Source organism: Podarcis filfolensis, assembly GCF_964270895.1.
Source record: "Podarcis filfolensis genome assembly, chromosome: 6".
Taxonomy (NCBI): Eukaryota; Metazoa; Chordata; class Lepidosauria; order Squamata; family Lacertidae; genus Podarcis; species Podarcis filfolensis.
This window is the reverse complement of record NC_139609.1, coordinates 18,405,683-18,937,708: the sequence shown is the minus strand read 5'-3', so window position 1 is coordinate 18,937,708 and position 532,026 is coordinate 18,405,683. Positions and strand designations below refer to the sequence as shown.

The 532,026-nt window shown below is 44.3% G+C and overlaps 11 protein-coding genes and 1 long non-coding RNA gene across 31 annotated transcripts; 9 read left to right on the top strand and 3 right to left on the bottom strand.

Annotated features, from left to right (window-relative positions):
- Positions 1-53,589: 53,589 nt before the first annotated feature.
- Positions 53,590-216,739, bottom strand: CRB1 (crumbs cell polarity complex component 1). Of its 2 annotated transcripts, XM_083620240.1 has the most exons (15): positions 216,438-216,739; positions 213,204-213,333; positions 212,943-213,019; positions 196,649-196,777; positions 157,183-157,770; positions 138,934-139,129; positions 133,440-133,579; positions 131,427-131,609; positions 98,000-98,956; positions 85,661-86,214; positions 81,545-81,710; positions 79,512-80,418; positions 78,347-78,475; positions 76,801-76,927; positions 53,590-54,498 (listed from the first exon to the last, which is right to left on the bottom strand). In XM_083620240.1, the coding sequence occupies exons 4-15, from the start codon at positions 196,674-196,676 to the stop codon at positions 54,283-54,285; spliced, it is 4,191 nt and encodes a 1,396-aa protein (XP_083476366.1). In that variant the 5' UTR covers positions 196,677-196,777; positions 212,943-213,019; positions 213,204-213,333; positions 216,438-216,739; the 3' UTR covers positions 53,590-54,282. The 2 variants fall into 2 exon arrangements, with proteins under 2 accessions (XP_083476366.1, XP_083476365.1); XM_083620239.1 differs by lacking the exons at positions 196,649-196,777; positions 212,943-213,019; positions 213,204-213,333; positions 216,438-216,739 and adding an exon at positions 184,953-185,288.
- LOC310765446 lies at positions 59,698-74,687 on the top strand. Of its 2 annotated transcripts, none has more exons than XR_014549591.1 (3): positions 59,698-61,158; positions 69,172-69,321; positions 72,309-74,687. It is a non-coding gene; the product is annotated as an uncharacterized lncRNA (long non-coding RNA). The 2 variants fall into 2 exon arrangements; XR_014549592.1 differs by having other exon boundaries at positions 69,172-69,395.
- Positions 134,168-451,146, bottom strand: LOC310765406 (complement factor H-related protein 5-like). 5 transcript variants are annotated; one of them, XR_014549557.1, is made up of 14 exons: positions 450,845-451,106; positions 447,549-447,782; positions 446,256-446,361; positions 444,925-445,001; positions 444,382-444,582; positions 443,225-443,407; positions 440,915-441,085; positions 439,329-439,511; positions 437,806-437,985; positions 436,165-436,338; positions 427,360-427,530; positions 418,691-418,828; positions 418,074-418,596; positions 134,168-134,193 (listed from the first exon to the last, which is right to left on the bottom strand). XR_014549557.1 is itself a non-coding variant. In XM_083620302.1 (13 exons), exons 1-13 carry the CDS (start codon positions 450,906-450,908, stop codon positions 418,517-418,519), a joined length of 1,962 nt encoding a protein of 653 aa, XP_083476428.1. In that variant the 5' UTR covers positions 450,909-451,146; the 3' UTR covers positions 416,847-418,516. The 5 variants fall into 5 exon arrangements, 4 of the variants coding, with proteins under 4 accessions (XP_083476428.1, XP_083476430.1, XP_083476431.1 ...); XM_083620302.1 differs by lacking the exon at positions 134,168-134,193 and having other exon boundaries at positions 416,847-418,596; positions 450,845-451,146; XM_083620304.1 differs by lacking the exon at positions 134,168-134,193 and having other exon boundaries at positions 416,847-418,596; positions 446,225-446,361; positions 450,845-451,109.
- On the top strand, positions 207,974-225,265 carry ZBTB41 (zinc finger and BTB domain containing 41). 5 transcript variants are annotated; one of them, XM_083620289.1, is made up of 11 exons: positions 207,974-208,080; positions 210,614-211,722; positions 213,883-214,090; positions 215,433-215,499; positions 216,747-216,894; positions 217,227-217,356; positions 217,622-217,717; positions 218,716-218,822; positions 219,101-219,206; positions 219,762-219,850; positions 220,717-225,265. In XM_083620289.1, exons 2-11 carry the CDS (start codon positions 210,705-210,707, stop codon positions 221,370-221,372), a joined length of 2,625 nt encoding a protein of 874 aa, XP_083476415.1. In that variant the 5' UTR covers positions 207,974-208,080; positions 210,614-210,704; the 3' UTR covers positions 221,373-225,265. The 5 variants fall into 5 exon arrangements, with proteins under 5 accessions (XP_083476415.1, XP_083476413.1, XP_083476414.1 ...); XM_083620287.1 differs by having other exon boundaries at positions 210,614-211,842; XM_083620288.1 differs by having other exon boundaries at positions 208,065-208,321.
- On the top strand, positions 230,681-254,681 carry ASPM (assembly factor for spindle microtubules; the record flags this gene model as incomplete). Of its 2 annotated transcripts, none has more annotated exons than XR_014549554.1 (25): positions 230,681-230,995; positions 232,751-232,894; positions 234,165-235,458; positions 236,755-236,850; positions 237,203-237,349; positions 239,103-239,345; positions 239,565-239,632; positions 240,125-240,266; positions 240,351-240,481; positions 240,996-241,171; positions 241,268-241,413; positions 241,501-241,586; positions 242,781-242,996; positions 244,254-244,458; positions 244,564-244,709; positions 244,814-244,936; positions 245,051-245,185; positions 245,492-248,850; positions 250,462-250,596; positions 251,040-251,210; positions 251,948-252,140; positions 253,034-253,188; positions 253,497-253,673; positions 254,097-254,269; positions 254,361-254,681. XR_014549554.1 is itself a non-coding variant. In XM_083620230.1 (25 exons), the coding sequence occupies 25 exons, from the start codon at positions 230,681-230,683 to the stop codon at positions 254,464-254,466; spliced, it is 8,274 nt and encodes a 2,757-aa protein (XP_083476356.1). In that variant the 3' UTR covers positions 254,467-254,681. The 2 variants fall into 2 exon arrangements, 1 of the variants encoding a protein (XP_083476356.1); XM_083620230.1 differs by having other exon boundaries at positions 245,492-248,842.
- Positions 255,477-269,617, top strand: F13B (coagulation factor XIII B chain). 3 transcript variants are annotated; one of them, XM_083620314.1, is made up of 11 exons: positions 255,477-255,602; positions 257,729-257,929; positions 260,157-260,342; positions 262,138-262,314; positions 262,468-262,644; positions 263,307-263,486; positions 264,969-265,202; positions 266,538-266,744; positions 267,761-267,943; positions 268,631-268,841; positions 269,341-269,617. In XM_083620314.1, the coding sequence occupies exons 1-11, from the start codon at positions 255,539-255,541 to the stop codon at positions 269,342-269,344; spliced, it is 1,824 nt and encodes a 607-aa protein (XP_083476440.1). In that variant the 5' UTR covers positions 255,477-255,538; the 3' UTR covers positions 269,345-269,617. The 3 variants fall into 3 exon arrangements, with proteins under 3 accessions (XP_083476440.1, XP_083476442.1, XP_083476441.1); XM_083620315.1 differs by having other exon boundaries at positions 255,513-255,602; positions 257,733-257,929; XM_083620316.1 differs by lacking the exon at positions 257,729-257,929 and having other exon boundaries at positions 255,503-255,602.
- Positions 272,713-282,205, top strand: LOC310765426 (complement factor H-related protein 3-like). Its single transcript, XM_083620361.1, has 5 exons — positions 272,713-272,925; positions 276,639-276,698; positions 278,818-279,000; positions 279,809-280,009; positions 281,553-282,205. The coding sequence occupies exons 1-4, from the start codon at positions 272,748-272,750 to the stop codon at positions 280,003-280,005; spliced, it is 618 nt and encodes a 205-aa protein (XP_083476487.1). The 5' UTR covers positions 272,713-272,747; the 3' UTR covers positions 280,006-280,009; positions 281,553-282,205.
- Positions 287,029-298,781, top strand: LOC310765418 (complement factor H-like). The gene is made up of 9 exons (XM_083620342.1): positions 287,029-287,043; positions 287,606-287,705; positions 288,988-289,196; positions 290,786-290,977; positions 293,333-293,428; positions 293,882-294,052; positions 295,020-295,220; positions 296,734-296,913; positions 298,579-298,781. Exons 2-9 carry the CDS (start codon positions 287,680-287,682, stop codon positions 298,608-298,610), a joined length of 1,107 nt encoding a protein of 368 aa, XP_083476468.1. The 5' UTR covers positions 287,029-287,043; positions 287,606-287,679; the 3' UTR covers positions 298,611-298,781.
- LOC310765423 (coagulation factor XIII B chain-like) lies at positions 303,312-316,183 on the top strand. Its single transcript, XM_083620358.1, has 6 exons — positions 303,312-303,507; positions 304,709-304,885; positions 306,022-306,210; positions 307,438-307,614; positions 309,874-310,524; positions 314,699-316,183. Exons 1-5 carry the CDS (start codon positions 303,447-303,449, stop codon positions 310,065-310,067), a joined length of 798 nt encoding a protein of 265 aa, XP_083476484.1. The 5' UTR covers positions 303,312-303,446; the 3' UTR covers positions 310,068-310,524; positions 314,699-316,183.
- On the top strand, positions 316,450-416,875 carry LOC310765395 (complement factor H-like). Of its 6 annotated transcripts, XM_083620261.1 has the most exons (22): positions 316,450-317,008; positions 318,175-318,345; positions 318,751-318,883; positions 318,980-319,138; positions 319,368-319,550; positions 320,692-320,904; positions 325,810-325,980; positions 326,738-326,911; positions 327,648-327,848; positions 330,300-330,482; positions 348,507-348,683; positions 349,707-349,880; positions 350,851-351,033; positions 352,083-352,262; positions 354,766-354,936; positions 357,923-358,099; positions 359,460-359,636; positions 363,839-364,015; positions 365,900-366,076; positions 373,999-374,181; positions 377,988-378,184; positions 379,818-380,312. In XM_083620261.1, exons 5-22 carry the CDS (start codon positions 319,370-319,372, stop codon positions 379,818-379,820), a joined length of 3,099 nt encoding a protein of 1,032 aa, XP_083476387.1. In that variant the 5' UTR covers positions 316,450-317,008; positions 318,175-318,345; positions 318,751-318,883; positions 318,980-319,138; positions 319,368-319,369; the 3' UTR covers positions 379,821-380,312. The 6 variants fall into 6 exon arrangements, with proteins under 6 accessions (XP_083476387.1, XP_083476386.1, XP_083476385.1 ...); XM_083620262.1 differs by lacking the exon at positions 318,980-319,138 and having other exon boundaries at positions 316,903-317,008; XM_083620260.1 differs by lacking the exons at positions 318,751-318,883; positions 318,980-319,138 and having other exon boundaries at positions 316,450-316,524; positions 318,092-318,345.
- LOC310765396 (complement factor H-like) lies at positions 382,957-411,582 on the top strand. 2 transcript variants are annotated; one of them, XM_083620264.1, is made up of 18 exons: positions 382,961-383,197; positions 383,324-383,494; positions 384,596-384,784; positions 385,830-386,012; positions 387,392-387,604; positions 389,614-389,784; positions 390,973-391,146; positions 392,227-392,427; positions 394,701-394,883; positions 395,403-395,579; positions 397,267-397,443; positions 398,453-398,626; positions 399,591-399,773; positions 400,417-400,596; positions 407,499-407,663; positions 408,624-408,794; positions 409,826-410,002; positions 411,365-411,582. In XM_083620264.1, exons 1-18 carry the CDS (start codon positions 383,134-383,136, stop codon positions 411,565-411,567), a joined length of 3,156 nt encoding a protein of 1,051 aa, XP_083476390.1. In that variant the 5' UTR covers positions 382,961-383,133; the 3' UTR covers positions 411,568-411,582. The 2 variants fall into 2 exon arrangements, with proteins under 2 accessions (XP_083476391.1, XP_083476390.1); XM_083620265.1 differs by lacking the exon at positions 407,499-407,663 and having other exon boundaries at positions 382,957-383,197.
- Positions 451,147-456,125: 4,979 nt separating the features above from the next.
- LOC310765415 (complement factor H-related protein 2-like) lies at positions 456,126-467,051 on the bottom strand. Its single transcript, XM_083620336.1, has 9 exons — positions 466,884-467,051; positions 465,225-465,395; positions 464,015-464,203; positions 462,537-462,719; positions 461,240-461,452; positions 460,811-460,984; positions 460,305-460,505; positions 459,574-459,756; positions 456,126-456,177 (listed from the first exon to the last, which is right to left on the bottom strand). The coding sequence occupies exons 1-9, from the start codon at positions 466,945-466,947 to the stop codon at positions 456,158-456,160; spliced, it is 1,398 nt and encodes a 465-aa protein (XP_083476462.1). The 5' UTR covers positions 466,948-467,051; the 3' UTR covers positions 456,126-456,157.
- Between the last annotated feature and the right edge of the window lie 64,975 nt (positions 467,052-532,026).

Genomic DNA, 532,026 nt, shown 5'->3' with positions numbered 1-532,026 from the left:
CTCGTGACAAGCAGTAACCAAGATTTGCCCTATCATTTTATTACTGTTTTTTATTATTTTTTTAAAGAACGGTTTAATTGTACAAAATAAAATCAAAAAGGAGGGAGAAAAAAAGAGAAACGGTATACTATATCATTATAGGAGTTAATTACAATTCCATATACCATATTTTTCGCTCTATAGGACGCACCAGATGATAAGACGCACCTAGTTTTGGGGGGAGGAAAACAAGAAAAAAAATATTCTGAATCCCAGAAGCCAGAACAGCAAGAGGGATCTGGCTTCTGGGATAGCCTCTTGCTGTTCTGGCTTCTGGGATAGCCGCGCGCAGCCTCTCCCGGGCAAGTGGAGACTTAATCCCCTGCCCAGGAGAGGCTGCACGCAGGTAAGCTGCCCTCTGTCCCTTCCCCCCACCTTCCGCAAGAGCCGCGTGAAGCCTCCGCAGGGCAGTGGGGAGCCTTCATCCCGCTGCCCTGCAGAGGCTTTGCGCAGCTAAGCCAGAAGCTAGAACAGCGAGAGGGAGCACTGCACAGCCTGCATTCGCTCCATAAGACGCACACACATTTCCCCTTACTTTTTAGGAGGCAAAAAGTGCGTCTTATAGAGCGAAAAATATGGTATGCTTATCTAATGTACAGGTATTATTATTATCCAAATACATATAAGTTTATTTTTAACCTACTATATTTTGAATAAATGTGTTCCAGATGTCATTATGCTTGGCCATGCAAAGTCTGCATCTATAAGCAATCCGTTCATCAGTTGCAAGTGTAGTTGTATCTTCAATTCATTGATTAAATGGAGACATACGCTTACCTTTCCAGTGCATCGGTATCAGTCTTTTGGCCATATCAAGGAATCCATTTACATTGTCCCGTTGTCAAATTCTATAAAGTAGGTATGTAGTTCTAAATAATATTTTCTTCTGAAAACTTTTAACTCCCCCTCCCGCAGTTATATAATCCACTGCTTTCTCCCAAGACGTAATAAGTGTAAGGCATTGTAAAAACATGTGTTTTAAAGAAGCATTATCCCTACTACATCTCCAGCCTTTCCACATGGTGGTCCATCCTCAAGTCCTATTGTTACTATTGCCGCTTCCTCTTTTGGTTCCGGTTTGTGGCATGATTTGGTAGAGGGGGCTGCTACTCGCCAACTCCTGCGTTAGCACCAACTGTGCACATGGAAGAATGCGAAGGAAGATAAATCCGCTGGCATAATCTTGGCCTCACTTAGGACGGAAGCATCTCATGGTTGGCATTTTTCACTTTGGGGCCCTGATGTATCACTTCTGGAGAAACACGCCTTGCGCTTCTTGAAACATGCTCTTTTGTGCATTACATGAGAACATGAGATTCCGAGGAGCTGGAAAGCCAGCACTCACAGGCATGTCAGCAAGACGGACACAGCATCTCGGCGGTTGAAGAAAAATGGCCGTCCAGCCTGCAAAATGACATCTACAAACTGACTTTGACATGAGGTGGGCACAGCACACAATCTGGCTGGCACGGAATTAAAGCCATTCCTTAAAAACAAATGGCAGGTGCGGTTAGCTGCCCTCTATGAACAACGGCATCCTGGCTGCCAGATCAATGTTGGCAGCTTTGATCCCCAGTCAATCTTTTAAGAAAAAAAGAGAGAGGGGATCCCATCTACTGAGTCATCTCTCAAGCCTGACAGCTACAATAGTAAGCAAGCTTGTCGCATGTCCAGCTAACAAAACAACAGGGGATGCTGCAAAGATGGAAACCCCTTTGAGTTATTCCTGACAGAATCACAGTAATATTGTCATCCCTGAGCAGACCACCCCTCCTTGGATGCGCTGTGGATTCTTCTCACAGTTCTACACAGTCCTCTAAACATACTTCATTTGTTTAACATTTAGCATCTGTCCCATCCTTCCAAGCTTGGGGTTGTGTGGAAATCTTCACAAAGGGTTCAAATGCAATAAAAAAAGTCTTAAATCTCCCTCTTGCAACTACTTGATTCCTGGCCACTGAATGCTGGAGTGCCACAATTTTATTGAAAAAATAATAATAGTTCAGGTAGTACTTGTGGGCACAGATAAGGGGTGGAGAGTACCATTGCGCTGAATTTCTTCAGGAGGTGGTGAAATTCTCCAAACAGTTTATCAGGGGCGCAACTCGCCACTAGCAGTAGGTTCTTTACCCTCACCCTCACCTCACCAAGATTTTGTGTTGCAGTTGCTGCAAATGGCAGCTTCTTGCTTGCCTGGATGCAAGGAGTGAGAGTATCTCTGTGTGTTACTCTACTGTACAAAAGTCTACTTTACATTTCTTGTCCCATCCACATTTGCCTCTGGCCCCATTCACCCTTGGCATATGGCCTCCTGGAGCTTGCCTAGAGGTGATGTGGCCCTGAAAAAGCTTCCCCACCCCTGATTTGGAGGGACCTGGCATGATCATTCAGGACAACACTTCAACAAAGCCTAGTAGAATAGGGTCCAATCCTGACAAAGCTGCTTTGATTTCAGAGGGACAGATTTACAGACACCCTTAACTTTCCCATTGAAATCCCTTTGGCCTTCGCTTAGCCTGGGACATGCCCATGGCAGTGTATGCTTAACAGTAAGGTAAAGGGACCCCTGACCATTAGGCCCAGTCGTGACAGACTCTGGGGTTGCGGCGCTCCTCTCACTTTATTGGCCGAGGGAGCCGGCGTACAGCTTCTGGGTCATGTGGCCAGCATGTCTAAGCCGCTTCTGGCGAACCAGAGCAGCGCACGGAAACGCCGTTTACCTTCCTGCCAGAGCGGTACCTATTTATCTACTTGCACTTTGACGTGCTTTTGAACTGCTAGGCTGGCAGGAGCAGGGACCGAGGAACAGAAGCTCACCCCGTCGCGGGGATTTGAATCGCTGACCTTCTGATCATCAAGCCCTAGGCTCTGTGGTTTAACCCACAGCGCCATCCGCGCCCCTTGCTTAACAGTCAATTTCGTTCAATGATATTTCAAAAAGTAAGACTGGCGTGGAAAATGTGTTACAGCATAAGTCTATATATGTCTAATCAGAAGTAAGCCCCAGTGAGGCTTACACGCAGGTAAGCATGCGCAGGATTGCAGCCTTAGTTGCTCTTTGTGGCTGTTTCTCAGGCTGCCTGCAATTCTGCATTCTGCTCTTGCCAGGTATTTTTGTGTGGCTCCCCAAAGGAAGACTGAAGAATTCCAACTCCCTCTCGGGGATTCCCCCTGCTTTTATCGCCGCGATGATCATCACAGGGAAAGTAACGATATCAGATCCAGGGACTTGGATTTTTATCAAGTCTGACAAGGAACAACAACAACAAAAAAAAAAACTTCAGCGATGCCTCCAGTTATGATGTGGGTTTGCTGGTATGCAGCTAAAGCAGAGACTTCGTGGTTTTTCATCAGCCATGGAGGGGGGGGGAATGGCTGGCAGCAGCTTTAAATCCCTGGAGGTTGTCAGTCTGGTTGCAAATTCCGCATGAAATCCATCAAGGAGGACAAGGTTTGCGCCTTTAAAAATGCCTGCACGGAGCTCGAAGTTTGTGCTAATTTCTGCAGCTCTGTTTCTTTTCCAAGCCACCTTCTGTGCTTCTGAGCTGACGGATGGATTTGAAGATGGTTCACAAGTGCATAAAGAACACTTGATTACTCAGCTCTCAACAATCCAAGGTGTGGGTGGATAGGTATGGTGTGGCTTGTCAGGTGATGGGCCGTGGCAGGAAAGCTCTGCCTCAGGTTTGGATCTGGAATGGCTCATCCACACATGCAAGTTGAGTCAGCCTGGAGTGAACATGCACGTGTGAATCAGGCCACACATACATGCAATTTATTTACGAGCAACTGACTTGGAATGTGATCAGTGGAAGTGTTTGCTTTTAAAGCAATAAAACAGTGAAGCAGAATCTATGGCCCTTCGGAGGTTATTGGACTATTGGCTCCTATCATGCCTGGCTATATTGGTCCTGCTTGCAGGGGCTGCCCATCCCTGTGGCAACAGTGAAGTTCAGGCTGCTGTGTGCATAGTCTCTTTAAACTTGCTTAGCGTTTATATACAGTCACGCCTTGGAAGCCAAACACCTTGGCTCCCGAACAAATCGGCTCCTGAATGATTGAAACCCAGAAGTGAGTGTTCCAGTTTTCAAATGATTTTTGGGAGCTGAATGTCTGGGGCAGCTTCCGCTGTTTCTGATTGGCTGCAGGATTCTCCTGCAGCCAATCAGAAGCTGCGCTTTGGTTTTTGAATGGTTCCGGGAGTCGAACGGCCTCCCAGAATGCATTCTGTTTTAAAACCAAGGTACCACTGCATTAGGGGTGCGGGTGGCACTGTGGGTTAAACCACAGAGCCTAGGACTTGACGATCCAAAGGTCGGCGGTTCAAATCCCCGTGACGGGGTGAGCTCCCGTTGCTCAGTCCCTGCTCCTGCCAACCTAGCAGTTCGAAAGCACATCAAAGTACAAGTAGATAAATAGGTACCGCTCTGGCGGGAAGGTAACAGCGTTTCCCTGCGCTGCTCTGGTTCGCCAGAAGCGGTTTAGTCATGCTGGCCACATGACCCGGAAGCTGTACGCCGGCTCCCTCGGCCAATAAAGTGAGATGAGCGCCGCAACCCCAGAGTCAGCGATGACTGGACCTAATGGTCAGGGGTCCCTTTACCTTTACCACTACATTGGGCAGGTGATCTTACAGGATCACATTTTACATGTTCGCTGAGCCAAAGTTGGCTTTAGCCTGCAAACATTTATGCCCCAATAGCCTTTTGCGATGCTAAAGAGCGCTCTGCTTATTTTGCCATGTGGCAAAAGGCCAACATGGTTAGCCCTCTGAAAAATGGGAACGTGGTAGCCATGGAAAGAGACTGTGAAATCGTCTCCTGCCTTCCAGCAACTCATCTCCTTCTGAACCTATGTGGTAGCATTCCCAAAAGCTGGTTCCTTCCTGTGATGAATGAGGACGATAGAGGATGCCCACACTCAGTTTGCTGTAGGGTAGGAGAGCTGCCACATGCAAGATTTTGTCATGGGTTGCATGAGTAAGCCACTGTTCTGTGCCTGAATCGCTCTGCATTCTTAAAGTTTTGCATATGCAATTCCAACATGGTGCAGGGATCAACATTCCCATTCCATGCAATGTGTTGAAGGATGCCTATGATTGTAAGCAGGGGAAATATGGAGAGAATGTAGCTTCCTGTATGCTTGGATCCTTTGGCGATTACTCGTAGCTGAGTAAGATTGTCTTCTATAAACACGGTTTTAAAAGTGAGTCCATAAGTGACTGTGGAGGCCAATTCTGGATCCACACGTCCTTCCACAGTGGGGACATAGGTTACCAGGTGGGAGTTGATCATGGTGAGGGTTTGCCAAGCATGTCTTCCTCTTAGCACATTTCTCCCTTTTATCCTGAGTTCGAGTGTCTTCAAAGTCCATGATATCTTTGGTAAAGGCTGTTCTCCAGCTGGAGTGCTTGCAGGCCAGTGTTTCCCAGTTGTCGGAATTTATACTACATTTTTTAAGATTTGCCTTGAGAGAGTCTTTAAACCTCTTTGGTTGACCACCAGCATTGTGCTTTCCATTTTTAAGTTCGGAATAGAGTAGTTGCTTTGGAAGACGATAAACAACATGACCAGTCCAACAAAGTTGATGTTGAAGAATCATTGCTTCGACACTGGTGATCTTTGCTTCTTCCAGTACCCTGGTATTAGTTCGCTTGTCTTCCCAGGTAATGTGTAATTTTTTTCAGAGACACCATTGATGGAATCTTTTGAGGAGTTGGAGATGGTGTTTAGAAGTGCTCCATGTTTCACAAGCACACAGTAAGGTTGGTAGTACAGTAGCTTTGTAAACAAGCATTTTGGTTTCCCAGCGAATGTCCCGGTCCTCAAATGCTCTGCACTTCAATCGGGAGAAGATATATGCTTGGATATCTACCTTTCAAACCAGAGCCTGAAAATCCCATTTATTTCCAGTATCTGGTGCTCTCTTGCCTTATATAGAACTTCACTAGTACAGTCAGCCAGAGAACCACCTCTGTGAATCATTATTTTCCTTCCTGCACTTCACATCTGGTGGGCATTGATGGTTGTGTGTGAAAAGGCGAGAGGAAGCCTTCCTGGTGTTTTGCTTTTTTAAAAGAAATGCAATACCAGATTAGTGTTCCTGCATCGGTCTGGCAAAAAAGAGAAAAGAATAGCATATAAACTGCACATAATTTTCTTTGAAAACAAGCTTAGCAACTAACGGCAATTCAAAATAAAAGATCACACGATCATGCCAGAGTTTGCTGAAGGAAGGACAACTTTTTCCTAGTGGCAAACTATTGCAGCCTTGATTGTCGGGGGCGAAATAAGCTTGCCCCACTGCAGAAATAATGTGGTTAGAGAATGTGTTTGCACCTGAAACAAAAGGTAGGCAAAAAGTGTGCATTGACTGTGTAAAAAAAGCAAGAAACACTATCACCCTGCTTGCATGGTGATCTCTCTTAAGAGAAAGGCCACAAACCAAATTACTTTTCTACATATGTAACCTTTTATTAAATCAGGTCATTGATGAATCTAGACCAATACGGTCCACTTTAACTTGCAGAACTCTCCAAAACCTCAGCAGAAGTTTCTGCTCTAATATCTTTCTCCACTCCAAATACTCAGTGGAATTTGCTTTTCTGTCAGGGTTCAACATAGGGCCAAACCATATGTGATTCCCCCTTCCCCTTTTAAACTTTAAAACATTTCACATGCTATTGGAGCCGGGAGAGGGGTGTTTAATCTATCGCCGCATGATGCTTCCCCTGTTGACTGCAGTCCTGCATGCAAGATGATATTTGTGTATGTTTCCCCCAGAGATCTGAGATGGGGTGTGACTTAAATTGGGGAGTGGCCAATTGTCCTCTAAGCCTTGATCCTGTAAGGACTTTTGGGGGCTTGCCCCTGCTAGCCTATGTGAGCGAGATATGCTATCTTTTTTCTCTCCATTTGATATTCCAAGACTCCACCAGAACCTGTGCACCGACAAGGAAGGTAAAATGCTATGCATGTATCATTAAGTTACACACATAAAACATCTGACATTTTGATCTATTCCAAGGCTAGATGATATGCTTCTGCTATTTGAAATATATATTAAAGCAGCTTGCTGGGAATTAAAATGTCATTTACAAATATTTGTATTTGACTTCTTGAGTCAGTGCTTGCTCCAGATCCCCCTGGCATATTTAAACCGCAGGGTCAGGATTAGCACTGACAGTTAGGATACTTTGAACAGTGTTGGCATTTCAGCCTAATTAGTTAGGATTTATTTTATTTTATTTTTTGACTTTTGGACCTTTTGGTTACTGGCCAGAGGTTTCCCCGCCCCTCGCCTTTCCTTTCTTAGTGTGCTTGTCTCATTTGTTGCTTTTTAAAATGTCAAACAGCCTGTCTTTGTTTATTCCACCCCACTGTGTATCTCCTTCCCATAAAAAAATATGACTTAGCGTTTTCCTGATGCAGATCGGCTAGGACTGTGCCAAATATTCTCTCATTTCATTATTCACTTCGAAGGCAGCACATTTACCAATGCCTACCACAACCAGCGCTCTGGAACCTCCTGTTCCAACACTGCTCTGCGCTCATTGCTCTTGCTGCTCTTTCCCAGCCTGCATCTATCCTTTGCCCAAACCGCCACTGAACATTATTGGCAGAGCAACCCACCTGACCTCGTCAGTGAGCAAACATGGCATCATTGCATTGTTGGCATTTGTCTCGAGAGACAATGGAGTGTGCCTTTGGGGGTGAAGTCAAACTGCTGCATTAGCAGCACTGAAGTGACTTCCCTGGGTTGCAAGCCTGGACAGTGTGTACAGAGGTCCTGGGCTGCCCAGATGACAAGACCCCACTCTTGGCATCGCTGATGTGGTCCAGAAGAAAGCAGAGCAATGTGTTTGCCACCAGCTGAGCTGCAGGAGGCATACAAGCTACCATCCAACCACCTTAGATACTCCACTCTTGATTTTTATAGGATTTACTCCAGATGTCAGCAAACTTTTTCAGCAGGGGGCCGGTCCACTGTCCCTCAGACCTTGTGGAGGGGCCGCACTATATTTGGGGGGTGGGGAAATGAACGAATTCCTATGCCCCACAAATAACCCAGAGATGCATTTTAAATAAAAGCACACATTCTACTCAAGTAAAAACACGCTGATTCCTGGACTGTCCGCAGGCCAGATTTAGAAGGTGATTGGGCCAGATCTGGCCCCTGGGCCTTAGTTTGCCAACCCATGATTTACTCCTCAGCTTTTTCTTCTCCTGATGATATCCCACAAGGATCAGAGTTTTCCTTCTCCTAGATAGCTCCTTGGCTGGCCAGGTGGGGCTCGCTAGCTCTTGGAGGTGTGTGATTCTTCAGCTGGAACAGGTGAGGGTCCCCTGCCTCATCAAGCTCAGATGCTGTAATCAGCAGGCATAGTTGTAAAAGGGCAGCAGAGCTGAGAGGCTGTGGCTTGGATGCTCCAGAATCTCTGTAGGACTCTGCTTTGGTTTGGGCTTCAGACATGAGGCTTGATCCTGTACTGGGGACTTGACATGCTGACTTGCTGCCAGGTAGGCCAGGGGTTTTGGACAACTGTTTTGGTACTTCCTGATTTAACAGATCCAAATTCAGAGCTCTTCTTTTGTTCTGTTTGTGCTTTAGATCTGCATCCAAAGAATTTCATGGGAGTTTTATTTATTTTTTTGAGGGGGGAGGGTTGTGGCCCTAGGGGCAGTCATCCCCCCGCCACCACCAAATGCCTTTGGGCATGATGTTTCAGGTTCCACAGCAGGTTCCAATCAAGCAGAATAATTTTTTTTTGCACCAAATTCAGTTTTGCACAGATCTTGGAAGTGCATGGAAAGAAATCTACAAATAACTCGTTTGTAAAGTTTCTGCTCTTAAAGACTGCATTTTCTCTTTGTGTCTGACAGTGTAAGTTTTGCCTTTGTATAGCAAAGGAGACACAAAATCAGCACAGGTGTGAAGGGAGCTGAAGGGGCTTTAGACAAGAACCCCAGACTTCTGCTAATCTGTATTTTATAGCTATACATGCCAATGTAAATTACACTTGTGAGGAACTACAGGTGACATCTGAAAGGTCGCCTACAATATTGAGGAAAGGAAAATGATGGACTTTGACTTCTACCACCAAGAGCATAAAAACCAGATGAAGGCTCAGGTAGATTTGGTATGATCAAAAGGATGATTTAAAGTCACAATTTTGGACCCGTCAGCCTTGCTGCCATTTGACAATATTGGATGAATTAGTGGCGTGTGGAATTGCTTTGCCAAACAAGTTGAAGATGGGGATGGAAATTACAGTCTAATAAAACCATAAAGGAAGAAACAACAGTGGTGGCAGAAAGTCAAAGTGGTGCCCCAACCTTTCCAACGATGATTGCTTTACAGTATTTGGTTTGCAATCCTAAGCATAGTAGTTTTGAAGTAAATCCCCCTGGAATAAAAAGAGCTTATGAGAAACCGTTGCCTGAGAGCAAGAAGGGTTTGGTCAGCTGACATTACTGAAAAGCAGTGAGATGATGTGGAAGTGCTGGTCATCCCTTGAAGTTGTAGCCAGGGGGTGAGCATCTGCATGTGTGAACCAGCCCTTAATTTTATCCCATTCATAAAAGGAGTGACGGGATGCATTGCAGTAGAAATGGTACTCTCTCCCATTGAAGCAAGACTTCTCAAGCAGAAGTAAGGGATTCTAGAATATTTTCGTGACAGCTTTCATTCTGAAATTTGCCTAGTGCTTTCTGCCCCCCCCTCACCTTTCAGTGTCTACAAAGCACGAACAGTTTGCAATATGCACTGAGGGGGATGGTAAGGCATACTTTTATTTCAGGACAAGGGTTAGGGTTAGGTTCCCTGATTTATTTCTGCCTAGGGCCTAGGGGCTAGGGGCTTCGTGCAGCCAATCAGAAGCCGCACTTTGGAAGTTGAATGGACTTCCAGAACGGATACCATTCGACTTCCAAGGTACGACTGTACTGTGGACTGCAAGCCTATGTAGGGGAGGGGAGCCCCACATAGGGCGCATTGCAGTAATCCTGTCTTGGTGTCACCAATGCCTCAACTACTGTGGTTAACCTCCTCTGGTCCAAGAATGGTCAAAGCTGTTGTATCAAGTGCAGCTGGTAGAAAGTGCTTTTAGCCATTTGAGGCTACTTGGCCTCTGTTGACAAAGCTGGATCCAGAAGCATCTTCAGATTGAATGTCTGCTCCTTTGGGGGAATGCAGGCAATTGAGCAGTTTTCTCAGCATACTTGGTGTACCAAGAGGAAAGTCAACAGAGTTTTGTGTGACTTAAGGCCTAGCGAATGTGTTTAAGATCGCAGTTAGCATCCTTATATTAAAAAGGGAAATGCTCTTAACATCTGAAAGACGGTAGACTTTCATTCTAAGTAATTAACAAAAGAAAACTGCCTTTCAGATTGCAAATCCCCTTCCTTCCAAGATGACCAACGGCTCCAAACACATTTTAATAGCCTTAAAGAGTTATCTACTAGCACTAAAGTTAATGGGACAGTGGCACTGGCCACCAGTCTGGGATAAGAGCCTAATGTTTGTCCTTCGTGGAATGGATGGGAGCTCAGTTTTATTGAAAGAGGAATCGTCTTGCTCTGGGCCAATGTTTTTCATTAGTTCTTTAAGACTGCAATATATACACTTTCCCGGATACAAGTTCAACTGAACTGGACTTTTCCTCCCTCAGTGGACTTGCACTGTAAAGTGGTTGGGGGCAGGCAGGGCACTGCAAAATGGAAGTGCATTGCCTAAAAACACAGAGACTAGGGCATTGTTTTAACATTTTACCGTATATACTCGAGTATAAGCCGACCCGAATATAAGCCGAGGCACTTAATTTTAGCACAAAATAATTGGGAAAACTTATTGACTCGAGTATAAGCCGGTTCACCACACCACAAACCTGGTGATGGCGGCAGCGGCAGAGGAAGAACAAGCAGCCCAAATGGGGTCCCTCCAGCGCCGCCTGCCTCACTCGAGTATAAGCCATGGGGGGCATTTCAGCATAAAAAATGTGCTGAAAAAGTTGGCTTATACTCGAGTATATACGGTATAAGGTTAGTCTTTTCTGGCATCCTTGGATGGAAAGGGTTAGGCTAAAATAAATAAACAGAAATCATGAGCAATCCTATACATACCAGCATGCCTAGCCTTTCCTGGCCTGAGTCCTTCATCCACAGTGGTCAACCCTCTGGAGAATCACATGCCACACAATTGCACACACCAGAACACTGTCTCCATTTATTTTTTTCTGTTTGCCATGGCTGCCAAAATCAGTGAGGTCTTGAGGGGGACAACAGAAAAATTGGTTGTGAAAGGGATTCAAACGCCCCCCCCCCCAAGGCTACAAGTCTATGCACACATACCTGGCCACACTTACCTGGGAGTAAATCAGTAAAACTTCTTGAGATGCACAGTGATGATTGAATGGCAGACAGATTATCTGGGGTTACATGATTGTTCTGCTTTGTCTTTTGCAGTGATGGTGAATGCTAGATGCAGATGCACAGGGAATGAAACAAAATATGTGGCTTCAGTTGTATCTGAAATGCAGGCACTTAACAAGTATCCTAGAGTCATTGCAGTCTTTATAGCCTACAGGCGATTCGACTAAAGCTAAAATTTCCAGTGCAAGAAATAAGAATTTCCAGAAAGTGGGAAATGGCACCCATTAGCTCCAATCCTTAATGCTTTCTGGAGCTGAGATCTGTGCCCCCGTAGTATTTCCAGGTACGTGTGTCTGAGTGCTCAGTTCCCTTTGCAACTGCAGTCCCTCACATCTCATGAAGGCTTCCATGAATATCAGAAGAATCGGAGGCTACTGATGAAAGGGGCAAGCGGAAAAGCCCCCAGGTACACCTGGGATAATGTGCATGGTGCTTTGGATAGTGACCAAGGTGTTGAGTTAAATGGCAGAGGTCATCATGGTCTAGAGGGGGTTCCTTTCCCTGGTATCCAGAACAACCCATTGTAGCCGGAGGCCTCCATATACGTAAGAGGTAAAGCAGGAGTTCAAACTAGATCAACCTTTCCATTGGGGGAGGTTGTACCATGTTCCACATTTCGACTCGGGACCCCTCTTTCTCCTGGCGGCTGGGGCTGTAGGTTCCTTGGGTAGCCCGTTTGTTGGAAGTTATGACGGAAGGTGTGGCCGCAAGAAGGAAGATCACTAACAAGGCCGGTGTCACTGAGCCAATGGCGGTGAAAATATCGGAGGCCAGGTCAGTTGTTAGCTGGAAGGGTGGAAACAACACACAATGTGGTTGGTGTAGAAAGAGAAAAGGAACATGCATAGGAGTTACCATGAAGGGAAAGCATGTGACATGAACAATTTCCATTCAAAGGTATACCTACCAAGTTAAGTGCATCTGGAGGAGGGACTAGGAAGAGGGGCTAGGAGGAGGAACTAGGAGGAGGAGAACTAGGAGGAACGAGGAGGAGGAGGAACTAGAAGGAGGAGGAACTAGGAGGAGGAACTAGGAGGAGGAGGAACTAGGAGGAGGAACTAGAAGGAACTAGGAGGAGAACTAGGAGGAACTAGGAGGAGAACTAGGAGGAACTAAAGGAGGAACTAGGAGGAGGAGGAGGAACTAGAAGGAAGAGGAACTAGGAGGAGGAACTAGGAGGAGGAAGAACTAGGAGGAACTAGGAGGAGAACTAGGAGGAACTAGGTGGAGGAACTAGGAGGAAATAGGAGGAGGAGCCAGAGGGACTTGGAGGAACTAGGAGGAATTAGGTGCAGGAACTAGGTGCAGGAACTAGGGGGAACTAGGCGGTGGAACTAGGTGGAGGAACTAGGTGGAGGAACTAGGTGGAGGAACTAGGTGGAGGAACTAGGTGGAGGAACTAGGGTGAACTAGGGTGAACTAGGTGAGGAACTAGGTGAGGAAGTAGGAGGAACTAGGGGGGACTAGGTGGTGGTACTAGGTGGAGGAACTAGGGGGAACTAGGAGGAACTAGGTGGGGGAACTAGGTGGGGGGAACTAGGTGGAGGAACTAGGGGGACTGGGTGGAGGAACTAGGGGGGACTAGGAGGAACTAGGTGGAGGAACTAGGAGAGGAGGTAGGAGGAACTAGGTGGGGGAACTAGGTGGGGGAACTAGGGGGAACTAGGGGGAACTAGGTGGAGGAACCAGGTGTAGGAACTAGGAGGAACTTGGGGGGACTTGGTGGTGGTACTAGGTGGAGGAACTGGGGAGCTAGTGGTGGTACTAGGTGGAGGAACTAGGGGGAACTAGGAGGAACTAGGTGGTGGAACTAGGAGAGGAGGTAGGAGGGACTAGGTGGAGGAACTAGGGGGAACTAGGGGGACTGGGTGGATGAACTAGGTGGAGGAACTAGGGGGAACTAGGGGAACTAGGTGGAGGAACTAGGTGGAGGAACTAGGTGGAGGAACTAGGTGGAGGAACTAGGAGAGGAGGTAGGAGGAACTAGGGGGAACTAGGGGGCACTAGGTGCAGGAACCAGGTGTAGGAACTAGGAGGAACTTGGGGGAACTTGGTGGTGGTACTAGGTGGAGGAACTGGGGGAGCTAGTGGTGGTACTAGGTGGAGGAACTAGGGGGAACTAGGGGGAACTAGGTGGCGGAACTAGGAGAGGAGGTAGGAGGGACTAGGTGGAGGAACTAGGGGGAACTAGGGGGGACTGGGTGGATGAACTAGGTGGAGGAACTAGGGGAACTAGGTGGAGGAACTAGGTGGAGGAACTAGGTGGAGGAACTAGGAGAGGAGGTAGGAGGAACTAGGGGGAACTAGGGGGAACTAGGTGGAGGAACCAGGTGTAGGAACTAGGAGGAACTTGGGGGAACTTGGTGGTGGTACTAGGTGGAGGAACTAGGGGGAACTAGGAGAACTAGGTGAGGAACTAGGAGAGGAGGTAGTAGGAACTAGGTGGGGGAACTAGGAGGGACTAGGAGGAACTAGGTGGAGGAAGTAGGGACTAGGGGGATAGGAGGAGGGACTAGGAGGAACTAGGAGAGGAGCTAGTAGGGACTTGGAGGGAGTAGGAGAGGAGCTAGGAGGAACTAGGAGGAGGGACTAGAAGGAACTAGGAGGAGGAAGTAGGTGGGACTAGGAGGAGGAAGTAGGTGGGACTAGGTGGAGGGACTGGCAGGGAGGGAAGCGCCATTTTGTGGTTCGCCTCAAGTGCCAAAGCGTCTTGTGCAGGCCCTGGTTTCTGAGAACTGACACTCTGGCTTGCATTAGGTGGCCATTCAAGGAGCTCAGATAGAGAAGAATGATGATGCCCTTCAGCCAAAGATGATATCTTTCACCCAGGCTCTTAAACCCTTTCCTTCCAGTTAACAAAAGGGGCACTTCATCAGACACCAACTAGATGCATTTCCTAGAAATGTGACATGGTGCCGGCATTTTGACGTGTGTCAGTAGGCAACAGAACATATCCATTCAGTGAACTGTGGTGTTTGCAATACAGAAGGGGGTGGTGAGTGCTGCCAGTTATTATGTTTGTCGTACACAATTGCCCTGTAGTCTTCTCTTCTGGATGCTAGCTTTGACTTGCGTACAAAGAGTAATTAGAGCAGTCCAGAGGAGCATCACTTACCTGGACTTGTTACTCCTGGATTGTAATGTCTGTTAGGGAACGTTGAGCTCTTACAAGGCATGCCTCTGTTTCCACTGAGGGGTGCGTTGGGATCTCTAGGAAGGGGAAAGGGGGCTTGCAGGTTACCTAAGATGCTTTCTGTGGGACGCAGGTGGCGCTGTGGGTTAAACCAGAGAGCCTTGGACTTGCCGATCAGAAGGTCGGCGGTTCGAATCCCCGCGACGGGGTGAGCTCCCGTTGCTCGGTCCCTGCTCCTGCCAACCTAGCAGTTCGAAAGCACGTCAAAGTGCAAGTAGATAAATAGGTACCGCTCCGGCGGGAAGGTAAACGGCGTTTCCATGCGCTCCTCTGGTTCACCAGAAGCGACTTAGTCATGCTGGCCACATGACCCGGAAGCTGTACGCCGGCTCCCTCAGCCAAGAAAGCGAGATGAGCGCCGAAACCCCAGAGTCGGTCACGACTGGACCTAATGGTCAGGGGTCCCTTCACCTTTAAGATGATTTTTGTTCCCTTTATATTCACATCAACTAAAACAGCAGAAGCAGAAGCCTCTGTGACCCCAGCTGCTGCTCAGCGGTTCACAGCCCTGCCCATGCAAGGCTTTACATACAAAGCCTTGCATGGGCAGGGCTGTCTGTCACTTTGCCCCAAACCACAATGTGCTTTGTATAGCGACTGGCGCACAGTTTTCTGTTTTGTTCTGGCGGGAAGGTCAAATTTGCCCATCAGTTTATTAACAAGCGCTTGAGGATGTCTCTCACCAGATCTTAAATTTGTCCAATGGAGGGAACTGTCCATTTAGGTATGTGGTGCATAGGCGCATTTAGGTATGTGGTGCAGAGAATATTTGTCGTCCAGATGTTGCTCCCATCACTCCTGGTTACTGGCCATGTTCACATGGGGCTGATGGGAGTTGTAGTTCAGCAACTTCTAGATCCCCAAACATGATCTAGAACAACTGGTGGAAAAAGAGGTGCAATGAACACACCAAGCAGCGATCATTTGAAATGTTTATTTTGCTGCATGAAGAGCTTTTCCCCGGAGTATTAATTTAGTCCCTGATTAAAGAATTAAGATAGCTGTGTTGCTGAGAAAGACCTCTACTCCTAAAACTTCTTGAGATGCACAGTGATGATTGAATGGCAGACAGATTATCTGGGGTTACATGATTGTTCCGCTTTGTCTTTTGCAGTGATGGTGAATGCTAGATGCAGATGCACAGGGAATGAAACAAAATATGTGGCTTCAGTTGTATCTGAAATGCAGGCACTTAACAAGTATCCTAGAGTCATTGCAGTCTTTATAGCCTACAGGCGATTCGACTAAAGCTAAAATTTCCAGTGCAAGAAATAAGAATTTCCAGAAAGTGGGAAATGGCACCCATTAGCTCCAATCCTTAATGCTTTCTGCAGCTGAGATCTGTGCCCCCATAGTATTTCCAGGTACGTGTGTCTGAGTGCTCAGTTCCCTTTGCAACTGCAGTCCCTCACATCTCATGAAGGCTTCCATGAATATCAGAAGAATCGGAGGCTACTGGTGAAAGGGGCAAGCGGAAACGCCCCCAAGTACACCTGGGATAATGTGCATGGTGCTTTGGATCGTGACCAAGGTGTTGAGTTAAATGGCAGAGGTCATCATGGTCTAGAGGGGGTTCCTTTCCCTGGTGTTATGTACTGAGTTGAATAGGATCCAAACTGCAGCAGTCTGATTGGTCCTAGAACAATAGGATCCAAACTGCAGCAGTCTGATTGGTCCTAGAACAATAGGATCCAAAAGGCAGCAGTCTGATTGGTCCTAGAACAATAGGATTCAGAATGCAGCAGTCTGATTGGTCCTAGAACAATGCAGCAGTATGATTGGTTGGCAGGAACCACCCAATCATGCTCCAGATAGAAGTGAATCCACAACCTGATTGGCTTACAGTAGAATTCCGGAATTAGCCAATCATGTGCAGCCCATTGTGTAAATAATGTATATAAAGCAGATGCTTTGAGGGGACTTTCATTCATTCCTCCTCACCACTATGAGCTGAATAAAGAGCATGAAATCACTTTGCGACTCTGAGTATATTTCACCTGGTATCCAGAACACCCCATTGTGGCCGGAGGCCTCCATATACGTAAGAGGTAAAGCAGGAGTTCAAGCTAGATCAACCTTTCCATTGGGGGAGGTACCATGTTCCACATTTCGACTCGGGACCCCTCTTTCTCCTGGCGGCTGGGGCTGTAGGTTCCTTGGGTAGCCCGTTTGTTGGAAGTTATGACGGAAGCTGTGGCCGCAAGAAGGAAGATCAGTAACAAGGCCAGTGTCACTGAGCCAATGGCGGTGAAAATATCGGAGGCCAGGTCAGTTGTTAGCTGGAAGGGTGGAAACAACACACAATGTGGTTAGTGTAGAAAGAGAAAAGGAACATGCATAGGAGTTACCATGAAGGGAAAGCATGTGACATGAACAATTTCCGTTCAAAGGTATACCTACCAAGTTAAGTCCATCTGGAGGAGGGACTAGGAGGGACTAGGAGGAGGAGGAACGAGGAGGAGGAGGAACTAGGAGGAGGAACTAGGAGGAGGAACTAAAGGAGGAACTAGGAGAAGGAACTAGGTGGAACTAGGAGGAGGAACTAGGAGGGACTAGAAGGAGGGACTAGGAGGAGGAACTAGGTGGAAGGACTAGAAGGAACTAGGAGGAAGTAGGTGGAGGGACTAGAAGGAACTAGTGGAATTAGGAAAGGAGCTAGGAGGAAGTAGGTGGAGAAACTAGGCGGAACAAGGGGGAGGAGGAACTAGGAGGAGGAACTAGGAGGAACTAGGAGAGGAGCTAGGAGGAGCTAGCAGGAACTAGGAGGAGGAACTAGTAGGAACTAGGAGGAGGGACTAGGAGGAACTAGGAGGAACTAGGTGGAGGATTTAGGAGGAACTAGGTGGAGGAACTAGGAGGAACTAGGAGGGACTAGGTGGGGGGAACTAGGTGCAGGAACTAGGGGGGACTAGGGGGAACTAAGTGAAGGAACTAAGTGTAGGAACTAGGTGCATGTACTAGGGGGGACTAGGAGGAATTAGGTGGAGGAACTAGGTGCAGGTACTAGGGGGAACTAGGAGGGACTAGGTGTAGGAACTAGGAGGAACTTGGTGGAACTAGGTGGAGGAACTAGGGGGGACTAGGGGGACTAGGTGGGGGAACTAGGTGGAGGAACTAGGGGGGACTAGAGGGAACTAGGTGGAGGAACTAAGTGTGGGAACTAGGTGTAGGTACTAGGGGGGACTAGGGGAACTATGTGGAGGAACTAAGTGTAGGAACTAGGTGCAGGTACTAGGGGGGACTAGGAGGGACTAGGTGGAGGAACTAAGTGTAGGAACTAGGTGCAGGTACTAGGGGGAACTAGGAGGAACTAGGTGGAGGAACTAAGTGTAGGAACTAGGTTAGGTACTAGGGGGGACTAGGGGAACTAGGTGGAGGAACTAAGTGTAGGAACTAGGTGCAGGTACTAGGGGGGACTATGGGAACTAGGTGGAGGAACTAAGTGTAGGAACTAGGTGCAGGTACTAGGGGGGACTAGGGTGACTAGGTGGAGGAACTAAGTGGAGGAACTAGGTGCCGGCACTAGGGGGAACTAGGAGGAACCAGGTGGAGGAACTAGGTGGAGGAACTAGGGGGGACTAGTGGGAACTAGGTGGAGGAACTAGGTAGAGGAACTAGGGGGGACTAGGAGGGACTAGGTGGAGGAACTAAGTGGAGGAACTAGGTGCAGGTACTAGGGGGAACTAGGAGGAAGTAGGTGGAGGAACTAGGAGGAACTTGGTGGGACTAGCTGGAGGAACTAGGTGGAGGAACTAGGGGGGACTAGAGGGAACTAGGTGGAGGAACTAGGTGTAGGAACTAGGTGCAGGTACTAGGGGGAACTAGGAGGAACTAGGTGGAGGAACTAGGAGGAACTTGGTGGGACTAGGTGGGGGAACTAGGTGCAGGAACTAGGGGGGACTAGGGGGAACTAGGTGAAGGAACTAAGTGTGGGAACTAGGTGCATGTACTAGGGGGGACTAGGAGGAACTAGGAGGAGGAACTAGGAGGAGGAACTAAAGGAGGAACTAGGAGAAGGAACTAGGTGGAACTAGGAGGAGGAACTAGGAGGGACTAGAAGGAGGGACTAGGAGGAGGAACTAGGTGGAAGGACTAGAAGGAACTAGGAGGAAGTAGGTGGAGGGACTAGAAGGAACTAGTGGAATTAGGAAAGGAGCTAGGAGGAAGTAGGTGGAGAAACTAGGCGGAACTAGGGGGGACTAGAGGGAACTAGGTGGAGGAACTAGGTGTAGGAACTAGGAGGAACTTGGTGGGACTAGTGGAGGAACTAGGTGGAGGAACTAGGGGGGACTAGAGGGAACTAGGTGGAGGAACTAAGTGTGGGAACTAGGTGTAGGTACTAGGGGGGACTAGGGGAACTATTTGGAGGAACTAAGTGTAGGAACTAGGTGCAGGTACTAGGGGGGACTAGGAGGAACTAGGTGGAGGAACTAGGAGTTACTTGGTGGGACTAGGTGGTGGGAACTAGGTGGAGGAACTAAGTGTAGGAACTAGGTGGAGGAACTAGGGGGGACTAGAGGGAACTAGGTGGAGGAACTAAGTGTAGGAACTAGGTGTAGGTACTAGGGGGGACTAGGGGAACTAGGTGGAGGAACTAAGTGTAGGAACTAGGTGGAGGAACTAGGGGGACTAGGTGGGGGAACTAGATGGGGGAACTAGGGGGACTAGAGGGAACTAGGTGGAGGAACTAAGTGTAGGAACTAGGTGCAGGTACTAGGGGGGACTAGGAGGAGCTAGGTGTAGGAACTAGGAGGAACTTGGTGGGACTAGGTGGAGGAACTAGGTGGAGGAACTAGGGGGGACTAGGGGGGACTAGGTGGGGGAACTAGGTGGAGGAACTAGGGGGGACTAGAGGGAACTAGGTGGAGGAACTAAGTGTAGGAACTAGGTCTAGGTACTAGGGGGGACTAGTGGGAACTAGGTGGAGGAACTAAGTGTAGGAACTAGGTGAGGTACTAGGGGGGACTAGGAGGGACTAGGTGGAGGAACTAAGTGGAGGAACTAGGTGCAGGTACTAGGGGGAACTAGGAGGAACTAGTTGGAGGAACTAGGAGGAACTTGGTGGGACTAGGTGGAGGAACTAGGTGGAGGAACTAGGGGGGACTAGAGGGAACTAGGTGGAGGAACTAAGTGTAGGAACTAGGTGTAGGTACTAGGGGGGACTAGGGGAACTAGGTGGAGGAACTAAGTGTAGGAACTAGGTGAGGTACTAGGGGGGACTAGGAGGGACTAGGTGGAGGAACTAGGAGGAACTTGGTGGGACTAGGTGGAGGAACTAGGTGTAGGAACTAGGAGGAACTTGGTGGGACTAGTGGAGGAACTAGGTGGAGGAACTAGGGGGGACTAGAGGGAACTAGGTGGAGGAACTAAGTGTGGGAACTAGGTGTAGGTACTAGGGGGGACTAGGGGAACTATTTGGAGGAACTAAGTGTAGGAACTAGGTGCAGGTACTAGGGGGGACTAGGAGGAACTAGGTGGAGGAACTAGGAGTTACTTGGTGGGACTAGGTGGTGGGAACTAGGTGGAGGAACTAAGTGTAGGAACTAGGTGGAGGAACTAGGGGGGACTAGAGGGAACTAGGTGGAGGAACTAAGTGTAGGAATTAGGTGTAGGTACTAGGGGGGACTAGGGGAACTAGGTGGAGGAACTAAGTGTAGGAACTAGGTGCAGGTACTAGGGGGGAACTAGGAGGAACTAGGTGGAGGAACTAGGAGGAACTTGGTGGGACTAGGTGGTGGAAACTAGGTGGAGGAACTAAGTGTAGGAACTAGGTGGAGGAACTAGGGGGGACTAGAGGGAACTAGGTGGAGGAACTAAGTGTAGGAACTAGGTGTAGGTACTAGGGGGGACTAGGGGAACTAGGTGGAGGAACTAAGTGTAGGAACTAGGTGCAGGTACTAGGGGGGAACTAGGAGGAACTAGGTGGAGGAACTAGGAGGAACTTGGTGGGACTAGGTGGTGGAAACTAGGTGGAGGAACTAAGTGTAGGAACTAGGTGAGGTACTAGGGGGGACTAGAGGGAACTAGGTGGAGGAACTAAGTGTAGGAACTAGGTGAGGTACTAGGGGGGACTAGGAGGGACTAGGTGGAGGAACTAAGTGGAGGAACTAGGTGCAGGTACTAGGGGGAACTAGGAGGAACTAGGTGGAGGAACTAGGAGGAACTTGGTGGGACTAGGTGGAGGAACTAGGGGGGACTAGAGGGAACTAGGTGGAGGAACTAAGTGTAGGAACTAGGTGGAGGAACTAGGGGACTAGAGGGAACTAGGTGGAGGAACTAAGTGTAGGAACTAGGTGTAGGTACTAGGGGGGACTAGGGGAACTAGGTGGAGGAACTAAGTGTAGGAACTAGGTGGAGGAACTAGGGGGACTAGGTGGGGGAACTAGATGGGGGAACTAGGGGGACTAGAGGGAACTAGGTGGAGGAACTAAGTGTAGGAACTAGGTGCAGGTACTAGGGGGGACTAGGAGGAGCTAGGTGTAGGAACTAGGAGGAACTTGGTGGGACTAGGTGGAGGAACTAGGTGGAGGAACTAGGGGGGACTAGGGGGGACTAGGTGGGGGAACTAGGTGGAGGAACTAGGGGGACTAGAGGGAACTAGGTGGAGGAACTAGGGGGACTAGAGGGAACTAGGTGGAGGAACTAAGTGTAGGAACTAGGTGTAGGTACTAGGGGGGACTAGTGGGAACTAGGTGGAGGAACTAAGTGTAGGAACTAGGTGAGGTACTAGGGGGGACTAGGAGGGACTAGGTGGAGGAACTAAGTGGAGGAACTAGGTGCAGGTACTAGGGGGAACTAGGAGGAACTAGTTGGAGGAACTAGGAGGAACTTGGTGGGACTAGGTGGAGGAACTAGGTGGAGGAACTAGGGGGGACTAGAGGGAACTAGGTGGAGGAACTAAGTGTAGGAACTAGGTGTAGGTACTAGGGGGGACTAGGGGAACTAGGTGGAGGAACTAAGTGTAGGAACTAGGTGAGGTACTAGGGGGGACTAGGAGGGACTAGGTGGAGGAACTAGGAGGAACTTGGTGGGACTAGGTGGAGGAACTAGGTGGAGGAACTAGGGGGGACTAGAGGGAACTAGGTGGAGGAACTAAGTGTAGGAACTAGGTGGAGGAACTAGGGGACTAGAGGGAACTAGGTGGAGGAACTAAGTGTAGGAACTAGGTGTAGGTACTAGGGGGGACTAGAGGGAACTAGGTGGAGGAACTAAGTGGAGGAACTAGGTGCAGGTACTAGGGGGGACTAGGAGGAGCTAGGTGTAGGAACTAGGAGGAACTTGGTGGGACTAGGTGGAGGAACTAGGTGGAGGAACTAGGGGGGACTAGGGGGGACTAGGTGGGGGAACTAGGTGGAGGAACTAGGGGGGACTAGAGGGAACTAGGTGGAGGAACTAAGTGTAGGAACTAGGTGTAGGTACTAGGGGGGACTAGTGGGAACTAGGTGGAGGAACTAAGTGTAGGAACTAGGTGAGGTACTAGGGGGACTAGGAGGGACTAGGTGGAGGAACTAAGTGGAGGAACTAGGTGCAGGTACTAGGGGGAACTAGGAGGAACTAGTTGGAGGAACTAGGAGGAACTTGGTGGGACTAGGTGGAGGAACTAGGTGGAGGAACTAGGGGGGACTAGAGGGAACTAGGTGGAGGAACTAAGTGTAGGAACTAGGTGTAGGTACTAGGGGGGACTAGGGGAACTAGGTGGAGGAACTAAGTGTAGGAACTAGGTGAGGTACTAGGGGGGACTAGGAGGGACTAGGTGGAGGAACTAGGAGGAACTTGGTGGGACTAGGTGGAGGAACTAGGTGGAGGAACTAGGGGGGACTAGAGGGAACTAGGTGGAGGAACTAAGTGTAGGAACTAGGTGGAGGAACTAGGGGACTAGAGGGAACTAGGTGGAGGAACTAAGTGTAGGAACTAGGTGTAGGTACTAGGGGGGACTAGGGGGACTAGGTGGAGGAACTAAGTGGAGGAACTAGGTGCCGGCACTAGGGGGAACTAGGAGGAACTAGGTGGAGGAACTAGGTGGAGGAACTAGGGGGGACTAGAGGGAACTAGGTGGAGGAACTAAGTGTAGGAACTAGATGACCAATCCAAGAGCCCCAGGTCCCGGGGCCCAATGCACCAAGGCAACTCGACGGAGCTCACGAACTTCCAGGTATACCAGTTGCCCCACCCCAACGTAGAGAAAATTTATGTAGAGGTACAGATATAGGGGGCCCCATGCCGCATGGAGCTTGACACGGGTTCAGCTCTATCCATAATCTCGGCAAGGACCTTAAGGAAACTGTGTCCTACTGGGGGTCCGAAACTCAGGCCGGCCCCATTCACCCTCCGGGACTTCCAGAAACGTAAGGTCCCCACAATGGGGGTGGGGACCTTCAGGGTGCGATACCGAGGGCGGACGCGGCAACTGGACTTGCTTGTGGTCAAGGGCCCCTACATTAGCTTACTGGGATTGGCATGGTTTGGACCACTGGGGCTAGCCGTCACCGGGGTGAACCACACGAGCTTACAAGTAGACGTGGACGCCATATGCAAGGAACTTCCGGGGGTTTTCGATGGGAAATTGGGACAGTAAAGGGCCCCCCCATTGCTCTACAGCTTGACCCCGCAGTACGACCGGTCAGGCTCAAGGCCCGCCGGGTCCCGTTCGCCCTGAAACCCCGTATAGATGAGGAATTGGACCGATTCGTGGAGCAAGGAGTGCTGGAGCCGGTGCCTAATGCCCCCTGGGAAACCCCAATCGTCACACCCGTCAAGCCTAATGGTTCGGTCCGCATCTGCGCAGACTACAAATGTACCATAAACAAGGCCCTCACGGCCCATGCATACCCAGTGCCAGTGGTCAGCCATGTCCTTGCCACCCTGGCTGGGTCGAAAATTTTTGGCAAGCTGGACTTGGCCCAAGCATATCAACAGCTGCCAGTAGATGAGGCCACAGCAGAGGCACAGACGATTGTGACGCACAGAGGAGCGTTCAGGGTAAAGCGGCTGCAATTCGATGTCAGCGTGGCACCAGGCATATTCCAGAATCTAATGGACTCTCTCCTTAAAGGGATTCCTGGCGTCACCCCCTTCTTCGATGATGTGTTGATTGCCGGGCCCACACCAGAGGAGTTTGAGGACCGCCTCCGCACCGTTCTGCACCGTTTCCAGACGGCGGGTCTCAAGGTGAAGCGGGAAAAATGTCTACTAGGAGTGCCTCAGGTGGACTTTCTGGGATTTATGGTGGATGCAGAAGGGGTGCACCCGACTGGGGACAAGGTACGGGCCATTTGTGATGCCCCAGCGCCCAAGAACAAGACTGAACTTCAGGCCTTCTTGGGACTATTGAACTTTTACCATTCCTTCCTTCCCCACAAGGCGGCGGTAGCGGAGCCCCTACACAGACTCCTGGACAAGCGGGCCCCTTGGGTGTGGGGCCAGCGCCAGGAGGCCGCATTCCAGGCAGTCAAGGACTTGCTTGTCTCAAACTCGGTCTTGGCACACTTCGACGAGAGGCTGCCGGTGGTGCTAGCATGCGACGCCTCGCCCTATGGCATTGGCGCTGTCCTGGGACACCAACTCCGGGATGGAAGAGAGGTACCGGTTTTGGCGAAATTGACTGGCAGCTTTGCTTGCCCCCGGAGCCCACACGCTTCCTCTGCGTGCCTTTGCTCCCTCTGGGCAGCCTCCAGCTTGTCTCTTCCTTTAGCAGAGTGAAATACACAGCGGGAGAAGCAGTAAGCCGTGTGTGCTCAGTGCTCAGTAAATCAGTCCGACGCACGCTTTCTTCCTTATCTTGCAAAGAGCTTTATTCTCGTACAAAAACAACAGATCGTAACATTCCCGGAGACAGAGCACTCATCTCCGCTGCTCTCCCGGACCGGGCTTGACACACTCTGTGTTACAGACGAACACTCCCCTCAGTGTTCTAACGCCACGCCTCAAAGAATGTGAGACGTCACTCAGAACTTCTTAACCCTGTAAGTTCTGACTCTCTCCATACCGGTGGCATACTTTTCCCAGACACTCAACGCAACCGAGCGGAACTACTCGCAAATCGACAAGGAGGGTCTGGCAATCGTGAAGGGAGTAAAAATATTCCATGATTTCTTGTACGGGCGGCCCTTCACCGTGGTGACTGACCACAAGCCGTTGCTTGGCTTGTTTGCCCCCGAAAAGCAGACCCCCCAAGTGCTGTCTCCTCGCGTCCTCAGGTGGTCAATTTTCCTTGCCAGCTACCAGTATGCACTGATTCACCGCCCTGGGAAGGCGATGGGCCATGCGGACGCCCTCAGCAGGCTACCACTACCGGAAACAGGCCCCGACCCAGCACCTGCACAAGAGGTTATGAGCCTGGAGCTGCTTCCCGACCGCCCCATTCAGGCACAAGAAGTTGCACACCATTCCAAGAAAGATAGGGTCATCTCCCGGGTCCTGGACTGGGTGTGGAGGGGATGGCCCAACAGCAGCCCCGGGCCAGAATTCGCCGGCTACACAACCCGCAAACATGAACTGTCGGCCCACAAGGGGTGCCTGTTGTGGGGAAGCAGGGTCGTTGTTCCCCAGCCCCTCCGCAAAAGGGTCCTCACAGCCCTACACGAGACACACCCAGGGGTAGTAAGAATGAAGGCCCTTGCCAGGAGTTATGTGTGGTGGCCGGGGATCGACGGAGAGATAGAGGCCTGGGTCAAACACTGCCAGGCCTGCCAAGAATCCCGCCCAGATCCCCCAAGGGCCCCAGTCCAGTCCTGGGAGTCCGCCCGAGCACCATGGTCACGCCTGCATGTGGACTTCGCTGGCCTCTTTCAGGGGAAAACATTCTTCATAGTGGTGGACTCCTACACCAAATGGCTGGAAGTCGCACTGGTACCGTCCGCTTCTACGTCCACAGCCATCCGGGTACTACGCAGGCTGTTTGCAACCCACGGGCTCCCTGACACTCTCGTCTCAGACAACGGGACTGCATTTACGTCAGGAGAATTCCAAACCTTCACAGCGCAGAACGCCATCCGCCACATCCGTTCAGCGCCATTCCACCCTGCCACCAATGGCCAAGCAGAACGCATGGTGCGGACCACCAAGAACACCCTTCGCCGCATGACGCAAGGGGATTGGGAGTACCGCCTTGCCACATTCCTTCTAGCACAGCACAGCACCCCCAGCTCAACGACTGGCCTGAGCCCTGCTGAACTACTAATGGGTCGGCGCCTTGCAATCAGATTGGACCGCCTTCACCCCGATAGAGCTCAGGATGAGGTAGTGGTGGGGGAAGGCAGGAATCCCCGGACCTTCGAGGCCCAGGACCCAGTATACGCAAAGAATTTTGGGGCAGGCCCTGCATGGGTACCTGCCACAGTCACCAGGGTCACTGGCCCCGTGTCGTACGAGCTGCTAACGGATGGGGGGCAATGCTGGCGCCGCCACTGCGACCAGATACGGCGACAATTCCCGGGAGAAAACCAGGAGGAGGAGGACAGGTCAGAGGAGTCCCAAGGGAACAGTGGGGCAGTGAGGCCCATAGAGCAGCAGGGGCAAGCAGGAGAGGCAGAATCCGTAAATACAGAGAGGACCCGTGAGGCCGAAAGGACACCGGAACCAGAACCACGACTGAGCGAGCCGGTTGCGCCAGACCAAACAGCCCCATCACAGCCAGCATCCTTGGAACACGAGCCAGAACCTGAACCCCGGACCAGGGAACACCCCAGGCCGCAACGCACACGTAGGCCGCCGGCGTACCTTGAGGACTATGAATGCGACCTCCCTGGCAGGACTGGAACTTAGAGGGGAGGGGTGTTATGTACTGAGTTGAATAGGATCCAAACTGCAGCAGTCTGATTGGTCCTAGAACAATAGGATCCAAAAGGCAGCAGTCTGATTGGTCCTAGAACAATAGGATTCAGAATGCAGCAGTCTGATTGGTCCTAGAACAATGCAGCAGTATGATTGGTTGGCAGGAACCACCCAATCATGCTCCAGATAGAAGTGAATCCACAACCTGATTGGCTTACAGTAGAATTCCGGAATTAGCCAATCATGTGCAGCCCATTGTGTAAATAATGTATATAAAGCAGATGCTTTGAGGGGACTTTCATTCATTCCTCCTCACCACTATGAGCTGAATAAAGGGCATGAAATCACTTTGCGACTCTGAGTATATTTCACTGGCGACGAGGATGGGATCCCGCTGAGCTGACTGCCACACACAGCACCGCAGCACCGCCACCTGCCACACCGCTGCCTCGCACCGTGTATCCAGGCTTCAGCTCCGGGACACAAGGATCTCAGAATGGCAACCGACAGCAGCTTCTCGCCGTTCAACCCAGCATCTGGAGACTGGGAAGCGTACGCCTCCCGTTTCACCTTCCTCCTAGAAGCCAAAGGGGTCACCGAGGAAGAAGATGCCAAGAAGAGGGCAATATTCTTCAGCGTCTGCGGAGAGGAGACGTTTGAAATCGGCCGGGCTCTCCTTGCGCCTGAAGACGTTGCTACTGTTCCATACAAAACAATAATGGAACAGCTGAAGGGGCACTTTTCGCCACAGCCCTCAGTGGTGGCTCGTCGAAATGTCTTCTTTGCAAAGCGGCAAGCCCCATGGGAAACCATAACTGGGACCCCTCTTTCTCCTGGCGGCTGGGGCTGTAGGTTCCTTGGGTAGCCCGTTTGTTGGAAGTTATGACGGAAGCTGTGGCCGCAAGAAGGAAGATCAGTAACAAGGCCAGTGTCACTGAGCCAATGGCGGTGAAAATATCGGAGGCCAGGTCAGTTGTTAGCTGGAAGGGTGGAAACAACACACAATGTGGTTAGTGTAGAAAGAGAAAAGGAACATGCATAGGAGTTACCATGAAGGGAAAGCATGTGACATGAACAATTTCCGTTCAAAGGTATACCTACCAAGTTAAGTCCATCTGGAGGAGGGACTAGGAGGGACTAGGAGGAGGAGGAACGAGGAGGAGGAGGAACTAGGAGGAGGAACTAGGAGGAGGAACTAAAGGAGGAACTAGGAGAAGGAACTAGGTGGAACTAGGAGGAGGAACTAGGAGGGACTAGAAGGAGGGACTAGGAGGAGGAACTAGGTGGAAGGACTAGAAGGAACTAGGAGGAAGTAGGTGGAGGGACTAGAAGGAACTAGTGGAATTAGGAAAGGAGCTAGGAGGAAGTAGGTGGAGAAACTAGGCGGAACAAGGGGGAGGAGGAACTAGGAGGAGGAACTAGGAGGAACTAGGAGAGGAGCTAGGAGGAGCTAGCAGGAACTAGGAGGAGGAACTAGTAGGAACTAGGAGGAGGGACTAGGAGGAACTAGGAGGAACTAGGTGGAGGATTTAGGAGGAACTAGGTGGAGGAACTAGGAGGAACTAGGAGGGACTAGGTGGGGGGAACTAGGTGCAGGAACTAGGGGGGACTAGGGGGAACTAAGTGAAGGAACTAAGTGTAGGAACTAGGTGCATGTACTAGGGGGGACTAGGAGGAACTAGGTGGAGGAACTAAGTGTAGGAACTAGGTGCAGGTACTAGGGGGAACTAGGAGGAACTAGGTGGAGGAACTAGGAGGAACTTGGTGAGACTAGTTGGAGGAACTAGGTGGAGGAACTAGGGGGACTAGGTGGGGGTACTAGGTGGAGGAGCTAGGGGGACTAGAGGGAACTGGGTGGAGGAACCAGGTGGAGGTACTAGGGGGAACTAGGAGGAAGTAGGTGGAGGAACTAGGAGGAACTTGTGGGACTAGGTTTAGGAACTAGGTGGAGGAACTAGGGGGGACTAGGGGGAAGTAGGTGGGGGAACTAGGTGGAGGAACTAGGGGGGACTAGAGGGAACTAGGTGGAGGAACTAAGTGTAGGAACTAGGTGTAGGTACTAGGGGGGACTAGGGGAACTAGGTGGAGGAACTAAGTGTAGGAACTAGGTGCAGGTACTAGGGGGAACTAGGAGGGACTAGGTGGAGGAACTAGGAGGAACTTGGTGGGACTAGGTGGAGGAACTAGGTGGAGGAACTAGGGGGGACTAGGGGGGACTAGGTGGGGGAACTAGGTGGAGGAACTAGGGGGGACTAGAGGGAACTAGGTGGAGGAACTAAGTGTAGGAACTAGGTGAGGTACTAGGGGGGACTAGGTGGAGGAACTAAGTGGAGGAACTAGGTGCAGGTACTAGGGGGAACTAGGAGGAACTAGGTGGAGGAACTAGGAGGAACTTGGTGGGACTAGGTGGAGGAACTAGGTGGAGGAACTAGGGGGGACTAGAGGGAACTAGGTGGAGGAACTAAGTGTAGGAACTAGGTGGAGGAACTAGGGGACTAGAGGGAACTAGGTGGAGGAACTAAGTGTAGGAACTAGGTGTAGGTACTAGGGGGGACTAGGGGAACTAGGTGCAGGTACTAGGGGGGACTAGGGGAACTAGGTTGAGGAACTAAGTGTAGGAACTAGGTGCAGGTACTAGGGGGGACTAGGGGGACTAGGTGGAGGAACTAAGTGTAGGAACTAGGTGCCGCACTAGGGGGAACTAGGAGGAACTAGGTGGAGGAACTAGGTGGAGGAACTAGGGGGGACTAGAGGGAACTAGGTGGAGGAACTAAGTGTAGGAACTAGATGACCAATCCAAGAGCCCCAGGTCCCGGGGCCCAATGCACCAAGGCAACTCGACGGAGCTCACGAACTTCCAGGTATACCAGTTGCCCCACCCCAACGTAGAGAAAATTTATGTAGAGGTACAGATATAGGGGGCCCCATGCCGCATGGAGCTTGACACGGGTTCAGCTCTATCCATAATCTCGGCAAGGACCTTAAGGAAACTGTGTCCTACTGGGGGTCCGAAACTCAGGCCGGCCCCATTCACCCTCCGGGACTTCCAGAAACGTAAGGTCCCCACAATGGGGGTGGGGACCTTCAGGGTGCGATACCGAGGGCGGACGCGGCAACTGGACTTGCTTGTGGTCAAGGGCCCCTACATTAGCTTACTGGGATTGGCATGGTTTGGACCACTGGGGCTAGCCGTCACCGGGGTGAACCACACGAGCTTACAAGTAGACGTGGACGCCATATGCAAGGAACTTCCGGGGGTTTTCGATGGGAAATTGGGACAGTAAAGGGCCCCCCCATTGCTCTACAGCTTGACCCCGCAGTACGACCGGTCAGGCTCAAGGCCCGCCGGGTCCCGTTCGCCCTGAAACCCCGTATAGATGAGGAATTGGACCGATTCGTGGAGCAAGGAGTGCTGGAGCCGGTGCCTAATGCCCCCTGGGAAACCCCAATCGTCACACCCGTCAAGCCTAATGGTTCGGTCCGCATCTGCGCAGACTACAAATGTACCATAAACAAGGCCCTCACGGCCCATGCATACCCAGTGCCAGTGGTCAGCCATGTCCTTGCCACCCTGGCTGGGTCGAAAATTTTTGGCAAGCTGGACTTGGCCCAAGCATATCAACAGCTGCCAGTAGATGAGGCCACAGCAGAGGCACAGACGATTGTGACGCACAGAGGAGCGTTCAGGGTAAAGCGGCTGCAATTCGATGTCAGCGTGGCACCAGGCATATTCCAGAATCTAATGGACTCTCTCCTTAAAGGGATTCCTGGCGTCACCCCCTTCTTCGATGATGTGTTGATTGCCGGGCCCACACCAGAGGAGTTTGAGGACCGCCTCCGCACCGTTCTGCACCGTTTCCAGACGGCGGGTCTCAAGGTGAAGCGGGAAAAATGTCTACTAGGAGTGCCTCAGGTGGACTTTCTGGGATTTATGGTGGATGCAGAAGGGGTGCACCCGACTGGGGACAAGGTACGGGCCATTTGTGATGCCCCAGCGCCCAAGAACAAGACTGAACTTCAGGCCTTCTTGGGACTATTGAACTTTTACCATTCCTTCCTTCCCCACAAGGCGGCGGTAGCGGAGCCCCTACACAGACTCCTGGACAAGCGGGCCCCTTGGGTGTGGGGCCAGCGCCAGGAGGCCGCATTCCAGGCAGTCAAGGACTTGCTTGTCTCAAACTCGGTCTTGGCACACTTCGACGAGAGGCTGCCGGTGGTGCTAGCATGCGACGCCTCGCCCTATGGCATTGGCGCTGTCCTGGGACACCAACTCCGGGATGGAAGAGAGGTACCGGTTTTGGCGAAATTGACTGGCAGCTTTGCTTGCCCCCGGAGCCCACACGCTTCCTCTGCGTGCCTTTGCTCCCTCTGGGCAGCCTCCAGCTTGTCTCTTCCTTTAGCAGAGTGAAATACACAGCGGGAGAAGCAGTAAGCCGTGTGTGCTCAGTGCTCAGTAAATCAGTCCGACGCACGCTTTCTTCCTTATCTTGCAAAGAGCTTTATTCTCGTACAAAAACAACAGATCGTAACATTCCCGGAGACAGAGCACTCATCTCCGCTGCTCTCCCGGACCGGGCTTGACACACTCTGTGTTACAGACGAACACTCCCCTCAGTGTTCTAACGCCACGCCTCAAAGAATGTGAGACGTCACTCAGAACTTCTTAACCCTGTAAGTTCTGACTCTCTCCATACCGGTGGCATACTTTTCCCAGACACTCAACGCAACCGAGCGGAACTACTCGCAAATCGACAAGGAGGGTCTGGCAATCGTGAAGGGAGTAAAAATATTCCATGATTTCTTGTACGGGCGGCCCTTCACCGTGGTGACTGACCACAAGCCGTTGCTTGGCTTGTTTGCCCCCGAAAAGCAGACCCCCCAAGTGCTGTCTCCTCGCGTCCTCAGGTGGTCAATTTTCCTTGCCAGCTACCAGTATGCACTGATTCACCGCCCTGGGAAGGCGATGGGCCATGCGGACGCCCTCAGCAGGCTACCACTACCGGAAACAGGCCCCGACCCAGCACCTGCACAAGAGGTTATGAGCCTGGAGCTGCTTCCCGACCGCCCCATTCAGGCACAAGAAGTTGCACACCATTCCAAGAAAGATAGGGTCATCTCCCGGGTCCTGGACTGGGTGTGGAGGGGATGGCCCAACAGCAGCCCCGGGCCAGAATTCGCCGGCTACACAACCCGCAAACATGAACTGTCGGCCCACAAGGGGTGCCTGTTGTGGGGAAGCAGGGTCGTTGTTCCCCAGCCCCTCCGCAAAAGGGTCCTCACAGCCCTACACGAGACACACCCAGGGGTAGTAAGAATGAAGGCCCTTGCCAGGAGTTATGTGTGGTGGCCGGGGATCGACGGAGAGATAGAGGCCTGGGTCAAACACTGCCAGGCCTGCCAAGAATCCCGCCCAGATCCCCCAAGGGCCCCAGTCCAGTCCTGGGAGTCCGCCCGAGCACCATGGTCACGCCTGCATGTGGACTTCGCTGGCCTCTTTCAGGGGAAAACATTCTTCATAGTGGTGGACTCCTACACCAAATGGCTGGAAGTCGCACTGGTACCGTCCGCTTCTACGTCCACAGCCATCCGGGTACTACGCAGGCTGTTTGCAACCCACGGGCTCCCTGACACTCTCGTCTCAGACAACGGGACTGCATTTACGTCAGGAGAATTCCAAACCTTCACAGCGCAGAACGCCATCCGCCACATCCGTTCAGCGCCATTCCACCCTGCCACCAATGGCCAAGCAGAACGCATGGTGCGGACCACCAAGAACACCCTTCGCCGCATGACGCAAGGGGATTGGGAGTACCGCCTTGCCACATTCCTTCTAGCACAGCACAGCACCCCCAGCTCAACGACTGGCCTGAGCCCTGCTGAACTACTAATGGGTCGGCGCCTTGCAATCAGATTGGACCGCCTTCACCCCGATAGAGCTCAGGATGAGGTAGTGGTGGGGGAAGGCAGGAATCCCCGGACCTTCGAGGCCCAGGACCCAGTATACGCAAAGAATTTTGGGGCAGGCCCTGCATGGGTACCTGCCACAGTCACCAGGGTCACTGGCCCCGTGTCGTACGAGCTGCTAACGGATGGGGGGCAATGCTGGCGCCGCCACTGCGACCAGATACGGCGACAATTCCCGGGAGAAAACCAGGAGGAGGAGGACAGGTCAGAGGAGTCCCAAGGGAACAGTGGGGCAGTGAGGCCCATAGAGCAGCAGGGGCAAGCAGGAGAGGCAGAATCCGTAAATACAGAGAGGACCCGTGAGGCCGAAAGGACACCGGAACCAGAACCACGACTGAGCGAGCCGGTTGCGCCAGACCAAACAGCCCCATCACAGCCAGCATCCTTGGAACACGAGCCAGAACCTGAACCCCGGACCAGGGAACACCCCAGGCCGCAACGCACACGTAGGCCGCCGGCGTACCTTGAGGACTATGAATGCGACCTCCCTGGCAGGACTGGAACTTAGAGGGGAGGGGTGTTATGTACTGAGTTGAATAGGATCCAAACTGCAGCAGTCTGATTGGTCCTAGAACAATAGGATCCAAAAGGCAGCAGTCTGATTGGTCCTAGAACAATAGGATTCAGAATGCAGCAGTCTGATTGGTCCTAGAACAATGCAGCAGTATGATTGGTTGGCAGGAACCACCCAATCATGCTCCAGATAGAAGTGAATCCACAACCTGATTGGCTTACAGTAGAATTCCGGAATTAGCCAATCATGTGCAGCCCATTGTGTAAATAATGTATATAAAGCAGATGCTTTGAGGGGACTTTCATTCATTCCTCCTCACCACTATGAGCTGAATAAAGGGCATGAAATCACTTTGCGACTCTGAGTATATTTCACTGGCGATGAGGATGGGATCCCGCTGAGCTGACTGCCACACACAGCACCGCAGCACCGCCACCTGCCACACCGCTGCCTCGCACCGTGTATCCAGGCTTCAGCTCCGGGACACAAGGAACTCAGAATGGCAACCGACAGCAGCTTCTCGCCGTTCAACCCAGCATCTGGAGACTGGGAAGCGTACGCCTCCCGTTTCACCTTCCTCCTAGAAGCCAAAGGGGTCACCGAGGAAGAAGATGCCAAGAAGAGGGCAATATTCTTCAGCGTCTGCGGAGAGGAGACGTTTGAAATCGGCCGGGCTCTCCTTGCGCCTGAAGACGTTGCTACTGTTCCATACAAAACAATAATGGAACAGCTGAAGGGGCACTTTTCGCCACAGCCCTCAGTGGTGGCTCGTCGAAATGTCTTCTTTGCAAAGCGGCAAGCCCCATGGGAAACCATAACTGGGACCCCTCTTTCTCCTGGCGGCTGGGGCTGTAGGTTCCTTGGGTAGCCCGTTTGTTGGAAGTTATGACGGAAGCTGTGGCCGCAAGAAGGAAGATCAGTAACAAGGCCAGTGTCACTGAGCCAATGGCGGTGAAAATATCGGAGGCCAGGTCAGTTGTTAGCTGGAAGGGTGGAAACAACACACAATGTGGTTAGTGTAGAAAGAGAAAAGGAACATGCATAGGAGTTACCATGAAGGGAAAGCATGTGACATGAACAATTTCCGTTCAAAGGTATACCTACCAAGTTAAGTCCATCTGGAGGAGGGACTAGGAGGGACTAGGAGGAGGAGGAACGAGGAGGAGGAGGAACTAGGAGGAGGAACTAGGAGGAGGAACTAAAGGAGGAACTAGGAGAAGGAACTAGGTGGAACTAGGAGGAGGAACTAGGAGGGACTAGAAGGAGGGACTAGGAGGAGGAACTAGGTGGAAGGACTAGAAGGAACTAGGAGGAAGTAGGTGGAGGGACTAGAAGGAACTAGTGGAATTAGGAAAGGAGCTAGGAGGAAGTAGGTGGAGAAACTAGGCGGAACAAGGGGGAGGAGGAACTAGGAGGAGGAACTAGGAGGAACTAGGAGAGGAGCTAGGAGGAGCTAGCAGGAACTAGGAGGAGGAACTAGTAGGAACTAGGAGGAGGGACTAGGAGGAACTAGGAGGAACTAGGTGGAGGATTTAGGAGGAACTAGGTGGAGGAACTAGGAGGAACTAGGAGGGACTAGGTGGGGGGAACTAGGTGCAGGAACTAGGGGGGACTAGGGGGAACTAAGTGAAGGAACTAAGTGTAGGAACTAGGTGCATGTACTAGGGGGGACTAGGAGGAACTAGGTGGAGGAACTAAGTGTAGGAACTAGGTGCAGGTACTAGGGGGAACTAGGAGGAACTAGGTGGAGGAACTAGGAGGAACTTGGTGGGACTAGTTGGAGGAACTAGGTGGAGGAACTAGGTGGACTAGGTGGGGGTACTAGGTGGAGGAGCTAGGGGGACTAGGGGGAACTAGGTGGAGGAACTAAGTGTAGGAACTAGGTGGAGGAACTAGGGGGGACTAGAGGGAACTAGTTGGAGGAACTAAGTGTAGGAACTTGGTGTAGGTACTAGGGGGGACTAGGGGAACTAGGTGGAGGAACTAAGTGTAGGAACTAGGTGCAGGTACTAGGGGGGACTAGGAGGAGCTAGGTGTAGGAACTAGGAGGAACTTGGTGGGACTAGGTGGAGGAACTAGGTGGAGGAACTAGGGGGGACTAGGGGGGACTAGGTGGGGGAACTAGGTGGAGGAACTAGGGGGGACTAGAGGGAACTAGGTGGAGGAACTAAGTGTAGGAACTAGGTGTAGGTACTAGGGGGGACTAGTGGGAACTAGGTGGAGGAACTAAGTGTAGGAACTAGGTGAGGTACTAGGGGGGACTAGGAGGGACTAGGTGGAGGAACTAAGTGGAGGAACTAGGTGCAGGTACTAGGGGGAACTAGGAGGAACTAGTTGGAGGAACTAGGAGGAACTTGGTGGGACTAGGTGGAGGAACTAGGTGGAGGAACTAGGGGGGACTAGAGGGAACTAGGTGGAGGAACTAAGTGTAGGAACTAGGTGTAGGTACTAGGGGGGACTAGGGGAACTAGGTGGAGGAACTAAGTGTAGGAACTAGGTGAGGTACTAGGGGGGACTAGGAGGGACTAGGTGGAGGAACTAGGAGGAACTTGGTGGGACTAGGTGGAGGAACTAGGTGGAGGAACTAGGGGGGACTAGAGGGAACTAGGTGGAGGAACTAAGTGTAGGAACTAGGTGGAGGAACTAGGGGACTAGAGGGAACTAGGTGGAGGAACTAAGTGTAGGAACTAGGTGTAGGTACTAGGGGGGACTAGGGGGACTAGGTGGAGGAACTAAGTGGAGGAACTAGGTGCCGGCACTAGGGGGAACTAGGAGGAACTAGGTGGAGGAACTAGGTGGAGGAACTAGGGGGGACTAGAGGGAACTAGGTGGAGGAACTAAGTGTAGGAACTAGATGACCAATCCAAGAGCCCCAGGTCCCGGGGCCCAATGCACCAAGGCAACTCGACGGAGCTCACGAACTTCCAGGTATACCAGTTGCCCCACCCCAACGTAGAGAAAATTTATGTAGAGGTACAGATATAGGGGGCCCCATGCCGCATGGAGCTTGACACGGGTTCAGCTCTATCCATAATCTCGGCAAGGACCTTAAGGAAACTGTGTCCTACTGGGGGTCCGAAACTCAGGCCGGCCCCATTCACCCTCCGGGACTTCCAGAAACGTAAGGTCCCCACAATGGGGGTGGGGACCTTCAGGGTGCGATACCGAGGGCGGACGCGGCAACTGGACTTGCTTGTGGTCAAGGGCCCCTACATTAGCTTACTGGGATTGGCATGGTTTGGACCACTGGGGCTAGCCGTCACCGGGGTGAACCACACGAGCTTACAAGTAGACGTGGACGCCATATGCAAGGAACTTCCGGGGGTTTTCGATGGGAAATTGGGACAGTAAAGGGCCCCCCCATTGCTCTACAGCTTGACCCCGCAGTACGACCGGTCAGGCTCAAGGCCCGCCGGGTCCCGTTCGCCCTGAAACCCCGTATAGATGAGGAATTGGACCGATTCGTGGAGCAAGGAGTGCTGGAGCCGGTGCCTAATGCCCCCTGGGAAACCCCAATCGTCACACCCGTCAAGCCTAATGGTTCGGTCCGCATCTGCGCAGACTACAAATGTACCATAAACAAGGCCCTCACGGCCCATGCATACCCAGTGCCAGTGGTCAGCCATGTCCTTGCCACCCTGGCTGGGTCGAAAATTTTTGGCAAGCTGGACTTGGCCCAAGCATATCAACAGCTGCCAGTAGATGAGGCCACAGCAGAGGCACAGACGATTGTGACGCACAGAGGAGCGTTCAGGGTAAAGCGGCTGCAATTCGATGTCAGCGTGGCACCAGGCATATTCCAGAATCTAATGGACTCTCTCCTTAAAGGGATTCCTGGCGTCACCCCCTTCTTCGATGATGTGTTGATTGCCGGGCCCACACCAGAGGAGTTTGAGGACCGCCTCCGCACCGTTCTGCACCGTTTCCAGACGGCGGGTCTCAAGGTGAAGCGGGAAAAATGTCTACTAGGAGTGCCTCAGGTGGACTTTCTGGGATTTATGGTGGATGCAGAAGGGGTGCACCCGACTGGGGACAAGGTACGGGCCATTTGTGATGCCCCAGCGCCCAAGAACAAGACTGAACTTCAGGCCTTCTTGGGACTATTGAACTTTTACCATTCCTTCCTTCCCCACAAGGCGGCGGTAGCGGAGCCCCTACACAGACTCCTGGACAAGCGGGCCCCTTGGGTGTGGGGCCAGCGCCAGGAGGCCGCATTCCAGGCAGTCAAGGACTTGCTTGTCTCAAACTCGGTCTTGGCACACTTCGACGAGAGGCTGCCGGTGGTGCTAGCATGCGACGCCTCGCCCTATGGCATTGGCGCTGTCCTGGGACACCAACTCCGGGATGGAAGAGAGGTACCGGTTTTGGCGAAATTGACTGGCAGCTTTGCTTGCCCCCGGAGCCCACACGCTTCCTCTGCGTGCCTTTGCTCCCTCTGGGCAGCCTCCAGCTTGTCTCTTCCTTTAGCAGAGTGAAATACACAGCGGGAGAAGCAGTAAGCCGTGTGTGCTCAGTGCTCAGTAAATCAGTCCGACGCACGCTTTCTTCCTTATCTTGCAAAGAGCTTTATTCTCGTACAAAAACAACAGATCGTAACATTCCCGGAGACAGAGCACTCATCTCCGCTGCTCTCCCGGACCGGGCTTGACACACTCTGTGTTACAGACGAACACTCCCCTCAGTGTTCTAACGCCACGCCTCAAAGAATGTGAGACGTCACTCAGAACTTCTTAACCCTGTAAGTTCTGACTCTCTCCATACCGGTGGCATACTTTTCCCAGACACTCAACGCAACCGAGCGGAACTACTCGCAAATCGACAAGGAGGGTCTGGCAATCGTGAAGGGAGTAAAAATATTCCATGATTTCTTGTACGGGCGGCCCTTCACCGTGGTGACTGACCACAAGCCGTTGCTTGGCTTGTTTGCCCCCGAAAAGCAGACCCCCCAAGTGCTGTCTCCTCGCGTCCTCAGGTGGTCAATTTTCCTTGCCAGCTACCAGTATGCACTGATTCACCGCCCTGGGAAGGCGATGGGCCATGCGGACGCCCTCAGCAGGCTACCACTACCGGAAACAGGCCCCGACCCAGCACCTGCACAAGAGGTTATGAGCCTGGAGCTGCTTCCCGACCGCCCCATTCAGGCACAAGAAGTTGCACACCATTCCAAGAAAGATAGGGTCATCTCCCGGGTCCTGGACTAGGTGTGGAGGGGATGGCCCAACAGCAGCCCCGGGCCAGAATTCGCCGGCTACACAACCCGCAAACATGAACTGTCGGCCCACAAGGGGTGCCTGTTGTGGGGAAGCAGGGTCGTTGTTCCCCAGCCCCTCCGCAAAAGGGTCCTCACAGCCCTACACGAGACACACCCAGGGGTAGTAAGAATGAAGGCCCTTGCCAGGAGTTATGTGTGGTGGCCGGGGATCGACGGAGAGATAGAGGCCTGGGTCAAACACTGCCAGGCCTGCCAAGAATCCCGCCCAGATCCCCCAAGGGCCCCAGTCCAGTCCTGGGAGTCCGCCCGAGCACCATGGTCACGCCTGCATGTGGACTTCGCTGGCCTCTTTCAGGGGAAAACATTCTTCATAGTGGTGGACTCCTACACCAAATGGCTGGAAGTCGCACTGGTACCGTCCGCTTCTACGTCCACAGCCATCCGGGTACTACGCAGGCTGTTTGCAACCCACGGGCTCCCTGACACTCTCGTCTCAGACAACGGGACTGCATTTACGTCAGGAGAATTCCAAACCTTCACAGCGCAGAACGCCATCCGCCACATCCGTTCAGCGCCATTCCACCCTGCCACCAATGGCCAAGCAGAACGCATGGTGCGGACCACCAAGAACACCCTTCGCCGCATGACGCAAGGGGATTGGGAGTACCGCCTTGCCACATTCCTTCTAGCACAGCACAGCACCCCCAGCTCAACGACTGGCCTGAGCCCTGCTGAACTACTAATGGGTCGGCGCCTTGCAATCAGATTGGACCGCCTTCACCCCGATAGAGCTCAGGATGAGGTAGTGGTGGGGGAAGGCAGGAATCCCCGGACCTTCGAGGCCCAGGACCCAGTATACGCAAAGAATTTTGGGGCAGGCCCTGCATGGGTACCTGCCACAGTCACCAGGGTCACTGGCCCCGTGTCGTACGAGCTGCTAACGGATGGGGGGCAATGCTGGCGCCGCCACTGCGACCAGATACGGCGACAATTCCCGGGAGAAAACCAGGAGGAGGAGGACAGGTCAGAGGAGTCCCAAGGGAACAGTGGGGCAGTGAGGCCCATAGAGCAGCAGGGGCAAGCAGGAGAGGCAGAATCCGTAAATACAGAGAGGACCCGTGAGGCCGAAAGGACACCGGAACCAGAACCACGACTGAGCGAGCCGGTTGCGCCAGACCAAACAGCCCCATCACAGCCAGCATCCTTGGAACACGAGCCAGAACCTGAACCCCGGACCAGGGAACACCCCAGGCCGCAACGCACACGTAGGCCGCCGGCGTACCTTGAGGACTATGAATGCGACCTCCCTGGCAGGACTGGAACTTAGAGGGGAGGGGTGTTATGTACTGAGTTGAATAGGATCCAAACTGCAGCAGTCTGATTGGTCCTAGAACAATAGGATCCAAAAGGCAGCAGTCTGATTGGTCCTAGAACAATAGGATTCAGAATGCAGCAGTCTGATTGGTCCTAGAACAATGCAGCAGTATGATTGGTTGGCAGGAACCACCCAATCATGCTCCAGATAGAAGTGAATCCACAACCTGATTGGCTTACAGTAGAATTCCGGAATTAGCCAATCATGTGCAGCCCATTGTGTAAATAATGTATATAAAGCAGATGCTTTGAGGGGACTTTCATTCATTCCTCCTCACCACTATGAGCTGAATAAAGAGCATGAAATCACTTTGCGACTCTGAGTATATTTCACTGGCGACGAGGATGGGATCCCGCTGAGCTGACTGCCACACACAGCACCGCAGCACCGCCACCTGCCACACCGCTGCCTCGCACCGTGTATCCAGGCTTCAGCTCCGGGACACAAGGATCTCAGAATGGCAACCGACAGCAGCTTCTCGCCGTTCAACCCAGCATCTGGAGACTGGGAAGCGTACGCCTCCCGTTTCACCTTCCTCCTAGAAGCCAAAGGGGTCACCGAGGAAGAAGATGCCAAGAAGAGGGCAATATTCTTCAGCGTCTGCGGAGAGGAGACGTTTGAAATCGGCCGGGCTCTCCTTGCGCCTGAAGACGTTGCTACTGTTCCATACAAAACAATAATGGAACAGCTGAAGGGGCACTTTTCGCCACAGCCCTCAGTGGTGGCTCGTCGAAATGTCTTCTTTGCAAAGCGGCAAGCCCCATGGGAAACCATAACTGGGTTTGTGACCTCTCTCCGCCAAGCCGCCCGGTTCTGCAACTTCTCAGAATTGGAGGACATGCTTCGTGACCGCCTCGTCGGTGGCCTGAAGGATGAGAAGCTGCAACGACGCCTCTACGCTAAGAAGAACCTAACGTTCCAGGTTGCTCTGGAGGAGGCCCTGGCAACGGAAGCTGCCGAGAGGTCGACGCAAGAGGCACGGCCGAGCCAGCCGTCCCAACCGAGGGTCCACCACGAAGACCTCACCGACGACTCAGGATCCAACCGGGAGGAGGTGCACCGAGTACAGCAGCACACTCAAGCAGCCCACATACCACAGCTGCCTCGACGAGAAGGAGGGAACTGCGCAAGCTGTGGAGAAAGTCACGAGAGGAGGACCTGCCGTTTCTGCAACGCAGAGTGCAGGCAGTGCAGAAAATTGGGACACATCGCCCGGGTGTGTCGGGCTCGGCCCACCCGACGCCAGGCATCAGATGACCAATCCAAGAGCCCCAGGTCCCGGGGCCCAACGCACCAAGGCAACTCGACGGAGCTCACAGACTTCCAGGTATACCAGTTGCCCCACCCCAACGTAGAGAAAATTTATGTAGAGGTACAGAGGAACTAGGAGGAACTAGGTGGAGGAACTAGGGGGGACTAGGGGGAACTAGGTAGAGGAACTAAGTGTAGGAACTAGGTGCAGGTACTAGGGGGGACTAGGAGGAACTAGGTGGAGGAACTAAGTGTGGGAACTAGGTGCAGGTACTAGGGGGAACTAGGAGGAACTAGGTGGAGGAACTAGGAGGAACTTGGTGGGACTAGGTGGAGGAACTAGTGGAGGAACTAGGGGGGGCTAGGGGGAACTAGGTGGAGGAACTAGGTGGAGGAACTAGGGGGACTAGGGGGAACTAGGTGGGGGAACTAAGTGTAGGAACTAGGTGCAGGTACTAGGGGGGACTAGGAGGAACTAGGTGGAGGAACTAGGGGGGACTAGGGGGAACTAGGTGGAGGAACTAGGTGGAGGAACTAGGGGGTACTAGGGGGAACTAGGTGGGGGAACTAGGTGGGGGGACTAGGTCAGGTACTAGGGGGGACTAGGGGGAACTAGGTGGAGGAACTAAGTGTAGGAACTAGGTGCAGGTACTAGGGGGAACTAGGAGGAACTAGGTGGAGGAACTAGGTGGGACTAGGGGAACTAGGTGGGGGAACTAGGTGGAGGAACTTGGGGGGACTAGAGGGAACTAGGTGGAGGAACTAAGTGTAGGAACTAGGTGCAGGTACTGGGGGGGACTAGGGGGAACTAGGTGGAGGAACTAAGTGTAGGAACTAGGTGCAGGTACTAGGGGGGACTAGGAGGGACTAGGTGGAGGAACTAGGTGCAGGTACTAGGAGGAACTAGGTGGAGGAACTAGGTGGAGGAACTAGGGGGGACTAGAGGGAACTAGGTGGAGGAACTAAGTGTAGGAACTAGGTGCAGGTACTAGGGGGGACTAGGGGGAACTAGGTAGAGGAACTAGGTGCAGGTACTAGGGGGACTAGGGGGAACTAGGTGAGGAACTAGGAGGGACTAGGAGGGACTGGGAGGAGGGACTAGGTGGAACTAGTGGAGGAGCTAGGAGGAGACTAGGAGGAGGGACTAGGAGAGGAGCTAGGAGGAACTAGGTGGAGGAACTCGGTGGAGGGAATGGCAGGGAGGGAAGTGGCAAATGGCACCCATTAGCTCCAATCATTAATGCTTTCTGGAGCTGAGATCTGTGCCCCCATAGTATTTCCAGGTACGTGTGTCTGAGTGCTCAGTTCCCTTTGCAGCTGCAGTCCCTCACATCTCATGAAGGCTTCCATGAATATCAGAAGAATCGGAGGTTACTGGTGAAAGGGGCAAGCGGAAACGCCCCCAGGTACACCTGGGATAATGTGCATGGTGCTTTGGATAGTGACCAAGGTGTTGAGTTAAATGGCAGAGGTCATCATGGTCTAGAGGGGGTTCCTTTCCCTGGTGTTATGTACTGAGTTGAATAGGATCCAAACTGCAGCAGTCTGATTGGTCCTAGAACAATAGGATCCAAAAGGCAGAAGTCTGATTGGTCCTAGAACAATAGGATTCAGAATGCAGCAGTCTGATTGGTCCTAGAACAATAGGATTCAGAATGCAGCAGTCTGATTGGTCCTAGAACAATGCAGCAGTATGATTGGTTGGCAGGAACCACCCAATCATGCTCCAGCTAGAAGTGAATCCACAACCTGATTGGCTTACAGTAGAATTCCGGAATTAGCCAATCATGTGCAGCCCATTGTGTAAATAATGTATATAAAGCAGATGCTTTGAGGGGACTTTCATTCATTCCTCCTCACCACTATGAGCTGAATAAAGGGCATGAAATCACTTTGCGACTCTGAGTATATTTCACTGGCGACGAGGATGGGATCCCGCTGAGCTGACTGCCACACACAGCACCGCAGCACCGCCACCTGCCACACCGCTGCCTCGCACCGTGTATCCAGGCTTCAGCTCCGGGACACAAGGAACTCAGAATGGCAACCGACAGCAGCTTCTCGCCGTTCAACCCAGCATCTGTAGACTGGGAAGCGTACGCCTCCCGTTTCACCTTCCTCCTAGAAGCCAAAGGGGTCACCGAGGAAGAAGATGCCAAGAAGAGGGCAATATTCTTCAGCGTCTGCGGAGAGGAGACGTTTGAAATCGGCCGGGCTCTCCTTGCGCCTGAAGACGTTGCTACTGTTCCATACAAAACAATAATGGAACAGCTGAAGGGGCACTTTTCGCCACAGCCCTCAGTGGTGGCTCGTCGAAATGTCTTCTTTGCAAAGCGGCAAGCCCCATGGGAAACCATAACTGGGTTTGTGACCTCTCTCCGCCAAGCCGCCCGGTTCTGCAACTTCTCAGAATTGGAGGACATGCTTCGTGACCGCCTCGTCGGTGGCCTGAAGGATGAGAAGCTGCAACGACGCCTCTACGCTAAGAAGAACCTAACGTTCCAGGTTGCTCTGGAGGAGGCCCTGGCAACGGAAGCTGCCGAGAGGTCGACGCAAGAGGCACGGCCGAGACAGCCGTCCCAACCGAGGGTCCACCACGAAGACCTCACCGACGACTCAGGATCCAACCGGGAGGAGGTGCACCGAGTACAGCAGCGCACTCAAGCAGCCCACATACCACAGCTGCCTCGACGAGAAGGAGGGAACTGCGCAAGCTGTGGAGAAAGTCACGAGAGGAGGACCTGCCGTTTCCGCAACGCAGAGTGCAGGCAGTGCAGAAAATTGGGACACATCGCCCGGGTGTGTCGGGCTCGGCCCACCCGACGCCAGGCATCAGATGACCAATCCAAGAGCCCCAGGTCCCGGGGCCCAACGCACCAAGGCAACTCGACGGAGCTCACAGACTTCCAGGTATACCAGTTGCCCCACCCCAACGTAGAGAAAATTTATGTAGAGGTACAGAGGAACTAGGAGGAACTAGGTGGAGGAACTAGGGGGGACTAGGGGGAACTAGGCAGAGGAACTAAGTGTAGGAACTAGGTGCAGGTACTAGGGGGGACTAGGAGGAACTAGGTGGAGGAACTAAGTGTAGGAACTAGGTGCAGGTACTAGGGGGAACTAGGAGGAACTAGGTGGAGGAACTAGGAGGAACTTGGTGGGACTAGGTGGAGGAACTAGTGGAGGAACTAGGGGGGACTAGGGGGAACTAGGTGGAGGAACTAGGTGGAGGAACTAGGTGGAGGAACTAGGGGGACTAGGGGGAACTAGGTGGGGGAACTAAGTGTAGGAACTAGGTGCAGGTACTAGGGGGGACTAGGAGGAACTAGGTGGAGGAACTAGGAGGAACTTGGTGGGACTAGGTGGAGGAACTAGGTGGAGGAACTAGGGGGGACTAGGGGGAACTAGGTGGAGGAACTAGGTGGAGGAACTAGGGGGTACTAGGGGGAACTAGGTGGGGGAACTAGGTGGGGGGCTAGGTCAGGTACTAGGGGGGACTAGGGGGAACTAGGTGGAGGAACTAAGTGTAGGAACTAGGTGCAGGTACTAGGGGGAACTAGGAGGAACTAGGTGGAGGAACTAGGTGGGACTAGGGGAACTAGGTGGGGGAACTAGGTGGAGGAACTTGGGGGGACTAGAGGGAACTAGGTGGAGGAACTAAGTGTAGGAACTAGGTGCAGGTACTGGGGGGGACTAGGGGGAACTAGGTGGAGGAACTAAGTGTAGGAACTAGGTGCAGGTACTAGGGGGGACTAGGAGGGACTAGGTGGAGGAACTAGGTGCAGGTGCTAGGGGGAACTAGGAGGAACTAGGTGGAGGAACTAGGTGGAGGAACTAGGGGGGACTAGAGGGAACTAGGTGGAGGAACTAAGTGTAGGAACTAGGTGCAGGTACTAGGGTGGACTAGGGGGAACTAGGTGGAGGAACTAGGTGCAGGTACTAGGGGGACTAGGGGGAACTAGGTGAGGAACTAGGAGGGACTGGGAGGGACTGGGAGGAGGGACTAGGTGGAACTAGTGGAGGAGCTAGGAGGAGACTAGGAGGAGGGACTAGGAGAGGAGCTAGGAGGAACTAGGTGGAGGAACTCGGTGGAGGGAATGGCAGGGAGGGAAGTGGCAAATGGCACCCATTAGCTCCAATCATTAATGCTTTCTGGAGCTGAGATCTGTGCCCCCATAGTATTTCCAGGTACGTGTGTCTGAGTGCTCAGTTCCCTTTGCAGCTGCAGTCCCTCACATCTCATGAAGGCTTCCATGAATATCAGAAGAATCGGAGGTTACTGGTGAAAGGGGCAAGCGGAAACGCCCCCAGGTACACCTGGGATAATGTGCATGGTGCTTTGGATAGTGACCAAGGTGTTGAGTTAAATGGCAGAGGTCATCATGGTCTAGAGGGGGTTCCTTTCCCTGGTGTTATGTACTGAGTTGAATAGGATCCAAACTGCAGCAGTCTGATTGGTCCTAGAACAATAGGATCCAAAAGGCAGAAGTCTGATTGGTCCTAGAACAATAGGATTCAGAATGCAGCAGTCTGATTGGTCCTAGAACAATAGGATTCAGAATGCAGCAGTCTGATTGGTCCTAGAACAATGCAGCAGTATGATTGGTTGGCAGGAACCACCCAATCATGCTCCAGATAGAAGTGAATCCACAACCTGATTGGCTTACAGTAGAATTCCGGAATTAGCCAATCATGTGCAGCCCAGGTCCCGGGGCCCAACGCACCAAGGCAACTCGACGGAGCTCACAGACTTCCAGGTATACCAGTTGCCCCACCCCAACGTAGAGAAAATTTATGTAGAGGTACAGCGGAACTAGGAGGAACTAGGTGGAGGGACTAGGGGGGACTAGGGGAACTAGGTGGAGGAACTAGGAGGAACTTGGTGGGAGTAGGTGGAGGAACTAGGGGGGACTAGGGGGAACTAGGTGGAGGAACTAGGAGGAACTTGGTGGGAGTAGGTGGAGGAACTAGGTGGAGGAACTAGGAGGAACTTGGTGGGACTAGGTGGAGGAACTAGGTGGAGGAACTAGGGGGAACTAGGTGGAGGAACTAGGTGGACGAACTAGGGGGGACTAGGGGGAACTAGGTGGAGGATTTAAGCGGAGGAACTAGGTGCAGGTACTAGGGGGAACTAGGGGGAACTAGGTGAAGGAACTAGGTGCAGGTACTAGGGCGGTCTAGGAGGAACTAGGTGTAGGAACTAGGAGGAACTTGGTGGGACTAGGTGGAGGAACTAGGTGGAGGAACTAGGGGGGACTAGGGGGAACTAGGTGGAGGAACTAGGTGGAGGAACTAGGTGGAGGAACTAGGGGGGACTAGGGGGAACTAGGTGGGGGGACTAGGGGGGACTAGAGGGAACTAGGTGGAGAAACTAAGTGTAGGAACTAGGTGCAGGTACTAGGGGGGACTAGGGGGAACTAGGTGGAGGAACTAAGTGTAGGAACTAGGTGCAGTTACTAGGGGTGACTAGGAGGGACTAGGTGGAGGAACTAGGTGAGGTACTAGGGGGAACTAGGGGGAACTAGGTGGTGGAACTAGGAGGAACTTGGTGGGACTAGGTGGAGGAACTAGGTGGAGGAACTAGGGGGGACTAGGGGGAACTAGGTGGAGGAACTAGGTGCAGGTACTAGGGGGGACTAGGAACTAGGTGGAGGAACTAGGAGGGACTGGGAGGGACTGGGAGGAGGGACTAGGTGGAACTAGTGGAGGAGCTAGGAGGAGATTAGGAGGAGGGACTAGGAGAGGAGCTAGGAGGAACTAGGTGGAGGAACTAGGTGGAGGGAATGGCAGGGAGGGAAGTGGCAAATGGCACCCATTAGCTCCAATCATTAATGCTTTCTGGAGCTGAGATCTGTGCCCCCATAGTATTTCCAGGTACGTGTGTCTGAGTGCTCAGTTCCCTTTGCAGCTGCAGTCCCTCACATCTCATGAAGGCTTCCATGAATATCAGAAGAATCGGAGGTTACTGGTGAAAGGGGCAAGCGGAAACGCCCCCAGGTACACCTGGGATAATGTGCATGGTGCTTTGGATAGAAGGGGTCCACCCGACTGGGGACAAGGTACAGGCCATTTGTGATGCCCCAGCGCTCAAGAACAAGACTGAACTTCAGGCCTTCTTGGGACTATTGAACTTTTACCATTCCTTCCTTCCCCACAAGGCGGCGGTAGCGGAGTCCCTACACAGACTCCTGGACAAGCGGGCCCCTTGGGTGTGGGGCCAGCGCCAGGAGGCCGCATTCCAGGCAGTCAAGGACTTGCTTGTCTCAAACTCGGTCTTGGCACACTTCGACGAGAGGATGCCGGAGGTGCTAGCATGCGACGCCTCGCCCTATGGCATTGGCGCTGTCCTGGGACACCAACTCCTGGATGGAAGAGAGGTACCGGTGGCATACTTTTCCCAGACACTCAACGCAACCGAGCGGAACTACTCGCAAATCGACAAGGAGGGTCTGGCAATCGTGAAGGGAGTAAAAAAATTCCATGATTTCTTGTACGGGCGGCCCTTCACCGTGGTGACTGACCACAAGCCGTTGCTTGGCTTGTTTGCCCCCGAAAAGCAGACCCCCCAAGTGCTGTCTCCTTGCGTCCTCAGGTGGTCAATTTTCCTTGCCAGTTACCAGTATGCACTGATTCACCGCCCTGGGAAGGCGATGGGCCATGCGGACGCCCTCAGCAGGCTACCACTACCGGAAACAGGCCCCGACCCAGCACCTGCACAAGAGGTTATGAGCCTGGAGCTGCTTCCCGACCGCAACATTCAGGCACAAGAATTTGCACACCATTCCAAGAAAGATAGGGTCATCTCCTGGGTCCTGGACTGGGTGTGGAGAAAACCAGGAGGAGGAGGACAGGTCAGAGGAGTCCCAAGGGAACAGTGGGGCAGTGAGGCCCATAGAGCAGCAGGGGCAAGCAGGAGAGGCAGAATCAGTAAATACAGAGAGGACCCGTGAGGCCGAAAGGACACCGGAACCAGAACCACGACTGAGCGAGCCGGTTGCGCCAGACCAAACAGCCCCATCACAGCCAGCATCCTTGGAACACGAGCCAGAACCTGAACCCCGGACCAGGGAACACCCCAGGCCGCAACGCACAAGTAGGCCGCCGGCGTACCTTGAGGACTATGAATGCGACCTCCTGGGCAGGACTGGAACTTAGAGGGGAGGGGTGTTATGTACTGAGTTGAATAGGATCCAAACTGCAGCAGTCTGATTGGTCCTAGAACAATAGGATCCAAAAGGCAGCAGTCTGATTGGTCCTAGAACAATAGGATTCAGAATGCAGCAGTCTGATTGGTCCTAGAACAATGCAGCAGTATGATTGGTTGGCAGGAACCACCCAATCATGCTCCAGATAGAAGTGAATCCACAACCTGATTGGCTTACAGTAGAATTCCGGAATTAGCCAATCATGTGCAGCCCATTGTGTAAATAATGTATATAAAGCAGATGCTTTGAGGGGACTTTCATTCATTCCTCCTCACCACTATGAGCTGAATAAAGAGCATGAAATCACTTTGCGACTCTGAGTATATTTCACCTGGTATCCAGAACAACCCATTGTAGCCGGAGGCCTCCATATACGTAAGAGGTAAAGCAGGAGTTCAAGCTAGATCAACCTTTCCATTGGGGGAGGTTGTACCATGTTCCACATTTCGACTCGGGACTCCTCTTTCTCCTGGCGGCTGGGGCTGTAGGTTCCTTGGGTAGCCCGTTTGTTGGAAGTTATGACGGAAGCTGTGGCCGCATGAAGGAAGATCAGTAACAAGGCCAGTGTCACTGAGCCAATGGCGGTGAAAATATCGGAGGCCAGGTCAGTTGTTAGCTGGAAGGGTGGAAACAACACACAATGTGGTTAGTGTAGAAAGAGAAAAGGAACATGCATAGGAGTTACCATGAAGGGAAACCATGTGACATGAACAATTTCCGTTCAAAGGTATACCTACCAAGTTAAGTCTATCTGGAGGAGGGACTAGGAGGGAATAGGAGGAGGAGGAACGAGGAGGAGGAGGAACTAGGAGGAGGAACTAGGAGGAGGAGGAACTAGGAGGAGGAACTAGGAGGAGGAGAACTAGGAGGAACAAGGAGGAGGAGGAACTAGGAGGAGGAGGAACTAGGAGGAGGAACTAGGAGGGGGAGGACCTAGGAGGAGGAACTAGGAGTAGAACTAGGAGGAACTAAAGGAGGAACTAGGAGGAGGAACTAGTAGGAACTAGGAGGAGGGAATAGGGGGGACCAGTGGAGGAACTAGGAGGAGGAGCCAGATGGACTTGGAGGAACTAGGGGAACTAGGTGGTGGAACTAGGTGGAGGAACCAGATGATGGAACTAGGTGCAGGAACTAGAGGGAAGTAGGGGGAACTAGGTGGTGGAACTAGGAGAAACTAGGAGGGAATAGGTGCTGGAACTAGGTGGTGGAACTAGGGGGAACTAGGTGGAGGAACTAGGTGGAACTAGGTGGAGGAACTAGGTGGAGGAACTAGGTGGAGGAACTAGGTGGAGGAACTAGGGGGAACTAGGTGGTGGAACTGGGTGGTGGAACTAGGAGAAACTAGGAGGGAATAGGTGCTGGAACTAGGTGGTGGAACTAGGGGGAACTAGGTGGAGGAACTACGGGGAACTAGGTGGAACTAGGTGGAGGAACTAGGTGGAGGAACAAGGGGGGACTAGGGGGAACTAGGTGGTGGAACTGGGTGGTGGAACTAGGTCAGGAACTAGGGGGAACTAGGGGGAGCTAGGTGGTGGAACTACGTGGTGGAACTAGGTGGAGGAACTAGGAGAAACTAGGGGGAACTAGGTGGTGGAACTAGGTGGTGGAACTAAGTGGTTGAACTAGGTGGAGGAACTACGGGGAACTAGGTGGAACTAGGTGGAGGAACTAGGTGGAGGAACTAGTGGGGACTAGGGGGAACTAGGTGGAGGAACTAGGTCAGGAACTAGGAGGAACTAGGGGAACTAGGTGGTGGAACTAAGTGGTGGAACTAGGTGTAGGAACTAGGGGGAACTAGGGGGAACTAGGTGCAGGAACTAGGTGCAGGAACTAGGGGAACTAGGTGGTTGAACTGGGTGGTGGAACTAGGTGCAGGAACTAGGGGGAACTTAGTGGAGGAACTAGGTGCAGGAACTAGGGGGAACTAGATGGAGGATCTAAGTGGAGGAACTACGGGGAACTAGGAGGAACTAGGTGGTGGAACTAGGTGCAGGAACTAGGGGAAACTAGGTGGAGGAACTAGGTGGAGGAACTATGGGGAACTAGGTGGAGGAGCTAGGTGCAGGAACTAGGAGGAACTAGGTGGTGGAACTTGGTGGTGGAACTTGGTGGTGGAACTAGGTGGAGGAACTAGGAGAGGAGCTAGGAGGAACTAAGTGGGGGAACTAGGTGGAGGAACTAGGAGGGACTAGGAGGAACTAGGTGGAGGAACTAGGTGGGAATAGGAGGGAATAGGAGGAGGGACTAGGAGGAATTAGGAGAGGAGCTAGTAGCAACTAGGAGGGACTAGGAGAGGAGCTAGGAGGAACTAGGAGGAGGGACTAGAAGGAACTAGGAGGAGGAAGTAGGTGGGACTAGGAGGAGGAAGTAGGTGGGACTAGGTGGAGGGACTGGCAGGGAGGGAAGCGCCATTTTGTGGTTCGCCTCAAGTGCCAAAGCGTCTTGTGCAGGCCCTGGTTTCTGAGAACTGACACTCTGGCTTGCATTAGGTGGCCATTCAAGGAGCTCAGATAGAGAAGAATGATGATGCCCTTCAGCCAAAGATGATATCTTTCACCCAGGCTCTTAAACCCTTTCCTTCCAGTTAACAAAAGGGGCACTTCATCAGACACCAACTAGATGCATTTCTTAGAAATGTGACATGGTGCCGGCATTTTGACGTGTGTCAGTAGGCAACAGAACATATCCATTCAGTGAACTGTGGTGTTTGCAATACAGAAGGGGGTGGTGAGTGCTGCCAGTTATTATGTTTGTCGTACACAATTGCCCTGTAGTGTTCTCTTCTGGATGCTAGCTTTGACTTGCGTACAAAGAGTTATTAGAACAGTCCAGAGGAGCGTCACTTACCTGGACTTGTTACTCCTGGATTGTAATGTCTGTTAGGGAACGTTCAGCTCTTACAAGGCATGCCTCTGTTTCCACTGAGGGGTGCGTTGGGATCTCTAGGAAGGGGACAGGGGGCTTGCAGGTTACCTAAGATGCTTTCTGTGGGACGCAGGTGGCACTGTGGGTTAAACCACAGAGCCTAGGACTTGCCGATCAGAAGGTCGGCGGTTCGAATCCCCGCGACGGGGTGAGCTCCCGTTGCTCGGTCCCTGCTCCTGCCAACCTAGCAGTTCGAAAGCACGTCAAAGTGCAAGTAGATAAATGGTGAATACTAGATGCAGATGCACAGGGAATGAAACAAAATATGTGGCTTCAGTTGTATCTGAAATGCAGGCACTTAACAAGTATCCTAGAGTCATTGCAGTCTTTATAGCCTACAGGCGATTCGACTAAAGCTAAAATTTCCAGTGCAATAAATAAGAATTTCCAGAAAGTGGGAAATGGCACCCATTAACTCCAATCATTAATGCTTTCTGGAGCTGAGATCTGTGCCCCCGTAGTATTTCCAGGTACGTGTGTCTGAGTGCTCAGTTCCCTTTGCAACTGCAGTCCCTCACATCTCATGAAGGCTTCCATGAATATCAGAAGAATCGGAGGCTACTGGTGAAAGGGGCAAGCGGAAAAGCCCCCAGGTACACCTGGGATAATGTGCATGGTGCTTTGGATACTGACCATGGTGTTGAGTTAAATGGCAGAGGTTATCATGGTCTAGAGGAGTCGTTTCCCTGGTATCCAGAAGAACCCATTGTAGCCGGAGGCCTCCATGTACGTAAGAGGTACATGGAGCGGGCGTTCAAGCTAGATCAACCTTTCCATTGGGGGAGGTTGTACCATGTTCCACATTTCGACTCGGGACCCCTCTTTCTCCTGGCGGCTGGGGCTGTAGGTTCCTTGGGTAGCCCGTTTGTTGGAAGTTATGACGGAAGCTGTGACCGCAAGAAGGAAGGCCAGTGTCACTGAGCCAATGGCGGTGAAAATATTGGAGGCCAGGTCAGTTGTTAGCTGCAAGGGTGGAAACAACACACAATGTGGTTGGTGTAGAAAGAGAAAAGGAACATGTATAGGAGTTACCATGAAGGGAAACCATGTGACATGAACAATTTCCGTTCAAAGGTATACCTACCAAGTTAAGTCCATCTGGAGGAGGGACTAGGAGGGACTAGGAGGAGGAGGAACTAGGAGGAGGAGGAACTAGAAGGAGGAGGAACTAGGAGGAGGAGGAACTAGGAGGAGAAGTAGGAGGAACTAGGAGGAGAAGTAGGAGGAACTAAAGGAGGAACTAGGAGGAGGAGGAGGAACTAGAAGGAGGAGGAACTAGAAGGAGGAGGAACTAGGAGGAGGAGGAACTAGGAGGATGAACTAGGAGGAACTAGGAGGAGAACTAGGAGGAACTAAAGGAGGAACTAGGAGGAGGAACTAGGTGGAACTAGGAGGAGGAACTAGGAGGAACTAGGAGGAACTAGGAGGAGGGAGTAGGGGGGACCAGTGGAGGATCTAGGAGGAGGAGCCAGAGGGACTTGGAGGAACTAGGCGGTGGAACTAGGTGCAGGAACTAGGGGGAACTAGGGGGAACTAGGTGGAGGAACTAGGTGCAGGAACTAGGAGGAACTAGGAGAACTAGGTGGTGGAACTAGGTGGAGGAACTAGGTGGAGGAAATAGGGGGAACTAGGGGAACTAGGTGCAGGAACTAGGTGGAGGAACTAGGGGGGACTAGGGGGGACTAGGTGTGGAACTAGGAGGAACTAGCTGGAGGAACCAGGTGAGGAACTAGGGGGAACTAGGGGATAGGAGGAGGGACTAGGAGGAACTAGGAGAGGAGCTAGTAGGGACTAGGAGGGACTAGGAGAGGAGCTAGGAGGAACTAGGAGGAGGGACTAGAAGGAACTCGGAGGAGGAAGTAGGTGGGACTAGGAGGAGGAAGTAGGTGGGACTAGGTGGAGGGACTGGCAGGGAGGGAAGCGCCATTTTGTGGTTCGCCTCAAGTGCCAAAGCGTCTTGTGCAGGCCCTGGTTTCTGAGAACTGACACTCTGGCTTGCATTAGGTGGCCATTCAAGGAGCTCAGATAGAGAAGAATGATAAATAGGTACCGCTCCGGCTGGAAGGTAAACGGCGTTTCCGTGCGCTCCTCTGGTTCACCAGAAGCGGCTTAGTCATGCTGGCCACATGACCCGGAAGCTGTACGCCGGCTCCCTCGGCCAAGAAAGCGAGATGAGCGCCGCAACCCCAGAGTCGGTCACGACTGGACCTAATGGTCAGGGGTCCCTTTACCTTTAAGATGCTTTCTGTTTCCTTTATATTCACATCAACTAAAACAGCAGAAGCAGAAGCCTCTGTGACCCCAGCTGCTGCTCAGCGGTTCACAGCCCTGCCCATGCAAGGCTTTACATACAAAGCCTTGCATGGGCAGGGCTGTCTGTCACTTTGCCCCAAACCACAATGTGCTTTGTATAGCGACTGGCGCACAGTTTTCTGTTTTGTTCTGGCGGGAAGGTCAAATTTGCCCATCGGTTTATTAACAAGCGCTTGAGGATGTCTCTCACCAAATCTTAAATTTGTACAATGGGGGGAACTGTCCATTTAGGTATGTGGTGCAGAGAATATTTGTCCTCCAGATGTTGCTCCCATCACTCCTGGTTACTGGCCATGTTCACATGGGGCTGATGGGAGTTGTAGTTCAGCAACTTCTAGATCCCCAAACATGATCTAGAACAACCTGGTGGAAAAAGAGGTGCAATGAACACACCAAGCAGTGATCATTTGAAATGTTTATTTTGCTGCATGAAGAGCTTTCCCCCGGAGTATTGATTTAGTCCCTGATTAAAGAGTTAAGATAGCTGTGTTGCTGAGAAAGACCTCTACTCCTAAAACTTCTTGAGATGCTCAGTGATGATTGAATGGCAGACAGATTATCTGGGGTTACATGATTGTTCCGCTTTGTCTTTTGCAGTGATGGTGAATGCTAGATGCAGATGCACAGGGAATGAAACAAAATATGTGGCTTCAGTTGTATCTGAAATGCAGGCACTTAACAAGTATCCTAGAGTCATTGCAGTCTTTATAGCCTACAGGCAATTCGACTAAAGCTAAAATTTCCAGTGCAATAAATAAGAATTTCCAGAAAGTGGGAAATGAGATCTGTGGCCTCATAGTATTTCCAGGTACGTGTGTCTGAGTGCTCAGTTCCCTTTCCAACTGCAGTCCCTCACATCTCATGAAGGCTTCCATGAATATCAGAAGAATCGGAGGCTACTGGTGAAAGGGGCAAGCGGAAAAGCCCCCAGGTGCACCTGGGATAATGTGCATGGTGCTTTGGATAGTGACCAAGGTGTTGAGTTAAATGGCAGAGGTCATCATGGTCTAGATGAGTCATTTCCCTGGTATCCAGAACAACCCATTGTAGCTGGAGGCCTCCATATACGTAAGAGGTACAGCAGGCGTTCAAGCTAGATCAACCTTTCCATTGGGGGAGGTTGTACCATGTTCCACATTTCGACTCGGGACCCCTCTTTCTCCTGGCGGCTGGGGCTGTAGGTTCCTTGGGTAGCCCGTTTGTTGGAAGTTATGACGGAAGCTGTGGCCGCAAGAAGGAAGATCAGTAACAAGGCCAGTGTCACTGAGCCAATGGCGGTGAAAATATTGGAGGCCAGGTCAGTTGTTAGCTGCAAGGGTGGAAACAACACACAATGTGGTTGGTGTAGAAAGAGAAAAGGAACATGCATAGGAGTTACCATGAAGGGAAACCATGTGACGTGAACAATTTAGGTTTAAAGGAATACCTACCAAGGAAAGTCCATCTGGTTAGTCTGCAAGTGATGGGGGTATGCAGTTCTGCATTTGCTGAGGAATGAATTCATTTTTTGCTGTGCAAAAAAACCCTGTCAACTGTTTTGTATACTAAAAGTCATAGTTTGGCTGCTATATTTTCTGAATTGCTAAAATTGCATATTAAGAAAGATGGCAAGTTTCTGGGCTATAGCCAACATGGCAGCTCCACTGGTGCAAGGGACTTCCATGTGCACAACCGAAATTCCTCTCCTTTCCCACACGGATTTAGGGGAGCACAACCAGTTCGCACTGGGTGTGGAGCCTTGGGGATGAAGCAACTACAGTAGTACCTCGGTTTTCGAGCATCTCTGAAGCCGAATGTTTTGGTTTTCAAATGCTGAAAACCCAGAAGTAATTGCTTCTGGTTTTGAACACTCCTTGGAAGTTGAACGGCTTTTGCTATGTGTTTTTCAGTTTTTCCAATTGAACTTGTAGCCAGCCCTCAGTTTTCAAACGTTTCGGAAGTCGAATGGTATTCCGGAAGAGATTATGTCCGAGAACCAAGGTACCACTGTATTATGTGGAATGGAAGGTGAGAGGCAGTGGGAGACACAGAAATTTGAGACCACAAGGTCTGGCACTGCCCACTTCCGTATAATCATCTCTGGGCAGTTGGGGGGACCCTCCAGTGAAGATTAGAGTGGGGCAGGGAGAGGAGAGTAAACAGAAGTCCACTTGTTCCAGTGAGATTACTCACATGGAACATTTGATACAAACTTGTTTCTTTAGATTATTTCTACCCCCCTTTTCAAACTATTTCCCCCCAAAGTAGCTTACTTTATCAAAACAGTTTACATGTGCCAAGGCAATCTGCATGTTGAAATTTGTTATATATGATTAATGATGCAAATGACTTCAAATATCTCTCCCAACCAGACTCCCACATTTCCCTGTAGTCTTCAGTGATGCCCCCTGTCTGCAGCTGCTTTAGTGGCAAAAAAAAAGTCTCCCAGTTGCTTCCTCCACATAATCACAATCATTCTGATCTCCCCCCCCTGTTTTGTTTTGTTTTTAAGGGAAAAAACGTGTAGGATGGATGGATCTATTATGCTCTTTGATGCACAGGTTTTATAAATGCAAGGACGTTTTCATGAAATCATTGCCCATAAAGCCAGTATAATCAAACATTCTTCCAATCAGCTGTTGGAAGAAGCTAGAATTTTGAGAGAGGAGGGAACTGTTTTAATGTGATCTCTCTGTTTCTAGTCCAATTTGCACTGGAAACCTCTGAAACAGCAGGAAGTACTATAGGAAAAACATGGTCATTGTGGACAACATCACCCTGGGAGGATTTTGATCGTCCAGGCAGATTTTGCTTTGGGTTTTTTTGATATGTATCCCTAGTGACAATTGAACTGTCAGAGATGGAACATGTGCTTGGGGCAGAACTTTCAAATCCAAAATGTTTTTTTAAAAACAAACGAAAGAACTTGAGAGGTCAAAAGTCTCAAAAGCACTTCCTGGAGACTAGGGAACCCGATTTAGCTACCTGCATGGAGGAATCTTTCTGACGTTGATTCCTACCGATAATGCTTTGAGTAAAAGCTCATCACTGTTTGGGGTTACTTTCTATATAGAAATGGCCTGTAGAATAGCATTTACTTTGCAATGTAAGGAAGTGACAGCATGCCAGGAGAAACATTAAGAGATCCTTGAAGTGGGTGAGGGGAGGTTAAGTAAATCCATGTAGCATTCAAGAAATGTAAACTTGGCTCAGGGCTCATGATCAGCAGATATTACAACCTCCTTCTGCCCTCATGATTGCCCTCTGTCTGAGGAAATAAAATCAATTATGATTATATTATAAAACGTGTTAATTATTATCTACAACACTCATGCCTCTTTTAGGCAAATCTTACAGGACGCGGGTGGCACTGTGGGTTAAACCACAGAGCCTAGGACTTGGGGAGGACTCATCTCGCTTTATTGGCCGAGGGAGCCGGCGTACAGCTTCCGGGTCATGTGGCCAGCATGACTAAGCCGCTTCTGGTGAACCAGAGCAGCGGACGGAAACGCCGTTTACCTTCCCGCTGGAGCGGTACCTATTTATCTACTTGCACTTTGACGTGCTTTTGAACTGCTAGGTTGGCAGGAGCAGGGACCGAGCAACGGGAGCTCACCCCGTCGCGGGGATTTGAACCGCCGACCTTCTGATTGGCAAGTCCTAGGCTCTGTGGTTTAACCCACAGTGCCACCCGCTTCCCCTATTGTATAGTGGTACCTCAGGTTAAGTACTTAATTCGTTCCAGAGGTCCGTACTTAACCTGAAAGTGGTTCTTAACCTGAAGCACCACTTTAGCTAATGGGGCCTCCTGCTGCTGCCGCTCTGCCGTAGCACGATTTCTGTTCTCATCCTGAAGCAAAGTTCTTAACCCGAGGTACTATTTCTGGGTTAGCAGAGTCTGTAACCTGAAGCGTATGTAGCCCCAGGTAGCACTGTATTCTGAAGTAAACCCCCTCCTCCAAGAAGTGGAAATTCTTCAAAGGTATTGAACTCACTCTTGATACCAATGAAATCCTAATTGAAAACTTACTTTTTAAAAGAGTTGAACCCTTGGCAGACCACCATGCATGATTGCTGGGCTGATGAATCATAAACTGAACTTCTGTGTTCCTGATATAAGGGATTGTTTCTTCATTCCTAAAGTATAATGGATTCAGGCTTCACCCCCTGCACCTTGTTACAGGTGCTAAACAGCTATGGTTTCCTTGCAGAACCTGGTTTTAATGGTCATTCTGGTAAAATATTGGTTGGTTAGCCAATTCAGAAACTAGCCCTACCTAAGAGCCCTTTCTCTTGATCGCCAGGTGACTTAGCTGCATGGCACGACACACAACTTTTGTTGCCGTGCTTGCTTATGCTGCCCCGCTCTGGGCCGTGATGACAGATCTTGCTCCCCTTGAGACTCTGCAAAGCCAATTCCTACGTCGGCTCCTAATGCTCCCCCTGTGCGTAAGCAACGCAGCCATGCGACTAGAATTGAAGGTCGCATCCTTAGAAACTTGCCTGTGGAAGCAAGTCTTCAATTACTGGTTATCATTGTGGCATAGATTACCAAACCATTACCTTGTCCAATGCTTATGGCGAGATGAATTCTCTAGCCTTTGGACTAGTAGAATTCATGCCAAACTCCTGAGTTATGGAATCTCTCCCTCAGATTCCCTAAAACTAGACCAAATCACTGCTCAAAGACTGATCCGCCAAAGACTGGATGACATCGATCTACAGCGAAATTATATGCTGGGAGGAGGTGTTTGTTCGCCTCAGAACATTGGTATCACTTTAACTTACTGCGTTCCATCATACCTCTCCTCCCTTTCGACTGTTGCCCATAGACTGGCCTTCACCAAAGCGAGGTTTAACGTTTTTCCCTCCAATGTCCTGAGACATAGGTTCTCAAAGGGCCAAGCCCCCGCCATGTGCGAATGTGATAAGGTGACGCTGGAGTCGCTCCAGCACATTATGTTCACTTGCCCCTTGTTTAATGTGCCACGGGCAAATTTGTTGGGATCAATCATACAGAAACTAGAGGGTACCCCACCAAAATTCCACCTTGCCCAAATCTTGCAGGACAAGGATACCCACACGACCCTGAAGGTGGCTAGGTTCCTAGTTGCTGTCCTTTCCCAAAAGCGACGCCAAGGAGCACTACAAGCTAATTAAGGCGTAGTATGCCTTTCCATTTTATAGTATTTTATTGTTATAGTGGTGTTTTAGCGATTGCTTTTTTTCCCCTACGGCACAAGCTGTTATTTATGTGTTGTTTTTACCTGTATGGGCCTATGGCCGTAATAAATGAAATTTCTTCATTTCACACAACTTTTAGCAGGCTTACAATCTGCTACTTTCATTTTAAAGTAAATTACGCACAGCTTGATGGAGTAATCCTTTGTAACAGTTCAGTTCTCTCATCCAATTTCACAGCTATTCCCGCTGCCACCTTCCCATTGCACTAGATAGCAGCAGAAACCCCTGGTTATTGACTTCCGTACCAATCGGCTGGTTCCCACGGCAAGGTCCTGGTCTTCTGGGCAGGTTGCCTTGCTAGCTGTGGACTGACTTTAAAATTGCCAGCAGGCTCGCCAGTCGAGTCCCATCAGGATCAAGTATATATTGCTTGGCCAGCTGATAGCTGGGTGATTAATTAACATAAAAGAGCTTGGCTTAACTGGAGAGAAGTGCTTTATTAGGTTTTTGTTTTGTTTTTGAAATGGTGATGACGGAAGAGGTTTTGGCGGACCCTAAATATTAAGGTCTGCTAGCCACAGTGTTTCAATGCCTAGGAACATAGAGATGAGTATTGGCTGGTGTCTGAACTTTACAATGAAGCCCTGAACCATATCTTAGGACACAAAATAGACTGGCTAATCAGAGAGAGAAGTTGGTGTTGTAAAATGGTCTCTGGAAGAGTGGACGAAAATGCCATACCTTCATCAAGTAATATAAACTTTAAAGCCCTTTGCCACCCAGGGCCAGGCTATTTTGGCCACCTTTAATTATGTGAGCCTGCCCAAGTTTTATATCATCATAGGAGGTCCTGCTTCCATTGGCAGAGAGTGGAGAGAGGGTTTTCTCAGTGGTGGCAGAAATCTCTAAGAGAGATACAGCAAAATCCCTCTCCTGTTTTTAGACTAGGGGTCTAAACTTGTGGTCCTCCAGGTGTTTTTACTTGAAGCCCATATGCTGGAAGCTGCCCAGAGTGGCTGGGACAACCCAGTGATATGAGCGGGGTACAATTATTGTAAGTCCCATCAGCCCCAGCACCTGGCCAATAGTCAAGCATGATGGGAGTTGTAGTTAAACAACCTCTGGAGGGACATAGGTTCCCCATCCCTATTTATAAAGATTGTTTCCCCCCCTACAAGTTTATAAAGCTCCTGTGCTTTTGAGATGATTTGGGCTCTTTTTATTTTTACAATTTAAGGTGCTTTGGGGAATGGATATTTTTAAAAAGTGGAAAGTAAGTAACTTAAAATAAATAAAATACAATACAATATCAAATAAATACAATATCAAATGGGATTTTCTAGGCTCACAAAGTGATTATGTGAAACTACTTCAGACTTAGTCAGACTCTTTTGTCCAGTACTGTCTGATTTAATTGGGGAACGTTTCCTAAGATTTGGGGGCAAAGCTCTTTAACTGGAGAGACTGAATCAGCCATTTGTTTTTTGACCACAGAACTATATGCCAGCTATGCTGTTAGAATCATAGAATTGTAGAGTTGGAAGGGACCCCGAGGGTCATCTAGTCCAACCCCCTGCAATGCAGGGATCTCAACACACTGTCTCCCATCCAAGTTGAAACCATAGCGGGCCCTGCTTAGCTTTGTAAACGTGCTAGCAGTTTTATTGCTACACCGCTTGTATTGTTAAAGCTTAAAAGGGCTTCAACCTGGTCATTATCTGGGTAGGGAAGATGGGAGGTTGTTCTGAAAGCTTCTCAGATGGAAGAGATGGATGATTTAAGGGCAATAAATAAATAGTCCGCCTTGTAGCTCTACCTTTTGCATATCATGCCACAAGCAGCCAGATGGCAAATTCCTCACTTGGATTGACATCGGCCACAAACTCCAATTATGTGAGTAATTGTTCACCAACGGGAGCCTGGTGTTCACAACAGGGCATGTGATAACTGTTGGAATAGCCGGTCTTTAGAGACTACGGCTATGCTGAGGCACCAGATGGTTAGCAATATGGGCTCAAGCCAAACACTCCTCAGATTACAAGAGGCCCTCGGAGGTCTTCGGATGTAGGCCTTTATGCCGATTAACACATTATAGAATGGAAATATAGAACTCATAGCCTTGCTTGTCAGCCTGGCATGGCACCTTTCCCACTTTTACTGAGACACTTCTGTCACTCACTCTATGAGTGTTAAATAGGGTTTGCACCAAATTTCACATGAAGTTAAATATGAAGTGAATTTGAAGGTTCTCCTGTAAGGAAAACATCTAGGCTTATGAGGGAAGGCAAAATAACTTTGCTTTAAGTTCTGCATAAATTCATCCCCAACGATTTTGTGAAAAGAGATTTGTCTCTCAAAGATTTTGCCGAAAGAGAAATTTGAAGCAAATTTGGAGATTTCTTCCTCGGTGAAAACGTATTAAGGATTTCAAAGGAAGCCAGTAGATCAGGGATGGGAAACCTGGGACTTCTATTCTCTTTCTATTCCAGCCACCATAGACAATGGTCAGAGATGATGGGAATTTGTAGTCCATCAACAGCTAAGGGGCTGCAGGATCCCCATCACTGTGTTAGACAAACAGAATTCGTTGGCACTAAGGTTTTGGTCTAGACAGCTACTCTGGTGGTGATACTGAAAGGAACTATTGTGGGAAAACAATTTAAAATGCAAGGAAATGTTTTTGTTTCAAGGTACGTGGTGACTTTTAATGGCATCCTGGTATTTCAGAAGACTAGCCGAATAATGACAACGTTGTGTGACAGCATGCCAGAAAGTTCTGAAACCACCTCCCTCGGCAACTAAGCTGGTAAGTGCAAAAATTTCTAAAATTTATACATTTCTAAAATATTGTGTGAAGTCTTGCTACAGCCCATTTTGCATATACAGTGGTACCTCGGGTTAAGTACTTTATTCGTTCCGGAGGTCCATTCTTAACCTGAAACTGTTCTTAACCTGAGCACCACTTTACCTAATGGGGCCTCCTGCTGCCGCCGTGCCGCCGGAGCACGATTTCTGTTCTCATCCTGAAGCAAAGTTCTTAACCTGAAGCACTATTTCTGGGTTAGCGGAGTCTGTAACCTGAAGTGTCTGTAACCCGAGGTACCACTGTACATGTCTTAGTTTGATACATACAGTTTTGCACCTGTATGTTCCACCCATGCGTTGTCCCTTCCATCTTTCCTTCTCCATTTACTGACAAGTCAACATTTTCTGGGTTATGGAAACAAAGAATTGAAAAGGACCTCGAGGGTCATCTAGTCCAACCCCCTGCACTGCAGGAAATTCAACTATATCATTCATGACAGATGGCCATCCAACCTTTGCTTTAAAACCTCAAATGAAGTCCGCCACCTCCCGAGGGAGCCCGTTCCACTGTAAAACAACAAACAACTCTTACCATCAGAAGGTTCTCCCTGATAATCTGCTTTAATTCATTGTTAATTAATTCATTGTTTCCTGTAGCAGGAAACCCCCCCCCCAATCATTCAGTTTGTACAAACTTCACACACACTCACACTCACACACTACATACACTACGCTTCTGTTATGAATTTATAGAAAAATCAACCATACACCGGATTTGCACTGTTCCACTTTTATTTTACTCCATATGACAAGGACTATCAAAGGGGGGTGGCTTGGTTCTGGTCAGCCATAATCCCTTAAATGTGAGAGCATGTACTCAGGAGCCCTGCCCAGTTGCTATGCCAACCCTGATGGTCTCAGACAGAAGACCATCAACAACACAACGGACTGCATACACGAGTGGATACAACACGGACTATAACAAAGGAACAGTGATTGGATTCCCCCTGAGGGGGCAGGAAACTGCGACTACCTTTTGTCTTCTGAAAATGACTCATGGGGAGGGGGAGAAGGAAACCAGCCAGGTGACAGGACACTCAGGTTACCACCACAACTCCTCCCTCAACCCCTCCTTTCTGTAATGTATGCATGATGTTTCTGGGGGTGGTCTTGATCTACAGGGTGGGAATTTCAAAAGTTTTTATAAGGCCTTGCACACCATTTTTCCTCTGTCTTTCCTCTCTCCTGCAAGTGAGGGGAACACCCTGTTGCAACAGTTCAATAAAGGCCAAGCCTACAGGCTGCTGTTTTGCTCCAAGTTATCCTGGTTGGTGTCTTTGTTTTTGTCCAAGGGAGCCCTCGGATTTTTCCGGTAACATTCCCATTTCAGCCAAACTTTGAAACGATGGTTGCATAAAATAGAATCTCCAACCACAGTTCATTTTGGTTTAAGATCCTGGCTTGGTCTGATCTTGGGAACCACAGCTTCCCTGTTCAGACACTGAAATAATAATTAACTCGGGAAGTGTTGAAGCATTGCAAAAGAGGAGAGAAGGAGCAGCACAAGGATGCTGCATGAGATACATGTCTGAATTGGGCCTGTGTCAGGAGCGCAGGCTGGCTAGATGATGAGATTAACCAGATGTAAGCACTAGCATTCAGCGATTTTGCATATGCTTCCCACATTGCTTTCCTAACGCCTTACAATATGCATAGAAAAGTGTTGCGATGTCCCCCATCCCTGCCCATCTCCCTGGACAACTAATGTATACCATACACAACCGTTCCAAATTCCTTGGATCTTGCACAGTCAGATATGCTTAGAACTGCCCTCTCCAGTCAGTGCTAGGATTCTGCAAAACAATCCTGGCAGGTTAGCGAATATTTAGCACAAATCACTGGTTAGCAAAATCGCTCTTTGGGTGGTTCATGCTGTCAGACAGCAAGACAGCAAGCCAACAACTCTTCTGTCGGGGTGCAACACTTAAATTGCAGCCATCTTCTGCTTCCAGCTCTAAATTTGATTGTCAGAAGCCAGGGCCCTACCAGCCTCACATATTACACAGAGCTGCTATGTTTTTGCTCCCTGATAAGTAGACGATTGTGACCTGTGTGAGCAAGTCTGTCTGTGTATTATCCCCGTGAGTAGTTTCTTGGAAGAAAGTTAATCGAGGTTCAGGGATCGCAGAGCAAGCACAACTGATTTGGGTTTGAAAGAAACATGGAAATCATTTTTTAAAGAATTGAAATACAGTGGTACCTCAGGTTACAGACACTTCAGGTTACAGATGCTTCAGGTTACAGACTCCGCTAACCCAGAAATAGTACCTCGGGTTAAGAACTTTGCTTCAGGATGAGAACAGAAATTGCGCCATGGCGGCAGCGGGGAGGCCCCATTAGCTAAAGTGGTACCTCAGGTTAAGAACAGTTTCATGTTAAGAACGGACCTCCAGAACGAATTAAGTTCTTAACCCGAGGTACCACTGTATTTGCTTTTCTTTTTGACGAGATGGTTATCCATGGCTGGATCATTTATCTTGCATCTCAGATCTGAGCCTCTGGATGGTGATTGTCCAATTGTAGCAGTAGTGTCTGATTAGCACCCTCTATATTTCTTTTTACAGACTTCTGTCAATTATAGTGAACTTAGTAAATTGGTCGGTTTCCTGCTGAGACTGTTTTTCAGTAAGTTAGATATCTAACTAACTGTGTTTCAGGATTTAACTGTGTTTGAAGGGACTGCGTTCCAACTGAGGATGGGGGAGGGAATTCAATTCCGTTCACATGTAAAAATCCAAACCTATCTGGTTCACACTTTTTGAAACACAGCCATCCTTGGAAACGCACACTTTTCTAAATTTTACAATTCAGTTCCCCACCAAGTAATGTGTACTAAATTGCATATACTAGGATAAAATGCAAAATGCCCTACACTGTGCATATGAAAAGGTACATATTAGGGGAAGTTATATATAAACAGGGATGCGGGTGGCGCTGTGGTCTAAACCACTGAGCCTAGGGCTTGCTGATTGGAAGGTCGGTGGTTCAAATCCCCGCTACGGGGTGAGCTCCCGTTGCTTGGTCCCAGCTCCTGCCAACCTAGCAGTTCGAAAGCACATCAAAGTGCAAGTAGATAAATAGGTACCGCTCCAGTGGGAAGGTAAACGGCGTTTCCGTGCGCTACTCTAGTTTCTCCAGAAGCGGCTTAGTCATGCTGCCCACATGATCCGGAAAAACTGTCTGTGGACAAACGTCGGCTCCCTTGGCCAGTAAAGCGAGATGAGCGCCGCAACCCCAGAGTCGTTCGCGACTGGACTTAATTGTCAGGGATCCTTTACCCTTACCTTTTAGATATAGACATCTGTGCATTAAGAGAAATTTGCATTAAATGCTGATAAATGTGCATGGGGACTTTTTAAAAAATAAAAAAAATACAAACTGATCTTCCCCTGTGCATGACCTGCATCCCCTCCATATCTACTCTAAAGAGTTGGGAAAACGCCTAGAACAGATTTAAGGGGCACATGGAATTTCAGATTCTTTTACTTTCTCACTTTCCTAGTCTTAAGTTCAGTTTTCCTCATAAAAATTTACCAGTGTTTTAGTAAGCAATTTTACCTAAGACAATTTAATTTTCTATGTTATTTTCACTCACATGCATTTAATGTACACTGTCCAGTAATAAGCACATTTTTGTGTACATTATTTGGTTGGGGAATTCCAATTACAAAATTCGGAGATGTGCACATTTCAAAAGATTGCTGTGGTTTTTGGAGGAAGTGTGAACCAAATGCCCTGCCCCTGCATGTTGTTGTTGTTTAGTCATTTAGTCGTGTCCGACTCTTCGTGACCCAAGGACCAGAGCATGCCAGGCACTCCTGTCTTCCACTGCCTCCCGCAGTATGCCCCTGCATACTATATATATATTGTTAAAGCATATTTGATTTCTGCCTTTAAAAAGCAAGATAGTGACTTTCCTAAAAGAGAAAGGGATTGTCCCTGGAAAGTTGGAACAATCGGATTGTTGTGTGCAAGAAGCGGAAACCTTTACTGAAAACAACAGCAGTTATTTGGATTTTTGCTAGTTGAAACTACTTCCATTTCAAGATGGAATTCACCAGTTTAACCTGTGTGGACCTGATCAACCCTCGCACGTCAAGGGGTATAATGAAGATGGGTATTTGAATTGCCATTGAAATCTCTTCCTCAGTCATTGCCTCCCTCTAATAGATGATGCTTATAAGTTTAAGTGCATTTCAAGTTGCGCTGGACATCAGGCTCTGACCAGGGTGTGAACATTTGGGGCAGATCTAGAGATCCTTAACCTGAGATCAGGTTCACAGATTTTAAAAATGTGGCCTTATAGTAGCAGACTGTGCCATATACTCCCCCCCTTCCCTGTGTAGCTTGTACTCCCAAGTGAATCATCCTTTCTAATGTAAATAAAGCTTAGAAGATCCCCAGTAGCTTCTCTTGGTGCCTGAGTTTCATATTCCTGTGGGAATGTTGCATGAAGACAGAAGGGGAGAAAATGAAACCGGAGAGACTTGATTTCAGCTAAAATATTCCAAGACATTGAAATGATCTATTCCCATCCATCTCATTATCTGTAATTGCCCCCAAACCAATGAAGCCCTGTTCCTTTTTTAACTAGCAGTATGTGCTCCCCCCCCCCCCACCTGCTCTATCAACAGAAACACGGGAGTTGCCACATCCATTTTGGCGCCTTTCTGAAATCCCCTTGTGGATTTTACTTCTCACAAGGTGGAAGTTTGACTAGGCACAAATCCCAAAGGGAGGGATGCTAGCCCTTCAGGTAACGTGGGAAACCAAATGAAGAGCCACACACTTAAGCCCACACTGTGCCTGACGCTGGGTGTGTTCCCATGCAGTTGCTCTTCTGGTTTTGCAAGATTTAAAAGAGGGTAAGGTAGGACGTGCCTGTTTTCATCAGGGAAATATTGAAGAGTATGGAGTTATGTGTACCCTGAGCCATGGAGATAAGTAACTATATAACCTTGAGAAGACATCTGAAGGCAGCCCTGTATAGTTTTTTTATCATCTTATATATATATATTGGAAACCGCCCAGAGTGGCTGGGACAACCCAGTCAGATGGGTGGGCTATAAATATTATTATTATTATTATTATTATTATTATTATTATTATTATTATTAAACAGGACAATCTCTATGGAGAAATGTTGGAGGGTATGTAGTCCTCACAGAACCATAGTTCCTTGGGCATGGGGAGGGATTAAGAGGTTTGTAGTGTAGATCAGTGTTGGTTCCAGTTTTTCTTTGGAGAGGGGTCACAACAATGTCCTTGGATAGGTAAAAAGGTAAAGGACCCCTGGATGGTTAAGTCCAGTCAAGGGCAACTATGGGGTTGTGGCGCTCATCTTGCTTTCAGGCCAAGGGAGCCAGTGTTTGTCCACAGACAGCTTTCCGGTCATGTGGCCAGCATGACTAAACCAATTCTGGCGTAACGGGACACCGTGGTGGAAGCCAGAGCTCACGGAAACACAGTTTACCTTCCCACTGCTGTGGTGCCTATTTATCTACTTGTACTGGGCTGCTTTCAAACTGCTAGGTTGGCAGGAGCTGGGACAGAGCAATGAGCTCACTCCGTCACAGGGATACGAACCGCCGACCTTCTGGTTGGCAAGCCCAAGAGGCTCAGTGGTTTAGACCACAGCACCACCCATGTAACTTGGATAAGATGCCCTGAGCGGGCCCTTCTTATGATTCTCACCAGGCCTGTTATTCAAGACAGATAGTGTTGCACGATCCTTTCTTTCCATGGCCAGGAAACCTAGCAATAAGCAGCCACTGAATGAACAGTCAGCATTCATGCCAACAAATCATTCAACAAGTTCTTGAACAAATTTGTTTAACTGTTATGTGCTGAGTTGAATAGGATCCAAACTGCAGCAGTCTGATTGGTCCTAGAACAATAGGATCCAAAAGGCAGCAGTCTGATTGGTCCTAGAACAATAGGATTCAGAATGCAGCAGTCTGATTGGTCCTAGAACAATAGGATTCAGAATGCAGCAGTCTGATTGGTCCTAGAACAAGGCAGCAGTATGATTGGTTGGCAGGAACCACCCAATCATGCTCCAGATAGAAGTGAATCCACAACCTGATTGGCTTACAGTAGAATTCCGGAATTAGCCAATCGTGTGCAGCCCATTGTGTAAATAATGTATATAAAGCAGATACTTTGAGGGGACATTCATTCATTCCTCCTCACCACTATGAGCTGAATAAAGAGCATGAAATCACTTTGCGACTCTGAGTATATTTCATTAACCCTCCCAAAAATGCCTCTGTGAGCTAAATAAATTGGAATGCCTAGATTAAGAATAAAGCCCAATGTATTCTAAATTAGGTGTACAGTTTAAATTAATTAATTAAAAGGAGTGGAAGAGTCTTGCAGTTCTTGTTTTAAAAGGGGTCACCTTGGAGCTGAATAAATCATTGGCAAGGCATGTTAGGACCATCCTTATTTTCGAGGGAAAGTCCCGACCAATTTTATTTATTTACTTTAAAAAACAACAACATTTATATACTGCTTGATTATAAGAAAACCTCAATGTGGTTTATAAAACACGAAAACTGTGGGCCAGCCACCTTCTTTTCTGTATAATGTCCTTGTCTGCGGGCAAAACCAGCTCCCTCGGCCTGAAGCGAGATGAGCGTCACACCCCATAGTCAAGTTTGACTGGACTTAACCGTCCAGGAGTCCTTTACTTCATACGTAAGACCAGGAGCCAAGAACTTGCTTTCTTGCCACTCCTAAAATTTAACTGTTATTCATGTAGAATGCAGATTCTCTTTAAAGTGAAAAACAAACTGATAGGCTATGGAGCTTCCTGTTATGTATGGAAGGACAGAGGAAACCTATTCCATTATAAGTAGTTATCATTTTTGAATGATTAAGCTAGACATAGGCGTTGCATGGGACGCGGGTGGCACTGTGGGTTAAACCACAGAGCCTAGGACTTGCTGATCAGAAGGTTGGTGAATCCCCACCATGGGGTGAGCTCCTGTTGCTCGGTCCCTGCTCCTGCCAACCTAGCAGTTCAAAAGCATGTCAAAGTGCAAGTAGATAAATAGGTACCGCTCCAGCGGGAAGATAAACAGCGTTTCCGTGCACTGCTCTGGCTCGCCAGCAGCGGCTTAGTCATGCTGGCCACATGACCCGGAAGCTGTACGCCGGCTTCCTCAGCCAATAAAGCGAGATGAGCGCCGCAAGACCAGTCAGTCATGACTGGACCTAATGGTCAGGGGTCCCTTTACCTTTATCTTAGGCCTTGCATGTCTCTTTTGAATTGTTACAATATTATGATATGAAGTAACAAAACCCTGGGTCTGCATTGTAGTCCGCCAAATCTGGAGACTGTCGGGGTTTAAATGCACACAAAATACATTGAATAATAACAACTAATTAATAATAATAACCTTAATGACAAAAAATGTTCTTATCGTGCACTGCTTTGTCACCTCACGTACAAGTTCTGGTGGACCTTGTTGAATCTTGCTCCCCCTTTTAACTATTGAAATTTGAAGTGGTGCCTCTGGACTAGAGGGCGTTTTGCTCTTTGCCTGTTTTTGAATGGAGATGGCATGGGGTAAGGGCAGAATTACAAAAGAAAGATGCACATGGCCAATGGAGGGAGAGGATGAGCCCAGGAAAGGGAACGTAGTTATTCAGTCCTTGACACCTTTTTAAGTCAGTATGATAATTACTCAGGAATAACTGCATAAGGATGACTATGCAAATGGGGAATAAATTATTCATGAGGCAGCGGGCATTTATTATTGTAATTTAAGTGTCATTAGGACATGTTCACATAACTAACACTTGCGGTTAATGAATATATTAAGTAATCTTTGAAAGGCAAATTCGGTGAGAATCCCAAACTCCTTCACTTAGTGTTTTAGTTGCGCTGAATTTGATATTGCTGCTGTCTGCCACACTCATTTATGTTTTCTGTTGTTGTTGCTGTTAGGTGTGTAACGTTGTGAGGAACAGTTGAGAGAGTTGGGCATGTCTAGCCTGGGAAAGAGGCAACTGAGAGGAGATACAATAGCTATCTTCAAATATCTCAAGGGCTGTCACATGGAAGATGGAGCAAGCTGGTTTTCTCCTGCTCTGAAGGGTAGGAGCCAAACCAATGGATTCAAGTTACAAGAAAGGAGATTCCGGCTAAATACCAGGAATAACTTTCTGATGGTAAGAGCTGTTTGACAATGGAATAGATGCCCCTGTGAGGTGGTTGAACTTCCCTCCTCTGAAGGTTTTTAAAGCAGAGGTTGGATGGCCATCTGTCATGGATGCTTTAGTTGGTCCCTTCCAACTCTACGATTCTATAATTCTAACTTGCCCCCAAGACTAAAATAATATTATCCAACAGACCTTGCAAATGTAGTGTGTGGGCTAGCTACCAAGAGAGTAAGGAAGAAGAGGATCCATAACATTTTAAGTCTGTGCCATATAGGCCATTCCTGTGTGCCACACTTTTCAAGCAGGCTTGTTGGAGCAGGTACAGGAGCACCTACTCAAAAGTGCAGTCCATATTAGCTCTGCACAGTGACTAAACCAAGTGCATGATGGGAATGGGAACTTGTGGAACATCACCTCTTCCAGTAGCGTGGCATGTGATACTCTTGGTCTAGTGTGTACTTGCAGAGTCACACATACCTCCAGTCTAAATTTATTGGGTGTGTTGTCGCCTCTCCAGTTTGGAGAGATCCTATTCCTTTGGATTCTACCACCCTGAACACGTTGCTGTCACCTAAACCTCAAGGATGATAACTGGAGAGACTGGCGTTTGATATGTGAAAGGGAAATACAGTGGTCATTCATAGCCGCATGGGGGAAATCGGACGTCTACAGTGAGCCTTGTCATGGCAGGTGCCTGAGGATGCCAGCTGCTGGTTCCAGATTTATATGAGTGCTACCCCATTCATTCTAATGGAGGAAGCAGATATATGTATGCACTCTTCTAAATGAGTGGATTTTCTATTCCTCCACTATAATGACTGTTTAGGGAAGTTTTTGATGTTTGATTGTGTCTTTAATATTCTGTTGGGAGCCGCCCACAGTGGCTGGGCAAACCTGGCCAGATGGGTGGGGTATAAATAATAAGTTGCGATGATGATGATGATGATGATGACTGGGGGAAGCAGCATGCACAAGAAATCCATGTGAACATCCAAGCACAAGTCCCTAAATAAAACCCTAGTCCAGTCTAGTAGGGTGTGTTGAATTTTTGAACTTTCAAATTCCCAAAATGAGGATTGCAAAAAAAAATATAACATGACATGGGAGTTCAAAATATACTTTGGTAAAATTAATATAATATAGTTTTGCTTGGTAAGTAGAATGTGTGTAAAATTGCACAGCAATCATTTAAACTGATTGCCAAGTACCTGCAGTTATAGTTTATATTAATATTTTTACTACTACCCAAATTGGTGGCCATCACTATATTTTGTGGGACCAGGTTAGTTGAGAGACTGCCTTATCCCTTACATGCCCAGTAAATCTCTGTGGTCTGTGGAAGAGTTTCTCATGCAAGTTCCAAAGATCTCAGACGTCTGCTCTGCAGTAACTTGGAGCAGGGTTTTTGTGTGTGGCTGCCCCTGTTCTGTGGAACAGCATTCCTCTCATGGTACGACAGGTGCCCATCACCTGCACTTTCTGTAAACAATTGAAGACATTTTTGTTTCAAAAGCTTTCCCAGATAGATAAATGGGTCTTTACCATGGGTGTCTACTTCAGAAATTTTGTTTCAAATGCATTTGCTATTATTATTTTTAATTATCTTGAGTGCACATTGCCTTGAGATGGTTGTTTTGAAGGTGATTAATCAATCAATCAATCATAATAACTATGTTCTCTGTGAAGAATTATTTCCTTCCCTTTTTTTATCTGCCTGCATCTCCCACAATTGAGCGTTGTTTGATTAAACTGGTTCTCATATCATGAGAGACGGAGAAGCTTTTCTCCGTACATACCATGTATCACACAGGAAACGGTGAACCTGGCATATGAACCCCTTCCTATAATTTTGAAGGAAAATGTCACCAGACCACTTTAAATTCTTAAATGGCAATGCTTCAGCAGCCAGCCATTTTTTAGGGAATGTGTGGAGTGTTTATTCCTTTATTGTAAATGGAGCCTTAAACTGCAAGCCTTTACAAGTCTACTCAGAAGTAAGTCCCACTGTATTTAATGGCGCTTACTCCCAGGTAACTGGGTAAACGCTGTGCAGCCTTACACTACAACCCAAAGCATTTTTACTCAGAACTAAGTCCCAATGAGTTCAATAGGATTTACTCAGGTATGTTCCCGATCAGTCTCACAGTTTCTTCTTCTTCTTAGTATTACAGTGGTACCTCGGGTTACATACGCTTCAGGTTACACACTCCGCTAACCCAGAAATAGTACCTCGAGTTAAGAACTTTGCTTCGAGTTAAGAACTTTGTTTTAGCAGGAATGTTATAAAGGATTAAGAAAAAACAGATTGTTAATTGGTGAAAGGGAAAGTAAAGTTACATTATATTAAGATAAATTATAGGACAAAAACTGGAAAAGATGGAAAGGACTTGCTGAAATAGCTAACTGAACTAGAATACAAAAAAGGGAGGTGTGAGGAGGTCAAGGAAACAAGCAAATGAAAGATAAGTTATGGGAAGGTTCATTGTGTTTTTTTTAACTGTTTTTATTTTTTTGCTTTTCTTTTCTTACTTTTTTTCTTTTTTTTCTTTTTCTCTTTTTCCTTATTGTGATGTGTTGTTTTGTTTTTGCTTAATATGGTGTTTTCTATTTTTCCTTTTTGTAACCTTCAAAACTTTAATAAATATTATTTTTTTTTTTTAAAAAAAAGAACTTTGCTTCAGGATGAGGACAGAAATTGCGAGGCCCCATTAGCTAAAGTGGTGCTTCAGGTTAAGAACAGTTTCAGGTTAAGAACGGGCCTCCAGAATGAATTAAGTACGTAACCAGAAGTACCACTGTATTTATTATTGTTCTTGTTGTTGTTGTTAGCCGCTCTGAGTCCAGCTTCGGCTGGGGAGGGCAGGATATAAATAAAATATTATTATTATATTATTAATTATATCTCATCTTTTCCCCCGGCAGAGACTCAAGGCAGCCTACAGCTAAAATTCCATTCCATTTATCTGTTGAAGGTGTCGTACACGATCCCTTTCCTCGCACATTTTTTCTTTACAACAATCTTGTGAGGTAGGTTGGGCGGAAAGGTTGCAATTTGCTCAAGGTGACCAATGTATAATTTTGTGCGGGCCATCAAATGCCAGAGAAACCTCTTGATGTCGAATAGAATGTCCATATTTTCACTGGAAAAATGTTGGAGGGCATGCGTAACACATTGCAGTAATCTAACCTAGAGGTTACTAGAGCATAACTGACAGTAGTCAGGCTATCCCTGTCCAGACAGGCACAGCTGGGCCACCAACCGAAATTTATGGAAGGCACTGTGGCCACCTGAGTCTCGAGCAACTGTAAAGGATTCAGAGGTATGAGAGAACTAAATTATTTACTCAACTGGGCAAAGTATACAACCTCAACCGTTATGATATTGTTGCTGACTCAGGATATTAATTGAGTCAGGTACATATTGTTCTGATGCACTCTTCTTTTAGCTTTTGGTGGGTGACTGGGGGGAGGGAACTGAGGAAGAAAGAGAAATTAAAATTTAAGCAGATAAAAATCCCAAGTGGTTTCTCTTTTTTCTGATGACATTTGGTGAAATCAAAATAGCAGGCACCAAATGTATTCTGGAAATGAAGGCTTTCCGTCCTCAGGGAGGGTGGATGATAGTCTGCTTACTTGGAAGACACAGGTCTCGGGAGATGTTTAAGCAATCGCACACCTCAGGGGTTGGGCGGAAGGCGGCGTTGGGGGGAGTGAACTTCGGCTTTCTGGGTAGCAGATTCCCAACACACGTGAAGCAAATGAGAACGCAGACAACAGCACAAACAAAAATGCAAAAGGGAGATGTGACATGACAAAGGCAGAAGGTTTATTGTTATGTACAAAGACAGGAAAGCTAAATGCATGCAGATGCCCACACAGACACACAATGTAGCTGAAAAATACACATTCACAAAGAGAAGGACAAACAAGCATGTGTGAAGACAGAAGATGCTCTTGATGACGAGGTGGTTAAAGAAAGCGACAGTCTGCAGGGTTGCATTGAAAACACCAGCATTAACAGCATGTATACAGTTCAATAAGACTAGAAAACTGCTTTGCAGTATTGTGTTAGTGATCACATAAGACACATCATACGTATACAGTTTCCCTCCGATATCAGGCTCCTAGCTCTGCACAAATATTCAGAGGGTTATTTATACGCTCCGTGTCTATCTTATATGGTTTTTGTGCTTGATCTATTTTTCATCTCGTGAAATAGCAGCACGGTATGCAAGGGAAATGCCCCTGAGAGTTCAAAGTTTCCAAATTCCATGTTTCCTTACACCAACCTAAAATGCACCTTGCTTTTGTAGAACCCTTTGTGGTGCTTAGCTCTCGTTCAAGTTTCTATTCTTTCCCTTATGTGCCTATAAAGAAATCTTATCTGTGGCAATCAGCTCTGAGCTCTTTTGTAATGTATTTTAAAAATAGTGTGCTTCAGCTATGACAATCTCTAAGGCAACCTTCTCCAACCGTGTGGGATGCCCTTCCCGCACAAATCCCAATGGGTTTCTGGCACCAGTGAAAAATGTATCTGTTCACCCAGGCCTTTGGTTACACTGGGTGTGGAGCTTCCGACCTGCCCCTGCTGGTCTTATTTATTGCTGTATGTAATGTAGCGTTATTTAATTTGTGACAGTGCTATTTTTATTTTTATTTTAGAAAAAGAGGTGCCAGAACTCGCCATGAATGCTTTGCTTGTTCTCTTAAATGCAATGGTGTCTACCTGAGAGGTGCTGGAACTGAGTTCCTTCTGCAAAAAAAGGCCCTGGTTTTACACGGATTGTGTATTTTATACAGATTTATTTAATAAATCTGTAACCCTACGCTTCCTCCCAAAGAAGTCCAGCACAGCAAACAACAAGTGATAAAACTACAAAAAACATCTTTTGAAACTGTTCCAATAAAGATGCAGGCTGGGAAAGATCTCAACTTAGAAGGCTTATGGGAAATATCTAATAATATTCAAGGGGAGCGCATTCCAAAGGGCAGGTGCCACAGCACTAAAGATTCGATTTCTACATTATGTGGAAAGGACTCCTTGATAGGATGGGGTCTTCAGGAGACTTGCACTGGCATAGCACAGTGATTGATTGGCTGGAAATATAAGGGGTGAAGAGTCTTTTAGGAATGAGGCAAACCCCCTTGGGAGGGCTGTGTAGTCTGAAATGTGGTATACAAATAAATGAAAAGTAAAAATGAAATCCTGGTGCCCTGGACTGCAACTCACATCAGCCTCTGCCAGCAAAGGGAGATGTATTCCAAAATATCTGGATTACACCTGTTTGGGGAGACAAGCCCTGAGGCAGTACAGTCATTAGTTTATATTATCAGTGGTGGCCGAGAGAACGTGTTTTACTCAATTGCATGATACACGACTTTTTCCATTCGTAAGAACTTCAGGGCATTGGTGGTACATTTGTTCTTTGGTACCAAAGCCAAATTGTGATTTGGGGTGGGAAAAGGAAGCGGGATTTATCATTAAAAAAATTAATTTAACTAATAAACAAGTTAGTTTACCTCTTGTTTTTGCTCCTGCACTAGCAGACATTATTATTATTTTTGATTAAATTTATATACTGTCCATCTGAAGATCACAGGGTGGTTTTTAAAGTTTCATAGGATTATTAAATTGATTGCTTAAGTCCTTTTCGGTACAAAGCAATTTGCAACCAAAGTAAATAATAATAATAAAATCACAAACATCATTAAAACAGATTTAACAGTATAATGTATAAGAAAGCTATAATAATAATTTATTATTTATATGCCGCTGATCTGACCTCTTCAACGTTTGGCCTTTGGATGTTACTGGACTACAACTTCCATTATTCCTTTACCATAGACTACGCTGGCTGGGTATGATGGGAATTGCAGTCCTACAACATCTGGCAAGCCAAGGTGGAAGAACTCTGGCCTCCAAATTTCTTCTCAACTCTTAATGTTCTATGACTCTATTATGAGGCTAGCTTATTTACATTGTTTTCACACGTGTCAGGGGTTCGGGAGCAGGAGCACAGGGGAGAGAGGAAATGGAGAGCGAGGGGGAGGAATCCGAGGGCAGCGTAGGGGAGTATGACAGTGACCCGAGAGATTCCATGAGCTTCTCCAGCGAATCAGAAGATTCCCAGAAGGGGGCGCCGATGGTCAGGGCAAGGGGGGTCCCAGGGGGGATGCACCAGAAACAAGGAGCCAGCGGGGAACCCCAAAGCAGCCGCGGGGGATCAGGACCAGTTTCCCCACCAGAGCGTAGTGGGGGGGAAGAGTCACATGTGTCAGGACCAGAGTCTCCTCCAGCGGGGAGAGAAGATGAGTCAGGGCTGACCACGCCTCCATCGGAGAGTGGGGGAATGGAGGGGAGGTCAGTTGCAGCTAGCCCCCCTGAAGGGGGAAGCAGTGACAGCAGCAGTGAAATGGTCAGGAGGAAAGTTGCTGGCTGGGCGCGCGCGCCAAGTTCAAATGTACAGGCGCGGGGGACAGCAGGAGACCCGGATGGGGAACCAGCTCCTAAAGCCCGCCGGAGGGAGGGGGAAGGCTCAGGGGACTCAGCGTCAGAAGAGTCTTGAAAGGGCGAGACCCCGGCGGGCAGGCGGACCCAGAGGAGGAAGGAGCAGAGGAAGAGGTGGAGCAAGGCTAGGGTCTTAAACTGGTGTCTTGGGGGAGGAGATTCAGACGGAGCATCAGCGGTCTAAACCTTGAGACATAGAGCTGCGCGCTGCGGCTCTGGAAGTGAAACTGAACTTCAATAAAGACTTTTGTATTTAACAACGAAGCAGCGTTGGTCCTTTGTGAGCTGGGACCTCGGGCAGCTCTGACAACACGATATTTTATGGATTGATCTTTTAAACATTTTCTGTATTTACTGATACTATGATTACAACCATACCTAACATGTTTCGAATAGTTATGTTGTGAGCCACTTCAGCCACAATTTTGTGGGAAAGCGCTATACAAATGGGAAGTATTTCAAATCCAAACTGCTAAGCAATTCCAGAAGATGCAGCTATTCTTTTGAAATATCAAAAACTTGCTTTAGGGATGTTTTGCTTTCATCTCACATTCAAAGCTGAACTGCACCAAGAAGCGTGAATCTGCTTCACAGCCTCTCCATCAGAATCAGGGCACCAAATAATGCACATTTTAAATATGCTCAAAATGTTAGAGAAACGGAATCGGCGTGTGATTATGGTTACCCTCGCTGTTCTGATTCCCAGCCTAGCTGTACTTGTTTGGCCAATCTTCCATTGTGCTCTGACGGCTTTAAAAACGATGCCCCCAATCTGACTGCTTAGTAGTCGTCCTGTTCCCCCCACTCCACTGCTGGGTCGTCATCCATGCGCAGAATGAGGTAGGAGAGAAGTTGAAAGAGGTTCTGCCACAACAAGAGAGAGACAAAGAAGGAGAGGTCGCTTACGTCTATCTCGCAGCGATCGCCGGCGTAGTTCAAGTCACAGATGCAGTTGAATTTGTTAAGCAGGTTCTGGCAGAGGCCCCCGTTGAGGCATGGATCAGAGGTGCACTCGTTGATGTCCACTTCACACCTGCAAGATTTATTTTTTTAAAAGTTAAATACATTGGCTGACTACTCACTAATGTGAATGGAAAAGGTGAGACGGTGGTATAAATTAACTTTATTATTTATACCCCGCGCATCTGGCTGGGTTGCCCCTCCAACGCATATGAAAACATTAAAAATGTCCCTATACAGGGCTGCCTTCAGATGTCTTCTAAAAGTTGTGTAGTTCTTTATCTCCTTGGCATCTGATGGTAGGGCGGTCCAAAGGGAGAAGACCCCTCTGCCTGTAACTTCACTTCTCGCAGCGAGGGAACCGCCAGAAGGCCCTCGCACATGGACCTCAGTGTCTGGGCTGAACGATGGGGGTGGAGACACTCCTTCAGGTATACAGGACTGAGGCCACTTTCAATGGCTCACTGAAATCCTTGGCTCTTCTAGATGGCTTAACTAGGGCAGGGGTTGCAGAGGTCTTGCCTGTGGGGTCCCCCTTTCCCCAAACCCCACCTACCTCCTAAATTAGACTTGATATAAACTGTCTAATGCGGCTTTTAGACACTAGCCATTAGGACGTGGGTGGCGCTGTGGGTTAAACCACAGAGCCTAGGACTTGCCAATCAGAAGGTTGGCAGTTCGAATCCCTGCGACGGGGTGAGCTCCCGTTGCTCGGTCCCTGCTCCTGCCAACCTAGCAGTTCGAAAGCACATCAAAGTGCAAGTAGATAAACAGGTACCACTCCGGCGGGAAGGTAAACGGCGTTTCCATGCGCTGCTCTAGTTCACCAGAAGCGGCTTAGTCATGCTGGCCACATGACTCCCACATGACGGCCAATAAAGCGAGATGAGCGCCGCAACCCCAGAGTCAGTCACGACTGGACCTAATGGTCAGGGGTCCCTTTACTGCAGCCAATAGAACAGGTTTTGGCATTCATGTGCGGTGTCTGCAACAGCTTCTCGGGGGTGCAAATGTGCCCATTGGCCCAGAGAGCCTGGCAACCCCTGAGCTAGTGAGCTGCGACTGACATGGAGTTGTATCACCTATACCGGTCCCATTTGGATCTTAGAATGAGTGTTTTTTGTTTTTAAAAGGGGGAAACTAGAGTGGGAGAAGGCAAGAAAAAAGAGAGATGCGAAGAAGATACTGAAAGGGGCGAAGGCAAACATGTAAAGCAAATAAGTACGGGTACTAGAAAGTCCTAGTTTAGAACCCAATGTTTTCCAGGATTGACTGGAGATACAGTGCTGCTTTTTAAAGAAAAATAAATGCCGGGACTCGCCATGAACTTGTTCTCTTAAAATGGCAATGGCGCCCTCCTGAGAAGTGCCGGAACTGTGTTCTGGTGAGTTCCAGCTGAAAAAAAAGCCCTGCTCCTGTTTCTATTGAGTCAAATTACTGCATGAAAAAAATTAAGATATGAAAAAAATTATGATTATTATAATAATCTCACCGCCGTCCTGTAAAGCCTGGGAGGCACACGCATTCCAAGAGTCCCTGGAGCTCAGAACAGTTGCCATAGTTGTAACAGGTAATATTTTTGATCTCATTCCCACACACTGTAGACGGTAGCCGTATATATCTAAAGCAAAACAACAGTGGTAAGCCTACAAAGTCACTTTCCCCTATTATTTTGCACCTCAATCTCTGACTTTTGTCTTCTGGGTTTCTGGGGGTTTTCCTGTTGTTATTCTGTCTCTCACAGCTACAATAAACCTACCATTAAAATTATGGACTGGTCATTTCTTCGTCAGAGAGCAAACGTGCAAATTTAGCAGGGGATCAAGTATTCCCTCCCCCCTCACTGTACATGTTTGCTTGTAAGTAGGGATGGAGAAGAAATCAGGTTTGGTTAGGACAGTGTTTCTCAAACTTGGATCCCCGGCTGTTGGACAAACAACTCCCATCGTCATCCCTAGCTAGCAGGACCAGTGGTCAGGGATGATGTAGCAGGTTTGAGAAACACTGGGGTACGATTTTAATGTCAACTTACCTAATTCTCACTTTCGAAAGCAATGTGTGAGCTGAAACACAGCTATCCTTTGAAATTCACACCTCCAAATTTTGCTATGCACTTCTCTCTAGGCATGAGTCTGCATGGCTTTGCCTTCGCCCTGCCACTTTCCCCTGGAAAACCCTCAAATTTAGCACTAAATTTGAACAAACAACAATCCACAGAAAACCTGATCACCATTAGTTCTGATTCAGTGCTAAATCTCTGTTTAGACAAAGTTTCCCAAACTTAGGTCTCCAGCTGATTTTTTTTTGGACTACAATTCCCACCATCCCTGACCACTGGTCCTGCTAGCTAGGGATGATGGGAGTTGTAGTCCAAAAACAACTGGAGACCTAAGTTTGGGAAACCCTGCTTTAAACGCTATTAGAAAAGAACCAGTCCTATGTACACTTATCTGGGAGCAAAGCACCATTCACAATGATGGACAGTTGTAAGACTGAGGGTGCCCACGACGTTACCTGATTTCCTCACCATGCAACTCTTAGTAGTGCTATTGCTAACCCAGGGGTTTGTTCAGCTTTTAATCCCTGCCTCATTTAAGAGATCGGAAGCAACTGATACTGTAGCGGGTGAATTTCTTCATCAGGCTTCAGGGCAGTACCTGCAAAACCTTCCGGTGAAATTCCCGGCACATAGGCAGGAATAGCCGTTAATCTCATCAACACAGGTGGCTCCATTTGCACACAGATGGCCCCGGCAGTCATCAATGTCTTCTTCGCACCTTGACCCCGTGTACCCCAGATCACATATGCACTTGTACATTGCGACTCTGTCGCTGCAGTTTCCGTGCACACAGGGATTTGATGCACACTCATCAATGTTGGTTTCGCAGTGGGTTCCAGTCCAACCCTTGGCGCACGTGCAACTATAATAAGAGTAGAAGTCTTCGCATATCCCGTTGTGCATGCAAGGGTTTGAGCTGCAAGCGTCCAGTGGAAGGCAGCCAGTGACGACGGGGTTGGCCGATATCTTGAGGAACTGCTCTTCCTGTGGTTTCTTCATATAGCCATCAATGGTTTCAAAGTAGGAGAGGTGGATGCCACCAATTTCCACAGTGCTCATGCACCCTCTGAGCCCGTCCAGGTTATCAAAAGCTTTGTCAGCAAGGTAGATATCTGTCTCTTCTCTCAAGAAGTTGAGGTTTCCTGTGGCAACTGTACTTGTTGTGATGTCTTCCTTGTCATTTATATCCATGAGCCATCTTGAGGACTGAGATAAGGGCTCCATCATTGAGAAGGTCACCTGGTGCAGGATCCCATCATTCACCGGCTGCGAGCTAGCCAGGCTCAGCGTATACAAGCTGTTGCCACTTTGCAACTGGAACACCAATTTGGCATTCTGGATGCGGATGGTGACAAACTCTGGCTCCTTTTCTGCGTAAAGCAGGATTACGTCGGAGTCCCGAGTCCGAAAGCCAAAGGTTATGTTGGTGAGGTCCCTGCTGATGTTCCCATTGCTTCTGTAAAATATTGCACTGCTCCTGCCACTAAAAATTGCACTGGCAATACCTGTGTAGAGATAGCAAAAGGCATTAAGCATCTAGAAGTGGTGTACTTAGTCATGCACATTACATTTTATTTAACTTTTTGTTTTTTGCCTTTATATACTAGCAAGATAGCTTAGTGCCCTGGATTGCTTTTATAGCCATTAAAAATGCAAACAAACAAACACCCTTCCTCTTGGTATATGGATGGAAGATTGAGATAAAATGGTGATAGAGGGATATATATCGAGAGAGAGAGAGTTCTGCTCAATTCATTATGTCATAGTTTCAGCACCTGCAAAAAAGGTAAAGGACCCTTGGATAGTTAAGTCCAGTCAAAGGCAACTATGGGGTTGCGGCGCTCATCTCACCTTCAGGCAGAGGAAGTCGGCTTTTGTCCACAAACAGCTTTCCAGGTCATGTGGCCAGCAGGACTAAACTGCTTCTGGAACAATGGGACACCGTGATGGAAACCAGAGCTCACGGAAACGCCGTTTACCTTCCCGCTGCAGCGGTACCTATTTATCTACTTGCACTGGTGTGCTTTCGAACTGCTAGGTTGGCAGGAGCTGGGACAGAGCAACGGGAGCTCACCCCACTGCGGGGATTCAAACCGCCAACCTTCTGATCGGCAAGCCCAAGAGGCTCTGTAGTTTAGACCACAGCATCACCCACATCCCGCAGCCCCCTGCAATGCCCTCTAGGCTCAGTTCTCAGTGTGGTGGATTGAGTCATGTTGCCCTAAATCCACCTCTGGTCTAGCGGGTGCTGAAAAGGCAACAGAGATGCCTGGATAAATGACTGGATTTTTATCCAGTGTTCTTATAAGGGACCTTAACAGTGTGCTTCTAGTGTAGTGGCTGCACAATGCCTGAATCCCCCTAATGTCTAGCTGTTTTTGCACCCAGTAATGCTACCGCTTAGCAAATTCTCTCCTGCGGTATAAGGCAAATGAAGTTGCTAAGAAACACTCAACTTCAGAGTGGTGCTATGTACAGCAACAAATGCCCCAATAAATGCATCACAAGGATTGGGAAAGCCTGAAACACTTGTGGAAAAAATTAACACTGTGTTGCCTTAGCCCCTCAAAGTTAAGGAGACGGGGGTTGGGCATTACGGTTTTTCAGGGGTGGGGAGAGGGGAATACTTGCATTCAAATCCTCGATGCACCAGCTGGCACTGGGCTTCATGGGGGCACGGACTGAGTTCGCACCATTTTACTTCCTCGCAGGCTTTCCCAGCTGTATTTGGTGGGCAGGTGCAAGTGAAGTCATCCCAGATTGAATAGCAAGCGCCACCGTTTTGGCAGGGGTTCGGCTAAAGAGGAGAGAGGGGAGTCAAATGTAAGCAAGCATCTCTAGCAAGGCAATCAAGGAAAGTGGCTGTGGGAGAAAGAAAGAGGCTGACTTATTTCCTATGCCCACTGCTCTGTCATTTTTCCTCATTTTCCTCATTTAAAAAGTGCCATGAAAACACGCTCTGCTGCTGTAAATGCCTACAGTGGTACCTCAGGTTACATATGCTTCAGGTTACATACGCTTCAGGTTACAGACTCCACTAACCCAGAAATATTACCTCGGGTTAAGAACTTTGCTTCAGGATAAGAACAGAAATCGGGCTCCGGCGGCGCAGCAGCAGTGGGAGGCCCCATTAGCTAAAGTGGTGCTTCAGGTTAAGAACAGTTTCAGGTTAAGAATGGACCTTCGGAACGAATTAACCAGAGGTACCTCTGTACTGGAAAAGTGCCCAAATACAATTCTGGGTGCTTTAGATAAGGAAAACAGGAGAGATGGGGGTAGGGTTAAATATCCCCTCCCCAGAGCTAGTCAAAACTAGAGTCCCCAACTGATGATGGTACAGATGTATCAATGGTCTTAGTATAAGGCAGCTGTATGCATTCTATAGGATTAATGGTCTCAATTAATCATAGCTAGTGGTTGTATCCAATGCTAGTCCTACTCAGAGTAAATCCACTGAAAATCAATGGACATGACAAACTCAGTTTCGTTAATTTCAGTGGGTCTACTCCAGGGTTTCCCAAACTCAGGTCTCCAGTTGTTTTTAGACTACTAGTCCTACTAGCTAGGGATGATGGGAGTTGTCCAAAAAAAACACAGTTGGAGACCCTGCTCCAGAAACAGTTTGGGAAACCCTATTCTACTCTCACTAGAACAACTGGGACACAACCCTAATGCTATGAGACTAGTCAGTTATTCATGACTAGGTTTTCCCCATCGATTTTAATGGGACTTTTTCTGGATTGGGGCCAATCATTTTCAGGCTTTCTGGGAACTCACTAAGAATCATAAGGAACCAGGAACATGGGATGGCATCATACAGCATACTGAATTCCTTTTGGGATAATTGCGGGTTTTATAGGGCTCCTTTACCATTTTAAGGTACTGTTGCAATCCAATTGCTTTCTGTAGTGGTCTGTATTGCAAAAAGCACATTTCTGACATACCAAAAGAAAAATGTTCCTGCCTGACAGAATTGACTTTCTTATTTTTTCCAAATCTATGATTCTAGTTGTATTACCTTATCATGTCAGACAAGCTTAGATAAGATATATTTCTTTTGTTCCAAAAACCACTTAAACAGACCATTTGACTTAGTCCTAGGAGAAAGGATATCAAAAGATAAAGAAGAAGAAGAGATGATTGAAGGCGAAAGTGGTCAAAGGGAGGAAAGGGGGCATGTCAAGTAAAGCCTTTGCCAAATAAGAATGGGAAATGTTTTTGCAAACAACTTGTCAGGGAACTGTCATCGGAGCCAGAGGCGGAGGGAAGGCTCCAGAGGGATGCCGGAGAGGGTCCCAGCAGGCAGAGAGGCAGCCCATCTGCTGGGGAAGGAAATCAGTGTAACACCAGTGGAGAAGGGGGGCAGATGGGGGAATCGGAGAGGATGCTCCAGGACTCTTCACTGGAGACCAGCGGAGAGAGCACGGGTGCTCTGCTGCCCACACCCTCCCTGCGCAGAAGACTTCCGCGCAGGGAGAGTAGGAGGAGACTTGGCGACAAGGAACTTGTTTGCTGGAAGAAGTTCAAGAAACGCCCACTGACGGATTCTGCCAGCGACTGAGACAGCCACGAAGTGAAGGGCTGTCCAGACAGAAAGGGTTCAACCAGGTAACCTAGCCAGGAGTGGCAGCAACTTACGCACAAGCAACCCCTATAACCATTACACAACTCTTGGCGAAATCTGGTGGTGCCCTGAAACCTTCCTCTTTAAAAAGCCTTTGTAGAGAATGCACAATACAAAGAAGGCCTTTCTGGTTAGAGAGTTATGAGCATCCATAGGTTTGCTGCATATCAAGGCCTGACCTTTAGCAAAAGGCTGTCGCATGTTATTTCAGTGCAAAAGATTCCAGGTTCAATCCCTTGTGACTCCAGACAAGCCTGGAACAGATTCCTGGTCTGAAACAATGGAGAATCGCTCCCAGCTAATATAGACAACTGATGCTCTAGCATCTTCCTGCCTTCTTCCTTGTTGGACCACAGGCTGGTTGTGTCATGCGACCCCCAAGCCTAGGAGATAAGTAGCTATACAACCTTTAGAAGACAGGGAAGGTTTTTATTTTATTTTTAATATTTTATTATGTGTTTATGTATGTTAGAAGCTGCCCAGAGTTGCTGGGGCAACCCAGTCAGATGGGCGGGTATTATTATTATTATTATTATTATTATTATTATTAATAATAATAATAATAGTAATATCGAGTGGCCCCATTTTCATTGGAGAAATGTTGAAGGGTATGCACAAAATAGCTCTCTAGGTTTGGTTTTAGGACAGCCAGCAGGAAAAACGAATGTTTGGGAGTAGAGATTGAGTAGAAGGGGAAGGGAGACTTTCAGTGGGAAGCAGTAGTATTGTAAGTTATGAACTGAAGCCAGGATAATGTGATATTGCCTACTTTATCACCAAGGCCTGGTTCACGCTGATTGTGTGGTGACTGCAGCATCAAATGGCAATTTACACATGTGAATGAGTTATCACAGATCAATCCTCGCAAAGAGGTCTGGGGATCTCTTGCCGTTCAACTGAGCCCATTCATAGATTCTGGGGCAAGTCGACATGGGCCATATAATCAAATTGTGAGAAATCAAATGATGTCTGTGCATGCGTGAACTGGTTCTCAGTTTTCAGAGCAGCATTGGGCTATAAATGGAAGAGAACAGAGGAGAAGGGCCTAGGCAGTTGGTGCCTCTCTCTGAGGCTTCGTATGTCTAGGAGATGTGAAAGTAAATTAGGAAAAATGTGCCATTCTTGAAGTCTTTTCTGAAGGGATGATGGTACGTTCTGTGGAATAGCATGCCTGTCAAGATATAACAGGACCCCATCATCTGCACTTTTCTGGGAGGGAAATTGAAAACGTTTTTGTTTCAAGCTTTCCCAACTGGGTGAATGGACCTGTGCCATGGGTGTCCAGTTTTTTGCTAAATTAGTTTGTTTTAAACGTATTTGCTTTTTTGTGTTTTTAACTCTTTTATTGTACATCACCTTGAGGCACTTGCATGAAAGGCAAATAATACGTTAATAATGATAATAAGTTGAAAGAAGGGTAAGCACAGGAAAAAGTGCTCAGCATGATTGTAAGCGATTTTAAAAAAATAAATAAATCATGAAATGCTTGAGACATTAAGAAAAAAAGCTGTTTCATATGAAACAAACTGTACAGGAACACACAACTGACATTAGAACACATTCCGTCAACCCTCCTGTATTTGCACATATGTAAGAGATGGCGTTTGTTTATAAATCCATTACTTTTTATGCAATGTTAAATGAGGACCGTGTGATTTCTGGTAGATCCAGCCCACATAGGGGCTGCCTTTGTATTTGTGTGGTGATACAACATTCCTCTCTTCTTTAATATTTTTACAGGCTTCATTGCCAGGCCCAAATGCCCGTAACATACCATGTGATTAGCCTGCTTCGAAAGTCTGGTTTTACAGTAATTATGAGAATATTTTGGTTTGAAAAACTACAGTGAGTTCAAGTTGCCCTTAATGAATAGCAGGCTTGCTAACTGGTTATCATTACCTTGCCATTCAAGCGCCGGGCCTTCCAGCCTCCCAGATGTTTCTGCGGTTTCGGCGCCCGCAAAGTGTGGGGCTGTTTGACAAAAACCTGATCTTACCTGCCTGTTTCGGATATCGTGTTCAGATATTCTTACTGTCACATGCTGTTTTCGGAGCACTGCTAGTTCAAAAGAGAATTCCTTGCTGCAAACATGGAAACGGCACTTTGAGAAACAGCATCCTTACCTGACAGAGGTTGTCTCCGATGCAGCCTGGGGCAATGTTGATCAGCGTGCTCTTTCTGATGACAGAATCTGATGAAGTCGTGACAGGGAAGAATTCCAGTGGTTGGTTGCCCAGTCTTAAATCTTGGATGCAGCCTTTGAAATATCCACCATTTACATGGGTTTCTTGGTCGTCGGGTAATCCTCCGATGTACATAATATCACCGCTCTGGATTTTTATTACAGGGATAGAAATGTAGCCCAGGTTCTGCGAAGACTGGAATAGCTCGGTCTTGTTTGGCTTGATTTTTAAGGATATCAAATAGAAATTTCCATCATTCACAGGCTGTGTTCCAAGGAGTTTGTCAGAGCTTAGGCCTGACGCCAGGAGTTTCCCACCTTCCAACCAGACCTTAAGAAATAGGATTGTGCCTTTTTTCAGAGACAGCAACAAGCCAGAAGGCTTGCGTGTTCGGACAAACATTGAGATTGTCACACTTTCGTCGTCGCTGCCTTCTAAAGGAAAAGCAGCAAACCCTTTGGATTCCTCATGTCCAAATCTTCCTGGAATGTACTCTTGAGTTCACATGGCAAAAAGAGAGAGAAAAATAATAATTCAACTTTAAGACAGGAATACTGATGGAAAAATGGACATACTGCGAAACAGACCGGGAATGCTCTGGCATTCAAAACTAAATTACCTGATGGCACTTTCAGTGGCAAACTACTATGGTTTGTACCACTCCTTTGAAAGATGCATTACGAATCCTGCAAAGCAAGTGCAGCCTTTTAAAGATTGAGATATATAATTCTACCTTCTGTCTGAGATGATATGATATGATATAACTGGCCCCAATTCAAAGCTAGGAGACCAGCAATGGCTGGTTCTGATGCTTCAGTTTCAGTCCTTTTGGGAAGGTAAGGGTTGTGACCCACATGTCTTACATTCCTCATTTCCAATCTCACCAGGGATCGCCCAACATTCTGTTCAGTAGTTCTGTTTTTCTCCTGATGGCCCATCTCTAATGTGCAAGGCAAAGACAGATAACATATTGAGTGTCTTGAACACTGTGGCCCCAACGTTGTTTCCCTTTTTGTTGGATGACTCCGTGAATTTTGCTCATGCTCAGGGACTATTGGTTGTCAAACCTGAATTGGGAAGGATTTCCTCCTGAACTCAAAATTCCTCCTGAATTTTAGAGGGCAAGGGAACTGTTGGCCTCCCCCCTCAACATACATTTTGGATCTTATCTGCCAGTCACAGGGGCCAACGTTGGACATTTCTGTCTCCCTATGAGTCTGATGAAAGTTCTGAGGAACAAGTATGAGAATAGCAAGCTTGAGTCCCATGGAAACACATACAAGAAAGAACACTTCCTTAGTCCCTGCAAGCTGATTCTAGAAATCTGTCACAATGTAGAAACCACAACTATTTGATTTAGGAAAAAATCCAGGTTAATTCCCCCATTTCCATGTTGTTTTCAGCTCAGCCTGACTCCTACCATGCAAAAATAGAGGTCAGTGTTGACTGAACCAGGGGTGATGCAGAGTGGGCCCTATGAAAGGAAACATTTTCTCTGATGCTGACACCAGAGCAGGGCCTCTAGTCTGAGTGGATCCCAGCTCTGTAGGATATGCGGCATGCTTGTTGATCAAGCCATACAACAGACTTTTCGTCTTGGGACATCAGGCAGCAATGTTGCTTCCTCTTTCTCCTTCTGCTGTGTTCAGCTCTAGATAAGCTTCTAATAAGGTGTAGGCTGGCAATTGGATATGTGCCTCTTTGTGTCTATTTTGGGTGTTTTGCCATCAGCTCTGAGGGATGTGAGACCCAATATGCTGCAACAATCTCTTAAGAAAATAAATTGGGATTTGCTTTGGCAGTTCCCGTTGTACAGATTTCCTTCTGGTTATAGCCAATCTACTGATGTGCTGTGTTCTCCTCATTAAAGTAGACTACACTGAAAATTTAGATGACCAGGTATGATGGCTGATCATCCTTTTGGCTGATGTTTTCTTGATCTGAAATCAAGTATGGCACAAATGCCAATCTCTCAAACAACAACAACAAACGCCAATAAGCAAAAATCTTAAAACATTCAAGTGAAAGAAAACGGTCAAATCTTATTTTTCTTCTTGTACCTTCAAATCTTAGAATTGTAGAGTTGGAAGGGACCACAGGGGTCATCTAGTCCAACCCCCTGCAATGCAGAAATCTTGCCCAATGTTAAGATCGGCCTTGTACAGAGTACACAGGTTGAGAACCCAGGATATTGTCTGAAGGTACATCAGGCTTGCTAAAGCTAAGCAGATCTTGGTCTAGACCTTTCTCAACCTGTGGGTCCCCAGATGTTGTTGAACTACAACTCCCATCACCCCTAGCTAGCAAGGCAAGAGCTCAGGGATGATGGGAGTTGTAGTCCAACACCATCTGGGGACCCACAGGTTGAGAACCGCTGGTCTAGACAGAGCCTAGATGGATGACCACCTAGAAACCAGATTTATGCCACCTTGTGCTGATGGGTGATCAGCACATGTAAGAAAATAGATGAAGCAACTATACTACTAACACGAGCACGTGCCCCAAAGGACCAACTGGCTTACTAAATCTCAGAGAAGATCACGCCTAGGATTGGACAAATGATGTTGGCTTCTTCTCAAGCTACCTTCACTCTTCATTGAGGCATGGCAACAACATGGCAAAGTTCAGGAAAGAAATCAAATAAATAATAATAATAAAGTGGGATGGAGTCTCATCATTTACTCAAACAGTGTGGTGACCTAGGGAGCCTCTCCTAGTGCCTTCATTATATATATTTTAGGTGCCAGACAGAAACATTCCTCTTCAATTGGGCCTTTGGCTGAGTCATATTCTACAGTCTTTAAAATGTGTCTGTGGGAAGGGGGGGGATTATTGTTTTGCTGTTTGGTTTTACTTATTTTCTTGTTTTTTTTATCCTGTATTTTATTCTGTGAACTGCCCCAAAATCTTATGGTGATAAATCTAAGAAATAAATACAGGTGCTAATTAGTGTGGATCACATGGAATGGGAAGCAGCTCTCTGAACACCACAACAGTTCAGGGCAGCTGATCCAAAATATTCTGGAAATTATTTGGAGATACACTATCATGTGGAAATGGTTTCCCCTCTAGGTCAACTTTGCCATATGGCAGGGTGAAGTGGCTTGCTTCTGGGCACCATTCAAAGTACTGGTACTTTTACCTTTTAAGTTCTAAATTACATTGGGACTGGATTACTTAAAAGGGTCACTTTTAATAATAATAATAATAATAATAATAATAATAATAATAATAATAGTAATTTTTATTTATACCCCGCCCTCCCCAGCCAAGGCCGGGCTCAGAGCGGCTTACAAGCAATAATAAAAACAAGTTAAATGATTACAACTTAAAAACAAAATTAAAAATACAACATTAAAATATTGAAACGTTAAAATATTAAAATGTAGCCTCATCGCAGGAGGAGAAGAAGAAGAAAAAAGAAAGAGAGGGAGGGATTCAAATTGGTTCCACGCCAAAGGCCAGGCGGAACAACTCTGTCTTACAGGCCCTGCAGAAAGAAATCAGATCCTGCAGGGCCCTGGTCTCATGAGGCAGAGCGTTCCACCAGACCGGAGCCAGAGTTGAAAAGGCCCTGGCTCTGGTTGAAGCCAATCTAACTTCCTTAGGGCCTGGGACCACTAGGGTGTTGCTATTTATGGACCTTGAGGCTCTCCGTGGGGCATACCGGGAGAGGTGGTCCCGTAGGTACGAGGGTCCTAGGCCGTGAAGGGCTTTAAAGGTCAAAAGCAGCACCTTAAATCTGATCCTGTACTCCACCGGGAGCCAGTGCAGCTTGAAACGCACTGGGTGAATATGCTCCCATGGCAGAGACCCCGTGAGGAGCCTCGCTGCAGCATTTGCACCCGCTGGAGTTTCTGGGACAGCTTCAAGGGCAGCCCCGCGTAGAGCGAATTACAGTAGTCAAGCCTGGAGATGACCGTCGCATGGATCACTGTGGCCAGGTCGGGGCGGGAAAGGTAAGGGACACCACACGAGACTGCCTGAATATTCATGTTTGACATCTGGGACTCTCTTTCAGGTGCCCCACAGCAAAGTTAGAAGAAGAAGAAGAGTTTGGATTTGATTCCCGCTTTATCTCTACCCAAAGGCGGGGAGATGAAGGCAAGAACTGATGTCTAAACAGCCCAGGGAGGCTTTCTGAAGTTAAAGTGTTGGCCCTTGCATGGCAAAGGGAGGGCTGAGGAGGTGCATCATTTGGTCCTCTGCTTCAGGCAGCAAAATATCTTAAGCCAGGATGGCTTCTAGAAGATGAAGAAGATGAGTTTGGATTTGATATCTCGCCTTTCACTCCTCTTCAGGAGTCTCAAAGCGGCTAACATTCTCCTTTCCCTTCCTCCCCCACAACAAACACTCTGTGAGGTGAGTGAGGCTGAGAGACTTCAGAGAAGTGTGACTAGCCCAAGGTCACCCAGCAGCTGCATGTGGAGGAGCGGAGACACGAACCCGGTCCACCAGATTATGAGACTACTGCTCTTAACCACTACACCACACTGGCTCTCCACAGTGCTATATTTATAGATGAAACGGCCCCAAATCAATAATCACAATTGGCTAATCTGAACTAAAACCTTTAATGTGTGGTTTCACAGACCAAACAACATCAACAGCGTTAACTGGAGTTAAACAAAACAAACCCCAGCTGTTCAAAAACTTATAATCAGACTTTTCCTTCATAGGGCGGGAAAGCTGCTTTGGTGCACGCTCTCTCTCTTTCTCTCTCACATACATATTGCTTGCAGTGTTTTATTTTAATGAAATGATTATAAGACTCATGAAAACAGGGGTGATCATTGTGGAAACCTGCCTTCTAAGTGTTGCAGGATTCATATCTGGCTCAGTTTACTTAGTATGGGGAAATAAACCCCTGACTTATTTCTGAATAGACAATTTCATAAATAACATGTGAGAAACGTTTTAATTTTGTGAATGAGATGATCTCAAACTTCTTTCTTTATGTGCTTGTTAAAAACAAGGCATATGTCCATAAATTTCCCCCCTCAGTGTTGAAATGGTCATTTTTAAGCATGAAAGGTTAGTTTATTAAAAAAAAAAAAACCAGCTCTCTCTACTAAGGGAGTACTGAAAAGACATTTTTCTTGTTGAAAAGAGATCGCTTATGATGCAGCAAAGCTGGCGAGTGGCAGTTAGACATTACAAAGAAGGCAAAGGAAGCAAGGTTAGTCTTTAAAAAGGTAGCACGGCGAGCTTGCCATTTTCAATTACTCTGCTTCAAAAGAAATATTGGATCTGGTATGTGGTTTGATGGGCATTTAGCATAACTTTGGTCAATATTAACCTCTTGAGCCATTACGTCTGGATGCTGATTGTTATGTACTGAGTTGAATAGGATCCAAACTGCAGCAGTCTGATTGGTCCTAGAACAATAGGATCCAAAAGGCAGCAGTCTGATTGGTCCTAGAACAATAGGATTCAGAATGCAGCAGTCTGATTGGTCCTAGAACAATGCAGCAGTATGATTGGTTGGCAGGAACCACCCAATCATGCTCCAGATAGAAGTGAATCCACAACCTGATTGGCTTACAGTGGAATTCCGGAATTAGCCAATCATGTGCAGCCCATTGTGTAAATAATGTATATAAAGCAGATACTTTGAGGGGACATTCATTCATTCCTCCTCACCACTATGAGCTGAATAAAGAGCATGAAATCACTTTGCGACTCTGAGTATATTTCACTGGCGATGAGGATGGGATCCCGCTGAGCTGACTGCCACACACAGCACCGCAGCACCGCCACCTGCCGCACCACTGCCTCGCACCGTGTATCCAGGCTTCAGCTCCGGGACACAAGGAACTCAGAATGGCAACCGACAGCAGCTTCTCGCCGTTCAACCCAGCATCTGGAGACTGGGAAGCGTACGCCTCCCGTTTCACCTTCCTCCTAGAAGCCAAAGGGGTCACCGATGAAGAAGACGCCAAGAAGAGGGCAATATTCTTCAGCGTCTGCAGAGAGGAGACGTTTGAAATCGCCCGGGCTCTCCTTGCGCCTGAAGACGTTGCTACTGTTCCATACAAAACAATAATGGAACAGCTGAAGGGGCACTTTTCGCCACAGCCCTCAGTGGTGGCTCGTCAAAATGCCTTCTACGCAAAGCGCCCAGCCCCTGGGGAAACCATAACTGGGTTTGTGACCTCTCTCCGCCAAGCCGCCCGGTTCTGCAACTTCTCAGAGCTGGACCGCCTCGTCGGTGGCCTGAAGGATGAGAAGCTGCAACGACGCCTCTACGCTAAGAAGAACCTAACGTTCCAGGTCGCTCTGGAGGAGGCCCTGGCAACGGAAACTGCCGAGAGGTCGACGCAAGAGGCACGGCTGAGCCAGCCATCCCAACCGAGGGTCCACCACGAAGACCTCACCGACGACTCAGGATCCAATAGGGAGGAGGTGCACCGAGTACAGCAGCGCACTCAAGCAGCCCACATACCACAGCTGCCTCGACGAGAAGGAGGGAACTGCGCAAGCTGTGGAGAAAGTCACGAGAGGAGGACCTGCCGTTTCCGCAACGCAGAGTGCAGGCAGTGCAGAAAATTGGGACACATCGCCCGGGTGTGTCGGGCTCGGCCCACCCGACGCCAGGCATCAGATGACCAATCCAAGAGCCCCAGGTCCCGGGGCCCAACGCACCAAGGCAACTCGACGGAGCTCACGGACTTCCAGGTATACCAGTTGCCCCACCCCAACGTAGAGAAAATTTATGTAGAGGTACAGATAGAGGGGGCCCCATGCCGCATGGAGCTTGACACGGGTTCAACTCTATCCATAATCTCGGCAAGGACCTTAAGGAAACTGTGTCCTACTGGGGGTCCCAAACTCAGGCCAGCCCCATTCACCCTCCGGGACTTCCAGAAACGCAAGGTCCCTACAATGGGGGTGGGGACCACAACGGGGGTGGGACCTTCAGGGTGCAATACCGAGGGCGGACGCGGCAACTGGACTTGCTTGTGGTCAAGGGCTCCAACATTAGCTTACTGGGATTGGCATGGTTTGGACCACTGGGGCTAGCCGTCACCGGGGTGAACCACACGAGCTTACAAGTGGACGCCATATGCAAGGAATTTCCGGGGGTTTTCGATGGGAAATTGGGACAGTATACGGGCCCCCCCATTGCTCTACAGCTTGACCCTGCAGTACAACCGGTCAGGCTCAAGGCCCGCCGCGTCCCGTTCGCTGTGAAACCCCATATAGACGAGGAATTGGACCGGCTCGTGGAGCAAGGAGTGCTGGAGCCAGTGCCTAATGCCCCCTGGGAAACCCCAATCGTCACACCCGTCAAGCCTAATGGTTCGGTCCGCATCTGCGCAGACTACAAATGTACCATAAACAAGGCCCTCACGGCCCATGCATACCCAGTGCCAGTGGTCAGCCATGTCCTTGCCACCCTGGCTGGGTCAAAATTTTTTGGCAAGCTGGACTTGGCAGCCGCAGGAGACCCCATTAGCTAAAGTGGTGCTTCAGGTTAAGAACAGTTTCAGGTTAAGAACGGACCTCCGGAATGAATTAAGTACCATACTTAACCCGAGGTACCACTGTACACTTCATGTTCCCTGTTTTCAGAAGAGATGTACTGCATTTTTGGATTTTTCTAAAATTTTGAATGCCTTGGACCATCTTCTGAAAGGAATACTCTACAATTTGGATACACTCATGGGAGGGGGGGGGTCAGTGAGACTGTTAGTTGCTCCCAATCTTCTCTTTCACTTCCCTTCCCCACCTCTCTCTCTCTCTCTCTCTCTCTCTCTCTCTCTCTCTCTCACACACACACACACACACACACCTTTAATCAAAATGGTAGGATGCTGTGAATTGAGAAGAATATTGCGGTTAGGGAGAAGTGGGCAGGGGGAGTTTCAAATACTTTCTAATCATTCACAACAGTCCTAATGGAAGTATAAGCTTCTCTTGGAGCTGCATGGTTTTAATTTTGCTTCACATAAAGAAGCAAACATATTTACCAGATGGAGCCCCCTTATCCCAAAGTTGCTTTTCAAACCTTTGGATAAATTACTGCTCAACTTCAAAGCCGTCTGCTACAATTACAGCTCCAGCAATGTCATTTTTCAATAATAAAAAAAGAGGTAGGTGCACACACAGGGTAGCATGTGAAATGATATAGTATTTAAAAAATATCGGAATGCATTTTGAAGCTAAAGCTTTCTGAACAAATGGATCTAGTAAGCACCCCCCCCCCCTGACCAGACCAGATATCAGCTGGTGTAAATCCATATAACTCCACTAAATTCAGTGCAACTGTGCCATTTAACATCTGCAATAGATACGGTGCTTTGGATTGAACCAGAGATCTGCAATGTTGCCTTTCATGTTTCTCCCCTCCCCCACACTTTCTATCTGATTTTGCTGTGTTTTTTGGGGGGGAGGGTTAATAAAAAAAATCTACCTTTTCTCACAGATAAAAATAGCTGAATGCAAACAGTTGATGCAGTTTGGTCAAAGTTAAATACATTCAAATATAAGACAAACTTTCAGAGCTAACTGCTTTGCTGTATATGTTCAAGTAGCTCTCTGTCTACTGAGTTCAGTGGGCCTTAGGTAAGTAGGAATAGAACTGCAGCCTGATATTTTTATTCTCTCTGGCCTGCAGTGGCTAGTTTTGCATGATTTTATACTTTGCAATTTCAGGATGAAAGCAGGGATGCCAGACCCATCTCTCACAATTGGATTGCTGCCCATTGTTCTGGCTACTGGTCTGTTTCTGGGCACCATTCAAAGTACTAGTACTTTTACCTTTTAAGTTCTAAATTGCATTGGGATTGGATTACTTAAAAGGGTCACTTTTCACCACACAAGCCTGCCTGAATATTCATGTTTGACATCTGGGACTCTCTTCCAGGTGCCCCACAGCAAAGTTAGAAGAAGAGGAGTTTGGATTCGATATCCTGCTTTAACACTCCCCTTAAGGAGTCTCAAAGCGGCTAACATTCTCATTTCCCTTCCTCCCCCACAACAAACACTCTGTGAGGTGAGTGGGGCTGAGAGACTTCGGAGAAGTGTGACTAGCCCAAGGTCACCCAGCAGCTGCATGTGGAGGAGTGGGGAAGCGAACCCGGTTCACCAGATTACGAGTCCACCGCTCTTAGCCACTATACCACACTGGCTCTCTTAGGTAACAATTATTGACTAGTTAGGTAACAATGGTTGACTAGTGACCAGGGAGATGGGCTTTTCAGTTATGACACCCTGCTTAAGAAATGCCCATCCCTGGAAGACTTGCCTGGAACCAACTAAGATGTCATTTCAGCAGAAGGTGCCGAAAGCTTTTATTTGCCAAAAGCTTTTATTTGCCAAAGCTTCTAATTAGTTACTGTATTTTTTGCTCTATAAGACTCACTTTTTCCCTCCTAAAAAGGGGAAATGCGTGTGCGTCTTATGGAGCAAATGCAGGCTACGCAGCTATCCCAGAAGCCAGAGCAGCAAGAGGGATTGCTGCTTTCACTGCGCAGCGATCTCGCTTGCTGTTCTGGCTTCTGAGATTCAGAATTTTTTTTTCTTGTTTTCCTCCTCCCAAAACTAGGTGCGTCTTATGGTCTGGTGCGTCTTATAGAGCGAAAAATACGGTAAATTGCTGTATCGTATTGATCCTAAACCTCTTCTGCCTTGTGGAATATCTTTGAGGGAAGTGAAGGCTAAGCAGTAAACCCTACACAAATCCAGACTGGAGTCCTTAAGACGGTTGGAGGGTGGGTGCCTTGTATGTTTCCTTCTGGCAACTCCTGCAGCCAAGCTGGTGGCAACCATATTATTCTGCTTTCCTTCGGACCAAATCAGTGAGGCTGAAAACAGGGCAGCCAGGGATCTCCATACACGCTGACCAGGCTTTCACCCACAGAGGCACATGCCGTCGTCTCAACAGACAGATGGGTGCCAACAACCAGTAAATTAGGTGAATATGCAACAACAAAACCCCTAACAATCTGACCAAAATATATTACTTTTTATGGATTTAGAGGGCCCTCATAATTTCTGGCTTTACATGGCTGTTACCTTAGCATGTGCATAAGTCTGACACTACTAGGGACCCCTGACCATTAGGTCCAGTTGTGGCCGACTCTGGGGTTGCAGCACTCATCTCGCTTTATTGGCTTCCGGGTCATGTGGCCAGCATGACTAAGCCGCTTCTGGCGAAACAGAGCAGCGCACGGAAACGCCGTTTACCTTCCCGCCCGAGCGGTACCTATTTATCTACTTGCACTTTGACGTGCTTTTGAACTGCTAGGTTGGCAGGAGCAGGGACCGAGCAATGGGAGCTCACCCCGTCGTGGGGATTCGAACCACCAACCTTCTGATTGGCAAGTCCTAGACTCTGTGGTTTAACCCACAGCGCTACCCGCGTCCTGTCTACTAAGGGGGAGGCAAATGACAGGCAGTGCCATTCCCTGGACTGGTTGTAAGTAAGAAGGCAGAGGCTGGAAAAGAGCAGGGTGAGGTTGGCAGGACAGTAAAGAAAATGCCTAGAATAAAGTTTAAAAGTCACCTGCTGAAATCTTTAGGGTTTAAGACTTTAACTAAATTGTACCCTGGGCTTGTATATTCTTGAGACACTGAATTAACTAGTTGATTGCAGAGGAAAAGTGGGAAGGAATCCCATGTATCACTGTTGCTATTTTTCATAGCAATGCAGATAATGGAGGACTATGATATGCATGTGTGAATTGGCTCCCATACATTTTTTGAAAGGATATCTTTGGCCACTGTCAAGAAGTTGAGATGTTAGCTACATCGCCTCACCAGACAACTCATTATCACCCCGTGGCCACATGTCTCGGAAGAAATCAAAACAACAGCACGGAATGGAAATAAGACAACATTGGAAAAGTCTATTTTGACTAGCTTGGTGGAAAAGTCAAGATGCTGTGACCCACCTCACATGTGTCACATCATGAAAGACAATTGCACCAGTGCCTTTCTGCCCTGGGAGCTGTTTTTGCATTTCCCCCCTGATCTGGACCAATATTAACAACACCAGTAAAATCCCTAGAAACTATATAGGGGAATAATTAATTCCTTCTCTCTGCCTCTCTCCTCACTGCCTTAGGGAGCCATTGCAACAATCCCCACCCTCACTTCAGATCTATTTGAATAATTAACAGCCAACATGTTTCACATTAAAGAGAAGGGTTGAGACTGCCATGATTAAGAGGCCTGGGAACAAAAGACCAGAAATGAATGTGGCATATTGATGCCAGCCAGAACAAGTACCAAATATGCCTGCCTGCTATTGGAGAGGCATTTCGTTAGCTTGAAACTACCTGGACTTTTCTACCTGGCTTGAAATGAGTTGTCTAGAGAGAGAGAAAACAAGAAAACACTGAACTGGTACTGTGAGCAATTCCTCGTTCCTTAATGGCCATGGGATGTCATCTTGTAGACAAGTTGCTTCCTTGTATATTTATAGTAAAGCCTCACTTACCTAGAAGCTATGTAGTCTAATTCATCTCTTGTTCCATAAATGCCTTTCTCTAGTCCATGCTTTGTGCACTGTATAAAAATTCATCGAAGTGAAATGAATTTTGGAAGATAGCTTTCGATGGAATTCAAGTCAGCGTTCCAAAATGGGAGCAAATTAAGTGATCTTCCAAATTGTGTACAGATTGAAATGGATTCATTTTTAGCTGTGTGGATCTCTCCTTTGAGCATGGCAGTGGTCTATCTGTGGCAATAAGCTTTGAGTTTCAGTCCAAAAATGAGCTGGGGGAATCTGCACACCTGGGTCTGAATTTTCAAAATGTGGACTAAAATTCTGCAAACCTTCCAGTATCTGTGCATTTGTGATCACTTTACAGAGTTTGTAACTGGTGCATATGTGTGTGTATTTATGTTCTACAACAGAGACGGGTAGGAGTTCACTCAAGTTCCCCAGTTGATCTTGGGCCAGTTTTGGTGGGCTGACATCGTTTACAATTGTAGTGGCATGGATGGCTGAACCGAAGCAGAAAACCCTTGAACAGAACACAATGCCCCCTCCATCTGCATTAATTCTCCCCTAGCATAGCCTGAGTGCTGACTGCTGGCATATCCTTCAACATGGCAGCATTGACACCATCTTTGTATATGCATAGCTTATGCAAAGATGGCGGTGAAGCTGTAAATTTGTTGCCACCATTGTAGCTGAGGAATATTCCAGCGGCAGATGACAGACAATAGCAAGGCTTGGAGTATATGGCTCTGCAGTCTGATAAGACCTGTTGTACAATATGATTTCAGGTGGCAATTAAGGTTCTGGGGTTGAGGGCATTACCTTACCTGTAGCACAGTTTGGCTCGGCATAGGGCCTGTAGCAATCGCACTGATAGCTCAGCCACAAGTTGATGCAGCGCCCCTTGTTTTGACAAGGGTGGTGTTCGCACCAATCCTTTTTGGTGCAGCCTGCCTTGACATTTAAAGATGAATCAGATGACATGTTCTCTGGGATTATAATGTTCAAATCTATTTCAATGTCCTGAAGACAGCCTACAAACGAAGGTGCAGAATGCATATTATAGATGTTTAGTAGAGAGTCATCGCTCCTGTTCCCCACTGGCAAACCACCCAAAAAAGTGCTCTGAAAAGTAAACATTGGCTGATCGCTATCTATGGTGGCAGTAGCTTTACTGAGACATGGCTCTATACAAGAGCTGTCGAGTAACTTAAGAGTAACTGCTCTTGCTATGGTTACCTCCACTGAATGCCATTCGCCATCACTGACATTCTGTGCTATATGCAAAAAGGCCTTTGACTGGTTATTATTGACTTGCATGGATAAGTGTAAGTAGCCATTCAGTAACTCCAACTTCACAAATGTGCTTTTGTCCCCTCGGTGGAATAGAAAAGTTGTTGGCTGAATAGTCAGAAACCTAAGGTTTATGTTATAGAAACCATCCTGGACAGGCGTTGTGATACTGTTAACCCGAAGAAACCCATTTCCCTGAAAAGACAATGTGGTCATTGTTTCACAGTGTACTCCGGTATATCCATTTGAACATATGCAGCTAAATCTGTGTTGTCCGTCCGTAAAGTGAGGAACACACAGCCCCCCATTTTGGCATTTATGTTGAACACATCCGAGGAGGACTTCTGTGCAGTTCCAGCCGCCATAATATATGCCCTCCTCCTCTCCGGTTAGGCAATGACAAGTATAATTCCCAAGATAATTCTCACAGGTCCCTCCATTTTGGCAAGGGTTCATGTGACATTCATCAATGTCTTCTTCACAGTGGATGCCTGCGAGAAAGCAGAAAGGAAGAATGAAGGCTTTGATCCTATAGACCAGTTTAGACTTAAAGTTGGGGTGCTTCCAGGTGGAGACTTAAGACTGTAAATGGGTCACTGAGATCTCTCAAATGGGGCATTGCCAAGTTTATTTTTTTAACTTACTAGAGTAAAATACAGGCTGGCACTTTGATTATGGCATCTGGTGAGTGCTGCAAAAAAACCCTGAATGCACGAGGAGCACTCATCCCACAATATATACCTATCTGGAAGCATCCTTTTCTCTCTCAAAAACAGAAACATAATGAACCATGTGGCACAAAATATACGTTTTTGTCCCCCAAGTATGGCTGAGTTTGTTGATGGCTGGGGGGGGGAGGAGATACCTAAACTGTCCTTGCTGTATCTATCTGTCTAATCCCATTTGGACTTCTTAGATCCAATTTAAACAAGATGGTGTACATATAGAGAAAACACTGTCCATGTGCTCACTGTCACATTTTATATCAGTGCTTATGTGCATGTTAAATACCCTAGGGATCTGTGGCTGGCATACTCACACTGCAACTTTATTAGCTGAGGGTCTGATTAAAATGTGAAGCCAGCCACATGGAATACTGGCAAATCAGTTCCAGCAACTGGACCTTAATGCTTATGTAGTAAGTCAAGCTCCCATTTTGGAAAACTCTCTCATAGTTGGTGTGAACTGGCTAAAGTCTCTGGCTATAGCTTTCAAGGCAGGTGCATTCTGGGGCTGATTTCCCACTTTCCTGCCTCTTGTCTAGTCACTTGCCCTGGAGGACAGCAGTGCAAAACAGCTGCAAAGTATTTCTAAGTCAGGAAGGAAACATTATTTTCCCCAATTTGTATTCATTTCCTACAGGTGCAAATGACTTGCTTGAGCTGCAAGGCAGCAATGAATGGTGCCGGCTTTGTTAAAAATATTAACATCATGTGCTATATATATATATAGAGAGAGAGAGAGAGAGAGAGATGGAAAATAGTTCCAGGAAAACATTTGTTTGTAAATTCAATACATTTCCACCTTTAAATTAAGCGACACGCTTTATAATTAGTAGAAGCAACATAATGTGCAATGGAGCAAAATGCAGCTGTTAATGCAAAGTGAATCTAAAGTAACAATGAGGTGAGATTTGTTTGCTATTTCTAAACAGCCTGAATGTAGAAAAATCCTTTAGAAACAAAAACAAAGTACAACCTCCAAATAGTAGATTCAATATCAACAGTATTGTCCTATTGCAATACAAAACACATTATTAACTTAAAAAAGCCCACACCCCAATTGAGGAAGAATTCAGAACTTTTCTCTTCATTCTGAGTTGGGCTCTTTCCAAATCATCTCCCCTGATTATCTACCTTTCAGGTCTGCCAGGTTTCAAGGTGGCTTACAGAAGGTAGGCCACTCTATCCTGCAGCAGATGAACTCTATGGTGCCATTCCTGTATGGAGTTATGTGTCAGGCCCTATAAGACCAAACTCAGGTGGTCGAGCGTCTTATCGGTTTGGAAGCAAAATGAAGAACACCTCAAATAAGGATCTAGTTTCTCAAGCGGCTCCTGAGGTAAAGACAAGTGTGTCAATTAAAAGAAAAGTGAAAAAGGCAGCCAAGATGTCGTGACAAGGGATGGCATAAGTCCATGCCTTGCAGCTCACACGAATTACTTGCACCTGTGGGAAATCGGGACAAAGTGGGTAAAATAATAACATAACTGATTTCAATGGATCTTCTTGGAAAATGAATTGGTTAGATACCACACATGTATAAGACACAATACCCTGTGAGCTTCCAGTATTTATTGAATATTGTGGGCATAGAAGTGAGAAAACAATAGTTGTTTTCTCTAGGCGTTTCCATAGTTCAGGTATGGCCAAACTTAGCCCTCCAGCTGTTTTGGGACTACAGTTCCCATCATCCCTGACCACTGGTCCTGTCAGCTAGGGATGATGGGAGTTGTAGTCCCAAAACAGCTGGAGGGCCAATTTTGGCCATGCCTGCTCTAGTTGTTTTGTTTAGGCGGGGAATTCCTCTCTTTGCTACTACCTTCTTGAGGTTATTACTTACTTACTTACTTAATTAATTAATTAACAATCAATAACTTAATTATTACTTAATTATTTGGCATGCAGAGGATTTGCAAATAGTGCCCCAAGAGATATCATCATCATCCCTGCTGTGACATAAGTGGCAGTGCCTCATCCCTAGCTTGGTCCTAGCTCCTCTTCAATGTTTCTTGAAACATTCCTGCTCTTATACTACATATCACTGCCTGAGCACTCTTGAAACCTCATTACAGATTGCCAAAACAGGGGTTCCAACTTGATCCCTGAACAGTGCTCCCTGTATGTCTCCTGATGTCCCTTTAAATAGATATCAATACCGCTACATGATAAAAATGGGTTCAAGGTATAGAGGAAAACATTCCAGCAGACACCTGGGAGAAGTTACGGAACACAGCACACAAATTCTCTTTAAAGATGGCCATAATAGTTTTCCCAGTAGTGATGTATGGAAGTCAGAGCTGGACCATAAAGAAGGCTGACCGCCAAAGAATTGATGCTTTTGAATTATGGTGCTGGAGGAGACTTTTGAGAGTCCCATGGACTGCAAGAAGATCAAACCTATCCATTCTGAAGGAATTCAGCCCTGAGTGCTCACTGGAAGGACAGATTGTGAAGCCGAGGCTCCAATACTTTGGCCACCTCATGAGATGAGAAGACTCCCTGGAAAAGACCCTGATGTTGGGAAGGATGGAGGACACAAGGAGAAGGGGACAACAGAGGATGAGATGGTTGGACAGTGTTCTCAAAGCTACCAGCATGAGTTTGACCAAACTGCGGGAGGCAGTGGAAGACAGGAGGGCCTGGCATGCTCTGGTCCATTGGGTCACGAAGAGTCAGATACGACTAAACGACTAAACAACAACAACAATAATAGACAATGATATACTGGATTTTCCCGTGTATAAGACTAGTCCCCCCCCCCTAAAAATAATGTCAAAAATTTGGGGGCGTCTTATTGACATTGTCATCTCCCCCCTTTTTCTTAAATTGGAGTCCCCCAAAATAGAGGGGGTCTTATACTTGGTACCTTCCACTGGCATAGATAAATAAAATAAAATAAATTCTGCCTATTTACTAGAAAAATCAGAAAGAAAGCATTATTAACATACGTAGTTGGAGTGTATATTTGCCCCACTCCCAAAGGAGAGTAATTAATCAGCAGACGATACAGATTTTTGGAATGAAAGGCACAGCGCTCTTGTTATTGCTTCCATGTTTGGATAGGGTAGGTGAGGAGGAAGAACAGAAGGACTGGGAGGGTCAAGAGAGCCTTGCAGGGGTGAGGGCCATAGCAGGTGCTTGATGACACCTACTCCTGACCTGAGTAATGCCCATCTGAATAACCCTCCAGAAAACCATTAAATCAAAGCCTATACCATACCCTCCAACATTTCTTTGAATAAAATAAGGATGTCCTAAGGAAAAGTAGAACATTCCTCCAGGATCAAATCAGAAACCAGCACGGCTTCTGTAAATCTGGGATTGTCACTGAAAAATAGGGGCACCCAGGGGCGTAGGAAAGGGGGAAACGGGTCGCCCCAGGTACCCCCATGGAGGGGGTGACAAATTATCAAGCAACAATTACTGCCCTACTAGGGTAGTTCATAAAAAACTTTTTTTTGAAAATGCCTGCTCCAAAGGTCTTATTTTACTACACTAGGGATTACCGGTATATAGCTATATATGAAATTTCATGCATATCAGTTAATATCTTGACCCTCCTCCATGAAAATAGCTGTTTACTTGGCCGTTTTCCTATGTCGTGAAGGCTGAAATGTCAGTTCAGTGGAGCAGGGTCAATATATTAACTGATATGCATGAAATTTCAGATATAGCTATAATCCCTAGTTTAGGGAGATAAGACCTTTGGAGCAGGGTTTTGGTTTTTTTTGTAGAAAAGTTTTTTATGAACTGCCCTACTCTCCACTGGGCTTCCCGGGTCCTGGAAAGTCAGCCTATGTGAAGAAAATGAGACTAGGCCAAGTAGATTAGATAATACAGAGCATGGTGAAATCATAATAAATAAAACCTCCCCTTCAGTTTCAAGCACTACTACAGGTTCCACATAATATTTGTACTGCATTGTTTACTGTGACAGCACTTACACTTTGGAACTCCCCGCCTATTGCAACAAAGCACGTGCCTTTGCTAGACTCTTTTCGGACACCTGCTAAAAGCATCCTTCTTTTGGCAAGCATATCTAGATGCTGAGGAAGTTGAAGTAATTTTAATCTTAATATTTTAGCTTTTGTATGTTTTAAAGTAGGGTTGTTACTTTTTCTTGATTTTACTGCTGTGGCTTTTTTTGTTTTTTGTTTTGGTAAACCACGTTGCGGGTTTTTTAAAAAATAAATGTTATTAAATAAATAAACAATAAATATAAATAAAATAACACAAACCAAAACACAATCCATCCTGTAGATTTAAGTATCCGTCCATAGTCGCCTACTTGTTATCAGAGGCCCAGAATCCACATTCCTTTGTAAGAACATATGAAATAATGTAAAACCATTTTTGCAGGCAAGGTAAGGCAAAGGGACCCCTGACCATTAGGTCCAGTTGTGACCGACTCTGGGGTTGCGGCGCTCATCTTGCTTTAGTGGCCGAGGGAGCCAGCGTTTGTCCACAGACAGCTTCTGGGTCATTTGGCCAGCTTGACTAAGCCGCTTCTGGTGAACCAGAGCAGCGCACGGAAACGTCGTTTACCTTCCCACCGGAGTGGTACCTATTTATCTACTTGCACTTTGACGTGCTTTCGAACTGCTAGGTGGGCAGGAGCTAGGACTGAGCAACGGGAGCTCACCCCGTCACGGGGATTCGAACCGCCCACCTTCTAATCGGCAAGTCCTAGGCTCTGTGGTTTAACCCACAGCGCCACCCGCATCCAAAACACACACAAAACAATGTGTGTGTTGGGGTGACAAGAAATTTTCCACACTGGGTACCACCTGACCTTCCTACGCATCTGGGGGCACCTGGAGGGTCTGCTATACTTATCTATTTACACCACTGTCCACTCAGATATTTAACTTCTAAAACCAGGCTGAGGAGTCTAAACCTCAATTGAAATAGATTTCTCTTAAGTGTCCAAATTCCAGCAAAAAATTGAATTAAATAGCACCCTTCAGATATCCCCTCAGACTAAATATAGCAGCAAAACAGTTGCAGTGCTTAATCAAGGTCAGGAATCAGAAAATGGGGAGTGTCCTTAATACATCTGAACCATCGCAGGGTATGTGCATTTTAAAACTATTGATTTTTCATCTGAAAGTAGCTTGTAGAGCTAATGAAGGGAATCTGTCTTACGTTCTCAGGCAGCGCCACCCAACCCTTTCTGTAATTAGCAGCTAATATTGCTTATTGTTGGCCTTCTGGGAAGCAAGGCCACTGTCACCCACGTTAACTGGATTAAGGAACATTTATAGAACTTCAGAGCCAGCCACTCAGAGACGCCCATATTTCAGTGGACTGAAAATTATTTGCATGCCAGCGAAGTGTGAGATGCGTCAAAAGCTAGGTGTGGAAAGGGAAGGGTTTCTCAGGCATTAATTGTTTTCAGCCAGCACAGGCATCTGCTAAACCAAATGTTCTGCATTTCGTTATTGTGGGGAGTGGGGGATCAAACCGCCCCAGCTTTTATTGATGTTTACAGTGAGCACAAGTTTCTGATTAAGTAAGTCTATGTCAGATGTTCTACTCCCTGTCTACAGAATTCAGTAGCTCTCTTCCTGTCCATTGTCATGGATACTTGAAAATGAGGCCAGGTATATCCATAGCTGTCAACTTTTCCCTTTTCTTGCGAGGAATCCTATTCAGAATAAGGGAATTTCCCATTAAAAAAGGGAAACGTTGACAGCTATGGGTATATCCCATTCCTATTTGCAGACCCTTTCCCTTTGATACTTCCTTCATATACTTAATTCTATGTTTTCGTATTGCCCAGCTGCAGCTAACTGGCGTTCATGAAAAATAACTGAGTATGCTATTCTGTGCCCACTTACCTGGGGGTAAGCCTCATTGAACTCAGTGAGACTTGCTTCCAAGTAGGTAAGCATAAGATTGCACTGTAAGCCGCCTTAAATGTGGCTCTGAATAGATTCACGGGCTTACAAAAGCAGTTAATCAGGCTGAACGCTATTCTGTGAACACTACTTTTTACGACTTCGCCAAACACGAAGCAACTGCTTGATATCGTTACTGACAGCAAACTTGGTTTAGGAAAAAAATCCCAAAACATTTATTTCTTCCCACAGTTTCCAAATATATTCTAATTATATTACACTGATATAATTAGAAATCTGATATTTAGGTGCAGGTAGGTAGCCGTGTTGGTCTGCCGTAGTCGAAACAAAATAAAAAAATTCCTTCCAGTAGCACCTTAGAGACCAACTAAGTTTGTTATTTGTATGAGCTTTCATGTGCATGCACACTTCTTCAAGTATCTTCAGGTATCTGAAGAAGTGTGCATGCACATGAAAGTTCATACCAATAACAAACTTAGTTGGTCTCTAAGGTGCTACTGGAAGGAATTTTTTTATGATATTTAGGTGGCGAGAGATGTAACAGCTAGATTTGAGTTGAGACAGAAAGAAAATAATAACCTGTGACCGCTACCATAGATAAGCAACACAAGTCTGTTGGTTTAGAAAAATATATACGTGAACAACATTTTCTTCCAACCCTGCTCAAAATATATTCTAATTATATTTTATTAGAAGCAACGTGATAGTCAAATTGTAAGCTTGACATCTAGGTCTGAGGAAAGACATTAGCTTAGAGGCTGAAAACAACCAACGCCACAACCAAAATTACCTGCGACCATTGTGATTAAAAGAGCCCAAGCTCGTATTGTAGCTGCAACCATTTTCCCCCACGGCAGACGTGGTCCTTATAGCTGCATTGCATATTCCACGAGATAAGTATGGGGTCTGAAGAGGAAGACCTGAGCAGGTGAATCTGCAAATGCGGTGTGCTTGTCAGTTTAGCTTGGTAGTGTTTTTCCTCGACAAGCCAGATCAGCAGGGCTTAACCCTAAGGCTCATTATGGGCTGACGCAATTGTTGCACACTATATATACTTTCTTAAGGAAATCAGCCCTGAGTGCTCACTGGAAGGACAGACTGTGAAGCTGAGGCTCCAATACTTTGGTCACCTCATGAGAAGAGAAGACTCCCTGGAAAAGACCCTGATGTTGGGAAAGATTGAGGGCACAAGGAGAAGGGGACGACAGAGGACAAGATGGTTGGACAGTGTTCTCGAAGCCACTAACATGAGTTTGACCAAACTGCGGGAGGCAGTGGAAGACAGGAGTGCCTGGTGTGCTCTGGTCCATGGGGTCACGAAGAGTCGGACATCACTAAACGACTAAACGACAACAAATATATGCTTAGGCTGCAATCCCAGACACACTAACCTGGAATTACATTCTGACAGAATTCAATAAATTCTAGGTTAATGTGTTTTTGATGGTGGTAGTTGTGTGGTACTTTCCCCTGCCCACCAAACTGGCCACAACATCCAATACAATTCAGCTACAACAAAGGTCGTCCTATTTAATTGCATACCCTCCAATATTTCACCGATGAAAACAAGGACCTCCTATTCAATAATGATAATAATAATAATAATAATAATTTTATTATGGGTTGCCCTAGAGTGGGCTGCCCTAGCCACTCTGGGCAGCTTCTAACATATTTAAAAACATAAGAAAGCATTAAACATTAAAAAACATTCCTATACAGGGCACTTCTAAAGGTGTCTTCTAAAGGTTATACAGTGGTAGCTCTGAAGTCGAACGGAATCCATTCTGGAAGTCTATTTGACTTCCAAAATGTTCGGAAACCAAGGGGCGGCTTCCAATTGGCTGCAGCTCCACCGTATATAAATTGTACAACTAAATAAACTGTTCTGTTTCAAAGGCGGCAACTACAGTTTAAAAAAAGGGATTGGTGAGTATGGCTTGAGCGTTTCGATTCTCAACCCCCCGTTTTAACACTGACTGCCTCATGCTTAAAAGAAATAAATAAATGAGCTGCAGCAATTCTTTACCGCTCAGTATTTTCAAAAGGCTTCTTCATCCTGAGGCGCCACTCCATATCTTATTGAATAATCATGAAAATTCAAATTTTGCCACATCTGTGCTGCTAATTGTCAAGTGATAATTGCTCTTTGCTGAAAGGAGGAAATGCACCTTCATGAGAGAAGCTGAGAGGAAGCGGGTGAGCAAGGAAGTGGAGGCAGCCAGGCTAAAGTAATGGTAATTAACCCTCATGCTTCAGGGCATAAATCCATTGTCTGCTGAAAGGGTTGGAAAGGAATGTTCAGTCCACCCGAATGATCATCCCTTCCCCTTTTACTTCAGCTGGCAAATGGAAGGATCATCCAAGCCTTTTCCTTTCTTCTGTTCATTCCGAGGGCTGCTAGATTCTAAATTGAATAATCTAATCTGGTCCAGCAAACCTCATGATTGTATTAGTGCGGCTAAGGCCCCTCTTTGCCCTGCCTGCCAGAGGCAGCTACATTATTTTATTGTGCTTGCTGTAGCTGTTCCCTGCTTGTAGGCAACAGATCAACTTGCCTCATCACCACCACAAAGAAAACCGACAATTCAGAATTCCACAGCTCAACTCGCACTGTTTTCTTCTGCTGCTAGTGCAATAGTCTCATTTTACTCCCCGGTCCCCATGTATGATAATCTTTCTCCCTCTCTGTTTTTCCCTTCTTGTTCTCTGTCTTTCCCTCTCACACACTTTCTTGTCCTCCTCAGAGTAATACTGCCTTACACAACTGACGTGGTGCTGGTCTCCCCGGTGGAGGAAGAAGAAGAAGAAGAAGAAGAGAAGAAGAAGAGTTTGGATTTGATATCCCGCCTTTCACTCCCTTTAAGGAGTCTCAAAGCGGCTAACATTCTCCTTTCCCTTCCTCCCGCACAACAAACACTCTGTGAGGTGAGTGGGGCTGAGACACTTCAAAGAAGTGTGACTAGCCCAAGGTCACCCAGCAGCTGCATGTGGAGGAGCAGGGAATCGAACCCAGCTCCCCAGATTACAAGTCTACCACTCTTAACCACTACACCACACTGGCTCTCAACCAGTGGTGGAGCATATGCCCACGCTGCCCGGGGCGGGCACGCTCCCAAGTGTGGCGTGACATGGAGGGTGCCCTACCAGGCACAGGATAGCTGCCCAGGGGTCCGGAGTAGGGTGTGCGCCCTGCAGCTGGGGGCAGAGCGAACGACCCATGGCAGACATTTGGCACGCTGCCTGCCCATGACTCCCAAGCCTCCCCAAGCTGTCAAAATGAAGGGGGAAGGGGGGAATGCCGCCGGCAAAGCAGTGCAACTCCCTCCCTTACCCCAACGGCTTGGGGTAGGTTTGGGAGTTGCAGGCAGGCGGCGCGCCGAATGTCACCCCTCTCAGTGAGGGCACCTGGGGTTGACCGCCCCCACCGCCCCCCTTCCTATGCCCCTGGGTTGAACCTGCCCTATTTAGAAAGTTTCAATTCCAACCTTCTTTGTCACTAAGCTCAGGGTGGGTTGTGTCACATATAGGAAATCGAAACAACGCAATGGAATTAGAGCAGATAACAACACAGTTAAAACACCATTTTTAAAAAAATCATTAAAAAGTCCAGACGATACAGTGGTACCTCGGGTTACATACGCTTCAGGTTACAGACTCCGCTAACCCAGAAATAGTACCTTAGGTTAAGAACTTTGCTTCAGGATGAGAACAGAAATCGTGCTCCTGCAGCGCGGCGGCAGCAGGAGGCTCCATTAGCTAAAGTGGTGCTTCAGGTTAAGAACAGTTTCAGGTTAAGAACGGACCCCCAGAACGAATGAAGTACTTAACCCGAGGTACCACTGTACTGCAAAAATAAAAATAAATCTCATAGGTTCATTGCATATAAATGCTTGAGAGAACAGGTACATTTTAAATTGACACCAGAAATAAAATATTGTTGACACCAACTGTACCTCCTAAAGAAAGATATTCCCCAACTGAGCCCAATTCCGTGTTCCTGCTAACTACCATTCTTGGCAGCAGAACATTGAGAAGAACATTGTAGCACATGGGCTGTCTGGATCCCAAGTTGTTTGGCACTGGTTGCTAGAGCAGAGACAATCCCTTCTACCCCAATTGCACAGTGCTGCTCCAACAACCACAGGTGCTGGTGCGCTGTAGACAGGTTCATCTGCTTACCTCCTTTCAGAAATCATCAAAAGAGCAGGCGGTTTGACAGGACGAAGTTCCACTTGCACCCCAGAATACTGCTCACAGCCCCCGCCTATCATCTGATGAAACGCCTGTGGGGACATTCAGAATATTCATCCCCTCCTTCCCACTATTCCTGCACCAATCAATGAACCAGTGCTATTTTTCTAGAAAAAGAGGTGCCATAATTCACCATGAACATCTCTTTTGTTCTCTTACAATGGCGCCCACCTGAGAGGTGCTGGAATTGAGTTCCAGCAAGTTCCAGCTGGAAAAAAGCCCTGCTAGAAACATCTCTAGAACATTGCCTGGCACCCTGAGTTCCTTCAACCCGAGCCACATTTCTGATGTGGATGGACAACTGGCCACAGCAATAGAAGGACCCTCTGGGAGTGGGGAGACAAAGGGGGGGGGTTCCTTAGAAAGATGGAGAACATCTGGGATCCCAGACTTGCATGGCCAGGTGGGTGCCATGAGAACTATGTGCGCTCTCATCAGTCAGATCCTGTGCAAGACCTTGGGTGGGAATGCATACATACAGTGGGCCTGGAGGCCAGATCTCCATTGGTCTGTCTACCCCAAAGGCCTTTACCTCCGCTGACTAAGCTAGCAGGGAGGGTGGGAGAACAGGAGGAAAGGAGAGGGCCACAGAAAGCGCAGAAAGGAGAACATAGGTAAGGAGGAAAGAATGCAGAATTGAAAGTGGAGACTCGACTATCCGCAGGGGAAGGGCCTGTCGTGGGGAGTGGGACCACTGATTTGGACCCTGCCATGCGAAAGGCTGGGCTGGATGAATCCCTAGCCGGAATTAAGATTGCCGGAAGAAATATCAACAACCTCAGATATGCAGATGACACAACATTGATGGCAGAAAGTGAGGAGGAATTAAAGAACCTTTTAATGAGGGTGAAAGAGGAGAGCGCAAAATGTGGTCTGAAGCTCAACATCAAAAAAACGAAGATCATGGCCACTGGTCCCATCACCTCCTGGCAAATAGAAGGGGAAGAAATGGAGGCAGTGAGAGATTTTACTTTCTTGGGCTCCATGATCATTGCAGATGGTGACAGCAGCCATGAAATTAAAAGACGCCTGCTTCTTGGGAGAAAAGCAATGACAAACCTATACAGCACCTTAAAAAGCAGAGACATCACCTTGCCAACAAAGGCCCGTATAGTTAAAGCTATGGTTTTCCCAGTAGTGATGTATGGAAGTGAGAGCTGGACCATAAAGAAGGCTGATCACCGAAGAATTGATGCTTTTGAATTATGGGGCTGGAGGAGATCCTTGAGAGTTCCATGGACTGCAACAAGATCAAACCTATCCATTCTGAAGGAAATCAGCCCTGAGTGCTCACTGGAAGGACAGATCGTGAAGCTGAGACTCCAATACTTTGGCCACCTCATGAGAAGAGAAGACTCCCTGGAAAAGACCCTGATGTTGGGAAAGATGGAGGGCACAAGGAGAAGGGGACAACAGAGGACGAGATGGTTGGACAGCGTTCTCGAATCTACCAGCATGAGTTTGACCAAACTGCGGGAGGCAGTGGAAGACAGAAGTGCCTGGCGTGCTCTGGTCCATGGGGTTGTGAAGAGTCGGACACAACTAAACAACTAAACAAGAACAACATTGGGAGGGGCAGTTCTAGTCTCCTGTCCTCAAGGATCCCTGGGGAATAAACCTTGTTCTTCAAGCCTTTGTGGTGGTTCAAGCCTCACTATGGCTTAGGAGCCCCACCACCTGTGCCCTGTGCGGCAGAAACACTTTCTTGCCATGTTCGGACATCTATCTGATTCTGTATTCCTGAGGATATAGTCTATATTACAAGCTGTACAAAGGTATGATGGTAAGTGCTATTACCTTTCATCTGTTTTGAAAAGACTGGCCAAGGTCAAAATGTGTTGCTTTCCAAATGGTTGAGAGCACTGGATTAAATAAAATAAAATAAAAATATTGCAGTGGACTTGGCAAGCAAATTTGCTTTCCCTTCTTGACAACACTTAAGGGGCTTAAAAGCATGTTTGCTTCTTAGATGAATTCCATTACATGGAGGGCTTGGGCAACGTCCAATCTGCTATGAAATCTTGTCGCTTGTTGGCTGCTTCTTGTTCATCCTAATTGAGATGGGCATGTACAGCCATTGTGCTGTCTAGTGTGAAACTGCTCCTGCCTTTAACTCTTGCCCAGGGAGATAGCAGCTGCGGGAAACAGTTCAGTGGCTTGCGAGAATTCCCTGTATCGCTAAAATGCAAACGCGTCTGTATAATATGTAAAAGTGACTGAGTTTGCATAGCCTCGTTGTCAGACCATGTTAAAACAGAGTCTTGGAGCCAGCAAGGTAGAAAGTGATAGTTTTAATAGGATGGGGCTAGTTGGAAGAGGAACACAGTCCTAAGAGGAGCACAGAAGAAAAGAAAGCCTGTGTGGCGTATATCTGTAACGCACCAATATCCAATCTAGAATAGCGCTTATGTCTAGTAGCTGTGTGCATAACATTTGCCTTTGCCTTTGTGTTTGTTTGTTTTCAAATTGGGTTGGGGTAGAGAAGGCTGGGGGACTGTCACCGTGCCCCATTTCTGAGAGACCTCCTGAAAATACCATCCATCAATACTGGAACCAGATGAATGGTGAGAACTGAAATTGGTGAGGCAGTGAAGGGGTTCACCAGAAGCAGGGTCAATTTGTTATTATTTAAACAAGAGGGTGGCACTGTGGGTTAAACCACAGAGCCTAGGACTTGCTGATCAGAAGGTTGGCGGTTCGAATCCCCGTGATGGGTGAGCTCCCATTGCTCTGTTCCTGCTCCTGCCAACCTAGTAGTTCAAAAGCACACCAGTGCAAGTAGATAAATAGGTACCACTCCGGCGGGAAGGTAAACGGTGTTTCTGTGCACCACTCTGGTTTGCCAGAAGCGGCTTAGTCATGCTGGCCACATGACCCGGAAGCTGTACGCCGGCTCCCTCGGCCAATAAAGTGAGATGAGTGCCGCAACCCCAGAGTTGGCCACGACTGGACTTCATGGTCAGGGGTCCCTTTACCTTTAAACAAGAGGGACGCAGGTGGCACTGTGGTCTAAGCCACTGAGCCTCTTGGGCTTGCCAACTGGAAGGTTGGCTGTTTGAATCCCCATGACGGACTGAGCTTCCGTTGCTCTGTTCCAATTCCTGCCAACCTAGCAAGCTCGAAAGCATGCCAGCGCAAGTAGATAAATAGGTACCACTGTGGTGGGAAGGTAAACGACATTTCTGTGTGCTCTGGTTTCTGTCACAGTGTTCCGTTGTGCCAGAAGTGGTTTAGTCATGCTGTCCACATGACCCAGAAAGCTGTCTGCAGACAAATGCCGGCTCCCTCAGAATGAAAGTGAGATGAGCGGCACAACTCCATAATCACAAAAATACGTAAAAACAAAAAAAAAATGTTCTTCTCTCCCCATCATTCTCCCTTCCAAAGTTACTGTGGAGAGTTAATGCAGTCGTACAATTATTAGCATCTAACTGAATTCAATCTAGTGAGAGAGAACCATAGAACTGCCGAGTTGGAAGGGGCTGTGGGGGTCCTCTAGTTCAACCCTCTTCAATGCAGAAATCTTTTGCCCAGTGTGGTGCTGAAACCCACAGCTCTCATGCTGCACCAACTGAGCTATTCATAGGTTAGGCCACAGTAGGCTAGGCTGCTTCCCTGTCCTTTTCCTGCACACCCTCAAAATCTGAGGGTTCCCAGATGCCTTCATGACACGGCACAAGCCCCAAGTCACTTCTGAGGTCTGGTTGGCTAGTGCTACTGATCAGGTGAAAGGACGTAAAAGGAGGAATGGAAGAGCAAAGGAGTTCTGCAGCTCTACTTAAAACTTTTGCCACATGTATGTGGGAATTGCTGCTTTTCTTTTTTTTAATGCCATGTCCCTCAGCCCCTTCGCTGGGAATTGGAAATGCTCTCATAGTGATATTTTGTGACCGGCTGTGATGCACAGGTAGCCGGCTGGCTGCAACAAGGGATGGAGAGAAAAAACTCCAGGAAGCCTCTCAGAACAGACGTAATTGAGGAATAATAAAATGATAGCCATTAGGTGGCAGCAAGAAGTCCTCTTCTGCAGAGTTCTCTTTGGCGATCACTCATAGCCACGTAAGATTGTCTTCCATAAACACGGTTTTAACAATAAGTCCATAAGTGACTGTGGAGGCCAATTCTGGATCCACACATCCTTCCACAGTGGGGACATTGGTTTCTGGGCGGGAGTTGATCATGGTGAGGATTTGCAAATCGTGCCTTCCTCTTAGCACGTTTTTTTAAAGCATTATTATATCTTCTGCAGTTATAATAATGGTGTTAACATATAGGGTTGCCATATGCCTGGAATTTCCTGGACATAGTCAGAAGCAGTGTCTGGCTGCAAATCGCTGAAATGTCCACGAAAATCCTGATGTATGGCAATCCATGTCGGAAGTCTAGATTTTGCTGAATTTCCTTTAAAATAGCTCCAAAACATTTGTTGCTCAACAAAAAAAGCTCAACAACTTTCGTGTCCGGGAAGGTTAGCTAGGGATGTGCGAGAGTTATCTTAAAAACTTAAAATGGGTAATGCGTCTTCATAATCAAGCTCAGCATCTGTTTCCGACAGTGCGGTAGGAGTCAGTATAAATATGCATTATCATTCACGTTCTTACTTACCTGTAAACACCCTGCAATTAGGAGCTGAGATGCTATGGGGGATCATTTAGGTAAAAAGATAATCTATGTGACACACCACCTAAAATGTACCTTCTCCAGTATTTGTTAGCACACTTTATTTTGGCGGTTTGCATCACAACAAGCTTTTGCATTGCTTGTTGTGAGCTTATTCATGAGGCTCACCTACAATAATTAGCCACGCTAATGCAAGGAACCCCTGTAGTTCCTAGTGTAGGGAGAACTCCCAAGCCTTTGCTGCTAAGTCTGCTGGAGGAAATGCATACAGGCATTATGAGTTGCATAATACCATATCATCGAGACTTCAAAGTCCAGCGTGGTGTAGTGGTTACACAAATAGGTTAAGGCTGTGGAGACGGGGGGTCAAAACTCCCTCTCAAGCTACAATTCTTTATCTACCTACCAGTCCCACTGAATTCAACTGGGATTCCGTCACCAGGAAGAAACCACAGCCTCGTTCATTCTGCCCCTTCTGCTATAATTAAAAATAATTCTCAAGAACTTGGACTGGTTCCCATTCCATGGTGGACACCCACATTGTTTAATAGCCCAGAATATAGTGCCTGGCCCACAGATCTATGAAATTTATTCATAGATCTATGGCCTGAGGCATTACAACTTAAAATGGCGGGTGACCACCATGGATGGAAGCAGAGCTAACAACCATCCACCACTGAAATGTATATTTTTTTGGGGGGAGGCAATGGGCAGCACAGTGAATGGTGGTGCAGTTGAGTCAGGAGGGTGAGGGGTCCTGGGATCCTCAGCCAGTGCACAAAATGGCCGACTGCATACAGCAAGCCTGGCCCTACCACCGAGTTAGTAAAACAGAAACAAATGCTCCTCTCCAGATATGCCCTCAATATTGTGGCAGGTGAAGTAGCCCTTAGATTCATTACCATCTGCTAAACCCAGAAATGGAATGTTATTTTATTTATTTTGTAGCGGGGGTGGAAAGAGGGAGGGAGGGATTAATCGTTAAATTTAGAAAACAGATACTGTCTGTACTTGACTTCTTTAAAACTGCATTCATTTGTGGAAACTGAAGGACTTCGCATTAAATAACTACAAAATGGCTGTGAAGGAAAGAGGGGTGGAGATGGTGAGAATGGAAATATGTTTACATCTCAGTGCTTTCGAGACGAAGCTGAACACCATTTTGCAGCTGAGAGCTGGTATAATTAAGTGTGTGTGTGTGTGTGTGTGTGTGTGTGTGTGTGTATATATATATATATATATATGAAACAGACTGGAGGGTGTTTAACCTCTTCTCAGCCTTTCCCTCATTTTCCACCAATCTGCGTAAAGACCTGCAATGACCCATGCACACTAGTCTGGTTTCTCTGTGGAGGATGACATTGTTTTCTCTTTTGCAGACTGGACAGTTTGGGACTTGTCAGTGTTCGCTGCTCTTCCCCCGCATCCGATCTCTGTATGGTGTTTCCACCGCGTTCCCCACCTGTTCTGACCCCTTAACTTGAGAGGTCGCATTCTGGAAGCCTCTTGTATGGCAGCGCTGAATTCTACCTCGGGCCAGCCTGCTCAGTCAAGCCACTTAATTTATACGCCAGGCCGCGGCCCGGCATGCAGTTCCTGGATTCCAGGTGCAATTATGTTTAAAGGAAAACACGAGCCATTTTGCGCACCCCAGAAACTCGGGAGAGTTCAAAGGGGCAAAGACGTGTTTCACACCATCCATAAAGAGTCTGAAATAGATTTGAGAGCCAAGTTTGTAATTGTTACGGACATTTCTGAGCCTCCTAACTGCGACGGCTACGACAGGGTTGTTTTTCTAAGGTGACATCATCCCTGCCACAGGCATTATGGAATCCTTATGTAAGTGGCTACAGACTGGCTTCTAATCTGCATTACTGTAGCTTTAGCAAACATAAAGGAGAACATATAGCATAGCTAAACTCGAGATCTGTTTTCCTGGGATTGTGCAACACACTGTGGGTACAGCTAATTAGGAAACGACTCCCCCCTCTCCCCCGCTCTACAGCCGTCTTTTTTACTCCTATAATTTTCCTGTTAAAGATACAGCGGCAAAACGCGCTAGGTTTGTTTTTTATGGGCCTTGGGAAATGTATGTTACATTGCACAGCAAACCAATTTTGCACACGCGAAAGTATGTTTCTTGAAAAAAAGGAAACGTTGTCATTGTTCTGAGAAGGGCAGCTGGCTTGAAATTGTTATAGACCTGGCCCTTTTGATAACGGACTCTTCTAATAATTTCCAGGGTTCCAAAACTACTATTTCACCCTTTCAGCTTCCACACGTTGGAAGATGATAAAAAACAGACGTGCTGGGCGGGGTGTGTGTGTGTGAACTAGTGTGATCATACCCACTGCCCTCTCTCACATGGCAACTTTCTTGTATGGATAGACTATGATGAGGGCTTGGAGCAAGGGTTCCCAAAGTGGTTCTCCGGGGGGCAGGGGAATTACCTAGAGGGCCCTAAGAGGCAGGTGAGGCAGCAGGGGGGCAATGGAGGTGTAAATGACTCTGAAAATCTGGTTTCACTGCATGAAGGGCACCAATTTTGTTGAATTAATTAAGCTAAATGGTTTTATTTGGACTTTGATTGTATGTGCAATTAATGGTTACCGTTTTGAATTTTATTGATTATCAGGGTCTTTAGTGGATTGTGCAAAGTGCTATTCTGAATCATGCTTCAGGGGCACCAGGGATGTGTTTATTGAACCAAGGAGGCAGTGGCCCAAAGGGGTATGGGACCACTGGCTTAGAGGACCATTCAAGATGTTGTTGGATCAGATGTTTTCAGTGGGCAGGGCTAGATTTGCAGGATTTGTATGCCGCATAATTGTAGAAGCCCCCAAGCCAGGCATAGGGAAACTCTGGCCCTCCAGATGTTTTGGGACTACAATTCCCATCATGCCTAGCTAACAGGACCAGTGGTCAGGGATGATGGGAATTGTAGTCCCAAACATCTGAAGGGCCAGAGTTTCCCTATGCCTGCTCTGAGCAATGTACACAAAAGATAAAACATACATTAAAGGTACCAATAAAAGTAAGTGAAAGTTAAAAACAAGTTGAATTTTAAAAAATTAAAGTAGAAATAAAACCAGCAGTTGAAATGTGCGTGTGTGTGTGCGTGCGCACATGCCATATCTACATAATAAGCAACTATCTTACTTTTAAAATACATCTGAAGGCAGCCCTATTTAGAGAAGTTTTAAATGTTTAATGCTGTATTGTGTTTTTAATATTCGGTTGGGAGCTGCCCAGAGTGGCTGGGGAAACCCAGTCAGATGGGTGGAATAAATTATTATTATTATTATTATTATTATTATTATTATTATTATTATTACATATCTGGGTAGGTTTGCCTGTACAACGTATTTTTTTAAGCAGCAAAGGTACCTGCCTAATGTCAGAGGGCAGATGTTCCAGAATATAGAAGTTGCCACACTGAAAGATCAATTCTTTGCTTACTTATTTAACTTACAAACATTGTCCTGCGCTTGCAGAAGTGCTAGTTCTGCAGATCAAAACGGGCATCTCTGGGGTAAGGCAAACTAGTCCTAAGCTTTTGAAGGCTTGCTCATGTGGGGAAAATGTGGGCATTGGCTCATTTGTAAAGAAAAAGAAAAAAAGGGCACCCATTTAACATTACACGCATAAGAGCGCAGAAGCAGAAGTGAAGACAAATGCATCCTTCATTTACCAGAACAAAAAACTGAGAGATGGGCTTTTTGAATTAGTCGATTTAGTAACAGATAATGCAGAACACTTGCTGCACTTTATGCCTGACTCAACGAAAGCTGTTGAGGAACTGAGGCCTTTTTGAAGGAGACCATTAACATAACCACTGGAGCAGCTGTTCTGAAGCTCAGCAGATTAAAAGAAGAATAAACTGGCTTAAAAATGCATTCATGGCGATCCAGCCAGGGAGCTGTTTGTATGTACCCAATGTGGGTATCTGTGTCTAGATGCAGGTACACAGCGCCCAAAATCCTCACCAATGAACTTCATAGTTGTAGATGAGGAAGCCCATTTGTCTGCATTTAATTGGATGGGCACATCTAATATGAAGATAGTATCAGCTACTAACCCAGCGATGTTAAAAAAGAGGGGAGGGAGAAAGCCACTGGATCTGAGCCACTGTCTATAATCCTCAGAACATTTCTTTCTAAATTATATTAAATCCCTGCTGGAGTGACTACAAGCATTCTACAATGCAGTGTTGAAATCTGATTAATTTTTCACACCCAAAACTCTTATATTTAATTCAAGTACTGGAAAAGAAAATGTTCTTGGATTCTTGGAAATTCTATTTTTGTGTGTGAAACTCTCTTCTGGAAGCGACTTCAAACCTTAGACCTCTCTCGCATTTCTGTGTCTGTGCATAATTACGTGCATGGAAGCTCGGATCAAGATGCAGCCCCAAACACATTTCTCAGGCTGCAAATCCTACACAGGGCTACTCAGCGGCACTCAAGAGATTTGCACTCTCAGTTAATTTTACGAGTTTTTAAAAGGCATCCCATTGTCCCCAAAGCAAAATATGGACCGTGTTTTATCAGGGACTGCTAGCTGCAGATAGGCTGTCCTTCTAGGGGTGACTGGCATGTAGACACCCCCCACCTATAATTTCAGGAAAATCAGAGGCTTATGTTCCCAAAGGTTTCTGTGAATCAATGTCAAACACAGAGAGATGTGTCAGGTTCCAAAGATCTACTGCTTGAAGGCTTTGTCAATCACGTCCAGTTGTATTATGCAGCAGAGCTCTGCAACAAGACAGGATGGATTACAGGGGGAAAAACAAGTCCCCAGTGCTATGCCAATGCAAAAAAAGTGCCTCACCTCAGGAGAGTAAAATGCCGGTGTGTGATTGGAACTGAGTAATTATAAACTTCTGTAGTACAGTGGTACCTCGGGTTAAGAACTTAATTCGTTCTGGAGGTCCATTCTTAACCTGAAACTGTTCTTAACCTGAAGCACCACTTTAGCTAATGGGGCCTCCTGCTGCCGCTGCGCCGCTGGAGCACGATTTCTGTTCTCATCCTGAAGCAAAGTTCTTAACCTGAGGTACTATTTTTGGGTTAGCGGAGTCTGTAATCTGAAGCGTCTGTAACCTGAAGCGTATGTAACCCGAGGTACCACTGTACTTTAAAAGGCATTTGGATATTTCAGCATGGGGGACGCGGGTGGCGCTGTGGGTTACACCACAGAGCCTAGGACTTGCCGATCAGAAGGTCGGCGGTTCGAATTCCTGCAACGGGGTGAGCTCCCGTTGCTCAGTTCCTGGCTCCTGCCAACCTAGCAGTTTGAAAGCATGTCAAAGTGCAAGTAGATAAATAGGTACCGCTCCAGCGGGAAGGTAAACGGCGTTTCTGTGCGCTGCTCTGGTTCGCCAGAAGCGGCTTCGTCATGCTGGCCACATGATCCGGAAGCTGTATGCCAGCTCCCTCGGCCAGTAAAGCGAGATGAGCGCGCAACCCCAGAGTCGGTCACGACTGGACCTAATGGTCAGGGGTCCCTTTACCATTGCCTTTTTTTCAGCATGGCACGGCAGAGTTTCCATTTGGAAAGCACACATTACAGGAGCTTGTCCCAACTCAGCATTTGGCGAAGCCACCTTCCTTGGCTGAAATAAGGGAAATCTTTAATCCTACAGTCCAAGTTGTATTTGTTTATGGGGGGGGGGCTCCCACTTTTCTGGTGCCTATATATCTTATTACTTAAGAGTATCTACCGTATTGGCCCGAATATAAGCCCCACTTTGCCCCCCAAATTCCGACCATGAAAAATTAAAGTGCGGCTTAAATCTGCGACCTTACAAAAATCGGCTTTTACGATATCGCTGCTTAAGCAGACATACAGTAAAACGGCATGGTTTTGAGTGCCTCTGGAATTTTAAGGGAGCGGCTTATATTTGGGTATTGTCTCCTCTCTCTCTCTCTCTCTCTCTCTCTCTCTCTCCCCCCCCCTGAATTTTGAAGGTGCAGCCTATATTTGGCCCAATACGGTATTACTTAAAACTAACCATAAAATACAGAGATAAGAACCACATGGTCTTCATCTTTTTTCTGAGGCTGGTGCAACACTCACTGGAATTTCTGACCCTGTCAGTTCTCCCTCCAACGCCTTTGGTGGCACAGAAATATTAGAACAGATGTTTTGCTTCCAAACAGCATGGGTACATCTTGTAAAGTATCTCAGAGGTCTTACAATGTCTTAAAATCCACCTACATTACGCTTTTGATTATATTTTCAAAAATCCTTCCAATTTAATTGGCTGAGTCAGTAAAAAGGCAAATCAGCTGAAAATGTCTTTACCCAGTTGTAGCTATGAATGGGGGAATCTGTCAATTCTTATTTCTCTCAGTTTCTAATTTTTACAGTCTGTTGTCATTTTGTTTTAATGGCCTTATGAAAATTCATCGGTATTTTAGTGAGGATTTTTCTGAGTATGTACATTTCCCCCAATATAATGCATTTTTAAATGTTATTTTCACCCAGTGTGTGCATTCCCGTACACATTACTTGGCTGAAGGATTGCATTGCAAAATTCAGAGACGTACCCATTTTGACTATTTGGTGCAACCTGTATCAAATTGTCTTGACCTAAATCTTTATAGCCAAAGCTGTGTGCAGTTTGTACTCACCCTTCCCCATTCCCCAGAAAGTTATGTGCTGACAAAAGCCGTGCCACGTATTCTTTTAGCTGACATAATTCTGCCATTTTTGCTACTTTTGTTTGACTTGTTAGCCATTGGAATGGACAAAGAGCTGAAAAGATCCACTCATAGCAGTGAAAACCTTCTTTAGCCAACCCTCGTGATTTGTGAGACTTTACTAGGTGTTGTCCACGTTCAAGTAGATCTTCACATCCATATGGACTAGAGGCTTGTTCTGTTTTGTTTTTTTTAAAAAAACGAAAGCATAACCCCAAATTCTCTGGAAGCCAAATTCTCAAGCCAATAACACGTCCTGCACTCCCCCCCCCCCTGTGTTCCCGTGAAATCACAGAAAGACACATTCCTGGCATGTAAGAAGAGCTGAGGGGAACCAGAATTTAGCAGCATGAGCTGCGTATATGCAAAACTCCAGTTCCCTTCCTCTTGCAAGCATTCCCCTCTCGTGACTGAGGTTAAGTGATGCTTATGTGTAATTCAAAGAGAACACTTTGTCAGGATTTCACCTAAACTAAACAAGCCCCATGAAAGTCAACAGCAGAAGGGGTGTGGGATAGGCCGTTGTGTGTGCAGTTGTTGACAGGGCGAACAGCTTTTCACATTAGGGATGCGATGGATTAAAGAAAGGTTAAAAAAAATGACGGCAAAAAGAAAAACCCTAAGATCTATTTTGAGCTTGTCCAAATGCTCTTTCAAGATCAGAAGGTTTCTGAAAGAGGGAAAAGTGCTTTAAAGTGCTAATTGTCTCTCTCTTTTTCATATATTTTTTTAATTGCAGACGGCACGTACTCACTAGTCCCGAGAGGGTCCTGTGATGCTAGGCTGAGGGCATTATATTACAGTGCAACTGTAGACATGCCTACTCAAAAGTAAGTCCCACTGAACTGAATAGGATTTACCCGCAGGGATGCGGGTGGCGCTGTGGGTTAAACCACAGAGCCTAGGACTTGCTGATCAGAAGGTCGGAGGTTCGAATCCCCACAACAGGGTGAGCTCCCGTTGCTCGGTCCCTGCTCCTGCCAACCTAGCAGTTCGAAAGCACACCAGTGCAAGTAGATAAATAGGTACCGTTCAGGCGGGAAGGTAAATGGCATTTCTGTGCGCTGCTCTAGTTCACCAGAAGCGGCTTAGTCATGCTGGCCACATGACCCGGCCGATAAAGCGAGATGAGTGCTGCAACCCCAGAGTCGGCCACAACTGGACCTAATGGTCAGGGGTCCCTTTACCTTTACCTTTATGCAAATATAGGCCTGCAGAAACAGTTCGTTCCATTCTCCTCTAAATGCGAAGCTGAAATAGGGGTGGGGAACCTGTTTTATTGGGCTCCAGCCCCCATCAGTTCTATCCAGAATGATCAGGATTCACAGGAGTTGTAGTTCAACATCTGGAGAGGTGCAGGTTCCCTACTGCTGCACTAAAGCATGGGTCATAGGAGCCAACTCCTAGGGGTCATGGGGACTTCGGCCCCCAAAATAAAATATTTGAGGGGGCTGGGCCCCCACAAAGTCGATGGGCATTCCCATTCCAATGATGTGTGTGCACTGCATCATGTGACTGATTATGGGGTGGGTGGGGCTTCTCTGGGCCCCCACAATATTTTATTCAAGTTGGCACCCCTGCATGGAGCAGAGTCTTTTTGGTGGTGGCACTTATCTTGTGGAATTACCTTCTCTGTAGTCATGCTTTGGAACTGAATTACCTGGCTAAATGTATTATGGCAGACTGTTTCAGAAGAGGGTGGCGCAACTGGGAGAAGTTCGCCCCCCTCCCCCCTCCCCAGTGATTTCAGTGTTGGACTGAAAACAGAGATGGGAAAAATAAGAAAGCTATGGATAGGGAAACAATATATCTCAAGATTTGTTAGGGCAAGGAAACAAACTCTGGAGTCTTCTTGTTCTGCTGGGGGACAATTTCAATTCAGTTTACATTTAAAAGGGAACCTACCTAATTTACAATTACTGCAGTCCTTCAAAATTCACACTTCTCTGAATTTTGCAATACAGTTATCCAGGCAAGTAATTTGTGCAAAAATCCATATAACAGGGGGAACTGTGCGTGCATATGTTAATAAAAAAAACATACAAAAATGCACTATATTAGGGGACATTACTTTGCGAAAATGTGTATATAAGGTAGAACTGCATACAAAAATGTGTATACGATGAAAAGATCGCATTAACATGCTGGTGAATTTTTATAAAGACTTCTTAAAAAATTGAAAACTGGTTTGGAAATGCGGAGAGCTGAACTTGAACGTGGAGACTGGAAAAAGGAGAAATGGAGAGGAAACCAGAATGGACAGATCTGTCCATTCCTGTAAGGGGTTTGGCTGCCTTTATTCCTCCCCCCCAAGCTAAACCAGGCAGCTGATGCAGAACTGATATTGAGAATGCCTACGGCTTTCAGAACAGCAGGCTTTGGAATGCAACAATCACCACCAGTCATCAATATCAGTCTGCTGGATTCCCTCCAGCATGAACCTCCAGGGATCTTGGTAGCTTCAGTGGATGAAAGAAGATGGCAGTAGGAAGCAGTGAATCACTTTGCCCTTTCCCCCAGCGCTCATAGCCCCCAAGTTAGAATTGTGTCCTTATTAAATCATAGAACTGTAGAGTTAGAAGGGATCCCAAGGGTCATCTAGCCCAACCCCAAGCAATGCAGGAACCTCAACTAAAGAATCCATTGCAGATGGCCGTCCAACCTCTGCTTAAAAACCTCCAAGGAAGGAGAGTCTACTACCTTCCAAGGGAGTGTGTTCCACTGTTAATACCTCCATTGTCCAAAATCACTGTTGCTTATTATGCAATGGTACTGAGAGGCACATGGGAATAAGAGATAAGGAGCTGCCCAGAGTCATCCAGTGGGCTTTGTGTATGAGAGATGACTGAAAGAGGCGGCATGGCTTGGTAGCAGTTAGGGATGCAGGAGATATTTTAATGTAAACCTGCCTAATTTACAGTTCCTCAAAGGATTCATGGATTGTAGTATACCTGTCCTTCAAAAGTCACACTTTTCGAAATTGTGCAATGCAATTCCCCCATCGAAAATGAAGAGCAAAAATGTGTTAGGGAATCATTCTGCAAAGAAACAAAAGTAGAAAGTTTCTAGAAGGTTCCAGAGTTTTTCCTTTATGTTTGGGAGTGGCACTCTGAGCTTAATTGGCATTGGCTGGAAGGGCCAATAGGACGTCAACCACTTTTTGCAGAAGCCTTATAGCAAATGTCTGTCTGAAGAGTTGTTGTTTAGTCGTGTCCAACTCTTCGTGACCCCATGGACCAGAGCACACCAGGCACTCCTGTCTTCCACTTCCTCCCGCAGTTTGGTCAAACTCATGCTGGTAGCTTCGAGAACACTGTCCAACCATCTCGTCCTCTGTCGTCCCCTTCTCCTTGTGCCCTCCATCTTTCCCAGGGAGTCTTCTCTTCTCATGAGGTGGCCAAAGTATTGGAGCCTCAGCTTCACGATCTGTCCTTCCAGTGAGCACTCAGGGCTGATTTCCTTCAGAATGGATAGGTTTGATCTTGTTGCAGTCCATGGAACTCTCAAGGGTCTCCTCCAGCACCATAATTCAAAAGCATCAATTCTTCGGTGATCAGCCTTCTTTATGGTCCAGCTCTCACTTCCATACATCACTACTGGGAAAACCATAGCTTTAACTATACGGACCTTTGTTGTCAAGGTGATGTCTTTGCTTTTTAAGGTGCTGTATAGGTTTGTCATTGCTTTTCTCCCAAGAAGCAGGAGTCTTTTAATTTCGTGGCTGCTGTCACCATCTGCAGTGATCATGGAGCCCAAGAAAGTAAAATCTCTCACTGCCTCCATTTCTTCCCCTTCTATTTGCCAAGAGGTGATGGGACCAGTGGCCATGATCTTCAGCAAGCCATTCCAGTATCCCTGATAAGAAAACTCCATGGACAAAGTCTGAAGAGTATTGCCTGTCAATTCTGCTGAAGGACTGTTGCTGTAATTTACGATGTGTGGGAGATAAGAAAGACTTTTGTTTGAAAGTGTACTGTTAATTGCTGTTTATTTTAACTGTTGAAAATATCTTTGCTACTGTAATGCTTGTACCCGGACTGGGAATAAAATTGCTTGACTGAGACTTCACAGAGTTTGTGAGTCATCTTTATAATAACTTTGTCATTGTACACCACTTCCGCGAGAGAAAGAAGATAAACTCTTCTTTAAACAGTTTAAAAGAGGTATTACCTAACCACCAGTATCTGTGCAGTGAAAGTGTGTGGACGATAACCTCTAATAAAATGTGTCTTTTTGAGAAATGTGCATAAAAATGTATATTCCTGATTGTTAAATGTGGTGCATGGAAATAACATCCAAGATGCATTTTATCTGGGAAAATTGTTTGCTAAAATGTGTATGCTAGGGGACACACGCACCCAAATACTTATGTATTTTCATGAGGACTTAAAAATCAAAACAATCACATGCTGATGCTGGAATATTGCAAACTGAACTAAAAATTGGAAAAACGGGAAACCGAGACACACCAAGACTGACAGATTCATCCATCCCTAGCTGCAGTACATGTAAAAAGGATCTAGGTGTCATAGTCAATCATAAGCTGAACATGAGCCAGCAATGCGATGAAGCTGCTAAAAAACCTAATGCAAACTTAGGCTGTACTAACAGAGCATAGTGTCAAGCTCAGGTGAAGGCATAGTTCCATTGTATATTATGCTGGTCAGCACACATCTGGAATACTGTGCCCAATTCTGGGTGCCACATTTTAAGAAGGACATCAATCTACTGGGGAGCAAGACCAGAGGAGGGTGACCAGGAAGGTGAGGGGTCAAGAAACCAAGTCCTATGAGGAACAGTTGAAAGAGGCAGGTACATTTAACCTGGAGGAGAGAAAAAATAAGAGGACACATGATTGCGGTCTTCAAATATCTGAAGGTCCATCCCTGCAGAACATGGAGGAGACTTGTTCTGTTTTGCTCCAGAAGGCAGGACTAAGACGAATTGGTGGAAATGACAGGTCAGCAGATGTTAGCTAGTCATTAAGAGAGACCTCCTAACAGGAAGAGCTGTTTGGCAATGGTGCAGTGTGCCGAGAGAGAGAGAGAGAGAGAGAGAGAGAGAGAGAGAGAGAGATGGTGGCTGGAGGTATCTAAGCAGAGGATGGATAGCCATCCAACAGAGTTGCTGTAGTCACAGATCCTGCACTGAGCAGAAGGCTGGACTCCAAGGTCTTTTCCAAATCTGTGATTCTTGTGCCAAGAAATTAATGCACATACGTTTCCAGTACTGTGACATTCTTCTCTTTCGCGTTGGCTCGACGCAGCAGGAAAGGACTAAAGATGTCGAGAGAGTCCCCCTGGGGATTTAAGATGCCAAGATGAATAGTGGTGCTGGAAGAGAGGCAGCTAGCAGAGTCCTTTATGAAAAGCCCTCCCCAAATGGTACCTGCAGGCAAGGAGAGCCTAGACTGTGAACAGTATAATGAAGGCCGACATTTCCCCTCTCACAGTAGCTTGCAAAGCACGTCCAAGAGATTTCACAGCCAAAAAGACTCAGTTCTGGCCTACCATTTCCTTCCTTGTCTTTACTGAAGGCTTAAGCCCAGCAGCTGATGTTAGATCTCTTTCCCAGCCCAAGACAGAGTTCACAGCAAAAACTGCAGGCAAAGTCTGTTGGCAGAGAAGGGCTAAATCTCCCTAGTTAAGGAGTGGAGAGACGGTGTTGGTCTTGGTCCTGGTGAGAGAGGGGATGGAAATGATTGGAATTTGTTTTTTGCTTTGGCTTTTTACCTGCTGTTGCATCTGTACAATGAGTATTGGTTGATGAACGTTTTGAGTGTTTTACGGAAGTCAGAAATCAGTACAGTCGTACCTTGGAAGTCGAATGGAATCCGTTCCGGAAGTACGTTTGACTTCCAAAGTGTTCGACTTCCAAATCACGGTTTCTGATTGGCTGCAGGAAGCTCCTGCAGCCAATTGGAAGCCACAGAAGCCCTGTCGGACGTTTGGCTTCCAAAAGAAGGTTAGAAAACTGGAACAGTTACTTCCGGGTTTTGGGAGCCAAAATGTCTGAGTTCCAGGGCGTTCGACAGCTAAGGTACACTGTATACGGTATGGTGGGTGCATGGAGTGCGATTGTTGAGTGACTGGGCTTGACAGCAGGAAAAGGGTTTGAACTATTAAGTAAATGCAATACCGTATTGGCCTGAATATAAACATCACTTTCCTCCAAAATTCTGACCATGAAAAGTTAAAGTGTGGCTTATATTCGCTACCTTACAGTATGCAGCCAGCAGCATGGGGCAAACAGCGCCAGGAGTGTGGTGAAGCCCACGCACAGTCCCCCGTCCTCTCTCCCAAAGCTGAGAAGGGAGAGAGAGAGAGAGAGAGAGAGAGGAAGGGGAAAGGCCGTCAGCAACGCAGCGTGGCTCCCCCCCCCCCCCAGTATGCAGCCAGGAGCAGCGAGGAACGGAGCGGCTTATATTCAGGTATTTCCCCCCCCCCTCTAATTTTTAAGGTGCATCTTCTATTTGGGTGTGGCTTATATTTGGGGCAATACAGTAGATTTGAAGTGGTTGGATAACAGGGAGAAAGGAGCAGTTATTTTTAGAGACATATATGTGGTATATCACCCCATGTGTTAGTATGTCATGTGGGATAGTAATAACAGGAATGTAAATTTCAGACAACGTGGGATTACAGTGAGAGCAGTCTTAATCTGCGACATTTTGTTGGCAGTGGTGCGGGATAATAGAGAATCCTTGACAATGCGTGTGTTTCTAAAAATGACCTTTGCAGCTCCAAGACCAACTGGATGTGTCCTGAGGTTCACGAGCAAGGGACTGGTCCAGATGCTCAAAGTTTTATACAGTAACCTTTTAGAGAGACCAATTCACAAGAATAAATTGGTATAGTTAGAATATGGGCTGAGCCCATCCGTGGTGAGTCACAGTCATGATAAGGTTATGAGATTGGTGGGGTGTGTGTGTGTGTGTGGAGATTATGACACACCCAGCTCTACCACAACTCAGCCAGCTCACAACCCAAAAACAACTCATTGGCTATGCTCTCTCTCGAACCCCTTTTCTAAGGTGTCAATCAGCCCTGAGACTGCTCTGTCTAGGAGGGCAACTCTCAGGGCTGGTTCAGCTGCAGGTCAGCACAGAGATTCAGAGATGAGCAGTAAAGTTGATTCTTTATTCAAGAAAGCAGAATCCAAACACAGAAGCCTATGAGCAAGACTGGCTCCAGTAAACCAATTTCCAGACCTGACAATCTGTGACTCCTTTAAGTCTCCTCCCTGTCCAGCTCTTTCCCCATCAGTCTTAAACTCTGTCGGGGACGGACTCTCTGTGCTCTCTGAGCTCTTTGCTCTTCTACATGCAAAGCCCTCCATGCCTTTGGAGACAAGGGAGGAAGGGAGATGAATACAGTAGGACTGGCTGGCTCCTTTGAATCTGTTGCAGTCTCAGCCCTCAGCTCCTCCTCAGCTGCCTGGCCTACATCTGCAGTGCTTTCTGCCTCTTCTTCCTCTCTCTCACCAAAGCCTGTTGCTTGTTCAGCATCCAACCATTCTGCTCACCCCTCTAGGTCCTCTGACCTATCTCAGGATCCCACCACCCTTGGCTTTTCTAGGGGGTTCTCCTGCTGGGGCCTTCCACGACCCCTCCTTGTCCAGCCAGCCCCTGACAGCAACTGACCTTCAAAAATATCATGTGTGCTGAACAATTTATTGAACAAACAGTGTGTTTGTGCGTCCCACTCACTGACCCTGGAAGAATTGTTAGGAAATATGCTCATGAATCCCCTGTCATTGCTGGAGGTGACTGCTGGACATTCAGGAACCCATGGGCCCATGCTCTCAGTTAACTGTCAAACGACATTACAGCAATCTCTAATCAGCCAAGGGCTTCATTAATCTGATGATGGTGCAACATGAAACGGAGCCCGCACATTTCCCTGCAAATGGAAGGAATTACTGTTCCCATCGCGGTGGTGTTCTGTTTGTCCTTTTTCACGATCGGCAACTGAGAAGGACTTTGCTCATATTCACTGCCAAGAATATTGTTTTAAAATTGTATTTTTAAAGTTACAAAAGAGGCAGACACCCACTTATACTCTTGAGCAAATCCACATTGCAACTAAAAAACAACTGGAATCAAAGCAAAACAGAAGAATCTGGAAAGGAAAGGAATTGGGGAAGGGGTGGTGAGGAAGGTCAGTGGATGAAGGGAGACTTACATTTTTGAGTTCTGAATACAGTAAGGTTTTAGTCTGTTTCGTGTTTGTTCTTAAACTCAATAAAATTATATATATATTTTAAAGAGAGTAAAGGTAAAGGTAAAGGGACCCCTGACCATTAGGTCCAGTTGCAGACGACTCTGGGGTTGCAGCGCTCATCTCGCTTTACTGGCCGAGGGAGTCGGCGTACAGCTTCCAGGTCATGTGGCCAGCATGACTAAGCCACTTCTGGCGAACCAGAGCAGCACATGGAAACGCCGTTTGCCTTCCCACCACAGAGGTACCCATTTATCTACTTGCATTTTTTGACGTGCTTTCAAACTGCTAGGTTGGCAGGAGCAGGGACCGAGCAATGGGAGATCACCCCGTCGCGGGGATTCGAACTGCCAACCTTCTGATCAACAAGCCCTGGGCTCTGTGGTTTAGGCCATAGCATATAGCAGCAGACATATTCAAAATACCCCACTTTGAAATTAGACTCAAAGGGCAGTGGTTTTCAAAACTTGTTCTAGGATCAGACCTAGCATCTGTACTCAAGAGTTGCTAGGGTCACTGGCATTGACACTTGCTCTGCCCCCCAGCAACTGGTGGCGAATGCCAATTTTATTTTATCGCAATACAATGGAATGATGAGGCAGCAGGAGAATTGTTGGAAATTTAAATGGTGTAACATAATATTTTCTGAAATGAACGTATAGCCTGCACGAGCACCCAAAGTATATTCTGGGGCTCAGCCTTGCAAAACTCTGGCTGAAACTGAACACTCAATGCTAGTTTTAGCATTATTGTATGTTGAAATGTAAGAAAAGCTGAAAGTCAACTTATAAACGAGGCAGAGGGTATTCTGTATTTTTTGTAATAATTAGCCAGTGCCTGGAAAGGATGCTAAATGAGAAGAACAGTACTATTTAATTAATAAGGTAAAAAGGCAATGATAAAGGACCCCTGGAAGGTTAAGTCCAGACAAAGGCGACTATGGGGTTGCAGCGCTCATCTCGCTTTCAGGCCAAGGGAGCCGGCTTTTGTCCACAGACAGGTTTCTGGCTCATGCAGCCAGCATGACTAAACAGTTTCTGGTGCAACGGGACACCGTGACGGAAGCCAGGGCACACAGTAACACCATTTACCTTCCCGCCGCAGCGGTACCTATTTATCTACCTGCACTGGTGTGCTTTTGAACTGCTAGGTTGGCAGGAGCTGGAGTAGAGCAACGGGATCTCACTCCGTTGCGGGGATTCGAACCACCGACCTAGTGATCAGGAAGCCCAAGAGACTGAGTGGTTTAGACCACAGTGCCACCCGCATCCTTTATTTAATTAATATCCCAAAATGCACACAACTTGATGGAAATAACATACAACATTTCCCAGAATGAAGCCAGATGAGTTGCAGGAACCTCACTCCCGAAGCAAATCACTGATATATTTTATTATGTGTTTAGGACTGAGCAACAATCTGAGGTGGATTCACCCCACCGTACCCCAAGAAACTATCTATATCTATCTATCTATCTATCTATGTATCTATCTATCTATCTACCTATCTATCCCATTTCTAAAAGCGTATTTGTTTTATAAAAAGAGTTGTTACTAACGCAACCAATGGAAACGCCACCAGGCAAACAAGATACTCTCAAAATTGTAATTAACTTTTTATCCAGGCATGGAGAAGAGCCAGGATCATAGCTGTTGGCCTCTGTGCATAGGCTGGCTCTGCACTTCTCTGCTTTTCAAGGGAAGGTGAAAATGGACTACAGTTTGTACACCATTTATATGCTTAGCAAGAGAGAGAGGGAAGCAAATGCATCTTCATCACACAGGAGACTGCACCTATAATCTACCCCTGGTTTCTTCCATACAGGAGCATAGCTATGTATGAAATCATTTGCTTACAAACAAGGATCATAGGATCATAAACGGTATAAATAAAAAGACCAAGCCTTCTAATGTCATTTGTATAGCATACTAAATTTGCAATGATATCTACAACATTTGATTCATTATTAGTGGTCAATGTACATGTACCTGGTTTAAATAAACCAAGCGGAGTGGATTAAATAAAAACAGCAAGTGGAAACAGGACAGAACTGCTTGGCTCTGTTTGTTTAAAGAGGTTGGAAAGAGGGGGGAATGGTAAGCAGGGTGGGGTAGGGTGGTTATGCTTCTATTCTTCTACTTAGTGTATGTGTGGGGTTTTGTTTCAGCGTTACTTGTATGGGTTCTCTTACTATTCTCTTGTTGTAGTTCCTTGGTGGCGAGAGATGTTGAGAGGTGGCTTAGGGTGTGGTTGGTTGTCTTTGGTTGGCTGTAGTGAGATTTGTTTTTTTGTGTGTGTTTTTTTGGGATCAGGTTAGCCAGATTGATTCATATGTTGTCACCGGGTTCTTGTTGTTGTCTTGTTGGGCTGTGTATGTGATAAAGGGGAACCACACCGGGGTGAAGGTGTCTTCTTCTATTTGTCCCCGTGTCTGTCTCAGTTTAGTGGTTAGTTTTTCTAAGGCGGCAAATCGTTTGCTTACAAAACAGCCCTAAGCCTCTATTGCAGCGAAAGTCCACCAGAGGGACCCTTCAGACTGTGACACTTAAAAAGACCAAGGCTACAAATCTGGAGGTTGCATTACCTGTGAATCCTGCACGGCAGCTGCACACATAACCCGATGCTCTCTGGTAGCTGAACTCCGAGGGTAGCTCTGGTATTCTTCCATACCAGCTCGACCATGATAGTTCTACACACTCACTTCCGTGGAGGCAGGGATTACTGCTACACTCGTTTATGTCCGTTTCACAGTGAGACCCTGCATAGCCTGCAGAATTGAGAAGGGGTTGTAACTTCAGGTTGTTGAGGACAGCGATCTCATTGTTCATTATTTGGGCTTGTGCTATATTCGCCGTGGAAGCAGCAAAGATAATATTGCAGAACATCTAAGGGGCCTGAAAGGATGGGGCTGGGGAGAGTGAGGAAAGCTGTAGGAGAAATCAACCCACTTCTGTATCCATCTTTTTATATTATTATTAATTGAATTTATACACAGTCATACCTCGTGTTGCGTTAGGTTTATGTTGCGTCTTTTTGGCTTGTGAACACAGCAAACCCGGAAGTGTATCCTTCCGGGTTTTGTCATGTGTGCGCGCGCAGAAGCGTTCTGTGCACTATGCGCAGAAGCGCTGTATCGCACCGCAAGCGTGCGCAGGAGCGGTGCTCTAGTTACGGACTTTTCAGGGTGCAAATAGCACCCTGGAACAGATCGAGTCCGTAACTACCACTGTACTGCCCTATACCTGGGGGTCTCAGGGCGGTTCACAGAATAAAATCAAGATATAAAACCACGAAATACACAATAGAAATAAAAACAACAACCCAATAGCCACCCCCCCCCAAAAAAAACCCCACATTTTAAAAGGGCATAGATCAACCAAAGGCCTGGTTAAAAAGGAACGTTTTTGCTTGGCCCCTAAAGGTGTATAATGAAGGCGCCAGGCAAACTTTCCTGGGGAGACCATTCCACAGACGGGGAGCCACTGCATGTATTTGGCATGAAAGCCATGGAAAGAGGAGTTGGATAGAGTTTCAGCCAGGCAAGACACATGGACTCAATCAGTGGCTTGTAGGGAAGTCATAGTCGCTCGGCCTATCATCACTAACTAAGAGCTGAAGAGCCACCCATTCAATAGGTGCACACTGCTGTCCCCTATTGCACCAGTATAAAAAATAAAAAGCAAATCAGAAGAAGTGCAGGCAGGGTGATCTTCAGCAACTCCATGCAAGTGCATAAAAGCTGCTGGATTTGGTAGCTAGTGCGGACCGTGCCAGTCAGAGAATCTAAACGTATTTATGTTTTTAAAAGCCATGGCAATGTGTTCTGGCAATGCCTTGTGAAATTGCCATAGCAGGATTAAGCAGGGCTTCCAGACCTGAACCATTAGGGCCCTGTATAACTCACTACATCACTCTGCAATTAAAAGGAATGGAATAAATAATGCATACTAAATCCATATATTATAAACTTGTTTCAATTGCCTAATATTATTTTGCTGACATTCAGCATATTTTGGTACAGACAGGCTCACCCGAACCCCCATTTATGTACATTCAACATGTGCACAACTGTGCACACGAACATCATCATCGTTATTATTATTATTATTATTATTATTATTATTATTATTATTATTATTATTATTTATATACTGCCCTGTACCTGGAGGTCTCAGGGTGGTTCACAGAACAAAATCAAAATACAAAACCACAAAATATACAATCCAAATTAAAACAACAACCCAATAACACCCCCCCCCCCCAAAAAAAACCACCCACATTTTAAAAGGGCATAGGATGGCACATTGCACCGAACCTGGAAGTGACCCACAAATGTCATAAAGATGTCATTGAAACCTCACCAAAAGGGCAGAATGGGATGTTTGCATGCTTTTTCAATGGGTTTCAATAATACACAATTTCACTGACACGTGTGGTGCCTCAGAATGTAACCCCCCGGTAAACCGTGGAGGGCTGCCTGCATAGAATTCACGCTGCTATGGTGCATAATTTAATAAATTTTTATTGTTTGTTTACACAGAGAGCTCACAACAGTTAAAGAGAGGGGAGCTTGTGTGAGAGAGAAAACAGAGTTTACCTGGCCAGCAGTGGCAAATGTAACTGTCCACTGCATCCTCGCAGGTAGCATTGTTGAGGCATGGGTGGAACCAGCAGAAAGGAATTAATGTTTCACAGTGAAGGCCCATATATCCGCTGCCTGTACAGTTGCAGCTATACCTGCATTGCAATAAAATTGATTAAATCAATGCCATCCTCGGTCTGTGGGCTCGTCTTTGAAAAATCGATGCTCGTGCAAAGATTTTCAGACCCACATTTGCTTCCACCCTTCTTTCTCAGCTGTTGCATCAAGGCCCCTCCCCGGTATGTTTCTTTAATTTTTTATATTGAATCAGATTCAGAAGGTGCCCTTTCATACTTGACTGCCTCTTCTACACTCTTGCAGTGGTCCATAGCCCCTTGGATGTCCCATATCCATAGAGAATGAGCACGTGTAGGAGAGGTGCCTGGAGGGAGAGACTCCACCCTAACCATAAGGTAAAGGTAAAGGGACCCCTGACCATTAGGTCCAGTCATGGCCGACTCTGGGGTTGCGGCACTCATCTCGCTTTATTGGCCGAGGGATCCGGCGTACAGCTTCCGGGTCATGTGGCCAGCATGACTAAGCCGCTTCTGGCGAACCAGAGCAGCGCACGGAAACACCGTTTACCTTCCCGCCAGAGCGGTACCTATTTATCTATTTGCACTTTGACGTGCTTTCGAACTGCTAGGTTGGCAGGAGCAGGGACCGAGCAACAGGAGCTCACCCCGTCGCGGGGATTCGAACCGCCGACCTTCTGATTGGCAAGTCCTAGGCTCTGTGGTTTAACCCACAGTGCCACCCACATCCCCACGTCCCCCTAACCATAGATGTGTTTATTACAGAGATGGGAAACCTGTAGCCCTTCAGTTGTTGTTGAGCTCCAGCTGGAGATGGGAATTTATTATTATTATTATTATTATTATTATTATTATTATTATTATTATTATTTCGTTTGCCTTTAAAGGCAAGCCTACCAATTCACACTTTCCTAAACAACGTGCAAACCGAAACACAGCTATTCTTTGAAATTTGCACTTCTCCGCATTTTGCAATAAGATTCTCCGGCCAAGTACTGTGTGCAAAAGATGCATATACTAGCATAACATTAAGAGGCATATATTAGTGCAAACAGCACACAAAAATGCATTCGGGAAAATCGCTTGCAAAATGTACATATTCGTCAAAGCAGCATACAGAAACATGTTTCCTAGGAGATCTTTGCACTAAAATGTGCGTGAATTTTCATGAGGATTTTCTTTTTTAAAATGCGAATTGTTGTAGGAATGCGGAAAGCGGACTGAATTTAAGATTGGAAAAAATGAGAAACTTACAGAACTGAAAGGAATAGATTTGTCCATCCTTAGCTCCAGCTTCCATCTGACCCAACTAGCTGAGTCAATGAATGATGGGAATCAGAGTCCAGTCTCCTCCAGAGAACCACAGTTTTCCCAGCCTTGATTCATCAGAGCATCTTATAGCTATATACCTAGTTACACTTTTTGATTTCCTGTCTAAGTTCCCTCTTCATTTTCTGCCTATCTCACTTACTTCTCCATTCCATTTCAGCAGCCTCCACTTCTCTTTTTCACAATTTACCTATCACCCACTGCTTCATATTCCCAATGAGTCGTACTTCTTAAGAATCTATCTATAATACGCATTTCTTTTTCCCAGTATTAAATCAGAAAACATAATACCAGTGTACGACGGGTGTTCCTGAGTAAGAAAGTTTCTAGATGAGAGGTTCACGTGAAAGGCAAACCATCCCCCCCGTAATCCCTAGATCGGACATGACATTTTGCTTCTCATTTGGTGAAAACCTTACATTTGAAATGGGCAGATTTATACTTCCAATTGTCAAAAGGTGAACTTTCAATTTTCACAGTTCATGTTCATGTGCATGCTCCTGAATTTGCACCCACCTGTCTTCAAATTTTATCATTCCCCAAAATCAAATGGTCTAGTTAAAATCAACCATCGCCGTTCAAAACTGTCTTGAGAGTCACCTTTGCAAAGTGTGCATGGATAATGTCATTAAATAGTTTAGTGAGTGGGTGGCACTAGCCTTTGTAGTATCTGGCAAGAGCCTGGAGTCTCCTGTTATTGTTCTGTTCCTTTTTTAAGAGAGATAATAAACGTTTGTCTAGCTCCCTGGGCTGGTGTGTCCTCTAAGCCTTTCATGACATTCATAGTACTCATTTGCATTTCAGTTTATCTAATGAGAGCAGAAAACCTGTGTCTTTATTGGAAAGATTAGTTCAGTGGACAGCTTTATTGGCATACACCGACTGCATAGTGGCATAAATAATTGCTATTGTTCAATTCAAGCAGAACAGGGAATTCTCCCTCTGTGTGACATCTGTTCTGCCGCGACAGGAGAATGCAACGCTTTTTGCGTTCAGTGTTTAATTCCAAAGTCTGCTTTTGAGACCGCTCAGCTATTGATCAGAAACCATTTCAATCTGAACAGGTCTCTCTTTTTTAAAAACCACCACCACCACAATTCATTGGATTCAGATATTGCAGTTATCTTGAAATGGATTCATATCCAGTCACTGGGAAACTATGGCTCAGCTGTCACTGAGGTGGCAAACCTCTCTTTATCTGGGCCTTTGGCCTGTATCACTTCAGCCAACTGGTTGGGTGTCTCCCATGAATAAATTCACCCCCATACAAAAATGTTTCCTGTGCAAAACAAAGTGGGTGTCAGTGAGGAAGGTTGCAGCCTAGCCTTCCTCTGGTTTCGTGTTTTAGTCGGGAAGAAGATTCAGTCAGCGGCTTGAAGTTGTGTAACCCAGCCATAGGTTTGTCAGCTCCGTGAGAACCAGGCAATATTTAACTGGTTTTAATTTGGTAGTCTGTTTGTTTCTTTCACACACAAATTCAAAGTTTTGATACTTTAGTGTGTTTTGTTTTTTCAGGGCTTGCCTGGCAGTTGTTGCTAAGTACCGTATTTTTCGCTCCATAGGACGCATTTTTCCCTCTTAAAAACTAAGGGGGAAAGTCTGTGCGTCCTATGGAGCGAATGCAGGGGGGAGGCAGACAGGAAAAGCCCCCAAGAGCCACACACAAGTTTCGTGCGGCTGTTGTGGGCTTTTCCCCAGGAGGGAGAAGGGACTGATGTGGCCAGTTGGTCCCTTCTCCCTCCTTGTAGAACAGCCCGCAGAAGCCGCGCGCTCCTTAAAGGGTATGCGGCTCCTGTGGGCTTTTGCGGGAGGTGGGGGAATTGCCATAGCCATGCGCAGCCTCTCCAGCCGGGAGAGGCTGCACAAGGCTAAAGAGGAAGCCAAGGCAGCAAGTGGGATGGATCACGCTCGCTGCCTTGGCTTCTTTGCTCTTTGGGGCTGGGCGGGGGGGGGGACCCGGGCTTCCCCCACAGCCCCGAGAAGCTCTAGGAGAAGCGGACAAGCTGCATGCAGCCTGTCCACTGCTCTTGGGGGCTGGGGGGGGATAATATTTTTTCCCTTGATTTCCCCCTCTAAAAACAAGGTGTGTCTTGTGGCCCGGTGCGTCCTATAGAGCGAAAAATACGGTAGTTGCTTTGATACCCAACATCTGGGAGACTACAGGTCTCCCATCGCCGCTTTAGACACTCTAATGCATGGATGGCTAAATCTGTGCCCTCCAGATGTTGCTGAATTACAATTCCCATCAGGCTTGGTCATCATAGCCAAAGGATTATGCAGTCAGCAACATCTGGAGGGTACAGGTGAACCACCTCTGTTCTGATGTATAAGTGGAGCTTGGTACCAGACCCCATGGGTGTTCATTGCAGCAGGTATTTTAAAAGAGGCTGGATGTCCATCTGGCAGCTGTCTACCAGCTCCATCTGGTATGCAGGCTGAGACCCTACCTGCCTGCAGACTGTATCACCAGAGTGGTGCATGCTCTAGTTATCTCCCGCTTGGACTACTGCAATGCGCTCGACGTGGGGCTACCTTTGAAGGTGACCTGGAAACTACAACTAATCCAGAATGCTGCAGCCAGACTGGTGACTGGGAGTGGCTGCCGAGACCACATAACACTGGTCCTGAAAGACCTACATTGGCTCCCAGTATGTTTCCGAGCACAATTCAAAGTGTTGGTGCTGACCTTTAAAGCCCTAAATGGCCTCAGCCCAGTATACCTCAAGGAGCATCTCCACCCTCATTGTTCAGCCTGGACACTGAGGTCCAGCTCTGAGGGCCTTCTGGCAGTTCCCTCCCTGTGAGAATTGAGGTGACAGGGAACCAGGCAGAGGGCCTTCTCAGTAGTGGCGCCTGCCCTGTGGAATGCCTTTCCATCAGATGTCAAGGAAATAAACAACTATCTGGCTTTTAGAAGACATCTGAAGCCAGCCCTGTTTAGGCAAGTTTTTAATGTTTGATGTTTTATCGTGTTTTTAATATTCTGTTGGGAGCCGCCCCGAGTGGCTGGGGAAACCCAGCCAGATGGGCGGGTTATAAATAATAAATTATTATCATTATTATGACAATGTAAATTCCAGCACTACGCAAGAGGATGAACTAGACGACCTGTATAGTGGCATAAACAGCAGCTACTGTTCAATTCCAAGTCCAAATCTAAAGCTCTATTATTTTATTATTCATTACCCCCAGTTTTGAATGCCTAAAATATATTTTCCTAAGGAAAGCAGTCTCCATCGCACACCATAAATGGAAGGATCATATTTTAGAGAAAAATCACAATTTTTCCATTTTGGCTGGGTTGAGGTCTCCGCTATATTTCTAAATATACCCAGATTCTATGAAGCCAAACTGAGATATCTATTAAATGATGATGACCCCCTAAGATCACTCATGGTTGCAAGATTCTTGATCAGCGTCCTATCCCTAAAGAAGAGAAACGGACTCCTGTGCGGCTCGGATAATCCCTTTAAACTATGATCTATGTTTTAGGTTGTAATTAGGTGATATCACCATTGATGTCTTCTACTAATTTATGAGCAGAGGGCGATGTTTATGTTACAAATTTATTGTAATGTATGATGTTGGTCTTTTATTTTTATTTTGCTTTGGTTCTTGTCTGTTGTTTGTAAGTTTTGGCGGTTTTAAATTTGGAGGTTTAAGTACATTATGTTGGTATGGGAAATTGTCGTGTGATGGGCCAATGGCCGTAATAAAGATCAATACAATACAATACCCAGATTCTAGCTGGAATCAGTGAAAGGTCAAATTTTAACCAAATAATAATAATAATAATAATAATAATAATAATAAGAAGAAGAAGAAGAAGAAGAAGAAGAAGAAGAAAGGTTATTGTATTTTAGTGTTTTGTTGGAAGCCGCCCAGAGTGGCTGGGGAAACCCAGCCAGATGGGCGGGGTATAAATTATTATTATTATTATTATTATTATTATCATCATCATCATCATCATCATCATTCACATTCTCAGCCTACCTGGCCTAGAGGTGATTCCAGTCTATTAGGATAAAGGAAACAAGTGCTTGTCATCTGTTGCAAGCACATTTCCCAACACTGAGATTACGTACCCGTTGATACCATCAATACACTGCCCCCCATTGAGGCATGGCTGACTCGCACACTCATCAATGTTGACGGCACAGAGATCACCCAGGAAGCCAAGTGGACAGGAACAGTAATAGCCACCCAGTCTATCATGACAGGTTCCGCCATTCAGGCAAGGCTGTGACAAACACTCGTCAATTTCCAGCTCACAGTTGATACCTGTGGAAAAAGACAGATAAAGGGGGAAGTTTGAAGGGTGCGCATCAAAAGCACCTGTTCTGGAAAGTGATTTTGATAAGAGATGGTCGCTTGGCAAGACGTCAGAACCTTTTGGCTCTCGGATCTTACAATGTTTATTTTTATTCTAGTTCTTCTTGTTCCTAGAAATTTTAAGTGGCCAGTAGCCATTGGCGATTTGGAAAAAGGATCAGGTAACCACAATGACAGAAAGTAGATCTCTTCAGTCAGTAGACCATGAGAATCTTAATCTGATGGGTTCGAGTCTCATGTTGGGCAAAAGATTCCTGCATGGAAGAGGGCTGGACGAGGTGATCCTTGTGGTCCCATTGTAATAAGAATTTTATATATAATAATAAATGTTCATAAATGTACCAAGCAAACACGTGCATAAATATATAAACCACATGTCTGAAGCAGCACAGGAAGACAGTCCTGAAACCATTTTGACTCCCAAGCTGACCAATTGTTTCTCTGCAAGGAGGGAGGAGGTGAAAAAAACCTTCCTTGTTACAGGAATTTAGTAATCACCATTTCAAAGTGTGACAGACTACCAGGAAAAGACTACCAGGAAAGGCAATCAGATAAGGCATTATCAGATAACCTGGCAGAAAGGAAAAACAACATTCAAATTTCTGTTGTAGACCACCTTTTCTGTGATGTAGGTATGATGTTTGTGGGGGGTGGTCTTGGGTTACACCCCTTCTGTGATGTATGTATGATGTATGGAGGAGTGGTCTTGAGCTCCAGGGCAGGGAATTTAAAATGTCTGTATAAGGCCTTGCACGCTATTGTTCGAGGTCCTCCTCCTTTTCTGTGTGTGAGGAGAGCATCCTGTTGCAACAGACCAATAAAGATCAGGCTTACTAGCTGCTTTGCTTCTCAATATTCTCTGGTTGGCCTCTGTTATTTTCTCCTACCAATAGGGAACCCACATAAGGACTCTATACGGGCTCTTGGATACCCCATAAGGGAAAAAGGGCAGATTTTTATTGTTTACAACACCTTCTAGGATTCTCCTCCTCTACTATTCTATGATTGAAGCTCTGTGGGTAAGGCGGCCCTGGGGGATGCCTGGCTCACTGTCATTTTGCTGTTACGGCAGCAAGCAATATTTAATGTTTAGTTGCCTCTGTTAAGTGGCAATAAAATGCTGTTAAACTTTCATCAGTTTTTTTCATCATTGTGGCCGTTGTGGTAGCACAAGCTCCCTCTGGGGCCACCTCACCCTAAATGCATTGCTCTGAAGGATTCCATCAGAGCACGGAAGTGAGAAGTGAAATGTCCCTGAAAATCTTGGGAGTGTTAGTGCTGCTACAACTGGGGCAACAGCAGGTAAAGGTAAAAAAAGATAAAGGACCCCTGGACGGTTAAGTCCAGACAAAGGCGACTCTGGGGTTGCGGCGCTCATCTTGCTTTCAGGCCGAGGGAGCCAGTGTTTGTCCACAGTCAGCTTTCTGGGTCATGTGGCCAGCATGACTTAACCACTTCTGGCACAATGGGACACCATGACAGAAACCAGAGCGCATGGAAACTCCATTTATCTTACCACCACAGCAGTACCTATTTATCTACTTGCACTGGTGTGCTTTCGAACTGCTAGGTTGGCAGGAGCTGGGACAGAGCAATGGGAGCTCACCCCACTGTGGGGATTCGAACTGCCGACCTTCTGATTGGCAAGTCCAAGAGGCTCCGTGGTTTAGACCACAGCGCCACCTGCATCCCTGCAACATAGGACATAGGAAATGGCCATGTAGCTACAGCTCTTTCCTCTAAAAAACTGTGCAGAGGGGGGCAGAAGAAGAGGAAGGTGATAACTGTCTGCCTTTTGTGCTTTACTGCCTTGCACTGGCCCTGATGTTTTCTACAAACTAACTAAATATTAGAATCACAGAGTTGGACCATTGATTTTTCTAGCTCTGTAAAAACTACATTAGCCACAGGTCTCCAGGGTTTCAGGTGGGAATCTTAATCCCAGCCATATCTGGTTAAATCTGGGACCTCTTCCTTACAAGGCATGGGGTCTGTCACTGACCTACAGCCTTTCTGAAGTCTGGACCTTAAGCTGATATTTATTCTCTTCTATCTTCCATCGTGCAGATTTTTTAAAAAATAAAATAATTCTATTAAGGTTCATGGAAGAAACCAAAAACATATATTTTCCCTTTTTTAAGCGAGGGGGGAAAGACACGGAGAAAGAAAAAGGGTAGAAAAGAGATTAAAAGTGAAAGACAGAAAAATAAGATTCAGAAAATAATTTTCAATTTTTAAAAAAGTACTCATGAAATGCGCATCATGAAATTCTTCTTTCATTTGGCACCTTTCGTCTTGATTTCTTCTTCTTCTGATAATGATAAAACAGTGCAAGTTGACGCCTTGATTTTGGCTCTTATTCACCCTCATAAATTGCTGCAGTTTGAGTTGCTGGCGGATTAATTCTGGGCATGTTCTGTTCGCTGCCTTGGCTGTGCTGAGTTTATTGGGCATATCTCACATGCTTGCTCTAGTATTGGCGCAGCTCAGCTGGTGCAAACGTAGCAGGGGAAGAGGATCCCGGTTGCCCACTGGTATTTGGCTGCCATGCCATCGAGATTTACTGTGAGCATTGCAATTACTACAGAACAGCTGTTGGTTACTGAAGGCTGCGTTGCTCTGGTCCTATCTACATGTTGCATCATGCCCAGCTCCATACTGATGGCTTTGTATTTACAAGTTCAAGAGAACGTTATTCCCCTCCCCAATGACTGTGCTGGTGTTCCTCGTGTTAGCATTGCTGTCATATGCTGAAGCAGCTTTGTGCTATCCCTACACCATACCACTCAACAGCACAGCAATTCTGTAGCAAAGGTGAAAATTATCCCCATTTTTTTAAAGGAGTCAGTGAACTGCCAGTGACTCTTTAAAAAAAGGGGTATAAAGGTACAGGACCCCTGGATGGTTAAGTCCAGTCAAAGGCAACTATGGGGTTGCAGCAGTGGCGAAGCTGCATGCTCCGCTACTGGGGGGGTGGAGAGCAGGTGGGGGTGTGGCTGATGCCCCCGGGGGCATGACACTCCGCCCATGGGGGTGTGACATGCATCCTAGGGGCGTGGTATGCCACCCACAGGGTCATGGCGCGCATTCTGGGGGGTGTGACGCCCGGGGCGTGGGGGGGTGCACGGTGCATATCCAGGGGGACCGCTGCGATGGCACCCTACTGGAATAGTGGTGCCAGGGGTGGTCCACTTCCTCCGCACCCCATTCCTCCGCCAGTGGGTTGCGGTGCTCATCTCGCTTTCAGGCCGAGGGAGCCGGTGTTTGTCCACAGACAGCTTTCCATGTCTTGTGGCCAGCACGACTAAGCCACTTCTGGCTCAACGGGACACCGTGACGGAAACCAGAGCACATGGAAATGCCATTTACCTTCCCGCTGCAGCGGTACCTGAATGATATGTATTGTTTATGCATTTTTAATTCCTTGTTTGTGTTTTCTGGACTTTACACTACAAGAGAATGTCTAGAATGCATCATGTGGGGTTCTGAAATGTTCTGAGCTTGCTTGTTTTTTGTTGTTAAAGCAGAGCAAAATAAGGATATTTTAAAAACTTAAATGAATCTTTAACAGAAAAAAGAGAATCCAGTGCTCTTACTTCTTGCAAAGCCTATGGCTGTGGAGAAACATAGACATATAGAAAAGTATATGTTTCAGAAAAAGAAAAACAAGAGAGCGGCATGAGGCTTTGTGGGGGTCCTGATCCAACTCGGGAGTGGGGATTGGCACCACAATTGAAGCACGCCCCCTTATCATGTTATTTTGCCACACACATGGAGCCACCACACACCCTTAATTTATTATTTGGCCTATTTGGTGCTTCTACAATAGATTTCACTAGCATAGATAGGCAGTGACTTGCACAGACCACGTTGGGGCAATATTACTGCATCATCATCATATGTTTACTTGCCTTCTTTCTAAGACTTGGCCAGCCAGGACTGCACTAAACCATGGTAGGGAGCAGTTAAGTGATGGGGGCATAGACAATGGGCACTCAACAACATGTTGCCTTACTCTGACTAAAAATAATCCAGAGTTGCACATCTCCAGTGCTCCATGAATGGTACAAGTGTTGTACTTTAAGAACTGGTTCACATACAAACCCTGGGAGTAAATATTGTACATGCTGCGAGACACAGGAGTGAAACTTTGGCTCATGAAATCCGTCCCCCCAGCACAGAGAATGTGTTGTGGGGCACCTGGATATCAGATCACACATCTATATGAATGTATACTCCTCCTCCACCCCATACATTCAGCGTACATCTTTTTTTAATGCTGTCTGGATCACTGGATGAACGGGGAACATCTTTCAACTCGAAAATTGTTGCTATGTCCCACCGTCTGTTAACTTTACCTGCTGAACCACTGTGTGAGCCAGTTTTAAGACTAAAAAGGCACCATCATAGGGTTGCCGTATTTCAAAAAGTGAAATTCCATACACAGAAGTTGTTGAGCTTTTCTTGGCAAAGTTGTTGAACTTCGTTTGGTGAGGGGGGCCAAAGTTGTTGAGTTTTTGAGCTAGTTTTCTACGCTTCCGACATTGGTTGCCTTATGTCCAGATTTTCCTGGACGTTTAAGTGATTTCTGCCCAGATACTGTTTCCAAAGGCCGAATCCCATCTATATCCGGGAAATTCTGGACTTATGCCATCCTTACACCATCATTACATGAAGCAAGTCTCTGTTTTGTTTTGTTTTATTTGCTCTATGAATTCATCATAAGGATTTTTTTATTTTTTTTAGTGTGCATTTGCCAAACTATGTCTAGTGACCGTAAATCTGTCAGGGCTTGTTAACAGCAGCTCCCTGCGAACATTTGAAAACACAGTGACAAAAATAAACGCAGTGTGTATCGAGAGTCTCAGCATAGCCAGATTCAAAACTACGGGCCGAAAAACAGCCTGATTATTAACATGAAACCACAGGATTTGCTATGTTGGATCAGGCCATTGGTCTGTCAAATCAAGTATCCGGCCTTAGGCAACTGAGCGAAAAGTCCTTTCCATCTATAAAATGTCTAGCCAATGTGATGGATTGTATATGGGAGGGATTCCCCCCCGGTCTCTACTGCTGCAGTCAACTTGTAAAAACATGGGATTTTAAGAGACATGGAAGAGGAGGAGGAGGGAAAATGGATATAGAATTGTTTTGGCATTTGCATGCAATGCCCTGCCATAAAAGTTATTCTACTAAACAAATTTGGTATACTGTATTTACATTCCTCAAAATTAAAAAAAAACAGAAGACTCCAGTCCGGTGAATTTTAAACTTAAGTATTTTCAATTAAAGAAAAGGGCACATGTTGTAGTTTGGTGGCAGACATATCAAGCAAACAAATGATTCAGATGGCTTTCACCTGGAATTTGGAAGGTGATGATAGAGGGAAATGGCTCTGTTCCCCCAACTGGGCAGCATGTCACGTCCTAGCCTTGGGCAAATCATTCTCTCTCTGCCCCAATTCCCCATCTGTAAACAAAATAATAGCCTACCTAACAGCCTACCAAATATGGGCCATGTAAGGAGGCAAGGTGGTGTAAGGAGGTAAGGGACACGGGTGGCGCTGTGGGTAAAACCTCAGTGCCTAGGGCTTGCCGATCGCATGGTCGGCAGTTCGAATCCCCGCGGCGGGGTGAGCTCCCGTCTTTAGGGAGACCACCTAGCATGGAGACCACCTAGCAGTTCGAAAGCACCCTTAAGTGCAAGTAGATAAATAGGTACCGCTTTATAGCGGGAAGGTAAACGGTGTTTCTGTGTGCTGCGCTGGTGCTGGCTCGCCAGAGCAGCTTCGTCACGCTGGCCACGTGACCCGGAAGTGTCTCTGGACAGCGCTGGCCCCTGGCCTCTTAAGTGAGATGGGCGCACAACCCTAGAGTCGGACACGACTGTCCTGTACGGGCAGGGGTACCTTTACCTTTACCTTTTAAGGAGGCAATAAAGGAAACATTGTGACCCACACAAACTTTTGTGGCTATAGCAGCTTGTGTCTCTAGTGATTCAAATAAAAGTACTGGACAAGATCCAGCAAAGTGTGGGATAAGCACATAATAGGGGCTGAAGCTCATAGTGTCTTCCTGTGGTACTTCCTAGAGAGGATTCTGTGAGATCCACTGGCGTAGGAAGGGGAGTGCGGTGGATGTGGTCCACCTTGGATGTCATCCCTGAGGGGGGTGTCGGAACTTGCGTTCGGCCGAGCTACTCCTCCTGTCGAGCCCTCCGACGTTGATTAACGACCTGAGCCTTTGATGAGGCTCCAGGCACATTTCCCCATTACGCAGAGTATCCAGCAGCAGCGGAGGACGAGAAATATGAGCTACATGCTAAGAGTTTTATTTCTAACTACGCAGACAGAAAAAAACAAAAACATCCTCCCTCTGTGAAAGCTGAGAGGCAACTGGAACAAAGAAAATAGGAAACCAGTAATATCAACATCCGTCTCCCGTCTCCCATGAGACTTCCAACAGTCTGGAATTCCTGGAATGTAAACAGAGTCTTGTGACTCCAAGCACTGCACAGGGGCAATAAACAGAAACCTAACAGGGGGTGTGCCATCGCCATGCTGCCTGCCTGGGATGCTCGCCCCACCCCACAGGCCCCACAGCATGTGCACCACTCCGAGTGCCGGAGCAGCTAGCTCTGCCTCTGGCGAGATCACTTCCCTTTTGTCCCCAAACAGGAAGGGGTGTAACTTAATATGCTCTTCCCTGCCCCTTCCACTTTTCCCCACCATGTCTGTAATGTGAGAGCATCCGTGTGTCTGAGCTGTAGCTCAGACTCCATTTTTAAGCTAGACTTTAGTATTCGTTAGTAACTTAATTAGCATTTTTAGCCTGCCTACACCGTGCTGCTGTATTTGCTATTTTTGAGTGAGTAAATGTTAATTTCACCTTTTCACTAAATTTTTGTGTGTGTGGTTATTATTTTCAGGGAGAGAAAAGGGGGGGGGGGTTAATACCAGGAACATCCAGTCTTCCTTAAAGCATCCTGGATTATTAATACTAAAAGTCTAAAATTATCCAAGCTCCTTTTTAATCTGCAAAGGAATGGCACTCTGCTGAACTCACTAACATGAGGAACGAAGGATAGATCCTCTCCTAGCATCTAATCAAATCCCAGTGAAAGTTGACCAAACTGTGGGAGAGGTAAGCATTCTGACCATTGGAGCTGATGGCATGGAATAAAGTGGGAAGGGGATCGTGCAAGGTTAAGCAATCTGCTGACAGCTCACTCTGTCAAAGTGGCGGGAGAGCCAGGCCAGAGCAAGCCACTTTATAGACTTACAATGGTCCCTTGCGTCAGCTGAACCCTGATGGGCTGGCAGAAGCAATGCTACCCCCAGGTCAACTAGAGAGCAACATAGCAGATGTTTCTTCTGCTCCAAGCAGAGCAAGGTCTATAAGCCTTGCCTTTGGAGATTCCAGGTACTTAGGAATGGAGAAGAATTTTGTTCGTTCCACATTTTAAAGTGAACCTATTTAATTTCTAGTTTGTGGATTTGTATGCACTTCTTTGTGGAGGAAGCCGTGGAAGTGAAATGGATATAAAACTGTCGTAGAATCAGAGCGTTACAAGTTGGCTTTAATAGCTATGTCATGAAAAAGATAGGACCAATAAACTTTATCAGGAACCTCAGAAATAGCCGGAGCTGAGGCTCAGTGTTTTATAAGGCCAACATAGGCTGGAAAGTTTAATATCTCCTCTGGCGAACCAACACACACACACACACACACACACAACCAAGTCTTTGTTTGATCTTTCTTATCAGAGTGCCCTTGCCTTTCTATATAAAACATAGGAAGGACAGCATGCCAAACTTGGGGAGCTCTGGAATACTAGCTAGGATCAGGTAATGGATCTACCATGAGAGGTACATGGAAGACCCCCACAATTCAGATGTGAGAGATGCTTTGTGTGGCTTGGCCTGGTCTCTGCATGGAGACTATCTACACTGTCAATCCCCTACGCTCAGCCGTGCCTTACAATGTGAAATCAGGAGCATGAGAAGCCACTGTCTGGACTAGATTTCCAAATTCTGCGGTCTTTGGATTAAAGAGCATTAAAAGTAATGGCGAGATGCTACGTTTGATCGCCAGCCTATCCCGGCACCAGTTGCGTTCCATTATTTAACAGCTGTGCAGCACATGCACCGTCGACAGAGCGCACATGTGCGGTGCATTATCGTAATAAAAATGCAGATTCCTCTTGCAGCCACCCACCCCTCCTCCTCCTCTGGCTGCCTTAAATGTTCCGCCCTCCCATTATCCCTGCACAATAACCTCTTCCATTTGTGTGAGAATTATGTGAGACATTTCTCAGCTCTTTGAGGGAAGAAGCACACGGCATACCAGCCGCGTAAGAGCAGCCTGCAAGAGCCTGTGGAGCAAGTAGCAACCCGGAGCCAGTAACGAGAGCATTTGGTTAGCATTACCGCTGTCGATTTATTGCAAGTCCTCGGCATGCACATCAAAAGTTATAAGCTTTTTAACATCCTGGGGAAATGAGATGAGGCTGGATGATTCCCCACTGTGATTCATGGTGTCAGGCTGGGATAACAGCAATAGGCAAGCTCCCTCTGACAGACTAAATGAGGATTTTTATTACCAGCAGGGACACCTTGGGGGTTTCATCCAAGAATCCCTCCGGCTCGTGCATTTAACACATCTCACGGCGAGGTGCAGAAAAGCAGAAAACAACAACCAGAACAACAACAGCCATCACAAAAAAATAAATAAATAGAAGGCTTCTGATAAATCACTCCATTAAGCAGACTTTAAAATCCAATATTTTACTGCGGCAGAAACAGCAAACTACCCCTTTATGGAATTTTTACCCTTATTATTTTAGGCATTGCTGCTGGAAGCTGTTCTCAAGCCATATGTCAACGTATGTAGTCTCTTTGGGCTTGTGTTTTATGCCCCACTTTCTTTCCTCTGTTGCCTCTACTTTCAACCTCTCCCATGCTCCTGACAATTCAGCTATTGCTAGTGACTCTTGGGTTTCCCTGACTGAAGTGACTGGAGGGAGGGAGAGGACAAACACGTATTAAATGTGTTGCCTCCAAAATCTGGGAGAGGACTGTCAAGGCAGAGAGGAGTCCTGCAGGCTGCTTCTGCATACAGATCTTCCATGTGCCTAAAGTTGGTTTTATGGTTTCTAAGTGGGGAAGCCTTTTTTGGAGTCAGAATGGGCTGCTTTGCAAAGAAGAGATGGTGGGTGGAACAGGAACCAGACTCGACTCTGCAGATCACTGAAAATTTAAGTGGTTTGGAAGGAACCAAAGCATAGCTGTCAACTTACAGATTTGAAAATAAGGGACCAGCAGCCTCGAAAGTAAGGGATCAGCAGCCAAAATAAGGGATTTTCAGGACACAGGTATGTTCAATATCTGAGCCCCTCTGAGCCAAAGGCAGAAAGCCCAGCCAGCAGCCAAACGAAGCCTCAAGCGGTGGTTCCGACAGCGCAGCAACCCAGCAAAGGGGATGCAGCAAGGAAAACCACCGTCACCTCTCTGCTGGGAAGCGCTGAGCAAAGGCGAGTCTCCAGGCAACGCGGCCAATTTGATCGGCACAAGGCATGCAAGCTCCACCCCCGAGTCATTCTTAGAATCCTTATTGGGTGAGCAACGCAGCCAAGCAACACAGCTGGAGCCTCCCTCCTCCCTGGCCAGCAGGCAGGGAGGGAAAGGAGCTGCTTCCTTTGAAACCCGGGAAATTTAAGGGACATCATCAATAAGGGACAGCAGTGGGACACGGCGCTGGGATAAGGGAGTTTCCCGCCAAATAAGGGACGGTTGACAGCTATGAACCAAAGCAACGAAGGTCTTAGTAGGGGACAAGGCATGAAACTTGGTCCAAGTCCCAGGCTGGCTTAGGGTCATTTCACAGGCTACAGCTGCTGCCCCCAACCACAAGCTCCACAATTACTGGCTCTCATGCTGCACAGATAAATGTAACAATGTTTAATTAAAATGGGCAGGCTGGATTCCAAATTAGCAACCCCTTTGTACTTACATAATATGACCTACACTTATGATACGACACTTTGATGACTACCAAGAGGGAGCAATTATGTTACACTGGTAATTTTTATGAATGGACATCCACTCAGTGCCTAGGGAAGCTGTTTATGCAGAGGCCTCCTGTACTGTAATTAGGGATGGACGGATCTGTCCATTTCCGTTTGCTCCGTTTCCCATTTTTCCAGTTCTCCACATTTTGCAGCAATTGGTTGCCTGCTCCTGATAGACCCTGGACTATGCTGCCTTTGGGGGTGATATTTGAAATTGCCTGTAAACATTTCCTTAGCTTGCTTCTTGCACTCTCCTCTCCTCTCCCCGACCCAGACTTTTCCCTTGGTTTGCAGAGGTTAAAGCTCTTGACGAAGCAATCCTAAATCCACCTGCCTCTGAGTAAACTCAGTTGAAAGCTGTGGCATTTTCATCTGAGAAAGCATGCATATGATCGTGCTATAAAAGGAAAACAATCTTGCTTGACTCCAGTGAATGTAAATGCATATGAACACAATATATGCCAGTACACTCCTTCCTTTCTTCCCAGGCACGCGCACACACACACACACACACACACAGAGAGAGAGAGAGAGAGAGAGAGAGAGGGATTCACATATCCCGATAATAAATGGTGCTGAGTAAGATTGAGTTGCAGCTTTTTCACAATGTATCCAACCACTTCCTTGGCAAGATTAAACCGTCTGTTTTTAAATTTTTGAGAGGGGAAATGTTAAGCTCAATTTACAAACACTTCCTTTGGAAACTAGTAATGGGAGGGTGTGGGTGTGTGGGTGTGTGTGCCTCCAGCAGTGCTCCTTAGCGTGAGGACAGAGGTTACAAGTACACAGGACTGTCCCTTTTTCAGCTCTGACATGTTCGAAGGTAAGCGATCAGTGCCAAAGCATTGGGACGACCAGTGGAAATTAACTGGTAAAAATTTAAACAAAACAGAGAGAAGAAGGGAGGCAGGGAACCAGTTACTGTTTGTGAATTGGCTGCCCAGTGTCTCTTCACCACGCCTGCTGGGCTACCCCAGTCCTGTCTAAGTTTTGGTTCTTCCCTAACTTGAACGTTGTCCTCTCTCTCATGGTCCCTGGAGGTGAGGGGATTATGTCCCGCTGTCCATCAAGGAGTCCGTCCCTGTGCTACAACCTTAGGCTTGGCTGAGAGTCGCAAGTTACAAATGCAGCTTCCTCCGTACGACAGGAGGTCCGGGTCGAATGTGATCATTTCAGAGCAGCCATGCTGGCAGTTAATGGGCTTTTCCTTCCTTCCCCTCTCCAGCTTTTCCTGCGGTTCGGTAGTTTCTCTCATCACTTGGCCTGAGCTGAGACACCTACTGGTAACAGCAGGGCGGCAGGAAGGCAACACACTTCTTGTTTGAAATAACACTCAGTGTGCGCATGATGGATCTTAACTGAAGGCAGGCTCCCAAATGAAACCGATGTCAGTCAACAGAGGAGATCTGTTTTTGCCTTTCTACATACCCCTGCACTCGTGGCGGGGGGAGGGGACAGTGGCTTAAGTCTATTTTTAATCCACATTCTCCAAAAATGCTTGCAGCCATCATAATGTCTTTGTATAATGTCTGTGCAGTGTCTGCTCTGTTTTTGTCTCGTTAGCTCACTAGAAATTGCCTAATAAACCTTGTTTGTTTAGGAGTGGTTTTTGTGTGTGTTTGTGTCCATTTGTTTTTAGATAGTGCTGCACAAAATATTCACCACCTTTTACTTCCAGGTTGGAAACTACCAGTTTCTTCAGGGAAACGCTAACTTACTTTTCTTTTTTAAAACTGGCACGGCATAGCCTCGAACATTACTCCAATGAAAATAGGGACATCCTATTCCACCACCATCATTTTATTATTTATACCCTGCCCATCTGACTAGGTTGCTGCAGGTACTCTGTGTCCGGAGTGTACGCAGGAGCCAGGCCCTGTGACCAGTAGGGCTTCGCAGGACTGGGGCCTTCCTAAGTTTGTTCTGGAGAGGCAAGGCGTGGCCGCACAGGTGAGGCCGCTTGGTAACTCACAGCACCTGGTGGCAAGAGCTGGGAAGGGATATAAGGTCAGCATTTCACTTTGGCTCTTTGCCACAGCAACTTGTTTCCTGCCTTGCTGTGTTTAGCTTCTTGATTCCTGATCCTCGGCTTCTTGACTCCTTGCTTCTCAACCCTCGGACCCTTGACTTTGTGACTGCTTGCTTCTTGACCCTCGGACCCTTGAATTTGTGACTCCGTGCTTCCTGACCCTTGGGCCCCTGGTTTCTGGACTCCCATTCCTGCTCCCACCCCGCCATCTTGCCCCTGGTCCCGACGTCCTCAGCCGGGACTTCAATCGCCTGTAGACCGGACTGTGACACTCTGGGTAGCTTCCAAATAATAATAATAATAATAATAATAATAATAATAATAATAATAGAACATTTAAAAAACTTCCATATGCAGGGCTGTTTTCTAAAGGTTGTATAGTTACTTATCTCCATTGCTCAGGGGTTACAGAACTCCATACCCTCCCAACATTTCTCTGGTGAAAATAGGGACATCCTAGGGAAAAGCGGGACATTCTGGGATCTGATCAGAAACCAGGATGGCTTCTGTAAATCCAGGACTGTCCCTGGAAAATAGGGGCACTTGGAGGGTCTGGTGTGGTATTCTTGTCCCTGTAGTTGCTTTTCCTGTGCTATTTTCCCCCTTGGAAGCTGGTCTTTTCTTCCCAGATCAATTATATGGGTGATTTTACTTAATCAGTGACATTGCAATCCAATTTTGCTGCAAGACACTATTGGTGAGGGAGAGTGAGGGAAAGTGCGGGGGAGCACAGTTTAAATGAATAAGCAAATATTTTCACAGTGAGTGGTGAAAAAATACACCCCTCAAAAAAAGGCACTGCCAAATTGTTCATAAGAAACTCCAAGTGGTTGCAGCCTCGTGTTTTTAGTCTGTATAATGCCATTTAAACATTGTTACCGTCAAAAGAATCTGACAAGTTTCTGTCATGTTATTGAACAAAACAAGAATGGAAATATCCTAGCAGTGCTCTGCTTTGAGACATACTGGCCCACATCAAAATCTGCTGAGGAATTTAAGTCTATTGATTTCATTGAATATAAGTATAGCTAACTCTATGCTAAGGGACGTGGGTGGCAATGTGGGTTAAACCACAGAGCCTAGGGCTTGCCGATCAGAAGGTCGGCGGTTCAAATCCCAGCAACGGGCTGAGCTCCCATTGCTCGGTCCCTGCTCCTGCCAACCTAGCAGTTCAAAAGCACGCAGTACAAGTAGATAAATAGGTACCGCTCCGGCAGGAAGGTAAACAGCGTTTCCCTGCACTGCTCTGGGCGGTTAAGTCCAGTCAAAGGCGACTATGGGGTTGCGGCACTCATCTCGCTTTCAGGCCAAGGGAGCCAGCGTTTGTCCACAGACAACTTTCCGGGTCATGTGGCCAGTATAACTAAACCACTTCTGGTGCAACGGAACACCGTGACGGAAACCAGATCGCACGGAAATGCTGTTTACCTTCCCGCCACAGCAGTACCTATTTATCTACTTCCACTGGCATGCTTTCGAACTGCTAGGTTGGCAGGAGCTGGGACACAGCAACGGGAGCTCACTCTGTCACGGGGATTTGAACCACCGACCTTCTGATCGGCAAGCCCTAGGCTCTGTGGTTTAACCCACAGTGCCCAAGATGCTCAGTGGTTTAGACCACAGCGCCACCCACATCCTATTGAGCCAGGATGTGGGGCTTACATCAGTGTAGCTCTGTTGCCCCAGGAGTTGGTCAGCTGAGATGGAGATCCAATGGACCCTAACGTGCTCATTTGGGTAGATCTTGGTTTGGACTGCTGCCTTAGAAGTCAGTCTCTTTCATTTTAACAGAACTTACTTACCTATCAAACGGCAAACAGATGCTTTCTCTCTGTGTTCAAGTAAAGGTGGCTAAAGCTCAGGAACTGACTGTTATAGACTACGTCCAATATTAAAGGGTATTATAGGAAATTTCATGGGGAGATTTTGCATGCCCTAGAAATCCGCTCTGTGAAAATGGGATTACTGAGAACATATTGCACTGACCTCCAGCTGCGCTTCTTTTCCCCACTTGAGAGTTTGCTAGCTTAGTTTGCATGCAATGCAAATGCCAAGTATATTCAATAATGATTAGTTGGTTCTGCTTGTATGGCAGGTGAAATAGGGACCCAAAGTGATTTTTAAAATGCACAAAGGATTGGTTGTGTTTGCAAAATATATGCAAAAAATATGAGGAGGTAATTTGGGGGCTTTCAAAGAACTGGGTTATTAGACACCCACGTTTGGATAAATTAACATTCACTTTTAAGACAGTGCAAAAGTATAAGATTCTTTGGAAAGCTGTTGCACATTGTGGCTGGGGAAACCCAGCCAGATGGGCAGAGTGTAAATAATAAAATTATTGTGATTGTGAAACAAGAGCCTGGAATTTCAGTTTCATACAGTAGTCTCAGTCTCCTGATTAAATGGTTAGAGATAATTTTACGTGGTAGTCAGTAACATAATGAAATTGCGTGTCTGGAGGTTGCAACAGAATAATGAAGCCACTGGTTACATTATGTAGGAGCAGTAGGAAGCACAGCTGAGAATGACCCTGGTAGTCATGAATATGAGAGAGAAAGTTGTATACAATACTGTAGGTCAAGAAGATCGCTAGAACAACTTAGTGGGCACGGAGAGCTGGGAAGGCAAAGATGACTGACAGTTGTGGAAGATACAGAAGGGCTTTTGGAAAAAAAGAGACAGAATCTAGTACGTTGCATGGCTTGCTCAATAAACCCTCTCCATAGCAAAGAAAGGAATGGACTGTGGATGAATGGAAACGAGACCTCAAAGGTGAACAGGAAATTGTCTGAACATGACTACTCCACAGACAGGCTTCAGGGGTCAGGAGGCATTGTCTGGGCAGGTGCCAATTGATCTGCAAAGGCACGGTATAGCAGCATATAGGAAGCACTCACTGGCATGAAGTCAGCAGAGCAAGGGTTCAAACAGTGCCTTTGAGGGCAAACAGGAGCCAGGGCATGGGGTTCTGTGGGGAACTGCATGGAACACCAGCCTAAATTTGGAGCACTATCCAGTTCAGGGCTCTGTGCAGCTGCTTCTCCTTCAAAAAACAAACAAACAAAAAAACGGGCTGCTTACGCATGCATTATTTTTTTTTTTTAAGCATGTAGTTTGGCCCTGTAACAGACTGCAGTTTGCGCTACATGCTATGCTCTCTTCCATTTCCTCCTTTTGAGTTGCTTCAAATCTGAGATAATGCAAAAGCTTGCATGCCGAATGAATTGTTTTCCTATTCTTTTACCTTTCCCTCTGCTGTTTTTCGAACATATAATCTTGCAGGTTTCATTTGTGTGTTAGCTGTAGGCTAGGTTTGGGAAACATGTGACTCCCCCCCCCCCCCAAGAAGCTGCTGAACTCATCTCCCAGCGGTCCCTGCCTGCATGGCTAATTGTCAGGGATGATGGGAGTCGTAGTCCAGGAACATCTAGATGGCTGCAGGTTTCCTGCTCCTGCTGCAGGCATTCACCACTTAACCATCTTTTTCAACTTAAGAGTTGTATTAAAAAATAATGAAAACGCTACTCTTAAATAGCTGCAGTATAGGAATGCTACTTTTTAATAAATATGATTCAGGAGTAAGGAGAGCAACTGACTTGTTTATACAGTAGGGAAACTGAATGTACCCTGCAGAGACATTTTCCTGCCTCTGCACAATTCCAGCATAGTGCTAAATGCAGCTAGTGATAAGAACTGAGGCAAAGACACCAAGAGGCAGAGATCAGGCAGGCTACTGTAGAAGCCAGGGACACCCCACCTCCTTCTGCGACCAGCTTCCCTCTCCCCTCTGGTCTCTCAGCACCGGAAGAGGTATGAAGATAGTGGAGCAAAGGCAGACAAGGTGTCAGAGTCTCAGATTGCTTGGGAAGGACCCGAGGGAGGAGGAGCCTTAGCTAGCTGTGGAAAGGCGAGGACCTCCATTCAGTCTTCACAACTGCCGTGGGGCAAGATCTACTGGGAAGACTTGCTGCTCTTACTAGGTCTGGCCTCTAATAATAATAATAATAATAATAATAATAATAATAATAATAATAATTTATTATTTATACCCTGCCCATCTGGCTGGGTCCCCCCAGCCACTCTGGGCGGCTTCCAACAAAACACTAAAATACAATAACCTATTAAACATTAAAAGCTTCCCTAAACAGGGCTGCCTTTAGATGTCTTCTAAAAGTTTGGTAGTTATTTTTCTCTTTGACATCTGGTGGGAGGGCGTTCCACAGGGCGGGCGCCACTATCGAGAAGGCCCTCTGCCTGGTTCCCTGTAACTTGGCTTCTCGCAATGAGGGAACCGCCAGAAGGCCCTCGGTGCTGGACCTCAGTGTCCGGGCAGAACGATGGAGGTGGAGACGCTCCTTCAGGTATACTGGACCGAGGCCGTTTAGGGCTTTAAAGGTCAGCACCAACACTTTGAATTGTGCTCGGAAACGTACTGGGAACCAGTGTAGGTCTTTCAAGACTGCTTCTTTGAATAAAGAGTTAGCTTTGCTGGCACCATGCAACTTATTGCTGACCTGCTCCCGACACCACGCATCTGAATCGGCCTTGGGTTTGGCGAGAAAAGGGAGTTCCACCTGGTCACAGGCAGGAAAATGCATCTGTGCTTGCAAAGTACAAGCTGTTAAATCAGTAGGAATCAGAAGCTTGAGCTGGTGCAGAATTCACCACCCGGGTTGCTCATCTGAGCAAGACAGTTTGAGCATATTACACTAATGCTGGCCTGACTGCACTGGCTGCCAGTTAGTTTCTGGGACTAATTCAAAATGCTGTTCTTGACCTACAAAGCCTTTGAGGACTGCAATACCTCAAAGACAGCCTTTCCCTATATAAACCGACCTGGACTCTGTGCTCATCATCTGAGGCCCTTCTTCATGTGCCTCCTCCATTTAAAGTCCGGAGGGTGGCAACACGAGACTGGGCCTTCTCTGCAGTGGCCCCTTGTTTGTATAATATTCTCCCCAGGGAGGCTTGCCTGGTGCCTTCATCACATATTTTTAGGCGCCAGGTGAAAACATTCCTCTTTAGCCAGGCCTTTGCCTGATTAATATTCTACAGCCTTTGAGATGTGCCTGTGGGAAGGGGGGTGATTGTTTTGCTGTTTTGACAATGCACAAGAAAGTATGTGCTTACTCGCTGACTGACATGGGTTTAACAACACAGGAGAGTAAGTGGTTCACCACCCCTGCTGACTGCCATCAGAAGTGGATTCCATGCCACAGAAGAATGGTGAGAAGAACCATGTACAAACTATACAGCAGAAAATCCAGAGAAGGGTGAAATCTGAAGGATAATGATGTTTCAATCTGCACATTACTCTTGGAGCTGCAGATCAGGGTTTTAAGGAGTGTGATCAGCCAAGGTTTATGCAGAAGCAGCTTTCAGGCACTTCCAAAGAAAAGACTTTGAGATGCCACATTAATTAGGAAATTAGAAATCTTGTTTGTCATTCATTGGACATTGTACACTGTGACACCCAACCACTGTGATGGGTGTGATGGTTCTGCAAATGTATAGAGATCTTCCAACCCCCACCCCCCACCCCAATAAACAGAGTGATCTACCAACAACTGCTCTGTGAGAAGAATTCCAATGGAGAGAGACGGAGAGTCAGCTCCTCGACTCTCACCATCTCTGGGTGTTCTACAATCAACTGAGGGGGGCTATTGGGTTGTTGTTTTTTATTTTTATTATGTATTTTGTGGTTTTATATCTTGATTTTTTTCTGTGAACCACCCTGAGACCCCCAGGTATTGGGTGGTATATAAATTAAATTAAATTAAATTAATTAATTAATTAATTTCAATGTTTTTATCCTGTATTTGATTCTGTGAACCGCCCTGGGATCTTATGTTGAAGGGCGGTATATGAATCTAATAAAATGAATGAATGAATGAGCTCTTACCTGTGTACTCAAGAGGGCAAACACACTCATAATTCCCTATCAGGTTGAGGCATGTGGCACCATTCAGGCAAGGATCTGAAGCACATTCATCCACTTCCAGGTTACAGTGCTTCCCTTGGTACCCTGGCACACAGTAGCAGGCGTACCCACGGACCCGGTCCCTGCACACTGCTCCGTTGAGGCAAGGGCTGGAAAGGCATTCGTCAATGTCAGTTTCACAGGATGGACCTGTGTACCCTTCTGTACAGAGGCAAGTGGGGCCACCGGGCTCCTCCAAGCACGTGCCTCCGTGGCCACAGAAATGCGAGCCGCAGGTGCTGGCAGCGGTTTCGCAGGTAGGTCCGGCGTACCCCGCAGGGCAGGTGCAAGTAAAGCTGAGGTTCCCTGCAGCGCTTGAGCAGGTAGCGTTGTGAAGACACGGGCTGGAGGAGCAAGGGTCGTAGGGTTGCTTGGCACACCTTTTGGCTGGGGTGGCACCTGGCGAGTCCGGACAGCCGCAGCCACCTTCTGCGGCAGCACCACCACATTCCGGATCCTTTTGGCAAGAGCTCGACAGGCACCTGGGACCATCTTTTAGGCAAAGTGACTCTAGAAAAGAAAAGGCAAGCGGTTAATGGGCAACTCTGGGGATGATTAAAATGTATAGCAAGAAGTGGGGTGGCTGCAACAAAATGTTGTCGTCTATCCTAAAGATTGGGGTTGGGGGAGAGAAATTCTGTTCAGGTTGCAGTTTTTAAGGAGAACCTTACAAACTCACCCTTCCCAAAAAAATACATGAGTCAAAACACAGCATTCCTTCAATTTATTTTCTTAATTTTGCAATGTACTTCTCCAGCCAAGCGATGTGTACCCCCCCCCCAAATACATATATTGGGGTGAAGTGTGCACAGAAATGCATCTATCGGTGAACCATGACATGCAAAAGTGCAATTTATTATGGAAAATAAATGTCAGGTAGTTTAAGAATTCCAATTCTCCCTCTGCCTTCTGTTTACATTCTCATTCTCTCTGCTGACACTGCATACAGGGACACGAATCTGCAAAGCCAGGGGAACAAATACAGTCCTCAATGCCTTTCAACCTGAAGTGAAGACCACTTCAAGTCCCGCCCCAGGCCACATTCCTCACATCTGTTATTTTATCTGCACATTATTTTCCTCCTTCCCTCTTGCCTTCATAACCATTTAGACTGCAGGATCTGTGGGTAGAGACTGTGGAGGCTATACCTGTGTTCTGTGCAAAATTTATCATAGCTTTAGGTAAAGGTAAAGGTACCCCTGACTGTTAGGTCCAGTCGCGGACGACTCTGGAGTTGCAGCGCTCATCTCGCATTACTGGCCGAGGGAGCCGGCGTACAGCTTCTGGGTCATGTGGCCAGCATGACTAAGCCGCTTCTGGTGAACCAGAGCAGCGCACGGAAACGCCGTTTACCTTCCCGCTGGAGCGGTACCTATTTATTTACTTGCACTTTGATGTGCTTTTGAACTGCTAGGTTGGCAGGAGCAAGGACCGAACAACGGGAGCTCACCCTGTCGCAGGGATTCGAACCGCTGCCCTTCTGATCGCCAAGCCCAAGAGGCTCAGTGGTTTAAATCTGGCCAAATGTGAATAATGGGTTTTGCAGTTTTCCATAGCTTGGAATGGCCACTTAGACTTTGCCCAAACTAAAACGAAACAAAAACCAAAAACCAACTCTCTTAATAAAACCTCTTGCTTTCCAAAGTTAGAATTATGGTACGTTTTATCTTTCTGCTGTATTTTTGTTGCTTTTTTATTCTTACAGTTTTATGCCTCATTTTGCCATTTGCAGGGGGGTTTTTTACTTTTTAATCGTAAGCTTCTTTAGAGATGTTATGAGACTGCAGGCAAACGTAATTAATAATAATAATGAGAATGCACCATCACAAAAAGAGGTACAGTTTTGCATAAAATTTACACATGCTAATTCAGATGTATAGGCACAACTTTAGAAAGGATTGCTGTGATATAAGGAGAAATGCAATACATCTTGCTATAATAAGGAGAAATGTGACCAGGTGACCTGCTGTCTGGGTTTCTTACCTTCAAACCAGACTTGGACCAGACAGCCTTTCAAATAGAGGGCTGTCGTCCGATAGCCCTGCAATCAGAGCACAGTGCCACCCTACCATAACGTCCTTCTCAAGACACAGACTGAACTGGGTTGCGTGCAGGAAAATGGAAAGGAAAAGACATGAGAGCGTCTTGACTTCTGACCTTTCTGTGCAGGGAAGCAAGTATCTGATTCCACGAGAACTGCTTTTCCTGTGTGCTGCGACCTGCCGTTTGAGTAACCCCTGCTAGGGGGTATCAGCGTGCTGCGCATAGGCACATGGGCTTCCTCATGCTCGAGGTGCAAACATCTGTTCTTCGATCAAGAATATTGTCCCAATTAACAGTGTCAGAAAGGAGTGTAAAAAGGGTTTGAGGGAGGAGGGTGGGATTGAAACCTTCCGTGATGTTGGGAGCAAGATCTTTCTTTGAATGCAGAATAAGAATCGCACAAGTCCCCCCCCCTCCCAATTCTCAACCAATTAAGATCACTTAGCAGTGACCTGCTTTGACAGAGATTTCTTTAAAAATTAATATTTAACATCCAAAAAAATTAAAATAAACTGCCGATCACTTTGGATTTAGACTGACTGACACATGAAGTAATTCTCCAAGTCTCTTTAAAAGGCATCACGGCGTTAACCTAATTACTGGAGGAATTAGTGCCAAACATTTTACCCCATCGTTAAGGCCTTTTGATGTAACTGAGATGCTTGGCAAGGGGATCCCCCCCCCTCCTCGGAAAATGGAATATATTAGAATCTGAAGTCAAGAAGAGTTTTCTCAAGATGTTTGCTCACAGTAAAGAGCGACATCTGCTGGTTGGCATCAGTACTAATAAAATATTACAGAAATCCGGTTTAAAAACGCCAAAACCTATGTAAACTAAACTGTTGGGAGTGGTAGCATTTGCCTTTACAGCAAAATTGATATACAGTAAAGGGAGGTAAGTGAGTTGGGAAAAGCAAAGCAAATATCTGCAGCTGTCCTTACACTCACTTCTCCCAGCCTCTGCACTTAGGTACATGAGCAGAACCGAGTCCACAATAAATGTGTGTGTGCAAGGGCTGTTACATATGGACAAAATCCAGCATCAGCAGACTTCAGCTCAAAGGCAGCTATGGGGTTGTAGTGCTCATCTCGCTTTCAGGCTGAGGGAGCCGGATTTTGTCCACAGACAGCTTTCCAGGTCATGTGGCCAGTATAACTAAACCACTTCTGGTGCAACGGAACACCGTGACGGAAACCAGATCGCACGGAAATGCTGTTTACCTTCCCGCCACAGCAGTACCTATTTATCTACTTGCACTGGCGTGCTTTCGAACTGCTAGGTTGGCAGGAACTGGGACAGAGCAACGGGAGCTCATTCTGTCATGGGGATTCGAACAGTTGACCTTCTGATTGGCAAGTCCAAGAGGCTCAGTGGTTTAGACCACAGTGCCACCCGCTGAGGTGTAAAGTCACAAAAGTTGGAGCAATGACAGTGGTGGCTGCAAAGGCTGTGATTCTGTTGCCTCTCCATGGCTGCCACTGCTGGCCTCCTCTCTTAGGCAGCTTGTAGCAGCTCTTGGAGAGTGGGTGAGCAGGAGGAGAGGCCGCCACATCGAGGCCGAGCCCCACAGGAAGTGCTGGCTCTGAGGGGCAGGGCTGCCCTGGGCAAGAAGAAAGGGAATGGAAGGCAAGGAGTCATATATATATATATATATATATATATATATATATATATATATATATATATACATATAAAATGCTTTGTGTATCCGTGCCTAATCTCGCTCTTTTAAAAAAATTATTGGTGCCTGTTTTTCTTTTTGTAAATCTACCAAATAATAAAATAGAATAAAATCAGGTTTAAGGGGCTTTCTCAGGACAGTGGAGGGTGTATGTGCTGTGTCCCACTGAAGGCACTCACCCTTCTTCTGATAGGAAATGCTTGGGGGGGGGGACACGAAAAATGGGGGGTGGGGTGTCGAGGAGGGTCAGTTGCAGGAGGAGTGAGAAATGTCCCTATTTTCGTCTGAGGAATGTTGGAGAGTATGTTACAGCTTCTTGATGCCTTGATTTACCTCCCTAAATTGGAAGGAATCCCACCAAAACGTGGAGTGTAGGGATAGCCCTTCAGATGTGGGCCACTCCCACCATTCCCGAGCATTGGATAGGATGGCTGGAGCTGATGGGAGTTGTAGTCCAAAACATCTGAGGACACCGTATTGGTTAAACCTGATGCACTGCTAGAAAGTTTCAAGTAATAGCGACCATCAGTTTGTGGGTGCTGTGGTTGGTTGGGAGGCAAGCACAGTTGCCATCTGACTTGTGGGTGAGCAGTATGTTAGTGCAGTGGTTACTCATTCTCGGGTTACATACGCTTCAGGTTACAGACTCCGCTAACCCAGAAATAGTGCTTCAGGTTAAGAACTTTGCTTCTGGCGGCGCGGTGGCAGCAGGAATCCCCATTAGTTAAAGTGGTGCTTCAGGTTAGTCAAAGTCAAAGTTTATTATTAGATTTGTGAGGTCCATGCCTTTACACAAAATACCATAAAACATTATTAAAAGGTTAAGAACAGTTTCAGGTTAAGTACGGACCTCTGGAACAAATTAAGTACTTAATCCGAGGTACCACTGTATGCCATTTTGTCAGAGTGTTGTTTGCCTGAGAAAAGCACTACAATTACTGAAGAAAACTGGTGTCGAGAAACACCCTTATGTGGCATCACTTGACCTTCAGGACGGTCTCTAAAACTAGATTGAGCCATTGACCATGTGCTGCTACAACCTCTTCCTAAACATCAGCTATGTCTTTCCCCCTGAGGTCATGACTCAGAACTGTGCATGGATATCCCTAGCGTTCACCAGTTATTTACAGAAGCCAAACCTGTCACTGAGATTTTAACACAGCAGTGTTCAACTTGCGCTGCCAATGAAATATCTTCAGGTCCTTTGGCCCCATGAAGGATTTTGAAATAACTGATTCCACTGGAAGTGTATTCATCGCCCAAGGTGCATGGTATCGGAGAGTTCTTTGCGGTGGTACACCTAGGCCTGTCACAGTATGTTTGGCATGGGCTCTGACGGATAGCAAAAAAGACAGCCCCATAAATCTGCCAACTCCCCAGCAAATAGAACCCCAGAAGGCTGTGCGTGTTATCTTGTGTTTCTGGATGATACATGACGGCACTTGAGGAAGTGCCAAAGAGAATGAGAACACAGGCACATAATCTTAAGAAGAGTCAAAGAGACGAGAATGGGTTTTTCTCAGACATCTCCAGCATGAAAGGAGAGAGAGAGAGATGCTATGTTTGGAGAGCAGATAGCTTGGCAGGTAAAAAAAAAAATAAAGTGTGTCTGAGGACAAAGAAACAGACTGGTAGAGGGGGCAAAATTCCCAACTACTATATGTAGCTCTTAACCCAGGAGGTAGAGTAGGGCGCTCCAATGTGTGGACCGAAAGCCGTGGGCCTTTTTGGAATCCCCCACCAGCAATGGAGCAAGCCGATTGGGCGCCTGGGGTGGCGCGCGTTCCCTGTGCCGGGGGGCGGGGCCAGCCGCCCGCAGGATGGGGTGAATTGGGGCAGGACGCTCTTTGGGGCCTCCAAGTCTGCCTGCCTCCTCCCACTCAGCTACCCTACAGCTGAGGGGGAGGCAACAGGCAGACTGTTTGGGGCAGCATGGAGCCTGCGGGCGCTCAAGCCACCACGTCACTCCCAGGAGAGACGCATGGCTCGGGAATGCTGCAAGCCCCACGGTGAGTGCCACCCACCATTTTGTCACTCCCCCTCGGTGGGGACACCCGGGGTGGTCCGCACCTACCACATACCCCTTGCTACACCCCTGCCCCCCCCGCAGCCCTCACAGCCTTTCCAAAGCTAGGTGAGTGAGGGGCTAGGCTTTGGGCGGGAGGTGGGAGTGTTCTAGGACCCTGTCAGAGCCTTGTTCCTCCTTCCTGAAGAAGAAGAAGGAGAAGGAGAAGAAGAAGAAGAAGAAGAGTAGTAGTAGTAGTAGTAGTAGTAGTAGTAGTTTGGATTTGATATCCTGCTTTATCACTACCCGAAGGAGTCTCAAAGCGGCTAACATTCTCCTTTCCCTTCCTCCCCCACAACAAACACTCTGTGAGGTGAGTGAGGCTGAGAGACTTCAGAGAAGTGTGACTGGCCCAAGGTCACCCAGCAGCTGCATGTGGAGGAGCGGAGACGCGAACCCGGTTCACCAGATTACAAGACTACTGCTCTTAACCACTACACCACACTGGCTCCCAGCACCTCGCTTACCTGGCTTGGGGAAGGCAGTGCGAGGGTTGTGGTGTGTTTCTAATTTTGGCCTTGCTCCCCATCCCTGCACAACAAGGCCCTGTGGAGCCTGCAGGTTCCATATCAAAGTACTCTTGAGGTCCACTTGGTATGAAAAGTTGGGTTGCCCTGAGATTTGAGTTAAAATTCTGAACCGACTGAAAGAGATTACTTATACCAATGGTAATGTTAGAGATGGGGAGCTCCCCCTAAACCCAAGATGTTAATAAATGGTGGGATTTTGATTATTTGCAGTATTGAAGGTGGGAAGGACTGCAGGCCAGTGGAAAAAAATACAGGTTAGATTTCCCTTCCAAGCCAGAGCCTCACCTGGGATACTGGCATTACCAAGACAAAAGGTATTGATGGTGTGTCTAAGAGGAATCATGCGCCTGGGAAGACAGAAGGTTGCCAGGATAACTGGGTGTGAAATAAAGAGTGTCTTTAGCAAGGTGTGCTGGGAAGAGGAAGGGAGGAGGGCCATCTTTGGCACTCTGGGTGTAGACCGGCTAGGAGAGATGCCCTTGAGTGCTGCAGAGCTTTGGGGAACAAGCCCTGCTTGAAATGAACATGCTGTAAGATCTGGACTCCCTCCATGCAGACTGAAAGTGTAAATATGTGAATCAATCATTTTTCTTAAAGCTGCCACAATCTTCAATTCTCAAACCCCGGGATCTTGCCAAGAGTGGGAGTTGCACACAACTTCTGTAAAAGTATTATCAAGAGTGGCCAATGTGGTGCCACAGAGCCATCTATATGGATGGCGCTGTGGTCTAAACCACTGAGCCTCTTGGGCTTGCCGATCGGAAGGTTGACGGTTCAAATCCCCACCATGGAGTGAGCTCCTGTTGCTCTGTCCCAGCTCCTGCCAACCTAGCAGCTGGAAAGCACACCAGTGCAAGTAATAAATAGGTACTGCTGGGGCAGGAAGGTAAACAGCGTTTCTGTGTGCTCTGGCACTCGTAATGCTCCTCTCTGGTTTCCATCATGGTCTTCCATTGCATCAGAAGCGGCTTAGTCCTGCTGGCCACATGACCCAGAAAGCTGTCTGTGGACAAACACCGGCCCCCTTGGCCTGAAAGCGAGATGAGCGCTGCAACCCCAGAGTCACCTTTGACTGGACTTAACCGTCCAGGGGTCCTTTACCTTTACCGACCTGACACTAGTTTCACTGCCACTTATCTGGATGGCGCGGGTGCCAGGCAGTGAGTTCGAGGGTGTGCCGGCACACTGGTTTGAGCACCAGATTGATGTTGCCAGTTTGCCCATGAACCTTGCATGCTGCACTGCACTGGCCATGTCTCCACCATGCCACCTGTTCCTGAGTGTTACGTTTTGCTCTGCCACAGGCAAGACTGGTGAGCAGGAACTCATGAGCAGCCTAGTCTGTACCTGAGCAATGAGCAGCTCAGGCTGAAGAGACAGCAGCTTTATAGGATCAGGTGGAGAATCCTGCTATTGGCTTGCATCACTTGACTGCAGCTGATAATTTTAGATAATTTCTCCTGCGTTGGTGTGAACACATCCTTGAGGCCTTTTCTCTCACCCAGTACACAATCACTCTTTATTCACTATGGGATGTTGTTGGTTCTTGGTGTATGCAGACCCTCCAAGTGTCCCCATTTTTCAGAGGAAGTCCAGCATTAACAGAAGCTGTCCCAGTGTCTGGTTTGATTCCAAAATGGCCCGCTTTTCTTTAGGACATTCCTATTTTCATCAGAGAAATGTTGAAGGGTATAGAGTGACCACCAAGCCAAGGAGATAAGTAGCTATGCAACTTTTAGAAGACATCAGAAGGCAGCCTTGTACGGGGAAGTTTTTAAATGTTTTATTATCTATTTATATATGTTGGAAGCCACCCAGAGTAGCTGGGGCAACCCAGTCAGATGGACATGGTATAAATAATAAAATTATTCTTATTATTATATAGGACGTCCCTATTTTCAGAGAAATGTTGAAGGGTATGCTATTGTGCTTTATGCAAGTTGTTAGCTACTTTGAAGACTCTAGCCAAAAACAGATATAAAGCTACGAAATGAATTAACAATCCCATTTCCCTTCCTTAATGCTGAAAATGCACATTTTCATCAAATCACCACAATCCAGTGTCCCCAACCTTACACAAGCACAGCCACTGAATCCCAGAGACTGAACTCCTTTCCCTTTGCACTCCATACAAGTTATTAGCGTATGTGTGTTTGCGAGACGGCTGGTGGCTCAACTGTCTTTGCCTATACTGTAAAGGTAAAGGGACCCCTGACCATTAGGTCCAGTCACGGACGAATCTGGGGTTGCGGCGCTCATCTCGCTTTATTGGCCGTCATGTGGGAGTCATGTGGCCAGCATGACTAAGCCGCTTCTGGCGAACCAGAGCAGTGCACGGAAATGCTGTATACCTTCCTGCCAGAGTGGTACTTATTTATCTACTTGTGCTTTGATGTGCTTTTGAACTGCTAGGTTGGCAGGAGCAGGGACCAAGCAACGGGAGCTCACCCCGTCGCGGGGATTTGAACCACTAACCCACAGCGCCAACCGCGTCCCTGCTTATACTGAGCATCTGTTAAATTTCTGACCCAAAGAAAAATCCAGGTAACTGAGAAAGACTGAAATTGAGAGGTGGGGGGAAACACAAACAAATCAGTGTCAGAAAGGCAAAAAGAAGTAGTAGTAGTAGTAGTAGTAGTAGTAGTAGTAGTAGTAGTTATGCCTTCTGTTTCTCAAAAGGCTAATAACGAAGTGGACCACAAAATGAAAACAAACAAGCCTTTTGGTTATGCCCTGCGATGATCCACAAACGGCACAGCCATAAAAACCCTAAGACCCTGAATATGGAATGTATTTACTCCAGGCCTGTTTTCGAAGCATGCTAGCATGTTTCCAGGGAAACCATGTGTGTGGCTTATTGCCTTGAATGGAGACGGTTGCCATGGAAACCAACAAAAACAACAGCAATCGCAACCAAAGGAAGAAGCTGTTCCAGTTTCCAAAAGAGAGAGCCAATTACTATTACTATCATTTTTCTAACGCACCCAACTTGGCAAAGACAAAGAAGCAACACATTTTTGCGGACGCAAACAAAAACAAAGCAAAACAAACACCCTATAGCTACTGTAGATATTAGGAGCAAGCGAAAAAGACGTTTTGCCAACGTCTAGGAAGCTGTTTAACAGATGAAAGAGAGCTGGGACCCAATTTCAGAGCCGATTATCAAAGCGGTTTCCCTTTTGCTATTCTGCTCCTATATTAAATTGCTGCACTGCTTAAACAGGAAGGGCATTAAGGCTTGTTTTGGGTCACAGCAACTCTGTGGGCATCCACACACCTTACAGGTACGTCGGCACCAGTAACAGACAGGTGACAGCACACACAGTGACAGCATGACAGGTGTCACCACAACACAGCCACACACTTGATCCTCCTTGGCTTGCAACATCCCCATGTGCTTGTTCATCCCCATGTCCTTGCATGGAAGGATGCATCCTTAACTCTCACTGAGCAGTGGAACTGAAGGCAAGCAGGGAGCAACAGCAGAACGTCTTGAAAGTTGGCGGCAATTATTGCTGGGGTGGGGGTGTCCAGTAGAAATTTGTAACATGGGCCCCCTGACACTTCAACCCCACAATCCCATCCCACCCAAGAAAAAATCCTGAAGTTACGTTTTCTACATTTATGAATGGGGGTGGCACTGTGGGTTAAACCACAGAGCCTGGGACTTGCCGATCAGAAGGTCAGCGGTTCGAATCCCTGCGACGGGGTGAGGTCCCATTGCTCGGTCCCTGCTCCTGCCAAGCTAGCAGTTCGAAAGCATGTCAAAGTGCAAGTAGATAAATAGGTACCGCTCCGGCGGGAAGGAAAACGGCATTTCTGTGCGCTGCTCTGGTTTGCCAGAAGCAGCTTAGTCATGCTGGCTACATGACCCAGAAGCTGCATGCCGGCTCCCTCGGCCAATAAATCAAGATGAGTGCCGCAACCCCAGAGTCGGCCACGATTGGACCTAATGGTCAAGGGTCCCTTTACCTTTATACAAAGCAACTCTGTGTTTAAGCACCAAAAGGGGGGGTTGATAGTGACCCCCAAAATGGACAGTAAAATGCTTCAGATCAGGCACATGAAATCTTATGCCCTAAAGACCAGTGCTTGCCAAACTTCAGATAGCTGAGTCACTGTCAGCACCCCCTATTAAAAAAAAAGGAAAGAAAAAGAAAATGGATTTAAGAGTCTATCAGAATTTCTGCAAAGAGCCTTTTATGGCGATTGAGATAACTCAGTCAGGTAATATGAAATCACAGCTTATCAGTGTCTTCGTCTCTACAAGACTGTAAGGGCAAGACCTGGGAAAACTCCCAACCTCTAATGATGAAGATGCGATTATAATAACAAGTTTGAGATGTGGCTGAAATGAACAAATTAACAAAGAACAAACAAAAAAATCCATAGCAATGAGGGTTTGCAATGGTCAATGCAGCAGACAACCCCTTATTTGTTGTTTTGTTTTAAATTTTCCAAAAGAATAAAAATCCCCCAAGATGAATTCCTCCCTATGTTTCTATCCTGGGGTATACATTTTGATCTGAAGGAAACAGTGAATTTTGCAGAGGTGCAGCAGGGAATTTACTCTACAAATGGGTACTTTGAGACTATGAGAACTTTTAAGTGTTTAATTTATTTATCATTGAATACCAACTCTCGTAGCACACAGTTTAGGGAGTTGCTGCTTTATGATTAAGAAGCATTTAGCATCCAGTCCTAAAATCCACCACAGGTTTTCCTTTTGCTTGTTGCAGGTGGAATGGGTGAAGAAATGAAGTTCATGCTAGCATAATGTAATTAGATGCATCCTCTAATTAATCTCTATCTCATTAAGAGCATTCAGTTAGCTACCTTGGATTTTCACTGCTGCAGGGCTAACCCTAGGTAAATCCCAGATTATGTATCCTAACAGGTGTTATCTTAGAAATGAGTATCACTGTATTGTAGTAAGGTTAAGGCTTACTGGGAAATGACATACAATGAAATGAAAAGGATGTTTAAAATAATGTTTATTTTTTTAAAAAAAGACCAGAAGCCTTTCTCTTGGGAATTATCGGGATAGAACTACCTAAATCGTATAGAAATTTATTCATGTATGTAGCTACAGCGGCAAGAATGTTACTTGCCCAAAAATGGAAAGAAAAAGTCGTCCCAGCAAAGGAAGAATGGATACAAAAACTTATGGAATGTGCAGAAATGGCGAAACTTACTGGAAGAATAAGAAATCAAGACAACAAACTTTTAATAAAAGAATGGAAATGGTTTATTGAATATTTACAGACAAATTGTAAACAGATAAAAACACTGGCAGGAGTAGCATAATAACCTGCAGCTACATAAGAGTATATAGTTAAAGAAGTTAAATCAGTAAATTAAGTAAATCTGGATATGCCGAAGATATTAAAAATAAATTTAAGGAACCGCAGAAAGAGGGGGAAGGAAGTCAAGTTTTAAAATGTTGTAATGAATGTAAAAATCAGTGAAATCTGAAAAGCATAAATAAAATTTGAGAAAGAAATGAATATCACCATTATGTCTGTGCAAGTGCTTCTCATGCACCATTTGCCAAGGCACGTCACAACAACTGCAGACCGGAAGCATAGTTCACCTCCAGTAAGTGGCCCAATAGCCTAATTAGATACAGGGATAATTAGATACAGGATACTTTTCATACCAAGTGAGTTGAAAGAGCACTGTCCCGAACCCCTGGCCTCCCTGGTGGCAAGTCAGTATGTAAAGTCTCCAGTCCGGGGTCAATCCATGTGTCCAAAGTCCATAGATCCTGGAGCATCCAAGGTCCATCAACATGGGCAGTTGAGCAGACCCAGCACCTCAGCTCTGCTGCCCTTTTATACTTTGCATGCTGATTGCAGCATCTGGGCTGGATGAGGCAGGTGACCCTCGCCTGCTCCAAGCCTACTCCAGCTATCACATCCCTCCTCCCAGAGCTAGCAAGCTCCACCTGGCCAGCTAGGAAGCTGGGCTGTGGGCCCTTGACTGCCTCAGCCTCCTAATGTGCCACTCCCGCTGCTCCCTATGCCTGCCATGTTCGTGGGGACAGGGACATCTCTGGTGATGGGTCCTGTTGCTTTGGCTCCTGTGCACTGACCCCCGTCCCCTCATCATCTTCCATCACCCCATGAGGAAAGTTTGCATGAAAATGCATATATTAGCATAATAAACAACATTAAAATTCATATTAGGGGAAATTGCTTGCAAAAATGTGTATACATTTATATCCGGACCCTGAGATAATCTTCTGAGGCCCTCCTTCGTGTGCCTTCTCCTCTGGAGAAGTCTGGAGGGTGGCAACACGAGAACCAGCCTTCTCTGCAGTGGCTCTCCCTCTGTGGAATGCTCTTTCGAGGAAAGTTCACCTGGCACCTTCATTATACACCTTTAGGCGCCAGGCAAAAACGTTTATTTTTAACCAGGCCTTTGGTTGATCTTATTCACATCCTATACCCTTTTAAAGTGTGGCTCTTTTGGGGGGGGTGTTATTGGGTTGTTGTTTTTATTCTGATTATATATGTTGTAATCTTTTCTCTGATCCGCCCTGAGACCTCTGGGTATAGGGCAGTATATAAACTCAATAAATAATAATGTAATAATAGGCAAAATTGCATATAGAACTGTATGAGGAGAAATGTGACAAAAATGCTGATGAATTTTCATAGGGACTTCTTTTAGAGCAAGCTGATGCAGAAACATGGTGGCCAGAATTTAAGATGGGAAGAATGAGTAACTTAGCAGCTGGCAGCCAGCCCCAAACCAATCCCTCCGTCTCCTAGCACTATGAAGAAACTTCAGGCTAAGCCCTGAGAGTACAGTGGTGCCTCGGGTTACAGACGCTTCAGGTTACAGACTCTGCTAACCCAGAAATAATAATAATAATTATAATTATAAATAGTACCTCGGGTTAAGAACTTTGCTTCAGGATGAGAACAGAAGTCATGCGACGGCAGCGGGAGGCCCCATTAGCTAAAGTGGTACCTCAGGTTAAGAACAGTTTCAGGTTAAGAACAGACCTCCGGAACGAATTAAGTTCTTAACCAGAGGTACCACTATATATGAATTAAGGACTGCCTAGCCATCAAATTAGCCTTCTGCTATACAGCACACTATGGCAGATGAATGACTTGACTTTCCCCTACATTTGTCCTGAGGAGGAAGGAAAAATTCTTGACTGGTCCCGTCAGAGAGCTGCAATCCCACACAATTAAGACTGAAATCTGCTTAGTGAAATCAATACATTTAACTGCTCCTGTTGGTTTGCTGCTTAGGTCATAGTACACAGCACTGGACAAGCTATGGTCTTCCATTTTCTTCTTTTTGACAAATAACGTGAATTTGAAGCCACCCCACCCACTTGCTGCACCTGAGGATTTCTTTCCACAGCAGCTGTGATGCCAACTGGCTCCTGCAGTCCGTAGCCCATCCATTGCGAGTCCTCTAGAAATTGTTACCACTGACCAGCCATCACAAATATGGGCCCTCTATCAACACCACAACCGGGAGGTGTGAAGCTGAACTGAGGTGATAATAAGATTGGGCAAAAGGTGGGGAGGTTGGGGTGGGCAGATCTAGACATTTTTGCTGCCTGGGGCACAGCAGCACATTGCACTTCCACCTCCCTTCAAGTCATGGTTCTTGGTATTCAACACTGCTCAAGTTATTTTGGCACCTGAGGCAAAAAAAATCCACACGGGCCTCTTTGGTTTCCAATAAAACATTAATAAATAATTCTTTTCTGCCATTTCATTACACTAGGGTAGTTGGCTGCATGAGGCAGCTGCCTAATTGTAAGAGATTGCATGCCGCTAGTGAGATTAAAGGTTTATGATCTGAATTTGTGTGTAGTTGTGAGGGAGATGGAAACATGCCACAGTTGCAGCCAATCGTCATAGCGATATGTGCAAGAATCAGTAGGTTTATTTTCTAAAAAAATTGCCCCACCCGCTTGTGCATCTGCTGCTACTGTGTGCCCTTCTAAAAGCAGTTGGCAGGAAAATTCACACAACCGCTGCTCTGAATTATTGTACAAGGTGTGAGTGGAAAGTTCGGTGAGTGGTCACAGAAATTGGACAGCGAGAAATATTCAAACATACCACCTTACGGGCCTTTAAAGCAGGCCGCCTCTCATACAATGCACTGTTGACAACGTTTGTAGAACTATTGGAAACTTCTGGAGAAGTCCTCTTTTCGTACTGCTTTCAGTTCCCTTGTCACAGCAGCTTGGATGTGCGAAATGTTGGGAAATCTGTGCCCTTTCAGTGCAGATTTCAGTTTTGGAAAAAGAAAGAAATCCGGTGGGGCCTGATTGGGAGAATATGGAAGGTGGGAAAACTCAGTAACCTCAGTAACGATTTCACACAGAATATGCAATTCTTCCGCCATCATTCAGACGGACAAACGCCAATCAATAAGAAGAGGATTTGGATTTGATATCCCGCTTTATCACTACCCGAAGGAGTCTCAAAGCAGCTAACATTCTCCTTTCCCTTCCTCCCCCACAACAAACACTCTGTGAGGTGAGTGGGGCTGATAGACTTCAGAGAAGTGTGACTAGCCCAAGGTCACCCAGCAGCTGCATGTGGAGGAGCGGGGAAGCGAACCCGGTTCCCCAGATTACGAGTCTATCGCTCTTAACCACTACACCACACTGGCTCTCTATAACTCACAATCTCTGTTGACATTTGCCGCTGTTCTGCTTGTCGACGATCTGCTAGACCAAGGGTCATCTTCAATGGTTTGCCGCTCTTCACAGAAATGCTTAAACCACTCACACACTGTCTTTCGAGTTACAGCTTCATCTCCACACACAATTGTGAGCATTTTGTGGGTTTCTGACACCGATTTATCCAAATTGAAACAGAATTTCATATTGACTCTGTGCTCCATTTTCTATCACAACCCACTGCACTATTAACAGCTACTAAAAGCTATGGTTTTCCCAGTAGTGATGTATGGAAGTGAGAGCTGGACCATAAAGAAGGCTGATCACCGAAGAATTGATGCTTTTGAATTATGGTGCTGGAGGAGACTCTTGAGAGTCCCATGGACTGCAAGAAGATCAAACCTATCCATTCTGAAGGAAATCAGCCCTCAGTGCTCACTGGAAGGACAGATCCTGAAGATCCAATACTTTGGCCACCTCATGAGAAGAGAAGACTCCCTGGAAAAGACCCTGATGTTGGGAAAGATGGAAGGCACAAGGAAAAGGGGACGACAGAGGACGAGATGGTTGGATAGTGTTCTCGAAGCTACCAGCATGAGTTTGACCAAACTGTGGGAGGCAGTGGAAGACAGGAGTGCTTGGTGTACTCTGGTCCATGGGGTCACGAAGAGTTGGACACGACTAAACGACTAAACAACAACAAACGCTACTGCATGAACAAATCTATCAACAAATGTCTATTAACAAATGCTGAAACATGTGCACATATGCTAGCTGAGATACGGACAAACGCCTCCGGTGAATCCAGCAGTTCCCATTATCGCATACAGGGATGATTCACCCTACTTTCCGGTCACACCTTGTATGTATCTGTATGAATGAGAACATAAAATAGCCCCCATGTCGATGCCTTTTGCACTGGGGTCCTCATCCTGTCACAAGAGACATTAGAACCGTCTGCCCTGTGAGCAGGAGAGGGAGAAGAACCAAACTGTCAGCATCACAACCCCTTTAAATAGTTTTCAAAAAAACCTGCTTCATTAATACTTTGCTGCTAACCATTTTAAGCCACTCCGGCAGCCTTGTCAGCTTAAGAGCAGGGTAAGAATGCTTAAAATAAATAACTCTGCTCTGTTCCAGTGGAATGGTATATTAAGCAGCAGGTATTAAGCTTCGAGAATGGATTTTTGATTAAAGCGCCCTATTAAGGTAAATTATTTTAAATTATTGTTTTTTTCCAGCCGGTGCAGGAAAAAATGAATATGGCCATAACAGAGCCTCTTCTCTGGTAACTGTTACTTTCCTTGAGCACAGACCAACCTCCACAGCTGGTTCACTTTTTAAAAACAGCAGCAACAGACTGCCGTGCTAGATGGCAGATACCACTGGATTTCATTGGCACAAAAATATACACATATTTATTTATCTGATGGATGGATGAATTAAATAGCATTTATATACCGCTTAATAGTTAATGAATTAAATAGCATTTATATACCGCTTAATAGTTTGGAATTCTCCAAGGAGTGTGAAGATGGAAGCTTCTGAGTTCCGTATTACATGCTCTTCTGCTCTCTATATTTTGAAGGTGACCCAGAAACTGTAACTAAACCAGAATGTGGCAGCTAGACTGGTGACTGGGAGTGGCTGCCAAGACCATATAACACCGGCCCTGAAAGACCAACAATGGTTCCCAGTACAGTGGTACCTCAGGTTAATTTGTACCGGAGGTCCGTACTTAACCTGAAACTGTTCTTAACCTGAAGCACCACTTTAGCTAATGGGGCCTCCTGCTGCTGCCACACCGCCGGAGCCCGATTTCTGTTCTCATCCTGAAGCAAAGTTCTTAACCTGAAGCACTATTTCTGGGTTAGCGGAGTCTTTAACCTGAAGCGTATGTAACCTGAGGTACCACTGTACGTTTCTTACAAAAATAGGAGCAGTGGAAAGATATTTAGAATGTTGCACAATATCAGGAGTGCCCAATGCAGCCTCACTCCAGGGCACTGTGGGAAATTTAAATGGCAGCTCACACTAAGACCCTTCCATTTGAGTTTCCCATAATGACCTGACTGTGACACCATATTGGGTGTTCTAGGAATGTTTAAAATTGCAACCTGTAGCCCACTGTGTGCGGGGCAGGCATTATCACTGGTTCACAGATTGAATAATGACCCTTGCTTTGGAAACATGTTGTTAGCTCCAGAAAACACCGGGCCTCAGCAGCTTACTTGTCCGAGCTGTTTCTTGGCACCTGTTGAACCCACCTCCTCTACAGTTTCCTTCTTTCTGTTCAAAAGAGCACTGCATTCTGAATCATAGCAGAAGCAAGGTAGGCAACTGGAGCCTTTGATAAAGCTGTGCTTGACTTTTTCACTGCCCCCTGTTTTAATTAAGTACGATTAGCAAAATGTCATGTGGAAGTCTAGCCGGGGAACTGGAAATAAAATTCATCACCGGGAGCGCCGAGTGAAAAATGGGTTCTGCGAGGCAGCATGGCAATCAGAGCCCTGAGCCTGCCAGCCCCAAACCTTAGCAAGGGGAAACGTTTGCTTTCTAAAAAGAGTTCACCTAAGAAGCAGAACTAATTAGAAAAGATTAGCAGAAATGAAGCATGTAATGGCTGGAATGCGGCGGGAGCGGAGAACCAAAAGGCTGATGAGTGACCCTGACATTTGGGGAAACTTCTTAGAAAACCTGTGTGCTGCTTTCTGTACAATGAATATCTGACCGAATGCTCCTGTGCAAATCTGACTGGATACATATAGAATCATAGAGTTGGAAGGGACCCAGAGAGTCTTCGGGTCCAACCCCCCTGCAATGCAACACCCAGTCCTTAGCCACCCACCTGAATCTAAGAGGATAAGGGACATTTATTTGACCTGCACCAGAACCAGGGGTGACCCCCCAAACCAGCTGGGGAGATGGTTGCCGTGGTTTTTAGTGCCTCCACAGGCAGCGAACATGGCTGTTGTCAATCCAGCCTCAGGTTCAGGGCTGCCTCAGGTCACCCATTGACTTACCGTATTTTTCGCTCTATAGGGTGCACCAGACCATAGGGTGCACCTAGGTTTTTTGGGGGAGGGAAATAAAGAAAATAAAGCTGTCTTGGCTTCCTCTGTAGCCATGCACAACCTCTCCAGCCAGGAGAGGCTGCACGTGGCTTTGGCAGAAGCCAAGACAGCGAGCGGGATGGATCCCACTCGCTATCTTGGCTTCCTTTTTAGCCGCAGGGCTGGGGCAGGGGAAGCCCGAGCTTCCTCCGACCCCAGCCCCCAGAACGGGTCCAGGAGCGGCAGCGAGGTTGCGCGCAACCTAGCCTTCGCTCCCGGAGCTTGCTGCTATCCGCAAGCCTTCTGAGCCCGGCCATTCTCCAAAGGCTTGTGGATATCTGCCCGAAGCCTGGGGTGTGCAGCGCTGTGCTCCCCGGGCTTCAGGCTTCAGGCTGCTATCCGCATAGCTTCCTGAAGCCTGGAGAGCGAGAGGGGTTTTAAAAACACACACACCATAAATAGTAAGGCTAATGGATGAAAACAGCAATCTCATTAAATATCAGCTTGCCAGAGTCTGATTCTTTATCATCATCCACATATTGGGAATGCTGAAATAAACTGTACTGGGAGACTATCATTTATTTATTTTTGTAAGCACATGAAAGTTCAATAATTTACTTGATAATCTGTTCTCTAAATCCACCTTAGCTCTACTCCATTCTGCCCAATTATCAGGTTTTTCTTAATTACTCAAAGCTTTGTGTATATCTACACATTCTACACTAAGGAAAACTGGTCAAATAAAATGAACCACATATTTAATATGTTCTTTTTTCATAGCTCCCAGGTTAGTGAGAGAAGCTCTTCTGCTAAAAAAGCTGAGACCCAGGATATATGCTACTGTCACAGTAATGGGTTTGGTTTAAGCAAGAATAAATGTCATTACCTTGTCTGTTTTTTGTCAATTCTCCTAACTGTTGTCTCAGATTATTTTGTGTATGTGTGTGTGCGCGCGCGCTTTTCCAGGTTGGTTTTCCAGAAGCCAGATCTATTGTAAGTGCATAATGTATGCCTGTAGCAACCTCTGAGAATACAATGGAAGAACAGTAGATTACAGAAAGGAAACAGCCAGCCCCCTGTGAAGGCACAGGATAAAATTTATCACTTCAAGCTAATTCACCCCTGGAGAAGAAAAGATGTCCAAGGCTGAAAACACAGCAGGCAAATCAGTCTCCTGGGTGTCCAAAGGATAAGTGTGTCTCTATGTCTGTGTGCATTTGCATGGGTTTGAGGACCTGGCCGGATCCAGCTGGTCCCTTACATGAACACTTATCCTGGGAGTGCAATTCAATATGCATAAGAAGGGTGCCAAGGAAGAGGAAAGATACTGGCAGAAAATATGCACCGGAGGGGATGGTGGACTGGATCAGATTCATAATGTGTGTGTGCGTGCGCGCACACACACAATCTGTAAATACACAGCTTAGAGCTGTCCATTGATTAGAGATTTTTTTAGTTAATTCAACATTTCCCTTTTAATCAGTTAACTGGTTGACTTATTTAAATATATATGCCTATGACCACCTGTGCCTCTTTGACACACTGAGGTGTGAGAGATCTTGCAATTTAACAAAAGAAACATTATAAGAAATGACCATCCTTCATATTTCTCTCTCTCTCCCGACATCTAAGACAGTACCAAATCGGAATCAGAAGAGCTACAAAGCATGAAACATGTGGGACTGTAATAGCCTCAACATTTAAATTTTATTCCCAGCAATTAAAATTTGCCCCCACAGACTAATTAACCAAGACTTCATTTGTTTGATCTGCTGATTGAGCCTGTTAAAGTTTGCAACTACCTGTTACCTGGCTGAGATGACGTCACACCATGGACGAATAGCTATATGAAGCAAGGCAGGTGGGCTGTGCTCACTGGCCATGCCCCAGCCACTGTTTTGCCACTGCCCTCCCAATGGCCAAACATTGGAGAAAGATCTCACCTGGGGTGCCTGTTCAATGTATGCAGAGTGTCCACGTGATTTAGAACCCAATGTGATCAGGGTTCTGTGGGATGTGAAACACAAGAGCAGTCAAGTACAACATTCCTAGAGTGAACATGTTTACACATGGGGAGGGATCTTTGTCCAGCCAGCAGGTAAACTTCCTGTTTCCTTCTGGGCTGGGACAGACTTCCTCTGCATGTGACTGGAGGTGGGTGTGGCCTCACCTGTGCAGGTAATGACAAAAGCACAGGGAGGGCAGCCATCTCTCTCTCTTTCTCCACATGCATCAAAGAAACAACATCTACTAAGCCAAAGATGCCCTCTTGGCTCCCAGCCAAGAGAGGACAAAGGGACTGTCTTCTTATGAGATAGATTCCAAGTGTATGTTACTTCATTAAGCTAAGTCTGCCTTCTGGGATCTGATTGTGAACAGAATGTGAGTAAACTCTTTTTATACTTTTATAAAAGACTGTGTCGTCTCTTCTATTTTATGAGGGAATAAGGGGAAAATACCAGAACAGTTATTATAGAGGCTTTAGCGAGCCTGAGCAAACTTAAAATAAAGGGGAATGTTACTCTGCTGAAATTGTGGAACTTGTTAACACAAGTTGGATAAGGATATAATCAGACCATATATCCTCTCCTGCATCCCAGAACATTCCCACAGGTTCCTCATCACAGGGAGAACCCACACTCATATAGCAGGCTGGTTATTGGGGATGCAGCAGTGGGGCAGTCAGTGGGCCCAACCATTCTCTCCTGCAGTGTGAGATTATTTGTTGTGTGAGCTGAATAGGGCTCATGTTTCCTTTCAACCTCCAGTGTAGCCGCTTGAAACAAAACACAAGCATGTATGTGCACACAAACGTCTATCCATCTGCCTGCCTATCTGATGTGCAAAAAAGAAACCTATATAATCAACCCTCCAGCACAAATCAAACTCCCCCAATACTATCCTGTCTCTGTAGCTGTACAGGGCACACTGTCCTACTTCAAATAATGGAGCAAAAGGAGAATGATAAAAGCATTAGAATTTCTCCAAGCGCTTGATGAAACTGAATGCATTTGGGAAAGCTGCTTTTAAAATGCAAACTGGGGGTTGGTGCTGGCTCCCTGCTGCTCCTGCACTCTGGAACAGCCCCGTCTTGCCTACATGTTCCATGAAATTGAAGCAGACACATGAAATGTTAGGAGACGTGCAGTCCTTATTCTATCAAACAGAAGTAGTTTTAAAAGCACACACACAGGGTTGAAAAACACACAGGATCGTTAACAATGACTACTGCACAGAATCTGAATTTCCTTTTTTGGGGTGTGTGTGGGGTGTGTGTTGAGGTGTACCAGCCAAACCCGACCTCATAAACACAATGGGATAATGCAGTTGTCTTTGTGGAAAGAACTGATCTGCGTTGGGTCTTCTTCACACAATTTGCTGTCCTGGGATAGCAACATCTGGAATCTGCCCAGCCTCTTATTTGTCTGTGTGTTCAAGGGATGACCAAGAGTCAAAAGCCAACAGCCATAAGATCAGTCACACTTAACTCTCTAATCTTTCCAAAATGCTAGGGGTAAAATGTTGCCATGTGGAATACTCCTGTTCAGAGTTACAGCCATCTACACCTGGGAAAGGGTGTGTTGTTGTTTTCATGACTAAACGACTAAACAACAACACACCCTTTCGCAGGATACTCAGTTACATGTCATGTGACCCATACCACCCCAAAAAGCTCTAGCCTGAGAGTGTGGCACCCAAAATGGCAGCAGAGATCTTGCGTGAAAAAACAGGATGTCTCGTTTTCCGCCCGGGGCAAGTATGTCGATGTTGTGATAAACTAGCACTGCCCTCTGTGCATCACCCTTATCTTCTTGGAGCGGCAGCGAGAGTCCATTGAGTCGGATGGAAAAATTATTTTACTTGTTCATTTAAGCTGTTTATATAGCACTTGCTTACTGAACACATGGAGATATGGGCTGCATATGGATATTTTAGAGACCTGGGGAGGACACAGATTGTGAAAACAGGAGTTAGTGAGGGACAGCAGTAAGCCGAGTGCCAGTGTGCAAAGGAGAGGGGAGGGTTGTTGCATTAAGTTAACACAGGAATAGCTAACATGGTTACCTATGGGTGTCATTGGACTACAGCTCCCATCATCCTTGACCCATTGGCCATGCTGGCTGGGGCTTATGGGAGTTGCAGTCCAACAACTTCAGGAAGGTACCACCATGTTGGCTAACTCTGGTTAACGGCTGAAGAAATAGCGAAAGCTGGTGGGAAACATTTAAACTCCCATTTTAAAACAAGTAGTTTTAAAGTCATCTTAAAAAGCAGAGACATCACCTTGCCAACAAAGGTCCGTATAGTAAAAGCTATGGTTTTCCCAGTAGTGATGTATAGAAGTGAGAGCTGGACCATAAAGAAGGCTAATCACCAAAGAATTGATGCTTTTGAATTATGGTGCTGGAGGAGACTCTTGAGAGTCCCATGGACTGCAAGAAGATCAAACCTATCCATTCTTAAGGAAATCAGTGATGAGTGCTCACTGGAAGGACAGATCGTGAAGCTGAGGCTCCAATACTTTGGCCACCTCATGAGAAGAGAAGACTCCTTGGAAAAGACCCTGATGTTGGGAAAGATGGAGGGCACAAGGAGAAGGGGACGACAGAGGACGAGATGGTTGGACAGTGTTCTCGAAGCTACTAACATGAGTTTGACCAAACTGCGGGAGGCAGTGGAAGACAGGAGTGCCTGGCGTGCTCTGGTCCATGGGGTCACAAAGAGTCGCACACGACTAAACAACAACAGTTTTTAAGTAGTTTATCCCCCCCCCCGCCCCCATAAGGCAGGCAAGATGCTTTAGAGCCAAGAAGAGAGGGATGGCAATGGTGACTTTTACCACCACCCACATCTCCTTTTCAGTGACCCAGATATTGCCACAGGTGAATTGCGTAAACCCAGCGGTTGAAAAGCTGCCCATTGATTTAGTCTGAGCTCCACTTCTGAGGGACCAAATCGTACGTTAGCAGGATACTAAAATACTGTACCTTCCCAGCCCCCCCAAAAAGGATGGAGGTGGGGAAAAAATCTATGACCATGAGGGGAGCTATTAATGGAAGTGGAAGAGAAGAGCTGAAATGCCTCAGCTCATTATCTGGGCTTCTTTCCCTGCCGCCCTCACCAATAAATGAAAGGATTGTGGGATCTTTTCCTCCCTGAATTTGAGAGGGTATTCCAGGACACAGTCTGTAACATCTTGCACTGAGAGTAAGAGAGAGAGGGGGGAGAGAGAAGCTCAGCCAGTTTCCCTACAGGAACAGTCCAAGCCTGTTGAATACCCTCCTATCTGGCTCTTATTCTGCATCCACCTAATGAGGGTCAGCTGAAGCACCAGATTTCTCAAGCACTCATCAACCACACAATGCTTGCTGCCTGCCGGCCTGCCTCTCCTGCAGAACTGCTGGTACTGTTCATCTTCCCTTGTAGGCGAGGGGGCTTGTTCAGAAACCACAAATCCCTTTGTAAGCGGAGCTATTATCCGACTACAATAATTAGACATTAATTAGGAATGTGTAAAGTAGCAGAGACTGTCCCCCCAGAGAAAGAAAAGTCTCTTTTTGTGAGGACGGCAGAGACTACGTCGTGTCCGTTGCTCAAAGAGAAAACCAGGTTCTCAAAAAATGTGTGACTTTTCCGTTGCGTTACATATTATTTGAGCTGCTGTGCACAGAAGAGGGAACCACTCAAAAGCATAGCTGTCAACTTTTCCCTTTTCTTGCGAGGAAACCTATTCAGAATAAGGGAATTTCCCTTAAAAAATGGGAAACGTTGACAGCTATGCTCAAAAGATGATTCAATAACCCCTTGGGACATTTTAGATTTTAAAAATTATTGTATTTGTGCCCCGCTGTAAGAATTTGGCCCATACTACATTCACAGTGCTCCCCCCGCCCCTAGAAAAATAGATGCCGGCACTCACCATGAAGTTGTTAAATAAGTGCCACACTTTTTAACAAAAAAAAAAAAAAAAAAGAGGTGCCGGTATTGCATACTCTTGAAAAAAAAGCACTGTTTGTGTGCATGCTTCACACTAGCTGCTGAAGGTTTCCACAGCATGGATTATCTTTCAGTGCTCGATGGAAGGAAGATTAGGAAAAACTTGTTGGTTACACAGAACTCTTTAGTCAAAAAAAAAAAAAAAACAGTAGATGAACTAATGTTTTGCTTTAAAATTTAAGAGGAAGATGGTTATTGCCTATGGCAGCCCTACAATGTTTTCGGGCCATAGCTCCTCTCCATCGAGCATAGCCAATGGTCTGAGATGATGGAAACTGTAGTTCATCAACTTCTAGAGGGTCTCGCAATCATTTCTGTGAAACAGTCATAGCTGGTCCTATCAATAGTTTCTCTTATTAGGAAAATAGGAGGCACTACAGCTGGCAATTGCTGGAAATATCTGGTGAAGTGGGCTTTTGGCTGAGAAAGCTTTATCCCATGACATTGCATAAGGCACTACAAGGCTCTGTGTTTTATTTGCTGCCATGAGCCTAGCATGGGTACACTTCTAGAGTGCATTATTATGGATTCATACTGGGTTTCAATATGTCTTTTGCAGTGTGTGAGCTACCTCGAGGAACTTTTGTGTCAAAAAGAAGGATATCTTGGGAACAATACGTTAATGAAACGCATGCGTCTTCCTACTACTGTTTCTGAAGCTTGTGTTTAGTCTCCCCAGGGCTCAGCTCTTGACTGAGTTTTCCCAATGGAAAGCCAGACAGCCGCAAAGGGCACAATACCGCTGTCTGAAAAGGCTATAGTGCAACCAGAGTAGAAGAAAAGTAAACCAGAACATTGCGGTATAAAAAGTTGCTGAATTTCAGCAGAAAGCTACAAGGTACGCACTACCGGTAACTGGAAATGAAACAGGGTGATCACTCCAAAACTTTTGCAGGCACGAACAGCATCAAAAACAGGATTGCAAGGGACTGCCCTGATAGCAACATGAGCACAAATAATCATGAATGTGCAAAAAAGAGAAAGACATATGGAGAGGCTCATACAATTCGGTCAAAAATAATGGGTTGGATTCTTATGGGAAGCGAGTTGAATTTATGTGCCGCAGAAAGCAATGAGGCTAGTGAATGGGAACTTAACCTGGACGCAACCCATTGTTCCCTATTCATATATAAAGGTAAAGGGTAAAGGGACCCCTGACCATTAGGTCCAGTTGTGGCCAACTCTGGGGTTGCGGCGCTCATCTCGCTTTATTGGCCGAGGGAGCCGGCATACAGCTTCCGGGTCATGTGGCCAGCATGAATAAGCCACTTCTGGCAAACCAGAGCAGCGCACGGAAACGCCGTTTACCTTCCCGCCGGAGCGGTACCTATTTATCTACTTGCACTTTGACGTGCTTTCGAACTGCTAGGTTGGCAGGAGCAGGGACCAAGGAACGGGAGCTCACCCCGTCGCAGGGACTTGAACCGCCGACCTTCTGATCGGCAAGTCCTAGGCTCTGTGGTTTAACCCACAGCGCCACCCGCTCCCTATTCATATATACATTAACTCTATTTTTGCTCAAGTTGAGCAGGTCCCATGACAGAACAAAAGTTGCATACATGAAAAGCACGCAACATCTTCTACTACTCGAGACTCAAAAGCAGAAGTAGGACAGTAGGCTCTTCTTCCATTTCCAAGCAACTCCCTGCAGCCTTGCCATAAATTACGCCACATTTTATTATTTGGTCCCGTCATCGTTGGCTTTGTCAATGGGGTAGTGATTTGAGAGAACACGAACTGGATCTAGTTCATGGGTAGATCTCGGGGGAAGAGTGCAGTGGTAGCAATGTTCAAGTGCTTTCCCATGCAACATGGTCTGGAGAAATTTGCCAATGGGGAATCCTCCTCCTTGATCCTATATGTGGTGGTAAAGTTAGTACAACGCCCCTTGCTATGTTAAGCGCATTTCTGCAGTGCAATAATTTAGCCTGTATTACATAAGTGCAAAAGTTCCTGAGTTGGAAAGCGACGTGTGAATCACTGAGCTTTAGAGGGGACATTTTGAGTATGGCAAGAATCCAATGAAACAGAATCACACATATAGTGGAGCTTTGCTTTCTGTTTCACTAGAGAAGTTTCATCCGTCGAGGACACAAGCCATCCAACTCACTATGGCTTGTCTCTTCAGGCTGTGTATGCAGTTCTCTTATGCATTCACATGTTCCTTCTCTAGAACCCAATTTAAGATATTGTAACGGGCATGGTCCATTATTTGCCTGCTGAAGGGTATGGTGTGTTTGTGTGCCCACAATGCAAAAGACGTGGATAAAGTTATCACAGTCAACAAAACTAAGCAATATTAGATTAAGACACAATGGAAATCTAAATTTATGGCTTAGGTGCAACCTTTTTATAGGGTTTTGGAAGGCTGACATGAACTATTAATAATAGTAACTGCTTTGCTATAATTTGTTTCTTTTAAATTAGTATATGCTTTAGTTAAGAGAAACAAGGCATTGTTTATGCTACTAAAATTGTGTAATGCATTATCAAATGTATGTTGTAATTTTCAGTATGAAATAAATACAAGATAAAAATTGTCCCCCAGGCCAATTTGAGGTTAGCACTGTTCTTCAAAAAGTTATCCATAACTGCGTGCCTTTTCTAAAGTTTTGTCTTCTGTCGATCGATTTATCTGCCTCATGTTAATAGCTCCTAGTATCGGCAATATAAAACTATGTGGGTAACAACAGTTTTATGCAGGCAGCAACAGAAGGTGACCCAGATTACAAGGCATTGTGTACTAATTCCAAGTCTTCTTGCTTAATGGCAGCTGCTGTAAGCCTGCCTGATTAAGATTCACATTCGGCAGGCAACAAATCACACAGCCCCTTCAGACAAAAACACAGACACAGAAGAAGCGCGCGCACACACACACCAATTGTTGGTTTCAAAACCTGTTCAATAGAGCCATCCCTTCATAAACACAGATCATTCTCTGCCAGCTGAGCCCACTTTAAATTTCATGCTGTACGTACTGTCATCGTTCTGACAAAATGATGAAAGAAAACCCATTTCAAAAGCTTTTTTCACACCACCCTATAAAGCGGGAGTTTGTTGAAAAGGTTAAAAAAAAAGTCAATAATGGACACTTCCTTTCTCCTCCTAATGGAAGGGTTGTATTTACAAGAGAGAGAAAAATTAAATGCCCTGTGACATTTTGTGGAAGCTTTTCTCAGAGGTTTCCCTGTCCTCAGACTTCTGTGGCATGGCTTTTAAGCAAACGACAGTCCAAGAGAGCGTCAAATGTCAAAAACAGATGTGATGAACAGATTAATAAGTTGCAATAGAATGCATAAAAAAAGGAAATATATTAACTATCCATTTAACATTTTAAACCTTGAGCCTTAGCACATGTCTAATAACAACAAAGTTCAACACTGCTGAAGAACACAGGAGTATTTCCGGGGGGGTTGTCTTTTGAAATAACCATTTGTTCAAAAATGTTTGTCTTGCTGAGCATCTTAAAGTTCTATGGCCCCAAAGCCATCTGTTCTATAAGTTTTCTAGAACTTAGAAAACATACTTTTGACATTTAGGTCTCTCTCCCCCTACCCTGCCTGGCTGCCAACATTTATCATCTTTAGAGATTTCTGCTAGAACTGTTTTATCTCTTTACCTAGACACAATGACAGAAGAGAGAAACAAAATAATGCTTACTTTTTAAGTGAACAAGCAGCAAGAAACTGAGGTAGATGATGAGGAGAGAGTTAGTTTTTGAATAAGTCATATTCATCTTGATGGAGCATCCTTCTTTAAAGTTGCCAGTTATTCCCGGGGCAGGGGTTGAGATGTATCGCCTCCTACTTCTGCCCTAACCGCAGGCTGACAGTCAAGGCACAGGTTCCATTGCATGCCATCTCTGACTCTGCCCTTTGCCAAACGCAGCACCACAAACCTACCAACCGAGTTCCACTTAAAAGGCATTTGTGCTTGGGAAGATTTTACTCCAGCCGCACTGGGCGATGTCTCAAACCTGGTGCAGATTTCTCCACAAACTGGACTGGAGTCTCTTTTGATTCCCCTGGTTTTGTGAAGAATTCTGCCCACTGGAGAGAAACGGTGCCCCCAAACTGCATGCTGGAACAGTATTTTGTGAGAGTTCTCTACCCACCGCTTCCTCAATGCAAAGCTCCATTCAATTACTGTCCCCCAGGGTTGTATTAAAGAGCCCCCGATAGTAACACTTTGCACGTGTGAACAATAGATCTTTTAAAAATGGACTGGGCAAATAAAGCAATTGCTGTTTTAAGTGTTAAGAGATAGAAGAATTAACTCTCTACATAGGATTTTCATAGAGAGAGGAGTCCCTAATGGGTGTGCAAGAGCCAGCCACTTTGTGGGTCTCCTCCCCATAGCATAAGAATAATTTTCAACTTTTACACGCAAACATTTGAGCTGCACCAGTCGGAGCTCCAAAAACAAGACTAAATAGTGAGGAGATGCTTCAGTTCACTGTTCCAGGCTTTCGGCTATGAAGTCCTTCAAAACCCTCCTGTCCATTCCCCATCCCACTCCCATACAACATTTCACCCTTTACCATTGGCCAAAATCTCATTCCCAGTGCACACTTTCAGTCTCAATGAGCTCTCTGGGGATCCTTCCCATCTTTTGTCCCCCTCTCCAATATATTTTTGTACTTGTGCGAACCTTGGAGGTCCACTGAGCATACCAATACCTTCCTCCTATGCGTGGGTGATGCTGTTTTAATTACATAACCAATGGCACTCATGCCAGAAGATGAGAAATAGAAGAAACAAAATACTCCAGGGGCCCCTAAAGGTAAAGGTAAAGGGACCCCTGACCATTAGGTCCAGTCGTGGCTGACTCTGGGATTGCAGCGCTCATCTCGCTTTATTGGCCGAGGGAGCTGGCGTACAGCTTCCGGGTCATGTGGCCAGCATGACTAAGCCGCTTCTGGCGAACCAGAGCAGTGCACGGAAACGCCGTTTACCTTCCTGCCAGAGCAGTACCTATTTATCTACTTGCACTTTGGTGTGCTTTCGAACTGTTAGGTTGGCAGGAGCAGGGACCGAGCAACAGGAGCTCACCCCGTCGTGGGGATTCGAACCGCTGACCTTCTGATCGGCAAGTCCTAGGCTCTGTGGTTTAACACACAGTGCCACCCGCGTCCAGGGGCCCCTAGTTACTGGCAAAAGGCTGTTTTCTAATACCACTTTCTGGTAGAACACTGTCCCCAATTTGCCTTTTCAGATTTTGGAAGGTGCATTCAAAAACTATGTTATTTGATGCTGTTTTAATCATTGTTTTGAAGTTCTACTTACGCAAGCTGCCTTGAAAAGAGTTCATTTTTGAAAGGCAGGATATGAATGATTCAAGTATATTAATAAAAATATTATACACACCCCAGACACTACCCATGAAGAGTGGGGGGCAGCTCAATGCGATATTGTTACACTTTCTATTTTACTAGACATTTTGGGGGAGAGAGAAGACACAAACCTTCTGCTTTCTTTTCAGCACCAGCTGCTATGTGTGAACAACATCTAGTTACACCCAATATTTATTCACAAATTAAAATATTTCGGTCCCACCTTTCAAGGTCATCTAGGTTTCTAAGGAGACTCACAATACAAAATAATAATTAAAAAATCAGTGACTAAAAGCAATAATAATGAGTTAATTAAACGAACCAAAATACTACAGAAACTTAAAAATATCAGGGAAGCTATTCCCTGATCCACCAAATATTGAGAATTAGCTGCCAATGGCTCGGGATAAGATACATGCTTTCAACCGGCACCTAAACTTTTAATATTTTAGATGCCTGTCAAACATAGCTGGGGAGTTGATTCAAAACTTGGGGACTACAACAGAGGAGGCCATTTCTCCACCTCACCTTTGAAAGTGGAGAATACCTAGAAAAAGCCCCCATATATTATCTGTACAGATTTTGTACAGATTTTCTGGAAACAAGTAGTCGGACCTCAATCTCACTGTCCAAACCAGCACTTTGAATTGTACACTGAACCAAACAGGTACCCAGGGCAGATCCTTAAGCACTGGTTTAATATGAGCAAAGCTAGGAAGAGGGCCTTCTCAGTAGTGGCACCCACCCTGTGGAACACCCTCCCATCAGACGTCAAGATGAGTAATTATACTATAACCTTTAAAAGACATCTGAAGGCAGTCTTGTACTGTATAGGGAAGCTTTCTAACATGTAATGTTTTATTGTGTTTCTATATAGGTTGGAAGGCACCCACAGAGGTGGGGGCAACCCAGTCAGATGGGTGGGGTACAAATAAAGAAATTACTACTACTACTACTACTACTACTACTATAAATGTAAAGGTAAGGGACCCCTGAACAATTAAGTCTAGTGAAAGGTGACTATGGGGTTGTGGCACTCATCTCGCTTTCAGGCCGAGGGAGCTGGCATTTGTCCACAGACTACTTTCCGGGTTATGTGGCCAGCATGACTAAACCACTACTGGCACAACGGAGCACCGTGACGGAAGCCAGAGTGCACGGAAACGCAGTTTACATTCCCGCCAGAGCAGTACCTATTTATCTACTTGCACTGGCATGCTTTCGAACTGCTAGGTTGGCAGGAGCGTGGACCAAGCAACGGGAGCTCACTCCGTCGCAGGGATTTGAACTGCCAACCTTCCGATTGGTAAACTCAATGGGCACAGTGGTTTAATGAACCCACCCACAAACCACTGTTCAATGAAACTGCGGTCTGTATAGGTGCAATGGATTTCTCCAAGGTTTTCAAATCTCAGCTTAAACATAGCTTGCATTTTCAAATCAGATGGAAGCTGGTTTAAGGGGAAAACTTATAAAACAACAGTATTTCTCAAGAAGCTACAGGAAATTTATGGATTGTACTTAACTTCATGTGTACCTGGCTTCAAATACCAGCTGCAGGCCCATCCTGAAACCAGAGTAAATGGTAATGTACACACAGCCTTAATCCAGCCATATAACCAAAGAGTTGGAAGGGACCTCAAAGATTGCAGGAGACCTGAGACAATGGGGGTGAAGTCAAACTGCAGGAGAATTACAGTACCTGCTGGTGTTGTTGTCTCTTGATGGGCAACCAGGACCAGAGCTCCGTGGAGTGGGAGACTAGTAGAATCTCTGAGGTAAACTTGCCTGGAGGCAGACTCAGCATCCGAAGTCAGGTCCAGGCCTAGGGTCAGGTAAACAGCAATTCCATGTGGTCAAGATGGTCCAGGGGTCAGGGAATCCAATGGTCAAGACGAGCAGGAAGGTAAAACTATGAACTACAAGTGTTGCTTCCAGGGTCTGCTGAAGAAAGCTGAAGACAGCTGGTTCTCATCAGCACCTTCTCCTCTGAGTCCCTGAATGCTGATAAGCTACAGGTGGAGTCACTCTGCCTTATCTCCTTTCAGGCTGCTGTTCAGCAGGTGAAGCTGACTCTGTGGCCACAGAGACTGGTAACGCGTAACTGCTGCCTCCTATATCGTTTGTTTGTTTGTCTTTATTTATACTTTTCAACTTTATACATTTCACTAATTTTACAATCATTTTGACATTTCAAAACCTGACTTCCTTCTCCCTGTTTCTGTGGTTCCTTAAATTGATTTTTAATTTCTGCATATCCAAATTAACTTAATTTGCTCATTTATTCATCTTCTCTAAATATATACGCTTATGAAACTGCAGGTTATTACAATAATCCTGCCAATGTTTTTATCTGTTTTTATTCAATAAACCATTTCCATTCTTTTATATATATATATAATTTTTTTTATCTTGATTTCTTCTGGTAAGTTTCACCATTTCTGCATATTCAATAGGTTCTTGTATCCATTCTTCCTTTGCTGGGCTGCCTCCCACATTGTTTTTGTTGCTTTAGCAAGTCTGAGCGGTATGTATGGAGGTCCTGGGCTGCCCAGATGACATGGCCCACGTCTCGGCCTCACTGATGTGGCCCAAAGGAAAGCAGACCGATGCATTTGACACCGGTTTGGCTGCAGGAGTTGCCAGAACATGGCTTAAAAGCGCCCCTTTCCTGCTGGGAAAGGGGACCCACGTGCCAAAATATTCACAAGTCTTCTAATGAAGGGGAATCCACTCTCCACCTTCCAAAGCAGGACTGATCCACTCTGGAAGAGTTTGTACTATTAAGAAGACCTCCCTAGAGTTGAGCTGAAAATCTCTTCCTTTTGAACCCATCCTTTTTGGTCTTCTGCTATGGAGGAGGAGGGGGGAAACCTCGCTCCATTATCAATGTGGTGGCCCTTCAAATGTCTGAAGGTGTTGCTGGTGTTTCCTCTTCACCATCTGTTCTCCAGGCTAAACAAGCCCAGCTCTTTCAAACTTCCTTCACAGGATTTGGTCTCATCATTTCTGTCTCACCGAGTGACTTTGGCAAAACCTCGCAGTACTGTGGCACTATGTAGTAGCAATAATAATAATAATAATAATAATAATAATAATAATAATAATAATTTATTATTTATACCCCACCCATCTGGCTAAATTTCCCCAGCCACTCTGGGCGGATTCCAATCAAGTGTTAAAAACAATACAACATTAAATATTAAAAACTTCCCTAAACAGGGCTGCCTTCAGATGTCTTTTAAAGAGACATCTTTTAAAGAGACATTTATTTCCTTCACATCTGATGGGTGGCCTTTCCACAGGGCGGGCGCCACTACCGAGAAGGCCCTCTGTCTGATTCCCTGTAACCTTACTTCTTGCAATGAGGGAACTGCCAGAATGCCCTCAGCACTGGATCTCAGTGTCCGGGCTGAATGATGGGGGTGGAGACACTCCTTCAGGTATACAGGACCGAGGCCATTTAGGGCTTTAAAGGTCAGCACCAACACTTTGAATTGTGCTCAGAAATGTACTGGGAGCCAATGCAGATCTCTCAGAACCGGTGTTATGTGGTCCTGGCGGCTGCTCCCAGTCACCAGTCTAGCTGCCGCATTCTGGATTAATTGCAGTTTCCGGGTCACCTTCAAAGGTAGCCCTACGTAGAGCGCATTGCAGTAGTTCAAGCGGGAGATAACTAGAGCATGCACAACTCTGGCAAGACAGTCCATGGGCAGGTAGGGTCTCAGCCTGTGTACCAGGTGGAGCTGGTAGACAGCCGCCCTGGACACAGAATTAACCTGCGCCTCCATGGACAGCTGTGAGTCCAAAATGACTTCCAGGCGGCACACCTTGTTCTTCAGTGGCACAGTTACCCCATTCAGGACCAGGGAGTCCCCCACCCCCGCCCACCCCCTGTCCCCCAAAAACAGTACTTCTGTCTTGTCCCGATTCAACCTCAATCTGTTAGCCGCCATCCATCCTCCAACCGCCTCCAGGCACTCATGTAGCAGCTGTTGGCAAACAGGAGTGGAAGCCCAGTGCTTGAGGTGAAGAACACTGCCATCAGTGGGCTCTGCCTCATGTGGCAAAATGCTCTGAGCTGGCCCTGATTATTGCAGTCATCTCTCCCCCAAAGTATAGCTCTGCAGACAGAAGTCCCCCATTTGCTAAGGTGGGTACACTTCTCTGTCTGCAGACAGATAGCTCTGCAGACAGAAGTCCCCCATTTGCTAAGGTGGGTACACTTCTCTGTCTGCAGACAGATAGCTCTGCAGACAGAAGTCCCCCATTTGCTAAGGTGGGTACACTTCTCTGTCTGCCCACATTGGAAACAGGGAAGCATCCCCTACATTTCCTGCACAATTCGATGGTTTTCTTCTCTGTCAGGCTATGTTTACATAAGCAACTTAAACAGAGAGGTCATTTTCCCCTGCTGCAATTCAAGCAATAGCTGGGAGGTGGTCTGCTCTTGATGGGGTTACTCTGCTTCTGAAGGGGAGGGTACATAGCTTGGGGATGCTCCTGGATCCTTTGCTATCCCTTGAGGCTCAGGCGGCCTCGGTGGCACAGAGTGCCTTACATCAGCTTTGGCCCAGCTGTACCTCTATCCAGACACGGATAGTCTAACTTCTGTCATCTGTGCTTTTGCAACCTCTAGGTTAGATTACTCCAACACGTTATACGTGGGGCTGCCTCTGAAGACAGTTTGGAAACTTCAACCGGTGCAGAATTTGGCAGCCAGGTATGCTAAAAAATGGTTTGAGCATATAATGCCAATCCCGGCTGCCACTGGCTGCCAATTAGTTTCTGGCCCAAACTTTTGTTTCAGTATTTAGGGTATGTACCATATTTGCTCCACGTGCGCCGGCAGATATGAACGCTGATCAAGGAGCTGTGACTGCCAAAGCTGCCTGAGTGAGTGTGCTTGGGGAATGGGGGGGTCTGGGTAGCCAGGGGGCGACTGACGGAACCGGGTGGAAGGGACAATGTCCGGAGTGGGAGCTGTTGGGGGGAAGTACCAGATCAGGGTTTGTTGTGAGGCCAATAGTGAGGGGAGGCTGGGGGGGAGGAGAGAATATGGATGGTGGCATGTATTTATTTATATATTTACTTGCAACATTCCGTGTAGGATCCACGTACCTACGGGACCACCTCTCCTGGTATGCCCCGCGGAGGACCTTAAGGTCCACAAATGACAACTTTTTGGAGGTCTCAAGTCGCAAGGTGGTTAGATTGGTCTCAACTAGGGCCAGGGCCTTTTCAGTACTGGCCCCGACTTGATGGCACGCTCTGTCACAAGAGACTAGCGCCCTTGACATCTTTCCGCAGGGCCTGCAAGACAGAGCTGTTCCACCTGGCTTCTGGTTTGGACTCAGTCTGACCCTTATGTTTCCCTACCCTTATGGTTTTGATCTATGGGCTACTTTTAAAATGAGGCTGCATTTTAAATTGCATTTTAACCTGTATTTTAAATTGGGTTTTTTTGTTCCTATTATGTTTTTACTGTAATTTTACTGGTGTTAGCTGCCCTGAGCCCAGCTCCGGCCATGGGAGGGCGCGGTAAAAATAAAATTTATTATTATTATTATTATTATTATTATTATTATTATTATTAAATTATATTTTTATTGTTGTTGTTGTTATTTTATTATTAGACAACCCCCAATTTTAAACTTAAAAAAAATGGGGGGGGGGGAATATCATCTTATACACGGAAAAATACGGTAATTGAAACCCATTGAAAAAGCCTGAAAACATCCCATCCCACCCCGTTCCAGTGCGATGCATATATACATGCTTGTGCACATATTGAACGCACATAAACTGGGGTCTGCCTGTACCTCAAGGACTGCCCCTCCCCATATGAGCTGACTGTGTGATCCCAATCCGAGGTCTGGAGGGTGGTAACATGAGAATGGGTGTTTTCTGCAGTTGCTCCCTACTTGTGGAATGGTCTCCCCAAGGAGACTTACCTGGCACATTTATTACGTATTTTTAGGCACCAGGCAAAAATATTCCTCTTCTTCCAGGCCTTTGGCTAATTAAACAATCTGTGGCCTTTTAAACTGTGTGTGTCCGGGGCGGGGGTATCATTATTGTTTGTTAATATGACATGTATTTTTGTACTTTTATATTGTAAACCACCATGTGATCTTCAGATGAAGGGCAGTATAGAAATTTAAGAAACAATCAAACAAATAATCATATGCAAGCTGAGCCTATGGTGGAGGGGCTTACAGTATTAACACCCCAGAAAGTCTTGCTTCTCCCACAGTCCAAGCCTGGGATTCAAGCAGAAATCACTTGCTCTGCCTTCTGCCTTTAGCCTACATCTCTTTCGTACAACTCCTGCTATTGTACTTCTCAGGTGAACCCCTGGAATCTCACATCGCTCAGAGATTGGGGCGGCGGCGGCAATATTTTGCTCTCTTTCTAGTCCGCTTGGAAGCTTGCATATTTTTCTGCCAGCCTAAGCTACTCTAAAGGGACGTGGGTGGCGCTGTGGGTTAAACCACAGAGCCTAGGACTTGCCGATCAGAAGGTCAGCAGTTCGAATCCCCAGGACGGGGTGCGCTCCCGTTGCTCAGTCCCTGCTCCTGCCAACCTAGCAGTTCGAAAGCACGTCAAAGTGCAAGTAGATAAATAGGTACCGCTCCGGCGGGAAGGTAAACGGCGTTTCCGTGCGCTGCTCTGGTTCTCCAGAAGCGGCTTAGTCATGTTGGCCACGTGACCCGGAAGCTGTACGCCGGCTCCCTCGGCCAATAAAGCGAGATGAGCGCCGCAACCCCAGAGTCGGTCACGACTGGACCTAATGGTCAGGGGTCCCTTTACTGCAGCCAATAGAACAGGTTTTGGCATTTACCTTTTAAGCTAGTCTAAAAACACACATCATTGTGTGTTATTGTTTTATATCTATACAATACAGCAAAAATGCATGGGTGGGCAAAAAAATCACCTCGGGATTTTTTGGTAATTCCATTTGCATCGGCAGAAGACAGAATCTAAATGTAATTTGGCCCTGATAGACTTTTGAAATCATGCAATTTGCTTGCTGTTCCACTTCTCGTGTGTTCCACTTACTCGGGTCAATGTCTTCACGTTGAAAGACGCAACCTTTCCTTGCCTTGTGGTCTCTTGTTCCTCTAATTGCTCCTCTTGTGGTGATTGCAGTTCCGTATCTGTTTCCAGCTCTGAGGACCCATCTAATTGCTCCTGAATTATTGGGCTTCCCATCAAATATCTAATATATTCTCTTTGATGGAAGGGCTATTTCTTTTTCAACTTTGAAATGACTAACACTGATGATCTTAACTTCTACTTTCCTTTGGAGGTGGGGTTGAAGGGCAGTATATAAATTTAATTTAAAAAATAAAATAATAATTTATTGATATGGCCGCTGCTAAGCGGTACCCTTTCCAAAGTGGAAGAAGATTGGTCCAAACCCTCTTCATTTTCAGTGGGAGCTAGACATTTAGGCTCATCCAAGAGGGCCTCTTTGTGACTTATGAATGAGTACTTCTGCTTTAGACATAAGAATAAATTCATTGGTAGGCCTTCCTCCCAAACAGCTCTAACTAGCTACAGTGTTACCTTGGTTTTTGAACATCTCAGTTGATGAACATTTCGGTTTTCGGATGCCGTAAACCCAGAAGTAAATGCTTCAGTTTTGGAACACTTTTCAGAAGTTGAACGTGCCATGCAGCTTCCGTTTTGAGTTTTCCGTGTTGTATTGCGGCTTCCATATTGAGTTTTCGGTTTCTGAATGTTTCAGAACTCGGTCTTCTGGAATGGATTACTTTAAAAAACCAAGATACCACTGTATAATTGCTCCCAATATTATTTCCCCCTTCCTTGGAAAGAAGCTGGCAACTGAATCTTTGAGCTTACCAATTCTGTTCACATAACACAACAGTGCATATCCCCCCTCCCCCTTTTTATGAAAGATATCTTTGATTTTGGATATTGGAAAACATATTGTTCAATTTTTTTCTTCTGCTTGTGTGACTTACATAGCCCCCAAATGTTGACATCAAAATTACAAATATTACATGGTTAGTTCTGTTTTCCTTTTTATAAGGCAGGAGGCAAAAAGGGGGTAAGTTCTTGGGGGCCACATCCACCCACAAATCCCCAGTTATGAAAAGTATGAAAAAAATCAATCAATCAATCAATCAATCAATCAATCAATCAATGTTTATTACGGTCCAGAGACCCAACAAATCATTACAAATCAGTACACAATTCATACAGGCTACCTCCAGGTTAATCAAGCATTTTGTTTAGAATATAGGGCTCATTTGTTCTTGCAACCACCGATATAAACTTTGCCACTGCTAACGTTCTAGCATTTGTCCGGTCTTCCTGTAGGAACCTGACATAGTGAGCCTCTGATTTTCCCGGGAAAGATACCAGCAAGGGTAGTATCAGTTCAGCCCTCAATACATTTCTCAACAAGAAAAGCTATATTAAGCACTAGCTGAAAATGCCCAGTGTTGCATGGAAATTCTACCCAAAAAACCCACAATGTTTTTATATGGATAGTATAGTGTGGTTTGTTACTTTTAAGGGCTGTGTAACTCCCTCCCCCACTCAGCCTGAGTCTCAGCTTTGGCAAAGCAGGGGCACATTTTCTTGGGCATTAGCCAGCTATGGTGAAACTTAATACCTGGAGACTGCTCATTAGGCTTTTCTAAACATGTTCCCATTTGTGGATCTTCCTCATCTGTCTGCAAGAAAAAGTTATGGGAGACAATGCTTGCATCTATTAAATAGGTGACCGAGCTCAATGCCAAGTCTGCACTGGAATACCTAAGAAACAAATGTGCGCACAAAATAGTCATTTGACTTCATTATTGCTTTTTGACCCAGAAGGATCTCCAAAATGCCTTACATAACACAATTGAAATCCAAATATATTGGGGCTCCTGTTGCATCACTCTGGCACAAACTATTGCTCCAGGGTTATAAATACCCCACAACATACAATCCAGTTTTTCTTAAACCGTTGGCTGGTTTCCACTACCTTTCACCTGGGATGCCGCCATACAGTGGCTTAATTTGCACACTAGATACTGAGATACCACAAATGGGCTAAATATAGGCCCAAAATGGAAAACGAGCGAGGTCCCAACTAAAGAAGAATGGCAATTTAAGCTGACAGAATACGTGCAGCTTGCAGACTTAACATACAGAATAAGAGAACAAGAAGAACATGTGTTTAGAGAAGATTGGAAAACGTTCATTTAAAGGTGAAAGGTAAAGGACCCCTGGATGGTTAAGTCCAGTCAAAGGTGACTATGGGGTTGTGGTGCTCATCTCGCTTTCAGGCTGAGGGAGCCGGCGTTTGTCCACAGACAGCTTTCCGGGTCATGTGGCCAGCATGACTAAACCACTTCTGGTGCAACAGGACACCGTGATGGAAACCAGAGCATATGGAAACGCTGTTTACCTTCCCGTTGGAGCAGTACCTATTTATCTACTTGCACTGGGCTGCTTTCGAACTGCTAGGTTGGCAGGAGCTGGGACAGAGCAACAGGAACTCACCCCCGATGCATGGATTCAAACCGCCGACCTTCTGATCTGCAAGCCCAAGAGGTTCAGTGGTTTAGACCACTGCGCCACCCGCGTCCCACTTTCTCATTTACCTGGAAGGAACTCCCACTGAGCTTGGCGGGGCTCATACTCGAGTAGGACCAAACTGTTACCCTGTGAAAACTTCCCCCTACTGCCTTCATTGTTGCAGCCTCATCAAACAGCATGTCACGTAGCAACACCAACAAGCATCATTGTCGCCGCTTGTCAGGTTAATTTATGTACGCATTGCAGTATTCATCCTAGGACTTGCACATGGTCAGTTAAAGCAGGCAAGGGAAGCGGCTGGATTTCAGATGGGAATTGTGCCTGTTTGTATTTTAACATGTAAAACACCTCCTGGATATCTTTTATGCATTGCAGGCAAAAACAAACAGACTACACTAAGGTACTGTACAGATCCCCTGGGAGCAACAGAACTCAATATAGTGTGTGATTTGGTTATCCTTACCTTTGATGGGTTCTTGCACAAAGAACATGTTTTGTTTTGTTGTTGTTTTTTGTTACTTCGTAGCGTGTGGTTAATACCACCGGGAAGTGATTCCGCCGTCAGAGACAGATGCCAGGTCAGCTCTCATCGCTGTAGATGAAAATTTTGCTATTAGTATTCTCCACCTTCCTACTAATGAACTGTCTAATCACATCGCGGCTGTCTGTACTGATAATCCTCCCCTGTTGCCAAGGTTGCAAGAGGTTTTCAAAAAGAAAAGAAACAATATTTTTGCAACAAGAGCCTTCTACACGCTCCACATTAAACAGATTGCAGACTTTTTTTTTAACCTTTTAAACTCAGGTTCAGCAAGTGGCAGCTCTTGGGGAAAACCTGTCATCCTTGAAGGAGCCGCTTGCTAGTAACTTGCCAATTCAAAGGTAAGTGAGAGTGTGGAGTGAACAATCATTGTGGTTCTTTGGCATAAGGACTGGACCTTTGGCCCATCACCCACCTTTTCTTTCCCAGAACAACCTCTTCACCACCTTAGTGAGATAGAATCAGCATGCATTTCCTGTAATAAATATAGCTTTCTTATTTTTCCTAAACTCAGATTGTCAGTGTGATTATATCCAGGGCAAAGTTTGCTCTTCCAACAGGGATTCAGTATTGAGATCAATTTCTGCTGTGGATATATATAGATTTAGATAGATTAGATTAGATAGATTAGATTAGATAGCTAGCTAGCTAGATATTTAAATTTTCTGTTTTACAATTTAGAATATTCATGTATACAACCTTAAAATATCAGTGATTTCCCTTCTTCTCTTTCCATGGTTCATTTTACATAGATAAATCCCTGCATATTTTATATAAACTAAACCATTCAGTATTCCATTATTACTTCCATCAAAACTTATTTACACTGTTGAATTTATCTCAATGCTGCCAATGTTTTCAAATGTACTCAATCCCTCCCCCATATATTCAGTAAACATTTTCCAATCTTCTTTAAATGAATGTTCTTCTTGTTCTCTTATTCTATACGTTAGATCCGCAAGCTGCGCATATTCCATCAGTTTAAGTTGCCATTCTTCTTTGGTTGGGACTTTGCTTGTTTTCCATTTTTGGGCTAACAAAACACTTACCGCCATAGTGGCATACATATAATTTCTGCTGAGGGTTTTAATGCCAAAAGTCAGCAGTCCACAGGTTGCCAACCCAGATCTACTCTGACTTGTAACAGCCCACCAGAGTCTCTGGCAAAAGTCTCTCTCACCCCTTTTCCAAAAGTGGCACATTCCTGGAAGTCTTTCTTTTCAAGTAATTCTCTTGGATCAAAGAAGCTTGTGTGGGAATTAGACTCTAGTGCCCATTTGCAGAGCATGCAGAAGATAGTCCTGATCCCTTTAATTACCGTATTTTTCGCTCTATAAGACGCACCAGACCATAAGACGCACCTAGTTTTTGGAGGAGGAAAACAAGAAAAAAAATATTTTGAATCCCAGAAACCAGAACAGCAAGAGGGATCGCTGCGCAGTGAAAGCAGCAATCCCTCTTGTTGTTCTGGCTTCTGGGATAGCTGCGCAGCCTGCATTCACTCCATAAGATGCACACACATTTCCCCTTACTTTCTAGGAGGGAAAAAGTGAGTCTTACAGAGCAAAAAATATGGTAGTTCTATTTTCCCCTCCTATAAAAACTACGCAAGACACTCTCTGTATAAACTTCAAAGAGCAAATAACTTTTACTTAGTGTACTTGTACTTGCAGATTAAATATACAACACGGGTACTTAAATTGCTAAAATGCTAAAATGTCCCTGGGGCATAAGCCTGGGCAGTGTGTATGGAGATCCTCAGCTGCCCAGATGACAAGACCCCTGGCCTGGCTGATGCGGTCCAAAGGAAAGCAGAGCAATACATTTGGCACCAGCTTGGCTGAATGAATTGCTGGAAGGAGGTGTACAAGGCGCCATTCAAATATCTCAGGGACTCCACTCTGAATTTGTGTAGGGTTTACTCCTCAGCTTTTTCTTCTCTGAAATATGTCCCTCAAGGCAGCAGAGATTTAGAATCAGTTTTCCTTCTCCTAGATCAGGCATAGGCAAACTCAGCCCTCCAGCTGTTTTGGGACTACAACTCCTATCATCCCTCGCTAACAGTACCCGTGGTCAGGGATGATGGGAGTTGTAGTCCCAAAACATATGGAGGGCCGAGTTTGCCTATGCTTGTCCTAGATGGGCTATGTTCCCAGGTTGACAGGCCTTGTCAGCTCCTCATTTCCCTCTACAGCATGTGCAGAAACTGTCTTCTTGAATTCCCTTATTCTAATTGTAAGGTTTTGAATTTGGGGGTTGTAGATTTGTGTGTGTGTGTGAAAAGATCACAGCTATCTAAAGTTGCTGGACAAAACATGCTAAACATTAGACAGCATTCTAGATCCTGGACCAATACAGAATAAGCCTCCAAGGGATGTCATGTCATTGTCAAACATTTGTTCAGACAGCGTTCATCTTAATTTTGATGCATTTCTTACATGCTATAGCTTTGTACTAAACTTACTTCTGGAAGATTGTCATGCTAAATTTATGTTCAGAAAGCGTGGATGTGCTCGGAACCTTTAACCACTGATTTGAAATTCTCTATACATTGTTTTCTCCAAATTGTGCTCAATCCAAGCCAGAAAGGTATGCATTATTTAAATTCCCTACGCTGAGGACCTAATTTTTCACACCTGCAAAGTAAATGAAAGTGCTTTCTGCTTTGGAGAGGAGAAACAATGAATTGATTCAATGGCCACATTATGACTACAATGTAGCCTACAGCTGCAACTTGAAGCACAATTTCCAAGGAGTGAAATCAGTTGGAGTTTACTTCTGAGTAAACATGATTACAATTGCAACACATTCGTTTTAAATTCATAGTTGGCTCACCATGGGCATTAACAAATTGCACTTAGAATTTTACATTTGTCAGTTGAAAAACAAACCAGAGTTTTGTGTAGGAATTACTGTAATGAACCCAAACCTTAAAAAGCCTGCAAAATGTTGTTTGACTCCCCCATAATTTTGAATGTGTTTTTTCTGACAGGTGTAAGAGTGCTAATAAGGTCACTGTACCATTTTTTGAGCGTGAACTAATCGGAAGCAATTTTACAGAATCTAACATCTGCATGCTGAAGTGTGGGTCAAAGGGAACAAATCTGAACACCAATCTCTTACAGATGTAGATGCAAAAGTTATTATTGTAAAAGGAGCTATTATAAAAAAATAAACGCTTTCTCCCTGTATGGCATAGTCTTTCAGAAAAATCAGAATTTAACATACTAAACCTGTGCACCAAATTACATAAATAATGCAAATCTATCATAATCAGGCAGTTGACTAGGAGATAGTAGCTAGTTTTCTGAAATGCCCACATGAAAATGGAAGAGCTCCGTAGCACAGGGTACTTATCCAGGTAACTATGACAACATGAGGGGCCTGTAGCTTACACTATCATCAAGCTGCAACTTGACTTTGGAATTTGTGCTCAACCATGTTCATTGGCAGAATATCATTGTAGACAAGATGGTCTGGAGACAAGCAAGGAGAGAAGGTGTAGTCCTCCTCTTTTTCACATTTCTATAGGGATTTTGCATGGAGAGGCTGTCGTGTTGGAAAACGATGGCTGGACTAGAGTGCTGAGATGAGCGCCTTACTACCTGTGCACTTCCATCTTTCATTTTTCTCATACAAAAAAAATTACCGGATTTGCACCAAAGAACAGTTTTTTTAAAAGTGTGTAGCTCCAAGCCACATGATGCTTTAGAGTCACCCGAATGAAGGGCTGCTATGCATCCTTCACTCCCATTTTTCCTTTCCCATCTGTGCCTGCAAGGGTGAATTTTATTTTAATTTTTAACAGAGGTGTTTCATGCCCGAAAACTTCTGCACAAAAGAACTGTTCCACTGTGGACACTGGAAAAGTGAAGGCTGCCTCCTTTCCTTGGAGGTGATGGAAAGAAAATGAAAGAAGGCAGTGACACTCCGCAAAATTACACCGCACACGTAAGAAAGCCCATCAGATTGAGAAAATCTGAATTTAGTGGAGGGCACCAGGTGGATGAGAACTTTGTTGTGAGGATGCATACCAAAAAACAAAAAAACAAAAACAACAACCCAGAGATGCAGTGTTGTATTCAGCTAACTTGTATTCAGATTAGACCCACTGAAATTAATGGGCCTGCATTGGTGAGGTCTATTAATGTCAATGTGTCTACTCTGAATACAACTTTTAGTGCTTCTTATTAGCTGCCTTGGAAGGTTTTACATGCTTAAAGACAGGATATAAATAATGGGAATAAATAGATATCGCAACGACATTCAAATGCCTTCTTGCTGAAGAAATATGCTGATAAAATAGTCTTGTGAATATTAGAGAGCTATGCTAGTTGCGTTGGCCATAAGGTCATCAGATGCAATTGCACAAAGATCAGCAAGATAAGCCTTACTGTATGCTATGATTTTCCAAGGGAGCCTTTTTAAAAGGAAAGACTCATAGCTGAAAGAGACCTTAGCACATTCAAGAGTTCAAGGATGTTTGGCTTCCAAAGGTGAATTATCACACCAATTTCAATCATGATAATGGATCACTTAGCACTCTAAATGGGTAGGTATTTGTAGTAACAACCTTAAGGGATGTTCAAAGCTCAAATAAATAAAGCTTGGAGAAGAATGTAAATTACAGCCACACTATTAATCAGTCTGACTTTGAAACCAGAAAGCCTGCAGAATGTCTTTTGCAGGCAAAAGAAATTTGGTAAGTTTGTTAAGAGATGGTGTAACAAGCATTGAACTGAAAAAAAGAAAAGAAAAAAGAAACGTCAGAAATTTGGGGTTATTTCTAAATGGCAGGACTGTCCTCGACCATTTTCACATCTGAAGTCAAAATGACACACCTCGAAAAATAATTGTGTGCAGCAAAAATAGAAATAGAAATAGAAAAATTAAGTGAGACTATAGAGGAGAGGGGGAAACTGGGAAACAACTTAGAGTGCAATGCCACATTCTGTATGAAAAATGACAACGAATAAAGCAAATATTGATACCCCTTGCCAGTTTGTGTGTGTGTGTGTAATGAATGATACAGGAAGAGACTGGAGACAGAAATATGGCAGTCCACCCTTTACTTGCTCTTCAAAGTCCCTGCTTCACTCTGGGCAAAAGAGTTGTCACCTGTTTTACTTGCCCCTACTGCTGTGTCTAAGGGACGCGGGTGGCGCTGTGGGTTAAACCACAGAGCCTAGGACTTAGAATCATAGAATAGAATCATAGAATCATAGAGTTGGAAGAGACCACAAGGGCCATCGAGTCCAACCCCCTGCCAAGCAGGAAACACCATCAGAGCACTCCTGACATATGGTTGTCAAGCCTCTGCTTAAAGACCTCCAAAGAAGGAGACTCCACCACATTCCTTGGCAGCAAATTCCACTGTCGAACAGCTCTTACTGTCAGGAAGTTCTTCCTAATGTTTAGGTGGAATCTTCTTTCTTGTAGTTTGGATCCATTGCTCCGTGTCCACTTCTCTGGAGCAGCAGAAAACCTTTCTCCCTCCTCTATGTGACATCCTTTTATCTATTGAGAGCCAGTGTGGTGTAGTGGTTAAGAGCGGTAGTCTCGTAATCTGGGGAACCGGGTTCGCGTCTCCACTCCTCCACATGCAGCTGCTGGGTGACCTTGGGCCAGTCACACTTCTCTGAAGTCTCTCAGCCCCACTCACCTCACAGAGTGTTTGTTGTGGGGGAGGAAGGGAAAGGAAAATGTTAGCCGCTTTGAGACTCCTGAAGGGGAGTGAAAGGCGGGATATCAAATCCAAACTCCTCCTCTTCTTCTTCTTCTTCTTCTTCTTCTTCTTCTTCTTCTTCTTCTTCTATATTTGAACATGACTATCATATCACCCCTTAACCTCCTCTTCTCCAGGCTAAACATGCCCAGCTCCCTTAGCCCAGCTCCCTTAGCCATTCCTCATAAGGCATCGTTTCCAGGCCTTTGACCATTTTAGTTGCCCTCCTCTGGACCCGTTCCAGTTTGTCAGTGTCCTTCTTGAACTGTGGTGCCCAGAACTGGACACAGTACTCCAGGTGAGGTCTGACCAGAGCAGAATACAGTGGCACTATTACTTCCCTTGATCTAGATGCTATACTCCTATTGATGCAGCCCAGAATTGCATTGGCTTTTTTAGCTGCCGCGTCACACTGTTGGCTCATGTCAAGTTGGTGGTCAACCAAGACTCCTAGATCCTTTTCACATGTACTGCTCTCAAGCCAGGTGTCACCCATCTTGTATTTGTGCCTCTCATTTTTTTTGCCCAAGTGCAATACTTTACATTTCTCCCTGTTAAAATTCATCTTGTTTGTTTTGGCCCAGTTCTCTAATCTGTCAAGGTCGTTTTGAAGTGTGATCCTGTCCTCTGGGGTGTTAGCCACCCCTCCCAGTTTGGTGTCATCTGCAAATTTGATCAGGATGCCCTTCAGTCCATCATCCAAGTCGTTGATAAAGATGTTGAATAAGACCGGGTCCAAGACAGAACCATGTGGCACCCCACTAGTCACTCTTCTCCAGGATGAAGAGGAACCATTGATGAGCACCCTTTGGGTTCGGTCAGTCAGCCAGTTACAAATCCACTGAGTGGTAGCATAGTCAAGACCGCATTTTACCAGCTTCTTTACAAGAATATCATGGGGCACCTTGTCAAATGCCTTGCTGAAATCAAGGTAGGATACATCCACTGCATTCCCTTCATCTACCAGGGTTGTAATTCTGTCAAAAAATGAGATCAGGTTAGTCTGACATGACTTATTTTTCAGAAATCCATGCTGACTATTGGTGATCACAGCATTCCTTTCTAGGTGCTCACAGACTGTTTGCTTAATGATCTGCTCCAGAGTCTTCCCTGGTATTGATGTCAGACTGACTGGGCGGTAATTATTTGGGTCCTCTCTTTCCCCCTTTTGAAAATAGGGACAACATTTGCCCTCCTCCAGTCTGCCGGGACTTTGCCTGTTCTCCAGGAATTCTCAAAGATGACTGCCAGTGGTTCTGAAATCACATCTGCCAGTTCTTTTAATACTCTTGGATGCAGTTCATCTGGCCCTGGAGACTTGAATACATCTAGACTAGCCAAGTATTCTTGTACTATCTCCTTAGTTATTCTGGGCTGTGTTTCCTCTGCTGAATCATTTGCTCCAAATTCTTCAGGTCGGGCATTGTTTTCTTTATCGGAGAAGACTGAGGCAAAGAAGGCATTGAGGAGTTCAGCCCTTTCTGTGTCCCCTGTTTGCATTTCACCATCTTCTCCTCTGAGTGACCCCACTGTTTCTTTGTTCTTCCTTTTGCTACGAACATACCCATAAAAGCCTTTTTTGTTGCTTTTAACCTCTCTAGCAAGCCTGAGTTCATTCTGTGCTTTAGCTTTTCTGACTTTGTGTCTACACGTGCTGGCTATTTGTTTGAATTCCTCTTTGGTGGTTTCCCCCCTTTTCCATTTTTTGTACACATCCTTTTTTAATCTTAACTCAGTTAAAAGTTCTTTAGATAGCCACCCTGGCTTCTTTAGGCACCTTCCATGTTTCCGTCTCATTGGTATTGCCTGAAGTTGTGCTTTTACTATCTCCCTCTTAACAAACTCCCAGCCTTGCCGATCAGAAGGTTGGCGGTTCGAATCCCTGCAACAGGGTGAGCTCCCCTTGCTCGGTCCCTGCTCCTGCCAACCTAGCAGTTCGAAAGCACGTCAAAGTGCAAGTAGATAAATAGGTACTGCTACGGCAGGAAGGTAAACGGCGTTTCTGTGCGCTGCTCTGGTTCGCCAGAAGTGGCTTAGTCATGCTAGCCACATGACCCGGAAGCTGTACGCCAGCTCCCTCAGCCAATAAAGCGAGATGAGCGCCGCAACCCCAGAGTCAGTCACGACTGGACCTGATGGTCAGGGGTCCCTTTGCCTTTTACTGCTGTGTCTAACTGCTACTTGATACTTTGTATAGGATTGCTAATTATAAAAACATGACTTCAAGCACCACACAGTGGGAGAGCTCAGTTAAACCTGGGAGAGCTGCTATCTTTGTCCATGTGTTTTACAGTATTTTATTTATTCAATTTACATATTTCCCTTCATCTGAGGATCACAGGGTGGTTTACAATATGGAAACAAAAACACACACACACCATAATAATAAACGAAAACAATACCTCCCGCCCGAGTTTAAAATCCCATTGATGTTTAATTAGTCAATTAGTCAAAGGCCTAGGAAAGAAGAGGAATGTTTTCACCTGCCGCCTAAAGGTGCATAATGAAGACACCAGGCGAACCTTCCTGGGGAGAGCATGCCACAAATGGGGGGGGGCACTGCAGGAAGGCACGTTCTTGTGTTGACACCCTCTGGACTTCGCATGGAAGAGGCACATGAAGAAGGCATACCCTCCAACATTTCTCCGATGAAAATAGGGATATCCCATTCCATAATGATAATGTAACTATTTATACCCCACACATCTTACCGGGTTGCTCCAGCCACTCTGGGTGGCTTCCAACATACATATAAACATAATAAAACATTGAACATTAAAAAGAAAAATCCCTATACAGGATTGCCTTCAGATGGCTCGGGGGCCAGATAATTCCATACCTTCCAACTTTTCTCTAGCGAAAATAGGGATGTCCTAAGGAAAAGCAGGACATTCCAGGATCAAATCAGAAACTGCAGCTGTTGTACAAGGGATGACTATTATGACTGGAATGTAATTGAAAGCAATAAGATTTTGGAATGCAGAAACAAAGTAAATCACCAAATGACCAATTCTAGCACGCGGGGGGCCACTAAAATTATTTAATTTGGTATTTGAATGATTAGTATTAGCAATTGTAGTATAATTTAGCATCGATAGAATGAGGCTATGTAATAATAAAATTTAAGGTCTTATATATATAGAATAAATGTTCATAAATGTACCAAACACGCACCTACATAGATATGTGGACCACATGTCTGGAGCAGCACAGGAAGACCGCCCTGAAACCATTTTGACTCCCAAACTGACCAAATGTTTTCTCTGCAAGGAGGGAGGGGGTGAGGGAACCTTCCCATTGTCTGAGGAATTGGGTAATCACCATCTCAAGGGAACGGACAGACTACCAGGAAAGGCAATCAGATAAGGCATTATCAGATAACCTGGCAGACAGGAAAAACAACATTCAAAATTATTGTTGTAGACTGCATTTTCTGTGATGTAGGTATGTTGTTTGTGGGGGGTGGTCTTGGGTTACACCCCTTCTGTGATGTATGTATGATGTATGGAGGGGTGGTCTTGAGCTCCAGGGAATTTAATATGTCTATATAAAGGCAGGCACACCTTTGTTCTGGGTCCTCCTCCATCCTCCTGCATGTGAGGGAAGCACCCTGTTGCAACAGCTTTAATAAAGGTCAGGCTTACTAGCTGCTTTGCTTCTCAATATTCTCTGGTTGGCCTGTTATTTTCTCCTACCGATAGGGAACCCACTTAAGGACTCTATACGGGTTCTTGGATACCCCATAAGGGAAGAAGGGCAGAATTTTCTTTACAACAGCTATTATTGGATTATTGTAATTGAAAACTAATTATTATTACCACAGAAACTGGGATGGCTTCTCTAAATCAGGCACATCCCTGGAAAATTGGGACACTTGATCTCAGGGTCCAGGTAGGTTCATACAGAAAAAGGCAGTCCTTGGGGTATTGCAGTCCCGAGCCATTTGAAGCTAAGGTAAAGGTAAAGGGACCCCTGACCATTAGGTCCAGTCGTGACTGACTGGGGTTGCGGCACTCATCTCGCTTTACAGGCTGCAGGAGCCAGCATACAGCTTCTGGGTCATGTGGCCAGCATGACTAAGCCGCTTCTGGCGAACCAGAGCAGTGCATGGAAACGCCATATACCTTCCCGCCGGAGCGGTACCTATTTATCTACTTGCACTTTGACGTGCTTTCGAACTGCTAGGTTGGCAGGAGCAGGGACCGAGCAATGGGAGCTCACCCTGTTGTGGGGATTCGAACCTCCGATCTTCTGATCGGCAAGTCCTAGGCTCTGTGGTTTAACCCACAGCGACACCCGCGTCCCTTTCATTTGAAGCTGTTGTTGTTGTTTAGTCGTTTAGTCGTGTCCGACTCTTCGTGACCCCATGGACCAGAGCACGCCAGGCACTCCTGTCTTCCACTGCCTCCCGCAGTTTGGTCAAACTCATGCTGGTAGCTTCGAGAACACTATCCAACCATCTCATCCTCTGTCGTCCCCTTCTCCTTGTGCCCTCCATCTTTCCCAACATCAGGGTCTTTTCCAGGGAGTCCTCTCTTCTCACGAGGTGGCCAAAGTATTGGAGCCTCAGCTTCAGGATCTGTCCTTCCAGTGAGCACTTAGGGCTGATTTCCTCAAGAATGGATAGGTTTGATCTTCTTGCAGTCCATGGGACTCTCAAGAGTCTCCTCCAGCACCATAATTCAAAGGCATCAATTCTTCGGCGATCAGCCTTCTTTATGGTCCAGCTCTCACTTCCATACATCACTACTGGTCATTTGAAGCTATCTAGGTCCAAACCAGCACTTTGAATTGGGCCCGGAAACTAATTGGTAGCCAGTGCAGTCGGACCAGGATTGGTGTAAGATGCTCAGCGGTTTTGCCTCGGTGAGCAACCTGGCTGCTGAATTCTGCCCCAAACCGTCTCCAAGGGCAGCCCCACGTACAATGTGTTGCAGTAATCTAAACTAGAGCTTCCCAGGGCGTGGAGGACAGACGTTAGGCTATCCCTGACAGGATTGGGGCCACTAGGCCTTTCCCTCACTAAACAGAGCAGTAGGACTGGGGATACTGAGCTGCCTGGAGGTTGAGGACGCCTTAAAGCCTCTCATAACCCTGGAAGCAGGGGTGCCAACTTGAACAGCATATTGGGGTGGGGAGCAGGTATGCCCCATCGCACATAAACGGGGCCCCCTCAACTATTTTATTGGGGGGCGAATAGTTGGCTCCCACGTCCCCCCAAACGGATACTTTTGCCACTCATGGCGACTCATGGAGACCGGAAGCGGCTGTTGAGCGGAGCGCCCGCTTTGGCGCGGTTCCTTCGGTGGGAAGTGAGCGCGCGAAAGACACAGACAGACAGAGACGCCCGCCAATCTCCGCTCGCGCCGACACTTTGGCCCCGCAAGGCTCGACGGAGAACCCGACGTGTACACGCGCGCCAGCTCGGCCCGAGTCCCTAGGGCGTCGCCTTTCTTTCATTCGCCCGCCCGCCCCGCCTGCCATTGGCTCCTTTCCTTTGCGCCCGCCCCTTCCCCCTCCACACCACACGCACACGCACGTGCCCTGGGCCCCCGACTGTAAACATGCCGCGACTTCCTCCGTGCGTCTCGACGCACGCCGGAACCCGGAAGTGATGGCGGGGAAAGAGGTGTGTGGAGCGGGTGGGGGCGAGGTGGCTCGACACTCGCTTGCGCGCGGCGGCGGCGGTCGCCGGGAGGGTGGGGGCTGAGAGGGGTGTGTCCGCGTGCGCTGTCAGCCGTCGCCTTGACCGTTATTCGCTCCCCCCCCGCTCCTCCCCTTCCCTCAGCGGTGCTTCTTCAGGGGGGTTTCCGAGGGGCGCTGCCCTTGATCTTGGGAAAGGGGTTGAAGGGGGGGGAAACTAAGGCCAGGTATGTACTTGTGTGCGTGCGCGCGCGCGTACGTGCTCGCCTCCGATCTGTTATTGGCCGAGGTTTTTTTTACTTCTCTGCTGCTGCTGGCGGCTCGTTCCGATCTCCGTGTCGCAGGGGTGGGAATCTCCTTTTTGGGGGTTCACGTGTGAACGTGGCGTCTTAGACACGTGTTGAGCCCGCTGAAGTCGGCGGCAATAGTTAGGGGCAGAGAAGGCTGAGGGGGGTGGGATAAGGAGGACCCAGCGGCTTTCAGACCGCAGGTGGAGATGCTGGTCGCAAATATAATCTTGTGACAACCAAGCGAAATATGGAGCTGTAGAATTGGAAGGTATACCCCAAGGGGTCATCTAGTCTAACCCCCTGCGGTGCAGGAATATGCACGTATGGGGATCAAACCTGTGACCTTGGTGCAGTGGGTCAGGCTGTTATGCAGAAGGTTGGTGGTGCAAGCTCCCCACAGGCAGGATTCTTGCATTGTAGGGAGGCTGAGCTAGATGACAGAGGAATCCCTTCAAACTCTACAATTACAGTGGTACCTCGGGTTAAGTACTTAATTCGTTCTGGAGGTCCGTACTTAACCTGAAACTGTTCTTATCCTGAAGCACCACTTTAGCTATTGGGGCCTCCTGCTGCCGCCGCGCCGCCAGAGCACAATTTCTGTTCTCATCCTGAAGCAAAGTTCTTAACCTGAAGCACTATTTCTGTACAGGTCTGTAACCCGAAGCGTATGTAACCTGAAGCGTATGTAACCCGAGGTACCACTGTATAGGATTCTATGAACCAGTGCTTGTGTGTGTGTTCACGTATGTAGATCCTACTCTCACTTTGTTGGGTGCCGCCAAAAGTAAGCTTTGAATACAGGAGATGATAAAAGTTATGCGGTTTCAAGTGTCACAGCCTTCCCTGCTGTGCCCTTTTGTTGATATCTCCTTTTACCATATGTTTCGCTCAGGTCTTAAGCGTGATGCCGGGACAGCAGGGACAATTTACCTGTGTGACCTTGCCTGAGCTAAGGATTTAAATAATCCCAGGGTTTGACTAGCCATTACTATCATTATCATTATTATTACCACAGTTGCTATTGATATTCACCCTTCACCGTGGGTGCCATTCACCAGCAGGTGCCAGGGTGCCATTACAGCAATTAAATTTTAAAACAGTTTAAAGAGATCACAATCGCAGGAATGCGGTGGGCCCTGAAAGCACGCATCTCGGGTGTCAAGGACGAAGGAAAATAGATGTGAATGTGGAATGAGGCAACTGATACTGGACAGTCATGAAACAGCAGGAAACTTTTGCTTATTTAAATATATCACCATCATATTTTTAGTGCCAGGGTGAGGGAAAAGACGCTTGTGGGATGTTGTTCTGCCACTGTTGCCAAAATAGCCTTGACTTTGGGAGTGGGGAAACGAGGGTTGCCATTTGCTGCATTTCAGGCAGCAAAATGCCTCGGAGTGGTCCTGAATGTAGCAAGGTGTACATGCTACACTGAATAAGCAAATTTTCGTTTTTTCCTGGTGCATTTTTAAATTGAGCTGTTAGGGCAGCATTTTTGTAGGTCATTTAAGAACTTGGTATGCAGGACTTAAGCATGTTTAATTTAAAGTAAGGCTGCAATTTGAAGAGAACTCAGTTTGGAGGAAATCTTGTTAAAGTCTGAGTGGTAGGCTCATCTAAGCTTAGTTCCTAGTCAACATGTTTTGTGTTGCTACTTCAAGTGTTGTAAGTACACACTTGAAGAAAACTGATTTTTTTATATTGAGTAACCAATATTAACAATGTTTATCCACATTTCTCCCCATCATTAATGTATACAGATAAATGGTGCTGTTACTGTGCAATCATAACTCTGTTTACTCGGAAGTAAGTTTTATTTGATTGAGTGGGACTTATATCAGGGTAAGTGGTGTTAGAATTGCAGCCTGCCTTATGTATGGAATATACTTTAGTTAATAAAATATCTCCATGTGTGTGCAAACAACCTTCTCTTATTCTAACATAGTTGTAGAAATATGAAAAATCACCACTTAAAGACCACTTAACATAGCTCTTGTGTAAAGGTTTATGTAAGTGTACCTCTTGATACGTACTCTTGTAGAATCTTTCAGACTAAAAGTTACATTTTGGTCTCTAGAATATGTGTGGGTGGTGACTGGCTTTGAGGGGGCAATAAGTATATTTGCAAACGTATTACTACCTGCTCAAAAGTAACTTAATTCCTGTTGAGAAATTACATGTGCCTGGGTTTCAAACAAAAAAATTGTTTAAATTGTTTGTTTTTTACAGATTATAATTTCAGATATTACTGAAGCAACGATCTGTTTGAGAGACTTTGGGTTACATATGAAGTTCCTGATTTTAAAGAGGCACAACTGCAATGAAGAAAAGGAGAAAGCTCACTGCAAATTTAGATGACAAAAAACATCTTGATCATCGGAGGGAATCTTCAGATAAGACTCCTGTTGCAGATTCTGTGCAGAAAGTTACTGCTGGTTCTGCAGGAGTAGCTGCTGCAGACCAGCTTGAGTATTCTAAAGAACTCACGCCATCAACAGCTCAAAGAAAGCTTTTGAGCTCCCTGCAGTACAACAGAAATCTACTCAAATATTTAAATGATGATCGACAGAAACAACCATCTTTTTGTGATCTGCTCATAATTGTTGAGGGAAAAGAATTTAGTGCCCACAAGGTAGTAGTTGCTGTTGGGAGTAGTTACTTTCATGCCTACTTGAGCAAAAATCCAAGTACAAATGTTGTTACCTTGGATCATGTAAGTCATTCAGTTTTCCGCCATCTACTTGAATTTCTCTATACGTCAGAGTTTTTTGTGTATAAGAATGAAATCCCCTTAGTTTTAGAGGCAGCTAAGTTTTTAGATATTATCGATGCAGTCAAACTGCTGAACGCTGAAAATGTTTCCAGTTTGCAATTTGAAGAGGCGTCGGAGAATGCGTCCCAGGTAGAAACATCCAGTGATCAAACTCCCCAAGCAGCAAGCAATCACCAATGCACTCTGTGCAATCGCAACTTTTGTTACAAGAAATCCTTAGAAAATCACTTGTCCAGAGCACACAAAGCTTCTGCCCGGGAAAAAGAACATGGGCTAAAAATGGTCGAGAGCTCAGATACTTCTACCAGAAGATCACTGCGAAATCGCAAATGTCCGGCTAAGTTTGATCAAAATGAGAATGAAAGTGAAGATGCATCTGATGGCAATTTAAATCAAGCGAGTCCTGGCAAGAAGAATGATGAGTCTAATGACGAGTCTAACAATGAATCTGAAGATAGTGGAAGTGAATATCACACTGATGAAGACAGGCAAGAGGAGGACACAACTGACACCGAGTCTGAAGAGCAAAGTGAAAAAGAACGTGATGAAGAAAGACATGAGACAGGTGATCCAGCAGGAAATATTTCTGGAGGCAGTCTTTCCACATATATTCCAGTCATTTTTCAGAACGGTAGCAAAAAATACTTGCAGTGTCCTAAGTGTAATAAAATATTTGATCGAGCAGGTAAGTGGGAATCACATGCTCGATGTGCTTTGCCTCTTAGGTTCAAACAGATTTGTGCTCTTTGTGATCATTGCTCACACCTCTAAAAGGGCTTATGCCACACACTGTAAATGCAGGTCCTGTATAGAGCATTACCGTTCATATTATTGAGCGAAGTGTGTAGCTGACATCCTTGGAGTAGTAAAAGAAAACTAGAACCTCATGTGTTCTGTATATTGCCATATCCTTTGCGCTAGTATAACAAATACAGCAAATTATGGTCATGTCATTTAACTACCTGAACACCCATATTTTGAAATGCATGTAAAAATGACATTAGAAAAAGAACTGTTAGATGTGTAATCCAGAGAATACTTCAGTTTTTCTGGACTTGCTGTTACAGTTCTTTTAAGCACAAGTCATCTTTGAAAAAGACATGCATGTTGTTGTTAGGCATCTGAACACATGTGTGTTAATTATTGGAATTGAGAGTAGCTAACATGCCCTCTATATGATGTTGGGCTACAACTTTTGCTAGCCCCAGTCAGCATGACCAGTGATCAGGAAGAATGGGGATTGTTGTCCAGCCATCACCTGGAGGCAGATCATCATCACCACCATTATTATTATTAATTATTATTATTATTATTATTATTATTACTATTACTACTACTACTACTACTACCCTGCCTTTCCCCCGACGGGACTCAAGGCAGTTTGAGATAAAAACAAGAATCATTAAAAACAATAATTTAAAACAATTAAATTAATAGAATTAAAACTATATACATATATAAAATCTGTTTAAAACATATAGAAGATAATTATAATAAAAACACCACAGCACCAGCCCTCTCATTAAAAGCACTCAGTTCCCTGTTAAAGCAATAAGATCTTCACCTGCTGGCAGAAGGATTGGAGAGAGCCAGTCTACTCCAGGGAGGGAATTCCAGAGTCTGGGAGCAGCCACTGAGAAGGCCCTCTCCTGAGCCACCATCAAGCATGCCAGTGAGGGTCTAATAATATTAATAATAATATATTCCTTATACCCCCACCCACCTGACTGGGTTGCCCCAGCCACTCTGGGCAGCTTCCCACATGATAACAGCAAAATGTCAAACCTTAAATACTTCACGATACAGGGCTGCCTTCAGATGTCCCTGCTCTAAATCATTGGTCTTCATCTGGCGGGCCACGACTTTTACCAGTCGTTGCAAGTGAGAGAAAGAGAAGGTCAGAATTAGGTCTGAAAACAAAGTTTGTTGCCTTGCAACTCTTTTGGGAACACATGAAGGCGATGGCTTTATGAATCGAAGCTGCCGCATTCTGGCATGTTTGTTAGTTGCATGGATGCTGAAATTTATGTAATTGTGACAACTCACAAAAGGCCTGCTGAAGTCATCTGAACTCTGGAGGCTGCATGTTCACTCCCACATGGAGGCACCAGTTGATACTGTGATCCTTCCTGTGGCCTTACATGCTGTTAATGCTGATCAGCCATCTGAGCCAGGCCTTAGTTAGTAAAGGTAAAAACAATATACAACACATTTAAATGGGTGAGTTAATCCAGGTTCCGGTAAAGTTAAAGACCTCTGTGCTCAGTTTTTACAGCAGGGCATGGTCCAAGGCATGGGATGATTAGTGGGTCAAGAAGACTCTAGCAGAGGAACTGAAACTCATTGGTAGAGTCCCTATGAAGTCTGAGGAAGCACCTTAACAATTTCATTGCAGTGCTAGTTGAGATCGACTGAGGTCAAATTGCATTGTGTTTTAGCTCTTGAGTGAGTTTATTCAGGTTGTGAACTAGTGGTGGTGACAACCACATCCCAAACACTCTGCTAGATCAGCTAGCAGAAGACAGAACAATTTCCCAATTTAGAGAACGTGTTCCTCCCCAAATGGAAATACTTCCTTGAAGAAGGGCTTCATTTATTTATATAAAGCAATATAACCTTGGAAATGCATCAGAACCTATACTTGATGCATAGTAGTACTGAATGTTTGCAGGACTGGTTGCTGGTTGGGTATCTAATACTTTAACTGGAGTGGTTTGTTTTGTAGGGAAATTTGAGATCCATTCTCGTGTGCACACTGGCGAGAAGCCGTTTCAGTGCGATATCTGTCATCAGCGCTATTCAACCAAATCCAACTTAACTGTACACAGAAAGAAGCACAATGATGAAATTGTATGTCATAAAAAGGAACACAAATGTCCATATTGTAACAAACTGCACGCCACAAAAAAGACCCTAGTAAAGCACTTGAAGAGGCAAGTATGAATGAAATTTCTTATGCTATACTTACATGCTGTGATGATGTGATTTATTTTCAGTACAAGATTATAAAAAAGTATTGATGTAGGAGATTTTATGTATAAACTACCTGCTTGAAATATGTGGCAACCATTTATTTTTAAAGTGCATGGCATTAAAAATGTGTGTGTTGAGGTGCTCTGCACATTTTATAAAGTGACTGCATTGTTCCATTGCATGGCAAGTGCTTGTATTTTGAGACAATTCAAATGCTTGCCTGCTGTTGATGCTCTGTACATTGAAGGGCTCTTTTCATCACACCCACACACACACACACACACACACAAACAAACAAACACGAGTGATATGTGAGGAATCCATATGTATAACAGTATAGGCTGGTTTCAAATAATGTTTGGGCTAAAGTGCTGGGCATGGAAAGGGCAGCACATGAGAACAATATGTTGCAGCTGTGCTAATGCTGTATAGTTGGAATATACAGGGAATATGTTGGGCTGTGCGTTGGACCTGGGCGAAGTCTGAGCTGAATTAGGGTGATTCAGGGGGAACGGGCTTCAACCCAGATTGTCCTGGGCCAGGTTGGGTCAGGCTGCTCAGAGCAATCCAGGGCTATTAAGGGTTGGGGACAGTGTTAGAAACAGATATGAAAGCTAGGAGCTAAATGGTACCTTAAACCTAGGTTATAGGTGCAACAACAGAATGTCTAGGCACTCTTTTTTTATAACAAAAATTCAAAGCTGAAAATGAATGAACTGCAGCTAAAATATTACGTTCATTTTTCATATGGCTTAGTTCCTTCCCTGCCCACGCCCCTAATATTCTTAAGAGGGTCTCTTCTCTAGTATTCAGAGAGTAGCTGAAGTGGGGAGGCAGAAAAAGGTCCTCCTTTCCTTCCACTCTGCAGTTTTAATCTGAAATCTTAAGCGCAGTACTGTACCCAGAGCTTAGAAACTGCCCGCGCTAATGAAATTTCCTGTCACAAAATGTGTCTGGAACAATGGGAGTTTTGAACACTGGTTGGGGAAGAAGGTCGATGCTCTTTGGTACAGTGTCTCCTTTCCCATCAGGTCTTTTAAATTCTTGTGTGAACAAGCAGTCACAAGGTAGAGGGGTTCACAACATAAAATTACAATATAAAAACACAAAAATCATAGTAAAAATAATATGCAACAACTGCAAATAAGAATATATGAGACATTTTTGCTTCTTTTATGTAGCATGGGGAGTATGTTTGTTGTGGGTACTAATACAGCTTGTTTCTAATATTTCTTTCTGTGCTCAAACATATAATTTCCTTACTCTAGAAATAATTTCTCAATGGATTTTCCCACTCTGCAGATTCCATCCTGAAAAAGTACAGGAATTTCTCTCCAAAAAGAAAAAGAGTGAAGGCTGGAAATGTGATGTAAGCATAACTTTGATTTTATTGGGAAGAAATGCTTTTGGTTACTATTATTATTATTATTTATTAGATTCATAAGCCACCCATCAAAAGACCTTACCCCAGTTCACAAGATAAAGGCACAGATAAATACCATATTTTTTGCTCTATAAGACGCACCAGACCATAAGACGCACCTAGTTTTTGGAGGAGGAAAACAAGAAAAAAAATATTCTGAATCCCAGAAGCCAGAACAGCAAGAGGGATCGCTGCTTTCGCTGCGCAGCGATCCCTCTTGCTGTTCTGGCTTCTGGGATAGCTGCGCAGCCTGCATTCGCTTCATAAGACACACACACATTTCCCCTTACTTTTTAGGAGGGAAAAAGTGAGTCTTATAGAGCAAAAAATATGGTAGTTAAAACAGAAACAACAAAACAATAATCCCCACTACTCTGTCTCAGATTCAGAGAACTGACTGTGGATGCAATTTGGCTGCGTGAATTTTCCCTTTCACCTGCAGTTCTTCATATAATGCACTGGTTTCCTTTATTTTCTGGTGCATGTAATAGTGGGGCACAGGGAGCTCCTATGAGGAGGCCCCCCACAAACTCTAGTCTATGGGTGAAAATTCATATTTCATGGCTTATGATATCTCTTCCCCCACCTTATTTTTTAATGCATAATGCTATTCAAAGTTATTATTATAAAATTTTTTTGCATATGTTGGATTGAGACATTCTTAGAAAATGTGATTGGTACGTGGCAGTGATTGATGCCCAAGTTCTGAACACCAAATAAAAAAGACCAGTCCTACTTTCTGTTATGCACATTTGTGTGGAATACCTTCCATTCGTATATAGCTGGTTTCATGGCTGCAACGAAGATTTAAAAATAACTGATTTCATGCGGTAGTATTTTCATCTGGTAGCGTGATCATGTAAATCCATAGTGAATAGTAATACCTGCAATTAATCAAGATGCACAGGAATTCTCTCTTCATGCTGAAGATGGGTTAAAACTTGAAAGAATCAGACATGGGTATAGTAGAATAGCCGCTAGTCCATATAACATGAGTCACAATGCATTTTCAGAAATATAATATTCTGATGGGTTCCTCACTGTCTAGGTATTAGCACTTCTGTTGATTAAAAACAGAATAATAGGTTTCTTTCATTGATGTCTAACCTTCAAGAAGCTCATATGTGTGTGTACATGGCACATTCTAGTGGATGTTAATAGTTAATGGTTGGTTGGCTGTTCTATCACTTTAGATTTGCAATAAATCTTTCACTCGAAGGCCTCATCTGGAAGAACACATGATTCTACACACACAGGATAAGCCCTTTAAGTGTACATATTGTGAAGAGCACTTTAAATCCCGCTTTGCAAGACTGAAGCATCAAGAAAAGTTCCATCTCGGTAGGAAAATCCCATTCTGCTAGTAAATATTAAATATAAATGCATTTTCTTCAGTGTGTATTTGTTGACATAAATCATCATTCATTAAGCAATTTGTGCAAATCTCTTCCAGGATTGTGTTTCAGTATGTATTTTCAACCTGTTTTTAGTTGCTCAAAATAATACTGCTTCCGCTTTTGAAATACGCCTGTATGTATTGAAGGGATTATTAGAAGTGTGTATTTTGCCTGTCAGTTTCATATTCTTGAAGTCCAAAATAATGTGCTTGGCTTTGATGCGATCCTCCTTGCTCAAGTGGCAACAATGTAAATTGCATTTGTGTTTCTTCCCAGGACCTTTTCCATGTGATATTTGTGGTCGTCAGTTTAATGATACTGGCAATCTGAAGCGCCATATTGAATGTACTCATGGAGGAAAGAGAAAATGGACGTGCTTTATTTGTGGGAAATCAGTCAGAGAAAGGTAGGTAGTAATATATATGTGTAAAGAAATGCTTTTGTAGCAATTTGTTTCTACATACGAAACTCTTAACTTTTCAGAAGTTTTTGTATGATAAATAGGAAAAGGTTGACCTAGTACTGTATTTCAGTCTTTTAAGATCTTACTAATGGGAACAGTAGTTCCCCATTCTTCAGAATGTATTGGACTTTATAAGAACTGCAACTATTGATCACATTGAAAAGGCTAGAGTATATATTCTTCAAATATTTCCATTTCTCTCCTCCAGAACAACTTTGAAAGAGCACTTGAGAATCCACAGCGGAGAAAAGCCTCATTTGTGTAGTATTTGTGGGCAGAGTTTTCGTCATGGAAGTTCATACAGGTAACCCATGTCTGTATCATTACTTAGGATTACTGATAGTAGCATAATTTCAGAAATGCTCTGGACATTTTGTTTACTCTTGGGCAGAAGTTAGAAAAAGCAGCTGTGGTCGCTTTTTATTTTTTGCAAGGTTACTTGGAGTTAGGCTGGAAAAGGAGGCAGGGACAGGAGTGTGTTGCCAGCAAGACACTCTTAGCCACATGAAAAGTTTTTTTTATATATAATTTTTTTACTGGTTTTCCCCACAATTTTATACATTTTAACAAAACAATTTCTAACATTAAAGTACAAGGTTCTTTTGAACCTTCGGACCTCCTTCCCTCCCTCCATGGGTTCCATGTTTACGATTAAATTTGTTGCATCTTTTACCATTGTCCATCTGTTAAATATCCATAATTATCATAAATAAAATCCATGTTACAAGTGTCATTACATCCCTGCCAGTGATTTTAACTGTTACAGTGGTCTTTTAAATAAATTACAAATTTGCTCCAGTCTTTAGGAAATACTTGATCTTACTGGTTTCGGATCTTCCCTGTCAGTTTCACCATCTCTACATACTCCATCAGTTTTATCTGCCATTCTTCCTTTCTTGGTACTTCTTCCTTCCATGAAGAGTTTTTTTTCCTAACTGCTGTAACCTCACTTTCGTGTAGCCAGGTGGGCATCTGAGGAAGAGCTCCAAAATAAATGAGGATTAAGCTAGGATAGCAGGTTCAGATGTAACAACAGACCACAGTTAACCCTAAGCACAGATTCAGAACCCAACTTCAAATCATGGTTTCTGATTGGTCACAAGGTGATGATTGGGGTAGGTTCAGAGATATAAACAAACTATGATTTAGGGTTGTGTCTAAATGCTGCAGATACCTCATCCCATGCATGCTGAGCTATTGTTGCATCCCAGTTCTAATTACGGGGATTGCTGGCAGGCTGAGCTTTAACAGTGAGCACAAGAGATCCCGTGCAAAGTTAACCTTGTGCAATTATTAATGCAGGCTTCATCTGCGGGTCCACCATGACGACAAGCGGTATGAATGTGAAGAATGTGGAAAGACTTTCATTCGTCACGACCATCTGACAAAACACAAACGGATACACTCAGGTAGACAAATGACGTTGGCTTTTTCATTCAAAGAAACCCTGGTTAGCTCAAAAACAGAAGCCTTTGATCTCCTGTTGGCCTGTAGAAGAGGGGAATGCATGAATTCAAGGCACATCACAGCCCATACATGCAGGACTGAACCATGCATTTGACCCGAAAGTGTATGAAAATGTACATGATTATTTGGCAGTGATCTGACAGACTGGGTTTTCCTTGTTTGGGTGCCTTCGGTCTTTTTTATTAACGCTCATTCAGATTGTGCTTTTGGTTCTCCGAAGGTGAAAAGGCCCATCAGTGCGAAGAATGTGGAAAATGTTTTGGCCGAAGAGACCACCTCAGTGTTCATTATAAAAGCGTTCATCTTGGAGAAAAGGTGTGGCAAAAGTAAGTGTTCATTTTAATTCTGAAACACATTCATCTGTCCCAGTTTCAGGGTAACAAGAAGGATCCCTGTGCCAGCACGCTCCCTTTCTCTGCACACTTGGTTTTAGGGAGACATTGCAGTTTGCCAAACCACAGTTTCCCATCCCATCCAAACTGGGGAACTCTTGTTTTAAATGCTGCTTGGGAACCAGGATCTTCACCCCTTTCTAGTTTGTGTTTTAGGCTGCTTTGTGGCTAAAAGGCTTCCGAAGTGGCATGGAGCAATAAAAAAAACGCTAAAACAAAAAATGACATTAAGCAGCAGTACAAATCAAGAGTACAAATTAGTTTGACCCCAAGATGCTGGTAGTTAAGTGCACAGGGTAAAGTTGCTTTGACATTTTCTGCTTGTTTTCTAATCTAACACATTTATATCTTTCTCCAGGACACAATTTAAAGCAGGGGCAGGGGCGGGAATTAGAATGTTAAGCCTATGATTTTGATGTAGTTCATGTATACACTGAAAATATCCATGGATGTGGAGCTTTTTTCTAATACGTTCCATTTTCCTTGAAGGTACAAGGCAACATTTCATCAGTGTGAAGTCTGTAAGAAAGTGTTCAAGGGGAAATCAAGTTTGGAAATGCATTTTAGGACACATTCAGGTAAGCAGTTGTGGACTTTATGCTTTGCTAGATCAGCAAGAATAAATGTGATGTTTCATATTGTGGAATTCATAAGAGTAGCATTTTGTGGCACATAGTATGCCTTGGCATTTGAATACTAGCTAACAGTTTAGTGTACAGTTTAGTGCATGTTTGTAAGCTCTCCTATCTCAGAATCTCATCTGAAAAGTTAGCACAAATTAGACTTTGATGCGACTTTCTACATGCCCAAAGTTCTTGATGTTGGAAAGCTGTCATAGAATTGTAGAATTGGAAGGGATCCAATCTAGTCCAATCCCCTTCAATGCAGGAATCTCAACTAAAGTGGTATATTCTAGGAAGTGCTGGACCATGTGATCAGAACTATCAGTTCAGAAGTGTTAGCTCTGAGCAGTATAATAATAAACAAACAAAACAAAATAAAACCCTGCCCATATGGCTGGGTTTCTATATAAATCGTTATGCAAGAAAACAATATGTCACAGACTAGATTTCTCATAGTCTAATTAGTGGACTATCATGGTTAATTACACAGTCATTTGGGATCATTCTTTACCTTTCATTGGTAGGATATCTTAGCACTAGATATAGATCTACGAAAAGCTTTACAAATGCATTTCCCGAATATTAACCTGTTGGCTATTAAAGCAATTGTTTTGTGTGGTTGTTTTTTTTCTCTTTTAAAAAAACACAAACAAGAATAAAACTTAAAATCACAACTTTGGTTCCTCCCCCCCCCCAATGTGTGCCAAAATATTTAAATTAATAAAACGCCTCTCCATGCAACGAAGAAACTAATAATGCTATGTCATATTGATATATTAGGAAATATTTACTCCATTTATTCTGACTTTTTTCAAACACAGGTGAAAAGCCGTACAAATGTCAAATTTGCAACCAGTCTTTCAGGATTAAGAAGACGTTAACGAAACATATGGTTATTCATTCGGATGCCCGGCCCTTCAACTGTCAGTATTGCAGTGCAACATTTAAACGAAAGGACAAGCTGAAATATCATACCGACCATGTGCACGGAGGAAAGTCTGCCGAAGAATCACTAAGCCCAGTGCCGGAGGAGAAAGTAGTTTCTTTGCCAACCCAGTTTGTACCTGATGACAAGGCTTTCCAAAATGAGTCTAAACCGTTTGTGGAACCAGCCAAGGTTTATCAAGCAGAAACCAAAACAATGCTACAGAATGTATCGCCAGACGTGTGTGTACCACTAACACTGATACCCGTGCAGATACGCGAAACTCAGTCCGATCTTGTAGAACATACCACCCCTGTTTCATCCTCGCCTCACAACCTTCTTTCTTCACAACCTCCTCCAACAGACTACCAGCAAGCGACGGATTTGACATTTCTAGAAAAATACACACTCACTCCACAGCCTGCAAACATCGTTCATCCGGTCAGACCTGAGCAAATGTTGGATCCTAGAGAACAGTCTTATCTTGGAACATTGCTGGGTCTTGATACAGCTCCCTCAGTGCAGAATATTTCAACTAATGAGCATTCGTGATTATGTGTGACAGGCTATTACGACAATAGTCAACCAAGTAATTCACTAGTGCCAGGATTTCTGCTTGCGCAATTGAACTTCTTCTTCTCCCCAAACCTGCTATGGGGGGTTGAGGGAACCCCCAGATTTAGGAGACACATGGGGAGGGGAGAGGGAGTGGCGTTGCATAGCCCAAAATCCTTGTGCTAGTGGAATTACTTCATTGGAAATAGCCCTTATATTTCCCTAGTCTTGCTTCCATGTTTAGCAATTAGAAAGCTCTCAAAGCGGAAAGTTGCCAAGTACAAAGGAAAAGAAGTGTCTTTTTAAATGCAGTGGTTCAACATTCAAAATATAATCGTGTGGTTTTTAAATATTGTACAGCTATTTTTAAAACAACTTTCATGAGGTAATCTTATTCGTCAAGAAACCTTAAATGAAATAATTGGGTCATTTATGAATAGCTCTTCACCTTTGCATTATTAATCTGCACCTTTCACATATGAAAAAGGTTTTGGGAAGTTCAAAGGTACAAATAACACAAGTTCCTTTTTATATTTCAGATCATAAAATTATTTTAATTATTAAAGTTCTGATCTCCCCAGCTTTGCTGTTCCTGCACGGGGAAAACACAACACATTTCCAGGTTTAGCATTGCATCCAGGGATTGTGGCTTGCTAGCAATTTGTCATAACGGAAATATAATTCAAATCTGCATGCACACACAGAAGACATAATCGTTCTAAGGGCTTTAAAGATCAAACATGGCACTTTTAGTTGGGCAGCGGAGAGAATTGGCAGTCATTGCTGTTGCTTTAAGAATCGGTGAAATAAAAGACAGCTGGCCCATGCTTTTCAAGGGAATAATTTGAATAAATACCTGTATAGAAAAGTATGCTTCTAGATACTGGTTGTTGAGAATTGCAGGGAGAGGGAGATAGAGCAGTTGTCCTCTGCTCCAGCTTCCTAAGAGCATCTGATTGGCCACTGTGAGAATAGGATACTGGGATGAGATGGACTTCCATCGTGATCCAGTAGGCTGCTCTTAAGTCCGTCCGTCCTTCTTTCCTTCCTTCCTGGTTTAACTTGAGGCAGTCCTAAGTAAACTTAATTGGAAGTAATGGTCTGTTAATCCATGTGACTTAATTGGAGTAAACATCAGATTAGTCAGACGGTGGCCAGCGTTTTTAGCATCCAATAACACTAAAAGAAATGCTGATAAATCAGTTTCCACTTCTAGTGCTTTTGAGAACTGTTGCGAGACCTATTCTGAGATAGTTGTGGAAAAGACCCAAAATGTATATGAGCGTTGAATATAGAGGTCCTGTGATCCTCCTACAAATCTAGTACTTGTTACCTCATTGCAGTATTTTCCTTTATAAATGAATGTTCTTACATTTAAACAATCGTGGAACCATAGGCTACTTGGGTGCCAGGTAGTTTGTGTTCTTGCCCATGTTTCAGCACTTAAAACAGATGGTTGCTACAAGCTTCTTTATGGTTAGGAAAACTAAGAAGCTTGCTTTGCGAGTTCTTCTATCTTAATTGTTGTCTTCAGAGTACACCAAATGTGTGTGTTAGCTGTTGAATAGTGCTAGAAATATGTAGAGTTGAAGATTTGAACGTTTGGTCCAAAGAGGTACAAGAAACTCCTGGTTTTATGGCTTTTGCCACATTTGCACATATCCTAAGGAAAGGTGGGTATGTGTAGCAAGATCAGGAGCAAATACTCAGAGGTACTGCTGTCATGTAAGTATGTTGGATAAGTGAATTAGGTTTGGAGTACATATAATGCTAATTTTTAGGAATGGGGCAAATCACGTAATCTTTTTATGTATTTTGGCATCATTTTGATACTCTAGAACAGGGATGGTCCTCGAGATATTGCTAGACTACAACTCCCATCCTTGTCCATTGATCATGCCGGCTAGAGCTTATTGCAGTTAACATTTGTGGGAGCCAAAGGTTACCCATCTATGATCAAAAAAAGGAAGCTATACAGCCCTGTGTTTACTAACTGCATTAACTAGAGAGTCTCATGAGCTGGAAGTTGCTTGTTTTTAATTGCTTGTTGTTATTCATTTTTGTTGTGTTTTAACCGACATTTTTGATGCTAAATTACAACTAATTGGACTTGCATTTGCTCTGTAGCATATTAATTCAGGAACGGTTTCAAATGTGAAGAACACAAGATGGCCCTTAAAAATCTGGTTATACATATGCTGATGTTGTGAAATTAAAAATGATCATTTTGACTTTGAATCTATAGAATGTTTACCATCAGCTCTTCACATCAATGTTTCGCGCAATGAAAGTTCCCCCCCCCCCCAAGTGTGCAGGCCGTCTGTCACCCATGTGCGTCTCCTGGTCTCCTAAATCCTGCATTGCCCATTAAGCAGAGGGGGTCTTTGCTGAATTGACATCTGGGAATGGAGGTGCAGTGGCTATTTGAAATGCAAATGCACGGAGACTGTTCCATGTGATGGAATAGCTACCAAATGCCACCAGAAATTTCAGGAACAAATGAAGGTGGAATAACTGGTATCTACTTATGTAGTACAATAATTTATATACTGCATTTCAGGATGTAAATGCTTCCAATGTTACAGGTAACATTAATGCAACATTAAACTCAACAGGATCTTTGGCAAAGGTAGATTGCCTAAGGGAAAGAGGAAGATTAGGTAGAGCTGGCCTTGAGATTTTCATCAGCCTCTTAAAATTGCCAGGATTATGTAATTATTCATTTAATATTCCCTGTTGAGGGAGTGAGATACTGCACAATGGGATGCGGGTGGCGCTGTGGGTTTGCCAATCAGAAGGTCAGCAGTTCGAATCCCCGCAATGGGTGAGCCCCCATTGCTCTGTCTAGCTCCTGCCAACCTAGCAGTTTGAAAGCATGCCAGTGCAAGTAGATAAATAGTTACCGCTGCGGCGGGAAGGTAAATGGCGTTTCCATGTGCTCTGGTTTCCATCACGGTGTCCCGTTGCACCAGAAGCGGTTAAGTCATGCTGGCCACATGACCCTGAAAGCTGTCTGTGGCCAAACGCTGGCTCCCTCGGCCTGAAAGCGAGATGAGCGCCGCAACCCCATAGTTGCCTTTGACTAGATTTAACCGTCCTGGGCTCATTTACCTTTTACCTTTTTACTGCACTACAAATCTGCAACTTATTTATTTAAAGTATTTGTAGGCCACCCATCAGTCAAAAAATATATATAAAACAGTATCACAATCAATAATCACACAGGAAGCAGAAAGTCTTGCCAGGCACTTCATTCCTCCCCAAAAGCCTGGGCAAAGATAAGACTTTACCTGTTGTGAGAATGAAAATAACTTGGCAGCTGAACAGGAAGGTACAAAGTCACTGAAGATGACAAATGGAACTGATTCTTGACTTGATTGAGCAGTGTATACCGTAAATCAGATTGGGAAATGAGGTGGGAGAAGTTAAGTTTTTCTTACACTACACTAACAGTGCTTGCATTTCACATGGCTACCTCCAGTTCATATTGATCAAGCCTGAGACTTTCACATCTGTTAGTCCCTTTCCTCCGTCTATAGTTATTTGCACTCCTCTCCCAAATACCCATTTTCCCTCACCTCTGCTTTCTCTGTACCCCAAAGCGCTTGCTGTAGTTCGTCTGCACTGTCCTTTGCTGTGCCCCGTGTGTTGCTCCCTTCTTCTCTAGGATACTTTGTGTGTGACTGTTAGATCTATATATAGAGAGAGAGAGAAAAAAAAAGTTTTGCCTTAACTGTTTTTCCTGTAAAAGTGTTTGAACTGATTTGTATTGCAATGAAATCAGTCTAACTGCCTGCATATCTCTCAATTTCCCAATCGATTGAAGCATTTGTACAATTCCTTGTTTCTTATATATTTCTAAGTATTTTATAAACAAATTTGAGACACCAGACTTGTAGCTGGTTATTTTGTATGTAGTTTTACATCACTGCAGTGAACAATTAACTGGTTTTATTTCTGGGTTTATGTTACAGTTTTTCGTCTTGCATCCATCCACAAACACAGGCCCCAAGCATGCTTAATTTTTCCTCAGTGAAATAACTTTGCCTTTGGACAAGCTTATGTATATTACACTAGTTGCTGCTTTTGCAAAAGTATAGCCTTTGTAGATCTGGGAGTTCAGATGAAGGATGGTGTGATGGGATGTTGAGCTGCTTGTGCGTAAAGTTCCTAGTCCCTCAGTGTTTGGCTAAGTCCACAAACCACTGTCTGTAACGGAGCTCCATAAGCATGGCTCCGTCAGTCGCTGGCAGAATCCGACAGTGGGCGTTTACGGAATTTCTTCCAGCATAACAGCTCCTTAACGGAAACACGTCTTCTGGACTCTCTACGTGACAGTTTCTGGCGAGGAGTGGGTGTCCCTATAGGAGGTCCTGAAATCTCCCCGCTGTTCTCGCTGGAATTGTCTCTGAGCCATTCTTCCAACCCGCTTTCCCTTGGAGCTCTTTCTCTCCCCCTGCTGGTTCCCTCCTCCGCTGATAAGTCTCTCTCAACCTCTGGGAGCCCTTGCACCACCGGTTCTTCCGATGACAGTTCCCTGACAGATGGTGCTCTTTCAAATTATGGAAATGCATCAGTTGCATGGACACTGTCATCCATGTACAGTCATACCTTTAGTACAGTCATACATTTTCGAACAGCCTAGTTCTCGAACGTTTTGGCTCCTGAACGATTGAAACCCAGAAGTGACTGTTCCGGTTTTCAAACATTCTTTTGAAGCCAAACGTCCGACGGGGCTTCAGGGGCTCCCTGTAGCCAATCAGAAACCACGATTTGGAAGTTGAACAGACTTCCAGAACAGATTCCATTCGACTTCCAAGGTATGACTGTACTATGTCAATACTTTGTGTCCGGGTTACTGAAGTGGACAGGAAGGAAGTAGGTTTCTTTTCATCCAATACGTGCTCATGGTTTGTTTTTACTCCTTTAGTACTCATTCCATCCCTTCCCCAAAGTGCAGTACATGGAACTATGCGACCCCTGACAACCAGCTCACAATGTTGGGTGGGTAGCTTCACCTACCTGGGAAGCCTGGCCTTGAAGGTGAGGAAAAGATTCAACCTGTTGGCTGAACCAGTTTGCCCTGTTGTAGACATGCAAAGTGGCCTTCACACTCAGTCTCAGGTGGGATAACAACAAAGGCAAAATACAATGGTACCTCGGTTTTTGAATGTAATCCATTTTGAAAGACTGTTCGAGTTCTGAAACATTCGAAAAGCAAAAACTCAATAGCCGACAGCTATGCCTCAGGATCCTGCACTCAGTGGAAGCATTTACTTCTAGGTTTTCGGCGTTCGTAAACCAAAACATCAGTGGAGACGTTTGAAAACCAAGGTACCACTGTAGCTTTATCCTCTGCATGCTTCCTCCTCGTTGTCTGTGGGTCTGCGATTCTTCTGTAAAATATTTTTTATTTGGTTTTTACATCTTTAACATTAGCACCACTCCGTAACATATCAACAGTTAAAAGATTCCCCCGAATCTCTGGACTTTCCACCTTACCCTCCATGGGTTCTGTTGTTAAACATTTTCTACTGCATCTTTTTTCAATAATTCAAGATTTTTATAACTCTATTATGTCCATAGTTCTCATTACAAGTGTTATCACAGTTCTGCTAATGTTTTCAACTGCTTACAGTGGTCTTCAAGGTAAATTATTAAAAAAAAAATCCCATTCCTTATTAAAGTTTTGGTCTTCCTGGTTCCTGAGGTTTCCGGCCAGTTTTGCCATTTCATCATAGCCCATCAACTTGATTTGCCATTCTTCTCTGGTACAAACTTTATCTTCCTTCCATCTCTGGGCTAACAACTTCTGTGCAGCTATCGTCACATACATAAAAAGACTTTTCTGCTCCCTTAGAATTTCATCACCTACAATTCCTAATAAAAAAGCCTGTGGTTTTTTTTTTATAAAGCTATTTAAAACATTTTAAAAATTCATTATATATCATTTTCCAGAATGCTTTTGTTACCTTACACGTCCACAACATATGATTAAAGGTGCCTTTTTCTTTGTAGGTCTGTGATTCTTAATTCAACTGAATGTCACTTTTGCCTTCAAAAAAGGATCAGTGACCTCATTTTTCATTGGCCAGATGTGGAGTCAGTAAGCTTTGCAAGGGTTATGACTATTCATTTGATCCTGGGCTCCAAATAGGTTGGGGGGTTGCTCCTCCAGCAGATATAATGCACATGCACCCCACTACCAAAATCAGCGCAATCACTTCACAGTTTCTTCCTACCTATTCAAAGGGCCTCTACTGCACAATACCAAATGTAACAATTCAATAATAAATGTATCTATGTACTGGCTCACTGGGAAAACTTCAGAAATTCATAGACGTGAGCTCAGCTACTCAGCAGCCCCTCTGCCTGAGTGATAATCCCTGGCTTCCTGATACCTGAGTGCCAGACAGGTAGCCATTCCAGAAATAACAAACCCAGATGAAAACTTATCTCTTCTGTTTCACTTGACAGATGTTTGGTGGAGGGCAAGGGAAAGCATGGGGCAGGGTCCAGGATGCTCAGATTACTGCCCCCAGACCTTCCCTTTCATGATGTAACCATGATGTATTAGTGATGTAGTTTGGGGGGGTGTAACATGGGCATTGACGGGACGCGGGTGGCGCTGTGGGTTAAACCACAGAGGCTAGAATTTGCCAATCAGAAGGTTGGCGGTTTGAATCCCCGCAACGGGGTGAGCTCCCGTTGCTTGGTCCCTGCTCCTGCCAACCTAGCAGTTTGAAAGGACGTCAAAGTGCAAGTAGATAAATAGGTACCACTCCAGCGGGAAGGTAAACGGTGTTTCCGTGCGCTGCTCTGGTTCGCCAGAAGTGGCTTAGTCATGCTGGCCACATGACCCGGAAGCTGTACGCCGGCTCCCTCGGCCACTAAAGTGAGATGAGCGCTGCAACCCCAGAGTCGGTCACGACTGGACCTAATGGACAGGGGTCCCTTTACCTTTAACATGGGGATTAGGAGCTAATGAAAGTTTGGGTTCCTTTTTGTATGGGGCTTCCATCTTGTTTCACCTTGTGGCAGGTGGGAGTCCTGTCGTGACAGTCTTCAATAAGGACCAAGCCTACTGGCTGCTGTTTTGCTCTAGTATTCCTGGCTGGTGTCCTTGTCCCCCTCCCCCCCAGGTTGCTTTTCTTTTCTCCCTTAACACAAGGGAGCCTTCAGATTTTTCCATTAACAAGGTCAAGTGCAGAACATTAACATTAAAAATAGGTTCTCTTAGGGATTGATCAATAGGACAATTAGGAGAACCTTTCAGGCAAACAGTACAATATTTCAAGACAATTATAGGGCTGCCATGCAGGGGATGACCTCGGGTTTTCGGTGAAACCATGACCCCATGGGCTAGGGCGTCGAAGGCTGGTTTTGTGGGGGGCTGGGAAACATTGAATTTTCATTGCCAAAAATTGCAGGAGGCCTTTTGATGGTGTTTGGTGCTGCTTTGGAGTAAATCAGACGATGTCTTATTTTTGGCAAAATTGCTCAGGGGGCCAAAGGCTCATTTTGGGGTTTCTGCCGCCAAACATTGCAGGGGGCCTTTGGTTGGTGTTTGAAGCCTTTTTGGAGTGATTCATTGCTCAAATATATATTTCAGTGGGTTAAGCGGTTTTATTCAATTTATTTAGAAAAGATCTAGAGCTGGCTTCATAAGAAAAGGCACAGAAGTAAAGAGAAATGGTTCTCTCTTTTCTTCAAAAGCGATGTCCCTGAAGTCTTCTTGAATCAAGCAGCTGCCTCTGCCCCCCCCCCCCCCCCGGTGATCCACATTCTCTCTGGCCTCACTGTTCCTCATGAACCAAGATCAGCACTGACCACATAGGACAATGTTGGGTTCTTGCTGAAATCACGACCCCCCGGATTAGGGTGCTGAAGGATTATTTTCTGGGGCACTGTGAAATGTGGGGTTTTCATAGAAATGGACAGAAATGGGATTCAGTGGTCGGAAACAGCCCGGGTGAAAATAACATGGATGCCTGGGGGAATCCAGTTGTATGGCAACCCATGTTGGATGTGTAGATTTTGAAATATGGCTACCCTAACTGATCAAAGTTAAAATGTGGGGAGGCACTTCTCCTGCCTGGTAGCAGACGATGTGATCTTAGGCAATGAGATTATGGAGGGTGTATCCTCTCCCACAATGCAAAGAGGCGCACATGACCAACAACCAATAAGAAACTCTGAGGACCATCTATCTGCAAGGTAGGATTATGCAGCTGTGTATTAAGAGGATAAACCTGCAACCATCGTATTGTGACTTGTAGCTGAATTTGAATCATCTTCCTTATTTTGTAGCAGCTTGTTTGTAAGAGCGATTCAAAAAGGAGGTTATTCTAACAATAAAAAAACTATATTGATAATTATATATTATTATAATCTATTGTTATACTATAGTATGGTATTATGATTAACTGTATATAATTAATGATTGTCTATTACTACATTATAGTATAATATAACCAGTAGTATTTAATTATTAGATATATATTATTATACAAAAGTGGTACCTCTGGTTATGTACTTAATTCGTTCCGGAGGTCCGTTCTTAACCTGAAACTGTTCTTAACCTGTTCTTAGCTAATGGGGCCTCCTGCTGCTGCAGTGCTGCCGCTGCACGATTTCTTTTCTCATCCTGAAGCAAAGTTCTTAACCTGAAGCACTATTTCTGGGTTAGCGGAGTCTGTAACCTGAAGCGTCTGTAACCTGAAGCATCTGTAACCCAAGGTACCACGGTATATGGTATTATTATAATTAATTGTATACAATTAATATATCTTATTCTAATACAGTATTATATTATAATATTATATTAGTACAATCAATGGTATATAGTTATTAATTAACAACAACAAAAATAATTTCCCCCGCTGCCCTATTCGACGCTAGGGATCTCACGGCATCCTATTGTGAGCCCACTCTCCCGCCCCGCGCAGGCGTCAGTTTTAAAGGAAAACTCCCGCTCGCCATTGGTTGAAGGGCGCCGCCCATTGGCTGGCGTTTTCCGAACGGCGCGCGCGGCGATTGGGTGCGGGGGCGTTCCGCGCGGCGATTGGTCCCGCGTTTCTCACGGACGCCACCCTGATTGGTGGAGGCGGCCGGGTTTGAAATTCGGGACTGGCGGTTGGGACTCCTAACTGCCGAAGATCATTGTTATTGCCGGGTTGCTAGGGGGGGAGGGGAGGGGAGGGGGAGACAGGCGGTTTGCTGTCGAGGCCCTTGACCGTATTCCTGAAGAGAAAACGGAACCGGCGGCGACGAGGAGGCGGGGACCCACCTTGGTCGACGGAGCCATGGCCGTCTCGAGGCAGGACGGGGGAGCGACGGGGCTCCGGAGGGCGAGTCCAGGCGGCCCGCGGCGGCGGCGCTGGGCTACGGCCGGCGAAGGGGACGACGGCGGCGAAGAGGAGGCCGACGCCGCGCTGACGCTGGTCCCCTTCTCGCCGGCGCCCTTGCTCAGCTTCGGCGCCGTCCGCGTGGGCACGTCGCGCCTCCGACGCCTGGCTCTCGAGAACCCGAACGCCGAGCCCGTCCGCGTGGTCGTCGGGAGACCCCCGCCCGCCGCCAAGGGCTTCGCCGTGCAGGAGCCGCGCCACTGGCTGCTGCAGGTGAGGAGAGCGGCGGCGGGGGGAATGATCAAGGAAGGTGGGGAGGGGGCGTCCCTGCTCGGGACTGTTGCTGGCCTGTCGGAAGCTCTGCCCCTGCTAAGGAAGGGTTAAAGTAGGGACGGAGCTCCGCGTGTGTAATATATATGTGTCTGTGTTTGTGTAACTTTGCATATGTATATGTGTGTGTGTGTGTGTGTGTGTGTGTATATATATATATATATACACACACACACACACACATATATATATATATACACACACACACACACACACACATATACACACACACACACATATATATATATATACACACACACACACACTTGTGGGTGTGTAACTTTGCATATGTTTGCATATACACACACACACACTCATATTCTCTCTCACACTCACACACACACACACACACACATATATATATTTGTGGGTGGGTGGGTGTAACTTTGCATATGATTTTAAGTGAAGAGATCTTAAACCTGTCAGCTGTGTGTATACGAACATGTATGAGTGCTGGCTGTGCACATGTGAGTCCAGGTACACTCTCAGTGCCGGATTTACATATAAGCTAAACAAGCTATAGCTCAGGGCCCCACTCTCTTGGGGGCCCCAAAAAAAATTAAAGGAAAAGAAAACTGGATGTACATTTCCAAAATATAAGATAAAAAATAGAATAAAACCTAAATCAACAGTGTTTTGTGTTGTGTAGGCTCCTATTTGTTATGTGCAAATGGCTTTAGATACCTATTAGGTCCATAAATTACCTTATAGCATATATTCAGCACAAAAAACAGCAACAATTTGTTGTTGACAAAGGACAGCTGGACATATAAAGGGCCCCATTACCTTCAGTAGCTAAGGGCCTCATCAGACCTAAATCCGGCCCTGTATACACTTGTAACACCCTGGAACTTTTCACTGCAGAGTAGTAATAGTACTAGTGTGTTAACAACAATCAATTGTTTCTACAGACAAAACTTTACTCAAGGTGACAAATGTATGTTAAATCAAAAGTGAATACTAGGATATTCAGAGAACATTTATCAGCAGTTCTTACCAATGATGATGTACAATAGAATATCATTGCATGAAATAGGGTAATGCATATATCTTTATAGTGTGACTACATATTTGCAGAGTATTTTTAGCCATAAGGAATGTGCCCAGTAGATTTTAGGAGAGTTTGCTAAAGGATTTTATAGCATAACGGGGTAAACCACTTATTAGGAAAATGGGAAAAAAGTCTGTCTACCTTGCCTGATTTGGGATGGGTGGTTTAAGCTTTCAATTTCTAATGTTTGGGGTCCACACAGATGTGTTCTGTGAAGGAGAGACCTGGGGATATGAGATCTCTAGTGTGTATATGTACCATTTTTCTTGTGCGTTTCTGCATTGACTGAAGTGTTGTGCTGTGGTTTAACTGGTCTTTTTCTGATTCAAGGTGAGGTCTTAAACCTGGTATTGCGAACAGCTTACTGGCTAATATTGTTGTATCAACTTCTTTTCTATGCTATTCTTTTTCTGCCCACTGTAGCCTTTGTATCTCCACAGGTGCAGCATTGCACTGCTGCAAAATACTAACCACATTCGTATATGGCTCATACGTTATTTGATGGGGGGATGCAATCTAGCCAAAAATACTTAGACATCATTTGTGGCATACACAGAAATGGAAAGAGATTGTAAATTGAGAAGTCCTGCAGTTGCCTGTCAAAGGAAATATACCATCTTTCTATGTTTTATGCTTTTCTTTTGCAGTCTGGAGAGAGAATATTAATTTCAGTAACGTGGACACCACTGGAAGGTGGTAAAGTGCGGGAGCTCATAACTTTTGTTGTAAATGATGTTGTTAAACATCAAGCAGTTTTGCTGGGTTCTGCTGAACAGTCTACAAAGAAAAAGGTACGAAACGTATATATGCATAAGAAAACTTTCCCAGTCTGCTTTGGCTTCCAAAGCAGTTCCAGTTATACAAGTGCTGTAGTATATTGAAAATGCCTCTTTGTAAACCACTGGTAGGAGTGAATGTTGTGCAGTGCATGTTGAAGTTGCAGAAACTAAACTTTCTGATCTGGTATTGTCAGGGGTTTCCATAGGTAATAGATCTGAGAGGTACAAGGTTTTGGAAAGTCTTCCTAGGTCTCTTTCACTGTCCCCTGCTTAATTCTTGATATACCTTCCTTGGTTTGATTTTAACCATCCCTAGCATTGCCAGATGTTCTGAAATCTACACCATTAAAAATGCCCAGTGTGAATAAATATGCAGCGATGCTACCTGTATGAATTCTGAGTATTTTTTTAAAATGACAATACATGGGCTCTTCATAGCTTCTTATTTCCTTTTACTTTGCGAAGTTGTGTCACTACTGATACTTGCTGGAAAAAATAGTACAGGCACCCCTCCACTTACATGCGATTGACATGTGTGCGACTACACATGCGTGGCGATGGGAATTAAATAAATACAGTACCTTGGGTTATGTATCCCTCTGGATATGTAATCTTCGGGTTATGAACGTGGCAACCCTGGAAGTGTATACTTCCGGGTTTCACTGTGTGTGGAGAAGTGCTCAATGGCGCCACATGCGTGCGCAGAAGGGCGCCTCCAGTTATGGACCTTTTGGGATACAGCCGTGCCTCCGGAATGGATCCTGTCTATAAACAGAGGTACCACAGTAGATTCAAACCAGGAGAGAGCTGGAGAGTCCTTATGGCTTGCAAGGAGCTGAAGAGGACTACAGTGAGGGAGGAAGAAGCTCCAAAGGGACTGGAGGCGCAGTGGCACTTTTCTTCGGCGGCTCAGCCTCCCCAACTAGCAGCCGATATGTGTGATAGTGCATCAACAGCAGCCACTTTTCCACACATCCATCAGCCAGCCCAAAGCTTCAACTCTAGTTGAAGAGAGAGTTGTATGGACAGATAGCTGGAGAGCAGGAAAGAAATGAGCATTAAGAGGCTTTTAGAGGATGCTGCTCACATAATGCAATTTTCCTTATATGTGCAGGGCCCTGGAGCATTGCGTAACTGGGGGGGACGCCTGAATTTCTCAGCATTAAGTAGGCTATGAGCAGCATTATTTATACAGTGAGGAAGAGGAAGGGCTACGTAGCTAATAAGGGCTCTCAGTATATGCACATTAATAACTGGATATTTGTGTTGGTGTCATTTTCAGAAAAGTCTTTGGGATACAGTTAAAAAGAGAGCTCCTTCGCGGCAATCGCAATATCAGAAGAAACTTCCCATAATCAAAAATATAAATGAAACTTTTCAGATGTCCAAAAAAACTGGAAGAGTTAGAAGCCCTCTACAAGCCTGTGAGAACTTGGAAGTGAATGGATGCAGCATTTCACCTAGTGGGAACAGTGTAATCCTCTTAGAAAATAGCTTCTTACACTCTCCAACTGATCCCATACTGCAAGAAAAACAGCATGTCACTAATTCCCCTCTTTCAATGGGGAGATCAATTCCATATTTTGTTATTGGTACAGCACCATATAATGAATTACAGCAGGATACAAAACAGACCTGTACTGTTATGCCAAAGTGTGATGATCTTGTGGAAACGAAATTGGAAAGTGGACATATTAGTTCAGTGAAAGTGGAAAGTTCTAGCACAGATTCAGTTTGCACACCAGAAAATCTGAAAAGCTTTCCTTTGAATCACAGGAAAATTTTAAGCCCTGATTCTTTTGTACACAATAGCTATGAACTTTGTGAAGAGCCTGCTATAGCTACAAGAGTGCCAGTTCTTTCACCTGATCAGTTTTTAAAAGAGAATCAAATAGTTATTCAGCCAACTTCACAAGTACATAAATCGGTGTCCCATTCTTCAAGTTTGGGATCTTACACAATTTGTTCACAACAGAAGGAAAGAAGGCAAATTTTTACTTTTCCTGTGGAGTCTCATTTTTCAAGCAAGCAACTTAATGATGCACACAGTAAAAAAAATGCAACATTTCAGTTTGAAAAGTTTGAACGAAATGCAAGTGGGTGCAAGAAAAATGACCCAGATCAAATTTGCTGCTTCCAGAAAGAACATGGTAAAAAAAGGCCTCTGTTGTGCAACACAGTTACTAAAAGTAAGTTAGGTTGTCCTGAGGGACAAGGAAGGAACTTATTAAAACCAAAATCTAGAAAATGCCTTTCTAATGCAATTCAGCGATCTGTGGATAATGTTCCTGAAACAGCAAAAATGAAAATGTTGCCAGAACTTCCAGTTATAGAACCTCCAGTTATATATCACAGAATTGAAACAGCTTCAGCTTGCTTAGGAAGAACATCACATAGTCATAAAAGAAAAAGTGGAGAATATTTAGAAGATACTAATAACGAAAGCGGTAAATATGTGGAGAACTTTGCAAGAAAAAAAATGATGTCCTTTGTGGAAAATGAAGATTGCAGTGCTTTGAAAGCATCGAATCCCAAATGTGTGAACGGAGAAAAGCAAAGTCAGAAAAAGAAACCAGGTATTTTAACCTTTTTTTTCTGTTTATTTGGATATGTTAAATAAAATATTTGCCATGGTTTGGTGATAAAGACCAACTGTGACCATTTATAGCTGCTCTTCAAACAAATTACATTCATTTGATAGGCCTAAAGCGTATTGCTTTCATTTGACATTGAGTCAGAGTAGTCCATCAGTTTAATCTGTCATTCTTCTCTGGTAGGGACCATGCCTTCTTTTCATCTCTGGGCTAATATTGTCTGGGCAGCAGTAGTCGCATATATAAATAGTCTCTTCTAGTCCCTTGGAATTTTGGCACCTAGAATTCCTAAGAGAAAAGCTTCTGGTTTCTTAGGAAAGGTTGTTTTAAACATTTTTTTCAATTCATTATATATCATCTCCCAAAATTATTTTACTACTTTACAAGTCTACCACATATAAGGTGCCCTCTTTATCTTTACATTTCCAGCATTCATTTGATCTTGCTTTATACATTTTAGCTAATTTACTAGAGGTTAAATACCAACGGTACATAATTTTCATATACTTTTCTTTCAAAGTATAGCATGCTGTGAACTTTAAATCCTGATTCCATAACCTCCCCCATTCTGCCAATTGTATGTTATATTCAAAATCTCTCGCCCAGTGTATCATCAGTGATTTGACCTTTTTGTCTTTTGTATACCATTCTAAGAATAATTTTTAGATTTTTTAAAGTAATGTAGTCTTATTTTCTAACAGCTCCTTTTCAAATTTAGAGGTTTCATTAAAGAAACCTTTCTTTTTATCCATCTTAAATATATCATTAAGTTGATAGTATTTTAACCAATCAGTTAATAATCCTCCTCAAACCTCTTTAATTTCAACTCATGATCTATTTCCATTAATAATTATTTATAAGATACCCAATCATTTCTCATGTTAATTTTTTTTAGAGACATCGCCTCCAGTGGTGAAAGCCACCATGGTGTTTTTTGTTCTAATGATTTTTTTATATTTTCCCCATACGCTTTGCTTACTACATGGTTCAAAAAGCTTTATAAACTTTAACTTTCTCGTACCAAAGATATGCACGCCAGCCAAATAGGTCTAATAAACCATCAGTATTTTTAAATAATATCCATTCTTTTAACCAGCATAAACAGGATGCCTCATAATACTAAATCCGGCAAGGAAAATCCACCGCTTTCTTTTTTGGTTTCTTCCCCTTCCAGAGGAATCTAGTAATATATTTCTGCCATTCTGCTTTCCCCCTCTTGTTGTCTCTTTCTGTTGTGTTCTTCACAATATTACAATTCGTTCTTGTTCTAATTTTCAGGTTCCTTATCTAAAAAATGGAGGACTGGTAGGAAAACAAAGAACATTATTCCAGTGGCACAGTCTCAGCTGACATTTGTGAAACCTTTAAAAACAGGTGAAAATAAATTCTTTGTGCTCTGTTATTCTCCATGAAAACAAAAGTCTCTTGGTGCAAGTGGCAGTTTCAACACATTTGCTATATTTTAGCTGAAATTAGATTGACCAGTACAACTTCAGAGTATAGGCATATTCCAAAAGTAAAAGCCTGCAAATTAATACATGTTTTCATTGCTGTTGCGCTGCCCTTGGAAAAGGTGTCTCAGGCCCTGCGCCACAGTCTACCCCACTGAGCAGAGTTCCTCACTGGGAAAGTCACCTCCTACCTACCTTCTTCCATGGGTGGATCTCTGGATCCAACCTGGTGTCCATAATTGAGATGTAATGTAACTTTTAATCTTTTTTCAAAGACATTCCTAGACATCCAATGCCTTTTGTGGCCAAGAACATGTTTTACGATGAGTGCTGGAAAGAGAAACAGCAACGAGGTTTTACTTGGTGGTTGAATTTTGTACTTACTCCTGATGACTTCACTGTGAAAACAGATACTTCACAAGGTAAAAGAGATTTGCAGGGTCTTAATGTTTCACATATATAAGAATTATTCTAGACTTCAGCAATCCACTTGGCTTACTTTAAAATCTTTTCATTTATTAACTTGTCAATATAAATATTAGAGTAACAATACTATTTCCACTGGGAATATAAAACAACAAAATTACTTAAAACTGGTATATGACTATCACATCAGATAAATTAATGTAATCTGATGTGGTATTTCATTTGAGCTGACGTTCTGCATTCATGTGCACAGAGCTACTTTAACTTGAAAGCTCACATGTGAAGTGCTGCTTCTGTTATTCGGTGTTGCTTTTTTGAAAAGCTTTAAACCCATCAATTCCTAAGTCAGGTGGCAGATCTGCAGCCTCTTCTGCCCACCAGTCATCTCACTCAGTTTACAAAATTGATTGTGCAGCCGAAAAAGTGCCACTCCCTTTGCGTGCTTCCATTGTTAGCATATTGGAGCATTTCTTGCTTTATTTATTATAAAATAATATTTATATACCGCTGTATCATGAATATATCACAGCGGTTTACAACAATATAAAAACAAAACTAAACAATAGCATAAAAAGTTAAAAACAAATTAAAAGCAAAAAGAAATTTAAAACAAACATCAATAGATCATTGTGGGTGAGATACCCTTTAATTGCCTTCATAGACCTGGCAGAATAGAAGTTTTTAGCAAGTGTTTCAGAGTTGGCACGGAAGGTCATTGCTCTCATCTGCTAGCAACAACTGAAGGAAGTTCATTCTTGGCTTTCCAATACTGGCTAGTTCTGCTTCAAGCCATAATCCCTAGTTTGTGCGAAACCCTTAGCCAAGAATCTTGGTATGTTGCTCCTGTCCTTCTTGTTAGTGGGCAGTAGCGAAGTGTGAGTGATCTGCACGTTCAGTGTAGACCTTTAGCTGTGGTTTACCATGACTTATAAATGCACCCTTTCCTTTGAGCTTGTATAATCCTGGATGCACACTGGGTAAAGTTTGTGTGAACTCTCTTCAAAGATTGCAAATATTATCATAGCATCATAGGTGGCAGAGGGTCAAGAGGCCAGTAAGCCCAGTTTCCTACAGCAAGGAAGAACAATCCATTAATTCAGCTTTCCCACCCAATCAAAACATTGTGCTTCTATGGGTATTTTGATCCAGTTGATTCAAGCCAGTGAAATAAACTGCACTTTGTGGAAGGAGGCTATATTTTAATTATTTCATAAAATTTATACATCGCTCAATTGTAAAAAAAACAAAAAAAACCCAATGACCCTCAAAATGGTTTACAAAAAGGTTATTATTATTATTGGCTCTGTTTCATCAGCCACTCTGGGCAACTTACAGCCTACAGTGGTATCTCGGGTTAAGTACTTAATTCGTTCCGGAGGTCCGTACTTAACCTGAAACTGTTCTTAACCTGAAGCACCACTTTAGCTAATGGGGCCTCCTGTTCCTGCCGCACCGCTGGAGCACGATCTCTGTTCTCATCCTGAAGCAAAGTTCTTAACCTGAAGCACTATTTCTGGGTTAGCGGAGTATGTAATCTGAAGCTTATGTAACCGAGGTACCACTGTATATTAAAACATAATAAAACATCAAGCATTAAAAACCTATCGATGCAGGGCTGCCTTCAGATGTCTTCTAAAAGTTGTACAGTTCTTTATCTCCTCAATGAAATCAAGAAAAAACTACAAACATATTACAACAAAAGTTATAATACCAAGTAGATTTTAACACTTGCAACTGTTTTCTCTCCAGTCAATGCGGTGTCCGTTATCTTAGGAGCAGAGTCTCATAAATCAAGCGTTCCTAGAGCACCAACTAAAGAAGAAGTATCCCTAAGAGCTTATACAGCACGGTGCAAGCTGAACAAACTTCGTCGCTCAGCTTGCCGTTTATTTACATCAAACGAGATGGTTAAAGCAATAAAAAGGCTGGAGATTGAAATTGAATCAAAACACTTGTTAATTCGGAAGGACAGACATCTCTGGAAGGATATTGGTAAGAATGTAGCTGTGTTCCAGATATTCCTACACATATGTAGAAAAATTGAACTGTGGTGGGAAATTGTATACAAGAACGTGGCCAGGTCTATTTATGGCCTTCGGTTCTATAATCCACAATCCACAGCTTGATAATAGCAATTTCACGGTATATTCTTAGGTAACATCCTTTCCAGATTTTTATATTATCCTGCTTTTGCTTCTGTGTCCATTGCAGGTGAAAGACAGAAAATCCTCAACTGGCTTTTATGCTATAACCCACTATGGTTGCGCATAGGTCTGGAAGTAAGTTTGTATTTTCTTAATGTTTACAAAGTGTTCTTTGAGCAAGATATTCTCTTGTAGAGAATTGCTAAGATTTGTACTGGAATCTGTATTAATCAGCCTTAGGGACATAAAGCTTGGTGATAGTGATTGCCGGTAATCAGTAGAACTGGTCTTAAGACTTTGATATTATCCTTATTTCATGACTCAAAGGCAAGGGTGCATAGCTGTCAACTTTTCCCTTTTCTTGCGAGGAATCCTATTTGGAATAAGGGCATTTCCCTTTAAAAAAGAGAAACGTTGACAACTATGAAGGATGGGGAACCATGAAGCCACCCCCACCCCCCCGGCACCTGCTTGCCTGTCATCTGCCATCACTCGTGGTCAAGGGAAATATAATTAATATTATATTGCTATAGTTCTTTTAATAAATCTGCTCTGAAGATCTGAATTCTATTGCTGCAAGGTTTTTGTTTTGTTTAAAGTGGATTTTCTTTCTCTCATTAATGAAAGGTAGTCTATGGTGAGCTAATTGCCTTAGAGAGCAACAGCGATGTAATGGGCCTGGCAATGTTTATACTTAATCGCTTGTTGTGGAATCCAGATATTGCAGCTGAATATAGGCACCCAAGTGTGCCTCACTTGTATCGAGATGGTAGGTATTTTTCTTTGCTGTTTTATAATCTGTTTTATACTTTTTAAGATGCAGCTCTATATACAATCTGATATTTTCTTACAGGACACGAAGAAGCATTGTCAAAATTTACGCTGAAAAAACTTCTTCTGTTGGTTTGCTTTCTTGATCGCGCCAAGCTGTCTAGAATTATTGATCATGATCCTTGCCTCTTTTGTAAAAATGCAGAATTCAAGGTATTTTTGTTTTGTACATAATTAGAAATTTTTGGGTAATTTTTAAAAATGGAATTTTCCATTAAAAGAAGTAGTACCACGGTGTTACATAAGAAAAACAAAAGAGGGCAGAATGAATATAGGAAGAAGAAATGTTATTAGTAGATTTGAGTGTATATATGTGGAAGCCACAAGATACTAATTTTAAGACTTACATTTGTTTCCTGAGGTGGTAATTTTCTTCTATGGCTAGAACAGGAATTTTAAGTTGCCATTATCAAATGCAGCTTGATTTTGTGTGCTTATTAGCTGAGGAATAGGCATTTAGCAATTTCTTTTTATAGGCTGTGGTAGGTAGTAGTCTTATTAATGTTTGTAGCTAAAGTCTATGACTGGGTTAAACGTACTGGAAGTTAAGAGAATTCCTGTTTGCCTTGCAGCACAATCTTATGACTGTTTACTTGAAAATGAGCCCTATGATGTGCGCACAGAACTGATAATCTTGCATGAATGTAATTTGTTGCCTTTTCTCTAGTCTAGTAAAGAGATACTGCTGGCATTTTCCCGAGATTTTCTAAGTGGAGAAGGTGATCTTTCTCGCCATCTATATTTCCTGGGCTTTCCAGTTCATCACGTGCAGACTCCACTTGATGAGTTTGACTTTGCCGTAACAAATCTAGCCACAGATTTGCAATGTGGCATTCGTCTAGTGTAAGTCTTTTCACTGCATTTTGTTGCTGAAGTTATAGAAGGATTTCACTTGAGGAAATGGGCTATATTTTTAACATGGTATATTTGTATTTTCAGAAGAGCATTGGAACTACTGTCGTCAAACTGGAGTCTTTCCAAAAAATTAAGAGTTCCTGCAATAAGTAGACTTCAAAAGATGCATAATGTCAAGATTGCCTTTGAAGTACTAAAAGATCATGGAATACAGTTGGAAGATGAACATGGTAAGTGCCAGCAAAGTAGAAAGTAGTCCCCTTATAAAATAAATGTGTGGATGCTGCAAATCAGTAACCTATTTGACTGATTTATAGGTACATCGATTGATGCTAAGGATATTGTGGACCGGCATAGAGAGAAAACACTTGCACTGCTGTGGAAAATAGTATTTGCTTTTCAGGTATTGCATAATGATTTTTTGGCAGTTAATCTCTGCAACATATATTGAAGATGTGTAGTATGCATCTAGGACTTGCAATATTGTATCTTCAAAAAAATGGGGTGCTGTATAAAAAATGGTCTGTATATAGAAGCCAATACTACTGAAGGGCAGTTCTCAAAAGCAATTCCATGCCTATACCAAATGCACAGAGATGACCTCACCAACTGCATGTAAAGTAGAACATCAGTACAGTTGACCCCCAACTTCCATACATTTAACTTGTACAACCACAGCTTTATGCTGGCAGCCAGCTTGTTGAAATCACAGAAATTGTGATTGTGAAATCACAGAAAGTGTGGAAAGAGCTTTTAAGCTTCTCCACCTTGCTTCCTGGGTTTTAACTACATGCAGCTTCAGCTTTGCACACAATCCCTGGAACGTAACCCCTACACAAGTTGCAAGATGGGGAACACTGAATATGTGGGAGAAAAGGCCGTATGTCTTACATAGTTAGATGAGCTATGCTTTTATAATTGGTAGTGATGTGAAATGTTACATGAAATGTACAGAACTGGTGCATCAAAAAAGGGAATACATCGAGGTCTGATGCCTTTAAAAATACTATCAACAAATTTACGAGCATTGAAATTAATTATGGAAAAATAGTCTTGATTAATTTTATCACATAACAAAATGTGCTGTGGAGTCGGAAGAGTTCTTGTTCATCTTAAATTGGTTATACAGGTGCATAACCAGTTTACATTTTCTTTCATATGTTATTTAGCCATCTCCAAATTTTAAACCAGAGCAAGTTTGTGTTTTGTCAGGATTGACATTGTCCTGTCCACCGAATGTTCCACCTTAGTATGCAATTGCTATATTCACCTTAGAGCAGTGATGTGGGCCAGGACATTTTCAGTGCTTTATCTTTCCACTGAAAAATGTTACCGCTGTTTCATAAGCTCATTTTCTAAAACAAAGGTTTCTGGAAAACCCATCCTGCTGCTTGCAGAATAACCTTCGTTAAGTTAAATGAGAGTTGCATTTGAATAAACATGATTGGACTTGTTCTGCTAGCATTGTCCTGATAAGATAGTTGTTATTTGTCATTTGTTTAGCATGCTTTGAGAAATACAGTGATTTACGTACATATCTCTAAAGATCAGAAACCCTCATCTTTAGAAATAATATTTTAAATTTGTTCTTGTTAAGGTGGAGGTTTCCCTTGATAGGGATCAGTTGAAAGAAGAAATTGATTTTTTGAAGAACATGCACGTTACAAAAGTGAAGTCTGCTGCTTTAGAATCTCGTATTGCCAACAAAGTGAGAAAAGACAGCAGTAACTTTTATTCATCCGAAAGCTGCAGTGAAAATGTAAAGATGCTGATGGATTGGGTCAATACCGTCTGTGGGTTTTACAATGTCAAGGTAAAAACTTTCCCAATAATCATCTCTGTTCTGTTTCCTCCCCAATAAGCAAACAAGGGACGAAAGTATTATTTGATAGACCACAACTAATTGATGGAAGCCAGTTTTAATCAGCGGGACTGAGATTTAAGGAGATGTTTATTTATTTGGCTGTTCAGCATGTTTTTATTATGGTGCATTATAAATGACTGAAAAATGGCATAATGGGGTCATGATCCTGCATGGACTGTACTTGCCGCAATCTTGCCTGCCTGTTTCTTATTAAACTTCATTGATGCTAGGATTTCATCCTTTTGTGGGAGAGGGTGCCTAATGACCTGACATTAGGCATTTACATATGTTCCTATGAAACAGTACTGACAAAATCAATAGGTTCCCCTTTCCTTTCCAACAAACTGGTTTAAAGGAAACATTTGGATGGACTGTTTAAATCTACAACGATGGCCATATCAAATGGTAACTTCTTGTTGATGCATCAAAGCTAATCTGACAAACACCAAGGATAAATTTACTTGTTTCATGGTCCAAGTTGCTTCTTGGAAAGAATTGGAAAATGGTAGGAAACGACCTTGTACTGAGTCAGACCATTTAACTCAGTCCATTTAACTCACTATTGTTTGCACTGAATGGCTGCAGATCTCCAGGGTTTTAGATGGGACATTCCTGTTCCTACCTGGAGATACTGGGGATTGAACCCAGGACCTTTGCATGCAAAACACATGCACTGCCACTGAGCTGTGGCCCATCCCATGCACATCTCTTAGAACTTACTATTCTGAAACCTGCCGAAGGTAAATCACCAAATACTGTTTTTTTATAGAACATCTTTCTTTAAGGTTTGTTGTACCAAACAGGACACGCAGATCCTAACCTGATTTTCTTTGGTACGCTACAAATTTATACTTTAACTTAGTACTGTTTTTGAAGATTTCATGCCACTGTAATTTCTGCAAGTGTTCCAGTATAATAACCCCTAGAGAACCCCTAGTAAAAGAAGATTATTACCACAGTTATCTGGCTGTAAAGTGCAAGGGGTATTAAAGTTATTAATTTTCAGACTTTGAATACAGTGGTGTGGGAAGGGTATTTCCCCTCTAGATTTGCTTTTCAAAAGAAAAGAAAAAAGCCATTGGAAGAAAGGAATGAATGAAGGCCTAGAACTCAGCTTTATTAGCACATGGTATGCTGATACAAACCTTCAAATAGAGAAGCCACTGGCAGAAAATATTTGCTTAACTGGTGTTGTGTTTTAACTAGGTTGAAAACTTTACAGTATCCTTCTCGGATGGAAGAGTGTTGTGTTATTTGATTCATCATTATCATCCATGTTATGTGCCTTTGGAAGCTATCTGCCAGCGCACAACTCTAACAGTAGAATGCACCAAAAGTGGTACAGTTGCTCTAAATTCTTCCTCTGAGTCCGATTCTTCTCTGACTGTACTCAATGGAGCTTTTGATGAAAGTGAGTTCATTAAATGATTATTGAAGGCAGAGGGAAGATGCTTATTACCATTTTATTTGACTTAATAAATTCAATCTTTTTTGTCTGTTTTTTTTTAAAATAAAGCTATAACTTCTTCCGTGCTTTATAAAGAACTCCTTGACAATGAGAAGAGAAACTTCCAGCTGATTAATGCTGCAATTTCTGACCTTGGTGGTGTTCCTGCTATGATTCACCTTTCAGACATGTCCAATACAATTCCTGATGAGAAGGTAATCAACCACGTCAATTCACCATTGCCTTGTTCAATCACAACTTACTTTTATTGCAACTTGCTAAGTTTCTGTATGTTCTCTGCTCTCTTGGTTTTCTGTAGGTAGTTATTGCCTATGTGTCATTTCTTTGTTCGCGACTTGTAAATCTTTCTAAAGAGATTCGAGCAGCTCGACTGATTCAGTCAGTGTGGAGGGAACACAGATTGAAAACAAGATTAGCAAAGGTATTTCTTTGAGTTACTTTGCATGTTTCCTAAATTATCAGCAGATAGATTCTACAGTTTCTATCGATGCTATATGAACATATTCAGTCAGCAGTGGAATTTTTCTTTTGCTAGAGTTTTGAAGAAAAATCAAAAGGTGCAGTTGTAATTCAGAAGCATTGGAGAAGATACATGGCCCAGGTGAAACTTCAGAAATTAAAAAAAGCAAAGCAGGAAGAAGTTGAAAGAGTATCTTCTGTTGTCATTCAGGTATGATTGACTTTTCATGAGAAATTACTATGTCAAAATTACTGCATTTCCTAGCCGATTGAGATTACCAGGTGCTATTTCATTTCTGCTCAGAATAAGATTTCAGAACCAAGTAAAATATGGTTCACTATTAGAACACTTTATATGCCATACTTTTGTATAAAGAATATTGAATTTTATTGTTCAAGTCCACCAGCTTACTTAAAATATATGCATAGAAAGAATTGGCCATTTTTCTTGTATTAAAACTGTAAATGTGCAGTGAAATCTGATTCTTACAGCTGTGTGTCACTTTTTCCACCCCAGACTTACTGGAGAAGATACAACGCAAGAAGAAAATACTTGCAGCTTCGGCAATATACAATTATTGTGCAAGCAAGGATAAGAACGTTCCTTGCTGTTGCTGCTTATAAAAAAGTTTGCTGGGCTGCTCTCACTATTCAGAGGCACTTCAGGGCTTTTTTGATAGCAGAAGCCCATCGCCAAAAATATCAAAGTATGAAACAGGCAGCGCTTGTGATTCAGTCTGCATTTAGAAGATGGAAAGGCTGCAAAATGAATTCAAAAGTTGAAATAGAGAAGCGACTGCAAGCAACTGAACTAGCAAAGAAAGAGAGAGCTGCAATTGTAATTCAGTCATGGTACAGGATGACCAGAGATCGAAACAATTACTTACATATCAGACACAGTGTTATCAAGATACAGGCCTTGTTCAGATGTCTTCAAGCTAAATTCATTTACAAACGGAAAAGACTGTGTGTGATGGCTATTCAGAAGCGTTACAGAGCTTACAGGATGAGGAAAATTGACAGGGAAACATATTTGCAGAAACGTTCAGCAGCTATATTCCTGCAATCCGCTTATAGAGGAATGAAAGCTCGTTTATTGTGTAGACAAGTCAGAGCTGCCTGTGTCATTCAGGTACACTACCGTGCATACAGAAAGCAAACTTCTCTGAGGCAGAAGTTCTTGCAGCTAAAAAAGGCTGCTGTGTGTTTGCAAGCAGCTTACAGGGGCAATAAAGTACGGAAAATGTTTAAGTGTCAGAAAGTGGCTGCTGTTAAGATCCAGTCTGCTTTGAGGGCTTATGCTGCAAGAAGAAAATACCAAGCTTTGATTCAAGCTACCCTTGTGATTCAGAGATGGTACAGGGCTTCCAAAATCAGAACAAGGTTTTTGAAGACAAGAACAGCTGTAATTTTCTTGCAGGCAGCTCTGCGTTCCTGGCAAGTAAAGAAATGCATTAAGAGCTGGCATGCTGCCGCAATTAAAATACAATCTGCCTTTAGGAGATACATGGCTCTGAAAAAGTTCAGGATGGTGAGAAATGCTGCTCAAACACTTCAGCAGCATTACAGAGCCAAACTTTTGGGCAGAAAACAACAGCAGGAATATGTTGCGCTTCGCAATAGCATTGTACAACTCCAGGCAGCTTGGAGAGGGAGGGTTGTGAGGAAGGCAATCCAAAGACAGCACCACGCTGCAGTAGTCATACAGTCCTATTTCAGGATGCACATCAGTCAAACAAAGTTTAAAAGTTACAGAAGGGCTGCTGTTAAGGTTCAAAGGTGGTATTGTGCTGCTGTCCTAGCCAGGAGTGAAAGGCAGGAATACCTCACTTTAAAGGTTGCAGTTGTTAAAATGCAAGCAATTTACAGAAGCGTAAGAGCAAGGCGTGAAATTCAACGCATGCACCAAGCAGCAGTTATTATCCAAGCCATGTTTAAAATGCATCAGAGTAAGGTTAGATATCAGGCAATGAAACTGTCAGCAATTTTAATTCAGACGCACTACAGAGCTCATTGCAGAGGGAGAATGGAACGGGAAAAGTATCTCAAGTTAAGGAAGGCTTCTCTTGTACTACAGGCTGCCTACAGGGGGATGAAAGTTAGACAGGAGCTAAAAGCTTTGCACCAGTCTGCAACTTCTATTCAGTCATTTTATCGAATGTACAAGCAGCGAAAATCTTTCCTGAAGCTAACTGCAGCGGCAAAACTGATTGAGCAGTGGTATTGTGGTTGTAAATGTCGCAATGCTCAGATGCGCAAATATAGGCAGATGAAGACTTCTGCCATCCAAATACAGGCTGCCTTCCGAGGTATGAAAGCGAGGCTCCATTTGCAAAGGATGCGTATGGCTGCCACCACCATCCAAAGGCGATTCAGAACTTTTCTTCAGAGGCAAAGGTTTGCTTCTCTTAAGGCAGCTGCTGTGACGATTCAGAGGAAGTACCGAGCAATGGTACTCTCTAAACAGCAGCGTGAAGAGTATGTCCATCTCTATAAAGCTGCCATCGTAATACAGTCTGCCTTCAGAGGCCTGCTGGCCAGGAAACGTGTGAGCCAGATGCATGGGGCTGCTACAGTTATCCAAGCAGCCTTTAGAAGACATACAGCTTATACTCGATACCAAGCTGTGAAGCTTGCTTCTGTTTCCATACAGCAGCATTATAGAGCATACCGTGAGATGAAACACGCTAGAGGACTCTACTTAAAATATCGCCACTTTGCTTTAGTTCTTCAGGCTGCTTACAGAGGAACGAAAGTGCGATGCATCTTGAGGGAACAACATTATGCTGCAACAGTCATACAGAGTAACTATAGAAGGCACAGGCAGCAGTGTTCCTACAAAAAATTACAATGGGCAGCCAAAGTTATACAGGTTCAAGTCAGGGCCAATAAGTTGTGCAAAACTGCAGCCCAGCAGTATTCCTCTGCTAAAAGTGCTGCCATTTGCATCCAGAAAGCTTTTCGCTGGATGAAGGCAAGACGATGTCAGCAAAGGCACCAAGCTGCCATTGTGCTTCAGCGGAATTTTAAAATGCAGAGAGAACGTAGAAAATACCTTGCTTTGAAAGCAGCTGCTGTAGTCCTTCAGAGACGGTACAGAGCATCAGTTCTGGCAAGGAGGCTGGCTCAGGAATACGTTTCTGTTTGTGCAGCCGTTATCTGTGTCCAGTCTTTCTACAGAGGATTTAAAATCAGGAAGGAAATTGAGCGCAAACACTTAGCAGCAAAGGTAATTCAAGCAACATTTAGAATGCACAGGGCTAGGGACTCTTACCAAAAGCTGAGAGGTGCTGCTGTCACCATACAAAATTCCTACCGGTCTTACCTAAAGGGAAAACACCAGCAAAATGCACACCTGGCAATTAAGAACTCTTCTGTAATGATTCAGTCCACATACGGAGAGTTAAGAACACGGCAAGAAGTGAAAGCTATGCACGTCGCAGCAACTCTCATCCAGTCTCTCTATCGAATGCATGCCCAGCGCAGACATTACAAGTTGATACGCAGGGCTGTGATAACTATTCAGTCTGCCTATCGTGGAAGGGTAGCACGCCGAAAGGCAAAGGAAATTCGTGCGGCCAGAAAGATTCAGTCCTTCATTCGCATGACTGTGGCTCGTAGAAAGTTTATTCGCCTCAGAACAGCAGCTACTGCAGTACAGACTCATCGCCGTACAAATAAAGCCATGGAACAATACCAGAAATACTGGGAAGCTGCACTTTTAATACAGCGGCGTTATCGGTCTTACCTGGCTATGAAACACCAAAGAGTAGCTTATTTGCAAACTTTGAAGAGCATCATCATTATGCAAGCTACTGTCAGGAGTTTCCTTGAACATCTAAGGCTCTGCAGATTGAAAAGTATCCAGGTATTTAGGTATACTTACTTCAACATTACTTGTTACTGATTCCTGTAATATATATACACAAGAACCACTCCTCTGAGTCAAAAGCAGGGTGGGCAATATGGCTAGATTCTTATTATAATGAATATGCTCTTTTCCTCTTTGAATCCTAAACCTCATTCTGTGCTTTTTTCTGTTCTGCTGGTTTTCTATCTTATATTGGGAACAAAATAGTATACCAGCAAAAGGAGATACTGTATGTTTTTCTATACAAAATAGCTTGAAGCAACGGCCCCAAATCTGTCTTTTATCAAAATCTAAGGTATTTTTAAAAAGTGCTTAAATTTGTCTAGATCTTGTGAAATTTTTTCTACTGATTCAGAAGCGGAAGTGAAAGCCGTAACCAAAAGTGGTAGTGGTGCAGGGGGAACTTCTAGTTTTCGTTAGAGCAAGTTGGTTTGCAACTTTCTTGTTCAAGTTCCTTGGGTATTATTATTATTATTAATATTAATTACTTCTCCCCACTCTGCACGGCTCTCAACAGAATTAAAAGCACAATAGAACATCAAACATTAAAAACTTCCCTAAACAGGGCTGGCTTCAGATGTCTTCTAAAAGTCAGATAGTTGTTTATTTCCTTGACATCTGATGGGAAGGCGTTCCACAGGGTGGGCGCCATTACCGACAAGGCCCTCTGCCTGGTTCTCTGTAACCTCACTTTTTGCGGTGAGGGAACTGCCAGAAGGCCCTCAGAGTCTGGGCTGAATGATGGGGGTGGAGAGATATATTTGAGATCCATGTCTACTGCTGGTAGTCAAATTGCCTGGCAATGACCTTACAGTTTTGGATTAAGGTCCTTACAGAACTATCTATGCCCATATGACCCAGGGATTCAAGATTGGTACAGGGGCCTTCCTTGCATGACTACCAGGCAGAGATGGGGTGGGCACAACCTTTTTGTGGTGTTCCCCATGGCTGTGAAACGCCCCCTCCCAACCTCTTCCATGGTAATGTTTTAGGCCAGCTGTACAGATTATTAATGAGTGTTCACCAAGAAGTAACTTTTACTTTTAGTATTTGTAATGGTTATAAGGGGTTGCTCGTGCGTACGTTGCCGCCACTCCTGGCTAGGTTGCCTGGTTAAACCTTTTCCTGGCTGGACAGCCCTTCACTTCGTGGCTGTTCAGTCGCTAGCAGAATCCGTCAGTGGGCGTTTCTTGAACTTCTTCCAGCAAAGAAGTTCTTTGACGCCAAGTCTACGCCTACTTTCCCTGCACGGAAGTCTTCTGCGCAGGGTGGGTGTGGGTAGCGGAGGACCTGTGCTCTCCCCGCTGGTCTCCGGCGAAGAGTCCTGGAGCCCCCTCTCCGATTCCTCCATCCGCCCCCCTTTATCCCTGGTGTTACGCTGATTTCCTTCCCCAGCCGATGATTCCCCTCTCTCCCTGCTGGGTCCTTCTCCGGCATCGCTTGGGAGCCTTGCCTCCACTACTGGCTCCGATGTCAGTTCCCTGACAGTATTATACCGACTGTGATACATTTATAAATATTTTTTACTGCTGTTACAATTGTGATGCCGTTTTATACATTTTAATTGTTTTTATGTGTGTTGTCCCCCCCCCCCCGCCCCTTATGGTTTTGCACAGAGCCGGCAGAGTTTTCTCCTTCGTTTTGCAGCTGCTGCATATCATCATCTCGCTGCTGTTAGAATTCAGAGGGCTTACAGAGCTTTTCACTCGAAGCAAGCACACTTGCAGCTCTCTTCAGTTCTGTACATTCAGGTTAGCTTTTAGAACAAATGTATTACTCTAGGAGCTTCTTTCTACCAAGTCCCTCTTCTGTTCTTGAAAATGCTCAGTCTTTTTTATTAGTTCATGTTACAGTGGTACCTCGGGTTACAGATGCTTCAGGTTACAGACTCTGCTAACCCAGAAATAGTACCTCGGGTTAAGAACTTTGCTTCAGGATGAGAACAGAAATCGTGCTGCTGCAGTGCGGCGGCAGCGGAAGACCCCATTAGCTAAAGTACCTCAGGTTAAGAACAGTTTCAGGTTAAGAATGGACCTCCAGAACGAATTAAATTCTTAACCCGAGGTACCACTGTACTTACACATGTCTTGAAGTTCCTAGTTTCATCAAGACCATTTATTTAATTCCTTTAAAAATGTATAGGTAATCTTAGCAAGAAAATATTTTTCTCTTTGTCCTGTGTGTGTTTAAGCAGAGGTGGTATCGAGCAAAACTGCAGAGGAGGAGATACCTTCAAGATCGTGAGAATATTATTAAAATACAAAGAAGGGTGAGGAGATGGAAGAGCTGCAGAAATGTAGCTGCAAATGCGGTTCAGGAAGGCATGAACCAAAAAGCCCTAATCAATGGAGTAACTAAATTTCAGGTAAACCAAGGTCCTAGAGAGACTGCTTCTGTTTTATTGAGTCATATGGTTATATTTAAGGCCTTGTTTTATTCTTATGTGTGAGAGCTTAGTGATAGAGCTTTGAATACAAAAAGCCCACAGTCAGCCCCTGACATCTTTAGGTGGACTGTATATGACCCCTGTCTGAAACACAGGAGTCACTACTAGCCTTTGGTATTCTCTTCCGAGGAGCAAGATGTGCTAATGGCCTGACTTGATAGAAGCCAGCTTCCTGCGTTTGCTAAGGATGATGGGAATATTGCCACAGCAGGAATGATATGCTTATCGATTCTAATGGGGTGCATGGCTCCATTCTTAACGTCTACATTTGGACTTTCCTTTCACTTATTCACTGTGGCGAATGGAATTGGAGTAGTTTTTTACTCTCCACCTTTTATCTAAAAATCTGAATATTTTCTGTATTTTTTTGCTGCTTTAATTGTCAAAACCCATCAGTAAACAGAAAGCAAACATTCTAGAAACCACTGGAAAAGATAAAGATAAGAATAAAATCAGCTGAGACATGAACACGTCTTTTCTATTCTGCTTCTGAACACTGAATGATGCCTGGAAGCCGCTGAATGCAAAATATTAGTTGTGTTAGAATTGGTTGGAAAACCATAAAATTATATTCCGTAATGTAACAGGCTTTCTCTTCTCCCTTTCCTTCAATATAAATCACTTTCCCCCTCGCCCCCACCCTCATCCATCATAAGTCACTGTGGAGAGGGTATTCATTTAGGAAGAAGACTGACACAGCAAAAACGAGAGCTCTGCGAGATAGCTTGTCGATTGCCAATAAAGAAAGCAACGAAGATAAGAAGCTATGCAACAGAACAGCACTTGCCATTGATCGGCTTCTCAAATATAAACACTTTTCTTACATTCTGGCAGCTTTAAAAGACTTGGGTTTGTATTTTTTAGATTAAAAATAATTCCCAATACACCATAAATACCATTCTTTCTACAAATTTACCAACATAAAAGGTGTAGCAGTAAAGATGGGGTGGTGGTGGAATTACATCATTATTACCTGCCTAGTACAGTGGTACCTCGGTTCTCGAATTTCTCCATTGATGAATGTTTCAGAACCTGAACGTCGAAAACCCGGAAATAAATGCTTCTGTTTTCAAACGCACCTCGGAATTCGAACAGCTTCCTCTGTGTGTTTTTCCATTTTCTCAATTGAATTTGCAGACAGCCCTTTGCACCTCAATTTTCGAACATTTTGGAACTCAAATGGTCTTCCAGAAAGGATTATGGTTGAGAACTGAGGTACCACTGTACTTTCATATTGGAAGGACCAGTGTTCCTAGTGGGTGGTGGAAAATGGGATTGTTTGAACAGAGTAGAATAGCATTCAATCCAATCCAACCCCACTTCATGCACTGAGAAGCACTAAACTTCTCTACCCTGGTGGTTCCCCATTAGCTAAGTACCACAGACCCCTTGTTTTTCAAAAGCAATGCCATGGACCCCCTACTTTTGAAAATGTTGATATTTCTGTGGTGGTTTTTGTTATGTGAATGGTGCACCATACATTCCAACATGTCCCAGTGCAGAATTTGGGTGTTTGCTTGTGCAAGTCACATGACCTGCATGGTGCCTGGAAACGTGCTTTTGGGTCCCATGCTGCCCCTGACAGTTGATGGGTGCCATAGACCCCCCAATAGAGAACCATAGCTCTATCTCAATTACTGTGTGTCAATGAGAACTGGCCACTATTTCCATGGTGCATTTCATCCAACTGTTGCCACCCTGAAAATAGGCTGATCTATATTTCTTTCTCTCTCCCTCTCCAGAGGTTGTTACCCGACTATCACCCGTTTGCTGTGAAAGTATGGTCCAGAATGAAGCAGTACCCACTATTTTTACTTTGATACGGAGTTGCAATCGCAGTGTCCCTAGCATGGATGTCATACGTTATTCTGTCCAGGTCCTGCTTAATTTGTCAAAGGTACTTCTGCATTTTCGAGTTCTGTTAAATGGTCTCAGTCCCCTTTTTATTGCCAGAATTTGGGGCTTAGAGCTGGTCTTGATCACTACTTTTGGACTTGAGAGCTCCAATTCAGAATGCGGCAGGAGCGAGGACACTCCTTCCTGCAAATCTACTAACAGTCATCACAGTGTTGTTTTGCTATTTTGTTTACACTGTACTATATATCCAGTGTAAGAAGTCTGTTAAGACCGTCTCAACTACAATGAGACCTTCTTTGCTCAAAGTTGGAGGGAAAGTACTTGACCAGAACTGTTTTTCTTTTCAAGTATGAAAAGACAACTGAAGCTGTTTATACAGTGGAGAACTGTGTTGATACTTTATTGGACCTACTTCAGATGTACAGAGAGAGAGCTGGCGACAAAGTTTCAGAGAAAGGTGGAAGCATTTTTACCAAGACGTGCTGCCTGCTTGCTCTTCTTTCAAAGGACTCAAGAAGAGCTTCTGTAAGTTTTGATTGCTCTCCACTCCATTCCATCATTAACTATTGTGGAATTGTTTTCCCCTTTGTGAGGGATGAGCAGGAGAGATTTGCCACAGTGGCTCCTAATATACAAACACGGCTGGTAGTGTGTTAAAGCTGCTATTTTACGCAGCCAGTGCGTGCCAATTGCATTTTACCTTTGTTGAGAATGGCAGGGGAGTGTTTCTGGAGACCTGATATTTGGGAACAGCAATGGTGCTGTTGGAGGATCTTTGACAGGCAAGCTTTGTAACTGTGTCACTCTAGGATTGGATGGTGAGAGGTCTTAATCACTTCCATTAAAACTGGTGCTTTTCTATGTGTTTCCTAAAAGTTTACCCATTTCAGGTTTCACTGAACTAAGCATTACACTGTATTTAACTGTAAAATGTGATTTAATTTTTAGGAGATCCGAGGCAGCTCACGAGTAGTTACTCGCCTTCAGAGCCTGTTTAAACTCACAGCACGGAAACATCAAATGGATGCACGAAGAATACTTGCCAAACAGAAGTTGGCCGCATACAAAAATGGGCATTTCTCTGTCCCAGCAACTCCTCTAAGGACAACAATAGTTTCAAGGTAAGAAATCCTAATCTTTCAATTTCCGTGCTTAAAAGAGAAAAAAAATATTCTGCTTTTTCAGTACAATTTCCTCCCCTTTCACCTACAGGCAGAGACCAGAATGGGTTTTAAGGAAAGATAATATAAAAGAGATTGTTGATCCTCTGCAAGCAATTCAAATGGTGTTGGATACACTTGGAATTCCTTATTACTAAAGAATGACTTAAAATGATATTAAAAAAAGCATTGTCAGGATCAGCTTTCATATTATGTAGAGTTTCATATAAATCTATCTCAGTTTTATTGCACATTTTTGTATGTCAGCTTGTGATTGGTATTGTCTTTATTAATTACTTGGATATGATTTGTAAGTAACATTTTTTTTAAAAGGCTGAGATTTTGTACAATAAAATGGAAACCATTCTGTTTACATTATTGGCTATGGTTTTTGTTTTGTTTGGATGATGTTCTTGGAGATTTGGGATCTATAACTATTAAACCTAGCAAAATAGATTAGATATCTGCATATTCATGTATTCCACATTGTGAATCTGAGCAATCTGCTGTGGAAAACAAGCTGAACCATATTAGTTGTAAGTGCTACCTTTCTCATTACTTTTATCAAAAATAGACAAAATAGACAAAATACATAGTTTAGGATCCAAGATCATTTTTACCTACAAGTGTAGTATACTTGTATACTTGTTTCCAAAATTTCTGAACTTCAGCACAGCTCTACTGCACGTGCCAATAAGACCCCTGCTCCCTGCCAACACAAAGGGGATCCTGATACTTTACCCATGATCCAGATGTACTGGGGTAAAATACCACCGATAAATGACTTCTAAAGAGTTCTCCCTTATGCTGGTGGAAATCAATCTTTCATTGCCCATCAGCAAATCATTTTGCTTCTTTTTTCATTCTCTGGTCTCCTCTCTGAAACAGCATAGCTAAAGCAGCAACAATGAACCTGAGGCACTCCAGATATTCTTGGACTCCAACTCCCATTAACCCCAGCCAGACATGATGGGAGTTGTAGTCCACATTGGCCATCTATGGTTTCAGGTTTTAGGTTCTGAGCCAGTTCTACCAGATGCATACCTGCCTATCAGGCAGGAATATTGTTGAGATGCCAAGGGACGAGATAGGTACACACAGTTCTGTTAAAAGAATAAACTTTAACACTGTGGAAACAACCAGGGGGGCTTTCCTGATAAATGAGTAACTAAATGTCCTGAGTAAATCACAAGCAGTTGGGATAATACAAGCTTGCAGGAACTACTCAAGATGGGATATAAGAACTGGATTTTCCCATTTACATTGGCTATATTGGGAGACTGTCTTGCAGAAGGTAAAAACACTGAATCCTTTTTTGCTATGGATGCTAAAAAAACCTGGCTTATGTATTCCACTTTGTAGAGGTAGTTGCAATTAGTATGTTTCAATAAATGCCCACAAATTATCAAAATGAACTGATTCAATATACTTTAAAAAGTATAAAATCTGTATGTTCTCTTCCCTATTTTGTAATTTAAAAAAACAGAAATCTATCCGTATAATAATGCGGGCCAATGTATATATGCATGCACCATTCCAGTATACCAGTCTTCCCCAAGTTGGTGCCTTCCAAATCTTTATGCTACAACTCCCTTCCAAATAGCCTAGTTGTTGCTATGGAAGTCAAAAGCACCAGACCTTGAAATGTATGTTCTGGGGGAATTGGTGGAGAGCATTACTGAATGAAAATTACCAAGCATATAGATGGCTTGCTGGAGATGTTTTGCATGGCTTCTGCAAAGGTAAGGTTTTTTATTTAAAAAACGTGATTAGTTTTACAAAAGGTAACGTTGAAGAGGCAGACACCAAGTGCAAAAATACAAACCCTGCTGACTGAAAGTCCAGAGGTAGCATTATTATCAATTTACAATGGGGTAGAAGGTTCATAGGCTATGAAGGACTTACTCATAAATTTATTGACAGCTACACAAATTATTATAGCTAGGAAGTAGAAGGGGCAAGCAGAATATAAAATGGAAGAATGGTATAAAGAGGTGTGGGATATAGCTATTAACGATACATTAACATGTGCCATTAAGGTAAGACAGGGAATATGCAGGAGAAGTGATTTTGAGGAGATGAGGGTTTTTGTAGAATTTGTACTGTTAAAGTGGAAAGGGGTCAAACTCGCAAGAGGTGTTGAAAATTTGGGAGGTTGGATAGTTACAATGGAATGGTCTCAGTGGTGGGGTGCACACTTTTATTCTAATTTATTATTATTTGTCAAAATAAAACAAAATTTTAAATAAATAAATGCAAACTCCAAATAAAAAGAAACACCCCGTTTCCTTCACACAAAGCTAAAGTTCTGAGTCAAACCTTTTTGACTCTCGTGTCAATAAGCGTGCAGCTGAAGGGTGATCAAGTTGAGAGTATGTGCTTGGATTTTCAAAAAATCCAACCACCATCTCTTAGAATGACAGTGGTGCCCATCTGAGAGGTGCCAGAATTGAGTTCTGGTGAGTTCTGACTGAAAAAAGCTCTCATTCTGCGTGACTGGAAGGTGTTGATACTTTTAACACCAGAAACATTTTATTATACAGTGGTATAATAAAAGGGGACGTGGGTGGCGCTGTGGGTAAAACCTCAGTGCCTAGGACTTGCCGATCGCTTGGTCAGCGGTTCGAATCCCTGCGGCGGGGTGCGCTCCCGTCGTTCGGTCCCAGCGCCTGCCAACCTAGCAGTTCGAAAGCACCCCCGGGTGCAAGTAGATAAATAGGGACCGCTTACTAGCAGAAAGGTAAACGGTGTTCCGTGTGCTGCACTGGCTCGCCAGATGCAGCTTGTCACGCTGGCCACGTGACCCGGAAGTGTCTGCGGACAGCGCTGGCTCCCGGCCTATAGAGTGAGATGAGCGCACAACCCTAGAGTCTGTCAAGACTGGCCCGTACGGGCAGGGGTACCTTTACCTTTTTTTACCTCTGGTTACATACTTAATTCGTTCCGGAGGTCCGTTCTTAACCTGCAACTGTTCTTAACCTGAAGCACCACTTTAGCTAATGGGGCCTCCCACTGCTGCTGCGGCGCCGCGGCGCAATTTCTGTTCTCATCCTGAAGCAAAGTTCTTAACCTGTGGTAATATTTCTGGGTTAGCGGAGTCTGTAACCTGAAGCGTATGTAACCTGAGGTACCACTGTAATTAAAAAAAGCTCACATCTGTGCAGGACGCGTAATCTAAATAAAATGCGTCAGCCACTCTACTACTGAAATAGGCACATTTCAACTAAACAATTGGATAAAGTGGGCTTCCTTGGAGAGTGCCTTCCAAAAAAGGGCTCTTTTCTCAGTGGCTGCCTGCTGAATTTCAGATCGCTCCCCTTTGCAGTTAGGGGTACCTGAACTGAATTTGACTCCAGGTTGTTTCCTAAAGTGTGTTTGTACGCTGAATAATTAACACCTCCCACTGAACATTTCTTCTAGGCAGGCTTTGTGACTTACCGAGCATAAAAAATGGAAATATTGCCCCATATTACTATAGTTTTAAAAACTATTACTTTCCAATGAAGCAAGATGAGAAGCTGTCCTATTTCTGTTTGCCTGGCTATACCACAGAAAGTGGAAGTCAAAATGGAAAGATCAACTGCACAATGAGAGGCTGGGCCCCAGTCCCTGAATGCTACCGTAAGTCAATGTGATTTGCCTTTCCAAATATAACAGATTTTTTTTTGCATGTAGCAGAGGTGGGGAACCGATGCCCCTCGCGCCAATTTTGACCGATAAGGCTGTATTACCCTAGCCACTTCCCACCTGTTAATCTGCTCAATGTCACTCGATGGTATGCACACGCCTGTGTGAACCCTCCGCTCATCAGCTGGTGAGAAGGGAGTTGCTGCTTCACCATTACGTTCTTGGCGGGGAAGTTGCTCCATGCGCACACACCATTTCGTGCATGCAAAGTAGCAGCATAGCTGTCAACCGTCCCTTATTTGGCGGGAAAGTCCCTTATCCCAGCGCCGTGTCCCGCTGCTGTCCCTTATTGATGATGTCCCTTAAATTTCCCGGGTTTCAAAGGAAGCAGCTCCTCTCCCTCCCTCCCTGCCGGCCAGGGAGGAGGGAGGCTCCAACTGTGTTGCTTGGCTGCGTTGCTCACCCAATAAGGAGTCTAAGAACGACTGGGGGGGGGTGGAGCTTGCATGCCTTGTGCCGATCAAATCGGTCACATTGCCTGGGGACTCGCCTTTGCTCAGCGCTTCCCAGCAGAGAGGTGATGGTGGTTTTCCTTGCTGCATCCCCTTTGCCGGGTTGCTGCGCTGTGGGAACCACCGCTTGAGGCTTTGTTTGGCTGCTGGCTGGGCTTTCTGCCTTTGGCTCGGAGGGGCTCAGAAGTTGAACCTACCTGTGCTTGGAAAATCCCTTATTTTGGCTGCTGATCCCTTATTTTTGAGGCTGCTGGTCCCTTATTTTCAAATCTAAGTTGACAGCTATGAGTAGCAGCTTCCATTGAAATCCCCTTATGGAAAAGTGCAGTGTGCAAATCCTCAGCTCCACATCCCTGCAAAGGATTTCTGAATATAGTGTCAGGGACCGTGCTGAGGAGGGCTGCACTGAGGAGGAATGGTGGGCGCCTTGCCCTTCCCCTGCTGCTGCTCAGGATCCTGAATCTTCCCAGGAGCAGGAGGATAGTATAGATTTGGAACAGTGGTTTGCAGAGGGACATAGTTCAGAAGACCGACGTTGGGAAGAACTGGGTGGTGAACAGCTAGGAGAAGATGAACTTGGGAGGGAGAGAACAGACTCCCTTTTGCTGGAAGGTGTTCAGCCGCTCAGCCCAAGATCAAGGAGAGCAGATAAGGTGGCAGCACAGAAAGCACAGTGGTTTTGAGATCAGGTTGCAAGACGCGGAAGTAGCTTGAATGACAAGGGGGGAAGTGAGTGGAATCCTTAAGTGGGAGACCTTCATTCCTAGAAATGGATTCTTTGTTCTCTCGCTATGAACATTAAAATTTCTAACTGGTAAGAGACTCCTTTTGCTCTGTTCTGCTTAGCTACTGCCAAAGGGGGGGAGGAAGAAATGAAGGCTAAGAAGAGAGGTGCTCAAAGGTGAAAAAAAGTTACATTTTTAAGTAGAGCTACAGTACACTTCAGTGGGACGCGGGTGGCGCTGTGGGTTAAACCACTGAGCCTAGGGCTTGCCGATCAGAAGGTCGGCGGTTCGAATCCCCACGACGGAGTGAGCTCCCGGTGCTCGGTCCCTGCTCCTGCCAACCTAGCAGTTCGAAAGCACGTCAAAGTGCAAGTAGATGAATCGGTACTGCACCGGCGGAAAGGTAAACGGCGTTTCCGTGCGCTGCTCTGGTTTGCCAGAAGCAGCTTAGTCATGCTGGCCACATGACCCGGAAGCTGTACGCCGGCTCCCTCGGCCAATAAAGCAAGATGAGCGCTGCAACCCCAGTGTCAGTCACAACTGGACCTAATAGTCAGGGGTCCCTTTACAGTACACTTCATCTTCTCGTCTCCTGTACTATATGATGCCCTGCTTGTGGCACCCAATCATCCTGGATACTAGGGTCGGCTTACCCATGAGGTCAAGGGAAGGGGGGAACTGCCTCAGATGGCAGGGTTCACTAAGGAAGCAGATCCCAATGTCAATCGTTCTCCCTCCCTTGTCCCTGATGTAGATCTTCCCTCACCCCTTCTCTGAAGGATGCCATTTGGGGGTCCACCTTGGGTGCCCAAATATATTGGGCCAGTTCTGCTGGGTACTGTAGCTTATGGAGCTATAGGCATGTTAAGATGAGTGCCTCCTGGTCATTTCCATCAGTACAAATTCTATGCCACCTAGATGTGTTAATGAAGGGATCGCCTAATGCTTTCTCCATCTTATCATTCAACACACCTGATCGTTTAGAGAAATGTACCAAACCCGCCTTGGAGAATGGTGTTTTCTCGGATACGAAAATGTCCTACAAAATCTGGGAGAAACTGCAATACAGCTGTAATTCAGGTTATCAGATTCCTGGAGGTCCCAGGGATAAAACTATACAGTGTCTTGAAGGTGGATGGTCAGCTCAGCCACAGTGTACAGAAACAACAGGTATGGCTTTAGATAATATTTCCCCTCCCACCCCACCTGAAGAGTTGTTCCTAAGGTTGAAAGCTAAGTTCTCACCTGATGTATTTGGTGATCATCCAGCAGAGATTTTTTTTTTTAACCTTGGATAAGGACTTTTGTTTTTGTATGGCTATTTCAAGTGAATTTGTAGATGGGCACAAAACCTCTAGTCTAGAACAAAGCACTTTGGAAGCAGAATTCTCAAGAAAAGCCTTTTAGCTCTTGAATTTTCTTGGAGGGGAGCAGATCTGCTTACCAAGATGAGTCATTTGATAGCCCAGGCTTGCAATAAAAAAATACATCGCGCAAAAGGAAAAGAGATTGGAAGGGAGGAGGGAAGAAAAAGTAAACCCAGGCACTAATTCTTAGTTACAGAGTTCTTATAAATGACTAGCTGGAATTAGTACCATTTAAGGAGAGAAGTGAAAATAGTTGCTGTTTGCACATCCGAGCTAAGTAACTGCAGCCTGGTGCAGTGGCATTTTCTAGATGACAATTGCTGGAAGGAGGAATCTGAAAGGGTTAGCTTCCCCCTTGTTGCACCTGTGCAATACAACTAAAATGGAAAGACATTTAAAATTAATATTTTGTAAAGTGTGCTTTTTAAATTGGTGGTGTTTGTAGGGGGTTGGGGCCTCAAACTGGGTATTTACGGCAACCAGGACGTTTTTCAGCATCATTGCGTCCATTATTATTATTATTTTGCATCACTGGACTAGCTTGCCAGTAGAGGGAGCTGCCAGCCTGCTCTTTTCCCTGCATTGTCAGCAAAACCAAGCGAGTGTTTATAGCAATCTCCACGAGAAATATGGCACAGAAAACAGGGGCATGTTCACTGCTGTATGTGATTGGTAAGGTCTTAAAAGCGAAAGTCCCTTTTAAATGAATTCGCTTTGCAAAAGGAGCTGTCCGGAAAGAGCAAGGGATCCTTTTTGTTTGTTTGTTTCATATGGTGATTGCAGCAAGAGTTAGGGGACACAAGAGACCACAAATTGACAGGAATGTCACAATTTAAGACTGTAGTTCGATGTACACTTTGGCTGGATCTAGTCACATCAAAGAAGCCTTTCAGTTTGAAACGCTGTAAACAGGGAAAACAGGTAGAGAAAAATGGGACTCCACGTCCACTGTCTAGTGGTACAATGTTATATCGCACATATAAATTGCTTTTTTTTTTACCAGTCTAGCTGAGTCCTTTCTTACTTGACAGTAAGTCCCATTGAACTCAATACGACTTACTTTTGGCTAAAGGAGCCAAGGAGGGAATGTGAGCATAATGCATACAAGTGGTTGGTTTAAATGATGCAATCTGACAATTACGAATAAATTTACTTGATTTAGCCGCACAGTTTTGGGGAGCTAATGGGAATGTGTTTTTATACTGCGTTTCCACCCAGTTGGGAGTCACTTACTTTGAGCTGATGTTAAATTTATGTTGTTCACCAATATGAACTAACACAAGTAGGATTGCGCCTTGCCCTCTACAGCCACAAATGGAGGCCTTAAGAATCATCCGAGATCAGCTGAGACCAAGCTGATCCTATCGTGTTGCACCTGTTTTGTTTGTCTGCACACTCGCCTGCCAGTTATACTTTGCTCCCAGATCATTCAGGGCCTGAAAAAAAGAACCCAAAATAAATCCACGAAATGTTTTGTTCTTGTACGCCTGCAATTATTCACTATTCCCCCCCCCCCCGCTTCCTTTCTTATTCCCAATGTCCATCTGGCTGCTCTGCCATTTCATGCTGAAGACATCAATCCACTTCTTGTTTTTAAGAGACGTGCTCAGCACCAGACCTGGTGCATGGCCGCTACCACACAGCCCAGAGAACGTTCAGCCGGAAGGAAAAGCTCAAATATGAATGTGATGACGGATATCGTACAGCAGGAGGCCACACAATGGAAGAAGCACATTGTGAGCCTCAAGGCTGGTCCCTGACACCCAAATGCACCAGTATGTTGAATTTCTAATGCTTCTTCTGCGACTGTATTGGCTTTGCCTTATACAACATTTGCTTGGGCTAAAGCAAAAGTTCAGGCAAAGGACCTGGCATTTTCAAAAATGGAAAATGGAAGCCTTGCTCTTTTTCATTCTTGCATTTCTTAGAATTGGGATGTTCGGCACTGAGTCCTGTCGAACACAGAGGCGTCAATCCCAGCAAGGGAAGCTACGAAGAAGGAAATGTGGTTCAGTTCTTCTGCTTGGAAGGTTATTCATTAAAGGGGTCAGAATTAATTCAGTGCTATTACTTTGGCTGGTACCCAGAACCTCCAGTTTGTGAAGGTAATTCATCATGACACTGGAGCTAGGGATTTTCTGTATTCTGCAAAACAGGCTCCCCCCCCACCTCTTTTAATCTCTGTCCCTCCATAATATCAGTACCACAGCCAATGATTTTCTTTTATATATGTTGAAAAATGGGAAGAACAAGCTTTACTGATGAAAAGACTTTGAATGTTTACATGTCTTTATGTAGCAGAGTTGTTTGGTTTTTGAACTGCTTGTTCTTCTGAAAACTGATGAATTTAATTTTCTGCTATTTGAAAGCCAGTTTGGCATCCTTTCTCGATTTTTGCTGTTCGAGGAGAAGGAGTGAGAGCTGCCTTTTATTGATTTGCTGAATTTAACGGAAGAGGAATGTGTACAAATAAACCCTGATTTTGTAAGCTGTTTTACCCTGATCTATGTTTAGAGCATAGCTGTCAACTTTTCCCTTTTCTTGTGAGGAATCCTATTCGGAATAAGGGAATTCCCCTTAAAAAAGGGAAACATTGACAGCTGTGGTTTAGAGACATGAGAAATCCCCTGTCCAGCTAATCATAAGTAGCTATTCTTACTCAAGAGGAGAGTTACTCTTCCAAACATACAATGCTGGCATTTCTAAAGGATTGTATGATGTTATAGAACCTAGCCTGATTCTTTCCCCTCCGCCCATTTTTAACCAGAAAGAAGAAACAAGTGTCCTCCTCCACCTCAGCCCCCTCACGCCAATGTGCTAACCAGTTTAAGAACGTTCCGCCATGGAGACACATTGCGTTTGGAGTGTGAGCATCCCTTTCAAATTGCAGGAGACGAAGAAATCCGATGTGAGAATGGCAGGTGGACTTCGCCTCCCAAATGCATCGGTCAGTTGTCTTGTGAAACTGGATACTGGGGATTTAAAAGATCCTTACGTTTTGGAAGGTTGTCAATTTAGAGCTTTTGAGAACGGACCTAGAATTGGAGCCTCTCCCTTAGCACACGCTCTTGAGAGCCAGTGTGGTGTAGTGGTTAAGAGCGGTGGACTCGTAATCTGGTGAACCGGGTTCGCTTCCCCGCTCCTCCACATGCAGCTGCTGGGTGACCTTGGGCAAGTCACACTTCTCTGAAGTCTCTCAGCCCCACTCACCTCACAGAGTGTTTGTTGTGGGGGAGGAAGGGAAAGGAGAATGTTAGCCGCTTTGAGACTCCTTCAGGGGAGTGAAAGGCGGGATATCAAGTCCAAGCTCCTCCTCTTCCTCCTCCTCTTGGCCCACCCAATGACAGGTTGTGAGGAAGAAGGCAGGCAGATGGGGGCAGGATGAGGGCAAACAGGGCAATTCAGCTGTGCTTCATTTGCCTTGAAGGAGCATCCTTTACAGTCCTATTAGGGATTGGCAAACATGCCTGCTTGGGTCCCTATCACTCTCACAAGTTTTTATCCGTAACTCTGTTCCATTTGTGCTGTAATCTTCCCAACATTTTAATGCATATTTAAACATGAATTTTCAAAATACACAGTTCGATGCATTCTTAACTAAAGGAGCTAATAACCACCAGTATCACCTCTCTTTTCAAACCGGCCTAAGGTCCAATTTGTGGATAAGAAAGTGTTTTGTTTTGTTTTCTTTTCAGATGGCACAAAAAAACCCTCAAGCCAGTTAAATAAGCATATCTTGGATACCTTTCACATTCATCAACAGCTGAGAGAATGCCTATTTTTATCAAAAGGCTAAATTAATTCATGAATATAGAATACTAAGGGTCTTTCTGTATGAACTACGGAACTATTGACAAACCAGTATTTATTATTATTATTGTTATTATGTATTTATTTATGCCCTGCCTTTTTTCCTGACAGGGAGTCAAGGAAGCTTACAGATAAAAATAAGAACAGCTAAAAACATAGGGAAAACAATTAAACATTGATAAAATTTAAACTGTATATACATTAAAAATATATGAACAACCACACACAAAAAAACTAAAGGAGCTACATTCTAACATTCAAAAAAGTACAAAATCTGGTGGATAGCTAAATGTCAATCAGTACATTAGGGCAAGAGGTGCAGATGAGACAATGCCATGTGGGAATTCACAAATATCAGAATTGCCCTCTTTCCGTGATAAGGAGCTTGACTTGTAGCACCAGCACCCAGGAATTTCGATGTGGGTGAATTCTGAAATTTCTCCACTGTCTCTCAGAACCTCACACAACTTAATCTTAATGCTTGTTCAACATGACAAAGTGGAAACTGCAAAGTTGCAGAAGGAAATTGAAGTTGAGAGTGTCGTTTGTATGATTATTTGATAAAACGCATGGATGCCAATGAAAAGACTTCTCTTTCCATTCCTTTTTTATTTTTCAGATGTTGGCAGGACAGGAAGCACAGAAGTTCATCACGGCTTACAAACTGAAGGGAGCTGCAGTTCCCTACCCATAGTTGAAAACAGTTTTATTTTTAATAACATCAATCCTTCACTGGCAAGCTACAAAACTGGTTCTGTAGTGGAATACAGATGTAAACCCTTCCATCTGATAGACGGACCTAACACAATTCGCTGTGTCCAAGGAAACTGGACAACCCCCCCAGTTTGTTTAGGTAAGTATTAGAGGAGAATGTGGGAATTACTACATGGTGCTCTCTGTGGGGCTACCTTTGAAGGTGACTCAGAAACTACAACTAATCCCGAAAGCGGCTGCCAGACCGGTGACTGGGAGAGGCTGCTGGGACCATATAACCAGTGCTTTTTTTCTTTAAAAAATGTTTACAGTAGAGGTACTCTCATTTTGACACAAGAAAACCACCATTTTATAGTTCAAATCGGTATACAGTATATGGACAAACATACAAAGATTCACAAAATGTTTAGGGGTATGCGTACCCCTATGTCCCCCCCAGAAAAAAGCACTGCATAAAACACCAGTCTTAAAGGATCTAAATTAGCTCCTAGTACATTTCCAAGCAGAATCCAAAGCGTTGGTGCTGACCTTTTAAAGTCCTAAGCAGCTTTGGCCTTGTATACCTGAAGGAGCATCATTCAGCCCAGATACTGAGATCCAGTGATTCCCTCACTGTGAAAAGTGAGGTTACAGGGAACCCAGCAGAGGGTCTTTTCGGTAGTGGCGCCCACCTTGTGGAATCCCCTCCCTTCAGATGTCAAGGAAATAAAAACTACCGTATTTTTTGCTCCATAAGACGCACTTTCCCCCTCTTAAAATCTAAGGGAAAATGCCTGTGCTTCTTATGGAGCGAATGTGTGCTCCCTGGGCCTGGGGGGGGGGGAACCCGGGCTTCCCTTGCCAGCCCCGACCTGCTCTTTGGGAATGGCGGTGGGGGAAAGCTGGGCTTCCCCCGCCAGCCTGACAAGCTCCTGAGCGGCTCTGGGGTAGCCCGCGAAGCCACCGCAGGGGAGCAGGGAGCCTTCATCCCGCTGTCCTGGGGAGGCTTTGCGCGGCTATCCCTGGCTTTTGCGGGAGGTGGGGAAAGGGCAAAGCGAGGCTCTCTCACTTCCCCCACCTCCCGCAAAAACCCCCGCATATCTTTTTTCTTGAATTCCCCCCCCCCCAAAAACAGTAGGTGCGCCTTATGGTCAGATGCGCCTTATGGAGCGAAAAATACGGTATATGACTTTTAGAAGACATCTGAAGGCAACCCTATATAGGGAAGTTTTTAACGTTTGATGTCTTACTGTGCTTTTTATTTATTGTAAGCCGTGCAGAGTGCTGACCATCAGGCATGATTGTGTCAGTGTCTCTAGGGTGGAATAGTATGAGAAAAGCAGATCATATTGACTAGCAGCTTAGGATATCCCCCCCCCCCCAGTATCAACATTCTGGGTCAGATAGGCTTTTATGTGAGGGAATAATTGGATGCCAGTTATTGTGTTCTTTGTTCCTGGTATAAGCCACTTGATTATTGACCTTTGCCCTGCAGAACCATGTTTGGTCAATGAAGAAAACATCAGAAATCATAACGTAGAAATGAAATGGAACCTGGAAGAAGAATTATATTTCCTACATGGAGACATTATTGAATTGGTGTGCAAGCCAGGATACGTTTTGCCACCATCGACTGGCGATGCTCAGTTGCTGGCGCAGTGCAATCGGGGAGAGTTAAAATATCCCAAATGTGTTTCAAAAGGTAACACTACATTGAATTCCACCCATTATGTTTGATCTGCAGTTTTGTGCTCTATCAGTTTGAATCCTATTTGCACAACATTCTTCCTCAGAGAAGCTCAGAATGGCACAACTGGGTTTTACTTTCCTAACAAACCCCTGTGTGGTAGATCGGTATGATACATAAAGATTTCTATAAGGTGCACCTGTAAACTTCACTGAAAAAGGCATTTCAATCCAGATTTCACTACTCCAAGTCTCAGTGCATTTCCCACTATACCAGGGATGGCTAATCTACAGCACTCAGTCTGCTCCACAATACATTTTTTTGTGGCTCCCTCAAATCTCCCGCAAAGTATCTGTCTTTATTTATCTATATGACTGTTCCTATCTGTTCTCTACTGTAATATTCTGATGCCAAAACATTTTCATACCCTTTAAGCTACTCCAAATTTGTCCATTTTAGTTAGGTGTTTTTTTTAATGAAACTAAAATTATTTTTTTAAAAAAAGGAGATACGGATTGCTCTCATACACACCACACACCACTTCCCATTTTTTATTTTCTTTAAAAATATTGGTTATTTTTAAAATTAAAAATGTATTTATGTATTTTACTGACCTCTCCTCTGAGATGCCAATATGTTTTTGTGCCTCCCCAGCCCCTAAATGTGTTTTTTTTAAAAGAAAAATTGGCCACTGCAACTTTGTCATGCAGAGCCCAGAGGGTTGACAATTGGTCAGTGCAGCCCTTGACTACAAAAGTTTAGCAACATTTGTATGATACGATTCTGCTTCGTTTCTTATTAAACCTGACCAAGAGAGGAATTTTCTTTGCTGCTTTGCCCAGGAAAATCTGCTGTTTAGCACCGAATCGGAACAAACAGCAATCGGACACACACACTCCAAGATGTCTCCAAGAGTGTTCCTTCAGAACTGGCTTGGGAAGAGAAGGCTGGTGCCACAAATTGGTCCTGCAAACTATTTTCTTAGGGTCACTTTCTCTCTTCTGTTTAAACACATTGCTCTCATTTTGCAGACCCGGACGAAAGCTGTGGCTCTCCACCTTCCATAAAAAATGGAGTCGTCATGGGCTTGTTGACAGCGGACTATGCTCATGGTTCATCAGTAGAGTATAGTTGCCATGAATACCATTTTTTGCAAGGTTCTAGGAAAGTGTCCTGTTCCATGGGTCATTGGACTACCCCACCAACTTGCATAGGTACTGTGCTATGTTGCTATTTCCCCCCCAGCATAGTGACAACTTGGAAAATGCCTTATTAACTTGATTCATTGCCCACTGCTTCTGTCTGGTGTTGCTCAACTAATAAACGCTGGGAAAAGCCAGCATTACTTGATGTAAGGCTTTATAGAAGGGGACGGCTCATAGCTCAGGGAGGAGAGCATGCAGAAAGTAACTTATTGATTGCCGTTGACTAAAAAGGTAAAAGGTAAAGGACCCCTGGACGGTTAAGTCCAGTCAAAGGTGACTATGGGATTGTGGTGCTCATCTCGCTTTCAGGCTGAGAGAGCCGGCGTTTGTCCACAGACAGCTTTCTGGGTCATGTGGCCAGCAGCACTAAACCACTTCTGGCACCATTTACCTTCCTGCCACAGCAGTACCTATTTATCTGCTTGCACTGGCATGATTTCGAACTGCTAGGTTGGCAGGAGCTGGGACAGAGCAAAGGGAGCTCACTCCGTTGTGGGGATTCGAACCACCGACCTTCTGACTGGCAAGCCCAAGAGGCACAGTGGTTTAGACCACAGCACCACCCACATCCCTCTTGTTGACTAAAACTACAACTGACCACTTTAATGAATGTTGTAGTACATAGATCAGAAAAAAGCAAACATTTCTAATTAAAGTCGTGCCATGAGAATATTAACACTGCATTCATTTTCCAAGAGCCGTGCACCTTATCAGCAGAAGAGATGGCAAAGAATCACTTGGATCTAAGATGGAGTTTTGACAATCGGCCGTATTTCCTCCATGGAGAATTTGTTGAGTTTGTGTGCAAAGCGTACTACTTCAGCTCACCTTCAAGTTCAGCATCTGATTTTAGAGCACAGTGTCAGAATGGACAACTGTTGTATCCACAATGTGTACGGATTAGGGGGTAAGCAATTGATGCCGCAATTGTGTAACGCTGCCTTGGGAGTAAGCCCCCACCGAACCCTGTGAAACTTACTTTTGAGTACACCTACTTAGGATTGTACGATAAACTACCTGTGAAGCATGGAAGAAATTCATTCATGCATATTTCAAACTTATACCAGGAAGTATATTTGGAAAAGTATATTTGGAAAGTGTATGTTAGCTTAGAAACCTTGTATTTGAAGTGCTAGATCTTCATTTGTAGAAAGGATTCAACTTGGGGGTTCATTCAAGACATACAATTTTTCAAGCGCCTAACTTGAGTACTTATCTGTGAGGATGGAATTGCTGCTTATAGATTTTCCCTAGCCTTTTTTTCTTAAGGGTTAATGGAGCAAAATGGCTCTCCCTATTGCATCTTTATGCCTCAAATCAGGTTTTGTTGGTAATAGCTGTTGTTGTTTACCATGTCTCTATTTTGAGTGACTTCAGGGTATTTTGGTTTCATATTTTTTTTTTAGGTAAAAGGGAGCTGAATAAATAATGTTTGGTTGGCTCGTGGACTCTTTTCCATGTTGCAAGCTAATTGCCCATATGAACTTTGTATATCTGCTGTATATTTGCACAAGACTAATCGAGATAGCTGCTGATCTCAACTTAGAACATCATTTGGAGACGTTCATAAGACACCTATAATTTTATCAGGACAAGTTACTTCTTGTTTATTGTTGTAACAATTGTTTTCTCAAAATTTATCTTCTGTACCATGAGAATAAATAAAAACAGTATTAAAAAAAACTAAGTCGTTTACATTTCAACAAAAATCAATATAGATTGATGCAAAGATACAAATTCCACATTTGATGCAACCACTGCTAATCATAATTATCATACACATTTTAAGTAATATAATTTAGCAATAAATGACCCAGAAATGCCTGGCAATGCAGCATGGTGGTCTTCCTTGATGTTTTTGCTGAAGTGCAGCGCAAACATGGGATGAACTCTTTTGATTAAACATTGGGAAAGGTCAGGAGGAAAGCAAAATATTTATCTCCTTCCATGAAAAGTATGCCTCTAAAGTATTCTTGAATCAGAAGCCAGCCTAACTGAATTTGTGAGATTCTTACTGGCCTTGCAAACAAACAAACAAACACCTCAGCTAAGAATATTTCCTCACCTGAACTTTCAGATGTAGTATTATTAATTCCCTCATCATCTGGCCTCTGAGAGATGCTGATTTTGGCTTTATTTTTGGAGACCATTTTGGATGGATTTTGCAGTTCCTACAGCACCTTGCAATAAGGCTGCACAGCATTTTCAGCCTAGGACAGAATAGGGGAAAGTTGAAAAACTGGGCTCTTGTGTCTTCATGTTCTATTACTGCAGTAAGCTTGGGGCAGCCCACACTTCCAGACCTAACTTTAATTTGTTGTCAGGAGCAGCAAGGAGTAGGACTCAGCAACACCATCTAGTCAAAACACCCTCCAAAACTTGGAGAGGGCCTTGTAATTATTCCCAGAAAGGAAAAGGAACAGTGAATGCTCTCAGCATAGCCTTTTCAGAATAACCCAGCCATGACTGAGAAGGAATGGTCCTTTAGAGTTCTAACTCTTGATTGATAGTAATAGAACCAGAACAGAGAAACCACTAAGAAACCCTACTTACATTTTAAAATATATCTCCACCTCTCCTTCCATTTCCCTGTCTCATCCGTCTTATTCCCCACAAAGACTTGCGCCAGCCAGAGTTCCATGCAGAGAGTCATTCGAAGTCATATGGAGAATGTGTCATCAACATTTAAGCAACCCTGCTCAAAAATGGTCATTACGCTTAATACAGATTTTTTGAAATCTTCAGCAGACTAAGGCTTTTATTTTTATTTATTAAAAAGCTTTCCAAACCACCCTTCAGTCAAAGGATTCCAGTGAAATGTCCAGGCATTGAAAAATACAATATAGGAAAACAATGTATTATCCTCCAAATCTAAAAATGTTTGAGGTGCAGCAGTTGGAGGAGAAGAGAGACAATCCCTGAGCAAATAACAAATCATAACCTGGTGCTAGAAAGATTGTAGAGTACTTGCAGCCAACAGAATGGTCACATCTTCTGTATCTGTTTCACTAAATGAATTAACGGCTAAATGAATTGATGAAGTTTCTACAAAATGTTCCACATAATAACTGGGCATATCAGATCCTGTGTGCTTATAGCAAACTGGCTGTGGCTCCTTATGGACCAGCAGGCTCAGGGAATAGCCCAATATTTGCAGACGTTCAAAAAATCTTTGATGGGTGTGGGGAACACCTCGATGGAAGGGGGGTACCCAAAAACTGCCCAATGAAGACTGAAAATGCTCGGTGGTTAGAGAAGGCTAACTGGCTGTTGGGATAAGAAAACTTATTCCAAATGGAATGGAGCATCCTGGAAAGAAAAGCAATTAAATAAGAAAGGGACTGTCTGGCAGAATCCAGAAGCACTTCACACTATATTTTTTGCAAGTCTCACTTGTCCTGTCTAATAATGATGGTGGTTGGTCAGATACTATCACGTGTTGCCCGAACTCTTGGTAAAAATGTCGATTTCTTCTTTTGTCTTCCTAGCATTGTTGCTGATACTTCAACACTGGAAAAGCAGAAAAGGCTGGTAATACCCTCAAGGGAGAAGAATGTCCCGCTTTTCCTTAGGACGTCCCTATATTCATCGGAGAAATGTTGGAGGGTATGAAAGGTCCCTTCACTTCAGGCAGCAAGAAGTCTGCCATTGTATTTACCATATTTTTTTGCTCTATAAGACTCACTTTTTCCCTCCTAAAAAGTAAGGGGAAATGTCTGTGCGTCTTTTGGAGCGAATGCAGGCTGCGCAGCTATCCCAGAAGCCAGAACAGCAAGAGGGATCGCTGCTTTTGCTGCGCAGCGATCCCTCTTGTTGTTCTGGCTTCTGAGATTCAGAATATTTTTTTTTCTTGTTTTCCTCCTCCAAAAACTAGGTGCATCTTATGGTCTGGTGCATCTTATAGGGCGAAAAATATGGGTATTTGGTACAGTCATACCTTGGTTTTCGAACAGCTTAGTTCTCGAACATTTTGGCTCCCGAACACCGCAAACCAAGAAGTGACTGTTCCGGTTTGCGAACGTTTTTTGGAAGCCGAATGTCCAATGGGGCTTCCACGGCTTCTGATTGGCTTTCTGCAGCCAATCAGAAGCCGCGCTTTGGTTTCCGAACATTTTGGAAGTCGAACAGACTTCCGGAAGGGATTCTGTTCGACTTCCAAGGTACGACTGTACTAGGGGCTGCAGCCTCTGCTCATGAAGCCCACCCACCCCTTTTCTAATTGCCTTTCCCCCCAGACCCCTCAATCTGGCTCTCAGAACTCTTCCCAGGCAACCCTCCTCTATGATCCTCACTTTATACCTCAAAAAATACTGCCTAGTTGGGATTTGTCCTCAAATCCTATGATGGTCTTGATCATCTGGAAGAGGGTAGAGGGGTGTTTGTGCATGCTCCACCACACATGCAAATTAGCCTACGGTATACAGTGGTACCTCGGGTTAAATACGCTTCAGGTTACATACACTTCAGGTTACAGACTCCGCTAACCCAGAAATAGTGCTTCAGGTTAAGAACTTTGCTTCAGGATGAGAACAGAATTCGTGTCCCGGCGGCACAGCAGCGGCAGCAGGAGGCCCCATTAGCTAAAGTGGTGCTTCAGGTTAAGAACAGTTGCAGGTTAAGAACTGACCTCCGGAACGAATTAAGTACTTAACCCGAGGTACCACTGTAAATGTAAAAAAATAATTTTGTTGCTTCATCTGGTTTTGCTTTTGGGCCTGCCCACCCCCAGGTTATTTCCTCCAAATGCTACCTTTTACAATCCATTATTTTTGCAGCAGAAGCCTGATGAACTTTGCCGCGTGGCAACAAGTCAATGATTAATTCGATGGAACTAGAGAAGGTGAAAGACCTTCCCAAGGACAGCCACCAGACCTATTTGCTAAAAAGTCCAAACTGGTCAGACGCTTTGACAACTGCCTGGAATACTGACATGAACCGTCTGAGTTACGTTGTTCTGCTCCTCTTGTGGAGATGCTGTCTTTTCCAGCAGTGTAAGTTATTCAAGTCAAAATAAGAATTCTTCCAGGCAGCAGAGGGATGGGATATTGGCTTTGGAGTAGGTCCCCCCCCCGAAGAGGTAATGTAGAAATTTTGTACATAATTAATAAATTAATAGCCACCCTTCCAAGAGAAATATTATAAAACTAAAACATGTCGGGTGAAAATGTTGGGATTTGCTACATCCCTTGGCAGTTTAAAGTTTCTTTAAGATTTATGTTGCATCTCGTATCTACTGGCCAATGAATGCTTGTTTGTTGCTTAATGATGCTTAATCAGCTTCTAATTTCAGTACAATAAAAGCTGGCGGTCTATAGGAAAGAAGTTGAGCAGTTGGGGGAGTGGTGCAGGAAAAACAACTTACTCCTTAACTTAAAGAAAACAAAAGAGATCATTGTGGGCTTTAGGAAATGTAAATTGAATATTCAGCCACTTATTATTGAGGGGAAGTGCGTGGAACAGGTCTCGGTGTTTTGTTTTCTGGGAATGGATTTGATAGACGACCTAACCTGGGGAGAAAACAGCAAAGACCTGATGAAGAGAGCACAGCAGAGGTTATAAACAATCTCTCAAAGGACCTGCTGATGGCATTTTACCATTGCACTGTGGAGAGTGTATTAACTTATGGTCTGTGTGTGTGGTTTGGGAGCTGCACGGCCCGGGAAAAAACAATGCTGTCCAGGGTTGTAAAGACTGCAGAGAGAATAATTGGGTGCACTCTTCCCACCTTAGATCAAATCTATGCTGCCAGGTGCCATAAGAAAGCGGCAGAGATAGCGCAGGATAGTACGCACCCTGGAAATGATCTCTTTCAGCTTCTGCCTTTGGAAGAAGGTATAGGGTTATAAAGGCCAGGACTAGCTGCCTGAGAAACAGTTTCTACTCAAATGCAATTCTGGTTCTAAATGCAGCATAAGGGGTCTCTATAGTATAGTGTATTTTAAAATGGGGTTTCAGAGTTTTTAGGGGGTTTTGAATGTTTTATGTAGTTTTTCAATTTCATTGTTCTGCATGGGACAATGACAATAAACATATCGTATATTGTATATCGTATATATGTGTGTGTGTTTTAATTCTTCCTTCACTAGGCTTAGACACGTTCAGATTTACCCATTAATTTCTCTCACCCTTTCCTAACTCAAGACTTCTGCTCGGTTGATTACTGTGGTGTTATTTTGTTTGGTGTTTTGAACATGTTGGATGGCATCAGAACCTGGCATAGACAGGGATTTAGTGTGAGGTTGTTGGTTTTTTACCATTCTGTTCCAATCCAAAGTGACGGTGCAGTGGCAAGCACTGTGGAAGAGCCAGGATGACAGCAAACTCTTTGAGCTAAGGGGCGTAGGTCAGAAATTGTGCTGACTCAGAAGAAATCGCCTTGTGTAGACATGTACCAGTATCAGCTGAAGGAGCAGGTTCCATCAGTATTTCTGCTTTGCAGCATTCCTCTATCCATTAAGTAAGGGGGTGGGGGAGAGAGAGTTCATTTTATCTATGATAAACCACATCCATTTTTTAAGTCTTCCACTTGAAATCAGTTCTACCCCCCAGAACGACATGCAGATTTTTATTTTTAAAAAAGAGTAACTAAAAACAATAGAATACAAACAGTATAACAGAAACTGCTTATAAAAATAGTGGCAAAAATATATATTTTAAAACATGTGAGCCACTCTCAGATAATACTTTGATGAGTAAATGAGATGGACAGCTAACCTCCTTTCAGAAATGAACCCCAGCATCTGAGTGCTGCCACATAGAAGGCCTGTGTAGAATAAGGTTACCAGACGTCCCCATTTCCTGGGGACAGTTCCCAGATTTACAAATCAGTCCCCTGACAAAACCCATCTATTTAGTAGGAAGTTGAAAAGTGTCCCCGGATTCATTGAAAAAAAAATCTGGTAACTTCGGTGTAGAAGTCCCAGTTCTTGTCTCACTGGGTGGAGAGACATCGAATAAGGTCTACCTTGTTGCTCCTGCCATAATCCTGAAATACATTTGAAGAAGGTCTTGTAGCCAAATGGCCAAAATACCTTCCTATGGCAAAGCTAGTCTTCTGAAACCCCATCATAGTGGGCTTATTGGATTTTGGAGTATGCAGAAGATCCCAGATCCACTGTGCATGCCTGCAGAGGATCACAGCATTCATTTGAGCAGTTGTTATCCAAGCCTGAATTTTGGTGCGGTGTTCATTTCCCCCTCTGCCATACATTGTTTTGAGAGGAAACAAATACTACTACTACTACTACTACTACTACTACTACTACTGCTACTACTACTTTAAACCCTGCCCATCTGGCTGGGTTTTCTCAGCCACTCTGGGTGGCTCACAACAGAATATTAAAAATACGATAAAACATCAAACATTTAAAAATTCCCTAAACAGGACTGCCTTCAGATGTCTTCTAAAAGTCAAATAGTTGTTCATTTCCTTGACATCTGACGGGAGAGTGTTCCACAGGGCGGGCGCCATTACCGAAAAGGCCCTCTGTCTGGTTCCCTGTAACCTCACTTCTCGCAATGAGGGAACCGCCAGAAGGCCCTCGGCGCTGGATCTCAGTGTCCGGGCTGAACGATGGGGGGGGGGGGAGACGCTCCTTCAGGTATACAGGACCGAGGCCGTTTAGCGCTTGAAAGGTTAGCACAAACACTTTGAATTGTGCTCGGAAATGTACTGGGAACCAATGTAGGTCTTTCAAGACCAATGTTATATGGTCTTGGAAGCCACTCCCAGTCACCAGTCTAGCTGCTGCATTCTGGATTAGTTGCAGTTTCCAAGTCACGTTCAAAGGTAGCCCCACGTAGAGCGCATTGCAGTAGTCCAAGAGGGAGATAACTAGAGCATGCACCACTCTGGAGAGACAGTCTGGAAACAAAGAGCTCTTCCGTCCCTATGCTGAGGATGGGTTGCCTGAGTGTCCTTTTTTGTTTGTTTTTGAATGATTACAAATTTTGTGAACTCAGCCACCTGATTTGCAACATATCCGAGGCAGATTTTAGGGGGTGAGGGGAAAGACCAGTTCAGTCACATTGGGCACAGAGCCTCAGGGGATGCCACAAGTATTATTTAGAATAGAGGTGGGGGGCCCCCTGAATTTTGGCATCACACAAGGCACAGCTGAAATTTGAGACCCCAAGTTCTGCTGCTGAACTTATTGAGCAGCTATGCTTCTTGTGGAAGATATTCATTGACATGCTGTACTCATAATTTTTAAATAAATAAATAAATAAATGATGGGCTGGTTGTCCTCCATTTAAAACTTTAGTAGTTGATAAGACCAGGTTGCTGAATGAAATGCTTGAACCAAATGGACAATGAACTTCTGCACTATGAGCCAAGTTGGTGTTGGATCACTGTTTGTTCCCTTGTATATATAAAAGTAGCTACAGGTGGTTTGGAAATATAATATCCCTACTTCCCTTTTCCTTCCCACCAGAAATAGCAGATTTAGCTCTTAATGAAAAGCACATCTTTCTCAACAAGACAGAATGTGAGTTGGATATTATATTGTTTTTTGGCAGAATGAGTAGATGAGAGGGATAAATGTTTCCACCTCCTGATAAATGTCAAACCTTACCAATTCAGAACTGAATACTTTACTACTGGCATTACTGCAGAATTAATCTGAGTTCCTCCATCAACAAAAGGTAGTCAAGTCCACAGCTTGCTACCCTCTTTTTCACGTTCCATTTCTTTCTCTTTCAGTCGCAGTATTTCCGGGACAAGTTCCTTACGAACACCTGGTGGACCCCTTCTCTGATTATGGTAAGCTGGAGAACGGCACCAATGCGAACGTCTGTTAGGGCCCTAATCTTTTCAGTGTAGAATCTGCATTGTTGGTTGTCACCAGGGTTAAGGAAGTGAAGTGATATGTACCCAGAAAATGTCTCCTATGGCCCCAAGCTCAAGACATCACAAGGAGTGTTCTTTTCATTTACAGTGGTACCTCGGGTTACATATGCTTCAGGTTACAGACGCTTCAGGTTACAGACTCCACTAACCCAGAAATAGTACCTCGGGTTAAGAACTTTGCTTCCGGATGAGAACAGAAATCGTGCTCTGGCGGCGCGGCAGCAGTGGGAGACCCCATTAGCTAAAGTGGTGCTTCAGGTTAAGAACAGTTTCAGGTTAAGAACGGACCTTTGGAACGAATTAAGTACGTAACCAGAGGTACCACTGTACTGTATTTGGTGCTGCCACACTGACGTGTTGTCAGGAGTCAAGGAACCCGATCCCTCCACGGTAGGCTTCCAGGAATAGATAGACAAGGAAAGCTCTTGCCAATGTCTTTTATTCAATATTCACAGAGAGAGGTTTAGAAATGCAGCCTCTTGGAGTAATGGTATAGCTGTCAACTTTTCCCTTTTCTTGCGAGGAATCCTATTCGGAATAAGAGAATTTCCCTTTAAAAAAGAGAAACGTTGACAGCTATGAACAATGGTGTTGCTCCGAGTGAAACCCCATCCCCTCCGTCTCTCCCATTATACGTCATCCCTATGGTGGCTGATCTGTGCCTTCTGCCTCTGAACTCTCTGCTCTCCTACTTTCAATGCCTGCCGGGTTCTGGGAGAGGGGGGTCTGGCATGCTTTCTAATGACACTGAGCCTGTCAGCTGTCTCTCCCCTGGTGCTGCTTCTTCCTGCTCCTCTCCCATTATTTCCTAGCTTTCCCCCTCTTCAGCCTCTGAGATGTGACCTCCTGCAAACCACTGCTGTAAATCTATACAATCTTCCTCTTCTCTGGAAGGTTCTGGTGGAGGAGGAAGAGGTCTTCACCATTCCTTCTCCGATGTCCAGTCCCTGACATGTGCACATCGAATGTTAATATATTTGCTTACTTAGAAAAGAGCAAGGCTAAATAAATATGAAGAGCCTGCCGGCTTCTAGCTTCTAGCTCATATAACTCAATCCTGTACTCTGGCATTTATCTTTCCGACTCCTTTCTTTGCTACCTTAATACCATACTTAGAAGGCCATTACCTCACCAAGAATCTAGCCTGGCTGTCCCAGGAATTGAATCCATGCTGGATCCAGGCATTAGAAGGGGGCTCAGGCATGCAGCCTACCCCCACCCAAACTATTCTTGTTATGTACTGAAGTTCTCACCCTGGGCCAGCAGGGGGATACTGTAGACTCAGGTCCACATATGCAAATAAGGGATTGAAAGTGACATTCAGTGATTGGATAGTTATGGAAAGTGGTTGCTGTTGCGTTGTAGTGGAGCTATATATAAGCAGGCTGGCTGAACCCTTCAGTTCTGTTCTGTTCTGGCCTGTGAATAAACAAGAGCTGTTTGAAGAATCACTGTGTCGTCTGATATGTTCACCCACAACTTAACAATTCTTATCATCTTTCATAGCACCAATGAGTGTGAGAGAAAGGGAGTCAAAATTCATCAGGCAAATTGTAAAGAAAGTACAGATGATAGTACCAATCTGAATCCGCCACATAGCTCCAATTATTTTTTTCATTAAAAAGAAGCAGCAGGAGACCTATTCACATATCTCCTCTAATGCCTTAGATGCTAAGACTGAACCTGGGATCTTTCAATGCATGTGCCCTACCACTGACCAATGGCCTTTTTCTAGAGACATGTGCCAACAAAAAAGAGTACTGTGGCACCTTGTGGATTCATAACAAAATAGATGTTTGGGGGGAGATGCATGATGGCAGGTAAGATGCTAACTGATGATGTATCTACTCTAGAACCCAATCAAAGAGTTTATAGGAAGATGCCTTACATAATTTTGTTTCATTTTAAATTAAGTTGAATTCCCCATTCTGTTTGCTTTGCCTTTCTAGGTGTACAGTGTATTAGTATCTGCAGTCTGGCATTTACCATAGTGTCATCTGCTATAACAACTTCTTCAATATTTTCATTGTAGAGTCCCCAATAAATTGTGGTCCTCCGCCTGATGTTGATAATGCAATGACCCTGGCCTCCTCAAGACGAGAATTTGTACATGGTTCAGTTGTTTTTTATCAGTGCTACAGAATGTACGAAATGGAAGGCACTCCACGTGCAAGATGTTTACGTGGTCAATGGGTTGGCGTGCCCAGATGCCTTCGTAAGTATAAAATTGATCATCGTTCATTCTTGTTCTATTAACAAGCCTAGACTCATTATAATGGACGTGAAGTCTGGCAGTGTGGCAGAGATACATGGCATCCTCTGGCTAGCCCTCCCAATGTCAGAGGCAGAGGGAAAGAGTGGACCACTCTTCTGCAATGTGTGGATGTAGCCTAAAAGCTACAGTAAGTGGCAGATAGTACATTTTAACTTGATGCCATTGACCAGCTCATTCAAGTGAGTTCTGCATTGCACTCAAAGCTATTCCTACCCAGCCCAGCCCAGTTTAAAAAGAATTCATCTATATACCGGTACATGATTACCGTATTTTTCGCTCTATAAGATGCACCTTTTCCTTCCTAAAAAGTAAGGGGAAATGTGTGTGTGTCTTACGGAGCGAATGCATGCTGCGCAGCTATCCCAGAAGCCAGAACAGCGAGAGGGATTGCTGCTCTCCCTCTCGTTGTTCTAGCTTCTGGCTTAGCCCCTCAGTCCCTCCCCCCACTTCCCGGAAAAGCCCCCAAGAGCCGCGCTCCCTTTAAAGAGCCGTGCGGAGCGTGTGTGCGGCTCTTTGGGGCTTTTCCCCGAGGAGGGGAAAAGCCTGCAAGCGGCACACACACGCTCCACTCGGCTCTTGAAAGGGAGCGCTAAGCAGAGCCTGGGATGCATACAGGCTCTGCTCACTGTTCCATTTAAAGAGTTTCCCCCCCTTGCATTCCCCCTCTAAAAACTAGGTGTGCCTTATGGTCAGGTGCGTCTTATGGAGCGAAAAATGCGGTATTTTTTCTTTCTGTGCTTTTCTTCAGAAACTTGTCGAGCAGATGATGCTGACATGGAACGTAACAATATCAAACTGAGGTCGATAACTAAATCCACATCCATGAGAGCGTCGGACTACTGGATGCAGTTTGAGTGCAAATCAGGATTTCGAAAGGATCCATCATCACCACCTTTTATGAAACAATGTGTAGCTGGGCTATGGGTATATCCAAGATGTATCTAAATCAGTAAGTCTTTCCATGGCAGTAGAGAAATCATACCACACGTATTTTAATATCAGTACTATCACCACAGCAACTAGGAGCAACATTACTAAACGTTTCTTTTTTCTTTTAAATTAATTTGTATTAGTTTTGAAAATTTTAACAAATCAATCCAAATTATTTAAATTTAACACAATTTTAAAAAAAATAATTACGGTAGGTTTCCTGCTCCTGTTACAAACATATGACCATTTGCTTCCTGATGATGGCACTTCATTCTTCTTCTTTAATCACCTTCTCATCCTTCTAATAGTTTTAATCCATTTTCATAGCTGGCCTTCTTGTTTCCTTACAACCAGCAGCTTTGTCCTTTCCCAAACACATAAGAGTCCATTTCACGTGTGTAATCCTTCCAGCACTCTGTTCCCAGACCTGGTGTTTAAGAGACAGTTCATTGCCATCGTCCTTTGTCCATTCACATTCCACTCCTTTGAAAACATCCCTTCCGTTGTTCAAGGATTTGCTGGGCTATAAATAACTACCCAACAAGATGCCTGCTCCGCCATTAAAAATCTGGGGATTATTTTCCTCAGTTAAAAAGCAAAGTCACATAAATAAACTCCTGCCAGTTATAATTAGCAGTCCTTCATCTCTTCAGATTACTCTCTCTTCCACTCATGGTCCAGCCCAAATATAATTTGAATTTAGTCTGTTCAGCCTCGGTCAAAAGGGGGGTGTATAGAAAAACACTGTAAAATCCTTAGTTGATCATAAATCAGTAACTCCCCTTTCTTCCTCCTCAGTGTCAAACAAAATGATTGCACATGATTCATTCATTTTGCAAGGGAAGTCAAGAAAGAAAAAGACCATTTGGGAACCCTATATGGTTTCCATTATAACCGTTTCATTGCCACTGCTATTACTAATAGTATTTCTAGTGCTTGATTAGATGGCCATCTGCGATCCCAAGCTATCCTACATTTATTTACATTTCTTTTGTTTGCTACTTATGCTGAGTGTTTTAAATTATTGTGGCGATTCCTGAATGCACATGATGAGGGGTAGCACAGAAATAATATAAATAAATAAAATAAAAATATTGACCGGGCCAGATGCTGGCTATATGGAAAGTCTCGGGCAGGGGTCACCAACCTGTTTGGACCAGTGGACACATTTTGAACACCGAGGGAGTGCTGTGGGTGCCAGTCACAAAATGGCTGCTATGGGGGGCATGATGTAACACAAAATAAGAGAGAGTAGTCTGGGCAAGACTAGAAAAAGTTTAACCCACTTGTCATACAGCTGTTGATGGAACAAAATTCCCATTTCCCCAATACTGATTCTAAATGAAAGCCTACGCTGCCATCCCATACACACTTACCCTGTAATAAAACCCATAAAATAGGAAGACTATTACTTTTGACTGGAAATGTATAACATTGTACTGGACCTGCTAGGCTTAAAGAACCATCAGCTTCACTGAACAGTAGAGCAACCATGATGGACTAAAATGGATGACATTAAACTCCATGTCACTTTGTAACTTTTTGATGACTTTCATTGACAGTCTGATGAGACCTCAGCGTCCTGGTAAACATCATAGCATAATGAAGAAGATGACGAAGAAACAATGGTGTCTTGGCAAATGTGGAATCATAACTTTATTGAAAATGGAATGTGCTGGAATGTTTTCCAAGGGACCTGGGTAAAGAAGTGCTGGAAAAGCAGGAGTCCTGGTTGTGCTTTTCTCCCAGATAAATATAACACATAGTCTAGGTCTTAATGTGGGTTAAGCAATGTAAGTAATGAAACAAAAATATATATGGGGAATTCCACTCTGCTACTCCTGGTTCCTTTCAGTTAGCTGAAGAGTACCTGATCTTGGCCCACAGCGATGACTGGGTAATTATGATTTTTATTCAAAAGTGCTAAATGTGCTAGGAAGTTCAGAAATTAGTATATGCCATGGAGCTTAGAAATTCTGCCTCATGATTAGATGAGCTGGAGGCCAAATCTTCATTTAGCATCAGAAATGACAACATGTGATTGCTTTGTCAATGCAAGTATAATGCTATAGTTATGCAAACTTAAAAAAAATATTATTTTATAAAAGTGTGATATTACATTGCTTTGTTGCTTTATTTTCTTCAAATTTTATGAAGACAATAATGCTCCTTAAATGAAGCATTGCACACCAATAAATTGATTGATTTGCTTCAATTACAATTTTGAGTCTGTGGTCTTTTATCACTGATTATTTATTTTTACTTTGCAAAATTTCTATGCTGCTGTAACGACAAACAAATCTCAAAGCGGCTTACGAAAAGAATAAAACAGTAAGCTTATCAGTAGTTAAAACAGCTGCTTAAAACATTAAAAAACCCAATTAAAACCAATGATAAGTTAAATACAGGTTAAAACAATGTCAACATTCTACACATCTGGGCAGCCTTTTTGAAACAAGGATGTTTATTATTATTATTAAATTTATTTATTTGATTTTTAAAATTAAAATTTTACAGAGATATATCAAACATAAATCATGAAAACAAAATTCCAAGGAATTTCCTGGACTTCCATCCTCCCCTTTGTGGGTTCTATTATTAATCAGTTCCTCCCACATCTTTTATGATAATCCAAACCCTTTACTTCTTCCATTATGTCCAGGACCAACTTTAAACTACAAGTGCTATTCCAATCCTACTAACAATTTTAACTGTTTACGGTGGTCTTTAAGGTAAGTTATAAATGTTCCCCATTCCTTATTAAAATTTTGGTCTTCCTGATTTCTGACTCTTCCAGTTATTTTAGCCATTTCAGCATTAACTTCTTCTGCCATTCTTCTCTGGTAGGAACTTTATCTTCTTTCCATATCTGGGCCAGTAAGATCCACACAACCGAAACAAGGATGTTCTTGTTGGCAAACGCTCCTGGGGGGGATGGCAGACCCCCAGTACCTCCGAGCATCTCCCAGTAGACACGTCTCTGAAATGGCATGTCCCTTCACTCCAGAGTGCCCCTCTGCGACACTTCTCATATGAAAAGTGCACACAAGTCTTCCGGCATCACACAGCAAGAAGATAGAAACATCCATAGATCTAGACTACACTTTATTCACAATATATACAGAGAATCCATAATCACGTCTTTGCCCTCCAAACTCTGGCAGAAAACAGAAAGCATACAGCAAAAGTGAAAGTACAGTCCAATACAGTGGTACCTCGGGTTAAGTACTTAATTCGTTCTGGAGGTCCATACTTAACCTGAAACTGTTCTTAACCTGAAGCACCACTTTAGCTAATGGGGCCTCCTGTCAGTGGCGTAGCGTGGGTTGTCAGCACCCGGGGCAAGGCAAGTAATTTGCGCCCCCAACCCATGGATTTTAGCACTCGAGTCTCTTCCATTAGATTAGTGCGCCCCCCCTCAGATGTTGCGCCCGGTGCGGCCGGCCCCCCTGCACCCCCCACGCTACGCCACTGCCTCCTGTTGCTGCCGCGCCGCCAGAGCACGATTTCTGTTCTCATCCTGAAGCAAAAAATATTACCCAAGGTAATATTTCTGGGTTAGCAGAGTCTGTAACCTGAAGCGTATGGAACCTGAAGTGTATGTAACCCGAGGTACCACTGTACAGTGGTACCTTTGGTTGCGAACGGGATCCGTTCTGGAGCCCCGTTCGCAACCTGAGAGGAACGCAAAATGTGTCTGCACATCTGCGCACGTGCGGGTTGCAATCCGCCGCTTCTGCACATGTGTGCGATCTCATTTTGCGCGTCTGCGCATGTGTGAGCGGCGAAACCCGAAGTAACCCTTTCCGGTACTTCCGGGTCGCCGAGGGATGCAACCTGAAAAGACGCAACCTGAATCAAACGTAACAAGAGGTATGACTGTAACGGTCTCAGACGGAAGAGATAAGACAGCCTTCCATTCTCACACTCTTCAGACATCTCATGTGATTTATACTAATCACACTAGCCAGCATCGGCTACCTAAAATCCTAACAGTTCTTAAGGTAAAGGTAAAGGGACCCCTGACCATTAGGTCCAGTCATGACCGACTCTGGGGTTGCGGTGCTCATCTCGCTTTATTGGCCGAGGGAGCCGGTGTACAGCTTCCGGGTCATGTGGCCAGCATGCCTAAGCCGCTTCTGGCAAACCAGAGCAGCACACGGAAACGGCGTTTACCTTCCCGCCGGAGCGGTACCTATTTATCTACTTGCACTTTGACGTGCTTTCGAACTGCTAGGTTGGCAGGAGCAGGGACCGAGCAACGGGAGCTCACCCCGTTGCAGGGATTCGAACCGCCGACCTTCTGATCGGCAAGTCCTAGGCTCTGTGGTTTAACCCACAGGGCACCAAAAAAAGAACAGTGAAGGTGCCCATCTGAGGTGCATAGGAAGAGAGTTCCAAAGTATGACTGATGCCACACTCTAAGACTGAGCATTATTCCTCGTCCCACTGGATTCCTCATGAGCAAATGTGAATCCCAGTTAGGTCCCCGATTGCAGCAGAAAGCATTTCCCCACCAAGAACTGGGTGTGCAGTAGATTTGATGGCTGTTCCTCCACAGCTGCCTGTTTCTGCCTTGCAGTAGCTGGATTTGCAATGTTGTCATCGGGGCCTCTCCTACCAGTTGCGGCCAGGCAGGCACCTCAGGTGGTAGAACTAGCCTCTTCTGCCCCCACTCGCCTCCACAGCTGCTGCCTCCTTGCCCGCTGTCACCTGCTCTATGGGGTGCTGGCTGCTACCACATTCACCTCCTCTGTGCACAGACACCCCCTTTACTGTTGCCACTAAAAGTAAAAAAGGTAAAGGACCCCTGGATGGATAAGTCCCGTCAAAGGTGACTATGGGGTTGCGGCGCTCATCTCGCTTTCAGGCCGAGGGAGCCGGCATTTGTCCACAGACAGCTTTCTGGGTCATGTGGCCAGCATGACTAAACCACTACTGGTGCAACGGGACACCATGACAGAAGCCAGAGCGCACAGAAATGCTGTTTACCTTTCCACCACAGTGGTACCTATTCATCTACTTGCACAGGTGTGCTTTCGAACTGCTAGGTTGGCAGGAGCTGGGACAGAGCAACAGGAGCTCACCCCGTTGCGGGGATTCAAACCGCCGACCTTCCGATCGACAAGCCCAAGAGGCTCAGTAGTTTAGACCACAGCGCCACCCACGTCCCATACCTGCCTCCTGTGCCGCCACCTGCCATAGCTGCTGTGGCAACTTCCTCTGCATCTCTGGTGGTGGGCAGGCAGGGAGGATATGACATAGAGAAGGTGACCGGGCATGGCCTTTCCTGTTTTGCTTGAATGTCAGGGACTAGCATTCTGGCTCCTGCCTTGCAGGTGGTGTCACATCCCATAAATCACCACTCCCCACTCTTGGTCCCCTGCCTCTGCCACACGCTTTTCAGAGCCCTGCCACAAAGGTAGAAAAATCTCCCCCGCCGGCCTTGTTTCCTGCTCAAGACTCTCTTGGATAAATTTCACGCATCCCTTCTGAGGTCATTATTAGGACTTGCAAACTCTGTAAAATATGAAACAATATGTTGTGAGCTGGGAATATTGCCTTTATCAGTAAGAGCATGGCTGAGGACCTTGAAATATTGGATCTTCCTCCATTATAGAGCCCTATCCCCTAATTCTCTACTTTACGATCTTTTAAGTGATAGTGCAATTCACAATCTATCATTGACTTGCAGGAGAAAATTGGATTCGATAGGGCTCACTCTAACTGATTTTGAAATTTCTGATCCCAAAGATACATGGGAAATTATCAGGAAGACTCTTACAGAAAAAAGTATCCTCGCCATGCTTGAGGTTGCAAAGCACAGTACCTGCTCTCCTACCCACTTAAATCTCCCTTTGTGTAGAGATTTTCAAAAGGGATACATGACAAATCTGAAGAAACATGAATCGTGTAGGCTGTTTATGTTGGCCAGATTTAACATGTTTCCCTCGGTGGTAGTGAGAGGAAGATACTTAGCTATCCCAGAATCAGAGCGTCTCTGCAAATGCGGAAAACAGGAACCCGATACTCTGGAGCATGTGTTCTTTTCCTGTGATTTTGGCAGTTATGCCAGAAGACAATTGTTTGAGGCCCTAAAATTTAATAGACAGATTTTTACACAACCAACTGTTCAGGACCTGCTGGTGGACAGCGATGATCAAATTACTGTTATAGTGGCTGAATTTTTGAGTGCTGTCCATGAAGAAAGAATGGGCCATGATAGAGAGACTTAGTGGTTCTTAATGGTAGGTGATGTTGTTGTGTTGTATTATATTATCTATGTACATCGATTTATTTTTTGGAGTTAAGAATAGGACTGGGATAAATTGTGTTCGCTGAGCCCGTATTTTATACAGTCTGTATATGATGTTTGTTTGATAATGTGTGGTGTGCTATGCCTAATAAGGATTTTGAATTGAATTGAAATTGACTCTCTTGAGTCAAGGGCTGTTTTGTCGACTTCATCTAAGCCTTTCATCTGGAAATCCTGGTTTTCATCTCCATCTCACTCTGGTACCCAGTGAAATGTCCTCGCTCAGATTCTCCATCAGGGTCCATCCATTGACAGTTAGTCCCTGAAATGGTTGCTTAGCAACAGGATGGAAGATTCTTCAGAAGACAGTGAGGAGCAGCCTGCTTCACTGCCTGCTTCTTTAAAGGAACAAAATCTTTATTATTGTTGTTGTTGCATCTTAATTTTGTTTTCCTTAGAAACGAGCAAAATTAGGCATTCGAGTAGAAAAAGAAGACAGAATATATCAGAACTCATGTTTTAAGACTTACGCCTCGTCACTACCAGTGTACGATGATTTAAAAAGTCTGAAAACAGAGTCAGAAAATAGCTTATCCAGTCAGTTTTGTCTCCAAGCAATTTTCTGTGATGACACAAAGGGCACAGAGGATGGGACAGTGTGTATGTCATCCAAATGTTCTGACCTCCTGACATCATAATGAGGTGACCAGATTCTTTCAGAATCCCATTACTCTTTGCTACCACTTTCTTACACATTTTGCTGAAGGTTTCAACCTCATCAGGGAAATTCTTCATTGGTGGGTTGGTTTTGAGTTACTCTGGTTCCGAAGTCAGCATTACTTTGCTTTCTTTTTTCGTACGCTTTTTCCAGAGGAGCTGCTTTTACTGTGGAGAAAATAAGGAGATCGCGCACCTGAGCACAAGCATTATCCGGGCGCTGAAAACAATTTACTGATGCTGACAGGGCATCCTTGTCTCTTCCAACCCGTAGTTTGTGTAATGTTATATTAAGATCTGCTCTGCTCATCCTGCACCAATTCTCTTATCTCAGACAGGAGGGATCCCCTTTGCTTTGCTGTGATGTATGTGAACAGGGCCACAGAGGTTCTATTTGAAGGCTGGACTTTGTTTTAGTCCTTAATACTAGGATGGCAGTACAAAACATCTCTGCGGGTTTGCAAACCCTTTCAGTGCTGAATGCTGGAAATCCTTTCTTTCCCTCGATGCTATGCCAAACAAGGGTACTTCAAAAGACACAGTAAAAAAAGAAACCTAGGCATAGGGTAGAAAGAAAGAACTGAACTGGTGCAAGAAAAGGAGAAGAAGTATATTCACAATGTCAGTCCTTGCAAAATGTAGTCACAGAAGGGGAATCCTCTATTCTGCTAAAGCATAATGAAGAACCGGCTGTTCTGTATTATTTCATTTCTTCTATGGACATGCTGCACATTCCAACATGGTAAGATATTAAGTTGAAAGACAAACATTTCATGCAGTGAAAGAGCAGGCGCGCTTTTTAAAAAGAAATTATTTATTTCAGAAGACCTCTAGAACTAAGGCTAGGAACTAAATTCAGGTCTGCGTTTTTGTCCGTTAAAGCTGTGGCATTCTGCAAATAATTCCATCAATAGTTCCAAGAATAATATGGTGTGGTGCTAAGCTGGTTTGCATGAATTTGTGTTTGCAGGGCCAATTGATAGGCAAGGACAGGGTATGCAATGTGTTGCCCTCCCTATGTTGTGGGACTCCCACACGTATCAACCCCAACCAGGTAGGTCAACATAAAGAAATCACAGGATTCCAGCAACAGCTGGAGAGCATTCATCCTGGTCTTTATTTTTTTTAAAAAATAGATTTTTATGTATTTTAAATTGCTGCAACCAGTCCTGGGATCCGGTCATAAAGGCAGGTAAGAAATATAATTATGATTGCCCTGGGTTAGAAATTTAGGTGTAGTGATTACATTACATTTATTGAACAGATTTGATATTATTATTACTATTGAATGATTCTGCTCTTATTTGCGAAATCTTGTGTTTATATCATCAAAATGCTTTGATATATAGGGCATTTTGTATGACACCGCTGATAGTAATATTAATAATAATTTTATTATTTATATGCCGCCCATCTGACTGGGTTGCCCCAGCCACTATGGGAAGCTCCCAACAAAATTTTAAAAACACAATAAAATATCAAACATTAAAAGCTTCCCGATACAGGGTTGCCTTCAGATGTCTTCTAAAAGTCAGATAGTTCCCCCCCTTGACATCTGATGGGAGGGTGTTCCACAGGGTGGGTGCCACTACTGAAAAGGCCCTCTGCCTGGTTCCCTGTAACTTCACTTCTAGTAGTGAGGGAACCGCCAGAAGGCCCTCAGCGCTGGACCTCAGTGTCTGGGCTCAACGATGGGGGTGGAGACGCTCCTTTAGTAAACTTTAACTTTTAGTGGTGTTGTATTGGCTATACATCAATGTCTGGCTATTGCTGTAACTCTGATTTTTGTTGTTGTGATGGTTGGTGTTGTGATGTATTGTTCCCATTGCTGTTAAAAACAAGAGAGGGCATTATTTGGAAACACTGGAATCCAATGGAATGACATTGATATCATTTGGATGCGCCTTAAAAAGTGAGTGAGCCAAGGATGCTAATGCCTAGAGAAAAGAGCTTGTGTGGAAGTGACCTTTGATTTGTATTCAGGAACTTACAGCTTTGATCAATTATCATTCTACTTTGAAAAGGATTTTTTCTTTAGTGACTGTGATGATGCTAAATGCAATTTCAGTGTGCACACCTGACATTGATTTTGGAGTAATCATAGAGAATAAAAGAGCTCGATATCTGGAACGTGACCGGTTACAGTACAAGTGCTTCCCTGGGTATGACTTGGAAGGGTCTGGCTGGATAACATGTAAGGAAGATGGATGGACCCCTCGTCCAAAGTGTTTTGGTGAGTGGACTATTTTTGTCAACTTTTAAGTAACGTGGATAGGGCACACTGTGAAACTGGATAACTCCAGCATTTGTGGATCATATGCACTTATCTCAAAATAAAATTATATTGTTGGAATTGGATTGGATATAGCACAACCCACCCACCCCATAACAATGTACTTTTATTGGGGAGCCACAATTACAGGAAATGGCTTTAACTGGCTAGCCAAACCAGGTGAGGGTAGCCAATGGGTCTCAAACCCTCAGTGAGCTACATGTGAAGAAAGGCTCTGCTGGATTAAGCATACAAGACCAATAGTGGGTCCAACTGTCAAGAAGGTTCTGCATGTGCTGTAGATGGGGCTTGTCAACCTGGGGAGGTAGCCTATCTAGGAGAAGGAAATCTCTGATCCTAAACTTCCTCTGCCTTGTGGGATATCTTCAAGAGAAGAAAAGGCTACACAAATCCAGAGTGGAGTCCCTTAGAGGGTTGGCAGTCTCCTTCCAGGAACTCTTGCAGCCAAGCTGGTGCCACACATATTGCTCTGCTTTCCTTTGGACCACATCAGTGAAGCCAAGAGGCCGGTCTTGTCATCTGGGCAGCCCAGGACCTCCTTACACACTGCCCAGGCTTGCACCCCAGGGAGGTCATTTCGGTGCTGCTAATGTAGCAGTTTGACTTAGCTTCCATCTGAACATATGTAGGCACTCTACATCAGGGATGGGGAACCTGTAGCCCTCCAGACACTGTTGGACGATGCCTAAATTCCCTGACATTTGGCCCTGCCAGCTGTGACTGATGTTCAGCAACATCTGGAAGGCCACAGGTTAGCCACACCTGCTGTAGGTGATCAGGACTCCTGGTTTTATAGAAGTACCAATTGCATGGAGTGCTAATGCTAAATGTGCACAGGGATTGATTTGCAAAGGTTGCCCTGAATGCCCAGATCAGGCTTCCTCAACCTCGGCCCTCCAGATGTTTTTGGCCTACAACTCCCATGATCCCTAGCTAGCAGGACCAGTGGTCAGGGATGATGGGAACTGTAGTCTCAAAACATCTGGAGGGCCGAGGTTGAGGAAGCCTGGCCTAGATGTTGAGGGCTAGGACCAATGGACCAATGAGGCCGAAGGGAGCTGGAATCCAAAAACACTTAGAAGGATATACAGTGGTACCTCGGGTTACATATGCTTCAGGTTAAATACGCTTCAGGTTACAGACTCCACTAACCTCGGGTTAAGAACTTTATCTCAGGATGAGAACAGAAATCGCACAACGGCAGCAGCGGGAGGCCCCATTAGCTAAAGTGGTGCTTCAGGTTAAGAACAGTTTCAGGTTAAGAACGGACCTCCAGAATGAATTAAGTACTTAACCCGAGGTACCACTGTAATCTGAAAAGGGCTATAATATAAAAAATATCATTTGAACCCAAGTTAATATGTGGGTTAATTTTCATTCAGAATTGAGCAAAAGCTGGATGTCATATGTAGGCCAAAGAGTTATAAGCTACTCCTAGGGATCCAATTAATCTGAAGTCAGACCTGGAAGGCTGAATAGGAGAAGCCAATTCCAAAGATGACCCCGTCTCTTTCTTCCTTTTCTTTCAGCACCCTGCACTATCACAAAACAACAGCTGGAAGCCAGAAACCTGCTTTTGTACGGTGGGCAAAAACATTCAGAATTGATTAAAAATGCACATACATTGGAATTCATATGCGTGAAAGGATACATAATAATCTCTCCTTCTGTGAGAACGTGCATTGATGGGAACATGGATCTGCCATCCTGTAACCCTGTCGGTAACTGCATTGATAATGCTATTTCACATCAGTTGGGTGGTTTATCTGAAGGGCATGGGGTGTGTGTTTCTGCTGTGTTTGAGCTGGTCTGCTGACACCATCAACTTTTGGCTCTGCTTTTGCCCAGGTTCAGTGCAAAATGGGTCTTTGCTTCATGCAGAGAAACCATGAGCACATCACCTTCCAGTTTAAAATCATCTCCCAGTACCTTCTCCCATTTGCTTGGATAGCCTCTAAATCCATTAATCTCCTACCAATGAGCTGAAATCATCATCATCATCATACTGATCATTGGATCCAGCTGTTGTTGTGTAAAATGACCTTAATAAAATCCTATTGGATTGCTTACACAAACCACTGCTGGATACCTATGGAAGTGAAAAGAAACCTTTCTAAGTGAGGATAAATTCATCTGCCTAGTTTTGTTGTCACCAAAGCCAGGAAATACAAGCTACAGTGGTACCTCTGGTTAAGAACTTAATTCGTTCCAGAGGTCCGTTCTTAACCTGAAACTGTTCTTAACCTGAGGTACCACTTTAGCTAATGGGGCCTCCCGCTGCCGCCGTGCCACCGGAGCACGATTTCTGTTCTCATTCTCATTCTGAAGCAAGTTCTTAACCTGAGGTACTATTTCTGGGTTAGTGGAGTCTGTAACCTGAAGTGTCTGTAACCTGAAGCATCTGTAACCCGAGGTACCACTGTAGTTTGTTGCAGTGTCTAGGTTTTTTAGCGTTTTACCTCTGGGAAGGAGGAACAGGGTAAGAAGAGGATGGGAGTCTGGTGAGGTATTTGGAAAGGCTTTGTGGGTCAGATTTATAATAATAAAATAATAATACCGTAATTTATTATTTATACCCCGCCCATCTGGTTGAGTTTCCCCAGCCACTCTGGGCGGCTTCCAATCAAGTGTTAAAAACAATACAGCATTAAATATTGAAAACTTCCCTATGATTTAGCCTATGAGCTGCTAGCTCCCCACTCCTGCATAATAGTGGACATGACTATGAGCTTGATATGGTAGCAAACAAGCTCCTGCCTTCCAACATCCCAGTGAAAATAGGGATGCTCAATTCAATAATAGTAAGAGTAAGAGTAGTAGTAAGAGTAGTAGTGGTAATAATAAAAACAATACCCCAGCCACTCTGGGAAGCTTTCAACATACATAAAAAGGCATAATAAAATGATACAGGGCTGCCTTCAGATGTTTTCTAAAGGTTGTACTGTATAGTTACTTATCTTCTTGGCCCGGGGGGTCATGTAACTCCATGTTGTTGTTGTTTAGTCGTTTAGTCGTGTCCGACTCTTCGTGACCCCATGGACCAGAGCACGCCAGGCACTTCTGTCTACCACTGCCTCCCGCAGTTTGGTCAGACTCATGTTTGTAGCTTCGAAGACACTATCCAACCATCTCGTCCTCTGTCGTCCCCTTCTTCTTGTGCCCTCCATCTTTCCCAACATCAGGGTCTTTTCCAGGGAGTCTTCTCTTCTCATGAGGTGGCCAAAGTATTGGAGCCTCAGCTTCAGGATCTGTCCTTCCAGTGAGCACTCAGGGCTGATTTCCTTCAGAATGGAGAGGTTTGATCTTCTTGCAGTCCATGGGACTCTCAAGAGTCTCCTCCAGCACCATAATTCAAAAGCATCAATTCTTCGACGATCAGCCTTCTATGTAACTCCATACTGTCCAACATTTATCTGATGAAAATAGGGATGTCCTAAGGAAAAGCAGGACATTCCAGGATTAAAACAGAAACCAGGACAGCTTCTGTAAATCCAGGACTGTCCTTAGAAAACAGGGACACTAGGAGGGTTTACAAGCTACCTGAGACATATGTGCAGAGGTTTTATATTGACCTTGTCAGGCGGAAGCAACCAAAGGACGATTGCTACTCTGGTAGCATTTAAATCAGACTTTTGCCTTGATCAAAGTTCACCTCCCTTTCCCTCACAGAGCCCTGTGCTATCTTACTCAATGAAACAGGAAGCTAGTAAACAGAAGAATGTATGAGAATATTTTTTTATAATGCACTTACATTGATGATTCAATTGCAAACCAGAACATGCTATTTCAAAAACCTTTCCACATCTGTTTTTACACGCCACTGCAAACCAAAGTGTAATGTCCGCTTAGTTTGAACTGGCTGGTAGGGATTATGCCTCTTTCCATGAAGTAACTTTTGACAACGATCATATATGCCTTCAGATCGGAGACCACAGGTGTTAGAGATTTATGGGCAACAGAGGTGTGGCACATGCCTCCAGCATCACACAGAGATGTTAGATGCTAGAAAGGGCATTCATAAGATAACTTACCTATTCTACCGTTATAACATATGTTATTCCATTGGGTCATTCCAGTGTCTGACCAAGAGACTTCCGTCACTGGTGACATCTCTGCCAGTGCCACCACTTCCAAGAATCTGCTGCTGCTAGCATCAGATCTCTCCACACCAGGTACCAGAATGATGCAATGCCCAGTGTTACCCATTAGGCTGGAATAGGGGTGGACAGATCTGCTAGTTTCTCATTTTTCTCAGTCTTAAGTTCATGGGGCAAAACTCAGCTGAGAGGGGTGTCCTAAAACAGGGAAGAAGGGATTAAACAACCCTCCCATATTGCCGCTGCTCCAGTCAAATTTGCAGTCCCCTTCTTGTGCAATTGATTTTCATTTAAAAAAAACACTGGAAGATCATATCACTGATCCCCATTGCAATGCATTTTGAGCTGAGGCTAAGTGCTTGCAGGATGGCAGCCACTGTTGATTGCTGGGGTGGCTAGTTTGCATTCTAGAATGATCATTTAATTTTAAAAGCCATGTGGTGGTGGTTATATGTTGCAACTACTGAGCGGTATTGAGGAAGACATTAACCGTACTTCCTAAAATTCCTTTTTCTGTTTCACCACAAGTGATGTGCACTGCCCCAGAAATAGGTGGCGGCAACTTCTTTCCTGTAAAGAGTCAGTACAAATTTGAGGAAGTGATCTCTGCTAAATGTAATCAGGGATATCAGCTGGAAAGCCGCAAGAGCTCTTTTAAATGTACAAAGTATGGCTGGTTACCATCTCCAAAGTGTGTACGTAAGTAATTTTCATGTTGTAGTATTTTTTCCCCCACGCAGTGTTAATCTCAATGACTGATAATGGAATCTGTTTTGTATTTTTGATGGTTTTTCATCTACTTTCCCCCAAGGTGTGTGTTACGTACTGAAGTTCTCACCCTGGGCCAGCAGGGGGATACTGTAGATAGTTCAGGTCCACATATGCAAATAAGGGATCAAAAGTGACGTTCGGTGATTGGATAGTTACAGAAAATGGTTACTGTTGCGTTCTAGTGGAGCTCTATATAAGCAGGCTGCCTGAACCCTTCAGTTCAGTTCTGTTCTGACCTGTGAATAAACAAGAGCTGTTTGAAGAATCGCTGTGTCGTCTGATATGTTCACCCACAATTTAACAGTGTGTTTATATCATATGCCAGGGCCATCATTCTCAATTTGCCGCTTGTATGGTTTTAAGTACCAGCTCCTCTCTGAACCATAAACCCCACCTCCAGTTCTTAAATCCACTGGCACACTAAACAAGTTGTCTATACTGAATTGTTCAAACAAAGAACCATGAAGAGAGAGCAATGGTATCGGCCTGGCTCAAGGCCTTACATTCCCAATCCAACAAATTGTGGATACATGCAGTGGAAGCCATTTGACTTCTGAGGTGCATTCGAAAATGGAAGCCATTCAAAAACCCAAACGTTCAGCAACGGAGACATTCAAAAACCGAGGTAATACAGTATCACTACACAATTATGTTGATCCTTGTGGAAAACCGTTCCAGTATCACATTACAGGGACCAATATCAGAGCCACATTATAGGTTCCATAAGAATAATAGGAGATATTCACAATTCACAGAGTTTAGGGCTGGCGAATCAATGGGGCTATTGGGCTAACATTGGAAAAACCTGCATAAACAAACAGAATCAAGTACCGTCAAGCAAAATAACTGAAGGTGTTTATCTGTTTTAACAGTCTCTGTTTTATCTCTTTCAAAGCAAAGCAATGTGATTATCCCCATATAGAGAATGGAGCACTATCTTGGTCCAACACATACTACAGTGACGTCTATTTTCCAAAAAAGGAGGGACAGACAATTAGTTTCAGATGCAAGTACGGCTTTCTGCCAGAAAATAAAAAGTACTGGTATAGAATTAAATGCACCAATTTGGGCTGGGATCCAGAACCGAAATGCTTCAGTAAGTGTATGTTTCTCTTATTCTCCTTGAGCTAAGAAGGCACCAGCAACATTAATGATGGCTGCTGAGGTGCTTTCAAAGAGTTAGTCTACCTAAGATGGAAGTAGCGTATAAATCAAAAGCAGGGCTGTCCAATTCTATTTCTTCACCTGAGTCAAAACAGAAAGGTTCCACTCCCGCTCTGCTGTCACTCTGTCAAAGCCTCACTTAATGGGGTTGCATGGCTGTAGCTTCCAGGATGTGGCAAGATCTTATGAGAGATTGGTGAGATATTGCCGGAACCCAGAAGCTGGATGCAACTGAAGGCTGCCATAGCTCCCTGGTGCTGACACCTTCCTTCTATGTTTTTCCCACCTGACATATCAAACTTGCTTGTAAATATGAGCCCTTTCGAAATATGGCATTTCGAATCCCTTGCGCAACGAGGGAGATTTGGGATGTGGGTGCAAGTCCCCACCCACTCCTTATCACATGGGTTTTTTTGAATGCCCGAATAGGGCTAGAATTTGCAAGCATTGATTCCAAACCTGCTTTATGACAATCCCTGTGTGTGCACGCCATGATTCTGCAGGCATGCCTAAAAAGAGCTGAATATCATATTGGGTGTAGCAGAATGTAGCATTCGGAGAATCTTGGTTCTTTCATTTTTTAAGAAAGTAAGTTTCTTAGGAACTTATACTAGGAAGCTGCCTTATACTAAGCAAGAGACTCTTGGTCAGTACTGCAGATAGATAGATAGATAGTTTATTACGGCCATAGGCCCATATTCAATACATCATACAGCAAAACAGGTAAAACAGGTATAACAAGATAAAATTAATTAATTAAAATACATTTAAATCAATTACATCTCAAACCGTAAGTTTCTAAATTCCATTAAAATAAGAACAATATAACGCTTAAAATATCAAATTATCAGTATAAATCAATATTATTTAGGCAAAATCAATAATCATAGAGTAATCCATTTTTCCTCTTATAAGCTAATACTGTAATCAGAAATCTGGCAACAGAAAGGGACCTACTCAGATCAGAATCTTGCAATAAATGTGTTAACTGTGTTTCCAAGGAGTCACCTGAAATTTCCAATAATAAAGGGGACAAAAATCTGATCCGAGAAACTGAATGTAGTGAACAGCAGAATAGTATATGTTGTAAAGATTCTATAGATCTATTATCACATACACACACCGCTGAGATCTGTCCATTGGAGAATCTATTATTCAAGACATTGGAAGGAAAGGCGTTGAATCTTGCCTTAATAAAGGCATATCTGTGGGCCGCTACAGACAAAGAAGTCAAATAAGATGGTATCTGCTGTGAGGGTCAGTATTGCAGTGTGATGCCATTCAATATTTGGCAGTGGATTTCCATGATTTCATACAGGGGCCTGTTCCATAGCTGCTTTCTGGACCAGGATGTCCAAAAGTATTTTGCGTACTGTTCTCTAATAAAGGTTTTGTACACATTTCCTCTCTTTCCATTCATGCATATGTATTCGTTTTGCCTTTAGGACAATGCACCCCTCCTAAACCCTTGCCACATGGTGAAGTAATTTACAACTCTAAGAATAACTTCATCGAGGGTGATAACGTTTCGTTTCGTTGTGATGCAGGATATCAACCTGAAAATCAAGCAACGGCCACGTGTACAAAAAATGATTGGTCGCCTACTCCAAGTTGTTCCTCCATGTGTAAGCTTTACTTGATAACTGATAGATACACCTCAGATTGTGGATACAGCCTATCTGATTCTGCCTTAAACAAGCCACATTAACTCCATACCCTTACTGCCATGATAGTTCTGTACCGACAAATTCCTTTAATAAGTTTTTTTGGGGACATGGAATAGAACTGCATGCCTCTGGGCTGACTTAAGGCCCATTCATGCTCCTTTTTGTCCCATGATTTCTAAGCAGGGGTTGGAGACAATTTTCTTTTGTCCCACTGCTTTCCCTGGGAAAACCCTTTGTTTACTGCTGAATCGGAACAAACACCAATCTGCAGAAAATTCGACGGATGTTTGTTCTGATTCAGCAGTAAACAGCAGGTCTTTCTGGGCAAAGCGGTGGGGCGAAAGAAAAACCTATAGGACCTAGATATCATGGGACAAACAGATATGTGGACGAGCCCTTAGCTTTCAGTGTGATCCTATAAATCCTTTATGTAAAGTGGCACATTTCTGTATTTGCACTGCAGCCCAAACAGGAAATTAGATTAGGTTTCATAAATGGTTCCATAGCAATCTGTTCAGATTTATGAGGCCAGAGGCTCAGTCCTGTGGTCTAGGCAAGATGGTTGCCACTGACTTGGCTGGATATGAGCAAGTAGTATTCAGCGAGAGAGGAGCTTCAGAAATGTTATTTGCTATTTGGCAGGATTCTGGCCCATCCCAGTGGCTAATCATTTGTGACCTCCAACCTGTATAGGCAATGGATTTGTTTCTTCTCTCTTCCCCATCTGGATGGGAATTGGCGGATGGTTTATTTATTACCTCAAAAAAGGATTAAAATTCCAATAACAGTTAAATAACAACAGGTGGCTGCTACTGCTGTGCTCCCTTAGTAGAAATATTATAGTTCGCTAAACCAGTTGCCTTTCTGAATCTCAACTGAGGGACAAGGGATATTCACAGCTTGGACACTAGGCTAATGGCTTTGGGTTGACTTGCTACCATAAGAGATAATGAGCAATCAAAACCAAGACTGAGAAATACTGAACATGATGCCCTGCTGATGTTGGATTCTATTTCTCATGAGCCCTGAGCAGATCAGGGATATTGGGAGAAGCCCCAGGAACACACAAAGAGCATCATTTTAGCTATCCTTGCTTTGCTGAAAGGGTGCCAAATTGTATAAAATATGAGCTGGGGGAGGAAAGTTTTGCCCCCCACAACATTTGAATAGCAATGCCTATCAATTTTTGGGAGGCAGCCCCCTCAAATATTTTATTGGGTGGGGGCGAAGGGACCTTGGCCCCTAGGAGTTGGCTCCTGTGCTCTGCTAACTGTACAGTGAGTGTTCTCAATTAGTTCCCATCAGCAAGCCTCATTTCACAACACTTTTTAGTGCTGCACGCTAGGACAGTGGTACCTTGGGTTAAGAACTTAATTCGTCTGGAGGCCTGTTCTTAACCTGAAACTGTTCTTAACCTGAGGTACCACTTTAGCTAATGGGGCCTCCCACTGCCGCCGCCGCATGATTTCTGTTCTCACCCTGAAGCAAAGTTCTTAACCCGAGGTACTATTTCTGGGTTAGCGGAGTCTGTAACCTGAAGCGTCTGTAACCTTAGGTACCACTGTATAAAGAATCTAACATATATTGTATTTCCTCAAACCCCCTCCCCCAATAACATTACAGCTGCATCCAGATTTGAGAGAAGACTTCAGTAGGTCAACCTCACCAGCGCCTGGAGATTAATGTATATATGCTATTTATTTTTATATGATTTGAATTCTTTCTTAATTTTATTGTTATGGATGTTGTTTGTTTGTATTCATGCTGTTAGCTGCCTTGTGTAGAAAGTCACAGTACAAATAAATTATTTTTTTTAATATAAAAAATAGCAAGACTTTATATCTGTGATAACTCCACCCTTTATTATACATATGTCACAATGTTGTGAACTGAAGCATTTATTTAACAGGGGCTAGGGCTATAGCTTTCCCAGTAGTGATGTATGGAAGTGAGAGCTGGACCATAAAGAAGGCTGATCGCCGAAGAATTGATGCTTTTGAATTATGGTGCTGGAGGAGACTCTTGAGAGTCCCATGGACTGCAAGAAGATCAAACCTATCCATTCTGAAGGAAATCAGCCCTGAGTGCTCACTGGAAGGACAGATCCTGAAGCTGAGGCTCCAATACTTTGGCCACCTCATGAGAAAAGAAGACTCCCTGGAAAAGACCCTGATGTTGGGAAAGATGGAGGGCACAAGAAGAAGGGGACGACAGAGGATGAGATAGTTGCACAGGGTTCTCAAAGCTACAAACATGAGTCTGACCAAAGTGCGGGAGGCAGTGGAAGACAGGAGTGCCTGGCGTGTTCTGGTCCATGGGATCACGAAAAGTTGGACATGACTAAACGACTAAACAACAACAGGGCTATAGCACTCCTCCAACAGGGACCCTTGGAGGGTAACTCTATTTGATGTAGCTCATAGGGCCCTGTAAGTGGTGATTTACCCTTAGACGGACTCCCAGCAGATGGGTTGGAGAGATATAATTTGGCTTCACCCAACGCCTATGCCAAACGATTCACATCTGTAACCAATAAAGTTGTGACCTATTTGAATCCATAAAACCATATGCTGTGTCATGTCTGGTTATTCATCCCTTAGGCAACTGCGGGGTCATGGGGTCTTGGCTCGCAACAAATTTTACATAAGGTTAGGCAAACCAAGAAAAGGTTTGAGTATTCACAGAAAATTTAAATAGAGCACTGGAAGAAATTTATGGCGCTTAACTAGATGGTTGTATTTTTTATTTATAAAGGCTAAGATAATAAAGACATAAACTGGTAAAGTTGAAATGAATTGAAGTCCAAATTTTACAGCAAGTTCTAACAGAAATAATGAAAAGTAATATGAATATATGGGTTGCACACTTAAGCTCTAAAAGCAGAAAATGGCTCAAACCAGGTTTCCCCATGCGGAACAAAATAAGCGTTCTACCACAGCCAATTCAAGGGCTATGTAGTATCCTGTTTGTACACTGGGGACTAGGGGGAGGTGCCTGACACCTGAAAAGCCAGCCTAGATGAAGGCAGTATTGTTTCAAGGGGGGCGGGATAGGTATATATATAGAAAAGAGAATTACTGGATGCCAAGATCCAAGTGTCTTTGGTGAGAGAACCCCAGCAGAGATTTAAAATCACAAAGCATGCAGCAAAGCAAAGTGTGGAAACGTGAGCTTTTAGACCTTTAAAATATGCCCTTCTAAGTTCCTTTCAAAGTTTCTCTCTTCCCCTTGCACAAAAAAAGACCGCAGGTTTAGTAAGTTAAAAATGGTTTACTTACAAACCCACCAAAGGTCAGAATCATGTGCTATTCCATACAGTGTTCAGAAGTAGTTGCGCAGGAAGTAAAACTTTGCTTTGCAACTATGACTTGGCAACTATGGGGATCCTGCAAGCAGGGCCCGAGCGCAACAGCATCCTCTCCACTTGTGATGTCCAGGACCTGGTATTTAGAGGCATACGCAGCAGCATAGCCACAACCCCCTCAAGAGCCAAGCGGGGCCACATTGCACTGCCTGCCCACGTGGCTTGCCACGACACTTGGAGGATGAATCTGCTGGGATACTGCTGGGGAGACAGGGGCATTTGGCAGGTCCCCAGCTGGCTCCAGCCATCGGCCGGTACAGCATCAATCAGCGACACGAGCCTCAGATATGTTAGAAGCTGTGCATGCTCTTATCAGCAGAGTGAATAAATCCTCGCGACGGAAGTGGCAGACATGTGTAAGCATTATTTACAGCATTTTATTCAGCATAGTTCAGGAACAAAGGAAAAACATGTCTGCTTCCCTTTGGGTCCAAGCAAACAGCAAAAACAAAAACAATATACAAGTGGAAGTTCCCAGCGAGTGCTGGAATGTAAACAGGCATGTGAAACACAACAGTCATGCCTGTTCCCTTTTAAGGTGGAACGGAACTGTAATGTATTGAGTTGAATAGGGTCCAAAAAGGCAGCAGTCTGATTGGTCCTAGAACAATGCAGCAGTATGATTGGTTTGCAGGAACCACCCAATCCAGCTCCAGATGGAAGTGAATCCACAACCTGATTGGCCTACAGGAGAATTCCGGAATTAGCCAATCACGTGTAGCCCATTGTGTAAATAATGTATATAAAGCAGATACTGTGGGGAAACTTTCATTCCCTCCTCACCACTATGAGCTGAATAAAGAGCATGAAATCCACTCTCGACTCGTGAGTATATTTCAGGAACTATATCCTAACAGAATCCCCCAATGCCTGTGGAGAGGAGCAGCTGGCCAGCTCGCTACTTGCCCGCCTCCCTCTGTCTGCACCCGCTCACCATTGGCTGAGTGAGGAGCAAGTGAGCGCTGGCCAGGTGGCCATTTAGTGAGGGGACTTGAAGGGTGACTCGCCACAGCCTGGAGACTGAAGGGCAACTCGGCCTCAGGAATGCGGCAGAGCACAAGGAAGGTGGACAGAACCCTCCGTCCAGTCTGCACTGAGCCTCCACAGTTGCCAGCCTCTGCCAGGGACACAGTGCCAAGCCCAGGCTGGCCTCTGGGGCCCAGAGACCACCGACAGCAGGCAGGGAAGGATGTGGAGTAGGGGATGGGGCAGCAGAGGAACCCACAAAGGGATGTTCTGCTGCCTTCGCTAGGGCAGGACTGGGTTCCCCTCGGAAGCCGGCGTCTGCATGGAGGCGCTTGGTTGTGCCCCCTCAGAATTTTGTGCCTGGGACCACACTTCCCTGCCCCCACACTATGTCACTGGACATACCATCTCCGTGGATGAAGAATATAGAAATGTATAAAAGCCTTGAAAGTCTCCTTGTTCAGGGAAGTACCTTTGGGTCTTAATTTAGAGGTGCTGACCTGCTGCAGCAGAGATAAAGGGTGCCAAATTCTGGGCTGCCTTACTTTGAATACTCCTTGGTTGTGTCTGTATTTAACTCTCCTACCTGGCAACTCCCTTGGCGAAGGTGAGCATAAGCATTTAGTTAATCATGTGGGGAAGAGTGTTATCTTCAAATTAGAAAGGGAGGCATGGGAATTCTTGTCAGATGTATGAGATGACATATATATATATATATATATATATATATATATATATATATATATGGATGCCTAGCTTGCTACATTTGATGAGTAAACTTGTCAAAGGACACAGTCTCCCAGTTTTATCAACCCACTGATATCCAGAACGTTGCTTGGTAGACTTCCAGTTGGCAGCTATAAACACCTTTGTTGTTGCTTCTTCTTCTTTGGCGATCACTCGTAGTCAAGTAAGATTGTCTTCCATGAACACAGTTTTAACAATGAGTCCGTAAGTGACTATGGAGGCCAATTCTGAATCTACATGTCCTTCCATAGTGGCGACATAGGTTTCGGGCGGGAGTTGATCACGGTGAGGGTTTGCCAAGCGTGCCTTCCTCTTAGCATGTTTCTCTCTTTCGTCCTGAGTTTGAGCGTCTTCAAAGCCTGTGACACCTTTGGTAAAGGCTGTTCTCCAGTTGGAGTGCTTGCAGGCCAGTGTTTCCCCGTTATCGGTGTTTATACTACATTTTTAAAGATTTGCCTTGAGAGAGTCTTTAAATCTCTTTTGTTACCAGCATTACGCTTTCCATTTTAAAGTTTGGAATAGAGTAGTCTCTTTGGAAGACGATAATCAGGCATCTGTACAACATGACCAGTCCACACAGTTGCTAAAGAAAGTTTTTTATCCAGAGATCTAGGATCCTTTGACTCAAAACAATGAAGTTGGAGGCTGCCCTATTATTTACATGTCATGTTACTGCATCCTCTCTCTTTTATCACTGGATGCTGGTGGTGAGAATCATGTAGACCACCTTGTGCACATTGGTGGGAAAGTATGATCTAAATAGGATAGTAAATAAATGAATGTTCAATAGCTGAAGTAAAGGTGAGCATTTTGACACTAGCTCATCTCAAAATAAGACATTCCCCCCCCCCCAACAAAAGCTGCAGCCAGCTAAGGAAATTACATCCCAATGCATTGATCAGATTTTTCCTTGCCAGAGGGGAAAGGGGTGTGTGTGTGTGTGTGTGTGTGTGTGCGTGTGTATCTTTAGATTGAAGGAGGGACTGTAGTTCATGCTCTGCCCCCCCTAAGGCCCCAAATTCAATCCCTGGCAGTTTCAATTAAACAGATCAGGTAACGAATGATCTCCCTGCCTGAGAGCTGAAGCCAGTCAGACAATACTGAGCAAAAAATCTGATCTGGTACAACAAGACAGCTTCTCATGTTCCCAGTTTAGCTTTGCTTCTTTTGCTGCCCAGATTGCAACACGAAACCCACAGAACCTTTCAACAGCAAATGCTTATTTTAGCGATTTCCTCCACCTCCCATTATTTTCCCCAGTCACCAAAGAAGGCATATCTCAGTGTTGTGGCAAACCATTAACTACAACAGGGGGAGTTGATCTCAGGCCTTGGACTCTTGTTTAGCCTCCTCTGAGCATTTCTGAGCTAGACCACACGCGGCAGATCAAATGAAAATTGCCTGACATCCTGAGATGAACCGGCTGAGGTGCATAGTTCTGTTGCTTCTGTGGACAGGCTGTACTTCCCCAAATGGTAAGTTGTTCAGATAAAAATGCAATTTTAACCAGGGGGAAAGGTGGTGACCATTCTGCTTGGTATCAAAAGGATTAACTGGTGAAGAATGCAAGAGGGTGGGCTGGTGATCACCAGGGCTGGTCCAAGACATTTAGTTGCCTGAAGCAATGGGCAGTATGGTGATCCCTTTCCATTCCATGTACAAAAGCTGACTGGTCACCTGATCAGATAGAGGGAGGGTGCCCAAGCAAGGCCATGTTGTCACTGGAGGGGAATGGGGATGGAGGAACAAGCAGGGGCTGCCGTCGCCTCTGGCACCTGCTGCATGAGACAGTTGTCTTAATACCTTATGGCAGAGCTGACCAAAAGTGGTAAATATGAAGGGGAGCAGGTGGTGCTCTGGTCTAAGCTACTGAGCCTCTTGGGCTTGCCGATCAGAAGGTTGGCAGTTAAAATCCTGGGTGAGCTCCCGTTGCTCTGTCCCAGCTTCTGCCAACAAAGTAGATAAACAGGTACCGCTGCGGTGGGAAGGTAAACGGCATTTCCATGTGTTTTGGTTTCCGCCACAGTGTTCTGTAGTGCCGGAAGCGGTTTAGTCATGCTGGCCATGACTAAATATGGATGATAAATATGGCCATGATAAATATGGGTTTTCCCTTTGTATCGACCTGAATTAAATGGTGGTGTCAGTATAGGAACATCATCCTCAAAAAATCCATAACCTCCATCTTCAGCCTTCTATGCTATGTTGCTCAGCTTAGGGCTGAAACAAGAAGACACCAGAGCATTATGCCCTCCTGCATTTATTTAAACAACTATCTGAGTTTTAGAAGACATCTGAAGGCAGCCCTGTTTATGGAAGTTTTTAATGTTTGATGTTTTATTGTATTTTTAATATTTTGTTGGAAGCTGCCCAGAGTGACTAGGGAAACCCATCCCGATGAGTGGGGTATAAATACACCACCAGCATCATCAGTCTTCAGTGAAGGAGACTCACAGCCTCTTTTACACAACTGGCAAGGAAAAAGAACAGCTTTACAAGGAGAGCAATACAAAGGATACTAGATAACCAGGAATGCCAATAAAATCTGTTGACAAAACCTCTGTAAAAACTGCCATGCTTATCAAATGGCAATAATCCTGGAAACAGAATTAAATGTGATATATAATTTATTGTCAAATCTCTTCTTCAGATTGTTAATGCTAAATATCATTCCAGTGTGTGAAAAACCACCTGGAGTTGATTTTGGGGAGACGGTAAGAGGTGAGAGAACTAAATTTCGGGAATTTGAGAATGCAAGAGTACAGTACACGTGTAGCCCAGGATACATATTGGAGGGGCCCAAGTGGACAACATGCGATGGACAAAAGTGGACAACACCACCAAAATGTTTGGGTAAGAGATTATATTCTGTTAGCTTTTTTTATTATAAAGGCTAAGATAACAAAGGCATAAACTGGTAAAGTTGAAATGAAGTCCAAATTTTACAGCAAGTTCTAACAGAAATAATGAAAATAATAAACAATAATAAAATAAAATTTAAAAACTTATCTAAAATGCTTGCTGAAATTAAAAAGGACTTTGCTTGGTGCCAGCAGTACAACAGCGAAGACATGGCTGGTGTCAGCTGGGAGAAAGTAATGAGAATTGGGCCCCCAAAAAAGAATTCTGGGAATTATAGGGATAGAACTACCTAAATTGCATAGAAATTTATTCATGTACATGACTACAGCGGCAGGAATATTACTTGCCCAAAAATGGAAAGAAGAAGAAGTGCCAGCAAAGGAACAATGGATACAAAAACTTATGGAATATGCAGAGATGGCGAAACTTACCAGAAGAATAAGAAATCAAGATAACAAACTTTTTATAAAAGAATGGAAATGGTCTATTGAATATTTACAGATCAATTGTAAACAGATAAAAACACTGGCAGGATTATTGTAATAACCTGCAGCTATATAAGAGTATAAATATACAGAAGATAAATCAAAGAATAAGTTAAGTGAATTTGGATATGCAGACACAATGAAGCCTTTAACGTCCTATTCGTTTTCTCCCATTGACATAATGAAAGCTGGACCATCTGTAAATTCCAAGGTTGAGTTTAGGCTACCCTAACTACAGTAAAAAGGGATGCAGGTGGCGCTGTGGGTTAAACCACAGAGCCTAGGACTTGCCGATCAGAAGGTTGGCAGTTCGAATCCCGTGACGGGGTGAGCTCCTGTTGCTCAGTCCCTGCTCCTGCCAACCCAGCAGTTCGAAAGCACATCAAAGTGCAAGTAGATAAATAGGTACGGCTCTGGCAGGAAGGTAAACGGCGTTTCCGTGCGCTGCTTTGGTTTGCCAGAAGCGGCTTAGTCATGCTGGCCACATGACCCGGAAGCTGTACGCCGGCTCCCTCGGCCAATAAAGTGAGATGAGCGCCGCAACCCCAGAGTCGGTCACAACTGGACCTAATGGTCAGGGGTCCCTTTACCTTACCTTTAACTACAGTAAAAACACCTGCCCTTTTTTCCTTCTTCTTTTAGCACCCTGTAGTATCACAAAAGAGCAGCTGGATGCCAAACACCTGCTTCTGTTTGGTGGCCGAAGGCGTTCCCATGTGATTCAACACAATGGGACATTGGAATTCCTGTGCAGGGAACGATATATCCTCCGGCCTCCTTCAGTCATGAAGTGTAACGATGGACACATGGATCTCCCATCATGCATCTCAGGTTAATGAGCTTTCAACACTTGATAATTCCTCTTGCATTATTGAAATACTCAAGGTTATCCCAATTTTATATTTGAAAGCCAGTTTGTCCAATTGCTCCTACAGATTCTGTCCCTTCTTCTTCTTCTTCTTCTTCTTCTTCTTCTTCTTCTTCTTCTTCTTCTTCTTCTTCTTCTTCTTCTTCTTCAAATAATCATAAATAAATAAGAATAAACATGTGCACCCCACCACCGAGACCATTCCATTGTAACTATCCAACCTCCCAGAATTTCAACACCTCTTGCGGTGGTTTGACCCTTTTTTTGTTTTAACAGTACAAATTCTACAAACACCCTCCATATCTCCCCCAAATCATTTATCCTGCATATTCCCCGTCTTACCTTAATGGCACATGTTAATTTATCATTAATCGCTATATTCCATACCTTTTAATGCAATTCTTCCATTTTATACTCTGCTCGCCCCTTCCGCTTTCTAGCTATGATAATTTGTGCAGCTGTCAATAAATTTGTGAGCAAGTCCATCACAGCCTGTGATCCTTCCACCTCATCGTTAATTGATAATAATGCTACCTCTGGACTTTCAGTCAGCTTTAACCCAGTGATTTCTGTTATCTCCTTAAACACCCTTTGCAAAAAAATAAAAATAAATATATTGTACATATTTACACCCCCACCACATGTGAACATAATTCCCTGTTTCCTGGCATCCCCTCCAACATAACACTGAATATTCCTTGTTTATTTGATTTAATCCGACTGGTGTTAAATATCATCTCCAAAATAATTTATAATAATTTTCTTTTATTCTTACAAACAGCATTTTCAATGTACGTTTCTCCCATAATTTCCCCCACCTGTGACTATCTATCTGTCCTGTTGTGTCCTTTTCCCACACCTCTTTTAATTTTCTGTCCTTTCTTAAAAGTGGTTCCCGAGCCCACAGTACACCTCGTACGTCTGCAAGGTCTTCTGCTGTGGGATGGATTAGGATGATGGGCAGGTAAATAATAGCAATACACAAGGGGAGCAAAACAAAGTAACCAGGAACGTGAATAAAACCTATTGTTGAGGCCTCTGTAAAAAACAAAACCATAAGCTGTCATGCTTATTGAATTGTAATAAAGACGGAATCCTGGAAATGAAATGAAATTTGTTTAATAATAATAATAATAATAATAATAATAATAATAATAATAATGGAATCTTGGCACGAAATATCATTCCAGTTTGTGGAGAACCACCTGAAGTGGACTTTGCAGAGGCTGTAAGAAGTGTGAGAACCCAGTTTCAGGAATTCGAGAGCATAAGGGCATTTTACAAGTGCAACCCCGGTTATGTGATGGAAGGATCTGGATGGATGATATGCAATGGACAAAACTGGACAGAACCACTGAAGTGTCTGGGTAAGGGGCATGTTTTCCGTATGCTAACATGAAGCTTTAAGTCAGAAAGAATGAAATCTAGGATAAATTCTGAGGGCTGTTTCACAAATCCGAGGAGACTCTGAGCAGGAAACCTCACAGTGCAATCTTCTAGGGACCTTGCCTTGGACAGGTACGCTACAAGGCTCTGTGCAAACACTTTATCAAAAATTTATTTTTACAATTCAAGCTGCAAAGCCATTTTTGCCCTGTGAAAAAAGAGAACATTTCTTTTGATCCCAAACTGATACTCACTGGTTCTTGCTAGCCTCCCCCAAATAAGTACAGTGCCACGATGGTGGATAAAATATCTTAAAATATCATACCCCTGTATGTACAGCTGTATGTACAACTGATAGTGTGCGATGTGCAATGAGAGAGACATGCAGGTTTGGCTATGCAACCCAGAGACACTGTCTGCCCAGAATTACTTAGAATTCCAACAGGAGGAAGATAATAAAATCTAATTTTGTGAGAATTAAGACTTTGGACACTCTCAAAATATATTTTATGTACTTATTTAGTTTTGCACTTTAGCTTTATTCTGTATTGATTTTTTCAGTTTGTTCATTTTTATTTTTGTAATCTTTCATTTTTAACCACCCAGAGAACATTGTTAAGTGGGTAGTGTAAAAAAATTACTAAATAACTAAATACACAAAGAGAGGGGGATTCCCGGTTAGTGGAAGAGCACATGGGATGGTTAAGTAGCATACGGATTTTCTCTGCTCTTCTGTCACCCTAACCAAGGATTCGGAATAAGCTGTGTCATTACCCCAAATACTATCAACATCTATTGTTGTTTAGTCGTCTTAGTCATGTTCAACTCTCCGTGACCCCATGACCCAGAGCATGCCTTGGAAACTCTCACTTTCTTCTCAAAGCTTCTCCTTTTTTATGTCCATGGAGTTTTCTTGGCAAAATACTGGAGTGGTTTGCCAGTTCCTTCTCCAGGTGGATCAGATTTAGTCTAAACTCTCGGCTATGACCTTTCTGTCTTGGGTGGCCCTGCACAGCATAGCTCATAGCTTCTCTGAGTTATTCAAGCCCCTTCACCATGACAAGGCAGTGATCCATGAAGGGGATCAACATCTATAGCAACAGCTAAAAAGTATGGAGTCCAGTTTGTCTAGGTAAATTGCAGCCTGTTTTTCTCTGGCCATCCTTCTTGTGAAGGGGAGTAAATAAATGAAGGAGGAATCACAGATCCTACCATATTGGTCTGAATAGAGGCCACACTCCCCTCTCCCCAAACCTGACTTGTATAAAACCTGAAGCTGTGATTTAACAGGTGCAGGCTATTAGTAGGGTCTTGCATTTGGACCAGTGTGGTACTTACCACTCTCACTAAACAAACTACTACGAGGCTCTGCTAATGAAATAAAACTAACAGATTCTTTTTCTTCGTGATATTTTTTCTTTGGTTCTGCATATTTAAGTTTACAATCATACAAGCACACATCCAAAATTACAAGATTCTCCCGAATCTTTCCCCCCCAATTTTTTTTATTGATTTTAACAAATATAACATATAAAGCATACAAAAGAAAACACATTACAATACTAAAAAAGAAAAAGAAAAAGAAACAAAAATATAAACACATATTCCTTCTAAAGTTCACTTTAATTTCCATTGTTAACTCACTTCCTCAAATCCCCCCTAACTGAATTTCATTGTATCCCCTTGTAACAGTTCACCTCCTCTTTCTAAACATAAAATTAACCCCCTTAATTTACTATCTTCTAGTCTTTTCTTAATGTTCAAAATCCATAATGCTTAACAAATCATTCTTATTTTATTCCTAAGCCTATTTGATATTTTCAAGTGACTTCAAATTATCGTATATTACAATATATGGCTAAATAGTCTTTAAATTTCTTCCAATCTTCTTGATACTCCTCTTCTTTCTGGTTGTGGATTCTTCCAGTCAGGTCGGCTAGCTCCGAAAAGTCCATCATCTAAGATTCTCCCGAATCTATGGACTTCCGACCTTCCCCTCAATGGGTTCTATTATTAAACCTTTCCTATTGCATCTTTTTTTAAACAAACCAATTTTTATTAACTCCATTGTATCCATAGTTCTTGCTACAATACAAGTGTTATTGTAATCCTGCTAATGTTTTCAGCTGCTTACAGTGGTTTTTAAGGTACATTGTAAAATTTCCCCACTCCTTACTGAAATTTTGGTCTTCCAGGAAGACCAGAAGACTAACTGCTTTTTTTTTTTTTACCCCTTGCAGCACCCTGCAGGATCACAAAAAAACAGCTGGATTCCAAACAACTGCTTCTGTCTGGAGGTCGGAGACATTCACATCTGGTTCAACACAATCGTACATTGGAATTTCTGTGCAGGAAAGGGTATATCATCTCAGCTCCTTCAGTCAGGAAGTGTCTCGATGGGCACATGGATCTTCCATCATGTATCTCAGGATAATGATGAGCTCTTGACTCTCGGTGATCCCTCCTGAATTATCTAAAATACTTTAGGGGTTTGCTTGCTGTCTCACTCTGATGTATGAAGACGACTTCTTCCAAATCCTCATCAAGGTTCTACCCTTCTTAGAAGCGATTCCCCAATTCACAGACTAGCTCAGATAGCTGGGTGGGGGCACTGGCCAAGGGCACATGACCTCACAGGTGCCAGAGTCAGACCGATATTGCCTCTTGACTGTGCAATGCATGGTGTTCCTTCCAGGTCTCTTAACTGCTCTACGATGCCCCTGACTCCCCATGGGAGCTGGATCAGTCCCACTGAATTGGCGCTTCATGTCGGAAACTGCTCCTTTTCCTTGGGGATAATTCAGACTGAAATTCCCAGGTGTCAGAAAAGGTCATTTATGTACGCCAGTACTGTGGCCCATGTTTCGTTAGCCCCAAAATGGAAAACGAGCGTGGTCACAACCAAAGAAGAGTGGCAACTTAAACTGATAGAATATGCACAGCTTGCAGACTTAACATATAGAATAAGAGAACAAGAAGAACATACGTTTAGAGAAGATTGGAAAACGTTTTTTGAATAAATGGGAAATAACTGTGTACAGCTAAATACGCTGGCAGCATCAGGATAAATTCAACAGTGTAAATAAGTTCTGGTCAATGGAATACTGAATGGTATAGGGTTTTTTTTGTAAAATATGCAGGGATTTATGATATGTAAAATGAACCATGGAAAGAGAAAAAGAGAAGTCGTCCAGCTCTGCTTGGAAGGAAGCACTTTGATCCTCAGCTGGGAGTGGGAGACTTTGAACTTTGTTGGAAATTTTATAAGTATTAAGTGTCAAGCAAGTAAACACATGACACCACAAAGCCCCTTTACACAATAAACCGAGAGCTTATAGAAGAGGTTAATTTGAAGGGGGTGGGGGAGAAAGCAAAGCATGCTGACTAATTATTCTCCCCCCCCTTAAGCTATTGTGCTTGCCTGTTACTGTTGATTTTTGCACTTTCCTTTTTAAAAAACAACAACACACAATTTTTATTGGTTTTTAAATAAATACGAATACAATAACCACTAAACACTTATCCAGCAGTGCAACTGATGGTGTTGGTTTCATCCATTGTCTCTTAGACATACACTTGCACATTCAAACATATGACTTAACATAACCTCTCCACTGAGAATATTGAGCAGTCGGTATAAGAAGGTCTTGATTTTGGTCATTAACATAGTTAAAGAAAGGGGTCCACGTTCCTTGGAAGTTGTCTCTATTTGTAATGCCTTTAATTGCCCTCCTGCGTCTGTTGAGATGCTCAGACAGTGCTGTATCCCATATATTATTTTCCCATATGTTCAAGGGTATTTCTGCCTTGTTCTTCCATTGCCAAGCTATCGCTAATCGTGCTGTGGTCAGTAAGAAGCCTACTAGTTTGCTGTGGTGCAGGGTGGAGCCTAAGTCTATGTCCAAAGTTAGTAGGGCTAAGGCAGGATTTAGAGAAAGGGGTTGGCTAGTAGCTGGGGATATAATGAAGAATTACTCTATTCCAAAAGTTTTTAACATGAGGGTCTTCTCATCAAACATGAATAAATGAACCAAGCTTTCCGCAGCCCTTCCAACATAAAAAGGAAAGGATTAATTTTTGCCAGCCTGACTGGTGTCCATTGCCATTGGGTGTTGAGCAAGGTCTCCTGTAAGCAAGCCAAGATGGTTTTGCGTGGGAGAGTGGTCCAGATACCATCCCATTTGTGATCTTCAGTTGGGTGGCCTAAATCTGATTCCCATACAATTTGAAGACTTTGCCTCTCAAAAGTAAAATAAGCTTGGTAGCAAAGCAATGAGTCCTTTGCTTTGTTTTGTTTTCTTGCTTATCCCAGTCTGGCTGTAGCTGCTTGTTTCTCTGGCCGATGGGGTAAAGGAACAACAAATATTAGAGGGATGAGGAAATGAAACAGGTATATGGAGGTATATACTAGAAAGAAATGGATGTCTCGTATACCCCAGGTAGTGTGGTTGCTGACCTTGAGCCAGACATCCTGGAGAGTGAAGTCAAATGGGCCTTAGAAAGCATTGCTAATAACAAGGCCAGTGGAAGTGATGATATTTCAGCTGAACTATTTAAAATTTTAAAAAGATGATGCTGTTAAGGTGCTACACTCAATATGCCAGCAAATTTGGAAAACTCAGCAGTGGCCAGAGGATTGGAGAAGATGAGTCTACATCCCAATCCCAAAGAAGGGAAGTGCCAAAGAATGCTCCAACTACCGCACAATTGCACTCATTTCACACGCTAGCAAGATTATGCTTAAAATTCTACAAGGCAGGCTTAAGCAGTATGTGGACCTTTAATGAGGGTGAAAGAGGAGAGCACAAAATATGGTCTGAAGCTCAACATCAAAAAAATGAAGATCATGGCCACTGGTCCCATCACCTCCTGGCAAATAGAAGGGGAAGAAATGGAGGCAGTGAGAGATTTTACTTTCTTGGGCTCCATGATCACTGCAGATGGTGACAGCAGTCACGAAATGAAAAGATGCCTGCTCCTTGGGAGAAAGGCGATGGCAAACCTAGACAGGATCATTAAAAGCAGAGACATCACCTTACCAACAAAGGTCCGTATAGTAAAAGCTATGGTTTTCCCAGTAGTGATGTATGGAAGTGAGAGCTGGACCATAAAGAAGGCTGATCGCCGAAGAATTGATGCTTTTGAATTATGGTGCTGGAGGAGACTCTTGAGAGTCCCATGGACTGCAAGAAGATCAAACCTATCCATTCTGAAGGAAATCAGCCCTGAGTGCTCACTGGAAGGACAGATCCTGAAGCTGAGGCTCCAATACTTTGGCCACCTCATGAGAAAAGAAGACTCCCTGGAAAAGACCCTGATGTTGGGAAAGATGGAGGGCACAAGGAGAAGGGGACGACAGAGGACGAGATGGTTGGACAGTGTTCTCGAAGCTACCATCATGAGTTTGACCAAAGTGCGGGAGGCAGTGGAAGACAGGAGTGCCTGGTGTGCTCTGGTCCATGGGGTCACGAAGAGTCGGACACGACTAAACGACTAAACAACAACAAATATGGAGGAAGAGAGCTGGGAGGGGGAAACTCCAAAAGAAAAAGAAAAAAGCCCCTTGTCTAGGAGGAGTTGGAGCTGAGAAGGAAGTGAAAAAAGGAAGCAGGAGGTGGAAGAGAAAGGAGATCTCACAATACTTTTTCTGCTAATCTCAGAAAGAGGACGTGTACCGTAATTTGCTGACTAAAAGCAGCACCATCCAAAGCATAATATTTATTCTACCACTCGAGTCCTTGCACTGTGAAGGTACACCCTTTTTCCTTTCTGATAGAGTATTTCCAAAGAAAGTCCACATCAGGAATTTGAATGAAATGAGAATGGCACTTATATGATGACATAATATTATTGTAAGGAGGTGTCAGGGTTAAAATAGCAAAAAGCACCAGGCAGCAGGGAGTGCTGTACTGTGGTGAAAGTAAAAAAATCATCGGGGGCAGTTGGGGAATACGGAAAATGCACCTAACTGTGACCCACAGGCTTGCTTGGCACCAGACTTCCTCTCAGTTGGCTCCGCAGAAGGGGCAGGTTCCTCACTGACAGGAGGAGGTGGAGCCATAGGCAGCCCTGTGGCAGGGGGCATTCGGTGAGTTGGGCCCGCTGCTGTAGAGTCTCCTTTAGCAACCTGCTCAGCCCCTCCCTGGTATCCTGCTCTTTATCCCCCAGGCTCCTGAATCGCTCAGTGGGATTGGACACTTCTTGGAGTTATGGCAGTGATCCCACCAAAATGCTTGGACCCTCCCCAGGACCCTCCAGCTCCAACTCTCCAAACATTTCTCCTCAGGATCCTCCATGACACTCCTGTGGGACCCATGGCAGATAGAGGAAAATGGGGGAAACTGTGAATAATGTGGTTCTTATGCCTTTAACAGCTACGTCTCCACAATCGGGACCAGCAGAACATAGATGATTTCCCATGGTAAGCATGGATTTGTCAGGGCAGGGATGCCACATGCCCTTGAAGGTAATTTAAGGAGTACTCAGAGCACCATCCTGGGTGGCGGCACCCAAACTTTGAAATACATTCCCCTTAGAAATTAGGATGGTGCCGATAATTTGTACTTTCCAGCTCAATGTGCAGAAAGAGGTGGGCAGTTGCACACATGGGCTTTGGGGATGGGACATACCGTACACCCCTCCTGATAATGATAATGATAATATATACCCCTCCCATCTGGCTGGGTTCCCCCAGCCACTCTGGGCAGTTCCTAACAGAATATTAAAAACTTGATAAACCATCAAACATTAAAAACTTCCCTAAACAGGGCTGCCTTCAGATGTCTTCTAAAAGTCAGATAGTTGTTTATTTCTTTGATATCTGTTAGGAGGGCGTTCCACAGGGTGGGTGCCACTACCGAGAAGGCTCTGTCTGGTAACCTCACATCTCACAGTGAGGGAACAGCCAGAAGGCCCTCGGAGCTGGACCTCAGTGTCTGGGCTGAACAATGGGGGTGGAGATGCTCCTTCAGGTATACTGGGCTGAGGCCATTAGGGCTTTAAAAGTCAGCACCAACACTTTGAATTGTGCTTGGCGGCCATTCCCAGTCACCAGTCTGGCTGCAGCATTCTGGATTAGTTGTAGTTTCCGGTCACCTTCAATGGTAGCCCCATGTAGAGCTCATTTCAGTAGTCCAAGCTTATCATCATCATCATCATCGTATTATATTTATGCCCCACCATTTTCCCTGAAGGGACTTAAGACAGCTTATAGCTTGATCACAACTTTTAACTTGGTGGTGGTGGGGGGGCAGGAACTATTAAAAAACTTAAACATGATAGAATTAAAACCATATATCTGCTAGCATTTGTCTGTCTTGGGAGACAATGGAGGAGTGCACTTTTGGGAGTGAAGTTAAACAGTTGGAGAGCTACATCACCTGCTATGGCTGTAGAGACCGATAGGGGAGAGACATGTTTTGTTGCTTCTGGGGCTGATAAAGGCATCCGGTTGTGCTGTGGCAGATATAGTATTGCATTTCTTATTTCTGTGTTCCTCCCAGCAGTTATTCCTCCTCTGGTCCCTGCTATGGATGCCCAATCTGACTGTCTGTCTCTTCAGCACTGTGGTTGACTACAAGGGATTCCCACACAGTGGGGTTGATATTGCTACCCATCATGCCATCTTTGTAATGCAGAGTGAGTCTGCCAGCGGGCCTGGTGCTTTAAGCCAGTTCCCTAAAGATGTGCTCTGTGGGGAGCTGGTTTCAAAATGACGTACATATAGTTTATATAGAAACTATATAAAACAACACAGCACCAGCCCCTTCATTAAAAGCAACCAGCTCCCCAAAGCCTATTGAAACAAGGAAGTCTTCAACATCTCTCTTAACACGGTTGCTGTCTTCACTTATAGTATTTGAAATGATTGGAGGAGGGCTGTTGTGAACTAGCCCCCCTTGAAATAGGGAAGTGAATAGGTAAAGCAACAGTGCAAAATCATAGCTGTCAACTTACAGATTTGAAAATAAAGGACCAGCAGCCTCGAAAATAAGGGATCAGCAGCCAAAATAAGGGATCAACAATTACTTTGATAAAATACATATTTCGTTGCATGAAAATGGCTTTAGATACCTATTAGGTCCATAAATTACCATATAGCATATATTCAACACAAAAAAAGCAACAATTTGTTGTTGACAAAGGACAGCTGGACATAGAAAGGGCCCCATTACTTTCAGTAGCTTATTTAAGGGACATCATCAATAAGGGACAGCAGCGGGACATGGCGCTGGGATAAGGGACTGTCCCACCAAATAAGGGACGCTTGACAGCTATGTGCAAAATCCATGAAACTGGGATCTTGAAACAATGTAATATTTCCTATTTTGATAAGAATCCAGAATGTGGCATTTCGTAATATTTCACAACCAGTTTTTTTTTTTTTTAAGCAAACAGATGGCAAGTTATTACATCCGCATTGTTCCTGGGAATTTACTTGGCAGGAACTTGTTTTTTCTATGTGACCGTTTGTGCTTTGAGTCCACTCAAGTGAGTGGGATAGATTAACCCTTTCTTCTTTCATGGAATAAAGCTCAATGCAACCTTTAATTATCCATATTATAGTTCCTTTAGAATGACCCATTGCCACCACTGCCTCCACTGTGTGCCCTGCAACATCTGGCACTGGCAGAGAAGTGGTGCCTGCCAGGCCAACTTAAGCATATTTGGCGCCGTGGTGCAAGTGATGTTCTTGGCGCCTCTCCCCCTCCTCGTCCTCCTCGCCCCCTGAGCTGGGCAGCTCAAGGCTCGCTTGCCACGCGGGCTTCCTCAGCAGTCCCGCTACTGCCACGGGGCGGGCAGGAGGGAGAAGGGCGCCATGTAGTTTTGCGTGCCACCCCCCCCCCCAATGGATAAGTTGGCCCTTATGCCTCCATTGCTGCCAATTTCAAGTGAAAGCGTGCCGATTTCAGGCAAGGTCTCACCCGAAATGGATGCAATCTCACCCCAAATTGGCTTCAGTGCTGGTGCTGCTTCTCTGCCACTGGTGGAGCTGAGCTGGCCCTTCCTAGTAGTGCACATTGCTGTTAGAGGACAGCTAAAAGGGCTTTCTCAGAAGTTTGCAACTTGGTAAGAAAGGTTTGTTGCTGTTCTGCCTAGCTGCCATCACCACACCAAGTGCTGTGCCAGTGCAAATCTTTGGCAAGCACTCCTTGTTGGTTTCAAAGTTCATGTTCCCCATTCCAGTAATCCTTCCTCCTCTCACGGCACAGAGCCATGAACCACCAGTGATTTTTTTTTGCAAGGACAGTCATTAGAAAAATTAGTTGTAGAAAGTGAGTATCCTGTGGTCCAGAACAACAAGTAACGCTATGGAAAGCTGGCTGTTCTCCGTTCTTCCATTTCTTCTGTGGACATGCTGTACTTCCCAAAATGGTGAGCCCACACTTTTTAATATATGAAAAGCTCAACAGTATAATTAGCGGTTCTGATTTTATTAATATATCAACTTGTAAATGCCCTCGCATCAGATGTCCAAGGAATAAACAACTATCTGACATTTAGAAGGCATCTGAAGGCAGCCCTGTTTAGGGAAGTTTTTAATGTGTGACATTTTAATGTATTTTTAATCTTTGTTGGAAGCCGCCCAGAGTGGCTGGGGAAACAAATAATAAATGATGATGATGATTATATTGTAAATGGTAGAGCATTTCAGCCTTATAAATGCTTATACTTGAAGATTACCAATATAGACGGTTATTTTGAAAAATATTGGATTTAAGATGCATTTATTTAACACATTTTTAATGTGTCTTTCAGAGTTCCAACCTTCAAAATGTGTTTTACCAGTTATAGTTAGTTCAAAAACTATAAGGCTATAACAGATAAATATTTTAAAAAAATCTAAATGTTAACATAACATTAAAATGATAGCATCAGCTTATTTATTTTTTTTTTAAAAAGGGAAATATTTGACTTGTGTTTGGTTTCAAAGTACAGCTTTATTTATTTACTGTCAAGCTTCAGGGAATTGGCGTCCTCCTCCGTGGCTGTAGATAAGCAGAACAAAGGAAAAGGATTCTTCTTACTGGTTAGAAACTTTAGTAATCACAGCAAGAGAACTAAGAACCCATCTCCTAGTAATAGTGGCGCTCCCAATTAAATAGCCCACCCCCTTCAGTCCCTATGAACATAAGTCACTTCTACGTCTCGTAATCTGAGCTTGTCCCCTCTGTGCTTTCTGTTCTGTGACTTTCTGAGCCCTTCTAGCTTTGGGGAGGGCGGTGGAGGAATGCTGTCTGGAGACTGTGAATCTGTTAATCCTCTCCCTTCCAGTGTTTCTTCTTCTAGGTGTTCACCATCCAGTATATCCCAGCTTCTGCCTTCTGAACTATGCCCCTCTGCAAACCACTGTTCCCAATCTATACTGTGCTCCTGCTCCTGGGAAAATTCAGGATCTGGATCAGGATCAGGGGGCGGGGGGCAGGAGGAGGTTCCCACCATTCCTCCTCAGTGCAGTCCTCCACAGCACGGTCCCTGACATTTACTGTGCTTTTAGGAAAATGGGAGAATGTTGATATTGATGGTAAACATAATTGCAGTTTGTGAAGAACCACCTGACATTGATTTTGGGGAAATGATAAGTGATGAGAAGGCCAGATACCTGGAGGGTGACAGAACACAATACAAGTGCAACCCTGGATATGTCTTGGAAGGCACTGAATGGATAACATGTCGTGGGCAAAAGTGGACACCTGCACCCAGGTGCTTGGGTAAGGAGGCATCTTGACTTTCAATATTGCAAACTCTAAATCAAAATGTGGGGTGTCCAACATAGCCTCTGGAAACTCATCTGCATGCAAAGTTGAATCTGAATTCACATCCTACCTCCAGCATGGAATCAAGGTGTCACTTTGGGCCAGTTTGCATCTTGGAGCTCTTGTTCCTTTTCTCAAGACTGTGAGGGGGGAAAAAAGAAAAGAAGGGTCACAATCCAATGACATACAGGCCTGTAATCCTATACCCCATCTCAAGGATTAAGCCCATTGCACTGAATGGGAGTTACTTCTGAAGTGCATCTATAGGGTGGTGCTATTAAATACATCCCCATACATTTCAGTGGGTGGAAAGTTAGAGACTATTTTTACTTCCATGTTGACCTTAATGGGTTTTTTCAGGACTTAAATGGAAGTTGACAGAAACCACAATGAATGACTGAGTGGGTGCAGCAAATGAGTTTGTCCCTATTGTGTTTCCTCATGTGTTTATATCCTCCTGTTTTGAACACGTAAAGACAGCTACAGATATGAGGTAACCTTGCAGCACAAAGAGGGGAAATGGAATAGGACACACAGAGAAATGAGTCCCAATGATGATCCCCGCCTCCCCTCCCTTTCTTTCTTTTAGCACCTTGTGGTATCACAAAACAACAGCTAGATGCGAAAGACCTGCTCCTGCCTGGGAAGCGAAGACGGTCCCAGGTTACAGACTCTGCTAACCCGGAAGTAGTACCTCGGGTTAAGAACTTTACCTCAGGATGAGAACAGAAATTGCACAGAGGCACTGGTAGGCCCCATTAGCTAAAGTGGTACCTCCGGTTAAGAACAGTTTCAGGTTAAGAACAGACCTCCGGAACGAATTAAGTTCATAACCCGAGGTACCACTGTATCCCAAGAGATAGAGAAATACTCTAGCTCAACATGCCTGATTTGAACAAAGGGATTTCAAAGTCCTTCATTTTTGACCTTTGGTAACTGTACTAAGTCACTGTTCCTATCACTTTATTCTTTACTAGAAATGGGGAAAAACTGTAGTCACACACCCACTATTGAGAATGGAGACATTATCACCTTATCACAGAAGCAATATGCATCTGGCTCTTCAGTAGAATTCAAATGCCAAAAATATTATGCCATGGAAGGAGAAAACAGAACTTTTTGTAACAATGGGAACTGGACAAAAGTGCCCATTTGTCTAGGTAAGAAATTTCACTCCTCTGTTTTGATAGAAATTCCATCTTCTGGCATGCACATAGGGTTGCTTCATTAATTTCTTTTATATGTGATATATTTGGGAAAGGTTCAAATAATTGTTTCTCCTTAATAAAGCACCACCATGAAGCATGTGAGATATGGAGAGAGACAATCCTAGTTCATATCTTGCCTTCAGGCATTAACTTTAGCATGCCAGTATCCTCTCAGCTTCAGTCCCCATTCTGTAAAATAGAGGTACTAATCATATGAAAATTAGTTGCTGGAACAACGTTTCCAAGCACAATTCAAAGTGTTGGTGCTGACCTTTAAAGTCCTAAATGGCCTCAGCCCAGTATACCTAAAGGAGTGCCTCCACCCCCATAATTTAGCCTGGACACTGAGGTCCAGCTCTGAGGGCCTTCTGGTGGTTCCCTCACTGTGAGAAGCAAGGCTACAGGGAGAGGGCCTTCTTGGTAGTGGCACCTACCCTGTGGACCGCCCTCCCATCTGATTCAAGGAAATGAACAGCTATCTGACTTTTAGAAAACATCTGAAGGCAGCCCTGTTTAGGGAACTTTTTAATATCTGATGTTTTATCGTGTTTTTAATATTCTGTTGGGAGCCACCCAGAGTGGCTGGGGGAACCCAGCTGGATGGGTGGGGTATAAATATTAAATTGTTGTTGTTATCTATTTGAAGTAGTTTGGAAACTTAACAAGCACGGTGTCTGTGATTGGGAGAACCTGTGGCCTTCCAGATGTTGTTTGACTCCAACTCCCATCATCTCTAGTCAACACGGTCAAGGATGATGGGAGTTGTAGTCCAACAATATCTGCAAAGAGGCACCTTAGCAGAAGCAGAAGAGGAGTTTTACTTGGCCAGGCCTGGTAGACTACTTGCAATAGCCTGGCAGACCAGATTCTGCCTGCAGGCCATAGGTTCTCACATGACTTTAATGATAATTCTGCAAATGCTGTTTATTTGTGTGAGAGAGAATTCGTTGCTTTTTTCAAATGCAATGGTATGTCAAAAAAATTGACTTGTGTTCCCAAGACTGATGTATATAAAATCTTCCTTTTTGTTTAAGTTTTCCAATATGGCAAATGTTGCCTTCATGAACAGAATCTATTTTCATTCTCATCACAGAGCCCTGTGCAATCTCACTGGCTGAAATGGAAAGCAAGAAAGTTGAGGTGGTCGGGCAATCGGATGAGCATCATTTTCAAAACTTATATATACAACGTGGTACTTCTGTTGAGCTTGCCTGTAAACCAGGGCATGCTCCTGCAGCAAATTATTCCCCGTCTGCTTTTGTAATCCGGTGCAATGGAGAAGCAATTGTGTATCCTGAATGTGAAGGTAATTCAATATGGCATTATTTTTAAAATAACAAAAATTATATATTGCTTGAAGAATCTCAATAATCACTGGTTAAAGAATACACCAAGTTTTCATTGGGCTGTTTTCCCTTAGTTTGTTCTTCTAAATCTTTTTTTCCTGTTTCTGAAAATGTGATGTTCTGTTGCCCTGCAATGGTTATGTGGGCTTCATAACTCAATCCCTGAAATTAAAATCAGCATGCATGATGACCAGGGGTTTCTCTTTCCAACTTCTTCAGAACTCATGTCTTCAGTGAAACCTTTGTCTGAACTCCACACCCCTCATCCCTCGTTGAAACAATGACCACATAATAGGTGCATTTTCTCATATTCCTCTCCAGGGGAGTAGTCTGACAGAACTTTACTAAGTAAAGTATCTTTGTCTGTTGAAAACAAATGTTTAGCCAGCATAAAAGAAAACTCATCCAGGCAACTGTCTGTAGCTTATGTTGGCCTCCCTGTAGACACAGGGCTGTGTAAGGTACACAGCGTGGGACAGCAAAAATCTTAAATAGAAAGGCTGCCTGTGCTTGTTCCACTGACTGGGAAAACCCTGACATCCAGATTGAAATTCCATAGAGCAGCTGAGCTCTAACATTAGCATTAAAAACCTTGAGGGCAGAAGGGATGTGTTGGTTACCTCTTGTTGCAAAGAAGCACAATATGACCTGCATAGACAGCTTGCTGGCGCTCACCCCTGCGCAGTGCGAAGATCACCGGAGCCTGTGATGGAAAGTGATCACCAAATAGTTGAATTCAAATACCTGCTGGATGTGTTTCCCACCAAAAACCCACCTATATCTCTTATGAGAATTCCCGAAGACCATTATTTTGCTTTTATCAAAGTTCATACTCATTTTCATTCTAGACAGATAGTCGATACAGGCATTTAATAAACGCTTTAAGCCAATTCTAGTCCGTGAGAGCAGAATCATATCTTAGGAGAATGGGAATTTTTGATGCATTGAGTTTTGGGCTGTGAGCATCCACCAGTTTTAGTAATGAGGCAAGGTCATTTAAGAAGAGATTAAAAAGAGAGGAAGCAAGAACACAGCCCTGTTTCACACCTTGATTTATAGCAACAGGGTCTGACACCTCGTCCCCTGGAGTTATTCTTATATGACAGGTATTATTTGAGTAAAACTTTTTAATCAGGTAAAGTAACCTGGGATCTAAGCCCAGTGACTCGAGTTTGGACCATAACAGCCCCCTGTCGACTGAGTCAAAAGCAGCCTTAAGATCTAAAAAGGCCAAAAATAGGCTTTCTGATGGTGCCACATGTACTTGGCGGTTAAATGGGATAACACTATACAGTTATGTAAAGTGGATTTCCCTGGTCTAAACCCTGCCTGCTCTGGGCCTATGTTGTTCACGTCAAGCCACGTAGTTAATTTGGATAATAGATGTTTTGCATACCATTTCCCAATATTTGACAATAGGCTTATTGGTCGATAGTTGGATGGTAACTTTTTGTCCCCCTTTTTAAAGATTGGGATAATTATGGATTTCTGCCATGAATTAGGCATAATTCCAGTTCTGTCCACCACAGTGAATACTTCCGTTAGAATCATAGCCCACCAGTCTGGCTTGGCTTTAATTAGTTCAGACGGGATGGCATCAAGGCCTGCAGCTTTGCCTAGTTTCATATGAGAAATTAAATTTTTGACTTCAGTAACGGGGCCACTCAACCAGGGTCGAGGAAGAGGCAAGATCTTGGCTGTCTGATGGAATACAATCATCATAAAAGATCGCCTTAAAATGCTCTACCCAGAGCATAGATGGAATCAATGTCAGTCGGTGCTTTTGAGTCTGTGGGGGGTATACAATAGCCTTCCAGAATTTCTTATGATCATTGGCAAGGATGGCTGAAAGCAGCGAGTCCCAGCAAGCCTGGTTGTGTCTTATCTGACTAAGCTGGATAGACTCCCTAAGTTGCCTGGTTCTAACGAAATATGTATCAGGAATTCAGGAGCTGCCTGCCTCTTTCGACCCTCTGTAGATTCTCCTAACCTTTACTTTAATGCCTTTGATTTCATTATCAGTCCACTCACCAAACCCCAGTTTCTTAGGTGGCCTGTGCGAGTGAGAATAGGGCAATTTGGTTATTAGGATGTCCATAACCTCCTCAAACCAAGTGACTCTAGCAACTGGAGAGAGTTCACCACTCCCTACCGAGATCAAGTGAATCACACAATCAGAATACACCAAGGTTTGGAAAGACAATCAGAATACACAATCAGAATACACCAAGGTTTGGATAGAGTATGCTCGTTAATTCTAATTCTTATCTACTGAGGACGCAATACCCAGGGGAGTGGATTGATTAAATTTTCTGGCACTCTTGATGGAAAGACAAATTTGCATTGAAGGGGGATAGCATTGAGAGCATCGACGGGAATGTGTGTCCCAGAAATTGTTCCCAGGAGGTGACCCAGGAGAAATCGTTCTGTTGAGGTGTCCTCTAGTGCCGGCATAGCCAATTCAGCATTTGTGGGGCAAGATGAAGGTTGATGAAGTAAAATATTAACTTCTTGCAGATGGGCTTCGAGGCAGTTCTGGAACACAGAGAAAATAGGTTGCTTAACAGTTTGTGATACATCCAGTAGGTTTGGCATTATGTTATCTATCGGGAAGGTTTCTGGTTTGCCCTCGGCTGGGGGCAATCGCAGCTCAGCGCTCGGGGTGACCAGCTTCCCAGTGTGCATCTCCTGATCAAGTTCAGACAATCCCCCAGACATCTGTGTAGTTTCTGATCTTGCTTGCTCCTCCTCCATAACTGTGGGCAAAGACTGTTCCATGGACAGAGGTGGGGGTGAAAATATCTATAGTGTCATACATGTTGATTCGGCGTATAGTTGGATCCAGTCCCTTGGTCTGCAAATGCCTTTCTTGGTTGGGTGAGTCCCTTACCGGGGATTCCTCCTGTAGAAAGACCAGTATCTCCTCTTTCCCAGACCTATCATTATTCGTATTCCTGCTGCCCACATTAGCAGGTTCATGGGGGTTTCTCCTAGGCTTGTTGAGGTCACACATCGAATCTTGAATACTGTTTGTTATTACTTGAATTTCCTCTAGTATGGAGTTAATTGGGGTTGTGTTTATTGTTGCTCTTTCCTCAACATTCCTAAGGAGCAGAGATTTCTTTAAAGTCACTCTTTGAGGCCCTCCTGTATTAACTGCAGCTGTGTTAGTATCAATCAGAGGAACTGGAAGATTTCCATGTTGGCTTAATCTTGAAGGTGGAGCAGTCAGGGGTTGCTCAAGAGATAACCGACTTGGCCTCTGTCTAGCTGGGAGTAGAGGTACAGTGTCCATGTGGAAATGACTCAGGAAGCCACCCATTTTGGGGAGAAGCAGAGGGATGGCATGACTTTGAAATTTGAGAAATAGCTTTGTTACTCTTGGATGGCTTGGCAGTTTTTCCAGTGTTTTTAAGTCCAGAGAGCCTATATCCAATCTCAGAAGTTCAGATAAGGAGAGGCAGACTCTTAGTCTGGAGATCCAACACCCTTTGTTCTCCCAATTGCTAGGAATCTGGCACACTGTAATAAAGACCTAGATTTCATGGAACAACCCTGACATGTAAATTAAAAGGATTTTGTACATGCATAGGTTCCTTTGAGCCTGACATGGTGTGGTTTCCAAAGCAAACAACTTGAATTCTCCTGAACCTTCTCAGTTCATTGAGGCAAGGGTAAAAGGTAGAGAAAAAGGTGAGGGGAAAGCTGAACCGGGCTGGAGCAATTTTGATGAGGTCCCATAAAGACTGAATGAAGATTGAATAATGGGGCACTCTTAAATGCTTTATTTCCTTAAAAGGTGGGGGGATGTTACTTGACACAACAGGCAAGCCATCTACAAAAATGAGGTAGGGTATTTTAAGCTTCCTGTCACAGGTAGTTTAAGAAGCTGCTTGAGCACATTGTTCTCAGCCATTGGTGCTGAGTGAAAAAGTAAGAGATGAGTGCTTTGTGCAAATTGGATAGAGTACCTCTGCCATCCAGAGTATCATGTTCAAACCTGGGCAACTAGCCTTTCCAGATGCCGGCTTGTAGAGACAGTGTTTTTGGAAAGGCCATTTTTGTTCTCACCAGGGCTAATGAATGGCCAAATATTGGATTGTGGCCAGGCACAGAAGCAATCCAGTATAGAGCAAGGCATTTTCACGCATCCAGAATCCTTAGGCAACGAGGGCAAGCACAATTCCAGCAGGGGAGGAGAGGCAAGGTTGCCACGGCGCACTTCCTTTGTTGTGCTTCTATGACATAGGCATTCACTTTTCGAGGAAACGAGTCACGATGCTCAAGGTAAATGCTCAGGATGAAAGGGAGGCAGTAACCCTTGTTGCAGTGGCCAGTAGGGGAGCATTGCTCTCCTGGCATCACTGCCAGTTAGAGAAATGGGAAGGTCAAGGCAGTGAGGAGTTCAGCACAGTGGCAGTGGCAGTGACAGTGACAGGAGTGCTGAATTGACTCTGCCACTGCACCTGTGTCGCAACTCCCCACTGCCTTGCCCCCCCCCCACTCTTGGTAGTTGGCAGCAATGTACGACATTGGGTAGCCCAGGTGAGCAGTGCCAAACCACCCACACCAGCCAGCCAGCCACAACTGACACCTAGGAAACATATGGAAGCTGTTGAAAATATTTTATGTCACTGGACTTGAATCTAGTTCCTTCCTCAATGAGAATTATGGCTTCAGTTCTGCATTTATCCTGCTCTCATGCATGATTACGTGACTTCTTCTGAGTTCTGGTGCCTTAGAAATGGAAATACAGTGAAGTGTTCATGGAAGGAACTTTTTAGAAACATTGCATTACGTTTCTTTTTGTTACAAGTTAAGACCTCGTTTCCTAATACAGAAATTTTGTTTGTATTTTGCGATAGAAATTACTTGCCAAGAAGAAAACATCGATCATGGATATATACTAAACCCAAAGAAACTTTACAAAGAGGGGGACCGACTTCACTTCTCATGTTCTCTTGGGTACAAGCGTGCTGAGATATCGGATGCTACATGCACTCGGAATGGGTGGAGTTCAAGACTTGCATGCATAGGTTTGTATGTTTCCAGTTCCTAGAGCTGTCGTTGTTTCAGTGTAACCCTGTGCATGCTTACTTTGAAGTAAGCCCACTCTGTTGCACAACTCTCTGAGGGAATTGTGCACAAGACTGCAATTTTAGTCAAGTGGATTGGATTAGATAATTTAAAATAGATCAGAACGTTGTCCTTGGTGAATCAGGACAATGATTTTTACACCTTTAAAACTATGCCATTTTGTGTTTTATACCGGTATTTATTTATTCCTCACTTACATCTTGCATATAGGAGGGAATGCTCCTACAGTGGTGTCCGGAAATTAAATTTTACAATAACATATCAACATACAATATAGAAACAAGATTCCACAGAATCTCCTGGACTTCCCTCATCCCCGTTGTGGGTCCTATTGTTAGTCATTTCCTCCTGCATCTTTTATAATAATCCAAATTTTTTGCATCTCCATTATGTCCAAAATTCACCATTAAACTGCAAGTGTTATTCCAACCTGACTAATGATTTTAGCTGTTTACAATGGTTTTTTAAGAAAAATTATAAATTTCCCCCATTCCTTATTAAGATTTTGGTCTTTAAAATTATTGCTTTTCTAACTTATTGAAAAATTTAGTATTCTTTTGTAAACCGCTTTGAAGTTTGTTTTTAACAAATAATAAATACGTTCTCATACTGATGTACTGAATTATATCTAGCCAGGGAAAGAGTTTGTTGCTTGATCTGTTGCTGACCAAGTGTCCTCCTTGTATTCCTCCATAGAAATTGTCTGCTCCCCACCCCAAGTAGAAAATGGCGACTACTATCCTAAGCAGAGTTACTATGAATATCAAGACATAATTGAAACACGGTGTGAGTCTGGCTATAAGCTTCGGAACCGCCAATTCCCTTCCATGTGTACAGAGACAGGGTGGTTGCCTTCTCCGAGATGTATTTGTAAGTAGCTTTCTCTTTGCAGCTTCAAAACATGAACAGCTAGCATTCAATGCATCCAACTTTGTAGTTTATGAATTATATGCCCATCACGATGATAGTTGAGGTGTGTGTGCAGGGAGAGCCATGAACCTCTACCTATTGCTCTATTACTGGATGTGAGGGGCTGTGCATGGAGGCACATGGGGTCCCTTGGATGGAGGCTGGGTTATTCACAGTCAGAGTAAGGGCTCAGATTTTTGCCCACTGAAATGTTGTTCCCAAGTACAAAGTTTTATTGCCGTTATTCACAAATATATCGTATGAAATAGGGATGCAGGCACATCCGACTGAATGTCTGCATAGGCTCGAGCTTTTTGCAAAGATTTGATTTCAATGCTTGCTAAAATATTGGAGTTCCCTGCACCATTACCCTATGTCCTTGTTCTAAGGGCCAAAAGCTTATCTTTGGGCTGGAGAAGACTGTGGTCTTCAAGCCCCAGCAAACTGTCTTTCCCCAGCTCTGACTGTTCCTGGCAGCAAACGTGGGTCTGGGGACCACCTGCATCTTCTGCCACAGTCATCTATTTCTGTTTTCATACACAGACCAAAGAGGGAAACCCAGATAATATTCAGACACTGATACACTTGAGCCAGATGTGCAACCTCCATTAAACCAGCCAGCCAAGGAAAATAGCAAGTGGAACATCCTGATTTATTTATGTTTGTTTATGTTTATGTTTTCTTATCTTCTCCAAAGCAAAGAACTGTGACTATATTCGGATTGAGAATGGACAACTATCTGATTTCTACGAACGCTGGCCAGACTACTATTTTCCAAAAAGGGTGGGACAAACAGTTGACTATAGTTGCAGTTATGGTTTTCTACCAAGAAATAAAGAAACATGGGGTAGAAGTTCATGCACTGAATTCAGCTGGAGTCCAGAACCAAAATGCTTCAGTAAGTTAACATTTTCCTTGCATTCTCAACTTTCATCAGAAATGGAAACGACCATGTGCAAACACAAAATATGCCTATTCTGAAAGATGTGGAAGGAATATGTGTAACGTGGCTAAACAGTGAGTAGTCAGAGTGGAAAACTTTAAAATTTAATATGAAAATGTCTTCATATGGCACCAAAAATATAATAAGCTGAGTACCAGGTTGACCCATTTGGTAGTGGCGATTGTGTTCCATAAATATGGGGGGGGGGCTGATGGAAAGGCTTTCTGTGTGATCACCACCCCCTGATATCAGTGGAAGATCTTGGCATTTGGGCAGTTGGCTATGGACATAGGGGTGGGTTGGATCATCTTAATCTCTCATCCTTGTGATCGCCACACAAGTACATTGTAAGTCCCTTCTGTCAAATGCCTGTGTAATGTTTTAAGACAAAATCTTAAAAATACGCCTATACTTTAAGTATAAAAAATAATGGTTATAATGGTATTTGAAGGGGTTCCATGGTACACTTTTTCCTTTAACAAAAAATCTAACTGCTCAAGTTTGGTGTAATAAGTAGCTGGTGGCCATAGTGCTTTATGATGTGACACCCCTTCCTGGGTAATCTGTTAGTTTTAGTTTCTTTGAACCTTTCTCCTGGGAATAATGTCACCAGAAATCAAAAAAGAAAATAGACCACTTTTTATGTATACAACAGTAGCAGCCAGGATCTCAAAAAGTACGCTACAGGATCCTGCCCTTGCTGGAGACCCACAGAGATGAAATAGATTGCTCGCCTCTTCTTCCCTTTGGCAAATGACTGTACTGTTGAAATGGTGAGGATCCAGTAGCAGCCAGGATCTCAGCCAGGATCGCAAAAAAACTGGAAAAGTGACAAAATACCTTCGATAAAGGAGTGTCAGGTCCAGATGATAGAATATCTACAAATGGCCATGATGACAGGGAGAATTAGAGGGTATCCAAAACAGAAAGTACAGAAAGAATGGAAAATCTTTAAAGAGTATTTGGAAAAGTATTACAATAACAAATATCTCTTGGCAGAAATAGAATGAACCTTGTAAAACAACAAATATAAGGTCTTTTGATATCTGACGGAAACAAAGAAAGAAATATAATAACTTGGAACTGTGTGTGAAAATATTGTAGAAATAATAATACAATGAGTCTAATCGGAAGTTAAATATGTTTGTTTTGCTTTGCTTTCTTCTTCCTCTTTTCTTCCCCACCTTCCCTTCTCTCCACCCCCCCGCCTCTTCTTCTTCTTCTCTTTCTCTTTTCCTTTTTGTGTTTCCTTTCTTGGTCTTCCCTTTTTTAATACGTTAAGAAAAAGATAAAGAGAGAAAAGTGTATTATGAAAACCTCAGTAAGTTAGAAGTGATGTTGTATAATTTCTTTATTAGTATTTATAAAATGTTAAAATGTTAAAACTGGTTAAATGTAATTATATGATGTTGCAACTACTGTGGTTCCCCTCCCCTCCCTTTGTTATTGTTGAACTCTAAATAAAGTTTTATTCCGGGGCGGGGGGGGGGGGAGTTTTAGTTTCTTTGAGTTTCTAATTTTTCCAATCTTAAATTCATTTCTCCACATTTACGCATCAGTTTATTGGTTTTCGTGTGTGTGTGTGTGTGTGTACACACACACACACACACACACACACACACACACATATATATACCGTATTTTTTGCACCATAACACTCACTTTTTTCCTCCTAGAAAGTAAGGGGAAATGTCTGTGCGTGTTATGGAGGAAATGCCTACGGGTGGCATGCCTACGGATTTTCCTCTAAAAACTATGTGCGTGTTATGGTCGGGTGCGTGTTATAGAGCGAAAAATACGGTATATATAGTGACAAATTGTCAGTAAATGTTGGCTAATATTGTATGGCAGTTTGCCTAGCATACACATTTTTGCAAAGCCATTTCCCCCTACATAATGCATTTTTGTATGCAATTTTCCAACTATGTATGTATTTTAATCCACACAGTACCCTAGCATATGCACCTTTCTACACATCAGTTGGCCAGAGAACTGCATTGCAAAATTCAGAGCAGTGAGAATTTCGAAGGATGTCTGTGTTTTGGTTTCTGAATTGTTTTGCGAAGGCAAATAACATTCATGTTCAAATACAGATTCACCTTCAAATATGAATCGGATCAATTCATATTTAAGTAGCTAGGAAAGGTTGTTAAAAGAGAAAAAAGTGGTGTGTCACTGTGACTCCTAAAGATTCTTTCAACACATGAAGGGGTCCATAAAAAAAATATTTTATGAATCACATTGTGTGTCTATTTTCTACATCTATATGTTGCAAAAGCATATAGGAAAACTTTAAACCAAGTCTCTTGAGTAATACACCATCTATCTTGAAAATAAGATTTCAATTGCCAAAATATATGTCAATCAATGATGCAACCTTTTTATTTTTATTTTTTTTGCTTTTAGAAAAATGTGATATTCCTAGACTGCTTGCACATGGTACATTCAATGCCCATACTTGGCAGAAGTTCATAGAAGGTGATGAAATTTCATATTCTTGTGAGGTTGGATATGATCCTATAAATCAACAAGCTAAGGCCGTGTGCACCAAAAATGGCTGGTCACCTACTCCACGTTGTAACGTAAAAAGTAAGTGTTATTTATGGAATCCAGTTTGACAATATAGAACCTGAGAACCTGGAGCCTGCCCTGTCCTGCTGTGAACAACCAGTACATTATATTATTTTCTTGGACTTCTCACAGTTATAGGGAAGCTTAAGGGTGTGCATGTTTGCAAATCCCATGTTGATTTAATAATAATAATAATTTATTATTTATACCTCGCCCATCTGGCTGGGCTTCCCCAGCCACTCTGGGCGGCTTCCAAAATAATATTAAAATACTGTAATACATCAAACATTAAAAGCTTCCCTAAACAGGGGTGCCTTCAGATGTCTTCTAAAAGTCTGATAGTTGTTGTTTTCTTTGACATCTGGTGGGAGGGCGTTCCACAGGGAGGGTGCCACTACCGAGAAGGCCCTCTGCCTGGTTCCCTGTAACTTGGCTTCTCGCAGTGAGGGAACCGCCAGAAGGCCCTAGGCGCTGGACCTCAGTGTCCGGGTAGAACGATGGGGGTGGAGATGCTCCTTCAGATATACTGGACCGAGGCCGTTTAGGGCTTTAAAGGTCAGCACCAACACTTTGAATTGTGCTCGGAAACGTACTGGGAGCCAATGTAGGTCTTTCAAGACCAGTGTTATATGGTCTCGGTGCCGCTCCCAGTCACCAGTCTGGCTGCCGTGTTCTGGATTAGTTGTAGTGTCGGGGTCACCTTGAAAGGTAGCCCCACGTAGAGCACATTGCAGTAGTCCAAGCGGGAGATAACCAGAGCATGCACCACTCTGGCGAGGCAGTCTGCAGGCAGATAGTGTCTCAGCCTGTGTACCAGATGGAGCTGGTAAACAGCTGCCCTGGACACGGATTTGACCTGTGCCTCCATGGACAGCTGTGAGTCCAAAATGACTCCCAGGCTGCCCACCTGGTCCTTCAGGGGCACAGTTATCCCATTCAGGACCAGAGAATCCTCCACACCTGCCCGCCTCCTGTCCCCCAAAAACAGTACTTCTGTCTTGTCAGGATTCAATCTCAATCTGTTAGCTGCCATCCACCCTCCAACCGCCTCCAGGCACTCACACAGGACCCTCACCACCTTCACTGGTTCTGATCTGAAAGAGAGGTAGAGCTGGGTATCATCTGCATACTGATGAACACCCAGCCCAAACCCCCTGATGATCTCTCCCAGCGGCTGCATGTAGATGTTGAAAAGCATGGGGGAGAGGACAGAACCATGAGGCACCCCACAAGTGAGAGCTCAGGGGTCTGAACACTCATCCCCCCACGACTTTTTGAACACGGCCCAGGAGGAAGGAGCGGAACCACTGCATGACAGTGGCCCCAGCTTCCAGCCCCTCAAGACGGTCCAGAAGGATGTTATGGTTGATGGTATCAAACGCCGTTGAGAGATCCAGCAGAACTAGGAAACAGCTCTCACATTTGTCCCTAGCTCACCGGAGATCATCAACCAGTGCAACCAAGGCAGTTTCAGTCCCATGATGAGGCCTGAATCCCGACTGGAAGGGATCCAAATAGTCCGCTTCTTCCAGGCGTGCCTGGAGTTGTTCAGCAACCACTTGCTCAATCACCTTGCCCAAGAATGGAAGATTTGAGACTGAGCGATTGTTGGCCATTGTGACCGCATCTAAAGTTGGTTTTTTAAGAAGCAGTTTAATAAGCGCCTCTTTCAGCGGGTCTGGGAAGGCTTCCTCACGGAGGGAAGCATTCACCACCCCACAAAGCCCATCGCCCAGCCCTTCCCGGCTAGCTTTTATAAGCCAAGATGGGCAAGGATCAAGGAGACAGGTGGTTGGTTTCACTCGTCTAAGCAGCCTGTCCACATCCTCGGAGGTAACAGATTGGAATTGATCCCACGCAATTTGACTAGACAAGACTCTAGCACTCTCCCGTCCTGGCCCTGCTCCCACGATGGCGTCTACCTCTTCCCGAATCTGAGCGACTTTATCTGCAAAAAACTTTGCAAAATCATTGCAGGAGATCATGTGGCCCGTACTGGGCTCTGATGTAGCAGGTGGCTCCGCTAAATTGCGAACCACCTGAAAAAGTCTCCTGCTGCTGTTTTCTGCAGATGCAATAGAGGCGGTGAAGAAAGTCTTCTTCGCCGTCGCTACCGCCACTTGGTAGGCTCGACATTGAGCTCTAACCCATGTCTGGTCAGCTTCAGAATGGGTCATCCGCCACCAGCGCTCTAGCCGTCTCAGCAATTATTTCATTGCCCTCAGATCTGTGGAAAACCACGGGGCTGTCCGGGCTCCCTGCAATCAGAGAGGGCGCTTCGGAGCCAAACAGTCAATAGCCCTGGTTAACTCCACATTCCAGTGGGCCAGCAGGGAATCAGCTGAAAGGCCATCAACATGGGATAAAGCATCCCCTACCACTCTCTGGAAACCATTTGGATCCATTAAGTGGCGGGGGCGGACAATCTGAATCGGTCCCACCTCCCTGCAGAGGGGAAAGGTCGCGGAGAAGTCCAGTTGCACCAGGAAGTGATCTGACCATGGCACTTCTTTCGTTTCGCTTTTACTTAGTGTCAGATCATCAGCATCCATAGAGGTAAACAACAGGTCCAAGGCATGTTCGCGACTATGGGTTGGGCCAGACTTATTCAGGGACAGCCCCATGGAGGCCATGCTTTCCACGAAGTCCCGAGCACCCCTTGTAAGGTCGTGTCGGCATGGATGTTAAAATCCCCTAGGACAACCAAACCAGGTGTCTCCAGGAGAACATCCGCCACGACCTGAAGCAGCTCGGGCAGGGAATCCTTGGTGCAGCGGTGAGGTCGGTACACCAAAAGAAATCCTGTACTGCCCCTATTGCCCAACTTCCAGAACATGCACTCAGAGAACTGGGTCTTCTCAATAGGACGCCTGGTGCAAACTAATGACTTCCTAAAAATCACTGCAACCCCCCCTCCCCACCCACAAGGCCTGGGTTGCTGTGTGTAAGAGAAACCTGGTGGACAAGCAGCGGCAAGGACAGGCCCATCTGCTTCATCAAACCAAGTCTCTGTTACACATGCCAGGTCAAGTCCTCCAACCATGATCAAGTCATGGATGGCAGTGGTCTTATGAATCATTGACCTGGCATTGCACAGCAGCACCTTCAGGTCATGCGGGTATCCCTTGCTGATTCTAGTATCCGTCCGGTCAGGACCAGACCCGGAGGCAGGGATAGTCCTCAGACAACGACTAAACCCGCCTCCTCTGTAATGACATGGTCTGGTCTTAGTGTAACTCCTCCTCCTACCCATGATCACTGAGATTGGTTGTCCCAGCGCAACCCCCTCTGTGGAACATGCCCCAGCCATTTTGTTGGCTGGGACCCACTCCCCGGCAGCCCTGACCCCTCCCCTTAAGACCACAATAAAACCTTAAAACAAACAGCCCCCCCCCCCGAAAACAATAAAACAATACAAACAAAAAACTGTAAATATTACAAATCCATCAAAATCAAACAAATTCCCAAGCCCAACCAAACATCCATCCCACCTCACCCCCCCCCACATACAAAAAAGTCAAACGGGAAAGGAAAATTTTAAAACATTTTAAAAAGAACCCTGCACCCCTCCGGGTCCTCCTGGGCAGCAGCAGCAGTGACAGCAACCGTCCTTGTGAGGCCTGTCAGGCCCCACCCTGGGCCAGTGGAGAGTGGCAGGAGCAGGGCCCTCAGGCACTCACACAGGGGAGTCCTCCTGGTCAGCAAGCGGTCCTTGTGAGGCCTGTCAGGCCCCGCCCTGGGCCAGGTGGAGAGTGGCAGGAGCAGGGCCCTCAGGCACTCACACAGGGGAGTCCTCCTGGTCAGCAAGCGGTCCTTGTGAGGCCTGTCAGGCCCCACCGTGGGCCAGGTGGAGAGTGGCAGGAGCAGGGCCCTCAGGCACTCACACAGGGGAGTCCTCCTGGGCAGGAGAGCAGTCCTTGTGAGGCCTGTCAGGCCCCGCCGTGGGCCAGGTGAAGAGTGGCAGGAGCAGGGCCCTCGGGCATTCACGCAGGGGAGTCCTCCTGGGCAGCAAGCAGTCCTTGTGAGGCTTCAGGCCCCGCCGTGGGCCAGGTGGAGAGTGGCAGGAGCAGGGCCCTTCAGGGACTCACACAGGGGAGTCCTCCTGGGCAGCAAGAGGTCCTTGTGAGACCTGTCAGGCCCCGCCCTGGGCCAGGTGGAGAGTGGCAGGAGCAGGGCCCTCAGGCACTCACACAGGGGAGTCCTCCTGGGCAGCAAACAGTCCTTGTGAGGCTTCAGGCCCCGCCCTGGGCCAGGTGGAGAGTGGCAGGAGCAGGGTCCTCAGGCACTCACGCAGGGGGTTTGTAATGAGTAGCAGAGGAAAGAGGCCTTTGCAGCACCTATCTCTTCTGAATGTCTCCTCTTCACTGGGTGAAGCAATCACAAGCAGTCTGGGTACTTGCCGCACATATGGTAGATGGAGCTGAGCCTGGAAGAACTTGTTTAATATTTGTACTCAAAGGGTGGGACTTCTGACAGGCTGTGGAATGAACCTTAAAGTCTCTCTGAAACCTGAGCTACATAACAGCAGGAGACTCAAACTAACAACAAGAAGTTGTTTTCTTGCCAATCAATTGATGAGAGACAAAGTTCTAGGCCTCATTGATGAAATGCAAACTGGCAAATCCATCTTAGAGTAGTCAAGGAACTCAAATGTGAAATTGCTGTCCATTTAGCTACAAAATGTAACTTGTCCCTCAGATTAGCCTTCATAATGAGGTCTGGAAAATAGCCAATGTATCTCCAGTTTTTAAAATGGGATCCAGAGAGAGCATGGAAGTAGTAGTAGTAGTAGTAGTAGTAATAATAATAATAATAATAATAATAATAATAATAATAATAATAATAATTTGTATTTATACCCTGTCCTCCCCGGCCAGAGCTGGGCCCAGGGTGGCTAACATCAATAAAATTACAATAAAACATAATGGGGGGGGGGGACAAACAAACAAACAAAAAACCAGTTTATTAAAATACAGGTTAAAATACAATTTAAAATGCAGCCTCATTTTAATAGTAGCCCATAAATCAAAAGCGGAAGGGGAGGGAAACATAAGGGTCAGACTGAGTCCAAACTAAAAGCCAGGCGGAACAGCTCTGTCTTGCAGGCCCTGTAGAAAGATGTCAAGTCCCGCAGGGCCCTAGTCTCTTGTGATAGAGCATTCCACCAAGTCGGGGCCAGTACTGAAAAGGCCCTGGCCTTAGTTGAGACTAATCTAAGCACCTAGAGGCTTGGGACCTCCAAAGTGTTGTTATTTGTGGACCTTAAGGTCCTCTGCGGGGCATACCAGGAGAGGCGGTCCCATAGGTACGAGGTTACAGTTGCTTAATTTCTATTCTGCTTGCTTAATGCCTGTTCTGGGGAAATTTGTGGAAAATATTGTGAAAAATAAAATAACCAACCATATAGAAAAAGAAATCTTGCTGAAGTAGAAACAGCCTGGCTGCTGTAAGGGCAAATCCTGTCTCACCCACCTAGTAGAGTTCTTTGAGTGTGTTAGCAGGCACATATGAATGGTGGTGATCTGGTTGACCCCGTGTACTTGGACTTTGAAAAAGCTTTTGACAAGGTATCTCACCAAAGACTCCTAAATAAGCTTAGCAGTCATGAAATAAGAGGTGAAGGTCCTTTATGAACCAGGAATTGGTTAACCAGCAGGAAGCAAGAAATAGACAGTTCTCTGATTCTCTCTAAGTGTGACACATGCCGTGAATTTCATTCCACTATTCCATAATTTCAACCACTTATCATATTCTATATTGTATCCCAAGTCCATTGCCCATTTTGTCATGACCTCCTTTATTTCTTCATCTTTAGTGTCCCATTCTAATAATATGTTATACATTTTAGATAATAACTTGGATTTACCTTCAATTATTTCTATCTGAAATTTAGATTTTTTCTCATTTATCCCTACTTTTTTGTCTTCCTTCCATACTGCATTTATTTGATGAAATTGCAGCCAGCCCGTTAATTTGTCTTTCAACTCCTCATATGTTCTCAATTTCCATCCGCTTTCTGATCTTATCAGTAGGTCTTCATAGGTCAGTCTTTCTCCTTCCATATTTGCTTTTTTGGTTGTTAAAATGTCAACTGGTGATAACCACCAGGGTGTTTTCCATTCCAGAAGTTTTTTATTTTTCTCCCAAACTTCACATAGTGGCCCTCTGATAATATGGTTTGAAAAACCTTTATATACCTTTTCTTTGTTTAACCACAGATAGGCATGCCAACCGAATCTGTTGTTGAAGCCTTCTAGGTCTAACAGGTCAGTGTTTTCCAAATTAATCCAATCTTTGATCCAGCAGAGGCAGGAGGCCTCGAAGTATAATTTCAGATTTGGCACCGAGAATCCCCCTCTTTCTTTCTGATCTGTAAGTAATTTGAATCTAATTCTCTGTCTTTACCCTTGCCATATAAATTTTGAAAGAGTTTTTTGCCAATCTTTAAACATTGTGGAACCTCTAATCACTGGGATGTTTTGGAACAAAAATAACATTCTTGGGAATATGTTCATTTTTATTGCCGCCATCCTTCCCGACCACGAAAGTTTCACTCTATTCCACGTATCTAGATCTTTTTTAATTTCCTTCCATGTTGTAAAATAATTATCCTGAATTAAATTTATGTTTTTTGTAGTTAGCCAAATTCCCAAATATTTTATTTTTTTAGCCACCTTGATTCCATTCTGTATCTCCAGTTTTTCTCTTTCATCTTTTCCCAAATTTTTAGTCAACATTTTTGTCTTTAATTTGTTTAATTTAAACCCGGATAGTTTGCCATATTCTTCTAATATCTCCAAGGCCTTACTAACACTTTTTTGCGGCTCTTCTGGGGATAACATCAAGTCATCTGCGTACGCTTTTAGTTTGTATTCTTTCGTTCCTACTTTGATCCCTCGAATCTCTGGTGTTACTCTTATTTTGTTCGTAATTACCTCTAATACCATAATGAATAAAAGCGGGGATAGAAGGCATCCCTGTCTTGTTCCTTTTTCAATTTTGAATGAATTTGTTAAATTGTTGTTTATAATCAGTTTAGCAGATTGGTTCGAATAAATCGCTTTTATTCCTTCCATAAATTCGCCCTCTAGCCCTGCTTTCTCCATACTGTTTAGTAGGAACTGCCATGAAACATTGTCAAATGCCTTCTCAGCATCGATGAAGACCAGCGCCGCAGGTACTTCATTCTTACACTCCACGTATTCGATGATGTTTATGGTATGCCTTACATTGTCTTTGAGTAACCTATTTGGGAGGAATCCTGCTTGATCTTTATGTATTAAATTTACTAGACATTTTTAAGTCTGCTTGCCACCACCTCTGCGAAGATTTTATAATCGTTATTTAATAGTGATATGGGTCTATAGTTTTTTATATTTAATTTATCCGATATTTAATTTAATTTAGGGATCATCGTAATGTGAGCCTCTTTCCATGTCTCTGGTGTCCTTCCTCCTCTTAATATGTTATTCATGATGTCACATAGCACTGGCGTTAGTTGGTTTTCTAATACTTTATAATATTTAGCTGACAATCCATCCGGTTCTGGGGCTTTCCCTGGTTTCATCTTCCTTATCGCATCCTGGATCTCTTCTGCCTTTATGGGTTTATTTAATTGAATTCTTTCTTCCTCTGTTATAGTCTTCCCGCTGTAGTCTTCTAAGTATTTTTCTATTTGGGTTATCTCTTCGTCTTCCTTTTTATACAATTTCTCATAAAATTTGAGGAATTTTTCCTTTTTTTCTTTTGGATCTTCTATCAATTGCTCCTCTATTTTTATCTTATTTATCACATTTTGTTTTTGCCTTCTTCTCAATTGCCAAGCTAATAGTTTACCTGTTTTGTTAGCTGATTCGAAATATTTTTGTTTCAGTAACTTAATTTTCCATTCAATTTCTTGACTTGTTAACATTGAATACTGTGTTTGTAACATTTTTATTATTTGTATGTTTTGTTCGTCTTTCGGATTTGTTGTTAATTTTTTCTCACATTCTCTTAACTGACTAAGGATTTCCTCTTTCTTTTGTTCTCTTACTTTCCTCTTATAGCTGTTTTGCTGAATAAAAAACCCTCTTAGGACCGCCTTGCTGGCATCCCAGACTACATCTATACTTGTTTCTTTATTAAGATTCAAACTGAAATAGTATTTTAGGGTGGCTTTGGCCTTTTCAATAACATCTTCACTCTCCAATAAATATTCATTCATTCTCCATCTGAACCCGCCCTGTGATACACCTTTTAGTTCAAAAACTATCGAATTATGATCAGAGAGGGTTCTAGGTTGGATTTCACACTTTGAAGTTCTTAATGTAAGTTCTCTTGAGACCCAGATTTGATCAATTCTGCCCCAGCTTTTATGTGGCTCTGAAAAGAAGGTGAATTGCTTCTCTATTGGGTGTTTGTATCTCCAAATGTCTATTAAATCTAAATTTTCCTCCAAATTGTTAAAGGATCTTGGCAGTTTCCCTTGGTTACATTTTTTCTTTTCTGATTGTCTATCTATTTCTGGTGCCGGCACTCCATTAAAATCTCCCAATAATATCGTCTTGTTACACTCTAACTCCAGTAATATTTGTTCCAATTTCTTAAAAAAATCCAATTTATTCAGGTTTGGGGCATATATGTTTATCACGTTAAATTTTTCACCCTGGAAATTAATTTGAACCCCCAAATCCTTCCTTCATCATCTTTGCAGATCAATTTGGTTCCCATTTTTCTTTGACATATATCGCTACCCCTCTTTTCCCCCCGCAATAGAATTTATGAACTCAACCCCCAGTTTTTTGTTTATCAAGATATCTTTATGCTTTTTAGTCACGTGTGTCTCCTGTATGCAAATTAAATCAAGATTCTTTCTTTTCAGAACATTCACGATTTTATTCCTTTTGGTTTTTTCATTCAAACCGTTCACATTCCATGACAAAATTTTCAGATTCATTATTATGTTTACTTTCCAATCTACAAACAACTAATAATTTAAATTTGAGGGGTTTTGTTTTCTGTATCCTCTTCCTCTTCATCCTCTTCTTCTTCCACTGCTCCCTCTTCCTCTTCCTCTTCATTTACTTCTTCTTCCCTTCCTTTATCTTCCTGTTCTTTTCCTTTCCCTATTTTTTTCTTCTCTCCTCTAGGTCTCCATTTCTTCCTCCATATCTCTCCTCTACTTTTCAAGATCTTTCTCATATCTGCGCAGAAATTTCCTCACTTCTTGGGTCTCAGTAATCCTGAATCTTTTATCTTTATAGAAGAAGGAGATCCCTTCAGGGAACTCCCATCTATGTTGTATGCCATTCTTTTTTAGAACACTTACTAACTGTTTGTAACCTTCTCTTTTGCATAGGAGTCTGGTTGGTATCTCTTTAAAGATGATGATTGGTCTGATTTCTTTTGATAACTTGTTCTTAATATTGTATTCTTCATCTCTATCAAATTGAATATGACTAGACAGTCTCCTGGAACTTTTTTTTTATTTTACTTGTTTGGACCTTATTTTTATTCTAAAAGCGTTTTCCATCGTATAGGCAACCTCTTCTTCTTTCAATTCTAACCATTTCGCTAGCTCTTTAGTCATTTTTTCTTTAATGTTCTCATTTGTTTCTTCTCCTACTCCTCTAAATTTTAAATTTAGCTGTTTCTGTTTCATTTCAATCATCGCTAAATTATCCAAAACTTGATCTTGATTTCTATTCAGTTCTCCTATTTCATCTTTTATCCTATCTGTCTCCTTCCTTTGTTCTTTCATATCTTTTTGTATTTTTTTGTTTGTTTCTTCCATAGTCTTTGACCGAACTGTTAATTCTTTAATTTTACTTGACAGTTCTCCTACTACACCCTCTATTTTCTTATCTATCAACTCATGCATCTCTCCTAGCTTTTTCTCCATATGTATTTCACTCTGTTTGAATTCCTCCTTTATTTTTAGCCATAGGATATCTAAATCCTTAATTTCTTCTTGTCGGGATGTTTTCCTATATGATGGTGTTCCTCCTATCTTTTTTCCGTTTTTCCCAGACATTTTCTCCTTCTCCACTTCTTTAATTAAATCTCTTGTAATATTTGTTCTCTCCCCTAGAGGGCGCACAATCTTAACCAGTTTTGATTAATTATCAAACAATATATTCAACGGCACTTTCTTAGGCAATCTAATTCCAAATTCTTTACCAATTGAAATAAAAAAAGGAACGTATACGGTGGTTCTGTGAGTATAACAAATCAAATTATTCCCAGTCCCTTTAGGTTCCTACAAATACACTGAGATGTTATTCATTCAAAATTAACTTGTAGGATTTCCAACTCCAAATCTAAAATCCCAGATATCAGTTGATTTCCCAAATCAAAGTCCCAATTAATGAATTTACAGTCTGTAAACTCCAAATTTGGGTAAGGTCCAAGATAAACTCACAATTAATACAGGTTAGTTCAAATTAATTCAATAATAATCTTATTGAGAGATTGTTAATTATGTAAAGATAATAAGGGCCTTATATGAAGACCGTTAATGAAATATTAATCTTACAGGAAAGCCTTTATGTCAGGGAACTGTCATCTGAGACGAAGGAGGTGAAAGGGCTCATGGAGGGTGAGAGAAACCACTCAGCGGAGGAGGGGACCAGCAGGGGGAGAAGTGGAGTTACAAGGGAAAGTGAGTCAGAGGGAGAGCTCAGAGATACTTCAAGCGGGAACAGTGGAGAGGTTTCAGGACCTCCCGTAGGCACACCCACTCCTCGGCGGAAACTGTCACGCCGAGAGTCCAGAAGACGCGTTTCCGTCAAGGAGCTTTTATGCTGGAAGAAGTTCCGTAAACGCCCACTGTCCGATTCAACGAGCGATTGATGGAGCCATGCTTAAGGAGCTCCATCACAGACAGAGGTTTGGGAACTTAGCCAAACTCTGAGGGATCAGGATTTTATGCACAAGCAGCTCACCATCCCATCACAGCAATCGGACAGTCCCTGAAAGCAGCTTGTGCAGAGAGGCATCATGAGCAACCCAGCTGGAGCCGGAGGAGCAGCAGGAGCTGGAGAAGGTCCAACTCTGGAAGAAAGGTACAGAGTTTTGGAACTCCAGCTAGCAATGCAAACGGCGAGGCTAGAAGAAAGGAGGGCGCAGGATGCAGAAAAGGCAAAAGGCGCTACACTAGCAAGAAAGATGCCAGGAATGGTGCAGAAGTTTGGGGGGGACCCCAGGAACTACCAAGCCTTTAGGACAGAGATGCAGTATGCTCTTGAACTGCAGTTTAACGACTTTCCCGATGAGGCATCGCGAGTGGCGTTTGTGATTGGCCATCTCGAAGGAGGGGCGAGAGACTGGGTCCGGCCCCTGATGGCAGGGAATAATGACATGCTGAAGGACGCGAGGAAGTTTTTTCGCGCCATGGATTTGATGTTTTCCAGCGAGATTGAACAGGGACTGGTGCGCAGACAATTGATGGCTTGCAAACAGGGGAGCCGATCGGTTCGTGAGTACTGGACTGAGTTTACAATGTTGATACATAAATTGGGGTGGGACCTATCGGCGGAACCCATTCAAATGCTCTTTGAAGAGGGGCTTTCTTCGGCGGTGAAAGACGAACTTTCCCGGGCGCCCAGGGCGGAGTCTATGGACCAGCTGACCAAATCAGCGCTGACCATTGGAGCGCGCCAGGAGGCAAGAGCCTTGGAGAAGCGGGAGGGGAAAGGAGAGCGTTGGAGGGATTTCCGCATTCCAGAGATTCCAGAACCCAGTTTCCCGCCCGGAGAGCCGATGGAAGTTGGAACAGCGCGCGCGCGCGCAGTTTCAAATCCCAGTGAAGGGAGGAAGAAGGAGGGAAAGAGCGCCAAGAAATGTTACCTCTGCCAGCAGCCAGGTCACTTTGCCAGAGTCTGCCCACAAAGAAAGGAATGGCAAGGGATGGCGGGAGCTGTTGGGGGGAAGGAGGAGGAAGTCCAGGAGCCAGTAAAAGCCAACGCCTGTCTGCCGCTGTCAGGGCACTGCAGACAGGCCAAGGAGCAGTAAAAGTGCCCACTCCGGAACCTCCAAGACCAGCTCTAGTAATAGAGGTGCTGCTAGAGCTGGCAAACGGATACCCACTAAAGACCAAGGCGCTGTTGGACTCAGGCAGCTCCTGTAATTTTATGAGCAAGGAGTTTGCAGCTGAACACCAGATACAGACACTGCCTTTAAGCAACCCCCTGCAGGTCACCACGATCGATGGGAGGGAGCTGTTGGGGGGAGAAGTTAGCCTACAGACCGTCCCAATGGTTATGAGGGTGGCAAGGCACACTGAAAGGATAGCGTTCAATGTAGCCACCCTGGGAGGGGCGCCAGTCATTTTGGGAATGAGCTGGCTAGCGTTGCATGACCCGCTAGTGGGCTGGCATCAGAGAGTGGTCTCCTTTGGGTCAGCACATTGCCTGGAACACTGCAAAGAGGAAAAGGTGCCAGAAGGGGCAAAAGCCTCCCTAGCAGGGATGGAAGTGGCGGACAAAGGGAAGGTGCCCAAACAATACGCTGACCTGAGCAAGGTCTTCAGCGAAAGGGAAGCAGATAAACTACCACCGCATAGAGTCTTTGACTGCCAAATTAACCTGGTCCCTGGGGCCCAGCTCCCCGTGGGCAAGCTGTACGCCATGTCAGACAGGGAAATGCAGGAGTTGAGGGAGTTTATTGACAAAAACCTGAAGAGAGGTTTCATCAGAGAGTCCAGAGCGGTGGGGGGCAGCCCAGTGTTTTTTGTGGACAAAAAAAACACGGATAAATCGAGATTGATCGTGGACTACCGGCGGCTAAATGCCGTGTCAGAACCAGTGACTTTCCCCATGCCCAGGATTGATGACATTTTGACCAGGGTGAGGAAGGGAAAGATATTCACGAAACTGGACCTGAGAGGAGCGTACAACCTGATACGAATAAAGAAGGGGGATGAATGGAAGACAACGATGTTCACCCCCCTAGGGGCTTTCGAATATCTCGTTATGCCCTTTGGATTACAAGCAGGCTCCGCCTGTTTTCAATCGCTCATGAACCATGTACTGGGACCTTTGCTCTACAAGAATTGCGTGGCCTTTCTCGATGACGTGCTGATATATTCAGAGAATGAGGAGCAGCATGTAAAGGATGTCAGGGAAGTGCTGAGCCAGCTGCAAGCAAACCAGTTGTGGGTGAAATTGGAGAAGTGTCAGTTCCACGCCAAGGAGGTGGAATTCCTGGGGTACCGCCTATCAGACAAGGGATTAGCCATGGATCCAGGCAAGGTACAGGCGGTGCTGGAATGGAAGACACCGAAAACGAAAAAAGATGTGCAAAGGTTCTTAGGGTTTGGGAACTTTTACCGTAAATTCATCAAGAACTTTGCCCACTTAACGGCTCCCATCACGGACTGTCTGAGCAGCAAGAAGAAATTCGTTTGGACGGCGGAGGCGGAGCACGCTTTTGAGGAATTGAAAAAGGCATTCGCTTCGGAAGAACAGCTCCTGCATGTGGATTTACAAAAACCCATGAGAGTGGAAACTGATGCCTCAGACCGCGCGGTGGGGGCGGTGCTGCTTCAACCAGGGAGCAATAAGTCGGAATGGAGACCGTGTGCCTTCTTTTCGCGTAAGCTGAACAAATCCGAGAGGAACTACACGGTATATGACCGAGAACTACTCGCCATTCACGAAGCGTTCCGGAGATGGAGACACTTACTAATTGGTGCACAGCATAAGGTACAAGTATGTACGGACCACAAGAATTTGGAGTATTGGAGAACGGCACGAGTGCTCAACCAACGACAAGTGAGATGGGCCCAGGAGTTCTCCAAATTCCATTTTGAAATCTGCTATGTGCCAGGTCCAGAAAACATCAGAGCGGACGCTCTCTCTCGCAAACCTGAATATTTGGAGGGGGAGGGAGCGCCAGAAGAGAGACATATTATCCCAGAGGACCACTGGGTGTGTGGTGCGGCCTGGGTGGGGCAAAGAGAACTGGTAGAGGGAACGGTAAATGATGAGTACGCCCAGGATAAGCTCAGAGGTTTAAGGGGAGAGGGAGAAGACCCCGGAGGTTTTGAAGAAAGAAACGGGGCATTGTATTACAAAGGGGCGCTATATATACCCGAAGGGGAATTGAGGGGGAGAATACTCAAACAGCTGCACGACAATCCCACAGCGGGGCATTTTGGGCAACACAAGACCATGTGGTTGGTGACCAGGGAGTTTTGGTGGCCCAAGGTGAGGGAGGATGTACGGGAGTATGTGAGAAGGTGTGACCAATGCCAGAGAGCCAAAGGAGAAAGGCGGGCGCCAGCGGGGTATTTAGAACCGTTACCCACACCAGAACGACCGTGGGAGGCGGTGTCGATAGATTTTATGACTGATCTGCCCAAATCCCAGGGGAAAACCGCCATACTAGTCGTAGTAGACCAGTTAACTAAGATGGGTCACTTTGTAGCTTGCTCACATGCAGTCACGGCGGAAGAGACAGCAAAATTGTTTGTAGAACATATTTTTAGGCTGCATGGCGCCCCCTTGAGGCTGGTTTCCGACAGAGGGAAACAGTTCACGTCCAGATTCTGGAGGAAGCTTATGAGCTTGTTGCACGTAGAGGTCAACTTTTCGACTGCCAGGCACCCTGAGACCAATGGGCAGGCGGAGAGGGCAAACGGTATCCTTCAACAATACCTGAGGTGTTATGTCAATGACAGAGAAAACGATTGGGTCGAAAAGTTGGCACTAGCGGAATTTGCTTACAATAATGCAGAGAATGTGTCCACCGGGATGAGCCCCTTTTTGGCTAATTATGGGTGCCACCCCAGGGCGTTTCCAGGGGAAGGAGGAGAGAGATGGAGTGTTCCGGCCGCTGAACCTTTTGTAGAAGAAATGGAAGCGATCCATCGTCAACTCCAACACAACTTAGAAAGGGCCAAAGAAGAATATAAGAGGCAGGCAGACAAGAGCAGAAGGGAAGGTGAAACAATTAGGGTGGGGAGTCGGGTCTGGCTATCAACCCAAGGGTTGCCGTTCAAGGGTAGTTGCAAGAAATTGAGACCCAAAAGATTGGGACCATTTGAGGTCATCCAACAGGTCAACCCAGTGGCTTTCAGACTCCGGTTACCGAACCACATGAAACTGCACCCAGTATTCCACAGGTCATTACTGTCACCATACAGGGGGGAAGGTGAAGGGGTATCCACACGGGGGCCAGCCATAGAAGAAAGGGAAAGCCGCAACTATGTGGCGGAAATCATCGACTCCAGGTGGAAGGGTAATCAGGTGGAGTATTTGGTCGCGTGGGAAGGGGAACCGGAGTCGGAAAACACCTGGGTGAAGGCAGAGGAGGTCCATGACGAGGTCTTGATCGAAACGTTCCACCAAAGGTTCCCCAGGAAACCTCAACCAGTAGCTAGGTTCCGGAGGGAGTACTTTGGCACCACCGACGATGAGGAGGAACTGGAGGGATTCAGGGAATCGGAGTTGGAAGAGGGTACAGACTCCGAGGAGGAGGAGTACTTGGAAACCGGGAACAGCAAAAGGTGGAGGGAAGTGTTCGAAACTTCGGAAGATGAGGGAGGTTCCTTCAGGGGTTTTGCTCCCTCGCCTCCCGCAGAGGAGGGGAGGGAAGGGGGTGAAGGGGGCCCTAGAGGGGAGGTGGATGTCAGGGAACTGTCATCTGAGACGAAGGAGGTGAAAGGGCTCATGGAGGGTGAGAGAAACCACTCAGCGGAGGAGGGGACCAGCAGGGGGAGAAGTGGAGTTACAAGGGAAAGTGAGTCGGAGGGAGAGCTCAGAGATACTTCAAGCGGGAACAGTGGAGAGGTTTCAGGACCTCCCGTAGGCACACCCACTCCTCGGCGGAAACTGTCACGCCGAGAGTCCAGAAGACGCGTTTCCGTCAAGGAGCTTTTATGCTGGAAGAAGTTCCGTAAACGCCCACTGTCCGATTCAACGAGCGATTGATGGAGCCATGCTTAAGGAGCTCCATCACAGACAGAGGTTTGGGAACTTAGCCAAACTCTGAGGGATCAGGATTTTACGCACAAGCAGCTCACCATCCCATCACACTTTATATGAAGTAACCATTGGAAAAATCATAAATTTAACATATATCTGATTTTTGTTTTAGATAAGGGCTCCCTGTTCTTTCTTTTGTTTGATCTTCAGCCACTTGGTTAGCTTAATCCAATTCAAATATTTCGTCAAGAGAGGGGGTCAGTATTTAGAAATTGGTCTAATTAAATTTCTTCTGTGTCCAGAAAAAGACAGAAAGCACCAAAGCAGTCCGTAGAAAAAAATATATGAATAAATAAAAAGTAAAAATAGACACAGTCTCTAATATGCAGTCTGGTGGGTTCCAAACAGTTAGGCCTCCAAAAGAGGGAGAAAGAAGAGAGGAGGGTCTCAATTTTTAATTATTTATTTTAAGTTCTAAGTTCTATACTCTTCAGCCACTTGCTGGCTTAATCCAATATTGGGTTGTGTTGAGAAGAGATCCAGAGGTCCAAAATCCGGTCGTCTATCAAATGGAGGGGAATATATGCCCCAGTAATTTTAAGCACACCCCTCTATGACTCAGTTCATGTATAATTCAGTTCCAGAAAGCTCCAAACCTTTGGGAGTCCAGGGTATTCAGAATTTAATCCAATCGGTCAAAGAGAGGAGATAAGTGTCCAAATAAAGATATGTATATAGCCCTATAAGCTCAATTCATGTAGGATTCCAAGCAACTCAGAAAAAAGAAGTAAAGAAGTAAAAAATCCAAGTTCTTTAAGGGGGGGAGGTTAGAGTCCAGAGTTGAGGTTTGATAAAAGGGGGAAAAATTACACTCTTAATCGATTGCCCAAGCTGTAATATAGGGGGTTCAGGAATTAAAACAGAAAGAGTAATAAGTGGAGATTATTATTTAATGTTTATTTTAAAGCCTTTGTGTTTTATTCCGTCTTATCTCTTCTCCCCTCTTCCCCCTTGGATTTTCGTATTAAGGTTTAAGGCTTCAAAGTATTTCTCTCTTTGTAACCACTCTGTTCAGTTCTTTCTCTTATTTTTTAATGCTCTCCCCAAAAAGAATACAAAGTCTCTAAAGGTCTTTTTCGTTACTTTTATATTATTTGGTTTCCTTTGCCTCGCTTAAAGGCTGCTGAGGACTTTCACTTTTCTGTTACTGCAGCGGGTGAATAATCACTTCCTTTCTTCACTCTTACGACTATGTATCCTGCGCCATTTTCACTCCGAAAAGCGGGTCGGGCTCCTCAATTAAATCCTTTTGCATCCAGAGCTCACTTAAGGTATGATCCAAATTTTTTAGCCAAGAATTACTCCAAAAACACTAAGGGTTCTGTTCTTAAAGTTACGGAGGTTTGTCGCTTTTCCAGTGGGAGCAAGAGGTATCGCAACACGGGGTCCGCAGAGCTTACCATTCGCGTTTCTCAGTCCCGTCGCTCTCGAGTCCTTTTAGAAAAAAACCCCGAAGAAACATATGAACCAATCCAACGCTGCTGGATAGCTTGTCCCTCAAGGGTACCCCCCTTGAGATTTTGGGGGTTGCAGTGCCTTTGCATTGCCCCCAAGCCCCCGTGAGGCTCGGAAAAGCCCTTCAGCGGCTTCTCCGCGCTCCCTGCTGCTTGCGATCCAAACCGGAAGTCCGGGACATCCTTAACAACTTTAGGGTTTGTTTTTAAAAAAGTTCAGCAACTTTCAGGTTTCAACAATTTCGCTGGTTTCCTTTTAAAAAGTTTTGGGGTCTTCCTGAAAAAAAAGCTCAATCTTGGGGTCTTCCTGGAAAAAACCCCCCTCAATCTTGGGGACTTCCTAAAAAAAAGTTCAGTCTTGGGGTCTTCCTCAAATCTCCCTTTAAAAAAGTTCAACAGCTTTCGGGGTGTCCTAGCTTTTCGAGTGCTGCTCATTGGTGCCCTGGGAAACCCTCCTCCAGTACGGGATCCTCGCGTGCTCTCGCCTAGTCGGGGCAAAAAAAAAAAAAAATCTTAATTTCACACGTATGCTCATGGAGTCTGAAGTAGCCAGATTTTAGAGCATGTAAACTGATACTATAAAACTGATCATAAATAAAATTCATTCTTTATTTCCTCAGAGACATGCCAAGTGCCAACTCAAAATAATGAAATCTTTAACACAAGTCAATCGGTTTTCTTGTCTGAAGAAATACTTCACTTCAAATGTAAAGATGGGTTTGAAACCATTAAAAAGGCCACAAGTGACCATGTAGTATGCACAAAGGATGGGTGGAGTCCAAATCCTGAATGTCTACGTAAGTTATAATTTATCATTGTTTAATTATATAATTACATAACACAGCCTTGATATAATTATATAACACAGCCTTTGTCAATCAAACAAGGTTTTTTTCACTGATGTTTTCTATGTGGTTACATACACAGGCCACTAGTTTATAATCTTTCAGAAGCAAGGCCTTCAATTATCCTAGATATACACTTTAGGATTATCTAGTATGTCATAACCAGCAATACTCTGGTTTCTCTTCTGATATTGCTATAACCAGCAATATCCTTTATTTTCTTCAAGTAATTTTCTCCCAGTGATTCCTAACGATTTTACATAACTAAAATACCTCAAGTTGGCATACATTGGTGATCTAATTAATAATGATCAGTAAGAATATATGTACTCATCTCGGATGTAATAAAGTAAGATATGAAGCTGGATTTTTAGCAATCTGATTCTGTAGATGAAATTGCTACATATAGGAGTCAGGCAACTTGCTCTGTGTTTAACAATGTGTTTGGCTTGCTCAGAGTTCATAGAAAACATCTGAGAATAAAATACCCCAACTGAAGCACCTTTTTGCAGTGGTTCCTCCATCCAGGCAGACTGATAAGAATCCTTCACCTGGAATGTAAAGAATGAAGAAAAAACAACAGGAAAGCAAAAAGTTAATGGAATATATCAAAGCTCTGGTTGTTCAAAGAATTCACACCATCTTCTAGATTGAGAGTGGCACCAGCAACTCACCTGAGTGTGCCAGTTGTTGTTGTTGTGAATAAATAGAGTTTGACTTCTTCTAGAGAGATTTTCAGGCATGGAAATTTTGAAGGTATGAGGAAGGTGGACTCACCCAATAGCTGAGAAACATGGCATGCTGTCTTGTTAAAGATTTATTGGTCTCCACTCCCAGGGGGTCAGAGGTTATGCAAGCCTGCAATAAGTTTGATGAACATTTGCAAACATTTTGCTCAGCAGTTTAATTTCAGGCATGTTTGTTTTGAAATGCACTTAATTATATTCAATCTGCTTTGCTCAACATTTCCTTTAGCAATACATTGTGATGGTTTCCTTCTGGAGAATGGGCTTCTTGACCCTAGAAAGAACCAATATCAGCATGGAGACGTGGTGAAATTTTCCTGCCACGGAAACTACAAAAGAGTTGGGCCTGACTCTGCCCAGTGTTATCATTTTGGATGGTCTCCACAGCCCCCAACATGTAAAGGTATGCATTTTTTTTCATAGCTATACAAAAAGTAAATATCAGTGCGCTTGTTACTCTTAAAAATTTCCTGGCAGCCTTTTTTAGTAATGTTTCTCCCAAGTCTTACTGGGGAAGATTTCACTGGCTAGTGTATACATATATACATTTTGTTTAGTGTTGTGTGGTCAATGGAGTATGGGAAGGAGGTGACGCCGATGGCGCTGTGGTCTCAACCACTAAGCCTCTTGGGCTTGCTAATTGGAAGGTCGGGGGTTCGAATCTGCACAATGGGGTGAGCAAGTTAGCTGCTGGAGTTTGGATTACATATAAATAAAGGCAGCTCCATGTATAGCAATGGAGGAAGAATCTGTTTTAAACAGATTTATGTAGGGAATTTGCTGGTTCCAACCTGATTGAGATTTGCTCACATTGCCTGCATATTGCATCTACCAGCCAGTTATGTCCAAGCTGTCTCTGCATTGCTGAGTTCTGAAAGAGAAAGAAAATGCCTGAAATGAAATGAAATGAAACACAAAATTATATGGGAAAATATGGTATGTTATACATGCAATATACTCCGTTATATAGTTCCATTTGTTACAGGTAAATTTCATCATATGCAGGGGTTACATTCCTTGCTACCATAAGCAAAATTATGTAAAGCAGGAGGAACCCCAGAATGGCCCTGTGTGAGCATCCCTACCTATTTGTAGTCGGGGGGGGGGGGTTCATTCAGCAACATGGCAACCATTTCCCCCTGGCTTCCTCTACGCAGTTGTGGGTAATGGGTGAAACTAGGAGCTACATGAGTAGTGCTGATCATTTGAGTCTTTCCCACATAAATGACACCATCCATTCCACACAACTGGCTGGAACTCAGCACATCCAACATCATTTCATAATTGTGAAAATTCTATGTGGAAGGGTGTGCTGTCTAGACTTATTTTGAGTCAACAGATACAAGACTGAAGTGATGCTCTCTTACTTCCAGCACAAGTCGATCCTTGTCAGCCACCCCCCAGCATTTTGGATGGCAGTATTAGCGGTGACTTTCAGGAAGAATATAAACATGGAGAAAAGGTGGAATACAAGTGTAATTTTGGATTTACAATGACTGGATCAAAGTTGATTGAGTGTTTGGATGGACAGTGGACATCTTTACCACTCTGCAAAGGTAAATTACAGATGCAACTAAGGCATGTTCACAGAGCAAATGCTATGTGCAGATAAAACTGTTTTTGTTAACTCAGCAAAGTCCACCATGTGCATATATTTCACTAGGATTTCTTTTCTATTTACATGCTGGGAATTCTGTCCCAGAAGTTTCCTAAGTTGCAGGAGAAGAAAAAGGTCTGCCGAAGGGAAAGTGGAGCGTAACATTTGATGTCTCCATATGAAGCAGAATCAGACCATCTTAAGTGTCTTCATGCTTTGCTTTATCATTGAAATGCTATGTTTACCCAAATGTGGTATAAAAGAAGCCATTTCTAAATTCCAGTCTTAAGTTTCCAATGCTTGGGACTGGAAATAAGATCAAAATGGAACAGAGAAAAATAACAACAAATCAATGCTCAGTTCTTAAGAATGAAGTTAAAATCATACAAGCCATAATAATATCAAAGTCTGCCTCTTCATTCTACTTCTGCAATATATACTGATGAGCTGAAAAATGAAGGGCTGTGTCAGGGAAGAGTTAGAAGTTTCCAGTTTCTCAGAGGGAGAAAGCATTCTCCAAGGGGGGAAGGAGAGCAGTGAATCTAATAGAAGAGAGCAAGAGGAACAACAGGGAGGGACTGGCTGTTCCCAGGAAAGGCAAGGGTTAAGTTCTAGCTCAGATTCGGAGGAGGGGAGATACAAGCCAGCTCTAGCGGGAAAGCGAAAGGAGCGGCGCCTTCACCATTTTGAGAGTGGCTGGTCACGGAGAAGCAGAGCTCAGAAGGTATCTGAAATAAGTGACTCTGAGGAATAATCGTTAAGAACCGTTTATAAGATTATTTTGTTAATACGCAATAAAAAGTTTTATAAAAGAACAAGAAGCATTTGTGTGGTGATCTGAAGAGGACAACGACCAGTCCTGACAAGCTGCCCTAGGCATTTTTTATCTGGTGTGTAGGAGAGGCCGAAGAGAATGAGCAGCCAAAACAACTGGGGACTGAGATTATACTTTTAAGAAAATAAAGAACTCATGTTTTGTTTCACATCATTTCCTTCTGTTTTCAACAGAGGAAACCAGAGCTTGTGAAGTACCTCCAAATATGAGAAATGGACGCCCTGCTAGTGTTGACTCAGATAGATATCTGCATGGCGAAACTGTGGCATATGAATGTAATGAAAGATTTTACATTGTTGGAACTAAAGAAGCTGTGTGTCTGCATGGACAGTGGGAGTTACCATCATGTGTTGGTAAGCTCTTATTATTGTTTATTGAATTTATATACCACCCTACACCCAGGAGTCTCAGGGCGGTTCGCAGAATAGAATCAATATATAAAACCACAAAATACATAATAAAAACAGAAACAACAAGCCAGTAGCCCCCCACCCCACAAAAACAGAAGGGTAAATCAGATCAACGAAAGGCCTGGTTAAAAAGGAACGTTTTTGCCTGGTGCCTTAACAGTGTATAATTAAGGCGCCAGGCAAACTTCCCTGGCAGAGCATTCCACAGACAGGGAGCCACTGCAGAGAAGGCCCATTGTCGTGTTGTCACCCTCTGGACCTCTTGAGGAGGAGGCACATAAAGGAGGGCCTCAGAAGATGATCTTAGGTAGGTTCATAGGGAAAGAGGTGGTCCTTGAGGTGTTGTGGTCCTGAGCCATTTAAGGCTTTATAGGTCAAAACCAGCACTTTGAATTGAGCCCGGAAACTAATTGGTAGCCAGTGCAGTCGGACCAGGATCGGTGTAATATGCTCAAACAGCCTTGCTCCAGTGAGCAGCCTGGCCACTGAATTCTGCACCAGCTGATGTTTCCAAACCGTCTTCAGAGACAGCCCTACATATAACGCATTGCCGTAATCTAACCTTGAGGTTACCAGAGCATAGGCAAGAGTAGTTACGCTATCCCTGTCCAGATAGGGGAGTAGCTGGGCCACCAGCCGAAGCTGATGGAAGGCACTCTGGGCTACCTGAGCCTCGAGCGACAGCAAAGGATCCAGGAGTATCCCCAAGCTACGACCCTGCTCCTTCAGAGGAAGTGTAACCCCATCAAGAGCAGGCGACCTCCCACCTATCTGGTCTAGGAAACCACCCACTAACAGTAGCTCAGTCTTATCTGGATTGAGCTTCAGTTTGTTGGTTCTCATCCAGTCCATTACCAAAGCAAGACACTGGTCCAACACTTCCACTGCCTCACCTGGAGATGTAAAGGAGAAATAGAGCTGAGTGTCAAGCTATACCATTACAAATAAATGCAACTCATATATATAGACACTTTTCATATTTAATTACCATTTATTAACATAAGCAATTATATGCTTGTGATCCATTGGGCGGGAAATTAGACCTACTGCCAGGAGACCTCTGCCACAGACATACTTTGTGGTCTTAATCAAGTCTGTTACTACTTCTTCACCTCAGCTGCCCTATAAAAAAAGGCAATAATTATGGTTTCTCCTCCAAAACTGCTGCAAGGATTGACTGCAATAAAGACTGAAAGGCGTATTGGAAAATAGATGTGCATGAAAAATACCAGTGAGATTTTCTAGTTGATTAACTCCATTTGATTGTGATTTGCTAACAAACAACTTTACTTAAACAATATTTGAATTGTTAGATGTTGCAGCAAAATGTACACGTCCACAGAATGCAGAGTTTGTACCATATGCTTCTCTGGAGAAAAAGTTTATGCACAACATCGTTGTAACCTACAGCTGTGGTTCCAATCAGCATAAAACAAAATGTGTTAATGGAAAATGGTCACCTGAGCCAGAATGCATAGGCACAGTTTTGCATGCCATATACAAATGCATGGTTTCTCAACTTGAGTGACAGATGTGGCCACTGGAAGCAAGAGTGGGACAGACCTGTTCAGGAGTGCCTTCCTGGGTAGGCTAGACTCATCTCCTTTGGAAAGATCACATAAAGCTTTCCTTTAAGATTGCATGAATTCTGCATGCCTTATGTACTCGGCTGGTGTGAGATCAGGATATTAGTTTATCCACTTCAGGAGCAGAAGCATTGCTGCCACATGGGAAAGGCAATCATTCGACCCAAGGACAGAATTAGCAGCTTGCAAAGCAGTCACTACAGGCTGTTGGTTCTTGCAAACAGAGGCACAGAGTGCATTTTCCCTTCTGCATCCCTGTCTGAGAGCACCATCCCTGGAGGTCAACTCAACTGTGGTGCCCAGGATTCAGAAACACATAAAACTGGATTGGGTGGCATATCTTGCTACTTTCTCAACAGTGACCTTCCGGTAGCTTTATAATGGTAAAATCTGGGTTGAGTTCACATGTCAGATTTAGGTTGCCAGCAAGAACCTTTTTGGTATGATCTCATGCACCACAAGAAGCATGCAAAGCTGAACTGAATCATATGCAGGTTAAAGCACTGCAATAGAGGAAGGGTAGCATGCAAATATAAATTTCAGGAGCGGCAGCAACTCTCCACACTTCTGTAGACAGACGCCTCACCTGCACTGAGTTTTGGAGAGCCTGATGAGGCAACATGGGGATCTCACTGGAACTAAAGTGGAGAAGTTCTGCTTCTCTTGCAGGTTTTACCAGGCAGCTCTTTGGTTCAAGACCAATGCAACTAACTCATTGCAACATTGAATCCATTCAAGGGATAAGGAGGTTTGACTAGATGCTCACTTTTCATAGATTCTTAAATGCTCTTCTCTTTCATCGTTTCCTTGCATAACTCTATATCATTGAATTCTAATGGACTTTTATTTATTTATTAAAGCATTCTGTCCACCACCACCTCAGCTTCCCAATGCCATTGACATAACTGATACGAGAAACTATAAGAGTGGTGAGGAGATAAGCTTCAGATGTCAGGAGAACTTCTTTCTTCAAGGGCCACAAAAAATAAAATGTGACAATGGAAAGTGGCAAACCCCACCGCGCTGTTTAGGTTAGTATGATCTTCCTTTCGTATTTCCCTTTTTTGTTTTCAAGAAGTCAGAGAATTGAGGGTGGTGGTGTGTGATTTATAAACTAAAGAAGCATAACTTTTTAAAAATGAAAAGAAACTAGAAAATATAAATGACAATGTGGCCTCAAAATGGCAATTCCTCTCTCAAATTATTCTAAGGACACAGTTAAACTTTGGAACCTACTCATACAGAAGACATTGATAGCCACCAAGTTAGATGGCTTAAAAAGAGGACTGGAGAAATTCATGGAGAAGGCCATTGATGTCTATGCTTTGCATATACCAGTTGCTGCAAATCACAGGAAGGGAGATTGCTCTTACGTTCAGATCAGGCTTGTAGGTCTCCAACAGACATTTGGCTGCCCACTTGAGGACAGAACGCTGGCCTAGAAGGGCCATTGACCCACCAGGCTCTTCTTATGTTCTTCTTATTTAATAATGGGGATTCAAACCAGGGATGTGGGTGCTGCTATGGCTTGCCGCAATGCGGTGAGCTCCCGTTGCTCTGCCCAGCTCCTGCCAACCTAGCAGTTCAAAAGCACGCCAGTGCAAGTAGATAAATAGGTACTGCTGTGGCGGGAAGGTAAACGGTGTTTCTGTGCACTCTGGTTTCCGTCACGGTGTTCCATTGTGCCAGAAGCGGTTTAATCATGCTGGCCACATGACCCGGAAAGCTGTCTGTGGGCAAACACTGGCTCCCTTGGCCTGAAAGCGAGATGAGCGCCGCAACCCATCTAGGGGTCCTTTACCTTTTTTATAAATAGTAATGCACTTGTGAGGTAATAAAGATGCTTATTCAATAGATCAGTGTTTCCCAAACTCTGCTCCATGGAGCACTCGGTGCTCCACAAAGCATCTCCAAGTGCTCTACGAAGAGATTGGAAAGAAAATAAATAAATATTTTTCTTTGGTATAAGGGTGGAGATAGTGCTCCATGGTGAATTTCTCTCCAATAATTTTGGGAGCCGCTCAATAGAATGGCAGGAATTAGATGTAACACGAATGGCAGCTGATGCCATAAGTAGCAACCAAGTGTCTTACACTCTTCCCCTGTTGTCCCCTACACAGCTGATGAAGCAAAATATATGATGTGATCTGATTGATTGATTGATTGATTGATTGATTGACTGTATATCCCACTCTTCTTTGCATACCCAGGCAGAATAACAACAAACAAACAAACAAACAAACAAACAAACAAACAAACAAATAATAATTTTCTTGTTTTTATCATGCCCATCTGGCTGGGTTTCCTAGCCACTCTAGGCAACTTCCAAGAGAATATTAAAAACACGATAAAATATCAAACATTAAAAACTTCCCTAAACAGGGCTGCCTTCAGATGTCTTCTAAAAGTCAGATAGCTATTTATTTCCTTGACGTCTGATGGGAGGGCCTTCCATAGTCCGAACGCCACTACTGAGAAGGCCTTCTGCCTGGTTCCCTGTAATCTCACTTCTCGCAGTGAGGGAACCACCAGAAGGCCCTTGGAGGAGGATCTCAGTGTCCGGGCTGAAGGATGGGAGTGGAGACACTCCTTCAGGTATCCTGGGCTGAAGCCGTTTCAGGCGGACAAACTCTGTTCAGGCATTCAGTGAACATGCATAGAGGAAGGAGGGAGTTGCCACCCCCCTCTTTACACACGCCTTCATTTTGCATACAGAACTTGAATGCCTGAAGAAGACCGCTTGGCTGCAAATAACTCCTCCATTCTCCAACTTTCAAGACAATGGCATTGCACCCCGCATATTTCGTTGGCAACCTATAATTGGGCATAAAAGGAGAAGATAAAATCCTGCATTCCATGAAAGATACTATGCATGGTACTGAGCTAAGTAGTCTTACGACCTGCTGCTATGGTTTGAAATAACTAAGGCAGGAGTAGTTAACCTTTTTATACCTACTGCCCACTAATGCATCTTTCTTGATGGTAAAATTCCCTTACCGCCCACCAGTGCTCGATGGGAGGAGGATTCCGTTTGTGCCGTAGAACCCCCTACCGCCCACCTAGAATCCTGAAATGCCCAATAGTGGGCGGTAGAGACCAGGTTGACAACGCCTGAACTACAGAATGGAAAGTGTAGCTGAAATCATAAGTGCATTTTTATGAGAATAACCCCCACTGACTCACTTAACTGGAAAAAACTTATTGGTAAACCTACTTAGGGTGTCTAGGTACCTAACCACTCTCCCATCTGCAGTGCACATATTAATAAAATAACAGATATCAAAGCAATACTATAAGCCTCCAAATTTCTTTCTTCCCTGCCTCACTTTGTAAAGCATGTTCTCCCTAAAATGAGAGCACGTGTTGCGGTGGGGTCTGCCAGGCCAACCCTCTGTTGCCAGGCAGGTAAAATGATGATGGCCTGGGGCAATGATTGGATGGCTGGGTTGCTGGGTTGCTGGGGCAAATTGCATGTAGCAATTGGTGGGTGGGACCAAAGGCCTGCCCCTCCAATGGTGGTGTGGAAGGGAATTCCGTTAAAGGAATCCTGGGGCTTGCCACGATTTCATCCAATCCCTGAAATGGGACCAGGGCCGGCAAGCTTGGGGAGCAGGTTGGGTGAGCGGTGAGGGACTGTCACTCAGCTCAACTGATCCCCAATATTGTTTTCCCTTCACTGGCTTCCGAGGGAGTTTGGAAAGTCAGTTCTGTCCCAGGCGGGGGGACAGATAGTCTTAACCAACGCCTAAGCAACCACTCACAGATTATGTATTTTAATAAAGTTGTGGCCAAAATTATGCCAAAAACCTTAAGCAAAAATTATGTGTGATTTGTGAATTATTTTGAGGGGTGGCTTGGGGACCTCCACACGCAAACTGACTTTGAATTGGCTGCCTCTGAAACTTTCTACCAGATGAAAAAGGAGGGAGCAGTTCTGCATACAAAACACTCTGGAAATGTTTTTATGCCATTTAATCGCATTCATGAAGACCGCATGCTATATAACTCCCTTTCCAGTTTCAAGATGTGGAGATCCCCCTGCAATTGCCCATGGTGAGGTAAATAATAGATCCCAGAGAAAGTATCTTTCTGGTGAAAGTGTGGAGTATCATTGCCATGAAGGTTTTGAACTTGGGGAATCAAGTACTTCAACATGTGAAAATAGGGAGTGGTCCCCACCGCCAACTTGCAGAGGTAAGAAAATACATTTATGATATAATAATAATTTATTATTTATACTCCACCCATTTGGCTGTGTTTCCCCAGCCACTCTGGGCACCTCTCAACAGAATATTAAAAACACAATAAAACATCAAACATTAAAAACTTCCCTAAACAGGGTTGCCTTCAGATGTCTTCTAAAAGTCAGATAGTTGTTTATTTCCTAGACCCTCAGAGCTGGACCTCAGCTTCCATTCAAAAGTGGAAGGTAACTATATATCCAATGAAGAGCTTTCAATGAGACTTCAGTCTTATTCCATCAAGACTATGCATGGAAGACATTTTGCCAAACCTATAGAAATTGTGACACTGCCTCACTTGAAGTGTCCTGCCAACCAGCAAACATTCAGAGTTTTGAAATATTCTCCCCCTTGCAGAACTGAGGGTAATTCAACTTGCAGTCTAACATTTTGTTGCTTTAATATTTCAACCATGACCTTGCTTTTGGTTTTGGGCAGCACTTGAATGTCTCAGAAACTTTTCAGGGGCTTCTCAGTGAGATGCTGGTTTACTGGCTTACCATCCCTAGTCAGAACAGACAAGCGTTTTTAAAAAAAAACTTGATCGATAGAACCTGATCCACATTTACTGGTTTTCCCCTATAATGCACAGCAGCAAAAGGCAAAATGTGTATTATGGGCTGCACTGTAAGATTATGTGGGGCAGTGGCAAAACTCAACAGATACAGCCAGTGCTTATTTTCTAAGAAAGTGTTTGGGGTACTCTCATTTTGACTCAAGAAAATCACCATTTTATAGTTCAGATTGGGGAAAATAAATACAGTAAATGGACAAAAGTACAAAGATTCACAAAATGTTTAGGAGTATGCGTACCCCCAGGAAAAAAAGCACTGGGTATAGCCACTGCCCTGCTTAAACTGAGAGTGTGCTTTAGGTTGTGACTCCAGAATCCCTCAATATTTTGGATTTCTTTGGGAGTCAAATTGAAACTTGAGAGCAGGCAATTAGGAAGGTGGTATAAAAGTTTGAAAACCTCTGGACTAAGGACCTGGCCAGACTTAAACATGTATCTAAATTCTGCAGATTGGTCATAGCAGACATATTCAATTACTAAACCATCTGTTTTCTTTCCCGGTAATATTTATGTTCTTCAGCATTTAACCCATTGTGAACTTCTCTGATTACTGATCCCTCTGCTCACTTTCTGCCTGCCTTCATATCTCACTCTTGGGGGGGGGGGGGAACAACCAACAACACACAACTCCCCTCAGACTTTGAAATGCAGCTTTGTTCAGTATTTTAGTAGGGAAATCCAGACACAGGTATGGTGACATTTTTTGAGAATCATATTTTCATTTGTATTATCTTCTCAGAAAAGTCATGTGGGGAGCCCCCCAGACTCACTGATGCTGCATATGAAGGATTAATAAAAAATCGCTATAAGTCTGGGGACCTGATACCTTTCAAATGTGCACCAGGTTATGCTACAGAAGGACCACGGAATATTACATGCCACAAAGGAAAGTGGTCGGAAGCTTCAACCTGTGAAGGTATGTTGCATGTTTTGCCTGGGTAACAATTCTAAAGGTAGTTTGCTTCTGGGAACAGAGCAATTCAAGCACTGGTTTGAACAGCAAGGGGCATAGTGAACAAGAAAGTTCATCTCTGTAGATGTTTAGGCTCACAAATGTGATTCTGCTTAAATCCTTTACATCTCCAGTTAAAATGATCTGGGGTAGAAAGGCTTGGAATGAACTCTGGTGATACCTTGGAGAGTTCTGCTGATCAGCTTTGGCAATACAGTGCTACATCGGTTTACGAACTTAATCCGTTCTGGAAGTCCGTTCTTAAACCAAAGTGTTCTTAAACCAAGGTGTGCTTTCCCATAGAAAGTAATGGAAAATGGATTAATCTGTTCCAGACGATGAAAAACAACCCGTAAAACAGCAATTTAACATGAAGTTTACTATCTAACGAGACCATTGATCCATAAAATGAAGGCAATAATCAATGTACTTTACTATAAAATAAATAAGACAGTATTGTAGATGATATTTTTTTTTAAAAAAAAAATTTCTTACGTACACTGATGATAGTCATTGTTTGGATGGGGGGGCTTTTATCCATTTCTGCAGTCACACAATCAACCAGTAGCTGTACTGGGTTCCACACAGTCACAAAAACAAAGTCACAAGCCACAGTCACAAGTCAGTCCCATAAAACGAAGAACAAGTCACAGTCAAAAAAATGTAAAAGCCACATAAACAAAAACGCAGAAATATAGCAAAAACAAAAGCTCCAAATGTCACCTCTGTATTGTGTGGGTGCTCGGGACACAACAGGAAGCCTCTGATTAGCAGTGGGGGACTCAATTTACAAACAGAACACACTCAACAGGAAGCGGAACATGTTCAGCTTCCAAGGCAAAGTTCATAAACCAAAACACTTACTTCCGGGTTTGCAGCATTCTATTTCCAATTTGTTCATAAACTAAGCTGTTCTTAAATCAAGGTACCACTGTAGTGTGCTTGATCAGGCAATAATCTGGGCTCACCCACACTGACCTTTCCTCCTGCACTTTCTAGGCAGAGTTCCAAGCTTTAAAGCTCCATATCTGAGAGCTTTTCTGTGGATTGCTGTTTGCTCCGATTCAGCAATGAATGGGTATTTGTGGGAAAAGACAGCTTCCGATTTATGTGAATGCTACTAGATGCAGAACGTTCTCTGACAAATCAGAGAAGTGGTCAGCCACTCCTACGCTTGGAGAAAAGAGAGCTTCTGATCAATATCACAGGTCCTTCTAGTGCAGCCTTCCTGCTGCCCTGGGGTACCCTTTTACTGTATTTGTATCAGTATCTGAGCAGTCCCTGCAAGCAGTGTGTCCCATCGTACTGTACCTCCCTTATCAACCCAGGAAGAAGTGGGCCCACAGCACACACGTAACCTCTTCTCGGGTTGGAATCTTCCTGGGAAATCTATTTAACGTTAAAAAACTGAAAACAGTAACTTTTTAGATGAAGGTCCTACTGACAGCACTAGTTCCTAGGCGAGATGCATTCTGGCAAATCCTCTCTGGTGGTGTGAACACTGTTGCAAGTTATGGTGGGGGCAACAGCTCCTTCTTTGCATCCCTCCCATGCCTCACAAACAGAGAGGGCAAACAGCAGTGATTACTCCAACCTTCCATCATTCCCCACAGGGCAACCTCCTGACTCCTCCTCCATCTCCAATCTCAAAAGCATTGCAGAGAGGAATGTAGATCCCCGCTCTGCCAATATTAATTGCCAATGAAGGCATTGGGAAACGGGGATCATGACATTGCTTGCATGGATGAATGGAATGGATGCTTTTTTAGAACTTGGTATGTTTGGATGAGTGGAATGGGTGGTTGGGGGCAACATTTATTCTTTATTGTGGAGTGGGGCATTTTTGCCCCACCATTAGATTGTAGGGCCTCAGAGGCTGGCTGCATTTAAATCCTGTCCCCAGGCTTAAACTTCCCCACCCCTGATGTAAACTAAGTGATACACATTGTAAATTGGTTTTCTGATGGTTATATTTAGGAATTTAGTGCTGAATCCCAGGTTCGGCTGCCGTCATATTTGTATACGTCCCTTTGTCAAATTTAAACTCTGCCCTGAAGAAATAATATTGCCTAATACAATTCAATTAAAGGGCAGTGGCAACATCCAGCCGAGTTTGAGAACGTAGTTATTCTTGTCGGAATTCAAGCCTTAGTCAGAGGAATTGGCCACTCTCCAGGTGCCTGGCTTGAGTTCCTTGTTGATCTCCCCCGTCAGCAACTCCCGGCAAGACAAGGCGAGATCTCTATCGGCGATCCTCCTCCACGTGAGAAGAACACACCACTCCTCCCCTTCCATCCCCCAGGGAGGGGAGAGAGACAGACAGAAATGTATTTACATGCCTTTATTTGTGTCTTTCCAGCAGTACAGAGAAAACGTGTCTGCACTCTCTTTACATCAACAGCAGAGAGAGAATAACTCCTCCCATGTACTTCCAGTACAAGTCATGTGACACTCTGAGCTAACATCCGGTGCTCAGTGCACAGAATAGACTGTCCCTTGTTCCCACGGTACAGTCCCAAAACATCAACATCCTGTTTGGCTTTCCAGCCATCTGGAGCACTCAGCTGCAGCATTGCTCCTTTTTCGTAACAATTCTTCCCACTGAAATCTATGTGACATAGAGCTTAACTTGGCCTATATTATAGCAGAACAAATCAAGTATCTTAGAGATACAGTGGTACCTCAGGTTAAGTACTTAATTCATTCCGGAGGTCCGTTCTTAACCTGAAACTGTTCTTAACCTGAAGCACCACTTTAGCTAATGGGGCCTCCTGCTGCTGCCGCACCGCCGGAGCCCGATTTCTGTTCTTATGCTGAAGCAAAGTTCTTAACCTGAAGCACTATTTCTGGGTTAGCGGAATGTGTAACCTGAAGCGTATGTAACCTGAAATGTATGTAACCTGAGGTATCACTGTACTTAAACTAAATGACCTTGGGTTAAATAACTATCTGTCTGAGGTATGGATGGATCTGTCAATTTCAGTTCTTCCAGCTTCTCATTTTTCCTGGGCTGCCCAGACAAGAAGACCCCCCTCTCAGCTTTGCTGATGTGGTTCAAAGGAAAGCAATGCAATACATTTGGCACCAGCTTGGCTGTAGCAGTTGTTGGAATGAGGTGTACAAGGTGCCATCCAACTGTTTTAGGGACTCTGCTCTGAATTTGTGTAGAGTTTACTTCCCTTCTCCTAAAGATATCCCACAAGGCAGTGAAGGTTCAGGATCAGAGCTTTCCTTCTCCTAGATGGGCTACCTAGTTGGTGAACCCCATCTGCCCCTCACAGCATTTGCAGAAACTGCCTTCTTAACTGTTGGACCCACTCTTGGTCTTTGCATGCAGGTGTGGTAGTAAACCAATGTTTGGCTTTAGTTAGGCATTGGACAGCAGGATGGCAGTTAAGCTTGGTCCTCCTTAACCATGATCTGTAAACATAGGCACCAACTCCTAGGGGCCGAGACATTTGGGGGTGAATTCTTTCCCTTGCACAGGGATGCGGGTGGCTCTGTGGGTTAAACCACTGAGCCTAGGGCTTGCTGATTGGAAGGTCGGCGGTTCAAATCCCCGCAATGGGGTGAGCTCCTATTGCTCGGTCCCTGCTCCTACCAACCTAGCAGTCTGAAAGCACGTCAAAGTGCAAGTAGATAAATAGGTACTGCTCTGGCGGGAAGGTAAACGGCGTTTCTGTGCGCTGCTCTGGTTCGCCAGAAGCAGCTTAGTCATGCTGGCCACATGACCTGGAAGCTGTATGCCAGCTCCCTCAGCCAGTAAAGCGAGATGAGCACCGCAACCCCAGAGTCGTCCGCAACTGGACCTAACGGTCAGGGGTCCCTTTACCTCTTTCCCTTGCACGGCAGCTGGCTGGGGAGGACAGGGTCCACCTGCTGCTGGGGTCGTGCTGCAGCCTCATTTGGCTCCACCGCCCAGCTCTGTGTGATGTTGCACATGTGACAGCAGGGCGTTGCATGGGGCCCCTGCAATGGTTTTGAGAAGTTGGTGACCCTGTCTGTAAGCAAGGTTTGCTTGCATTAAGCTCTTGCATTCTTATCTTTGTGTTTGTTCACATTAGGTTCTGGTATTCTTTTTTTAAGAAGAATGATGGGTATCTATTATGCAGAAAGCACAATTTGTGGAGGAAAAGCTTATTTGTTGGTTTCCTCTCCCCATGTAGATGCAATCTGCGGAGAGCCCCCTGCAGTTGCCAGTGCTGACATTGTGACGGGGACAGCAGAGATCTACCTGCCTGAAGACGAGGTGCATTATCAGTGCCATGAAGGTTTTGAAATCTCTGGATCGCCTAATGTAACATGTCAAAATAAAGAGTGGTCAGAACCACCGACATGTGTAGGTAAGACCTGGCATTGCAGATGATGATGATGATGATGATGATGATATTTTTTATTATTTATACCTCACCTATCTGGCTGGATTTCCCCAGCTACTCTGGGCGGCTTACAAGATATCTAAAAACAAAATAAAAGCATCAATCCTTAAAAACTTCCCTAAACAGGGCTGTCTTCAGATGCCTTCTAAAAGTCAGATAGCTGTTTATTTCCTTGACATCTGATGGGAGGGCATTCCACAGGGCGGGTGCCACGACTGAGAAGGCCCTCTGCCTGGTTCCCTGTAACATCACATCTCGCTGTGAGGGAATTGCCACAAGGCCCTCAGAGCTGGACCTCAGTGTCCGAGCAGAACGATGGGTGTGGAGACGCTCCTTCAGGTATACTGGGTTCCTGATCTTCCTTCTGTGTGCCAAATATAAATGTGAAAAAGGAAGCGGAAGAAACTGGAAAGAGATTACAAAATGCCTGGTGGCCAAGGCAGATATTTTATTTCTGAGTTAAAACTGGAGGCATGCTTTACTGTTACAGCCAAAGAAGTTTATTTTTAAAGTCCTAACAAGGAGAATTATCCACCTGTGTGAGTCCCTGTTTTCCGTGTGCCCTCCTCTGAAGGCTGGCAATTTTGCCTCTGCACTGGGAAATACTGCATGATAGAATGGTATCCCAGTGTTAAGACATGCCTCTTTCTAGTCAGCCTCAGATGGGGAAGGGCAGCAATAGAGCATGGAAACTGCCTCTCAGACTGTGCATTTTGGGCTCAAAGAAGACTTGAATTGTATAGGAGAATTTCAATATTGTAATGCAGGGATCGAAGACGGGTTTTGTATGCACAATGCGCCACGTTCAATCACTGGCATCTCCAGGTGGAGGCTAGGACAAACCACTGCCTGAACTCCTGGAGAGCCTCTAACAATCCATATGGACCAGGGATGGGGAACTTGTGCCCCCGCCGATGTTGTTGCACTTCCCATCATCTCTGACCATCAACCTTGCTGGCTGGGGATGATGGGAGATGTAGTCCAACAACATCTGGAGGGCCACAGGATCCCTGACACAGATAAAATTGATCTAGGTGGACCTCAGTGCTTTTTGTGTTCCAGGCAGCAGGGAAGAAGAGTTGCCATATGCACCTTGACTTACCCTTAAATGACCCAATACAGCTGCCATTTTCAGGGACTTTTCTTCCTGGACTCATTTACAAAAGTGTAGTGTAGGTGGTTTCCCACGAGGCAAGACACAGTGATAACAACAAGAACCTTTATTGAACTAATGGAACTGGACAACAGGGGCAAAGGAACTGCTTATGTACATTTCTGAAGGCCTGGGCCACTCCCACTCCCAACGTGATTGGCTGCCTAAACTTCCAAGCTGTGAATTATGACTCAGAGTTTAAGGGCCAATGGCAGAGGCCTAAATCCTGAAATGTTCTGTGATTGGATATCATGTATCGAATCAGAACATAGGGGCTCAGAATTCTTAGTCCAGACTCAAGCTCAGGTAAACACAGACCACTGAATACATAACAGAAAGCACACACTTTTGACCTCTAACTTTTATAGCTAAGAATGACAGCACTGGGGTTGCAAATAGCAGGCTTGAGGTTGCAACCCCACAAGCATGTGCTCTTTTCTCAGCTTCCTCCAGTGCAAGTTTATTCTGAGTCGAACAGGGCTCTTTCCTAAGTCCATGTGTTTATAGTTACAGCTGGGTAGATAGGAGCCTATACCCTCGATGGGGGTTGGAGACCAGCAATTCTCACAGTTAGGACAGTATCCTCTCTTATGACATCTTTTGTCCACTCTCAGAATGTTGGAACAAACTGGTAGGTGCTATTTTGTGGGAATAGAATGCATTTTCAAGGACTGAAGTTTTATCTATCATTTCAGATGTAACATGCCCTCCCCCACCCCGGGTTTCTAATGGTCAGATTACGACTGATCTCAAGCAAAGGTACTTGCCTCTTGAGAAGGTGCGCTATCGCTGTCGCCAAGGATACAGCCTTTTGGGAGCTTTTACAGTAAAGTGTGTGAACAAAGAATGGACAGAATCACCAAGATGCATAGGTATTTGGTGTCCAATTTTAAAAATACAGTGGTACCTCGGGTTACAGACATCTCGGGTTACAGACACTTCAGGTTACAGACTCTGCTAACCCAGAAGTAGTACCTTGGGTTTTTGAACTTTTCCTCAGGATGAGAAGAGAAATTGCGTGGTGGTGGCAGTGGCAGTGGCAGTGTGACAGCAGCGGGAGGCCCCATTAGCTAAAGTGGTACCTCAGGTTAAGAACAGTTTCAGGTTAAGAATGGACCACGCAAAGTTGAAATTTATAGGTTAATAGGTGTTCCGCCTTACAAGTTAAATCTATATTGTTAAAATCTATTTAGGAAAAAAATGGTTTATATAAATTAACTGATATATAAATTTAAGTGTATGAGAATTTAGGAGGAGGATTTATTTATATATTTGTCTTATTCAATGCATTATTAGAGGGAAAATATTTTACCGATTGTATATTTGGATTGAACATTTTATTATTGTGGACTGTAAATTAAGTATTTGGATTTTGATTATAATGTCTCATACACAAAAGAAAGGAGGTGATGGGGGAACACCGGCAGAGAGGAGAGGTTCAAAACAAGAGTCAGACCTTAAAGGGGAAATTATGAAAATGTTTGCAGAGGTTAATTCCAACATTAAGCAGAGCGAAAAGAATATAGAAGCGAAACTGGAACAAATGGATAAGAGAATGGGCCAAATGGACAAAAAAATTGATGTTACAGTTAATGAGTTAAAAGGGCAACTGAAGGACGTGAATAAGAGGACACAGAACCTGGAAGAGGGAATGAAAAAGACAAGAGTGGAAATGAGGGAGATGAGGAAGGAAGAAGAGAGAATATGGGTGGGGATGTCAGAAATCAACAAAACTCAAGAGGAGGTCTGGGATGCGATTCCTATGAATGAACTCAGGCAGAGAGAAGTGAATTTAAGATTGAGACTTGTCCCAGAGCAGCAAGGAGAAAATATGAAAGAGAAATTAATAAAAGAAATTGCACAATGGATGGAGATGGATATAGAAGAAGTGACAAAATCTGTGCAAAGTGCATTTCGACTGAAGACAAGATCAGCCAAAGCAAGAAAGTTTCCAGGAGACTGCCTGATTATCTTTCAGGACAGGGAGATGAGAAACCAGATTCTCCAAAAGAACAGAGAGAAGAGACTGAATATAGAAGGAAATTATATAATTATTTTTAAAGACATCCCGATCAGGCTTCTTAAACAGAGAGACCCATATAAACCAACAGTACAGATTCTAAAAAAGAATAACATAGAATTCAGATGGGAATACCCAGAAGGGATCTCCTTTGTTTACAAAAGTAAAAGACAGACTCACGAGCTTGGAAGAATTAGGAAAATTTTTGAGAAAATACAAAGAGCTACGAAGCGAGGATGAAGAAACAAGAGGAGCGGAACTAGGAATGGAGGCTGCAGGAGGAGTGGATCCAGAGGAGTTAGAAAAAGAAGAAAAGGAAGAAAGAAGAAGAGGAAGAAGAAAAAGAAGAAGAGGTAGACGAATTATGAAATTTATAACAAAGAACGCAAAATGGCTAAAACGGAGTTGAATTTATGGACTTGGAACATTAATGGGATTAACGATAAAAAAACCCGAAATAAAGTTGAACAACATTTTAAAAAGAAAAATTTGGATATCATCTGTCTACAAGAAACTCATGTGGCGAGAAGGCATAAAAAATTTTAATCAACAAAAGACTGGGAAATGAATTTGTATCTTCAGATAAGAGTAAAAAGAGAGGGGTAGTTTTGTATATCAGGAAAAATATTGAATCTCAACAAATCTTTAAAGATGAAGAAGGCAGAGTTATGGCAGTTCAAATAAAGTGGCAAGGAGAAAAAATAATTGTCGGGATCTACGCACCAAATGGAAACAAGACAGACTTTTACAAAAATCTAGAAGAAAAACTGTTCGAATATATGGATCAGAAAATTATAATAATGGGAGACCTGAATGGAGTGGTGTCAATGGAAATGGACAGATTGAAAACAACTGGGGTGGGTAAAGATGGAAAATTACCTAAGACTTTCTTTTCAATGATAAAGAATTGCAATCTGATTGATATTTGGAGACTGAGACACCCGCTAGAGAAACAATTTACGTTCTACTCTGATCCAAATCAATCTCTGCCAAGAATAGATCAAATATGGGTCTCAAATGAACTAACTCCAAGAATCTCAGAAGTTGAAATTCAACCAAGAGTGATTTCGGATCATAGTGCAATAAAATTCGAATTAAAGGGTTTTGAAGAAAGAACGTTTAGATGGAGAATGAACGACTACCTTTTGGATGAACAGAAGGTAGTTGAAAATGCTCAAAAGTATTTGTCAGAGTACTTTCTGAATAATTGCAATAAGGGAACAAAAATGAACATGGTATGGGACGCCAGCAAAGCAGTGATGAGAGGTTTCTTTATCCAGCAGAACGCTTTGAAAAATAAGAACAGAGAGAAGAATAAGAAGGAAATATTAAAACAGATAACGGAGAATGAACAAAAATTGATAAAGAAACCAAATAATGAGAAGATATGACAGAGTATAAAGACCCTACAAACACAATTCGCAATGATGATAAATAAGGAAGTAGAAGGGAATATAAAAAGAATGAGACAAAGAAATTTTGAATTCGCAAATAAATCAGGAAAATGGCTGGCGTGGCAGATTAAGAAAAGAAAGGAACAGAACACAGTAAATAAAATCATTATTGATGGTACAGAAATAGAAAACCCGAAACAAATTAGAAAAGGATTCTTGGACTTCTATAGACAACTATATAAAAGCAAGGAAAAGAATAATATGAGAAAGATAGAAAGATTTTTAAAGGAAAAAGAAGTGCAGAAGATCCCGACGGAGAAAAAAGATTTTTTGAACGCCCCAATTGAAACAGAAGAAAAAAAGAGGTAATAAAGGAATTGAAAAAAGGGAAAGCTCCAGGACCAGATGGATTTACAGCTAGATATTATAAGGAAATGAGAAGCACCCTACTTGTACCATTGAAAGAAGTCATAAGCAACATATTAAAGAACTGTGAAATTCCGGAAACATGGAAAGAAGCCTTTATCACACTTATCCCAAAACAAGATTCGGATTTGACACAAGTCAAAAATTATAGGCCTATTTCGCTGTTGAACACTGAGTATAAAATTTTTGCGAGTATATTAGCAAAGAGAATGGAAAAGTATTGCAAGAATTTATACGTAAGGATCAAGCGGGTTTTCTTCCTGGCAGACAGATGAAAGATAAGAAACATAATAAATATATTGGAATATCTGAATGCCAGGAACGAAAAACAAGCTATTTTAATCTTTGTGGACACTGAAAAGGCCTTCGATAATATATCATGGAACTTTATGTTAAAAAATCTAGAGTATATGGAAGTGGGTAAGGAATTTTATAATGGGATAAAGACAATATATACAGAACAGAAAGCGAAGCTGATAGTAAATAACTATACTACAGAAGATATTAAAATAACCAAGGGTACAAGGCAGGGATGCCCACTGTTGCCACTATTATTCATTATGGTGCTGGAAGTTTTGCTAAAATCAGTAAGAAAAAATGAAGATATAAAAGGGGTGTCTATAGGGAAAAATGAATACAAAGTTAAAGCATTCACGGATGACTTGGTAATGACAGTAGAAGAACCAGTGGAAAGTATTGAAAGAATCTTAGAAGAAATAGAACAATTTGGTCGAGTTGCAGGATTCTATCTCAACAAAAAAAAGACGAAAATTATGGCTAAAAACATGAATCAAGAATTAATTGAGGAAATACAACAAAGGACAGAGATAGAAGTGGTGAACAAAGTGAAGTATTTAGGAATATGGTTAACCCCCAAGAACATTGATTTGTTTCAAAACAATTATTTACCTATGTGGAATCAAATAAAAAGGGATTTGGAGGTGTGGGGAAGACTGAAACTGTCCTTTTGGGGGAGAATATCTACGATAAAAATGAGTGTGCTACCAAAGATGTTATTCCTTTTCCAATCACTGCCGATAATCAAGGGGGCATCAATTTTTAAAGAATGGCAAAAAATAATTTCAAGATATATCTGGCAGGGTAAGAAGCCAAGGATTCAGTTTAAGTTATTAACAGATGCAAAAGAAAGAGGTGGCTTCGCCCTGCCAGATTTGAAATTATATTATGAAGCATCATGCCTCTGTTGGATAAAGGAATGGATTAATTTAGAGAATGGAGAGTTGTTAGATTTAGAAGGATTTGATAACAGATTTGGGTGGCATGCTTATCTATGGTATGAGAAGAAAAAAATTCACAAAGGTTTCGAAAACCACACCTTCCGAAGATGACTGATAGAGGTGTGGGAGAGGTATAAAAACTTGTTGGAACCTAGACTCCCCCATTGGATTTCACCATTAGAAGTGATGAGTGTGAAAAAAAATAATATGAGGGGGAGGTGGATAACATATGGAGAATTGGTAACAAGAGGGGGGGGGGAATGGAAAATGAAAACTTATGAAGAGGTGAAAGAATCTGTTTACGACTGGTTACATTACTTTCAGATTAATGAAATGTTTTAAAAAGATTGTAAAATGTGTGCGTATGAAGGTAAAGAATCAAAATTCCAAGTGGAGGCATTGAATAATGAGTATAAAAATCTGTGTAAAATGTGTAAAATGTTGCTGGTGTGGCATACAAAAGATGAAGAGGTAAAAGCAGTAATGATACATTGGGCAAGAGACTTTGGTTATAATATACAGTATGATGATTGGATGAAATTATGGAATGAAAGGTTAAAATTTACGGCATGTACTGCGTTGAAAGAAAATGTAATGAAAATGTTTTACAGATGGTATATAACGCCAGTTAAACTGGCCAAAATGTATAAAACATGCAATAAGTGTTGGAAATGTAAAGAAAAAGAAGGTACTTTCTATCATATGTTGTGGGAGTGTAAAAGGGTGAAAGACTTCTGGGAAATGATATACAATGAATTGAAAAAGATGTTGAAATATACGTTCGTTAAAAAACCAGAGGCCTTTCTATTAGGAATGGTAGGAAACGAAATTAATAAGAGAGACTGTAAACTGTTTCAATATGCAGTGACTGCCACAAGGATACTTCTGGCCCAAAGATGGAAACAGGAAGAAATTCCAACAGTGGAAGAATGGAGAAGGAAATTGACTGAATATGCAGAATTGGACAAATTGACTGGGAAGATTCGATATCAGAAAGTCCAAAAGTTTATCGAGGACTGGGGGAAATTTACAGAATATCTGAAAAATATATGTGATGTACAGACAACGCTTGTTGGTTTTGAAGAGACTCTGTGAGATAGTAAGAAATACTGCAAAAAATAGAGTAAGAGGAAAAGGAGTTGGGAAAGGCAATATCATGTTTAGAAATGCGTCAACAAATAGAAATTTTATGAAAGATTGACAGAGAAACTGAGGGAAATCAAAAATTGAAGAATGAGTGCAAAATAATTTGTTGATTGTATAAAATTTGTTTGGAAAATGAATAAAAATTATATATATATATAAAAGAATGGACCACCAGAATGAATTAAGTTTGTGACCAGAGTTACCACTGTATTCTAAAAGAGAGGAATATAACATCCTTCCTTTTAAAAATAAAGTTGTATGTTAAATTTTGCACTGTGCGGATTCTTGCATAGTCTTGGACTGTCATATATTCTTTACCTTCTGCTAATCTCTGGGCTATGAGGAATATACCAGAGGGAGTCAAGACTGAAGTGTATACCATGGGAAAACCAACAATCTTCATCTAGAATGGGCCTGATGGAGATTCCTATGGGATCACTCAGTAGTTGGAGGTGATAGTTTTCCTTCATTGACCAATCATCACGATTGTGACTGGGAAGAAATCCATGCAGACCAAATTGGTCTTCCGCAGCACAAGGTGGCTTGCAATGCTTATTTAAATCAATTTGAGCTATTTGCGATGTAATCATCTGTTTGTGGCACATGTTGATCTAGACTATGTCGATCTGTTTCCAGTCTCCCTCCCAGATGACTGTGATTCATAGCAAAGGATAGACTAGAAGTATTTTTGTCTTTCCCAGCACTAGTAGGCAGTGTCCCTTGAACTGTAATAAGTACAGAAGAACTGAGATATCTCAACCTTTCTTTAATAAATTCAAGTAGAATTTATAGTACTTGATGCATTCTCAAGACACACACGTGCCCTCTTGTTCTCTAGGAAATTGTTGAGTCAATTGTTCAGCTGGATTACTCAGCTCTAGATGACTGGGAGCTGCCTGTGTACCTTGAAGTATGCCATTTAAGGGGGTGAGAGTTGTGTTGTTATATGTGTTGTGGATCATTTAGACATTCGTTTCACCATTTGGCTAACCCTTATAACCTCATAAGTAAGAATAATATTAGGGTTTTTTACACCATCAATGCATAAGGTGCTTTAAAGCATAAGAGTGGGGGTGGAGGGGAGACAATGCAGAAAAATAAGAACAGGTCCGTTCCTGAAAGAGCTTACAAACTGAACTTTAGTAGATTGGAGAGGTAGGAACATAAGCACAATACTGGATGAGACTAAAGGTTCATCTACTGTGCTTTGCACAGTACCTAACAGGATGGCTTTGGAAAACCCACATGGAGGACAAAATCTGGACGGGGACAAGGCAAGAAAGAGAGAGAGGTGAATAGGTCATATTCAAATATGTCTGCCCAAAATGATGGGGTGCACCCTGCCTCATCCCATCCCACTTCAGACATTGCTAAGCAGAAAGCCAAATGCTTCATGGGAAAGGCGGTTTTAGAACCAGTGGAATTACCCAAATTCAACTGCAGCAAACTTAGTGCTTCAAGATGTTGATGGACTGTAACTCCCCTGACCATTGGCCAGTCTGTGACTGATTGGAGTTGTAGTCCGGCAACACCTAGATAGCATCACACTGGCTATCAAGTTGCATGTTTGGGGCAGGAGTTCCAGACATCACAGGCAGAAAGGAGAAAACTAACAGAGGTGTTTATGGAAGCACAAGATATTCAGGCACCAGCATTTTATAAACTTCTATGCTTCTGCAGAATCAATTTTTACAAATAGACACTTGCAAGATACTGAAAGAGATTTTCAAAAACAGCAGAATATGATAAATTTTGATAGTGAAGAGCTGAGCAAAATTCAGAGGACAACCACCGCCTCCTCCCAATGAGATCCATGTCAAAATAGGTTCTAGTTGTTTTAATGATTGGTCTGTTTGACCAACTAAGGAGGTGTTGATAGAATGTCAGCCACACTTGAAGAGACAATAGAAAGACAATTTGTTCACTGATTATTTCACCAAGCAGATATACATAGCTCAATAAAACGTATATTAAAACTTTCCCCCTTTTTAAATTACCGTATTTTTTGCCCCATAGGACGCACCTAGTTTTTTTTGGGGGGGGGGGAATAAAGAAAAACATTTTTATTTCCCCCCCAGGTGCGGAGCTGGGGCGGGTGAAGCCCGAGCTTCCCCCGACCCCAGCCCCCAGAACAGGCTGCTATCCGAAAGCCGTGGGAGCGCTGCGCGAAGCCCGAAGCTTGGGGCGTGCTGAGCTCAGCGTGCCCCAAGCTTCTGGGTGCAGGCAAGCTCTCTGCTAGCCGTGGGAGAGCTGCGTCTCCCACGCTAGTGGATAGCTTCCTGAAGCCTGGGGAGCGAGAGGGGTCGGTGCGCACCGACCCCCCTCGCTCTCCAGGCTTCAGCGAAAGCCTGCATTCGCCCCATAGGACGCACACATATTTCCCCTTCATTTTTGGAGGGGAAAAAGTGCGTCCTATAGGGCGAAAAATACGGTAAATCTTTGCATGATACTTTTCTTTTTTCCTGATGTAGATGCTGAATTATAGAAATGCTTGTGTGCACAGCCATATGTGTAATCCTAGTAAGTGCCATGTAATAGATTCCTTTTTCTGTTTCAATGCATCACCACAGATGCTGCAGGAAAATGTGGTCCTCCACCTCCTATTGAAAATGGAGAATTTCTGGGCCTGGCAAATTCAGAATATATGCCAGGGGCATATGTACAGTATAAGTGCCAAACTTTCTACAAACCACGAGGAATTCAATATGTACGATGTGTCAACGGGCATTGGACAGGTATACCAACATGCACAGGTACAGGAAATTTCTCTAAATCTTTGCTTTTTCTGTTTTATGGAAGGATATTCAATAAATTCAAAAACCTGTGACCTAGTGGCACCAGTGTGGTGTCAGCAGTTGGCATTGTTCTATATGTGTTTTTGCTTTACTACACACTTTTATTTTTTTTAAATGATATTTATTCAGAATTTCAAAAGTACAAGAAAAAGGACAAAAAATAAGAAAAAAAGAACAAATACATCACAACAAAATAAAAAGTAAAAAGCAAGAAAAAAGAAAAAAAAAGACAAATCCCATATTACATCTTTTCATTTGCTTATTTCTTTGACCTCCTCACACCTCCCTTTTTGTATTCTAACTTAATTCGTTGTTTCAGCAAATTCTTTCTGTCTTTCTCAATTCTTATTTAGATAGTCTTACCTATTAGTTAACTCAACAAATCCTTTCCATCTTTTGCCATATTCTGTTATTCAATTTACCTTGATTTATTTAACCTTGTCTTACCATAAAAAAACCTTAAAGTTCAAAATTTAAAACATATTTATACATAACTCCTTATATCCTTTCTACTAAAGCCAGATAATTCCATTCCAACATTTCCCCTAATATTTCATTAGTTTTACACTAATTCCAAAAATAAAAAGAAAATTTCCCTTTTATAGGCTCCCCCCCCCTAATTTTTATCCAACGTCCCTTCTTCCTGGTCTCGGGTTATGTCAGTCCTTACTGTCCATTCCATCCAGACCATCAACCTGGTGATCTTATGTCCGAGGCCCTTAAGTCTCTTCTATGCCTCTTCTGCAGATTTTCTTCTTGTTGTTTATACTTACACTTTTCCTTATCTTTTATTGGTTTCTTTCTTAATTTCTTCCCTTTCTCCTTGAGGAGTAGGTCTCTGGGGGATTCCAACCGATAGTTATATCCATCTTCCTTCATCAGACTAGCCCATTCCCCACAGTCCCACTCCCCGCCATCATCATTGTAATCCAAATAGTAACTATCCAAAAAATAGTTGTCAGCATGTTTCCAAGTCCCACCAAAGTTAAGAGCCTCCTTAACTCCAGGCTCTCCCAGGCCCACTCCAAATTCAATCTTCCAGAACAGCTGCTTATGCTCCTGCAAGGCTTCGGATCTCTCCATTTGTGTTGCTTGGGGTGCGATCGCAGCCTCCTCCATCTTCATCTGCCCTTGCACTTGCCCAGTCGAACCAGTTTCCTGAGTTGGTCGCTGTATAATTTCTATGTTTCCTGTTAGTCCATATTCACTGGCTACAGCAGTCATCAAGTCCAACTTCTCATTCATCAAATCCATCTTCTCATGCAACTGCTCCAGCAAAGCATTTGTCTTGCAAAAAGCAGACACCAAAACTTCCTCCCAACACATTTCTATTCAAGGTCAAACGACTGGTCCCACGATCCCAATCTCGCAGCTGTGAGGTCTCCAAGTAAACTGCAGCAACAAATTGACAAGCTCCCTCTAGGGGACACAATTTCTATTTGTATCCATCTTTTTGAAACATGTCCAACAAAAGAAAGTTACTTTCGATTTTCAAATACTTTGTTTCTTTAAAATGCAGAAGACAGCATTGAAGTCAATTTGGTTCTCTTTTTTAACTATCTGTCAAAATGCTCCACATACAATCAATGGACGTCTCCAGCAATTTCTGTCCTGACACCCCGTTCCCAGGTTTGAGATGATGGAAACTTATTTTCCTTTACTCCCTCTCCTGCAGGCTTAAACAATCAGATCCCCCCCCCCCACTTTTCACCTGCTTCCAAGGGGGTTTTATTAGTTAGAAATGCAGGAAATTCCAACCTTTAGAGCAACTTTCCAGGCTATTAGATTGTAAGGTTTTTGCTTCAGTCTATTTATAAAAAGCGGGAGGTGGACTTCCTGTTTTGAACCTTCCCGCTTCAGAGCCTAATTCAAGTATTTCTTGATCCAATTTTCCGTTTTTACTCACGGGTACTTGTTTAGAGTCCAATTGTCAACAGGAAAAAGTCAGCGCTCTCCGGCGATGGCTGTGCGGCTTCCCTCCGTGAAAGTAGCAATCAGTTCGCAGCACCGCGCTGCTCACCCCACTTCGCTCCGGAGCCCCAAAATGGGGTTCCCCGCAAGTAGGGGAGGCGCTCCTGGTGCTATGCCGAACCCCACGTTCCCAGGCTCCCTCCGCCTGGGATTTCTAGCGGGTCCCCACCTTTGCCGCTGTGGGAAGACCCAATTTCCACGGAGCCCATTCCCCCGATCGGAGGAACGCCGCCATTCACCGATGGCGCTAACCCAGAAGTCTTTAATACACACTTTTAGTTACCCTCCATCCCAGCTCCTCCCATGAACTACAGGTAGTTCTCTCATGAAGCAAAGTGAGCCACCCACCAAACTTTGGGTGCCTTTACTGATAATAGGCAGCCATGTGGGTCTTTCCCTTTGCAAGGTTTTCCTCTCAGACACTGACTTTCCACTTTCCTCACAGCAGTGAATTCAAATTCCCCTCAGTGCCTCTTCCGGCAAACAGCTGCGTCAACAAAGTATTAGATGGGCCTTAAGGTTAATCACATCTATAATGAGCCTTCAAACTTCACGTTGTAATGTTTTGGACAAAAATCAATAGTTTAAGAAGAACATTAACAATAACCACTTGTGGAGACCATATTGTTCTTTACCCCAGATAAGGCGAAGGGACAGGAGATATCTTACGGTTGTTGCATCTTCTGACAAAATTTGGGCCGTCATTACAGGCAACCCTCACATCTTGTTCTGCTGTTACTGAATGCCCTGATAGGCCTCAATAAAACATTCCTCCATGACTTGATCGGGGATGAGGGGGCTGACCTGCTATCTTCCTCTCCAGGAAGCCAATCCACCTGGGAGCCAGGGTTGAGTTGTTCCTGCTCTTGGGCCAGAGACACAAAACAGGGGTCCTGTTGGTGTACTGTTTGATCTGATATTCACCAGCCTCTCTGTTTAAGCTAGTGGAGATGATCTGGGGAGTTGTACTGGAGAATCCCCAAGCACTTCATAGAATCATAGAATCATAGAGTTGAAAGGGACCCCAAGGGTCATCTGGTCTAAGCCCTCCAATGCAGGAATCTCAGCTAAAGCATCCATGGCAGATGGCTATCCAACCTCTACTTAAAAACCTCAAGGAAGCAGAGTCTACAACCTCCCGAGGGAGGTGGAACAGCTATTACTGTCAGAAAGTTTTTGCTGGTGTTTAGTCAGAATCTCCTTTCTTGTAACTTGAAGCCATTGGTTTGAGCCAGAGCAGGAAAAAACCAGCTTGTTCCCTCTCCCATGTGACAGCCCTTGCGATATTTGTGCTTGGACACTTCATTTACATGCCGAGGCTGCATAGTCTGGACTGACTCAAGGACCTCATAGCTACCATGACAACAGCCACATACTCCTATATAAAGTATAATAATATTGGTATCAGACCCCAATTCAGAAAGCACCCAATTAAATGTGGACTGCTACTGATGGTTTCTTCACATTGGCTGAATCTCAACTCAGAAAATCTAAAGCTTGTGACTCCCAATTGGTTTTAATGGGGAAAATAGTCAAATTGCTATTTATTTATTTATTTATTTATTTATTTATTTATTTATTCATTTGACAGAAGCTTTACTTATTTTTCCTCAGAGGAGACCCACTGATGGGACCACATTATCAATCTCAATTTATTTCAGTCGGTTTGACTGAGTATGACTAACTTTGGACACAATCCAAAGGGTTGTTGGTTTTTGTTTTTCGTTTTAGTCAAGTGAATTCCTCGTTGTCAAATTAATCTCTTAGATGACATGATTTGTGCCTTTCTACAGTTCCTTGTACAGCAACCAAAGAAGATATGAATCAAAACAATATACAGCTGAGGTGGAAATCCGCTAATAAAATCTATTCCGCATCTGGAGACAAGACAGAGTTTGCCTGCAAAAGGGGCTTTCGGCCAGATCCATCCTCGCCTCCCTTCAGAGCCCAATGTAGAGAGGGCAGGTTGGACTACCCAAGATGTATACCTGTAGGTACATTGCAGTTAAAGCATAATAACAGAAAATTCAACACACATAGCTGTGATTTTTGTTAAGCTATAGAAAGCAATGTGCATTACAAAATAAATGTCTTTGAAATTTTCTTGGTCTACAGCATATTTTCAATTTTTATCCATCTATACCTGTTTTTCTCATCTCCTCCCAGAATTACTCTTCTTTGTTGTTCATCATCTCTTATTTTCTCCTCTCACCTTCCCTTTCTTTCACTGTTTTCTCCTTTCTCTCTCAAAATCCTAGGCAGAATTAAAATGAGAAAAAAGTAGTTCTGCTGCCACAAGTAAAGCCCAAATTAAGCCATGACACAATCTACTTTGGGTATGAAATGCCACAAGTGTGTAAGCGCTTCCTTACTCAGCCTTTAGAATAAATTCACCAGGACCATTTAAACTTCAGTGCTCCTAAGCATCAGAATCATCACATTGTGGAGTAAGCATCTCTTGTTGCTCTTTCACTCTGAATGAATGGATTCATAATATTCCCCAGGAGAGTTCCATAATTCACCCCCCCCCCAAAAAAAATCTCAGCTGGTATCATAAATACAGCAGCAGTGTGGTGTAGTAGTTAAGAGCAGTAGACTCATAATCTGGTGAACTGGGTTCGCGTCTCCGCTCCTCCACATGCAGCTGCTGGGTGACCTTGGGCTAGTCACACTTCTCTGAAGTCTCTCAGCCTCACTCACCTCACAGAGTGTTTGTTGTGGGGGAGGAAGGGAAAGGAGAATGTTAGCCTCTTTGAGAGTCCTTCGGGTAGTGATAAAGTGGGATATCAAATCCAAACTTCTCCTCCTCCTCCTCCTCTTCTTCTTCTTCTTCTTCTTCTTCTTCTTCTTCTTCTTCTTCTTTGCGGTGCAAGACTGAGTCTGTATTAGCACCTGATTTCTGAATGGTTTTTCAAGTCCCCGCGACGGGGTGAGCTCCCGTTTCTCAGTCTCTGCTCCTGCCAATCTAGCAGTTCAAAAGCATGTCAAAGTGCAAGTAGATAAATAGGTACCGCTCCAGCAGGAAGGTAAACGACGTTTCCATGCGCTGCTCTGGTTCGCCAGAAGTGGCTTAGTCATGCTGGCCACATGACCCAGAAAAACTGTCTGCAGACAAACGCCAGCTCCCTCGGCCTATAGAACAAGATGAGCACTCTAACCCCAGAGTCATCCACGACTGGTCTTAACTGTCAGGGGTCCTTTACCATTTTTTTAAAACTTGGGTTGAGTCCAACCCTTTAAATTGGTGTTAAAGTTTACCTATCAATATCAGAAATGTTTGCCTAACAAGGCATATTTTGTACATGTGGAATGTTATTTTTAATGCCATCACTCACGGAAAATGATGTTTGACCTTTTATTGTAACACAGATAATTGGGAAAGTAATAATGGCAGCAATGATTGTGCAATGGGGTTATCAGTATCTGTTGAGTGACTCTAGACCAAAAAAAATTGAAACCATCTTATAATTATTACATAGTGTTGCTTGCATATGGAACCAGTTTAATATAATAAAGTAATCGAAGACTCTTAGTAGGTATCTACACGAAGAATTATGTATGTATGTATGTATGTATGTATGTATGTAACCTTACATTTTCATTGCTTTCTTTCTATTTAACAGTGACAACAAAAGTAATTGGAAGAAGCATACAGAAGACATTTTTAACCAGCACCTGATCTTCAAAATTCATTGATGATTTATTTTTAATATTATCAAATCAAGCTACTTCTTCACAAACACCAATAGATTTCCCCATGGATTATATGCAGCTGCTCCCAAAGGATCATGGGCCTAAAATTGGAAGCCTACTTCCTTGAAGACACACTCGTAACATTTAAGGATTGATACAATGAGTATAGATGTAGGCCTGGTTCACTTACAATAAATTCTACTTTAAAGCATCGTGGAAAATGTTATAGGAAGGAAAGAAATACACCAGGAGACAATAACCCGAGAGTTTTGTATAAACATTTCCACCTCTGGACTTTTGAATTCTCAGTGAGGACCAGCAGCTGTAAATAATTCACTAGTTGTGTAAAACTGCAGTGAATTTTTGTAAGCTTGTAGGGCTATTATGTTCATTAAAAAATAAAAATAAAAGCACTTGTTTTAAAAGAATTATGTCCTTTGTTAGTATATAATAAAAACACATAGCATACAAATTATTGTTTTTTAATGTTCTAGTAGCAAGCTTACATACCTGTGGGAGGAAACCCCACTGAGTACATTGAAACTTACTTCAGGGTTAACGTTTATAGGTTAATTATAGATTGTAGTATTACAGAGGCGGATTTAGATCAGTGTGACTGGTTCTGCTGCGCTGGGCACTGAGCCTGGGGCATCACAGGGCATCGCAACTATGACATGGTGAATTGAACAGAACAGAAGGGGGGGTTGCTGAATTTGGGCCCCACATAGGACACTGCTGAAATCTGAAAGACCAAATTATGTCCCTGACTATTACTATTGCTTGTGAATATGCTCAGACAAGCGTATTGACCCTTTGGCATATTAACAGCCCCACAGATCGAGATATGTGGCTGCGTTGGTGGCTACTGGAATTTGGGAGTAAAGATCTGTTTCTTATGTCCTTAAATCCCAATATTAACAAACCATGAAAGTATCTGTCAAATCAGCCTTTCTAGTTCTGTTTTCCACAGTAAGCAATCATATACCTCTGGTACGCCCATAATGCAATAACATTATCTTGTGCATGTTCCCTAACTAGGGATAGATTTTGTTTCTTTTGCTTCTCTGTTTCCCAGTCTTAAGTCCTCTTGCTCCCTTTATATATTTTGCTGTTTTATAATTGAATAATAAATAATAATCAAAATGAAAACAACAACCCAATAACCAACCCCCCCCACATTTTAAAAGGGTATAGGACAGTGGTAGCAAACCTTTTGGAGACAGAGTGCCCAAACTGCAACCCAAAACCCACTAATTTATCGCAAAGTGCCAACACAGCAATTTAATATGACAAACCTAGACAGCATCTTGAAAAGCAGAGACATTAGCTTGCCGACAAAGGTCCGTATAGTTAAAGCTATGGTTTTCCCAGTAGTGATGTATGGAAGTGAGAGCTGGACCATTAAGAAGGCTGATCACTGAAGAATTGATGCTTTTCAATTATAGTGCTGGAGGAGACTCCAGCTGGAGGAGAGTCCCATGGACTGCAAGAAGATCAAACCTATCCATTCTGAAGGAAATCAGCCCTGAGTGCTCACTAGAAGGACAGATCCTGAAGCTGAGGCTCCAATACTTTGGCCACCTCATGAGAAGAGAAGACTCCCTGGAAAAGACCTGATGTTGGGAAAGATGGAGGGCACAAGGAGAAGGGGACGACAGAGGACGAGGTGGTTGGACAGTGTTCTCGAAGCTACCAGCATGAGTTTGACCAAACTGCGGGAGGCAGTGAAAGACAGGAGTGCCTGGCGTGCTCTGGTCCATGGGGTCACGAAGAGTCGGACATGACTAAACAACTAAACAACAACAATAATTAATATACCATTAAAAATGAGCTTTTGGGGGGGGGTTGCCTTCAGCTTTTGGGGTCATTGCCCAGAGTTTTTTTGGGGGTGTCAAGATTTACGGAGATTTTGCGGGGGCTTGGATCACTGTTGTTTTTTGGGGGTGTGGTGGAACACTCACATGCATTATAAATACTTCCTGTGGCACACGGAGCAGACACAACACATAGTCTCAACGATCGCAGGCAGCAACCAATGACACGAACTACAGCCGCTGACTATCTCCTGCTCGCTGCAAAAAATCCCACCAATCACTGGGGGGGAGAGGCAGGAAAACACCTGCTTGGCGGCCAATAAACTGTCTCTAAGCTGCTGTGGGAGCCGCACACTTGAGGGATCGGTTTACGCACGAGGAAATGTGGGGGGAAGTGGCTGCCCAATTTGAGAACCCCAAACAACTTTTGTCTCCCATTCTAATAGTATGCTGTATGCAGCCTTCAGTAATTTCACTTTCCCTTCAATCAATTCCATTCGAAACCAGTTTTTTTTAAAAAGCAAACAGATGGCAAATTATTACATCCGCATTGTTCCTGGGAATTTACTTGGCAGGAACTTGTTTTTTCTATGTGACCGTTTGTGCTTTGACTCCACTCAAGTGAGTGGGATAGATTAACCCTTTCTTCTTTCATGGAATAAAGCTCAATGCAACCTTTAATTATCCATATTATAGTTCCTTTAGAACGACCCATTGCCACCACTGCCTCCACTGTGTGCCCTGCAACATCTGGCACTGGCAGAGAAGTGGTGCCTGCCAGGCCATCTTAAGCATATTTGGCGCCGTGGTGCAAGGTGATGTTCTTGGCGCCTCTCCCCCTCCTCGCCCCCTGAGCTGGGCAGCTCAAGGCTCGCTTGCCACGCGGGCTTCCTCAGCAGTCCCGCTACTGCCACGGGGCAGGCAGGAGGGAGAAGGGCGCCATGTAATTTTGCGTGCCATCCCCCCCAATGGATAACTTGGCCCTTGTGCCTCCATTGCTGCCAATTTCAAGTGAAAGCGTGCCGATTTCAGGCAAGGTCTCACCCGAAATGGATGCAATCTCACCCCAAATTGGCTTCAGTGCTGGTGCTGCTTCTCTGCCACTGGTGGGGCTGAGCTGGCCCTTCCTAGTAGTGCACATTGCTGTTAGAGGACAGCTAAAAGGGCTTTCTCAGAAGTTTGCAACTTGGTAAGAAAGCTTTGTTGCTGTTCTGCCTAGCTGCCATCACCACACCAAGGGCTGTGCCAATGCAAATCTTTGGCAAGCACTCCTTGTTGGTTTCAAAGTTCATGTTCCCCATTCCAGTAATCCTTCCTCCTCTCACGGCACAGAGCCATGAACCACCAGTGATTTTTTTTTTGCAAGGACAGTCATTAGAAAAATTAGTTGTAGAAAGTGAGTATCCTGTGGTCCAGAGCAACAAGCAACGCTATGGAAAGCTGGCTGTTCTCCGTTCTTCCATTTCTTCTGTGGACATGCTGTACATCCCAAAATGGTGAGCCCACACTTTTTAATGTATGAAAAGCTCAACAGTATAATTAGCGGTAATGATTTTATTAATATATCAACTTGTAAATGCCCTCGCATCAGATGTCCAAGGAATAAACAAATATAATTGCAGTTTGTCTAGACCCACCTGACATTGATTTTGGGGAAATGATAAGTGATGAGAAGGCCAGGTACCTGGAGGGTGACAGAACACAATACAAGTGCAGCCCTGGATATGTCTTGGAAGGCACTGAATGGATAACGTGTCGTGGGCAAAAGTGGACACCTGCACCCAGGTGCTTGGGTAAGGAGGCATCTTGACTTTCAATATTGCAAACTCTAAATCAAAATGTGGGGTGTCCAACATAGCCTCTGGAAACTCATCTGCATGCAAAATTGCTTTCTCCATGTTTGAGGACTTAAACAGTCTGTCAAGAATTGGGCACTGCTGGCCTTCTGGATTGTTGTTGGACAGCAACTCCCATCATGATATGAGGTATAATTCAATAATATTTGAGGGATCACAGATCCCTCTTCTTTACACTGTATGGCTACTTTAATTCTGCTATTAATGGATTTGCATAATTGGGCAGAATGCTGTAATTTGAGGAAACTAGAGAATTCACATTCTGTATCAGAGTTATTTAGTGCAATAGCCAGATAGCCAGAGTTGCCATATTGTTTGAGAGTTGGACCAGATCTGAATTCACATCCTACCTCCAACATGGAATCAAGGTGTCACTTTGGGCCAGTTTGCATCTTGGAGCTCTTGTTCCTTTTCTCAAGACTGTGAGGGGAAAAAAGAAAAGAAGGGTCACAATCCAATGACATACAGGCCTGTAATCCTATACCCCATCCCAAAGATTAAGCCCATTGCACTGAATGGGAGTTACTTCTGAAGTGCATCTATAGGGTGGTGCTATTAAATACATCCCCATACATTTCAGTGGGTGGCAAGTTAGAGACTGTTTTTACTCCCATGTTGACCTTAATGGGTTTTTTCAGGACTTACCGTATTTTTCGCTCTATAACACACACCCGACCATAACACGCACATAGTTTTTAGAGGAGGAAAATCTGTAGGCATGCCACCCGTAGGCATTCCCTCCATAACACACACAGACATTTCCCCTTACTTTTTAGGAGGAAAAAAGTGAGTGTTATGGTGCAAAAAATACGGTAAATGGAAGTTGACAGAAACCACAATGAATGACTGAGTGGGTGCAGCAAATGAGTTTGTCCCTTTTGTGTTTCCTCATGTGTTTACATCCTTCTGTTTTGAACACATAAAGACAGCTACAGATATGAGGTATCCTTGCAGCACAAAGAGGGCAAATGGAATAGGACACACAGAGAAATGAGTCCCAGTGATAATCCCCGCCTCCCCTCCCTTTCTTTCTTTTAGCACCTTGTGGTATCACAAAACAACAGCTAGACGCAAAAGACCTGCTCCTGCCTGGGAAGCGAAGACGGTCCCAGGTGATTCAGCATAACCAGTTCCTGCAGTTCCTGTGCAAGGAAGGACATGTCATCACAGCTCCTTCAGTCAGGAAGTGCATCGATGGGCACATGGATTTGCCATCGTGTATCTCTGGTAAACATGCTGTTCATATTGAAAAATCCTCCGTGGTTATTTAAATGTTCAAATGGTCTATAACTACCTTGCTTTCCAGTTCAAAAGTGAACGCTTCCAGTGCTGTCTTTCTCATTGGTTCAGAGAGTCTCCAAACCATCTGAGGAGCTGCATGGCCCTAGTGTTTGTTCTCTGTTCAGTGGACATTAGCTTGTTTCTGCTAGAAATCTAGTTTTTATTCATATGACACTTGCACACAAGAAGCATGTTCATCTGGGACCAGAGGTGGTGTGGCCAGTTTCGCCACCTGAGGTGAAAAGGGAATGTGTAGTCCCCTGACCCCCCACTGCACTGCACTCCTAACTTCCGCTGCTGTCAAAATGCCCCCCTCTTGCAAACACAGCGAGAGCCATAGGTTTCCACAAGATATCACCACTTGTCTTCTCCACTCTAGGGTGAGGAAGGCAAGCAGCAGTGCTGTCTGCAAGAACTCAGCCAGAGTCAGGGCACTGCGCAAGGTGTTGCCACTAGTCTTTTCCAACCTTAGAGTGGAGAAGACGAAGGGCAACACCACGTCTTGAAATTCTTCCTTCAAAGCTTCATATTCTGAGGGAATCAATTTGCAGCCAAGAGCTGAATACCTTGGTTGCATTAGTTAGATGCCATGTTATTGTATCTGAGTTGGAACTGGCTTTTCCTCTGTTTCAAGTACAGTGGTACCTCAGGTTACAAACACTTCGGGTTACCGACTCCGCTAACCCGGAAGTAGTACCTCAGGTTCAGAACTTTACCTCAGGATGAGAACAGAAATTGCACAGTGGCGGCACGGCAGCAGCGGGAGGCCCCATTAGCTAAAGTGGTACCTCAGGTTAAGAACAGTTTCAGATTAAGAACAGACCTCCAGAATGAATTAAGTTTGTAATCCGAGGTACCACTGTATCCCAAGAGATAGAGAAATACTCTAGCTCAACATGCCTGATTTGAACAAAGGGATTTCAAAGTCTTTCATTTTTGACCTATGGTAACTATACTAAGTCCCTGTTCTTATCACTTTATTATTTACTAGAAATGGGAAAAAACTGTAGTCACACACCCACTATTGAGAATGGAGACATTATCACCTTATCACAGAAGCAATATGCATCTGGCTCTTCAGTAGAATTCAAATGCCAAAAATATTATGCCATGGAAGGAGAAAACAGAACTTTTTGTAACAATGGGAACTGGACAAAAGTGCCCATTTGTCTAGGTAAGAAATTTCACCCCTCTGTTTTGATAGAAATTCCATCTTCTGGCATGCACATAGGGTTGCTTCATTAATTTCTTTTATATGTGATATATTTGGGAAAGGTTCAAATAATTGTTTCTCCTTAATAAAGCACCACCATGAAGCATGTGAGATATGGAGAGAGACAATCCTAGTTCATATCTTGCCTTCAGGCATTATCTTTAGCATGCCAGTATCCTCTCAGCTTCAGTCCCCATTCTGTAAAATAGAGGTACTAATAATATGAAAATTAGTTGCTGTAACAATGTTTTCAAGCACAATTCGAAGTGTTGGTGTTGACCTTTAAAGTCCTAGACAGCCTCGGCCCAGTATACCTGAAGGAGCGTCTCAACCCCCATAGTTTAGCCCGGACACTGAGGTCCAGCTCTGAGGGCCTTCTGGTGGTTCCCTCACTGTGAGAAGCAAAGTTACAGGGAGAGGGCCTTCTTGGTAGTGGCACCTGCCCTGTGGACCGCCCTCCCATCTGATTCAAGGAAATGAACAGCTATCTGACTTTTAGAAAACATCTGAAGGCAGCCCTGTTTAGGGAACTTTTTTAATATCTGATGTTTTATCGTGTTTTTAATATTCTGTTGGGAGCCACCCAGAGTGGCTGGGGGAACCCAGCTGGATGGGTGGGGTATAAATATTAAATTGTTGTTGTTATCTATTTGAAGTACTTTGGAAACTTAACAAGCACGGTGTCTGTGATTGGGAGAACCTGTGGCCTTCCAGATGTTGTTTGACTCCAACTCCCATCATCTCTAGTCAACACGGTCAAGGATGATGGGAGTTGTAGTCCAACAATATCTGGAGGGCCACAGCTTTCCCATCCTTGCACTATATGAATGCCAAAAACGAGTTCATCCTTTGGAAAATAATTCCATTACTAAACCACTTACGTGGTGTTGTAGTACCAGTGATAGGAGGTCTTAGTGCTGTTTCCTGACCAGTAAGACTTCTTAGCAATGATACTGCAAAGAGGCACCTTAGCAGAAGCAGAAGAGGAGTTTTACTTGGCCAGGCCTGGTAGACTACTTGCAATGGCCTGGCAGAACAGATTCTGCCTGCAGGCCACAGGTTCTCACATGACTTTAATGATTATTCTGGAAATGCTGTTTGCTGTGTGTGTGTGTGTGTGTGTGTGTGTGTGTGTGAGAGAGAGAGAGAGAGAGAGAGAGAGAGAGAGAGAGAGAGAGAATTTGTTGCTTTTTCCAAATGCAATGGTATGTCAAAAAAATTGACTTGTGTTCCCAAGACTGATGTATATAAAATCTTCCTTTTTGTTTAAGTTTTCCAATATGGCAAATACATACTCTGGTTGCCTTCATGAACAAAATCGATTTTCATTCTCATCACAGAGCCCTGTGCAATCTCATTGGCTGAAATGGAAAGAAAGAAAGTTGAGGTGGTTGGGCAATCGGATGAGCTTCATTTTCAAAACTTGTATGTACAACGTGGTACTTCTGTTGAGCTTGCCTGTAAACCAGGACATGCTCCTGCAGCAAATTATTCCCCGTCTGCTTTTGTAATCCGGTGCAATGGAGAAGCAATTGTGTATCCTGAATGTGAAGGTAATTCAATATGGCATAATTTTTAAAATAACAAAATTTATATACTGCTTGAAGAATCTCAATAATCACTGGTTAAAGAATACACCAAGTTCTCATTGGGCTGTTTTGTGTTATGTTTGCTCCCTTAGTTTGTTCTTCTAATTTTTTTTTTCCTGCTTCTGAAAATGTTCTGTTCTGTTGCCCTGCAATGGTTATGTGGGCTTCATAACTCAATCCCTGAAATTAAAATCAGCATGCATGATGACCAGGGGTTTCTCTTTCCAACTTCTTCAGAACTCATGTCTTCAGTGAAACCTTTGTCTGAACTCCACACCCCTCATCCCTCGTTGAAACAATGAGCACATAATAGGAGCATTTTCTCATATTCCTCTCCAGTGACACTTGTCTCTCCCATTCCACTTCTTCCTTGTGTCATTGCTATCTTTGCCTTTCTTCTTTCTATCCTGTGCCCCTATTGAAATTTAGATTGTAGGATTTGTCTTTTTTGCCCTGATACTACTAGATAAATAGATTGGCTTAAAACAACAGCTACAACTCTTCATATACAGAGAGAAAGCAGCGCTTCTAATCCAGGTGGTTTTGCCACTTGTTTTTCTGTTTCCATGTCACATGTTTACTTCATTGTTTTTTTAAATAGAAATTACATGTAACCCTCCAGAGGTGGCTCATGGCACTTTTAGACCTCGAAGGAATATATATCATGGTGAGGATCTAATTCAAATTCAGTGTGACAGTGGATTTCATCTAGCTGATGGACAAAATATAGCAGAATGCACAAGGAATGGATGTTCACCTCTACCACAGCTTGTAGAGACAGTGTTTTTGGAAAGGTCATTTTTGTTCTCACCAAGGCTAATGAATGGCCAAATACTGGATTTGTGGCCAGGCAGAGAAGCAATCCAGTGTAGAGCAAGGCATTTTCACGCATCCAAAATCCTTAGGCAATGAGGGCAAGCACAATTCCAGCAGGAGAGGAGAGGCCATGGCTCACTTCCTTTGTTGTGCTTCTATGACATAGGGATTCACTTTTTGAGGAAACGAGTCGCGATGCTCAAGGGAAATGCTCAGGATGATAGGGAGGCAGTGCCATCACTGCCAGTTAGAGAAGAAAGGGGAAGGTCAAGGCAGTGAGGAGCTCAGCACAGTGCAGTGGCAGTGGCAGTGCTGGACTCACTCTGCCACTGCACCTGTCACACAACTCCCCACTGCCCTGCCCCCCACTCTTGGTAGTTGGCAGCAATGTATGATATTGGGTAGCCCAGGTGAGCAGTGCCAAACCACCCACACCAGCCGACCAGCCACAACTGTGTGTGTGTGTGTGAATACACACACACACACACACACACACACACACACACACACAGTGACAAATTGTCAGTAAATGTTGGCTAACATATACACATTTTTGCAAAGCCATTTCCCTCTACATTATGCATTTTTGTATGCTATTTTCCAAATATGTATGTATTTTAATCCACACAGTACCCTAGCATATGCACCTTTCTACACATCAGTTGGCCAGAGAACTGCATTGCAAAATTCAGAGCAGTGAGAATTTCAAAGGATGTCTGTGTTTTGGTTTCTTTTTTTTTTTTGCGAAGGCAAATAACATTCACGTTCAAATACAGATTCAGCTTCAAATATTGATAGGATCAATTCATATTTAAGCAGCTAGGAAAGGTTGTTAAAAGAGAAAAAAGTGGTGTGTCACTGTGACGCCTAAAGATTCTTTCAACACCTAGGAAACATATGGAAGCTGTTGAGAATATTTTATGTCACTGGGCTTGAATCTAGTTCACTCCTGAATGAGAATTATGACTTCAGTTCTGCATTTATCCTGCTCTCATGCATGATTACGTGACTCCTTCTGAGTTCTGGCACCTTAGAAATGGGAATACAGTGAATTGTTCATAGAAGGAACTTTTTAGAAACATTGAATTACATTTCTTTTTGTTACAAGTTAACACCTCATTTCCTAATATGGAAATTTTGTTTGTATTTTGCAATAGAAATTACTTGCCAAAAAGAAAACATTGATCATGGATATATACTAAACCCAAAGAAACTTTACAAAGAGGGGGACCAACTGCGCTTCTCATGTTCTAATGGGTACAAGCATGCTGAGAGATCGGATGCTACATGCACTCGGAATGGGTGGAGTTCAAGAATTGCGTGTATAGGTTTGTATGTTTCCAGTTCCTAGAGCTGTCGTTGTTTCAGTGTAACCCTGTGCATGCTTACTTTGAAGTAAGCCCACTCTGTTGCACAACTCTCTGAGGGAATTGTGCACAAGACTGCAATTTTAGTCAAGTGGATTGGATTAGATAATTTAAAATAGATCAGAACGTTGTCCTTGTTGAATCGGGACAATGATTTTTACACCTTTAAAACTATGCCATTTTGTGTTTTATACCGGTATTTATTTATTCCTCACTTACATCTTGCATATAGGAGGGAATGCTTCCACAGTGGTGTCCGGAAAGGCACCTATTATTATTATTATTATTATTATTATTATTATTATTATTAATATACCACCCAATAATCCAGAGGTTTCAGGGTGGTTCACAAAAAAGATCTATGACAGCAGAAAGGGAAGAGAGGAACATCTAGAATGGCAGTGGCATGTTGCAGCACTGTGCCTATATTATTTTAAAGGGACTAATAATTTGGTGATCCAAGAACAGAATACATGTGCTTTTGTTCCTTTTCAACTTTTGTTCCTTTTCAACAAAATACATATTGCTAATCAAGTAAATTTTCTTTAGCAAGTTCTGCTGATTCTGGTTTTGCAATCTTTTGCTAAGATGTTTAGATGTGAATTTTAATCTGTTCTTATTCTACTGTTATTTTATCTTTTTGAAAGTTATTATTATTATTTTTACTTTCTTTTTTGTAAATTTATTTGAGTTTTTCAAATTAAATTTTACAATAGCATATCAACATACAATATAGAAACAAGATTCCATAGAATCTCCTGGACTTCCCTCATCTCCTTTGTGGGTCCTATTGCTAGTCCTTTCTTCCTGCATCTTTTATAATAATCCAGATCTTTTGCATCTCCATTATGTCCAAAATTCACCATTAAACTGCAAGTGTTATTCCAACCTGACTAACAATTTTAGGTGTTTACAATGGTTTTTAAGATATAAATTTTCCCCTTTCCTTATTAAGACTTTGGTCTTTGAAATTATTGCTTTTCTATCTTATTGAAAAATTTATTAATATTTCATAAATCACTTTGAAGTTTGTTTTTAACAAATAATAAATACGTTCTCATACTGATGTACTGAATTATATCTAGCCAGGGAAAGAGTTTGTTGCTTGATCTGTTGTTGACCAAGTGTCCTCCTTGTATTCCTCCATAGAAATTGTCTGCTCCCCACCCCAAGTAGAAAATGGCGACTTCCATCCTAAGCAGAGTCACTATGACTATCAAGACACAATCGAAACACAGTGTGAGTCTGGCTATCAGCTTCAGAACCGCCAATCCCCTTCCATGTGTACAGAGACGGGGTGGTCTCCTCCTCCGATATGTTTTCGTAAGTAGCCTTCTCTTTGCAGTTTCAAAACATGAACAACTAGCATTCAATGCATCCAACTTTGTAGTTTATGAATTATATGCCCATCACAATGATAGTTGAGGTGTGTGTGAAGGAAGAGCCAAGAACCTCTACCTATTGCTCTATTACTAGAGGTGAGGGGCTGTGCATGGAGGCACATGGGGTCCCTTGGATGGAGGCTGGGTTATTCACAGTCAGAGTAAGGGCTCAGATTTTTGCCCACTGAAATGTTGTTCCCAAGTACAAAGTTTTATTGCCATCATTCACAAATATATCGGACGAAATAATGATAATAATTTATTATTTACACCCGCCCATCTGGCTGAGTTTCCCCAGCCACTCTGGGCGGCTCCCAATCAAGTATTAAAAACAATACAGTGTTAAATATTAAAAACTTCCCTGAACAGGGCTGCCTTCAGGTGTCTTTTAAAGATAGGATAGCTACTTATTTCCTTCACATCTGAAGGGAGGGTGTTCCACAGGATGGGCGCCACTACCGAGAAGGCCCTCTGTCTGCTTCCCTGTAACCTTACTTCTCGCAATGAGGGAACCACCAGAAGGCCCTCGGAGCTGGATCTCAGTGTCCGGGCTGAACGATGGGGGTGGAGACGCTCCTTCAGGTATACAGAAATAGGGATGCAGGCACATCCGACTGAATGTCTGCATAGGCTCAAGCTTTTTGCAAAGATTTGATTTCAATGCTTGCTAAAATATCGGAGTTTCCCGCACCATTACCCTATGTCCTTGTTCTAAGGGTCAAAAGCTTATCTCTGGGCTGGAGAAGACTGTGGTCTTCAAGCCCCAGCAAACTGTCTTTCCCCAGCTCTGACTGTTCCTGGCAGCAAACGTGGGTCTGGGGACCACCTGCATCTTCTGCCACAGTCATCTATTTCTGTTTTCATACACAGACCAAAGAGGGAAACCCAGATAATATTCAGACACTGATACACTTGAGCCAAATGTGCATCCTCCATTAAACCAGCCAGCCCAAGGAAAATAGCAAGTGGAACATCCTGTTTATTTATGTTTGGCTTAACTTTTTTCTCATCTTCTCCAAAGTAAAGAACTGTGACTATATTCGGATTGAGAATGGACAACTCTCTGATACCTATGAACGCTGGAAAGACTACTATTTTCCAAAAAGGGTGGGACAAACAGTTGACTATAGTTGCAGTTATGGTTTTCTACCAAGAAATAGAGAAACATGGGGTAGAAGTTTATGCACCAATTTCGGCTGGAATCCAGAACCAAAATGCTTCAGTAAGTTAACATTTCCCTTGCATTCTCAACTTTGATGAGAAATGGAAACGACAAAATATGCCTCTTCCGAAAGATGTGGAAGGAAAATGTGTAACGTGGTTAAACAGTGAGTAATCAGAGTGGAAAACTTTAAAATTTAATATGAAAATGTCTTCATATGGCACCAAAAATATAATAAGCTGAGTACCAGGTTGACCCATTTGGTATTGGCGATTGTGTTCCATATGTGTGTGGGGGGGGGGGGCTGATGGAAAGGCTTTCTGTGTGATCACCACCCCCTTGTATCAGTGGAAGATCTTGGCATTTGGGCAGGTGGCTATGGACGTAGGGGTGGGTTGGATCATCTTAATCTCTCATCCTTGTGATTGTCACACAAGTACATTGTAAGTCCCTTCTGTCAAATGCCTGTGTAATATTTTAAGACAAAATCCTAAATATATGCCTCTTCTTTAAGTATAAAAAATAATAGTTATAATGGTATTTGAAGGGGTTCCATGGTACACTTTTCCCTTTAACAAAAAATCTAACTGCTCAAGTTTGGTGTAATAAGTACCTGGTGGCCATAGTGCTTTATGATGTGACACCCCTTCCTGGGTAATTGTATGGAGAGAAAAATGGTTGCCCTCCGATACCTATGGAGTCACCTCTCTTTTTCTCTATATGTCACACATCACAATGTGTCCCGTCCCCCCGCTTCCAGGGGCCTCTTGTCAGTGATGGATAAATCTGTTAGTTTTAGTTTCTTTGGGTTTCTAATTTTTCCAATCTTAAGTTCATTTCTCCACATTTCCACATCAGTTTATTGGTTTGAGTGTGTGGTGTGTGTGTGTGTGTGTGTGTGTAGTGACAAATTGTCAGTAAATGCTGGCTAATATTGTATGGCAGTTTGCCTAACATACACATTTTTGCAAAGCCATTTCCCCCTACATAATCATTTTTGTATGCTATTTTCCAAATATGTATGTATTTTAATCCACACAGTACCCTAGCATATGCACCTTTGTACACATCAGTTGAACAGAGAACTGCATTGCAAAATTCAGAGCAGTGAGAATTTCGAAGGATGTCTGTGTTTTGGTTTCTGAATTGTTTTGCGAAGGCAAATAACATTCACGTTCAAATACAGATTCACCTTCAAATATGAATCGGATCAATTCATATTTAAGCAGCTAGGAAAGGTTGTTAAAAGAGAAAAAAGTGGTGTGACACTATGACACCTAAAGATTATTTCAACACATGAAGGGGTCCATAAAAAACCTATTTTATAAATCACATTGTGTGTCTATTTTCTACATATATATGTTGCAAAAGCATATAGGAAAACTTTAAACCAAGTCTCTCGAGTAATGCACCATCTATCTTGAAAATAATATTTCAATTGTGGTTCGAGGACCCAATCCCCGCATAGTGGAATGAAAACACAAGGACACGTGATATAAGGTTAATGGGCAAGAAAAGGCCACAACTTTATTGATTACAGCAAGTGAAAAGGTATTGGCTTAGGCATTGGATTACGTCATCTGACTCCACCCACTCGGAGAGGGGTGAGTCTAAAACAGGGGGGTTTATTCACCAGTAGGTGGAGCCTGTTGATGCTAATCCAACTATAAGCTCTCCCCTGATGTCACCGAGGGTCGTGCCATGGCCTCCCGCCACGCAGGCATCGGACAGAATACACGACTGCCGGATTCCTTTAACGGAATACCCAAAATTGAAGGCGTAGGCGATGGCCACACTTAGCCCTTCCACACACCACAACACATTATTCCAATGCCTAACCTACCCACCAATACCACGGAAGTTGTGACGAGGAATGCCAGTGGTAAGTAGCTGGAGTGGAGCTGGACGAGGAAGTTGCTACGAGGTAGGCGAAAAACCAAAAAGCCTAATGCCAAATGGAAAAATTCCTACCAGGCCCCCTGGACAACCAGGGCGACCAACCTAAGGTCCATAGCAAGGCCAAAAGAAAGCTGAGACCCTGAGCTCTAAGGGAGTGGAGGGTGGGTGACTCACGGCGGTCCAACGAAGAGAGAGGCCAGGAGGCTGGCGCGGCAGCAATTTGTGCTGCCGTACACGCCCCCTCGCAGGCACCTGATTGGGTGCCTGCCCGTGGGCGTGGGCGCCAGCCAGGTGAGTGGGAGGCAGGGGGCTAACGCCCCCTGCTTGAGGCGGAGTCTGGCCCCGACCACAACCACTCCCCTCTTGGCAGGAGGAGAGTCTTTGCCAAAATATATGTCAATCAATGATGTAAGCTTCTTTTTTTCCTCTTTTAGAAATATGTGATATTCCTAGACTGCTTGCACATGTTACATTCAATGCCCATACTTGGCAGAAGTTCATAGAAGGTGATGAAATTTCGTATTCTTGTGAGGCTGGATATCATCCTCCAAATCAACAAGCTAAGGCCGTGTGCACCAAAAATGGCTGGTCACCTACTCCACGTTGTAATGTAAGAAGTAAGTGTTATTTATGGAATCCAATTTGACAATATAGAACCTGAGAACCTGGAGCCTGCCCTGTCCTGCTGTGAACAACCAGTACATTATATTATTTTCTTGGACTTCTCACAGTTATTGGAAAGCTTAAGGATGTGCATGTTTGCAAATCTCATGTTGATTTGTAATGAGTAGCAGAGGAAAAGAGGCCTTTGCAGCACCTATCTCTTCTGAACATCTCCTCTTCACTGGGTGAAGCAATCACAAGCAGTCTTGGTACTTGCCAAACATGTGGTAGATGGAGCTGAACCTGGAAGAACTTGTTTAATATTTGTACTCAAGGGGTGGGACTTCTGACAGGCTGTGGAATGAACCTTAAAGTCTCTCTAAAACCTGAGCTACATAACTTAACCAGACTAGATCTCAGTTGAGAAATTTATGAAACATTGTAGTGGACTTCACAATAAGCTGATTCTTACCTAACAAAGCCCACCATAATTTATGGGTTCATGTATATAATATGTTCCTTTTCCTCATTAGAAATATGTCAACCTGCGGAACCACCAAATGGCTTTTTCACTGAAAGAAAAAACCGATATAATTTGAATGACAAAATATCATATCGCTGTCAGCCTGGCTTCACAACTCCACAAGGACTTGAAACGGGAGATATACAATGCCATGAAGAAGGGTGGAAGCCTGAACCAAAGTGTATCAGTAAGCAGTTTAAAGAATCATGAAAAATGGGTTGGTTTAGACCACACATTGGAAAAGTCATTAACTTAAGCTTAAAAATCAATCTGCTCTACACAATATGGACTTCTTCTGTCTGTTTCCTCCATCTTCTTTCAGTGGTAGTAATTTCGAAAGCAAAATATTGAGGAACGTATTACAGCAGGAGACTCAAACTAACAACAAGAAGTTGTTTTCTTGCCAATCAATTGATGAGAGACAAAGTTCTAGGCCTCATTGATGAAATGCAAACTGGCAAATCCATCTTAGAGTAGTCAAGGAACTCAAATGTGAAATTGCTGTCCATTTAGCTACAATATGTAACTTGTCCCTCAGATTAGCCTTCATAATGAGGTCTGGAAAATAGCCAATGAATCTCCAGTTTTTAAAATGGGATCCAGGGAGAGCCTGGAAGTAATAATAATAATAATTATATATATATATATATATATATATATATATATATATATATATATATATACACCCTGCCCTCCCTGGCCAGAGCTGGGCTCAGGGTGGCTAACATCAATAAAATTACAATAAAACATAATTGGGGGGGGGGCAAACAAACAAACAAACAAAAAACCAGTTTATTAAAATACAGGTTAAAATACAATTTAAAATGCAGCCTCATTTTAATAGTAGCCCATAAATCGAAAACACAAGGGGAGGGAAACATAAGGGTCAGACTGAGTCCAAACTAAATGCCAGGTGGAACAGCTCTGTCTTGCAGGCCCTGCGGAAAGATGTCAAGTCCTGCAGGGCCCTAGTCTCTTGTGACAGAGCGTTCCACCAAGTTGGGGCTAGTACTGAAAAGGCCCTGGTCCTAGTTGAGACCAATCTAACCACCTTGTGGCTTGGGACCTCCAAAGCGTTGTTATTTGTGGACCTTAAGGTCCTCCGCAGGGCATACCAGGAGAGGCGGTCCTGTAGGTACGAGGTTACAGTTGCTTAATTTCTATTCTGCTTGCTTAATGCCTGTTCTGGGGAAATTTGTGGAAAGTATTGTGAAAAATAAAATAAGCAACCATATAGAAAAAGAAATCTTGCTGAGGTAGAAACAGCCTGGCTGCTGTAAGGGCAAATCCTGTCTCACCCACTTAGTAGAGTTCTTTGAGTGTGTTAGCAGGCACATATGAATGGTGGTGATCTGGTTGACCCCGTGTACTTGGACTTTGAAAAAGCTTTTGACAAGGTATCTCACTAAATAAGCTTAGCAGTCATGAAATAAGAGGTGAAGTTCCTTTATGAACCAGGAATTGGTTAACCAGCAGGAAGGAAGAAATGGACAGTTCTCTGAATGAAGGGATTAAGAAAGTGAAGTCTCTAAGAATCAGTAATGGGACCTGTTCCTTTTAACTAGCTCATAGACAATCTAGAGTTAGAGGTGAGCAGTGAAATGGCCAGGGAAGCTGGTGATACTAAATTTTTCATGGTCATTGTAACAAAAAGAGACAGTGAAAAGCTCCAAAAGGGACTCTCCAAACTGAGTGAATGGTGGTAGAATGTCAAAGGCAATTCAATTTAAACAACTGTAAAGTGATGCATATTGGGGGGGGGGGATCTTAATTTCACACGTATGTTCATGGAGTCTGAACTAACAAGATTTTAGAGCATGTAAACTGATGCTATAAAACCAATCATAAATATAATTCATTCTTTATTTCCTCAGAGACATGCCAAGTACCAACTCAAAATAATGTAATCTTTAACACAAGTCAATCGGTTTTCTTGTTTGAAGAAATACTTCACTACAAATGTAAAGATGGGTTTGAAACTATTAAAAAGGCCACAGCTGACCATGTAGTATGCACAGAGAATGGATGGAGTACAAATCCTGAATGTCTACGTAAGTTATAAAATATCATTGTTTAATTATATAATTACATAACACAGCCTTGATATAATTATATAACACAGCCTTTGTCCATCAAACAAGGTTTGTTTCACTGATGTTTTCTATGTGGTTAAATACACAGGCCACTAGTTTATAATCTTTCAGAAGCAAGGCCTCCAATTATCCTAGATATACACTTTAGGATTATCTAGTATGTCATAACCAGCAATACTCTGGTTTCTCTTCAGTTATTGCTATAACCAGCAATATCCTTTATTTTCTTCAAGTAATTTTCTCCCAGTGATTCCTAATGATTTTACATAACTAAAATGCCTCAAGTTGGCATACATTGGTGATCTAATTAATAATGATCAGTAAGAATATATGTACTCATCTCGGATGTAATAAAGTAAGATATGAAGCTGGATTTTTAGCAATCTGATTCTGTAGATGAAATTGCTACATATAGGAGTCAGGCAACTTGCTCTGTGTTTAACAATGTGTTTGGCTTGCTCAGAGTTCATAGAAAACATCTGAGAATAAAATACCCCAACTGAAGCACCTTTTTGCAGTGGTTCCTCCATCCAGGCAGACTGATAAGAATCCTTCACCTGGAATGTAAAGAATGAAGAAAAAACAACAGGAAAGCAAAAAGTTAATGGAATATATCCAAACTCAGGTTGTTCAAAGAATTCACACCATCTTCTAGATTAAGAGTAGCACCAGCAACTCACCTGAGTGTGCCAGTTGTTGTTGTTGTGAATAAATAGAATTTGACTTCTTCTAGAGAGATTGTCAGGCATGGAAATTTTGAAGGTATGAGGAAGGTGGACTCACCCAATAGCTGAGAAACATGGCATGCTGTCTTGTTAAAGATTTATTGGTCTCCACTCCCAGGGGGTCAGAGGTTATGCAAGCCTGCAATAAGTTTGATGAACATTTGCAAACATTTTGCTCAGCAGTTTAATTTCAGGCATGTTTGTTTTGAAATGCAATCTGCTTTGCTCAACATTTCCTTTAGCAATACATTGTGATGGTTTCCTTCTGGAGAATGGGCTACTTGACCCTAGAAAGAACCAATATCAGCACAGAGACGTGGTGAAATTTTATTGCCGCGGAAACTACAAAAGAGTTGGGCCTGACTCTGCCCAGTGTTATCATTTTGGATGGTCTCCACAGCCCCCAACGTGTAAAGGTATGCATTTTTTTTCCATAGCTTATACAAAAAGTAAATATCAGTGCGCTTGTTATTCTTAAAAATTTCCTGGCAGCCTTTTTTAGTAATGTTTCTCCCAAGTCTTACTGGGGAAGATTTCACTGGCTAGTGCACAGATATATATATTTTGTTTAGTGTTGTGTGGTCAATGGAGTATGGGAAGGAGGTGACGCCGATGGCACTGTGGTCTCAACCACTAAGCCTCTTGGGCTTGCCAATTGGAAGGTCGGGGGTTCGAATCCGCGCAATGGGGTGAGCAAATTAGCTGCTGGAGTTTGGATTACATATAAATAAAGGCAGCTCCATGTATAGCAATGGAGGAAGAATCTGTTTTAAACAGATTTATGTAGGGAATTTGCTGGTTCCAACCTGATTGAGACTTGCTCACATTGCACTGCCTATTGCATCGACCAGCCAGTTATGGCCAAGCTGTCTCTGCATTGCTGAGTTTTGAAAGAGAAAGAAAATGCCTGAAATGAAATGAAACACAAAATTATATGGTATGTTATACACACAATATACCCCATTATATAGTCCCATTTGATACAGGTAAATTTCATCATATGCAGGGGTTACATTCCCTGCTACCATGTGTATAAGCAAAATTATGTAAAGCAGGAGTAACCCCAGAATGGCCCTGTGTGAACATCCCTACCTATTTGTAGTCGGGGGGGGGGGGCTCATTCAGCAACATGGCAACTATTTCCCCCTAGCTTCCTCTACGCAGTTGTTGGTAATGGGTGAAACTAGGAGCTACATGAGTAGTGCTGATCATTTGAGTCTTTCCCACATAAATGACACCATCCATTCCACACAACTGGCTGGAACTCAGCACATCCAACATCATTTCATAATTGTGAAAGTTTTATGTGGAAGGGTGTGCTGTCTAGACTTATTTTGAGTCAACAGATACAAGACTGAAGTGATGCTCTCTTACTTCCAGCACAAGTCGATCCTTGTCAGCCACCCCCCAGCATTTCGGATGGCAGTATTAGCGGTGACCTTCGGGAAGAATATGAACATGGAGAAAAGGTGGAATGCAAGTGTAATTTCGGATTTGCAATGACTGGATCAAAGTTGATTGAGTGTTTGGATGGACAGTGGACATCTTTACCACTCTGCAAAGGTAAATTACAGGTGCAACTAAGGCATGTTCACAGGGCAAATGCTATGTGCAGATAAAACTGTTTTTGTTAACTCAGCAAAGTCCACCATGTGCATATATTCCACTAGGATTTCTTTTCTATTTACATGCTGGGAATTCTGTCCCAGAAGTTTCCCAAGTTGCAGGAGAAGAAAAAGGTCTGCCGAAGGGAAAGTGGAGCATAACATTTGATGTCTCCATATGAAGCAGAAACAGACCATCTTAAATGTCTTCATGCTTTGTTTTATCATTGAAATGCTATGTTTACCCAAATGTGGAATAAAAGAATCCATTTCTAAATTCCAGTCTTAAGTTTCCAATGCTTGGGACTGGAAATAAGATCAAAACGGAACAGAGAAAAATAACAACAAATCAATGCTCAGTTCTTAAGAATGAAGTTAAAATCATACAAGCCATAATAATATCAAAGTCTGCCTCTTCATTCTACTTCTGCAATATATACTGATGAGCTGAAAAATGAAGGGCTGCCCTAGGCATTTTTTATCTGGTGTGTAGGAGAGGCTGAAGAGAATGAGCAGCCAAAACAACTGGGGACTGAGATTATAGTTTTAAGAAAATAAAAACTCATATTTTGTTTCACATCATTTCCTTCTGTTTTCAACAGAGGAAACCAGAGCTTGTGAAGTACCTCCAAATATTAGAAATGGACGCCCTGTCAGTGTTGACTCAGATAGATATCTGCATGGCGAAACTGTGGCATATGAATGTAATGGAGGTTTTTTCATTGTTGGAACTATAGAAGCTGTGTGTCTGCATGGACAGTGGGAGTTACCATCATGTGTTGGTAAGCTATTATTATTGTTTGTGGATCGAGGGCCCGACCCCCGCTAAGTGAAATAAATACACAAGGACACGTGATATAAGGTTAATGGGCAAGGAAAGGCCACAACTTTATTGATTACAGCAGTGAAAAGGTATTGGCTTAGGCATTGGATGACTATAGGAGGTGGGTTTATTCACCAGTAGGTGGAGCCTGTTGATGCTAATCCAACTATAGGCTCACCCCCTGATGTCACCGAGGGTCGTGCCATGGCCTCCCGCCAAGCAGGCATCGGACGGAATACACGACCGCCAGATTCCTTTAACGGAATAACCCACGGTAGATAGCATAGGCGATGGCCACACCTAGCCCTTGACACAGCACAACACATGAATCCAATGCCTAACCGGGACGACGACGAATGAGGAGGAGGCGGAGCTGGTGCCACAGCATTAAGCTGCTACACACGCCCCCCGGAGGCACCTGGTTGGCTGCCTCCGGTGGGCGTGGGCACCAGCCAGGTAAGGAGGGGAGGGGGCTAAGGCCCCCTACCAGGGGCGGAGCTCGGTCTCCCGCCCACAACCACTCCCCTCTCTTCCAGGGAGGAGAGTCTTTATTGAATTTATATACTGCCCTACACCCAGGGGTCTCAGGGCGGTTCCCAGAATAAAACCAAGATATAAAACCACAAAATACATAATGTTATGTACTGAGTTGAATAGGATCCAAACTGCAGCAGTCCGATTGGTCCTAGAACAATAGGATCCAAAAGGCAGCAGTCTGATTGGTCCTAGAACAATAGGATTCAGAATGCAGCAGTCTGATTGGTCCTAGAACAATGCAGCAATATGATTGGTTGGCAGGAACCACCCAATCATGCTCCAGATAGAAGTGAATCCACAACCTGATTGGCTTACAGTAGAATTCCGGAATTAGCCAATCATGTGCAGCCCATTGTGTAAATAATGTATATAAAGCAGATACCTTGAGGGGACTTTCATTCATTCCTCCTCACCACTATGAGCTGAATAAAGAGCATGAAATCACTTTGCGACTCTGAGTATATTTCACTGGCGACGAAGGTGGGATCCCGCTGAGCTGACTGCCACACACAGCACCGCAGCACCGCCACCTGCCGCACCGCTGCCTCGCACCGTGTATCCAGGCTTCAGCTCCGGGACACAAGGAACTCAGAATGGCAACCGACAGCAGCTTCTCGCCGTTCAACCCAGCATCTGGAGACTGGGAAGCGTACGCCTCCCGTTTCACCTTCCTCCTAGAAGCCAAAGGGGTCACCGATGAAGAAGACGCCAAGAAGAGGGCAATATTCTTCAGCATCTGCGGAGAGGAGACGTTTGAAATCGCCCGGGCTCTCCTTGCACCCGAAGACGTCGCTACTGTTCCATACAAAACAATAATGGAACAGCTGAAGGGGCACTTTTCGCCACAGCCCTCTGTGGTGGCTCGTCGGAATGCCTTCTATGCAAAGCGGCAAGCCCCTGGGGAAACCATAACTGGGTTTGTGACCTCTCTCCGCCAAGCTGCCCGGTTCTGCAACTTCTCAGAGCTGGAGAACATGCTTCGTGACCGCCTCGTCGGTGGCCTGAAGGATGAGAAGCTGCAACAACGCCTCTACGCTAAGAAGGACCTAACGTTCCAGGTCGCTCTGGAGGAGGCCCTGGCAACGGAAGCTGCCGAGAGGTCGACGCAAGAGGCATGGCCGAGCCAGCCGTCCCAACCGAGGGTCCACCACGAAGACCTCACCGACGACTCAGGATCCAACAGGGAGGAGGTGCACCGAGTACAGCAGCGCACTCAAGCAGCCCACATACCACAGCTGCCTCGACGAGAAGCAGGGAACTGCGCAAGCTGTGGAGACAGTCACGAGAGGAGGACCTGCCATTTCCGCAACGCAGAGTGCAGGCAGTGCAGAAAATTGGGACACATCGCCCGGGTGTGTCGAGCTCGGCCCACCCAACGCCAGGCATCAGATGACCAATCCAAGAGCCCCAGGTCCCGGGGCCCAACACACCAAGGCAACTCGACGGAGCTCACGGACTTCCAGGTATACCAGTTGCCCCACCCCAACGTAGAGAAAATTTATGTAGAGGTACAGATAGAGGGGGCCCCATGCCGCATGGAGCTTGACACGGGTTCAACTCTATCCATAATCTCGGCAAGGACCTTAAGGAAACTGTGTCCTACTGGGGGTCCCAAACTCAGGCCGGCCCCATTCACCCTCCGGGACTTCCAGAAACGTAAGGTCCCCACAATGGGGGTGGGGACCTTCAGGGTGCAATACCGAGGGCGGACGCGGCAACTGGACTTGCTTGTGGTCAAGGGCCCCTACATTAGCTTACTGGGATTGGCATGGTTTGGACCACTGGGGCTAGCCATCACCGGGGTGAACCACACTACCTTACAAGTGGACGTGGACGCCATATGCAAGGAATTTCCGGGGGTTTTTGATGGGAAATTGGGACAGTATACGGGCCCCCCCATTGCTCTACAGCTTGACCCCGCAGTACGACCAGTCAGGCTCAAGGCCCGCCGGGTCCCGTTCGCCCTGAAACCCCGTATAGACGAGGAATTGGACCGACTCGTGGAGCAAGGAGTGCTGGAGCCGGTGCCTAATGCCCCCTGGGAAACCCCAATCGTCACACCCGTCAAGCCGAATGGTTCGGTCCGCATCTGCGCAGACTACAAATGTACCATAAACAAGGCCCTCACGGCCCATGCATACCCAGTGCCAGTGGTCAGCCATGTCCTTGCCACCCTGGCTGGGTCGAAAATTTTTGGCAAGCTGGACTTGGCCCAAGCATATCAACAACTGCCAGTAGATGAGGCCACAGCAGAGGCACAGACGATTGTGACACACAGAGGAGCGTTCAGGGTAAAGCGGCTGCAATTCGGTGTCAGCGTGGCACCAGGCATATTCCAGAACCTAATGGACTCTCTCCTTAAAGGGATTCCTGGCGTCACCCCCTTCTTCGATGATGTGTTGATTGCCGGGCCCACACCAGAGGAGTTTGAGGACCGCCTCCGCACCGTTCTGCACCGTTTCCAGACGGCGGGTCTCAAGGTGAAGCGGGAAAAATGTCTACTAGGAGTGCCTCAGGTGGACTTTCTGGGATTTATGGTGGACGCAGAAGGGGTCCACCCGACTGGGGACAAGGTACGGGCCATTTGTGATGCCCCAGCGCCCAAGAACAAGACTGAACTTCAGGCCTTCTTGGGACTATTGAACTTTTACCATTCCTTCCTTCCCCACAAGGCGGCGGTAGCGGAGCCCCTACACAGACTCCTGGACAAGCGGGCCCCTTGGGTGTGGGGCCAGCGCCAGGAGGCCGCATTCCAGGCAGTCAAGGACTTGCTTGTCTCAAACTCGGTCTTGGCACACTTCGACGAGAGGCTGCCGGTGGTGCTAGCATGCGACGCCTCACCCTATGGCATTGGCGCTGTCCTGGGACACCAACTCCCGGATGGAAGAGAGGTACCGGTGGCATACTTTTCCCAGACACTCAACGCAACCGAGCGGAACTACTCGCAAATCGACAAGGAGGGTCTGGCAATCGTGAAGGGAGTAAAAAAATTCCATGATTTCTTGTACGGGCGGCCCTTCACCGTGGTGACTGACCACAAGCCCTTGCTTGGCTTGTTTGCCCCCGAAAAGCAGACCCCCCAAGTGCTGTCTCCTCGTGTCCTCAGGTGGTCAATTTTCCTTGCCAGCTACCAGTATGCACTGATTCACCGCCCTGGGAAGGCGATGGGCCATGCGGACGCCCTCAGCAGGCTACCACTACCGGAAACAGGCCCCGACCCAGCACCTGCACAAGAGGTTATGAGCCTGGAGCTGCTTCCCGACCGCCCCATTCAGGCACAAGAAGTTGCACACCATTCCAAGAAAGATAGGGTCATCTCCCGGGTCCTGGACTGGGTGTGGAGGGGATGGCCCAGCAGCAGCCCCGGGCCAGAATTCGCCGGCTACACAACCCGCAAACAGGAACTGTCGGCCCACAAGGGGTGCCTGTTATGGGGAAGCAGGGTCGTTGTTCCCCAGCCCCTCCGCAAAAGGGTCCTCACAGCCCTACACGAGACACACCCAGGGGTAGTAAGAATGAAGGCCCTTGCCAGGAGTTATGTGTGGTGGCCGGGGATCGACGGAGAGATAGAGGCCTGGGTCAAACACTGCCAGGCCTGCCAAGAATCCCGCCCAGATCCCCCAAGGGCCCCAGTCCAGTCCTGGGAGTCCGCCCGAGCACCATGGTCACGCCTGCATGTGGACTTCGCTGGCCCCTTTCAGGGGAAAATATTCTTCATAGTGGTGGACTCCTACACCAAATGGCTGGAAGTCGCACTGGTACCGTCCACTTCTACGTCCGCAGCCATCCGGGTACTACGCAGGCTGTTTGCAACCCACGGGCTCCCTGACACTCTCGTCTCAGACAACGGGACTGCATTTACGTCAGGAGAATTCCAAACCTTCACAGCGCAGAACGCCATCCGCCACATCCGTTCGGCGCCATTCCACCCTGCCACCAATGGCCAAGCAGAACGCATGGTGCGGACCACCAAGGACACCCTTAGCCGCATGACGCAAGGGGATTGGGAGTACCGCCTTGCCACATTCCTCCTAGCACAACACAGCACCCCCAGCTCAACGACTGGCCGGAGCCCCGCTGAACTACTAATGGGTCGGCGCCTTGCAATCAGATTGGACCGCCTTCACCCCGATAGAGCTCAGGATGAGGTAGTGGTGGGGGAAGGCAGGAACCCCCGGACCTTCGAGGCCCAGGACCCAGTGTACGCAAAGAATTTTGGGGCAGGCCCAGCATGGGTACCCGCCACAGTCACCAGGGTCACTGGTCCCGTGTCGTACGAGGTGCTAACGGATGGGGGGCAATGCTGGCGCCGCCACTGCGACCAGATACGGCGACGATTCCCGGGAGAAAACCAGGAGGAGGAAAGGTCAGAGGAGTCCCAAGGGAACAGAGGGGCAGTGAGGCCCATAGAGCAGCAGGGGCAAGCAGGAGAGGCAGAATCAGTAAATACAGAGAGGACCCGCGAGGACGAAAGGACACCGGAACCAGAACCACGACTGAGCGAGCCGGTTGCACCAGACCAAACAGGCCCATCACAGCCAGCATCCTTGGAACATGAGCCAGAACCTGAACCCCGGACCAGGGAACACCCCAGGCCGCAACGCACACGTAGGCCACCGGCGTACCTCGAGGACTATGAATGCGACCTCCCGGGCAGGACTGGAACTTAGAGGGGAGGGGTGTTATGTACTGAGTTGAATAGGATCCAAACTGCAGCAGTCCGATTGGTCCTAGAACAATAGGATCCAAAAGGCAGCAGTCTGATTGGTCCTAGAACAATAGGATTCAGAATGCAGCAGTCTGATTGGTCCTAGAACAATGCAGCAATATGATTGGTTGGCAGGAACCACCCAATCATGCTCCAGATAGAAGTGAATCCACAACCTGATTGGCTTACAGTAGAATTCCGGAATTAGCCAATCATGTGCAGCCCATTGTGTAAATAATGTATATAAAGCAGATACCTTGAGGGGACTTTCATTCATTCCTCCTCACCACTATGAGCTGAATAAAGAGCATGAAATCACTTTGCGACTCTGAGTATATTTCACATAATAAAAACAGAAACAACAAGCCAATAGCCCCCCCCCCCAAAAAAAAAACAGAAGGGTAAATCAGATCAACCAAAGGCCTGGTTAAAAAGGAAAGTTTTTGTCTGGCGCCTTAACAGTGTATAATTAAGGCGCCAGGCAAACTTCCCTGGGGAGAGCATTCCACAGATAGTGAGCCACTGCAGAGAAGGCCCATTGTCGTGTTGTCACCCTCTGGACCTCTCGAGGAGGAGGCACATAAAGGAGGGCCTCAGAAGATGATCTCAGGGTATGGGTAGGTTCATAGGGAAAGAGGCGGTCCTTGAGGTATTGTGGTCCTGAGCCGTTTAAGGCTTTATAGGTCAAAACCAGCACTTTGAATTGAGCCCGGAAACTAATTGGTAGCCAGTGCAGTCGGACCAGGATCAGTGTAATATGCTCAAACAGCCTTGCTCCAGCCTGGCCACTGAATTCTGCACCAGCTGATGTTTCCAAACTGTCTTCAGAGGCAGCCCTACATATAACGCATTGCCATAATCTAACCTTGAGGTTACCAGAGCATAAACAAGAGTAGTTAGGCTATCCCTGTCCAGATAGGGGAGTAGCTGGGCCACCAGCCGAAGCTGATGGAAGGCACTCTGGGCTACCTGAGCCTCAAGCGACAGCAAAGGATCCAGGAGTATCCCCAAGCTACGACCCTGCTCCTTCAGAGGAAGTGTAACCCCATCAAGAGCAGGCGACCTCCCACCTATCTGGTCTAGGAAACCACCCACTAACAGTAGCTCAGTCTTATCTGGATTGAGCTTCAGTTTGTTGGTTCTCATCCAGTCCATTACCAAGGCAAGACACTGGTCCAACACTTCCACTGCCTCACCTGGAGATGTAAAGGAGAAATAGAGCTGAGTGTCAAGCTATACCATTACAAATAAATGCAACTCATATATATAGACACTTTTCATATTTAATTGCCATTTATTAACATAAGCAATTATATGCTTGTGATCCATTGGACGGGAAATTAGACCTACTGCCAGGAGACCTCTGCCACAGACATACTTTGTGGTCTTATTCAAGTCTGTTACTACTTCTTCACCTCAGCTGCCCTATAAAAAAAGGCAATAATTATGGTTTCTCCTCCCAAACTGCTGCAAGGATTGACTGCAATAAAGACTGAAAGGCGTATTGGAAAATAGATGTCCATGAAAAATACCAGTGAGATTTTCTAGTTGATTAACTCCATTTGATTGTGATTTGCTAACAAACAACTTTACTTAAACAATATTTGAATTGTTAGATGTTGCAGCAAAATGTACACGTCCACAGAATGCAGAGTTTGTACCATTTGCTTCTCTGGAGAAAAGTTTTATGCACAACAACGTTGCAACCTACATCTGTGGTTCCAATCAACATAAAACAAAATGTGTTAATGGAAAATGGTCACCTGAGCCAGAATGCACAGGTACAGTTTTGCATGCTATATACAAATGCATGGTTTCTCAACTTGAGTGACAGATGTGGCCACTGGAAGCAAGAGTGGGACAGACCTGTTCAGGAGTGCCTTCCTGGGTAGGCTAGACTCAGCTCCTTTGGAAAGATCACATAAAGCTTCCTTTAAGATTGCATGAATTCTGCATGCCTTATGTACTCGGCTGGTGTGAGATCAGGATATTAGTTTATCCACTTCAGGAGCAGAAGCATTGCTGCCACATGGGAAAGGCAATCAATCAACCCAAGGACAGAATTAGCAGCTTGCAAAGCAGTCACTACAGGCTGTTGGTTCTTGCAAATAGAGGCACAGGGTACATTTGCCCTTCTGCATCCCTGTCTGAGAGCACCATCCCTGGAGGTCAACTGTGATGCCCAGGATTCAGAAACACATAAAACTGGATTGGGTGGCGTATCTTGCTACTTTCTCAACAGTGACCTTCCGGTAGCTTTATAATAGTAAAATCTGGGTTGAGTTCACATGTCAGATTTAGGTTGCCAGCAAGAACCTTTTTGGTATACCACAAGAAGCGTGCAAAGCTGAACTGAACCATATGCAGGTTAAAACACTGCAATAGAGGAAGGTTAGCATGCAAATATTTCAGGAGCGACAGCAACTCTCCACACTTCTGAAGACAGACACCTCACCTGCACTGAGTTTTGGAGAGCCTGATGAGGCAACATGGGGATCTCACTGGAACTAAACTGGAGAAGTTCTGCTTCTCTTGCAGGTTTTACCAGGCAGCTCTTTGGTCCAAGACCAATGCTACTAACTCATTGCAACATTGAATCCATTCAAGGGATAAGGAGGTTTGACTAGATGCTCACCTTTCATAGATTCTTAAATGCTCTTCTCTTTCATCGTTTCCTTGCATAACTCTATATCATTGAATTCTAATGGACTTTTATTTATTTATTTATTTATTTATTAAAGCATTCTGTCCACCACCACCTCAGCTTCCCAATGCCATTGACATAACTGATACGAGAAACTATAAGAGTGGTGAGGAGATAAGCTTCAGATGTCAGGAGAACTTCTTTCTTCAAGGGCCACAAAAAATAAAATGTGACAATGGAAAGTGGCAAACCCCACCGCGCTGTTTAGGTTAGTATGATCCTCCTTTCGTATTTCCCTTTTTTGTTTTCAAGAAGTCAGAGAATTGAGGGCGGTGGTGTGTGATTTATAAACTAAAGAAGCAGAACCTTTTTTAAAAACGAAAAGAAACTAGAAAATATAAATGACAATGTGGCCTAAAAATGGCAATTCCTCTCTCAAATTATTCTAAGGACACAGTGAAATTTTGGAACCTACTCATACAGAAGACAGTGACAGCCACCAAGTTAGATGGCTTGAACAGAGGACTGGAGAAATTCATGGAGAAGGCCATTGATGCCTATGCTTTGCATATACCAGTTGCTGCAAATCACAGGAAGGGAGATTGCTCTTATGCTCAGATCAGGCTTCTGGGTCTCCAACAGACATTTGGCTGCCCACTTGAGGACAGAACGCTGGCCTAGAAGGGCCATTGACCTGACCCATCAGGCTCTTCTTATGTTCTTCTTATTTAATAATGGGGATTCAAACCAGGGATGTGGGTGCTGCTGTGGTCTAAACCACTGAGCCTCTTGGGCTTGCTGCAATGGGGTAAGCTCCCATTGCTCTGCCCAGCTCCTGCCAACCTAGCAGTTCAAAAGCACGCCAGTGCAAGTAGATAAATGGGTACTGCTGTGGTGGGAAGGTAAACGGTGTTTCCGTCATGGTGTTCCATTGTGCCAGAAGCGGTTTAATCATCCTGGCCACATGACCCGGAAAGCTGTCTGTGGACAAACACTGGCTCCCTTGGCCTGAAAGCGAGATGAGCGCTGCAACCCATCTAGGGGTCCTTTACCTTTTTTTATAAATAGTAATGCACTTGTGAGGTAATAAAGATGTTTATTCAATAGATCAGTGGTTCCCAAACTGTGCTCCATGAAGCACTCGGTGCTCCACAAAGCATCTCCAAGTGTGCGAAGAGATTAGAAAGGAAAATAAATAAATAAATAAATAAATAAATAAATAAACAAACACTCTGGAAATGTTTTTATGCCATTTAATTGTATTCATGAAGACCGCATGCTATATAACTCCCTTTCCAGATACAAGATGTGGAGATCCCCCTGCAATTGCCCATGGTGAGGTAAATAATAGTTCCCAGAGAAAGTATCTTTCTGGTGAAAGTGTGGAGTATCATTGCCATGAAGGTTTTGAACTTGGGGAATCAAGTACTTCAACATGCGAAAATAGGGAGTGGTCCCCACTGCCAACTTGCAGAGGTAAGAAAATATTCTTATGATATAATAATAATTTATTATTTACAGTCCACCCATCTGGTTGTGTTTCCCCAGCCACTCTGGGCGGCTCTCAACGGGATATTAAAAACACAAAAAAACCTCAAACATTAAAAACTTCCCTAAACAGAGCTGCCTTCAGATGTCTTCTAAAAGTCAGATAGTTGTTTATTTCCTAGACCCTCAGAGCTGGACCTCAGCTTCCATTCAAAAGTGGAGGGTAACTATATATCCAATGAAGATCTTTCAATGAGACTACAGTCTTGTTCCATCAAGAGTATGTATGGAAGACATTTTGCCAAACCTATAGAAATTGTGACACTGCTTCACTTGAAGTGTCCTGCCAACCAGCAAACATTCAGAGTTTTGAAATATTCTCCCTCATGCAGAATTGAGGGTAATTCAAATTGCAGTCTAACATTTTGTTGCTTTAATATTTCAACCATGATCTTGCTTTTGGTTTTGGGCAGCACTTGAATGTTTCAGAAACTTTTCAGGGGCTTCTCAGTGCGAAGCTGGTCTACTGGCTTACCATCCCTAGTCAGAACAGACAAGGTTCTGTGAAAGAAAACTTGATCGATAGAACCTGATCCACATTTACTGGTTTTCCCCTGTAATGCACAGCAGCAAAAGGCATAATGTGTATTATGGGCTGCACTGTAAGATTATGTGGGACAGTGGCAAAACCCAACAGATACAGCCAGTGCTTATTTTCTAAGAAAATGTTTAGGGGTACGCTCATTTTGACTCAAGAAAATCACTATTTTATAGTTCAGATTGGGGAAAATAAATACAGTAAATGGACAAAAGTACAAAGATTCACAAAATGTTTAGGGGTATGTGTACCCCCAGGAAAAAAAGCACTGGGTATAGCCACTGCCCTGCTTAAACTGAGAGTGTGCTTTAGGTTGTGACTCCAGAATCCTGCAATATTTAGGATTTCTTTGGGAGTCAAATTGAAACTTGAGAGCAAGCAATTAGGAAGGTGGTATAAAAGTTTGAAAACCACTGGACTAAGGACCTGGCCAGAGTTAAACATGTATCTAAATTCTGTGGATTGGCCATGGCAGACATATTCAATTACTAAACCATCTGTTTTCTTTCCCAGTAATATTTATGTTCTTGAGCATTTAACCCATTGTGAACTTCTCTGATTACTGATCCCTCTGCTCACTTTCTGCCTGCCTTCATATCTCACTCTTGGGGGGGGGGGGGAAACAACCAACAACACACAACTCCCCTCAGCCTTTGAAATGCAGCTTTGTTCAGTATTTTAGTAGGGAAATCCAGACACAGGTATGGTGATATTTTTTGAGAATCATATTTTCATTTGTATTATCTTTTCAGAAAAGTCGTGTGGGGAGCCCCCCAGACTCACTGATGCTGCATATGAAGGATTAATAAAAAATCGCTATGAGCCTGGGGACCTGATACCTTTCAAATGTGCACCAGGTTATGCTACAGAAGGACCACAGAGTATTACATGCCACAAAGGAAAGTGGTCGGAGGCTTCAACCTGTGAAGGTATGTTGCATGTTTTGCCTGGGTAACAATTCCAAAGGTAGTTTACTTCTGGGAACAGAGCAATTCCAGCACTGGTTTGAACAGCAAGGGGCATAGTGAACAAGCAAGTACATCTCTGTAGATGTTTAGGCTCACAAATGTGATTCTGCTTAAATCCTTTACATCTCCAGTTAAAATGATCTGGGGTAGAAAGGCTTGGAATGAACTCTGGTGATACCTTGGAAAGTTCTGCTGATCAGCTTTGGCAATACAGTGCTACATCGGTTTACGAACTTAATCCGTTCTGGAAGTCCGTTCTTAAACCAAAGTGTTCTTAAACCAAGGCGTGCTTTCCCATAGAATGTAATGGAAAATGCATTAATCCGTTCCAGAGGATGAAAAACAACCCCTAAAACAGCAATTTAACATGAATTTTGCTGTCTAACGAGACCATTGATCCATAAAATGTAGGCAATAATCAATGTACTGTACTATAAAATAAATAAGACAGTATTGTAGATGATAAAAATTTAAAAAAAATTCTTATGTACACTGATGATAGTCATTGTTTGGATGGGGGGGGGGCTTTTATCCATTTCTGCAGTCACACAATCAACCAGTAGCTGTACTGGGTTCCACACAGTCACAAAAACAAAGTCACAAGCCACAGTCACAAGTCAGTCCCATAAAACGAAGAACAAGTCACAGTCAAAAAAATGTAAAAGCCACAAAAACACAGAAATATAGCAAAAACAAAAGCTCCAAATGTCACCTCTGTATTGTGTGGGTGCTCGGGACACAACAGGAAGCCTCTAATTAGCAGGGGGGGACTCAATTTACAAACAGAACACACTCAACAGGAAGCGGAACATGTTCAGCTTCCAAGGCAAAGTTCATAAACCAAAACACTTACTTCCGGGTTTGCAGCATTCTATTTCCAATTTGTTCATAAACTAAGCTGTTCTTAAATCAAGGTACCACTGTATTGATCAGGCAATAATCTGGGCTCACTCACACTGACCTTTCCTCCTGCACTTTCTAGGCAGAGCTCCAAGCTTTAAAGCTCCATATCTGAGAGCTTTTCTGTGGATTGCTGTTTGCTCCGATTCAGCAATGAATGGGTATTTGTGGGAAAAGACAGCTTCCGATTTATGTGAATGCTACTAGATGCAGAACGTTCTTTGACAAATCAGAGAAGTGGTCAGCCACTCCTACGCTTGGAGAAAAGAGAGCTTCTGATCAATATCACAGGTCCTTCTAGTGCAGCCTTCCTGCTGCCCTGGGGTACCCTTTTACTGTATTTGTATCAGTATCTGAGCAGTCCCTGCAAGCAGTGTGTCCCATCGTACTGTACCTCCCTTATCAACCCAGGAAGAAGTGGGCCCACAGCACACACGTAACCTCTTCTCGGGTTGGAATCTTCCTGGGAAATCTATTTAACATTAAAAAACTGAAAACAGTAACTTTTTAGATGAAGGTCCTACTGACAGCACTAGTTCCTAGGCGAGATGCATTCTGGCAAATCCTCTCTGGTGGTGTGAACACTGTTGCAAGTTATGGTGGGGGCAACAGCTCCTTCTTTGCATCCCTCCCATGCCTCACAAACAGAGAGGGCAAACAGCAGTGATTACTCCAACCTTCCATCATTCCCCACAGGGCAACCTCCTGACTCCTCCTCCATCTCCAATCTCAAAAGCATTGCAGAGAGGAATGTAGATCCCCGCTCTGCCAATATTAATTGCCAATGAAGGCATTGGGAAACAGGGATCATGACATTGCATGCATGGATGAATGGAATGGATGCTTTTTTAGAACTTGGTATGTTTGGATGAGTGGAATGGGTGGTTGGGGGCAACATTTATTCTTTATTGTGGAGTGGGGCATTTTTGCCCCACCATTAGATTGTAGGGCCTCAGAGGCTGGCTGCATTTAAATCCTGTCCCCAGGCTTAAACTTCCCCACCCCTGATGTAAACTAAGTGATACACATTGTAAATTGGTTTTCTGATGGTTATATTTAGGAATTTAGTGCTGAATCCCAGGTTCGGCTGCCGTCATAATTGTAGACGTCCCTTTGTCAAATTTAAACTCTGCCCTGAAGAAATAATATTGCCTAATACAATTCAAATAAAGGGCAGTGGCAACATCCAGCCGAGTTTGAGAACGTAGTTATTCTTCCCACTGAAATCTATGTGACATAGAGCTTAACTTGGCCTATATTATAGCAGAACAAATCAAGTATCTTAGAGATACAGTGGTACCTCAGGTTAAGTACTTAATTCGTTCCGGAGGTCCGTTCTTAACCTGAAACTGTTCTTAACCTGAAGCACCACTTTAGCTAATGGGGCCTCCTGCCGCCAGGGCACAATTTCTGTTCTCATCCTGAAGCAAAGTTCTTAACCTGAAGCACTATTTCTGGGTTAGCGGAGTCTGTAATCTGAAGTGTATGTAACCTGAGGTACCATTGTACTTAAACTAAATGGCCTTGGGTTAAAATAACTATCTGTCTGAGGTATGGATGGATCTGTCAATTTCAGTTCTTCCAGCTTCTCATTTTTCCTGGGCTGCCCAGACAAGAAGACCCCCCTCTCAGCTTTGCTGATGTGGTTCAAAGGAAAGCAGTGCAATACATTTGGCACCAGCTTGGCTGTAGCAGTTGCTGGAATGAGATGTACAAGCTGCCATCCAACTGTTTTAGGGACTCTGCTCTGGATTTGTGTAGAGTTTGCTTCCCTTCTCCTAAAGATATCCCGCAAGGCAGTGAAGATTCAGGATCAGAGCTTTCCTTCTCCTAGATGGGCTACCTAGTTGGTGAGCCCCATCTGCCCCTCACAGCATTTGTAGAAACTGCCTTCTTAACTGTTGGACCCACTCTTGGTCTTTGCATGGAGGTGTGGCAGTTAAACCAATGTTTGGCTTTAGTTAGGCATTGGACAGCAGGATTGCAGGTAAGCTTGGTCCTCCTTAACCATGATCTGTAAACATAGGCACCAACTCCTAGGGGCCGAGACATTTGGGGGTGACTTCTTTCCCTTGCACAGGGACGCGGGTGGCGCTGTGGATTAAACCACTGAGCCTAGGGCTTGCCGATTGGAAGGTCAGCGGTTCGAATCCCCGCGATGGGGTGAGCTCCTGTTGCTCGGTCCCTGCTCCTGCCAACCTAGCAGTTCGAAAGCACGCACCCCAGAGTTGGTCACAACTGGACCTAATGGTGTCAGGGGTCCCTTTACCTTTACCTTAATATTCTGTTGGGAGCTGCCCAGAGTTGCTGGGGAAACCCAGCCAGATGGGCGGGGTATAAATAAACTATTATTATTGTTGTTGTTGTTGTTGTTGTTGTTGTTGTTGTTGTTGTTGTTGCAAGGGGTTGGACTAGAAACAATTAACAGTTCCCTTCCACCTCTGTATTTCTGCATTCCCAGTTCACTCTCTGGATCTGTGCACACAGCCAGGAAATTAGAGTTGCTCTTTTGAGAATGGTCAGTGGCAATGAACATAATATGCACGCAGAAGGGTCTGGTTTCAGTTGAAATACTCTCTGTGCGCATGGCTTGTAAAGACTTTAGCCTGAGAAGTTGAAGAAATAGTTCTTGGCCAAATGGATGAATAATATAAAATTCCTGCATATGTAGCCTGTCAATTTATTAGTCCATTTCATCACAAGCTGTTCATACCCTACAAGCAAAGCAGTGGCGTAGCGTGGGTTGTCAGCACCCGGGGCAAGGCAAGTAATTTGCGCCCCCTAACCCGTGGATTTGTGCCCCCTAACCCCCAGATGTTGCGCCCGGTGCGGCCGGCCCCCCCTGCACCCCCCACGCTACACCACTGAAGCAAAGCATTGTATTCAACTAAGTTTCACTTACCGTATTTTTCACTCTATAAGACGCACCAGACCACAAGATGCACCTAGTTTTTGGAGGAGGAAAACAAGAAAAAAAATATTCTGAATCTCAGAAGCCAGAACAGCAAGAGGGATCGCTGCGCAGTGAAAGCAGCAATCCCTCTTGCTGTTCTGGCTTCTGGGATAGCTGCGCAGCCTGCATTTGCTCCATAAGATGCACACACATTTCTCCTTACTTTTTAGGAGGGAAAAAGTGAGTCTTATAGAGCAAAAAATACGGTAGATTTTCTCAGAGGAGACCGATGGATGGGACTACATAATGAACCTCAATTGATTTCAGTGGGTATGACTAACTTTTGGCACAACTCAAAAGTTTTATTTGTCGAGTGAACTCCTCATTGTCAAATTAATCTCTATGATGACATGATTTGTGCTTTTTTGCAGTTCCTTGTATAGGAACCGAAGAAGATATGAATCAGAACAATATTGAACTGAAGTGGAGATACAGTGCAAAATTATATACAGTATCTGGAGACGTGACAGAATTTGCCTGCAAATGGGGCTTTGGGCCAGATCCATCCTCTCCTCCCTTCAAAGCCTTATGCAGAGAGGGCAAGTTGGACTATCCAAGATGTATCCCTATACGTTAATTGCAGTTAAAGCACAATAATAAAAAATTCAGCACTCATAGGTGAGATTTTTGTCAGTCTAGAGAAAGCAATGTGTATTACAAAAGAAGGTCTATACCAGTATTTAATGAATATTTTCAGTCCTGGCGCTGACCTTAAGTTGTATCATGGAAATCACTTTTCAATATTTAACCATATACGTATGTTCATTTTTCTCATTTCCTCCCTGTGTTTTCCCCTCTGTTTTTTACCATCTCTTATTTTCTCCTGCTCACTCTCTTTCCTTTCACTCTTTTCATCTTCCTCTCTTAAAGTCCTAAACAGAATTAAAAAGATAAAAAGTGGTTCTGGTGACACTAGTAAAACCCAGATTAAGCCATGGCACAGCATACCTAGGGGTTTTAACTCACAAGCAGGAAAAAAATCTGATTCCTCACTCAGCCATTGGAATAAATTCACCAGATCCATTTAAATTTCAGTGCTGCTAAGCACCAGTCATCAAAACATGATTTTTTAATATATACCAAAATATCTGAAGCCTCCCAAAAGCGATGTCACTGCCACCAACCTGTCCAGTGTGGGAGTGTGTTTGTGAGGTCAGGATTGCATCAGTGCATCCTCACAGCCCTGTTTCTTGCCACCTCCCTGGTCCCATACCAACCAGGTAAGCATCAGTGACGCTTCTGTTGGAAGAGCAGCTTTGCAACCCTGCTCCACTACCCAGCCACTCTTGCATGTGAGCACATTTGGGAAACTGGCCTTAAGTTTTCATTATGTCAAATGCTAATGATAACTGCTATAAAATAATGACCAAGTGGTATATGGGCCCTGAAAGAATTCGAAAGACAACTGGGAACTTAGCTAATAAATGCTGGAAATGTGGAACTTTATTACACATTGGAAACTTTATTTATAGCGGCGTCATAACAAAGCAAAGGGATTTGGGTCTCAAATAAGAAACAGAATAGGGAGATTAATATGCACACAATTAGATCTGGATCCTGCCTTTCTTTTTATTAAGCCATATTACAAAGCTCCCAGTGCAACAAAGAGGACGAATATGCTATATGCAGTAAGATTGTTTTATGCTAGATGCCAGGAAAAGGCAAAAATCAGAATGAGCAGAGAGGCTGTACAATTGCGCTGTTGTGGCAAAGCTTGCAAGGTATTTAAGAGGGAAAGGAGGAAGGCGGAACAAGCTGCATGACTACTTCCTGGACAAGAAAGCACCACCCTCAGCACCTCTGTCTTATCAGGATAAAGCTTCTCTTTATTGTAGGGTTGCCATATTTTGAAGAGCAAAAAAAGAGGACACATTTAACTATGACTCTCTCTGGAGAGTCTCATCATGAAAAAGAGGACTTGTCCTGGAAAAAGAGGACATATGGCAGCCCTACTATTGGCACCCATCCTGCCCATCAGTCAAACACTTTCCCAACATCGCTTGATTCTGATGGAATGGAATATGAGAGTTATCTGTATCTGCATATTGACGACACCATGCACCAAAATCCTGGATGGTATCTCCCTGCAGTCTCATATTGATATTGACTTTCTTAGGATACAGAATGGATTCTTACAGGACCTCACAGCTTAAAAGCCACAGAACAACACAACCATCTCCTAGTACTGCATTTTAGTAGCAACCAGGCAGTTAAGAGCAGAACCACGTAATACTACCTGCTCAGCCATTCCCCCTTAGCAAGCTTTAGTAAGCCGTGAGCAGCAAGGTTTGAGCAGACATGTTGCTATCTGCATCTCCACGAGGACCTTGTCTATGTCATTAAAGGTAAAGGTAAAGGGACCCCTGACCATTAGGTCCAGTCGTGACCGACTCTGGGGTGGCAGCGCTCATCTCGCTTTATTGGCCGAGGGAGCCGGCATACAGCTTCCGGGTCATGTGGCCAGCATGACTAAGCCACTTCTGGCGAACCAGAGCAGCGCACGGAAAAGCCGTTTAGCTTCCCGCCGGAGCGGTACCTATTTATCTACTTGCACTTTGACGTGCTTTCAAACTGCTAGATTGGCAGGAGCAGGGACCGAGCAACGGGAGCTCACCCTGTTGCGGGGATCGAACCGCCGACCTTCTGATTGGCAAGTCCTAGGCTCTGTGGTTTAACCCACAGCGCCACCCGCGTCCCTGTCTATGTCTATGTCATTAGGCTGCATCAACTGAAAATGTCCCCAAGAAGTTGAAGCAGCATCTGGGCACCTCACTGGGGACTGTAGCAGGTGGGGATGTGGCACTGGGATTGCTAGAAAGCAGGGCTTTTTCCAGTTCTGGCACCTCACAGGTGGATACCATTGCCATTAAAAGGGAGGCGTTCATGGTAGAAAAACAGTACTGCTAGAAGGGCAAGGGACTTTGCCCTCAAGTGCCTTGCAAACAATTCACAGTGGGTTTCCAAAAAGTCTTTAGTAAAAGAAATGGATACAGGAACAGTGTGCCACGTGACTATGATCTAACGTTCTTGTTTACGTTCTCCTTCCATTCTTCAGGACTGGCTTCTAGAATGCAGGTGGTTTGCTACTTAGTCTTCATTCTCTCTCTCTTTAGCTCCTGCAGCTCCTGCTCAAGCACAGCCATGCGCCTCTCGAGTGATCTTACTGTATAAAAAAAAAACCAAAGGCGTATGAAACCGCAGCCGACCTGATGTGCATTTGTAAACCACAATCCTATGCTTTAGGGCTGCTAACTTACCTGCGGCATGGATAGTGTGTAAGAAATCTAAAAGGTCTCTGCTGCTAATGCCATCACTTGTCGCAGGCATGGGGTTGCTCTGGCTTCCAGGAGCAATGGGAAAGTCTGTGCTGTGCTGCACGGTGACAGTTGATACATCTACAATGCAAAAACATGAAAATGGATGAAAATGCCGGTGCCTGTGCTCCTCTTACAAGGGATGCCAAATCTGGCATTGAGCTTGGAAATATGACCATACTGTGTTGCTTGCTTTATTTGGTGCTCTTTGCATGCCGAAGACTGTGTCCGCGGTTTGACTTTACTCTGAGCAGTGAGTGTGCCGTTAAAGCAAACACACAGAGATGGCCCCTTTGCTGTAAGTTAGTACTGATGCCAGTGTGCGCCAGTCAAGCATTCTGGAACCCAATGCCACATACAAAGCAAATGGCATCTATAAATCAGTCATTAAGCACCCTTGGCGAGTGAAATAAAGTCAAGTAACACAAAGGATGTCTTTGTTATGTTTTACATGGGTTGAAGCTTCTCACTTCCTCAATTGGAAGGGGCAGCCGCTGCCACAGTTTCATTGTTAGGAGAGAAAACGGGGGGATGGTGGCGGCATTTGTCTTTTGTTGCAGATACACATACTCAACATAGAAGACACACACCTAGACTGAGTAATGGTAAGGTAAGGTAAAGGAGCCCTGGACAGTTAAGTCTAGTCAAAGGCGACTATGGAGTTGCAGCGCTCATCTCGCTTTGAGGCTGACGGAGCCAGCGTTTGTCCACAGACAGCTTTCTGGGTCATGTGGCCAGCAGGACTAAGCCGCTTCTGGTGCAACGGAACACCATGACGGAAACCAGAGCCGCAGCAGTACCTACCGTATTTTTCGCTCCATAAGGCACACCTGACCATAAGGCACACCTACTTTTGGGGGGGGGGTAATTCAAGGGGGGGAAAAATTATTTAAAGGGAGCACTGAGCACAGCCTGTATGCATCCCAGGCTCTGCTCAGCGCTCCCTTTCATGAGCTGCCTGGAGCGTGTGTGCGGCGTTTGCTGGCTTTTCCCCAAGCCCTCAAGAGCCACTCACATGCTCTGCGTGGCTTTTTAAAGGGAGTGTGGCTCTTGGGGGCTTTTGCGGGAGGTGGGGGAAGTGAGAGAGCCTCACTCTGTCCCTCCCCCCACCTCCCGCAAAAGCCAGGGATAGCCGCGTGAAGCCTCCCCAGGGCAGGGGGATGAAGGCTCCCCGCTCCCCTGCGGAGGCTTCATGGGCTACCCCAGAGCTGCTCAGGAGCTTGGTGGGGCTGGCGGGGGAAGCCCGGGTTCCCCCCCCAGCCCCCAAAAGCAGCTCAGGGAGCGGCTCCCAGAGCTTGTGAGGCTGGCGGGGGAAGCCTGGGTTCACCCCCCAGCTCCAAAGAGCAGCTTGTGGGGCTGGCAGTGGGGGAAGCCTGGCTCCCCCCCCCAGCCCCAGGGACCACACATTCGCTCCATAAGACACACAGACATTTCCCCTTAGATTTTAAGAGGAAAAAGGTGCACCTTATGGAGCAAAAAATACGGTATTTATCTACTTGCACTGGCGTGCTTTTGAACTGCTAGGTTGGCAGGAGCTGGGCAGAGCAACAGGAGCTTATCCCATTGCGGCAAGCCCAATAGGTTCAGTGGTTTAGACCACAGCAGCACCCACATCCCTGGTTTGAATCCCCATTATTAAATAAGAAGAACATAAGAAGAGCCTGATGGGTCAGGTCAATGGCCCTTCTAATCCAGCGTTCTGTTCTTCTAGTGGGCAGCCAAATGTCTGTTGGAGACCTACAAGCCTGATCTGAGCATAAGAGCAGTCACCCTTCCTGTGATTTGTAGCAACTGGTATATGCAAAGCATAGGTATCAATAGCCTTCTCCATGAATTTCTCCAATCCTCTTTTCAAGCTATTTACCTTCCTTCCCGCCACAGCGGTACCTATTCATCTACTTGCACTGCGTGCTTTCGAACTGCTAGATTGGCAGGAGCTGGGACAGAGCAACAGGAACTCACCCCATCGCAGGGATTTGAACCACCGACCTTCCAATCAGCAAGCCCAAGAGGCTCAGTGGTTTAGACCACAGCGCTACCCGCGTCCCTGCAGTGTTGCCTTGGCAAAACAGAATGTAGCATGTGTGGCGATCACCGTCTATTGATCCCTGTGCCACCACTTTATTTCTCGCTGCCACCACCCAGGCCCTACCGGGTACAATACTGAGTCCAGTCAGGGTTAAATTGGAACATAAACTTCTGTTTATTTATTGCAGTTTAACAAGCGTGTGTGTCAGGGAACTGCCATCGGAGCTAGAGGCAGAGGGAAGGCTCCAGAGGGATGCCGGAGAGGGTCCCAGTAGGGAGAGAGGCAGCCCATCTGCTGGGGAAGGAAATCAGCGTAACACCAGTGGAGAAGGGGGACAGATGGGGGAATCGGAGAGGAGGCTCCAAGACTCCTCGCCGGAGACCAGTGGAGAGAGTACAGGTACTCCGCTGCCCACATCCTCCCTGCGCAGAAGACTTCCGCGCAGGGAGAGTAGGAGGAGACTTGGCGTCAAAGAACTTCTTTGCTGGAAGAAGTTCAAGAAACGCCCACTGACGGATTCTGCCAGCAACTGAGACAGCCACGAAGTTAGAGGCTGTCCAGACAGAAAGGGTTCAACCAGGTAACCTAGCCAGGAGTGGCGGCAACTTACGCACAAGCAACCCCTAGAACCATTACAGCAATCTGTCAGTCACCGACGTTGCTTGTGCGCAGCTCCAGAGAGGCAGCACAATGAGCCAAACCAGGGGAGCCGGAGAGAAGGAGCAAGCGGCTGGAGTGCAAAGTCTGGTAGAGAGAAACCGAGACTTGGAACAGCATGTAGCTCTCCTGATGGCGCGGCTGGCCGAAAGACGGGCTCAGGATGCGCAGGTCAGACCCACCCCCATCGCAAGGAAGGTACCGGGGCTGGTACACAAGTTTGGGGGGAAACCCCAGGACTACAATGCGTTCCGAACGGAAATAGAGTACGCTTCGGAACTGCAGCATAATGACTTTGCTGATGATGGGGAGAAGGTAGCCTACATTGTGGGGCATCTGGAGGATGGGGCACGCAAATGGATCAGGCCACTAATGGCAATGCAAAATGATGCCTTGAAGGACCTTAAGAAATTCTTCCAGGCAATGAATGCGATGTATTCCAGTGAAGTGGAGCAAAGTGTGACTCGGCGAGACCTGATGGGGTGCAAGCAGGGGAGCCAGTCAGTTAGAGACTACTGGTCGCTCTTTGCAATGTTGATCCACCGGCTCGGGTGGGATCTGGACTCTGAACCGATTCAAATGTTGTTTGAGGAGGGGTTGTCCCCAACTGTGAAGGACGAGCTGTCCCGCGCGCCCCGCCCACAGTCGATGGATCAGCTGACCAAGGCTGTGCTTGCGATTGGAGTGCGGCAGGAAGCGCGGGCTCAGGAGAAACGCGAGGTGAGAGGGGAACGTTGCCATGACTACTGCATTCCTGAAATACCGAGATAGCTTTCCCAGGCGGCTGAGCCAATGGAAATAGATGGCGCGCGTGCGCGCGAGGTTTCAAACTCCAGTGAAGGTCACAAGAGGGAGGGGAAGGATTGGAAAACCACCAAGAAGTGTTTCCTCTGCCAACGGCCAGGACATTTTGCCAGGGTCTGCCCTCAAAGAAAGGCCTGGCAAGGGATGGTGGGGGCTGCTGGCTGTGAGGAGAAGGGGGAGGAAGGGCAGGCGCAGGGAAATGACAACGCCTGGCTGCCAACCAGCGGGGCCAGCAGCCAGGCCAGCAAACAATAGAAGTGCCCCAGCCTGACCCCCCCCAGGGCAGCTATAGCCATAGAAGTGGTGCTAGAACTCCCGAATGGGCACCCAGTCAAAGTTGAGGGGCTGCTGGATTCGGGCAGCTCCTGCAATTTCTTCAGCAGGGACTTCGCGCTGGAGAACCAACTCCACCTGCTGCCCCTGGATTTTCCCTTGCAAGTGACCACCATCGATGGCAGGGAACTTCTGGGAGGGGAAGTGACACACCAGACCCCGCCAATGCGAATGAGGGTTTCCAGGCACACGGAGACCATTGCCTTTCACGTGGCCACACTGGCAGGACCCCCAATAATACTGGGGATGAGCTGGCTGGCACTGCATGATCCAGTAGTGTTATGGCATCAGCGGTCAGTCACCTTTGGGTCAGCTTACTGCTTGGAACACTGTCTGGGGGGGGACCCCAAGAATGACAGTGGCCAGGGTGGCTGGGCTGGCGGTGGAAACAAAAGGGGAGGTGTCACCACAATATGCTGACCTGAAGGAAGTCTTCAGCGAGAAGGAGGCGGATAGACTACCCCCCCATAGGCCCTTTGACTGCCAAATCAACTTACTCCCAGGGGCTCAGCTGCCAGTGGGTAAGCTGTATGCCATGTCTGACCGGGAGATGCAGGAGTTGTGGCAGTTTATTGACAAGAACCTGAAGAGGGGGTTCATAAGGGAATCAAAGGCGGTGGGGGGCAGTCCGGTGTTCTTTGTGGACAAAAAAGAGACTAATCAGCCTAGATTAGTCGTAGATTACCGGGCGTTAAACCTAGTATCAGAACCCGCGACCTTCCCAATGCCCAGGATTGACGACATTTTAACACGGGTGAGGCAGGGGAAATTTTTTACCAAGCTGGACCTCAGGGGAGCGTACAATCTGATTAGGATAAGGGAGGGGGACGAATGGAAAACCACCATGTTCACCCCCCTGGGGGCTTTTGAGTACTTAGTCATGCCATTTGGATTACAATTGGGCTCCGCCTGCTTTCAAGCATTCATGCACCACGTGTTGGGGCCCCTGCTGTACAAGAACTGCATAGCCTTTTTGGACGACGGCTTAATCTATTCGGACAATGAGAAGCAACATGTCAGAGACGTCAGGGAAGTGCTAAAGAGACTGCAGAAGCACCAGTTGTGGGTCAAGCTGGAAAAATGCCAATTTCACACCAGAGAGGTTGAGTTTCTGGGGTACAAGTTGTCAGACAAGGGCCTAGCTATGGACCCAAGCAAGGTGCAGGCAGTGCTGGAATGGAAGGCCCCCAAAACCCGGAAGGATGTGTAGAGGTTCCTAGGGTTTAGCAACTTCTACAGGAAGTTCATCAAGAACTTCGCCCACTTGACAGCACCCATCACAGATTGTCTCAGTAGCAAAAAGAAGTTCGCCTGGACGGAAAGTGCCCAGCAATCCTTTGAAAGACTGAAGAAGGCGTTTGCTTCGGAAGAGCAGCTCCTGCACGTTGATCTGGAGAAACCCATGAGGCTGGAGACCGACACATCTGACCGAGCCATCGGGGCGGTACTTTTGCAGACAGGGGCCAAGCAGGGCTGGAGGCCGTGTGCCTTTTTCTCGAGGAAGCTGAGCAAGTCGGAGCAAAACTATACAGTGTATGACCGCGAACTGCTTGCGATCTATGCGGCGTTTCGCCAATGGAGACATCTGTTAATAGGGGCGCAGCACAAGATCCAGGTTTGTAATGATCACAAGAACTTGGAATACTGGAGGACTGCGTGAGTACTCAACCAGAGACAGATTCGATAGGCACAGGAGTTCTCCAAGTTTTCCTTTGAGATCCGATACGTGCCGGGAGAGGAAAATGTAAGAGCAGATGCTCTCTCCTGGAAGCCGGAGTACATGGAAGGAGAGGGACCACCGGAGATCCGACACGTGATCCCCGAGGACCGAGGGGTGTGTGGGGGAGCATTGGTTGGGAAACGAGAACTGGCCGGGCTTACTAGAAACGACGTGTTCGCTCAAACTAAAATCAGGGAACTCCGAGACGGAAGGGAAAACCATGGAGGGTTTGAGGAAAAGGAAGGGCTGCTGTACTATAAGGGGGCGCTGTATGTACCGGGGGAGACCTTGAGGGGGAAGGTACTCAAACAACTCCAAGACAACCCAACAGCGGGGCACTTTGGACAACACAAAACCATGCTGCTCGTCACCAGGCAGTTCTGGTGGCCAAGGGTGAGGGAAGATGTACAGGAATATGTACGGGGGTGCGACCGCTGCCAAAGGGCAAAGGGGGAGAGGGCCGCCCCCGCAGGGTTACTGGAACCCTTACCCACGCCGGGAAGACCCTGGGAGGTGGTGTCCATTGATTTTATGACAGATTTGCCCAAGTCAAGGGGGAAGACAGCAGTCATGGTAGTAGTCAATCTGCTGACGAAGATGTGCCATTTCATAGCTTGCTCACATGCGGTGACGGCAGAGGAGACAGCCAGGTTGTTTGTGGATCACATCTTCAGGCTACATGGGGCTCCCTTGAGAGTCATCTCAGATCGCGGGAAACAATTTACTTCCCGGTTCTGGAGGAAGCTCATGAGCTTGCTGCAGGTCGAGGTGGGCTTCTCGACGGCGCGACACCCGGAAACCAACGGGCAAGCAGAAAGAGCGAACAGTATACTCCAGCAATACCTACGCTGCTACGTCAGCGAGAGACAGAACGATTGGGTAGAGAAACTAGCGCTGGCTGAATTTGCGTACAATAACGCTGAACATGTGTCCACGGGAATGAGCCCGTTCATGGCCAGTTATGGGTGTCACCCCAGGGCCTTCCCGGGGAGGGGGGAGGAAGGATGGAGTGTACCTGCAGCAGAGCAGTTTGTGGAAGAAATGGAGGCCTTGCACCAGCAACTCAAGATGAACTTGGAGCGGGCCAAGGAAGTTTACAAGAGGCAGGCAGACAAGCACCGTCGGGAGGGGGAGGCCATAAGGGTGGGAGACCGAGTGTGGTTGTCAACCCAAGGGTTACCCCTAAAGGGAGGGTGCAAGAAGTTGCAGCCAAGGCGGCTGGGACCTTTTGAGGTAACACAGCAGGTGAACCCTGTGGCATTCAAGCTCAAGTTGCCTGACAGCATGAAGATACATCCAGTGTTCCATAGGTCCCTACTCTCACCGTACAGGGAGGGGCGGGAATTTCCGGGGCGGGAGGGAGGAGTCACCACCCACCCGCGGGTAGAGGAGAGGGAACACCACAACCAAGCCACAGAAATACTCGATTCAAGGTGGTGAGGGCGACAGGTGGAGTACTTGGTGGCTTGGGAGGGAGAACCCGGGTCAGAAAACATGTGGGTCCCCGCTGAAGCGATCAATGATGAGTATCTAGTGGAAGAATTCCACAGCCTGTTCCCAGATAAACCAAAACCACTAGCGAGATTCTGGGAGGAAGAATTTGGAACCACAGACGATGAAGAGGACTTTGTGGGTTTTCCTGCCTCTGAAGAGGAGGGAGGGGAGGTGTCAGAGGGAGAAGAATCAGAGTGGGAGGCCCACCCTGCGGGAAGAGATCGGAGTGGGTGGGAAGCGGGTTTTGAGCCCTCAGATGATGGCGACAGCTCCTTCAGGGGATTCCCCGCATTGTCGGCCGAGGAAAGGGACGAGGTTGGGTCAGAAGATCGGGCCGGGGGTGGAGGGGGTCCTGGGGGGGGAGGTGGATGTCAGGGAACTGCCATCGGAGCTAGAGGCGGAGGGAAGGCTCCAGAGGGATGCCGGAGAGGGTCCCAGTAGGGAGAGAGGCAGCCCATCTGCTGGGGAAGGAAATCAGCGTAACACCAGTGGAGAAGGGGGACAGATGGGGGAATCGGAGAGGAGGCTCCAAGACTCCTCGCCGGAGACCAGCGGAGAGAGTACGGGTACTCCGCTGCCCACACCCTCCCTGCGCAGAAGACTTCTGCGCAGGGAGAGTAGGAGGAGACTTGGCGTCAAAGAACTTCTTTGCTGGAAGAAGTTCAAGAAACGCCCACTGACGGATTCTGCCAGCGACTGAGACAGCCACGAAGCTAGAGGCTGTCCAGACAGAAAAGGTTCAACCAGGTAACCTAGCCAGGAGTGGCGGCAACTTACGCACAAGGAACCCCTAGAACCATTACAGTGTGGTTTCATAAACGGTATCGGTCAATTACAATCATGGGGTACCTATCCAGTCCTATAACTTCCGCTACCTGCTCTCACGCACTAAACCACCTCTCAGTACATAGCCTATGTATTGTACACAGTACAATAGGCTATGTATTGTGGGCTATGTATTGTGAGTACTTATCTACTTTTAAAAATTTTCACTTATGATCTTTTTCTTTTACTTCTTTATTCTTTCTTTGTTCTTTTTTTTCTTTTTCTGATATCTTATCTTTCATTTTACTGCTTTATTGTGAATAGCATTTTATAGAGGTATAAAAAAACTGTAAATATGAAAAGAGACAAAATATTCTCTAATTCTTTTTCCTTGGTTAGATGTATTTTCTTTTGTATTTTCTTTTGTTGTGAATATGTATGTTTTCTAATTTGTATTTAATAAAAATATTATATAATAAATTAAAAAAAATAAACCACCTCTCAGATATTTACTTGTCTTCCTAGCCCCCAACTATTTCTGACTCAGCTTATTTCACTACACTAACTCACCCTACCCACAAACTCTATCCCAATTCACTCCCACTCCAACCAACCACTGAGCTCCCAAATAACTCCTCCCTTTGCCCCTCCCAGAGCTGGTTTTATAGTCCATCTGACTCCACCCCCTGGGTCCTAATTGGGTAACCTGTTTAACTATTTCACCTCCAGCACTCTCATGTGTTAACATCACAGCATGCATCTTCATTTAATTTCCCCAAAGGCAAAATATTCAAGTAAGAGCACACTAACCAACACAGCGCGGGGGCAATTGCCATTTGCCATCCTCGCACGATATGTTCTGTGGCCCTTGAAGCACAAAAAGCTTCTCACACAGGAAATTTATCTGTTCACCACTTTCGTAGGTTCTCGGCTCAGCTACATCAATGGCATTAGGAATCTGGGGTGGAGGCGGGCAGAGGTCTACAACGAAAATGACAACAACAACATATCGAACATATGCTATTATTATTGTATTTATTTTATTGCTTTTTCCTCCAAGGAGCTCCCAGTGGTGGACATGGTTCTTCCCCACCTCATTTAATCACCACAACAACTCTGTGAGGTAGGTTAGTATCCGACTCTCGAACTGCTATACCGCAATGTCTCTACTAAAGATTCAGAATAACGCATTATTAAAATCGTTTTGTGTCATCGACATGAACGGGTTCACATTTATAACTATAATTAGTTAATTGCACTGGCCACAATCCAAGAAATCATTCTATGGATTCCTGTATGCACTGGAGAACATCTGACGCCTTTTCCCGTGAGTTCCCCATGTTGCCTGACCAATCCTCTCAAAGCTCAATGTACCATAAGGGTGTCTAATGCAGTGCAATGAACTCCTGATGGAATGCATTTCCTCATTTTATTTATTATGGAAATGATATTGTGCATATCAGTTTAGGGTTACCTCACAACCAAATGAAACTCTTTTTGAAAGAGTAAAATAAATACAGAAACAGCAGGGCTGTTGCACCTAGAACACTGGTTCCAAACAGCCTGGACCAGTTCCAACCAGTCTGAACTGGTCCCAAGCGCCTTGGACCTGTTCCAACTAGTTGGGAGTTATTCCAACCGACTTCAACCTGTTCCAACTGGTTTGGACAGGTTCAAACCGGCTTGAACTAGTTCCAAACAGCTTGGGCCTGTTCCAACAGGTATGAGACAGTACGAAGCAGTCTGGGCTGGTTCCAACAAGCCTGAACCTGTTTTTAACTGGCTTGAGCTGGTTCCAACTATTTTGAACAGGTTCAAACCTGTCTGAACCAGTTCAAACAGGTCTGGGCCTGTTGGAACCGGCCTGGACCTGTTCCAACTGGTCTGGGCTGGTTCCAACCAGTTTCAATCAGTTAAAATTGGCTTGGACTGGTTCAAACTGGAGTGGAACAGTTCCAACTGGCTTGGACCTGTTCCAACCGGTCTGAGCTGGTTCCAACTGGCCTAGACCTGCTCCAACTGACCTGGACAGGGTCCAACTGGCTTGGACCTGAGCCAGTTCCAACTGGTCTGGGCAGGTTCCAACTGGTTTGGACTGGTTCAAACTGGCTTGGACTAGTTCCAACCAGCTTGGACCTGTTTGAACTGGTATGAAATGGTTCCAAGTGGTCTGGGCTGGTTGCAACAGGCCTGAACCAGTTTTAACCGGCTTGAGCCGGTTCCAAGCAGTTTGAACAGGTTCCAACTGGCTTGGACAGGTTCAAACTGGCTTGGACTAGTTCCAACCAGTCTGAACCGGTTCCAACTGGCTTGGAGCAGTTCCAACCAGTCTGAACCAGTTCCAAACGGCTTGGACTGGTTCAAACTGGTTTGGACCGTTTCCAACCGCTCTGAACTGGTTCCAAAAGGCTTCGACTGGTTCAAACCAGCTTGGACTAGTTCCAACCACTTTGAATCAGTTCCAACCGGCTTGAACCAGTTCCAACCAGTCTGAACCAGTTCCAACCGGCTTGGACTGGTTCAAACTGCTCTGAACTGGCTCCAAACGGCTTGGACTAGTTCCAACCAGTCTCAACCGGTTCCAACCAGCCTTAACTGGTTCCAACCGGCTTGGACCGGTTCCAACCAGCCTGAACCGGTTCCAACCAGTCTGAACCAGTACCAACCAGCTTGGACTGGTTCAAACTGGATTGGACCAGTTCTAACCAGTCTGAACTGGTTCCAACTGGCTTGAACTGGTTCCAACCATTCTGAATCAGTTCCAACCAGTCTGAACCGGTTCCAACTGACATAGACCAGTTCAAACCGGCCTAGACCGGTTCAAAACAGCTTGTACCGGTTCTTATCGGTCTGAACTGGCTACAACCGTCCTTGGTCCGGTTCAAACAGGCTTGGACTAGTTCCAACCAGTCTGAATCTGTTCCAACCAGCCTAAACTGGCTCCAACCGTCCTTGGTCCGGTTCAAACTGGCTTCGACTGGTTCAAACAGGCTTGGACTAGTTCCAACCACTTTGAACCGCTTCCAACTGGCTTGAAGCAGTTCCAACCGGCTTGGACTGGTTCAAACCGGTGTGAACCGGTTCCAACCAGTCTGAATCAGTTCCAACCAGTCTGAACCGGTTGCAACCGGCTTGGACCAGTTCCAACTGGTCTGAACCGGTTCCAACTGACATAGACCAGTTCAAACCAGCTGGAACCGTTTCAAACCAGCTTGGACCGGTTCTAACCGGTCTGAACTGGCTCCAACCGGCTTGGACTAGTTCCAACCAGTCTGAACCAGTTCAAACCGGTCTGAACTGGTTCAAACCGGCTTGAACCGGTTCCAACCAGTCTGAATCGGTTCTAACCAGTCTGAACCGGTTCCAACCGGCTTGAACCGGTTCAAACCGGCTTGGACAGGTTCTAACAGGTCTGAACCGGTTCCAACCAACCTTAACCAGTTCCAACTGGCTTGAACCACTTCCAACTAGTCTGAACCGGTTCCAACCGGCTTAAACTGGTTCAAACTGGTTTGGACCGGTTCCAACCGCTCCGAACTGGATCCAATCGGTTTGAACCGGTTCCAACCAGTCTGAACCGGTTCCAACCAGCTTGGACCGGTTCAAACTGGCTTGGACTAGTTCCAACCAGTCTGAACCGGTTCCAACTTGCTTGAACCGGTTCCAACCAGTCTGAACCGGTTCCAACCGGCTTGACCCGGTTCAAACCGGCTTGGACAGGTTCTAACAGGACTGAACCGGTTGCAACCGACTTGGACCGGCTCGAACTGGCTTGGACTAGTTCCAACCAGTCTGAACCAGTTCCAACCAGACTGAACCGGCTCCAACCGGCTCCAACCGGTTCCAACCAGCCTGAACCAGTTCCAACTGGCTTGAACAGGTTCCAACCAGCTTGCACCAGTTCTAACCGGTCTGAACTGGCTCCAACCAGCTTGGTCCGGTTCAAACCGGCTTGGATTAGTTCCAACCAGTCTGAACCAGTTCCAACCAGCCTGGACCGGTTCCAACCAGCTTGAACTGGTTCCAACTGGCTTGAACCAGTTCCAACCAGTCTGAACCGGTTCCGACCGGTTCCAACTAGTCTGAACCAGTTCCAACCGGCTTAAACCAGTTCAAACAGGTTTGGACCGGTTCCAACCGCTCTGAACTGGTTCCAACCGGCTTGAACCGGTTCCTACCAGTTTGAACTGGTTCAAACGGGCCTGGACGAGTTCAAAACAGCTTGGACCAGTTCTAACCGGTCTGAACTGGCTCCAACCGTCCTTGGCCTGGTTCAGACAGGCTTGAACTAGTTCCAACCAATCTGAACCGATTCCAACAAGTCTGAACCTGTTCCGACCTGTTCCGACCGGCTTGAACCGGTTCCAATTAGTCTGAACCGGTTCCAACCGGCTTAAACCAGTTCAAACTGGTTTGGACCGGTTCCACCGCTCTGAACTGGTTCCAACCAGCTTGAACTGATTCCTACCAGTCTGAACCGGTTCCAGCCGTCCTTGGACCGGTACAAACAGGCTTGGACTAGTTCCAACCAGTCTGAACCTGTTCCAACCAGCCTTAACCGGTTCCAAACGGCTTGGACCGGTTCCAACCAGCCTGAATCGGTTCCAACCGGCTTGAACCAGTTCCAACCAGTCTGAACTGGTTCCAACCGGCTTAAACTGGTTCAAACCGGATTGGACCCGTTCAAACTGGTCTGAACTGGTTTCAACTGGCTTGAACCGGTTCCAACCAGTCTGAATCAATTCCAACCGGCTTGGACCAGTTCAAACTGGCTTGGACTAGTTCCAATCAGTATGAACCGGTTCCAACCGGCCTGAACCGGTTCCAACCAGTCTGAATCGGTTCTAACCACTCTGAACTTGTTCCAACCGGCTTGGACCGTTTCAAACTGGCTTGGACCAGTTCCAACCAGTCTGAACCGGTTCCAACTGACATAGAACAGTTCAAACAGGCCTAGACCGATTAAAAATAGCTTGGACCGGTTCTAATCGGTCTGAACTGGCTCCAACCATCCTTGGTCCGGTTCAAACAGGCTTGGACTAGTTCCAACCAGTCTGAACCTGTTCCAAACAGTCTGAACCTGTTCCAACCAGCCTTAACGGGTTCCGACCGGATTGAACAGGTTCCAACTAGTCTGAACCGGTTCCAACCGGCTTAAACCAGTTCAAACAGGTTTGGACCGGTTCCAACCGCTCTGAACTTGTTCCAACCGGCTTGAACCGGTTCCTACCAGTTTGAACTGGTTCAAACCGGCCTAGACCGGTTCAAAACAGCTTGTACCAGTTCTAACTGGTCTGAACTGGCTCTAACCGTCCTTTGCCCGGTTCAGAAAGGCTTGGACTAGTTCCAACCAGTCTGAACCGATTCCAACAAGTCTGAACCTGTTCCGACCAGCATGAACCGATTCCAACTAGTCTGAACCGGTTCCAACCGGCTTAAACTGGTTGAAACTGGTTTGGACCGGTTCCAACCGCTCTGAACTGGATCCAACAGGTTTGAACCGGTTCCAACCAGTCTGAACCGGTTCCAACCGGCTTGGACCGGTTCAAACCAGTCTGAACTGGTTACAACCGGCTTGAACCGGTTTCATCTAGTCTGAACCGGTTACAACCGGCTTGGACCGGTTCAAACTGGCTAGGACCGGTTCAAACTGGCTTGGACCGGTTCAAACTGGCTTGGACTAGTTCCAACCAGTCTGAACCGGTTCCAACCGGCTTGAACCGGTTCAAACCGGCCTGGACAGGTTCTAACAGGTCTGAACCGGTTCCAACTGGCTTGGACCGGCACAAACTGGCTCGGATTAGTTCCAACCAGTCTGAACCGGTTCCATCCAGCCTGAACCGGTTCCAAGCGGCTAGAACCGGTTCCAACCAGCCTGAACCAATTCCAACTGGCTTGAACCGGTTCCAACCAGTCTGAACCAGTTCCGACCGGCTTGGACCTGTTCCAACCAGTCTGAGCTGGTTCCAACTGGCCTGGGCTAGTTCCAACCCATCTGGGCTGGTTCCAACTGGCCTAGACGTGCTCCAACTGACCTGGACAAGGTCCAACTGGCTTGGACCTGAGCCAGTTCCAACTGGCCTGGGCAGGTTCCAACCGGTTTGGACTGGTTCAAACTGGCTTGGACTAGTTCCAACCAGCTTGGACCTGTTTGAACTGGTATGAAATGGTTCCAAGTGGTCTGGGCTGGTTCCAACAGGCCTGAACCAGTTTTAACCGGCTTGAGCCTGTTCCAAGCAGTTTGAACAGGTTCCAACTGGCTTGGACAGGTTCAAACTGGCTTGGACTAGTTCCAACCAGTCTGAACCGGTTCCAACCGGCTTCGACCAGTTCCAACCAGTCTGAACCAGTTCCAAATGGCTTGGACTGGTTCAAACTGGTTTGGACCGTTTCCAACCGCTCTGAACTGGTTCCAACCGGCTTCGACTGGTTCAAACCAGCTTGGACTAGTTCCAACCACTTTGAACCAGTTCCAACTGGCTTGAAACAGTTCCAACCAGTCTGAACCAGTTCCAACCGGCTTGGACTGGTTCAAACCACTCTAAACTGGCTCCAACCGGCTTGCTCCGGTTCCAAATGGCTTGGACTAGTTCCAACCAGTCTCAACCGGTTCCAACCAGCCTTAACTGCTTCCAACCGGCTTGGACCGGTTCCAACCAGCCTGAACCGGTTCCAACCAGCCTGAACCGGTACCAACCGGTTTGGACTGGTTCAAACCGGATTGGACCAGTTCAAACCGGTCTGAACTGGTTCCAACCATTCTGAATCGGTTCCAACCAATCTGAACTGGTTCCAACTGACATAGACCAGTTCAAACCGGCCTAGACCGGTTCAAAACAGCTTGTACCGGTTCTAATCAGTCTGAACTGGCTACAACCGTCCTTGGTCTGGTTCAAACAGGCTTGGACTAGTTCCAAACAGTCTGAACCTGTTCCAACCAGCCTGAACTGGCTCCAACCGTCCTTCGTCTGGTTCAAACAGGCTTTGACTGGTTCAAACCGGCTTGGACTAGTTCCAACCACTTTGAACCGGTTCCAACTGGCTTGAACCAGTTCCAACCAGTCTGAACCAGTTCCAACCGGCTTGGACTGGTTCAAACTGGCTTGAACTGGTTCCAACCAGTCTGAATCAGTTCCAACCAGTCTGAACCGGTTGCAACCGGCTTGGACCAGTTCCAACCGGTCTGAACCGGTTCCAACTGACATAGACCAGTTCAAACCAGCTGGAACCGTTTCAAACCAGCTTGGACCGGTTCTAACCGGTCTGAACTGGCTCCAACTGGCTTGGACTAGTTCCAACCAGTCTGAACCAGTTCAAACCGGTCTGAACTGGTTCAAACCGGCTTGAACCTGTTCCAACCAGTCTGAATCGGTTCTAACCAGTCTGAACTGGTTCCAACCGGCTTGGACCGTTTCAAACTGGCTTGGACCAGTTCCAACCACTCTTAACCGGTTCCAATTGACATAGACCAGTTCAAACAGGCCTAGACCGGTTCAAAATAGCTTGGACTGGTTCTAATCGGTCTGAACTGGCTACAACCATCCTTGGTCCGGTTCAAACAGGCTTGGATTAGTTCCAACCAGTCTGAACCAGTTCCAACCAGCCTTTACCGGTTCCAACCGGCTTGGACCTGTTCCAACCAGCCTTAACCGGTTCCAGCCGGCTTGAACCGTTTCCAACTAGTCTGAACCGGTTCCAGCCGGCTTAAACTGGTTCAAACTGGTTTGGACCAGGTCCAACCGCTCTGAACTGGATCCAACCGGTTTGAACCGGTTCCAACCAGTCTGAACCGGTTCCAACTGGCTTGAACTGGTTCAAACCAGTCTGAACCGGTTCCAACCGGCTTGAACCGGTTCAAACCAACTTGGACAAACTCAAACTGGCTTGGACTAGTTCCAACCAGTCTGAACCGGTTCCAACCGGCTTGAACTGGTTACAACCAGCCTGAACCAGTTCCAACTGGCTTGAACAGGTTCCAACCAGCTTGCACCAGTTCTAACCGGTCTGAACTGGCTCCAACCAGCTTGGTCCGGTTCAAACTGGCTTGGATTAGTTCCAACCAGTCTGAACCAGTTCCAACCAGCCTTTACCGGTTCCAACCGGCTTGGACCTGTTCCAACCAGCCTGAACCGGTTCCAACTGGCTTGAACCAGTTCCAACTAGTCTGAACCGGTTCCAACCGGCTTAAACTGGTTCAAACTGCTTTGGACCAGTTCCAACTGCTCTGAACTGGTCCCAACCGGCTTGAACCAGTTCTAACCAGTCTGAACCGCTTCAAACTGGCTTAGACCGGTTCAAACCAGTCTGAACTGGTTCTAACCAGCTGGAACCGGTTCCAACCACTCTGAACCGGTTCCAACCAGCTTGGACCGGTTCAAACCGGATTGGACCCATTCAAACTGGTCTGAACTGGTTTCAACTGGCTTGAACCGGCTCCAACCAGTCTGAATCGATTCCAACCAGCTTGGACCAGTTCAAACTGGCTTGGACTAGTTCCAATCAGTCTGAACCGGTTCCACCCAGCTTGAACCGGTTCCAACCGGTCTGAACCGGTTCCAACCGGCTTCGACCAGTTCAAACCAGATTGGACCGGTTCAAACCAGTCTGAACTGGTTCCAACCAGTCTGAATCGGTTCCAACCAGTCTGAACAGGTTCTAACCTGCTTGAACCGATTCCAACCATTCTGAACAGGATCCAACCGGATTGAACCGGTCCCAACCATTCTGAACCGGTTCCAACCGGCTTTGACCGGTTCAATCTGGCTTGGACCAGTTGTAACCGGCTTGAACCAGTTCCAACCGGCTTGAACCGGTTCCAACTGGTCTGAACCGGGTCCAACTGGCTTGGACCATTTCAAACTGGCTTGGACCGTTTCAAACTGTCTTGGACTGGTTCTAACCAGTCTGAACTGGTTCCAACCAGCTTGGACTGGTTCAATCTGGCTTGGACTAGTTCCAACTAGTCTGAACTGGTCAAGTCAGAGAAGGGCTGTTAGACCGGAAGCCATTATTCAAGAGGCTGGGTTCTATAGCCTCTCTCTGTAATAATGAAATGAAATAGGAGGGGAAGAAACTTTTCCTTGTCTTTATGCTTCCCTGGGCAGCCAGCCAGGAGCTGCTCAAGGCATCTTGACACCTAACATCTTCCTCATCTCGTCCCTCTCCATCCTTTTTAAGAAACAGCAGTGCTTCAGTCTAGAGGCTACTAGTCACACAGCTCAAGCCTCACCAGGAGAACCAATTCTGTCCCCAAATTAAGAAGGAATAAAAATAATCTATGTTGTGGTTTCACTTGGTGGTGGTTTGTTTTTACAGCTGCTTTTGAGCCTCTGCTGTCGAGTTTTGTCTCGGCTTTACGAAAGAAGCACGACCGACCTACAAATGCATTTGCAAACTGTTATTTTTCAGTATTTCCCCTCTTGAGTAGGGGCAGGAGAAGTGAACAGGTGGAAATCTCACTCCCCTCAAAAGGAAACAAAATTCAAAATGGAAATACCTCCTTTCTGAGGATGCAACATGCCCCAATGTATATTGTATTTGCATTTTGCCTTCAGTTTTTTACTACCAGCTATGTCAGTTACCTAAGTTAAGAAAGCAACAGAAAAAAGAACGTACCTTTGCATTCCGGTTTGGGTAACCATTCTCCCTCAACACATTTCGCTTCACGAAGCCTGGAATCACAGATGTAGCTGAGGACATCATTGTTGTCATACTGACTTTTCAGAGGAACAGCCGATGCAAAAGTTGCATTCTTAGGCATATTGGGACGTGCACATTTTGTTGAAAAATCTAATAATTCAAATATACAACAACAACAATCTTTATTACGGTCCAGAGACTCAACAAATCGTTACAAAGCAATACACAATTCATACAGCCTACCTCCAGGTTAAACAAGCATTTTGTTCAGAATATAGGGATCATTGGTTCTTGCAACCACCGATAAGAACTTTGCCACTGCTAATGTTCTAGCATTTGTCCGGTCTTCCAACAGGAACCTGACATAGTGAGCCTCTGATTTTCCCGGGAAAGGTACCAGCAAGGGTAGTATCAGTTCAGCCCTGGCTTGCTCATATTTTGCACAGTGCAACAAAATATGTTTTATGGAATCGAAGTCTTGAGCACACGAGCAAAGTCTGTCCTGGTAGGGAACTCCTCTCAACCTGCCATCCAACACTGCAGGAGGAAAGACGTTTAGTCTGGCTTTGGTGAAAAGCGTTCGATAGTTTGGTACTGTCAGGTTTTTAATGTAAGATGTTAACTTAAAGACATGCCCATATTGTACTCCTACTGCCAGTGGACTACAGACTGTGTGTGATCGAGATCGCAAGTCACTGTGTACATTATCCCATAATCTTTGCTTTAACGTCTTTAGGGCACCTTCATAACCCAGGTAATACAGTTGGCGGGGGGGGTGACAGACCAATAGAGGTGGCTTTTTTAGCCATGGTTTTCTACCATTTGCTGACAAATTCCTCATTGGTCAGGTGCTGGTACAAACCCTTCCCTAGAGCAAACATTGAAATCCTGAGCCAGTGTTTTAGGGCAACCCACCACGCTTTAGTTGAAATTGGGCATTCACCAGCTTCTAACAAAAGTATGGAGTTGGGGACCCAGTTGGGTACCTGCAGCAGAGATCGTAGAAATTTTGCCTGAAAGCCATCTAGCTTTGGCAGGTCCCCATTATAATTCAAATATTGTTCAAGTGAGGTGGCTTAATAGCTAAGGCATACAAATTTGTATGCCTTAGCATACAAGCATTAATAAGCCTGAAAATGTTACTGGATAAGTTCTCTCTCTCTCTCTCTCTCTCTATATATATATATACACACAGAGAGAATTTATGGAAATTAATCTTTGCGGCAAAGAGATCAAAATTATTCTCAATTTTACAGACAGGAAACTGAGGCTGAGATGCAATGACTTGCTCAAGGCTACATAGAATGTACTTGGAGGAGCATCATGTTGTTACTCTTCCATAGTCACAAAAATAAAATAAAATCCCATAATAAGTGCATTCACATATTGGGCCACTTTGTTGTGAAGGTTATTTTGCTTTAGTTGACCAACAAAAAATAATAATGTATGGGCTTCTTAGATATTGCATGGATTTATGACAACCAAGACCAAGATGAGATGAATTTAGTAATTTGGGACATCCCTACACAAGGATGAGTTTTGGACACTTCATAATAGTGCAATCCCATAGATACTAGGGTGAGAATCACAGCTTAGTAAACTAGGAGCTCTGCTTACCTGCACATCTAGGTAATTCCCAAAGTCCATGAAGACACCTGGCTAAGCTGGTCTGAACGATGACGAAGTTTTCTTCACATTCATATTCCACATCCTCACCGTGAATATATTCTTCTCTGAGTGTTCCAGCTGCATGTCCATTTGGAATACTGGGTGGTGGACCACATTTCTTTTCCTCTACTGCAAAAGGCATAAAGGAATGTGAAAGAAAATACTCCAGATTGTGTTTAGACCCTGATCGGAAGGCAACTTTATTAATTGAAATAGGATCTTACTTAGTGTGGCAAATCCATTGTTCTCAGAAGTCAAGGACAGCTCTCTGTTCCTAACTCATACTCCAGGCACTAAGCGTTCACTGGCAGTGTCAGGTGAAAGGGTCAATATATAAATTTTCAGGGTTCACCTTTCAATAGTTTTCACTGGAAATTAATTTGTCACATGCCATTGCAATTACTTAATGTGGTGCAAGAAACATCTGGTTGTTTTAAACACGGTCGATACGTTTATGTTAGTATTACTGAAGCTGGGGAAAGCGTGTTCTCCTTCATGGAGCGCGCATGTTGTGGTGGGGGCCGACAAGACACTCCAAAGTTGTGGGGCAGGCTAATTGATCGTTGGCCACTGTTGTGATTGGGCTTCCCTTGCTGTTGGGAAGAAGTTAATGTTGCCATTCTGTGACTGACAGCCAGAAATGTTAAAACTCCCTGCATGAAGCGTAGAGCTTCCTCTTTTGGCTCCGTGCATCAGATTGCCCGCCCCCCCCCCCATATTTAGGGTTGTTTGCTTTGACCTTGCTATGCCTGTCATGGGGTCGTCTGCTCTTGGGGCAGGAATTTTGTCCATCTGGCTGATTGGCTGGTGCCATTTGGTTTTTGCCTACTGCGTAGCAAATCGTCACAACTTGTAAGGTTGCGGTTAGGCATTGGTTTATGGTTTGGTTGGTTGAGGGGCATGGATTGGCTGTGCCTGCCCCTCTAATGCTGCTGCTGCAAGGGATTCTGTTAAAGGAATACAGGGGCTCACTATTGCTTTTGTCCACCCTGTCAAGGGGCTCGGGCCATGCAAGAGCCACTGGTTGCATTTGGGGAGGGCTGAGGGCAGGTTCCCTGCTCCATCGCTACCCCCAAGTGTATTCCCCTTTTCTGACTTTCACAGGCTTGTGAAATGTCAGTCTGTCCCCCACTGGGGGGCAGATAGTCACAACCAATGCCTAAGCAACCACTCACATTTTTTGTATTTTAATAAAGTTGTGGCCAAAAATTATGCCAAAAACCTTAAACAAAATTTCTGTGTGGTGTGTGAGTTATTTGTGGTGGCTTGGGGACCTCGACACGCAAAGGAACCTGTACACAACATTTAAGATCATTTCAGAGCAGAGAAATCAGAAGAGAATATTTACGATGTTCTCTTCCGCTTTCTCGGATACAGGAATCATTGGGCTACATAGAATCATGGAAAATCATTATACACACAGAGTACACTGTGTACACACTTATTTTATATGGATTGCAACCATGGCTTACCTGTACATGAAGGTACAGGTGTCCATTTTCCATCAACACACTCTATTATCTTTGATCCAGTCATCACAAATTTGATGTTACACTCATATTCCACTTGGTCACCATGCTGGTATTCTTCAAGAAGATCATCAACAATACTGCCATTCCTAATGTTGGCTGGTGCCTTACAGTGCTTGACTTGTTCTAGAAGTAAGCAAACATAATTCCTCACCTAATAAGGTTTGCACAACACTATTCACAGGTGACATGGATGGCACTGTGGTCTAAACCACTGATAGGAAAGGTCAGCGGTTCGAATCCCCATGACAGAGTGAGCTCCCGTTGCTCTGTCCCAGCTCCTGCCAACCTAGCAGTTTGAAAGCACACAGTGCAAGTAGATAAATAGGTACCGCTGCAGCAGGAAGGTAAATGGCATTTCTGTGTGCTCTGGCTTCCATCATAGTGTTGCACCAGTGGTTTAGTCCTGCTGGCCACATGACCTGGAAAGCTGTATGCGGACAAACACTGGCTCCCTCAGCCTGAAAGTGAGATGAGCTCTGCAACCCCACAGTCCCCTTTGACTGGACTTAACCATCCAGGTGTCCTTTACCTTTACTACAGACAGGTATTTACACTAACAACAATAACAACAACAACAGATTTATTAGTCACTTGTTACCAAGATCTCCAGATAGGTAAAGGTAAAGGGACCCCTGACCATTAGGTCCAGTCATGACTGACTCTGGGGTTGCGGTGCTCATCTCGCTTTATTGGCCGAGGGAGCCGGCATACAGCTTCCAGGTCATGTGGCCAGCATGACTAAGCCGCTTCTGGTGAACCAGAACAGCACACGGAAACGCCATTTACCTTCCCGCCAGAGCGGTACCTATTTATCTACTTGCACTCTAACGTGCTTTCGAACTGTTAGGTTGACAGGAGCAGGGACCGAGCAATGGGAGCTCACCCCGTCACGGGGATTCGAACCGCCGACCTTCTGATCGGCAAGCCCTAGGCACTGTGGTTTAACCCACAGTGCCACCCGCATCCCAAGATCTCCAGATGGCTTACATCTAAAATTGAATTTCAGCCTAATGCCCAGTTTTCACAACTATTCCAGGCACTGCAGCTGCTCAGTTCCCTGAGTTTCAGCTAGGAGGGATGAGACAGTTGGGAGGAAAGGACCCAGCACCAAGCTATGGGTTCTAATCTCATCATTTTCATGAGCCTACCCATTCATTGGAGAGTTTCTTCTTCACATACCATAATAAATTATTGTTATTATTATTTATTTATCATAATTAATTTATACTTATACGGCTTAATTGGTAAGGTGGCTTCAAAGTGGTTTACAACTATAAAACCAATTATAAAATAGTACAAATTAAAATACACAAGAAAACAAATTTATCAAAACATGGAGGTAAACGGCCGCAATGAAAATGCTGTTGTCATCCGCCCTAGGATGAGCACTTTGCCTCCTCTCTGACTAACAAAGAACACAGGACAATGGTGCCTGACCAAATAAGGTCAGCATTCAGCATACTTATAAGAACACAAAGCACATTTGTGACGGAACTTCCTTTAATAGTCTGTGGAGAAATAGGTACCTTTACAGCGGGGAGGTAGTGGAGACCAGCCAAAGGGATAACACTGAGCAGAAGCAGGACCAACTATTGTGAATCCTTCATGACAGAAAAATTGCAAAACATCGTTGGGTTGATACTGGTCTTTTCTTGGCTGAATATCCCCATGCTCCAACAGGAGACCTTCACATATTGCTGGACGAAATGTTGAGGAAAAGAGATTAATATAACTAAACATAGCTATTATTATTTTTAGCATCTTAGTTTTACTATGTTAGCTTGAAACTAATGTACTGGAGAGAGACTTGGAGCTGGTTATACACTCGGAAACTGAGGTACTACTGTGTCATTTGAAATGGAAAGAGATGTTTTATGAAAGAAAAGAAGGTGTCAGTATCAAATTATTAGAATGGTTTTGCTAGAGCAAATCCATCACTCTGTCTTGAGGACTGGCCATCCAGTTTTTGCTGAGGTGCTTTTCAGTTGGTGCTCACAGGCAGTGCTGTATATCCACTCTGCATATAAAATCGCTGATCAAGAGCATTAGGTGCAATTCATCAACAATAATGTCAGCACATTTATTGATTTACACAGTGTGACCAGATGTGGTCATGTTGTCTTTACACACATACCCAACCTCCCCTTTTTAAACACTGCTGCCCAGGTTGGCTCCTACATTGTAATATAGTGTGGGAAGAGAAGGATTAAATTTAACCCCACTCCACCCCCCAATATAGGGATGCAAATCACAGCATTTACATTTAAACCCATAAGGTTTCTAAGGAGGTTACTAAGGAGGTTACATTTAAACCCATAAGGTTTACTGGCCTCCCCATAAACTACAAATAACAAGGACACGCTGGCTAAGAAGACAGCAAACAGGAGACAGGATAACAACCCTTGGAAACCCTATAGACTGGTGGGCTGGGAAGTTCCAGTGCTTGATTGCACCAGCTACGAGACTGCAAAGCCCCTTTTTCTCTGAACCTCGGGAGCTTCCTGGATTTTGACCATAGTTTCCTAGAGCCTCAAAAACCATCCTTCTGCCACTTGTGTTGCAACTATTCTTGTATTAATTCAAAAGGCCTTTAGCAACTTTGGCCCAGGATAGCTTAAGAACCGCCTGATTCATTCTGTGTTTGCCCAATCATGGAGGTCTTCTATAGATTCACTGGTTGTGGTCCCCCATGGCTCAGATTCTACCACAGGACCAGTGTGTGCAGTTTTGTGGACACGCTTTTATGGAACTCCCAGTTGAAGTCAGAGAGGGTTGACCTAAATGTTGGATGGGGTGGACTTCTGCTGAAGACTTGACCTACGGAAGACTTTTACAGTGGTACCTCAGGTTACATACGCTTCAGGTTTCATACGCTTCAGGTTACAGACTCTGCTAACCCAGAAATAGTGCTTCAGGTTAAGAACTTTGCTTCAGGATGAGAACAGAAATTGTGTTCTGGCGGTGCGGCAGCAGCAGAAGGCCCCATTAGCTAAAGTGGTGCTTCAGGTTAAGAACAGTTTCAGGTTAAGAATGGACCTCCAGAACGAATTAAGTACTTAACCTGAGGCACCACTGTACTGTTTAATTATAATCATCTCTAAGCACAAGTAATTCAAAAGAGTAAAGGTAAAAAGAGAGAGTTACCGTAAAACTATAAAATCCATATTCAGTTAAAATGCCTGATGAAGTACAGTGGTACCTCAGGTTAAATACTTAATTCATTCCGGAGGTCCGTTAATTCGTTAGCAGAGTCTTAATTCGTTAGCGGAGTCTGTAACCTGAAGTGTATGTAACCTGAAGCATATGTAACCTGAGGTACCACTGTATATAAATTGTACTCTGGAGCTGGGCCCAAGACAAAGGGGAACCAACTACACTTTTCTACACTTCCTTCTCTGGGCTAGTGATAGCAGCAACAAAAAATGTCAAGAGGGATAGAGAGATTCTAAAGCAGGCATAGGCAAACTTGGCCCTCCAGATGTTTTGGGACTACAATTCCCATCATGCCTGATCACTGGTCCTATTAGCTAGGGATCATGGGAGTTGTAGGCCAAAAACATCTGCAGGGCCGAGTTTGCCTATGCCTGTTCTAAAGAGCTGCAAGTTCTCCCAGAGGTGGTGCATACCCAGAGCGCTAGTGGTTGTTCTACCCTGTGGAGAGGATATAGAAGGGGTGGCTGCTGCAAATGCCTCCTTTCCTCTGCCACGCATGGGATTTGTAAACATGCACAGTTTAAGCTTTAAGAAGTCAAAGAAAACCATGTAACCTGCTGTTTACAGCAGAACAGTTCCTCGGGTTCTATAGTCTCAGATAAGATGCCGTGAATAACACTCACTTTTCATGGCGCAACGTGGAGCAGGCGACCAGCCATTTTTTGTGCACATGGCTGTTCCTTCTGCATTTGGAGTATCATCGTCCTCATCACAAGAAAATGAAATTTCTTCACCCTCTCTGAAGGTCTGCTGATTTAGGAAAATGAATCTACCATGTGCAAAGGGTACTGAAGGGTCACATTGCTCTAGAGGCAAAAAGAGTAGTTAAGACAGCTTTGTCAGTGATGGGGTCCTGTCTTTCCCCAAGGAAGCTTGTCTGGAGCCCGCATGGATAACTTTTCTAGGCTACTACAGTGTGGTGCCTTTCTGGGGTTTACACCAAAAGGGGGGATGAAGAAGGAGGGATAGTAACAAAAATACAGGATGGGTAGTTTTGCTACTCCATCCCAGCAAAAGTTTCGATTACATTTTAAGGATCACTATTCAACCCCCAAAACAATTACAGGGGCAAGGGTTCACAATTCCTACATGATAGCTGCTTCTTAGTTATCCAATCTTCTTAGCATTTACAGTTTTTTTCCAATAGAAAAAAAAATATTTTTTAAACCCAGTGGTTTTGGTGTTGTAAGTAGTAACAGAACCCTGACCAATCAGATTTTTCCTGGAGGAAGAATGGCTGCAGTGGCAGAACCCCCTGTAACCCATTATGCATGCACACTATTCCTAGCAAGCACACAAAGTCAGAAATGCTACAAGTCAGCCAGTTGCTGGTTGCTAAAGAAAAACTCAGAAAATATACACAATTGACCAGTAATTTCATTAATCTCACGTCATACCAGCTTTTAAAATACTTGTACCTGGTGCAACCCCATCTCATGTGGAGGTATGCACCAACCGTGCCACACCCTCTCCAAAATATATGAGAAAGATTAAGTTTTATCAGGGATAACTTCTTTGGAGTCAATTACTATCTATAGATGCAATATTTTCAGTAATAGCTCTCTAGCAATGATGGATGTTGTTTTACATGGCGTCTTTAATCATAGAGCACAATAAAAGATCACTGGAAACACAATAAAAGATCGAAGTTGTGTCTGTAGCATTTGACTGTGCTTTATATATTCTTACCAGTCTCACAAGGCCTCCACAGTTAATTTTTCTATTAGACTTATATTTCTATTTCTGAGCCAAGAGGAGAATGCAATAAACATCTACTTACTGAGGCATTTCGGTTCTGGATTCCATCCAAATTTGGTGCATGTAATTCTAGGCCATTCTTCTTTATTTGGGGTCAGGAAACCAGGATGGCAACTGTAGGAAATCACTTGTCCAATGCTGCTTGGAAAGTAGTTGTTTTTAGAGTGTTCATACTTGCTAGCTAGGAATCCATTCTCTATTCGGACATAGGCACAGTTCTTTGCTTTGGAAAAGATAAAATAAAAAGGTAAGCCCCAAAAACCAAACCAGAATGTTCCACTCACTGCAAAGGGCAAAGGCACAGATTCAGTCCCTGTGCCCATGTAGAAAGCACACCCAGACAAAAACAAAGGGTTGCTAAGCGTTCAGCTGCAGCATCTTGAAAAGCTGCTCTGTGGTTTCTCTGGCCTTCAGGAGGAGCTTTTCAGGGATATGGGGGCAGCAGTTGCTGCGAGAACAAAAGAGAGCGATGGGCAGGAGAAAACTGTGAGGAGACACCTAGTAAAAACTCAAGCAATTCCGCAGTACTTTGAGTCTCAGTCAAGATCTGTAGAGGTCCACTTACCTTCACAACGAGGGACCTCATTGCTCCATCCATCTGCACGACAATCACGGTAGTCTGTAGGACTGAGCATCTGAAACCTGCAAGTTTTTTTTAAAAAAATGAAACCGAACCATTTTAAAACCAAATAATCGCATGACAGGAGCAGCTTTGGAATAACGTTGAAACACACTGAGACTCAAGCAAATACTTCTAGAATAGCAGGATTATTTTCTAGGGTTTTTTTCTAGAGTGTTCACCATAAGTTAGCTCAGACTCAAACTGAATGGATTCAAGTCCATGGTCACTAAAGCGAGGTGAGTATTCAAATCCTCAGTTCCCCCACACTGGCTGAATGTTGAAAACTGAGTATCAGGGAGAGGAAGCCCCAACTCCTTCCAATATACAAACACACCCCTTCCTTGCTCACCTTGTTATTAAGGCTAGGAGTTTTTGCAGAAAGAAGGCAAATAGGGTAGAAGAGATTTCTCTCTCTCCTCGTCCCTTTGGTCATTATAACCAGATTAGCACCACAATATGGCTAGACCCTGGGGATTGCAGGAGCCCTCGAAGAAATCTTCCTCCCCAGCATCCATCACAGGCAGGATTACCAAGCCTTAAGAGGAGGGAAGCAGGCCAGAATGTGTCTGAGATCTGGGAGCTGGCAGGAGTTTGCTTAGCATTGGTTCAAGGGCAACATAAATGGCAGAGGGGATACCTCCTGATCCCTCATAACATTTCTGGTTTAACCCCTGATTGGGGGAGTGGGAGCAAATTCAACAGAGTTTTCCCATTGCTTGTTGTTTCCCAGTTTTACTATTTATCTGTTACTGCATGAAAGAAGCTCTGTTGGGTCCTTCTGAGTATTTGCATTATATACATTATATGCATTGTATACATTCACATATAGTCAAAAGGTAAAAGTAAAGGACCCCGGGGCGGTTAAGTCTAGTCAAAGGTGACTATGGGGTTTCAGTGCTCATCTCGGTTTCAGACCGAGGGAGCCGGCGTTTGTCCACAGACAATTATCTGGGCCATGTGGCCAGCATAACTAAACCGCTTCCGGCACAACGGGACACCATGATGGAAACCAGGAAACACTGTTTACCTTCCCGCCGGAGCGGTACCTATTTATCTACTTGCACTGTTGTGCTTTCGAACTGCTAGGTTGGCAGGAGCTGGGACAGAGCAACGGGAGCTCACCCCATCGTGGGGATTCGAACTGCTGTCCCTTTATATATGCATATATATATGCATATATATCTGTCCTAAAGATACTACCATGACTAAATATCTGAAGATAAGAGGGGCGGGGGATATTTACCCTTCATTGCACCAACAGAGGGGATATTTACCCTTCATTGCACCGATACACGACACGAGCACCAAAGACAAATTCGTCTCCATTAACAAGTTCTAAAGAGCCAAATTTGATATGTCCAGGATGTCCACAAGGCCTTTCTGGAAATTAAGGAAATTAAGTGTAAAGCAAGATAATTCTTACGGCTTTAACAATATGCTTGAAAACGATGCTATGTTGTGAGAAATGTATGAAGGCTGCTAAAAAGAGCAACCTCGAATCTCCTCTTCTTTTCTTTTCAGTAACATGAAGTAAAGGAAGACACGTGACATCACGCTCAGACTTTCCCCATCCCTGCTCTGATTCATTGGGTGCCTCTTATAGACAGATTTGTGGGGAAAGTCTTAACATGATGCTGTCATATCAAATGCCTTCTTTTATAAAGCTTAACGAGGGAGATGATGTTGTTCGTAGTGATAGCTGTAGTGATGGGGAGATGCTTAGAGCATCCCCCAACCCTTTTCCAGCCCCAATGCTGCATAACATCCCTGAAGTATCTCCTACCTGGTATTTTATGTCCCCAGCTCTTTTTTCAAGTCAAAGCAACCCCAGAAACAAGGGGGGGGGGAATGGGGAGTTCCAATTATTGGTTAAGTCAATGGACCCTGGACAAGTGTGCCTCCAGCTGATCCTTTGCAAGTTTTCCAGAGCTCTCCAGCCCTCTTTACCAGAAGGGACGTGGATGGCACTGTGGGTTAAACCACAGAGCCTAGGACTTGCCAATCAGAAGGTTGGCGGTTCGAATCCCCATGACGGGGTGAGCTCCTGTTCCTCGGTCCCTGCTCCTGCCCACCTAGCAGTTTGAAAGCACCTCAAAGTGCAAGTAGATAAATAGGTACCACTCCGGCGGGAAGGTAAACGGCATTTCCGTGTGCTGCTCTGGTTCACCAGAAGTGGCTTAGTCATGCTGGCCACATGACCCGGAAGCTGTACGCCGGCTCCCTCGGCCAGTAAAGCAAGATGAGCGCCGCAACCCCAGAGTCGGTCACGACTGGACCTAATGGTCAGGGGTCCCTTTACCTTTACCAGCCCTCTGCTTATCCACAAGACTAGGGCACATTCTTGTCTTTACCAACTCTGGTGGTCTTAGACCTCCAATCATATGAAACCCAAAGCAAACAGAAAAAAAGGTTAGTGGCTACAAAGTGAAATGCAACCTTGTATTGCCTTGTTGTTGCTGTTTTTTTAATAAAATGGGCCATCCCAAGGCTTATCAGAAGGAGAAAAAAATAAACTGTTCAAATATTTCAATAGCTTGTGAATTTTATAAAGTTATGTTTCTACTTACTTCTGCATTGCACATGTGGTGTGGATTGTACCCATTTTCCATTGTTACACTGCAATTTTATGCGCCCAAATTTTATATACCCAGGCTGGCAATTGTAAATTACTTCATCCCCGTGCGAATAGGACTTTTTGTCTGATATGTCTGCAAGTTCTTCGTGGTCTCTTATTGGTGGTGGTCGGCAGTCTTCAATTAAAATAGCATCAGTAAAATCAGCAATAGATGGCACCCTTTGACCTGTAAATTTTAAAGAATTTGAAGGAAGTGAAAAAGAACTGAGTTGGAATTATGCAATAAAAATGTTGGCCTCATAACTTTAATCTCCCTTCATTGCACCACAACTCAGATACTTAAGCAGATAGCAGGTCTCTAGCTGTTTTTGGACTACAACTCCCAACATCCTTAGCTAGTGGTACCAGTCAGGGGTGATGGGAATTGTAGTTCAAAAACAGCTTGAGACCCAACTTTGGGAAACTCTGCCATAATGGAGGGGGGGAATGCAGTTTCTGATTCCTACCTAGAGCTGCAAAATTTCAGGAAATTTTGAAGCCATGAGAAAAAAAATCCCCCCCCCCCATTTTTTTCTGGAAAAACTGGAAATTTTGGAAAAATTGAAAAAAAGTTCAGTGTGGAGTAGTTTTTTTTTTTTTTATAAAATTTTTATTGGTTTTTTAACACATAATAATAGACAATACAAAACAATACAAAAACAAACAAACATATAAACATGTATAATTTCTTCACATTTTTTCTTAAACCTTCTTTCATCGACTTCCTCATACCTCCCCTTTCTGCATCCCTGTTTTAAAGTTTTCCAGCAAGCCCCAATGTCAACCTATAACACTTTTTTCCCCCCTTTGAATCCTTTTTCTCATATCCAATTATTTGTCCCCGCAATTCTGTTTTACCTGACCCAAAACATTTTAGCACTCATTAATTTTGCAACAGTTCTTGAGATAAACTTTAAATTTCTTCCAATCTTCTTCCACCGTCTCTCTCCCTTGGTCGCGGATTCTGCCAGTCATCTCCGCCAGTCCCATGTAGTCAATCACCTTGGTCTGCCATTCTTCCAGTGTGGGTAGTTCTTGTGTCTTCCAGTACTTTGCTAGAAGTACTCTTGCTGCTGTTGTAGCATACATAAAAAACGTCCTATCTTTCCTTGATACCAATTGGCCCCAGTGTGGAGTAGTTTTACAAATTGCGTGAAACACAGTGTAGAACAGGGGTAGATAACCTAAGGCCCATGGGGTTGTTTAACCGGCCCCCGAGCCGCCCCCGAACTGAGCCACACACACTGCACTAAAGCAGCGCAGTGCAGCACGGGGACTCACTTCCGCGGCACTGAAAATCACGTCTGCACAGATGTAGGTGCAAAAACCGCGTCTGCGCAGGTGCAGATGTCAGAAATAGTGGGTGGGTGTCATCAAGTGTGCCCGCAATCTGGCCCACAGAGGGGGCTCCGCAGCAGTGAACCTTGCTGACCCCTGATGTACATAAAAGTATTATGCTTGCAATAAAACATGTAACCACCCCCTGTCCCTCAAAAGCAACAAAAAAGCAAGAAAGCATCAACATAAGAAATAATCAGATTTGCCCCTTAGCACCAACAGCAAATAAAATTAAGGTCCACTTCAATATTTAAGCTCCATAGAAGGTCTACCCTTTGAGTAGTGCTTTAAAAAGAGAGAGAAGACACAACATATACATGTCTATCTCATTTTCTGAACTACAGTGGTACCTCGGGTTAAGTACTTAATTCGTTCCGGAGGTCCGTTCTTAACCTGAAACTGTTCTTAACATGAAGCACCACTTTAGCTAATGGGGCCTCCCGCTGCCGCCGCACGCTTTCTGTTCTTATCCTGAAGCAAAGTTCTTAACCCGAGGTACTATTTCCGGGTTAGCGGAGTAACCTGTAACCTGAAGCGTATGTAACCTGAAGAGTATGTAACCTGAGGTACCACTGTACTGCCGTTTTCCATTTCTTCTTGCTCTTCCTCTTTGTCATTTTTCTCATGGACTTCTAAAAAACAGCTTTGGAAAAAAACAGGGGGAAACCTGTTTCCCCCCAATTTTTCTGTCCCCCCCCCCCAGGCCTTTCCATATCTACTTGAGGATAGCCAGGGCAAAGCACAAGGCAATTTTTTTGCATGCCAGGCCGAGAAGTAACCAACATCCAGTTACTGAATAGTATATTGCACTAAGGCTGAAACTTTGTTTGAAAGGAAAAGGAGTGTGTGTGTGTGTGTGTGTGTTTAATTGAATTTGTTATTATATATTATAAACCGCATGATGGTAAGAGAGCTTTCTAAACAGTTTACAAAAACATACAACAGAATATTAAAATGATTGATAAAACACAGTTAAAAGCAGGCATTTAAGAGTATTCAATAGATCAGCCTTTCTCAGCCTGTGGGTCCCCAGATGTTGTTGTACTACAACTCCCATCACCGCTGGCTAGCAAGGCCAGAGCTCAGGGATGATGGGAGTTGTAGTCCAACAACATCTGGGGACCCACAGGTTGAGAACCGCTGCAATCAATGATTAAAGTCAGGAGTGGTTAAAAGGAAGTAAATCGCATGCAGCTTCTACGTGTTCAGATGGGCTGGCCCTAACGAAAATGTTTTGAGCAATTGCCAGAAAGATTACAGTGAGAGCAGCTGCTTGGTGTCAATCGGCAAGGAGCTCCAAAGTGTGGGTGCTGGAAGGCCTGGAAAAAAATGGAAAAATTGGGGGGAGGGAACAGGTTTTCTTCAGGTTTTTCCAAAGCCATTTTTTTTCCAGGAAAAATTTTTGGGGGACAAACAGTGTGTGGAATATTCAAACTATATCAAACTATTTTTTTCAATTTTTCCGGAAAAAAACGGCTTTGGGAAAAACCGGGGGGAAACCTGTCCCTCCCCCCATTTTTTCCAGTTTTTTTTCCCAGGCCATCCCATCTCTATTCCTACCAGAAGTTCTAGTTCTACCATGCTGGTGAAACTAACTTGTTTTTTTTAGTGTTGGTTCCACACTAATGCCACAATCCTATGCACATTTTTCCAGGACTAAGTCCTGCTGGGGCTTTCTGAGTGGATATGTATAGGACTGTGTTACAGGTTATAGGTTAGTAGTGTTTTAGTTAATAATGACTTAGGTTAGTAAAGAATTTAAGTTGTTAGGGACTTAAGTTAATAACCTCTATTTTTCCACACTGATTTCATTGGGCCCCAAGTACAATTGAGTTAGATCCAACCCATAAGGAATCTGGGAACACCCAACTTCCCTGGTAAAAAAAATTGTCAGCCGCCTACACAACTTACCATTTAGGGAAGGACAAGATGTCAGAAGAAGAAATGGAATAATAAAGACCAGACAGCTCTTCATATTATTTCAGGAAGCTTGCAAAGCTCTATACCACAAAATCTTCACTTTCAGCTGTCAACATATTCCAATGATCTGCAAATATCTTTTTCCTCTCTTTGGAACCACCAATTATTTTCTTTAGTCCTTTGCCATGTTTTTAAAATGCTTTTTGTGTTTGATAGACCAATCTGAAAAGAGCAAGAATTAGGGGAATGTGCAAGGTACTTTTTAACCCAACTCAGTTTATTTACACACGACCCGTGAGTTCTCTGATGCAATCCTGGCAGCAGCAAAATATTTCTCTGTCTTTGGTTTCAACAGTTATTTTCTTTTCCTCTGTTATCATAGTTTATTTCATGCTGCTTTGTTTGTTTGCTTGTTTGTTTTCGTCTCACAGCGCAACCTGTCAAGAGGAAGAATTACAGAAATGCCCAACACAGTTGAATTTTTAAGACAATTAAGATTATTGGCAAAAGGTCTGTGAGTGTTGCAATTCTGACAGTAAACCAAAAGGGTAAAGTCCGCTCATTAGTTGTTGACCAGAATTATTCTGCCGGCCTTCTTCTTGCACCTCTAAGAGCAGCTTGCTGTGAAGAAATCAGAATATGAAAATGCTTGGGGGGCGGTATAGGAAATTGACGTTAACTATGACCATATGTTTAATAGCAGCATGGCATATGTAAAAAGAGAGGATTGGGCGGTGGTGAGTTGGGGCAGCACGTTCCCATTTCATATTGGGTGACGAAACAGGATGGTACTGTCCTTGCCCATCCCTCAAAAATGCCATCTAAGAAGAGGAAAGGAATTCCTACAGCAGGGCACTTTCCCTCCCCTCCCCTTCTGGAATGTACACTCTGTAAAATGGAAGACACTGCAGTATGAGGAGATCAGTCTTATAGCACACAGTCAACCCAAGTGGAGGTGACGATCTTCTTCTCATTGCCCCAGTCCCATCCTTGAAACTACAGTCTGTAAAGAGAAATGAAGGAGACACTCTAAGCAGAACAGGAGAGAACTGCCTTCTACTGAGCTCATTCACAGGGCCGTCTTAAGCATATGTGGTGCTCAGAATTGTCAACAACCCCAAAGTTGTTGACTTTTTTAAAAGGAAATAGTTGTTTACCTCCTTTAGAACCTTTAAAATGGTTGTGGGATGCAGGGACTCGCAGCGCCAACCAAAAGGGGTGCCAGCGCCCCACTCACAGTGGCATACAAAGGGGGCATGTGGGTTCCATGCTGGGGGGACAAAATGTTGGGCGGCACAGTCACCGTGCTGTCCGCCCACTGCCTCCCCCCCCACATGGCGGTTAACTGTTTCAGCTGCACGCGCAGCACCCGGAGCGCCATGTAATGTTGTGGGCGCTGTGCAACGCATCCTGTTGTGTGCACCAAGCTGCGGGTTCCTTTGCTGGCTTTTCCGCTGTTGGCACACGCTCCCAGGGCCGCCCAAAGTGGGGTGCCAGTGCAGGATGATGGGGAATGCAAGCGGCATCGGAGGCAACATCTCCGGACACCATCACATGTAGAAATGAAAAAGTAAATGCAACCAAGAGGTGAGCCAAACCATTTGGAAGCATTGCAGGCTGACAGAAGAGTGAACAGATCTGAGGGAATAACCCTTTCTGTTCTCTCGGGACTATTTAATTGCTCATCGTCTAACATTGTATATGCCATCAAATGCCAACAGTGTCCTTCAGCTCTCTAGATTGGACAAACAGGCCAAACCTTACGCCAAAGAATAAACGGACATAAATCGGACATCAAGAATCACAAGACAGAGAAACCAGTAGGAGAACACTTCAATCTCCCAGGACATTCTATACAAGATCTCAAAGTAGCTGTTTTACTACAAAGGAATTTCAGAAATAGACTGGAAAGAGAAGCTGCTGAATTGCAACTCATTACCAAACTTAAAACCATGGAGAGACCTGGTCTGAACAAAGACATTGGATTCTTATCTCATTATACATGACAAAGCCATTTTTCACCTTCTCACCCCTTGCTTTTTCCTGTAAGACCTATTGCAGTCGTTAAGAGTCGTCAACAGGCTCATCACAGCTATCTGCCAATCACCCATTCCCACCACCCTTCTGAGTAATACCCCTCCCCACCTTCTCACTATATAGAAGGATCTGGCAACTTCTGTTTCAGTGTATCTGAAGAAGTGTGCATGCACACGAAAGCTCATACCAAGAACTAACTTAGTTGGTCTTTAAGGTGCTACTGGAAGGAAAATTTTGTTTTGTTTTGACTATGGCAGACCAACATGGCTACCTATCTGTAACTGTTCTCTCCACAGATCTTACAAACCCACAGTCTTACATAGCCTTCAGCAACAGCATCTGTTTTCCCCCAGCACTATTTTTCTAGAAAAAAGAGGTGCCGGAACTCACCATGAACACCACCCTTGTTCTCTTAGAATGGCAATGGTGCCCACCTGAGAGGTGCCAGAACTGAGTTCCTGTGAGTTTCCCTGAAAGCAGTCCTGGTTCCCACGCCATCTATTATGCTGCAGTCTGAGAACCTCAGTAGCTTGACTACATTTGAGCATATTTAATCAGTTTCATGTGGATATCTATGTGGACATCCGGAGGTGTTGAAGGGTTGTTTTTTTTGGGGGGAGACCCTCCTATACCCTAGGAATTCATAAATGGTAGGATTTTGATTATGTGGAGTATGGAAGAGAAGTTTGCAGGACAGTGGTAAAATACAGGTGAAGCTTCCTTTCCAAGCCAGGGCCTCACCTGGAAAAGAGGCATTAACATGACAAAAAGTGTGGATGGCCCATCTAAGAGGAATCTAGAGTGTGGGCAGAGGTGACAAAGGTGATGGGGTGTGCATGTGAGGTGACAGCAAGAGTGTCTTTAGCAAGGTGTGCTTGGAAGAAGAACAAAGGGAGAGATCCATTTTTGACAGGCTGGCTGAAGGCAATCCTGGGGAGGTGCTATGGGGAACAAGCCCCTCTTGAGATTATCATCCTCCCTCCCTCCAAACTCAGGTGTAAATATGTGAATAAACCACCTTTCTTAATATGGTTTATTCACATATTCCGCTGTGTCACAGTCTCCACAGGAGCACAGACCCTAGTTGAGAGCCAAGACCTCTGGAATCCCATGCATGACTTGGCAGGGATTAGCGTGGTTGCTAACAATATTTAATATAGGAGTCAGTTTCATGTGGATTTCCATTTGGACATCTGGAGGGCTTATTTTAACTTACATACTTAATTTAATATACATGCACAGATGGTCACTGTATCCTCAATGTGAACTAACAGAGGTTTGCTGTTATTGTTAGCAGTATTTGCTTAACATTGATGGGTCTCTTTCTTCTTCTCCCTTTCTTTAATTTTATTTAATTTCCCCCCTTTCTATTTTTCTCCAATTTCCTTCTTAAACATGCAATAATAATGATGATAATGATAATAATAATTTAGTATTTATACCCTGCCCATTTGGCTGGGTTTCCAGCCACTTTGGGTGGCTTCCAACAAAATATTAAAAATACATTGAAACATCAGTCATTAAAAACGTCCCTTAACAGGGCTGCCTTCAGATGTCTTCTAAACGTCAGCCAGTTGTTAATTTCTTTGACATCTGATGGGAGGTTCGCTTCTCGCAGTGAGGGAACCGCCAGAAGGCCCTCGGCGCTGGACCTCAGTATCCGGGCTGACCGATGAGGGTGGAGACGCTCCTTCAGGTATACTGGGTCTTCTGACAATGAATGAATGAATGAATGAATGAATGAATGAATGAATGAAATGTCATCCAGCCCCCACTGCTGTTTGGAAATTTCAGTTTTCATATTTGGAAGTAAAACTGCAGATGGTTGCAAGCAGGGTAGGATTCAGTCCCTCCTTTCACACTGAAATATACTCAGAGTCGCAAAGTGATTTCATGCTCTTTATTCAGCTCATAGTGGTGAGGAGGAATGAATGGAAGTCCCCTCAAAGTATCTGCTTTATATACATTATTTACACAATGGGCTGCACATGATTGGCTAATTCTGGAATTCTACTGTAAGCCAATCAGGTTGTGGATTCACTTATATCTGGAGCATGATTGGGTGGTTCCTGCCAACCAATCATACCGCTGCATTGCTCTAGGACCAATCAGACTGCTGCAATTTGGATCCTATTGTTCTAGGACCAATCAGACTGCTGCAGTTTGGATCCTATTCAACTCAGTACATAACACCCACCCACAGACAGGGAAGAATTAGATCTCTCATTTCCCAGTCACAGACAAATCTGTCATTCTTGTCCACAGTCAAGTGGCGAGGTTAATTTTCTCAACACCACCCTGTTGCAGGAGATGACTGTATGGTCAGAATTGACCCCCCACATTTTGTAGTGCCGTATGTATACAAGACAGCACCGGAATGATTCAATGAGGAGTTTCTACTGTGACCTATAAAAACAAAGCACGACCCTTTTTATTTGTGTATACTCCAGCAGTAGGGCACCCCAAAGACACCAGTAAGAAATAATAAGACAGACCAGAGGAGAGATAGTTGTCCACATTTGATCAGTGATGATAGACATTATGACACATGGCTTTGTTGAAAACCACAAAAAGTAAACCACAGGTATTGATGGTAAGAATTTTGATGGTGTTAATATGCCCATAGTCAGAACATTGTATGAACAAATCCAAAATATCAATATAAATCGTATCAACATCTTTATTAATATAATCAAAACATTAAACTTTTTTGCAAGTTATTTTTAATTATATAATGATTAAAACATTTTTTTCTGGTGCATGGGGTTTTTTGTGTTTTTTTTTAAGGAACAGAAAATCGCTGTAGTTTAAAAAAGAGCTTTGTTGCAATTATGCACCAGTCCATTATTTAGGCTGCACTCCTCACAAGTAGTTCAAACGTCTACAGCAAGAAATGTGTGTGCAAATATTTTACACTAATGCTTCTTTGGGTATATTTGCCCTTTGTTTATTTTAAACTTGTCATATTTTAAACTGTATTTTATCAAAGTGGATCAGACCATTTGATATCCCTACCAGTGATAAAATTGCAGATGTTGCTTCAATGAAGTAAGCTCCCAATTTTAGATCTATGATCTTTTTTGGGAAATTTTATATATATATATATATATATATATATATATATATATATATATATATATATAAAATATATATATATTATATATATATGGGGGGAGCCAGTATGATTTGATAACATTAAGCATTAAGGATAAGTGATGGATGACTTTTGAAGATCATAATGCTGGATAAAAATGTAGGCCATCCGCTTCATTCCATTCGTTCTGTTTCTGTTAAATATGAAACAAACAATGAAAATATAAGGTAACATGCATAGATTTTTGTGTTAAGCATGTATTGCATTTTAACTATGTTTTGTATTAACTATGATTTGTGTAGATACATCTTAATCGGCGACAGAATAGTCTTGAATCCACTGGATCCAGCTGCCTTCTCAATCCCCTGATAGTTCCCTGGATCTGCTGCCTTAAATATACCAGTCTCAAATTTGAGGTTCCCATTTCTTTCAGAGGTAAGGGACAGAATTATAAAATTGTCAGCAAGAGAAAAATAAACATGCAAACACAGCACCAGCTTCCTACCATTGTCGGACATGCTGGCAAAATTATGCACAGCTTAACTCCCCACAACTGCTTAGGATTGCCTTGTAAGTTACTGTATTTTTCGCTCTATAGGACGCACCGGACCATAGGAGGGGGAGAACAGGAAAAAAAAAAATTCTCCCCCTCTCTGCTCAGCGACCCTTCAGCGAAGCGGCAGGAGAAACGGAGCCCCTTCCATTTCTCCTCCCGCTTCACTGAAGGGGCACTGCGCAGCTCTCCCTCTCTGCTGAAGCCAGGAGAGTCTTGCTCTCCCGGCTTCAGCAAAAGGAACCCGAAGCCTCCAGAGCGCATCGCAAGGTCCCGCTGCGCTCCAAAGGCTTCAGGCAGCTATCCCTGAAGCCTGGAGAGTGAGAGGGGTCAGTGCGCACCGACCCCTCTCGCTCTCCAGGCTTCAGTGAAAGCAACGCGAAGCCTCCGGAGCGCGGAGGGAGCGCTCCCTCTGCACTGCGGAGGTTTCGTGTTGCTATTGCTGAAGCCAAGGAGCCTGCATTCACCCGTATGGGGGTCCCATACTGTGGCTCAAGTCAATTGGCTCACCTAATTGTGGGACCCAAAAAACAAACAAACAAACAGAAGCAAAGCCTATCTTGTCACTGTTCTCCTTCTTCCTTCCATCACAGCACTTGTGGATGGTGGCTTCTGGAAATAGGTCTGTAGTACCAGAAGAGGAGGAGGCAGAAGATAGGACAGGGGAGGGAGGGTGGGTGAAGGAATACCAAGACTGGGGTGGTTGGTACACCAAGAAGTATAGTGATGGGTAGGTAGAGAGTGCCAAGTTTGGGTGACTGGGGGAGTGGAGGAGCACAGATATGGGGCAGGGAGGATGGCATGTGTGTGGGTGTCCCACTTTTCCCTCCTGGAATGTTGTAGTGTATGTAACTGATGATGGTGACCGGGAGGTGAGACATGGAAGGCAGTTCCTAGAGCTGACTCAGAATTAAACTCAGTTCTGCATAACTTTCCTTCTTGCTTATCATTTTGGTTGCTGCTGCCATCGACTAGGACAGTGATGTTAGGGAGGGCCACAGCGACTGGCATTTTACTCCAGAGCTGGGCCCAGGACAAAAGTCAACCAACGATGCTTTTCCATATCTTCCTTCTTTGGGCTGCCGGTAGCAGCTACAGGGATGGGCCAGGAGGAGGAGGAGGTTCTGAAGAGCTGCAATTGTTCCCAAGTTTAGTTCTTTCCACTTCACATGTTGCGCTTACACAGAGTGTTAATGATTGTGATGTCCTGTTGATAGGACATGGTGGGTGCTACAAAGAGCTCTATTCCTCTGCCACTCCTTGCAAATCATCGTGGAATTTGCATACATGCACATCCTTAAGCTTTCCTATAACTTTTAACAGTGAAACCAACCACCTGTCTCCTTGATCCTTGCCCATCCTGGCTTATAAAAGCTAGCCGGGAAGGGCTGGGCAATGGGCTTCGTGGGGTGGTGAATGCTTCCCTCCGTGAGGAAGCCTTCCCAGACCCGCTGAAAGAGGCGGTTATTACACTGCTTCTTAAAAAACCATCTTTAGATGCGGCCACGATGGCCAACTATTGCCCAGTCTCAAATCTTGGGCAAGGTGATTGGGTGAGTGGTTGCTGAACAACTCCAGGCACGCCTGGAAGAAGCGGACCATTTGGATCCCTTCCAGTCGGGATTCAGGCCTCATCATGGGACTGAAACTGCCTTGGTCGCACTGGTTGATGATCTCCGGTGGGCTAGGGACAAAGGTGAGAGCTGTTTCCTAGTTCTGCTGGATCTCTCAGCGGCGTTTGATACCATCAACCATAACATCCTTCTGGACCGTCTTGAGGGGCTGGGAGCTGGGGGCACTGTCATACAGTGGTTCCGCTCCTTCCTCCTGGGCCGTGTTCAGAAAGTGGGGGGGGGATGAGTGTTCAGACCCCTGGGCTCTCACTTGTGGTGTATCTCAGGGTTCCGTCATCTCCCTCATGTTTTTTAACATCTACATGCAGCCACTGGGAGAGATCATCAGGGAGTCTGGGCTGGGTGTTCATCAGTATGCGGATGATACCCAGCTGTACCTCTCTTTTAAATCAGAACCAGTGAAGGCGGTGAAGGTCCTGTGTGAGTGTCTGGAGGCAGTTGGAGGATGGATGGCGGCTAACAGATTGAGGTTGAATCCTGGCAAGACAGAAGTACTGTTTTTGGGGGACAGGAGGCAGGCAGGTGTGGAGGATTCCCTGGTCCTGAATGGGATAACTGTGCCCCTGAAGGACCAGGTGGGCAGCCTGGGAGTCATTTTGGACTCACAGCTGTCCATGGAGGCACAGGTCAAATCCGTGTCCAGGGCAGCTGTTTACCAGCTCCATCTGGTACACAGGCTGAGACCCTATCTGCCTGCAGACTGCCTCGCCAGAGTGGTGCATGCTCCGGTTATCTCCCGCTTGGACTACTGCAATGCACTCTACGTGGGGTTACCTTTGAAGGTGACCAGGGAACTACAACTAATCCAGAATGCAGCAGCTAGACTGGTGACTGGGAGCGGCCACCGAGACCATATAACACCAGTCTTGAAAGACCTACATTGGCTCCCAGTACGTTTCCAAGCACGATTCAAAGTGTTGGTGCTGACCTTTAAAGCCCTAAACGGCCTCGGTCCAATATACCTGAAGGAGCGTCTCCACCCCCATCATTCTACCCAGACACTGAGGTGCAGCACCGAGCGCCTTCTGGCGGTTCCCTCACTGTGAGAAGCCAAGTTACAGGGAACCAGGCAGAGGGCCTTCTTGGTAGTGGCGCCCTCCCTGTGGAATGCCCTCCCACCAGATGTCAAAGAGAACAACAACTACCAGACTTTTAGAAGACATCTGAAGGCAGCCCAGTTTAGGGAAGCTTTTAATGTTTGATGTATTATAGTATTTTAATATTTTTTTTGGAAGCCGCCCAGAGTGGCTGGGGAAGCCCAGCCAGATGGGTGAGGTATAAATAATAAATTATTATTATTATTATTATTATTATTATTATTATTATTATTATTATTATTAACTTTGTTTACAGCAGGACAGAGCAGCATCCAGTTCCTCTTGTTCCATATTGCCACACTTACTTTTTATGTCACAACGTGGAGCAGGTGACCAGCCATTTTTGGTGCACACGGCTTTAGCTTGTTGATTAGCAGGATCATATCCATTCTCACAAGAAAATGAAATTTCTTCACCTTCTATGTACTTCAGCCGAAAACGGGCATTGAATGTACCATGTGCAAACTGTCTAGGAATATCACATTTTTCTAAAAGCAAAAAAGTAGATATGTTACATCATTGATAGACACATATTTTGGCAATTGAAATACCATTATAACTCTTCTTTTTATACTTAGAGAATATATGTATTTTTAGGATTTTATCTTTTAAAAATTTGCAGGCATTTGAAAGAAGGAATTAACAATGTGCTTGTTCTGAGGTGACAAGAACGAGACATTAATATGATTCAACCCACCCCTACGTCCATAGCCACCTGCCCAAATGCCAAGATCTTCCACTGATATCAGGGGGTGGTGATCACAGAGAAAGCCTTTCCATCAGCCCCCCCTCCCCACTTATGGAACACAGTCACCACTACCAAATGGGTCAGTCTGGTACTCAGCTTATTATATTTTTGGTGCCATATGAATACATTTTCATATTAAATTTTAAAGTTTTCCACTCTGATTACTCACTGTCTAACCACGTTACACATTTTCCTTCCACATCTTTCGGAATAGGCATATTTTGTGTTTGCACATGGCCGTTTCCATTTCTGATCAAAGTTGAGAATGCAAGGGAAATGTTAACTTACTGAAGCATTTTGGTTCTGGACTCCAGCCGAATTCGGTGCATGAACTTCTACCCCATGTTTCTTTATTTATTGGTAGAAAACCATCACGGCAACGATAGTCAACTGTTTGTCCCACCCTTCTTGGAAAATAGTAGTCTTTCCAGCGTTCATAGGTATCAGATAGTTGTCCATTCTCAATCCGAATATAGTCACAGTTCTTTCCTTCGGAAAAGATGAGAAAAATGTTAAGCCAAACATAAATAAATTAGGATGTTCCACTTGCTATTTTCCTTGTCTGGCTGGTTTAATGGAGGATGCACATTTGGCTCAAGTGTATCAGTGTCTGAATATTATCTGGGTGTCCTCCTTTGGTCTGGTTATGAAAACAGAAATAGATGACTGTGGCAGCAGATGCAGGTGGTCCCCAGACAAGCACTCAGGGTTATGGTGCAGGGAACTCTAATATTTTCGGATGCATTGAATGCTATCTGCTCATGCTTTGAAACTGCAAAGAGAAAGCTACTTACGAATACATATGGGTGGAGGAGACCACCCAGTCTCTGTACATGTGGAAGTGGCTTGGCGGCTCTGAAGCTGATACCCAGACTCACACTGTGTTTCGATTGTGTCTTGATATTCATACTGAATCTGATTAGGCTGAAAGTTGCCATTTTCTACTTGTGGTGGGGAGCAGACAATTTCTATGAAGGAATGCAAGAAGGACATTTGGTCAGCAACAGATCAAGCAACAAATTCTTTCCCTGGCTAGATATTATTCAGTACACGGGTATGAGCATTCATTTATTATTTGTTAAAAACCAACAAATCTCAAAGCAGCTTACAAAAAAAGATAAAGCAATAAAATGATTGATAAGAAAGATTATCGATAATTTAAAACTTAAACAGGAACAACAACCACTCAGTATCCTTCCATCTCTAACTTGAGTTACCGGTACCTTTGCATTCAGGATACACAATTGAATCTCCATTGCACTGGATTACAGAAACAGATTGCGAAGGATTTGTTGTAACCATGTAGCCCATTTTACAGGTGAACTCAACAGAACCACCACGTGGTACATAGATGTTTTCAGATATGACTTCATCCAACCTCCTTTTAATTTCTATCTTTCGATTTTCCATTTCAGCCAAAGAGATTGCACAGGGTTCTGTGAGGAGAAAGAAAATAAATTCTGTTCATGAAGGCAATATATATTGCCAATATATATATTCCTGCCAACCTACAGGCTGGCAAGCCCATGGAAAGTCATCAGCTGCCATGGTTGAAGAGGAAGGATGAAAAACCAGATGCTTTCCTATTAGGAATTTTAGGTACAGAAATACCAATGAAGCAGAAAAGACTTTTTATGCACATGACAACAGCAGTGCGGCTACTTTTGGCCAGGAGATGGAAAGAAGATAAAATCCCGTCGAGAGAAGAATGGTTGATAAAGATGATGGACTACGCTGAAATGGCAAATATGACCGGGAAGATTAGAAACCAAGAATAATAAGGAATGGGGGGAAATTATAAATTACCTTGGAAAACACTGTAAAGAACTAAAAACGTTAGCAGGATTGTAACAAAACTTGTAATGTAACAAGTACTGTGGTAAAACATGGCATTTTAAGAAAAAAACTGAGAATAATATAAGGAGCAGTTGAAAAAAGATTGATATTGGGACCCATGGAGGGTGGAGGAAAGTCCAGGGATTAGATATGGGGTTGTAAATGTAAATTGTAAACTTGAATAAAAATATTTTAAAAAGAAGAAGAAGAAGGATGATCTTCCTGAGAAATCTTGCAGGCCCTACATCTCACATGGCCTGGTGGAGTGTCAGGGAAAGGAGGGGTACCCCCTTTAAAATGGAATAACCATCATCTTTTCCTTCTTCCTCATAGGGCAAAACTTTCCCACCCTCCAATCCTTTGATTTAGAGGCTCCCACAGAGGCTTTTTGCAGTCACTGGTTTACACAGCCAGAAAGGATTTTTTCTCCCAACTACAGTTGGCCCTGGCTTGCTTAAAAGCAGTGCACTCAAAAAAAGATATGAATTAGGTATCTCCCATGCTTTATCTCACATCCTTTACTATGAATTTGCCCCATATGATTCAAACGTCACAGAGAACCGCTGTCTGTAATATTAATGAACCGGAAGTCAGACAATACAAACAAACGACAGCAATGAATTTCCTTAAATGATATTCTAAACTCACTCATGCAAATAATATAAGTACTATCTTTGTTCTTACCTAAGCAAACAGGTGCTTTTGTCCAAGTCCCATTATCACAAAAAGTTCTGTTATCTCCTTCCAGAGCATAATATTTTTGGCATTTGAACTGAACTGAAGAGCCAGCCTTGTACTGCTTCTTTGATAAGGTAATAATGTCTCCATTCTCAATAGCAGGTGGGCGGCTACAGTTTTCCCCTCTTTCTGGTAAACAATAAAGCAATGAGAATGGTGACTTAGTTCAGCAACCAAGGGCCAAGAGTGAAGAAAAGGAAATACGCTCACTACCCTGGAATATTTATAGCAGGGGGAAAGTGACTTATGGCTCATGTGTAATAACATGGCAGCTAGCTACCAAGGTCTGTTGGGGCTTTGACTGCGCTAAAGAACTGGTGGACTGAACTACCAAGGCATTAATCTCATAACTGCAATTATGTGATTCGCTCAGAATCTGGAGCATGCTAGTTCTTTTCCAGTATGTTTCATGGGACATGGCAGAAAATGTAGCACCAAGTGGTTGGGGAAATTACCGTATTTTTTGCTCTATAAGACTCACTTTTTCCCTCCTAAAAAGTAAGGGGAAATGTGTGTGTGTCTTATGCAGCGAATGCAGGCTGTGCAGCTATCCCAGAAGCCAGAACAGCAAGAGGGATTGCTGCTTTCACTGCGTAGCCATCCCTCTTGCTGTTCTGGCTTCTGAGATTCAGAATATTTTTTTTCTTGTTTTCCTCCTCCAAAAATTAGGTGCGTCTTATGGCCTGGTGTGTCTTATAGAGCGAAAAATACGGTAATCCATTCTGTAGGTCATGCATGTTGGGAAACGGTTTATCAAGGCTAATTTTTTTGGCCCAAACCAGGATTCCAAAGTAATTCACAAGAAACAATAACACAATTAACACAACTTTAAACGTTATGAACTACATTTAACAGCATGTGTTAAGCATGACAACTCAGAGCTTTTTTTCCGGCCAGAACTGTGTTCCAGCATCTCTCAGGTGGGTTCCATTGCCTTTATGAGAGAAAAAGTGAGGTATTCATGGTGAGTTCCGGCACCTTTTTATCTAGAAAAATAGCACTGGATACACTGATTCTCATCGCCAGAGTGTCTGGGGCAGCCCAGTCATATGGAAGAGGTACAAATAATAATAACAAAACATTATGGACATGCCTCTGGTCCATACATTCATACTAACTGGATACCCAGCACACACAGGCCTATTTCTGATGCAACAGTCCTGGTCCAATCAAACCACAGTGCAGTAGACTGAAAACAACCGCTACAGCCTTGTCCCCATGTGCTTATAGCAGGATACAAGCAATTCTGTGGAGGGGGAGGGGTGGTGAAAATTCTTTTAAGAGGATTAGAGTCCTTGTGAACAAATGAGGAAGGCAGCCTTGGAACCTGTGGAACCAGTCAAAATGGAAAGTGTGGTGCCTACAAACCCTTCGGGTATTTGAGTAACTTTTGAACAATTTTTCAAGATGAACAATGTCTTTACCAGAGATACACGAGGGCAAATCCATGTGCCCATCAAGACACTTCCTGTCCGTAGGCACCGTGAGGACATGCCCTTCCCTGCAGTGGAACTGCAACACATGATTATGTTGAATCAGTTGTGTCCGTACTCGGTTCCCAGACAGAAGCAGGTCTTTGGCCTCTAGTTGTTGTTTTGTGACAATACAAGGTGCTGAAAGACAAAAAGGTGGCGATGGGGACACAAGTCAGGGATAATCACTGGTGCTCATTTCTTAGAATCATAGAATCACAGAGTTGGAAGAGACCACAAGGGCCATCGAGTCCAACCCCCTGCCAAGCAGGAAACACCATCAGAGCACTCCTGACATATGGTTGTCAAGCGTCTGCTTAAAGACCTCCAAAGAAGGAGACTCCACCACACTCCTTGGCAGCAAATTCCACTGTCGAACAGCTCTTACTGTCAGGAAGTTCTTCCTAATGTTTAGGTGGAATCTTCTTTCCTGCAGTTTGGATCCATTGCTCCGTGTCCGCTTCTCTGGAGCAGCAGAAAACAACCTTTCTCCCTCCTCTATGTGACATCCTTTTATATATTTGAACATGGCTATCATATCACCCCTTAACCTCCTCTTCTCCAGGCTAAACATGCCCAGCTCCCTTAGCCGTTCCTCATAAGGCATCGTTTCCAGGCCTTTGACCATTTTGGTTGCCCTCCTCTGGACACGTTCCAGTTTGTCAGTGTCCTTTTTGAACTGTGGTGCCCTTCATGTGCCCTATTCTGTTTGCCCTCTTTGTACGCTAAGGATTGGCTCACATTTGTCATTGTCTTCAGGGAGGGTTGCCATATCTTGATGAGCAAAGGAGAGGACAGCCATGGCTGCTGCCGTCCCAAACTGGGGAAAGAGGCATGTTCCTCTTTTTCCATCTCGGGCTGGCAGCAACCGTGGCATGCGGAGCCTAATCCAGGAAAGCAAAAACATTCAAGGAGGGTGCAAAACAGGCTGGTGAGGGGCACAGCTGCTGAGGGACTATTATCTAGGGAGAATACCGAGGCTCAGTTAGAGAGGCTGGAAAGCCCATATTTGACTCCTGGAGATAAGATTCTCAAACTCTGTGTTCATGGTTTCCAGCCTGAAAACACAGCTTTGCATGGAGAGAAGCTATCAAAGGTCCTGTTGGACAATCCACAGTCTAATTTGAAGGTTGTAGTATTCAAAGAGGAGATGGCCTCTTACCCAAGCATTTTGGTGGTGGTGTCCACTTTTGTCCACTGCATGTTATCCACTCGGAGCCTTGCAATGCAAATCCAGGGTTGCAGTTGTATTGCACTCTGTCACTTTCAACGTAAGCAGCCTTTTCACCACTTCTTATTTCCCCAAAATCAATGTCAGGTGGTTCTTCGCACACTGCAATCATATGTACCATCAAAACCAACTTTAATAATAATAATAATAATAATAATAATAATAATAATAATAATAGGGATTGTAGTAAACTTCATAAATCAAATACAAGCCAACATTACCAACACTTTCCAAAGATATATTTTAAATTTAGTAAATTCTTTTTCCTAACATTTTTTGGATGGTAATTCATTAATTTCTATCAGTCATTTTGTGAATGGAATTACAAGGCATCAAATACAGAAAAGGATGGTCATAACTGGAATGATCCATGTAGTAATATATCAGCTTCTTTAGCCAGTTAAGCAAAAAAAGCACCTAAAGGGTTATGTGTAATTACAAAGGTATGGAGATTATTGGTACATTAAGCGTTGTTGATTCCATCACTATCCTAATCCTCAAAGAATCTACCACTATCTTTTATTTTATTTTTAAAATCAATTTTATTAAAGGTTTCCAACCTAACATAGCATAAAATCCCGACTAAACTAATATAAAAGAAAACAATATAGCATAAGAACAACTAAATACAAAAAGAAAAGAAAATATATTAATGATACAAAATTATAAATATATCTATGTAGCCCTGAGTCACCCTTTCATCTTGATTTTCACAGATACAGAGTTGAATCCCCCCCACCTGAGAATGCTTCTTCTTCCACTGCTACTATCAATTGCTCCTTCAGTCACTTCAACACAACGTTGCTTCTTCAATTAGCTGAGCAAAGACACTCTAACATTTATGTGCATGTAAGGGTGAAGGGGAAATATTCTGTCATTAATTAGTTAATATTAAAACCTTATTACAGTGTTAGTAAAGTGTCTCTGGTAATCCTTGGAGAACTGCCAACACAAATGGACCAAAAAAAAATCGCAGCTTTATACATAAAACAGTGCTGAATTAACTTACATCTTTCCACAGACTGTAAGCTATTCCAGTATGCAGTTGCGGCAGCAAGAATTCTATTAGCCCAGAAGTGGAAACAGGAAGAAACACCGACAATTCAGGACTGGAGAATGAAACTAACAGACTATGCGGAACTAGATAAATTGACTGGAAAAATAAGATATTCCAAAAATCAAAAGTTCATCGAAAATTGGGGGAAGTTTGTAGATTATCGGAAAAATGTATGTGATTTACAAACAACGCTAGTGGGGTTCCAAGAAGCACTGTAAAGGTTAAGATGTATTGTTTGGGAAAATATATATTGGAAAAGGTGAAAGGTAAAAGGCAATGCAAAAAAGGAAATGTGTTTTAGTTAGGAGTAAATATGGATGATTACCAGAAAAATCGAAGGAAGTCTCAAAAGTATAATTTGTGAAAATTTGGTTAAAAATGTATAATTCTGGTTGTAAACTAATAAAAAGTATATTAAAAAAAAAGAATTAACTTACATCTTTCCACACCTGCTGAATGCAAATGTTTCTATTATTAATACTGCAGTGACCATTTACCTTGGCAAAAGGTTGCCCTTTTCCACCATCACTCACCATTCTGGGAAGTACAGCATGTCCACTGAACAAATGGAAGAAGATAGACCAGCAAGTTCTTCATAGCAGTGCTTGTTGCTCACCTTCTAATATTTCTAATGACTGACCTTGCAAAAGTCACTTTTGGTTTCACCAGCGGTTCATGGCTCTGTGTCATGAGAAGAGGAAGAATTACTGGAATGGGGAACATGAACTCTTTAACCCAGCAAGGCATGTTTGCAGAAGGTGGATCAATTTTATGTTGCAATTCTGGCAACAGTGGTCGAAGCACTGGCCCAGCCTTTGGTATAGCCCTGGGAATGAGCCCAAAGAAGAGAGAGTCATTCTTGCAAGTGTTGAAAAATTTTGGGCAAGCCCTTTTAGCCATTTATTAACCTAGTAAGGGATAAATTCAATTCACTTTGCATTTAAATATATCCAATTCTCATTTTACAAAACAACACAAGAACCCAAAAACACAGTTGTCCTTCAAAACTCATACAATTTTGTGAGGAGGTTCTCCAATAAAACAGTGAATACAAAAATGCATCTTTTAGGGAAAGTATGCAGGAAATGAATTGGTGAAAATGACATGCAAAATGCATTAAATCAGCAGAAATTGCTGGCAAAAGAATGTGTGCCTTAGCCAGTACTCCATACAAAAAGGTGTTCATTGGGAGACACTGGGATTAAAATCTTCCTGTTCTCCTGAAAATATCATGGCAACAATAGGGTAGATTTGATTTTCTTAATTTAAAAATGTTATACTCTGCAGGAGCGCCATCTTGCCCTCAGGATTGCAAGTGCCCGCCGCCACACATGGATATGCGATGTCACACGCACACACCTGCACATACTGCATGTGATTTTACACAGTCAGTGAGGCACACTTTCTGCAGAGAGGGACTTGGACTGTTATGTACTGAGTTGAATAGGATCCAAAGTGCAGCAGTCTGATTGGTCCTTAAACAAGAGGATCCAAAGTGCAGCAGTCTGATTGGTCCTTAAACAAGAGGATCCAAAATGCAGCAGTCTGATTGGTCCTAGAACAATGCAGCAGTATGATTGGTCTGCAGGAGCCACCCAATCCAGCTCCAGATGGAAGTGAATCCACAACCTGATTGGCCTACAGGAGAATTCCAGAATTAGCCAATCACGTACAGCCCATTGTGTAAATAATGTATATAAAGCAGATACTTTGGGGAAACATTCATTTCTCCTCACCACTATGAGCTGAATAAAGAGCATGAAATCCACTCTTGACTCTGAGGCAGAGGCAGAGGCAGAGTCAGAGACACTCAAAAATGCCACCTAAGCAGGGCACTTTCCCTCCCCTTCCACTCTGTAAAATGGAAGACACTGCAGTATGAGGAGATCAGTCTTATAGCACACAGTCAACCCAAGTGGAGGTGACGATCTTCTTCTCATTGCCCCAGTCCCATCCTTGAATCTACAGTCTGTAAAGAGGAACGAAGGAGACACTCTAAGCAGAACAGGAGAGAACTGCCTTCTACTGAGCTCATTCACAGGGCCGTCTTAAGCATATGTGGCGCCGGGGTGCAAAGATCCACCCGGCGCCCCTAGGTTGCTCAGAGTTGTGCCAGTACAGAACGGTGGGGAAGGCAAGCGGCATCAGAGGCAACATCTCCGGACGGGATCAGTGCGCTCCTATTCTTCGGGTTTTGTTGATGCTGCCAGCATTGCAGATCCCACCACAATGTTACACAGCACTCCAGGTGCGGCACTGAAACTGTTAGCTGCCATGCAGCTGGGGCAAGAGTCAACAGCCGATTGGAGCCGAGCCTGTCGGAGCACCATGGGCTCTTCTGTGGTGGCAGCTCAGCACGGGATGTAAGGCGAGAGTTGGAGTCCAGGGAAGAGCCGCTTGCAGCAGAAGAGCCTCCGCTCGGCTGTCGGTGGCTCTTCACCGGACTCCAACGCTCTGTCCCAGACTCTTGGGCTGGCACCCCTGAGAGCCCGGCACCTTGGTGCCATGCATCCCTAGTGCCAATGGTTAAGATGGCCCTGCTCCAGTATAGGATATAGCAGGGCCTGATTTATGTATAGACTATGTAGGCTGAAGCCTAGGGCCTCTAAATCTAGGGGGCCTCTCCAACCTGCCCGCTCCGCAGCAGGCAACCTCCCCTCTCCCAAAACTGCAAATCCAAGACTTCATGCAAGGGCAGGGCAACATGGACCTCTAAATCTAGGGGGCCTCGCCAGCCTGACCATCACTCATTGCTGCAGTCACTCCTCTCCCCAAATTGCAAACCCAAGACTTCCTGCAAAGGCAGGGAAACTCAGACCCAGCACCTATTAGACTCAATGATGGCCAGAGGGGGCCCAATTTGAAGAAGTGGGGCCCAACTTTACAGTTTTATTGGTAGGGCGACAGTTCGCAGCCAAAGGCCTCAACACCTTAAACTGCAGAAAATCTTTTTTTACCCCGGGGTCAGAATTTCACAAAAATTCAGACATCATCCAATTCACTCAGAAATGGCGAAAAAATGTTGCAAATGCTCCCCTGAAAGGTTTGGCGGTGAAAACAGAAGGATTTTTATGTTAGGCTAAGGAATACTCTCATAAAAAGCCTTTTGTTTCTACCGCCAAACCTTTCAGGGGAGCATTTGTAACCGTTTTCCCTTATTTTTGAGTGAATTGTAGAATGTCAGATTTTTTGTGAAATTCTGACCCCGGGGGGAAAAAAAGATTTTCCGCAGCTTAAGGCTTCTAGTCCTGATTTCTTAGCCAAGGATAAAAACGCTTCTGTTTTCACCACAAAGCCATTCAGGGGAGCATTTGCAACGATTTGGCACCATTTCTGAGTGAATTGGAGAACGTCAGATTTTTGCTGAAATTGTGAACCTGGGCCTTAGGGATTTTTTGAAAAAAAAAATCTTTTTCTGTCACTTAAGTTGTCAAGGGGTGATTTCTTTTCCTGTGATTAAACCCTTCTGTTTCGACCGCCAAACCTTTCAGGGGAGCGTTGGCAACCATTTGACACCATTTTTGAGTGAATTGACGAAAGTCAGATTTTTTTATGAAATTGTGACCCCGGGGCTTAGGGATTTCTTCAAAAAAATCTTTTTCTGCCGATGAAGTTGTCAAGGGCTGATTTCCTGTCTTGTGATAAAAAGCCTTCTGTTTCGACCGAGAAACCTTTCAGGGGAGCATTTGCATCCGTCTGGTACCATTTTTGAGTGAACTGCCGAAAATCAGATTTTTTATGAAATTGTGACCCCGGGGCTTACGGATTTTTTTTCAAAAAAATCTTTTTCTGCCGGTGAAGTTGTTGAGGGCTGATTTCCTGTCCTGTGATAAAAAGCCTTCTGTTTCGACCGCCAAACCTTTCAGGGGAGCATTTGCAACCGTTTGGCACCATTTTTGAGTGAATTGCCGAAAGTCAGATTTTTTATGAAATTGTGACCCCGGAGCTTAGGGATTTTTTCAAAAAACCTTTTTCTGTCAGTTAAGTTGTCGAGGGCTGATTTCTTTTCCTGTGATAAAAAGCTTTCTGTTTCAACCGCCAAACCTTTCATGGGAGCATTTGCAACCGTTTGGCACATTTTTTGAGTGAATTGCCAAAGTTAGATTTTTAATGAAATTGTGACCCTGGGGCTTAGGGTTTTTTTCAAAATAATCTTTTTCTGCCGGTGAAATTGTCGAAGGGCTGATTTCCTGTCCTGTGATAAAAAGCCTTCTGTTTCGACCGCCAAACCTTTCAGGGGAGCATTTGCAACCGTGTGGCACCATTTTTGAGTGAATTGCCAAAAGTCAGATTTTTTATCAAATCTTTTTCTGCCGGTGAGGTTGTCGAGGGCTGATTTCTTGACCTGTGATAAAAAGCCTTCTGTTTCGACCGCCAAACCTCTGAGGGGAGCATTTGCAATCGTTTGGCACAATTTTTGAGTGAATTGCCGAAAGTCAGATTTTTGATGAAATTGTGACCCAGGGGCTTAGCGATTTTTGCAAAAAAAAAATTTTCTGCTGGTGAATTGCCAAAAGTCATATTTTTGATGAAATTGTGATCCTGGGGCTTAGTGATTTTTTCAAAAAAAAAAAATTCTACCGGTTAAGTTGTTGAGGGCTGATATCCTGTCGTGTGATAAAAAGCCTTCTGTTTCGAATGCCAAACCTCTCAGGGGAGCATTTGCAACCGTTTGGCACCACTTTTGAGTGAATTGCCGAAAGTCAGAGACGGGGAGTTCCAAGGGTGGAACTGTAACAACAGGGGAGTGTTATGTGTATAACAACTGTTTGTTTTCTTCTCTGGATCACGCTTTGCTTGCCGCAACACGCATTGATTCTTTTGGGGGAGGATGTTACGAAAAAGGAGCAATGTAGCAGCGAGCTCCAGATGGCTGGAAAGCCAAACAGGATGTTGACGTTATGGGACTGTACCGTGGGAACAAGGGACAGTCTATTCAGTGCACTGAGCACTGGATGTTAGCTCAGAGTGTCACATGATCTGTACTGGAAGTACATGGGAGGAGTTTTTTCTCTCTCTGCTGTTGGTGATGAGAGAGAGCAGTCACGTTTCTCTGTACTGCTGGAAGGACAGAAATAAAGGCATGTAAATACATTTCTGTCTGTCTCTTTCCCCTCCCTGGGAATGGAGGGGAGGAGTGGTGTGTTCTTCTCACGTTGGGAAGGATCGCCGATTGAGATCTCGCCTGATCTTGCCGGGAGTCGCAGAGAGGGAGGTCAACAAGGATTCAAGCCGGGCACCTGGAGGGTGGCCAATTCCTCTGACTTTTGGCTTGAAACCAACATTTACAACCGTTTGGCACCATTTTTGAGTGAATTGCCAAAAGTCAGATTTTCGATCAAATCTTTTTCTGCCGGTGAAGTTGTCGAGGGCTGATTTCTTGTCCTGTGATAAAAAGCCTTCTGTTTCGACCGCCAAACTTCTCAGGGGAGCATTTGCAACCGTTTGGCACTTATTTGGAGTGAATTGCCGAAAGTCAGATTTTTGATGAAATTGTGAGCCCGGCTCAGCGATATTTTCCCCCAAAAAAATTTCTGCCGGTTAAGTTGTCGAGGGCTGGTTATTTGTCCTGTGATAAAAAGCCTTCTCTTTCGACTGGCAAACCTCTCAGGGGAGCATTTGCAACCGTTTGGCACCATTTTTCAGTGAATTGCCGAAAGTCAGATTTTTGATGAAATTGTGACCCCGGGGCTTAGCGATTTTTTTAAAAAAATCTTTTTCTGCCAGTTAAGTTGTCGAGGGCTGATTTCTAGTCCTGTGATAAAAAGCCTTCTGTTTCGACCGCCAAACTTCTCAGGGGAGCATTTGCAATCGTTTGGCACCATTTTTCAGGGAATTGCCACAGTCAGATTTTTGATGAAATTGTGACCCCGGGGCTTGGCGTTTTTTTCAAAAAAAAAATTTCTGCTGGTTAAGTTGTTGAGGGCGGAATTTTTGTCCTGTGATAAAAAGCCTTCTGTTTCGACCACCAAACCTCTCAGGGGAGCATTTGTAACTGTTTGGCACCATTTTTGAGTGAATTGCTGAAAGTCAGATTTTTGATGAAATTGTGACCCCGGCTCAGCGATTTCCCCCCAAAAAATGTTCTGCCGGTTTAGTTGTCGAGGGCTGATTTCTTGTCCTGTGATAAAAAGCCTTCTATTCCGACCACCAAACCTCTCAGGGGAGCATTTGCAACCATTTGGCATCATTTTTGAATGAATTGCTGAAAGTCGGATTTTTGATGAAATTGTGACCCCGGCTCAGCGATTTTTTCAAAAAAAATATTCTGCCGGTTAAGTTGTCGAGGGCTGATTTCTTGTCGTGTGATAAAAAGCCTTCTATTTCGACCGTCAATTTCTCAGGGGAGCATTTGCAACCGATTGGCACCATTTTTGAGTGAATTGCCACAGTCAGATTTTTGATGAAATTGTGACCCTGGGGCTTAGCGATATTTAAAAAAAAAAAAATCTGCCGGTTAACTTGTCGAGGGCTGGTTATTTGTCCTGTGATAAAAAGCCTTCTGTTTCGACTGCCAAACCTCTCAGGGGAGCATTTGCAACCGTTTGGCACCATTTTTGAGTGAATTGCCGAAAGTCAGATTTTGATGAAATCTTTTTCTGCCGGTGAAGTAGTCGCGGGCTGACTTCCTGTCCTGCGAAAAAAAGCCTTCTGTTTCGACCGCCAAACCTCTCAGGGGAGCATTTACAACCGTTTGGCACCATTTTTGAGTGAATTGCCAAAAGTCAGATTTTCGATCAAATCTTTTTCTGCCGGTGAAGTTGTCGAGGGCTTTTTTCTTGTCCTGTGATAAAAAGCCTTCTGTTTCGACCGCCAAACCTCTCAGGGGAGCATTGGCAACCGTTTGGCACCATTTTTGAGTGGATTGCCGAAAGTCAGATTTTTGATGAAATTGTGACCCCGGGGCTTAGCGATTTTTTCCAAAAAAATAAATTCTGCCGGTTAAGTTGTCGAGGACTGATTTCTTTTCCTGTGATAAAAAGCTTTCTGTTTCTGCCGTCAAACCTTTCAGGGGAGCATTTGCAACCGTTTGGCACCATTTTTGAGTGAATTGCTGAAAGTCAGATTTTTGATGAAATTGTGACCCCGGGGCTTAGCGATTTTTTCAAAAAAATCTTTTTCTGCCGGTTAAGTTGTCGAGGGCTGATTTCCTGTCTTGCGATAAAAAGCCTTCCGTTTTAAACTCCAAACCTCTCAGGTGAGCATTTGCCACCATTTGGCACTATTTTTGAGTGAATTGCCGATAGTCGGATTTTTGATGAAATTGTGACCCCGGGGCTTAACGATTTTTTTTTTTTTAAAAAAAAATTCTGCCGGTTAAGTTGTTGAGGTCGTGACCCCAGAACAGAGCATTATCCAGCAACCTAAACTGACAAGCGCTTCACAACCCTCTAACCCCCAAACAACGAAAGTTCGGAACGAACAATTAGATAAAGACCGGCAAACCTCCTCTGCTATTGTGGAGACTATCACCCCCATTCGCAATAAGATAACCCAGAACAATCAAACGCTGATCCTCAACAGAAGCAGATTGGTTATTTGCCCTACGTACAACCGTACAGAATTACATTCACTGGACCAACAAAGAACGTATATATTTTAAAAAATTGACTTAGTACTCAGAGGCCTCCTACTACAAGGTAACGTTATCAAGGCAGATTTTCTCCCAAATGATAATAAGTATAATCGAGTGATGCTGACATTTAAAGATGACTCGTCCGTAAGACAAATATTAATTAATAAGGAGAAGCTGCAAAGGGTGGGCCTGACAGTGAATCGCCTATTCGAAGTGCCCGGCCCCCCCTCGCATCTTATCAAATTAAATAAGAAAGACATCTATTCAAAGGCGGTGGAAAACAATAAAGCTGATTATCAGAATAACCACCAGTCGCCTCACGAACTGGATACCCCTACACACAACTTCTACTTTGAAGAAAATACCTTAATTAGTCAATTCTGGACATTCCCACCTTTAATACAAGCTGAAATCCTAGAAAGATTAGAAACGCTAAGAAATAAGCTGGCCGGGAAAGATTTATATAAGGAAACCAAGGCAGATGTCCAAAGAAAGAGCAAGAGCCCTCGCAAAACGATCATCTCACAAGAATTCGATTCAGCGGCTCGTCGACCACGTAACCTTCAGATAAAAGCAGAGATTAATCTACCTGCAATCAAGCAAGTACAACTCACAAAGGAGAATAATGCATCGCTCCCTATAAGGAAAAACATGCCTAAGAAAACCTCACCAGGCTTCTGGTCCAAAATGAGATATTTAGATGAAGCGGAATTAGGCTACAACCAGGTAGAGTACCCCCAGGAGGAGGCCTTGCATAGCAAAGGCCCAGTGTCTACCAATGTGAGCACTCTACATTTACCATCTGACACCATAGAACACCTGGGCAGCTCTCCATGTAAGGATGATAGTCGGCTGCCACGTAGAATGGTAAACTCCAACAGTACCTTGGAAGATAATTGACAAGGAGTGGATCTTGGTAAAGCCAACCTTAGATTTTTATCATGGAACATCGCAGGATGGCAAAAAAAGGCAGCTGATCCATCCTTTGTTGAATTTATCCAAGGCTACGACATAGTATTTTTACAGGAGACATGGCTCACAGGGGACCTAGAAGTTAACGGCTTTTCCTCAATGTCCCTCACAGGATCCCCAAGCACTAAAGTGGGGAGAGTCAAGGGTGGCCTAGGCATTTTAATATCTACAAGGTTGAGGGCGTCCTTAGTAAAGTTAGAGACACTGAAACACCTGGCTATGGCCTTACTAGTGAAAAGTAGATTCTTCACTCTGCTACTGATTAATGTATATCTTCCCCCCCCAAAGAGGCAAGCAGCTGATTAAAAACACTTGGCATGGGCTGGAAACATACATTGATGGTTTGATGACTCAAACCCCTGCAGCACCGGTGCTAGTGGCTGGTGATCTTAATGCCAGAATTGGCCAGTCGGATGAAGCACTATATGCACACTTCCACGACTCGCCACCCATCGTGGAAGAAAACCATCTTATACCCACCAGACTCTCAAAAGACAAGGGATGTAATTATGCAGGTCTGTGCCTATTGTGTCTTTCTAACAAGCTGGACCTGGTCATACTAAATGAGTGCAAGAATGGCAAATGCAAATGCAGGAGCTTCCACTATCGACTATGTTATGGTATCATTTCATCTCCTAAATAGAGCCCTTGAGTGCAAAGTGGAGGAGAGGGTTGATAGTGATCACTTACCACTCTGCCTCCTCCTGGATGCTAGAAAAGACTTATTTTGCAACGATAAACTTGAAGCCCCCAGGTCCTCCAACATGGAGTTGAGATACTCACGTATTAGATGGTCCGAAAAGCTGAATGCCGAAACATCTGAAAGGCTATACTCAGACATATTCCTCATGAGAAGAGATAATCTCCTAAACTCACCATGTTCTGAATCTAGAATAATCTTGTTCCAGGATCTGATCTCATTTTTGCAACCCCACCTGACCCAAAAAAAGACATCGTGCCAATCTTTATTCTTCATCAAATCCAAACCTTGGTTTGATCAGGAATGTATTGCTACGAAGCGCTCTTTGTTGGATAAGTACAGGAATTACAAATCAGCGAACTTACCCCTGCTTCCTGCGGAATGGTTCGAAGCCAAACGTAAATATAAAGATCTGATTAAAAAGAAAAAGCTTCAGGCCCAAAGGGGGGAGTGGCAACGTTTATTAGAGGCCTCTCGAAGGAAAGACTCGGCCACTTTTTGGAAAATAGTTGCGAAAAGTTGGCAAGACTCCCCGATTGAAATTGATTATACTATACCAGTTGGGATTTGGGAGGCTTACTTTACATCTTTATATACATCAAATCAACATCTGCAGGCCATGTCCCCAGCTTCGAGTGATATTGGCGCCGAATGGCCCTCAGTAGCAACTGAAGAGATCTATAGGCTCATCCAATCCCTTAAACCTGGAAAAGCACCTGGCGTAGACAACATTACACTGGAACTCCTTAAGGCTAATGTTGAATGGTGGGCCCCTGTGCTAGCTGCCCTATTTACCAGCATAGATCAATCGGCCACTATCCCTGAGGACTGGGGATTAGCAATCATCATCCCTTTATTCAAGAAAGGGAGCCAATCAGATCCGGCTAATTACAGGCCAATTAGCCTCCTAAGTATCATTAGCAAATTGTACGCTGCCCACCTATGCAATAAATTAGTGGACTGGTTGGAACAAAACCACATTCTTTCAGAAGCACAGGCAGGTTTTAGGGCAAATTGGTCAACCTTAGACCAGGGCCTTGTTCTCCAACATCTTGCGGAGAAATATACATCAAGAAAAGGAGGTTCCCTATACGTGGCCTTTATAGATTTCAAATCTGCTTTTGATTTAATACTGAGGGACAGGCTTTGGGGAAAGCTAAGCGCCGCAAATATAAACAAACGCCTACTGTATCTCATCCACAGTCTATATGAAAATACATGGATCCGGGTAAGGTGTGACTGACAGGGCCACCTATCCAAGGAAATCCAAATCCATCAGGGGGTTAGGCAAGGGTGTGTCCTTGCACCTACTTTATTTAACTTCTATATCAACTCGCTAGTAGGAAATATGGAGAAAGAAAATGCCCATCCCCCCAAATTGGCTGGTACGCCCCTCCCGGTCCTTTTATATGCGGATGATACAGTTTTAATTTCTTTTTCTTGTGTTGGATTAAGAAAACTTTTGAGATCTTTTACCAAATACTGCAGTATCGAACAACTAACAATTAACTACAACAAATCCAAAGTCATGGTGTTCTCTAAAAAAAGGAGGAGGCACAAATGGAGAATAGACAATCGCTCAATAGAACAGGTAGCAACCTTTAAATACCTGGGTGTAACCTTCCAGGAAAGGGGATCCTGGCGCTTGCAGATTAATAATACTATTGCAAATGCAGAAAGATCTACCAAAGTGTTAATAAGATTCTTTTATGGGAAAGGGGGCCAACACATACCGGCAGCCTCCCAGGTCTTTGCTGCCAAAATACTATCACAATTGTTATATGGATCCCAGATCTGCAGCTTTAAAAACCTTACTCTCTTAGAGGCATTCCAAACTAAGTTTTTCCGCTGCCTGCTGGGGATCCCCTCTTGCGTATCCAACATAGCGGTCCGTTTGGAGGTTGGGCAAATTCCTATCAGTACTCGGATATGGATATTGAAGATCCATTATTGGCTAAAGCTTATTTTCTTCCCGGTCGGGCTGGCACCTTTAACCTTATTAAATACCTACCAATCCAGATGGAAAGCTACACTGCTGGAAAAGCTTAAAGGCTTGGGGATCCCACAGCAGACCCTGATAGCGACAGGCTTCGAGAAAGCTAGGACTACAGTCCGCCAGCATATCTGGGACGTAGAATTACAATGCCACATGAGCGAAAAGATCAAACATCCAGCAATAAGGGACCATGGGAGAGGTTTCTCTCCAGCTAACTATCTGTCAGGTCTCCAGGTACCCAAATACAGACGGTCTTTTACCCTCGATAGATTTAACGTTCTCCCTTCTGCCGTACTTCAGGGCAGATTTGAGGGTAAATCATACACAGCATGGGTCTGTCCTTGTAGCTCGTTGGAAGTTGAAACTGCTTCACATGTTGTCGTCTTTATGAGGATATACGTTTGACTTTTATTACACCTGTTTTGCAAAAGTCCAGGAAAGAATCGGAATACCATAGCTTAAAACTACTGCTAGAGGACAAGAATCCCAAGACTACATTAAATGTAGCTAAATTCTGTGCGTCTGCAATCAATCGCAGGAAGCAAGTGGTATCCCATAAAGTCCAAACACCTAAATGTTAATTACAGGGGGCACGCTAACAATTAATTTTAATTTTTATATTTAAATCCTTGTTATATTCATATTGATCCTTGTATTTCTGATTTTTTTTTTTTAATGATCTGTGATATTGTGTGTGTTGACGATGGTCTGTGACCGTATTAATAAATTCATTCATTCATTCTACCGGTTAAGTGGTTGAGGTCTGATTTCTTGTCCTGTGATAAAAAGGTTTCTGTTTCGACCGCCAAGCCTCTCAGGGGAGCATTTGCAACAGTTTGGCACCATTTTTGAGTGAATTGCCGAAAGTCAGATTTTTAATGAAATTGTGACCCCGGGGCTTAGCGGTTTTTTCAAAAAAATCTATTTCTGCCGGTTAAGTTGTCGAGGGCTGATTTCTTTTCCCCTGATAAAAAGCCTTCTATTTCGAACGCCAAACCTCTCAGGGGAGGTTTACACCTAGTTTACACCTAGTTTACTCCTCCTTTACACCTACTTTACTCCTAGTTACATCTAGTGTACATCTAGTTTACACCTACTTTACACCTAGTTTACACCTAGTTTACTCCTAGTTTACACCTACTTTACTCCTACTTTATGTGTGCTTTTATTTAAAATGCATCTCTGGGTTACTTGTGGGGCATAGGAATTTGTTCAGTTTTTTCTTACACCACATGGTCTCAGGGACGGTGAACAGGCGGTGGACAACCTCTCAGGGGAGCATTAGCGATTTTTTCAAAAAAATCTTTTTCTGCCGGTTAAGTTGTCGAGGGCTGATTTCTTGTCATGTGATAAAAAGTCTTCTGTTTTGACCACCAAACCTCTCAGGGGAGCATTTGTAACTGTTTGGCACCATTTTTGAGCGAATTGCTGAAAGTCAGATTTTTGATGAAATTGTGACGCCGGGGCTTAGCGATCCTTTTCAAAAAAAAATTCTTCCGTTTAAGTTGTCGAGGGCTGATTTCTTGTCCTGTGATAAAAAGCCTTCTATTCCGACCACCAAACCTCTCAGGGGAGCATTTGCAACCATTTGGCATCATTTTTGAATGAATTGCCAAAAGTCAGATTCTTGATGAAATTGTGACCCCGGGGCTTAGCGATATTTTCCAAAAAAAAAATTTCTGCCGGTTAATTTGTCAAGGGCTGGTTATTTGTCCTGTGATAAAAAGCCTTCTGTTTCGACTGCCAAACCTCTCAGGGGAGCATTTCCAACCGTTTGGCACCATTTTTGAGTGAATTGCCGAAAGTCAGATTTTGATGAAATCTTTTTCTGCCGGTGAAGTAGTCGAAGGCTGATTTCTTGTCCTGCGTTAAAAAGCCTTCTGTTTCGACCGCCAAACTTCTCAGGGGAGCATTTGCAACCGTTTGGCACCATTTTTGAATGATTTGCCGAAAGTCAGATTTTTGATGAAATTGTGACCCCGGAGCTTAGCGATTTTATGAAAAAAAAAATTTCTGCCGATTAAGTTGTTGTAGGCTGATTTCTTATCCTGTGATAAAAAGCCTTCTGTTTCGACCGCCAAACATCTCAGGGGAGCATTTGCAACCTTTTGGCTCCATTTTTGAGTGAATTGCCGAAAGTCAGATTTTGATGAAATTGTGAGCCCAGCTTAGCGTTTTTTTCAAAAAAATAAATTTCTGCCGGTTAAGTCGTTGAGGACTGATTTCTTGTCCTGTAATAAAAAGCCTTCTGTTTCGACCGCCAAACCTCTCAGGGGAGCATTTGCAACCGTTTGGCACCATTTTTCAGTGAATTGCGAAAAGTCAGATTTTTGATGAAATTGTGACCCCGGGGCTTAGCGATTTTTTTTTTAAAAGAAAAAAAACGCCAGTTAAGTCGTTGAGGGCTGCTTTTTTCTAGTGTGATAAAAAGCCTTCTGTTTCGACCGCCAAACCTCTCAGGGGAGCATTTACAACCGTTTGGCACCATTTATGAGTGAATTGCCGAAAGTCAGATTTTTAATGAAATTGTGACCCCAGGGTTAGCGACTTTTTCAAAAAAATCTTTTTCTGCCGGTTAAGTTGTCGAGGGCTGATTTCTTTTCCTCTGATAAAAAGCCTTCGGTTTAGACCGCCAAACCTTTCAGGGGAGCATTTGCAACCGTTTGGCACCATTTTTGAGTGAATTGCCGTCAGTCAGATTTTTTATGAAATTGTGACCCCGGGGCTTTGCGATTTTTCCCAAAAAATCTTTTTCTGCCGGTTAAGTTGTCGAGGTCTGATTTCTTGTCCTATGATGAAAACCCTTCTGTTTCCACTGCCAAAACTCTCAGGGGAGCATTTGCAACCGTTTGGCACCATATTTGAGTGAATTGCCGAAAGTCAGATTTTTGAGGAAATCTTCTTCTGCCCGTGAAGTTGTCGAGGGCTGATTTCTTTTCCTGCGATAAAAAGCCTTCTGTTTTGACAGCCAAACCTCTCAGGGGGGCATTTGCAACCGTTTGGCAGTTTTTTTGAGTGAATTGCAGAAAGTCAGATTTTTGATGAAATTGTGACCCCGGGGCTTAGCGAATTTTTTTTAAAAAAAATTATCCCGGTTAAGTTGTGGAGGGCTGATTTCTTGTCCTGTGATAAAAAGCCTTCTGTTTTGACTGAAAAACGTCTCAGGCGAGCATTTGCAAGAGTTTGGCACCATTTGTGAGTGAATTGCAGAACATCAGATTTTTGCTGAAATTGTGACCGCGCCCTAATATAAATTAGTCAACTACATTTTGTATAAATTGATTCGAAATATTGTCGTATTTATCCAAGCAGTCTATGTTTGTAAGCAGTCCGTTCACAGGTTGCAAGTGTTACCATATTATCAATCCACCGATTAAAGGAGATCATCTCTTTGCTCTTCCAGTTTATCAATATCAGCCTCTCAGCTACCATTAGAGTGTGTACAATCCATTTCTGTTGTCCAGTTGTTAACTTCCATATAGTAGGCATATAGTTAAAAAAAGTTTCATGTTTTATTGTATATTATTTTATCCTGCAAGCTGCTGAGCGTGGCTGCCACGACCCAGTCAGATGGGTGGGGGTACTCCTAGTTTACACCTCGTTTACACCTCGTTTACACCTAGTTTACTCCTACTTCACACCTAGTTTACTCCTACTTTACTCATAGTTTACACATACTGTACTCCTACTTTACACCCACTTTACTCCTGGTTTACACCAAGTTTACACCAAGTTTACACCTACTTCACTACTACTTTACTCATAGTTTACACCTACTTTACTCCTACTTTACTCCTACTTTGCACCTACTTTACTCCTAGTTTACACCTAGTTTACTCCTACTTTCCTCCTAGTTTACTCCTACTTTATGTGTGCTTTTATTTAAAATGCATCTCTGGGTTACTTGTGGGGCATAGGAATTTGTTCATTTTTTTCTTACACCACATGGTCTCAGGGACAGTGAACAGGCGGTGGACAACCTCTCAGGGGAGCATTAGCGATTTTTTCAAAAAAATCTTTTTCTGCCGGTTAAGTTGTCGAGGGCTGATTTCTTTTCCTCTGATAAAAAGCCTTCTGTTTCGACCGCCAAACCTTTCAGGGGAGCATTTGCAACCGTTTGGCATCCTTTTTGAGTGAATTGCCGAAAGTCAGATTTTTGATGAAATCTTTTTCTGCTGGTGAAGTTGTCGAGGGCTGATTTCCTGTCCTGCGATTAAAAGCCTTCTGTTTCGACCGCCAAACCTCTCAGGGGAGCATTTGCAACCGTTTGGCACTTATTTGGAGTGAATTGCCGAAAGTCAGATTTTTGATGAAATTGTGACCCCGGGGCTTTGCGATTTTTCCCAAAAAATCTTTTTCTGCCGGTTAAGTTTTCGAGGTCTAATTTCTTGTCCTATGATGAAAACCCTTCTGTTTCCACTGACAAAACTCTCAGGGGAGCATTTGCAACCGTTTGGCACCATATTTGAGTGAATTGCCGAAAGTCAGATTTTTGAGGAAATCTTCTTCTGCCCGTGAAGTTGTCGAGGGCTGATTTCTTTTCCTGCGATAAAAAGCCTTCTGTTTTGACAGCCAAACCTCTCAGGGGGGCATTTGCAACCGTTTGGCAGTTTTTTTGAGTGAATTGCAGAAAGTCAGATTTTTGATGAAATTGTGACCACGGGGCTTAGCGAATTTTTTTTTAAAAAAATTATCCCGGTTAAGTTGTGGAGGGCTGATTTCTTGTCCTGTGATAAAAAGCCTTCTGTTTTGACTGAAAAACGTCTCAGGCGAGCATTTGCAAGAGTTTGGCACCATTTGTGAGTGAATTGCAGAACATCAGATTTTTGCTGAAATTGTGACCGCGCCCTAATATAAATTAGTCAACTACATTTTGTATAAATTGATTCGAAATATTGTCGTATTTATCCAAGCAGTCTATGTTTGTAAGCAGTCCGTTCACAGGTTGCAAGTGTTACCATATTATCAATCCACCGATTAAAGGAGATCATCTCTTTGCTCTTCCAGTTTATCAATATCAGCCTCTCAGCTACCATTAGAGGGGGTACAATCCATTTCTGTTGTCCAGTTGTTAACTTCCATATAGTAGGCATATAGTTAAAAAGTTTCATGTTTTATTGTATATTATTTTATCCTGCAAGCTGCTGAGCGTGGCTGGCACGACCCAGTCAGATGGGTGGGGGTACTCCTAGTTTACACCTCGTTTACACCTCGTTTACTCCTACTTCACACCTAGTTTACTCCTAGTTTACACCTACTTTACTCCTAGTTTACACATACTTTACTCCTAGTCTACACCTAGTTTACTCCTACTTTACAACAAGTTTACACATACTTTACTCCTAGTTTACTCCTAGTTTACACCTACTTTACTCCTACTTTACACCTACTTTACACCTAGTTTACTCCTAGTTTACACCTAGTTTACACCTAGTTTACTCCTACTTTGTGTGTGCTTTTATTTAAAATGCATCTCTGGGTTACTTGTGGGGCATAGGAATTTGTTCATTTTTTTCTTACACCACATGGTCTCAGGGACAGTGAACAGGCGGTGGACAACCTCTTAGGGGAGCAGATTTTTGATGAAATCTTCTTCTGCCGGTGAAGTTGTCGAGGGCTGATTTCTTTTCCTGCATTAAAAAGCCTCTGTTTCGAAAGCCAAACTTCTCAGGGGAAGTTTACAACTAGTTTACACCTAGTTTACTCCTACTTTACACATTTCTGTTTCCACTGCCAAAACTTTCAGGGGAGCATTTGCAACCGTTTGGCACCATTTTTGAGTGAATTGAAGAAAGTCAGATTTTTGATGAAATTGTGACCCCGGGGCTTAGCGATTTTTTCAAAAAAATCTTTTTCTGCCAGTTAAGTTGTCGAGGTCTGATTTTTTGTCCTATGATGAAAACCCTTCTGTTTCCACTGCCAAAACTCTCAGGGGAGCATTTGCAACCGTTTGGCACCATTTTTGAGTGAATTGCCGAAAGTCAGATTTTTGATGATATTTTGACCCCGGGGCTTAGCGATTTTTTCAAAGAAAAAATTCTGCCGGTTGAGTTGTTCACGGTTGATTTCTTGTCCTGTTATAACCGTTTGGAACCATTTTTGAGTGCATTGCCGAAAGTCAGATTTTTTATGAAATCCTTTTCTGCTGGTGAAGTTGTCGAGGGCTGATTTCCTGTCCCACGATAAAAAGCCTTCTGTTTCGACCGCCAAACCTCTCAGGGGATCATTGGCAACCGTTTGGCACTTTTTTTGAGTGAATTGCCGAAAGTCAGATTTTTGATGAAATTGTGACCCCGGGGCTTTGCGATTTTTTCAAAAAAATCTTTTTCTGCCGGTTAAGTTGTTGAGGTCGGATTTATTGTCCTATGCTGAAAACCCTTCTGTTTCGACTGCCAAACCTTTCAGGGGAGCATTTGCAACCGTTTGGCACCATTTTTGAGTGAATTGCCGAAAGTCAGATTTTTGATGAAATCTTCTTCTGCCGGTGAAGTTGTCGAGGGCTGATTTCTTTTCCTGTGATAAAATGCCTTCTGTTTCGACAGCCAAACCTCTCAGGGGGGCATTTGCAACCGTTTGGCCCTTTTTTTGGGTGAATTGCCGAAAGTCAGATTTTTGATGAAATTGTGACCCCGGGGCTTAGCGATCCTTTTCAAAAAATAAAATTCTCCTGGTTAAGGGGGACCATTAGCTCTCAGGAGAGCATTAACTATTTTTTCAAAAAAAATCTTTTTCTGCCGGTTAAGTTGTCGAGGGCTGATTTCTTGTCCTCTGGTAAAAAGCCTGTTTCGAACGCCAAACCTCTCAGGGGACGTTTACAACTAGTTTACACCTAGTTTACTCCTACTTTTCACCCTTCTGTTTCCACTGACAAAACTTTCAGGGGAGCATTTGCAACCGTTTGGCACCATTTTTGAGTGAATTGCCGAAAGTCAGATTTTTGATGAAATCTTTTTCTCCTGGTGAAGTTGTCGAGGGCTGATTTCCTGTCATACGATAAAAAGCCTTCTGTTTCGACCCCCAAACCTCTCAGGGGAGCATTTGAAACCGTTTGGCACCATTTTTGAGTGAATTGCCGAAAGTCAGATTTTTAATGAAATTGTGACCCCGGGGCTTAGCGATTTTTTCAAAAAAATCTTTTTCTGCCGGTTAAGTTGTCGAGGGCTGATTTCTTGTCCTGTGATAAAAACCCTTCTGTTTCGACCGCCAAACCTTTCAGGGGAGCATTTGCAACCGTTTGGCACCATTTTTGAGTGAATTGCCGAAAGTCAGATTTTTGATGAAATCTTCTTCTGCCGGTGAAGTTGTTGAGGGCTGATTTATTTTCCTGCGATAAAAACCCTCTGTTTCGAACGCCAAACCTCTCAGGGAAGGTTTACAACTAGTTTACACCTAGTTTACTCATACTTTACACCCATTTGTTTCCACTGCCAAAACTTTCAGGGGAGCATTTCCAACCGTTTGGCACCATTTTTGAGTGAATTGCCGAAAGTCAGATTTTTGATGAAATTGTGACCCTGGGGCTTAGCGATTTTTTCAAAAAAATCTTTTTCTGCCGGTTAAGTTGTCGAGGTCTGATTTTTTGTCCTATGATAAAAACCCTTCTGTTTCCACTGCCAAAACACTCAGGGGAGCATTTGCAACCGTTTGGCACCATTTTTGAGTGAATTGCCGAAAGTCATACTTTTAATGAAATTGTGACCCCGGGGCTTAGGGATTTTTTCAAAAAAATGATTTTCTGGCAGTTAAGTTGTCAAGGGCTGATTTCTTTTCCTCTGATAAAAAGCCTTCTGTTTCGACCGCCAAACCTTTCAGGGGAGCATTTGCAACCGTTTGGCATCTTTTTTGAGTGAATTGCCGAAAGTCAGATTTTTTATGAAATCTTTTTCTGCTGGTGAAGTTGTCGAGGGCTGATTTCCTGTCCTGCGATAAAAAGCCTTCTGTTTTGACAGCCAAACCTCTCAGGGGATCATTTGCAACCGTTTGGCACTTTTTTTGAGTGAATTGCCGAAAGTCAGATTTTTAATGAAATTGTGACCCGGGGCTTAAGGATTTCTTCAAAAAAATCTTTTTCTGCTGTTTAAGTTGTAAAGGGCTGATTTCTTTTGCTCTGATAAAAAGCCTTCTGTTTCGACCGACAAACCTTTCAGGGGAGCATTTGCAACCGTTTGGCACTTTTTTTGAGTGAATTGCAGAACATCAGATTTTTGCTGAAATTGTGACCGCGCCCTAATATAAATTAGTCAACTACATTTTGTATAAATTCATTCGAAATACTGTCGTATTTATCCAAGCAGTCTATGTTTGTAAGCAGTCCGTTCACAGGTTGCAAGTGTTACCATATTATCAATCCACCGATTAAAGATCATCTCTTTCCTCTTCCAGTTTATCAATATCAGCCTCTCAGCTACCATTAGAGTGTGTACAATCCATTTCTGTTATCCAGTTGTTAAGTTCCATATAGTAGGCATATAGTTAAAAAAAGTTTCATGTTTTATTGTATATTATTTTATCCTGCAAGCTGCTGAGCGTGGCTGGCGCGACCCAGTCAGAAGGGTGGGGGTACTGCTAGTTTACACCTCGTTTACACCTCGTTTACACCTAGTTTACTCCTACTTCACACCTAGTTTACTCCTACTTCACACCCACTGTACCCCTACTTTACACCTACTTTACACCTACTTTACTCATACTTTACACCTACTTTACACCTACTTTACTCATAGTTTACATCTAGTTTACTCCTAGTTTACACCTAGTTTACTCCTAGTTTACTCCTACTTTATGTGTGCTTTTATTTAAAATGCATCTCTGGGTTAATTGTGGGGCATAGGAATTTGTTCATTTTTTTCTTACACCAAATGGTCTCAGGGACGGTGAACAGGTGGTGGACAACCTCTCAGGGGAGCATTAGCGATTTTTTCAAAAAAATCTTTTTCTGCCATTTAAGTTGTCGAGGGCTGATTTCTTGTCCTGTGATAAAAACCCTTCTGTTTCGACTGCCAAACCTCTCAGGGGAGCATTTGCAAGAGTTTGGCACCATTTTTGAGTGAGTTGCAGAACGTCAGATTTTTGCTGAAATTGTGACCGCGCGCCTTAGTGATTTTTTTAAAAAAAATTTTTTTCTGCCGGTTAAGTTCTCGAGGGCTGATTTCTTTTCCTCTGATAAAAAGCCTTCGGTTTAGACCGCCAAACCTTTCAGGGGAGCATTTGCAACCGTTTGGCATCTTTTTTGAGTGAATTGCCGAAAGTCAGATTTTTTATGAAATCTTTTTCTGCTGGTGAAGTTGTCGAGGGCTGATTTCCTGTCCTGCGATAAAATGCCTTCTGTTTCGACCGCCACACCTCTCAGGGGGGCATCCGTTTGGCACCATTTTTGAGTGAATTGCCGAAAGTCAGATTTTTAATGAAATTGTGACCCCGGGGCTTAGCGATTTTTTCAAAAAAATCCTTTTCTCCCGGTTAAGTTGTCGAGGTCTGATTTCTTGTCCTATGATGAAAACCCTTCTGTTTCCACTGCCAAAACTCTCAGGGGAGCATTTGCAACCGTTTGGCACCATTTGTGAGTGAATTGCAGAACATCAGATTTTTGCTGAAATTGTGACTGCGCCCTAATATAAATTAATCAACTACATTTTGTATAAATTCATTCGAAATACTGTCGTATTTATCCAAGCAGTCTATGTTTGTAAGCAGTCCATTCACAGGTTGCAAGTGTTACCATATTATCAATCCACCGATTAAAGGAGATCATCTCTTTGCTCTTCCAGTTTATCAATATCAGCCTCTCAGCTACCATTAGAGTGTGTACAATCCATTTCTGTTGTCCAGTTGTTAACTTCCATATAGTAGGCATATAGTTAAAAAACGTTTCATGTTTTATTGTATATTATTTCATCCTGCAAGCTGCTGAGCGTGGCTGCCACGACCCAGTCAGATGGGTTGGCGTACTCCTAGTTTACACCTCGTTTACACCGCATTTACACCTAGTTTACACCTAGTTTACTCCTACTTTACACATACTTTACACCCACTTTACTCCTAGTTTACACCTACTTTACTGCTAATTTACACCTGCTTTACTCCTAGTTTGCTCCTAGTTTACACCTAGTTTACACCTAGTTTACTCCTACTTTACTCCTACTTTACTCCTACTTTACACCTACTTTGCTCCTAGTTTACTCCTAGTTTACTCCTACTTTATGTGTGCTTTTATTTAAAATGCATCTCTGGGTTAATTGTGGGGCATAGGAATTTGTTCATTTTTTTCTTACACCAAATGGTCTCAGGGACGGTGAACAGGTGGTGGACAACCTCTCAGGGGAGCATTAGCGATTTTTTCAAAAAAAAAGTTTTTCTGCCATTTAAGTTGTCGAGGGCTGATTTCTTGTCCTGTGATAAAAACCCTTCTGTTTCGACTGCCAAACCTCTCAGGGGAGCATTTGCAAGAGTTTGGCACCATTTTTGAGTGAGTTGCAGAACGTCAGATTTTTGCTGAAATTGTGACCGCGCGCGCCTTAGTGATTTTTTCAAAAAAATCTTTTTCTGCCGGTTAAGTTCTCGAGGGCTGATTTCTTTTCCTCTCATAAAAAGCCTTCGGTTTCGACCGCCAAACCTTTCAGGGGAGCATTTGCAACCGTTTGGCATCTTTTTTGAGTGAATTGCCGAAAGTCAGATTTTTTATGAAATCTTTTTCTGCTGGTGAAGTTGTCGACGGCTGATTTCCTGTCCTGCGATAAAATGCCTTCTGTTTCGACCGCCAAACCTCTTAGGGGATCATTTGCAACCGTTTGGCACTTTTTTGGAGTGAATTGCCGAAAGTCAGATTTTTGATGAAATTTTGACCCCGGGGCTTTGCGATTTTTTCAAAAAAATCTTTTTCTGCCGGTTAAGTTGTTGAGGTCTGATTTCTTGTGCTATGATGAAAACCCTTCTGTTTCGACCGCCAAACCTTTCAGGGGAGCATTTGCAACCGTTTGGCACCATTTTTGAGAGAATTGCCGAAAGTCAGATTTTTGATGAAATTGTGACCCCGGGGCTTAGCGATTTTTTTTTTAAAAAAAAATTCTCCCGGTTAAGTTGTGGAGGGCTGATTTCTTGTCCTGTGATAAAAGCCTTCTGTTTTGACTGAAAAACCTCTCAGGCGAGCATTTGCAAGAGTTTGGCACCATTTGTGAGTGAATTGCAGAACATCAGATTTTTGCTGAAATTGTGACCGCGCCCTAATATAAATTAATCAACTACATTTTGTATAAATTCATTCGAAATACTGTCGTATTTATCCAAGCAGTCTATGTTTGTAAGCAGTCCATTCACAGGTTGCAAGTGTTACCATATTATCAATCCACCGATTAAAGGAGATCATCTCTTTGCTCTTCCAGTTTATCAATATCAGCCTCTCAGCTACCATTAGAGTGTGTACAATCCATTTCTGTTGTCCAGTTGTTAACTTCCATATAGTAGGCATATAGTTTTATGTTTTATTGTATATTATTTTATCCTGCAAGCTGCTGAGCGTGGCTGCCACGACCCAGTCAGATGGGTTGGCGTACTCCTAGTTTACACCTAGTTTACACCTAGTTTACTCCTACTTTACACATACTTTACACCCACTTTACTCCTAGTTCACACCTACTTTACTGCTAATTTACACCTGCTTTACTCCTAGTTTGCTCCTAGTTTACACCTAGTTTACTCCTACTTTACTCCTAGTTTACTCCTACTTTACTCCTAGTTTACTCCTACTTTACTCCTACTTTACACCTACTTTGCTCCTAGTTTACACCTAGTTTACTCCTAGTTTACTCCTACTTTATGTGTGCTTTTATTTAAAATGCATCTCTGGGTTACTTGTGGGGCATAGGAATTTGTTCATTTTTTTCTTACACCACATGGTCTCAGGGACAGTGAACAGGCGGTGGACAACCTCTCAGGGGAGCATTAGCGATTTTTTCAAAAAGATCTTTTTCTGCCGGTTAAGTTGTCGAGGTCTGATTTCTTGACCTATGATGAAAACCCTTCTGTTTCCACTGCCAAACCTTTCAGGGGAGCATTTGCAAGATTTTGGCACCATTTCTGAGTGAATTGCCGACAGTCAGATTTTTAATAAAATTGTGACCCCGGGGCTTAGCGATTTATTTTAAAAAAATTCTGCCGGTTGAGTTGTTGAGGGCTGATTTCTTGTCCTATGATGAAAACCCTTCTGTTTCCACTGCCAAAACTCTCAGGGGAGCATTTGCAACTGTTTGGCATCATTTTTGAGTGAATTGCCGAAAGTCAGATTTTTGAGGAAATTGTGACCCCGGGGCTTAGCGATTTTTTCAAAGAAATCTTCTTCTGCCGGTGAAGTTGTCGAGGGCTGATTTCTTTTCCTGCGATAAAAAGCCTTCTGTTTTGACAGCCAAACCTCTCAGGGTGGCATTTGCAACCGTTTGGCAGTTTTTTTGAGTGAATTGCAGAAAGTCAGATTTTTGATGAAATTGTGACCCCGGGGCTTAGCGAATTTTTTTTAAAAAAATTATCCCGGTTAAGTTGTGGAGGGCTGATTTCTTGTCCTGTGATAAAAAGCCTTCTGTTTTGACTGAAAAACGTCTCAGGCGAGCATTTGCAAGAGTTTGGCACCATTTGTGAGTGAATTGCAGAACATCAGATTTTTGCTGAAATTGTGACCGCGCCCTAATATAAATTAGTCAACTACATTTTGTATAAATTCATTCGAAATACTCTCGTATTTATCCATGCAGTCTATGTTTGTAAGCAGTCCGTTCACAGGTTCCAAGTGTTACCATATTATCAATCCACCGATTAAAGATCATCTCTTTGCTCTTCCAGTTTATCAATATCAGCCTCTCAGCTACCATTAGAGTGTGTACAATCCATTTCTGTTGTCCAGTTGTTAACTTCCATATAGTAGGCATATAGTTAAAAAAAGTTTCATGTTTTATTGTATATTATTTTATCCTGCAAGCTGCTGAGCGTGGCTGCCACGACCCAGTCAGATGGGTGGGGGTACTGCTAGTTTACACCTCGTTTACACCTCGTTTACACCTAGTTTACTCCTACTTCACACCTAGTTTACTCCTAGTTTACACCTAGTTTACACATACTTTACATACACTTTACTCCTAGTTTACACCAAGTTTACACCTACTTTACTCCTACTTTACTCATAGTTTACTCCTAGTTTACACCTACTTTACTCCTAGTTTACACCTAGTTTACTCCTACTTTACTCCTAGTTTACTCCTACTTTATGTGTGCTTTTATTTAAAATGCATCTCTGGGTTACTTGTGGGGCATAGGAATTTGTTCATTTTTTTCTTACACCACATGGTCTCAGGGACAGTGAACAGGCGGTGGACAACCTCTCAGGGGAGCATTAGCGATTTTTTCAAAAAAATCTTTTTCTGCCGGTTAAGTTCTCGAGGGCTGATTTCTTTTCCTCTGATAAAAAGCTTTCTGTTTCGACCGCCAAACCTTTCAGGGGAACATTTGCAACCGTTTGGCATCTTTTTTGAGTGAATTGCCGAAAGTCAGATTTTTTATGAAATCTTTTTCTGCTGGTGAAGTTGTCGAGGGCTGATTTCTTTTCCTCTGATAAAAAGCTTTCTGTTCCGACCGCCAAACCTCTCAGGGGAGCATTTGCAACCGTTTGGCACTTTTTTGGAGTGTATTGCCGAAAGTCAGATTTTTGATGAAATTGTGACCCCGGAGCTTTGCGATTTTTTCAAAAAAATCCTTTTCTGCCGGTTAAGTTGTCGAGGGCTGATTTCTTGTCCTGTGATAAAAACCCTTCTGTTTCGACTGCCAAACCCCTCAGGGGAGCATTTGCAAGAGTTTGGCACCATTTTTGAGTGAGTTGCAGAACGTCAGATTTTTGCTGAAATTGTGACCGCGCGCCTTAGTGATTTTTTCAAAAAAATCTTTTTCTGCCGGTTAAGTTGTTGAGGTCTGATTTCTTGTGCTATGATGAAAACCCTTCTGTTTCGACCGCCAAACCTTTCAGGGGAGCATTTGCAACCGTTTGGCACCATTTTTGAGTGAATTGCCGAAAGTCAGATTTTTGATGAAATTGTGACCCCGGGGCTTAGCGATTTTTTTTTTAAAAAAAAATTCTCCCGGTTAAGTTGTGGAGGGCTGATTTCTTGTCCTGTGATAAAAGCCTTCTGTTTTGACTGAAAAACCTCTCAGGCGAGCATTTGCAAGAGTTTGGCACCATTTGTGAGTGAATTGCAGAACATCAGATTTTTGCTGAAATTGTGACCGCGCCCTAATATAAATTAATCAACTACATTTTGTATAAATTCATTCGAAATACTGTCGTATTTATCCAAGCAGTCTATGTTTGTAAGCAGTCCATTCACAGGTTGCAAGTGTTACCATATTATCAATCCACCGATTAAAGGAGATCATCTCTTTGCTCTTCCAGTTTATCAATATCAGCCTCTCAGCTACCATTAGAGTGTGTACAATCCATTTCTGTTGTCCAGTTGTTAACTTCCATATAGTAGGCATATAGTTTCATGTTTTATTGTATATTATTTTATCCTGCAAGCTGCTGAGCGTGGCTGCCACGACCCAGTCAGATGGGTTGGCGTACTCCTAGTTTACACCTCGTTTACACCGCACTTACACCTAGTTTACACCTAGTTTACTCCTACTTTACACATACTTTACACCCACTTTACTCCTAGTTCACACCTACTTTACTGCTAATTTACACCTGCTTTACTACTAGTTTACTCCTACTTTACTCCTACTTTACTCCTACTTTACACCTACTTTGCTCCTAGTTTACACCTAGTTTACTCCTAGTTTACTCCTACTTTATGTGTGCTTTTATTTAAAATGCATCTCTGGGTTACTTGTGGGGCATAGGAATTTGTTCATTTTTTTCTTACACCACATGGTCTCAGGGACAGTGAACAGGCGGTGGACAACCTCTCAGGGGAGCATTAGCGATTTTTTCAAAAAGATCTTTTTCTGCCGGTTAAGTTGTCGAGGTCTGATTTCTTGACCTATGATGAAAACCCTTCTGTTTCCACTGCCAAACCTTTCAGGGGAGCATTTGCAAGATTTTGGCACCATTTCTGAGTGAATTGCCGACAGTCAGATTTTTAATAAAATTGTGACCCCGGGGCTTAGCGATTTATTTTAAAAAAATTCTGCCGGTTGAGTTGTTGAGGGCTGATTTCTTGTCCTATGATGAAAACCCTTCTGTTTCCACTGCCAAAACTCTCAGGGGAGCATTTGCAACCGTTTGGCATCATTTTTGAGTGAATTGCCGAAAGTCAGATTTTTGAGGAAATTGTGACCCCGGGGCTTAGCGATTTTTTCAAAGAAATCTTCTTCTGCCGGTGAAGTTGTCGAGGGCTGATTTCTTTTCCTGCGATAAAAAGCCTTCTGTTTTGACAGCCAAACCTCTCAGGGGGGCATTTGCAACCGTTTGGCAGTTTTTTTGAGTGAATTGCAGAAAGTCAGATTTTTGATGAAATTGTGACCCCGGGGCTTAGCGAATTTTTTTTTAAAAAATTATCCCGGTTAAGTTGTGGAGGGCTGATTTCTTGTCCTGTGATAAAAAGCCTTCTGTTTTGACTGAAAAACGTCTCAGGCGAGCATTTGCAAGAGTTTGGCACCATTTGTGAGTGAATTGCAGAACATCAGATTTTTGCTGAAATTGTGACCGCGCCCTAATATAAATTAGTCAACTACATTTTGTATAAATTCATTCGAAATACTCTCGTATTTATCCATGCAGTCTATGTTTGTAAGCAGTCCGTTCACAGGTTCCAAAGTGTTACCATATTATCAATCCACCGATTAAAGATCATCTCTTTGCTCTTCCAGTTTATCAATATCAGCCTCTCAGCTACCATTAGAGTGTGTACAATCCATTTCTGTTGTCCAGTTGTTAACTTCCATATAGTAGGCATATAGTTAAAAAAAGTTTCATGTTTTATTGTATATTATTTTATCCTGCAAGCTGCTGAGCGTGGCTGCCACGACCCAGTCAGATGGGTGGGGGTACTGCTAGTTTACACCTCGTTTACACCTCGTTTACACCTAGTTTACTCCTACTTCACACCTAGTTTACTCCTAGTTTACACCTAGTTTACACATACTTTACATACACTTTACTCCTAGTTTACACCAAGTTTACACCTACTTTACTCCTACTTTACTCATAGTTTACTCCTAGTTTACACCTACTTTACTCCTAGTTTACACCTAGTTTACTCCTACTTTACTCCTAGTTTACTCCTACTTTATGTGTGCTTTTATTTAAAATGCATCTCTGGGTTACTTGTGGGGCATAGGAATTTGTTCATTTTTTTCTTACACCACATGGTCTCAGGGACAGTGAACAGGCGGTGGACAACCTCTCAGGGGAGCATTAGCGATTTTTTCAAAAAAATCTTTTTCTGCCGGTTAAGTTCTCGAGGGCTGATTTCTTTTCCTCTGATAAAAAGCTTTCTGTTTCGACCGCCAAACCTTTCAGGGGAACATTTGCAACCGTTTGGCATCTTTTTTGAGTGAATTGCCGAAAGTCAGATTTTTTATGAAATCTTTTTCTGCTGGTGAAGTTGTCGAGGGCTGATTTCTTTTCCTCTGATAAAAAGCTTTCTGTTCCGACCGCCAAACCTCTCAGGGGAGCATTTGCAACCGTTTGGCACTTTTTTGGAGTGTATTGCCGAAAGTCAGATTTTTGATGAAATTGTGACCCCGGAGCTTTGCGATTTTTTCAAAAAAATCCTTTTCTGCCGGTTAAGTTGTCGAGGGCTGATTTCTTGTCCTGTGATAAAAACCCTTCTGTTTCGACTGCCAAACCCCTCAGGGGAGCATTTGCAAGAGTTTGGCACCATTTTTGAGTGAGTTGCAGAACGTCAGATTTTTGCTGAAATTGTGACCGCGCGCCTTAGTGATTTTTTCAAAAAAATCTTTTTCTGCCGGTTAAGTTGTTGAGGTCTGATTTCTTGTGCTATGATGAAAACCCTTCTGTTTCGACCGCCAAACCTTTCAGGGGAGCATTTGCAACCGTTTGGCACCATTTTTGAGTGAATTGCCGAAAGTCAGATTTTTGATGAAATTGTGACCCCGGGGCTTAGCGATTTTTTTTTTAAAAAAAAATTCTCCCGGTTAAGTTGTGGAGGGCTGATTTCTTGTCCTGTGATAAAAGCCTTCTGTTTTGACTGAAAAACCTCTCAGGCGAGCATTTGCAAGAGTTTGGCACCATTTGTGAGTGAATTGCAGAACATCAGATTTTTGCTGAAATTGTGACCGCGCCCTAATATAAATTAATCAACTACATTTTGTATAAATTCATTCGAAATACTGTCGTATTTATCCAAGCAGTCTATGTTTGTAAGCAGTCCATTCACAGGTTGCAAGTGTTACCATATTATCAATCCACCGATTAAAGGAGATCATCTCTTTGCTCTTCCAGTTTATCAATATCAGCCTCTCAGCTACCATTAGAGTGTGTACAATCCATTTCTGTTGTCCAGTTGTTAACTTCCATATAGTAGGCATATAGTTTCATGTTTTATTGTATATTATTTTATCCTGCAAGCTGCTGAGCGTGGCTGCCACGACCCAGTCAGATGGGTTGGCGTACTCCTAGTTTACACCTCGTTTACACCGCACTTACACCTAGTTTACACCTAGTTTACTCCTACTTTACACATACTTTACACCCACTTTACTCCTAGTTCACACCTACTTTACTGCTAATTTACACCTGCTTTACTACTAGTTTACTCCTACTTTACTCCTACTTTACTCCTACTTTACACCTACTTTGCTCCTAGTTTACACCTAGTTTACTCCTAGTTTACTCCTACTTTATGTGTGCTTTTATTTAAAATGCATCTCTGGGTTACTTGTGGGGCATAGGAATTTGTTCATTTTTTTCTTACACCACATGGTCTCAGGGACAGTGAACAGGCGGTGGACAACCTCTCAGGGGAGCATTAGCGATTTTTTCAAAAAGATCTTTTTCTGCCGGTTAAGTTGTCGAGGTCTGATTTCTTGACCTATGATGAAAACCCTTCTGTTTCCACTGCCAAACCTTTCAGGGGAGCATTTGCAAGATTTTGGCACCATTTCTGAGTGAATTGCCGACAGTCAGATTTTTAATAAAATTGTGACCCCGGGGCTTAGCGATTTATTTTAAAAAAATTCTGCCGGTTGAGTTGTTGAGGGCTGATTTCTTGTCCTATGATGAAAACCCTTCTGTTTCCACTGCCAAAACTCTCAGGGGAGCATTTGCAACCGTTTGGCATCATTTTTGAGTGAATTGCCGAAAGTCAGATTTTTGAGGAAATTGTGACCCCGGGGCTTAGCGATTTTTTCAAAGAAATCTTCTTCTGCCGGTGAAGTTGTCGAGGGCTGATTTCTTTTCCTGCGATAAAAAGCCTTCTGTTTTGACAGCCAAACCTCTCAGGGGGGCATTTGCAACCGTTTGGCAGTTTTTTTGAGTGAATTGCAGAAAGTCAGATTTTTGATGAAATTGTGACCCCGGGGCTTAGCGAATTTTTTTTTAAAAAATTATCCCGGTTAAGTTGTGGAGGGCTGATTTCTTGTCCTGTGATAAAAAGCCTTCTGTTTTGACTGAAAAACGTCTCAGGCGAGCATTTGCAAGAGTTTGGCACCATTTGTGAGTGAATTGCAGAACATCAGATTTTTGCTGAAATTGTGACCGCGCCCTAATATAAATTAGTCAACTACATTTTGTATAAATTCATTCGAAATACTCTCGTATTTATCCATGCAGTCTATGTTTGTAAGCAGTCCGTTCACAGGTTCCAAAGTGTTACCATATTATCAATCCACCGATTAAAGATCATCTCTTTGCTCTTCCAGTTTATCAATATCAGCCTCTCAGCTACCATTAGAGTGTGTACAATCCATTTCTGTTGTCCAGTTGTTAACTTCCATATAGTAGGCATATAGTTAAAAAACGTTTCATGTTTTATTGTATATTATTTTATCCTGCAAGCTGCTGAGCGTGGCTGCCACGACCCAGTCAGATGGGTGGGGGTACTGCTAGTTTACACCTCGTTTACACCTCGTTTACACCTAGTTTACTCCTACTTCACACCTAGTTTACTCCTAGTTTACACCTAGTTTACACATACTTTACACACACTTTACTCCTAGTTTACACCAAGTTTACACCTACTTTACTCCTACTTTACTCATAGTTTACTCCTACTTTACACCTACTTTACTCCTACTTTACACCTAGTTTACTCCTAGTTTACTCCTACTTTATGTGTGCTTTTATTTAAAATGCATCTCTGGGTTACTTGTGGGGCATAGGAATTTGTTCATTTTTTTCTTACACCACATGGTCTCAGGGACAGTGAACAGGCGTTGGACAACCTCTCAGGGGAGCATTAGCGATTTTTTCAAAAAAATCTTTTTCTGCTGGTGAAGTTGTCATGGGCTGATTTCCTGTCCTGCGATAAAAAGCCTTCTGTTTCGACCGCCAAACCTCTCAGGGGAGCATTTGAAACCGTTTGGCACCATTTTTGAGTGAATTGCCGAAAGTCAGATTTTTAATGAAATTGTGACCCCGGGGATTAGCGATTTTTTCAAAAAAATCTTTTTCTGCCGGTTGAGTTGTTCAGGGTTGATTTCTTGTCCTGTTATAACCGTTTGGAACCATTTTTGAGTGCATTGCCGAAAGTCAGATTTTTTATGAAATCTTCTTCTGCCGGTGAAGTTGTCGAGGGCTGATTTCTTTTCCTGTGATAAAATGCCTTCTGTTTCGACTGCCAAACCTCTCAGGGGGGCATTTGCAACCGTTTGGCACCATTTTTGAGTGAATTGCCGAAAGTCAGATTTTTGATGAAATCTTCTTCTGCCGGTGAAGTTGTCGAGGGCTGATTTATTTTCCTGTGATAAAATGCCTTCTGTTTCGACAGCCAAACCTCTCAGGGGGGCATTTGCAACCGTTTGGCCCTTTTTTTGAGTGAATTGCCGAAAGTCAGATTTTTGATGAAATTGTGACCCCGGGGCTTAGCGATCCTTTTCAAAAAATAAAATTCTCCTGGTTAAGGGGGACCATTAGCTCTCAGGAGAGCATTAACTATTTTTTCAAAAAAAATCTTTTTCTGCCGGTTAAGTTGTCAAGGGCTGATTTCTTGTCCTCTGGTAAAAAGCCTGTTTCGAACGCCAAACCTCTCAGGGGACGTTTACAACTAGTTTACACCTAGTTTACTCCTACTTTTCACCCTTCTGTTTCCACTGCCAAAACTTTCAGGGGAGCATTTGCAACCGTTTGGCACCATTTTTGAGTGAATTGCCGAAAGTCAGATTTTTGATGAAATCTTTTTCTCCTGGTGAAGTTGTCGAGGGCTGATTTCCTGTCATACGATAAAAAGCCTTCTGTTTCGACCGCCAAACCTCTCAGGGGAGCATTTGAAACCGTTTGGCACCATTTTTGAGTGAATTGCCGAAAGTCAGATTTTTAATGAAATTGTGACCCCGGGGCTTAGCGATTTTTTCAAAAAAAAATTTTTCTGCCGGTTAAGTTGTCGAGGGCTGATTTCTTGTCCTGTGATAAAAACCCTTCTGTTTCGACCGCCAAACCTTTCAGGGGAGCATTTGCAACCGTTTGGCACCATTTGTGAGTGAATTGCCGAAAGTCAGATTTTTGATGAAATCTTCTTCTGCCGGTGAAGTTGTTGAGGGCTGATTTATTTTCCTGCGATAAAAACCCTCTGTTTCGAACGCCAAACCTCTCAGGGAAGGTTTACAACTAGTTTACACCTAGTTTACTCATACTTTACACCCATTTGTTTCCACTGCCAAAACTTTCAGGGGAGCATTTCCAACCGTTTGGCACCATTTTTGAGTGAATTGCCGAAAGTCAGATTTTTGATGAAATTGTGACCCTGGGGCTTAGCGATTTTTTCAAAAAAATCTTTTTCTGCCGGTTAAGTTGTCGAGGTCTGATTTTTTGTCCTATGATAAAAACCCTTCTGTTTCCACTGCCAAAACTCTCAGGGGAGCATTTGCAACCGTTTGGCACCATTTTTGAGTGAATTGCCGAAAGTCATACTTTTAATGAAATTGTGACCCCGGGGCTTAGGGATTTTTTCAAAAAAATGATTTTCTGGCAGTTAAGTTGTCAAGGGCTGATTTCTTTTCCTCTGATAAAAAGCCTTCTGTTTCGACCGCCAAACCTTTCAGGGGAGCATTTGCAACCGTTTGGCATCCTTTTTCAGTGAATTGCCGAAAGTCAGATTTTTTATGAAATCTTTTTCTGCTGGTGAAGTTGTCGAGGGCTGATTTCCTGTCCTGCGATAAAAAGCCTTCTGTTTTGACAGCCAAACCTCTCAGGGGATCATTTGCAACCGTTTGGCACTTTTTTTGAGTGAATTGCCAAAAGTCAGATTTTTAATGAAATTGTGACCCGGGGCTTAAGGATTTCTTCAAAAAAATCTATTTCTGCTGGTTAAGTTGTAAAGGGCTGATTTCTTTTGCTCTGATAAAAAGCCTTCTGTTTCGACCGCCAAACCTTTCAGGGGAGCATTTGCAACCGTTTGGCACTTTTTTTGAGTGAATTGCAGAACATCAGATTTTTGCTGAAATTGTGACCGCGCCCTAATATAAATTAGTCAACTACATTTTGTATAAATTCATTCGAAATACTGTCGTATTTATCCAAGCAGTCTATGTTTGTAAGCAGTCCGTTCACAGGTTGCAAGTGTTACCATATTATCAATCCACCGATTAAAGATCATCTCTTTCCTCTTCCAGTTTATCAATATCAGCCTCTCAGCTACCATTAGAGTGTGTACAATCCATTTCTGTTATCCAGTTGTTAAGTTCCATATAGTAGGCATATAGTTAAAAAAAGTTTCATGTTTTATTGTATATTATTTTATCCTGCAAGCTGCTGAGCGTGGCTAGCGCGACCCAGTCAGAAGGGTGGGGGTACTGCTAGTTTACACCTCGTTTACACCTCGTTTACACCTAGTTTACTCCTACTTCACACCTAGTTTACTCCTACTTCACACCTACTTTACTCCTAGTTTACACCTAGTTTACTCCTAGTTTACACCTAGTTTACTCCTAGTTTACTCCTAGTTTACTCCTACTTTATGTGTGCTTTTATTTAAAATGCATCTCTGGGTTAATTGTGGGGCATAGGAATTTGTTCATTTTTTTCTTACACCAAATGGTCTCAGTGACGGTGAACAGGTGGTGGACAACCTCTCAGGGGAGCATTAGCGATTTTTTCAAAAAAAATCTTTTTCTGCCATTTAAGTTGTCGAGGGCTGATTTCTTGTCCTGTGATAAAAACCCTTCTGTTTCGACTGCCAAACCTCTCAGGGGAGCATTTGCAAGAGTTTGGCACCATTTTTGAGTGAGTTGCAGAACGTCAGATTTTTGCTGAAATTGTGACCGCGCGCCTTAGTGATTTTTTTCAAAAAAATCTTTTTCTGCCGGTTAAGTTCTCGAGGGCTGATTTCTTTTCCTCTGATAAAAAGCCTTCGGTTTCGACCGCCAAACCTTTCAGGGGAGCATTTGCAACCGTTTGGCACCATTTCTGAGTGAATTGCCGAAAGTCAGATTTTTGATGAAATTGTGACCCCGGGGCTTAGCGATTTTTTTAAAAAAAAAAATTCTCCCGGTTAAGTTGTGGAGGGCTGATTTCTTGTCCTGTGATAAAAGCCTTCTGTTTTGACTGAAAAACCTCTCAGGCGAGCATTTGCAAGAGTTTGGCACCATTTGTGAGTGAATTGCAGAACATCAGATTTTTGCTGAAATTGTGACCGCGCCCTAATATAAATTAGTCAACTACATTTTGTATAAATTCATTCGAAATATTGTCGTATTTATCCAAGCAGTCTATGTTTGTAAGCAGTCCGTTCACAGGTTGCAAGTGTTACCATATTATCAATCCACCGATTAAAGGAGATCATCTCTTTGCTCTTCCAGTTTATCAATATCAGCCTCTCAGCTACCATTAGCGTGTGTACAATCCATTTCTGTTGTCCAGTTGTTAACTTCCATATAGTAGGCATATAGTTAAAAAAAGTTTCATGTTTTATTGTATATTATTTTATCCTGCAAGCTGGTGAGCGTGGCTGGCACGACCCAGTCAGATGGGTGGGGTATAAATAATAAAACTACTATTATTATTTATTTATTATTGAATAGGACATCCCTTTTTTCATCAGAGAAGTGTTGGAGGGTTTGAGAATGAAATATACTCTGAGTCGAGAGTGGATTTCATGCTCTTTATTCAGCTCATAGTGGTGAGGAGGAATGGATGTTCCCTCAAAGTATCTGCTTTATATACATTATTTACACAATGGGCTGCATGTGATTGGCTAATTTACTCCTGCCTTACTCCTACTTTACACCTACTTTACTCCTAGTTTACTCTTCCTTTACACCTAGTTTACTCCTAGTTTACACCTAGTTTACTCCTACTTTACTCCTACTTTATGTGTGCTTTTATTTAAAATGCATCTCTGGGTTACTTGTGGGGCATTGGAATTTGTTCATTTTTTTCTTACACCACATGGTCTCAGGGACAGTGAACAGGCGGTGGACAACCTCTCAGGGGAGCATTAGCAATTATTTCAAAAAAATCTTTTTCTGTCGATTAAGTTGTCGAGGTCTGATTTCTTGTCCTATGATGAAAACCCTTCTGTTTCCACTGCCAAACCTTTCAGGGGAGCATTTGCAAGATTTTGGCACCATTTCTGAGTGAATTGCCGACAGTCAGATTTTTAATGAAATTGTGACCCCGAGGCTTAGGGATTTTTTTTAAAAAAAATTCTGCCGGTAGAGTTGTTGAGGGCTGATTTCTTGTCCCACCATAAAAAGCCTTCTGTTTCGACCGCCAAACCTCTCAGGGGGGCAATTGCAACCGTTTGGCACCATTTTTGAGTGAATTGCCGAAAGTCAGATTTTTAATGAAATTGTGACCCCGGGGCTTAGCGATTTTTTCAAAAAAATCTTTTTCTGCCGGTTAAGTTGTTGAGGGCTGATTTCTTTTCCTCTGATAAAAAGCCTTCTGTTTCGACCGCCAAACCTTTCAGGGGAGCATTTGCAACCGTTTGGCAACTTTTTTGAGTGAATTGCCGAAAGTCAGATTTTTAATGAAATTGTGACCCGGGGCTTAAGGATTTCTTCAAAAAAATCTTTTTCTGCTGGTTAAGTTGTAAAGGGCTGATTTCTTTTGCTCTGATAAAAAGCCTTCTGTTTCGACCGCCAAACGTTTCAGGGGAGCATTTGCAACTGTTTGGCACTTTTTTTGAGTGTATTGCAGAACATCAGATTTTTGCTGAAATTGTGACCGCGCCCTAATATAAATTAGTCAACTACATTTTGTATAAATTCATTCGAAATACTGTCGTATTTATCCACGCAGTCTATGTTTGTAAGCAGTCCGTTCACAGGTTGCAAGTGTTACCATATTATTAATCCACCGATTAAAGATCATCTCTTTCCTCTTCCAGTTTATCAATATCAGCCTCTCAGCTACCATTAGAGTGTGTACAATCCATTTCTGTTATCCAGTTGTTAAGTTCCATATAGTAGGCATATAGTTAAAAAAAGTTTCATGTTTTATTGTATATTATTTTATCCTGCAAGCTGCTGAGCGTGGCTGGCGCGACCCAGTCAGAAGGGTGGGGGTACTGCTAGTTTACACCTCGTTTACACTCGTTTACACCTAGTTTACTCCTACTTCACACCCACTGTACCCCTACTTTACACCTACTTTACTCATACTTTACACCTACTTTACACCTACTTTACTCCTACTTTACACCTACTTTACTCCTAGTTTACACCTAGTTTACTCCTAGTTTACACCTAGTTTACTCCTAGTTTACTCCTACTTTATGTGTGCTTTTATTTAAAATGCATCTCTGGGTTAATTGTGGGGCATAGGAATTTGTTCATTTTTTTCTTACACCAAATGGTCTCAGGGACGGTGAACAGGTGGTGGACAACCTCTCAAGGGAGCATTAGCGATTTTTTCAAAAAAATCTTTTTCTGCCATTTAAGTTGTCGAGGGCTGATTTCTTGTCCTGTGATAAAAACCCTTCTGTTCCGACTGCCAAACCTCTCAGGGGAGCATTTGCAAGAGTTTGGCACCATTTTTGAGTGAGTTGCAGAACGTCAGATTTTTGCTGAAATTGTGACCGCGCGCCTTAGTGATTTTTTCAAAAAAATCTTTTTCTGCCGGTTAAGTTCTCGAGGGCTGATTTCTTTTCCTCTGATAAAAAGCCTTCGGTTTCGACCGCCAAACCTTTCAGGGGAGCATTTGCAACCGTTTGGCATCTTTTTTGAGTGAATTGCCGAAAGTCAGATTTTTTATGAAATCTTTTTCTGCCGGTGAAGTTGTTGAGGTCTGATTTCCTGTCCTGCGATAAAATGCCTCCTGTTTCGACCGCCAAACCTTTCAGGGGAGCATTTGCAACCATTTGGCACCATTTTTGAGTGAATTGCCGAAAGTCAGATTTTTGATGAAATTGTGACCCTGGGGCTTTGCGATTTTTTCAAAGAAAAAATTCTGCCGGTTGAGTTGTTGAGGTCGGATTTATTGTCCTATGCTGAAAACCCTTCTGTTTCGACTGCCAAACCTTTCAGGGGAGCATTTGCAACCGTTTGGCACCATTTGTGAGTGAATTGCCGAAAGTCAGATTTTTGATGAAATCTTCTTCTGCCGGTGAAGTTGTCGAGGGCTGATTTATTTTCCTGTGATAAAATGCCTTCTGTTTCGACAGCCAAACCTCTCAGGGGGGCATTTGCAACCGTTTGGCCCTTTTTTTGAGTGAATTGCCGAAAGTCAGATTTTTGATGAAATTGTGACCCCGGGGCTTAGCGATCCTTTTCAAAAGATAAAATTCTCCTGGTTAAGGGGGACCATTAGCTCTCAGGAGAGCATTAACTATTTTTTCAAAAAAAATCTTTTTCTGCCGGTTAAGTTGTCGAGGGCTGATTTCTTGTCCTCTGGTAAAAAGCCTGTTTCGAACGCCAAACCTCTCAGGGGACGTTTACAACTAGTTTACACCTAGTTTACTCCTACTTTTCACCCTTCTGTTTCCACTGCCAAAACTTTCAGGGGAGCATTTGCAACCGTTTGGCACCATTTTTGAGTGAATTGCCGAAAGTCAGATTTTTGATGAAATCTTTTTCTCCTGGTGAAGTTGTCGAGGGCTGATTTCCTGTCATACGATAAAAAGCCTTCTGTTTCGACCGCCAAACCTCTCAGGGGAGCATTTGAAACCGTTTGGCACCATTTTTGAGTGAATTGCCGAAAGTCAGATTTTTGATGAAATCTTCTTCTGCCGGTGAAGTTGTTGAGGGCTGATTTATTTTCCTGCGATAAAAACCCTCTGTTTCGAACGCCAAACCTCTCAGGGAAGGTTTACAACTAGTTTACACCTAGTTTACTCATACTTTACACCCATTTGTTTCCACTGCCAAAACTTTCAGGGGAGCATTTCCAACCGTTTGGCACCATTTTTGAGTGAATTGCCGAAAGTCAGATTTTTGATGAAATTGTGACCCTGGGGCTTAGCGATTTTTTCAAAAAAATCTTTTTCTGCCGGTTAAGTTGTCAAGGTCTGATTTTTTGTCCTATGATAAAAACCCTTCTGTTTCCACTGCCAAAACTCTCAGGGGAGCATTTGCAACCGTTTGTCACCATTTTTGAGTGAATTGCCGAAAGTCATACTTTTAATGAAATTGTGACCCCGGGGCTTAGGGATTTTTTCAAAAAAATGATTTTCTGGCAGTTAAGTTGTCAAGGGCTGATTTCTTTTCCTCTGATAAAAAGCCTTCTGTTTCGACCGCCAAACCTTTCAGGGGAGCATTTGCAACCGTTTGGCATCTTTTTTGAGTGAATTGCCGAAAGTCAGATTTTTTATGAAATCTTTTTCTGCTGGTGAAGTTGTCGAGGGCTGATTTCCTGTCCTGCGATAAAAAGCCTTCTGTTTTGACAGCCAAACCTCTCAGGGGATCATTTGCAACCGTTTGGCACTTTTTTTGAGTGAATTGCCAAAAGTCAGATTTTTAATGAAATTGTGACCCGGGGCTTAAGGATTTCTTCAAAAAAATCTTTTTCTGCTGGTTAAGTTGTAAAGGGCTGATTTCTTTTGCTCTGATAAAAAGCCTTCTGTTTCGACCGCCAAACCTTTCAGGGGAGCATTTGCAACCGTTTGGCACTTTTTTTGAGTGAATTGCAGAACATCAGATTTTTGCTGAAATTGTGACCGCGCCCTAATATAAATTAGTCAACTACATTTTGTATAAATTCATTCGAAATACTGTCGTATTTATCCACGCAGTCTATGTTTGTAAGCAGTCCGTTCACAGGTTGCAAGTGTTACCATATTATCAATCCACCGATTAAAGATCATCTCTTTCCTCTTCCAGTTTATCAATATCAGCCTCTCAGCTACCATTAGAGTGTGTACAATCCATTTCTGTTATCCAGTTGTTAAGTTCCATATAGTAGGCATATAGTTAAAAAAAGTTTCATGTTTTATTGTATATTATTTTATCCTGCAAGCTGCTGAGCGTGGCTGGCGCGACCCAGTCAGAAGGGTGGGGGTACTGCTAGTTTACACCTCGTTTACACCTCGTTTACACCTAGTTTACTCCTACTTCACACCTAGTTTACTCCTACTTCACACCCACTGTACCCCTACTTTACACCTACTTTACTCATACTTTACACCTACTTTACTCCTACTTTACACCTACTTTACTCCTAGTTTACACCTAGTTTACTCCTAGTTTACACCTAGTTTACTCCTACTTTATGTGTGCTTTTATTTAAAATGCATCTCTGGGTTACTTGTGGGGCATAGGAATTTGTTCATTTTTTTCTTACACCAAATGGTCTCAGGGACGGTGAACAGGTGGTGGACAACCTCTCAGGGGAGCATTAGCGATTTTTTCAAAAAAATCTTTTTCTGCCGGTTACGTTGTCGAGGGCTGATTTCTTGTCCTGTGATAAAAACCCTTGTGTTTCGACTGCCAAACCTCTCAGGGGAGCATTTGCAAGAGTTTGGCACCATTTTTGAGTGAGTTGCAGAACGTCAGATTTTTGCTGAAATCTTTTTCTGCTGGTGAAGTTGTCTTGGGCTGATTTCCTGTCCTGCGATAAAAAGCCTTCTGTTTCGACCGCCAAACCTTCAGGGGAGCATTTGCAACCGTTTGGCACCATTTTTGAGTGAATTGCCGAAAGTCAGATTTTTGATGAAATTTTGACCCCGGGGCTTAGCGATTTTTTCAAAGAAAAAATTCTGCCGGTTGAGTTGTTCAGGGTTGATTTCTTGTCCTGTTATAACCGTTTGGAACCATTTCTGAGTGCATTGCCGAAAGTCAGATTTTTTATGAAATCTTTTTCTGCTGGTGAAGTTGTCGAGGGCTGATTTCCTGTCCCACGATAAAAAGCCTTCTGTTTCGACCGCCAAACCTCTCAGGGGATCATTGGCAACCGTTTGGCACTTTTTTTGAGTGAATTGCCGAAAGTCAGATTTTTGATGAAATTGTGACCCCGGGGCTTTGCGATTTTTTCAAAAAAATCTTTTTCTGCCGGTTAAGTTGTTGAGGTCGGATTTATTGTCCTATGCTGAAAACCCTTCTGTTTCGACTGCCAAACCTTTCAGGGGAGCATTTGCAACCGTTTGGCACCATTTTTGAGTGAATTGCCGAAAGTCAGATTTTTGATGAAATCTTCTTCTGCCGGTGAAGTTGTCGAGGGCTGATTTCTTTTCCTGTGATAAAATGCCTTCTGTTTCGACAGCCAAACCTCTCAGGGGTGCATTTGCAACCGTTTGGCCCTTTTTTTGAGTGAATTGCCGAAAGTCAGATTTTTGATGAAATTTTGACCCCGGGGCTTAGCGATCCTTTTCAAAAAATAAAATTCTCCTGGTTAAGGGGGACCATTAGCTCTCAGGAGAGCATTAACTATTTTTTCAAAAAAAATCTTTTTCTGCCGGTTAAGTTGTCGAGGGCTGATTTCTTGTCCTCTGGTAAAAAGCCTGTTTCGAACGCCAAACCTCTCAGGGGACGTTTACAACTAGTTTACACCTAGTTTACTCCTACTTTTCACCCTTCTGTTTCCACTGCCAAAACTTTCAGGGGAGCATTTGCAACCGTTTGGCACCATTTTTGAGTGAATTGCCGAAAGTCAGATTTTTGATGAAATCTTTTTCTCCTGGTGAAGTTGTCGAGGGCTGATTTCCTGTCATACGATAAAAAGCCTTCTGTTTCGACCGCCAAACCTCTCAGGGGAGCATTTGAAACCGTTTGGCACCATTTTTGAGTGAATTGCCGAAAGTCAGATTTTTAATGAAATTGTGACCCCGGGGCTTAGCGATTTTTTCAAAAAAATCTTTTTCTGCCGGTTAAGTTGTCGAGGGCTGATTTCTTGTCCTGTGATAAAAACCCTTCTGTTTCGACCGCCAAACCTTTCAGGGGAGCATTTGCAACCGTTTGGCACCATTTGTGAGTGAATTGCCGAAAGTCAGATTTTTGATGAAATCTTCTTCTGCCGGTGAAGTTGTTGAGGGCTGATTTATTTTCCTGCGATAAAAACCCTCTGTTTCGAACGCCAAACCTCTCAGGGAACGTTTACAACTAGTTTACACCTAGTTTACTCATACTTTACACCCATTTGTTTCCACTGCCAAAACTTTCAGGGGAGCATTTCCAACCGTTTGGCACCATTTTTGAGTGAATTGCCGAAAGTCAGATTTTTGATGAAATTGTGACCCTGGGGCTTAGCGATTTTTTCAAAAAAATCTTTTTCTGCCGGTTAAGTTGTCGAGGTCTGATTTTTTGTCCTATGATAAAAACCCCTCTGTTTCCACTGCCAAAACTCTCAGGGGAGCATTTGCAACCGTTTGGCACCATTTTTGAGTGAATTGCCGAAAGTCATACTTTTAATGAAATTGTGACCCCGGGGCTTTGGGATTTTTTCAAAAAAATGATTTTCTGGCAGTTAAGTTGTCAAGGGCTGATTTCTTTTCCTCTGATAAAAAGCCTTCTGTTTCGACCGCCAAACCTTTCAGGGGAGCATTTGCAACCATTTGGCATCTTTTTTGAGTGAATTGCCGAAAGTCAGATTTTTTATGAAATCTTTTTCTGCTGGTGAAGTTGTCGAGGGCTGATTTCCTGTCCTGCGATAAAAAGCCTTCTGTTTTGACAGCCAAACCTCTCAGGGGATCATTTGCAACCGTTTGGCACTTTTTTTGAGTGAATTGCCGAAAGTCAGATTTTTAATGAAATTGTGACCCGGGGCTTAAGGATTTCTTCAAAAAAATCTTTTTCTGCTGGTTAAGTTGTAAAGGGCTGATTTCTTTTGCTCTGATAAAAAGCCTTCTGTTTCGACCGCCAAACCTTTCAGGGGAGCATTTGCAACCGTTTGGCACTTTTTTTGAGTGAATTGCAGAACATCAGATTTTTGCTGAAATTGTGACCGCGCCCTAATATAAATTAGTCAACTACATTTTGTATAAATTCATTCGAAATACTGTCGTATTTATCCAAGAAGTCTATGTTTGTAAGCAGTCCGTTCACAGGTTGCAAGTGTTACCATATTATCAATCCACCGATTAAAGATCATCTCTTTCCTCTTCCAGTTTATCAATATCAGCCTCTCAGCTACCATTAGAGTGTGTACAATCCATTTCTGTTATCCAGTTGTTAAGTTCCATATAGTAGGCATATAGTTAAAAAAAGTTTCATGTTTTATTGTATATTATTTTATCCTGCAAGCTGCTGAGCGTGGCTGGCGCGACCCAGTCAGAAGGGTGGGGGTACTGCTAGTTTACACCTCGTTTACACCTCGTTTACACCTAGTTTACTCCTACTTCACACCTAGTTTACTCCTACTTCACACCCACTGTACCCCTACTTTACACCTACTTTACTCATACTTTACACCTACTTTACTCCTACTTTACACCTACTTTACTCCTAGTTTACACCTAGTTTACTCCTAGTTTACACCTAGTTTACTCCTAGTTTACTCCTACTTTATGTGTGCTTTTATTTAAAATGCATCTCTGGGTTAATTGTGGGGCATAGGAATTTGTTCATTTTTTTCTTACACCAAATGGTCTCAGGGACGGTGAACAGGTGGTGGACAACCTCTCAGGGGAGCATTAGCGATTTTTTCAAAAAAAATCTTTTTCTGCCATTTAAGTTGTCGAGGGCTGATTTCTTGTCCTGTGATAAAAACCCTTCTGTTTCGACTGCCAAACCTCTCAGGGGAGCATTTGCAAGAGTTTGGCACCATTTTTGAGTGAGTTGCAGAACGTCAGATTTTTGCTGAAATTGTGACCGCGCGCCTTAGTGATTTTTTCAAAAAAATCTTTTTCTGCCGGTTAAGTTCTCGAGGGCTGATTTCTTTTCCTCTGATAAAAAGCCTTCGGTTTCGACCGCCAAACCTTTCAGGGGAGCATTTGCAACCGTTTGGCATCTTTTTTGAGTGAATTGCCGAAAGTCAGATTTTTTATGAAATCTTTTTCTGCTGGTGAAGTTGTCGAGGGCTGATTTCCTGTCCTGCGATAAAATGCCTTCTGTTTCGACCGCCACACCTCTCAGGGGATCATTTGCAACCGTTTGGCACTTTTTTGGAGTGAATTGCCGAAAGTCAGATTTTTGATGAAATTTTGACCCCGGGGCTTTGCGATTTTTTCAAAAAAATCTTTTTCTGCCGGTTAAGTTGTTGAGGTCTGATTTCTTGTGCTATGATGAAAACCCTTCTGTTTCGACCGCCAAACCTTTCAGGGGAGCATTTGCAACCGTTTGGCACCATTTTTGAGTGAATTGCCGAAAGTCAGATTTTTGATGAAATTGTGACCCCGGGGCTTAGCGATTTTTTTTTTTAAAAAAAATTCTCCCGGTTAAGTTGTGGAGGGCTGATTTCTTGTCCTGTGATAAAAGCCTTCTGTTTTGACTGAAAAACCTCTCAGGCGAGCATTTGCAAGAGTTTGGCACCATTTGTGAGTGAATTGCAGAACATCAGATTTTTGCTGAAATTGTGTCCGCGCCCTAATATAAATTAGTCAACTACATTTTGTATAAATTCATTCGAAATATTGTCGTATTTATCCAAGCAGTCTATGTTTGTAAGCAGTCCGTTCACAGGTTGCAAGTGTTACCATATTATCAATCCACCGATTAAAGGAGATCATCTCTTTGCTCTTCCAGTTTATCAATATCAGCCTCTCAGCTACCATTAGCGTGTGTACAATCCATTTCTGTTGTCCAGTTGTTAACTTCCATATAGTATGCATATAGTTAAAAAAAGTTTCATGTTTTATTGTATATTATTTTATCCTGCAAGCTGCTGAGCGTGGCTGGCACGACCCAGTCAGATGGGTGGGGTATAAATAATAAAACTACTATTATTATTTATTTATTATTGAATAGGACATCCCTTTTTTCATCAGAGAAGTGTTGGAGGGTTTGAGAATGAAATATACTCTGAGTCGAGAGTGGATTTCATGCTCTTTATTCAGCTCATAGTGGTGAGGAGGAATGGATGTTCCCTCAAAGTATCTGCTTTATATACATTATTTACACAATGGGCTGCATGTGATTGGCTAATTTACTCCTGCCTTACTCCTACTTTACACCTACTTTACTCCTAGTTTACTCTTCCTTTACACCTAGTTTACTCCTAGTTTACACCTAGTTTACTCCTACTTTACTCCTACTTTATGTGTGCTTTTATTTAAAATGCATCTCTGGGTTACTTGTGGGGCATTGGAATTTGTTCATTTTTTTCTTACACCACATGGTCTCAGGGACAGTGAACAGGCGGTGGACAACCTCTCAGGGGAGCATTAGCAATTATTTCAAAAAAATCTTTTTCTGTCGATTAAGTTGTCGAGGTCTGATTTCTTGTCCTAAGATGAAAACCCTTCTGTTTCCACTGCCAAACCTTTCAGGGGAGCATTTGCAAGATTTTGGCACCATTTCTGAGTGAATTGCCGACAGTCAGATTTTTAATGAAATTGTGACCCCGGGGCTTAGGGATTTTTTTTAAAAAAAATTCTGCCGGTAGAGTTGTTGAGGGCTGATTTCTTGTCCCACCATAAAAAGCCTTCTGTTTCGACCGCCAAACCTCTCAGGGGGGCATTTGCAACCGTTTGGCACCATTTTTGAGTGAATTGCCGAAAGTCAGATTTTTAATGAAATTGTGACCCCGGGGCTTAGGGATTTTTTCAAAAAAATGATTTTCTTGCGGTTAAGTTGTCAAGGGCTGATTTCTTTTCCTCTGATAAAAAGCCTTCTGTTTCGACCGCCAAACCTTTCAGGGGAGCATTTGCAACCGTTTGGCAACTTTTTTGAGTGAATTGCCGAAAGTCAGATTTTTGATGAAATTGTGACCCCGGGGCTTTGCGATTCTTTCAAAAAAATCCTTTTCTCCCGGTTAAGTTGTCGAGGTCTGATTTCTTGTCCTATGATGAAAACCCTTCTGTTTCCACTGCCAAAACTCTCAGGGGAGCATTTGCAACCGTTTGGCACCATTTGTGAGTGAATTGCAGAACATCAGATTTTTGCTGAAATTGTGACCGCGCCCTAATATAAATTAATCAACTACATTTTGTATAAATTCATTCGAAATACTGTCGTATTTATCCAAGCAGTCTATGTTTGTAAGCAGTCCATTCACAGGTTGCAAGTGTTACCATATTATCAATCCACCGATTAAAGGAGATCATCTCTTTGCTCTTCCAGTTTATCAATATCAGCCTCTCAGCTACCATTAGAGTGTGTACAATCCATTTCTGTTGTCCAGTTGTTAACTTCCATATAGTAGGCATATAGTTAAAAAACGTTTCATGTTTTATTGTATATTATTTTATCCTGCAAGCTGCTGAGCGTGGCTGCCACGACCCAGTCAGATGGGTTGGCGTACTCCTAGTTTACACCTCGTTTACACCGCATTTACACCTAGTTTACACCTAGTTTACTCCTACTTTACACATACTTTACACCCACTTTACTCCTAGTTTACACCTACTTTACTCCTAATTTACACCTGCTTTACTCCTAGTTTGCTCCTAGTTTACACCTAGTTTACTCCTAGTTTACTCCTACTTAACTCCTACTTTACTCCTACTTTGCTCCTAGTTTACACCTAGTTTACTCCTAGTTTACTCCTACTTTATGTGTGCTTTTATTTAAAATGCATCTCTGGGTTACTTGTGGGGCATAGGAATTTGTTCATTTTTTTCTTACACCACATGGTCTCAGGGACAGTGAACAGGCGGTGGACAACCTCTCAGGGGAGCATTAGCGATTTTTTCAAAAAGACCTTTTTCTGCCGGTTAAGTTGTCGAGGTCTGATTTCTTGACCTATGATGAAAACCCTTCTGTTTCCACTGCCAAACCTTTCAGGGGAGCATTTGCAAGATTTTGGCACCATTTCTGAGTGAATTGCTGACAGTCAGATTTTTAATAAAATTGTGACCCCGGGGCTTAGCGATTTATTTTTAAAAAATTCTGCCGGTTGAGTTGTTGAGGGCTGATTTCTTGTCCTATGATGAAAACCCTTCTGTTTCCACTGCCAAAACTCTCAGGGGAGCATTTGCAACCGTTTGGCATCATTTTTGAGTGAATTGCCGAAAGTCAGATTTTTGAGGAAATTGTGACCCCGGGGCTTAGCGATTTTTTCAAAGAAATCTTCTTCTGCCGGTGAAGTTGTTGAGGGCTGATTTCTTGTCCTATGATGAAAACCCTTCTGTTTTGACTGAAAAACGTCTCAGGCAAGCATTTGCAAGAGTTTGGCACCATTTGTGAGTGAATTGCAGAACATCAGATTTTTGCTGAAATTGTGACCGCGCCCTAATATAAATTAGTCAACTACATTTTGTATAAATTCATTCGAAATACTCTCGTATTTATCCATGCAGTCTATGTTTGTAAGCAGTCCGTTCACAGGTTCCAAGTGTTACCATATTATCAATCCACCGATTAAAGATCATCTCTTTGCTCTTCCAGTTTATCAATATCAGCCTCTCAGCTACCATTAGAGTGTGTACAATCCATTTCTGTTGTCCAGTTGTTAACTTCCATATAGTAGGCATATAGTTAAAAAACGTTTCATGTTTTATTGTATATTATTTTATCCTGCAAGCTGCTGAGCGTGGCTGCCACGACCCAGTCAGATGGGTGGGGGTACTCCTAGTTTACACCTCGTTTACACCTAGTTTACACCTAGTTTACTCCTACTTCACACCTAGTTTACTCCTAGTTTACACCTACTTTACTCCTAGTTTACACATACTTTACTCCTACTTTACACCCACTTTACTCCTAGTCTACACCTAGTTTACTCCTACTTTACAACAAGTTTACACATACTTTACTCCTAGTTTACTCCTAGTTTACACCTACTTTACTCCTACTTTACACCTACTTTACTCCTAGTTTACACCTACTTTACTCCTACTTTACACATAGTTTACTCCAAGTTTACACCTACTTTACTCCTACTTTACTCATAGTTTACTCCTACTTTACACCTACTTTACTCCTACTTTACACCTACTTTACTCCTAGTTTACACCTAGTTTACACCTACTTTACTCCTACTTTACACATAGTTTACTCCAAGTTTACACCTACTTTACTCCTACTTTACTCATAGTTTACTCCTACTTTACACCTACTTTACTCCTACTTTATGTCTTTTTCTGCTGGTGAAGTTGTCGAGCGCTGATTTCCTGTCCTGCGATAAAAAGCCTTTTGTTTCGACCGCCAAACTTCTCAGGGGATCATTTGCAACCGTTTGGCACTTTTTTTGAGTGAATTGCCGAAAGTCAAATTTTTAATGAAATTGTGACCCGGGGCTTAAGGATTTCTTCAAAAAAATCTTTTTCTGCTGGTTAAGTTGTCAAGGGTTGATTTCTATTGCTCTGATAAAAAGCCTTCTGTTTCGACCACCAAACCTTTCAGGGGAGCATTTGCAACCGTTTGGCATCTTTTTTGAGTGAATTGCCGAAAGTCAGATTTTTGCTGAAATTGTGACCGCGCCCTAATATAAATTAGTCAACTACATTTTGTATAAATTCATTCGAAATACTCTCGTATTTATCCAAGCAGTCTGTGTTTGTAAGCAGTCCGTTCACAGGTTCCAAGTGTTACCATATTATCAATCCACCGATTAAAGATCATCTCTTTGCTCTTCCAGTTTATCAATATCAGCCTCTCAGCTACCATTAGAGTGTGTACAAACCATTTCTGTTGTCCAGTTGTTAACTTCCATATAGTAGGCATAGAGTTAAAAAAAGTTTCATGTTTTATTGCACATTATTTTATCCTGCAAGCTGCTGAGCGTGGCTGGCACGACCCAGTCAGATGGGTGGGGGTACTCCTAGTTTACACCTCGTTTACACCTCATTTACACCTAGTTTACTCCTACTTCACACCTAGTTTACTCCTAGTTTACACCTAGTTTACTCCTACTTTAACCCCACTGCACTCCTACTTTACACCTACTTTACACCTACTTTACTCCTACTTTACTCCTAGTTTACTCCTAATTTATTTGTGCTTTTATATAAATGCATCTCTTGGTTAATTGTGGGGCATAGGAATTTGTTCATTTTTTTCTTACACCAAATGGTCTCAGGGACGGTGAACAGGTGGTGGACAACCTCTCAGGGGAGCATTAGCGATTTTTTCAAAAAAATCTTTTCTGCCGGTTAAGTTGTCGAGGGCTGATTTCTTGTCCTGTGAAAAAAAGCCTTCTGTTTCAACCGCCAAACCTCTCAGGGGAGCATTTGCAACCGTTTGGCACCATTTTTGAGTGAATTGCCGAAAGCCAGATTTTTGATGAAATTTTGACCCCGGGGCTTAGTGATTTTTTCAAAGAAAAAATTCTGCCGGTTGAGTTGTTCAGGGCTGATTTCTTGTCCTGTTATAACCGTTTGGCACCATTTTTGAGTGCATTGCCGAAAGTCAGATTTTTGATGAAATCTTCTTCTGCCGGTGAAGTTGTCGAGGGCTGATTTATTTTCCTGCGATAAAAACCCTCTGTTTCGAACGCCAAACCTCTCAGGGAAGGTTTACAACTAGTTTACACCTAGTTTACTCATACTTTACACCTACTTTACTCCTAGTTTACACCTAGTTTACACCTACTTTACACATAGTTTACTCCAAGTTTACACCTACTTTACTCCTACTTTACTCATAGTTTACTCCTACTTTACACCTACTTTACTCCTACTTTACACCTACTTTACTCCTACTTTACTCATAGTTTACTCCTACTTTACACCTACTTTACTCCTACTTTACACCTACTTTACTCCTAGTTTACACCTAGTTTACACCTAGTTTACACCTACTTTACTCCTACTTTATGTCTTTTTCTGCTGGTGAAGTTGTCGAGCGCTGATTTCCTGTCCTGCGATAAAAAGTTTGGCAACTTTTTTGAGTGAATTGCCGAAAGTCAGATTTTTTATGAAATCTTTTTCTGCTGTTGAAGTTGTCGAGGGCTGATTTCCAGTCCTGCGATAAAAAGCCTTCTGTTTCGACCGCCAAACCTCTCAGGGGATCATTTGCAACCGTTTGGCACTTTTTTTGAGTGAATTGCCGAAAGTCAGATTTTTGATGAAATTGTGACCCCGGGGCTTTGCGATTCTTTCAAAAAAATCCTTTTCTCCCGGTTAAGTTGTCGAGGTCTGATTTCTTGTCCTATGATGAAAACCCTTCTGTTTCCACTGCCAAAACTCTCAGGGGAGCATTTGCAACCGTTTGGCACCATTTGTGAGTGAATTGCAGAACATCAGATTTTTGCTGAAATTGTGACCGCGCCCTAATATAAATTAATCAACTACATTTTGTATAAATTCATTCGAAATACTGTCGTATTTATCCAAGCAGTCTATGTTTGTAAGCAGTCCATTCACAGGTTGCAAGTGTTACCATATTATCAATCCACCGATTAAAGGAGATCATCTCTTTGCTCTTCCAGTTTATCAATATCAGCCTCTCAGCTACCATTAGAGTGTGTACAATCCATTTCTGTTGTCCAGTTGTTAACTTCCATATAGTAGGCATATAGTTAAAAAACGTTTCATGTTTTATTGTATATTATTTTATCCTGCAAGCTGCTGAGCGTGGCTGCCACGACCCAGTCAGATGGGTTGGCGTACTCCTAGTTTACACCTCGTTTACACCGCATTTACACCTAGTTTACACCTAGTTTACTCCTACTTTACACATACTTTACACCCACTTTACTCCTAGTTTACACCTACTTTACTCCTAATTTATACCTGCTTTACTCCTAGTTTGCTCCTAGTTTACACCTAGTTTACTCCCAGTTTACTCCTACTTAACTCCTACTTTACTCCTACTTTGCTCCTAGTTTACACCTAGTTTACTCCTAGTTTACTCCTACTTTATGTGTGCTTTTATTTAAAATGCATCTCTGGGTTACTTGTGGGGCATAGGAATTTGTTCATTTTTTTCTTACACCACATGGTCTCAGGGACAGTGAACAGGCGGTGGACAACCTCTCAGGGGAGCATTAGCGATTTTTTCAAAAAGATCTTTTTCTGCCGGTTAAGTTGTCGAGGTCTGATTTCTTGACCTATGATGAAAACCCTTCTGTTTCCACTGCCAAACCTTTCAGGGGAGCATTTGCAAGATTTTGGCACGATTTCTGAGTGAATTGCCGACAGTCTGATTTTTAATAAAATTGTGACCCCGGGGCTTAGCGATTTATTTTTAAAAAATTCTGCCGGTTGAGTTGTTGAGGGCTGATTTCTTGTCCTATGATGAAAACCCTTCTGTTTCCACTGCCAAAACTCTCAGGGGAGCATTTGCAACCGTTTGGCATCATTTTTGAGTGAATTGCCGAAAGTCAGATTTTTGAGGAAATTGTGACCCCGGGGCTTAGCGATTTTTTCAAAGAAATCTTCTTCTGCCGGTGAAGTTGTTGAGGGCTGATTTCTTGTCCTATGATGAAAACCCTTCTGTTTTGACTGAAAAACGTCTCAGGCGAGCATTTGCAAGAGTTTGGCACCATTTGTGAGTGAATTGCAGAACATCAGATTTTTGCTGAAATTGTGACCGCGCCCTAATATAAATTAGTCAACTACATTTTGTATAAATTCATTCGAAATACTCTCGTATTTATCCATGCAGTCTATGTTTGTAAGCAGTCCGTTCACAGGTTCCAAGTGTTACCATATTATCAATCCACCGATTAAAGATCATCTCTTTGCTCTTCCAGTTTATCAATATCAGCCTCTCAGCTACCATTAGAGTGTGTACAATCCATTTCTGTTGTCCAGTTGTTAACTTCCATATAGTAGGCATATAGTTAAAAAACGTTTCATGTTTTATTGTATATTATTTTATCCTGCAAGCTGCTGAGCGTGGCTGCCACGACCCAGTCAGATGGGTGGGGGTACTCCTAGTTTACACCTCGTTTACACCTAGTTTACACCTAGTTTACTCCTACTTCACACCTAGTTTACTCCTAGTTTACACCTACTTTACTCCTAGTTTACACATACTTTACCCCTACTTTACACCTACTTTACTCCTACTTTATTCCTAGTTTACTCCTAATTTATGTGTGCTTTTATATAAATGCATCTCTTGGTTAATTGTGGGGCATAGGAATTTGTTCATTTTTTTCTTACACCAAATGGTCTCAGGGACGGTGAACAGGTGGTGGACAACCTCTCAGGGGAGCATTAGCGATTTTTTCAAAAAAATCTTTTCTGCCGGTTAAGTTGTCGAGGGCTGATTTCTTGTCCTGTGAAAAAAAGCCTTCTGTTTCAACCGCCAAACCTCTCAGGGGAGCATTTGCAACCGTTTGGCACCATTTTTGAGTGAATAGCCGAAAGTCAGATTTTTGATGAAATTTTGACCCCGGGGCTTAGTGATTTTTTCAAAGAAAAAATTCTGCCGGTTGAGTTGTTCAGGGCTGATTTCTTGTCCTGTTATAACCGTTTGGCACCATTTTTGAGTGCATTGCCGAAAGTCAGATTTTTGATGAAATCTTCTTCTGCCGGTGAAGTTGTCGAGGGCTGATTTATTTTCCTGCGATAAAAACCCTCTGTTTCGAACGCCAAACCTCTCAGGGAAGGTTTACAACTAGTTTACACCTAGTTTACTCCTACTTTACACCCTTTTGTTTCCACTGCCAAAACTTTCAGGGGAGCATTTGCAACCGTTTGGCACCATTTTTGAGTGAATTGCCGAAAGTCAGATTTTTGATGAAATTGTGACCCCGGGGCTTAGCGATTTTTTTCAAAAAAATCTTTTTCTGCCGGTTAAGTTGTCGAGGTCTGATTTTTTGTCCTATGATGAAAACCCTTCTGTTTCCACTGCCAAAACTCTCAGGGGAGCATTTGCAACCGTTTGGCACCATTTTTGAGTGAATTGCCGAAAGTCAGACTTTTAATGAAATTGTGACCCTGGGGCTTAGCGATTTTTTCAAAAAAATGATTTTCTGGCGGTTAAGTTGTTGAGGTCTGTTTTCTTGTCCTATGATGAAAACCCTTCTGTTTCGACCGCCAAACCTTTCAGGGGAGCATTTGCAACCGTTTGGCACCATTTTTGAGTGAATTGCCGAAAGTCAGATTTTTGATGAAATCTTCTTCTGCCGGTGAAGTTGTTGAGGGCTGATTTCTTTTCCTGCGATAAAAAGCCTTCTGTTTTGCCAGCCAAACCTCTCAGGGGGGCATTTGCAACCGTTTGGCCCTTTTTTTGAGTGAATTGCCGAAAGTCAGATTTTTGATGAAATTGTGACCCCGGGGCTTAGCGATCCTTTTCAAAAAATAAAATTCTCCTGGTTAAGGGGGAGCATTAGCTCTCAGGGGAGCATTAACGATTTTTTCAAAAAAAAATCTTTTCCTGCCGGTTAAGTTGTCGAGGGCTGATTTCTTGTCCTCTGATAAAAAGCCTCTGTTTCGAACGCCAAACCTCTCAGGGGACGTTTACAACTAGTTTACACCTAGTTTACTCCTACTTTACACCCTTCTGTTTCCACTGCCAAAACTTTCAGGGGAGCATTTGCAACCGTTTGGCACCATTTTTGAGTGAATTGCCGAAAGTCAGATTTTTGATGAAATCTTCTTCTGCCGGTGAAGTTGTCGAGGGCTGATTTATTTTCCTGCGATAAAAACCCTCTGTTTCGAACGCCAAACCTCTCAGGGAAGGTTTACAACTAGTTTACACCTAGTTTACTCCTACTTTACACCCTTTTGTTTCCACTGCCAAAACTTTCAGGGGAGCATTTGCAACCGTTTGGCACCATTTTTGAGTGAATTGCCGAAAGTCAGATTTTTGAGGAAATTGTGACCCCGGGGCTTAGGGATTTTTTCAAAAAAATGATTTTCTGGCAGTTAAGTTGTCAAGGGCTGATTTCTTTTCCTCTGATAAAAAGCCTTCTGTTTCGACCGCCAAACCTTTTAGGGGAGCATTTGCAACCGTTTGGCATCTTTTTTGAGTGAATTGCCGAAAGTCAGATTTTTTATGAAATCTTCTTCTGCCTGTGAAGTTGTCGAGGGCTGATTTCCTGTCCTGCGATAAAAAGCCTTCTGTTTCGACCGCCAAACCTCTCAGGGGATCATTTGCAACTAGTTTACTCCTAGTTTACACCTAGTTTACTCCTAGTTTACACCTACTTCACTCCTAGTTTACTCCTACTCTACACCTACTCTACTCCTAGTTTACACCTAGTTTACTCCTAGTTTACTCCTGGTTTACACCCACTTTATTCCTACTTTGCACATACTTTACATCCACTGTGCACCTAGTTTACTCCTACTTTACACCTAGTTTACTCCTACTTTACTCCTTGTTTACTCCTACTTTACTCCTAGTTTACACCTAGTTTACTCCTAGTTTAGTCCTAGTTTATGTGTGCTTTTATTTAAAATGCATCTCTGGGTTACTTGTGGGGAATAGGAATTTGTTCATTTTTTTCTTACACCACATGGTCTCAGGGACAGTGAACTAGGAGCATTAACGATTTTTTCAAAAAAATCCTTTTCTCCCGGTTAAGTTGTTGAGGTCTGATTTCTTGTCCTATGATGAAAACCCTTCTGTTTCCACTGCCAAAACTCTCAGGGGAGCATTTGCAACCGTTTGGCACCATTTGTGAGTGAATTGCAGAACATCAGATTTTTGCTGAAATTGTGACCGCGCCCTAATATAAATTAATCAACTACATTTTGTATAAATTCATTCGAAATACTGTCGTATTTATCCAAGCAGTCTATGTTTGTAAGCAGTCCATTCACAGGTTGCAAGTGTTACCATATTATCAATCCACCGATTAAAGGAGATCATCTCTTTGCTCTTCCAGTTTATCAATATCAGCCTCTCAGCTACCATTAGAGTGTGTACAATCCATTTCTGTTGTCCAGTTGTTAACTTCCATATAGTAGGCATATAGTTAAAAAACGTTTCATGTTTTATTGTATATTATTTTATCCTGCAAGCTGCTGAGCGTGGCTGCCACGACCCAGTCAGATGGGTTGGCGTACTCCTAGTTTACACCTCGTTTACACCACATTTACACCTAGTTTACACCTAGTTTACTCCTACTTTACACATACTTTACACCCACTTTACTCCTAGTTTACACCTACTTTACTCCTAATTTACACCTGCTTTACTCCTAGTTTGCTCCTAGTTTACACCTAGTTTACTCCTAGTTTACTCCTACTTTACTCCTACTTTACTCCTACTTTGCTCCTAGTTTACACCTAGTTTACTCCTAGTTTACTCCTACTTTATGTGTGCTTTTATTTAAAATGCATCTCTGGGTTACTTGTGGGGCATAGGAATTTGTTCATTTTTTTCTTACACCACATGGTCTCAGGGACAGTGAACAGGCGGTGGACAACCTCTCAGGGGAGCATTAGCGATTTTTTCAAAAAAATCCTTTTCTCCCGGTTAAGTTGTTGAGGTCTGATTTCTTGTCCTATGATGAAAACCCTTCTGTTTCCACTGCCAAAACTCTCAGGGGAGCATTTGCAACCGTTTGGCACCATTTGTGAGTGAATTGCAGAACATCAGATTTTTGCTGAAATTGTGACCGCGCCCTAATATAAATTAATCAACTACATTTTGTATAAATTCATTCGAAATACTGTCGTATTTATCCAAGCAGTCTATGTTTGTAAGCAGTCCATTCACAGGTTGCAAGTGTTACCATATTATCAATCCACCGATTAAAGGAGATCATCTCTTTGCTCTTCCAGTTTATCAATATCAGCCTCTCAGCTACCATTAGAGTGTGTACAATCCATTTCTGTTGTCCAGTTGTTAACTTCCATATAGTAGGCATATAGTTAAAAAACGTTTCATGTTTTATTGTATATTATTTTATCCTGCAAGCTGCTGAGCGTGGCTGCCACGACCCAGTCAGATGGGTTGGCGTACTCCTAGTTTACACCTCGTTTACACCGCATTTACACCTAGTTTACACCTAGTTTACTCCTACTTTACACATACTTTACACCCACTTTACTCCTAGTTTACACCTACTTTACTCCTAATTTACACCTGCTTTACTCCTAGTTTGCTCCTAGTTTACACCTAGTTTACTCCTAGTTTACTCCTACTTAACTCCTACTTTACTCCTACTTTGCTCCTAGTTTACACCTAGTTTACTCCTAGTTTACTCCTACTTTATGTGTGCTTTTATTTAAAATGCATCTCTGGGTTACTTGTGGGGCATAGGAATTTGTTCATTTTTTTCTTACACCACATGGTCTCAGGGACAGTGAACAGGCGGTGGACAACCTCTCAGGGGAGCATTAGCGATTTTTTCAAAAAGATCTTTTTCTGCCGGTTAAGTTGTCGAGGTCTGATTTCTTGACCTATGATGAAAACCCTTCTGTTTCCACTGCCAAACCTTTCAGGGGAGCATTTGCAAGATTTTGGCACCATTTCTGAGTGAATTGCCGACAGTCAGATTTTTAATAAAATTGTGACCCCGGGGCTTAGCGATTTAGTTTAAAAAAATTCTGCCGGTTGAGTTGTTGAGGGCTGATTTCTTGTCCTATGATGAAAACCCTTCTGTTTCCACTGCCAAAACTCTCAGGGGAGCATTTGCAACCGTTTGGCATCATTTTTGAGTGAATTGCCGAAAGTCAGATTTTTGAGGAAATTGTGACCCCGGGGCTTAGCGATTTTTTCAAAGAAATCTTCTTCTGCCGGTTGAGTTGTTGAGGGCTGATTTCTTGTCCTATGATGAAAACCCTTCTGTTTCCACTGCCAAAACTCTCAGGGGAGCATTTGCAACCGTTTGGCATCATTTTTGAGTGAATTGCCGAAAGTCAGATTTTTAATAAAATTGTGACCCCGGGGCTTAGCGAATTTTTTTTAAAAAAAATTATCCCGGTTAAGTTGTGGAGGGCAGATTTCTTGTCCTGTGATAAAAAGCCTTCTGTTTTGACTGAAAAACCTCTCAGGCGAGCATTTGCAAGAGTTTGGCACCATTTGTGAGTGAATTGCAGAACATCAGATTTTTGCTGAAATTGTGACCGCGCCCTAATATAAATTAGTCAACTACATTTTGTATAAATTCATTCGAAATACTCTCGTATTTATCCATGCAGTCTATGTTTGTAAGCAGTCCATTCACAGGTTGCAAGTGTTACCATATTATCAATCCACCGATTAAAGGAGATCATCTCTTTGCTCTTCCAGTTTATCAATATCAGCCTCTCAGCTACCATTAGCGTGTGTACAAACCATTTCTGTTGTCCAGTTGTTAACTTCCATATAGTAGGCATATAGTTAAAAAAAGTTTCATGTTTTATTGTATATTATTTTATCCTGCAAGCTGCTGAGCGTGGCTGCCACGACCCAGTCAGATGGGTGGGGGTACTCCTAGTTTACACCTCGTTTACACCTAGTTTACACCTAGTTTACTCCTACTTCACACCTAGTTTACTCCTACTTTACACCCACTTTACTCCTAGTCTACACCTAGTTTACTCCTACTTTACAACAAGTTTACACATACTTTACTCCTAGTTTACTCCTAGTTTACACCAACTTTACTCCTACTTTACACCTACTTTACTCCTAGTTTACACCTAGTTTACACCTACTTTACTCCTACTTTACACATAGTTTACTCCAAGTTTACACCTACTTTACTCCTACTTTACTCATAGTTTACTCCTACTTTACACCTACTTTACTCCTACTTTATGTCTTTTTCTGCTGGTGAAGTTGTCGAGCGCTGATTTCCTGTCCTGCGATAAAAAGCCTTTTGTTTCGACTGCCAAACTTCTCAGGGGATCATTTGCAACCGTTTGGCACTTTTTTTGAGTGAATTGCCGAAAGTCAAATTTTTAATGAAATTGTGACCCGGGGCTTAAGGATTTCTTCAAAAAAATCTTTTTCTGCTGGTTAAGTTGTCAAGGGTTGATTTCTATTGCTCTGATAAAAAGCCTTCTGTTTTGACCACCAAACCTTTCAGGGGAGCATTTGCAACCGTTTGGCACCATTTTTGAGTGAATTGCCGAAAGTCAGATTTTTGATGAAATTGTGACCCCGGGGCTTAGCGATTTTTTTTAAAAAAAAAATTCTCCCGGTTAAGTTGTGGAGGGCTGATTTCTTGTCCTGTGATAAAAGCCTTCTGTTTTGACTGAAAAACCTCTCAGGCGAGCATTTGCAAGAGTTTGGCACCATTTGTGAGTGAATTGCAGAACATCAGATTTTTGCTGAAATTGTGACCGCGCCCTAATATAAATTAGTCAACTACATTTTGTATAAATTCATTCGAAATACTCTCGTATTTATCCAAGCAGTCTATGTTTGTAAGCAGTCCGTTCACAGGTTCCAAGTGTTACCATATTATCAATCCACCGATTAAAGATCATCTCTTTGCTCTTCCAGTTTATCAATATCAGCCTCTCAGCTACCATTAGAGTGTGTACAAACCATTTCTGTTGTCCAGTTGTTAACTTCCATATAGTAGGCATATAGTTAAAAAAAGTTTCATGTTTTATTGTACATTATTTTATCCTGCAAGCTGCTGAGCGTGGCTGGCACGACCCAGTCAGATGGGTGGGGGTACTCCTAGTTTACACCTCGTTTACACCTCATTTACACCTAGTTTACTCCTACTTCACACCTAGTTTACTCCTAGTTTACATCTAGTTTACTCCTACTTTAACCCCACTGCACTCCTACTTTACACCTACTTTACTCCTACTTTACACCTATTTTACTCCTAGTTTACACCTAGTTTACTCCTACTTTACTCCTAGTTTACTCCTAATTTATGTGTGCTTTTATATAAATGCATCTCTTGGTTAATTGTGGGGCATAGGAATTTGTTCATTTTTTTCTTACACCAAATGGTCTCAGGGACGGTGAACAGGTGGTGGACAACCTCTCAGGGGAGCATTAGCGATTTTTTCAAAAAAATCTTTTCTGCCGGTTAAGTTGTCGAGGGCTGATTTCTTGTCCTGTGATAAAAAGCCTTCTGTTTCGACCGCCAAACCTCTCAGGGGAGCATTTGCAACCGTTTGGCACCATTTTTGAGTGAATTGCCGAAAGTCAGATTTTTGATGAAATTTTGACCCCGGGGCTTAGTGATTTTTTCAAAGAAAAAATTCTGCCGGTTGGGTTGTTCAGGGCTGATTTCTTGTCCTATGATGAAAACCCTTCTGTTTCCACTGCCAAAACTCTCAGGGGAGCATTTGCAACCGTTTGGCATCTTTTTTGAGTGAATTGCCGAAAGTCAGATTTTTGATGAAATCTTCTTCTGCCGGTGAAGTTGTTGAGGGCTGATTTCTTTTCCTGCGATAAAAAGCCTTCTGTTTTGACAGCCAAACCTCTCAGGGGGGCATTTGCAACCGTTTGGCCCTTTTTTTGAGTGAATTGCCGAAAGTCAGATTTTTGATGAAATTGTGACCCCGGGGCTTAGCGATCCTTTTCAAAAAATAAAATTCTCCTGGTTAAGGGGGAGCATTAGCTCTCAGGGGAGCATTAACGATTTTTTCAAAAAAAAAATCTTTTCCTGCCGGTTAAGTTGTCGAGGGCTGATTTCTTGTCCTCTGATAAAAAGCCTCTGTTTCGAACGCCAAACCTCTCAGGGGACGTTTACAACTAGTTTACACCTAGTTTACTCCTACTTTACACCCTTCTGTTTCCACTGCCAAAACTTTCAGGGGAGCATTTGCAACCGTTTGGCACCATTTTTGAGTGAATTGCCGAAAGTCAGATTTTTGATGAAATCTTTTTCTCCTGGTGAAGTTGTCGAGGGCTGATTTCCTGTCCTACGATAAAAACCCTTCTGTTTCGACCGCCAAACCTTTCAGGGGAGCATTTGCAACCGTTTGGCACCATTTTTGAGTGAATTGCCGAAAGTCAGATTTTTGATGAAATCTTCTTCTGCCGGTGAAGTTGTCGAGGGCTGATTTATTTTCCTGCGATAAAAACACTCTGTTTCAAACGACAAACCTCTCAGGGGATCATTTGCAACTAGTTTACTCCTAGTTTACACATACTTTACTCCTAGTTTACACCTAGTTTACTCCTAGTTTACACCTACTTCACTCCTAGTTTACTCCTACTCTACACCTACTCTACTCCTAGTTTACACCTAGTTTACTCCTAGTTTACTCCTACTTTATGTGTGCTTTTATTTAAAATGCATCTCTGGGTTACTTGTGGGGAATAGGAATTTGTTCATTTTTTTCTTACACCACATGGTCTCAGGGACAGTGAACTAGGAGCATTAGCGATTTTTTCAAAAAGATCTTTTTCTGCCGGTTAAGTTGTTGAGGTCTGATTTCTTGACCTATGATGAAAACCCTTCTGTATCCACTGCCAAACCTTTCAGGGGAGCATTGGCAAGAGTTTGGCACCATTTTTGAGTGAATTGCCGACAGTCAGATTTTTAATAAAATTGTGACCCCGGGGCTTTGCGATTTTTTCAAAAAAATCCTTTTCTGCCGGTTAAGTTGTCGAGGTCTGATTTCTTGTCCTATGATGAAAACCCTTCTGTTTCCAATGCCAAAACTCTCAGGGGAGTATTTGCAACCGTTTGGCACCATTTGTGAGTGAATTGCAGAACATCAGATTTTTGCTGAAATTGTGACCGCGCCCTAATATAAATTAATCAACTACATTTTGTAAAAAATTCATTCGAAATACTGTCATATTTATCCAAGCAGTCTATGTTTGTAAGCAGTCCATTCACAGGTTGCAAGTGTTACCATATTATCAATCCACCGATTAAAGGAGATCATCTCTTTGCTCTTCCAGTTTATCAATATCAGCCTCTCAGCTACCATTAGAGTGTGTACAATCCATTTCTGTTGTCCAGTTGTTAACTTCCATATAGTAGGCATATAGTTAAAAAACGTTTCATGTTTTATTGTATATTATTTTATCCTGCAAGCTGCTGAGCGTGGCTGCCACGACCCAGTCAGATGGGTGGGGGTACTCCTAGTTTACACCTCCTTTACACCGCATTTACACCTAGTTTACACCTGGTTTACTCCTACTTCACACCTAGTTTACTCCTGGTTTACACCTACTTTACTCCTACTCTACACATACTTTACACCCACTTTACTTCTAGTTTACACCTACTTTACTCCTACTTTACACCTACTTTACTCCTAGTTTACACCTAGTTTACACCTAGTTAACTCCTACTTTACTCCTAGTTAACTCCTACTTTATGTGTGCTTTTATTTAAATCTATGGGTTACTTGTGGGGCATAGGAATTTGTTCATTTTTTTCTTACACCACATGGTCTCAGGGACAGTGAACAGGCGGTGGACAACCTCTCAGGGGAGCATTAGAGATTTTTTCAAAAAGATCTTTTTCTGCCGGTTAAGTTGTCGAGGTCTGATTTCTTGACCTATGATGAAAACCCTTCTGTTTCCACTGCCAAACCTTTCAGGGGAGCATTTGCAAGAGTTTGGCACCATTTTTGAGTGAATTGCCGAAAGTCAGATTTTTAATAAAATTGTGACCCTGGGGCTTACCGATTTATTTAAAAAAAATTCTGCCGGTTGAGTTGTTGAGGGCTGATTTCTTGTCCTATGATGAAAACCCTTCTGTTTCCACTGCCAAAACTCTCAGGGGAGCATTTGCAACCGTTTGGCATCATTTTTGAGTGAATTGCCGAAAGTCAGATTTTTAATGAAATTGTGACCCCGGGGCTTAGGGATTTTTTCAAAAAAAATCTTTTTCTGCCGGTTAAGTTGTCGAGGGCTGATTTCTTTTGCTCTGATAAAAAGCCTTCTGTTTCGACCGCCAAACCTTTCAGGGGAGCATTTGCAACCGTTTGGCACCATTTTTGAGTGAATTGCCGAAAGTCAGATTTTTGATGAAATCTTCTTCTGCCGGTGAAGTTGTCGAGGGCTGATTTCTTTTCCTGCAATAAAAAGCCTTCTGTTTTGACAGCCAAACCTCTCAGGTTGGCATTTGCAACCGTTTGGCAGTTTTTTTGAGTGAATTGCCGAAAGTTAGATTTTTGATGAAATTGTGGCCCCGGGGCTTAGCGATCCTTTTCAAAAAATAAAATTCTCCCGGTTAAGTTGGGGAGGGCTGATTTCTTGTCCTGTGATAAAAAGCCTTCTGTTTTGACTGAAAAACCTCTCAGGCGAGCATTTGCAAGAGTTTGGCATGATTCGTGAGTGAATTGCAGAACATCAGATTTTTGCTGAAATTGTGACCGCGCCCTAATATAAATTAGTCAACTACATTTTGTATAAATTCATTCGAAATACTGTCATATTTATCCAAGCATTCTATGTTTGTAAGCAGTCCGTTCACAGGTTGCAAGTGTTACCATATTATCAATCCACCGATTAAAGGAGATCATCTCTTTGCTCTTCCAGTTTATCAATATCAGCCTCTCAGCTACCATTAGAGTGTTTACAATCCATTTCTGTTGTCCAGTTGTTAACTTCCATATAGTAGGCATATAGTTAAAAAACGTTTCATGTTTTATTGTATATTATTTTATCCTGCAAGCTGCTGAGCGTGGCTGGCACGACCCAGTCAGATGGGTGGGGTATAAATAATAAAACTATTATTATTATTTATTTATTATTGAATAGGACATCCCTTTTTTCATCTTCTTCTGCCGGTGAAGTTGTCGAGGGCTGATTTCTTTTCCTGCGATAAAAAGCCTTCTGTTTTGACAGCCAAACCTCTCAGGGGGGCATTTGCAACCGTTTGGCACTTTTTTTGAGTGAATTGCTGAAAGTCAGATTTTTGATGAAATTGTGACCCCGGGGCTTAGCGATTTTTGTTTTAAAAAAAATTCTCCCGGTTAAGCTGTTGAGGTCTGATTTATTGTCCTATGATGAAAAGCCATCTGTTTTGACTGAAAAACCTCTCAGGCGAGCATTTGCAAGAGTTTGGCACCATTTTTGAGTGAATTGCTGAAAGTCAGATTTTTGATGAAATTGTGACCCCTGGGCTTAGCGATTTTTTCAAAAAAATCTTTTTCTGCCAGTTGAGTTGTTGAGGGCTGTTTACTTGTCCTGTTATAAAAAGCCTTCTTTTTCAACCGCCAAACCTCTCAGGGGATCATTTGCAACTGTTTGGCACCATTTTTGAGTGAATTGCCGAAAGTCAGATTTTTAATGAAATTGTGACCCCGGGGCTTAGGGATTTTTTCAAAAAAATCTTTTTCTGCCGGTTAAGTTGTCGAGGGCTGATTTCTTTTGCTCTGATAAAAAGCCTTCTGTTTCGACCGCCAAACCTTTCAGGGGAGCATTTGCAACCGTTTGGCACCATTTTTGAGTAAATTGTCGAAAGTCAGATTTTTGATGAAATTGTGACCCCGGGGCTTAGCGAATTTTTTTTTAAATTATCCCGGTTAAGTTGTGGAGGGCTGATTTCTTGTCCTGTGATAAAAAGCCTTCTGTTTTGACTGAAAAACGTCTCAGGCGAGCATTTGCAAGAGTTTGGCACCATTTGTGAGTGAATTGCAGAACATCAGATTTTTGCTGAAATTGTGACCGCGCCCTAATATAAATTAGTCAACTACATTTTGTATAAATTCATTCGAAATACTCTCGTATTTATCCAAGCAGTCTATGTTTGTAAGCAGTCCATTCACAGGTTCCAAGTGTTACCATATTATCAATCCACCGATTAAAGGAGATCATCTCTTTGCTCTTCCAGTTTATCAATATCAGCCTCTCAGCTACCATTAGAGTGTGTACAAACCATTTCTGTTGTCCAGTTGTTAACTTCCATATAGTAGGCATATAGTTAAAAAACGTTTCATGTTTTATTGTATATTATTTTATCCTGCAAGCTGCTGAGCGTGGCTGCCACGACCCAGTCAGATGGGTGGGGGTACTCCTAGTTTACACCTCGTTTACACCGCATTTACCCCTAGTTTACACCTAGTTTACTCCTACTTCACACCTAGTTTACACATACTTTACACCCACTTTACTCCTAGTTTACACCTAGTTTACTCCTAGTTTACACCAAGTTTACACATACTTTACTCCTACTTTACTCCTAGTTTACACCTAGTTTACACCTACTTTACTCCTACTTTACTCCTAGTTTACTCCTACTTTGCTCCTAGTTTACTCCTACTTTATGTGTGCTTTTATTTAAAATGCATCTCTGGGTTACTTGTGAGGCATAGGAAATTGTTAATTTTTTTCTTACACCATATGGTCTCAGGGACAGTGAACAGGCGGTGGACAACCTCTCAGGGGAGCATTAGCGATTTTTTCAAAAAAATCTTTTTCTGCCGGTCACGTTGTCGAGGTCTGATTTCTTGTCCTGTGATAAAAACCCTTGTGTTTCGACTGCCAAACCTCTCAGGGGAGCATTTGCAAGAGCATTTTTGAGTGAGTTGCAGAACGTCAGATTTTTGCTGAAATCTTTTTCTGCTGGTGAAGTTGTCGAGGGCTGATTTCCTGTCCTGCGATAAAAAGCCTTCTGTTTCGACCGCCAAACCTCTCAGGGGAGCATTTGAAACCGTTTGGCACCATTTTTGAGTGAATTGCCGAAAGTCAGATTTTTAATGAAATTGTGACCCCGGGGCTTAGCGATTTTTTCAAAAAAATCTTTTTCTGCCGGTTAAGTTGTCGAGGGCTGATTTCTTGTCCTGTGATAAAAACCCTTCTGTTTCGACCGCCAAACCTTTCAGGGGAGCATTTGCAACCGTTTGGCACCATTTTTGAGTGAATTGCCAAAAGTCAGATTTTTGATGAAATCTTATTCTGCCGGTGAAGTTGTCAAGGGCTGATTTCTTTTCCTGCATTAGAAAGCCTCTGTTTCGAACGCCAAACCTCTCAGGGGAGGTTTACAACTAGTTTACACCTAGTTTACTCCTACTTTACACATTTCTGTTTCCACTGCCAAAACTTTCAGGGGAGCATTTGCAACCGTTTAGCACCATTTTTGAGTGAATTGCCGAAAGTCAGATTTTTGATGAAATTTTGACCCCGGGGCTTAGCGATTTTTTCAAAGAAAAAATTCTGGCGGTTGAGTTGTTCAGGGCTGATTTCTTGTCGTGTTATAACCGTTTGGAACCATTTTTGAGTGCATTGCCGAAAGTCAGATTTTTTATGAAATCTTTTTCTCCTGGTGAAGTTGTCGAGGGCTGATTTCCTGTCCTACGGTAAAAAGCCTTCTGTTTCTGTTCAGTTTCTGTTAATTGGTTCACATGGGAAACTTACAGATTCTGGCTTCACACAATTAACTCAAGGCTGTGTCAATTTACTCTTGGCAGAAAGCCAAGGTCAGCTTGACCTAGAAACTACTTACTCTGATTGGTTAACGACCAGCACTCAACTCTGTTATCTAGGGATTGCTAGCACAGTGTGATATGGGGTGTGTTAGGAATAGGAGTGCTGTGTATGGTTAAGAGAGAGAGAGAGAAAGAAAGGATTTATTTTGCTTTGTTTTGTATGCAGAAACTCTGCTGGTTTTATTTTTCCTTTTAATAAATCCTGTAAATAGTTATTCTGAGTCTAGCTGACTAGTCATTTCCACCTCAACTAGCTTCTTCGCTGTGCAGGAAAACTCTGCTACGTTTGGGCTAAAGCCATTAGAGCTATGCCTGACACTTCAAAGTTCCATGAGGTTATGGGTATTGTGCTGCCATCCTGAGTTGTGGTGGTGTCAGCATCAACGGCGTTGGTTCCAGTAGTTCCAGAAGTTGTTGTTCCTGTTGGTTCAGCAGATGGACACTGGCTGGTTCCTGACTGTTGTGAGCTGGTGACGCAGTGGACACAAGGACAACTGCTGCAGCGTGTGAGTGCTGGGTGCTGTGGTTCCTGTTTTCTCTCTCGGTGGTTGTGAGTAGCTGGTTCCGGGTTCCAGGGACATCGCTCTCAAGATGGCATCACAACCAGTTCAGATGGCTTTTGAGCGTCTGAATGACTCCAATTACTTGCTGTGGTCGGAACGCATGCAGGCAGTGCTGCAGAGGGATCGTCTCTGGCAAGTGGTGAGTAAGTTTCCTGCGAAGCCTGATGATGAAGACCTCGATAAAGACCAAAGTGCAAGGGCCACAATTGTCTTGGGGCTGGAAGATTCCCAGTTGCCGTATGTGAGGGGAATCAAGACAGCTAGAGGTGTGTGGCAAGCACTTAAAGAACTCCATGTGCGTGAGACAGCGGTTTCCAAGCTGTTCATTCGCAAGGCATTGTACAAGGCAATGTTACAGCCTGGGGTTACAATGCAGGAACACCTACACAGTTTACAGTTAAAGTTTGCTGCGCTACAGGAAAGAGACTGTGCGTTAGACCAGCAGGAGAAGGTGGCTATTATTTTGAGTTCTCTCCCGGAAAGCTGGGATAATTTAGTTTTGTCTCTAGAAGGCATACAGGAGCGTGATTTATCAATCAGTTACGTTACTGGGCGTTTGATTGAAGAGTGGCAGAAGAGGCAAGAAAGGTCGTTGGCTGCAGAGGCTTCTACAGGCGGGCGGTTTGGAAGGCGTTATCATGCCATGTCAGAGGTGAAGCAAAAGCAGCGTACCGGTGAGGAGTCAGCGTTTGCTGTTAGGCGTTGTTTTCGATGTGGGTCTTCAGCGCATCTAAAACGACAATGTCCTGAGTTGGTCAAGTCTCAGTTGCTGGTGCAGGAGCAGAGACGAGATCAGCAGCAGCAGCAGCAGTGGAAAAAGAAGTTCTTCAAACAAAAACAGTCGGCTCAACTGGTGACCGCCGAGGTCAAGATTGCTGATGAGAAGCAAGCGGTCTGGGTGGTCGATTCGGGAGCGTCTCGGCACATCGTAAATTCAGATGAATTGTTTGTTTCCAAGAACTCAGCACAGCGCAGCCAGGTGGCTCTAGCAGACGGAAGTACTTCCGAAGTGATTTCGGGGGGTGCAGTTTTTGTTCCTTGTCTTCGTGAATGCCTGCAAAATGTACTTTGTGTGCCTTCATTAAGGAGCAATCTGATGTCTGTAGATT

Coding starts and splice junctions, on each gene's coding strand:
- CRB1 (XM_083620239.1), bottom strand. CDS start 185,028: ATGAATATGACTTATTCAAAAACTAACTCTCTCCTCATCATCTACCTC. Junction 131,610..133,439: donor CATTTGCCACTGCTGGCCAG/GTAAACTCTGTT, acceptor TCAATTCTGCAG/GCTATGCAGGGTCTCACTGT. Junction 98,957..131,426: donor CTGCCGTGCAGGATTCACAG/GTAATGCAACCT, acceptor GCTTTCTCGCAG/GCATCCACTGTGAAGAAGAC.
- ZBTB41 (XM_083620287.1), top strand. CDS start 210,705: ATGAAGAAAAGGAGAAAGCTCACTGCAAATTTAGATGACAAAAAACAT. Junction 217,718..218,715: donor CGTCATGGAAGTTCATACAG/GTAACCCATGTC, acceptor TTATTAATGCAG/GCTTCATCTGCGGGTCCACC. Junction 219,851..220,716: donor GCATTTTAGGACACATTCAG/GTAAGCAGTTGT, acceptor TTTCAAACACAG/GTGAAAAGCCGTACAAATGT.
- F13B (XM_083620314.1), top strand. CDS start 255,539: ATGGGATATAAGAACTGGATTTTCCCATTTACATTGGCTATATTGGGA. Junction 262,315..262,467: donor CCTGACACCCAAATGCACCA/GTATGTTGAATT, acceptor TGCATTTCTTAG/AATTGGGATGTTCGGCACTG. Junction 262,645..263,306: donor AGAACCTCCAGTTTGTGAAG/GTAATTCATCAT, acceptor ATTTTTAACCAG/AAAGAAGAAACAAGTGTCCT.
- LOC310765426 (XM_083620361.1), top strand. CDS start 272,748: ATGATTAATTCGATGGAACTAGAGAAGGTGAAAGACCTTCCCAAGGAC. Junction 272,926..276,638: donor ATGCTGTCTTTTCCAGCAGT/GTAAGTTATTCA, acceptor TTTCTCTTTCAG/TCGCAGTATTTCCGGGACAA. Junction 276,699..278,817: donor GGACCCCTTCTCTGATTATG/GTAAGCTGGAGA, acceptor TTTTCATTGTAG/AGTCCCCAATAAATTGTGGT.
- LOC310765418 (XM_083620342.1), top strand. CDS start 287,680: ATGGACATGCTGCACATTCCAACATG. Junction 287,706..288,987: donor ATGCTGCACATTCCAACATG/GTAAGATATTAA, acceptor TACTTTGAAAAG/GATTTTTTCTTTAGTGACTG. Junction 289,197..290,785: donor CCCTCGTCCAAAGTGTTTTG/GTGAGTGGACTA, acceptor CTTTTCTTTCAG/CACCCTGCACTATCACAAAA.
- LOC310765423 (XM_083620358.1), top strand. CDS start 303,447: ATGAACCGGCTGAGGTGCATAGTTCTGTTGCTTCTGTGGACAGGCTGT. Junction 306,211..307,437: donor TCTCCCATCATGCATCTCAG/GTTAATGAGCTT, acceptor ATATCATTCCAG/TTTGTGGAGAACCACCTGAA. Junction 307,615..309,873: donor AGAACCACTGAAGTGTCTGG/GTAAGGGGCATG, acceptor TACCCCTTGCAG/CACCCTGCAGGATCACAAAA.
- LOC310765395 (XM_083620258.1), top strand. CDS start 316,945: ATGGAAAGCTGGCTGTTCTCCGTTCTTCCATTTCTTCTGTGGACATGC. Junction 318,346..319,367: donor ACCTGCACCCAGGTGCTTGG/GTAAGGAGGCAT, acceptor ATTCTTTACTAG/AAATGGGGAAAAACTGTAGT. Junction 330,483..348,506: donor TCCACGTTGTAACGTAAAAA/GTAAGTGTTATT, acceptor TTATTTCCTCAG/AGACATGCCAAGTGCCAACT.
- LOC310765396 (XM_083620264.1), top strand. CDS start 383,134: ATGGAAAGCTGGCTGTTCTCCGTTCTTCCATTTCTTCTGTGGACATGC. Junction 397,444..398,452: donor TACAAATCCTGAATGTCTAC/GTAAGTTATAAA, acceptor CATTTCCTTTAG/CAATACATTGTGATGGTTTC. Junction 407,664..408,623: donor ACCTGAGCCAGAATGCACAG/GTACAGTTTTGC, acceptor TATTTATTAAAG/CATTCTGTCCACCACCACCT.
- LOC310765406 (XM_083620302.1), bottom strand. CDS start 450,908: ATGAAGAGCTGTCTGGTCTTTATTATTCCATTTCTTCTTCTGACATCT. Junction 446,362..447,548: donor ACCACATGTGCAATGCAGAA/GTAAGTAGAAAC, acceptor CTTAATTTCCAG/AAAGGCCTTGTGGACATCCT. Junction 418,597..418,690: donor ACACACTATCCATGCCGCAG/GTAAGTTAGCAG, acceptor TTTTTTATACAG/TAAGATCACTCGAGAGGCGC.
- LOC310765415 (XM_083620336.1), bottom strand. CDS start 466,947: ATGAAGAACTTGCTGGTCTATCTTCTTCCATTTGTTCAGTGGACATGC. Junction 462,720..464,014: donor TTTGCCCTCGTGTATCTCTG/GTAAAGACATTG, acceptor ATTGTTTACCAG/AAAGAGGGGAAAACTGTAGC. Junction 459,757..460,304: donor TCCAGAACCAAAATGCTTCA/GTAAGTTAACAT, acceptor TTTTGCTTTTAG/AAAAATGTGATATTCCTAGA.